A 576,716-nucleotide genomic window follows, 5' to 3' on the forward strand; every position below is an offset into this window, starting at 1 on the left:
GTAGCAAAGATAGGCACGAGGCCAACGCCTACCACAGTAGTACAAGTTTATATGCCAACTAGCTCCGCAGATGACGAAGAGATTGAAGAAATGTATGATGAGATAAAAGAAATTATTCAGACAGTGAAGGAAGACGAAAATTTAGTATTCATGGGCGACTGAAATTCAATAGTAGGAAAAGGAAGAGAAGGAAAAGTATTAGGTAAATATGGAATGGGGTTAAGGAATGAAAGAGGAAGCCGCCTGGTAGAATTTCGCACAGATCATAACTTAATCGTAGCTAATGCTTGGTTTAAGAATTATGAAAGAAGGCTGTATACGTGGAAAAGGCCTGGAAACACTGGAAGATTTCAGGTAGATTATACAATGGTAAGGCAAATAATTAGCAACCAGCTTTTAAATTTTAAGACATTTCCAGGGGCAGATGTGAACTCTGACCACAATCTATTTGGTTATGAACTGTAGACTCAAACTGAAGAAAGTCCAAAAAGGTGGGAATTTGAGACCTGGATAAACTGAAAGTACCAGAGGTTGTAGAGAGTTTCAGAAAGAGCATTAGGGAACGATTGACAAGAACGGGAGAAAGAAATACAGTTGAAGAAGAATGGGTAGCTTTGAGAGATGAAATAGTGAAGGCAGCAGAGGATCAAGTAGGTGAAAATACGAGGGATAGTAGAAATCCATGGGTAATGGAAGAGATATTGGATTTAATTAATGAAAGGAGAAAATATAAAAATGCAGTAAATGAAGCAGGTAAAAAGGAATACAAACGTCTCAACAATGAGATCGACAGGAAGTGAAAAATGGCTAAGCAGGGATGGCTAGAGGACAAAAGTAAGGATGTAGAGGCATATTTCACTAGGGGTAAGGTAGATACTGTCTACAGGAAAATTAAAGAGAACTTTGAAGAAAAGAGAACCACTTGTATGAATGTCAAGAGGACAGATGGAAAACTAGTTCTAAGCAAAGAAGGGAAAGAGGAAAGGTGGAAGGAATATATAGAGGGTCTATACAAGGCGATGTACTTGAGAGCAATATTATGGAAATGGACGGGGACGTAAATAAGACGAAATGGGAGATATAACACTGCGTGAAGAGTTTTATAGAGCACTGAAAGACCTAAGTCAAAACAAGGCCCCGGGAATAGAAAACATCCCATTAGAACTACTGAGCTTTGGGGGAGCCAACCCAGACAAAAAGCTACCATCTGGTGAGCAAGATGTATGAGACAGGAAAATACCATCAGACTTCAAGAAGAATATAATAATTCCGATCCCAAAGAACGCAGGTGTTGATAGGTGTAAAAATTACCGAACTAGCAGTTTAATAAGTCACGGCTGCAAAATACTGACACGAATTCTTTACAGAAGAATGGAAAAACTCATAGAAGCCGACCTCGGAAAAGATAGGTTTGGATTCCGTAGAAATGTTGGAATATGTGCGGCAATACTGACCCTACGACTTATCTTAGAAGATAGATTAAGGAAAGGCGAACCTACGTTTCTAGTATTTGTAGACTTAGAGAAAGCTTTTGACAATGTTGATTCGAATACTCTCTTTCAAATTCTGGAGTCAAATACAGGGGTGAAATACACGGAGCGAAGGGCTATTTACAATTTGTACAGAAACCAGATGGCAGTTATAAGAGTCGAGGGGCACGAAAGGGAAGCGGCGGTTGAGAAGCGAGTGAGACAGGGCTGTAGCCTATCCCCGATGTTGTTCAATCTGTATACTGCGTAAGCAGTAAAGGAAACAAAAGAAAACTTTTGAGCAGAAATTAAAATCCACGGAAAAGAAATAAAAACTTTGAGGTTTACCGATGACATTGTAATTCTGTCAGAGACAACAAAGGATCTGGAAGAGCAGTTGAACAGAATGAACAGTTCCTTGAAAGGAAGATACAAGATGAATATCAACAACAGCAAAACGAGTGTAATGGAATGTAGTCGAATGAAATCACATGATGCTGAGGGAATTAGATTAGGAAATGAGACAATTAAAATAGTAGGTGAGATTTGCTATTTGTGGAGCAAAATAACTGATGATGGTCGAAGTAGAGAGGATATAAAATGTAGACGGGCAATGGTAAGGAAAGCGTTTCTGTGGAAGAGAAATTTGTTTACATCGAGTATATATTTAAGTGTCAGGAAGAATTTTCTGAAAGTATTTGAATGGAGTGTAGCCATATATGGATGTGAAAGAAGGACGATAAGTAGTTTAGACAAGAATAGCATAGGAGCTTTCGAACTGTGGTGCTACGGAAGAATGCGGAAGATTAGATGGGCAGATCACGTAACTAATGACGAGGTACTGAATAGAACTGGAGAGAATAGGGATTTGTGGCACAACTTGAATAGAAGAATGAATCGGTTGGTAGGACATGTTTTGAGGCATCAAGGGATCACCAAATTAGTATTGGAAAGCAGCGTGGAGGGCAAAAATCGCAGAGGGCGACCAAAAGATGAATACTCTAAGCAGATTTAGAAGGACGTAGGTGGCAGTAGGTACTCGGAGATGAAGAAGCTTGCGCAGGATAGATTACCTTGGAGAGCTGCATCAAACCAGTCTTTGGATTGAAGACCACAACAACAACAGTTCAAGTTAAAGGATCCTTCTATAAATTGTACTGCACTCTGAAAGTTTTCCTACTGTCTTATATTTTATCAACAGTAGCCACACTGTGTTATTGTCCATTCATGGGCAAATTTTATAGAAAGTGGAATATTTTCAAGGCATTAACGGAAAAAGTGATATGTATATTTTGATCAGCTGCGCTTCTTGACAACTGTTTCCGAGAAAACAACAAGCTGTGTGGAAGAAGACTACAGTAGCTATGGCCATGAAGATATTGGCATAGAAGTCGATCCAGACTGGCGTGAAAATACATCCGAATTTAGAAAAACCAAAAACAGAAGACGGAAGACACGTAAAAATGAAAGATCATGATCTCATTTCGATGCTTAAAAAGAAAAGAAAGAAAAAAAGCCACGGAAGTACATTCCAAGGAATGATAAAGACAGGCACTTCTTTCTGTGCCTTATGTTAGAGATTCGCAAAGTGCCTCCTGGCACTGCAGCGACGCAAGCTCCAGATAACCAACAGTGCCCATATCATTTTGGATCACCTCTGCTACATCTATTTCAGCACCTCACAGAATTTCCTCCTTCTACTTCTCATCAAGCATCCCCTCTGAAAATGCAACCCTTAACACATTATCAGTTAGATACTACCGTACCACGAATTAGTAGCCCGCATCTCGTGGTCGTGCGGTAGCGTTCTCGCTTCCCACGCCCGGGTTCCCGGGTTCGATTCCCGGCGGGGTCAGGGATTTTCTCTGCCTCGTGATGGCTGGGTGTTGTGTGCTGTCGTTAGGTTTAAGTAGTTCTAAGTTCTAGGGGACTTATTTATGACCACAGCAGTTGAGTCCCATAGTGCTCAGAGCCATTTGAACGAATTAGTAATTATGTTCACCCTAAGAGAAACGCTAAGCACAATAAATGCTTACTGTTCTTCAGTTATAAACAAACACATATGTTCAAAGACTTAATTAGTTGTTTGTTTCTGCCTACATTACTTAGCACAAGTTTCCTGTTATTGCTAGTCACAAAACGCATTTTTCAAAATTATGGAAAATGGCTGAAGATGTATTACGAGAAGTAAAGTGAGGACTACAGCATTACTTACATCGCTGTTAGGGCTGATTTCTCTTCTGCTGGAAGATATTTGTTTAGTTCCGTGTCTAATCTAGTCATCTCTTCTTCTATGTAGCCAAGCAACTCGTAAAACGAAGATTTCGACCTTCAGTGATAAGTGATAATTTACTGTTTCCCGAACTTAGGTCGTCAAACAGTGTGTAAGCAACCCTCTGGTCAATCGAGTACTATACAGTAGATGTTTTCTCATGTTCCTAACCTTCCGGCTTTTCATTTTTAATAGGAGAGTTAGGAAAAGTGATTCTTCGTACAACACCATTCCCTCAGCTGGCTAATTTCTGGATGAGATGTGAGCTACTATTAAAAAGTGTAGTCACAAGTTGCCTGGTTCCCCCCTTTTCATAACGTAGCTACAGTAGGCTATGTCGGTGCTTGAGGAGTTCCGAATTCGATTAGTTCATCGATCTGTAAAGGTTGTTTGGGTCACTGTGGTGTCAACTGTTGATCAGATTGTTGCTGAAGATGGAGTACGATGCGATTTAGCCATACGCCGAACACGATGATCTTCCCTCTTGAGAGTCCCCCGTGACCTTTCCCATGCCAGTCTCCTGTTCATAGCCGCCACCATTCACATATTCTGGCTACGTTCCTGTCAAGTCTTTCTGCAATATCGCTCTAGGAACAACCAGCTTCTCGTAGCCCTATCAGACGACCTCGTTCAAACTCAGTGAGGTGTTGATAATGGCGTCTTTTCCGCCTTAAAGGCATTCTTGATTAAGATCAGTTCAACCCGCTCAATCTCAGAGGTATCTAAAGCTCATGCGTACCTGATTTTCATCCTCATAATCGCACTGCTAGCGCCATTCTTATGCGACTGGCGTGAAATCTTAATAGATAGATTCAGACGTAGAAACACTCCTACGAACTTTCGTTTACGTCGCACAATTCCTTCTTGGCGTTGTAATTATTTTTTTTTTTTCCTCGCCCGTGTAAATTTGTCCGCCAGAGCCAGGAGCAAGTGCGGAATGTGAAGTGGCATCTCCGCTGTTACCATTGGTCGGTCCTCGATGCATAGCCGTGATAGAGATTCTAATATTACGGTACTGTAAGTAGTCTAATTTATCCAGGTTGAACTTGATGCCGCTGTAATATAAGATTCCTTTGCAATTCAACAGAGGTCGCATCATCAATCACTACAAAGTCATCATTGTAGCGGAGCATGGACTCTACCGAGAATGAGCTATTGGTTGAAGATCTTTATCGTTTGATTTAGCACAGAGCTTAGTTTCGGCCTCAACAGTGCTCCAGCACAACCCAGGGATTTATTAATCGCAACATAACTATAGCTGGCGACTCCACCGTGAACATGAAAACGGGTAACCAACGTGACGCAATGGGCAGTGGTTTGATGTGCGTTATTCTGTATGTGTGTGAGTGTGTGGTCGTGTGTATGTGCAGTACACCCAAAATAAGTCGAGTTTCGTTCTGAAGTTGTGATCGGCACTTACCGGCAACCTTTGTGTCGACTGTCTTGTGTTTACGACTGCGAGCAATTTGAGAGATCTAAATTATAGCCAAGATGAGTCCAAATGTGTTGCTCTGCAGATCGTGGTCTCGAGGCCGCGTCTCGCTTCCCGAGCACGGGGTCCCGGGTTCGATTCCCGGCGGGATCAGAGACTTTCACCTGCCTCGAGATGACTGGGTGTTTGTGCTGCCCTTGTCATTTCATCATCATTCATAAAAGTGGCGAGCTTGGACTGACCAAAGATGGGAATTTGTACGGGTGATGACAACCGCGCAGTTGAGCGCCTCGCAAACCAATCATCGTCATCCAAATGTGTTCCTCATTTGTAGTGAAGACTGTTAATTTAAATCAATCTGGTTGTAATGCAACTCAGTGAGTGGAAGACAGATGACATTTAAATCATTTACTGAGCACCTAACCCTGTGTTCCTCGTCACATCGTGTTTTGTTTTTCGTAACTCTTTGGGAAGTCGGAATTGTACATGACCCTGATCGGCCAGGAATATTTTCGTAATTGTTCATCGCTAAAGGCTTTATTGATTCAAAATGGAAACACATTCACCGAGCAGCTCGTACAATGCAACTGTTTGAAACTTTCGAACGCTGAGACTAGTAGCATTTGAAAAGGACGTCATAGTCACAAAGACTAGCGAGCAGAAATGGCGATAAAAAATCTGTTGCCTGTAACAAGTATTATAGTGTCTATGGTTTCCATCATAAGAAATTATATTTTAAAAATCTGAATTTCAGAAGATAATTTGGAAGAAACTATTTCGCATTGTAAGTTCTGCCACAAGTTTTCAAAAACCAAATTTTGTGATTTTGATGGCTGCATGGGCGGTGCCCTTCATATCGCCACAGTTGTCAGATAACCTAAGGGAGAGAAGTCGGGCCGCCATCTGTCTGTGAACTGTGTGAACAATGTTCTCTATGTTACCGTATTTCAGCTGTTTGTGTATCGTGCTTTCTGAGAGAACAGTGGGGGACTAGCCCAGCGTTTGCCTGAACGAACTGGGAAAACCGCCAAAATTAACAGCCAGTCTGGCCGGCATATCAGACGCCTGGTAATTAACCTGCTGCTCAGATTGGATTCTGATGTGGGTCGCCTGGCTGTCTTGCAGACTGTTAGACTGCGCGGCTTACGAGCAGATCAGGGACATACTGGGTGTTCAAAAAGTCTCTCCGCAGTGCCGTACGATTGTTAGCCGCGCGTGCCAAGGAATGTGTGTGAAATCTTATGGGACTTAACTGCTAACGTCATCAGTCCCTAAGCTTACACACTACTTAACCTAAATTATCCTAAGGACAAACACAGACACCCATGCCCGAGAGAGGACTCGAACCTCCGCCGGGACCAGCCGCACAGTCCATGACTGCAGCGTCCTAGACCGCTCGGCTAATCCCGCGCACCGCGCGTGCCGTATGACTGTTCGCCTGCCTGTGTTACTCAAGTGGACTCTCGCAACAGTCCACTGTTTCGTCTAGGTCAGCTAGCGTCAGTAGTATCATTTGTGTGTGTCGTTACGTGTTGACGTGAACTTTTAAGTTTAGTTCCTTTGTTCGTTTGTTTCGTTTTTGTCACTGTTAAAATGCTAACCATCGAAGAACGTGTGTTTTTAGTCGAACAAGTGTTCAAAGCTGGCGGTAAACACACAGTTTCGGTTCGTCAAACATTTAATTCAGTTTTCCCGGAGACAATACTCCCACATCGCAATACTGTGCAAGATTTGAATAACATATTTCGAAGTACAGGTTCAGTGACAGATGCACCGAGACGTGGTCGTCCTAGCGTTTTGTCTGAGGATAAACTATTCGATATTTCCGATTAAATGTCTATGAGTTCGAACAAGTCAGTAAGAAAACTCGCCCAGGAAATCGCTGTTAGTGTCGCAACGGCCCACACAGCTCTAAGGAAAAAATTAGAACTTTTTTTCGTACAAAGTGACAGTTGTGCAAGAACTGAAAAACTGATCATGGCAACAGACTGCATTATTGTCAATGGTTCAAAAATATCGTTTAACAAAATGGAAGGGATATTCTTAAGGAAACGTTTTTCACTGATGGGGCGTGGTTTAATTTATCCTGGTATATGAACTCGCAAAACTGTTATATGTGGAGTACTGCCAATCCATCGTGTATTCATGAGGAACCACTTCATTCTGTGAAAATAGGAGTTTGGATTGTAATTTCTAGACGTGGGATTGTGGGTCCCATATTTTTCAACGAAATAATAAAAGCACAACTATACTGCAGTGATATTCTGTACTCATTCATAGGAGAACTTGTGTTAAGTGAAATACTGAACGGTTATTTTCAACAAGATGGTGCAACCGCGCATACAGCTCGCGTTTCTAAGTCACTGCTTGCTGATGTTTTTGCTGATCGCATAATTCCACAGGGACTTTGGCCTCCACGATCGCCTGACTCAACACCACCTGACTTTTTCTTCTGGGGTGCAGCGAAAGCAACTGTCTATAAAAACCGTCCAAAACCCATCGATGAACTGAAAACTGCAATATCCACTTTCACTGCTTCTGTTACAGAACAAATGATACAGATTGTGTTTGGAAACATGATTAGACGAATTGAATTGTGTATTCAACAACAAGGGGGACACTTCCAACATTTAATGTGAAAATTTGTAAGTAAAAATAAATATTCAATAAATTAATAACTTGTATTTGACTGAGTTTCATTTAGGTATATTCACTGCGGCATACGGTACGGGCGGCTAACAGTGATACGGCACTGCGGAGAGACGTTTTGAGCACTCCGTACAATATATCGTCCGCATATTTTAATAGTTTAAAAGTCGCCTGTAGAGAAACGAAAGGCGAAAACTGATTGAATCTAGGTAACACTGTGTCATATTACGGTAATTAACTTCCTTGAGACCAGGTGGAGCGGCGCATGGGAAGATAGCGGCGAAATCCGTGACGCAGCGTCAATTGCACCGTTCACAGGCTGACACGGAGCGACTCCTGCGCGTGAGAACCAGCGCGGGCCGGCAAATTGGTTCCCATGGCAACTGCCGGGTCGCGCCGAATTGAATGCTTGCGGCCGCCGAGGATCAGTAAATCAGCGGCCGAGGACCGCGCCGCGCCGCCGTAAAACGGGCGAGTTATTAAGAAATGAAAGGAGGCGGCACGGCCCGGCCAGAACGCGCCACGGCGGCGGACCAGCCGCCGCTGCTGTCTGCGAACCGCGACCGTCCACCGCATGCCGGCTCCTGAGCTATCTGCTGCAGCGGAGGCCCGCCTCGCTGGGCTGGAGTCGACTCTCTGTACTGAGTGGAAATAGGTCATTCTCCACCTGTCGCCGAACGCTTGGTGTGTTCTGTTCACCTCGTCCGTAGGCGTGATTTTAACCAAATGAATTTGCACTGTGTTGTGAGTGTCCAGCCGAGACAGCCCCGTCAGGAGCTCCCGGAAGAAGTGTGATAGGACCGTTCTTGTGCTCTATGTGTATATTCTACAACTTTACTTCCGCCGTTTCGCAGTAGACGGCATTAGCGGAAAGTAGTGGCGCAAGTCGTAGGTCGTAAGTGTCATACAGTAAGCTTAGGCATTTGAGAACATAAAGCTATCAAAATATTAGTCGATTTTTGATTGCATCTTAAAGTTATATGTCAACTTATGAGCCCAATTCCCTTCATCTGCGGGAGGTTTTAATTTTCTGCTTTGATATGAAGAAATATACGGCTGAGGCTCATAAAAAGCTGGGTAAGACGTATGATGAGACACCTGTTACTGACAGAACTTTACAGAAAATGGTTTCCATGCTTCATGAACGGTGATTTTGAGGTTGAAGACCGGCATGGTTGTGAAAGAGAGAAAGCTTTCCATGCTGTTGGAACCGACGGGAACAACCACAGGATATCGTTATCGAATGCAATTGATGTGTCTGAGCCGATCACTGGAAGACAAACGGCCACAATACAGCAATAGACATGAAAAGCTGATTTTGCAGCATGACAGTGCTCAAACTCATGTTGCAAAAACCGCCAAAACTTACCTGGACGCATTCGGGAGGACGACGGTTCAATCCCGTCTCCGGCCATCCTGATTTAGGTTTTCCGTGATTTCCCTAAATCGCTTCAGGCAAATGCCGGGATGGTTCCTTTGACAGGGCACGGCCGATTTCCTTCTCCATCCTTCCCTCACCCGAGCTTGCGCTCCGTCTCTATTGACCTCGTTGTCGACGGGACGTTAAACACTAAGCTCCTCCTCCTCCTTACCTGGAAACGTTGAAATGGGAAGTCTTACAACACCCGCCGTATTCTCCAGATATTGTCCCCTTTGACTGTCAACTTTTTAGTTCGATGACACACGACCTGGCTGCCCACCGTTTCCTGTCATATGAACAATTGCAAAATTGGATCGATGCATGGATCTGCTCGAAAGACACCCAGTTCTTCCACCGCGGGATTCGTATGGTGCCCGAAAGATGGGAGAAAGTAGTGGCCAGCGATGGCCAATACTTTGAAACGTAATTTTTTTTTAAGATGCTCACAATAAAGCCTCGAACTTAGAGAGAAAACGGCGGAAGAAAAGTTGTAGCCCCAGTAAATGATTTGAGGAATGGGGTGAGCAGCAATCTGTGACTGTTTGATGACGCTGTACTGGACACGTAAGTATCGCCTTTAGGTGACTAGGAGGACACACGCCGTCTTAGGTAGAGTTTCTCTTTGGTGTGAGCAATGACAGCTTGCTCTAAATGTAGGAGAATGTAAGTTAAGGCTGATAAGTAGGACGAATAATCCTGTATTGTTCGAATGAAAAATCTGTGGAGTGTTGTTTGACACAATCACGTTCATTAAATATCTAGGCGTAGCTCTGCAAAATAATATGAAATGGAAGAATTATGTACAGTCAGTAGCAGGGAATGTAATGGTGGCCTTCAGTTTATTGGAAGAATTCTGTGGGATTTTACGTCAGCAATGAACGAGAGGGCGTATGGAATACCTTTGCGACTCACTCTTTAGTACTATTCCAGCGTTTGGGATTCGCATCAAATCGTATTGAAGGATGATATCAAAGCAATTCAGAGGCGTACTGCCAGATTTGTTACATGAAAAACTGACATGCTTCGTGACCCGAATAAGGATACCTGAGTGGAAGACGACGTTCTTTTTGTAAAACGTTATTCACAAAAGAACCGGTATTGGCAGATAACTCAGAAACGATTCTACTGCCGCCAGGTTCCATTTCACGTAACAACAGCGAGTACAAGAAAAGAGAAATTAGCGCCCATACCGAGTTATATAGACCTCCGCATTTCCCCAGCTCTGTCTGCGACTGGAACAGGAAAGGGAATGGCTAGTAGCGGTAGTAGATACCCTCCACTATGCGCCGTATGGGAGCTTGCAGCGCATGTATATAAGTGCAGATGTTCGTATGTTGTTGTTGTGGTCTTCAGTCTGAAAACTTCCTTGATGCACTACTCAAGATTACTTAACCCAACAAAACTCCTTTAGTCTATGTTTAACTACCAAAGTCTACATCGACATTTAGCTACTGCCATTTTGACAATTTTTCGACCGTGACTGTCTCAAGAAATACACTCCTGGAAATGGAAAAAAGAACACATTGACATCGGTGTGTCAGACCCACCATACTTGCTCCGGACACTGCGAGAGGGCTGTACAATCAATGATCACACGCACGGCACAGCGGACACACCAGGAACCGCGGTGTTGGCCGTCGAATGGCGCTAGCTGCGCAGCATTTGTGCACCGCCGCCGTCAGTGTCAGCCAGTTTGCCGTGGCATACGGAGCTCCATCGCAGTCTTTAACACTGGTAGCATGCCGCGACAGCGTGGACGTGAACCGTATGTGCAGTTGACGGACTTTGAGCGAGGGCGTATGGTGGGCATGCGGGAGGCCGGGTGGACGTACCGCCGAATTGCTGAACACGTGGGGCGTGAGGTCTCCACAGTACATCGATGTTGTCGCCAGTGGTCGGCGGAAGGTGCACGTGCCCGTCGACCTAGGACCGGACCGCAGCGACGCACGGATGCACGCCAAGACCGTAGGATCCTACGCAGTGCCGTAGGGGACCGCACCGCCACTTCCCAGCAAATTAGGGACACTGTTGCTCCTGGGGTATCGGCGAGGACCATTCGCAACCGTCTCCATGAAGCTGGGCTACGGTCCCGCACACCGTTAGGCCGTCTTCCGCTCACGCCCCAACATCGTGCAGCCCGCCTCCAGTGGTGTCGCGACAGGCGTGAATGGAGGGACGAATGGAGACGTGTCGTCTTCAGCGATGAGAGTCGCTTCTGCCTTGGTGCCAATGATGGTCGTATGCGTGTTTGGCGCCGTGCAGGTGAGCGCCACAATCAGGACTGCATACGACCGAGGCACACAGGGCCAACACCCGGCATCATGGTGTGGGGAGCGATCTCCTACACTGGCCGTACACCACTGGTGATTGTCGAGGGGACACTGAATAGTGCACGGTACATCCAAACCGTCATCGAACCCATCGTTCTACCATTCCTAGACCGGCAAGGGAACTTGCTGTTCCAACAGGACAATGCACGTCCGCATGTATCCCGTGCCACCCAACGTGCTCTAGAAGGTGTAAGTCAACTACCCTGGCCAGCAAGATCTCCGGATCTGCCCCTCATTGAGCATGTTTGGGACTGGATGAAGCGTCGTCTCACGCGGTCTGCACGTCCAGCACGAACGCTGGTCCAACTGAGGTGCCAGGTGGAAATGGCATGGCAAGCCGTTCCACAGTACTACATCCAGCATCTCTACGATCGTCTCCATGGGAGAATAGCAGCCTGCATTGCTGCGAAAGGTGGATATACACTGTACTAGTGCCGACATTGTGCATGCTCTGTTGCCTGTGTCTATGTGCCTGTGGTTCTGTCAGTGTGATCATGTGATGTATCTGACCCCAGGAATGTGTCAATAAAGTTTCCCCTTCCTGGGATAATGAATTCTCGGTGTTCTTATTTCAATTTCCAGGAGTGTATATAGAAGTTTGGAACTGCCGCTACCTGTCACATTTCTAAGCTATTGCTGGGGTAAAGTCAAATGACTGTGATGTTATGTATCTTTTATTCTAACAGTACTATAGTGAAATTGTAAAATAAATGTGAATTTTTGAAGTCTGTCATTTCATTTAGGATCTCGTTATTCCCCATGTGGCTATGGATGAATATTTTCATTTCTTCCAAGATGTCCATTTCCAGATCTTTTCTAAATTATGTAGTACTTTGAGATCGTTGTCTATTCTAACATTGTGTACTGCTTCATTTATATGTTTCGCTATAGCTCATTTCCCGGTTTGTCAAGTCTGAAACAGTCAATGTGTTCTTTAAAGCGGATTTTAAAATTCCTTTCCGTTTGGCCAATATAAATATCACTACAGTAGTAACTTAGAAATATGTAAAATAAATAGTTTTTATATCATCATTTGACAATAATACTGTAACAGGTGCTCAATTTGTAATGTATTTCGTCAACCTACATCTATAATACGATAACAAGATGTGCAGAAGACATTGTAAATATCTGACACCACACAGATCGACAGATCGATAGTCAAATCGAAACCAGTTGTATTTTGACCGCCATCGTGTCTACTGCACTACAGATTTTGTTTTGTCATCGTGTTTCCTAGCTACCGGTACGTTACTGAAAATTTGTGAACAGTGATCAAGAAATCCATGTGAGCCATAGAAATGGAAACACCTCAGCTCATCACAACGAGATTGCCACGCCATAATAACAGAGTGAGTGACTGTTACAAAACATTTTCATGCGAACATCAGTCCAGCTTACAAAGTGACATCGCCTCTTACCAGGCTTCCTCTTCTTCCACAAGATAACCAAAGCATTTATGAAAAGACGGTTTAACATCTGCATCATCCTACTTTGAAATTGTTTTTGTTATGCCATATAGCCTGATGATGAGGTATACCCACGAAACATGTCGCACAATAAATAAATAACACATAAGTTAACAAATTTTGTGACTGGTAGCGGTAGCTAAAAAACCTTTACATATTTAGTTGCTGAATGTGAAGTTGGCACTACAAGCCATCTATAATAGCATTTAAATAAAATATTGGTTTTATTATTGGTTTTATTCTGGTACCGACAGCCAACTGCACAACTAATGGATATTTAGTCTGAAGTAGCAAATTGTGTTCCTCGTTTTTTGTAGACATTTAAATCTCATTTCAACCTTTCTTGCCCAACAATTCCCTTTTACTATAGTCTGAGTGCATAATATGATAAAGAAAACTGCAATGTCTATTATTGAATACTGAATACCATTGATCCCACATTGAAAGCGTTTCTCAATCAGTCTTCTACATGCCAAATCGAATTTACCACAACACATCAATAATATGCTTGGTTTTACCTGTGTTCTGGCAGTAACCCTGTTTCAGTGCATCGCTGTCATGATGGTGATTTCACTGTAAGATTTTGTTATGATCTTCGTAGGAAGATGATTTCATTAAATACGAAGCTCGCAGTTGCGTTCGTACTTGAGTTACGAATAATTATCAGTCACTCACATTGTCAGCACTAATTGTTCATATACAGATCTACTATTGGTTGCACCATCTTCGTCAATGACGTTAGACACTTCCGGGAACAATGAAATGAATGCATTACTTCGCATATCATTCACTCGTAGTACACGTGCCCTTCTTGCACACTCAACATGTATTTTTTTTTTTACAATAATAAACACCACGCAGGGATTAACAGCAGCAAAACATGCATTTGTCACGTGACAGTCTGGCGAGCACAGTACCTTTCTGAACATATCCTTCTTTCACGGTAGTTCTATAACTAAGGGATTAAATTACAGGGGTGCTAGATCCAGGGGTAAGCTCAGATATTAATTTACATGCTAAAAATTAAGCGTATATGTGTTAATAAAAATATGAGGTCACATCAGAGGTGTTAATCTGCCTACTGCAGTGAAGCATTGGTCTCTCAATACACTTTCCGCTCCTCATACCTCTCTCCGTCACTAACTGAACCATTCATTGATGTCTCAGGATGTGTCTTATCAACCGACCCCTCATTTTAGTCAAGCTGTGACATGAATTTTCTTTCTTCCCAGTTCGATTCAGTACCCTTCGTTTCTTCCCCTATCTGCCCATCTAACCTTCAGCATTCTTCTGCAAAACTACACTCCTGGAAATTGAAATAAGAACACCGTGAATTCATTGTTCCAGGAAGGGGAAACTTTATTGACACATTCCTGGGGTCAGATACATCACATGATCACACTGACAGAACCACAGGCACATAGACACAGGCAACAGAGCATGCACAATGTCGGCACTAGTACAGTGTATATCCACCTTTCGCAGCAATTCAGGCTGCTGTTCTCCCATGGAGATGATCGTAGAGATGCTGGATGTAGTCCTGTGGAACGGCTTGCCATGCCATTTCCACCTGGCACCTCAGTTGGACCAGCGTTCGTGCTGGACGTGCAGACCGCGTGAGACGACGCTTCATCCAGTCCCAAACATGCTCAATGGGGGACAGATCCGGAGATCTTGCTGGCCAGGGTAGTTGACTTACACCTTCTAGAGCACGTTGGGTGGCACGGGATACATGCGGACGTGCATTGTCCTGTTGGAACAGCAGGTTCCCTTGCCGGTCTAGGAATGGTAGAACGATGGGTTCGATGACGGTTTGGATGTACCGTGCACTATTCAGTGTCCCCTCGACGATCACCAGTGGTGTATGACCAGTGTAGGAGATCGCTCCCCACACCATGATGCCGGGTGTTGGCCCTGTGTGCCTCGGTCGTATGCAGTCCTGATTGTGGCGCTCACCTGCACGGCGCCAAACACGCATACGACCATCATTGGCACCAAGGCAGAAGCGACTCTCATCGCTGAAGACGACACGTCTCCATTCGTCCCTCCATTCACGCCTGTCGCGACACCACTGGAGGCGGGCTGCACGATGTTGGGGCGTGAGTGGAAGACGGCCTAACGGTGTGCGGGACCGTAGCCCAGCTTCATGGAGACGGTTGCGAATGGTCCTCGCCGATACCCCAGGAGCAACAGTGTCCCTAATTTGCTGGGAAGTGGCGGTGCGGTCCCCTACGGCACTGCGTAGGATCCTACGGTCTTGGCGTGCATCCGTGCGTCGCTGCGGTCCGGTCCCAGGTCGACGGGCACGTGCACCTTCCGCCGACCACTGGCGACAACATCGATGTACTGTGGAGACCTCACACGCTCCACGTGTTGAGCAATTCGGCGGTACGTCCACCCGGCCTCCCGCATGCCCACTATACGCCCTCGCTCAAAGTCCGTCAACTGCACATACGGTTCACGTCCACGCTGTCGTGGCATGCTACCAGTGTTAAAGACTGCGATGGAGCTCCGTATGCCACGGCAAACTGGCTGACACTGACGGCGGCGGTGCACAAATGCTGCGCAGCTAGCGCCATTCGACGGCCAACACCGCGGTTCCTGGTGTGTCCGCTGTGCCGTGCGTGTGATCATTGCTTGTACAGCCCTCTCGCAGTGTCCGGAGCAAGTATGGTGGGTCTGACACACCAGTGTCAATGTGTTCTTTTTTCCATTTCCAGGAGTGTATATTGTTTCGCTTCCACATAAGATTAGACCTCAGACAATTAAGTCCAGGAAAAATTTCCTCTCACTTTAAACTATTTCCTTCTTTCAAAAACTCGTTTATTGCTATTTCCTTTCTTATCACTAATTGCTAGAGAAAATATTCGAGAACTTTATTTTACTATTTATTCATTATTAAGAGAAACACAGTCATGTTGTTCAAGCAAATGAACTTGTTCTTTGTGAATAAAATCTGTTCAGCAATTTCTATACCCTCTTTTCTCCATTGTCAGTCAGTTTGCCCCACAATGAGCAAAACTGTTCTACACTTTGAGTATCTCATTTCCAAAACTAATTCCTACACTTCATTTAATTCAACACTATCCATTATCTTTTGGCAAGTCTTTTACCGTTTCCAACAGAATTAGAATGTCATCGCCAAAACTTTTCCCTCGATTTCCACTGCTTTGCCATATTTTTCCATGGTTTCTTTGCCTTTTTGCTCAATGTGTAGTTTGAATAGCGTCGGGTATAGGCTACAATTCTGTCTCACTCTCTTCTCAACCACAGCCTCCGTGTCATATCCTCCCAACCTTATCCCTGCAGTCAAATTTCTGTGCACCTTCGAATTATAATGAGGCTTAATATGCCGAAAGCCACAGAGTCTAAACAACTGAAAGTGAACAACGGCATCTATTACACGCAAAACACTACCACAGAAACAGGGATTCAGGTAACTTGTGGCATTAATGACTGTGATACACTCTAAGAAAAACAGCTGCACAAACTGAGCAACTTAATAACGCGATGGTCCACGTCTGGCCCTTATGCAAGCAGTTACATTCATTGGTCACTGGGGCCCAATTCGAAGCACGACTAATTACTAAAGACAATTCTACTCCAGTCAATGAGATTCTAGACCAAACAGTGTCTGGAGACGTCGCCCGCCATAAGGCCCGATACAGTGGAGTGATGGTCTTGGGTGTCACTTCTTTTCATAGCAGGACCCCTTTGGTTGTCGTCCGTGCCACCCTTACAGCACAGCGGGACGTCGACAATATCCTACGCCCCGTATGTTGTCCTACAAGACAACCTACTGTTAGCTTACATTTCAGCAGCATAACGCCCCCATGTTTGTGTTTGTGCTTGCGCTTGCCAAACTCTTCATTCGCCAGCAAGGTCGCCGGATCTCTCTCCAATTGACAATGTTTGGAACATTATGGGCAGATTCCTGAAACCTGATCTGTGTTTTGACGATCTAAGGTGCCAACGGCACAGTATCCCTCAGAAGGATATCTGACAACTCTATCAATCAAAGTAAAACCGAATAATAGCTTTACGTAGGGGGTGAGGGGGGCGTGGTGCCAGAGTTGGATCAACGTGTTACTGACATGCTGACATAGTGAAGCTCTTTCTCTTGAATAAATCATCTATATTTTCTGAAATTGTAATCTTTGTTTGTATGTACATGTACATCACATCTAAAAATTTCCGTTCCATTCGATTTTTTTCTCTTTTTCTTTTGTTTTTGCCCTTGGAGTGTATAAATGACATTCAGATAAATAATCCAGATCTAATGCACAGGTCTCTAAATACATCAATTATGTAGGCTGTTTTTTCTCACACAATTTATTCAAAATTCCATAGTAATTTTGGTTTTCGAAACGAATTTTTTTGTTTCATTTAACAGTAACATTTCTTTACGAAATACTTACGAACAACACCACCATACCATACCATCAATTAATTCGACTATGACTTAACCAGCAGAAATTTCTTTCTATCAACTTCGATTACCCTTCGCAGCGAAAGTCTCGGTCTATCTGCCCTCAAACAGAACTAGTGATTTGATATATCGTCTTTCTACTTGTAAGGAGATCGAAACAGTTAAACTCGTAATGTTGATATCTGAAATGTCTCAGCATCACCTTTCAATTCTGCTCAAAGAGAAGGTGCTCCATGTGGACAAACTCTTCGAATTTGTGCTTCCAGTTTCTTATTGGTCTCACAGTCCCTTGCAGAGAATTTCAAGTCCATCACATCTTGAACATCGCTGAACACTGTGGGCATTACTTTGCCTGCTGATAGCGTGGTCCTGAGCTTCTTTGGCGCCGGTGATCCTTTGTGCCAGAACTGCATTAATGCTCTGTTATATTTGGGATCAAATTACTAGATCCACCTCTCATCACGTGCCACAATGTCGTTTAGGAATCAATCCTCCTCACGTTCAAAACAGCTTCCATTCTCCTATGTGTCTCAAATGGAGGCATGTTTTCTGCATTTAGAAACTAGGTTACAACACGCTATTTCTCACGCACCGACATAGGTACATTACATAGTGCAATGTTACATGCTACAATTTGGAGCCCTTTAGTGGCAGAAGATTGCAATTTGCACCAGGGAAGCGGGAAACGTTTACCGACTACCATGCATGGCATGTAATACCTCAACCAATAATGAAAACACAATAAAAAAACGGAGGCATTGCTTTCCAGCACGCCCTCGTGCTAAATCGAATGCCAGATACTGGAAGCAAGAACATTTAGGAGCAATGCGCAAAATTTGGAAGAGTTTAAAGCCGTCGAAAGGCGTAACAGGAGGAACTGGGACAGAATAACAAACGAATCAAGGCAGTGAACACATGTGTATTATTGAAGACAGACGAAACTTCAGAGGATGGAAAAGAAAATGAAGAAAGTTGTAGTGTGAACCAAAGTGGTCCATTCGCTTTTAGTAATGATAAAACAGTTTAAAACTATGAGCTCTGTGATGGACATAAGAAGAAATACGACAGCAAGTTAGTAGAGAATTGAACTGCGATTAGTTTCCCCTCATGGCTGCCATAATAACATGGACAGCCCTTCAGCAACAGAGGTGCAGTAAGTGAACACAGCTTTAGTTCTGGCATTCTTCGACAACAGCAGGGGCAACTTGCAGCCGCTGAATGGACATAAACACGCTCTTTATTCTGGCTACCGCCGACCATGTCAATAAGGACGTTGATTCTTCCATGGCCCAAGTGATGGGGCAAGGATTTTCTGCAGTTCTCAGATTATACTTTGTGGTTAGGCCTTGTGCTAATATCGACCTTTGGCAACAAACAGCTGAACTCAACAGGTATTCGCTTCCTAAGAGTGCAACAGCTGAAAATGTTTTTGCATCGCAAGGTACACCTGTTGCTAAGATGGTATTATCTAAACTGTGTACAAGAACGTTAAAAGTTGTTTCGCTTGACAGAGTGCCAGCACGTACAGGAAAGTTAGTTTGGATTGCGGTAGATATCGATATTCTAGAACAAGCATGTTGTTCAATAGGACCTCTGTCAATCAATAACATGCTGGATGAACACTATTTTTATATAAAGAAGTATAGCCTAGACATTTTCAGGATGGACGAAGTAAACCTTCCGAAGCAATTGGTAGTAGCTACACCACACGTACTCGATGAATAAGACACCGTTGGATTAGAAATAAACTGCAGTATTAAGCAAACTGTCATCACGTCTACACTACGTAAGGAAGTTAGTGACTTGAATGGTAATGATCAGTCATTGAGTCAGATGTTTTTTTTTAATTCAGAAGGTCCTTTACCAGCATCATATTCCAAAAGGTAGTATGTACCAGTGCAACGAAGGCGATGTAGGTTATCAAATCATCTACAACCACCAATAGAACAGTTCGTAGATCAACAGCTTAAAGGACACGAAGAGAACACATCAACAGTCCTTAGTCACCAAGTACAATAATCATGCCAAAAAAAGTCACCAGATGAAACAAGAAACTATACATTCTCTTGTGAATATAGGTTTTTAAATGATCGTACAATAACAGATGCATATCCGACTCCAAATATAAACGAAACTTTGTATAACCTGGGATAGTGTCAGTTCTTTTCCATATTGGATTTAATGAGCTGAAATCACGAGATTGAAGTATGTTCAGAAGGTAGGCTGGAAACGGCTTTTACAACGTCATCCAGTCATTACCAGTACTGCAGAGTTCCTTTTGGGTTACAAGACGCACCTGATTTGTAAGAAGGAGTCCTTCGAGGTTTAAAACCGAAAAAATGGATGGTCTATTTGGATGAAATCATCCTTTTTTTTTCAAAATATATAGATAAAACAAAGAGCGCCTAAGTGAAGTATTTGATAGGTAGAAAACAGCTCGTCTCAAATTAAACAGTGATAAATGTTATGTTCCACCATGAATGCCTCTCGTGTGCCAACCCTTTCATCCAAGAGTAGCAATTGCAACCTACATCCTCAATTATTTGCTGGATGTATTCCAGTCTCTGTCTTCCTCTAAAGCTTTTACCCTTTACAGCTCCCTCTAGTATCTTGTACATTATTCTCTGGCGTCTTAAGAGGCATCCTATCATCCTGTCCCTTTTTCATATCAGTGTTTTCCACATGTTCCTTTCTTCATCACTTCGGCGGAAAAGCTCCTCATTCCTTACATTAACAATCCACCTTTTTTCCAAAATTCTTCTGTAGCACAAAGTCACACAGTCTTCGATTCTCTTCTGTTCCAGTTTTCCCACAGTCCATGTCTCACTACCATATAATGCTGTGCTCCGAACGTATATTCTCAGATACTTCTTCCTCAAATTACGACCTGTGTTTAGTACTAGCATACTTCCATCGGTAGCCATTACAGGTGAATTTTTTTTCAAATTTCAAGCAATGCTGAAGTTCGAACCCGGAACGAGGAATTTTTGATTACTAGTCAAAGACGCTATACCAGACCAAAGGTCGTCTACGTTACTTACCAGGGGCATGTTGCACCACTTTCGGAGATATCAAGAGAAACATAAGCAAAATATGGTGACAACCAGTGTGTCAACCACTGGTGTTATGGTGGTACCACCTTTTATCTGTGCAGTCTGCTTTTGCCCCAGAAAGAGAATATATCGTGTAAATTCCTTTGGAGTGAATTCGTACTAGTAAGTGAGAAATTTCTAAAGTAAAATGTGAAAAGATGAAAGCTATGAAAATAATGTAAACTAGGATAAGATCTTTGTAATCAATGCAACAAAAGATTCAAAGTAAATGTAAATAGGTAAGATAATGAACGAGACATAAAAATGGGTAAAATGTGGGACTAATTTTATTAAAGTGGAGGGGAATATTAGCAGCAAAATGAGTAAGAAAGCCGAGAGTAATAAAGGTTTACAGTTCAAAACAGCTGGCATTCCTCAGCCGCACGGAAGTGTCGCTAGCCACTAGCTGAGAAGCATACACATTTCAAGACATTTCTGGGTCAGGCTAAACAGCCACTTCGCCACTCTTGAGAGAAAGGTTACGAGCAGTTCAACAGAAAAATATTAGAACAGTGCAGAGGGAACTTAATACAAGAGATGCTAGGTAGGACAGAACAACGAGTAGTGAGAGTTTGACCAAGCAGTAAAGATCCTGTGACAAGTTCGTTATGCGGAACTGAAGGCCGGCGAGAGCAGATTCAATTCGGCCATTACGAATGACCTCGTAGAGCAGAGCATCTCCTCGGCGACTTGATTACCCCACCCGCACCATCTATGGGCACACGATCAGTAGGATCGATGCCGTTGAAGTCGTTCGCATTCGATTCTCTGCTTATGGTACGATAACATCTCGTGTATAAGATTGTTGAAATGTTGATTTTACAATTACGATACTACGAGATGATCAGCGAACTAAAGCCACGACGGATGGACTACAGCATCCAGAACTGATTTCAGTCCAGCAGACTTTGATGGGAAGACTGAGGGTATACCAACACCATTCTCGTCCAGGGCAGAAACCGCCCTAAACACTAGCGTCCCACGGGTCCAATGACCTACCATACTGGCTGGCAAGGTTCAGCATGCAGCATGACTACACGACATCCGACTTTGGAGTACACAGCCAGTGACCTGGAAGGGATCGAGAACTAATCAAAACGGCGTTTGATTCAAAACACACATGTCTTGGTCATTGCCACCTCCGGAAGCAGAGCTACTGTTGGGGCGTACCTTCCTAGCCGATGGGCGTCAAAACAATCGCATCAGGCAGTCATCTGGCTTTCACTTCAAGCTGACGCAGCGTCCTTGGCAGCAGTGAGTCTGCAACTGGATTCAGAGAATTCTTCTTCTGATTACGTATCCACCAGTCAAACGAAGTAGCAACAATTTGTATTTTCAGCAATTAATATAATACATTCGACTAATGCTTCATTGCGTCTATAACGACGTTGCACAGGTTCTTCAGCTGCATCCAAATTCGTAGGGATTTCCAGCGCAGCGCGGGGCAGTCCCTACACACGATTTCAATCACAGTATTGATGCTCGAGCTATGCGCGGAATGCTCCATCTGTTGTTATTAGTGATTAAATAAAGTTGTGGAGAAACACTTGCTCAGTACCCACATAATTGTTGCTGGCCTCATGCGCGCCTTATATCGCAGCTTAAACTAGTATATCCGGGAAGCACAACATTTTTCTGGTCTATCACTCCCGTTGGAAGGCCAGTATTGTCTGTCTGGCGACTTTCGATATCTGTCCTCTCGGTCGACTAGCGCGTTGTATGCCCAGTTATCGTTATGGAAACGGTTTAGTCGACGATTTCCAGTTACATTAAACTACCCGCTACGTAACCAAACCTAAATCCCATCTGTTCCTTTGAACGAATATTTTATTGAAGATACGATTATGTCTCTCTCGAGGAGCTAATACAAGAACTGTGTATCTAATTAAATGTCATCTACAAAGTTACAAGAACTTTGGTGAATTCTGTTTGAATGCAACAGTACTGATGATGGAAACGTCACGGGTTCCCAGCGAAGTCACTATTACACTTATAGAAATACAGAGCTGTCACTTCAAGGATATTATTTGTTACAGTGGTAAGGAGCGGCAAAAGGTGCTTATTAAGTGTACAACCTGAAAGTCTACGATCACAACAACGATTTTTTTGTCATTTTCTGGCTTTATTCTTGCAGCTTGTCATAAAGTCTTCTCTCTAGTGGCAACTTCTTAATCTCATAGCAGCGCATGCAATCTACGTCCTCAATTACATTGGATATATTCCAGTCTCTTATCTACCTAGTATCACAGAAGGCCCGAGCGTCTAAACACACCTCCTGTCGTCCTATCCCTTCTCGTCAGTATTCTCCGTGAGTCTCTTTCTTCGCCGATTTTGGGAAGAACTTCCTTATTTCTTACCAACCTAATTTTCAACACCCTTCTACATTATTACATCTCAAACTATTCTATCCTCTTCTTTTCCAGTTTTCCACGTTCATGATCCACTCTCGTACAATGATATGCTCCAAACGAACTGCCTCAGAAGTCTCTTTCTCAAATTATGTTCTATGTTTGACGGATTTTTGCCATGAACGCATTCTTTGCCTGTGCTAATCTCCCTTTTTGTGATGCCTTTCATCGGGACGTTAAATCCTAAGCTTTCTACCTTCGTCCGTCACGTATTATTTTGCTTCCAAGGTAGTAGAATTCCTTAACTTCTTCTACTTCGTGATCACCAATTTTGATGTTAACTTTTTCACTAATATCGTTCTTGCAGCTTCTCATTACTTTCACCTTCCTTCGGTTTTCCGTCAGCCCATATTTTGTACTCATTAGGTTGTTCGTTCCATTCAACAGGTCTTGAAATTATTATTCGCTTCCACGAAGAATAGAAATCTCGTTAACGAATCTTGTTAGTGATATCCTCTCACCCCGAATTTTAGACCCATTCTTGAACCTTTCTTTCATTTCCGCCATAGTTTCTTCGATGTATGGACTGAGCAGAAGGGGTGAAAGACTGCCTCCCTGTTTTACACACTTTTAACCCGAGTATGTCGTTCTTGGTCTTCCATTGCATTATTCCCTATTGATTCTTATACATATCGTATTTCAACCATCCTTCCGTATAGGTTACTCGTATTTTTCTCCGAACTCCTAACATTTTGCATTTTGCATTGACGAACGCATTTTATAGCTCGACAAATCATATGAATGGGTCTTCATTTATATTAAACCTTGGTGCCATTATTAATCGCAACATTAGAACTGTCTCTGCCGTATCTTTGTCTAACCGAAATCCGAACTGATCGTCATCTACCAGACCCTCAATTTTTATTTACATTCTTCTGTATAATATTCTTGTTTGCAACTTGGAAGAATGTGCCTTTAAGCTGATTGTGTTATTATCTGCTCTCAGTATGGGTGGATGGTGAATCTCCAATCTCATAGAATCTACACAACACAATGAATAGTCGTTCGGTCGCCAATTTTAAGAATGGTCTTAGAAATTCCAAAGGAATGTTTTCTATGCCTTCCATAGCTCCATGGAACTCTAACTTTAATACTGGATCCCCTATGTCTTTGCAGCGACTTCCATTTTTTTCTTTTATCACGTGACTGGACAGTTCCTTCCCCTTGTAGAGACCTTCTGTGTACTCTTTCCACTTATCTGCTCTCTCTATCTCCTCTGGTTTAACAGTGGCATTACCAGTGAGTTCTTAATCGTGCCCTCCTTTCAGCGAAGGCTGTTTTGACTTTTTTGTGTGCTGAATCAGTGCTTTCGACGACCATTTATTTTCTGTCTCTTCACATTTTTCCTGCAGTCATTTCGCTTTGATTTCACATCACTTTCTATTATCTTCATTTGTAAATGACATGTATTGCTGTATCTTACATTGCTGTACCTTATGTTGCTATATTCTTATCTTTCCCTGAACATATTTATACTTACTCCTTTCTTCGATCCACTGAAATATTTCATCTGTTACCTATTTTTTGCCTTTACCTTCTGTGCAATTAACTTCTTTGCACTTATATTGATCTGTTTAACTTCTGTGATAGGCCTTTTTTGTGAAGCGCTTACTTTTCAACTGCACTGTCTACTGTGATATCCATTATCGAAGTGCCTACACTCTTGGAAAAGTGCAAACGCATCTCATTATCACTCGGTACCTCTCTTCTTTCCACATTGATTCTTTCGGGCAACTCTCTTAAACTTCAGCGTTCGTTGTGATCTGAATCCATATTCGCTGCTGGGTCTGTATGATTTCAGATTCTCTCTCTCAGCACGGTGAAATCTAGCTTGAATACCTCCGCGTCTTTCGAACTTTTCCAAGTTTACACCCTACACTTTCGATTTTTGTGCTGTCTGTTTGCTATTACTAGTTGATACTCATTGCAGAACTCAATTAGTCTTTCTCTTCTCTCATTCACACTTCCAATCCCGTATTCTCCCATAACCCTTTATCCTACTCCCTTCCCTTCTACCGCATTCCAATCCCGCACGATTGTTGGGTTTCATCCCCCTTTACAAACTGAATTACCCGTTTAATATCCTGATATACTTTCTCTATCTCTTCTTTTTCTGCGTGTGACGTCTGTATGTATTACAACTATTGTTATTAGTCTCCTGTAGAATCAGATGATAACAACTCTATCACTGAATTGTTCACATTAAGGGGAGGTTTACTATCTTTTGGTTCAAAAATCAATGTTTTTAAATTGCATTTTTTGATCCTGTAAGTGTTTAGAATCCACCCCTGAAACGGTTTTTCCGAATACGGAACGGAAATGTTTGTTATTCGCGGTTGAACAAAAAAAAACAAAAAAAAAACAAAATGCACTGCCTGAAATCGGCCTTTTTCACGCACTAGTTTTTTTCTTTCGGGGGACGAGTTATTGTGCTGGTTCTTAGGAGGAAACACACAAAATTCAAATGAAAGTTAGAACGCGTGTGTTTGGAAGTTAGCCCCCAAGCATTTGCATTCTGGTGCGAAGACTGTGGAGATTGCGACTTTCCTGGCAGTGAGCAGCTTCAGCGAAGGGTATTCAGCAATTCTGAAGACCATGACAACGATGGACGCCACCCTGGGACTCTATTCGACCCTGTTCGCCAAGCATTCGGACGACCACCGGATTCAAGTGGCCGAAAACCGCTTGGCACCGGCCGTACGAGCGGCTCTGGAGCAGCGCAGGATGGCCCAGATCGAGCAGAACGCCCTCTATGAGGAAGAGGAAGGACTGGTTTATGGACCCGGAATAGCAGATTGAACGTAAGTTGCATAATATTGCATTTATATGTAGTTAAAACTTCAAACGCGTTTTTCTCGAAATGACCTTTTTTTTTTTTATCGCGCGGTATGGTAACTTCAAATCTACTGAACCCATTGGCATGATTCTTTGTTTCCGACGAAGCTAACTAAATTGTCTAGAAGTTGTACCACTTTTATTCCGATCCATCAACTTTAAATACTTTTACTTGACCGACGAAGTCGAAAAATCGATGAAAACCCCTATTTTTTTCAAATGGCTGCCATTTTCTTTCCTATGATCCAAATAACTTAAGGGACGTACAACTTTTAAAGAATCGTATATACTTCGCTAACGTCAACTCAATATTGATTTCAGACGAGCCAGCTGACCTGTGACATACCGCGCGTGGAGGTCTACATCGAAATTTTGTTTGGTTCCGACGGCACTTCCGCCTTTGCTCTTCGATATTTCCGGTTCAAAAAATTCCAGTTAGTAGAGGAAAAATCAATAAACATTTTGACCAAATTGACATTGGTATCTATAACACATCCCGAGAAAAAAATTCTCAAAGAACATGCTTTTTTCGGGGCAAAGATAGTAAACCTCCCCATTAACTCATTCTCTGCCCTACTTGCCTCTTTATGAGGAATCCTAAACCCGTTACACCACATTCTGTTTCTGTTGATATGAACGTATATTCGTCTGATCAGAAATCCGTCCTTTCCATTTCACTTAATTGACACTCACTCTATCTACAATCAGCCTTTGTATTTCCCTTTCCAGTATTTCTAGCTTCTCCGCTATGTTCAAATTTCTGACATTCCGCTCTGACTCCAGAAATTTTACCCTTTCATTGATTATTCAGTCGTTTCCTCATGCTCACTTTTCATATGGTATTCCCATCCCGGGGATCTGAATACGGGACTAATCTGGAACCTTTGGTGACAAGATATCATCATGACACTTTTTCAATTACAAGCCACATGTTCAGTGGATGCACGTGTGTTTATGCTGTGATTTCCTTCCGCATCCTCATGAAGCTGAACATTGCTGATTCTTCCACACTGCTGATTCTTACCCGCTCGAGAGCGCTCCTCTGCAATCTCGGACTAGGAGGTTGGTAGAACGACAGAGACATCTTTTACAAGAAGTCTTCGGCCGTCATTGATGACGATTTTTCTTCAAAGTTTAAGCACTGGTTGGAATTTCTTGTAAATTAATGAACGATGAAGTTCGGTAATGACCTGTAAAATGATTTAACAAACCTTTTTACCTAGCACACATTTTCGCAAAACAGCACAGGCTGACCAGAATGTGAATTACATGAATTCATCATAAGGTCGCAGAAATTTTTGCTTCTGATCTCCTTCGCACTCCTATCAGTCTTACTAATCGATGTCGTCAAGTTGTTTTCTTCTCAAAGGTGTCAAATGTTTAAAATATGTAACAGTGCCGTTACAATTGTGTAATAATGTTCATCAATCTTGCTCTTTCTTAATTCATGTTTTAGTTGGGTCAGGAGATACTATTTACATTTTTGCTCATTGAGCAGAATGGAGACCTACAACACAGACGGAATGGCAATGATATGAATACACCGATCTTGTAATTATTCACATCATATTCGGGATTATTTTTCACCTACCAGGGGATTATTTAGTAACCGAGAATACTCTCGTTCGTTATCTTTTGGATGAGCATTTTTTGTTACACTTCTCCCATCAGCAATTCTAGACACATCTTCTATAAACATTCTTTCGAACAATGTAGCCTTCCTGATTACCGGACATCTTCAACGACCCCTGCTGATAAGTAAACAGCCAACTTGTCTAATCTGATAGCTGACATTATGACTAAGTGGATTGTAAGATATGGTTGGCTGTAAACATGCAATGAGGTGACAAGTTATGGGATAGCGGTTTACACATATACAGATGGCGATAGAATCACGTACACAAGGTGTAAAAAGGCAGTGCACTGGCGGAACTGTCATCTGTACGCAGGTTACGCATATGAAAAGATTTCCGACGTGATTATGGCCACAAAAAGGAAATTAAAAGTCTCTGAACGCGGAATGGTAGTTGGAACTAGACGCAACGGCATTGCAGTTCGGAAATCGTTAGGAAATTCAATATTTTGAGAGCTACAATGTCAAGATACTACCACATTTCAGGCATTACCTCTCACTGCCGACAACTCAATGGCCAACAGACTTCACTTAACGATCAAGAGTAGCGGCGTTTGTGTAGAGTTGTCAGTGCTAACAGGCAAGCACCGCTGCGTGAAATAAACACAGAAATCGACGTGGAACGTATCCATTAGGACAGTGCGGCAAAATTTGGCGTTAATGGCCTACGGCAGCAGACGACTGACGCGAGTGCCTTTGTTAACGGCACGACGTCGTCTGCAGCATCTCTTCTGGTCTCGTGACCATAACGGTTGGATCCTAGACTGCGAAACCGTGGTCTGGTCAGATGATTCCCAATTTCAGTTGGTAAGAGCTGACAATAAGGTTCGTGAATGGCACAGACCCTACCGAGCCAAGGACCTAAGCAGTCGACAAGTCACTGTGTAAGTTGGTGTTAGCTCCATAACCGTGTGAATTGGCCCAACTGAACCTATCATTGACTGGAAATGGGTATGGTGGGCTACTTGTATACCATTTGCAGCCATTCATGGACATCATGTTCCCTGGTAACAATGGGATTTTTATGTGTGACCACTGGGCCACAATTGCTCGCAATTGATTTGAAGAACGTTCTGGACAGTTCGAACGAATGCTTTGGCCACCAAGATCGCCCGACATGAATCCCATCTAACATCTGTTGGACATAATCGGAAGGTCAATGCGTGCACAAAATCCTGTACTGGCAACTCTTTCGCTATTATGGATGGCTATGGAGGCAGCATGGCTTAATATTTCAGCAGGGGAATCAGCTTGTTGAGCCCATGGCACATAGAGAATCTGTTCTACGTCGGGCAAAAGGAAGTCCAACACGATAAAAGGAGGTGTCCCATGACTTTTGTCACCACAATATACGATACACAGTTTTATTTTACCTTCTTAAATTTTTTTTCTGTGTTTCACATATTTCTCTAGCAGCAAAGATTTGTGTGTCTCTTTGTTTCGGGATATTTATAAAAGAGTCACATCTGGTTGAACGGAAACTTCATTTCCTCTTTTCACATGAACACTTTTCAAAGCCCAGAATGTGTACAAATCAGTAAAGCTGTCTTTTTATTTTTCATTGTCCCACTTCACTTATGAATCTGAAGTCGCCAAGAAATTATCAGTTATTTCTGTGACCAACCTTCTTGTGACCATAACTTCACCTAAATGTAAAGGTAGGTAACTCTTGAACCTGTCAGCGATTTATATGAGCTTGATTCTGTGCTTGTTCACATTGTGACTTTTGATGTTTTCTGTATCTGATCATACAATGAAGGCTTTCACGACCGGATGTTTCAGCTGCCGAGAATTCATCCGGGTTGTATGGCCATGGTCCATGGAACTCCTCTATCCCTGACGTTTCGTCCAAAGCTACGTTGGATATCTTCGGAAGTGCTCGTGGTTATGCTGAGTCTTGCCGACTGCCGACTGATGGCAACACTCAGCACAACCAGGAGCACCTCCGAAGGTGTCCAACGTAGCTTTGGGCGAAACGTCAGGGATAGAAGGGATCCATGGACAACGGCCATACAACCCGGGAGAACTCTCATCCTGTGTATCTGAGTCAGATGGGCGAGCCAGGTTTATAATTGCCTGAACGGAGCCAAGGAACAAGAAATACACCAATCCATTCTATTATAGGATATACGTATGTGTTACCCTAGACGAACAAGTGATATCAATAACAGCAACAAGGCTCCAGAGAGTTTAAGCCTAGTAAGAGGACATTTATCCCAGCATCACCTCCTAAACCACGTTACTTATCTTGATGTGTGTGATAGATATAATAAGTTCTTTTATTTTAATTTCATTTTGTCGTCATGACATAAACGTGAACATGAAACTAAAGCTCAAACTTGATATTTTGTTTGCAGATAGCGAAGTTCTCTGTTCACCAGAAAATCATTTCCTAAAAAAGTATTTGCAGAAAGAGGCACACTCAAAATTAACTTTAAAACGGATGTGAAATAAGTTATTAGCATGTCAGTATGAAAGGGTACAGTACCGCCCGACATTGAAAATAGGTACAACATACTTCATTATTTTTGTCAGAACAACACTTTTTTTTTGTAAAATAACTCAATTTCAATTAATACTGCAAAGCCGGATACCAGTGTGGAAAAGAATGACAATTTATTTATTTAATTGATCACATGTGCACTCCCACAAAGTAAATCCCTACATCCAGTTTGGTGAGATCTGTGAAATGAATGAATGTATGGTCGTCTGCTAACCGCAGATAGTGAATGTGAATATATGATCATCTTTGAGACGATCCTTTGGTGGGACCAAAGAGATGAAACTTACCTGAGCTTTGAGCGCCTGAAATGTGGCTGACCAATATGGTAGCAAGGTGCTCCCCCACTTCAGCAGAGGTGCGAGAGGACCTCTCGAACGGCCATGTTTCAGCACTCTGCCGCTGGATCTTGTGCTGTGATGACCTGTTTTAGTTGTGCTCCGTAATGAGGAAAGAGTGGAGACATGGTATGCACGTGGAATATTTAAGAGTAGTTTGAAATAATAATTTCTCTATTTCAGGAACTTTTGTGGGGAGAATGAAATGTCAGGCAGGTAATATTAATGGGATTGTAGTAATCTTCGGAAGTGACCAACGGTCACAATGAAACCACGTGTAGCAGTAAGTTGAAATACTTCCGTGTGCTTAAGTTAAGCTGAATTACTAGCGTGTGTACAATAAGTTGAAATATTTAAGAAATAGCGTGTGTACCATAAGTTGAAATATTTTAAAAATGGCGTGTGCAGGACTTGAAATTAGAGACGAGTACTTCCACGTCGTGAGTACTGGGTGAGTCTCAAACTGTGTATGAGACAAAAGATAAAGAGAAGTACTCGTCCATGGTATCAGTTGAGGACTCGCGTGTGTGATGAATATGTTCTTAATATTACTTTGCGTGATATGATTCCGTGTGACGCTAGATTCAAACTCTGAGAGAGAAGCAAGGTGAGTCGGCCGTCTATCCAGCAACGCCTCTTGGCTTGCATTGCACAGGAAGACGTGCATGTATCTCCAGAGTTCATAGTAGGAAAGTAGAATTACGATGTGGGGCAGTGTCGTGTGAAACTGGGATAAATATTAATTGAAGTGGGAATGCTGAAAGTGATAATGTTGTGACTATTACCTGTGTAGTATTTCATATTGTAGTGTGGTGTAGGTCGTGTAATTTGGGTATGTGTGGTTTGCATGGGAGAGTAGCGAGGCAGTTTCAAAGGATTAGTGGGTTATGCTTGTTCCTTCTGTACCGCTCGGTCTGGAGGAAAGTTTCGTGATGATGATTGTGAGAATCGAAGTGTGAGAAATAATAAAAGATCCACCATCCTATCCAGAAAGTGCACTGTAGCGTTAAATAATTACGAGACCATAATATAGAGATTCACCAATGTAAAGCCATGCCCACTGGGCGGAATTTCTCATGTGTTATTGTTGTAGGTTATAGAATTTGTGTGTTTAGGTTATAGAATTTATCGGAATAAATAAGATAGTGAAAAGAAAAAGATTGGTGGACTTTTCCTGCGAATTGTATGTTGTCATGATGTACCGAATTTATAATGTGTGCGCCATTCATATTCAGTGCGGTGGCCACGTGTTGATAAAAGCCGTTCAATAAAAGACATAAAGAAAATGTGGTATTGCCAGTGCGTAGTGAACAGTCTGAGTTCTGTAAATCACTGATAGTCAGATGTGCGTTTCCGTTGCGTATTATTCATACAGGAGGATAATTTGTAACTTAATTGTGAGTACGAGAGTTCATGTTACTCGATAAATAAGAATGAATCCACTCGCTTGGCAGACCACTCATCTTGCGGGCCTGACTGCTTGATGCCACAGTATGAGCAAGGCATGTGGGTGCCACTCAAGTAGTGGTGCAAAACATAAAGCAAATCAATCAAAATTGTTCATAGCATCACAGAAGCTTGGCAAATATTACTTTCTTTGCCTAAAAAGAAATATTGTATAAATAATCTCCACTCTGTATCCAAAACGGTCATCTTTAAAATTAGTGAGAAACATGTTGTGATTGCGGCAACATATAGTGCTCTGAAGTACTGCATATGTAATTAGTTTTCTGAAATTCAGAGGCTTTATCTAATCGACAGCAATCAACCTATGAGCATTCTCTGACAGCGGAGTGCCAGTGTTCTACTTTAATTCTCTGAGCTACATTAAGTAAGGTAAAGTATACAGAGACAGTGGTAAGAGTTATTCCTTTGCAGTAAACATGAACGATTGCTAGCAATGAAATTAAAAACACTTTGAGCACATGCGTAATCACAGAGCAATGGAATCTTACAGCGCAACATACGGGGCAGTCCGAAGGAATAAATGTGAAGAAAAGGACAAAGGGAGTGAAAAGTGCTTATGTAATCTTGACAAGGGGGATAAGGTTTATTGGAAGGAGGATTTGTAGATTAGATTCAAATAAATAGTTGTGAGACAATCATTCCTTTCTTAGTCTTGTATTTTGCTAATATAATACAATGAAACACATTGAGTATGTACAGATACACTCGTATTATATACAAAAACAAAAATCTAATAATGTAATACTGGATACCAGACACTCAAATATTGTCACCAGTGACTTTACCGTAATAAGTTAATTACCAACACAGACACGACGATTATACAATACATTTACCAATAGCTACTGCGACCCCCGAGCTGGTAGCTTCGTCTGTCAGAGCACTTTGCTGTCTGATACAGGAGAGGAGAGACCAAGAGACCAGGAGACGGTGGCGGTGTTGAGACCTAGGTCGTGGTGAGCTGGTGCCCAGTTTCCTGAGTCACAGTCCGTGATTCGACCCAACAGGCTTTTATTACAAACTATTTTGTTCATTTCTAATAATACTGGAGCCAATTTCAGTTATTTCCATTGACTGTTGTCGGAATGCTAACAATGAATTCCTCACACCTCAGTATTTGGAGGATTTTGCAATTCTCAACGCGATAACACTTCTCTCCTCCTGTTTCGACGCAGCAAATTGCTCACAGCAGATGAAGCGAAGGCCATCGTTACATCAACGTTTACTGAACCTTCTTCATAGTAGTTGCACTCGAGAGGACTTTTTAAATACAGATTACTCCAGCGGGTTACTTCCTACGCTTATATACACGCGAAATCACGCACGAACACTATATATAACGTTCGAGAATTCTTTGGCTTCAATGTTGTTTATACTCTCTCCTCAACCTCTCGCCATCTTACGTAAACTGCTGCTTGATCGCACGAACATTGTTAAAGTCAAAACTCGTTGGCTGCCACAGTTTAATAACATTGCTAACATTCGTCCTTATTCTGCAGAACACTATATATCAGTACCATACCTGTTTCTCAATGTAATTTGTATTTAACTGTAAAATTATAATAAAAGTATCAAATCCTCTTTTGAATTTAGTAAGCTTTTCCATTAAGTAAAGGCATTACATATAGATAGAAATATTTATCCGTCTAATATTCAATAAAATCATTCCAAAAATGAGAAATTTCAGCGAAAATAAATTTGAAAGGACTCAATGATTCAAAGTACTAGAGTACAAAAGGACTTCATCGCATAAAAATTTCATTTGCTGTTTGTAGCTTCTAGACGACTAGGAAAGTAAAAATGACGGAATAATCAGCAAATAATTATTTGTCACCTGTGAATGGCTACTGACAGTTTCGTCATTTTTATTGTACAATGAGTAAAGAAAATAGTTTTCTGATCAAAATGCTCAGGTAATGCCTGATAGTGGCAGAGTCCGAAATTAATCAAGATTTTTGTTTTCTTCTTCCAGTGTGTTTACTTGACGTCCGTCAGTTCGTTGTTGTTCTTATAGCACATAAACTCGTATAGTCCCTGCCGGAGTTCCTTCGGTGGTACTGAAGCATTTATTTCACCACTGGCAACTACGGTATTCGACTAAACACACACTGAATGCGTCAAGATAGCAGCTTCCTCAGGCTAGTTTTCGAAAGATAAAATTATCTGCATAAAAAACAATAAATAATTTACTTTTCGTCAAACGATAAAAACAAATAACAACCGATAGTAATAAGACGTGTGTCACGTGAACCAACAAGACTACTTCAGTTTGTAGGGCAAATACATCGTGGAACTAATAACGTTCTGAGGCTTTCTTCTCACAAGTTCGACTAATAGCATCTCAGAGGCACACAGATCCAACCAGAAAATCCTGCAGAACGAGTATGCAATTAAATGAATACACTAAAATAGTTAACACTTCAGCGAAGCAAGAAGAGATATTCTCAGAAGCCATCACACGTCAGCACAAAGGTAGAAGATAATTTTATCTGTAATATATAGCTTTGAGCCACTTTCAGATTTGACCTAGAGCGTAACTGCACACGGTTTTCTGTTATTTCCACTTTTTGCTAGAAACAGAACAAAACGTATGTCCGAAAGTATAGGCGTCATTTGTCTTTATGTTAATAGTCTTCACTGTTGGGGATCCTGTGTTATATAGAGTGTATCATAATCATTTTGAGAAGGCGATGATTTACAGCTTTTCATAAATTTGACAACTCATGACTGCACGCAGCTGTATCACTCCAAAATTTATTATACAACCTGTTTCAGCCGTTAGCAGACCATCTTCTAGTGTCCACATACAGTTAAAAAGCGAAATAAAGTACACTGAGTCATCACAAATGCATAGTCGTCAACATATACAAACTACTGAGAACTTACACTTCCAAATCGTAATCATATATGATGTAAATCATAACCATGATACGTCATTATGCCACAAGACAGTCTCCCCGCTTAGCTCAAAAGGCAAAGCACATGTAGCGTCTTGAAATTCAGTGACGAAGCACTAGCCAAACTGAATTAACGTGCGGTTCTGAGTAAAGAACACATCGTCAAAGATGTTAGACAGGCTTGAAGAGATCCTACACCACACTAAATAGCATATATTATCAAACAAAAGGTAATTCTTCACTAGGGTACCTTAATATTATCGACTTGCTGCGCGGGGTAGCTGCACGGTCTCAGACGCTTTGTCACGGTTCGCGCGGCTCGCCCCGTCAGAAGTTCCAGTCCTCCCTTGGACATGGGTGTGTGTGTTGTCCTTAGCATAAGTTAGTTTAAGTAGCGTGTAAGCTTAAGGACCTATGACCTCATCAGTTTGGTCTCATAAATTTCCAATTATTGATTCAATGATAAAATGCAGAAGAATAAGTAAAAATATGTAGACACAAATTACTTTGGATATAACCTCTGTTCCATGGTGATTTGTTATACTTACGTGTTCTATCACATCTGACGACAATTTCAGAGTGTAAGTTCTCAGTAGGTTATGTACATTAACTGCTTATACAAGGTGGTCAGAATCAGTATGAAAACGTTTAAAGTGCGTTGCAGGCTTGGTTGTGCTGAGAAATAATTGCTAAAAAGAAGTCGATATGTTTCCGTTTGTAAGCTAATTAGCATTGAAATTAATCAATCAGGCCATTGAGCGTGTAAATTCAAGTGGCCTGCAACGTACGATTACTGTCGGTTGTTCTCATTGCGTAGAGCACGAGACTGCTCAGCATTCGGCTTGGGATCGATCCTTTGTACTGCCTCAAGTCCAGTTTTTGTTTCGCTCTCTTGTTCAGTTTTAGGAAACCAAACAAAGAACACGTTTGGTGACTCCATCTCTCTCAGGACGCTTGAATTTGCGCGCACAGTGGCCTGATTGGCTAACTTCAGTGTTCATTAACTCAGAAATGGCGCAGCATATCGAACTTCTCAGTAACAATTACCTCTCAGCACAAAGTAACGTGCAACATCCTTAAAATATTTTCAGACTGTTTCTGATCACACTGTATTTAAGACTATTTTAGTGATGACTCATTGTGCTTATTCACGTTTTCTACCATATGCAGTCACCAGATGGCAGTCTGTTAAAGACTGAAATAGCTTGTGTAATAAAGTTTGGAGTAATACAGGTGTGCACTACCATGAGCTCTCAACAGTGCACCATAATCAATAGGAGAAAATGAGACGGGCGAAAGTATACGACAACCCAACCAAGAATGTTCCAGTAAACATGTATATTCGAATGAGCCACTCGCGAGATACTTGCGAATACGTGGTTATGAGCCGACTGTGCTTGGCGGCCTTGTCCTGTCACGATCTAGTCCCTGCATGCTGCGCCAGACAGTGTTCACTCCTTTCCTCCCTGTCCATACGCTGCTAACCCCCCCCCCCCCCCTCCTATCCAACTCCTGACTCCTGCTGCTTCCATTCGTTGCAGAAGCATTCGGGGAGCGCTTTGTCAGAAAGCTTAATCGACAGACTTTGCTGTCATCTTCAGGTCTTCAAAATTTTGTTACAAGAAGTGTTCGCGGTCAGCTGGAACCTCATGCCAAGTCGTCATGTTATTTGATAAAATGTAGCACATTATACAAAGATTTGTCAGAAATAAAACATTAACAATCAAAAGTCACGTTGTACACGTGGCCATGTCCGTACACATAGCGTTCATAGATGATTGTTACGTCATAAAAATCACAGTGTGCAATAAAATGCACAGTAGCACATCTGTTTACGTTAGCTTGACATGTTCCATTCACTGATGATCCACGTTAGACAGCGTATATAGTACAATTAACACGTTTTGTAACAAAATTTTGAAGGCCTGGAGATGACAGCAGAATCTGTCGGAACTGGTTGTCAAAAATAAACAAATATTTATGTGATCTTAGCCTCAGAAAGTTTTTTATCATCTAAAACGGATTGCTCCTTGTAATTTCTCAACATGAGAAAATTTAGTCAGACGGGGACACGATCGAGAAGTTGAGATTTGTACTAGCACACTGATCTCAGTGGTGGCTTGCTGTATCTGGCGGCTCTAACGCTACAGACAAGTATGGCTCGCCAAGGTATGGCTGGTAGACACCAAAACCTGGAGGGGCTGTGCCTCCAAGAATCCTCGAATGAACCTGAAGCTACTGCCCATACAGTAGTATATGTTACCGGCAGCTTGCTTGAACGTCAGCCGTCCACTACTCACAACATGGACCTACGCCTGCCTACGGACATGTATTTGGAAAGTATTAGTCTCCTATAAAATGTTCCTGTCTGATATTTTGCCTGTAAGCTGACTGCAAATTGCCTTTATTCCCATGCTGTTGATGAGGACTAGCGTACGTTTTATACAGAAACTTGCCCTGTGAGCTTTCTCGTAAACAGTACTTGCATATATGTGTGTTTGAGAGGTACAGGAAAAACACAACGTGCGCACAAAGGATTTACAGACATTACCTGCCAGTGGCCATTGATTTATATCAACGGGGAAAGTCGAAAATTTGTGCCAGATCGTGATTCGAACCCGAGCCTCCTGTTTACTGGGCAGTTGTGCTGACCACTAACCATCCAGACACAGTATGTCAAATAAAACAATTTTCAGCCGTCTAATTTCCAAACTTATTTTATGTGGCAACCAGTTTCGGCGATTAACTCCGACATCTTCAGGCCCCTGTAGGAAGATTACACCTCGGTTCTGGTCAAAACAGGGGCTAGCATTCGAATACTGGTATTACTATATTTATGCTTGCTATAGCGATAACTTCAACCATCATCAGCCGACACGGTCCAGCTACCATCTCTGAAAAGATGGACATACAGGGATCCAGACACAGCAAAAAAATGGTTCAAATGGCTCTGAGCACTATGGGAGTTAACATCCATGGTCATCAGTCCCCTAGAACTTAGAACTACTTAAACCTAACTAACCTAAGGACATCACACACATCCATGCCCGAGGCAGGATTCGAACCTGCGACCGTAGCTGTCGCGCGGCTCCGGACTGAGCGCCTAGAACCGCTAGACCACCGCGGCCGGCCCAGACACAGCAGTCACCACATCTGGCCACTATACCATGCGAACACAGTGGTCATGTGTGCATGGGCTACCCTAGCATGTCTTCTGTCAGACCCAAATTCTTAACTTATACCACGCACTAGTGATGTAGTGCCCTGCCCACTAGCCTCATTACTCGCGGTATCTCGCTGAGTCTAGTAAGATTTCAAGTTTGACGTGCATCTGCACTGACGCCATCATTGGCTGTCATCGCCTGAATTATACATGTGGCGTCCAAAAGAACAGACGCCACATGTATAAATACATGTGTGGTTTCTGGCAACCACAGCACGATTAGCAACCGAATATTATCAGTTATCTCGAAAAGAACTTGTGTGTGGAACATGTTTACTGGAAATTTTATGCTTCTATAATTGTGTAATTTCACCCGTGTCAGTGTTTGCTGTTAGAATAGTACACGATACCTATAGGGATAGGAAACGAATGGTATTAAAATTGTACACCCTGTATAACTCAGATACACCAGTGTGTAACACTTTCGGTTTCTTCTTGTGGTAAAACACGTTCAGGTTGGCAGCAGTGTGTAAGGAACTCGCCAAATTCGTCCCAGTTCGGTGTAGGGCCAGTGAGGAAGGCGCGGGCTTCCGGTTCAGTTGGCGCGGTGGTCCTGCGGGCCGGTGGGCGGCGCGGCGGGCGGCGACAGCTGCTTGGCGGCCGGCACGGGCACCGGCGCCGCCACCAGCGGGTAGGGGCTGAAGCGCTGCGGGAAGACGGGCCGCGGCAGCCGCAGCTCCGCCGCCCCGGCCGACGACGGCGACGGCGACCCCGACGAGCTCGACGAAGACGTCGGCGGTGGCGACAGCACCGACCACGACGACTGCGGCGCCGGGGCCGGCGCGGCCGCCGCGGGCGGCGGGATTGGCGCCGGGGCGCCGCCCCCGGCCCACAGGTGACCGGCCAGCGGCAGCGGCGGCATACGCGGCGCGCCGGGCCCCGCGCCGGAGGCGGCGGCCCACAGCGGGGGCGACTGCACGGCCGCCGCCCCCAGCAGCGCGTGCAGCTCCGCGGGCGAGTAGGGCCGCCCCCACAGTGACAGGTGCGCGCGCGCCTTCTCCATCATGGCGGCCGAAAAGAAGCCCGCGCCGCCTCCCGCCGCCGCCGCCGCAGCCGCCGCCGCCGCCGCGTTGTTGTTCTCGGCGTCCATCTCGGAGTACAGCCGCAGTGCGGGTGAGCGCAGGAAGTGCTGGTCCACGAACATCGCGTCCATCGGGTCCCTGGGTGCATACAAAGACAACCGCATTTAGTGCCAATGTTTTGACCTGAAGTATCCAGAATCGGTAGCCAACACTGGGTACAAATATATTTCTCACGGAGAGTGAGCCGCAATCCTGGTTTAACAACACAAGCTTATTTACTGTCTGTCGATTCCAGTTTCTATTTCAAAATGACGGATTTTGGGGCGTCTTCGGGTCATTTCTCGAACTTACAGAGCAAACTGTTTTAACGGAACTATCACCTCAGTCACATACTCAAGTTAGTATACGACGGTAAAATGATATTTAAATTAAAGGGAGACACACAGGGTGACATTTATTGAACTATATGAAATTTAATCTTCATAACTTCTTAACTGTTTGCGTTAGGACGTTCAAAGTGCACGGTTGGTCGGGGCATGATGGGAAGTAGTTGCGGCTGGTCCTGGCGGAAGTTCGAGTCCTCCCTCCGGCACGGGTGTGTATGTTTGTCCTTAGGATAATTTCGGTTAAGTAGTGTGTAAGCTTAGGGACTGATGACCTTAGCAGTTAAGTCCCATAAGATTTCACACATATTTGAACATTTCTTGGGAAGTAGTATGGTTTGGCTAAACGACGAAGCCCACTTTCATCTGGATGGCTTGGTCAATAAGCAAAATTGGCGTATCTGCGGCAGTGAGAATACACATTTCACGATCGAGAAGTCTCTTCACCTTCAGTGGGTTAGTGTGTAATGCGCAATGTTCAGTGCCGGCCTGAGTGGCCGAGCGGTTCTAGGCGCTACAGTCTGGAACCGCGCGATCGCTACGGTCGCAGGTTCGAATCCTGGCTCGGGCATGGATGTGTGTGATGTCCTTAGGTTAGTTAGGTTTAAGTAGTTCTAAGTTCTAGGGGACTGATGACCTCAGCAGTTAAGTCCCATAGTGCTCAGAGCCATTTGAACCATTTGCAATGTCCAGTCACGGAATAATCGACACGATATTCCTTGATGGCACAGTGACTACCGAACCGTACGTTAAGGTAGTCATGCTTTCATCCCCATTAACCAAAGCGACCCTCATTTCGACAAGATGTGCAGGATGCAGCTCGACCCCATCGAAGCACGAGAGGAGCATTTTGGGGGCCCGCATTCTGGCTCTGGGGTACCCAGAGATCACTGGCATGGGCCTCAATTGGCCGCCATATTCTCCGGATCTGAACACATGTGACTCCTTTTTGTTGGGCTATATTAGGACAAGGTGTACAGAAATAACCTTAGAACCGTTGCTGGGCTGAAAACAGTAATTCAGATCATCGACAGCATCGATGTTCCGACAATTCAGCGGGTCATGCAGAATTTCGCAATTTTCTGCGTCACATCATGAAGACATCAATGAAGACAGACATATCGAATATGTCATAACCTAAATCCGCATATCTGTAGTGACGTTTACATGTTGAATAAACTGTGTGCAAGCCACAGTTTGTAATTAATTTAAGCTTTTTTCATATAGTTCAATAATTGTCATCCTGTATGAGAAAATAAACAAGTACATACAAGCTAATTTAACTTTTACTGTTAGAGAGTTAATCTTGCACATGTTGTCGTTATGTTATTCGCTATAATTTTGAATATTATTTCAGTTTTTTGTCAAATAACTTGATCAGAATGTTGCCTGATACTTCTAGAACGCACAGTATCACATGTATCACATGAGGAACATTTTCTCAACTGTTACTTTACTTATCACTTTCAAAACGTGGTAGATTATTCTTAGCAATTAAATAAAACAAATCTGTGAGCCAGTTTCTTAATGTCAGCCTTATAACTCTAGCAACAATTTTTTAAATTTATGTATGATACACATTTCACAAAAATTTAAATAGATTTGACAGTACCGCACTTTGAACAATTTTGTATCACAGGAACTTGTCTTATAGTACGTAAAAACTCTGTAGTAATTTCACCGTTATGTTTGCAGTGATTCAGCAGAAAATGTTCCTTAGACAATTAAAATTGAAAGTTCCGGGAAATGCACAAAAAAGATTTCATCAGCATTTATACCAGAAATAAATACCTTAACGATAACGATAACGATAATACTCCAGTGAATTTCGCCCTGTATTTTCATTTTCAACCAGCTCAATGTTTATGGCGTCTTATATTCAGAACTATATGTTGCTCAACGATATAATTTTGACTGTACATTCAGTGTTGGACTTAAATACTGTCTGCAAACTATGTCGCGAGTGCAATTAATAGTTGTTGTTGTTGTGGTCTTCAGTCCTAAGAAGTAATAATGTAAAACATGATGCTTAATGAGGCAGTTTTACTGCATGAGCAGCGAAAATGTAGTAAGCGAAAAACTTTTTATAATCATATTGTGGGAGTTGCCAGCGAGAAATAGTTTCGAAATTATGTCTAAAGTTTTTTGCAAAGCACGTATTACTCTCGTTCTCAAATACTGGATGAATGAAGTGTGGGTATCCGCGCGTCGTGGGCTACACTGCTGTTTAATCCCCGACTCTACCCCAATCCTCCGAAAGGTAGGTGCTTTTTACCGCCACAGCATTTCTGTCCAGTCAGTGATATGTGTACCAAGATTGGGTGAAATGGGTCCAATGATTTTGGAGGATATATGGTACTTACATAAATACAGCATTATAATGCGTACGGAGTCATTTACTGTTAGAACTCCTAGAAAAGTCTACCAGTTTATTGCTTCCTCACATGTGTATCTCGCTAAAAGATCTTGAAGGTCAAATTAGAGAGGTTCGAGCTCAGACGAAGGCCTACGAATATTGGTTCTTGTGTAAGACTATTCTCAGCTGAATCAGGAAATAAGGGAAGTGCAAAGGTAAGCAATGCATCCTGCGACAAACGCTATAAGGCGGCTTGCTTGAATATAGATGTAGATGTCGAGGGAAAAGAAAACCGTGTTTCTTCATTTAAGAACAGCACAAAGATGACTGTGAATACTTGAAATCAACTACACACAACACCAGCTTAGTTTTAAATGATAAAACACAGTATCCATTTTCCCCATCTGCGAAATTAATTTTCAGCTGTGTAAATGTTAGATTATAACAGTAAAACCAATTTCATTTTCATTTCTAGTGTAACGACTTCACTTTACTTAGAAATATAATACATACATTTGTAAACACTCACTGTCTCTTTCACTAATATCAGCGTTAACTCGCATATCATTTTGCCTGTGATTGCGACATTCATTTGTCTACTGACGATTACCTGAGAGGCCGGAAATCGATTCGTGGTCAAATAAATAATAGCTATGCAAAATTAGGAATTTTTTTCTGTTTTATATGAAATTACAGTACCAACTGCGATTAGATAATTTGGCCCACACAGAAATTATCAAGCGTCGTCATATCAAGAGTAGATTACATGTTCGCAGCGTGTCTCGATCCACACAACACTGAGGACAGAACAACGTTTTATAGTTTTATTTATAGGAATCCAGCAAAACAATAATACGATACAATAGTCGCAGGCAGAACTTAACACTTGCGATTATTGTGCCCTACTGAATATACTGTTTGCGTCTTTTCGATGCTAAGTTTATCTTACGCACAACGAAAATTTTAGTTGTTAATACCAAGAAAGCGTAAGTATTCAAAAGTGTTACACAATTAAAAATGGGAAGTTACACCACACTTTTCGCCATAAGTTTACTTGTCTTGATCTAAATGTAAACAAGTGATTTGGTACCTGATTACAGGTTTTGTGGAACTGCTTCATTCTATTACAGTCAAGGCAAATAAATTGATAATGAACTCTTACGGATCGCTTCTCTCCTCAAATATGTCAGGTCTTACATATCACGTCGTATTCATTATACTGCGAAACTTGATTGGCGTTAGTCTCTTGACTATATATAGACATAAAATAAGTTAATGAGTGGTTGTAAAATAAATCTTTTCATACATCCCTAAAAACTATCGTAGATAGCCTCCCAAAAGATCCGAGTGATCCTCATGTTCTGAAACCTCACTTCGCAGCACCTGTCAACATACTGATCAATCATAATCTATCAGGAGTCGATGCACTTCTGGGGCTCTGCGAATCTGATTGCACTCAATTACCGAAGTTACTGAAAACAAGGGCAAAAAAATTTCCTATGGTTACACACTTCACGCATAGCACGTAGCTAGAATATTTCAGGTTACACGTAGATTACAGAAAAGGATTGGTTGACAATTTAAACATATCTTGCGTTAATGCGGCCAGTGTGGTTCGTTTCGACAAAGGAGCTCCATGAGGTCTTCATAATATGATGATTTTATATACAAAATTAGTTTTATGTTAACCTCACTTGTCGCTTGTAAGTTACAGAAAATTAAGGATAGCTTCGTAAATGCAGATTTTTGCGAAAATGGTACATAACTTTTCAATTACATTCAGCATTTGATTTTTTGTGCACGAAAGTCATCCTGCATAGAAAATCCTTATGACTCATCGACATAGAGGTCGCAGACGGGTAAAAATAACTTCATTTGGGAAGCGCCTGTGAAGCGAATCGGCTGTGGCATGAGTATCATGACAAACAACTGTTTCGCAGCGGCCGTCACCGTTTGTTTGTATTCAGTTGGCTATGGGAACTTTCCACTTCAGTTCACATCACGAACATATTGGGGTGTTGGGCGCAGTAAGTTGTACCAAAAAATACAGCGATTCCAAGGACCGAATGGCCAGTAACCACGAAAAAACTGTCCAGGGTCCTTTCTTTCCGAAAAACACTTCTGTTACTAACGTCACAATCCTAGAATTATTATAAACAGCACAGCAAAACAAAGAGTTAATTAGGACGGCTGAAATTTGATTTTGATCCTTGTGATATCAGGTGGTTTCATTTCTCTCGATAACCTACAGTTTCTCGTGAATGTTGCAGCGAATGGGAAACAATTTTCTGTATCTCTTGATACACGATGGGAAGTTTCTGATATAGAAACACAATGAAATGAATAACACTTTTGCGAACAACAACACTTTCAACGTCAACATAACTGCCTTTTAAATCCTTTCACTGTTCCAGAAATTTCAGTCTTCTGTTTTTGCTCAATGTGCATGTTAGCAAACCAAATCAATTGCTACGTTTAGGTTAATTCTCCTGACGGATTTTACTTCCTACGTATACTTCTTGATTCACCAAGTATATTTTTCTTTCCTTCGACAGAGTACTTCTTTTTGTTCTAGGTTCTTGTTCAGTTGTTATCCCCTGGCAGTTGTGTAGCATGTCTGAATATCATCCTGTACCGTAAGATTTTTTCCTAGTACACCAACTTGCTGCAGATCCATAACTTCTGTTGGTCACTATTCATCATAAAATAGCAGTTTTCTCTTTCTGATTGATGATGTTATTGCTCCTAACCGTCCATCAACTTGTCTACTGCCCAAGTTTTTTTTACCAATATCTAGTATTTCTTTTTAATGCCTGACTGACTGGCTCCTCTGCGCTCTTACACAAAATATCCGATATATAAAGCTCTTTTGATTAGCTAATCCTATAGTAGAGTCGTGTTTTGCCTCCAACGCGAAATCCCTCTTTGTTGTAAATGTTTTTCGTCTCATTAGCCCAGTCTAATTTTAGCATCCTAACATTCATTGTTTACTGTTTTATATCACCCGGCCGGTTCTGCTTATTTAAATAATCGAATTGCGTGACCTACTCATTCTTTCACAGTCAATGCTCATCCATTTCAGTCCATCATTGATATTTGTCAAAAATTTCGTTGTATCGAAGAAATTTTGTTGACCTATTCTTGCAGCCACTTCCTTTAGTTCGGTGAGTTTTTCAGTTACCGACTTACGAAAGGTAGAGGCTAGCTCCTCAACAGTGGAACTTGGATTTCCCGTTATTTTGTTATCTCAGTAGATTAACTCGTTTCAAGCAATTTACATGACCTCAAGAAACAGAAAAATCACGTGGCTAAAATAATAGGTGTTTTGAGGAGACCTCGAGAGAAGTAAGGTAGTAGGATAGTCACCGAAACGGAATAAGGACTTTAGCGAGTAATTAATAAAATTAAACATGTACTAGGCGGTAGTTATATTGGATAAGTAAATATTAAACGCCGACAAGAGGCTCTTGAAGATGTAAAAGAATTTTGCTGTATCTGAAGTAAAACCGACAACGAAGAAAGATGCAAGGACGTATCAGCTAGAATTACACAAGGTGGAAGGCTCTCTGTAAAGAAGGAAAAGCTGTTAAACTGCAAAACCTGAGACAAAAAAAAAGATTCATGAAAACTATTTTGGAGCACAGCTTTCGTTACCAACAATCAGTCTTCCTACATGACATTCGCGAGTGGAACAGGGAAGGGGGAGGGGATCAGTTAGTGGTGCCAGAAGTACCCTCCACCACCCATCAACAGATGGCTTACTTAGTATTGATGTAAATGTAGATGTATGTGAAACAGGACAATGTCAAAGAGAGAATGAAACTATAAGAACGAAATGTGGTGTTACTGGAAACCGAGAATATACTCAAAGAAGGTTAGGCAAATATTAAGAATACCGGAAAACATTTCATGCACCTAAAGATAGGCAATCCAAATTACATACTTTGCACCCTGGGTGGGGGGGGGGATGGTTTAACTCCGGTTGCCTATCTTTAAGGTGCATGAATTTTTTTCAGGAACACTTTTGTTCTGACCACCTTTTGTTCTGCCCATCCTGTACGAGGAAGGAAGATCATCGAAGATGCGGGATGAAGCTGTTGTGCAGAAATGGACGGGACAGCTGCACCAACCTTCGGGCTGATGACCGAAACGTCAAACACTACTGTACGATTCTGATCCTTCCATATTTCTACAACACTTGTGGCAGTGGTTATTGAAAGCATGAGCGTACCATTAAAAGATCTGTGCTCAGAAGTAGCCATTTTCGCAAACAAAATTTACCCACCATTTCTTATAAATTTAGCAGCGTCACATGCAGTAATGTTAGTGCGGAAGACGGATGGAATCTTTATTTCACTCTTTCAGATGGTGAATTTTTATTCACTGCCTGGATAAATTCTATAGTTATATTACTTACGTACAAAAATTTTCCTGGTCAGAAAATTGTACTTGAGAAAACTTAGTTACTTAGTGTGTGTCAACCTGTGAGGGTGCATTATTCTCCCGGCCTTCAGATGAAAGCAGTCACCACATTGCGGAAGCCAGCTCTGAGTTTTTCTTCTTTACATGGTCTTCAGTTTGTGAATACTGTTTAGCCATTAACAATTACACTGTTAAGCTTTCAACAGTTACACTATTTACATCGATAGTTGCAAAACTGTACATATTACCTTAAAATAACTTTCAGTTTCTCTCCACTATTAGCAAAAATAAATTAGCTTCTTAATTTATAAATATATAGTACTGAATAATCGACGATTAAATTTTTCTTTACAAAAATGTTTACAAATAGGTCACTGCTGTTTGAGATCCAATTTTGTTCATTAACTACTAAAAGTGGTGACTGCACCCTCTCTATAGGCCTGTGGTCAGATTTTAAAATCAGACATGTAAGAATTGCTTTTCATTCTGTAGTAAATGACCACTATTGCTCATAGGTATGGTTAAAACACGTCCTATTTTCTACGTTTAATACAGCGTCCTCATAAATTTTTATGATTTTTACTAATGTTCTCATTCTTTACTTTTGTGATTTAAGATATTTTTACTTTTGTTTTCATCTCGCGTCGTCAACGATGTACAAAGAATTTACTACGGTTATTGAGAAACGTCATCTGTTATTTGCTTAAAATCCTTCTGTTCTGCTTTTCAAAACCAAAATATCGATTTATATCGCTTACAATCGATGGTTCGATGTATTTAGCCTAGAGGTAGCTGTGATGTCTACGTTCCTTGGCTGCAATAATTTATCCTCCCTCCGGTTCTCACTTAATAGTTTATTTTTGTGGGATATATGTGTTCCAAGCGAACAAGTGTACTCATTCAGCTGCATCTCCTCTAAATTACATATCCTTGTCCAGTAAATCATTCTTAATACAGGTACGCTGGATAAAAATGAGAAACGGATTGACCGTTGTCTCTGTAAAAGGGATTCCGATGGCAAAATTTAATTTTAGTCATTTGAAATACTAAAACTTTTTTAAATACTTGCATGAACAAAAGGAACATTTAGAAGAAATTCAGTCAAGGAACAAGAGCTCTAAAATAATGCAGATATGTAGGATGTATGTAATATTTTTTTATTATTATTTTGGTTGTATCATATATAATACAGATATCTGACGGGGTGAAACTGAACCAGTAATATCACATTCGACACTCCTAAAAAGATTAGTTCGGATCTCGATAGGAACATGACAATAACACTTTTGTGGCACCTGTACTTTGTCATTTAAAACTAAAAACATCGCGATCCAGTTCAACTATCTGAGATAACTGTAAATAATAAATAAGGCAATCATACTTCTTTATTTGATACAAAAACATTATAACATTGCTATATATGATATAATATCAGCAGTTTTGATTCCCCCTTCCTCTCCACCCTCCCTTTTTCCCCTCATCTGTCCAGGTCTCTCCCCCCCGGTCTGCCGTTGGGTGTGGTGTGTCATCTTTGTGCCGACTTTTTAGTGCAACGTTTTCAGTGAGTGTTCAGTGTTGTGCGTCCTTTCCGAAGTCTTGCGAACGGAAATCATACTGTCGCTGGGTGTGATTTTTATATCTCTTGCGAACAGAAACCAGACTGTCGCCGTGTTTTTTAATTGTCTGTCTACTATTTTACCTGTTTGCTTCCTGTGTATTTTATTAGCATTGTTTTATGTTTTATCTTTCCACAATTTTCCGCCATGTTACAACTTAAGTCACCGTTTTATCTCCTGCTTTTATTGTTTCTTATCTTCTTCTTATGTTTTAAAAATTCTGTAGGCTGATGAGCAGCGTACTAAGCTGCTGCAAGACCATCCCCTTCGGGGGGAATCGAAATTTAATAAAGGAAAAAATAAAAAATGAACATTTTTGACCTTATTTAACCCCCTTATCGAAGACTAGAACCGTCCTAACACCGCACTGATCAATCCCACTGTGGGTGTCTTCGTTTTGTGGTTTCGGAATATGGTAACCGCACTTGTAGGGTATGATACTAAAAGCTTTCCCACTATCGCGAAGAACCGTTGTCTATGTGCTGGAATTTCAGAAAAGCTAATATGACATTACTAATATTGCAAGCGACACAGATGAGAAGGGAAGCTGCCGTTGCTGAAACTCATTCCAGAAACCCCCACATATCAGGGCCAGCGCAGCGTGTCGCTTGCCTGAGAAGCGGCCGCCGTGTGCTGCCATCTCATCGACAAACGCGGGAGTAACAGCCTACACCTGGCCGCCGCAGCGGCCACTCTGCGGCCTTACTGAGACGGCTTTCTACATCCAGCCTGTGCTGTATAGTAGGGATGGCAAAAACCGACCGGTTAAAACCGCTAGCGGTATTTCAGTTCTGAATAATCTGTAGTTTTCGGTATTTGTTGGCCTCGGTTATAACACGTTTTTTTCTCGTAATAATCGAGTAAAAAGCCGAAACATCAATCAGCCTTAGCCGCAGTGCTAAAATTTTCAGTTTTTAAGGAAGCCTTTTTAAGGAAAAGACTAATTTTTATTCATAAAATTTCTATTGCTTTGAAATATTATGTTGTAATCGAAAACGGGAAAAGCGATTTTAATAACAATGCTGACGTAACCGAGCAGCAAAGACAGGGAATAAGAGTTGGTACAGCATTACCGAGACAATAACGTATCTGTTACCATATCGCTTCATGTATCAGATGGTGTGCGTGTACATGCAGTATGCAACACTTGTCCCGTTTGGTCTATATGGTAGTTTCTTGCTGTCGTCGTCGAACACCAGTTGTATTACAGACTGGCACCATACCTCGTCTGGAATTATATTACGAAGTGTATCATCTATTATGCGCAATGCTCCAGTTGCCTTAAAAGATTACAAACGGAAGGAGCCACAACAAACTTGTCATATTATATAAGGAGAGAACTTAATAGTTTATTCGTAGTTTGCAATAAAGACAGAAAGCAGTTGATCAGCTCCTATGTCTGTTTGTAGCGCTTCAAAACAGACAAATTAAAATGAGTTCTTCGATCTAAGTATTCACTCTTCATCACTGGTTACTCGAGATGCCAGAATAGTGGTATGATCCTCGATTACATCACGATGTTTAACAGAGTTTCATAAATTAGAATCAACAGGTGAATACTGGTAAGCTTTTGAGTATGCAACCATGTACCACCTTTCGAAAAAAGCAGCTTTATTTGCCTATTTACTTTAATACTTCGTTTCTATGTATTTTGAGGAAGACAAAATTTTCAAATATTTGTTCGAGTACTGCGTTTATTACAGGAAATAATAGGAATAACAAACCGAAAATCGTTTATTTCATAAAACAGTTGAGCTGTTTTAACAGTCAAGTTGAAATGGTGTCGAAAAAAAAGCGGTATAACGGAAATATGGTTGTATCAACGATAACCACGAATCCTACTGTACAGTCATGCGAGCATTCCTTCTGAGTCGCAGAGTTGTTCAACTACAGCGTAATTCCCTTTTTATTACTTTCGTTCTTGCAGCAAACCACAGAACTGCAGACTCCGAACCACCATATTCATGTATTTCAAACAACTGCCAGTAAACAGACAGACGATTCAATTTTTTTCTCTAATCAGAAAATATAACGAGCGACATTTACGAAAAATATAAAAGATTTTTGCAAATAGGCTAATGGGCATTGTCAGTTTGTGCTTTACAGAGGACAATTTGTCTCTCAGCTGGAACACGACATTAGACATAGAATCCACGTAAAAATGACATTTTGTCACCTCAAGGCTACCAGATAATCAATCGAGTCCAACATTTTAAACTCTTGCAGTTGATTTCCCGGAAACATCATACTCCGGGCTTTCTGAGCAATGTGAGTGCCGCCGTAGTCATTGTAAAAAATTGCCGCTAAGCCTAACAAACTCGAGAGCTCTCTTACTTTTACCCGTGTTCACAGTTTTGGAAAACTATGGGCATTTACGAAAATCATAAAGATCCGCTCTATCAGCTCATGAACATGTTGTGGGCATAACTGAAGCGACTTCAAATTCTTGAAGTCATACCTGCAGGTATTATCCTCTTGGAATTTGTGTGATGAAGGAAAGGAAAAATGCAATCACTGAACACTAGACAGATAGAATAAACATTATTATTCGACAGATTTCCTTTCAGTGAGGTTTCAGGAAGTCTGGATTATCTGTTTGATAGACTTCAGAATTTCAAATCCGATCAGAAAGGCTTCCAAGTAGCACATTCCTTTTGTTCCGTACAAAAGTTTATCGTAGCAATTTAGAGGTTTTCGGTGTTCCTTATAAAGAACAGCAGATCTCTGATTTTCGTATTATCCTATTAAATTAGTGTTCTCTGAACTACGTACGTCTTGTTTCGTTCAGTAACCAAGGATCTTCGTTCTAGGCAGTCACACGTCACTTGAGAAACTAGTTAATTAGTATCGGAGCGATCTAGATGTGTTTACTACAATGTTATTACCAAGCAGAGACCACCCATCCTATCATCTCGTCTGAAACAAAAACACTTTATACTCTCGCCTAATAATGTAGGGGCTTTCCAGTTCTTCGACTCGAGTACCACAAAACGATTCTGATTTATTACGTGCTTTATAAACTGTACGAGAATTGCGATTTCATCTAAGAATTGCATATTATTTTAATATGAATTCAACTAGGTAGCTAAAGAAGAGCGGCTCAAGAAAAATTTAAGCAATAAATGTTAAACATATGAATTGAGAATCTCCGTGTCTGTATTGTTCGTCTTGCAAGAAAATTATTTAAATATCAGCTTATTTTTTGACCCATATACACCACTCTGTGGGTAGAGAAACTAACAAATGATACGATAAAACTACGTAAGTCACAATTCCATTACGTCCGCAATCAGTTTCGACGATTAATGAAGGTAGAACATTATGTCTGTCATGTTTGTGTTTTAATTTGTGGTAAGCACGAGTGATATTTGATACCTCGAGCAAGGTTTGGTTTCGTATTGTGTGTGTAAAGATTGTGAGGGTGTAATTGCCTTCTGCTACGAGACCGCATGTAGTAACTGTACGTGACGTGCTCAAAATTTTCACATAAGCCTATGATAGCGTAACCGTCGAAACGTGCTATGCATGTTATAAATTTGTGACTGGCGCAGAAAACGGTCTCATTTATTACGCATCCATTGACTAAAATCACACAATGCAACCTGCTTGTGCGTATCAAGCACGTTAGCAGTAGTACTCTGGAAAACGGCAGAATCAAATGGGTAACTGACCTCTATCCATACCTTAACCAGCACCTGTGTATTGTTTCTTAATAAGAATAAGTCAATGTCAGCTGACTGTGGAGGTCCAAACGCACTATTTTTTACAGAATCGTCAAATAAGAAGTACCGTGACCTTATGTCCGGTGAACTATCCACCGGAATCAATCCAGCAGTGTGAGACCTAATTTGATCGATGTCACACAGGCACGCCAGTGACGAGGCGCACGCCCTGTTACCGATTAAACATCTCTGTCATATCGTATTTCAGAAAAGAGCAATAGTTTTAGCTTGTCAAGCAATTCCAGTCGTAATCGTTTCACGTTTAACGACCACGGAAAATAGTTCAAACGGTCACAATTCCATTCGTAATCGTTTCACGTTCAACGACCACGGAAAATAGTTCAAACGGTCAGTTCTTAGGATTCTTGTTAACACTGTAATATCTTTTAGGTAGTTCATGACCGTTAGGTATACATCCCTCAGACTTCAAGAAGAATATAATAATTCCAATCCCAAAGAAAGCTGATATTGACAGATGTGAAAATTACCGAACTATCTGTTTAATAAGTCACGGCTGCAAAATACTAATGCGAATTCTTTACAGACGAGTGGAAAAACTAGTAGAAGCCGACCTCGGGGAAGATCAGTTTGGATTCCGTAGAAATATTGGAACACGTGAGGCAATACTGACCCTACGACTTATCTTGAAAGCTAGATTAAGGAAAGGCAAACCTACGTTTCTAGCATTTGTAGACTTTAGAGAAAGCTTTTGACAATGTTGACTGGAATACTCTCTTTCAGATTCTGAAGGTGGCAGGGGTAAAATACAGGGAGCGAAAGGCTATTTACAATTTGTACAGAAACCAAATGGCAGTTATAAGAGTTGAGGGGCATGAAGGGGAAGTAGTGGTTGGGAAGGGAGTTAGACAGGTTTGTAGCCTCTCCCCGATGTTATTCAATCTGTATGTAGAGCAAGCAGTGAAGGAAACAAAAGAAAAATTCGGAGCAGGTATCAAAATCCATGGAGAAGAAATAAAAACCTTGAGGTTCGCCAATGACATTGTAATTCTGTCAGAGACAGCAAAGGACTTGGAAGAGCAGTTGAACGGAATGGATAGCGTCTTGAAAGGAGGATATAAGATGAACATCAACAAAAGCAAAACGAGGGTAATGGAATGTAGTCGAATTAAGTCGGGAGATGCTGAGGGTATTAGATTAGGAAATGAAACACTTAAAGTAGTAAAGGAGTTTGGCTATTTGGGGAGTAAAATAACTGCTGATGGCCGAGGTAGAGAGGATATAAAATGTAGACTGGCAATGGAAAGGAAAGCGTTTCTGAAGAAGAGAAATTTGTTAACATCGAGTATTGATGTGTCAGGAAGTCGTTTCTGAAAGTATTTGTATGGAGTGTAGCCATGTATGGAAGTGAAACATGGGCGATAAATAGGTTAGACAAGAAGAGAATAGAAGCTTTCGAAATGTGGTGCTACAGAAGAATGCTGAAGATTAGATGGGTAGATCACATAGCTAATGAAGTATTGAATAGGATTGGGGAGAAGAGAACTTTGTGGCACAACTTGACTAGAAGAAGGGATCGATTGGTAGGACATGTTCTCAGGCATCAAGGGATCACCAATTTAGCATTGGAGGGCAGCGTGGAGGGTAAAAATCGTAGAGGGAGACCAAGAGATGAATACACCAAGCAGATTCAGAAGGATGTAGGTTGCAGTAGGTACTGGGAGATGAAGAAGCTTGCACAGGATAGAGTAGCATGGAGAGCTGCATCAAATCAGTCTCAGGTCTGAAGACCACCACAACAACAACAAGGTATATATCATAATTTGTTCCTTAAAGAAGATATATCGATTGATCACTGAAGAGGAAACGACCAAGAAAAATCTAGTTTACAAACATGGTAGACAATAGCCGCGTTTTGCAGGTCTCAGCGACCGTAGTGGCTGTGAATGGTATAAGTGCCAAGGTAGGTGTGTTCTTAAAACGCTCACCACTGACTTTATAGGAGTCGCTAATTGACGCATACCCACCTAAAACATTTATGAGGTCTACGTGTGAAATACTCTGTCACACGCTTATAGTGGGATTCAGACACTCTTGTTCGTCCCACATAGTTCACTTCGCAAATATAGCCAGAGCTTACAAATCAATGATATCAACTTCAAGTGCTCGTTTCGCTCCGCGTACAATAATAATCTCCAAACTGGCAGAGATACCGGGCTAGTCCCCCATTCAGATTTCCGGGAGGCGACTGTCAAAGGTCAGGTAAGCATGAGAAAATGATTGAATAACAAACGAAAGGATAACATTCTACGAGTCGGGGCATGGGATGTCAGAAGTGTGAACGTGGGAGGTAAGATAGAATATATGGAAAGAAAATGCTGAGTCTCAACATAGAGGTGGAAAGAAGACAAGGATTTCTGGTCACATGAGTATAGGATAATATCAACAGCAGCAGAAAATGGTATAACGGGAGGAGATTGGTTATGAACAGGAAGGCAGCGTAGAGAGTGAGTTAATGTGAACAATTCAGTGATAGGGTTGTCCTCATCAGAACCGATAGCAAATCAACATCGGCAACGACAGTTCAGGTCTACAAGCGGATACTGGAAGTCGAAGAGACAGAGAAAGTATATGAGTATATAAAGCGAGATGAAAATCTAATAGTAATAGGGTTTCGGACCGCGATTGCAGAGGAAGGAGTAGAAGAAAGGATTATGAGATAATATCTGACTCGTACTAGGAATGTGAAAGTTTAACTGGGTTCTGCAATAAATTTCAATGTTCAAGAATCACGAGAGGAGGAGGTATATTTGGGAAAGGCTGGAAAGAAGTGGGACTCGAAAGTAGTTAGGAATAAAGAGGTGGGCTTGAAGTTCTCTGAGGCTATAGATGCTGCGTTAAGGAATAGCCAGTGCGCAGTTCGGTCGAAGACGAATTGAATTCTCTAAAAATGGCAGTCACAGAAGTTGGAAAGAAAAACATAAGTACAAAGCAGGTAACTGCGAAGAAACCATGGGTAACAGAAGAAATACTTCAGCTGATCGGTGAAAGACGGAAGTATAAACATATTCAAGGAAATTCAGGAGTACAGAAATTCTAGTCACTTAGGAATGAAATGAACAGGAAGTGTAGGGAAGCTAAGATGAAATAGCTGCATAAAAATTGAAAGAGAAATGACTGTCAGAAGAACTCACTCAGCATACAGGGAAGTTAAAATAAACTTTGCTGAAATTAAAAGCAAGGGCAGTAACATTAAGACTGCAATGGGAATTCCACTGTTAAATGCAGAGGAGAGAGCGGATGGGTGGAAAGAGTACATTCAAGACCTCTGCGTGTGTGTGTGTGTGTGTGTGTGTGTGTGTGTGTGTGAGGGGGGGGGCGAAAGGGGGGGGGGGGGGGAAGACTTGTAGGATGTGATAGAGAAGGAAACAGGAATCGATGTAGAAGAGAAAAGTTATCCAGTATTAGAATTGGAATTTAAAAAAGTTTTGGAAAACTTGAAATCGAATAAGCAGAAGGGATAGACACATAACATTTAATAAGAGCTTCTAAAACCTTTGTAGGAAGTGGCAACAAAACGACTATTCACTTTCGTGTGTAGAAAGTATGTGTCTGGCGATATACCATCTGACTTTCGAAAAAACATTATCCACACAATTCCGAAGAGTTCAAGAGTCGACAAGTGTAAGAACTATCGCACAATCAGCTTAACATCTCACGCATCTAAATTGATGACAAGAACAAACAGACATAGGAATGTAAAAGACAACTGAGAATGTATTAGATGACGATCAGTTTGGCTTTAGGAAAGTTTAAGCCACCAGAGAGGCAGTACTGATGTTGTGACTTGTAATGGAAGCAAGACAAAAGGAAAATCAAGACACGTTCACAGGACTTGCCGATCACGAAAAAACGTTCCACAGTGTAAAATGATGGAAGATGTTCGAAATTCTGAGAAAAATAGAGCTAAGATGTACGTAAATATGAGTAAAACGTGAAATATGCAAGATCCGAGATGAATAATAAGAGTGGAAGACCAATAACGAAGTGCTCGTATTAAAAAGGGTGTAAGACAGGGACGTAGTCTTTCGCCCCTACTGTTCAACTGATACATCGAAGGAATGACGAAAATAAAAGAAAGGTTCAAGAGTGGAATTAAAATACAAGGTGAAACGATATCAATGATACGATTCGCTGATGACATTGCTATACTGAGTGAAATTAAAGAAGAAATAGAGGATCTGCTGAATGGAATGAACAGTTTAATGAGTACAGAATATATGCAGAGAGTAAATCGAAGAAAGACGAAGGTAATGGAGTAGTAGCAGACATGGAAACAGCGAGAAATTTGACAGCAGGATTGGTGATCACGAAGTAGATTAAGTTAAGGAATTGTACTAGCTTGACAGCAAATTAACCAATGACGGTCGGAGCAAGGAGGATATAAAAAGGAGACTAACATTTGCAAAAAGGGCATTTCTGCCCTAGAGAAGTCTGCTAGTTTCAAACATAGGTCCTAATTCGAGGAGGAAAATTATGTGAACATTTGTGTGCAGCGCAGCATTGTATGGTTGTGAAACACAGACTGTGGGAAAACTGGAAAAGAAGAGACTCGAAGCAATTGAGATGTGGTGCTGCAGAAGAATGTTGAAAATTAGGTGGACTGATAAGGAAACGAATGAGGAGGCTCTCCGGAGAATCGGTGAGGAATATATGGAGAACACTGACAAGAAGAGGGCAGGATGGTACAACGTCTGTTAAGACACCACGGAGGTACTAGAGGGACCTGTGGAGGGTGAAAACTGAAGAGGAAGACAGAGACTGGAATACATCCAGTAAATAGTTGAAGACATAGGTTGCAAGTGCTACTCTGAGAAGAAGGGGTTGGCACAGGAAAGGAATTCGTGACGGGCAGCATGAAACCAGTCAGAAAATTGATGACTCAAAAGAATTTAATTAATTAATTAAAACAAAATTAAATTAAAAAAGAACATAAATATTTAAAAAAGGAAACACAAGTGAAATTAATACAGACAGAATGTTGCTGTATAGTTACAGATTCACTGTTTTGAAAACAATAAGACAAAATATGTTTCGTCTTCTGGAGGTGTCTTGTTTCCTATTAGCCCTGTAACCTGACGAGTAACAGTTAACGAACATCTTCGTTGTACCATTAAATCATTACTGGACACAGTTTGTTGCAGGTATACTAAACAAAATAAAACCTCGATACTATTTTTGAAACATGTGGCGTTCTGAAAGAACTCATTCCCATTTAGTTGTAGTTGTTCCGCCAGTAACATACGTTTTTCAGCGTTTTTGTAGGTCTCACTCCTTCTCTTTGCAGATATTTCTCATCTCTCAGAATACTCTCCGAGACGTTGTCCATTTATTAATTTTTTTAAAAGCAGAGTACACAGAATGATTAGTACAGTTGTATAAATTTATTAACCGTGCCTTCCGTCAACCTCGTGTCCTGCTACTTTTTTTAAGACTCCCGTACATGGACCAGAGTAGCCGGCTACAACGCAAAAAACGCGAACACTTCTCATTCGGAATTAATGAGTACCGTATTTTAGGAAGACGATGGTCACCTGCGGGTGTTCCGGCGACCAATTTGTCAAGATGCTGCGATAACGCCCTGCGTATAACATCACACAGAGCGTAGCGAGACGAATCTGAAGGAAACCTAACATTTTCGTGTACCACTTCTACGGCGAATGCGCGCACGTGTACTCTGTGTGTGTGCGTGCGTGTGTGTGTGTGTGTGTGTGTTTTGTGTGTGTGTGTGTGTGTGTGTGTGTGTGTGTGTAGCAGAGCAATGACTTGCTGCATATAACAAGCGCAGTCACAGCACCGACCACTTAGACAGTAATGACACAGGCAGAGTAATACAGTTGCTGCTGTCGTGGCACGTCGAGTGGAGTGCACAATAAGTAAGAAATTACACGACGCCTTCCACCGTGTTATAAGGTGCTGAGTCTTACCACCGAACGGACGCTGTTTTTGATCGTAAACAGCCACTAATGGATTCTTTGTGCGGCGCCGCTGTGAAGAGTAAACCGTTGATCCCGTGTACGTCGGCTACAGGCAAGAGTGCAGGCGGCATTACATACGGATTATCGTCTCGTATCATCTGAGATAATGTTAGTCGAAATGGTGGTTGAAGTGGGGAAAAAAGGCATTTCCTAGACCTGCAAGACGTTATTTAAACCAAATAATGTGCCTGCTAAGTAACAGAAGTCTACCTAAGCAGAGGAGCAGCCCTTCTCGCCACAACAAGAGTCTCGGGTTATGTTCCCGGTTGTGTCAAGTACTTTTCCGTACCGGAACGATTGGAAGAGGCTGAACTCAGGCTCTCTCAAGATCAACTATTGCGTTACTTGAACTCCCTAATGGAATGGTTCTGGTAAAGAAAAGCTAACCTTAACGGCCAGGAGATTGGTACATTAACCGTAAGCCTCATCACAGACAGAGAACGGCACAAAGGTCGTTTAATAGGGATTATTCGTCTCTGTCCCTGTTGGCGGAGTTTAGTTAAGTTTCATAAAAAAAATTCAGTGTCCTTCGTAACGGGGTCTTTGGTGCACGATCCTACGATTCTCTGAACTAACATAGCCACCTCGAAATATCCTGGTGAATGCACATTCTGGAGGAGCGAGTTCAGATGGCCATCAGATCTTCTGCATTTGGGTTTCCGTGATTTTCCTAACTCGCTAAAGAATGAGTCACAATAGTCTTCCTCCTCCATCGGTCTGTAATGGCCTTATCTTTTAGCATGCCGAAGTCCACAGCTGAATTGTTGAATTTAAAAATTCGTCTTTTGACGATGTAAACAATAAATTGAAGCAAAGCGATAGAAAGTGATAAAAGTTAGTTGAATAGAACAAGGTTAACGAAGCACTGTAATATTTTACGACTAACTTGGAAATGGGTGGAGTCTCTTCCATATCAGAAAATGTAACCGATTGTGAATGGAAGGAGGAGGAGGAGATTAGTGTTTAACGTCCCGTCGACAACGAGGTCATTAGAGACGGAGCGCAAGCTCGGGTGAGGGAAGGATGGGGAAGGAAATCGGCCGTGCCCTTTCAAAGGAACCATCCCGGCATTTGCCTGAAGCGATTTAGGGAAATCACGGAAAACCTAAATCAGGATGGCCGGAGACGGGATTGAACCGTCGTCCTCCCGAATGCGCCACCTCGCTCGGTTGATTGTGAATGGAAAAATGTAAATTTGTATAAGAGAAAGGTTCAAACATTGAGTAGTACAGCAATAGTCGTTGCAGTAAGATGAGGATAATAACACCATTATTGAACATAAGTAGCTAATTTGAATTCATAAACAAACTTACATTGACGGAAAAGATCGCAACAACAAGAAATAATTGATGTAGAGTAATTAATTTCGGGAATACATTTGTCTAGGTAACATATTTAAGTGATAACATATTTAAGTGATAATTCTGATTCTTCCGCCTTTAGTGGCAATTTCCCACACCAAGGTCAAGAGAGTGCCCTGAACCTCTGCCCGCCCCTCCGCTATCTTTGACAAGATCACAGGTTAATGCAAGTTAGAGATAACGTATTGCAAATGTGAAATACTGGTACATTAACAACAGGTGTAAGCACCAGGATGTTGAATGTAAGCATGCTAACATTCATGCATTGTGTTGTACGGACACCGGATGTCAGGTTGTGGGATGGAGTTCCATGCTTCTTGCACTTGGTCAGAAAATGCTGTTTCTGGATGACGCTCGAGTTGACATCCGATGAAGTCCCATTTGTGCTTGATAGGAGACAGATCTAGTGATCGAGTAGACCAGGACAACATGTCGACACTCTGCAGAACATGTTGGGTTACAACAGCGGAATGTGGGCGAGCGTTATTTTGTTGAAAACCGTCAACTGAATGGCAGCACAACAGGTCGAATCACCAGGTTCAAGAACAGATTTGCAATAAGATTGCGTGGGATAACCACGAGAGTTGTCCTGCCGTGATAAGGAATCACATCCTAGACCATAGCTCCAGATGCAGCTGACCTCCTTCTAACCAACAAACGGCCATCGTAGGCACCGAGACAGAACCAGTTTTCATCAAAAAATAAAACAGACCTCCACCCTGACCTCCAATGAACTCTCACCTGATACCACTGAAGTTGTAAATAGCGGTGATCTGGGGTCAGTGGAATGCACGTTACGGGGTGTCTGGCTCGGAGCTATCCTTGAAGTAACTGATTTGTAACAACTCCTTGTTTCACTGTGGTGACAACTGCTCCTCAAATTGCCGCTGCAGATGCAGTTACGATGCATCAGAGCCACACGCCGAACGGAATGTCTTTTCCCTGTCGGTAGTGCCACCTAGCCGACTCGAGCCCGGTCTTCCTGCTATTGATTCTAAAAATTATTAACTTTTCGTAATTGTAAAATCTATTAAACAGCATTTTTTTTTCTGGAATACCAACTGAAAGCGAAAACAAAACGAGCCGGACATACCATACTCTAACCGAAGTAGAATCCTGATCTGCTACATCAGAAACTCCTTCCCTGAAAAAAATATAACTCAATTGCTATTAAGACATGAATTTCTATTTTTTGGGGTAAGTGTAGTGTTTCCTCTAAGAGGAGAATAAACTAACAGCTATCACCTGAAGATATAATGTCTGTAAGTGAACCAGCGCTTATGCCTATGTAATCTGCAAGTCGGATTTTATTTGATTATATACTTATTTTTAATTTAAGAAACACAGCTGCATAACAAGATGATAGGCCTTCCCGTCTGTCAGCAAAACGATCCACTTTATTGTACTGAAACTAACTGTATGTTCTGTGTACAACGTATAGTGGTTTCAGTATTATCATATTATTGAAAACATTTGGTAGACACGGGGACTCGAAATCGGTACCTCGGTTTCGTGCTTATTCCTTTTTCTATACTGTTATCAGGTCACGACTAACACAATGGATAAAGTAAGAACCGTAAAGTACCTAGGAGTAACCGCCCGAAGCGAACTAAAGTGGGACGCTCACATAAAAATAACTGTACCAAAAGCAGATGCCAGGCTGATATTCATTCGAAGAATCTTAAGGTAATGTAAGTCAACTCTTGTCCTACCGATTCTTGAGTACTGTTCATAAATCTGCGAGGCGCATCAGTGACAGAAAACATTCAACGATGAGTGGCACGTTTCGTCACAGAATCATTTAGTCGGCCCCAGTGACAGTTGCTACAAGAGAGGCGTTGTGTACCACAGAGAGGATACTGCTGAAATTCCGAAAGAGTGGATTCCTCCCGCGTATGTCCGCGCCGTAACCAAGACCAGAATACCTGAAAAATTGGATCTCGTATGGAAGTTGATAGTCGTTCTTCACACAAACACTCCGCGAATGGCACAGAGAAGAGTGAAAGTTATAGCTGTTACCAGAGCTACCCTCTCTTACACACCGTAACGTGGCTTGCGGAGTAAATCTGTAGTGTATCAGGATATAGAAATATTCAGTATTTGCAGATTAAAAAGGAATGTACCCTGTGGTATATGCCAATTACAAATTTAGCTACACGTAGGGTCACGTTTTTGTCTTCTTGTTCCTCATCATCTTAACCCTTATTTTAAATTAAATTACGTAATACCGTTTTCTTTCTACCGTAGCCGGAAAGACCTGGCATGCCTAACATTGTACTAAAAGGGCAGACGAAAATCTCGTAAAGCCGAGCCGTGGCGTGGCAGCCGACGTGCCGGCTTGGGACACTTGCGCGCTTTGCGTACGCCGCGCTACGCGCCACTAATCCCACGGTAATCAAAGAACGAAGGGGGCAGCGCTCCTCCGTGGTTTTAGCGCAGAAGACCGGCGGAGAGTCGCGCCTTGCATACGCCAGCAGGACAAAAGTGCGGACCCCGCGCGAGGATTAGGCCGACAGTAAGGAAGGGGGGGAGCCAAAAACTGGCTGTCCAGGGATTAGCCAGCGCCGTGGCGGCAGTTACGCCGTGCACACCAAATGCTGAGGAGCGGTCGCGCTGCGCGCCGAATACCAAATAGCGTCGCGCAGGCGGAATGGTGGCGGTGGCCGCTGTGACAGGGGCGTCTATAGCGTGTCTGCTGCTCAGATTCACAAATACCAAGTGTCCGAACGTAGAATACCAAAGCTGCAAGAGAATATTCATGTAGTTTGCAAAAGGCAACCGCAAGCATTATTACGCCCTCCAAACGAAGCTTAAGGAGAAATTGGACACTACTGGTTGCTACATGATGCCTTCAAGAAACCCTTTCATCTACGCTCAGGACTAAGAATTTAAAATGGATAACTTCACTGACTGTTTATGCAGCCTAGGATAATAAAGTTTCGCTTTTACAAGAGTTCCCTGTTAGAAGCTGTATGCATCACGTTTTATTGCAGTCAATTTTTAAGGAGTGCTTGGCCGAAAGCTCGTGTAGTTTTAAGCAATTGACGCGGTTGGAAACCCGAGAACATTTTACTCAATGTTATCGCCGCGAGGCTCTGCATTCATAAAAATTTGTAATCTGATCTCTGAAAGCCACGTGCTGACGTTACAATTAGAAATGGTAGTTATAGTAGTTCTTTTCATCTCCAGTTAAAATTATAGTAAATCCTCTCAAAATAGCAGGTTTCTGAAATAATCAATTTTCTATCTTTTTATTGGTATTGCTGGCAATAGAAAACGTAAAAATCGAACAAAGATTGAAAATTTCGAAGGCTCTTTCAGACTTCTGGATTATACTTTTCAAAGTACCTAGAATCAAAATATCGAATAAAATAGACAAATAAATGAAAATTTAGTCAGTATACCGTTCGCTGCTTTTCTGGAAAAGTAATGAGGCATGTTGTGGTCGAGGGCCACACAGGTATTTCGACATTACGAATAGTCTGTGGTGGAGGTTATAACTGTTGCCTTAATTTCCTTTCTCTTTTATTATTTCAAAAAATTGCAAACAAGAAGTATTTCACAAAAATTGCAAACAAGAAGCTTTTATGTAAAATTTGTAGCTTTCCCCTTCAATTGTTTTGAATTAAAAACCCATAAATTGCTCTTGCAAGGAATTGAAATGAACAGTTTAGACAGTAGGCAAAATAGAACAAATTATCAGGAGCAATTACTTGCAAATCGTTATAATTTCACTAATTAATTGATCCATCGGTCAACACTTATTGTCCAATCTGATCATAAACACCCCTATAGTGTGCTGATCTGTAAGTCGACTACTTTCGACAGGTACAATATCATTTAAGGATGATACCAATCTTTCAGAAGCCACAAAACTTCCTACCAACGATAAATATTTTTGGACAAAAATGACAAGGAAAACACTCACCATTCACGCTGTTCTAAAAAAAAAACGAAAGAATCATTGCTTCTGCAGAGTCAACGACAACAGGTACATTATTATCTCAGTATTGCTGTCCAGATTCTTATGCCATCAGTTTGTTACTCGTTTCTAATTGCTGGTGCTGTTACTGAAACCACTTTAATCGCTTTTCTCCTCACTGTAATAAATCAACATTTCAAAGCAATGGAAATTTTACTAATGATGATTAAGAGTTTTCTTAAAACAAAGTTTTATTCAAAAACAAAACTTTTTAGTGTCACTGCTCTGAAAAATTGATATACCGATTTTTTATCCGGTTGTTGTTTTTTGTTTGTTGTTGTCTTCAGTTCAGAGATTGGTTGGATGCAGCTCTCCATGCTACTCTATGCTGTGGAAGTTTCTTCTTCTCCGAGTAACTACTGCTATCTACATTCTTCTGAACCGGCTTAGTGTATTGATATCTTGGCCACCCTGTATGGTTTTTACCCTTCACGCTTCCCTCGAGTACTAACCTGGTGATCCCTCGATGCCTCAGAACATGTCCTAACAAACGATGCCTTCTTCTAATCAAGTTGTATCACAGATTCCTCTTCCCCCCAATTATATTCAGTACCTCTTCGTTAGTTACCTGATCTACCCATCTTATCTTGAGCACTCTTCTGTAGCACCACATTTCGGAAGATTGAAAGATTCTATTCTCTTCTTGTCTAAACTGATTATCGTCCACGTTTCACTTCCATTCATCGCTACACTCCATACAAATACTTTCAGAAACCACTTCCTGACACTTACATCTATACTCGATGTTAAAAAATTTCTCTTCTTCAGAAACGCTTTCCTTGCCATAGCCAGTCTACATTTTATATCCTATCTACTTTGACCAGCATCAATTACTTTGCTCCCCAAATAGCAAAACTCATCCCTTAGCATCACCTGAATTAATTCAAAGAAATGGTTCAAATGGCTCTGAGCACTATGGGACTTAACATTTGAGGTCATCAGTCCCCTAGAACTTAGAACTACTTAAACCTAACTAACCTAAGGACATCACACACATCCATGCCCGAGGCAGGATTCGAACCTGCGACCATAACGGTCGCGCGGTTCCAGACTGAAACGCCTAGAACCGCTCGGCCACCCCGGCCGGCTCAATTAATTCGATTACATTTCATTATCCTCGTTTTACTCTTGCTGATGTTCATCTTATATCCTCCTTTCAAGACACTTTATCCGGTTATTAGTGAATAAGTAAAAATAAAATTATTATAAGTGAGCCCAAGCATCTGCCGATAAATACCGGTATTCAGAACTAAGATACCAGTAACGCTTTTAACCAGTATTCCCAATGTTCTTAGCTACATATTTACGTCATGTTCCACGTTTTTCACATCAACAGTTGCAACACGCAGTGTTACTATGGTGTGCATACTGTAAGACCTTCGGTACACACACCATCAGATTATTTGACTTGTCAATCTAACGAAGTAGGCGAGTGTCTCAGTATGTCTCGTGGTCTTCTCGTAGCGTGTGTATCTTCTGCCGTTAGGTCAGACGATAGAAATGCCATTTGCACGCTTAGAGTAGCAGATTCACGGGTGACCAACTTTAAACAGAACTTGATTAATTTTCACACACATTTATTAAAATAATAAAAAGGATAGATCGTACGTAACTTCATTCTGGATGCTGTTTACAATAGAAAATCTGAAGTTCCTTTGGTCTTGGTACGTTAATCTTATTCTCACTTGACAAAGTGTCTATTCCTTTATCTTCATGGCTATGTACAGGAATATGATAATCTTATTAGATGCAGACTGAAACTTGACTATAGACTAGTACAGACTAATGCAGACTGGTACAGACTGGTGCAGACAAATGCAGATTGAGTAATCGGAGGTCTGTACACTCGTTATAATACCTCGCGCATTCAGGTATCACTGCGCGAGTGTGATCCGTGAGGAGAAAAGGTTCTACGTTAGCAGCAATCTTATTGGCTGCGTTGCATATTAACACGAGGATCGACGGAAGCAGAATTTGGTCCGTCTCTAAGGCAGCGCCATCTCGTAGTGCGGAGACGGTCGAGCGCTGCGCCTGCGCTGTTGTGCTTAGCGGGGCGCGCTCTAGTGGGAAAGTTGTGTACGCGCTGACTACGCGGGACTATGTACACAACAGTCATGTTCCACGTTTTTCACAGCAACAGTTGCATCACGCAGTGTTACGATGTTTGAGATGCAGAGCAGCGAGCAGACTGCCACTACCTGTAGCTGGCGGCGTCGGCAGAGGCAGCTAGCAGCCAGTTCTCGCTGCCGGCAACCGGCCTGTCATTAGGCGCCTCCGATACCTGTCGCTGGCGGCACGCCCCTCTCTGGCGCTTAATTTAACTTAATTATTACTCGCCGTTAGCACTCTGCTCGCCACTCTCCGATCGATCGAAAATTAAGTACCGACGGGGAATGGCGTCAGGTGGTCGAAATCACATGCAAAATTACAATCCCGACGCGCCGCAGCCCTAATGAATTAACTAATGGCGGCAAGCCGCTGCCTCGGTTTTCAGCGATCACCGTTCCCGGCCGCTCAGAGCCGTTCGTCAGCGAACGGCCGAGAGGGCGGGTCGGCGCCCGCAGCAGTTTCGGGGGCCCATATTTTTCGTGTTGGCACCTCGAGCTATACATCTCCGGCGAAGGCCGGCCGGGCCCTCTTTTCTCGCCGCGGAGAAACGCAACCCCTAAATTAGGCCTCATCAGCAGGGGCGCCTTCCCGGCCATTTAGTGACGCCGTCTTTCGTCTGTGGGGTGCGTCGGATGTTGTGGTGTTGCGTGTTTTCGGTTATAAGGACCCCGCTGAAAACTCCACTCGCCTCAACACGCTAACGGAAACCCTATGTTCCTTCTCACCACAGACGCCTATAATTTTCACTGCCGTTTTTTTGTGCGTACCTGCCACCCTGAGGGATCGGTGCGTTAATTAGGGAACATGCAAATGTTATAGAGAGTTATTTTTAACAAATAATGACTTCTCTCGTCAACAGGGGTTACTCATGCAGTTTCTGTTGACTTCGACGTGGTAATTTCTGTTGACTGTTGTGGGTGCTTGCGGAAACATGATTATGGGGAAAAAACACTGCTCTTGCTACTGCTTCAGTAATTATTTATTTTTTCGAGCTAAAATCCCATTATTAGCTCACTTTTTCCCGTTATTTGCAAAATTGTTATTGAGCACCGGCAGAGTGGCCGAGCGGTTCTAGGCGCTACAGTCTGGAACCGCGCGACCGCTAAGGCCGCAGGTTCGAATCCTGCCTCGGGCATGGATGTGTGTGATGTCCTTAGGTTAGTTAGGTTTAAGTAGTTCTAAGTTCCAGGGGACTGATGACCTCAGATGTTAAGTCCCATTGTGCTCAGAGCCATTTTTTTTTGTTATTGAGCATTTTGGAACAAATGAAATTAATTTGTAATTACCGATCACTGACGAAGACGACAGAGGGAAGGAGGATAGTCGAAAGAGAAAAGTTACACCGTCAATCCAAAAAGTTACGAGTGTTCAAACTGGCTCTGAGCACTACGTGACTTAACATCTGAGGTCATCAGTCCCCTAGAACTTAGAACTACTTAAACCTAACTAACCTAAGGACATCACACACATCCATGCCCGAGGCAGGTTCGAACCTGCGACCACAGCGGTCGCGCGGTTCCAGACTGAAGCGCCTAGAACCGCTCGGCCACTCTGGCCGGCAGTTTCGAGTGTGATTTTACTTCTGGCGCATAAGTTATATGTAAGGACTTTTATTTTCCTCTTGTACGTATGCTGTTGGCTTCATAATAAACGGATTTATCCCTTTGCTCTACTTAAAATTGTATCACTGTATTCTGGCTGATGGTAGAATTCTGTTTTACTGTCCTGGGAAAGGTAATTGTGTACGTAATCCAAACTGTCACGAAATGTCAAGTATGTACTTGTATGGTGGTGAAGGTTGTGACGTGCCGTGTAATGCTGTGTTCGAGCTGTTTTGGAAGAAAGAAGAGGATGAACACAGTGCAACACACAGCCTAATCTCCGGGAGAGGTTTCCGCCACCATTTAACGGATGGACCGCCATTACCAGGTTCACACACCTTCACTCAATAAGTAACATAGGAGAGGCTTGGGATTCAATCCACGATCCTGGAACATACATTAGCCCAGCGACCTTCCGGCCGCCACCTCTCCTCCTCTTGTTAGCCAAATTCTGGTCGTAAAAATTCATTCCACAACCCGAATTAAAACTGGTGTAGTGTATAAGTGTGCCTCAGCGACTTCGTCAACGAAGGTGGACTCGTGGCCGATGATGTCTGAACCGGAGGCTACTATTTAGTCGCCTTCACGAAACTGAATGTGTGACTTTCCACTCCTGCAAACAAGCGAAGATGGTAGGACTGCACCTGGCATCACCCTGCGGACGCTCCTTTACACAGACAGACCACCGTAAGAAAGATGAGTAACAGCGGGAGACAACGAATGTCAATTTGTCAGACCTGTTACCCCATTTGCATAGCTGCACATAACCTAAAATAAATGTACCCGAAAAGGGTTAAAGTTAAAAATTTTTTAGGCCGGTACGAAATTCGCGTCATAAAAACAATGGTGCAGTTAGCGTCGGACCTGACACCTTGAGGCATCCGGGCCGGGAAACGCTGAAATAAATTCTCGTAGCCAAAATTTACGACGGGAAAAGGAAAAAGTTGAATAAACGACACGGTTGCGTGTGGGGCCGGCGCCGTCATCGGCGACCGGGGCGCAGTAAATCGCCTACTTTATTCCGCACCTGCGGGAGGGGGCGAGCTGCGAGCTACTGTGCGGACTCACTGGGCCTAGTCAGCCCACCACTCCAAACTGACCACCGGCCGAACACCCAACAGTGGCAACTGCTCTGTTTTTGAGCTAGTGCTGTACTGGAAGACATAAAAGGCTGCTAACACCTAGGGTTCAGTTTAGTTATGCGGCCTAGAAACATCTACGTTTACAGGAAGGATGAGAACTGCCTCGACATTTGCGTGGTCAGCGCGGCGGATTGCTAAACGAAGGGGTCCCTTTGATAGTAGCACGATGACGCCTGCAGCGCCTCTTCTGGGCTGGAAACTTTATCTGTTGGACCCTACACGGCTTTAAAGCTGTGACCTGGTCAGATGGTGAGAGCTGATACCAGTGTTCGAGTGAGGCGCAAACGCCACGAAGCCATGGACCCGCGTTGTCAACAAGTCACTGTGCAAGCTTCTGGTGGCTCCACAATGGTGTGGGCTGTATTTACATGGAAGGACTGGGTCCTCTGGTCCAAATGAACCGATCATTGACTGTAAATGGTTCTGTTCCGGTACTTGGAGACCATTTGCAGCCATTCATGTATTTCATGTTTCCAAGCAAAGGTGGAATTTTTATGCATGACAATCCGCCATGTCAGCGTGTCACAACTGTTCGCCACTGGTTTGAAGAACATTCTGGAGAATTTGTGCGAATGGTCTGGCCACCTAGATCACCCGACATGATTCCCATCGAACATTTATGGGACATAATAGAGAGGTCAGTTCGTGAAAAAGATCCTGCACAAAAAAACGGGAACCAAGATTTTCTTTTCATGGCGGTTTTATAACATTTTAAGCCAGTTCAGTAACCGTGTGCCTGTCTCGAATGATGGATGTAACTATTGGCACAATGTAGGCTACACTATGGTTTTTATGACTGTAATAATCTGTTGCGGTCTGCTAATGTCCACGCTATCTGTTTAATGTCACTGGAGGAACTGAGACGTGTTCGAGTTATGAATGTTTCTCCGCTGTTACAGAATGCCGAGTGGAATTGAAGGCATCCAGTGCATTTCTCCAACAGTAAGTCCATTCAGTCCAGAGCTCCCTCCCATGAATCATGCGATCTATTACCACAGGAGTAACATGATAACGAGGCCAGCAAGTGTTCATAAACCATAGTTGCGAAATATTATCGTACAATGAAACTACGGTGAAAACTAAAAGTGAATTGATTCCATTAAAATGTCATTTTGTTGAACATGACAAGGTATCTGACAAGTTAACAAGGTCCTACAAAGCTTAACCAAGGACCACTTATTTTGGAACATATAGAAAATGATTTCAGTTTAATCTTTACTCGCAATTTTCATTGAAGAAAACCTGCACTTTCAAATTTCAATAAAATAAGAACCAACTGATGACGCCAAAAATATTATGGTACGTTTCTGGATAAAAGGAAGTAACATGAGGGGAAAAGAAATTTGAGCTTTGCATAAAGTAGTGGAGACCAATTTAATCTGCAAACGCGTCTTATTTGTCCTACTGCTGTGCAACGTGAGAAAGGAGGTGATATTTTTCTGGATAACATGGAATGTGGGAATCACGAGACGTGGATTAACGGGCGCAGCGTGAAGGAAGCTGCACATTTACTGCGAATGAAAGGTCTGTCCATCTTTATCCAGTGTCCTTGATATAGTGTGTTCATTCGGGGGTCGGAGGATTTGTGACTGGAGATGAGCGACAACACATTGGAACCAGAGACACTCCCTATATGAGACCGTGGTGAAGATCCTCCAGCAGGGACTACGCAAGATGCTGTTAACCCGTCTCTTGATTTGATACTGCCCTCCGGCAAATGTATTCCTTCACAGGTGAGAGAGCCCACCAGTGACTAAATGTCTGTGGCGCGCTACTGTCTGTGGACCACATACTGAGCGCACCCTGTTGTTTCTACTACAAATAAAACAATAAATTGGCTTTGGACTTAATTTGCATCCTACATGACGACTGTAACGTTTCAAGCCTTAGCTAAATTTTCAATTTCTTTTGCAGCACGTGGAACATTAAGGTTCAGTGTCTGGAACTGTAATAATTACTTGAGATAAAATAACAGCATAGTTGAACTTTTATTTTCGATCACTACGACCGTCGACATCGCGTTCATTAGAGACAGAGCATATGCTCGGATTACGAAAGGATGGGGAAGGAAAACGGCCGTGCCCTTTTCAAAGAAATCATCCTGACATTTGCCTAGAGTGATTTAGGGGAATTACGGAAAACCTAAATCATGATATCAGGATGGTCGCACGGGGGTTTGAACCGTTGTCCTTCCCAAGCCTGCCTGCTAACTATTGGGCCACCTCTCTCAGACCTTGGTGACCGGTTGTTGTGTTCGAAAGAGAAAGTCCAGCCAGCACTGTTAATTCATTCGTAGCAATCCAGTTAGTGTTGGGAAATGGTACTTTGTCTTTAGACTGAGACAACTAACCATCTCTATCCTTATTGGACGTCTGTAGTCTTGGATATATTTTTGGGCTCTTGAATGTTTTTAGTAGTTCCTTCATTTTATTATCTTTTTCTGACTAATTGTTATTTATATTACTCAGCTCGGAAGTTAATGATCAACTCGAACAGCTAGTACCATTGCAACCGTCACCTACGTATATGTGCCTGAGCTGAACATAACAAGAAATTGCCATGTAGTTGCAGTGAACTAGAAAACTGAGATGTTTGCATTCGCCGGCCGGAGTGGCCGAGCGCTTATAGACGCTGCAGTCTGGAACCGCGCGACCGCTACGGTCGCAGGTTCGAATCCTGCCTCGGGCATGGATGTGTCTGATGTCCTTAGCTTAGTTAGGTTTAAGTAGTTCTAAGTTCTAGGGGACTGATGACTTCAAAAGCTAAGTCCTACTGTGCTCAGAGCCATTTGAACCATTTTTTGTTTATATTCCTGCATGTTAACAATTAAGCTCAGTACATCGCATCAGCATTTAGAAAGGACGCGGCTGCACGTGAAGTACACCTACTTTTTTCATTTCTTTTCATTTACTTGCAACATGCCCTATTACAGTATTTGTAATACATGTTTAGATACCAAGATACACAAAGTACAAGTCTAATTATATCGAATTACAATAGTATGGATGAGAAGTATTCACAATAGAAAACTCATGTTTTCAGAAAGAACATGATGAAAAGTATTTTAATAATTACACCCAGAGCAGTCAACTTCTGTGTGATAGATATAATCGATTTCAGGTTTTCAGGTATAACTTTTTTTTCATTTTAACTTTCAGTAACACAGTTATTCATAAGCTGGAAAATATTATTAAACTGCAAAATTTTTGAAAACTGTTCATGTACAGCTTTGCTAAAACCGGTTTATCGACGGGCTAGCTGCCTCCCTTTTGTGTAATACTCTTCCTTAAGGCATCTATCTCTGTATTAAGTTCGCGACCCACCTATAATAGGTAATCTCCTATTTCTTCATTATCTCTGCTTGTATAAGTAGCACTAGGGACTAGCCTGAATCGACGGAAATAAGACAGTTTTCCATGCCCTGTCAACATTGTTGTAAGCTTAAATGATTCCTACTATTTTGTTTCGTTAACCAATAGCGAGTTTGTTTTTTTGCCTACCTTAGCTGCGTGTAAAATTCTTAATAAATTCGTCTTAAATTTGAAATTTGTGGTAAGGTCTTTTGGGACCAAGCTGCTGAGGTTATCGGCCCCTAAGCTTACGCACTACTTAATGTAACTTAAATTAACTTACGCTAAAGACGATACACATACACCCATGCCCGAGGGAGGACTCGAACCTCCGAAGGGGGGAGTCGCGCGGACCGTGACAAGACGCCTCAGACCGATCGGCTACCCGAGCGGCTAAATTCGTCTTAAACCACCTAACTGCAGTTCCATTTAGCTTTATTACATGCATTGCATTCGAGGATTGCAAACGCAACCTCCGGCACTGCACTTCGACTGTTTCAACAAAAAATAATCAAAATAGTCTGTACGCTTAGTATGAAACTGTTATCGGTTAGTGGCAGTATTTGATGCTGCTAATTGAACTGTTTATTTGGGTGCTGATACATGTAGCATACTATGGGCGTAGCAAGTGGAATGAAAACGTAGGCTCAAACGTCAAAACAACCAAATGACGAGCAGTTGGCAAATTATTATCAGTTCATATATTTTAATACTGTCTCGGTAAAGACGCCTGAATCGATTACACGGCAGCTGCAGTATTATTGAAGGGCTTCAAGAAAGCGAGGATGATAGGTGTTTTTCAGCACATGCCACTAGTCTGCTAAGTAACTCGGGCTGATCTCCATGTGTGTATAGCAGAACGCCTGTGAATTGTGAAACACTACTACATATCTACTTCCTTTCTGCTTGCTAGTCGCGATCTGCTGGAAGAACCCGCATGTCAAATGTGTAGCCAAATCAGAGACTATGAAAAACGGGTCAACTGCCTTCCGTTTTCCACCCGTGAAACAAAAGCACCGTTGTCCGCACGTCCTATTGTTCTGCCTAAACGACACCGTTATAATAAGCGCCTCCCGAGGCCACTTGCCATACACACTACTTATGCTAGTCTGATTGAATCATTAGATCATATCACGATGGAAACTGTTAGGAGTACTCATACGTCGCGGAATGGGTACGTCTTGATATTTAAATTCGTTTGTGGCTTGATGGTTACGTGGGTGACTCAGTCAGATAACGAAGCTAAAAAATCTTGGGTGCGACTCTCGGTTGTTAATAGGATTTTCCTACCACTTGACGTGAGTTCCGACTTTCTGCTTGATAGATAATTTATATGTAGTCTGATGTATAAAGATTGATTAATATCTCGGTGGCGGTAACTTTCCTGCTTAGGTTATTGTTTCATTTTGAAATAAACAGTTTAGTTTATAATTTAGTGAGAAAACGCGCACAAAGACATCAGTCTTTATTATTTTACAAATAGACCTCATTTCAAGATAGCTGTGCCCTAATCTACAATGACTGCGTGAAACCGTTATTACGGATGCCAAAAGGTATTGCTTCCTCCACACTTTTTTGTGCAATCTATCATGCTATACCATTATGATTATTGTTGTGATGTAGCTTTGTTAAATTCGCGTTCGGCTATCCCGGGTTAGGTTTTCTGTGATTTCTCTAAATCTCTCCAGGCAAGTGCCGGGACGGTTCCTTTGAAAAGGGAACTGCCGAATCCCTTCCCTATCCTTCTGTTTTCCGAGCTTCTGCTCCGTCTTTAATGATATCGCTGTGGATAGGACGTTAACCTATAATCTCCCTCCTCCTCCTCTCCAAAATTAACTAGTATCTAAATTGTGAAATAAATTGTTTATTTCAGAATAACGTCATGGTCTAAGCAGGAAAATAACTCCACTCAAGGAATACACAGCAGTTGTGAATCTGTACATATGAAAGGGGATTTAATAATAGCTACACTGTCCTTACAGGACATCGCACACATCCAAAATAGTTAAGAAAGAGGAGAAAAATTTTCAGGTAATCTGAGGCAACTTCTCACAATTACGAAATGAAGACGTTAGCTCTGCTTTTACTGCCACAGTACTTTCCGAAAACTGCGACCTGCTGCAGATCATTTACATACGCTTCTTTTCAACTTAATTCCAATGTGAGACAGAAAAGGATAAATTCGCAACTAAAGAGATATATAAAGTTATCCTACATTTTATCTAATTTAAGTATAGGTGGTCTACTTCTTCTTTTTCTTTTTCTTCTTCTTCTTCCTTTCTTCCTAGACTAAAGGAGGTTGTCACTCCATCAAAAAAAAATGGTTCAAATGGCTCTGAGCACTATGGGACTTAACAGCTGTGGTTATCAGTCCCCTAGAACTTAGAACTACTTAAACCTAACTAACCTAAGGACATCACACACATCCATGCCCGAGGCAGGATTCGAACCTGCGACCGTAGCAGTCGCGCGGTTCCGGACTGCGCGCCTAGAACCGTGTCACTCCATCTTTTTCATGGAAAGCATACATTTCTTTTACGAGGTGCAGATTTATTTCTTGCCGTTTTCAGAGTCTTCCGTTCATCCATCTTGTCTATGAGCTCGTTCCATTCATCGTTTCTCTTGCGTACCCAATCATTAATGGCGTTAATTATACACCTTTCTCTAATGCTCTCACTTCTCGCTATATATCTCGGCGCTTTCCCTCTAATCCTTCACAGAATTTTCATTTCAGTGGCTTCCAAAAGCCTTCTAATTTTTGTTGTTTCAGATAATGTCTCACTTGTGTATGTCATAATTGGTGTCGCGATTATTTTGTGTACCCATGCTTCGCAAGTTTTCCTGTATATTTGTTTTTCCAAATAATATCTTTTAAACACACTGTCACTTTGTTTCCTTTTGCTACTTGTTCTGTAACATCCTTTTCAACGTTTCCACTACTGGACAGTTCAGTAACGAGATATTTAAATTTCATTAGCTGTTGACCAATTTTTCCATCCACTTCCAGCTTGCAACTAATTGGTTCCACAGGTATGACCATACATTTGATTTTTTGAGTGGATGTGACCATATTTAGATATTTGTCTGTCATGTTAAACAAACGTAAACGTTGTACAGGTTTCTCCACTGTCTGCTAGCAGGACTACGTCGTCAGCATAACAAATGATTTTTATTTCTTCGCCCCCCCCCCCCCATTGTCTAACCACTACCAGCCAATACCTTCTTTATTACCTCATCCATGACTATATTAAAAAGCAGTGGGCTCTAAGAATCACCTTGTCTAGTACCGCTACTATCTGCTACACAACTAATTAACGTGGAACCAGTTTTCGCCTGGATGCAGTTGTTGGACTAAATGTCATCAATTGCTTTTGTCAAGTTCGAAAAAATCCCAAGACTGTAGAGCAGGTTTACCACATCTGTTAACTGAACCCTATATCCAAAGCCTTCTGTTGATCAATGAAACAAAGGAAAGCTGGTCTGTTGTATTCAATGGACTTCTCTGTACGCTGTCTATGAATGAATACTTAATCTGTGCGTGATAACTGCACTGCCTCTCTGCAAAGGCTGTAATTTTTTTTTTTTTTTATTTTCTATTATTTTTGTTGTGAGTTTAAGAACTGAACTCAGTAGATTCATCCCTCTGTACAGATGGTAAGTTGATGAAAAGCGCTTCTGATTGATGTTTGTTCTGCTGGTTGGCTTTCATCTGAAGATATTTTTATTTTTATTAAAAAAGAAGAAAAAAGGAAGAGAATAACTGATATTCGTAACGAGTCCAAAATTATTTCGTTAATAGAGCACAACGTATCTCGAGATTGCATCTCCGAATTTGAGTTGGGTGATCGATTAGTGCAGGCGAAAACTACTGAAGATAAGGATTACAACAAATAACGGTATTAATAAGGTAGTTCGTGGCTTCTTACGGATGCTAATTCTATTTTATAGTCTCTCATCATCCAGTCACTGTAGGGTATCTGCTTTCGTCTGAAATTTGGGATAGTCTGCTGTAATTTATTTTGATAACAAATTTATGGCTGTGCTAGATGAAACTGACTATGCGGTAACAACTGTGGTGAGCTGTTCACCCATTTTTTGTAGTAAGGTTATATAAGACTGAAGACGCAGGAAGGAAGAATGTGTTTTAACGTTCGGCTGAGATTTAGGGAGACTACTTAATACCGCAGTCGCGATTGACAGAATGAAGTTTTGAACCAGCTCCCCTTAAATGCGGTGTGATTGTGCTACAAACTACACCACCTGACATGACAATAACTCTGGCTTAAGATTTTGGCCATACTATATTCTTAGGTTCAAATGGTTCAAATGGCTCTAAGCACAATGTGACTTAACATCTGAGATCATCAGTCCCCTAGAACTTAGAACTATTTAAACCTAACTAACCTAAGGACATCACACACATCCATGCAAGAGGCAGGATTCGAACCTGCGACCGTAGCAGCAGCGTTGTATCGGACTGAAGCGCCTTCTACGCGGCCACAGAGTACATTATTAGGCAGGAAAGTATTTGTGCAAGGGTTATTTCTAGAATTAAAGCAATATGAAAACGTGAATGATCGAAGAGTTACTGCTGTGGGGAGATAAAGAGCATTCTGCTTGTCAGCCGCCACTGCATAAATTAGCCCCGCACCACCGCGTCTATTTTGAGGCTCATCAGTTGATAACGGGCCAGTCTTCGTTTTCAGACTCGCTTAGATCTAGTAACTGCAAGGGATGACATTTTCGGGTCGGCGCTGTGGGCGGAGGTCTGGTCCGGGACGGTAATGGCCAGCAATCATCCTGCTGTGGTGAGAAACCTCGCGTCACCCCACACGCCGCCGCTGCCAGACCGTCCTTATAATTTCCTACTCGGCCGCAAAAAAAGTGCCGTCCGCAACCGGAAATTGAGTTATTATAGATGGGTGTCAGATGGCGTTACAGCGCTCTAAGGGTTAACACGTAAAATATAGGGAATGCAGATACGATAACATCTTGCACTGTTGCAAGAACACAGCTGCGGCGAAACAATCTTCCGACCGCATGCTACTGGGACATTACACCTGCAAGACTGTTGGCTGCTTCGTGTCTATGACTGGATTGCTGGGACTACAGTCGGCAACTCGAACAAGACGAAATCATGAGCACAAAAGGCGCTTCACGAAATTTTATATACTCTCTTAGATTAATAAAAGACCTTTCCTAATTCATATCTCAGTTGTCATACACGCCAACGCATCAAAGATGGCGTTAATTTGATGAAAAACTAGTTTCAATAACACTGAAATAAAGCACCATTTTTCGCAGTTCAATTCATGGAAGGTATTCCTAAGTCATAAATTCGGTATTTTCTCGTGCATAAAGACGCATTCTGAAGACATATTCGAGTATAGTCATACAAGAAAGATTCTATTGCTGGGAGTATTGCAGTAACGTCGTTTTGTTGTGCCGGTTGAGGTTCTCATTGGGACAGTATGCCATCACCTTGTTTATCGTCAAGTGCATGTCCCTACAGACGGGATGAGCGTGACTCTTCATGCAGTGTTGTGATCTGCTTATTCTGTGAATGAGGAAAAGAAGGGAAACGTTGAAACCTAGCAATGCCTCACAGGGCGCTTGTCCCTCTAGAAAAGAGATGAAATGAAAGAGAGAGAGAGAGAGAGAGAGAGAGAAAGAGCCCTAGTGTGGAGCATATGAGCTCAATGTCTACGTTTCTAAAACGTGAATCGCCATATACAGTGCCTCATGCTTTTGGTTCATTGGATATAACGTTTCAAATCTAACTCCTCACCTCCTTGCAGTCAAACCTTAGTTATGGAAACTTCTCCTATCAGTGGCGTCCGGGATTAGGGCCACCAAAATAGTGTGTGCTAGTAACCGTGCCTACACAGAGGCGAATAAATGAGTTACTTATATAAATTATGCCATGGGTGCAGATAAATTTTTATAGAAGCATATACGAACACTTCATTTTCTTAAATTCTGCTAATTTATTCAGCTTTGAATGCTCTCGATTTTGTTTTACCCTTTTTTCTGACTTGAGTTAATGAATATCGAAAAATAAACAAAAGAATAGCAATGTGTCTTCTGTCATGACTTGAAACTAAATCTGACTTTTGCTGTCAGTGAACGGTGATAAAAAAGAGATTACTGCAGATGATATACTGGTACAGCAACATCAAGATACGGTATTGCTGAAACAAACTGTGTAGCATTGTCATGTCGTCATTTCGATTAATCGTACAATAAATTTATCAGAATTGCAAGATGTCTTTTCCAAATTACTGTTTAAGAGTCTATAATGTAATCTATCTTCGGCTTATGACGAAAAGGAAGTTGTTCCCCGAAGCGTTGAAACTCGTAGACGTTTTCGCTGGACTCAAAGATGGGCAAGATATGGCCGTTGTTAACAAATGCGTTGTTTGGGGTTGTTGTACAAAAATAACTTCGAGCGTACTCCAAGGTAACCCTATAGGACAATTACTGTTCATAAAGTACTTAAATGTCCTAGTAGGTAACATCTGAAGCTCAATAATCCTCCTCGCAGATGACGCTGTATACTGGAACGTCGCAACGCTAGAAAATTGTAGCGACATGCAGGAAGACCTGTAGACGATAGAAATTTCGAGAACATATAGTCAGAATGGCTTTTTATTGTATAATAACGCATTTGCCAGATAATCAACGAAAGCACTGACACCCATGAAATATTTCTGACTAAGCGTAGGCAGTGATTTGAAGTCGAACGCCGATATGAAACTAATCGTAGTGTAGATAGATTCATCGGAAGAATCGCCGATCCACGAAGGAGTCACGAAACCATCTTTGGACTAGAACTTGAGTATTGGTCTGTAGTCTGGGGTAAGATGGGACTGACAGTAGAAATATATAGGTTACAAAAAAGAGCAGCCCGTTTTGCCACATGTTTGTTTAGTAAGAGCTGGGGTGCACTAAAGCCGTCGGAACACGGGACGAAGAAGCTATCTTCCACTTATATGCAGATGGGATATCAAGCGTCACGGGATACAGCACTGTTGGCGTTTGGTACGAGCTGGTTAACGTGGCTGTGCGCTCTAGCGTTCTCTAGCGGCAGTTGTTGGTTTTATTTGGCTCGCAAATCATACAGTTTGTTCACTAAAATGAACGGGAGTAGAATTCCTCTACCAAAACGCATATTTCCTCTGTTTACAATATACTAGTCATCTTGTTATGTCTGTAGTATACTTAAATAAAAACTTCAATACCTGTGAGCGTGTAAGAAGACAAAAATGAAAGATACATGTTCACTCAGTTAAGACATCAGAATATTAAAGGTAATGAAGTGGAACAACCTCACTCCTGACAGAGAGCGCACTTATATTTACGTAACATCAAATATTATAGAGATTATTTCTGTTAATTTCACAGGAAAGCCCTACAATCTTCTGGAGGAGGGGGAAAGTTGGGCGCGAACCCTCTAGAGATCCAGTCTCGGTTCCGTATCGTGCCGCCTCAACCAATTACGCTATGCTAGAACTCTGGTAATTCTTACTTTATATTACAGTCTTCTGAAGGCTTTGATCCCAGAAATGTAGTTATTTGACATAGCAAATCTTAACAAGAATGGCAGGTGTACATGAATCTTCAATGGATCGTAGCATTAAAATGCCTTTTATTCTCATAACAAGCGAGATAAATGCGGAAATGATTATGAATTAAATATGATTATGAGGTTTATCGTCTTTTGTTTCCTGCCATAGGAAGCCTTTTTGGTTGCTAATGGTTCTACTTTACGTGACATGTTTCCGAAATATAGAAGAACTCATTTTGTGTTTCAAGTGACGGAATGGCTCCTCACGTGAAACAGCAGGAAGTGGTGTCACAAAACTCGTAGAGCGCTACATCAACGTTACGTAACTCGACCTGTGCGCCGACTACTTACGTGAAGAGCTACCGCATTCACAGGTAGCGGCTCCAAGGTCGGAACGTCGCGAACGGACGGCAGTACGGTGCGCTGACCCCATTCCCATCCGTGCTGCATTCGATGACGAATTACTGAGGATGACATGGCGGTCGGACGACTATCTCGTGGTCTTCAGGACCTGATCGTGGGGTTTTCGTTTTTTCCGTATGTTGCTGTCAGTCTTAACAACGTATTGCTTCCTGCTAGTTACGAGTGGCGGAAAGACCAAAAACGAAAAATGAGAGAGATTCGAGATGGAGAGATTCGAGCTCTTTCAGTCGTTCTTCTCACGAACCATTCGCGACTGGAAGATGAAGGAAAGTGTCAGTGACACAGGAAGTACCCTCGACTACACACCATGAGGTAGCCTGCGGTGCACACATGTAGTAAATGGCTACTTCGTCGACTCGGTGCCGTCTTTCGTTCTCACGCCTTCCAGATGCTGGTGCTGCGTGCGGTCATCCATCTCGAGCTCCGGCGTGCCCTCTGCCGGTGGCGCCAACGTCAGCTGAGTCGGCACTCGGGGCGACCGGCGCGTTTCTTGTTGCATGCCGAAGGCGGACATCTTTGTGGCGGGGAACAGGTGAAGGCAGGACGGGCAGCCAGTCATTAGCGGTCATCCGTCTACGTCGGGCCGGGCGCTCTCTGGCGCGGACCACCGGCCGCAGCTTAATTGAATAACAGCGGTGTGTACATACGCAGCGCGCCATTGTTGACGCACTAATTCCGTTCTTATTAGGCGATGCGGTGGCCACGTCGCTGCCGATGTCAGCCCAGATACGACATAATTACACGGCGGACGCTGCCAGCGGCCGGCCGGCGACCCTCCCGAGATCCGCCGTGATAAATGCGCCGCTCTCCTCTGCTGTGTCTTTCAGGACTACACACTTCAGAAAACGCTGTCGCTGGTTTGATTCTTCTTTCAGCAATCAGTAAAGGCCACACGGTCCGTCTCGGCCTCAGTACAGCACCTGGTGAATCCGTTTCCTATTGTTCTACCACCCCCCGTGAATCAACTGAATAGTTTTACCTTCCACTGGGCCCGCAGCATAGTACACATCAGTATAAAACAAAATGAAAATGAACTCTCCAAAACTAGCTGCAATAAGGTAATATACATATTTTTTCAAATATTTTACACGACAGCCCTGTTTCGGCTTATTGTCACTATCAAGCAACCCTCGAAAATAACAATGGTAATATTCTATATACTTAAAGAGTAGTTGTTTTATGTTCACATTTGCATTGGTACATACGTCTAGTTGTAAGTGATGACCATATTGCATCGGAAGTAAATTTTTTCCTTTAAGTCTTGGTAAGTATAACAATTTTTGCACTTACGAAACATAATTATGTTTTTGACAGATATTTTGTTCAATATTTTTGGTTCTTTACTACGACGGACTTACTATGAACATTCTCGAAGAAATGGGAATATATATTCATACAAGAAAATATCCACACGAATTCCTAAATGAAAACACAAATTTTAAACAAAAGTACTATCTAGAAAACTTCATTGACACAGTGGAATACGAAAAGGGATAGTTAAATGGTAAAAAAAAATACACAGCCAACAGATAAAATTTAAAGGAAAATAAGAAGAACGGTACGTAACATCATCTCTGAGGAAATGTATCTACTTATAAATATATAGCTTCGTAGTAAAGAACTGTCAAAACACTTAACCGTCAAAATATTTTTTGTCAAAAACGTATTTACGTTTCGTAGCTACAAAAAATAAAATATTACGTATAGATAAGCATACGTAAATACTCTTACCAATGCCATTTTCGCAGGTCACTTGATAGTGGCAATAAGCCCAACCAGGTCTGACGTGTAAAATATATATAACCTAAATGTATCTAGTTTTTGACCTTCCGTTTCCACGTGGAGAGTGACTGCAGAGGCAATAAGACAACGTTGTGCACCATGGTGTGGTGTATCTTTGCCATCGATAGACAAAGACATATCGGCAGCAGAGAACATGGATATCGTAGCTTTAGTGGGGCTACCACAGCCAGTGGTAACTACACCGTTTGACTGCAGGTCACGGAAGTTGACCGTATGGGGAACTAGGAACACGTGCCACAGAGCGGGCAGAGGTCAGTTCTCTTCGTCCATGGAGATCATTTCCAGCTACGCTAAGCTATCGCCTTCTCACCGCCACTGCTGCCGGTCTCTCCAGTACGTTGCCGCTTCGTTCCCCGGACTCGCCCTGCTGTGCTGACTACAATGGGAGCTTGTCACCAGTACTCCACTAAACGTGAAAGACGTGAAAAACTAATTTTCTGGATATCTCTGTTACCTTGGCGATGTGGGACATTCTGAACTGCTCACCTATTACGAAGTGCCACAACTACATCCGGAGACAGAAACCCTCAACTTTCGGAGTTTCAAACGTCGATTCCTTTAACTTTGTTTATTTTATAGAGGACCCTAATATTTTTTCCAGATACAAGGATCTGGCGATTTAAGTAGTATTAATGTCTGATATCCTGTAAATACTTTATCTATGCAAGATACTGCTGTAATATTCTAGAATTTTATAATCTTACAAACTTCTGTTACATCATCATCAGATGCAAAGACAAACATTCCTGAAACATTTAAAATCTAAGTACAACAATACTAAATTCACGGAGGACTTTGGCGGTAACACCATAAATCATTTAGGTCTAACCGTAGATACCAATGATCTCATTCATACTTTTCAAATTTGCAGGAAGCACACCACCATAACGCTTTTATTTTATCTTATTTTATTTATTTTTTGTCATCAGTCTTCTGGCTGGTTTCATGCGGCCCGCACTGTAAAGCCTGCGAATACCCGACAACCCAGTCACCCTACACATGCAGTGCAGTTTTCCCGGAACGGGAGAAATCTGCAGCTTAGGAAGTTCACCGCATACATAACAAAGGTATGTAGGGGAGCAATTAAAATGTAACACGAAACCGCGTTGTCTCCCAAAAAGTTAACCGTGGGTTAATTTAAACTACGCAAGCTGTAACCTGCCAGTTTCGATTTAACAATCTGATATGAATCACTTCTGGAGTGAGGAAAAGAAATTATGCCTTAAAATAAGCTCTTTATATATCAATCGTTCCACTTACCTATCAAAATCTGTTAACCTTGATGAATCCCTGAAGCCCTTAGCAAAAGGATTGCTGTCTATTTTCAGCTTCGTTATCTGAAAAGAAAGAATAACAGTATGAATCACAGGTTAATGGCAGCTGAAGCACAACGGTTTACTTAAAATTAATGAGAAATGTTTAGTTAGTAAGTGAAGTTTTATTTTATATTAAACTGATTAAATTTGCAGTTTATATTACTGTTGGGTGATTCAACTCCTTTTCTGTTACTGACAGGTGAGGTGTGGAATAATACACAGATCAAAAAAGTTTTGGGGTGGAATTATGTAGGGCCGACGTACGCCGCTGGTGGTCATGGAAGGCACCATAACGGCTGTACGATACGTGAATGCCATCCTCCGACCGATAGTGCAACCATATCGGCAGCATATTGGCGAGGCATTCGTACTCATGATCGACAATTCGCGCCCCCATCGTGCACATCTTGTGAGTGACTACCTTCAGGATAACGACATCGCTCGACTAGAGAGGTCAGCATGTTCTCCAGACATGAACCCTATCGGACATGTCTGGGATGGATTGAAAAGGGCTGTTTATGGGCGACGTTACCAGCCAACCACTCTGAGGGATCTACGTCGAATCGCCATTGAGGAGTGGGACGATCAGGACCAACAGTGCCTTGATGAACTTGTGAATAGTATGCCTCGACGACTACAGGCTATTAGCGGTAACGTTGTGTACAGCAGTCTGGACCACCAACCCTGAACGTCTCGCTGTATGGTGGCAGAACATGCAATGTGTGGTTTTCAAGAGCAATAAAAAGGGCGAAAATGATGTTTATGTTGATCACTATTCCAATTTTCTGTACAGGTTCCGGAACTATCGGAACCGAGGTGATGCAAAACTTTTTTTGATGTGTGTAGTATATTTAAATAATAGTAAAAAAGTACTTTATACTCGTGTTTGAAGATGTAAACAAGCTGAAACTCCAGAATGCAATTTTCACCTTGCAGCGGAGTGTGCGCTGATATGGGACTTCCTGCCAGATTTAAAACTGCGTGCCGGACCGACACTCGAACTCCGAACCTCTGCCTTTTATCGAGAAGTGCTCTACAAGAGCAGCAGCCCGCGAAAGGGAAAGGTCCCGAGTTCGAGTCTCAGCCCGGCCGACAGTTTTAATCTGCCAGGAGGTTTCACGTTAAAAACTGTTTGGTGCAAGGATTATTCCAGATGAACGAAAATAAAAAAAAAGCAAAGCAAAAATGTTCATACTTATGAATTATTACGCTTGATGGCAGTCTCAGATTCGTCCAGAATTAAATGAATCATGTTATGAAAACTTTTAGATGAACCATAATGTGAATGACGTGAAATAAACTCAATTTTTGTTATGGAATTGATTTGATTTGATTTGGTTAGGTGGATTGCCCATTTAGAGACCTGTTGCCTTACATTTTATAACAGGTCGTTCATTTTACAGCTTTCATGTAGATTACAAAATATATTCCATATTACAAACAGCAATTACAATGGATGTAATAATAAACTAAAAATACCTTAGAAATTGAAAGAAAAAACACAAAAATATTCAAATATTAAGAAGGTATGCCGATAGATGATAGGACAAACCTGGATAGTAAAAGAGAGAGAGAGAGAGAGAGAGAGAGAGAGAGAGAGAGAGAGAGAGAGAGAGAGAGAAATGTTACTCTATCTGAGCTAGCCTGGTCTGAGTGTCTCGGAGCTACTTCGATCATTGCAGTGCCGGTTCGCTACAGTTTAATTTACGGATTAATATTTCTAAACACTGTTTACAGAAACATTGTAACTATTATGTACATTGTGGAAAGCGCAGTGATGTGTGAGTGTCAAGTATGTTATTTCTTGGGGTTATTAATTAACATTCAGTTCCTATATTATGTGTCTTGAATTTTACCTGTAATGTTGATTGTATTCTAAGTGTTCAGTTACAAATGTTACATCCCAACAGTGGTATAATGACCGTGGAATTGATATGCCTGCTATTGGTACCTAAGCTAGAACAGGTTTACAGGGTTGATTGCTTTACACTGTTTATTCTGATATCGTTAAATTATTTTAGATATTGTGTAAGGCTATCTGTGGTACGTGCTGGTGAAAGTGTTCGCTTTTTGAGTGAGTGTGTATTTCGATGCTGCTGTCTGTGTTGGTGCATGAACTGGGACTGCTGTCTTACGTGCTTTGAGTGTGTTGCAATGTTCTGTTATACGGCCGTGTCTGTCTGTATTCGTCATATAATGTCCCTGAGACATCATCACCGATTTTATTTACCATTTCCCAACCGTCTTTGTCTCTGATTTCCGTAGCATGTCATTGCAGTAACAGTAGTAGTAGCTTTATTCATCCGTAGATCTCTTTTTACAATGATATAGGACATGCCAAAGTATTTAAAAGTTTAGACCAATTGAAAATAATCTAATTCGTATATACATACATTTATAGACTTCTGTAGACAATCATTAGATTTACTCCTGGTATATAACACTTCACTCACTACACACACACACACACACACACACACACACACACACTGGTGATCTCTGGGCCATTTTCTGTACCACAAATTCCCATTTGCTATCATGAAAAGGTGAGTACTGTGTTGGTGTCTGAGTGCTGCTCTGTATCGGTGGCAGTGAAAAAAGTATATGTTCTGGGGATCCATGTTGTGGAAAATAGTATATATACTTAGTAAAATTTCAGTACATTCCCCAAAGCTAGTTAACTCTTCGGAATAATCTGTTTTTTTTATGAAGTGTTCCTAATTATTTTCCGAAACTATTTGAAAATAAAGCAAACTATGGCTACTGTTGTTACTGAAATCACTTCAGTCTGCAGGCTGGGAATGATTCTCACTACTTTTTACATAACTACACAATAAAAGAAATGTAATACAATATTTTTGGAAACTTCAGTTTCCCTGCAGCTTTTCCTGGTATCTGTTGCTGTTGCTACAAAACAAATCCACAAAACACTTTTCAGGTGACGTGATGCTCTAAGAGCCTCGTGTTATACAGCCACAATCCTTGTATTGCCAATGGTGAAACGTTACGAGTTGTGGAGCTCTTTTAAATTGATTTAACGGTGTATTCGCCATTGCGAATATGAACAACCATCAGCTGTGCAATGAAGTAACAACACTTAAAATTTGTGCCGGACCGGGACTCGAACCTGGATTTCCCGCTTGTCGCGAGCGGTCGCTTAACATTAGCCTCTCCGAGCACGACTCGCGGCTAGACACAGGCTCCCATACGTCTCTCAACCAGTGTCTACAGTGTGTACTCGTACGTCCATTATCTTTAATCCCATACATCTAAACTCCATCCGAACAAGCCATGAAGGCCCAACGGTTCCGACCGGCCGCCGTGTCATCCTCAGCCCACAGGCGTCAATGGATGCGGATATGGAGGGGCATGAGGTCAGCATACCACTCTCCCGGCCGTATGTCAGTTTGCGAGACCGGAGCCGCTACTTCTCAACCAAGTAGCTCCTCAGTTTGCCTCACAAGGGCTGAGTGCACCCTGATTGCCAACAGCGCTCAGCACACCTGTTGGTCACCCATCCCAGTGTTAGCCTAGCCAGACAGCGCTTAACTTCGGTGATTCAACGAGAACCGGTCTTACCACTGTGGCAAGGCCGTTGGCTCAGTCCCGTACAGGGGAGACATTTTACTTGAAAGTCACTTGCTCGATGTCGGCGGCTAAACACGATACTGCAGTGCGTGAGTTGTTCTCGGAGATGCATGCATATCCAAAGGGATATTCGATCGTACTTCAGAGCAATACAGCGACTGCGATGTCGTAGACAAAAAGTGTCGAAGTTACGAAGACGAACTGGTGCCACTTACCAGCTGGTTCTGGTAGGCGGTGACGGCGGTGAACACGGACTCGGGGAAGATGTAGGTGCGGTACTGCTCGCTCTCCAGGTCGGTGATGGGCCCGCCATGCTCTCGCCACTTGACCAGGTGGATGCGCGGCTGGTAGCGGTGCATCGAGTTCAGCACGATCTGAAACACAAGCCGCAGAGCCTGTCAGCTGGCTGCCTGCTACTGGTACGACTACAACAAGTCTCATTTGTTAATTGGTAGAAGTTTCTACACTGTCTATATCTTCATTTCAACGTGTGCGATAACTTCGTTTGCTAATCCTATACAGTGAGCTTTTACGTCTTCAATATCTCTCAGGAAACAGGTAATGAAGGTGAATTACACAAAGCTTACAAACAACAACTGTGTTCCATTAGTACATTCCATTAGTAAACTGTGACAGAGTTTCAGTCAGAGCTTGTTAAGCGAATATATTAAAAATGAAGAATAAAAGATCTTCAGGAATGCGGGTTTTCTCCTTCGTTCTAGCGCACCTGATCTATGAAAACACTGATGTATGATTCTGTTAGATGATTAATATCGAAGAAACTTCAAACTGTTTTTTACTAAAAAAAGTTATTATGAATTCACGGGATTCATGGTGGATGAAGGCTGTTAAAGCTGCTTTAGCTGTTATGTAGTCCTTTATTGGGAACGATGCCGGTTTCACACCGCTACAGGTGCATCCTCAGGTGTTGCACTCTTAAGCAAAACGTAATATTTTTAGAATACGACTTTATGAAAGAGGAAAAAATTTTTTATAAAAATTCTTGAAAGTATTTTTCAGACGTGCATTAACCGAAAAATGGTGAAAAAAATTTTTAAAAACATTACTCACTTGATTAACCCTCAAGCAATCGGGAGGCTGTTATGTCCAACACTTCAGTAGCAAACCGAAAATGTTGATCCTTTATGGGTTGTTGTCAGTAGTAAAATTGATGTTAAGCACCAATAGGTTAATGTCAAACTGAACACGTGAGGTTATAAGAGCTAGTGTAAAAAATAATTACACTCTTTAAAATTACGGCTAAGGCGTGCAAAAATCTTTAACCGTAATCGAGATATATAATGTCTTTAGGTTCTACGAAAGCAAATCATAGCAACCTGACAAAAGTACTGATAACTCACCATTACTAAAATTTGAAAAAAAAACGACTGTTTCTTACGCCAGTGCTGCGGGCTGCTAATCAGTGGTGTTGAACTACAAACTCATATTGCCAAACATTTAACCCGAGTTTGATACCATTATTCATTCTGTTATAACTTCTACACTAGCTGAAACCTGCTGCGGCAATACTGTACGCATGTAAGAATTATCTCTATCCACTGCTTTCTGATAGCAGTACTGCGCGGAACACATCTAATTATTGATTATTCTTCATGAGTTATTTTGTCAGTAGATATCCATTAACGGAATATACTCGCCAGACTAATTTACGGCTGCTCTATCGATTAGTCACATAAAATTTGAGCTTCAGGAATATTTCTCTTGTAATGAGAAACAAGTAATGTTGTCCGTTGGCGCTGGTAGTCGCATGATACACTCTCTTTATTAGGTCACTCCACCCACATATTCCGCAAACGAAACTGAAAACGTCCGGAAGCACAGAAGAACAATGGCTTACGGACCTTCAGGAGAGATATTTTCGATTATCATATAACTTAACAACACGCTGAACGAGAACATCTGCGCAAATGCTATGTGGAAAAGACGAGTTTATTTATAGTTTATAGGGTCATGATAGTGCGAGAATCGCGTATGACAACTGTATTTAGCTGAAAACTTGACGCAGCACACTGCAGTCGGTTGAATTACTAATGTATGTAAGTGTAAAATGACATGTCAATAGAATCATAATATAACTGTTACTTCACGGCATATTTCATTCCTCTATATAATGTTCATATGATGGCAGGAAGAACTACTGTGGCAATGCATAGCTGAAAGCACGTCAGCAATAAGAGAGTAATGTACAAGGTAAAAGTTTACATAATTTACAACTTGTCAAGACGTGTTCAAATTAAATGACAGCACGGATGATGAATGAATAAGAAAGCAGCAGGTAAGTCTAGAGTGTGTAACTCGAAGTATGCTGGAGAGAGAAGAAATGATACCTGAAAGCTGACATCGATAGTCGAAAATGTTAAGCAAGGGTAATGGCTAGAAAGTATTGATGTATAGGAGATTACAGAGATTACTGTGTATAGACCAGCAGCCTTGGGGACTCTGAAGTCTTACTATCCGAAAAAATACGCACACAGAGCGAGAGAGAAAGAGAGAGAGAGAGAGGGGGGGGGGGAGATGCGTTCAAAAAAAAATGGTTCAAATGTCTCTGACCACTACGGGACTTAACTTCTGTGGTCATCAGTCACCTAGAACTTAGAACTACTTAAACCTAACTAACCTAATGTCATCACATACATCCATGCCCGAGGCTGGATTCGAACCTGCGACCGCAGCGGTCGCGCTGTTCCAGACTGTAGCGCCTAAAACCGCTCGGTCACTACGACCGGCGAGATGCGTTCAGTGTGATACCCACCACGGCGCTTCCATAGGGCTGGTGGCTTTTCCAGTGTCTCCTGCCCTGTTCTACTTCATCGCTCCGAGACAACAACGCTAACCTCTTCCTATAGTGAACGTGCATTAGATACGTGTGCATGCAACAATCTACCGGAAGAAAATTGTAACTGGGATGGATCAGGCATTTGCATTTAAATGGGCAGTTTAAGTGACTATTATGATGTGATTCGTCCATACAAATTTATTTTATGATGAAGGAGTTCGAAGGATTTAGTCAGGAACGGCTTTTTTCTCCACAGACGTTACCCTCAAATTGAGAAATTATTAACTTACGTGCTACTTGCTCTGACATGAAATACCAAACTGATGAATCATCAAAAATCGTGGCATATGTAAGAACTATTACAAACAGTTGAGAACAAATGATGCTACTAACTTATTCATTGGTGGTCATTCATCAGGAATTGTGCATCCACGGGTACAGAGAGGATTTGCAAGCTTTTACCAGTTATGCTCAAGATATAATATTGCACAAAAAATATTCAGAAAGGTATTAGCCATGTCTGATTAATTCATTACATAGAACCGAGTCTTTATCATAAAGCAAGTCTAAGCACTTTCATACGTTACTGCCATTGTGACAAATTACAGCTATGTTTGTACTTTCCAAAAAATTCATCAATGAAGCTTATAGAATGTTTCCATGATGATTGTAAACACTTTTAGGATGATGAATAAAAGCAAGTATATTACCTTGAGACAACGAATCTTGGCCCGGAAATTATTAAGCCGAAAGCTACGACGCAATGTACTGTGGGCTAATTCTGCCAGAGGAATGTGATAACCTATAAATCGTTCTTTGTACGACGTAATAAACCAGTAAATTATGCACATATCATCAAACACAGGGCATGCTAGTATGACAAACATGTAGGCATATATCGTGAGAAGTTGGGACTGAAAACTTTATCAAGTAACGGTAGCTATTCCAAATTCTCTTCGTGCACGTATGTGGTTTCAGCTAGGCCTCATTAACATATAAGCATTAGTTATTACCTCTTTCGAGACAGTTATTTCCTATTAACGACATTTTTCTCTGGGTTGCAATCACAGTTCAAACCGTAGCACAGTAACAAACACTATAAAATTTAAATAATTACTTCACATAATCAGATACAGAGGCTCTACAAATACTGATTGCGCCAGTACTTCACATTCCGTTTAAATTTCATAGTTTCGTCATGCTGATGCCAGTTCCGGAAAACTTCGCATGCTGGGCTGCCTACATAGCGTAGGTAAGGGTCGTTCCAAGTAAGCATTCCGGCCAACCTGCAAGTGGATTCATTACATCAGCCACTACCTTGGTTGACACTACGCTAGTGTGAAGTCGACATAGTAAACAAACTGTTTCCAATCCGTTTAGAGACGATAACAATATATACGTATACCGGAAATATAAACACTTTGCAGAAACAATTTCTATGTAGATAAATTGGTATTATATGGTCGATACATCGACAGTACCGATACATTTCCGCGACATATCGGGCTTTCGTAATTCTACTTTCCAAATGCTTTTACTAGCTGTTAATGTAAGTAATCACAGTTATTCACATATCCTGTCAAATGCTTTTGTCGTCGTCGTCGTCGTCGTCATCGTTGTTATCTTAATCCTGAACGCTGGTTTGATGCGGATCTCTACGCTAGTCTCTCTCTTACAACTCTCTCCATCTTTAGATAGCTTCTGCAGCCTATATGCGTCTGATCTTGCTAATTGTATTCAAGCTTTAGTTTCCCTCTACAAACTTTGTCCTCACACTTATCTCCATTATCAAATTAAGTCTCAGGATCCGACGTATGACCTCTTTCAGGGAAGTTCTGTGACGTATTTTGTATTAACATAAATTTAGTGTAATTAAACGCCTCTAGAAACTTAATTTAAAACCAATGAAAATATTATATCTATTTTTTCCCAAAAATTTTAAAAACTTCTTGATACAGTCCGTCTACAAATCAATAATTAAAAACTGTTATGAAACAAATTTACATAAAGAGTATCCTGTTTCGAACTTAACATTTTTTTGAAAGACAAGAATGACTCCATTCTGGTCCATCGAAAATACAATGAATCGATTATATCGATACTTTTCATGCAATAATTTGCCAAGTGTGACATCATGAGATTTGCCGCTAACTTGTTCTATCTACACATTAACGTTAGCACCACTCACAGATTAGGTCTTATGTTTGTTCCGACTCTCCCACTGCAGCCTGAATGGCAGTACATGCAGCGATCTATGATCGCGGGACATGTAAACAGCACTATACTAAATGATACTGCAGTCCCTGTGTTGTTCAGAGGTACTTCTGAACAACACAGGCGCTGGAATATCGCATTTATCCGTCGACACCGCGCAAGCGACTTTGAACTGAAATATTTTTCCTGTACGAGTGCTGGTTGTAGGCATATGGTTGACGATGTATGAAACTTTTGGTCTGCCCGGTAGTCGTACTCGGATAGGCTAATGGTAAGGCGACCGCTCCCGATAAGTGGAAAATCCGGCGTCGAATCGTGGTCCAGCAGAAATTTTCTTTGTCGGCATTCCATTATAAAGCTGGTGGCTATCCATATTCCCCACTGCGCATACCTTTCACGTATGTGAACAGCATGTCGTCAATCCCTCTATTCAAGCAGCTACGCATTTGACCTCATGAGGGTCGGTGGAGCCTACACACCCGTCCCGACCGCAGAAAAATCTGAGATCGAGAATCGAACCCAGGTCATTTGGCTATGGAGATACCTGTATATATACTGGAGGAAATTTTGTAATTTCTAAGGCCGATTATCTCCAGCAATACTGCTTAATGTGGGTCACATGCAGACGCTGGCCGCGGTGATGACGGAAGGAGCGCGTGCAAGCCGCTAGCGTCGGCGCTGCTGCTGGAGTCTGGAGTGTGGCTGGAGCAGCGCGCGACGCCCCGCGGGGCGCTGGCCATTCCTCAGAGGCTTATCCCGGGCCACCCACCTCCCACCAAGCCGGCAGCGGCTCCCGGAACTCCCACGGCGCAGACCGCGGCCGCCCAGCTACACACACACACACACACACACATACACGTATCATATGTAACGGCCCAGCGCTCTCCACTCTCCCTGCTGATCCAACTACCTCCTTGTCGAGCGGAGACCACAACAAGACGACGACACTCGGTCGAGCGCGATACACTTATAGCGTGAAATGACGTTTGTCTCCGTCGTTTATCTGTGGCATAGCGTTAATAAATAGCACCTGAACTGAAATGATGCGACAGTACCTGTCACAATCTTCATTTATTCACTGATAATATGGCACCAACTTAGTCAAAGATATATTTCAAGTAGTAGAAACGCTAGTGAACACAGCCTCTGTGCTTTCCATATGCGGCGTCACATAGTGAACGTACGAAGAACTCAGTAGCGTAAGTGATCCACCCAGAGTGCTACGACGGCCATGGCCATAACATGCATTGTACTTGATTAACATCTTACTTTTAATACAAGAGTTCATTCTTAGTGAGACTTTACTTGATTCCAGCTTTCATTTTTAATAGTATGAAATGTTCATTAGCTGCATTTGAGTACAAGCGTAAGTAACATCAAGAAATGAGATTATATTTTCATCATCATCACCACCACCACAACCACCACCAACGTCGTCATCATCATCATCATCATCATCATCATAATCGCCGACCAGAGTGGCAGAGCGGTTCTAGGCGCTACAGTCTGGAACCGCGCGACCGCTACGGTCGCAAGTTCGAATCCTGCCTCGGGTATGGATGTGTGTGATGTCCTTAGGTTAGTTAGGTTTAGGTAGTTCTAAGTTCTAGGAGACTGATGACCTCAGAAGTTAAGTCTCATAGTGCTCAGAGCCATTTGAACCATTTTTGAATCATCATAATCTTCGCAGCCGCTGCCGTCGTCGTCGTAAGCCATTTGACATCTTCCAGACTTGACAGACGTGCATGCTCCATTTTAATGTAGCTTGTGAAGCATCTAATCGCGTACTTCTGTCTTCTCCAAGTCAGTGAGGTTGTTCACACTGGAAGACAGAGGTACATAATAATTATTCATATCACAAGCTACACCACAATGGAGCATTCCAAGATTTTCATTAATTATTGAAACTGTGTACGTCACTGTTCTGCATATCTTCTATTGCTTAGGCAGGATGAGATTGTGACTAAAATCAGTTATCAAAATTAAAATAAGTGCAAGCGTGCATTGCATGTTAGATGGTGCATGGAGCATTTGTACTTATTACACATAAACATTTTCAGTTTTTTTTAAATTTATTCTTTTGTCAAATTTTCAACAACAACAAAAAATGTCCTAGTAGTGAAACTCAACCTGCTATATAATAAGAGGTAGCAGGCCTTTACTTGAGAAATAAATGAATTGCATGGTGCCGTTTCTCACGTATGTACAGAGTGAATCAGAACTCTAGCGACAGACTTTCAGAGGTGATAGTATGCCTCCAAAAGCCGCCTCTCCCCTCCAAACAAAAGTCGAATAAACATGGACTCTAAAATACATACCTTTAGAGCTATGAACAAACACTTGTTCATCTTTGCTACTGTAAAACTGAACAAGAGATCATTGCTCTAAAGAAATCCGTTTTAGAGTCCATCGTTACACTGTTTTTCTTGTTTTGATCCGTACCATCTTCACCCTAAATATGGAAAGCAAATAGTTTGTAATAGAAGAGATGTGTTCGTAGTATCGAAGACGATTAAGTGCTCATAGCTCTGAAGGTATGCATTTTGCAGCACATGTTTAGTAGAAATTCCTTCCTTTCTTTGGTCCATATCACCACCTCTGACAGTTTATCGCCTGAGTTGTGATTCGCCCTGCATATTACTCCCACTACCCGTATAAATTATTTTTCCACGCTGACCGTCACACAACTCCTCTCACGCACAACGATGCGAGCACTCTAACGAAACAACCACACTGTAAAACCTACAAGCCCTTACTTCAGCTGATACGGTTCGCTGTCATATATTGGCGATGTAATGACTTATACATTGTTAAGCTAAAGGTTACCGGAAGCCAGTAAGGGCTCTCCAAGATAGGAGATCAGAGGCACGCTGCAAAGAGCACGCAAAAGTGGTAGCTTTTAGATTACCGGAGGTCAACAGGAACGCTAGTGCCTTTGAATTGCAGACGCTCTAGGTAGCTGTCCCATGCGAGAAGTTTCACTTCAGAGAATTAACTGGTAACTCCATCCACCGCCTAGAGACTGTCGTAACGCGTCACAGTGGAAGATAGTAACAAAAAGCAGAAGTGTTGGTATTTGCCCCTGAGAACCGCAACATCAGTTGGTTTACACTGGTTAGAGAGCTGATACAACCCTACCACTGAGTAGGAGAATGAGAGGAATCTGAATGTGGTCGGTCAGAGGCACCGTGGGGGTGAAAAGCCACCAGTCAGACACGCTGAAGCCCGTGAAGTGTTGGTGGATTAGTGGGCAGACTCTAGATAGAAGAATTAGTGCGCCGCCAAAATCCTTTAATAACCTATGTTTCTGTACTCAGAGAGAGAGCTCTACATCTACATCTAATTGGGACGCCAACTCCATGCCGCTCGCTGCCAGCCTCGGTAAAGTCCGACAAGTCTGTTACTCTCCCTTGCAGTGCTGCTCTCAAAGTTTGTACTTAAAATGTACCTATTGTTCGCTGCTTCTGTCACCGCTCATTTCACAAGCTCAGATGCTGACTTCTGTTGTGCGACCCGTTGCACCCTTTGCTCTCTCAAATGTTTCGAACCAGCCTTCAGTAAATTAGTTTGATTGCAAATAAATAGTATTTATCGGAACCCGGAATATCAATGCTTCTGCTGCGAACATGCTATCCAGGCTTAAAATCCGCTCCTCTCGTAGGTGTGACAGTGCTTGCGCTACGGCAAACAGTCAAACTGCCTTCACTGGAAGGTTGAGGTATCAGTCTTCTCACTGCTTTCATGCGGCCCGCCACGAATTCTTCTCCTGCGCCAACCTCTTTACCTCAGAGTAGCAACCTACGTCCTCAATTATTTGCTGGATGTATTGCAATCTCTATCTTCCTCTACAGTTTTTGCCCTCCACAGCTCCATCTAGTACCATGGAAATAATTCCCTGATGTCTCAACAGACAGCGTTTTCCACATATTCCCTTCCCTTCCGATTCTGCGCAGAACCTCCTCATTCCTTACATTATCAGTCCACCTAATTTTCAACATTCGTCTATAGCACCACTTCTCAAATGCTTCGATTCTATTCTGTTCAGGTTTTCCCACAGTCGATGTTTCACTGCCATACAAAGCTGTGCTCCAAACCTACATTCTCCGAAATTTCTGTCTCAAATCAAGGCCTTTGTTCGATACTAGTAGAGTTCTCTTGGTCAGGAATGTCCTTTTTGCCAGTGCTAGTCTGTTTTTGATCTCCTCCTTGCTTCGCCCGTAATTGGTTATTTTGCCGCCTAGGTAGCAGAATTCCTTAACTTCATCCACTCCGTGACCACCAATAGTGATGTTAAGTTTCTCGCTGTTCTAATTTCTGCTACTTCTCATTACTTTCGTCTTTCTTCGATTCACTTTCAATCCATTACTCATTAGACCGTTCATTCCATTCAGGAAATCACGTAATTCTTCTTCACTTTCACTTAAGATAGCAATATCGTCAGCGAATCATATCACTGACTCCTTTTACCTCGAATTTTAATTCCACTTCTGAGCCTTTCTTTTATTTCCATCATTGCTTCTTCGATGTACAGACTAAATAGTTGGGTCGAAAGACTACATCCGTGTCTTACCACCTTTCTAATAAAGGCACTCTGTTCTTAGTCGTCCACTCTTAGTATTCCCTCTTGCACATATTGAAACTTCCCCTCTGAATGAAAAGAAAAGAATGTGCTGGTAAAACATCTACGTTACTTGATTTTCAAACTCCAGAGTGAAACTGAACCTACTGAGACAGTTTTCTCTTTACTTATTCTGATCATTACTAAACTGACACACAATATTTTAGCGCAACGCAATCTGACTTTCAATAATCCCTACAAAAGAATAGGCCTGACGAACAATAACCTGTAGCTTTCAATATAACCCGTCTCTCCCCATAGCCTACCCCTATTTTTCTAAGAATTTCGAACATCTTGTACCATTTTACATTGTCGAACGCTTTATCCAGGTCGACAAATAATATGAACCTGTCTTGGTTTTTCTTTAGTCTTGCTTCCATTATCAATCGCAACGTCAGAATTCCCTCTCTGGTGCTCTTACCTTTCCTAAGGCCAAACTGGTCGTCATCTAACAAATTCTCAATTTTCTTTTCCATTCTTCCTGATATTACTTTTGTAAGTAACTTTGATGCTTGAGCTGTTAAGCTGATTGTGAATTCTCGCACTTTTCAGCTCTTGCAGTCTTCGAAATTGTGGGGATGGTATTTTTCCGAAAGTCAGACGGTACGTCGGCAGACTCATATATTTTACCCACCAACGTGAATAGTCGTATTGTTACCACTTCCCCTAATGATTTGCTCCTAACCGGTCGGAAATTGCAGACTGACCTGCAAGCCCCTGTCTTCCCTCGGTCCTGTGTTAGGACACGACAGCGCTTACTGCGCGCGCGTGTGTGTGTGTTTGCTGGGAGGAGCGCGGAGGTGTATTTTGTCGGAATACATTTGGGCAAGAGCACGGCAGAGATGCCTTAAACGGGAAGTTATCTGACAAGACGAGTAGGTCCTATGAGGCACGGTGTGTGCCCGCGGACGCGGCCGTCCACACATCAGCGGCGACGACTCGTGGAATGCGAGAGCGGCTGGGCCCAGCGCACGCCGGAATGCGGCGGCCGGCTCCGGCTGCGGATGCGGCTGGCCGCGGCGCGAGCGATACCATCGTAAAGCTCGCACCCTGGCGACGAGACGCCAGGAATCCCATTACGGGGCCTCGCACATATGTTCCTTGTCAGGGCGCCGGAACCTCTCTTGTCGCGGGCCGCCGTGTTACGTTCCACGCGCGTGGAGCGCACCCAGCCCCCCCCTCCCCCTCCTCCTACCGCTCGTACGAGTTTCCTCCGTCACCTCCAGTCCAGTCCATCCCAGTATGAGTCCGTGTTCCCTGACTTCTAGAAGGCGTTCGACACAACTCCGCATTGCCGCCTAATGAACAAAAGACGTGCGCACTGAATAGCAGACCAACTGCGTGACTGATCTGAAGAGTTACTAGCCAACAAGCACCGCATGCTTTTCTTACCAGTGAAACATCTTCAGACGTAAAAGTAAATTCGACCGTACCCCAAGAGAGTGTTATAGGTCCATTACTTTTCACAATAGGTATAAATCATCTAGTAGTTAACGTCTGATGTTCCACGAGGCGGATAACGCTGTCGTATACACAGGAATGGCGACGCTGCGAAATGCAGGAAGACGTGCAGAGGATCGATGCTCCGAGCAGGGATTGGCAACTGACGCTCAACAGAAACAAATTAACCTATTGCACATAAATAGGCAGAAAGGTCCATTATTGTATGATTACGCGACTGCATAACAAGCACTGGAAGAAGTCACATGTGTTAAATAAGGGGAACGTAGTGATTTAAAGTGGAACGCAGGTAAGGAAGATTCCACACATATTCATTGGAAGAATCCATAGGAAAAGCAATTCACCCAAAAATGATGTAGCTCAAAAATCCTTCGTTCGGTCAATACTTGATAACTTTATCTTGGAACTCTTCCATCTGGTGCTCACTTGCATAGAAAAACCACACTATGGCAATTGTGAATCCGCAGTGATGTAAAGCACCTTTTGTTACATATTTTCTTATTTATTCCCAAGACTAATTTCAGCGACAAATGTCGCCATCATCAGCAGCTTCTTTAAATCTTATTCATCGTACGTTACAACATGGCTTTAAGAACTGTTGTCGCTGTTTGTGTCATATTTTCAGTGCTTTTTCTGTTGCCGTTTTCCTCGGCATACATTATGGCATCCGCTAGTTCGTTGGGCGGCTTGCAGCTAATTCTGCATCATAAACGAAGTGCCGGCTGGTGTGGCCGAGCGGTTCCAGGCGCTTCTGTCTGGAACCGTGCGACCGCTACGGGCGCAGGTTCGAATCCTGCCTGGGACATAGGTGCGACCGCTACGGGCGCAGGTTCGAATCCTGCCTGGGACTAGGTGTGTGTGATGTCCTTAGGTTAGTTAGGTTTAAGTAGTTCTAAGTTCTAGGGGACTGATGACCTCAGAAGGTAAGTCCCATAGTGCTCAGAGCCATAAACGAAGTCAAAAGTTTTCTTTTTCCGTGCATAAAATTAGCTGCTAGCCGTCCAGCGACGATGAAATTACAAACTGCGACGTGCACACACTTTATTCAACATGTAAATGTAACTACAGATATTCGGTTTTAGGTTCTGACACGTTCTGCCGTCATTGGCGATGACGCTGTGTCGCAGACGAATAGCGAAATTCTGCATGACCCGATGAAGTGTCAGAATATCGATGCTGTCGATGTCCTCATGAATGGCTGTTTTCAGCTTAGCAATGGTTTTTGGGTTATCGCTGTACAGCCTGTCTTTAAATATAGCCCTACAAAAAGGAGTTGCATATGTTCAGATCCGGAGAATAAGGTGGCCAACCGAGGCCCATGTCAGTGGCCTCTGGGTACCCGAGAGCCAGAATGCGGTCCCCAAACATCTGCTCCAGGACACGAAACACTCTCCTCCTTCGATGGGGTCGAGTTCCGTCTTACATGAACCACATCTTGTCGAAATCAGGGTCACTTCGGATAATGGGGATGAAATCATCTTCCAAAACCTTCACGTACCGTTCGGTAGTCACTGTGTCATCAAGGAATATCGCACCGATTATTCCGTGACTGGACATCGTACACCACACAGTCAATAGTTGAGGGTGAAGAGACTACTCGATCGCGAAAAGCGGATTTTCAGTCCCCCATATACGTCAATTTTGCGCACTGACGAACCCATCCAAATGAAAGTGGGCTTCGTCGCTAAACCAAACCATACTAAATCCCGCCATGCGCAACGGTCAACCGTGCAGTTTTAACGTCTTAATGGAAACTGTTCATAAGTTATGACGATTTTATTTCATGTAGTTTAATAGTTTTTACCATGTACCTCCGGAACACGGCCGCTGCTACTCTGCAGTCAGCCGACCTACCACGCGTTAAGCGCTGCGGCTGCCCGGGCGCCGCGATCCTCACCTGTCGGCGCCATCGACCGGCCGCCATTGTCGGTGCGCGCTAATCGCCAGCCGAGAATTATGAACGCCGTTGCCAGGCAACGCCAGTTGACACATTAGGGGCGGGGCCGGCAGCCCGGGGCGTGGGCGCGCGATGACACGCTACAATGACGCCGGCCGAACACGCCCACACTCGCCCGCACCCGCGTCCGCGCCCGCCATAGCCACCAACCCCACACGTGACGCAGCGTAAATACCATTTTTTGCCCTTAATTTTGTGAGCTGTTTCCCTGTTCGCGTAATAGACAGTGACAAATTACTTCCGTTAATGTCGTTTCCACTGCCGGGATGTACATCGTCACATGCAAACTGATATGTTCATTCGCATTATGTGGATTAGAAACGTAAGCCGTCGGCTGTAATGAACAAGTAACACAATATTCTGTGTTGGTGCAAAGCTTGCACCAGACTGTTACTTCACGAGTAAGTAAGTTTTTACTCGATCCACTCTGCTAACAAGTAGCGGCACCACCATATGGCTAATTTTGTTACTGGAACGAAACTTTCGGAAAAAAAAGTTTCTCTTTATTTCAAAGCAACATAAGTGGTTAAAATGTAATTATCTTATACAACACACTCAAATGCATACAGGCATGGTTTTGTGTTGACGTACTCGATACTAGCGTTGCGCAGCTTAATGAGGCCATGTAATGTAGTGTGTAGTAGTAGATGGCAAAAACTTGACGCCAGTATCTGAGAGAACACACCAGAGTAATATATGGGGACGGCATCCTAACTCTTCGAGCCCAGTGGCTTCTGTTGCAAACCACATCTTTTATTCATTTGGTTTTGAAGTACCAGTACATTTAGCATCAAACCACTGATTCAGGGTCTTCGTAGAATCAGTGGTTTCAAAGTAAAAGCACTGGTATTCCAAATAAAATGAATAAAAGTGGTGGTTAGCAGCATAAACGACTGGGGATGAAAGGGTTACTGCTTGCCGACCATCGAAAGAAGGCGAGACGCTTGTTTTCCATAAAAGACTAACTGCAGCTGCGAAAGAAGTCGTTGGTGTCAAGTAAGACATGACTGATAAAAATACTTCAGAGAACGTAGGGCATCTATCTGGAAAGTAGTAAGATTTTAAAAGCGGACTCTAGGATATTTTAAACATATGAATAACATATACTAACTGTGTAGCGAAAGTAAATCAAGAAGCGTGGTCTTGCAGATTTATGGACAATACTTCGGCGACTGACCAACTCGTCTTGTACTAGTTTGAGTTTCTCTATTCTAGGTGCTCCTTACAAATGTGAGTATATTTTCATTTTCATTGATACAAGAGAAACACGAGCTCTGCAGGTATGAAGCCACCTATCCATAACTACACACATCAAAAAAGTTTTGCATCACCTCGGTTCCGAGAGTTCCGAAACCTGTACAGAAAATTGGAATAGAGATCAACATAAACATCATTTCCGCCCTTTTTATTGCTCGTGAAAACCACACATTGCATGTTCTACCATTATACAGCGAGACCTTCAGAGGTGGTGGTCCAGATTGCTGTACACACCGGTACCCCTAATACCTAGTAGCACGTCCTCTTGCTTTGATGCATGCATGTATTCATCGTGGCATACTATCCACAACTTCATCAAGGCACTGTTGGTCCAGATTGCCCCACTCCTCAACTACGATTCGGCGTAGATCCCTCAGAGTGGTTGGTGCGTCACGTTGTCCATAAACAGCCCTTTTCAATCTATCCCAGGCATGTTCCATTGGGTTCATGTCTGGAGAACATGCTGGCCTCTCTAGTCGAGCGATGTCGTTATCCTGAAGGAAGTCACTTACAACATGTGCACGATGGGGGCGCGAATTGTTGTCCATGAAGACGAATGCCTCGCCAATATGCTGCCGATATGGTTGCACTATCGGTCGGAGGATTGAATTCACGTACCGTACAGCCGTTACGCCGCCTTCCATGACCATCAATGGCGTACGTCGGCCCCACATAATGCCACCCCAAAACATCAGGGAACCTCCACCTTGCTGCACTCGCTGGACGGTGTGTCTAAGGCGTTCAGCCTGACCGGGTCTACGATCCTGCTGGGAGAGGCGCGGTCACGCGACCTAGCCACATATAAGAGGGTTCCCAGAAAGTAATGCACTGCATTTTTTTCTCACCCAAAAACAATTCTACGAATTCTAAACGTTACTTATGTATTACCTGAGGTCTCCTGAGTGAGCGAGCCAAGTTTCCGTCACTTCCGACAGATAACATAGCTGCAGGGTAGCTTCAAAGCGGCGTCTGTAGGTGATGTACTCTACAAGCAACGTATCGTCATTGGATTTATCACTGCAGAGAAAGAAACCGTGGGTCATATTAGCAAACGCTTGTGCAAAGTCTATGGAGTATCTGCTGTCGACAGAAGTACAGCTACTAGCTGGGCACGAAGGGTGAGGTCATCAGAAGGCGGTTCGGCGGAGCTGCGTGATTTGCAGCGATCGGGGAGACCATCCGCGGCTGTCACACCTGACATGTTGCAGCGAGCTGATGTTGTCATTCATGAGGACAGACGCATTACGGCTCGGCAGTAGGCGCTGCTTCTCTCAATCAGCAAAGGAAGTTCACACAGTGAAACACTGGCTCTGCCACCAGGACAAGGATTGGTACCGACAGGGCATACACGTCTTTGTTTAGCGCTGGAGGAAGGCCATAGAACGGGATGGAGGTTACGTGGAACAATAGTGTGTGTGTGTGTCTGTAATTCTCATTATGTTCAATAAAGAAATGTTGAAGAAAAAAAATGCGGTACATTACTTTCTGGGCAACCCTTGTACATTGGTTATAGTCCTGTTCGACCTGTGGTGCGACGTTGCTGCTCGGCATCGAACATCTGGCGTCGACTATCGCGACCAGGCGCACGACATGGGAACACGAATGATCGTGGTGTTGTATAACCGGCAAAAATCCGAAAAACCTGGGTGGGCCGCGCTCGTTATTCGCACGCTGGCGCCCCACTCGACACCGCGGTATAACAGCTGGCCACGACCCAGAGAAACGGACGTCATAGGCGCCATCGGGGCGTCAGGACATTCCACAACCAGCTGAGTTTGCACCTACGCCGGGCGACATCGGGAACGACCGTCGTTCTGTACAAGGCTGCTGGAAACAAACCCTCTCAACGCTATCACTGTTTCACTCTGCGCCCTGGCGTGAATCAATCCTCTACCTCAATGCGGACGCTTTGTGTAGTGCTCATAATTTTTCCGATTGACCTCACCATCAGACTAAGGGCAGCCATGTGCTGGTTAAAGGCAGGAGACATGACAAGGTGATAGAGATTACAGGACAGAATCTCAGTGACAGATGACAACTCGTCAAATGGAGGGTGGACACATGGCAGAGGGACAGGATCATGGACGACGAGGGTCGTAGGGTCTACCAATTTTTCCATCAGGGAACGTCTGAAGATGAACCATATCACCTCAGTTGGGGCATGGTTAATATCCTGACGGGCAACGGCCCATACCCTGCGCATTTACATCGCGTGGGACTCAGCCAATGTGACACTTGCACATGTGGGGAACATAGAGCCTCGAACACAGAGTATTTCGCTGCCCTTAAAGCACCACTGCAGTAACACCTACACAACTACAGCTACACACACTGGCCCGTCAGGGCTGAAAACACAGGGGATGAAATAAACTGAGAGGCAAATGAAGTATCCCAACACAAAGTCTACAATCAAACAAGTCCATACCACAGGTTTGAACAATAGACACAAGACCCTCGGGATGCGGAACCATGGGAAACCACCAGCTCTGACATGGAAAATGACACAGACGCGAATGCAAACACAGACTCAGAGAACAGCAAAAATACGTCCATCAGTCAACGCAACGATGAAATGAACACCATAACAAGACAATCATAGACATCCTAAACTACACTCCGCTTTTCATACCAACGTGAGGATCGAACACGTTCAGGTTCGGTAATACCATAATGAAACGTAGCGGGCAGGGAATGGACGGCTCGAAGAACATTCCTAGCCTTTCAACCCCTGATGGCTAGATGAGGACAGCCATACTATTTCCTGACCAACATCCACAATTCCGCTAATCCTTCAACCTAATAACCCCCACCCTGTATTCAAATCCCCAGCGCCGGCCGTAGTGGCCATGCGGTTCTAGGCGCTTCAGTCTGGAACCGCACGACCGCTACGGTCGCAGGTTCGAATCCTGCCTCGGGCATGGATGTGTGTGATGTCCTTAGGTTAGTTAAGTTTAATTAGTTCTAAGTTCTAGGGGACTGATGACCTCCGATGTTAAGTCCCATAGTGCTCAGAGACATTTGAACCAAGTCCCCAGCAGCTTAAGAATAGTAGATTAGTTCTCCCTCACCATTTCTTCCACACATTCCGACGTGTAACGGCCCGGAATAGGCCGGGTCGTTACGATATTAATCACGAGTCTTCTTGGGTAACTGATTGTTTCTGTGTCTTATAGGGTGAAAATGGCGAACGCCTCAACCGATCAGACATTTTCTGTACCTACATAAAATGCAGGGGGCACAATTCATAAATGTCCGTTATTACATTCACCTACGTCTCTTCCGCTGATAGTCATCCAGCGCTGGTATGTTAAAACACAGGCTAAAAATGGAGTAAAAGTTTCTGATGCCGTCCCCGTGTATAATTTGAATATTTTCCGTCCTCAACGCCGGCACAAACAGTAGAATTCGTGAACAGGCGGTGATGTGGAGACGAGAGAGTTCGCTAAACACTGGCCGTTAGCGTGAGAGAGTGCGGACGCTGCGTCCGTCCCGGTTCTCGGCGTCTTATCGGGCGCGCGCGACGCAATTTTTATGCGGTCCGCGTATTCGCGATGATCGCGCGCCAGTATTTGCATGTGGCGCGGCGGTCGCGCGATTTGCATGCCGAACACCGGCGGATCAGCGGTTCGCGAGGCCGTTTCAGATCCGGCGCGCCGATTCGTTATGAAGTGGTAAACCTGACGGATTACACGCACCGCCCGCTCTCGTGCCGCCGATTTCATTTCGATCAGTCACCGCTTGCTAATTGTGATCCGGTAAGCGCTCGGCTGGATTTGTTGCTCGGCCGATAAATATATTTCTGCGCGATATTCCGATGAAAATTTCGTAAATTCGGACAACTGCTGGTAATTACTGACAAAACGGTTGTGCGGCATTTGGCCGTGTATCTCTTAATAACATGGATACTGTGAAATTTGTGCGGAAATTATCTGCAAAATTGATGATGTTGCCTATGGTTCGTATAACAGCTTTCCCATTTTATTTAATTTGCTTCGCTCCTTATAAACGTAGAATGGAAACGGAAACGGACACATAAAAGAATTTTCATGCTTCGTTCTCCGTCACAAATTCGTAAGGAACTGTACAATACATCTGCAAACAAGTGCAGCCTAGAAGTAGTCTTAAAGCTAATAGAGTAAGCGCATAAATATTCATTTTCGCGGCAACAACGAGTCATATTATTGTAAGATTACTTACATGTATGTATAGATCGTTGGAAGAGTCTGCAATCAGAGGGAAGTGTGTAAGAACTAGACAGTAAATAAATACAAGGGCTTTTTTTTTTTAACTTCCGGTCGGTCGTGAAATTAAAACCGCAGTGAAAATTCGGTAACACTCTGCGCAGATGCGTTGCGCAGCGTCTCCAGTATGCTCGTCTATCGCCTTACGCAGCGTTTTTGACTTCCGAGCGCACAGTGAGCACTCACAGATGCCAAGAAAATCGTGTTTCCCGCCAAGTGTGAAGTTCTGTTGACGGGTTACACCTGATTTAATACAGCTCACATAGCGTGACCATCATACGTTTCGTTTTTCATGTCCCTTATCGGCTACATACCACAGGGGCCACAAAGACGCTCCTTCGGCGATTCCGATAGGAACTATTTGATCATCCATCATACAGCCTCTGATTTTCATCCCTTCGCTTACATGAACTTCTACCTATGACGACAGCATTTCGGCACAGACGAAGAGCTGAAGACCAGCCAAGGGAATTGGTGGAAACTATAGACGGCTGCCTTCTATGACACGGGTACTGGAAAGCTGGTACCAAGCTACGACAGATGACTGAGTCGGAGCGGCGATTATGTGGATAAGTATCTGTAGCTAAATGTTGCAAATAAAACGGTTTTTCTTATTTTCACGAAGTTTTCCATTTCGCGATTGCACGTTTGCTATTATTCCTCAAGCTACGTGCTCCTATACCCCTAACTCACCTATTAATTCGTGTAATAATGTTCATGTATTAGTTTGTCTCTTTTTTTTAGATGTTTCTTTAAGGTTTTGCTACGTTTGTAACCAAACTAATGCAGTGATTTTTTGGTTGAGATTGTGTTAGGTTTTAAAATGTCACTTCTGTGGTCCTTGAAAATGTTTTACTGTGTTTATGACTGAAATGAACACTAAGATTTTCTGCTTCTTGTTGTAGCCTTTTGTCCGAAGACTCGTTTGCTCTAACTTTCCAAGACTGTCAGTTGTATGCAAGTCTCTTCATACATACATAACTACCGTAACTTACACACAGATGAACATGTTTACTGTACAACCTTTGGTGTCCCTCTAACATTTTTATTTTCCACCCCCATACATACAATCGTCCATCATCAATTTCACAATGCCTTGATGCGTTTCTCTCTTATTTAACCAAGTTGTGCCATAAATGTCATTGCTCCCAATCATGTACAGATCACTTCCTTAAATATTTGATCTAATAATCCTATTTTTGGCTTTCCTCTGTAGTACCAAACGTAAAAAAGATTCTATTCTATTTTTGTGTGAACCGTTTATCGTCCAGGCTTCACCCACGTACAAGGCTACACTCTAGACAAATACCTTCAGAAATTACTTTCTAATACTTAAAATTGTATTCGATGTTAACAAATTCCTCTTTTCTTTTGCAAAAACGCTTTTCTTGCTATGGACAATCTCCAGATTACGCCTTCTCTAGTACGGCCATCAGTTACTTTGCTGCTCAAATAGCAAAACCCATTACTTCAATCTAATTAGCTGATCTTCTTCCCTCAGCATTGCCTAATTTAAATCTACTATATTTGATGATCATTTTATTATTTTTGCTTATGCTCATCTTATAAACTCTCTTTAACTGCTCTTCCAAGTCCTCTGCCGTCTCTGACGGAATTACAGTGTCATCGGCGGACCTGAACTTTAATTCCTTCTTCAAATGTCTCCTTAGTTTCCTTCATAGGCTGTTCAACGAATTGACTAACATCGGGGATAGACTGCGACCTTGTCTCATTCCCCTCCTCCGCTACTGCCTCCACTGAATATTTTAGCTGACTCTTGCAGTTACAGTTTGGTTTGTGTTCAAGTTACAGAAAACATTTTTCCATAATATTACGATTTTCCGCTTTATGCAAAAGGATCTTATTGTCCATAAAATCAAATGCTTTTTTCAAATCGAAGAAAATATCTACTGACCACAATCTATGGTCTAGTCCTGATAGTGCCTCACACACAAAAGAATAAATAGCATCTTCAGAGCATACTCCGTTCCGAAATACAAACTTAGAGTCTAACATCAGATATGTCTACTGAGATGTGCCATTATGCTTGTACACATATTTTCCTCATTTTTTAAACACTGGTAGCAAATAAATTGGCTAGTAATGATCTACATGATCCTTTTGCCGGCCGGTGTGACCGAGCGGTTCTAGGCGCTACAGTCTGGAAACGCGCGACCGCTACGGTCGCAGGTTCGAATCCTGCCTCGGGCATGGATGTGTGTGATGTCCTTAGGTTAGTTAGGTTTAATTAGTTCTAAGTTATAGCGGACTGATGACCTGAGAAGTTAAGTCCCATTGTGCTCAGAGCCATTTGAACCATTTTGAACCATGATCTCATTCAAAATTTTTAAAAAGGGGTTTCATTAATGCGTGTGTTAATTGGTCAAGAAAATGACTGCACCTGAAAGACACACTGCACAGGTGAGTGGGTACGGAGCAGCGGCCTTCGCAATCCTTTCCAAATTTCATCACAACCATGGGAGACCTTACTCTTTAACGGCGTGATAACTAATTCAATTTGATCTTCGTTAGTTTCCTGTGGTTGCATGTTATTTAGCTGTCCCGAAACACCAACGTTCAAGACTGCTACGTATTACCTGTACTTATAAGATTTAAATTTAATTTGCCGACTGTTGATAAGACGTGATTATTGAGTATTTTGCGTATCTCTGTGGGATCACTAACAGTATAATTCTGGTGGGAGAGAGGTGTAGTATGTTGAGCACCCACAGGCTGTCCCGTAACTCTTTCACAACTGAACATACAGTTTCGCTTTTGTTCTTCAAGCGTTGTAAATATATGTTTGTCTTTCATGAATCTATCTTCCAAAGTACTTCTCACAGTCAATATTGTCTCTCGTGTGTCCACCTTTATCAGGGACCCAACTGCTCTTGTAAGTTTAAATCTCATCAGCAGTGAGTAACTGCACGATGAGGGTCAGTTAGGGACCGAATTTCAAGGAAACATGTGGGACTGATTGCTGAAATCAACTTACCTAATTCCTGCATTGTCATTTGCACTTACAAAGGCCAAGGAGTGCAGTAACAAGACATGGTGGTGAGTTTTAACCTACCATTTATTACTCGCTAAGGTAGGGTTTTCTTCATATTAACAAGATGAAAAGCGTTTAGATTAACTGAGCCTTGAACACAAATTGCCCAACTCATAACCAAACTGTTAGCTTTCATCCTAACGAAGACGGCGGTTTACGCTAAAGATCAGTCTGCCACCACAATCTACTTCATCAATGTTGTGTTCTGTTTCTGTTATACACTGCGGTTAGAAAAGTCATGAGATGTCTCACAATATAGTGTGGGACCTCCTTTAGCCCTGCATAGCACAGTAACTCGAGGTGACATGGACTCCATAAGTCACTGGAAGTCCCCTGCAGAGATATTGAGACATGCTACCTCTATAGTCTCCCATAACTGCGAAAGTGTAGCCTGTTCAGAATTTTGTGCACGAACTGACCTCTCGATTATGTCCCATAAATATTCGATGGGATTCATGTCGGGTGACCTTAGCGGCCACATCAGTCGGTCGAAATTTCCAAAATATTGTTCAAACCAATCATCGGTGACAGTGAATGGCTGCAAATAGTCTCCAAGTACCAGAAAATAACCATTTCCTCCAATAATCCCTTCTTAGGACCAGAGGACCTATTCCATTCCATGAAAACGCAACCATCACCATTATGGACCCACCACCAGTTTGCACAGTACCTTGTTGACAACCTGGATCCATGACTTCCATGGGTCTGCGCCACACTCGAACTCTACCATTAGCTCTTACCAACTGAAATCGGGCCTCATCTGACCAGCGACGGTTTTACATCCACCTACGATCCGACCGATGTGGTCACGATCCCAGGAGAGGCACTGCAACCGATGTCGTGCTATTAGCAGAGGCGATCGCGTCAGTTGTCTGCTGCCTCACCCAATTAACGCCCGATTTCGCAGCACTATCCTAACGGATACGATATTCGTATGTCCCACATTGGTTTCTGAGGTTATTTCAAGCAGTGTTGCTTGTCTGTTAACACTGACAACTCTCTGAAAACGTTGCTACCCTCGGTCGTTAAGCGAAGGCCGTTGGCTACTGCTTTGTCCGTGGTGAGAGGTAATACCTGAAATTTGTTATTCTCTGCACACTGTTCACATTGTGGATCTCTGAATACTGCATTCCTTAACGATTACTGAAGTGGAATATCCCATGCGTCTAGCTCCAACTACCATTCCGTGTTCAGAGTCTGTTAATTCCCATCGTGTGGCCTTAATCAGGTCGGGAATCCTTTCTCATGAATCACCGGAGAACAAATGACAGCTCCGCCAAAGCACTGGCTTTTCATCTCTTGTGTACGCGATCTACCGCCATCTGTGTATGTGCACCTCGCGATTCCATGACTTCTGTCACATTCCTAACACACAAAGAAAGAAAATATGTTCTGTGGACATGTGTTCGCAACCGCCTCCTTTCCATGTTAGAGCTCATTTTATTACTTCTCTTCAAATCACATTAATCATGGAATGGAAACACACAGCAACAGAACGTACCAGCGTGACTTCAAACACTTTGTTACAGGAAATGTTCAAAATGTCCTCCGTTAGCGAGGATACATGCATCCACCCTCCGTCGCATGGAATCCCTGATGCGCTGATGCAACCCTGGAGAATGGCGTATCGTATCACAGCCGTCCACAATACGAGCACGAAAAGACTCTACATTTGGTACCGGGGTTGCGTAGACAAGAGCTTTCAAATGCCCCCATAAATGAAACTCAAGAGGGTTGAGGTCAGGAGAGCGTGGAGGCCATGGAATTGGTTCACCTCTACCAATCCATCGGTCACCGAATCTGTTGTTGAGAAGCGTACGAACAGTTCGACTGAAATGTGTAGGAGCTCCATCGTGCATGATCCACATGTCGTGTCGTACTTGTAAAGGCACATGTTCTAGCAGCGCAGGTACAGTATCCCGTATGAAATTATGATAAAGTGCTCCATTGAGCGTAGGTGGAAGAACATGGGGCCCAATCAAGACATCCCCAACAATGCCTGCCCAAACGTTCACAGAAAATTTGTGTTGATGACGTGATTGCACAATTGAGTGCCGATTCTCGTCATCCCACACATGTTGATTGTGAAAATTTACAATTTGATCACGTTGGAATGAAGCCTCATCCGTAAAGAGAACATTTGCACTGAAATGAGGATTGACACATTGTTGGATGAACCAATAGCAGAAGTGTACCCGTGGAGGCCAATCAGCTGCTGATAGTGCCTGCACACGCTGTACATGGTACGGAAACAACTGTTTCTCCCGTAGCACTCTCCATACAGTGACGTAGTCAACGGTACCTTGTACAGCAGCAACTTCTCTGACGCTGACATTAGGGTTATCGTCAACTGCACGAAGAATTGCCTCGTCCATTGCAGGTGTCCTCGTCGTTCTAGGTCTTCCCCAGTCGCGAGTCGTAGGCTGGAATGTTCCGTGCTCCCTAAGACGCCGATCAATTGCTTCGAACGTCTTCCTGTCGGGACACCTTCGTTCTGGAAATCTGTCTCGATACAAACGTACCGCGTCACGGCTATTGCCCCGTGCTAATCTATACATCAAATGGGCATCTGCCAACTCCGCATTTGTAAACATTGCACTGACTGCAAAACCACGTTCGTGATGAACACTAACCTGTTGATGCTACGTAATGATGTGCTTGATGCTAGTACTGTAGAGCAATGAGTCGCATGTCAACACAAGCACCGAAGTCAACATTACCTTCCTTCAATTGGGCCAACTGGCGGTGAATCGAGGAAGTACAGTACATACTGATGAAACTAAAATGAGCTCTAACATGGAAATTAAGCGTTTCCGGACACATGTCCATATAACATCTTTTCTTTATTTGTGTGTGAGGAATGTTTCCTGAAAGTTTGGCCGTACCTTTTTGTAACACCCTGTATAGGCCACGTCACACGACTCAATATCATTACGTTATGGGGCGAATCCGTATCTGGTACTGAAATCTCAGTTGAGCCAAATGTTCCACTTGTTCAATATTTCAGGTAACCAGGGTGGCGTGTTCTTCATTTAGACCTGCGAGAGAAAGAGAGTTTATTTAGGGGACGGCGACCTCCGTCCAGAGTGGTACATAGCGTGGCAGACGGGCGGGACAGCGTGAGGCGGGCTCGCGTGGGAGAGGACCAGGGGACAGCTTGCCAGCCAGCCAGCCACCACACGAGCTGGCGGACCGCAGGCTGCCAGTTATTATACAGCGCGAGGCTGAAAGGGAACAGTCGCCGGGAATGCAAATTATCGCGCTCTCGGGCAGCGTTTATATACGCCCAGGCGCTCTCCGGGAAGAATTGAAAGAGTGTAAAAGAGGATAAAAATAAACGAAAAGAGTCCCCCCGGAAAATAAACGTCGACAACAAGAACAAGTAGAGATCAGTTAGCGCAATAAGAATGTGGGATGAGGAGGAGTAGGTGGAGGAGGGAGTATAAATAACAGCGGGGAGGAAGGCATGCGAGGCAGAGCTGTGAGGCATTCGGCGCCCCCCGCCGGCCGGCGCACACAATTTACTGCGCCCGCGCCGCGGCCGGGACTCCCGGTGGCCGCTAGGACGCCATTAGGCCGCTGACAGCCAGCGGGGGCCGGCCGCTCGCTCATGCGCTCCTCCACGCACCGCGAGCTGCCTGCTCTCACAGGGGCGAGGCGCGCGCCGAGACGAGAGAGCCCTCTGCCTGTGCGCTTGCGCAGCACGAGTAGCCACGTCCTAGAGGAAAATAACTGCCGTCTCGTTGTCAGTCTTGTGTACATTTTCGAGAGCAGCATGTTTTATGTCATCCAAAAAACCAGACAAGTTCGAGTAGGACTTAGGCTCTGAGGATTCCGTTCTTACTTAAATGTCTAGCCACGTTAATGTTACCACCACTCAAAAGCCTGAAAAACCACCTTCTGCAGCGCCGACTGCTGCGAGACATACAGTTTCATATGGCTCTAGACACTATGGGACTGCTGTCAACTGTCCCCTACACTTAGAACTACTTAAACCTAAGGATATCACACACATCCATGCCCGAGGCAGGATTCGAACCTGCGACTGTAACAACAGCGCGGTTCCAGACTGAAGCGCCTAGAACTGCTTGGTCACAGCGGCCGGCGAGACATGCAGGAAGAGAGTCAACAACGTCGAAGAAAGTGGACCCATGACGACTCCAGCGCCGTGGCCCGTTGCGCTAGGTCTCTCGGTTGAAGACCCACGGTGCCAAAAGCCGGATCGAGGTTGTCTCACTGATTCTCGACATGGTTTGAAACTGGAGTGTCTCGTGGTCAGCAGGGTACGGCGATGTCCTGTTGCTCTTCCAACCACGCGCGTACACTCCGAGCTGGATGACACGTCGCGTTGCCCTGCTGAAAGATTCCATCGTGGCGAAGAAAACCAAACTGCATGTCGGAGTCGGCATGATCCCCAAGAATAAATGAATACTTGCGTCGATCCACTGAGTCTTCCGGAATGATGACATCACCCAGGGAATGCCACGAAAGCATTCTTCAGGTTGTAACGCTCCTTCCTTGTTTGCTTTCGGACGCGTCAGGGCGTACACGCCAAAGGCCATTTGTCCGATGGAGCACAAAACGCGATTCATCCGAAAAAGCTACCTGTCGCCAGTCAGTGGACGTCTAAATGGGGTATTGGCTTGCAAATTCCAGCGGTCAGGATTAGTGTATGAATCAGGCGCTAGCTGCGGATGCCCACAAGCTTCAACGCTCGCTGAACTGACAATGAAGAGACACTGTTAGCAGCACCTAGGTTCAACTGGGCCGTCGATTGCTCAAGAGCAGAACATCATTTAGTCCACACACACATGAGCAACCGTCGTACACCCGTCTCATTTATGGCCTTTGGTGCACCACAGTTGCCTAGTGCCGATTTTAGATACCGCCATTTTGGTATGCACAGTACATTGTAAACATGGCGACACGCGAACACTTTACAAACTTAACTGTTTTGGAAATGCTTCCATCCATGTACAGAAAATCAAACCTTTTTGGATGTCATATAAATTGCTCTATACCTACGTAACGAAAACTAATACTAATTTTTGGCAGCCCCCCTCTTCCCCCCTCTGACACGCTTTATATACCCTCCACAGCTAGTGCTCTGTTCGTTGATGTCTAACGATGCCGATGATCACATTAACGTAACAGGGCCGTTTGATCATGAATATAAACAGTTGATCTAGAGGTTTCGATAAGTAAGTTTGCGATTATCGAAATACGAGTATGTAATATACCTGGCCGTATCTTTCGATCACATTACCTTAGAAGCTCAAATTTTGTAGTACACGGCCAATAGGCCATAGACCTTAGTATTTGACATAAATTTCAACTTGATTTCTCTACCCACTCCTGAGAAAAACGGGTCTTAACATAAGGACTGATATACGGACAACTGTGTGATCCTGCAAGGGTTCCGATTTTACCGACGTAGTTATGGAACCAGAAAAAATCACACAGTTTTTCTCACCATTCAGATGACAGATAATTTAAGTAAAATGTTTTATACACTCTGCAGGAAAAGAGGAAGAATGGGTTGATTTTGTTTTTTTCGTTGTAATCGCCGCGTACAATGTCAGCAATACGCTGGAGAGGGAAAGTTCAACTATTGTCGAGGTGTGTGCCATTTGATGGGGCTCACAAGAGCTTGATCAGAAAACCATTAACAATCGATGCCAGTAACCTCTTTGAGTAATAATAACAATAGAGAGTTATTTATAAACAGACATTAAAATTATTTTTTCCAGAACAAAATATTGTGGCTTCTCCTGGAAATAATAATAAAAAGATATTAAAGTCTGCTGGAATGCAGGAAAGATTGTTGGAAGTTGTAGAAAGACATTTGTGGACGAGAATTGTATTTTGTTCTAGATGGCAATACAGTTTAAGTTAGCAGAAACATATCTATGTTTCCATTATCTAAATTGTAGCCTGCTACCCTTCTTTAAGATCATACAATTACCTATGGATGTGAAGTGTAATAATTCCTGGAGTATGCTGTTGATGTATGTGACTAATTTATAAAAAATACCAAACAACGCACAAGCGTTGAGGCTTATTACGACTTTTTTTTTTTTCAGACACATGCGTAGCTCGACGTCTTATACTCAAGTAAGTGAAAATACAAAAAATCAAATAAAATCATTTCACGGGAGTAACTTATATTGTGGCAGTTGGTATCTGGTTTCTCTTGTAAGATTACAAAAGAGAGAGAGAGAGAGGTGGATGATTTCTTTTAGACATCCGTGCGCTCTTTTATATGTGTGTAGCTGCTCGGCCTCCCAGCGTGTAACGCAGGAGATACCACAACATTATTCAAAAATGTGGATACATATTTTTTTCTGTAATCTGCAGACTCGACTTATTACATTATAAAGCCACCACAGTAATTTTAAAAGCAAGAGAGTCTTTTTCGTGAAACACAGATCTTAGCTCCACTCCTTATTACATTACTAACAGCAAGCTTAGTTTATTTACTTTCGGATACAAGTTTTTTCAAAATGTTCAAATGTGTGTGAATTCCTAAGGAACCAAACTTCTGACGTCATCGGTCCCTGGACTTACACACTACTTACACTAACTTACGCTAAGAAGAACACACATACACACACACACACACACACACACACACACACACACACACACACACACACACATGCCTGAGGGAGGACTCGAACCTCCAGGCGGGTGAGGCCACGCAAGCCGTGACACGACGATCGAGACCGCGCTGCACAGGTTTCTTAACCGGTGTCCTGAAGACCGGTTCTAAAATACTTACTGCGGAAAGTACCTCGTTTCGTTTGACGAACGAAGTCCTGTAAACACACGGCCTTTTTGGGCTTAGAAATGCGGTAAGTGGTCAATGTTAGTGTTTCAGTTCGTAACATCGACGACAGCTGACACGCCTATAAGCTGCAGCGACTTCCTCGGCGCGGGACATTAGCACTCCACCCTTGGGCAGCCCAACTCGTGCTCTCGACTGTATCCCGCGCCCTACGAGTGAGAGAAGTGTTGTCAAGCGTTATAGAATTGCTGCCGCACCTCTAGCCACACGCCCTACTTTCCCTCCGAACTGCCCTCTCTCAGTTCTTCGTATCGTTTCCCAACGTAATTTCAGTCGTCTTCCCCTCGCATACAACGATCTCGTTCCAGCAAACTACACTTCCTTCCAGTCATAGGCCTAGCCTATCCTACCCAAACCAACTGCACGCCCCAGTCCACCCTTACCTCGCCCAGCCGGCATCCCATTCATATCCTAACATCTGCATCCCTCCTAAAAGTTCATTCTCACGGAGGCATTCCGCATCATTTTTTCATATACTGTCATCCCCACTACTTCAGAAACCCCAATACCTAGCTACAGCTACCAGGAGCCCTATCTTACCATTTTCATAACAGACTGAATGCACATCAAATCATCATTATCTTCTCATATACATCGCCACCTATCTTAGCTCCAAAAAACATTTTGACTGGACATCGAAATGACGACTGCTTATTATGCACTCTATGCAACGCTCCGAATTTCGTTTCGCACTGTTGCTATTTCTTTTGAACCCAGTGCTTGAGCAGTCGGAAGTACCATGCTTGGCCTCTCAGCCGCCTCATTCGCTCGCTAGTCTAGCAGTTTTTGTCTTAATCCATTGCGTAGCACTCTTATATTTTGTAATTTAATGAAAATGTTGACTAGGTAGAAAAATGGAAATGAAATACAAGAAGAGGAAAAAAAGATGATATAGTAAGCATACTTCAGCCTCCAGTGCCAACTTGAGATGGAGACCTCGAAGTGGACTAGCGAGCTCTTGTTCTAAATTTAGCCAACGTATCGATCTTAATTAACATACTAAAACAGTCTACTTAATGAACTATAATTCAATTATTGAACAATTGATACGAATAAAATTAAAAAGATGAGTACCTAAGAATTTACAAATGCGAGCGTAGGTCTGTATGCAACATTGAAGCCTGAATCAGTGGTTTAATCATGCCACCCGACGGAGTATATGCTTCAGCTGTTTACGTTCCCACACGTTGTACGTAAGTTTGGAATGTAACGTAGTACTTTCATTTTATAATGCTTAACATTACGAAGTTGTGGAGCACGGGAGCTGAAAGTTCAATACAAGGGCCATTTCGCTTAAACGGAAAACATATTCGTATTACCGATTTCAATTGCTCGAGAACTATGGCGACATATCTGCACGCATCTAGGCTACATTTAAAGGGAGCACGCAGGGCGCAAAGTATATTATAATGATTGTATATTATAATGACATTTATACAGGGTGGTCAGAAACTGCCTGAAAAGCTCATGAGTGTGTGATGTGCTGAGAAATAACGGTTGATGAAAAAATTTGATACGTTGCGCCGTTTCCGAGTTAATTAGCATTGCCGTTAGCCGATCGGGTCGCGGGGTGCGAAAATTCAAGCACTTACACGCGCTAAAATGAGGCAATGCGCCGACGTCTGTGGACCCTTGAGCTACTATTTGTTTAAATACACGTTACCAGTTATAATGTGCCTTTTAAGAAGGTGTTAAATTTAAACCAGGTGAGCAAAATCTACGTTTATTCGATTTGAGGACCCCAAACGAAGAACACGGTTGGTAACACTGTCTATGGCAGGCTGCTTGAATTTTTGTGCGCGAGCACCTGATTGAGTAACTTCAATGCTAATTCAATCTGAAGCGGTGCAACGTATGGAATTTTTTTCTTGACAGTTATTTCTCAGTACAACCAATCCTGCAATACTCTTGCAAGCTTTTCAGACTGACCTTCCTGTGCAATTATTCGTGTGGCAAAAGAATAGTATGGAAAAAGACTCAATAAAAGTGATGAAAGGAACGAACGAAGAAATTAAAAAAAACTATGTAAAGGAGATGAAAGGAACGAATTTCTATGCAACTGAAAAATAATGGAAGTAGATAGGCTGCAAGATCATCTAAAGAGGCAAGCTACGCATGTGCTAGATACACAAAAAGACTCACAGTCTCACAGTTAAAGGAGTAACTCAGTAAGAAGGTTACAGAAAACAATTAGTTTAAGTTGAAATGTGCATCGTACCAAAGACATAGCTTTATTATCTTCTGCTGCCCTGTCCTTTCTGCCTCTTAGCGGATGGAGAGTTGCTTCTTTTTAAATGTAGTGTAGAGATATGACAGTAGTTGTAATTACTTTTTCTACAGCATGTTGGCGTATAATGATTTTATACTCTGTGTACTTACGACAGTTTACGGGTAGGGCTGGCACTTCAGTTTCTTCTTTTGACATCTGCAGATAATAGTTTAGCAATCGATATCGGTAACTTAATCATATTTCACGATCAAGACAAAGTGTGTATATTCTGAATATCTTTCAGGACGTTAAGCAGCGTCATTTTGAAAAAAAAAAAAGTAACGCCGTTAAAAACAGAGTTCCGGTTGGCTTTACAGAGGTCTACCTCAGGACGACTAACCAATAGTTTTCAAATAAAAAAACGTTGCAAAAATCCATGAAGAGGACCACCGCGATGTTGGTCAAAACGTCCGTTTTAATAGTGGTTCTCGTTTCAAGATCACCTTGCTTAATGTCCGATAGTATTTTATGCAAACTGGTACTGACATCTGAATATTATGGGACATTCGTGTGGTGTGTTGTAATGAATTGTTCACTGCTGTTTTTGTTCCCTTTGCCATGCAGACTCTGTTGACAACAATTTCTCCTGCTACCAACATTACAACCCCGTACCTTCTGGTCGGGAAGTTCCGCAGCAACAGCTTGCACCAGCGACCGCGGGTACACGTCCGGGTTATGTGCGTTGTACGGTAGGAGGCGCTGGGGCGCGCCGGCCAGCTGGCCACAGATATTGATAGAATTAAATACCCGCGCTGAGGCGGCCGCCGCGGGGGGCGGCCGTCCACTTTGTTTCAGCGCTCGTACTACACGGAAATCTTAATTGGGCGCCGGATAGGGGACGGCAGATAAAGTAGCAGGACTTATGAATCGCAGGCGGCAGGCGGCCGTGAATGGGCCGAACCCTGCTAGCTGGCTCGCTCACTCGTCGTGTCGCCGTCCCCGGGCGAGCATTCCGGCGCGCGCTCCCCGCTGTCCTCGTACACAAAAACCAACGCTCAGCGGGGGCCGAAAATGACAACAAATTTCTCACCTACGCTGCGTCCGCCCCTCCAGCGTCGCCTTACAGAAAGCGTGACGTTGTGCGTGCGTGTGTGTGTGTGTGTGTGTGTGTGTGTGTGTGTGTGTGTACCGCAGGGACCACATCAAGTCCCTCTTTCCTCCTTTTTGGTCCTCCCCCTCCTCCCTCATGCGGGTCTCGGGACGCTGTAAATTTCTGAGGAAACGCGCCTTAACACACTGCGCGCCTAAAGTCTATTGAATCTTATAAAGAAAGGTGAGGATTTTTGTTTATCAGTCTGGTGGCTGGCACCATAAAGGGAAGGGGGAGGGGTGGGGAGGGAGCTGACTGGCTGAGAAGCCGCTCTGCCGCAGTAAATAACGGCGCCAAGTGGCGGGACAGAGGCTGGTAATGTGGACGCGCGCGCTCTCCGCTCCTACAGGGAACGCACGAACTGGTATGAGGGTGGAATGCGACACGTCGCCTCTGAGCTCCGCGTACGCCTTGTAGACGTCGCATGGATGGGAAACACAGTCACATAACCATTATAGAAAAGAGGCTGTGTTTCAGTCTTAACGACAGTACTACAGACTGCTGCCGTTAACGTATATCGATCATCATACTCTGAAAACCAATGTGAGGTAAGTGGCAGAAAGTGCTACCCATTGTACAAAGTTTCTTCCTGTTCGTTTCAAGTACGGAGCGCGAGAAGAATGACTGCTTCAATGTCTCTATGCAGATCTCCGCTTTCTGGCCTTTTTGGGTCAGTCGGGACCGATCGACCGCTGCGTCATCCTCTGCCAATGGCGTAATTGGACAAGGTATGGAGGAGCATGGGGTCAACACACCGCTCCCCCGGCCGTTTCCGGCTTTCTTCCCCTTGAATCCTGTTATTTCTCACTCATCTAGCTCCTCAAGTGGCATCGCGAGGCTGAGCGCAACCCTCTCTAGTCCTCCCACCAAGGAAAAGTTCCCTGGTGGCGCCGGGAATCGAACACGAGTCCTCCGCATAGCAGCCACACGCGTTGGCCACTGAGCTACGGAGGTGGATCTTAAACGCCTCTATGTGCTCTGTAATTGGTCTAATTATATTTTAAGTATAAGTTTTTGGCTGCAATATTTATTTATTTACTAGCAGGGATAAAGTTACACGGCGAGCTCGTTTCAGCTTTTGGTTGGTCGGTTGGTTGGTTGACTCGGGGGAGGGGTCCGAACAGCGAGGTATTGAGTCCCATCGGGTTAGAGAAGGACTGGGAAGGAGACGGCTGTGTCCTTTCAAAGGAACCACCCGGGATTTATCTGAAGCTACTTACGGTAATCACGGAAAACCTAAATCAGGACTGCCGGACGCGAGTTTGAACAGTCGTCCAGTGTGCTAACCACTGTGCCACCTCGCTCGTTTCAGAGTTTTGCCGTTATCAAGTGTACCTGTGACGCTGATATGATAGGTATAATATTGTTCCTTAGGTCTCTGTTAATGTATGTCTCTATACGGCACCTTATGCTTAGAGCTTAGCTAGTATCGCTACTGAGCTAAATGAAGCCTCAAACTGGGGATGAGCTTATACCACTCTTGACGGAACTGCACAATGATCCAGAAGTAAATCAACCATAATTTTTCAACATCACACGTCTTTTACCATTTACGGACCAAGTGAGATGCACAAAACACTTCACTCCTCTAATACAACGCAATTATTATTAGAAGGAAAATGACGGTAATTTCAGGAATAATATCCAAATTTCCACACGATTCCAGATGTCATATGGACCACGCCATACTACCTAAGATGTAGCCATAAGGTACCGCTTGTAGACATGGACAAACATTGAATTAAGGAACAGTATTATACCTACTATACCATCTTCACAGGTACACTTGATAATGGCAAAACGGCCAAACGAGTTCGTCCTTTAACTTGTATCACTACGAGTCAATATATAAGTAGTGGAGCAAAAAACGTGTACTTAAAATAAAATATGTCTTTCTTCGACTTCAAACAGGCCATTGGTCCACTAGAAAGAAAACTTTTGAATAATGTAATTTTGTCTTTGTGGTTCCTATGAGCAAAGACCAGCAGCATATTCCTGGATGCTTCACTTAATACTGGTTCCTGAAAATTAGGATGTAGGGTTTCGCGTGGTGGCTGACGTCTATTTTGCAGCTTCAATCAATTCACGTTTTCGAATATTTCTCTGCCGCTTCTCCATGGATCTAACAAATCTGTGACCATTCCTACTGCACCTCTTTGTAAACATTCGGTATCTATTGTTAGTTCTATTAGTTATGAGTCCTACACACTTAATCTACGAGAGAGTTTTGTATGCAATTTCCATTGTAGAATGATGACATTTAATACTACTCTACCGAATTCTGCCACCTTCTTTACCTATGATTGGGTCTATGCGGCTTTTCCATTTAATAACTTCACAAATTGGGGCATCCAAGTATATATACTGATTCAAAACATAAATCATAGGAATTGTTGTCGTATGATACTATTTTTTCGGTATTTCAAAGTCGCCAGTTTTACGACTGCGTACCTCTAAGGCATCTTACCGTCCAGTGTACCATTTCCAAACCTCATTAAGATTTTACTGAGCATTTGCGCGGTTTCTTTTTTTTTTCAACTGGCATTTTACTGAAGCTAACCGCATCATTTGCGGAAAGTCTCAAGTTACTATTAATATGGTCTCTCAGGTTATTAATGAACAACCTTAACAGCAAGTGACCCAACGCATTAACATGGGGAATGCCCTAAGTTAGTTCTACATCTGTCGACGACTCTCCAATCAAGTTAACATGCTGCATCCTCCCTACCAACAAACCTTCAAACCAGCCACATATTTCGTTTGATAGAATGCACATGAACATTCATTAGTAGCATGTTGGTGTGGTGATGATCCAAATGGTTCCCGGAAGTCAAGAGATATTGCTTCCACCCGGTTGCCTTGATTCATGGCATGTGAGTAAAGTGCGAGAATGGTTTCACATCACCAATGTTTTCAGACTCCGTGCTGTTTGGCATGTAGCAGGTCATTCTATTCAGGACACATTATCAGCAATATTTTATATCATTCTACAACAGATGACGGTCAATGATACTGCAAAGCAGGAAGTGTCACTTCTGCTATTCTTCTTGTAGACGGCTGTGAGGTTGTTTTCTTCCAACTTCTAGGTACAGTTGTTTTCTTCGAGAGATCTATTACATATTTCGGTCAATAGAGGAAAATAAGTTAACTCCTAATTCTGTATAGAACTTGACTTTGTAAGTCGTGAGCAATTCTGCAAATGGGAGAGTGTAATGGTGTTTTCAGTTAGAAACAGGAACTGTAATTCTGCACACAAATATTGTTTAACTGACAATGCAAACAGATTTATTTTTTACATCCTATTATTAAACTTCATCACAAAATATATAATGACAGAGCATCACAATTGGAAAAATTTACTAATATTTTGTGTTTCAGTTTGGCTAGTAGGTAGAAAATTGTCAGCATTGCTCGTGTAGTATGTGACAGAGCATTGCACTGTCATGACTAGCAATATGAACACCTCGGCAATGGCACTGGGAATAAACTGAAGTACTCACGCTTAAAAAAACACACATTTGATATGGTTATGGAAACGGTTTTCGACCAGGATCAGTAGTATTGGTGGCACTTCTGCTTGAGAGGGTGGCCTATATGCTAGAAACAGTACTTAAGGATGGAGGTCCCCATTGAAAGATGAAATGCCACTGCTTTGCTGTAGAATTATTCACTTCTCTTAGTCCACAAAATTTATTTCCTTTTAATAACTGTTTTCTTGACGGTCAAATATTCAAATGCGATTGAGTTTGGAGACGCCAATTTCCATCGCGGAGACCCTGAAATAATAAAAAATAAGGCTAGTACTTGGTTGAAAATAGGACTGTATGCACCACCCACATGTTAGCTGTGTTGATAGTCACTATGGTGGCGTCCAAGAGAGAGAAAGTTGATCACTTGAGAGGTAAATACGACAAATTATCTACTGCCAAACTATTAACTTCATCTATATTGTCGCTGGTCATTCCAGTTCCAGGAACGCCGAATAAAGTACGATTCACCAAAGAAGAAAAGTACGATTCACCAAAGAAGAAGAGTACGATTCACCAAAGAAGACACCAGTTGTTCGGCAAATGCAGGGGTTCTAACTATTGAATAGTCTCTCTGCACCTTATTTTCAAGTTCTTTGCACTTATTAACACTTCTGAGTAGGTCTTTATAGGGACAGTTCATATCCATTTACTCCTACTGTTTTTCTAGTAAAATAAATACGGTTTTTCTTTTTTGAATATTACGGATAAATGCGTCCGGTGCTCGTAAAGAAAAAAATGTAATCTTTAGTAACGAAATAATGTTCTGTGTAAATTTGTCATTGTATTTGAAGCGTTATATGTGAGTATTGAATTGCCATGTTTTCTAACTAGAATAAGTTCCGCGCACAAAAGTAACTTTGAAGTTGAGTGATAAAATGTTACAGTAATTCTTACTTATAAGTTGTGCAGTTGTGTTCCAGCCAACATTTTCGTTTGCGTTCTTTTTCTGGTGTCGTTGGTAATGTTCTTCGTTGTTTTGTCATTCTGCTACTACATCGACCTTTACAACACCTCGAAAACTTTCCAAGCATCATGTTTCACATTCGTGAACTTATTTACACATAATGTTCTGTAAATATTGTCACGAATATCAGTCTTCACCGATGTGGATCTTGTCAAGTTATACACTAACAGCCACTGTAGGCAATAACAAATTATGACTGATACTAATCTACCCACAATGACTGATATGAGAATTTTATCTAGATTATATTGGGATAAAAACAGCTACTATAGAACTCGCCACTGCTCTTCTTCTTAAAATGCTGCTGTTTTATATCTCACTTCGCACTAAGCATTAACCTAATTTCGCTGATGTCTTATGTCCGCCTCCTCAACTGAGCAGTAAGCGTAGGTGGCTCCATTGAAAGGATCAGATTCGATTCCCGTTACTAACCAGGAGTTTTGCTCGCTCTGAGGAGTGGTAGGGGTGCACTCAACCACGTGATGGCTATTGCGGAGGTGCTACTCCCGACACCGAATGGCAGAGGATGACACGGCGGCCGGTCGATCTCCCTTGGACCTTCTAGTAGTGGACAACGGAGTCATTCATTATAAGTTGTCTAAAGTAAAGCTGTCAGCTATCTATCTACTGAAACACTTAGAAACCTGCTGCTATGAATTATAAAAAAAATAGTAGATGAAGTTACTAATAAGGCTCTGTTTTACTTTGTCTTGAATGATTAAGGATTTACGACTTCCTGTCTGACGTATGCCGGCAACCGGTTAATGAGTTCTGCCTCAGAACCGAAAGCTCTATCCTGAACTATACACAAGAACGGATAGCGTATGTGGAAATTCTTTCTAGTACAAATATTATGGTTGTAAATTGCAGAGTTCGTATTAAATTCACTCTTGTTGTTAGCCACAAATATCGTTGGGAAGTAAATGCGTTGATACGCACGTGTAAGAATTCCTAGGCAGATGAAGAGGAATCCGCAAGATACCGTTACTGGCCGCTTACGCAAAATACAACATAAGGGGCGATCAAAAAGATCCCGTCTGAGGGCGTTGCTGGAGGGTATATGCAAAGTTGTGTGACACCGGTGCGGGTACATAAGCACCGATATGTAGGCAAGGGATTATGGTGGGATTCATGTCTTTCCGAGGTGAGTGCAGTAAATGCGGAAACGTGAACTATGGTCACGTAATTACCAAATGCGTCTGAACATGACCAACATACTGTCATTCTTTTCTTGGCTGCCGAAGGACCAACACCCGTAGGCATCCATCGGAGAATGGAGAAAGTGTTCGGGGCATATGTCTGTCAAAGACACCTGCGACAAGGGGAGCAGTTATCACGCCTTCGTTTAATTAAGAAAAGCCGTGAGGGGTGGATGATTTCTGTGAGGCGACGATGTGCAGCAGGCAGTCACGGAATTCTTCACGGAGCAGTTTTACCAAACAGGTATCTTCAATATGGAGCATCGATGGGATGATTGCCTGACTGGCATACCGATTCTCGACTGTATGGCCTTTCAACGGAGTCTTTTTGAACGCCCTTTATAATTTTTTATCTTAGCTGCATTTCGCGAGATGATTACAGCAAAGTACAGCACTGAGTGAATTATACACAGCATGTCAGCAATATGATCTGTAGGTCAACACAATTGAAGAGATTTCAGTGATGTAGTCAGGCTAAACTGAGCTCTTTGACTAATTCTTGGTCTCGTGCCACCTCTGTCTATTATCTACACCGAAGACCTAAAGAAATTGTTACCCCCTCGTAATAAAGTGTAGGGCTCCAGCGAGCACGCAGAAGTGCCGCAACACGACGTGGCATGGACTCGACTAATGTCTGAAATAGTGCAGGAGGTAATTGACACCATGAATCCAGCAGGACTGTCCATAAATCCGTAAGAGGAGGACAGGGTGGAGACCTCTTCTCAACAGCAAATTGAAAGGCATCCCAGATATGCTCAACGATGTTCATGTCTGGGGAGTTTGGTTCAAATGGTTCAAATGGCTCTGAGCACTATGGGACTCAACTGCTGAGGTCATTAGTCCCCTGAACTTAGAACTAGTTAAACCTAACTAACCTAAGGACATCACAAACATCCATGCCCGAGGCAGGATTCGAACCTGCGACCGTAGCGGTCTTGCGGTTCCAGACTGCGGCGCCTTTAACCGCACGGCCACTGCGGCCGGCGGGGAGTTTGGTGGCCAGCGGAAATATTTAAACTCAAAAGAGTGTTCCTGGAACCACTCTGTAGCAATTATGGACGTGTGGGATGCCGCAGTATCCTACTGCAATTGGAGAAGTCCGTCGTAATATATATCAGGCAACCGGCAAAACATCAAATCTCCGACGTCGCTGCTGCCGGAAAAAGATCCTGCAAGAAAGGGACCAACGACGACTGAAGGGAATCGTTCAACGTGGCAGAAGTGCAACCCTTTCGCAAATGTCCACGGCACACTCGTGAGGTGGTCGTACGGGAAAATCCCTAATTCATCGCTACCTCGGAAATGCTGTGTCCCATCACTCGTGTGCCGACTGTAACACCGCGTTCAAACTCACTTTAATCTTGATAACCTGCCATTGTAGCAGCAGTAGCCTATCTAACAACTGCGCCAAACACTTGTTGTCTTACATAGGCGCTGCCGACCGCAGCACCGTTTTTTGGCTGTTTATACACCTTTGTATTTGAACACGCTTGCCTATACCAGTTCTTTTGCCGCTCCATTGCATTATGTCTAGGAATTTCACACATGCAGCATTATTGAATGCACTTCCATTTATCTCTACTTCCGGGATCAGTAAATTCTTTTTATTTGTTTGAAAATGTATAATATCAGTCTTTGTATAATATCAGTCTGTTTTCTGTGAACCATTCTGGTCCTGGTCCACTGTTCCCCTGCCTCTGCTTGGAACAGACGTGTTCCAACCTTTATAAGCGCACTTTTGCCGTCAGATAACATCACAGTTTTTGAATAGTCAACCAGTGTCTTTGAAAATCATTTATGTAGGGCAAGAACAGATATGGACCATGTATCGAACCTTGTGGAACACAATGTTTTTCATGTTTGCCCGGTACTATTTATGTTTATTGTAGTGTTTCCTCTTGTGCTTGTGGAATTTTATTCTTGCTAACAAGCACACGTATGACAGTATAGTCGCAGGCTGTAGGCCTTCCTCCAGCGTCAGTGTGGATAGTCCCCTCTTGGAGGTGTGAGTAGTTGTGTCGGCCTTGCGCGCTGGCTGAGTGGCGGCGCCGTTTGTTGGTGCCTTGGGCTCGCCTCCAGTGGCTGTCCTAACAGCAGCGACCGCTAATGGGCGATGCGTGTCGCAGCGGCGGGCCGCGGAGAATCTCTCTCCTCTCCTCTTGCTGCTGCTGGCGGTCGCGGCGCTGTCGCACCATACCGGACCTGCGAGAGCAGCGGGGCAGGGGGAGATCGCCGCCTCGCGCCTTTTATCCGCGCTCATCAGGCCCGCTTACAAAAGGCATCCATCTTCATTCCCTGGCGCGCTACAAGCGCTGACCTTCACCCAGCGGCGAATGTGCCGGCCGAGACTGGACTCCGGTACGTTGCACACCATACCTAACGGACCATTGGTCCGACTATACGGCCTGCAGCGGACCGATCGACGTTCCTAAAATCCTTCTGGGACTTGGAGCCCTCGCTTTCAAAGTGGTATGTCGGCTTTAGAGGTCTGCAAGTAGGGGCATTTAGCCTACACGTAGGTACTTCAGAGTACATTCAGCCAGGCTGTGAGTCATGCGATTATTGCCCATTTTCAAGTGCTTAAAAACTTTTAGGCTCACAACTTCAAAACAAGCTGCACAAGTCCATTGTTAACTCAAACCGTACAATATAAAACGTCCCAAGCCGGAGTATTCACCAATCCCCAGTTACAGTTGCAAACTGAAAGCCGCAGCCCCAGTTTGCAACTGTACCTCAGGAACGGTGGGTGCACCGGCTTTTGATGGATTATGCTTTATGGCTTGAATTGGCAATGTAAGCGTGCAGCTTGTTTTTCTGTTGTGACGTGGCCTAGTGGCAAATTTTTTTTTTTTTATAGCAGCGGCAAAACATTAAAAACATTGTGTTCCGCAAGGTTCGATACTTGGTCCATATCTGTTCTTGCCCTACATAAATGATTTACCAAAGACACTGGATGATGTTAAAAAACTGTGATGTTTTCTGACGGCAGAAGTGTGCTTACAAAGGTACGAAACACGTTTGTTCCAAGCAGAGGCAGGGGAATAGTGCACCAGGACCAGAAATGGTTCACAGCAAACAGACTGATATTATACAAAGACTGATATTATACATTTTCAAACAAATAAAAATGATTTACTGACCCCAGAAATAAAGACATACTGACTCATGTTAATGGATGCTTCATGTGTTCCAAGCAGAGCCAGGGGAATAGTGGATGGGATCCATAAATGGTTCATAGCAAGTAACTGATTTTATGAAGACTCAAATTACACATTTCGAAACGAACAGATAAGGATTTACTGATCCTTGAAGTAGAGATAAATGGAAGCGCATTCAATAATGCTGCACGTGTGAAATTCCTAGACATAATGCAATGGAGCGGCAAAAGAACTGGTATTGGCAAGCGTATTCAAATACGGAGGTATATAAACAGCCAGAATACGGCGCTGCGGTCGGCAACGCCTATATAAGACAACAAGTGTCTGGCGCAGTTGTTAGACCGGTTACTGCTGCTACAACGGCAGGTTATCAAGATTTAAGTGAGTTTGAACGTGATGTTATAGTCGGCACACGAGTGATGGGACACAGCGTCTCCGAGGTAGCAATGTTCCGAAACACATTGTGGGAATAATCAAACATTGACAAGTGGGTTGAATATCCTCAATATTGCTTGAATAACAGTTGTGTGATAGCTTTTTCTTCTGTGGATCTTATTCTGTGCCTCCGAGGGCGGAGCGAACTGACTGAAATCTGGCCTATTGTAGACTTAGATGTTTTCACTCAAATAGTAGCAAGGTTGGAGTGAGGACGAGTGGTACCCAACTGTCAATATTCGGGAAGAGAGTGTATCACAGAATAAAGTCGATAACTTTCTCTATCTGGGATTTAATGTTCAATTGGTGGGCTGTCAAATTCCCATTGTAGGAACTTTGCAACCAAAAAATCTGCCACAACTAAGAATCGGGAGGTTACCACGCGCTGGGTAAAAGCACACAGTAACATTCCTCGTAGTGGAACAGTACGTAAGCTAACCAAAACAACCGCACACAAAGGAGAAATTTGACATATGGGGTACCAGTTACGGACATTTTGTACCTTATCAAATTAATAATCTGATAAAAGTGGAATACAAAATGGAAAGATAATTCCAAATAAAAGATCAGAAATTATGCTAAAGTGAACCCATTGCCGATTGCTAATTTCTGAATGACAAACACCAACGCTCCAGAAGACTGAAGTACATTCTAAGACTCTTCACCTTCAACGACGGCTGCCACAGAAAGCATCTGTCTCGTAATTGTCTAGCCGTACCCCTTAGTTCTGCAGCAGCAAAGCAGAGGATTTAAAGCACATCTTTTTTGGTTGCCTCAACAGATAAGACGCTACAACTCTTCTACCACTAAGTCTGGTCACCATCAGCTGCTGTTTGCTGACAGTGTCATCGTGGTTGAAATGCGTGAAAATATATCGCGTTTTACATGTCTTTTTGTTAGAAGAGGAAGTCATCTTTTACTATACTTCTGCTGTAATTTTATGTTAAACCTGATGTACATAACCTTGCTCACCACAAGAGATGTCAATGAAAGTCCCAAATGACAATATTTGGAAAGGTGTTTCCAGTACCATCACCTACGAGGGCTTAAAAGTAATGCCTCCGATATTTTTTATTGTGCTCTCAATAACGATGAGGCATTCCGTGTCGACTTTCCTGTTTCTTTGACGCAAGCTGCAATCCTCTGCCATTAGAGGGCTCCGAAATGTAGCACGTAAGGTGGCGTGTGTGACGTAACTCTGTGTGTAGCGTGCGAGGTGTAATGTAACGGTGTGTAAGGGACTCTTAGATAACGAAAAGCACGCATTCGAAGAGTCGGTTCATACATGGAGCGCCCACTTCTTCAGCATGACAATGCCAGACCATACATGAGCGCTCCTATATCTGCAACGATCCAACACCTTGGCTTCACTGCCATCGTTCACCCTCCATACAGTCCCGACTTGGCCCCATCTTGTTTTGATCTGTTTCCTAAACTTAAAAAATGTCTGTGGCGACTTCACTATTATAGTGATGAAGCGGTGAAAGCAGGGGTGAGGTTGTGGCTCTGTGAACAAAGTCATACATTCTACAGTGACGGTATCAAGAAACTGGTCTCCCTTAAGGAGAAATGTGTTCATCGCTTAGATGACTATGTTGAGAAATAAATGTATAGACATGAAGAATAAAGATGTAGAATGTTAATAACGTTTGTTTTATTTAAAAAGCCTTAAGAGTTTTCACATAAAAAATTCGGAGTCTACTTTTCAGCATGCCCACGTACCTCAGAAATGTTGCCAATGTAGTACTTGAATGGTACTGCAAACTCAGCCCAAACACCTTTGATGGCAGGAAAATTCTTCCCTGGTTTAATTCCTTAAAGGCGGATACGACGTGCTTGTTCATTATTCACGGCTTTGACAGTGCACACTGTGGCGGAAAGGTGTGAACACAGTAAAAAAATAAATAAATAACATTTATTAAGTGTACGTCACAAAACGGTAATAAACTTTGGTATAATATGATGTGTGGCTCTTGGTGTGAGGTGCAGTGATATGTAAATAACTTTGCTGCCTCTTGCAAGTCTATGATATTGTATGTATCACTGATGGTCGTGTTTGCAAACACTGCGTTACTTGTCTAGTTGTCCACAGATAGCAACAGTTTAGTTGGAAGGCAGCCCTCAGAGTACTGTGCTGAATGAGCCACAAACGCTGAACTGAACTGCCGAAGTCCCGGTGCATGCCTGTGTGAGCATCAACAGAATATCATGTTTTGGTGGCCGTCGGTGGAAGGATTTGCATGTCCGCCAGTACAAGGTACAAGCAAAGTGGTCCGGCGATTGATACGACCCCCCATGGTGACTGTCAACGTCCACGACGTGCTGGAACAAGTGGCGCAGAAGCAGGAAGAGTTCCAGTATTGTGAGCGCCTTTTGGAGGCTGTTTCATACACATGAAGAGAAGCCAGGAGAGTGGTGTTGCCCATATGGAGGAGGCCTCTCATGGTATTTACTGTGAACCCCTTGCTTCGTACACAACAACAAGGCGCGCCGACCCCGGATCGAATCCGCTCGGCGGATTAACGACGAGGCTGGTATGCCGGCCAGCCTGAATGTGGTTTTTAGGCGGTTTTCCACATCCCGCTAGGTGAATACCGGGCTGGTCCCCAAGTTCCGCCTCAGTTACACGACTCACAGACATTTGAAAACGTTCCCACTTACACTAAACGCAGACAGCTGGGGTACACTACTTCCGTCCCGGGGGGTTCGGGGTGGCGTCAGGAAGGGCATCCAGCCACCCTCTGCAATTAACACTACCAAATCCGTAATAACAAAGCCGACCCCGCGTTGGAGCGCGAAAAAGGACCCGAGAAAGAAAGCATACCGGGTTGTTATTAAAGTGCAACACACACAGAGGTACAGTGTGGGCTGTAATTATCATATGGCAGCGAAACTTATATTATAATGTGTTCATGCAGAACTAATGTACCCTGAAAAAAAATTAGTTCAAATGTTAGCCACCAGGTGAAAAACTGGCGCTGTGAACCCAAGAAAGACGTTTAAAAATGTTTGTATACGTACTGGTTTAGGAATGGGATTTGGGCGTGAGAGATCAACCAAGTGAGTAGGCATAATGTTGAAATTATTAATAGCCACTTACACAATTTGTTCAGTATTGCACCGGAGATGCCGATGAAATGCTGTACAGCACCAGATTTGCATCTGGTGGCGAAAATTGGAACTAATTGTTTTCCAGCGCAAATCGATTCCACATTAACGCATTAGAATACCTAGCAAGTTACGATAATTACAGCCCACACTGTTTGTGTTTGAGTAGCGGAACTTTAATTATAATCGGGCGGTGTACGTGAAACTGTATTTGTCGTGCTACTTGCTGCCTTGGTTCCTCGAACGGTGAGCGGACTGCTAGAGACCCAGTGGCAGCGCATGCGCCTCGGCGGTGGCAGCCGCCTACTTGCCGCCCGCGGGCCGGGCGCTCCTGCTGCCACCGCCGCCGCCGCAGCCGCACTTATCGCGACGCCGCATCGCGCTCGGTCGTCCACCCCGCCCTATAACTCAGCAGTGACAACGAATTTGTCAACGTAGGCCGCGGCCGCCAGACTGCGCTATGCTGACAAACTGCAGCCGCTCTCCGAATTATTCACCTGCGCTCCTCGGCGGCCGCCGCGGGGGAAGCTCTCCGGCCGGGGCGGCAATGAACGTGTAAATTACCCCTGCCGGTGGCCGAGGAGAACACGACCGGGGAGAAAACCCAAGGAAGAGGACGATGCGAGGCGACGGCGCGAAAGGGATCAGGTGTACGCGAGAGCTGGGAAGGTGCTCACCGCGCTTCGGATGTCTGTGAGCCAGAGTTCTCAGCGGCGCCGCGAGTGCGCGCCTCGGCAATTTGTGCTGCTCCGCTCGACATCCGGTTTGCCCTCCTCACCTTTATTCGCACCTCCTTCTCCTACCGGCGTAAATAGATGCGTAACGTGGCAGACCACACAGGGCGTTCTTCGCCGGCCGTAAGTGCACACCGTGCCCGCAGCGGAGGAGAAAAAATACCGCAACGCGGTCGTGACAAACGCGCGACTCGTTGTCCTGCGAAGCTCTGGGCTCTGGGCGAGGCGGGAGATATTTCAACATCATCGCGTCCGCCAGCCGTAATGGATGGCGCTCGTGGCTTAGAGCGCATTGTATTAAGCGAGGGCTCGGCCAGCGGGTAAGTACCTCGTGGCGCCGAGTCCGCGTCGCGACGCCGTGCCGGCGAAAATCGCCGCACGCCGGGAACGGATTCCACGGTTCGTTACTCACTGTCCAACGACGGCAGTGCGCTGGGCGCTGACTGCTCTCGTCGTTAGGCGCTCGCGGGAGACAGATGGCCGCATTTCGCCCACTGCCTTATTCGATAACTGGTTTTGTGACTCACAGTCGTAAGGCTGGACCAAATAAAACTACCAGATTCCGACAGTAATACGGTGGTATGCGCGTAAGAAGGTGGCCAGTGGACAAATGCGCAGTGGCAAGGGGCAATGTACCACCTGACGCTCCAGACTCCCTCGTCTGACTACAGCGAGCACTTCAGGGTGCGCGTTGAATATGTAGCCTATGGCATTGTAATTCTGACTGAGACAGCAAAGGCCTTGAAAGATGAGTTGAAAGGAGAGATACCGAACTGAAAATATAAAAAAGTTGAATAAGGGCGGTGGAATGTACTCGAGTTAATTAGGTCATAGGCAGACAGTTACATAGCAAAATTAAAATCTAGGCTTAAAATGGGCTTTGTTACTTGTCTAGTAAAATAACTGTCAATGGGAGAAACGGAAACGATATAAAATGTAGACTGGAAATAACCAGGAAAGCTTTTACGAAAATGAGAAACGTGATAACATAGAATATAAATTGAACAGCAACAGTATTCTGTCACTATTTGTTTTACACCTTAGTGAAGTGAGGACGATAAACAGGCAGTAAAGAACAGATTCTGAAAAGCGGTATTACTGAAGATTGCATATAATGTAGTTGTAAAATTACAGTAGACTATTGTAGAGTACCATAAGTAAGCATACACAACGGTAGTTTCCCTAGAAGCTTTGATCAGTTAAGATCATAACCGCGTTACCTGTATGTTTGGTACGTTGCGTACCTGTCGGGCCGGCCGGTGTGGCCGAGTGGTTCTAGGCGCTTCAGTCTGGAACCGCGCGACCGCTACGGTCGCAGGTTCGAATCCTGCCTCGGGCGTGGATGTGTGTGTTGTCCTTCAGTTAGTTAGGTTGAAGTAGTTCTAAGTTCTAGGGGACTGATGACCTCAGATGTTAAGTCCCATTCTGCTCAGAGCCATTTGAACCATTTTCGTATCTGTCGGACGTTATCTCATTTCGACTGCTTTATTTGGATATTCACTAGTGTCTTACTAGGTTCCTCAAGAAATTAGAAGCGGTGAACTGTCTAGAAACTGAGTGTGAATATATAAATAGCCATGTAAGCTACATAACGTATTTGTTCTAAATTGTTATCCTCTTGACTTTACTTAAAAATATACAGCGTTTACAGTAAGATTGAAATTGTCACCGTTGAACTCAGGTTTAATTCGAAAATTATTTATTTTTAATAAAATAGAGGGATGTTGTAGTCAAAATGAAAAAAAAATACAGGTTTACCATATGAAAAACCCAATTACCTTAAAAAAAGGAAAATAAAAAAATGGTTCAAATGGCTCTGAGCACTATGGGACTTAACATCTATGGTCATCAGTCCCCTATAACTGAGAACTACTTAAACCTAACTAACCTAAGGACAGCACACAACACCCAGCCATCACGGGGCAGAGAAAATCCCTGACCTCGCCGGGAATCGAACCCGGGAACCCGGGCGTGGGAAGCGAGAACGCTACCGCACGACCACGAGATGCGGGCAAGGAAAATAAAAAAATCAAAACAAAAATATATCAAACATCACGACTTATATAAAACAAATTTCGCTCTTATCACTTATAAGAAGAAACACTTGCCTTTTACAGGATGAAGCTCTATTGACTACAAACTAACAACAATCCATGTGAACTGTTGTTGCACCAAAAGTAATTGTTTTGGTTAGTCGAGCAGCGGTTTTTTTTCTTCTTTTTTTTTTTTTTTTTTTGCTTATAAAATGTAGCTCGTATTTTGAAACGATATAAAATACGCAGTGGACTGTCACTGATCGATGTTCGCTTCTAATTACCAGCAAATCAAACAAATAAACGAAAAAGAACAGTTTCTCTCACACATTCATTTATGTTTCTTTCCCTACTAATGCTATCTCTACTGCCTGTAATCCTACCATTTACTACGCCATTTACTTCCTGTATCAAGACTACCAAACGGTAGTTTTGGGGGAGCGCAACTCTAAGTTAAACAGATCGGATAACTGTGAAGACGTATAGAATCGAATTGGGCCGAAAATTGCTTAATGGTAGACCTTGACTGAAAGAAGGGACAGGTTGACAGAACATATCCTGAGACATTATGGGATACAGGATATGATAATGGAGGGAAGTTGGGACAACCCTGCATAGTCGTGCGCGCTAGCACGCCGCTTCTGTAATTCTGTCTCCCATATCGAATCCTCCCGGAGGATTAACGATGAGGGCCGGTGTTCAGAGCAGTGTGGACGTCATTTTCAGGCGGTTCCCCACATCTCACTAGGTTCACATCAGGCAGGTACCCCGCCTCAGTTAAACGATTCACAAACATTTCAAAAACGTGACACTACTTGCAGACACTTAGGGTATACAAATTCCGACTTGATGGGAGAGGAATAACAGGGACAGGAAACGCACTAAGACTGCCAAATCCAGAAAAACATGTCTACTCCACGAAAACAGGGGGTAAGAGAAGCAAAAAGAAGAAAGAAGAAGTTAGTACAGGTAAGTGTATGTGTTTGAGTGGGTTGGGGGACGGGGGGGGGGGGGCGGGGGAGGGAGGGATTATAGAGGAAGATCCAAGGTGTGAGCACAGCAGTCAAGTTCAAGAGGATATAAATAACAGTAGCCTCCGACTGCGCTACATCTATTTCATTGTCAGAAGCGTCGGCGAAGACTGGCTGTCTGACAGACAGGTATAATGTTTTCCACTCGACATTTAAATTTTTTTTCAGAAAACGACCACGTCGTCTGAACTCCAGTTATTTCTGCTTTCGAGGGTTTACCATCCAGGCTGCTAGAATAACTTTCATCTGCCAGCGGAATTAACAAGTTTACTTGTTACGCCAGCATGTCGGAAAAACTTCAATGTACAAGGAGCGTTCATTAAGTAATGCAACACTTTTTTTCTCGGCTAGTCTGGTTGAAAAACGTGGAATTTGTTGTGAGACATCGTGGGATATTCCTGTTTCAGCCCCTTTACTTTCATAAAGTTCCGATAGATGGTGGCGCTACATGTAGCTCTCAAAATGGCATCTGCAACGCAGATACCTTGCAAGCTGGGAGCTGTCATTGAGGCTCTTTTTGCGGAAAACCTGAGCTTCGCAGATATTCATAGGCACTTGCAGAATGTCTACGGAGACCTGGCAGCGAACAAAGACACGGCCAGTCTTTGGACGAGGCGTCTGCCGTTATGGCAATAACGTCGCGCAAACCTGTTCAATCTCTCGTGTGCCGGTCTGCCGCACACAGCAGTGGCCCATGCACTGTTGAAACGTGCGGACACTCTCACTGGAACTGACAGACGGATCACGAACAAACCACTCGCTGCTCAACTGGTCGTCTCTGTAGGTGACACACTCGCCACCAGTTAGTCAAAGGTGTGTGGCCACAGAAATCCGTGCCGCCTAACTGAAGACCGTACAGGGCCATCTATGCTGAATTGCTTGCGCGTTAAGAGGCTGATCGTGTGAGTTTTTCGTCGAACATTGTCTCAGGCGATGAAACATTGGTTCGTCAATACTAACCAAAAACCAAACAGCATTCCATGGAGTGGCGCAACACCACCTCTCCTCCGAAGTAAAAGTTCGCAACCGCATGCAAGGTCTTCTGGGACTCTGAAGGGGTTATTGTTTTTCATATCGTCCCTCATGGTGCAACGATGATACCTAAACTGTATTGTGCTTCCCTCAGGAAACTAAAGACACTATTTTAGCGTGTTCACCGCCCCAAAAATGTAAACGAACTTCTTCTTCTCCACGACAACGCAAAAAAATGGTTCAAATGGCTCTGAGCACTATGGGACTTAACTTCTGAGGTCATCAGTCACCTAGAACTTAGAACTACTTAAACCTAACTAACCTAAGGACAACACACACATTTACGCCCGAGGCAGGATTCGAACCTGCGACCGTAGCGGTTCCAGACCGAAGCGCCTAGAACCGCTCGGCCACACCGGCCGCCGGTGGGATCGTTTAGCTGGCGAGAGAGCGTTACGGAGTTGCTAAATAAACTCCACTGGCACACTTTACAACAGAGGCGTTGTGCATCACGGAGAGATTTACTATTGATATTTCGGGACAGCGCTTTTCAGGAGGAATCGGACACATATTACTTCCCCCACATACATCTCGCGTCTTGACCACAAGGAGAAAATTAGAGAAATTATAGACAATAGCGACAATCATTCTACCCACGCCCTATTCACGAGTGGAACAGTCTTGGAGTGATAAGAAATTGGTACCGAAAGTACCCTCCACCACTCACCATTAGGTGGCTTGCGGAGTATGATGTAGATGTACCGGGGAGGAACTAACAAAAGTTTATTATACTGTTCTTCCTCACCCACCTTACAGCCCGGTTCTCGTACTTCCCGATTTCCATCTGTTTGGCCCAATGAAGGATGCACTGCGCTGGACGTAGTACATGGACGATGGGGAGGTTACTGATGCAGCAAGACGTTGTCTCCGTCGTCGACCAGTGCAGTCGTACTATGCGGGCATACAGGCCCTCCCAGAAAGGTGGTGTAAGGCCATCGCACTGAACGGAGATGGTGTTGAAAAGTAGGGATTTGTAGACAAAAGAGTGGGGAATAATATTGTTTGGAATACTGATTAAAATCAACGTGCATTAAAAAAGAAGTATTGCATTACTTATGGAACGGCCCACATACAGTCGTCTTTCCTTGTCGTAAGGGTGGGGCGGTTGCTGTGATGTCCCTGTCGACCAGTTCCGGCGACGCTTGTAACAATGAGAGAGATACGCAACGCAGTCGGAGGAGACTGAAGATCACAATACGTGAAGTTGGGCTCGCATCAATGGATGTGGCCGGCCAATAACAAGAGACCGCGGAGCAGACGTGACGGTGTACGGGCCAGCTGTGGTGGTGCTTCGTCAACACGGCAGCGGCGGCGGCGGCGGCAGCGGTGGCGCGCAGTTATTTACATGGAGTCGGCCAGGGGCGGCCGCGCTCCAATAGCGCGTCACGTGTGCGCCCCCACTGCCGCCCCCGGCCACCCTCTGTCCGCCCCCGCATCTCACCTCCATATGTATGAGCGCGGCGCCCCCGCCGTTAGAGCCGCCTGCCCGGCTGGCAGAGGACGCGCGGCGCCGGAATTGCGAGGCGACGCCTCCTGGGGCGTGCCGGCTGGGTGACATCTGCATAACGACCCGGCCCCGACAAACAAGCCGGTTGTTTCTGCAGCCTGCGCCCGTGACGGACTGCTGAACCAGCAGACACGCGGCGTGCAAGATGGCGAGGGCAGGGGCCCTGTCTTCCACTCAGCCGCGTCTGCCAGTCGGCGCGACGCCTTCACGCAGCACTGAGTCGTCTCTCTGCATATTACAGGTCTCCTGGGACAAATCTGTTTCTCCGTGTTTGCAGAACTGTTATATCTACGAGAGCGTGCTGAAAAGTAATGTCTCTGAATTTTTTATGTGACAGTTTTTTAAATGAAACAAACGCTATCAGCAATCTACGGTAACATCTTTATTCTTCATATCTACATATTTATTTCTCAACGCAGTCACCTTGGCGATGAAGATATTTCTCCCAATTTGTTGGTATCGTCAGTGTGGTATGTTTGACTTTGTTGGCCGGCCGGTGTGGCCGTGCGGTTCTAGGCACTTCAGTCGGGAACCGCGTGACCGCTACGGTCGCAGGTTCGAATCCTGCCTCGGGCGTGGATGTGTGTGATGTCCTTAGGTTAGTTAGGTTTAAGTAGTTCTAAGTTCTAGGGGACTGATGACCTCAGATGTTAAGTCCCATAGTGCTCAGAGCCATTTGAACCTTTTTTTTTTTTTTTACTTTGTTGACGCTCTGCTTGAACTGCTTCATCACTGTCAAAGCGAAATCATCGAAGGCTTTCTTTAAGCTTTGGGTACAGAAGAAAATCGGATGGGACAGTATGGAGGATGATCGATGACAGTGAACCCAAGGCGTCGGATTGCTGCAATCGTCAGCGCGCCCGTTTGTACTCTGAGTGAAGAAGGTGCTCCACGTGTGGATCACTTCTTCGAATTCGAAACTCGATTACAGCATGTTCCAAGCACTGACATAGTACCATTACACACCACCGTATCACACTGTACAATTCGGAGCCCTCTATCGGCAGACGGCAGAGGGGTGCAAACATGCATGAAGAAGAAATATGTTAATAATGCGATATTGCAGTGCCTTTATTATTCTAATTACGATGCAAAGTACTTTTGGACTTGCATGCTTGTCTAAAGGAGCAGGCACTCCGGCGACTACAGCCGTTATGAAATACTTTGGATGTATTCGGAATTGCGAATAAGGACTACCATCATCTGTAGAATGGAATGACGGCAGTGAAAGTTTGTGCTGGACCTGGACTCGAACCCGGATTTCCCGCTTATCGCAAGCGATCGCCTTATCATTTGGCTACCCGTACACGCCTCACAGCTAGACCCATTTCCGTATAAAACAATGTTAGTAGCGTCTGCTTTTTGCAAAAAAAACTAAGATTTTTCACATAAAAATTCGATAGCATTATTTTTCATCATGCCCTTGTAAAACCTACACAGATTGTGGCTGATTTCACTGGCACATAAGCAAATGTAGAAAGAGTAAATGGGCGAAGAGACCAGGTACTGTTCCAGTCCATCTTATATCACACGCCTCACCCTGCAGCTGGCTAACGCATTCCATTTGGCTAGTGGATTAAAATAGCGCTACAGGGTAGAGCGGAGTCAAGTCTGAGCGACGTCTAAGACTACGCAAAGCCTGCAAACTTATCTAACTGAAAAAAAACAACGGATAGCTGGTCATTGCTCGTAATTCGATGAAAATGCTTTTCTAGTGCCGAATGGTCGTACTCGACGCTCAAGTGTATCTTTCCCCCTACACCAGGTTCGTCCGCGTTATCTAATCTCTACTCCAAATGAGAGAAATTAGTACATAGTGGCATACACATTCCACGAAACACACGCTAGCAATGTTCATTGGTTCGTGATGCACGACACTTCTGTCTTTACAACTGTTTCTGTTGACATGCACAGCCGTTTTCACCTCAAACGAGATCTGATTCAGCACCGCACACGCCAGGATATTTCATTTAATGTAGACTGTGGCAGCTGATGAGATTTTCCTCCCGATGCGTTTCCTGATGATATATGAGGAAAATAATGCGGCCTATACAACAAATAAAGTTGTATGCTATGTTTCCGACAAGGTGACGAGTATCTTATCATATTTAACACCAGCAACTAACTGTCTTTCCATCCTGCTTGAATACATACATATATAGCCTTGTTATTTCACTATAGAGTATTTGGTGATGTTCAACTCCATTTCAAACTGTGTAACTTGCAGTGGTTTCATACATATTTTTACTTTACTCCATTATCATTGCGTGCTGTTTAATTCTATGTGAATCATATCGCAATTACACAATTTTATGTGTTATCCACGTGACGGCCCCTTCCGCCTTTTATATCAGTCATCACATTAACGAAGTGCTAAACATTGGATATTTGAATTAAATTACCTATTGATTCACCCGGATAGTTAACAAACACTTCAAATTTGTGAACAGACAGAGATGAAATGGGCGTAAGTAACTGTATACAACGAAAGCTCCTATTTTCTCGCACGATATGAGTTCACTAAAGACGAAACCATAGTTCGGCTACAAAAGGAAGCGGCTGTAGGTGTTTGAAGACGCTACTCGCATACTGAGGCGAGTGGAAAGCAGAAAAACCCTAAATTACGATTGGGTTAATCGTAAAAGACTCTGGATCGGGATGCTCGCAAAAACGATTGAAGTACTTAATTATTGCGACACTTCGTTTATTAGAGGCAACTAAGAATTTCCTAGCATTTCCTGTTAATTCTCCTCTCACAGGAATTTTCTGTGGTTACACATTCACACCTAAATTAGTTCGAGCATCATTTTTTATGACGGCACTGATAATCCCGTCGTTGAGCGCCCATAAACCGCCACCATGCACACATTACTTACAAATACCATTAAATTAATTAACACAATACCTAACATTTAAGCGCTCCATATGATTCCATGTTAGGATGTTAGCGTAGTACGCTCTAACTGAGAACACATTCATTATCTTAGTGACGGCTTTGTTTTACTTATTGTTCCCACATCAATATCAAAGAATTATAGATAACTGTAGATTGCCTTGAGCATAAATACTTGAATATTGATTGTTGTAGTTACATGTGGCAGTGTATGTTGTCACACAACGTTTCTTCAAACTAAAAAGTATTCACTCATTAATTATTGAGATGGTAGTAGTGTAATAACGTTTCCACACTATCATTGCGATTGAGAAGTCGTTGTTAATGCGCTCTTCATGACAGCTGGGTTTGTTGGGTGACGACTGCGTAGTGAATTGGCAGCATGAAAGAACCAACATATTGTTTGGGTTGTTTTTTTGGGGAAGGAGACCAGACAGCGAGGTCATCAGTCTCATCGGATTAGGGAAGGATGGGGAAGGAAGTCGGCCGTGCCCTTTCAGAGGAACCATCCCGGCATTTGCCTGGAGCGATTTAGGGAAATAACGGAAAACCTAAATCAGGATAGCCGGACGCGGGATTGAACCGTCGTCCACCCGAATGCGAGTGCAGTGTCTAACCACTGCGCCACCTCGCTCGGTGAACCAACATATTACTTATGTGCTTGTAGCATACGGGAAAGAACGGTCGATTTGGTCTCTGATTTATTTCCACTCGAATGTGTGTCTCGCTTTGTAATATGATGCAACATTACTTGGTGCAGTTCCTCTGAATGAGCAGCCCATTAACACAGAGGCTTATGCGTGTAACTGCCCATGAAACATTGCTTATTAACTCAATTTAAATAAATAAGAATTCTAAATTTGTTATTAAAAAGTGATTTTACCATTCTCTAATATATTTTCCCATTTCAGAATTTTTAACATGCTGTCAGCAACTGTGATAAATTAATACGACAAAGATCCGCCTCAGTTGCGAAAAGTTACTGGTCTTTACCCAGGTTTCGGCTAGAGCAATCTAGCCTTCTTGAGAAGCATAAAATAAACTAATACATGCTAGAATAAGGCTTTTTATGTTTGACCGTGCCTTATTCTGGCATGTATTAGTTTATTTTATGCTTCTCAAGAAGGCTAGATTGCTCTAGCTGAAACCTGGGTAAAGACCAGTAACTTTTCGCAACTGAGGCGGATCTTTGATGTATTTATTTTTTTCCCATTTAGTTTGGCTGGCATGTACAGGCAACGTGGATACCGTAAATTAAGAATCATCCTGTGAAATATAGTTTTCTTTTGTAAAACAGACCATATTGACTAATTCTTTGTACATCCCTTGTCGTCCCTGCCCTTATTAATATGTTCTTGTTAGTTATTCAATGTATATTTTTGACGTTATATCTGTCAAAAGCATTTCTCTCAACACTGTGTGTGTGTTTGTGTGTGCGTGTGTGTGTACGTGAGACAGAGAGAGAGAGAGAGAGAGAGAGAGAGAGAGAGAGAGAGAGAGAGAGAGAGAGAGAAAGAGAGAGAGAGAGGGAGAGGGAGGAGAGAGAGAGAGAGAGAGAGAGAGAGAGAGAGACAGGGAGAGAGATTTGTGTTTAGAACGTAGCTCACTTCCAGCTCTCGCAACTTGCGTTTAGTAAAAGCAATTTTGGCATGTTAAGTTGAGTTATGTTATAACTTGGTTTCGGTGCACCAAACAAGACACGTAGTAAGGGTAGAAATTAGTTAAAAGCACAGATATAATGAAGAAGGAAATAGAGAATGTGTGTCAAGAGATAGAAAAGGAGAAACATCTGGGAAGGTCATACGTCAGCTATTGAAAGAGAATGTAAGTGAGGCAGTTACGTATCTGTAAAACAGTGAATCTATTTGTCCCACTTGTAAGTTAATTAGCCGTTTCTTACACAACGATTTAATGAGTCGTACTACCTGTTCGTAACTGTGAATGTCTTGCCAGTTAAGAATCCACAAGAGCAGTTGCAAAATGAAGTAAATTAAACATATTCATGAAGTGCGAGGTTATTCCGTTATGTTCTTATCATTCATGTTGTACTTTGCATCTGTGCGTCGTGTCAATATAAACACTACGCAGGATGTAAACACAATTTAATTTTCATTCTGTCGTCTTATTAAAAGATAATAAGAACAACATACGATAATGTAGTACTTGCACGTTGAGGAGAAACTTTCACATTTCCTCCCTACGCACGAACGAATGTGGTTTAGCTTATAGAGGAAGTAGTTAAACGTTGTGGACTGAATAAATGTAATAGGTTTTTATTGGCGTCAAGTAGATGTGCGTCACAGCACTGTCGGACGACAGCAAAAACGCTATCGTCACAGCACTCCTCGATAGAGTTAGAGCGAGCAGAAGTGTCTCATTAGAACGGCAGAGAGCGCCGGCACTCGCCCTGGCGGTGAATATCCAAAGGCGTCGCACGTGGGGACGGGCCCGGCGCGTCTTAACGCGGAACGGAAGTGGTAATTTGTTTGACACGGGAGTCGCAGCTGCCTGGCCGCCCGGCGCCAGATGTAATCTGAACGGCAATAAAGAATACTCAGCCAAACCGCCGCGTCCAGCCGGCCAGGCCCGACCAGGCGGTATCGAGTGCGGCTATTTGTCACAGTAATTGGCGGCGCCAGCGAGGCAGATGTGAGAGGCACAGGTCGCCCGTCGCAGATTGCACTGCCGTCGCCGGCTGCTCCTATACCGGGTCCGTATTTCTCTCTATGCGGAGTATGGCGATTACGTGGGTTGATGCGAAGTCGTGTGTCGTGAGAGCCGACACTGGCCCCAGTTGCACCCGTTGGGGATGCTGTTACACAGTTACAGGTGAGCTGCGGAGTCATCCGTGTAACTGCAGCACCTCGAATATAATCAGTACTACCACGGTTTACTCTAAATCAGGGGCGGCCAAACGCTGCACATGTGCGCACGTGTGCGACAGCGACATCTGTTATTAGACATGTGTCTTAAATGAACGGCGGCGGTTCCTCTTCCCTGTTTATGCTGTACAAGCAAGAGCGCAACATAACCAGTCTCGTTTACCCCTGGTGACCGTAACTTTAACAGAGAAGTACTGAGAAATGGCAGGTACTGTGAAAAAGCAAAGAACGGAAGATCTATGTTCTCAGTTGTTTCGATCAAGCATCAGTGATGAAAATCTCCCGCAATTGCTTGCGTTTGTCAATGAACCGCGCTTTTATGCCCGATATTTACTATATCATTTCTCATGACCAGTGATAAAAGTGCTTCGATTTATCCCTTTCATAATTAAAAATTATTGTTTACTAACTGTGCATTATTGCCTCATTCTGCTCCATGTTACATTATTATCAGGAAAACTGGTCATTAAACCGATTGTTGTATACTTACATTTAGGCTTTTTTTTTTTTATGTGTGAGGGGCTACGCTCAGCTGAAGTCGATAAAACATAACGTTCATCTAATTGTCGGTTATTATGCAGATTTCACACGGAACTGATGAAATATATAGCAATAATGGTACAGGTCATCATCGAGAGGTCTGCGGTTATCATTCTGGTTCAAATGGCTCTGAGCACTATGGGACTTAACATCTGTGGTCATCAGTCCCCTAGAACTTAGAACTACTTAAACCTAACTAACCTAAGGACATCGCACACATCCACGCCCGAGGCAGCATTCGAACCTGCGACCGTAGCGGTCACGCGGATCCAGACTGAAGCGCCTAGAACCGCACGGCCATACCGGCCGGCGGTTATCATTCTGTTCAGAGGTCAGTGAGACAGAAATTATGTGGTTGTAACTGAGGGCACCGAGAATTAGTTATAGGAAACCTTGCATTGGTTCAATGTTATTTGAAATCATGACAGGTTCGTTGGAAGTCGCTAAGTGCTCTCTTTCTTAAATACTAGATCAAAAACATTACGCGTATTTACGTGCCGTCAGTCAAGCTGCCTTAATAAAAACCCACGGTTGTTAACTGTATTACTTTTCTTACTAGGTTAAACTGTTAACATAAAAGTAGACGTCTCAGTGAGTAGACTGTGACAGTGTTTTAAATGTTTAATACGCGAAATACCTTCTCGTGGTTGGCTTGCAAGCTGTGGAAAGAGCACTAGAATGCGCCGGTACAGAGTATCTCGGCAAGTGGATAAAGCGACATCTGTGCGTACAAACATGCACTACATGAACGCTGACGGCTGCGGCGTGCACGCTGTGACCCGGAAGTTGCAGTTGTGCACGAGCACCGCACGCGTGCAGAATTTCTCGCCGGCCCTGCTCTAAATACACATAAAGATTCAAGAATTTTGTACCTGCAAAATAAAGTCCGCCAGCGTATAATATACGCTCTAGGACAAAAAAGGAATTATCTGAATGGGACTGAAATTGGTAAATGTGTTTTACATGTACAAAAAATAGATGATAACAATTTCAGAAAAATTGGATGATTCGTTCAGGAGAATGAACTTCACAAAATCGAGTAAGTCAGTACGCGTTGGTGCGCCTCTGGCCCTAATGCAAGCAGTTATTCGCCTTGACATTGATTCACAGAGTTGATAATGTCTGGTTTGTGGGGCACTCAACTGCGTGGTCATCAGCGCACGTACAAAGTCCCAATTTTTACACAGTCCAGTGTTTTCACAATCCAATCTAGCCACTGTCACGAAGGATGATGGTGATGATGAAATGATGGGGACAACACAAAAGCCCTGTCCCCGGACAGAGAAAAATCCCTAACCCGTCAGGGAATCGAACTAGGGACCCCGTGATCCAAAAGCAGCAATGCCAGACACTAGCCCACGAGCTCTTGACGTTATTGGATGTCCTCCTGAGGGATATCTTGCCTAATTATGTCCAACTGGCGCCTTAGATCACCTAAATCGGAGACAGTTGGAGGGCCCGGCCCATAATGCTCCAAACGCTCTCAATTGGGGAGAGATCCGACGACGTTGCTAGCCAAGTTAGGGTATGGCAAGCACAGAGACAAGTAGTAGAAATTCTTGCCGTCTGCGGGCGGGTATTATCTTGCCGAAATGTAAGCCCAAGATGGCTTGCCATGAAGGGGAGCAAAACGGTAGTAGAATATCGTCGACATACTAGTGCGCTATAAGGGCGTCGCGGATGACAACCAAATTAAATCCTGCTTTGAATCCTGCTCTCTCCGTCGTCAAACAGCAGTGGGAGACAGCTAATGTTACTTGCTCATCCACTGTAATTAATATTTTCTGTCAAGAACTTCTGACGTTTCTCACCACTGGTTGTGTGTTGCACTAGTTGTATGCGTTTGTCTTTACTGCATATGCCCTATTACGATTCTTCGTCGCAGTAGCCCAGTCTATCGAGGGTTTAAATCTCCTTGCACAACAGCGTTTCGTTGCATTGGTGCCTTGAAAGTGACGGGATGTTCGCATGTGGAAATAAGTGTGATTGTCGAAGACGTTTGTCGGCTGCATTCCCGTAACCCCGTCTTACTGAACATTGAAAGAATTGTACAGGAAGCTCAACATTATTCGAATCAGTATTATCTGCATTATAGATCACATGAGCATAGTTTGGCAATTAAAAAAAACTAAGGCTGAAGTATTATGTTACAAAAAAACGAATATTTTCGTTTGGAATAGACTATCACGCATGTGGCTCGGCTACTGGAAGGCCCCAATCCCACCGTCGTATAAATCTGAAATATTTTTTCATTGTTTCATATTTTATATCCAGATAAATGCGGAGTTCTACCCATATCTGCAGCCGATTTTCTGTCTGTATGTTTTCCTAGTCATTTCCGTGGGTCTAAACGTCGATTATTCCCCAATGATTGCTCCCAGCAAGTAACGTAAAACTAATGCACTGGGCTTTCAAATGTGACATGTAGCAGGTTTTGTAAATACTGTAAATACCAGTTTCCTGTAAAAAGACATGTGTTTTCAATTATCTGCGTTTTTCGATTACCCGTGCAGTCTGGGTTCCGCATTAATGTGGATAAGCGTTTTTCGACTATCCATGTAGACTGGGTTCCGCATTAATCCGGATAATAGCGTTTCGTGCTGCATTACACTGGTGGCCATTAGAACTGTAATAACACAATGGGAGCATATATCAAACGTCAGATTAGCAATGAAGTGCACCGAACAACCAGAACACGTACCTAATAGCTGCTATGTCCACCGATGTCACGAATAACAGAGTCGACGCGTCGTGGCATGGAAGCAATGAGGGGCTGGCAAGTCGGTTGGCTAGTTGATTTGGGGAGGGGACCAAACAGCGGCCCGCATCTCGTGGTCGTGCGGTAGCGTTCTCGCTTCCCACGCCCGGGTTCCCGGGTTCGATTCCCGGCGGGGTCAGGGATTTTCTCTGCCTCGTGATGGCTGGGTGTTGTGTGCTGTCCTTAGGTTAGTTAGGTTTAAGTAGTTCTAAGTTCTAGGGGACTGATGACCATAGATGTTAAGTCCCATAGTGCTCAGAGCCATTTGAACCATTTTTGAACCAAACAGCGAGATCATTGCTCCCATCGGATTAGAGAATGATGGGAAAGGAAGTCGGCCATGCCATTTCAAAGGAACCATCCCGGCCTTTGTCTGAAGCGATTTAGGGGAATCACGGGAAACCTAAATCAGGATGGCCGGACGCGGGTTTGAACTGTCGTCATCCCGCACGCGCGTGCAGTGTGCTAACCACTGCGCCACCTCGCTCGGTTGGTAGGTCGCTGGAGGGATTTGGCACCACATCTGCACAGACAAGTCACCTAATTCCCGTACATTCCGGGGAGGGGGACGATGAACTCTGACGCCATGTTCAGTCACATCCAAGATGTGTTCGTTCGCGGTCAGATCTGGCGAACTAGGGGGCCATCACGTCAGTTGTAACTCGCCACTGCGTTCCGTGAACCATTCCATCACACTCCTGGCCTTGTGACATGGCCTATTATCGTCATGAAAAATGCCTCTGCCATCGGGAAACATATCGTTGTGAAGGAGTGTATGTGGTCTGCAATGTATGTGGTCAGCAACCAGAGAACGATACTTCTTGGCCGCCGTGGTGTCCTACACGAACTCCACTGGACCCTTGGACGCCCACGTGAATGTCTACCAAGACATAATGGAGCCGCCACCAGCCCATTTTAGTCATAGTTGGCTCCGTCGTGGTGTTAACGTTGGCACATTCATATTTCGTCGGCTGCCGGAGCCCATCGTTAGGAGTGTTCAGACACACTTGTTCTCTGCCCTGCATTAAACTCTGATGTTGGTTGTTACACAGTTCGGCGACTTTCCTGTTTTACGACTCTGCTTAGTCTACGACATCCGACATCTTTGATGAGGGATGGCCGCTGGACGTCTGGACGTCGTTTTGCCTTGGTTTTGCCACGTATTGAAGACACTCACCACAACATTCCTCGAACACCCGACAAATCGTGTAGTTTCCGAAATGATCGTGCCGAGCCTCCGGCTTATCAGAACCTTCCCTCGGTCAGACTCAGACAGATGGCGTGTCTTCCCCATTCTACACACGGGCAGCATGCCCAATGATATCACATGCACCCTTCGTGTGTCTGACTGGCAGTCATTCCTCGCCAGGTGACACTGCTTTGCCTGGACGGCTTTATATCGATAGTAGGTCGGTGGTAATAATGTGCTCGCTGATCAATGTATACCACTCGTTCGGATGCGTATTTCGATGCAACGGCACAAAACAGGACGATCCGTTAAAAAGTATTACCCACAAATTTTTTGTGAAAACTCTTAAAACTTTTTAAATGAAATAATCGTTATTAACATTCTATATTTATTTCCCAACACTCTGGAAAGTAATGCATTTCTCTCAGTGAGAGACCAATTTGTTGATATCGTCATTGTGGAGTATTTGACATTGGAGACACAACAAAAACTTTATGTCTCCTTGCACCGCGTCATCACTATCAAAGTAAAGGTGTTTTTTAAGATCTGCAAACAACGGAAATTAGGAGGGGAAAAACCGGGACTGAATGGAGTACAACGGATGACAGTGAACCCAATGCATCACTGAAGATATCGCTGAGATAGTGTGTGTTCTGGCATCGCCATTCTCAAGGGGAGGTCCATTTGCGCATGAACTCGTCGAAATGGTTTAACTCGATTATAGCATGCTGTTTATCACGCATCGACGTACTTACGTTAGGCACTGACATGTTACACGCTGTGATTCGGACCCCTGTAGTGGAAGAGGGTTGCAACTTGCGTCACCGAATAATATGCATGACTTGTGATACCTCAACCTATATTAGAAACAGAACAAAGCACTCGGAGACATTACTGTGGTACCACGTATTGATGACTAATTACCAGCGTCTTTAAGTTGGGAACGGAACTGCCACGTGGTCGGCCGGAGTGGCCGAGCGGTTCTAGGCGCTTCAGTTTGGAACCGCGCGACCGCTACGGTCGCAGGTTCGAATCCTGCTTCGGGCATGGATGTGTGTGATGTCCTTAGGTTAGTTAGGTTCAAGTAGTTCTAAGTTCTAGGGGACTGATGACCTCAGATGTTAAGTCCCATAGTGCTCAGAGTCATTTGAACCATTTTGAATGGAACTGACAATTTCCTCCAGACGCGGACAGCGGTCGGGCAGGATGCGGCGGACCCATTGTAGCACGCCCGCTGAGTCACGCCCCGAGCGGCTCTGTTCCAGCGCCCTCTGCCGCTGCAAGTAGAAGGTCTGGTGGCAGCCACAGATCTCACTTGCCCTCGGAGTCTCTTCGCTACTGGACGCTGCACTGACGCCACCTAGTTGCTGCTTGTGCTTCAACTCAGAGAGCCTTTCCCTTGTTAACATTGAGAGCTGGACTTTATTTCTCTCCGCATTATTTGTAAAGAGTCTTCGTACGCTTGGACAAATACAACTTAAGTGATAATTTGTTTGCTATTCATTTCTGCTCCTGCCCAGCTTTCTTACAATGACAGTTGCCACACCGCCCTGTAGCCCACCTCTCCTTACCACTGTGCCTTGCTCCCTTTCTATATATAGTATCTGTAATGGCTGCTGATGTATTACTCGATCCTCCTCACCTGCTTGTCTCACCCAACCTCTCCCACCCCCGCCCGCTCCCGCGCTTGTATTCCCACGTCCCACCCGGTCTCCATCTCTCCACTCTCCTTACCCTCTCTCAAGGTGGCTTCCGCCAGCTCCCCCTCCCTGATGATGTCCTCCTCCTCTCCATCTACCCCTCCTATCAACTTTGATCCTCTCCACCACTTCCTGTGTCCTTTCCTTTAGGCACACTCTCTCCCTCCTCTTTCCTTTTCCCCCGTCCCCCCTTCCTCCGCCTCTCTTCCCCCGGGTTTCCCTCCCCCTTCCTCCCTCCACCTCTCTCCCCTGCCCATGGCATCTCTGCTCTCCCCTCTCCCTCTCCCACTCCTCTTCCTCCTCCTCCTCTCTTGGCAGGTCCCCGGACTCGCACACGCTCAGTGAACATTCGCACGCCGGAGATCATCGCCATCAGTGTCTCGTGTGTGTGCCTTCGTTTGTGTTTAGTGTTCTTTCGCCGTCATGCCACGACTGTTCACGTGTGCCGTCGCCGGCATCCATGTTATGTGCGCCGTGTCAACAGGATTTAGTGTTTTTTCTTGTCCAGCGTGAACGGCTTCATGTATCTTGTTTTTGTGTCTACAGTTTTTACCCGCCATTTTTATTGTATTATCTGTCACTACTTTATGTCATTTATTGTACCAATCGCGGCTGAAGAGCAGCGTACTATGCTGCTGACAGCCCACCTTTGTACAAGGTGTTTCAAATAACAATAAAGAAAAAAAAAAGAAAAAACACTGGTATATTAACTTATAGAAATCAGTATATCTGCCATCCTGTCTCTTCAGGGTATCCTTGGATTCAATATATATCTGCCTTATCATAGTTGGACTTTCAGAAGATACAGCTCACTACAGGAAAGGCCACAGGAAGGGGGAATACTGTAAAAGTGAGAATCGGTTCCCGAGCAGAACGGGAACATTATGCTGGTCCAGTGTATAATAATTTTGTAATACCTTTCATGCCACTCAGTGGCAGCGAGCCACAGGCCCCGAGCGGTAGTATGAAACTGTATCGACGCGCGACCTACCTGTCCGTTCTTGTCCATCTCGTTGTTGGTGAGCTTGACCTTCTCGAAGGAGACGACCTGCTTGCGCAGCTGCTCGCCGGTGAAGGGCGAGTCGGGGTGCATGTAGAGGCGGCAGGGCGCGGGCGGGTCCGCCTTGCCGGCCACCAGCCACGACGAGCGGTGGTAGGCGTAGCGGTAGCGCTTGTTGTCCACCGGCACGATGTCCATCAGCACCGCGTACCGCTGCTCGGCGCGCACGCCCGTGAACGACACGCGGCACGTCGGGAACATGCGCCTGCAACAGCGCAAACCCGCACAGCGCGCCTCAGCATTGCCGTCTATATGTTTTCAGCGCGGGACACAAAACAGTCGTACAATGACGAATCAAAACATTATTTATTACCACTGCCCGACGCGAAACTGATCGGTGGTTCGTGGCGTTGCGGGCAAGTAACGCGGCAACGGACCGTAAAGTTACAAGTAAATTCCGCTGCTTACGGAGGTTCGGTGTGGGCTATTACTGTCGTACGGCAGCGAAACTCTTAGATACGCTAATGAATTAATGCGGAATAGATTTATGCCGAAAAAAAAATTAGTTCCACATTTGGCCACCAGGTACAAATCTGTTGCTGTACAGCATCAAGTCCACGTCTCCGGTGCTCATATAGAACAAGCTGTGTAAGTGGCAGTTAATGATAAAATCAACATTATGTCTTTCTCACTTCTGTGACCTTTTCTGCCCACGTCCCGTTCCTAATCCGTTACATATGGAAACATTTTTATACTTCTTCCTTGCATTCACAGCGACAATTTGCACCTGGTGGCCAAAACTGTAAATAATTTTTTTCCAGTGTGAATCGGTTCCACATTAACACATTAGAAGATCTAACCGGTTTTGCTGCCATACGATAATTACGGCCCACAATGGACCTCTGTGAGTAGCTACACTTAAATTATAACGATCTGGTGTATATGGAGATTCAGCTGCCCCTATTTTGGGTTTTATGCAACCGAAAACACCTTCAAAAACCATGTGTGAGATTTTCACCTTCTCTCGCTCTCTATACCCAAACTATTAGTCATACAGAAAAGATGAACAGAATTTTTTTTGTAGAAATATTAATGTAGGTAAATTTTGTACTGGGGTACGTTTTCGCTGGGTCCACGGTCTTCGAGCTACTGAAGAAAAACCTGTTTCAAGGTCACTTTTCTATGTTTCTCTTGAATAATTAGAAAATTATGCCCTTTAGCGAAAACATATCCTAGTACAAAATTTAACTAAATTAAATTTCCTACATAAATACTCTGTCCATTTTTTCTGTATGAGCAATAGTTTTTACACAGCGAGCGAGACAGTACGAAAAACTTCAGCGTGGTATCTGAAGGCGTTGCAGGTTGCAAAAAACCCATAAGAAGGTACGGCTGCATCATCCTATAAAAGTGGAGCAGAGATTAATGAAGAATCATTGTAGTGACGAAACGAGTCACAAAAGGGGACGTCCATTGAAGTTAGCGACGTTGACAAAGGGCAAATTCTTACAGCGCAGCCTGGGAACGAGCGATAACGTGATAGCAAAGATGGGTACCTGTTCGCGTGATACTGTCAAGCATCTGTGGAAAGTGGTCAGAGGACAGTGTAACTAGGAGTAGGCGACGAGGCGGTGGAAGTTCAAATCCCACCACAGAACATCGGAGAATTGCACGCTCTGTAAAGCTTGGTAGGCCACGACCTGCGACAGATCTGAGGACAAAGCACAGTCTTTGTGCAGGCACAAGTGTTTCAGGGCACACCATTCAGCGCACACTGTTGAACTTGGGTGTCTTCAGCAGACAACCTCTACATTTTCCCTCGTTGATCCAATGACATCGACATTTTTAAATCGCAATGGATATGGTATCATCGAGATTGGACCGAGGACCAATGGAAACGTATCGTCTGGTTGGATAAATTACGCTTCCGTTACACTAGGCTGACTGGTAGTGTCGAGATACACCATCATCCAGCCGAACGGTTGCTGGAAACGTGCACTGTGCCACGGATACAAGCCAGTGGGGACTTCCGCTTGGGCTTCCACGGTATCTTCGATTTAATGGAAGGCAACAAGACATCCATGGATTCCGTGAGCATTACCACTGGCTACCATCGTCCCTTCATGCTTGGAGTCCTGCCGTTGACGATAGATTCCTCCGGCATGATAATTATCCGTATCGCAGGGCCTGAATCGTGCTGCGGCGGTTTGAGGAGCTTGATAGTGAACTCACTTTCATGTCTCGGCCACCGAATTCGCATGATTCTAATCTGATCGGGAATATTTGAGACATTATCGGACGCCAGCTCCACAACGAGCCCTGTGTTCGTAATATGAGTGAACTTTGGGTGGAAATACAATTCCAATGCCTCCGGAAACCTACCAAAGACCTGCCGAATCCATGGAAATCGGAATCATCGTTGCTCTGACGTAATCCAAAGGTGGACCATCGTGCTATTAAGGACGTGGTCATAATTTTATGACTCGTTGGTGTACACACAAATACTATTTCACACAGCTCAGAAGACTGCCAAGAGGGGGGTGGGGAGGCTGGGGGGGGGGGGCGAGGGTGAGTGGCAGGGTGCGGTGAACAGTCCCTTCCATCTCACGGCTGCCTAGCAGAGGAAGTTATCCATTTCCGTTATTTAACTGATGAGAAGAACATTTCATCTTTATTAGATCAGAAGTGATAGATGAATGCTGACATGTTTGCTGAATTATAAAATTATCTTGCTTGGCAACAATCTAAAATCCTGCTTTGTTGACTAGTACTCAATCTTTTAGTGTCTTGTGCTCCCGTGACGAAGCGTGTCTGGTATTAATAGATGCCAGATGAATGATTTTTACCTTAGTTGTTTGTGGTAACGGTCAACGTACTCGTATTTATCCTAGATTTTGCTCACAGGATGTCTTACGCGTTACTAGTTCCATTGCTACCGCGTTTGAGATGATCCAAATCTTCGAAGACGCCAAACTGACTGTTCCATGGCAACATTTTAACAATAAAGAAGAAAACGCTTTCCTCTGTCGCCGAAGCGCTTTCGTCATAATAATGAATAAAATAGGACTGTCCTCATATTCTAATAACGAGTCAAGACTTAACTTTTAACGTTCTCTTCGTTTTCATTTATTTTCTCTTTGCCCCCTCTATACGGTATTCAACCTATCTTACTGTATTTTCCTTTTTGATAAACGATTGTTTTCTTGTATTTTTCTTGTGTTATGTCTTTGTTCATGACTTCTTTGATATTGATGGCCCCATTATAAGACTAAACTAATAATGAAGATTGTCAACCAGCAGGCTGTCTTTGCTGAAACATATCTATATAAATTACTACACAGCAAACTTTTGTTCATGAGTAGCGACCCAATCTATCTTCGGTCTTTCTTTGCCACTTTTCCCTGTGGGACATAGTTAAAGGCTGATGTGGGTAAAATGCAACTAGCCATCCTGTGAAAATATCATGCCATTTTCTATTCTTTTGTTTCTGTCTTATTCATGGGTGGTTCCACTTTACATTATGTTTTTCTTTCTGTTTTACAAACTATATTCAAGCATATCTCTTAAAATTTATTTTTCAGCTCCTGAATACGGAATTTGGTTTTTTCTCTCACACTCTACATTCAGTTATAAGAACTGGACTAACAACTACGTTGAAATATTTCATGTAAGCATATCGTATTGTTTAGTATTTTTCTGAATAGAACCACATATATTTCGCGCTATATCATCATCATGTGGAACGTGAAACCTTAAATATTTAACATAATTTACTTGTTCCACAATAACTATTCTTCTTACTGGCCAGTTTCCTTCAATTCATTTGACTTTCTTTAATCGACTTTCCCTAAGTTAAGGTTTTCAACTCTTTTCCCTTTACAATGGCTACGGTAGAAGAGACGTCTCCTGTTGTCAGTGAATATGTGCAAACTGAAAGACTGCTTATTTTTATTTTTTCGTCGCACTGCTACTCTATCTTCAATAGTAATAATTGCTGGAGAACAGAACAGGTCTAGGGGCCGTCCACCGTAATTTCTGCAGATAAGGCTTGTTACAACCTGTTACGATACGAGAAACTTTCTGTTGCCAATTATCATTCGTCAGCAACCTTAAGTTACTGTTTCCCAGGAGAGCTTTTTTGCCTGGCAGGTGTGCCCTCCTCGAGAAGCGCAAGTGCCTTTGTAGCCATAGTTCCATGAGAATACGACGGAGAGATCAATTCTTCACGAGACTAAATTAGGCCGCATTAGATGGATAAAGCCTGTTTCTAAAATAGCTCCGAAGTGGGCAGCCTGTATGTAGTTAAGGTTTGAATCAATTTAATTGATGACTTAATAGTAATGAAAAGCCAACAATTTTGTATTCTTAACAGAAATACGTAAAAAAGATTTTTATTCTCACAATTTGGTTTGCTGGTAGTAACATGTGAGACTAGAAGAGTAAATGCTGGGTATCTAACTACACGAGGAATATCGCATATTTCCTGGGCTACTGCTACAAGTACGCTTTGAATCCTGTACGTTGACGGGACTGGATGTATTTTGATTCAGTGGTCAATTTAGCGAAAATTATGTTGCCCTTTCCTGTTCAAACACATGTGCGTGTAGATGAGAACATAGGTATGTGCATTTGAATGGATATGTGTTTTCAATGTGTGTGTGTGTGTGTGTGTGTGTGTGTGTGTGTGTGTGTGTGTGTGTGTGCGCGCGCGCTTCATAATATGCAAGGATAGAAGTTCTCACAAACTAAACTCACACATTCTAGAACTTCTGCATTGCTATTGTCTGCCTGAAGCAAAAATCAGCTTTAATAAATACAGCACGAACCCTCATTTGGCGACTAGTGGGAACAGGTAATGTACCCATGACCATTGACGAACAGGATCGTTTTCGCGGTCCAGGTGTTAGGTTGTCGGAGGCACAATGTTGCATGGGCATGCTGATCTCCAAATCTCTGAAACGGTACACTCACCGGTCAACGTTAAGGTGTGACTGTGCTTGCCCCAGATGCAACTGTCCGTGGGAGTCATTCCATTCACACGTGTGTTCACTACTGCCGTGTGGGCAAAGCTACAGCCGCACGGCGACTAGCCCAAGGCACACAGTTGTGAACGCACCTTTATTGTAACAGTGTGCTCGTTCCTTATGTGCGCGTGGTCATCCCTTTGCGCGTCTGAGTTCATTTTTATCGATGATAACATCGAACACGGCACGTGGAGGAGCACTAGGGACGGGAGGATATTCGGTGAATGGACTGGCCATGGTGGAATGCGTAGAGGAGACGCCCTGCAACAAGTCCATATGCTCCAACGGCCATTCAGCAGTTGTCATCCGCGCTGGCGGAGGAATGAAACGCCCTACCACAGCAGTTCCTTACCGAGTTCGTGCCAAGCGTGGCAGTACGCTGCAGAGCATGCTCTGCCGTGTGTGGGATCCAGACAGCCTTTCAAGAAACACGTCCCGCCTGCCCTAATGTCCAGAGTCAATCATAAATCGTGGTGACTTCGTTTTAATTATTGTCTTTGAATAAAAGTGTTATTTCTGTTCGTCTCATTACGTTTTTTTGTTTTTTTGTTTTTTTTTCAGGTGGATGTGAAACATGGACGATAAACAGTTTAGAAAAGAAGAGAATAGAAGCTTTTCAAAAGTGATGCTGCAAACGAATGCTGAAGATTAGATGGGCAGATCACGTAACTAACGAGAAGGTACTGAATAGAATTGGGGAGAACAGAAATCTGTGGCACAACTTGACTAGAAGAAGGGATCGGTTGGTAGACACATTCTGAGGCATCAAGGGATCACCAGTTTAGTACTGGAGGCAAGCGTAGAGGGTAAAAATCGTAGACGGAGACCAAGGGATGAATACACTAAGCAGATTCGGAAGGATGTAGGTTGCAGCAGTTACTCGGAGATGAAGAGGGTGGCACAGCGTAGAGTAGCATGGAGACCTGTATCAAACCAGTCTTTCGACTGAAGACCACAACAACACCAACCTCCTGTACAAATCTTTAGCAGTTCTATCTATGTATTGTCCAAGTTCCATCGAGCTCCGTTACTTGGCAGTGGCACATCATGCGGAACTTACTTTCGTCCTTAAGTTTAGCACACCGGTTCTTTAGTGTGGGTTGCACTATATGCAGGGCGTCCTGGGAGGAATGGTGTTCGGCCCCCCGGTATCTGAGTGGTCAGCGCGACGAAACGTCAATCCTAAGAGGCCGGATTCCATTGCCTGCTGGTTCGGAGATTTTCTCCACTCAGTGGCTCTGAAGTGCCTATCTTAAGGGCTATGAGCAGTTGTTCATCTTCGCAACTGTGAAACAGGTTTCTTCTACTGAACAACAGCACATAGCTCTTAAGCTACGCACTTTAGAGCCCTTGCTTAGTAGGCTTTTTTTACTTCGAGCGTCGCTCCTCTCATACTCCTGACTATTAGCCAGTCCTTGTGAGGCACCCTGGAGATTTGGAAATTTGCGGTAAGGTCTTATGGAACCAAACTGCTGAGGACATCAGTCCCTAAGGTTACGCACTACTTAATCTATATTAAACTAAATTACCCTAAGGACAACACACACGTCCGTACCCGAGGGAAGACTCGTGCCTCCGACGGAGGGAGCCGCGCTGACCGTGACAAGGCTTCCCGGACCACGCTGCTACCCCGCGAGGCAAGGCACCCTGTGCTTTCACCACTGTCTCGATTTTTCTAGAGAAAAGGCGAGTTAAAGGTTTCAGTTCCGCTTCTCCTCCAGCTTAGCACTTCCTTACGAAGCTTTTTTCAGCGGAAAGTGTCTTCCATCCATTTGCTGGGCTCAAGTGCGAACCAATCGAAAGCACCGCTGCAGCTATCGATAGCCGGGGCATCAGAGGGACAATTACCGCCGGGATTGAGAGGCCGGCCGCGATAAAACACGGCATTACGCGGGCCGCCGACGTGCGAGTTCGCACGGCTACGAAAACGGCGCCCTGCGGCGCCGGCTCCGGCCTACGCGGCGCTAAAGCACCTGCTTTACTGCCCGCGCGCCGCTTTATATTTTATAGACAACAGATATAAAAACGCGCCCGAATAAAAACGACGTGCCGCATCTGTCTGCGCGGACGCGTACGAAGTGCCACGCTGGCGAGGAGAGAGGGCCTCGGCCGATAACGATCTCGCCGGGCAGCAGCGGCAGCGGCAGTTGGCCTACCCGTTTCTCGTCCCTGCTGGCTGCCCGTTCGTCTGCTCCTCTTCTCCCGGGAAGGCTCGTGCCGACCGCCCGCTGGCCGTCCTCCGTCTCTATTAATTAGCTACCCACACTCGCGCCGCTCAGCAGCGCAGCGTGGACAAAGCGGGAAGTATGTTTTAATAACGACGTAATGACACGGTCGTTCGGCGCGTTAGGCCCCGTAAACGGTGGGCGGCAGCCGGGGAAGTCCCGCCGAGCTAATCGTTAATCATCGATCCGCGGTTCGACAGGGGATTAATTCGCCGCCTATTGTTAGCCGCCGCAGATATTGGGCTGTGCTACCGCTGCACCTCTCACGCCGGCGTCGTCAGCGTTCGGTTCTGCAGAAATTATACAAAATAGTTTGTGGTTATAACTGAAGTACAGACACTTACAGATGTCAAGTGCGGTCTGTAATTATCGTATGGCAGCTAAGCGTGGTAGATACTCTAATGCGTACATGCGCAACCGATTTACGCTGGGGGTGGAGGGGGGGAGGAATAGTTCCAATTTTGAAACTTCCTGGTAGATAAAACGTAAATGTCGTGTGACTAGGGCCTCCCGTCGGGTAGACCAACTTGCGCGTTGGTGGGGATGAAATGATGATGATTAGGACAACACAACACCCAGTCCCTGAGCGGAGAAAATCTCCGACCCAGCCGGGAATGGAACCCGGGCCCTTAGGATTGACAGTCTGTCATGCTGACCACTCAGCTACTGGGGGCATATATGCCTGGCAGATTAAAACTGTGTGTCGGAGCGGGACTCGAACTCAGGACCTTTGCCTTTCACAGGCAAATGCTCTACCATCTGAGCCACCCAAGCAGGACTCACGACCCGCCCTCACGGCTTTAGTTCCGTCAGAAACCTCGTCTACTACCTTCCCAACTTCACACTAACCCTCCTGCGAACCTTGCAGAACTAGAAGAAAAGACATCGCGGAGACATGGCTTTGCCACAGCCTGGAGGATGTTTCCAGAATGAAATTTTCACTCTGCAGCGGAGTGTGCGCTGATATGAAACTTCCTGCGGATTAAAAGCTGTGAGGACTGGTCGTGAGTCGTGCTTGGGTAGCTCACATAGTAGAGCACTTTCCCGAGAAAGGCATAGGTCTCGAGTTTGAGTGTCAGTCCGGTATAGAGTTTTTATCTGCCAAGAAGTTTCATAACAGCGCACACTCCGCTGCAGGGTGAAAATTTCATTCAGTTCCAGTTTTGGCCACCAGGTACAAATCTGGCACTATGGATGGAAGAAAGACGTATAGAAATGTTTCCATATGCAACAGATTAACAACGGGACGTGGGCAGGAGAGGTCAAACAAGTGAGAAAGGCCTAATGTTGATTTTATTATCAATCATCGCTTACACAATTTGTTGAATATGAGGAACGGAGACATCGACGAAATGCTGCATCCGTGAAACGACGTGATCTACATTAGCTCGCATCAGTTCCGGTGCAATCTGAGAAACGTTTTATTGTCTACTGGTCTTCAGATCAGATAAAGACCGAACGCGTACCTGATAATAGCGTTCTTTTGGATATCCCTAGAGCCAAAAGTCGCATGGATTCAGATCAGGTGATTTTCAGGCCGTTTATCTGGAAAACCGGAAATGATACGTCCGTAGAATGTTGCATTAAGCAGATCTTCCAATGGGCGAGCGACATGTAGCTCCCTCTAGTAGCAAGGAGGTTATTTCCTGATGCCTTTTGACAAGATAACTGCTTAGTCATCCTTTTATTGCGCAACTTTTAACTTTTCTTGATTTTTTGATGATCACCCGGTCTTGCTTCCACAGAGGTTTTCTAGAATTTGATTTGAATATCTTTCCATGTTTCGTTTTTTATGGTTTCTGTTAATTGTTCCATACACCCGGCTGAATTTACTAAGCTTAATTTCTGAATGTATGCTGTAGCCATATATCATATCACATAGTTTACTCGTTCTGCGACTATTTTGGTTCTAATGATTTCTTTCCCCTTAGAAGTAACTGTCTTAGTTTTCTCTGTTAAGATCTCCAAGTCAAATTTCGCACTTATTTGTTTCACTAAGTAAATTTCTTTGCCGGCTGGAGTGGCCGAGCGGTTCTAGGCACTACAGTCTGGAACCGTGCGACCGCTACGGTCGCAGGTTCGAATCCTGCCTCGGGCATGGATGTGTGTGATGTCCTTAGGTTGGTTAGGTTTAAATAGTTCTGAGTTCTAGGGGACTGATGACCTCAGAAGTTAAGTCCGATAGTGCTCAGAGCCATTTGAACCATTAAATTTCTTTCTGGAGATCCTTTTCTTTATCTATAAAGTTCACTGCATCGTCAGCATAAAGTAAGTTATTTAAAACAGTTCTCCGTCTAGGAATATATATTTCTGAAATTCTGTTTCCTATACGTGCAAGTGTTTCAAGTATGTACATGTTGAACAAAGTTGTGGAGATGCAGCAGTCTTGTCACACTCCTTTGTTAGTTGGTATCTCATTAGTCATTTTTCCTATGAACTCAGTGAGTGAATTCCTATTCACCTTCTAGTTGCTTGTCATGACAAAGAAAATTTCCAAAATTATACAGATGTCATACATTAAATAAAAACGCTGCAGCGATGCATTGTATTGTCAGCACAAAGTACTAGATTTGTTATCGACAGGTTCAATCGTTAGGTCATCCTCTTTTTGATGAAATATGTGATTTTTCACTAGCATCTAATATTTGGAACATTTATAATGTAGTACAAACGAGGCACTGTAAGCAAGATGACGAAGAATGTTAGATAGTATCCATGAATGTTATTCATGCTTTAGGCTTATAGGGCCAGCGTCACAAAAAATTATCGCTGTCAGAAACGATTACACATTGGTAAATAACTATGGAAAACGTAATGGCCGAAAGGTACGCAGCAGTATAAAAATCATCTTCGACGTATCAGTAAAAGTGAAATCTAAATTGCGAATAAATGTAAACGGAGGTATAACAGAAAAAGTTGAAGCTAGGTAATCAATAAATGTAAAGAGGTTGGAGGAAGATGCATTATTTTGGTCGAACTGGATTAAAACTAGGTAATAGTCAGCAATAGCCTGCCTTGGAAGCCAAAACCCGATAAACAAGATTAAGTGATAATGCAGAATATTCACTGCTTCTACTTTTTTTGCTTTTTAGACGTTCATAATTTTGAAATTCCTCCAATAAATAGCAACTAAATCCATCACCACAATACATCGATTGTTACCATCAGATATACGTGAAGAAGCAACATCACGAGGAGACTGGGAGGCACTAGAGACCTGCTCGTTCAGTGTTCGCCTGTTGAACAAGCTACTGCGGCACGACTACTCTTAGAACCTATAAGTGTTCCCTGAAGGGGAGGAGGAGATTAGTGTTTAACGTCCCGTCGACAGCGAGGTCATTAGAGACGGAGCGCGCAAGCTCGGGTGAGGGAAGGATGGGGAAGGAAATCGGCCGTGCCCTTTCAAAGGAACCACCCCGGCATTTGCCTGGAGCGATTTACGGAAATCACGAAAAACCTAAATCAGGATGGCCGGAGACGGGATTGAACCGTCGTCCTCCCGAATGCGAGTCCAGTGTGCTAACCACTGCGCCACCTCTCTCGGTCGTGTTTCCTGAATCCGTCACAGCAGCAGCAAGAGATTCTCCTGGTTTCGAGGTTCGCTCTTCGCCACTTACGGCAGCGGCTGCAGAGAGTCAGTCAATTTGTCGCCACTGGCGCAGTCGGGTGTTTTTGTGCTACCATTCCTCCGCCCGCTTTTGATTTCCACGGAACGAGGTAGGCAGCCGCGACTTCTTATTTGTCACCACAAACCGCGCGCAGACCGCAGGGGTGGGCTTTGCGTCTGCTTCCAGAGGAACCACCAGCGTCGTCTTCCTTCCCTGCAGCCTTCCCTGCAGTCGTCTTCCTTCCTTCCTTCCGGTACTGTTGCTTACTAACTTATTGCTGATGAGAGTCCTTCTGGGAGTAACTTGTTTCACTTGCGTTCTCGGCCTCGGAGCGTTATGACCTGCCCCGCGTAAGTTACACGTGAGGATTGAAGTAAATGCAGAATGGCTTGAGTTCTCTTTGCACTCGTTAGTAATCGAAAGAAAAGAAGGAAGAAAGATGTAAGGGAGGAAGAAAGGAACTTAGAGCTCAACATCCTTTTGCCAACGAATTCAGAAGAGAAGGAGTTCAAACTTCGCTTTTGTAACACGAGAGTAAAAACGTGATTTGATTTTGTTGAAATTCTTTTTCCCTTTTTCTCAATTTTACGCTTTTGAAATACAAAGTACACTTTGTAAATACTTTGGTACAGTTTTATATACTATGAATAATGTATTCAGTTTACAAGAAAATGGTCATATGTGGATTTTTATCAACCATGATAACTAACTCTACATTAGTCGATGACGTAGACCCCATCAAAGAGTAGCCTCCCAATGAAATATGAAATATTTTTGGAAGGAAACAGACTGTACTGGGCAGAGCAAGTAGAATATTTCGTAACTTTGTCATTGAAGGTGTCGTGCTGCTCAAACAGTTGGCGAGTGAAGTACTTTATCGGCAGATGTAGATGGATGAGACTAGAAAGAGAGAAAACGTAAGCTGGTCATGTAGGAAGAGTACCAGCTGAGTGACGTTAGCATTAGGAAGAGCAACATTGAAGGAATTCTACTACCTTCGAAGGAAAATAATCCTGGACAGACGAAGCAAGGAGGACATAAAAAGCAGACTACCTCAAGCAAACAGGGCATTCCTGAACAAGAGAAGTCTACTGCTATCAAATATTGTCCTTAATATGAGGAAGAAGTTACCGTAAATGTACGTTGCAACACCTTATTGCATGGTAGACTGTGCGAAAACTGAAAAAGAAGAGAAACGAAGAGTTTGAGATGTGATAGTACAGAAGGATGGTAAAAATTAAGTGGACTGATGTAAAGAGTGAGGAGGTTCTCTGCAGAACCAGTGAAGAAAGGATAATGAGGAAAACTCTGACAGTAAGAATGGTTCAAATGGCTCTGAGCATTATTGGACTCAACATCTGAGGTCATCAGTCGCCTAGAACTTAGAACTACTTAAACCTAACTAACCTAAGGACATCACACATATCCATGCCCGTGGCAGGATTCGAACCTGCGACCGTAGCGGTCGCGCGGTTCCAGACTGTAGCGCCTAGAACAGTTCGGCCACAGCGGCCACCGACAGTAAGAAGGCACTGGATGATAGGACATGTGGTAAGTATCAGAGGACAACTTCCACGGTATTGAGGGGGGAGCTGTAGAGTGTAAAAACTACAGCGGAAGACAGAGATTGGAATGCATCCAACAGTTAATTGAGTAAAAAGGCGGCAAATGCTATTCTGAGATGAAGAATTTTGCAGAAGGGAGTAATTCGTGGGAGACCATTCCAAACCACTCAGTAGGCTGTTGAAAAAAAAATCACAGTAGGAGTTATTTTAATAGAACAGTGAGGAGTAGCAGAGGAATTCAAAAGGGAAGAAGGAATAGGGGAAGAGGGGACGAGAAAAACAAGTGTGTCAACCACAATGGTGATTAAAGTGTAGTAGCCACTATACCGATTGACCACACTGAGTAATGGGAAGCGAAGGTGACGAGAAGAAATGAAAAATTCGGATAGCAATAGTGCTACAGAAACAATTCCCATTGATAGAGACAGAGATGAAAGAAGATATGATTGAAGAAGCAAACGAACTAGATGAAAAAAAATTGTTGGAGTTGTAATGATGACTGAGGAAGGTAGGAGGATGGTGATGATGATTAGTGGGAGAAGGAGGAGATCATGGTGGAGGTGAGGGAGGAGGTGGAGGGGGAGATGGTAGTGTAGGAGGAGGTGAAGATGATAGAGGTGAATATGAAAGAAGAGGAGATGAAAGAAGTGAAGATGAAAGAGTCAGAGATGAAGGTGAAGATAATTTAAGAGAAGATCGAAATAGTGAACGCGAAAGAAGTGAAGATGGAGGATGTGAATATGGTGGAGGTGAAAACGGAAGGGAGGAGGTGAAGAACTGGAAACGTCGAAGAGGAAGAAAACGAATACGCCACGCTGGGCGCTGGTCTCTGTCAGACTCGACGCCACAGCTGGCAAAGTGATGCTCGGACGTAAGCCGGGCGTTCGCGGGTGGGCTGGTCTGGCTAGCACTCGACCCCCTGCAGCTGCTATCACCACCAGCCGCGTTACGGCCGGCCAGCATTAAACTGCGCGCGTTGCTGCCTGAAAAATGCACGAAATGCGCTCGTAAAGCCTCGGCGCCAACTGTGAGTCCCCCTTTGACGCAAAGTGATCATTAATTTATGACCGCTCCATTCTCATTCAGAGGGCGCGATCCTTTTCTCCTCCGGCCGTTACGCTCTTTTCTTTTCCCTTTGTTTACGGCCCTGCGACGGCTCGATGATGCGGCCATAAACTTCTCCTCCTTGACGTGTCAGCACATGTGAGTGCGTTCTCCTTTCCACAAATCACTTGTCTCCCGGAGAGACGGCCCTGTTCCCTCGACTCTTTATTTTCCCGCTCACCGCGCGCTTGTAAAATACCCGCAGTCCTCTTCGCACGTTATTTATTTCCTCGCACTAGGACAACTTACGTCAGACTACCTTCCACAGAAGTGGTTAAGGCATAAGAAAAACTGTGTTTGCTTGGGCATGTTAGTACTACAGGTCTTCACCATTTGGATGATTTACAACAACTTGATCGAAGCAGCCACACATAGTTGAGGAAGGACAAATCACCCAGGCCTTCAGAATTACCTCAAACTATGTGAATAAACTGCAATCGATATCGCACTGGTTACTAACTCAATTGCTACAAAATGCTTGTTCTAAATATTTTCATCTTTGTGTATTACTATACCAAAATCTTCGGTAGCCGGTCTTATATATTCTAATAGTAGTCTGCTTCTACGGTATTTCTCTTCTACTGCAGGCAGCTTTTCTTATGAAACGTAAAACAGTGGCTTACAGGTATTGCTCATTAAGGACATCAAGCTACCTGCAATATTCATAGTTGACCATCAGTTTCAATACTCAATTTAGACATATGTACTGTAAAACTACTCTAAAGCCAACAGAGCAGCGCATCCATGGTTTGGGCTAGCAAGTGAGCTGGGAAAGGGGGGATGACAAATGGTTCAAATGGCTCTGAGCACTGTGGGACTTAACATCTAAGGTCATCAGTCCCATAGAACTTAGGACTACTTAAACCTAAGGACATCACTCACATCCATGCCCGAGGCAGGATTCGAACCTGCGACCGTAGCGGTCGCGCGGTTCCAGACTAAAGCGCCTAGAACTGCTCGGCCACACTGGCCAGCTGGGGGGATGACAAACTGCGACTTTGCATGCCCGCTCCCCTTCCCGCTACCTGGCCCCCTCCCACCCACACCTGCACACCGACGTCTCACCATTTTTAGTTTAATCTAGTTGGCTGTTCAGCCCGTTTATTGAGATTTATCTTCATTGGTGTGTAGCCTCTTTATTGAGATCAGCATCACATTACAATAAAGTGGAAGGCGCACAGTTCATTACTCCTTCACGTATTATTGAATTCAAAATATGTAACAACACACAATCCAAAGTAGCTTTTCTTGCAAAAATAGCGTCACTCCTGGTCCATTGTTTCACTGGCGATTAGCGCAAAACTTCAACAAACTAAAAATAATACGACTTTCGCTTTTGTTACATTAGCTCACTTGGCATAATGAGAGTGGTTGAATACAGTACCAGAAAATCCGTTAGAGAACTGTTCTCAACGCATCATCAGTGATATATTTATGAAACCAGAGAGGCTGCTCAGTGGGTATGCCCGAAGTGCAGGACGTGTTGCTGCAGTTTGACAATAACATGTTTATCTTTGCCATCTCACATGTTTTTATGTAGGGGAAAGCCTCTCTGACGCGTCGACTGGCTTCGCGAATGTCTGAGAATTTTCGAACACTGCGGCCCAGTAGTATTTTGTGTACCCCCTCCTGTACTAACTTGCCTCCCGTAGCTTGAGATGCAAAGGTTCTCTAAGAACAGAATACTAATTAGGTAGGCGAGAGTGTTGCCTAGGATGGTTGCCATCGTATAGGGCTCAGGAAGGGAATCTTTTTTCAGTGTTGCGACTGAACGTAACTAAACCGTCTTCCCAGTCACACGTCTCGCAGCTCGTATACCCGGGTCCGGAGCACGCTTGTAACACTTGTGGCGCATCTTCCGAGATTAAAAACTTTTCTTCCATTAGTCTTAAGTATCAGACTTTCGAATGTCTAGTGGTTCTTCTGGTACGATTGCAAAATTATGCTTTCATATTACGATACTATTCAGCAAAAGCAGTATTTCGTTCGAGTTGCGGTTTTGTGGTTTGTAGCGATTCGTATTCCTCCACTGTTAGTAACCGTCTGAATAACACAATCTAGATCACAGATTTTATGTATTAGAGGTCACTTTTCGGTCAGTATAAGTCTTATCTGGATCTAACAATACTTCGTATTATCTGTTGCGCGCCGCCAACTCACAGCAATTTCTGTGACGTTTTTAGCGAATATTGACTAAAACTGGTCATGGAAGACAAGGAAATATTAGAACTGTGATATAGGCTATGTTGTTCAGATAATTAGAACATACATATCACTCAGGCGTCTTCACGACAGCATACTGCCGTATGTTAGCAACCGTTAGTAATCTTTCTTATCCGAATGTCGATATTTTCTTTCCCTTCACATTTTAATGCCCTACAATCTTTACCCTTATTTTTCTTCTTCGTACACTATGTTCTTTACATCCCACTGCTCTCTCACCGTTCGCCTTTTCTTTCCTCTTTCCTCATTTTTTTTTTTCTTTTTGCCTGCCCCTAAACTGCGCCTCTGTGGAAATAGTGCCCATTAGCATCTACATTTATATTTCGCAAACAAGTATGGAATGCACTACTGAGAGTACTTCTCAATGAACTCATGTGGCCGAGCGGTTCTAGGCGCTTCAGTCTAGAACCGCGCGACCGCTACGGTCGCAGGTTCGAATCCTGCCTCGGGCATGGATGTATGTGATGTCCTTAGGTTAGTTAGGTTTAAGTAGTTCTAAGTTACAGGGGACTGATGGCCTCAGGTGTTAAGTCCCATAGTGCTCAGAGCCATTTGAACCATATGAACTCGTTTCACCACGCGCCCCATTTGTCATACCAAATATACCGGGTGACCAAAAAGTCAGTATAAATTTCAAAAATTAATAAACCATGGAATAATGTAGATAGAGAGATAAAAATTGACGCACATGATTCGAATGACATGGGGTTTTATTAGAACCTAAAAAAAGTATTGCTAGACGCGTGAAAGATCTCTTCCGCGCGTCGTTTGGTGATGATCCTGTGCTCAGCCGCCACTTTCGTCATGCTTGGCCTCCCAGGTCCCCGGATTCAGTCCGTGCGATTATTGGCTTTGGGGTTACCAGAAGTCGCAAGTGTATCGTGATCGACCGACATCTCCAGGGATGCTGAAAGACAACATCCGACGCCAATGCCTCACCGTAACTCCGGACATGATTTACAGTGCTGTTCACAACATTATTCCTCGACTACAGCTATTGTTGAGTAATGATGGTGGAAATATTGAGCATTTACTGTAAAGGACATCATCTTTGCTCTGTCTTACCTTGTTACGCTAATTATTGCTATTCTGATCAGATGCAGCGCCATCTGTCGGACATTTTTTGAACTTAATATTTTTTTTTGGTTCTAATAAAACCCCAAGTCATTCCAAGCATGTGTGTCAATTTGTACCTCTCTATCTACATTATACCATGCTTTACTCTGTTTTCAAATTTATACTGACTTTTTGAGTACCCGGTACTTGTAACAGACTAACAAAGTGGCTGGTTGAGCATGAAAGTAGGGATGTTGTCGGTTTGCAGTTAGGCGCAAGCGCAGTACGTCTCCTGTAGAAGCAGCTGTCTGGTTCGGTACTGGCAATGCTCACACGTTTCCCTTCGACGTGCGGTACTGAGTTTGTTTTGCAGGATCGTAATAGTCTCATAAGTTTCCTAAGCAACATCACAGAAATTCTATAAATGAAACCTCAGCGACCTATTCATTCTCACGGGGGATTCAAGTAGCATTGTGGGTAGTTGGTGACTCAGGAGTCCAATGCGATAGCCCGCTAGGCCCCAACAGGTCTAGCAAAGACGGATTCGTCCTAAGCGCTTGTCTACACACTCCTTTCGCAGCAAAGTTGTTGAGCCACACACTGTCAGGCAGCTTGGTGCGGCCCTTGAAACAATTACATCCCACTTCGAAAAAAGCATATGAGAGCAAAGCATTTATGTTACACACCGCGACTATCGTCCGCAGCTGACTGGTGACAGCTGGGGTAGCAGAGCAGTATGACAACAGTCCACATGACAGGTGGTGTAACTGAACTTGCGTTCTGATACGATGCTGCTATGGTAGCTGTCGTGTAAACAACTAGTTGTCAAAAATGGTTCAAATGGCTCTGAGCAAAAAAATGGCTCTGAGCACTATGGGACTTAACATCTGAGATCATCAGTCCCCTAGAACTTGGAGCTACTTAAACCTAACTAATCTAAGGACATCACACACATCCATGCCCGAGGCAGGATTCGAACCTGCGTCCGTAGCAGTGGCGTGCTTCCCGACTGAAGCGCCTAGAACCGCTCGGCCACCGCGGCCGGCAACTAGTTGTCATTGTGATTCCTGTCCAGGTATAGTTTCGCAACTAACTCTGGGTACATCAGCTACTTTAGTCTCTCATTAACTGAAGAGCGAGCAGCGCTTGTGGTGGAGGAAATGACCTTTCCTAGAAGAACGCCTTACCTGCTGTAGAGAATGACTAAGAATCAGCTTCTCATCTAGCAATAAGTGCGGGGTGTGGGGATTTGCGTAGATTCTGTTGATGTACGTTCCTTGAGTTATGTTATGTTATGTTAACCGGGGACCTAGAAACGACGGAGAGGCTCCGTCCCCGCCGCAGCCGCAGTTGTCCGCAACCCCACGGTGACTACCGCAGTCCACTTAACCCCTCCGCCGCCCCACACCGAACCCACGGTTATTGTGCGGTTCGGTCCCCGGTGGACCCCCCAGGGAACGTCTCACACCAGACGAGTATAGCCCCTATTTTTGCGAGGTAGAGTAATGGTGGTGTACGCGTACGTGGAGAACTTGTTTGCACAGTAATCGCCGACGTAGTGTAGCTGAGGCGGAATAAGGGGAACCAGCCCGCAGTAGCCGAGGCAGATGGAAAACCGCCTAAAAGCCATCCACAGAGTGGCCGGCTCACCGGACCTCGACACAAATCCGCCGGGCTGATTCGTGTTGGGGACCGGCGCTCCTGCCCGCCCGGAAAGCCGTGCGTTAGACCGCACGGCCAAACGGGCGGACTTCCTTGAGTTAGTAGTATTGGTTATTAATTTTTCTATTCCGTGATTGTTAATACTCATAGTCGTGTCTGGATATTGTTGGCACTCATTAAAAAGACGCGCGGCGGACGAACCGGAATAACATTGGGAAAGAGACTGTAGGTGTTCCTTGTGAAGTAGCAAGGGAGAGAGACGGAAGAGTCGCCTGCTCGTTTATCGTTAAACTATAGTCGATGTCCAGTACATGCTCTGAGCTGATAGCATTGATGCTTGTGTCTGTGGGCCAAAATGCGATTTCCGTTGGCTAAGATTTTCTTTTCCGTAGAAGAGAGGAAGGGAGGGAGGAGTGGGTACACCCTTTACTAGAGCTTTGGGGCACCCTGTGACTTTCGGTCCAGTCAGCGATATTACGGAGCCGCACTTGGCGCGTTGCGAATTCCCCATCTATCTCCGCGCTTTGTATCCATCCGAGAAGAGCCTCTTGACGGGTAATTCCATTCATCTGCTGCCTGCACGTAGCCATTGTACACGTGTAAGTGGACGCGTCTGTCATGTCCGCCACATATCACGGCTGATCCATCTCTCTCTCCGCCGCAGATGACAGTGTCCTCCCTACAGGCTTGCGCTTTTTCGGCGCCTTTTATTTCAGAAGGAGAGCAAACAAGTGGAATGCCGCGATTATGAGCGGCCGCGTTCCTAACCCGCGATGTGGGCGGCATGTGGCGGCGGCGGCGGCTTCTGGGAAGCAGCAGCAGCAGCAGCGGCAGCGGCAGCGTGGACCACACAGCCGGGGCCCCCGCTGGCTGCCGGGGCAGGCGCTGCCCGCTGGCCGCCGGCCGCCAAAAAACCGACGCTGATGGCCCGCCTCCCAGCAGGCACCGCGCCACCGCCGGACCACTGCCCAAATTTGTCAGCCGGCGGCCGCGCCACACCACACCGTGCGGCTGCGGCCTCCGCTGGTGCTCCCTGCCTCAACGGGGGTCATTAATCTGAACCACGAGCTCGGCAATCGCTAACGGTTCTGCGTCACTGCAGGCCCGCCATCAGACGAGGCGGTACAAGGAAATGACGCCTGATGCCGGCACTTGGCATGGAGCTCACGATGTTCCCATCGTGGGAGCTTCTCCTCTTGGGTTTCTCGTGAGTAAGAGCGGTTCCAGTTTTGTGGACTTACCAAAACCGGAGTAGGAGGGAAGCAAAGTGAGGGGAGACACAGCACCTCAGAAGGGTGTAAGTGCCGGGAAATGGAGTGGACCTTAGTTGCATCAAGTGGATTACATTGTACAGCCTAAAAACATGGAAGCCAGTGTGAACGTCTGTCACAACGTAAGACTGCAGCCCAATCTATACGTCGAAGAAGCAGTGATGGAAATAACAGTAAGTTTCAAGAGTAGGATTAAAATTCAGAGTGAAAGGATATTAGTGTTCGCTACTGACATTACTATCCTCAGTGGAAGTACACAAGAATTACAGGACGTAATGTTTAATGGAATGGACAGTCTGATGAGTAAGAATATGGACTGAGAGTGAATCCAGGACAGACGAAAAAACGAGAAGTAGCAGAAATGGAACAACGAGAAACTTAAATCAGAATTTTTTGATCGCAAACCAGATTAATTTAAGGAATTCTGCTCCTTAAGCAGCGAAATAACTCATGATGGAAGGAGCAGGGATGACAGAAAAAGCAGACTAGCACTGGCAAAAAGGGCATTCCTGTCCAGAAAAAAGTATCAAGCGTAGGTCTTAATTTGAGGAAGTAATTTCTGAGAATATACGTTTGTAGCATAGCATTGTGTTTCTGGGAGACGTGGAATGTGTAAAAACCTGTACAGATACGAATCGGAGCATTTGAGACGTGGTGCTACAGAGAAATGTTGAGAATGACGTGGACAGATAAGGTAAGGAATGAGGAGCTTCTCCACAGAATCGTCGAGGAATGGAATATATGGAAGAAACTAGCAAGAAGAACGGATATGATGACAGGACATCTGTTAAGACATCAGGGAATAACTTCCATGGTATTAGAGGGAGCTTTAGAGCGCAAAAACAGTAGAGGAAGACAGAGATTGGGATACATCCACCAAATGATTGAGGACGTAGGTTGCGAGGGCTACTCTGAGACATTGTCACAGGAGAGGAATTCGTGGCAGACCATATCAAACGAGATGACGACAAAAAAAAAGTCTGACACCAGGTGCCGGGATTCCTACATACTTCCCTATGCAGATCTACGGACTAAGTCTGGTGGGTAGCCGATGGGATCCTGTTACATCACGGACTGCTGATACAACAAGAACTGATGTTACATTGCTAGGCAATTACCACTTTAGAGGGCAGCCATGAACCAGAGTTGGAATATCAGCGACGCAGCAGAAAGGCATGGTCACTATAGTGTTAGCACCTTGCTTGTTTCACTTCCAAGCCATGGTTTGCTGTGACCTATGTGATAGAAACTGATGTAGCAAAACAAGGATGGACAAGCCTGTATACATACTCGTCATTGTCAAAGATAGCGCAGTCTCTCAGTCACCAGTCCTCAGGTGGTACTTGCGACTGTCTGTATGTCTGCGAGTCTACGTGAATCAACCATCTTCCACCTCCGGACTCTGGAGGTGACAGCTGCGGGCCTCCAGCTGGCGCCAATTCCAATGTTTTGGTCTTAGTGCCCTCCAACTTGCAGGACACCTGGGGTCCTACTTCACTTTCTGACAGCCTCCTATTCTCAGGATCTATAGTTCAAGCACAGGGCCATGGAGTCGCTCAACTACCATCTCCTGTGCAGGTAAACTCCTAGCTTCCTGCCTCTCGTGCAGATCGTCACCACTGCTGTGAGCCATCTCATTCACCATGGGTCAACTATGTGGTTCTGTATCCCTCTGCATGGTACATCCCGGGCTTCCGGCAGTCCCTAATCTGCATACGAACCGCCACGTGCTGCTACTGTCGGTTGCTGCCGCCATCACTACAGGCTGCCCAACAGTGCAAGCTGTAAGACCGCCCGCCTACGGCCACATTTCCCCGCAGGCTTTACAAAGCTTATATCCTGTGGCACTGACTTCTCCAAATAACATCACGATTGTTGTAGTTGATTAACGATAAATGAATATTTTAACAATGTTCCTTTTTATGGAACGCATCAACTATCTATCAGTCATCCACTCGCCGCTTCGTTGTATCCCGCTACAGTAGTGGACATTCACCCCTATTCTTCTTAAACTGTTATACCATGACTTCTTCAGTACCACTGTCAAAGTGCTTCAGAGATGCTTAAGACTACTACTGCTAATATCACGCACGGTGATATTTGCTTTGCCTTCCTCTGACATTCAAACTGCCAGTTGCTGGGAGACTTACAGTTCAGCACGTTCTCCGAAGCACGATGATTCCGTATTTTTAACATCAACGAACGTTGACTAAAGTGAAAGAAGTGACAAGTGACAGAAAAAATCCAAAGAATGATCAGGGATCATACCTTAGGCCTTACGGTCTTTAGTCTCGCACTTAACCACTCAGCCACGGAGCCGTCCATCATGCGAGCTATGTCGAAAGTAATGAGACCGACAACAATGCGAGCGATCTGGCAAAGCTGTGTTGTTCTACTTGTGTAGACCGGTTTTTTCATTTCTTCCAGATGCTCAGTCCGAGTTTCAGCTTCGTACAGCCATCACGTGATTTTTGAGAGCTCCTTCAGTGAAGTTTGTTTTCGTTGTGTGTTACGAAAATGGAACAGGGCGATTCATAGCAACGTTATGCCATCAAGTTTTGTGTTAAACTTGCCCTTTTATAAGTTGAAGCAGGCCTATGGAGAAAATTTTTTATCAGACCACAGGTGTTTCGCTAGCACAAATCGTTTTTGGAAGCCCAAGAACACGTTGAAGATGAATCTCGCTCAGGGAGACATTCAGCTTAAAAAGCCGACGAAAACGTCGAACGTGTGCGAGCTCTTTTGAGATCTGACCGACGTTTTACAATAAGTATAATGGTAGACCTGTTAAATACTTTCACCGTAAATCAAATTTTGACCGAACTTTTGTACATGAGCAATGTTTATGGCAGAATGATGCCGAAAAACATCACAACTGAAGAGAAATACAATCGAAAAAACGTGTGTAATTATCTTCTTAAGAGGATTGATAATGACCACGAATTCGTCAACTGTGATCATACCACTGACCAGTGGTATGATCACAATTGACGAATCCTGGATTTTTTAACTACGATTCTGAGACAAAGCAGCAAAGTGAAGACTGGTACACTGAGACATCTACTCGAACGAAAAACCTCTACGATTCTGAGACAAAGCAGCAAAGTGAAGACTGGTACACTGAGACATCTACTCGAACGAAAAACCTCGAATGAGCCAATAAAAACCTCGAATGAGCCAATCAAAGAACAAAGCGATGCTGATTTGTTTTTTGTTTTTCTTTACTTTAGGGATGTCGTACATAAACAATTTGTTCCTTCAGGACAAATTGTCAAGCAAGTGATTTACAAACATGTCCTTGAAAGACACAAGAAAAGGGCGAATCGAGTGACACTGGACGTTGCAGACAAGTGGATACTGTATCATGACAACCACCCTCTCCCCCCCCCCCCCCCCATGTCACATGGCCACTTCTGTCACGGACCTCAAAAGGCATTCCTGTTGTTCCAAAGTCCCCATATTCAAGTGATCTGAGCCCTTCTGACTTTTTACTTCTCCTTAAACAGAAAAATGTCTTAAAAGGAAATCATTTTGGGGCTCTGGAGAACATACAGAAGAATATCATCGACCTGTTAAAGGCCTTACCAGCTGAAGCATTCAGCGCTGTTACCAAGAATGGAGACAACGGCTCTGCCAGTGTACAGCTGCCGAAGGGAACTACTTTGAAGGGCACAATATTGTTGTTTGATAAAAATAAAAATATGGGAGATAAGAAATCAGTCTCATTACTTTTCTCACATTTCTTGTATGTAAAAACAACAGCCAGTACATTAATAGTAAATCTAATAAAACGAACCACATAAACCAAATCTAGAGATTTACGTCCATGTCTGAATGAAGGGGCATTGTTGACGAAAGACAGCAGATCGAAATTATTTCCAAATAAATTCGATGACTGCCAGTAATCTGGTTTCATCTCTGTTATGTATCGATGTACTGCTTATTGGTGGAGTTCACGGATGGCCTAATGGCACGGCGACTCCTCGCGATAAGCTAGAGATCCAGATTCGCGTCCCGATCCGGCACGAATTTTCGGATGTTACCAACAGGTACTCAATACAGCTGAAGCCACATTATTCGCATTCAGAGAATTTATTTCGAAATAATTTCGATAGGCTATTTTTCGTCAAGAATTGTCTGTTCACCCAGTCATGCAAGTAAATATTACATGCCGAGGCGGGCCATAGACGATAAAATTACGTGTCTCGTTTCCTCATAGTTGCTTTCTCACTGGTGCGGGAGTACTGAGTATAGCTGCGAGTATTTATTTAAAGCTTTGCAGTAAGGACTATGGGACCAAACTGCTGAGGTCATCGGTCCCTAGGCTTACGCACTACTTAATCTAACTAAAACTAACACACTCATGCCCGAGGGAGGACTCGAACCTCCGACGGGGGGAGCCGCGCGAATCGTGACAAGACGCCTAAGACCGCACGGCTACCCCACGAGGCTGCGAGTATTTAGTGAGGGATGTAGGAGACTATGGTATAGGGATGTAGACAGCGCTACGATAGAAGTTTGGGTCGGTTCGGGAGGTGTGCACGGGTACCCTAATGTTAAGGCGAACACTCGCAATAAGCAGGAAATTCTGCTTCGAATCCCCGTCTGGCAAAAATTTTCATACGTCACTAATAGGCAGTACATCGACACCTAAAACACCTGAAGCTAAATCATTCACATTCAGCGAATTTATTTCGAAGGAAATCGAGAAAGTTTCATATCGATGAATGGAATATCTTTAGATCTTGTCGGGGCGTAATGTTTCCTTCCGTCGTACACGTTAGTATCTTGCTCTCGCTGTGTCGTGAAATGTGTTTCGAAAAGTGCATCACGAATAAATCAAACAAATTTTCGTTTGTTTATGAACCGCAGCGCGTAGTGACCGCGAGATTTGAGGCGGTTCGCTCGGCCCTTCCCGCAGGAGGTTCAAGTTCTCACTCGGGCATGGGTGTGTGTGTTGTCCTTAGTGTAAGTTAATTTAGGTTAGTTTAAGTAGTGTGAAAGTCTAGGGACCGATGTCCTCAGCAGCCTGGTCGCTTAGGAATTCACATAAATTTGAACATTTGAACTTTACCTGTAAACTTTTATTTTACAGTCTATCTTTACAGTTCCTTAATGCAGTCTGCCTGTTTGTTAATAACCGAGTATTAATGCCTGGGAAGCTTCACTGTTCCTTTCAAGGCGCCATACACATTAATTTATGGAATGACAGTAGTGAAGATGGTAGGAAGCTATTCTGCAACATAAAAACGACGATCTGGTATAGGTTACTTCACTTTTGGAACTTTGTCGAAGCCTAATGGTCTTGCACTGGTGTTCGCAGCGCGTTTCGGATTATATGTCCGATTTCCTGGCGATCTCTGTCAAGAAGAATGAGTGGTTCGACCTCAAGCTATTGATGTATGATTTGTTGATCTTACTAATCAGCTTTTGCATTTCATGAGGGTAATACACTGTTGTAATACCTGTTCCGTGTGAAACCCAAAGAATCACAGGCGGAGATCGTTCGTTTAGCTTTTGGAAGACATCGACAACGTTTTATGGTCTCGACGAAGCTGGTCCACTCCATTCATTGCACTGCGGTTCAGATTCCGGCTCAAAGTTTTTGGTCTATGTTACATTAGCACGGTCAGTTCAACAAAAGAAAGCTACACGTTGAACGTCCAATCTTTGTTTTAATAAGCAGTCTTCAAGCTGTGCGCAAAAAATATTCTCTTTTAACATATTCTGTGCAGATGGGGCTTCATAGCTTCTAATTATTGGATAAAGCAAGACGGCACTGTTGGGAAGTTGCAAAATGACTTTACTTTATTAAACGAGATGTTTAGATAGATTATTATCATCATCTAGTGAGACCAGAATTACATTACCGAAACAAAGTGCAGATTTTAATCTGGTGCTGTGCAACAAACTGAACCGCATTACCTCATATTATAACGATGTCATAATTTTCTCTAATTAATTTAATCTCTCATCCGCATGCACATCGCTCATTACCTGCTTAGGTATCTATAAAGTCAATTTATCATTTGATGACAAGCTGAGGGTACCTTTCTCTACAGTTGTATAAGTTGCTGACATATGGTAATTGTTTCACAACTTATAATTGGTCAGATAGCTTTGAATATTCTCTTGTTTAAATCACTTCTCAGTTCAGAGTCTTAACACTGTTATAATTTCGGCACCCAGAGAGACTTCATATCTTCTACATGATATTGTTTTCCAACAGTACCTCTGTCAATTTTCTCACTGTAGTCATTGTTGATCCATCAAGGACATGGCACATGGGTTGGTCAAGTAATTGTCAATGAAATTCGCCAACAGCTGTTTAATTGAGATTGTGATGCTGTGACTAATAACGAGAGATATATTTTTTTCTTTTACTGCTTGTACTTCATAAATATATTTCTGATGACGTAGAATATTTTTTCGTTTGGTTATATAGTGTAGAGTGTGACTATGTTTACTTTGCTGTTTGCTATACGAGTTCCTTATGGAAAGACATAGATTTTTTTTCTGATAATTTTAGGTACTTTAGGTACTGGCAGAAGTAAAGCTGTGAGTACCGGGCGTGAGTCGTGCTTCGGTAGCTCAGATGGTAGAGCACTTGCCCGCGAAAGGCAAAGGTCCCGAGTTCGAGTCTCGGTCGGGCACACAGTTTTAATCTGTCAGAAAGTTTCATATCAGCGCACACTCCGCTGCAGAGTGAAAATCTCATTCTGTAAATCTTTAGAATAGTTTGAACTGTGGAGCGAGAGAGAAGATATCGATAGCTGTCGGGTCGAACAGTGTGTGGCAGACTGTCGCGTATGGCGCGTAAGCGTGGTGGTACGAAAGCAGGTATTGTGTGTAGTAACGGTGCGCGTTTAACACGATGTTAATACGGGACTTACGTGTCTTAGACACGGTCAGAAATGTGACTTCATGATTGACATTCTAAACGGACGTTGTATTACGCGAAGCTATTGGTGTTTGCGAGATGATGCTTGTGGCAGTGACAATGCACTCGTGAACAGACAGTATTGTCGTCGCTGTAGAATTGAAATGCATTACATAAACAGTGAATTAATATTGCTCATTTTCTTGACTACGATATATGACGTATGCTAAAACATCAACCGTCAATGTGGAAACTGCGAACTGTGTTGCCACGTAAGTGACTGTTTCCGCGGAAACAGTGTTATCGTGAACCATGAATATTAACAAAAGACTGACTGTCTAACTTTGCAATTGGCAAATTATAGTAAATGGAATGTTAATATAAACGCGATGTATGTACTGTGCGAAACTATCACGTGTGAAAGTTGCAGCTGAACTAATACGACCTTCGAGTACTGCATAAAGAAGTTACTTTGTTCCGGCATACGACAAATGGATGCTAAGCACCTTATTACCACCGCCAGCCGAAAAAGGATGTAAGGAAAGAAGACATATTAAGGTCAAGGACACGACTGGACAAACTTACAGGATTCATAATAGCAACTTCAGACTGCTTCTACCGTCGTCGCCACATCACACCAACCCAGGACAGATAAGACTCAACACCATTCCTCTCTTCAAGAAACTCACAATTGTAAAAAATTTAATTTCTTTTTGCTTTGTAATAAACTATCTCTTAATGTTTTTCTCTGTAAATGAAGGTAGTGTACTGTAAAGACTGTTCACCTTCAGTGATTGTTGACCCCACCACTAACAGTAATTATTGCCATCATTTATTTGTTTTTGCTTTTCAGTGTATTTGTACTAGTCGTTGCATGCGTTGTATGTGGCTTTTGGAGGGGTGTGTTTCGACGTGTATATACATTCATTTAGGCAGGAGAATCTATGTGTTGTACTGTGAAATGTGGTCAGACGTGTAAGTAGAGGCATCCGCCGTTAAATTTATTTACACCGACAAAGTACAAAGGAGTAGCTTACTCGCCATTGGCTCAAGTTAGCGTAGTAGAGGAAACTTTGAATCTAACAGCTGTCAAAGTAAGCGATCTTTGTTTACATGTCACTTAACGTCATATTTCCGTTCATTCGTGTTTAGATGGAAATTTATCTGCGTTTAACTGTTACTGGTAAGCAAAATTACAGTACACTCTGTCCTTATTTATCAAATTAACTTCAGAGTGTTTTACTGTTTTCACTATCAAAGGATTTCATTATCAGAATTTTAACAGGTTTGGGAAACTTCTCATATAGAGGCTTGGTTTTGAAGTTTCCAGAAGTAAAACCGGTAGTTGGGATTTATCCAATATTAATTTACTCCGTGCTGCTTTTCTTTAAACATTTTCTGATTACAAATTCACTGCCATAGTAAATTTCGAGGAACCGTTTTCTTCACAAGATGATATTTTATTTTATTTTGACTACAAGTTTCGGCATTCCACTACGTCACCTTAAGGCCCTATGTTCATCTCTCAAAAATAAACTGTATTGTCATACAGTGCCATATATTCCTGGACGTCGTGAATTCACAACAGTATCCCAAGTGCTTCATTCGAAGTCTTGATTGGCGAAACTGTTAGTCAAAATAAAATAACATCTCAATTACATGATTGTTGCCGAATTTCACTGATAATTATATTCTCACTTTAATGATATGTTGAACTGATGCAGCTAGGTTGTGTCGAAGCGACAGCAACCTTCAGTATGACTAAAAGCGACAGGAGAGCCGGACGGAGTGGCCGTGCGGTTCTAGGCGCTGCAGTCTGAAACCGAGCGACCGCTACAGGTCGCAGGTTCGAGTCCTGCCTCGGGCATGGATGTGTGTGATGTCCTTAGGTTAGTTAGGTTTAATTAGTTCTAAGTTCTAGGCGACTGATGACCTCAGAAGTTAAGTCGCATAGTGCTCAAAGTCATAAAAGCGACAGGAGAAGTTTCCACATCGTCTCGGGCAGAATATTTCGGAGTCCTTTGATCTTTCCTCACGAATTCACACCGAGGTGAGTGCTCCTTAGCCGGTTAGTGGCGGACATAATGGCGCGTCGGCGTTTGGATGAAATACGCGTTCAACAAAAGAGGTGTCGCGAAGCGGAAAGGAATGGAGCCGGACGAGAAAGAACGGCCGCTTGATTAGAGGGTGCGTTCCCGGGGACAGCCGGTAACGACTTGTGGCGGACGGCGACAGCTCGGACGTACGGCGGCGGCGTTCGTTACTGGCGCACCGAGCGCGAGTGGGCGACGAGGGCGCAAGCGCGGGGCTGTGGCTGTCCTGCAACGAAGACATACTGCAGGCGGACAGTATTCAGCTAATGCAGAGGCGACACACATTAACAATGGCAAGTTTAATAACGTTTCCTTGTTATTCCTCTGTGCTTCAAGGTGCAGGACCTAGCGACGTGGCGCCGTCATTAGCACTAGAGGCCTGACTGCGACAGAGTACGCACAAAATAACTAGGTCCGTAGCTGCACAGAAGGCGCAAAGGGGAGGAGAACAACGGTAGTGGAAGGGGCCCGTAGTGGATGGCCACTGCACGGTAGGGGGTATTCACTTTGATAGCTGAAGCTTATGCACAAATGCATATCTTGCATAACTCGTATGCTATAGCTAGTGGGTCTGTAGACGATCGTATCAACAGGCTATTTCACAAGCTGCGACATGGTCGCCATAAAACAGTGACCTGAATATAGAATAAATTTCCTTTACTTTACGTCTATGGTCATATATTTTTCATCAGACTACCGGTTTCGGTCTATAATGTCCGTCTTCAGATCTGCTTCATAAAACAAATCTGAAGATGGTCATTATATACCGAAACCGATAGTCTGACGACAAAAAAAAAAAAAAAAAAAAAAAAATTGAGACCATACACGTAAAGTAAAGGAAATTTATTTAACAGGTTTTGTTCGCTGGTCACTGGGGCTGAGTTCGAATTGGGACTCAACAATGTAGGCAATTCTACTCCAGTCAGTGAAATTCCAGACCGAAGACATGTCTGGTGACGCTCTAGACGGTGGTGGGATACCAACCTGACTGTCGCCCGCCATACGTCCCGACATCCAGGAGTGATGCCCTGGGGCGCCATTTCTTTTCATAGCAAGATCCCTTAGATTGTCATCCGAAATACCCCTTCAGTACAGCGGTTCGTTGGCGATATTCTACGCCCCACTGTGTTGCCCCTCATGTCAAGCCATCCTGGGCTTAAATTTCAGTAAGACAATGCACATACGAACACAACGAGAGTTTCTACTGCTTGTCTTCAAGGTTGGCAAAACGTACTTCGGCAAGCAAGTTCACCGGATCTCTCCCCCCCCCCCCCCCCAAATTGCTAATGTTTGGAGCATCATTGGTAGGGCCCACCAACTAGTTCTGGATTTTAATGATACAACTCAAAAATTGGACAGAATTTCGCACTGTACCCCTCAGGAGGATTTCTAACAACTCTGCCAATCAATGCCAAGCCGAATAATGGCTTTCATAAGGGCAAAAAGGTAGACCAGCGCTTTATTGACTTTCTCAATTTGTACAGTTCTTCCTTTGAATAAATTATAGAATTTTTGTGACGTTGTAGTAACTTGTTTCTCTTAACATGTACGTCAGATCTACCGATTTACATCCCATTGCGGTGTTTCCTTCATAATGTGTGTGTTTCTTTATTCGTCTTAGAGTGTATTTAATTACGTTACTTTCAATGTTACCTGACTAGAATTAGAAGTGCCTGTTAATGTTTATGACGTTACAAAGGTCACTTTAGTTTTTATTTGCTGAACGGCTTTATTTTTGGCTGATCCAATGAGATTGCAAAAAGAAGTCTTCAAAATGGTTCAAATGGCTCTAAGCACTATGGGACTTAACATCTGAGGTCATCAGTCCCCTAGATTTAGAACTACTTAAACCTAACTAGCGTAAGGACATCACACACAACCATGCCCGACTCAGGATTCGTACCTGCGGCCGTAGCTGCAGCGCGGTTCCGGACTGAAGCGCCTAGAACCGCTCGGCCACAGCGGCCGGCCAAGAAGTGTAAGTGAAAGACTCTGTGACAAGCAATGTTTGTTTTTGAGCACCGAATCCCATAATCTTTATGTTAGTGTCTCGGTACGTGTTCTGTGTTTGAAGTGATGGTCTCCGGACAATGTGTCATGGTAGCGAATCGTTGTTGAATGTTTTGCTGTTTTCACGGCGTCACCGGAAATTTCCGTTGCAGTAATTTTTGTGATTAAAGTAAGCCCTCGGTTAATCGTGCTCTTGAGTTGTAAATTTTTATTCTTCATTTTGCTTCTTGGCACCAACTGTTAACGTACAGAATAGTACTGATTTCCCACGTTACACATTTTTTCAGGCACTGAAATAACTTCTGTATCTGTTTCATTATTTTACATGTAACACTTGTGTCGGATGCAGATCATAATGCAAGCTCCGATTTTTAGTATATTTAAAAAATTCCCGAAACAGAATTTTGTCTATGTATCATTGTTTAGTTGCGAATTGTAGCCAGTTGGAAACTAGGGTAGGTAATACCAAGTGCTTCAGTGTCGAAGAGTTGAATAATTTTACACAGCTTTGCGCCTTCTAAAAGATATATCAACGTAGCAACCTATTGAGTATATAGCAGTGTATGGAGTGAAACTCTTCGTCACAGCAACCACCACAAGCAGCAATTTAAAAAGAGTCTCACAATGGATTGGGAGAAGTGGGGCAAGATGCACGACTTAAAAGACATAGCTTTAATAGGCGTTAGGCTTAAGACAACTGAAAGCTGTGGGAAAAGTACGTTTGTAGTAACAAAGATGGACAAACAAAATTGGGAATGAAAAATGAAAACAACACTTCTCTGTCGATAACGGTAAAAAAATCGTGAACATATCTAGGTCAAAGTATGAAATATAACATAAGCAAGCAACTGAGTTTCCCTCGAGACATAGTCTTCAACACTCATTTTTTCCTTCCATTTTGGCGCATGAACACGTGGCAGTTTCAGATCTTTTCTTTTCCTCCAACATTATTTCATCTTTTCACCAATTCTTTCTTTCTTTCTTTCCTTCTTTGTTCAGACCACTTGACACATATTGGTTCAAATGGCTCTGAGCACTATGGGACTTAACTTCACAGGTCATCAGTCACCTAGAATTTAGAAATACTTAAACCTAACTAACCTAAGGACATCACCCACATTCATGCCCGAGGCAGGATTCGAACCTGCGACCGTAGCGGTCGCGCGGTTCCAGACTGTAGCGCCTAAAACCGCTCGGTCACCACGGCCGGCTTGACACATATTCTTACCGCTTTTGCCTTAGAATACTTTAAAATTAAACTCGTTTCTTTCAGAAAAAATCTTCTTCTACTGCTTCTTCTGCTGTTACGTTGTGTATTTCTATATCTTTTTTAACTTCTCGGAACCACTCTCTTGATAACTGTTTTCCCCAAAGATATCTGAAATTATGTTTTGTGAGCCGACTGTTATTCATCCTGCATTAACATCCAAAAATATATGGTATGCTTTTCCATATAGTTTCTGTTGTTTTTGTATATTTTAATGTATTTCGCCACTGGTTGTTACGTTCCAGCTTTTTATCATTCTTACTGGACGTACAACTTTCCTCGTGCTTCTTCTCTCCAATAGTTCTAGTTTGTCTAATTTATAATACAGTGCAAGACAGCCACTTGTGCAGTGGGATCCTGGTTTCGGTGCCAAGTTGCAATGAATAATTTTTGCATTTCTTGGTTGGTTGGTTGCTATTGGGGAAGGGGCCAAATAGCGAGGTCATTGGTCCCGTCGGATTATGGAAGGATAGGGAAGGAAGCCGGCCGTGCCCCTTTAAAGGAACCAACTCAGCATTTGCCTCATGCGATTTAGGGAAATCACGGAAAACCTAAATCGTGATGGCCTTCCTCCAGAATGCGAGTGGAGTGTGCCAACAACTGCGCCACCTCGCTCGGCGCAATTTTTGATACACGTAATTCATTGTATAGTGCAGACTCACATGATGCACCAGTATTTAGTATATTCGCTCATTTAAAAACACGAAAAGGAAACAACGAATTACGCACAACACAAAGAAAAGTGGTGAATACAGTGCATTTGGTTCCGTCTACCACGCAGTTTCTTGCTTGCGTTGCAACTGTTGTATAAGTGGCAGTTCAGAGCCGACCTTTGGCCGTATCTTATGGAACTATAGTTACATCTCTTTCCCCATCGGCTCGCCGCCGCCACCACTGTCATGTCGCCGACATCGAGGAACGACCAACATCGGCCAATCGGTTCAAACCAGTACGTTAGTTCATGCACGGTCTTGGTGCAACGGATCTCAACGCCCGAATCTACAGACTTGGATGACTGTCGTCGGAATTCCAATCGGGTGACGTTCCTATAAGCAATACATAGATTATAAAAAATTTTAAGGAATATGTGGCCCACTGAGGACGAGAAATATGATAAAGGGGATTAGTCTCGGTACCTACTGTCCAAAATCGCTATTTTACTGGAAACCACAATTTTCGAACAACTTAAAAATTTAATAATGATTTATACAACGTTACCTTGTATCACATTTTGAATGTTCCGTGATTGTCTATGCATTTCAGCCTCATGCCTATACTTTAGGCAGCTTGTCATCTGCAAGACAGGCAAAATCTGTATTGGAAAGTTTAGGCCTAGATTGTGTGTACAAGTAAGCGCGGTGCGCATGTCAATTTTGAATCTTAATGTTAGCGTAATGGATTCTTTTTTAGGGAGGGTGTGTGTGTGTGATAGGTGGACATTAGCGGTCTATAAATTATTCTTACTGTTTCTTTAGTATACTTTCTGTTAGATGAGATGGTTTCCATATGTGGTGCGTGTGTTCCCACTATTCAGTGTTTAGGTACTATCTTATTCGGAAACTAATTTCTCTTTCACACGTATGCTGAACGATGATCATTGAAGGTTAGTTGACATATGTCTGTTTGCTGAATTTGCTTAATCCTGTGCAGAGTGTTTCTGACTGCTGTTCACTGTGATCACAAATCATATCAATTATGTAGTAAAATGTTTCTTTCTGCATCTCATATGTTCTTATTTGGTTATTCCATTAACGGAGATAAGTGAACAGTACTCGCCATGATCTTTTCGAGACAGATACAGGTAGAAACAGATTGAAACCTCCGGAATAGGGATGTGAAAAACCGACAGATAAAAACCGATATCGGCACTTTACTTCCAAATAACCGGTATTTTTCAGTATTTGTTTGGTCTCAGTTATAACAGGTGTTCCTTATTTTCTACTGATAACCGAGTAAAACATCCAAAATATCAATTACCTATAGAAAAAGTGCTAAAAATTTTCGTTTTAAATAAACCGCTGTTAAAAATGAGCAATTTTTTTAAATAAAATTTGCGTTATTTAGAAATATTATATTATTACAGATAATGAGAAGCGCGATGAGTGCTGTTTTAATAAAAATGTCAACAGAAACGAGCGACAATCACGTGGCCTAAGACTTGGTACATCACTGCTGAGATGATAATGTTCCCGTTGCCGTGTGTCGTGGCTTAACGTACGCGTGTAGGTACATTGTTCAAGACTTGCCTACACCTGGTCTACACTGCAGTTTCACGCCGTCATCACAGGACACCCGTTGCATTGCACGATGTCACCAACTCCAGTTTGGAAATATTTTTACGAAGTGACGTAACAGTGATGTACAATGTTTCATTTTCTTTAAAAGATTAAAGATTTATCTACCATTTCTATGAAAGAATAAGCGAGGAAGGAGATTACAGTAGCAGTAATAAATTAAAAACCTTACTGATTCATAATGACCAATAAAAATAGAACGTGGCTGATCCGCTACCGATGTCTTCATAATATTCCTTTAGCTGCTTATAGCCCCTGAAAACTGACAATTGTAATGACAAACGGACTTCTTCATTCTAAGTTTTCACCTTATAGCACTGACCACTCGTAATGCTCTAATCTGCTTTAATCCCTGGGTACAACATGATTTTGGAGGAGATTTTCAAAAAATTAGAATGACTACTGGCGATTTTTCTAGTATTCAATCACTTACCACTGTTAGAGAATAGCAGTGATCGGTCCACAAACGAAGTTTTCTTCTGTTAATTTAATATTTTGATTCTCTGTATATTGAAACTGAGTCAAAATTTTTCAATTATTTTGAGTGTTTTTAACACTCAGGTTAAACTGGTATGGAGAAACACAAACGACATAACCGAAAACCAGTTGTTTCAGTGATAACCGCCATCCCTACTCCTTAATGGAATAGCTCCTAACCTCCATCCAAAGCTGACGAAGAAGATCGTGCGAGCAGTGACCAGACTATCAGCCGATGTTACCGCAGCCTTAAATTGACAACAAATAAAAGTTTTTATGCTCTGTTCACTGATGTTACGTGAACATGAACAAAAGCTGTAAATTTGTGACAACTCCAACATGAAACTAGTTACAAGAACGTCACGTGCTTGGTTTTATGAAACAGGAAAAGTGAAACAAGTATTTTCCCCTGGCTTGGAGTTAGCGAGCCAGCACCTGCGGCCGACACGGCAGGGGTGCGTGGTTGCGGCGTCCGCCGCAGTGTGGCGCTGGCATCGCGCTTCGGCGCGGCTCGGCTCGCCCCTGCGCACGTATGCAGCCGGGCGGGGCGCGGCGTAATCCCGCGGGTCAGCTGACGTCATTATCGCGGGCTCGGCGCTGTCGGCCGGCTGGCAGCCACAAATCAGCGGCCGGCGCGCGCAGCACAACAGATTTGGGAATAGCGTGGCGTGGCTCTGCCCGCTGCGGTCGCTTTGTTAACACGCGCCGTGACGGACTGGCCGACACAAGCGCCGCGACACCCTCCACCAGCCGCACACTGTTGTTGCGCCGCTCGCGGACTCCGGCTTTCCAGCACAGTGTCAATGCGCTGGCAACTTTTTTTTTCAGATTATTTGTTTGCCGCTGACTGCGCGCACAAAACGCACAGAGGCACAGTGAATGACAGGACAAATACCTTTTTCGAAAGCTTCCCTGAAAAACCTGTTTGTTACCATCGATATTTTTGCAAAGGTATTTCATGTCGTCTGCTGGTGACTCTTGAGACTACTAGTCTCTTCCATACAGACGTACAAATACAACCAGCAGTTTAATGCACACTATACTCTCGGACAGATCATCAGGCTCTTCCAGAATGATTTTTCACTCCCCAGTGGAATGTGAGCCGATGCAAAGCTTCCTGACAGAGTAAAAACATGCCCCGGTCCGAGACTCATAATGAAGACCTTTGCCACTCACGGGCAAGTGCTGTACCAACTGAGCTACCCAAGCACGATTCACGGCCCGTCCTCACACCTTTACGTCCGCCAGTGCCTTACGTCCTACCTTTTAAAATTCACAGAAGTTCTCAAAAACTTGCGGGACTTACACTAGTGGAAGACAGTTTTTTTCGGAGGATTGGTTTAGCTACAGCCAGGAGTGAATAGGCACACTGCAGACTAAAATTATGCGACAGATTGAGAGTCGAACTAGGGATCTTTGCCTTTTGCGGGCTACTGAGTCCCACACGTTTCGCAGGAGAACTTCTGTGATGTTTTGAAGGCAGATGAGGTACTATCGGAAATAAAGCTGTGAGGACATGTTTTGAGTCGTGGTTGGGTAGCTCAGTGGGTAGAGCATTCGTCCGCGAGAGTAGAGGTCTCGAATTCTGGTCTTGGTCCGCCATACAGTTTTAATCTGCCAGAACTCACATAATGAGTTATTTGATGATACCAACACCTTTCGCCAAATCTTGTGGGTGATAAGTCGAAATCTTCGCTTTTTTGGGTGGATGTTTCTGCCTTCCTCGCCGCGCTGAGTGACTGCGCGGTTTGAGGCACTTGTCGCGGATTGCTCGGCCCCTCTCGCCGGAGGTTCGAGTCCTCCCTCGGGCATGGGTGTGTGTGTTGTTCTTAGCATAAGTTAGTTTAAGTAGTGCGTAAGTCTAGGGTCCGATGACCTCACCAGTTTGGTCCCTTAGGAATTCACACACATTTCTTCCTCCCTCTGCGACTCTAGCCATAACTGCATCAGTATTACAGTTTTATCTACTGGGTCGAAGTCTGTTCCTAACGCGCTTGTCTCCATTCAATGTGTATCACGAGCAGTTTCAAACCCGTCAAGTATTGTAGCTCTCAGTGCATGCAGTTCTATCTGAAACAGTTTCCAAGCGAAGGTTGCTAAGGTAACTCCATGCAGTGGACATTTGGAGTCACGTACCTCGAAAAAGTAAACTGTTCACAGTAGGGCTTAAAGCTGTACGCCTTCAAGGCGAAAAACACTGGAGCAGTTGAATTGTAGCTGACTGAAGGCGCGCAGTGTCCTCCAAAGAGGCACAATTTCACCTCTTCTCAAATGAGGCGGGGCGTCGAATGTACCGACGGCCCAAATTGGCTTAACCTACTGCGTGCGAAAGTTGTAGTTCAGGCAGAATGTGCTTTGTGATGTTTTGGTGGTATTTTTCATACCATGAATTGGGCAACATGATTCGATTTACGGTGAACATCCTCGAAGAGAAAATATTGATATTGCTTCTGCTTTTTCGTGGTGAGTATGCTGTGGGCACTGCCGTCTTCCGTGAGAACAACAGCTCTGTTCTCAGGGTTGCACGCATGCGTTCACGGTTTGAGGAAAACTCAGGCACTCTATCGCTATAGCCCACTAAACCTCCCTGCTGCAGTATAAACAGAAAATGACTGGAAGTATTTCGAACGTGTCTGACAAACAACGTCCCCATAAGCGTTAGTTCCTCAGGTTGGAGTATCAATTAGTAGGTTCGGTTGGATATTGTATGCCTGAAAAAAACTTGTGGATTCTGTTCCTGGTCGAATGAAAGCAATAATCAAGTGGAGAGGCAGTGTTACATGGGATTAAGGTGATCCGTCATAGGCTGACTGATTTCTTGTCCAGAGAGCAGCTGCTTGTTGTGAAGTCAGAAACAACAAGATCGGATTACTAATGAATAAGGGAATGTTATTTTCACAGGTAAGTGTCATTTAGTTTGCACAATAATTTTCATCGTTAGTTGTACCGCGGGTCATTCGAAGGATTCTTTAATCAAAATCATATGTCAAGAGTCAGTTTACAGGATATGTATACGCGATTAGTTCTAATTATTTTGCGGTCCTACTCACACACCTATACTTAAAAGTTAAGTTCTTTTTTAACAGTCCCTAAGTTTTGAAATAAATACCCATCCGTGGAATGAAACTTGTCCAAAAGTAAGTTAATTTTAAGTCTTATGTTGCTGCCGGTCAGATAATTTACGTTATTGGGCAAATTATATATACAGTATATAAAAATGTAGCTTCATATTGAATTCCTTTGTGAGCCACTGAAAGCGTTAATAATGGATAACAAAGGTCTCATACAGAGGAAAAAGCGAAGCATCATCGCGGCAAATACCAAATTGACGACGGTCGAATCATAGTGTAGGAATACGTAATGGTGGACGGGCGTAAGAAGCTTCAAATTTTCGTCTGGAACCAAAGGAATACTATTAACTACTGCAGGAACAGAAATGAAACCACATGTAGAACTTTTCAGAAGGTAATGACTCTGTCAAACTACTTGGCCAGATGTTTTTGGCGCAAGTGACGATATTCGACACAGGGACTAGCAAAAAGGTCACACAAATCGGTGAACTTTTCGACCTGGCGTTTTTTGATGACAGATTTTTCTTTTTTATGGCACACTTAGTTATTTTTTATTTCAGGATGTTCTATTAAAAGAGTGGTAACAATACCAAAATACGGCATACTGGGCTATATGATGTTTTAATAAGTTATATGGGAAATTTACTGTTGGATATATGATTGTATTTTTATTTATTTTGTCTGTGTCACACCTGTGGTTTGGAATGCAACACTCCCCATTGTGATAAAGTGAACGAAAGATTCCGGCTGCCCGTGGCACTAGAATTGTTCTCGTCGGTCCCATGTCGGCAATTCCGCATGGTAGCCAACCAGAGACTGACCAGAACGCTCGGCGCGCCGCTAGCAGCGTGCAAGCGTCCGCCTCAGATGACAGACTAGGGCTAACTCTTCTTTAGTTACTCCTGTTGGTAAGTGAGCTCTTGCAGCTAGCACGCTTATTAGATTTTAACTTTTCAATTGCAATGAGTATCTCAGTCTCTAATTTCATCTATATGTTTAAGCAGACAACCTTGTAGGTTACGAGTATTCATCTTGGGTATTAATAACCGCTTCAGCTGTATTTAGTTCTTCATTAGTGGATCACTACCGGTTTCGTGACACTAAAAGCCACATCTACAGCTGAACATCTGTACAACAATAAATCCAGAAGGAACAACAACACTGAGACATACACTGGTATGGTAATTTACTTTAAGATTTTAAATTTTTTTTAAATATTAAAAACATTTACATGAGAATATCAAAACGTTATTACTCACATGTTTACAACATTAGATTGGAAAAGCTCGGAATCTTTCTACCTAACCTTCGTTGTCCGTCAAAACAAAACACCGCTAAAGCACGGTATGTCAAAGATTAAAAACTGGCAGATTCCAATATAGTGGATGATTCCAAGACAGATCGTACCACAGTGAACTATTGGTAAGGAGAAAATAAATGAAAGCTATTAAGAGCTAACTTTGGGCCAGATTGAAAAACCAAGAAGTGGTTGCCACACAATGGCAAATCGTCAAGTAAATAGTTATTGGTGGAAAAGCAGAATGTGAAACACACACTTACCGTTTCTCCGACCTATACGGAACAGCGCCGGGTTCCCGGGTTCGATTCCCGGCGGGGTCAGGGATTTTCTCTGCCTCGTGATGGCTGGGTGTTGTGTGCTGTCCTTAGGTTAGTTAGGTTTACGTAGTTCTAAGTTCTAGGGGACTGATGACCGTAGATGTTAAGTCCCATAGGGCTCAGAGCCCAATACTGCCGGAACAGCGTGTAGGGGACGCAGCAGCATGCTCTGTCATACTGACGGCGAGAAAATAAAGTTTGCCTGTGCATGCGCTGATAATGGGCGGGCTCGACCGAATGATTGGTGGTTTTTTGGGATTACACGAATGGCGAATGAGAACAAGGAATACTGCGATAAAAAGTATAAAAACATTTTTTTGAAAATTGATCTGTAGAATATCCGTATAATAGTGAAAGCTGACATTGTTCATTCACCTGAATTGTGGATTTTAGTGCCACGAAACCGGTAGTGATCCAGTAATAAAGGACTATAAACAGATGAAGCGGTTAGTAATACCCAAGATATAAGATTTGACTAACATTTCATGTTACTAATCACGGTGTAACAACTGCGATGATAAATGATAGTAGGAAAAGTTACAACATCGGTTATGGCTGGTAAATGGGATGGAGGTTTTCATTTCGTTAAGTGTGATTTGAGACTACTATAAATAACAGCCGGAAATACCTGTTCCCAAAAAGTTACGTTAACTGCGATAACTCTTATCAGAAAGAAACACTTTAGTCCATTCCTGCTGTATATACTTTGTTCACAACGTTCTGAATGAATTTTCTGAGGTATGCGAGTGGCCTACCGAAGACCAACTAACTGGCTAGCGCGAGGATAATGTTAACACTGTGGACCAAGCTGCACACAGTGCTTTTGCTAGAGATGTGATTACTTGTTCGGTACGGCACGGTACGCGAGACAGTCACTTACTACTGGTGTGATAAGCACAGGTACTGTACATTGAGGTCGCCAATATTCGTCTGCGGAGGAAACTGCCGATTTCCTACACGGAACCGAACTTGTGTTTCGCCTCTGATGACTTCAGGAAGGCTGGAGTGGCCGTGCGGTTCTAGGCGCTACAGTCTGGAACCGAGCGACCGCTACGGTCGCAGGTTCGAATCCTGCCTCGGGCATGGGTGTGTGTGATGTCCTTAGGTTAGTTAGATTTAATTACTTCTAAGTTCTAGGCGACTGATGACCTCAGAAGTTAAGTCGCATAGTGGTCAGAGCCATTTTTTGATGACTTCAACTTCGACAGGGAGTTAAACCCTAGTCTTCCTTCCTTTTCATCTGAAGGTTACTGAAGACTGGGCTTAGCTTCTCACTCAGGCTTTAGTGAATTAAGTACATTTAGCGATTTGTGTAACAGGCTGAAAAGCCCCATCGCCGACGCCGTTATGAAGCAAGTAGACAGCGAGGTCCTCCTGGAGGGGACACAGTGCCCAGCGAGCGGCTTCTCGCCGCCTGCCGGCGTCGTGCAGCGCAGCGCCGCCGCGGCGCCTGCCTGCCAGCGACGCACGATCGATACAGCGACGCCGCCGCCGCCACCGCTTCCGCCTTCTGCCGACTCAACAGCCGCCGTGGCTCTGCTTCTGCTGGAGGCGGCGCACGTCACACCGGAAGAACGGGAAGATGCTCGAGAGCACACTTCCTTCTTACCTTTCAGCTCTTTATTTTGATGATCGATCCGAGCAGTACTTTTAGCATAAGGTTCGTTGTCTCAAGGACATGGTGTATCTAACATTGCTCGCGTCTGCCTCACAACATACACTACTCGCCATTAAAATTCCTACACCACGAAGATGACGTGCTACAGACGCGAAATTTAACCGACAGGGAGAAGATGCTGTGATACGCAAATGATTAGCTTTTCAGAGCATTCACACACGGTTGGCGCCGGTGGCGACACCTACAACGTGCTGACATGAGGAAAGTTTCCAACCGATTTCTCATACACAAACAGCAGTTGACCGGCGTTGCCTGGTGAAACTTTGTTGTGATGCCTCGTGTAAGGAGGAGAAATGCGTACCATCACGTTTCCGACTTTGATAAAGGTCGGATTGTAGCTTATCGCGATTGCGGTTTATTGTATCGTGACATTGCTGCTCGCGTTAGTCGAGATCCAATGACTGTTAGCAGAATATCGAATCGTTGGGTTCAGGAGGGTAATACGGAACGACGTGCTGGATCCCAATGGCCTCGTGTCACTATCAGTCAAGGTGACATGCATCTTATCCGCATGGCTGTAACGGGTCGTGCAGCCACGTCTCGATCCCAGAGTCAACAGATGGGGACGTTTGCAAGGCAACAACCATCTGCACAAATAGTTCGACGACGATTGCAACAGCATGGACTATCAGCTCGGAGACCGTGGCTGCGGTTACCCTTGACGCTGCGTCACAGACAGGAGCGCCTGCGATGGTGTACTCAACGACGAACCTGGGTGCACGAATGGCAAAACGTCAATTTTTCGCATCAATGCAGGTTCTGTTTACAGCATCATGATGGTCGCAATCGTGTTTGGCGACAATGTGGTGAACGCACATTGGAAGCGTGTATTCGTCATCGCCATACTGGCATATCACACAGCGTGATGGAATGGGGTGCCATTGGTTACACGTCTCGGTCACCTCTTGTTCGCATTGACGGCACTTTGAACAGTGGACGTTACATTTCAGATGTGTTACGACCCGTGACTCTACCCTTCATTCGATCCCTGCGAACCCTACATTTCGGCAGGATAATGCACGACCGCATGTTGCAGGTTCTATACGGGCCTTTCTGGATACAGAAAATGTTCGAGTGCTGCCCTGGCCAGCACATTCTCCAGATCTCTCACCAACTGAAAACGTCTGGTCAATGGTGGCCGAGCAACTGGCTTGTCACAATACGCCAGTCACTACTCTTGATGAACTGTGGTATCGCGTTGAAGCCGCATGGGCAGCTGCACCTCTACACGCCATCCAAGCTCTGTTTGACTCAATGCCCAGGTGTATCAAGGCCGTTATTACGCCCAGAGGTGGTTGTTCTGGGTACTGATTTCTCAGGATCTATGCACCCAAATTGCGTGAAAATGTAATCACATGTCAGTTCTAGTATAATATATTTGTCCAATTAATACCCGTTTATCATCTGCATTTCTTCTTTGTGTAGCAATTTTAATGGCCAGTAATGTATATCAAATAACGTAACTTGTGGTTATTTTCTACCCATTAATTTTCATACGTTTGAGAGTTCAAAAAGTTTAGCATTATCTGAACACGGTGTCAGAAAGTCTACAGAAAAAGGCGAAACTTAATCCCAAGTGAAATGTCAGACATGATACGTGCGACAATTTCTTCCTACACAAAGTGCATTTCACGTATTCTTTGTAAATACTCGGGAAATAATTCCACAACTAGGTCGTCGGCAGTAACAATGACTGACAACCGGAGAGGAAAACAACCGCAGATACACAGGAATAAGTTGCAGTAGTAGATGTTTTTCGAGCTATTGAGTCATTACTGGACTGATAATAAATCTCCCTAGTGGTATTTAATACACTACGTAGAGCTAAAAGTAAAAATCATTTATGCACTTCGATACTTCTTCTGCTTTGAATCTTCCCGGGAGACAAATCTGTGCATTCATAATGCTCCTGACCAAGTGTTATAAGATCTGTTTTCCATGTCAAATATATATAAAAGAAAAATGAAACACATTACGCTATATAAGATAAAATCGTAACCAGTCTTCCGTTTCTGGCGACCAACATTTGTTTGAAGGTGTAACAAAAGTAATCACCTGATATTTTTACAGAATTATTCACGATTTAGGGTAGAATGCATTTCATGGCTAACTTTACGAATGACAAGTATTCTGATGCCCCACAGTGTTAAACTGGACGGCAATAACGAAATGAATAAAAATAACAAAAAATAACTTCACAATAAATGTCACTGTCTTAATTTAGATAATAAATCCGCAGATTTGGTATGCCATGACACTATAAAATATTGACAAGGTGATTCGATCAGCAAAAGAGAGTCAAGTGAACGATTGTTTACAATGCTGAAATTCTAATTCGTATGTAATAATAAAAGCCGGCCGCGGTGGTCTAGCGGTTCTAGGCGCTCAGTCCGGAACCGCGCGACTGCTACGGTCGCAGGTTGTAATCCTGCCTCGCGCATGGATGTGTGTGATGTCCTTGGGGTTAATTAGGTTTAAGTAGTCCTAAGTTCTAGGGGACTGATGACCACAGATGTTAAGTCCCATAGTGCTCAGAGCCATTTGAACCATTTTTGTAATAATAAAGTATAATTGTAGTTAGTACAACTGTAATTGTTATGAACAGCGCTATAGCAACTAACTACAAAAGCGAAAAAAATGAATCAAAGATTTGTTGGCTCCAACAGTCAGCAGAAATACCGAAACGAAGTCTGATGTTCTGAATCGTACTAGAACTACGATTAAAGCCTTACATTACCAACAATGACTGGCGGATACAGGCTTCATGAAGCCTGATGACAGTATGTGCGAAATTTTAAAGTGATATAGTGGGTCACAAAATCAATAATTTGTAATACTTGGTGCTGCGAATAACGTTTACAGGAAAAAACTAAAACACCTGAAATTTCGAAATTAGAAAGGAAACAATTACGGTGACAGGCATCCCTCACAACAGTCACCTAATGGAGACTTCTTGTGTAAAAAAGATTCAAAAGACAGGACAATATCTACAGGAAGATCACTTATCTAATTGCAAATGCATTTTCTTCCTGTGTGTTTTATATCTTCTCGGTTTACTGAAAACTCACTGATTTCTTCTTTCCTCTTTTCGTCAAAGTACGAGCATGAAATACCTTCTTATTTACACTGATTGAACAATATTATTTATGAATATAATTTATTTCATTTAACAATGAGGCATTTCGGATATCATCATGATCTCGTTCCAAGGGTTAGATGTTACAGTCACCTATTTCGGCCCCTGTCATCCGTCGGCCTCTTACGAGGTCCACCTAGTTCGCTATTTGTTATGTTCTTTCTGTCAATACGAGCCTTCCATTTCATTCAATTCTCTTTCATCTTCTCACTAACTGACAATAGTTTTGAATCTAACACTGTTGTTTCAGTCCTTATTTCATCAGTCTTGTTATGGCCCCTTACGTACCTCACGAGCGTCTTATCTACTGCCTCTATACGTGATTTTTCTTTTGCTGTTGTTTTTCGCGAATCAGAACCATTTACAAGACCACGTACAGACATCACTTTGTAGAATTTCATTTGTGTTTCCTTTGTGGTTTTTCTTCTCCAAGCTTTTCCAATTGTTTCGCAGACAGCTTTAAATTTATTAACCTTCTTATCACTGTCTTTGTTATAGTCAAAACAAATATTACAACCCAAACAACTGTAATGGGATACTTGTTCTAAGATTTTCTCATTTATTATTATTTTCGATCTGACTAGATTCTTCCCGTTGATAGCTGTTATCATTGTCTTTCTTGCAGACATAGTTAAATTGTATTATGTTGCGTTTTTGCTCAATCTATGTACTGATCTTTGTAAATTATCTTATGATTCGTGTATAATTATCTGGTCATCAGCGTATAACAGAGTACTAATGAAATGATACAGTTTCAGAGTCTCATGGAGATATGATTTTATGTATATAGATTGAAGCGGCGAGTGAAAATTTTTTCCAAAGCCTGGTGCAAATTTGCACTCGCCGTTTCAATCTATACGCATAAAATATAACAGAGTATTGATGATATACTAAATCCCATTTTAATTCCGAGCTGCATTTTATATTCCCATTTCATAACAAAGTCAGTATATAAAGTACGTTAAGTGGATATCAGATTGCACCCTCGTCGAACACTTTGATTTATTAAATTTCATTTAACAATGAGGCATGTCGTAGCTCTATATTCAATTTTAATTAATCCTCATAAGTGCGGAATTTTAAAGTGATGAAGTGGATCAAAAAATAAAATATAAAAATATTTTAATTACCAAATTACGATACAATATAAATTTATTAACATTTATATGTGACAATAAATATAGAATTTAAATAAAATTGAAAAAAATAGTTGTTGCTAACGACATTTGAACTGGACACTTGACAGACATCGACGTATGGCACTAGCCACTCAGCTGCCGGCGATTACTTTGATAAGTGCGTTGTGTCTTTTACTAAAAGTTGCTCAAAAAACCCGGTTCTCGAGAGCGACTTTTTTCGATTTACTCTGAGGATTGAGTCGTGTTGTCCGGGTGCTTGCCTTCAAATTCCGTAAGTACGAAGAAAATCGTAGATGGCCAGTCGGTAAAGTCCCACTGTCGGATAAAAGCTGATATTTACATCCACAGGCGTAAAATCTATGCAACCGTCTGTCTCAGCAAACGGCAGTCACATAAATAGACCGTAAGAGCTCCGAACATAAACTGTAATCGTTCTCTCAAGTCCTGAGAACAACATTTCAACATCGGAAAGCACTGTGAGCATACAGATTGAAAAAGACCAGAGGACACACTCCATTCTTCCTCTCTCCCCCCCATCTACCCCCCCCCCCCCCGCTCTCTCTCCCTCCCTCTCCCTCCCTCTCTCCCTGCCTCTCTCCCTCCCTCTCTCTCTCTCTCTCTCTCGCTCTCTCTCTCTCTCTCTCTCTCTCTCTCTCTCTCTCTCTCGGTATATTGGCTCTCTGGACATTAAAACGATACTTTTAGCCCTTTATTTCTGTTGTACTGTTCTTGAGAACAGTCGAAATAGCATGTGACTTCCGAGGTAGCTCGAATGCCGTAAAACACGGCGCACCATATACTGGTATCTTGCTATTCCGATAACTGTGAATTCTCAGTAGCTGATTTGTAACATTTGCGTTATTTCTCGCTCACCCCTTTGTACAGCAGGGCCGGAGCGTGTGACTGCCGCCGTGCCCGCAGAGTGGGCAGCGGAATGAAGACATAAATCGGCGGCGTGCGATGCGTGGCTGCCGATAGCGCTCCGTGTATCTAATTAGGCGCGTGTTGAGGCTGGGCCGGCGGTCCGCGATACCGGCCGTTACTCATCGCCCACCACGACAGCCGCGGCCGCCGCCATCGCACGCGCGCCGCTGCAGCCCTAGCTTGATTACCTCTGCTCAGGCCAGCGGCTGCCCAGTTCAAAGGACAGCGTGGAGCTTAACGCTGCTATTGAGTTAGTGCATACGTTTGTAGCGTTTTTTTCTTTGTTAGTTTAATAATCACAACAGGTACACACAACAGAGACTTCTGTCATTAATAATATATTCTCCTTCTCTATTCACAGCAATCTGCCACGCTGGGTCAACTTTCCGATTCCGCGACTGTACAAATCACATGGTTTTGAGGCGAAGAACTCGTCGAGCCATGTTCGGAGACTATTTTCATCCATAAAAGAAGTCCTTTGAAGGTTTTTCGATAGATAGCGGAAAAGATGAAAATTTTATGGTGCAAAATCAGGTGAATAAGGTGGGTGCGTAATCACTTCTCAACCTAACTCCTGCATAGTGTTTCTTTGTCAGTCTAGCAGAATGCAGGCGGGCATTATCGCGGAATAACATCACGTCTCGCAGACTTCCTGGTCGTTGTTCTTCGATTGCGTCTGCAAGACGTCTCATTTGTTGACAATAAATGTCAGCAGTGATCGTTACACACCGGGGATGCAATTCGTAGTGCATCATACCGTCATTGTTTCACCAGGTACGAAACACTGTCTTTCGTGGATGAGCGCAGGTCTTTGTACGGTGAGTTGCTGCTTTGTTTGGGCTCAACCATTCCTTTCTTTCCGTTATGTTGGCACAAAGACATTACTTCTCGTCAGCAGTAACGATTCGTGATAGGACTGATCGATGTTGTCCACGAGCCAATCCCCGCTGCTTGCAAATGTGGCAGAGTCATGGAATGATCACAGTTCATCACAAGTGTCAGTTCTCGAGTACAGTGACATCGATCATTGAAGATTAATGCATTTAAACGGTGTTCATCAAACCGAAGGTCTTGCTGAACATGGAGCGACACTAATATCACAACCGTCATCCTTAAAATGAGAAAACCACTTTCTTGCCGTGCTCTGTCCAGTAGTAGTATCCTCATACGTGACGCAAATATTTCTGGCTGCCTCCACTGCTGTCATCGCTCTACTAAACTCAAAAGGAAGCATATATTGTAAAGGTTCCGGTTTCTCCACATGGCACTCCATTTTGTAGCACCCTCAGTTCCACTCACTACCTTCAAAGGACTGTAAGTAAACTAAAATAGCAACAGTGAACTACAAATAAAAAAATGACAATCCATAAATAAGCCCACTGCGGCCAGAATACCGACATGCAAAACAAAAACGCACCAAAGTAATACATTCTATCATAACACAGCGGTCTCTCTACCTACCCCATCTGCTCGATGCTCTCGTAGTAAATAGTGTGGAGGAAGCGCATCTGCTCTGCTGTACCACACATTACGGCTTCGTCGCCTCTCATTGAAGAAGACAATCTTTTCGTGAAACACTAGAGGTTAGAAGACAAGGACTTAGATTACTGAACGATTCTACTGCCTGCAGTTTGTCGCTTAAAGACGACACGGATAGAATAACTCTCGTAAAGGCAATAATTTTCCCTCGATCCATTGTGAAATGAAAGAGGAAATGGAATGAATAGCGTAGTACAAAATACCTCGACCACGTGCTGCACAGTGAATTATAAAGTATGTACGTAGACTTTTAAGGAACGAGATATAGTAGAGTGATCGTTTACAGTGATTAGCTAAAACGTTGTAACCGCCTGCTTAATAGAGTGCTCGTCCACTTTTGGAATGCAGTACTGCGGCAATTCTGCGTGTCACCGATTTGACACTTACTTGCTAGATTTCCGGTGTTATTAGTAGCAAATGACTACTCACCAGCCGGCCGGGGTGGCCGAGCCGTTCTAGGTGCTTCAGTCTGGAACCGCGCGACCGCTACGGTCGCAGGTTCGAATCCTGCCTCGGGCATGGATGTGTGTGCTGCCGTTATGTTAGTTAGGTTTAAGTAGTTCTAAGTTCTAGGGGACTGATGATCTCAGATGTTAAGAGCCATTTGAACCATTTGGTTCAAAATGGTTCAAATGGCTCTGAGCACTATGGGACTTAACATCTGTGGTCATCAGTCCCCTAGAACTTAGAACTACTTAAACCTAACTAACCTAAGGACATCACACACATCCATGCCCGAGGCAGGATTCGAACCTGCGACCGTAGCAGTCGTGCGGCTCCGGACTGAGCGCCTAGAACCGCGAGACCACCGCGGCCGGCGAACCATTTGGAACTACGCACCGGGACAAGCAATTTACGTCAAATAATGGCCCATGGCTAGCGAGAACGTACTAGACGTATTCCATCTGTTTTGGAACAGGTGAATTCGGTGGTCAACACTTCAGTTTCATGCTCCTCAAATCACTGTAGTCCAACCCTGGCCTTGTGACACGAATAGTTATCCTGCTGCCGGAGAAGGCATCAAGCATGAAGGAATGGAGCTGGTCCGCAATACTATTCAGCTGTTCCGCAGCTGTCATGGTGCCTTTGATTACCACCAGACGTCCGATGGAAGCCCTAGCGAACGCCCGCAGGCACCGAGTGATAAAAATATTCCCGTTGTCAAACTCATTTACGTCAATGGATTTCCCCATTTACGGCCTTCGTCTCTGCACCGCATATATACTTTCCTTAACACGTCACGTGTCCATAACACCACCAGGCGACACTCATTTCCGCGTTGCGCACTAATCATTATGTTCTGGGTTACCAATTTATACGGCACTGTGCGAAGCGTTATAAAGTTTTACTATTACCACCACCTTTCCGTAGCAGTATCAAAGGTGCTTAAACATGAATGCTTCCTGAAAACTAATGCCTCCGAATTTCGTATGACAGACTGTTAAAGCTTTTTAAATAAAACAGTACTAACTTTCTCCATCTTTATTCCTCACGTTTACATAATTTAGCCCTCTGCCGCTAGAGGAGTCGTAATTGTAGCGTGTAATATGGTGGTATTAAAATTAAATGAAACAACAAGTTTACTGTTACCAGTCACCGTTTAATTTATCTCACGATGCTTAACAGCAAACTTATTGTTTCATTTAATGTCAATAGCAGTCACGGTGAAGCCTAACTTAAAATGTTCGCATTTCAAATATGGTGGTGTGTAACACAGCTATATCAGTGAGTGAGAATCGAAGAGTTCGAGCACACATGGAGCATCCTCTTCTTCAGCAGGACAATGCCGGACCACACACGTGCGTTGCAACGTTTACAACAGTCCGAGGTCTTGGCTCAACTGTTATCGATCATCCTCCATCCCGACTTGGGCCCCTCCCATTTTCACCTGTTTCCGAAACTTAAAGAACACTTTCAAGGACTTTGCTATGATAGTCTGTTTTGTTTTGTTTCGTTTTGATTTCGGTCCTAAAGAACTACAAATGTCATACGCGTCCATGTCAGAATCGTAGAATGTGAAAATGAAAAAGAAGTAGCAAGCGATCGCATATTAAGCCCAATGATTGGAAGGAAACAAAGCTTTCTCTTGGAGAAAGGTCCATAAAATACGCCATAGAAACAATCGAAGTCCGCAACTAAAGATTAAATTTCTTTCGCCATAACGCTACGACGGATAAAAAGCAAAACGCTGTTACAGGCCGCGCGTCCTTCGCTAAAATGACCGACGGCAAACATAAATTAGAAAGTACGTAGGTTAAAAAAAGGAGCATTTCGTCAGGAAATGGCGAACCGTCAAAGTTTGACGGGAATGAGCACAATGTGGTGGGGGATCACCGCTTATCAAATGGCTATCCCTAAAACGACAGTCCCCAGTACGCAACCTAACTAAGCTAAAACTATATCCGCGCGGCGAGAGGGCCGCAAGGAGGTCGAGAAAGCCGCTGGGAGAGGTTTAATTCGCCAGAGCTCGTTCCCGTGAAGGGAACATCAATGGCAGAATCAGCGATATATGATGTTATACGATAAATAGCTGAAACTATGTAGACGGAACGAAGAACGGATGGAAGAATTTAAATAGTGTTCCTTCCCCTCCTAGGTATTTCCCAATTAGCAGCCGGCCAGTGTGGCCGTGCGGTTCTAAGCGCTTCAGTTTGGAACCGCGTGACCGCTACGGTCGCAGATTCGAATCCTGCCTCAGGCATGGATGTGTGTGATGTCCTTAGGTTAGTGAGGTTTAAGTAGTTCTAAGTTCTAGGGGACTGATGACCTCAGATGTTAAGTCCCATAGTGCTTAGAGCCATTTGAACCAACCCAATTAGCACGTTTTCCAGTGAGTTTTCGGCAATACCGTAATCGAATAGTAATTGATCTGTAGGCGCAGTATGTAAATATGTAAAATATATTGCGCGTAAATATGCAATGACATGCACTACTGTTACATTACGCTATTGTTGGAAAGTCATTGGAAATCGTAACAATTTAAAATACCTAGGAGTAACCATGCTGAGAAATAACACCATAAAACTAATTCTACGAAAAGCATATGACATGATGAGATTAACTGGAAGGACATTATGTAAATGTAATTCATCCACGAAAGAAATGGCTAAAAAAAACCTCTTGTTCCATCGATTCTTGAGTATTGCTCTTCAGTCTGGGATCCTCTCTAACGATTCGTTACGGTATCGTTTAGTAAGTGCGACAGCGTTACAGAGATGCTCGACAAACTACAGTGGCAGACGGTACAAGAGGGGATAAAAGTAACGCAGAGACGGTTACTGTTGAAATTCCGAGAGCACACATCCGATTAGACTCAACCAACATATTACTTTGTCGCACACATGTCGCGCGAAAGGACGTCGACAAGAAACTGAGATAAATTAGAGATCATTTTCTCGTCAGTCGCTCTTTCCCGTGCACAATTCGCGAATGGAACAGAGAAAGATGCCTCCGTCACATACCGTAAAGTGGTTTGCGGAGTACAGGTGTACATGCATAATTATGTCGATGGTGACCTGTCCTGAGGACGAACTGTACGACACAGCAAAAAGGTGGAGTGCTAGCTATGGGAATATGGCCAAGTGCACAAGGTGTTTTTTTAATTGTAAATGGTTTCACTTTCGAGAAATCTGTGTATAATGTGCCGCATTTTATCCACCGTAATGACAACATGTCATGATGAACTAATTCACAGTGGAATACGTTCTACAATAAAAAAAATTTTGGAGTGCAGAAGGTGACGGTCACAACTGTGGAAACCAGTTGTCAACACTGCAAACTAATTTACGCGATCTTGCTATTGAACGTTCTTCCCAAGTAAAACACTGGTCACTTTTTCTAATTTCTCAGTATGAGAAGAATCCGTGCATGAGGTGAATGGTGCGAAATTAAGTCCATCGAGTTGTCGCCGTGTTGGACAGACGACAGCCGACTGTACCTATCGAGTAGCGGCCAGCTGCTGTGGACGACGACGGCTGCAGTGAGAGGCGGATCTGGGATTGGCGAGGGGAGTCGGCGTGTGCGGCCTGATGTGCGCATGCCGCTGTCGCGGCCGCCATTGTCTTCCGGGAAGAAGCGACGCCGCCTCTGCGCAGGCTCGTGACGTGCGAGGGGGGACCGGGCGCGTCCCAGCACCCTTCAGCCGACTTTATTGGTGGTTGGCGCGCGCGGCGCCACCGTCTCGCGTGCCGCTGGTAGGTCTGTCCCAGAGAGATCAATTAACTGTTGTCCTTCATTCTTCGATACGATCGTTTTCAGGAGTAATTCACAAACCTTTTGAAACGGAATGTTCGACAAACACGTAAATTTTGCGATTCTTCAGTTGATCCCGGAGTATTTGTTGCTCGAACAGTCCACCGGTGTACTGTCGATTCATAGAGCCCAATGTGCACAATATTTCGGCTATCAGACATAGCGCCATCGTCAGGTGCGATGACCAACTTACAGCATTATTCATGAGTCCGTGCTCCTTACCACACACAACATATAAGAGAAGATAGAGAAGACGCAAAGAAGAATAATAAGGCGCTCTACAGATCCACTTAGCAAGCGCGAAACCGTCTAGGAGATGCTCAGCAACCTCCTGTGTCAAACGCTACAAGAGCAGCTTTGTACTACACGTTGTGGTTTACTGTTAAAATTACGATAGCGTACGTTCCAAAAACAGTTAACCAATACATTCTCCTATGTAAAACTCGAGACGCATGGAGGTCTACCAACTCTCATTCTTCCTCTATTTTTTTCCATGGATCGTTCGTGACTGGAACAGGAAACACTAAAATGTGGCTTGCGGAGATGTAGATGAACATGTGGATGTACTGATAGAGAACCGTACAGATGCGGCGTAGTCATAACTACTTTACAGATAAAACCATACGCCGACGCGGATATCTGTACGTATTTCCCCCTTATTAATAATTAGTTCGTAGTTAAATGCGATAGATACTTATAATTATTATTGTTGTAAGTCACTGTCATTACCCGTTTGGGACGGAGTGACACTATTTTGGCTTCTGCTTCTCTCTTATATCCTAGCTTTTTTGCATTTCCCGGCCGTTGTGGCCGAGCGGTCCTGGGCGCTTCAGCCTGGATCCGTGCGACTGCTACGGTCGCAGGTTCGAATCCTGCCTCGGGCATGGATGAGTGTGATGAAAAATGTTCAAATTTGTGTGAAATCTTATGGGACTTAACTCCTAAGGTCATCAGTCCTTAATCTTGCACACTACTTAACCTAAATTATCCTAAGGACAAACACACACACCCATGCCTGAGGGAGGACTCGAACCTCCGCCGGGACCAGCCGGATGTGTCTGATGTCCTTAGGTTCGTTAGCTTTAAGTAGTTCTAAGTTCTAGGGGACTGATGATCTCAGATGTTAAGTCGCATAGTACTCAGAGCCATTTGAATCATTTATGCATCTGCAGGGGCTAAAGACGGTGACATCCATTTCTTCCCGGTTTCCCTAACACCTACATGTACGTCCTGTTTCCGTCCTAATAGCAACTACCTCACCTCTAGTCACTCCCGTTTCTTTAGTAACTAAGATCACTTAGTGAGAGCGCTTCTGATGTCAGTGCCACATGGGTCGCTTGAAATAAACTGGTCACGTGTTTATATTGACCCGTTTCGGGCACAACCCAGCTCCAGGAATCCAGATACAATTGCCTTCATGCAAAATATGGCGTCACATACATACATCCCCACTATCGGTCGCTGATGTCCTGTTCACAGATAGGTTCTCTAGCTCTTCACAGTGATATCAGATGGTATATCAGTACTATAGAAGCAGTGATTAATTTGTCTCACAGGTCAAAACGAGAAATGTAATCTTTATCGAAGCTATTTCGTAAGTGGCATTACGCACCATTTTAATTTTTGTTTGGGAGATCCGACAACATAAATAAACCAAAAATTGTTCTAATTCCCAGTTCCCACAAACTTCTCCGGAAAATTGCTTTTAAGGCAGATGCCGGAGCTGGATATTTTCACACGATCGGAAATGCTTGTGCCCTAATACCAGCTCGCCTGCCAACTAGCCTGTATAATCGACCGGATATCAAACAGGTCACTCTACACTTTGAAGAAGTACAGGAATAATAATCGAAAATATATCGTAATTATAGGAGTATACGAATGTTGCCAGATTTAAGGAAAACTTTTCACAGTGTTGACTGGGCTACACTCTTTGAATTCCGAAGGTAGTGAAAGGGTATTTACAACTTTATTCTAAACTTGGAGAGAAACCAGACTGCAGTTATAAGATCGAAGGACGTGAAAGAGAAGCAGTAACTGAGAAGCGACTTAGACGCGGTTATAGCCTATCCGTGACGCTATTCAGTCTACAGACTGAGGAAGCTATAAAAAAAGGAGAAATTTGCAAAAACAGAATTAAAATTCGCGAATAAGAAATAAAAACTTGGAAAATTTCTGATGGCATTGTAATATTGTCAGAATTGGAAGAGCAGATGGCTGGAATGGATAGTGTACTGAAAAGAGGCTGTAAGAAGAACATCAGTAAAACTAAAACGATGGTGATGGAATGTAGTCGAATCAGGCGATGTTTAGGGGTTTAAATTAGGAAATGGGATACTGAAGGTAGGAGAGGAGTTGTGCTGCTTGGGCAGCAAAATAACTCGTAGGTGGTGAAACAGAGAGGATAAAAATGGCGAATAGCATCAGCACGAAAAACTTGTCTGAACAGAAGAAACCCATTAACATCGAATAAAAATTTAATCATTAGGACGTCTTTTCTCAAGGAATTTGTCTGTAGTACCTTGTACGAAAATGAGAAGAGGACGCTAAATAGTTCAGACAAGAAGAGAATAGAAGCTTTTCAAATGTGGAGCTACAGAAGAATTTTGAAGATTATATTGTTAGATCTATCTACTAATGAAAATATGCCGACGAGCTGATATATACACCCTGAGGCATGGAGGAATTGTCAATTTGGTGACAGAGGGAAGCGTGGAGGTTAAAACTGTAGAGGGAGACCGAAGCCCGAATACAGTAAGTAGGTCGTACGTCGCAGTGTTTATGCTGAGATGAAAAGGACTGCACAGGATCAACTGGCGTGGAGAGTTGCATCTAACCAGTTTTCGCACTGAGGGCCACAAAAGCAACAACAACACGAATGTTGATACAGGCCCGCCATTAGAATGTTGTTTTGACAGCTCCTGTTGAAAATGCAGAGTATAACGAAAGTGCATGCATCGAGCTTTGGCTACGTGGAGTCAGGTACAGCAGCGAAGTTTCCGATCATCCCTACATAATGCGTAATTGACTAATGGATGTCAGGAGTATGAAGGAGCCGGTGAGTATGTGCATGTCAGTAGACGAGCAGTAACGTGAGAGAGGGTAGCTCAGAAAGACTCAGTGACTTCAAATGCGAACTAATCACTGGATGTCAAGTGAGTAACAAATACATCAGAGACATTTCGACCATTTTAAAGTTGCCCAAATGCAATGTGTCAAGTGGAAACGAGACGGAACAAGGACAGCTGGATGAACACTGAGTACTGAGTAGACATCATATACCGAGGGACAGGGATCGTCGAGCATTGCTGAAGGTCGTTGGAAAAAAAAGAAAGAAAAAAAACGGAAGGAATCACTCGTCAAGATGCTGTCAACAGTTGAGATAACACAACGACTGTTAGTTTGATTTAGAAGGAATAGTGTACAGTGGTCGAGTTTGTCCTCTATGCCACACATTTCTGTAGTCAATCCTAATCGATGCATGGAGTGGTGTAAAGCGTGACGTCACTGCACAGTGGGTGACTGGAAACGACTGATATGTAGTGATGAATTAGCTATAGCCTGTGACAATCCGATATCCGATGAAAAGGTTCGGTATTGGCGAATGCCTGCAGAATTTTATCTGCCATATGTGTGGTACCAACAGTGAAGTACGGAGGAGGCGGTGTAACGGCAGGTGTGTGCGTGTGGGGGGGGGGGGTTCAAGGTTAGCGTGTTGTCCATTTTCTGTGCATAAGAAAACGCTAAATGCGGAAGAATATAAACACATTTCACAGTGTAGCGTACTGCGTAGAATAGCGAAACAATTCAGAGACGATGATTGTTTCAACACGACGGTGCACACCGTCACAAAGCATCATCTACGGTTGTAGACAGTAACATTCCTGAAACGGACTCGCCTTCCCAGAGTCTCGCTGAACCCCAGCGTCCAACATAACAATTTTCTGGTTTCGGCTTTTGAGCAACAATGGGCTGCCACACCTCCACAGACATTCGGGGAACTGACTGAAAGTGTCCCCAGCAGAGGTCAAGAAGCCGTAAAGATGAAAGGGGGACATATCGCTTATTAAATGTCTTGATACTTTGGATCAGGTAATATATCAGAGGTGCCCGTGCGACTTCGACGTACACAGAAGTTGAGTGTTAGAACGCTAATTGGTTTGTGATTAGTGACCACAAATTCAAACTGAGACAGCGCTAGGACCACCAGTCTCAGCAAGGTTCTCACTGTTCTCGTCACCTTCTTCCCAACTCACGTTGGGGCATTTCGACCTGCGGGCTGCAGCCGCGCTGTGTCTGACGTTTCCCAGCTGCAGTGGTCCAGACGCGCCCACTGTGGTGCGCCGCGCCGCCCCCAGAGTGGAGGAGCGCAGACCCCCCTGGTGGCGCCAGCCAGAGCCCAGAGGCGCCGCGCCGGCGCGACCCGCCGCTCTCAGTAGCGCCTGCACTCTGTCACGGCTCCAGACCTGCCGAAGCGGTCCGCGTGGGAATCACCCCACGCACGCTCTCAACGGGGCGCGCCGCTGTTTTCTCAAGTGGCCCAAAGCTGGCCGGCGGATTCTATCGCCGTCGCCTTATCACAAGCCTAGGGCAGGCGTGCCGCTTCTCTGCTTTCGAGGCCTTGTCGTCCTGCCGTAGCTGAAAACCCGGCGGCGAATGGTCGCTGCGTAGAAAACCCTTTTCACTTTTCTCAGAGTACATCCCTCTCACCTCTGCAACCAATGTCACTAACGCGATGGCCAATTTACATCTAAATCCGTATTCTCAAACCACTGTGGAATGCGTGGCGAAGAGTACTTCCTATTGTATCTCACATTAGGGGTTCTTCCAGTTCCATTCGTGTGTGGAGCGTGGGTTGGGGAGAATAACAGTTTACGTGCCTATGAGCCTGCTATAAGCAATCTAACATTGGCTTCGTGTTCCCTAAGTGAGCGACACGCAGACTCCTCTACCGTATTCATAAAGTACTCACTTAACAGAGTTCTTGGAACTTCGTAAGCAGACTTTTGCGGAATATTTGGTGTCTATTTTTAGCAGCCTACCAATTCAGATTTTTCAGACTTTCTGCGATGCTCACCCGTGAGTGATGCAAACCTGTGACTATTTGTGATGCCTTTATTTGCATGCGAGATCTGTTCAGAAAATTTTAAAGAACATTTTGTATTACGCGCCAGTGGAAATACACAGTCAGTCACATTAATGTGATCTCCTGTCTAAAGTCTGAATAACCAGAACCTGCAGAAGACAGTCGCTGCTGTTCTGAAAGATACCGACAGGCATGTGGAAACATGCTGACTCCAATCCTGTGGCCAGCTGCGCTGGTGCGAACATCCCGATCGATATGCGGAGGCCCATAAGCAGCAACGTTCGTGGAACGGTCCTTATGGAGACGCTGTTGGTAGCCCTTCGTTCATCTGGGCATGCAATTGCTCAACAGTTGCACACCTATTCGCCCGTACACATATCTGCAGCTATTGTTCATCCCTCTCGTCTATGGCCCGTGGTACACGACAGTTGCCTCGGTGCCTGTTTTGTATAGCGCCATTTTGCCACGCACGGTATACTTTAACCACGAATTGCGAACATACAAATTTAATCGTTTCAGAAATGCTTCCAGATTTCTCCCGAAAGCCAGTGGTCGTCAGATAAGCAGCCCGGGTTCCTCACTACGCTCTACGGCCATGAATGAACTGTTGTCCGTGTCCCCCCCCCCCCCCTCCCGACACGCTTTATATACTCTCCGCTGCTAGTGCTGCCAGCTGCCGTCTGTCAGTGGTTGTTGCACGCTGATGTCGAACATAAGCGACTGTCACTTTAATGCGACTGGACCGTATGTTTTGTAATACACGGCTGGTATGACTGCCTTGCGCATTACCTCATTTGTAAACACGGGCCTTTGGTGTGTTGATATCTCGTTCAGTTTTCGTGATATTGTTATTTGAGTGTAAGTTGTTTAAGTGTTAGTGGCTATTTTTGAAATCTGCGATTTTCTGGAGCGACGATGCAACGTAAAATTTTGCATGAAACGAAGAAAACCTTGGCCAGAAATGTTTCAGTTTTTGGAACAAGCATAGGGATATGAACCTCTGGATCGTACGCAGTTTCGAAAATATTTTATGATTCGTAAGTGGTTGTCAGTCAATTGAAGATGTTCCTCGACCAGGAAGGCGCTCCACCTCAAGTGATGACTCCAAATGTTCAGAAAAATAACGACCGATGGCTGCAAATCGCCTCTCACTGTCACAAAAAGTGCAAAAGAGGTTAGCATTTCAATCCACGAAATTGTGACGGTAAAGCTGAACACGTGTGGAGTTGCAACAAAATTTGTTCCTCATTTATGACAGAATAACAGAAAGAAAATTGAGTGCTAGTTCGCTGTGAACTCCTTGAACAAGAAAATGACGATGAAACGTTCATGTAAAGGATTATAATGGGAGTCGAAAACTGGATTTACGGATATGACATTGAGACAAAAGTTCAGTCATCACAATTCCCACGCCCCAGTCTCAGTCTAATGTCAAAGTGATGCTGGCAGTTTTTTTTCGACTTTAGTGGAATTGTGCATTTTGGATTCTTATCTCAAGGTGAAACAGTAAATCATAACATAGCTGCGACATGATGTCATGTAGGAGGTATGCGACCATGTTGAAAACCATGTGCAGTTTGCAAAGTGTCGATAAGCAATCTGGGATGATTTTCATATGCTACTGATGGATCTGATGTATGGGGTTCCAAGACTGAGCCTTTTCATATTGTTTGAATTTCCTGTACACATGCATTTTCTCGAAATTGGTTTATGCGAAGTAAACATGAAAACACAGTTGTACAGTTGTAAACAAACAAATGCAGCGTATATATGTATTGTATGTATAAAATCAGGGACCTAGAAACGACGGAGAGGCTTCGTCCTGCCGTAGGCTTCAGCAGTTCGGCCCCCGGTGGACATCGCCCCCCCCCCCCCCCCCCCCCGAACGTCTCATAACAGACGAGTGTAACGCCAATTGTTTGCGTGGTAGAATAATTACGGTGTAGGCGTACGTGGAAACGGTGATCCCGCAGCAATCGCCGACACAGTGTAACTGCGGCGGAATAAGGGGAACCAGGCCACATTCGCCGAGATACATGGAAAACCGCCTTAAAAACTATCCACAGGCTGGCCGTCACATCAAACCTCGACACTTATCCGCCGGGCGCTGAGGCCGGAATAAGATCCCGAAAGAGTGCGACCAACGACGACTGATAAGAATCGTTCAGATCGCCCAACCCTTCTGCAGATCACTGTAGATTTCAATGCTGGGCCATGAACAAGCGTCAGCGTGCGAACCATTCAACAAAACGTTATCGGTATGGGCTTTCGGATCCGAAGGCCCAGTACTGTACCGTTAATGACTGTACGACACAAAGCTTTACCACTCGCTTGGGCCCGTCAACACCGATATTGGACTGTTGATGACTGGAAACATGTTGCTGGTCGGACGACTTTCGTTTCAAATTGTGTCTAGCGAATGGAGGTATGTGGGCATGGAGACAATCTCAAGAATTCATGGACCCTGCATACTGTTCAAGCTGTGGTGTGGAGCATTTGCAGTTGGAGTGATATGGGACCCCTGATAAGTCTAAATACGAGTCTAACAGGTGACACATACGTAAGCATCCTGTCTAATCACCTGCATCCATTCATGTCTATTGTGCATTTCAACGGACTTGGGAAATTCCAGCAGGAAAATGCGACACCCCACACTTCTAGAATTGCTACAGAGTGGCTCAAAGAACACTCTTCTGAGTTTAAACACTTCCGCTCGACACTAAACTCCCCAGACATGAACATTACTGAGCTTATCTAGGATGCTTTGCAACGTGCTGTTCAAAAGAGATCTCCATCCCCTCGTATTCTTACTGATTTATGGACAGCCTAGCAGGATTCATGGTGTCACTTTCCTCCAGCGCTAGTTCAGATATTAGTCGAGTCCAAGCCACGTCGTTTCGCGGCACTTCTGCGTGCTTGCGGTGGCCGTACACGATATTAGGCGTATGTTCCAATTTCTTTGGCTCTTCATTGTATTTGAAGCATTACACGAGAAATGAGCGTCTACACAGTCCGGTGTCGAACAATATACTAGGCCCCAGCAGAAGGGTGTCGTGAGGGCGTCGTATTGAAAACTAGGGGTTTGTAACCGAAAGAGTGAGGAATAATGTGGTGTACTGAACAAAACTAATCTGCTTTCAGAAAAAAATGTATTGTGTTACTTAGAACGCCCCTCAAAGTAAGGGCTACAGTCCGTATCGCAGCCCGTTAAACGTATTCGATATTCAGTAGGCAGTAGAGCCGCTCCAAGTAGCTCAACTATATCGTAATTAATCTTCTAGGGACACCGCTGTGCGACCAGTTTGCGCCTGTGTATACAGTTACGACCTGTTAGAGGCGATAGCATCTTCCATTACATTATAAAGCTCCACGACATTGTTTCCCTATTAACTGCGGACGCTAATTGTATCCGACTCATAAATTGACAGGCAATATCTTCGGCAGTTAATTTAATGTGTATTTTTTCGCTTCATTTTTCTGTAAATCCGCATTGTGTCGTAGCGCCGGGAGGGAAACGCCTGACGCCGGTCATTAGTCAATTTTTCATTTTTAGCCGGAAAGACTGGAAAAGCTGGACGCCGGTTTGTGGTTGGGGGGGGGGGGGGGGGGGATTTGAGACCGGACGGCTCCGGACGTTATAGGCAGGTAATAACCGGCTAAGAGAAATACGCGAAGGCGTACAATAATTAAGAGCTCATTAATTGGCGTCGCAGCTTCACGGGGCAGCCGCGCCACCTGTCCGAGTCTCATTAGGCTAAAAGTGTGCAGATGCTATCTGTCGGCCGCCCCATGAATTTATATCACGTTCCCTGGCGCCGTGCCGTTAATGCCGGCCAGTCACGGCTTATTGCTCTCTTGTCCGCTCGACGCATTTCCGTATGCAAATTCTCTCGCCGCTGACCAACGTGAATGAAAACTTGTTAACTAATCGAACACCTCGTTCATTGGTGCTGAAAGTCTGGCCTGCGGGGTGACGTACGTACTTCTAAAGTAAATAACTGAATCTGAATAACACACACGCAGGTGCAAAGAACACAGTACGAACTACTCACCGCCACTGCCGTAGAAGATAATATATGCGCGGTTCGTCGTAGGACGAAAGGAACGCTAGCTCGGGAGTTGGGCGTATACCAGAGTGCTGGACCGATATATATAACTGCCACGTGTTCTGCAGCATAAAGTTGTCATCAAAATGAGTATGTCACTCTGCAGCGGAGTGTACGCTGTTTTGGAACGTGCTGGTAGATTAATCCACCTAACACCGTGGGGTCTGCAGTGACCCCGAGTGTAATTTTCTCTTGAAATAAACCCCGTTCTATATTCCTCAAAATTTTCATGAAATAAATAATACTTTCATAATGCATTAATAAACCTTTATAAACGTATTTAGTTTTGCAGAAAATCATGAGAGAACCACTGAACACCACTGGTGTCATACTCGACCGCACTTCTCTCTTGGGGTTTTATGATACATCAGTGTTGTTATATAATCTATAATTGTTGCTTTATTTGCTTTGTTACATTCTTGAAGATAGTGCTGGAAAGTGCAATTGCTGAAGTGACTTCATACATCCTCTGTTGTTTGTTGCAAGCTTTTGGAGACTAGTTCTGTGTCTGTTGCATTTAGTTGAAAATGGCTCGTCACCTTTCCGGAAAGGAAGAGCTCGAAATATTACTGCAACATAATCCTCTGGAGCATCAAACAGTGATACCAGTCATACAGATTCTGATGTATCATGTAGTGATGGAGAAATAGAGAGAATTAAATATTCTTAAATCAGACGTCCAGCCTGTAAAGAAACTGATACGTACTTCGGACATTTATAGGTAAGTACCTATAGTATTTTAAGTTACTATATACGTGCGATAGGATCTAGTGCCAAGATATAAGGCCTACTTTTTATCTCTTTGCTCTAGGTTCAAAATGTTTCGAATGGTTCCAAGCACCATGAGACTTAACATCAGTCCCCTAGCTCTAGATCAACAAAAGAAATGTGGCTGAAACATAAGTTGAGAAGACCTTCTGGAAGAGAGGAAAGACACAACACAATACAAGTAAAGCCAGGCCCAACAAAATTCGCATTAAAAAATGTGGACTTCACAGAATCATCTTTTCAGTTGTATTGTAGGAATAACCTAGTCCACGAAATACTGAAGTGGACCAACAAAGAGGGAGGTCTTGTTTACGGCAGTAGGTAGACACCAATAGATGAGGCTGAACTGAAGTGCTTCATCGATGTCTTGATCTTAGCAGGTGCTTGCAAGACCAATAATGAAGCAATTACGCATCTGTGGAATAAAGAGGATGGCAGACCCATTTTAGTGAAGGAAATCGTTTTACCCAAAATTCCATATGCATCCGATCTGACGGCGCAGATGCGAGACACCGAAGTCGTGCATCTGACAAGGTGGCTCCTATCAGAGAAATATCGATCAAATGTTGAGTCACACATTCATTCAAATATTCATCCATTTTTGGATTCCATGAGCATGTAACCACAGCTTCGTATTGTCCAAAAAAGGGTGAAGTTGTAATTTTGCGTAATACAATGCGTTCATCGTGAAGAATCCAAGTTAATAATGGTTCTGTTTTATAATAAAACAAGTCAGGAGTAGATACAATGGAGAGACTGGTCATAACATACACAACAAAGAGAATGAGCAGAAGGCGGACCAATGATATTATTTTATAACATGATTGATATGAGTGCACTGAATGCATTTGTAATATGGCTGCATCGTGCGTCAGGCTGGCCATTCCTCATAGAACTAAGAAAGCAACGCACTGGCAGAAAACCAGACAAATGTTAGTTCTCCTGTACTTTTAAGAACACCATAGACGAAAAACGAGGACGGTGTCCATTTTGTGAAGAATCTGTGGACAGAAAACACACCCATAAGTGTTCAAAATGTGGATGTTCTACGTGTAAAAACTAATCGGCAATTTCTTGCCTTAAATCCAATGTCTCATAATTGTCACTTCAGAAACTGATCAAAAATGTTTGCAGTTTCATCAGAATCTTTTGTATCTTTTAGTGAAATAAATAGTTGGAAATAATTTTGCATTTTCATTCACGTTCATTCCACTACTGCCAAGTTTTAGAAAGCGAAGTGAATATAACGAATGTGATTATATTCCACAGCTATTAAAATTTTCCTTAATAAAGAATAGATTCTTGTGAGATCAATACAGACCCCAGTGGAGCTCAGTGTAACAAAAAATAGAGACCCAAGTGGTACCCCAGTGTAACAAAAAATATTCGGTATTAGGAGGGTTAAAACTACTTGTTGGACCACGATTCGAAAGCGGAAGCGTGCACTGCGTGCAGCGTTTTTACTACTGAGCTATCGAGAGACAACCAACAACCCGCCGTCGTATTTATAGTTTCTTGTAAGTTATCCTTCTTTCTTCGATACTCGAGTAATTGGCTCATGACAGACAACGATTCGACGCTCTCTGCTCTCCTCTGTCCTGTGTGTGTCCTAATTTGTTGGTAACTTCGTCCACTGTTAATGCCATCCAGCATTCCAGTTCGTCTTCTTCCTCTTTGTCTCTCTTTCATGCATTCTTTCCGTGAATAACTGTTGTTTGCGGGCAAAATCTTCCCACTATATGTCCGCAGCTCGTGGTCGTGCGGTAGCGTTCTCGCTTCCCACGCCCGGGTTCCCGGATTCGATTCCCAGCGGGGTCAGGGATTTTCTCTGCCTCGTGATGACTGGGTGTTGTGTGATGTCCTTAGATTAGTTAGATTTAAGTAGTTCTAAGTTCTAGGGGACTGATGACCATAGATGTTAAGTCCCATAGTGCTCAGAGCCATTTGAACCGTTTTTTCCCAGTATATGACCCAGCCAACAGTTTTATCGTTCTTATTATATCCTAAAATATTGTAATTGTTCCATTGTCTTTCTTTCCAATGATATTTCGATGGCAAGTTCGTGTTTGTTGTGTTTCATCACTGTGAACTTGCCTACATTCGTCCTCATTCGATCCTTTCTTCTCCGCTTTTATTCCCGCCTCTAGCGTAAATTGTAGCCCTTCCCCTGGTTCAATCAACACTGCTAGACCTTCTGTATACCGATTCCTGTTTTTAGAAAATACTATGTCTATTAGTTTCCCCGCATATGTGTAAACGAAAGGAGCACCTAGAGGACAGTGAAACAAGAAAATAATCCCAATAAATATAGATCCGGAGATCAAAGATTTCCCCGTTATGACGGGGTACGACTGAGTACATAAACACCTCAAAACAGAGTCCTAGAGGATCCAGAACTGCAGGTATGCACCTGAAGATAAACATATTACGACGAATGTTCCACATAGCGACCGTCTCTTCTTCAGTGCCCCTACACATTCAAAACGCCCAGGCGTGTTTCGAATGTATTGACAACCATCCAAAATTCGTTCTTGGGATTCATCGACATTATCAACTACGATTTCAAATGTCTCCACAAAATAAAAATCTAACGGATTCAAGTCGGTGGTCCATATAGCCACTAGTGATACACTTGTTGTCGGAAGATTAATGTTACATGTTCCTCCGCTAAGCACTTGCAGAGTGTTTATTAAGTACAGACATCAGGCGAAAGGTGGGAATACAACAGTTGGTCGGAAGTAGTATAGTCTGCAACAGTTGCATTCGAATATAATGCTACTCGTCATTATCTGTTCAGCATATAGCTCATGCCATTGCGTTTATGTTCCTGGAGAACATGGAGAAACATTTAACATTCAAATGGTTCAAATGGTTCAAATGGCTCTGAGCACTATGGGACTTAACATCTGTGGTCATCAGTCCCCTAGAACTTAGAACTACTTAAACCTAACTAACCTAAGGACATCACACACATCCATGCCCGAGGCAGGATTCGAACCTGCGACCGTAGCAGTCGCGCGGTTCCGGACTGAGCGCCTAGAACCGCTACACCACCACGGCCGGCCATTTAACATTCCGCGCAGTTTCTAAGTGATGTCTACAAATAAGGCGGTCCAGTTGTTTTTTAACACTGCAATAATTAGACCAGGAAACTAATGATATCCGGATAAAAGTCGTAGTTTTATTGGTGATCGTTTAGTATGTGAACAATGAAATAACGCAGTTGGTCTACTAGATCTGTTTCTTGGTTCCATGTGGAGCGTAGCTGTAGTTATTGTCTCTCGTTCGAAATAGTCAGTGAGACCGTTGCCTGCCACAGTGGGATGACGGCTACCGGACGCAGAACCACCAGTGTTTCTGTGACTAAGCAAGTGGTGAGTCTTCCGTTGCGCCCGCTTGTTTGCTGTGCGGGCAGCAACATCTGTCGGCTGACACAACTGTGGCGATTGCCATCGCTGGAGGCGGTGGGCGAGTTTTTCTGCTCCATCCGCTGGGCGGGACGCTTCTTACCGGGCCCGCTCGCTAATAGCGCGTAATTAGCCGAGCTGCGCGGCGTCGCCACGGCGCTGAGCCGGGCCTCACCTGCCGGCCCGCCGCCCACTGCAGCTGTATGCCGTGGTCGTGGGCACCAACACGCTGCGCTGTTTACAGTGTTACTCTGCGAGGAGAGTCTGTCAAAGAAACGGCAGTATGGACAGCGGAACATTGGTGGGGACTAACTTTGTCTAACTTTACACACTGAGGTGACAAAAGGCATGGGATACCTCCTAAAATCGTGGTGAACCTTCTTTTGCCCTGCGTAGTGCACCAGTTCGACTTGGCGTGGACTGAACAAGTCGTTGGAGGACACCTGAAGAAATACTGTGCCATGTTGTCTGTAGAGATGCACTTCATTGCGAAAATGTTGCCGGCACAAACTGACCTCTCGATTATGCACAATGGGTGGCCAAATCGTTCATTCGAATTGTCCAAATTGTTCTTAAAACCAATAGAGAACAGCTGTGGCCCAGTGACATGGCCATTGTTATCCATAAAAATTCCATGATTGTTTGGGACCATTACGTCCACGAATGGCTGCCAATGGTGTCCAAGCAACCGAACATCCAGAAGAAATAGTCCATTCCATGTCTATAAAGCCCACACCATCCTGGAGCTGCCACCAGCTTGTCCAGTGCCGTGTTGACAGCTTAAGTCAATGGCTTCGTGGGGTCTCCACCGCACTCGAAACCTACCATCAACTCTTACCAACTGAAATTGGGACTCATCTGACCAGGCAACGGTTTCCAGTAGTCTAGGTTCCAACCGATATGGTCACGAGCCCAGGAGATGAGCTGCAGGCGATGTCGTGCTGTTAGGAGAGGCACTCACGTCGCTCGTCTGCTGCCATAGCTCGTTAACGCTGGATTTCGTCGCAATGTCCTAACGGATAAGTTCGTCGTACGTCCCACTTTGATTTCAGCCGTTTTGCTGCTTGTCTGTTAGCACTGACAACTCTACGCAAAGCGTCTGCTGTCGGTCGTTAATTGAAGGCCGTCAGCAATTGCGTCGTCCGTGGTGAGAGGTATGCCTAAATTTTGGCATTCTTTGCACACTCATGTCACTGTAGATCTCGGAATATAGAACTCAGTAACGATTTTCGAAATCGAATATCCCATGTGTCTAGCTCCAGCTGCTATTCCGCCTTCAATGTCTGTTATTTCCCGTCGTGAAGCCGTAATCACGTCGTACACCGATTAGCATGCATCAGCTGAGTGCAGATGACAGCTCGACGAATTAACCGTCCTTTTGTACTTTGTGGACGTGATACAACCACCATTTGTATATGTGCACACCGTTATCTCACATTTAGCGGCCGGAGTGGCCTAGCGGTTCTAGTCGCTACAGTGTGGAACCGCGCGACCGCTACGGTCGCAGGTTCGAATCCTGAATCGGGCGTGGATGCGTGTGACGTCCTTAGATTAGGTTTAAGTAGTTCTAAGTTCTAGGGGACTGAGGACCTCAGAAGTTAAGTCCCATAGTGCTCAGAGCCATTTTAACCATTTATCCCACATTTGTCACCTCAGTGTACATTCCAGCAGAAAGAACACCGAGGTTTGTCGTAAGCATACAGTTTCATCCTTAGATGCCACAAAAACCCGCACATCACAAACAGTCCAGAGATCGTACAGAGAAACGCCGCTATCATACATGATGTGTTTATCACACGTATGATGCTCAAAACTAACATTAAGAACATTATGAAGGGTGCCACAGTTATTTATTTATAACATGTGTACAATGTGGAATTCAACAACATCGGCCTGGAACATCAAATGGACTAGAGCAAAACACATCGCCATATATTGGAAGTTATTGTGGAAGCAAACGACACGCTGTTGGTTAAAAAACCTATATAACTAAAAATATTAGCTTACTGAAGATGGACATCGTAGCTCGAAACCGGTTATGGCATCAAAATGAAACATTAATAAGTACTTGTGGCTTGTTACGATCTCGATGTCCTAACCAGCTCAGCAGCTATAGTGACACGGACGCACTTGTTCTTCACATTCGAGGATCCGACCTTTCTCATAGATATGTAAAGTGCTGTCCACAACAGGCGGTAAGGTACTTGGTCTGTAGTGTATCAGATGGAAGCGCTGGTCACCAGTCAATGATCACACAGTGTGTGGGCAGAAATTGACTGAAAAATAGATTTGACGGATTAAGAAAAAACGCATTGCACAGTTCACAATTGCCTGCGGGATGCTCGGCCGTTCGTTACAACCTATATGGTGGAGGCATGAGTTCTGAATCAATTCGGAACTCCCGGTTTGATTTTATTGAAAATTAAGGATTATCCTCTTTCAAACTTTTACTTGTATAAACAATTTTTACAGTACGTTTCTTGCCATCAGAGTCTGTTATTGGCAGTTTTTGGTATTCTCTGGTTGAGAAAATGAATGCTGTACATTCAGCCGATTGATGGTGAATGGTGATGATTTTTATTGTCTATCCAACGCAACTGCCCAACACTGAACGAACCCTTTTGGAATTGCAGCTTCTATCCTTATTTGGATCTTAATTTTTGTTGAAAATAATTACAAAGAAGTAATGAAGTAACTTTTCGTTTGAAACGAGTTCTCATCTTTCCTTGAAGCAGAATTAAGTGCTGATTTCTTAACAGATAACCTTCCTAGAGGAAATGACCAAATTGAGGAGGAATTTCATCGTAAGAGACAAGTCACTGTTTGTGTAACGAAAATGTGTGTGAATCCTAGCATCCCTTGTTAAAGATGAACTGGATGATGAGTTTATAATGACAGACCTCTAATTTCCGACACAATGGAAGCCTACCCCAGACCAGTAATTAACTAATCTACAATCGCAACAAGAAATTTCTCTGAAGCAGTTGGACTCACCGAAAAAATGTCTTGATGTACAACAGGAACATCTGTCTCTCTATTCTTCAATCATGTATATTTATTTTGGCAGTGATGTTTGATGATTAGTCCTGTGCTAACCAACGTTGTGCAAAATATGATTCTATCCGTAACGTCAGTAACTACTGATTAACAACGACATCGTTCGAGAAATAGTAGATGATGCATATGAAAATGGTTAAATTTTCAGTGGGGCAGGGCATGGAGAGTACGTACGATCTGCAGGATACGTTGGCGAAAGCACGGTAGAATACTGAGGATAATGACAAGGAATGAAACGACAGGGTCGCTTGTGCCAATTATGCGGGAAGCGTACATAGTCCGAAAGTGTTGAGTATGGGAGAGACGAGAAGGGAAGGGAAATTACCAAGTTCACGCACATTTCGAGTAGAGGATGGTAAGCCAAAGACGGAAATACGGTTCACATACACTTCTTTTCGTTAGCGTTTACTCCGTTTAGGATGGGCTCCGCTGTATACAAATTTTGACAAATTTATTTTATTTAAGTTAGCAGTTGACCGCCCTGAACAAGACCGCAGCAGGTCGGTCGGAACGTCGACAATTTAGTTTCTTTAGTGTTTTATAATGACACGACCTGGAGCCCAATATTATTTTATTCAAAGTGACACTAGCCTTGGAAGCAAACGGGATTACATCTGTGTAAATTTGTTCTGTGTGTGATCGTATTTTAACTAGTGATTAAAATTCTTCTGGGTATTATGCCGCGGGGAGTCGTCCCCTGAGGAAGGCCGTTGCAATTCGGCCGATATGTCGGTTTTAGTTTATTATTATTGTTAGTATTTATCAATGACGTGGCATAATATCCAGAAGAATTTTAATCACTATGACACCGGCCGCGAAAGCCTACGTTCTCGTGTTTTAACTGTTTGTGTGTGGTATTTTCTGTGTCAGAAACTGGGACCAGCCCAACCTAAATGATCGTGGGAAAGCGTCTATAAACCACACTCAGGCTGGATGGTGAACCAGCCATGTTCGTTAATCCACCACGCGTATTCGTTCCTGATGTGGTTCACCTTAGTCTTGTGCTCTGTGTTCGTGGTATCGTGGTATCATGGTATCGTGGTATCTTAGCTGCCTCACCCTGTATATGTTGCTTCACTTCTCATTAGTTTGTCGAAGAAATTTAATCAAGGTCATACAATATTAAATTGGCTTTGACCAACAGCAAACTTTGCCAGTCCTAGTTTCTTAATTCTGATATAATGTTCGGAACTTTTGTGTCACGGGTTATATCTCATAACCTCATTCCCACCGTTCGGTACTGGGCAAAGGAAACGACGTAGTTTTAACGTTCCATCTAGTGTTAACACACCACTGTTTGACGGTGACGTCGCCTCTCGTTCCGTTGACGTCTAAAGTGAATCGTAGTTGAAGCGCTATGGGTGTTTATACTTACGTTCTGGCAGTTGCTGTACTTGCACTCCTTTATGACCGGATGTTATAAAGCGATACAAAATGACACAGTGTCGGCAGTTTCAGACTGGCACTTCCCGCTTTCCGGGGAATTCAACGGACCTCTTTCGCGGTAATACTACAGTGGTCACACGGGACAGTCACAAAAGCAGCGGCGATTCCCTGGTCACCTTTGGTTGTTAAAAGGAAACCACTGACCAGTTCGGTGGGTTTCCTACTTGCGGCACCTTGAGGTGAATGGCGGAGAGCTGAAGCAGCTCTTCCCAAGTCTGCATCGTGGAGATGGCGGCCGGCAGATAGCGGCGGCCGGCAAAGGAAGCAGCGGTAGCCGGTGGGGTCTGGTCCCAGGGGCAATGTGATTAAACAGACTCTCTTCCTGAGGGCGCGAGCCGTGTGACTGACGTCCGAGCCACACATACTAATGGCACTTCGCAACCTGACCAGCGCTCTGGCTTACATAGCTATTATACAATCAAATTTTTTTGATGAAGTCACTTTCTCGAATATACGAAGACTGTTCATTAAAGAATGGTCATAATTTCTTTATTGTCATAATTTCTAGCGCTAAAATTGAATATTATGATATTCTTTTAGCTTAATATGTAACAAACACGCCGTAGTAGTTTCATTGTTGGAACTGCTGGTTCCCGCCTGTGAGGGGCAGGCAAGGTCAGACATGTTCAGTATCGACTACGGCTGCAATGGAGGTAACAGGCGAGAAACAATATGCGGTTTTGAAATTTTGCTTTCGTCTCAACGTATCTTCATCAGACGCCTATACAATGTTACAGGAGCCCTATGGAGAGTATGTTCTTCCCGACAACACAGCTCGAAGGTGGTTTAAAATGTTTCAAGAGGGTAGACAATCAATTTCAAAGGAAGTTGAACCCGGTGCTCCAGTTGTTGCTCTTACGGAAGAAGACATCAGCACTGCTGCCGTCATTGTGAGAGAGGATCGACAAATTACCTTAAGATCACTTTCTGAAATACTGAACATTTCATTGGGTGCCATCCACACGTTGGTGACAGAAAAATTACACATGACACGTGTTTGTGAGCGATGGGTTCCAAGACTGTTGATTCCCGAACAAAAGGACATTAAAATGATGTTAGAGGAAGATCCGGAGTTTCTTTCAAATGTAATCTCTGCTTTTGAAACTAGGTTACATCATTTTGATCCTAAGAGCAAACAGTAAAGCTCAGTGTGGAAATCTGCTTCATCATCAACTCCCGCCCCCCCCCCCCCAAAAAAAAAGTGGTTACTTCTGCTGAGAAAGTTATGGTCATCTCATTCTTTGATATTCATGGAATGGTTTATCAGCATGTTGTACCTGCACACACATCAATAACTGGACAATACTACAGCGATGTCCTGAAATCATTGCAAGTCCATATCAGATGCAAAAGACCACATTTCCGTGAAGCAGGCTGGATGCTGCACCACTATAATGCGCGGCCTCATATTGTCAATGTTGTTGCTGAATATCTTGCAAAAATCAACGTGAAGTGCATCCCTCAAACTACCTATAGTCCGAATTTAGTCCCACGTGACTTTTTTAAATTACCTAACATGAAGAAACGCCTTCGTGGTAGGCATTATCAATCATCAGAAGCAGTGGTGAAGGCTGCGGAGGCGATTTTGAAGGACCTATCAGGAAATGATTTCCAGCATGTATTTTAAGACTGGCAGAAACTCTGGGACAAGTGCATCGCATTAATGGGAAACTACTTTGAGAAGGACCATTAAAATTATGAGGATGAGTACAGGCATGTGGTCAAAAAAAAAAAAAAGAAAGAAAATGATCATTCTTTATTGAACAGCTCTCGTATTTGACCTAGCGAACTTTTATCAAATGTTGCCTTTCGTCAAATTTATATGATCAGGTTTAGCGCCTCGACTTACATTTGATGAAAGATGAAGAGCGTCCTCTGTTTACTGACAAGAGGCTGGAGTATTTAAACATAATCTGAAACCATTGTGTATTGTATATATGGAGTGGAGAAGGATATTCAAAACGCAAAGGTCGTAATTCGGAGCTTATTGTGGCGCTAAAAATATGGAAAGTCGTTTTATGATCTGGGATGAAAAAAAAATGTTTTTACTTTTTTATGCTACAAATCCATTCTGAAAAAAAATGTTTTTACTTTTTTATGCTACAAATCCAATCTAATTCTTCAAAGCAAATTAGATTACTCTACACTGAGAGATTTGTATAAGAAGTCAAATCCAGGAAAGATGTAAGGCAACTTCATGGTCGCCACATATGTTTCTTTGGTCACTGAAAAGGTAATTAAAAAAAAGTTGTTGTTTGTCAAAGACAGAAAATTAGATAAACTCAGTTCATTGGTGTTGCAGCAGTAGTAGCTGAGAGTAAATGAGAATTAAGTTTGGTGCTAAGTATAACGGCACATGTGTTGGCTGTACTTTAAAGTATGTACATAAAGAAGAAAAAGTCGTAGGCGGACATCCTAAGGAACTAAATGTTGCAACTACGAAAGAGAAATTACATACGTACAAGCAGGGCACAGAAGCAAGGCCAAGGCCAAAGAGCATTGTATAGGAACAAATAGCAGCTAATGTCAAAGAATATAAAAATCGTGCCTAATTTTTAACCTATTACAGAGTCTGAAATCCATAAAAAAATTCACGAAACGAACTACAATCGGCGTAAGGCATCAGAAAGTACATGGCAAGCACACGAAATACTCATAATCTGTTCTTTTAGAACTTAAAAAAATCAGGTCACAATTCATTTCTCACGTTAGATGATACGACTATGACTCGGCTACCGTGAACTGTATGCACTACAATGCACTCACATTTAATTATTATGTAAGATTAACAAGAGGAAGGATGCTAGATTAAATACATTTCGTATTCATCTTGGAAAAATCGATACCATGTTTAGTGGTTGGGAACTATGAAACCTGTTTTGAGTCATCAGTCTTCACTCTTGTTTGATGCGGCCCGCCACTAATTCCTCCCCTGTGCCGTCCTCTTTATCTCACAGTGACACTTGCAACCGACATCCTGAATTATTTGCTGGATCATGGCCCAGTTTCTGTATTCCTCTACAGTTTTACCCTCTGCAGCTCCCTCTGTACCGTGTGAGTTATTCCCCGATGTCTCAAAAGAGGTCCTACCATCCTGTCTCTACTTCTTTTCAGTATTTTCCAGATATGGAACTGACAGTAACAAAAACAGCAGTTTCTCAGTTGATACCATGTTGTTCTTCTTTTACTATATGCCCCCCTATTCTGAAGAAACTAGGACGAAATATTTGATGTTAATCTAACACCCCTTTCTGCGGCGAGTAAAAGATCTTTGTCAAAAACATTTGATAGTAATACCAGCCAGAGACCCGTAATACACTGAAACAATTCTTTGCCAAACATCTTTTGTAACTGACGTTCTGTAACATCTTTGACAATTTGTAAAATAGCTTTTATAAAATTTAATTTTGGTCCTAGCTTTTATGAAAGATTTACCACAGAGCTTAAACACTGTTTTATGGGTCTTATCGCCATCTGTCTCCAACAGTGGAAAGTCGTGTTCACCACCTGTCTGTGAATTGTGAACATTTTGTTCCGAGGTGTTTGTGCATCGCATTGTCTGAGACGGAAAGAAAGTGGACCAGCGCAGCATTTAGCACAACACTCTTGGAAAATCACCTGAAAATCTCACCCAGGATGGCCAGTACACGGTCATCAATCCACCGTGGTCTGGTGCATATTCCAAGCTCGTAATATAGCGGGCTGCCCGTTGGGCATTACGAGCAGGTCATAGTTCACATACGTTCCTGGTGCACCTTTGGAGGGCAATACAGCAGCGATTATATTTAGCACTGATTCGACAAATCTGGTGAGTTTCTGAATGTATGTCACATCAGATGTCTACACATGGCGCACTCAATTCCTCCAAGTTACGCGTCTGTGGTTTATGGATGTATAGCTAGAGCCCAATAGCACCTCAGATGTGTTTATCGAAAAGACATCTGGTGGATTTGGTAGTAAAGATAGCAGATGGTCCGCAGAAATGTTCACGTGGTTCCTGCATCGTCAGTGTTGCTGTGATTGTTTCGAGCAGGCAATTGCCTGGATGACGGCCTATTCAAGGATGACCATCAGTCTGGTGTAACAAGAAACGCTGGTCATCTGATCACGCGACACTCGGTTCCGTTGATCCACTGTCCAGTCTCGATGACCTAGTGCACACTGCAATCGTAAATGGTAATATCCTTGGGTCAACATGGAAACATGTAACAGCCGTCTTCTGCGGAACCCCATGTTAAATAACACGCGCTGGACGGTGTCCTCCGAAACACATGTGCCTGCATTAGCACTGTACTCTGTCTCTCGATCTGCCACAGATCACCGCCTATTCCCCATTACGGAGTAGGTAAGCCTCCGGGCTCCATGTTGTGTAATGAGGCTTGGACGTCAACACCTTGTCGCCCACTCGTAGTTTCACCGATTTTCACCTACTTTTCCTATGTACTGAAGACAATAGCATGTGAATAGCCGACCAGCTCCGCTGTCGTTATCAGGCCTCGGGCTTAAAAATCTGCCTTTAATCACACTCGTTTATGCCAGCGGAGTTTCCCGTTTGGCAGCCCGCATCGTCACTGCGATGATTCCTACACTCATTGTCTTTCTTCGTTAAAGGGAGTAAGGCACTGCAAGGGTAGGCTGGGTACACATTTGGGAAACATCTCTTTATTTGAATGTGGGTTTGATCATACAATGTAAGCTTTCACGGCTGCTACTGAAGCCTATTAGGCCGTCGGCGATGCATAAAGTAGTTTTATAAATCGACCACGGCCTAATAGCCCGGAAGTGTTAAGTGATGATTGTACGTTATTAACGGGAACTATTATCTGGTATTTTGTTTTAACCTTGGCTCTGCTATCTGCCACTGACCGCTTATAGCTCTCTTTATTGTTAACCAGCCTTCCTATATGCCGAGCAACTGCGTTTGTTGTCGCTCGTCTCCTTGTAGAGTTTTTCAGTTGTCCGCTTCACTCTTTCTATACGTCCAGCTTTTTGGTGACTTTGTATAAGTAGCGTATTGGTAAACTGGCTGGCACGCAGCGCTTTAATTTGTTGCGTCAGGAACCTCTGTATGTGGGTCATACCGGAGTTGCCCCTAACAACGCTGGCGTAGTCCATAACGACAGAAGGAACGTCCTGTATATATAGCGAGTACGCAGCTGATAGAAAGCTCAGACTTCGCATCAAGGGTAAGCTGATGGGATGCCCTGTTTCTAAATTATTGTACTGTTACTGCCACGCAAGTTGTCTCTCGACGGCTACTCAAAGACATTTCACTGTGTCAGCCAATGGAACATTTCTCGCAGACGTAGGACTTCTGGGATGGCTGCTCTGTGACTTGTCATGATGACAACGACCTGACTCTTGGTGTTGCTAAAGTCAGTGCGCCATTGTGATGTCTGGCTTCTAGCGCTTGACAGGAGTTTTTAAGTCTTCGGCGTAACGCTTCTGGCCACCAGCGACTGTCATCAGCGTAGATTTCTCGCGTCACTCGTGTTATGATCCCCATTCGTCTCTGCTCCGCTTGTACACGGACGGAAAAAATCACATCAATAAATAGGTAATGTAGAGTAATGAAATTTCGGGAACACGTTTATTTAGGTAAAATTTTTAAATGATTAATTTTGTAAGACCATAGGTTAATGTACGCGCGAGATACGCCATTTCAAATGTGAAATACTGGTACATTAATAACCGATGTAGCCGCCAGAATGTTAAATTCAGGCATGCAAACGTGGATTTGTTGTGTTGTACAGGTGCCGGATCCCAGTTTATGAAACAGAGTTCTATGGCCATTGCACTAGGTCGGTCAGCACAGGGGCGGTTAACGCTGTTTGCGGATGATGCGGGATTTGCAGTCCGATGATGTCTCACAGTACTCAATTAGATCTGCCGATCGATCAGATGAAGATAATTTATCGACATTGTGCAAAACATGTTGGGTTACAATATCGGTATATGGGCGAGCGTTATCCTATTGGAAGTAACCCCAGCAAAGCTGTTCATGAATTACAGCGTAACAAGTCTAATCACCAGACTGACGTACAGTTTTGCAGCCAGGGTGCGCGGAATAACCACGAGAGTGCTCCTGCTGTCCTACGAAATCGCACCCTAGGCCATAACACTAGGTGTAGGTCAGTATGTCCAGTACCTAGATGGTTGATTTAGACCATCAACCTGCCTTCTTCTAATCAACAGAGGGCTATTACTGGCAGCAAGGAAGAACCAGCTTTCATCATAAAACACAACAGACCACTCTAACCTCCAATGAGCTTTCGCTTGACACCACTGAAGTCTCAAATGGCAGTTGTTTGGGGTCAGTGGAATACACTCTGCAGGATGCCTGTCCTGGAGCTATTCTTGAAGTAACAAATTTGTAAGAGTTAGTCCTCTCACTGTGGTACCAACTCTGCTAAAATTGTTTTGTTGTAGGGCGCTGAAACAATGAGGGTCATACGCGCCCATGAGAGAACCGGAGAACGCGAAAAAAAAAAAGAACGCAAAAAAGGAGTTAAAAGCGACTACACGCTAAGCCCAATCGACGGAAGGAAAAACAGCTTAAACCAGGTACTTGGAGAAAGGTCCATAAAAGGCGCCTTAGAGAAACAGAGGTCCTGAACTAAAGATTAACTGTCCTTCGCCATATTACTACGATGGATGAAAAGTAAAACGCGATCGACAACCCTCGCGTCGTTCGCTAAAACTGCCGATAACTCTGACGGTAAACATAAATTGGTAAGTGGTTAAAAAAAAGGCATTCCGTCAAGAAATGGCGAACCGTCAAAGGTTGAGGGCAATGAGCACAAAGTGGTAGGGGTGCTCTTGTAGATGCAGTAGGATACGTCAGACCCATACAATGATGTACACAGCGGTCTTCCCTCTCGGCAGTGCCACGTTGTCGTCTGGAGCTCGTTCTCCTTGCGACAGTACATTTTCATGACCATCGCTATTAGCAGTAATGTGCAGTGGCTACACTTCGGCCAATATCTAACCAGGAACACGACCTCGTTCAAATTCAGTGCTGATAATGGTGTCTTTGTCGCCTTAAAGGAATTCTTGACTAACATTAACTCATCACATCCAATCTGAAAGGTAACAAACGCTCACGACCGTTAGAGCTCGTATTTAAAGCAAACCTGATTTGCTTCCTCATAGCGGCGCTTCTACCGCCTCAAAAATGTGACTGGAGCGAAATGTGATGAGGCATCATCTTTCAGATACTGAAAAATGTCTATCATCTTTCGTTTATGTCGCACAGCTTCTTCTTGGTGTTGCGATTTTTTTTTTCTTCAGTATATATTTACCTTACCGTGTCACATGCTAGCAACTCCACCAGACTGGCATTCAGCCTCGCGGTGGGCAGAGGTCAGATTGTTTTGGCTCATCACTGCAATTGGACTAGGACTCTTACTACCCGATACGCTACAGACTGCTGTAGCAAACACAGATGCTACTCTCGTACGCAATCTCTCTGAGCGAAGCGTTTCTCCTAACGATATCAGTCACCGCTACCGAACCCGTATCCTGCTATATGGACGCCTCAGCTGGCGTTCCGGTAGCCTATACGAGATGGCGACGCGGCGGTCAGGCGGCGAACATCGGGCGGCTGGCAGCGGCAGCAGCGTGCGGCCGAGCGCGCCTCGTAATCCATCACGAGATTACGGCGTGTTAATGGTCTCGTGCTGACCCGCCCCTGGAGGCAAGGCGGCCGCCACGCTGCCGTGACACCACCCCGCGCCGCGCCGCGCAACCCCTTCAGCCGAGTAATTAATTGTTTCGTTGGCGCCTGTATCACCCCTGTCTCCGCGACGCGTGCTCAACGACGCGCCGTTCTCCGCTTTGTTGTGCGTGACGAAGACATGGAAGAGCATAGCTTTGAAGATGAACGTTTTAGGCAGAGCCTAATGCTGGCTCTTGTGAACTACTGCGAATATTTTCATCTTCTTCTACATAGATTGAAGCGCCAAAGAAACTGGTATAGGCATGCGTATTGAAATACAGAGGTATCTAAACAGGCAGAATACGGCGCTACGGTCGCCTACGTCTATACAAGACAACCAGTGTCTGTCGCAGTTGTTAGATCGGTTACTGCTGCTACAGTGGCAGGTTATCAAGATTCAATTGAGTTTGAACGTGCTGCTATGTCAGAGCACGAGCAATGGGACATAGCACCTCAGAGATAGCGATGAAGTGGGGATTTTCCCCTACGACCATTTCATGAGAGTATCGTGAATATCAGGAATCCGGCAAAGCATCAAATCACCGACATCGCTGCGGCTGGAGAAAGATCCTGCAAGAAAGGGACCAACGATGACTGAAGAAAATCGTTCAACGTGACAAAAGTGCAACCCTCAACGTGACAAAAGTGCAACCCTTCCGCAGATTGCTGCAGATTTCTATTCCGACTCGTTTCAAATTGTATCGAGCGGTTGGACGTGTACGATTATGGAGACAATCTCATGAATCCATGGAGCCTGCATGTCAGCAGGGTACTGTTCAAGCTGTTGAAGGCGCTGCAATGTTGTAGAGCGTATGCAGTTGGAGTGATATGCGACCCCTGATACGTCTAGATACGACTCTGACACATACGTAAGCATCCTGTCTAATCACCTGCATCCATTCATGCCCATTCTGCATTCCGACGGACTTGGGAAATTCCAGCAGGACAATGCGACACCCCACACTTCCATAATTGCTACCAGTGGCTCCAGGATCATTCTTCCTAGTTTAAACACGTCCTCGGGCCACCAAGCTCCCCCGACATGAACGTTATTGAAGATATCTGCGGTGCCTTGAAACGTGCTGTTCGGAAGACATCTCCACCCCGTCGTACTCTCACGGATTTATGGACAGCCCTGAAGGATTCATGGTGTCAGTTGCCTCCAACTCTACTAACTGGTGAATGACAATGATTTACTAATGAAAACAATTTAATGGCTTGTTACTACTACGCAACATACACGTCGGCCAAAAGATCAACCATGTAAGTGATTTTGAACGGCAAAACCTTAGACGTAGGTGCTTACATCCGAAAAATAAATCACAAGGTAATATTAGATCAATTTTGACAGAAAAAGGTCTGCAGAACAGTAGAATTCGTGTGTCAGTGGCAGAGTAGTTAAACTATTACATTCACAGCAAAACGTGGAACTGAAAAAATAACCTGTTGATTAGGGCACAATAGTACCCAAAAAAATGCGTTGAATTAAAGATAGAAAAACGTGCCTCTCGCTCAAGCCGATTATATCACAGGAATTTTAAGCACAACCATTTGTTCGGACAATGTCATAGTACTTCCAGTAGCCAGCACGCGACCTTTAGACGACGATGTTTCATTTGTAGGCACTGTGATCTGAGAGCCTGACTTTCCTTTGCAAATAGCTGATATTTGGGTGTTATCATATATTTTTGAGAATACGTTTCTGTAAAGTAGTGCAAGAGAAGAAAGTGTTAACTAAAGAAAACATCCAAGGACCATGTGTTGACCGAATCCCAAGCTCCTTAATTTCATTCTAAAACTTATTCACTGACGCACTACGTAACGCTGAATTCCAAAATAGTTTATGAAGATTTGGACTGATAAATGATCAGGAAATTGGCTGTGACCCTTCCAACCGAACAGTTTCGGCAGACGCCTTAAAAGATTCACACTAAGGGGACAAAAGTCGTGGGACACTTCCTAAAATCGTGTCGGACCTCCTTTCGCCCAGCGTAGTGGAGCAACCCAACGTGGCATAGATTCACCAAGTTGTTGGTAATCCCCTGCATTGTATTGAGCTGTTCTGATTCTATAGCCGTCCACAACTGCGAAAGTGTTGGCGGTGTAGCGTTTTCTTCACGAAATGACCTTTCGATTACGCCAACAATTGTTGGATGGGACTGTTAGCACTAACAACTCTACGAAAACGCTGCTCCTCTCGGTCGGTAAGTGATGGCGTTGACCGTGGTGAGAGGTAACGCCTGGAATGTGGTATTTTCGGCACTCTTTTGACGCTGTGGATCTCGGAAATTGATTTCCCTAACGATTTCCAAAATTGAATGTCCCATCTTTCTAACTCCAACTGCAAATCCGCGTTCGAAGTCTGCTAATTCACGTCGTGCAGCCATAATCACGTTGGAAACCTTTTCACATTAATCACCTGAGGACAAATGGTAGCTCCGCCGATGCACTGTCCTTTTATATCTTGTGTACGCGATACTACTGCCATCTATATATGAGCGTTTCGCTGTCCCATAACTCTTTGGTGACTTCAGTGTGAGGGCCTTGTGGAAGGTGATCTCGATGCAGATGCGGGGATTTGAACCGTGCTCCTTTCGAACGTGAGTCCAACATTTTACCCACTGCGCCACTTCCAAAAGAATTAAGAAAAAGCACGCGCCGCGATTGACACGACAAATGAGATACAGAAATAATAGGTACGCGCCACTGTCGGCAGAGCTACAAATTACAAGGCGACACTTCGAGGACGTTTTCCAGGTGGTACTGCACTTGTCAGCAGTCGTAATCACCGTCCCCGGCACCAAATTAGCCGCTGCTACAAGAGGGATAAACGCTGCACAATAATACACGGGAGCCGGAAGCGGGCTTATCGACTGAGAGGGGCGCCAGCTCACAACTGCGTATTACCCTGAGCAGTAGCGTGCACCCTTAAAGGCCGCTTCCCGGACGAGGAGGAGCATCCGATTATATTATTACTACCGATCCCATCGAGCTGTAGATGCGATCGACCCCTCCGGCGCTTCTGACGCGAGACCACTCGGTCGCGATGGCCGCTTCTCCGGTCGATTAGGAAGAGGCGTCGATTAATTATGGCCGGTGGCGCGCCTTTGTCGGAGAGCAGGAAGCGCGGGTTGACTGCTAAATTGGTGCGAGAGGCAGCAGAGGGAGTGGAGGGGTGTGATTACAGGGGTCGGTCCTGAGCTGGGCTGGTGCCGGCGCTACGTACGCGGCCGGGCCGGCGGGCAGCGCCAGCTGTTGCTCGCGTGCCCGCGGCAGCTGGCGCGATCGTCAGGTGCCAATAACCTGCACGCGAGCCCGGCATTAATCAGCGCCACCGCCTTCCTCGGACCGGCTTATCCTCGGCCGGCCAAACCACTGGAAAATCTACATCAGTCGCGGCCAGCCCCTCTCGTGTTGGGGGACAGAAAACCACCTGACGCGATCACGAATTTCTTGTATTAAGAACTGGGTACAGCTCTTCGCATCTGTACTTTGTGAAAGACGTATTAGAGTAAGCAGTGGTACTTCTCCGACAGTCCTGTAAAATACTCAGACAACAAAAATAGGGAAAACTACTTGAGCTATTTGCGCGCACGGTATCTGAATTTCACACTAGACAATCCAATTAAATTACAGTAGAGCGTCGATTATCCGAAGTAATTGGGGGACATGGGTGTTCGGACAACTGGTTTGTTCGGATAATCGAACTGTACAGGTTTATTTGCCAAAAAGAAGTACTGTACAGTAAATTTATTCATAAAAACAGGCATCTCTTTTAGTACTACAAAGTAACATACAAAGGCAACTTCAGTAGGAATGTACAGTATGTGGCACTGTTTATTAAACAAAAATATATACATATTACATACGCACTTTGCATGAACAATACACACAGTATACAAAATTAACGTTTAAAAATATCCTTTATTTTGGTCTGTCTAAGCAAGCCTACACGCTTACGAGCAGCTAAGTCACGTACTTTTTTCATTACAGATATCTGAAACTGGTCACTTTCATCTTGGGCTTCAAACCATCGCAAGGCAGTATCTAAACAAGTGAACGTCTCAGAAGCCGTTGGTATACTTTCATCTTCACTTTCTGGAGCACTGATTGATGAGATGCTGGCGGCGTCATCTTTATCAGTGACGACGTTTACAATCCTTCAAACTGCGTGGAGCGGCACGCCTCAACTCTAAGCTGGCGCAGCTGTTGCTGTGAACAGCTTTGACGCTGCCGCTACTTCTACTGCCAGTGCCGAGCCGACAGAAGTGTGCTGATTGTTGAAACACAGCGACTGGCGGCTTGGCCGGTCAGCAGCGCCTCGTGAAGGCCCCGTTAGAAGCAATGTTCCACCAGCGGTGGCCCAGTGCGGCGACTACGGTGGGAAACTTGGTTTGGGAGTGAGGGGGGTGATGGACGGGAGGGTGGGAGAGTAACAGGTGCGAGCGAGTACATGCGAGCGAGTACACAGTTCGGTTAAGCGGTCGTTCGGTTGACCGACTTTCGGATAATCGACGCTCTACTGTATTTAAAACACTAAAATCTATAAGAGTCAAACTCGACCAAAAGTTGATCCGGAATCTACTAACCATAAAGACAGAAAAACGCAAATAAATTAAAACTACTGAAAGGAGTACCCGTCCGAATATGGGGATTAAATCCCACTATCTGCACAAAGACAATCAGTGGACCTTTCCTGATCTATGATAAAGTAGCATACACCTCTAACACTCCCAAATTTTACCAGTCCTTTCAAAACGGAGTATCCGATTGCCCCACGTTTAATGGGCCAGCTCGAAAAGATACCATCGCGCAGGTAACTAGATTAGCTGGACCCGTCCTGTATCGCAAGTGAATTTGAGACCGAACGCTATACTGCAATACTGCATCCCCCCGACGTATAGAAACCTACCCTATATCTGCAACCTTTCCCATGGTACTTAGAATCGACTCACCCTTTCAGACTATTTGCTCAGTTGATAAACTGTAGCCGGCCGTAGTGACCGAGCGGTTCTAGGCGCTTCAGTCCGGAACGGCGCTGCTGCTACGGCCGCAGTTTCGAATCCTGCCTCGGGCATGACTTCAGATGTTAAGTCCCATAGTGCTCAGAGCCATTTTGAACCATTTGATAAACTGTAACCTACCTCACTCTCCTCATTTAAATGAAGTTATCAATTCCACAATCATCTCTGTCTGGAAATCTTACCAACCTTCGATCAACAATGCGTTATCCATATAGCAATCAATTCTTCTTGCGCCACAGACACACTCACACCCATACCCACAGACCCACATATATATGACAAGACATGGGATGATATATAAGTCACATGCGATCTTCTTAGTTCAGTAGGACTATTGGGATTGACAGCTCCAGGTAATATTTTGTAGGCAAACGATTTACTACGTGAAAATCGCTTGCCTACTGTATGTCTTATCAGAGACTGTTTTTTCAACCATACATAAGTAGTTTGTGTTTGTCTTTATTTTAACAGGAGGAGCTTAAATCACAATTTAGTAAAATACATGCTGACTGTAGATGGATGAATCTGTGGAAATCATTTCACTCTGACTTACGTGTAGTATTTTCGACCAGATGCCACACAAAAAAGTATTCTGAAATAAAAATAGAAGAAGAAGAAGGCGGACACCGATTGTGTTTAGAATGGACACTTCATTATTGTGCCAGTTTATCATCTCAGAATTCAATTTGCCGTCGGTAACGAAGACAAAGTTCTGTACCTCTTGAAGTCGAGACACTTGATGTTACGCTCTGTTTGCACTAGATCAGTGGTCACCAACTTGATCCCTACAGCCCACTAGTGGGTGTTCCAGCTCTTACGCTAGGTTGTAGGAGGCAGTGATTTTAAAAATATTTTCGTTAGTTTTCAATAAATTTTGGTATAAAGTATTTGGTAAGTAATTGTTATAATATGCTTTAACTAGCTGTAGCTGGACTTCATAAATTTTATAAGGTGTAGTAACTTCCCTACTTCATAAATCACCATTTCTTCGGAACCGGTGGTGGTCAGAAAAATTTCGTACTAACAGAGACGGAAGAGTGGACGGTAAGAAAAAAGATAGACTACTACCGCACAAGATGAGGTGAAATAAAAATGCCCGTGACCCTTAGAAATCTTATTGTACTGAAAACCAACAAATCATTGTAGCGCGTTCCTAAATGTCCTACACCTCTCTAACGGAGATGAATTGACTAACAATCATATCAAATGCGGTCGGTTCGATGTTTCGAATGTAAATAAGTTCAGCAGCGTTTACATGGGTTCTTTTGTCAAAGCAAAATGTGGAGTTCTTATCACCTAATTCCACATCATCTGCTAAGCAAATAGTTCAGCGTTGTGTCCACAACAAGGAACACAGACTTTAGAGGGTAAGTATGGCGAAGAAATCGGTCAAGACTTTATTGAAGCTGCCACCTGGACTTTGGGCAAAGGTGTAAAAAAGGGAGCACCCAGACGATCTGTAAATAATAAATGACGAACTGATTATTCAAAAGAAGGTATAGTAACATAAAAGATGGACAGGTCTAGACATCTTTTGCTGGGTTCACTTGTTTAAATCAAGGTGTATGCTTTTCTATCTGTTATACTGTTCCCTCGAACTTGTCAGGAACAATTTTGCGGAGTCACGAGCCTCTAGGAATCAAATAGAAAAATACTATTTCGTTCGGCAACACTCATTTGTGGAAACGTCGCTGCTGACTGCTCTGTTGTCGAAAAGGCAAGGAGCTTATCCAGGTGATGCTGTTGTAAGTGTGAACAGTGTTAATTAGCGGACTGCTTGTGTCTGTTATTATGAGGGACACAGTTTCAGAATACGCTTTTTAGATGATATTTGCATAATCTGCACATTTATATCGTGTCCCAGAAACCATTCACTCATCTCTGATTGTGAAGAACCCTTTCGGAAGATTTTTAATTTTTATTTTTTTAAGCGTCATCATCTTAGCAGTCTGCAGATAATACCATGAAGAAGTCACTCGACAAGGTAGCCACAGGCTACCTGTATATGAAATCGAAAATCACTAGCATATTTCAAATGATTTACTTCTTCTCAGTATTCACGTATTATTTTATTTCTAATTTTACACACTGTCATCAGCGTCCTCATAATCTGGAAGTTTCTAGTTAATCGTTCCACTGAGCAAATTACGTATAAAAAGACAGAATAACACGGTTCCCTGTCTGTGTTTTCAGATTGTCACGAGTTAAGTCCTCACTGTTACTTAAGTAGATAGCATCAAGAGATTTTTGAATGTATTGTTTGTCGTTGGTTTTCGAATCAGAGCTTGTCTCATCAGCTTCATAAGTTCCTTGAGACACTGAGCCGATTTCATTTATTGCAAGAAAAGAAACTCGCAAAAAGTGCCAAATAAACTGTGTAAAAACCTTGTAGAAAACGAAGTTGCTCCTAAGAGAAGAGAGATGGCACGAACCGCAGGCAGCTGCTTGCCGGCCGTTGTTTACGGGAATTCTAGGCGCGTGCCACTCGACGTTTCCGCTTTAGCCTGTGGTCAGAAAGCTGACAGAGGACCGAGTGGAGAGGGGGCTGCAAGACGGCTTTTGGAGAAACCGTAGCTTTCTTTGTGTCTGGAAGGGTCTGTTCAAAGAAACCGCTACGCGTTGTCCGGAGTGGGCGGGGATTTTTGGAGGCTCGGATAACGGGCTCTCAGTGGGTCGCCCGGTCGCGGAACGCTTTCAGAGTGGTCGAGCCCGGCTCGTGGCAGAAGCTAATCGAATTTACAACTTCATTTAGATAGGTCAGTCGCTGACTAGTTGCCCAAACTGTAAATTTCTCATTAGGGACTTGGTGTACTATTTTTAAAGAAATACACGAAAATAGCAATGGAATAACGCCAGTTTCAAAACAGATGGCTCTGAGCACTATGGGACTTAACTTCTGAGGTCATCAGTCCCCTAGAACTTAGAACTACCTAAAACCTAATTAACCTAAGGACATCACATACATCCATGCCCGAGGCAGGATGCGAACCTGCGACCGTAGCGGTCGCGCGGTTCTAGACTGTAGCGCCTAGAACCGCTCGGCCACACAGGCCGGCCGCCAGTTTCACTACACTACTACCTTGCCTAAACTGCTGGTAACAACAGTATTCTGCACCTGTAACCTCTTCTCTGGATCAGCATCGTCTATCAGCGTATCACGCACCGCGGTATACAGTCACATATCAGATGTGGAATAACGGAAAAAATATCATAAAATTAGTTCTAAGCGTCCGCCTGTTGTGTTTGAGGATATTTACAATTTTGAAACATGCTAGTAAAAACTGTACATTAATACGTACGGAAAAGAAGATGAAAACTGGATTTTAGGAAACGGATGGTAATGACAGACAAGATACGAATAGCTCCGTGCAATAATATGGTGATGATTACGATGAAGATCATAAGGATGAGGATGACAAACAGTAGCTTCTAGACATTACTGATATCTCTTACAGTACTACAGAACGTAAAGCAGTTTTCAAGGTAAAACCCTTACGTTCTGTAGTAACTCTTGCACTAACCAAGAACAGTCAGTGCGTCCCATTATTGTGTACCGAATGATCACAATTTCTTCACCATTTGTAGCAGTGGTGCTGCACGGTCATTCGGGCACAGCCTTTCACAACTGCTGTCCACTTTCTTGAAATCTCTCTTGGATTCTAGTGTCTTCTCGTGTTGTGAAAGATTATGGTCACCGGCAACAAATACATCATCGTTACTTCCCTGCACCTTCTGCGACATGCAACATTTGCTAATACCATACGTAAAAATTTATTTCAAAATTAATTCTCTGTCTTTGTAGCATTTCTGTCCAAGTATCAGTACGTCATCTCGATCATCTATGTGTATCGCTTGTGATGGCAGATGAGCAAAGGAGCAGAGCACGGTTTTCCACTCGTCTGCGGTCCAACTATTATGGTCGCGAGCCCAGGAGAAGCGCTGCAGCCAACGTCGTGCTGTTGGGAAGGTTCAAATTCAAATGGCTCTGAGCACTATGGGACTTAACATCTGCGGTCATCAGTCCCCTAGAACTTAGAACTACTTAAACCTAACTAACCTAAGGACATCACACACATCCATGCCCGAGGCAGGATTCGAAGCTGCGACCGTAGCGGTCACACGGTTCCAGGTTGAAGCGCCTAGAACCGCACGGCCACACCGGCCGGCTTGTTAGGAAGGTACCCGCGTCGGTCATCTGCCGGTGTAGCCCATTAATGCTAAATTTCACCGCACTGTCCCAACGGATAGTTTCATCGTACGTCCCTCATTGATATCTGCTGTTATTTTATGCAGTATTGCTTGTTTGTTAGCACTGACAACTCTTCGAAAACGCCGCTGCTCCCGGTCGTTAAGTGAAGGTCGTCGGCCACGGTGTTCTCCGTGATAACAGGTAATGCCTAAAATTTGGTACTCTCGCCAGCACACTCTTGACACTGTGGATCTCGGAATATTGAATTCCCTAACGATTTTCGATATGGAATGTCTGTTAATCCCCGTCGTGTGGCCATATTCACGTCGGACACCATTTTACCTTAATCACGTGAGTACGAATGGCAGCTACGCCAGTGCAATGCCCTTTTATATCGTGTGTACGCGATACTACCGCCATCTGTACACGTGCATGTCACTTTCCCATAACTTTTTGTCAGCTCAGCCTAATACAAAAAGTAAGTTAAGAACAGCCTCGAAAGAACATAAGCTAGTGATAATTAGTGGTCTCCGTCTACATGTTATGAGCGAAGAGCATTTACTGGGAAGCCACTCTTCCCGTGTAAATTGTTCCTATTGCTTAGCAGGTTTCACGCGACTGCGCCTACATTTGTTGGACAGGAAGCGGGGCGACTGTTTTCGTTATTATCGCGGGTGGGCTGCGACAGTAATTAGGGGACGCCGCCGCCGCCGGCCATTCCCCATGGGCCACGCAAAAAGACGCCAACCGTGTACTGTTCACTGTACACCGTGTTGTGTTGACTCACAGGAGCCGCCGCGAGCCACGGCGCTGGGTCGCATCGATTCCGCGCAGACGGCGCGCCGTCGCGTTTTCCGGAAAAAGCGACCGCAGGGAAATGAGCAGAGAACAGGTGGCGGCACGCGAGACAATTATTAGCGCATTAATAGTAGCGTAAAAAGCGGGCAAAAGCAGAAGCGGCTCCGAATAAGGGGGCTGGCCCGACCGTGTCTCATCGAACGCCGGATCTGGTCGCCCCAGTGAAGAGTGGTGGAGGCAACGCCGAGTTTCTGGTCGAGTAGCTGAAACGTCGTCCCTGCATTTGCCACAGCTACAGGCTTCACGTTCCCATATGTCCAAAAACGTTGCTTTCGACCACTCCTCGGAGATTCCGTGGCGTCACGCAAAGTCACACTCGTTGTCGTGAATAGAATACAAGCAATCTCGGCGATGTCCAACGCGCGAGGCAAATTATGCGAAGTACTGCTCCACGACTTAATTGGGAACATTTATTGGTGCACCCGGGTTAATTCTTTGCACTGAACGTCCCGTCGACAACGAGGTCGTTAGATACGGAGCACAACTTCGGATGGTGTCAAGCATTGGGAAGGAAATCGGCTGTGCCCTTTCAAAGAAACCATCCCGGCATTTGCCTCAAGCGACTTAGGGCAGTCATGGTTCAAAATGGCTCTGAGCACTATGGGACTCAACATCTTATGTCAAAAGTCCCCTAGAACTTAGAACTACTTAAACCTAACTAACCTAACGACATCACACACACCCATGCCCGAGGCAGGATTCGAACCTGCGACCGTAGCAGTCCCGCGGTTCCGGACTGCAGCGCCAGAACCGCTAGACCACCGCGGCCGGCGGCAGTCATGGGAAACCAAAATGAGGACGGCCGGACGCGGGTTTGTACAGTCGTCCTCCCGAATGCGCGTTGGACTGTTCTAACCACTGGGCCACCTCACTCGGTGTGATAGATACTGGCAAAGTCGGTACATAAGAGAATTTACGCGATCTATCACTGCTCCTTATATCTGCCGTCTTAGCGGTAGTCATTAATGCACACTTGTGTGATGTCTACCGACTGGCAGAATGGGAGATTGCTGCTTCGAATCTTGATGATGGTAAGAAATTTCCATCACCATTATTTGCTCGGAAACGGGGTGATGGCATATATTTCCTTGTCCACAGACTTTGTTCCGTAGCGTCTCGCAGAGTGAAGACTTGTGGCATTATATATGGTGATCCGTCGTTATCAGGACATTAAGCACCGTAACACCCTTGCAGCTGTTCCCAACAGCACTTACGCTCCACACTCACTCACTACAGTCAACTAAACTACGCAGAGGCACCTGGAGAAAAACTCGCACTTTGCGTGGACAGAAAACATTTCTAACTACACGGCTGAAACTATTGTACAGTTTCCTCAGCCAACCATATCAACTTCTGCAGCGGAAAAAAATGTTTCAAATGGCTCTGAGCACTATGGGACTCAACTGCTGTGGTCATCAGTTCCCTAGAACTCAGAACTATTAACCTAACTAACCTAAGGACATCACACACATCCATGCCCGAGGCAGGATTCGAACCTGCGACCGTAGTAGCAGCGCGGCTCCGGACTGGAGCGCCTAGAACCGCACGATCACTGCGGCCGGCAGCAGCGGAAAATTTCTGAGCTATTCGAGCACCTCAAGACGAAGAGGGGGGGGGGGGGGAAGGGTGGCGAGGAAGGGGGCGGGCATTATTAGGTGGAGTGAATTTCGATTACAGAGACGCGTGAAAGTTAAGTGGTGAGCTGTAGTGGCTCCTTAATGATCAACTAAGCTTAGGGGCTTCAAGTTGTGTCTCTCAGAACTATTCACCAAATGCTGTCCTGCAAAGAAGATGGGTGGTGTCTGTGCTCATCTTAGCGAGCTTGCATTGAAAATTTATGGATTCGATAAACACGATTGGAACCTGACTACCGTTTATTGGCAACAAGCAGCTTTCGACAGAAAGTTATCTTTTCATTTCAAGGAGTGTGGGCATGTTTTTTGGTTTCAGCAAAATATGTCAGGGCCAAACGGCCCGAATTCTTGTGTAGATAATATAAGCTGGCTGATGCTAAATTATGATCTGGTTTTCTGTAGGACAATTTATGCACTGGAAATGCATTTCTTAGTTACGACGTCACTTTTTCAGATCGTTGTCTTTCCTACAGGATGTTTGCCTTCACTGAGGGATATGGATTCTTTAAGCAAGACAATGCGCATCGCTGCACGGCTTTGGTGAAGGAGAACTAGCCCGTCTTCTATAGATTTTATTTGTTAACATTCATGGTGAAATCTTCAGCTATCATTTATTTTCCACAATTCGCTACTAGTTTCTGTCAATGCCCATTATCAAGCTTAGCTGGCATAAACGTCAACTAAACTTGGTATGGTCGCTGACCGAAACTAGTAGCGAAATGCGCAAAATAAATGACAGCTGAAAGTTTCACCACGAATTTAAATAATTATTTGGCGGCTAAAAATCCCCACCTGCCAACATACATAAATTCCAGGGTTTTCCCTGGCCCTGAGATTCCTCGCTTCTATACCAAGCTGCACATTCTGGGACCTAAATGTAGTGTATGCTGCCTGAACCCTCTGCTACTAATCACTAAAGGCGCAAACTCCACAGGTACTGCTTAGTGACGAGATGCACTGCTTAAGACATTGCTGTCGTGCTCTGAAAAAGTGCAGCTCCAATCTTCATCCAGTCATCCTGAAACAGTTTAACGGTTCCCGTGGAATATTCACTGGTGAACGTCTAGATAATTTTTTTGGAGTGCTATCGGATCAATACGTCAATCCGAATTGGTGTTCTGTCGCTCATATCTCGTCGTCGACGAAAAGCTCGACTCTGATATTTCCTACCTTTCCATGTGTTTTGTGCGTCTACTCAACGGAGTCGGACAGTGCAATTTCCTCGAGAAGGTCGTTTCGGCTTAGTCTTAACGAAAGTGTTTGCAGAAAGGAGTTTTGGTGTTTATGCCAGACGGTGAAAATTATGCTTCGTAGAGGTTAACGGTAAGCCCGTTTCCTTTTGAGTGCTCGTGCTGTAAATTTTCCTGTTTCTTTGAGTCTCTACATCGATCTTCGAAACATAAAACAAGCTGAGCCTAAACAAAATATACATTGAAGCAAATACTGAAGATAAAAATTCTTATGTAGCATTAATGAAGCAGTCATCATCTGAAATGTTAAGCTTCTGGTAAAGACAACATCAAGTTGTGTCTCTCAGAACTATTCACCAAACGCTGTACTGCAAAGAAGATGGGTGGTGTCTGTGCTCATCTTAGCGAGCTTGCATTGAAAATTTATGGATTCGATAAACAGGATTGGAGACTGACTACCGTTTATTGGCAAGAAGCAGCTTTCGACAGAAAGTTATCTTTTCATTTCAAGGAATGTGGGCATGTTTTTTGGTTTCGGCAAAATATATCAGGGCCAAACGGCCCGAATTCTTGTGTAGATAACATAGGCTGGCTGATGCTACATTATGATCTGGTTTTCTGTAGGACAAAGTTCGATGGGGAGTGAATTACTGTGCGATGTACGTAAAACCGACATCAACTGAAGTATTGCCGCGGTATGTTACTGAGCTCTGCTACACATGATCCCATAAAAAAGCGGTGTGTTCTTGTTTTCTTTCTACCTGGAAACCACATCAAACTAAACCTGGGATGCAATACAACTACCACAACTACCATTAAATCTGTATCACATCCATATACGATCTTTCGTACGTGTAAAAAGGCTCTCCAGGCAAAGTAATTGTGTGTAAGAAGATTTATTTGAGCAGAATGTTGTTTGATGGTGTTTGTTTAGACAATTCGGTCGTAACACATGCATCGTTAGTTTTAATTACTGAACATATTATGCTGCGTCGACTATGTGTGTTCGACTGTCTGGAGCGAGATGTCTGATGCGTAGTGAATTAGGTACACCTGTAACGGCTGCGCAGAAAATCCGCAGGAAGTATGAAACAGAGAACTGTGGACGAAAGTGTGCGGCTCAAAGGATTTTCCTTTATCCGAACTGTCAGCAGCCGTTAGACCACTCCGACAAGTGGGAGTTTGAGGTCCGCACAATGGGGCTATGCGGAACAGCTGCTACCTGGCCACCCAGGACGTGCGAAAGTCACGAAGCGCGGTTCCTCTCACGACGGGAATCCGTTCTTGAGTTGTTCCTCTCCGCACGTTTTGCAGGTGATTGACGGCAGAGGAAAGGTCCCCTATAACAATGCTGTAGGCGCGATCTGCATTTAGAAGGAAGGGTGGAAGATTAGGGCTTGCACCTCGGTCGTTAGCGACGGAGCAAAAGCTCAGATTGTTTCAAGGATGGGAAAAAAATCGGCCGTGACATCCATGATCACGGAAAACCTAAATATAGATGGACGGACGAGGATTTGAACCGTCCTTCTCTCGAATGCGAGTCCAGATGCTCGTTGTGATCTGAATTTACAATGCGTGGAAATGCTTTATAAGTTACCGCTGCAGAGGGTAATATTTATATCTACATCCACCTACATACTCCGCAAGCGCTTCGCAGTGTATGGCAGAGGGTAATTTGTGAATCAGTGTGATTTCTCCCTTTTCCTGTTCCGGTCGCGAGTGATTCGCGGAATGAACGATTGCTGTTAAGCCCCACAATGGGACTTAACATTTGAGGTCATCAGTCCCCTAGACTTAGAACTACTTAAACCTAACTAACCTAAGGACATCACACACATCCATGCCCGAGGCAGGATTCGAACCTGCGACCGTAGCGTAGCGGAAGCGCGGTTCCAGACTGAAGCGCCTAGAACCGCTCGTCCACAGCGACCGGCCTTATGTGGTCGTTCCACTTCAAATTTCTCCGTACTCAACTACGCATACGCCTAGGTATTTTATGGAACTAACTGCTTCCAGTGATTGTTCTGCAATTGTATAATCATCAGGGGTATTTCTGTTTTTGTACACGCAGTACGTTATATTTATGTTGACGACAATCATCACTCCCTGAACCAAGCTTCGATCCTCTGCCAGTCTTCCTGCATTTCGCGGCAATTTCTCTGCACCAACATCATTCGCGAAAAACCTAATGAAACTTCCGAAGTTATCCATTACTTTATTTATGTATACTGTAGAAAGTAATGGTCCTATAAAACTCCCTTGAGGAGCACCCGAAGCTATTTTAACTTCTGAAGACTTCTCTCCTTTCAGAATGTCATGCTGTGCTCTGTTTTCTGGGGACTTTTCAGTCCACTCACACAATACGTTCGCATTTGGTTCATTAGGCGGTAGTGCAAAATATATATAAAGCCTTCCGGAAGCCTAGGAACACGGCATCTAGCTGTGCGCCTGCATATACTGTTTTGTGTTCCTCGTAGACGAACAGAGCGAGCTGCCACCCGCACGTTCATTGTTTTCGGAAGCATGTTGATTCCTATAGAGGAGATTTTCGATCTCCAGAAAAGTTGTAATATACGTGCATAAAACATGTTCCAAAATTCTACAACAGACCGACGTTAGAGACGTAAGGCTACAGTTCCGTCCGTCTGATTGACGACCCTTTTCGACAACGTGAATGGCGTGTGCTTTTTTGCAATCATTAGGAATGCTTCGAGCCTCCATAGATCTACAGTACACTACTGCCGCTACTTCTATCCGATACTTTGCGAACTTATTCTGCAAGCATCTAGAATAGCATATATTGTCTCTGCGATATATTTACGACCAGACTGTCATTAGTAGGTAATTGCGAGGCAGAAAACGAGTAATGGTCCCTTACGTCGTACGTACGTCATTCTTGCTCAATGTCACATACTCTGCACCAGGTCATAGAATGAAACTTGTCTGGAAAATTATCCGCTGCATTTGCTTATGAAACCGCACATTCCTGCGGTCGTCATTTTCTCGTAAATTGGTCTTGTTAGACAAAAAATGTATGATTAAAATGCTATTTTCTTTGATACGAAGCGTACACACAAGATCGTCGTAAATATTCTCAGTTTTCTCGATGAAAGTCATGAATGTCAAGGCTGGATGGCGGAACGCTCTGGAAATTAATTTTGCAGAAAAGCACTGTCGTCTCTTCTTCATTCAATAGGTAGCAACAACGGCCAATACAAGAAAACAATCCGACAATAGCGCAGAGGACAGCGGGGCAGAGGGCATAAAGTCGAGAAAAATTTACCAGATAATCACAGAGTGGAAAGCACCGTAGTGGAGTTATGGCCATAAAACTACAGTCAATGAGCGAAGAGCACAGAGCACACATAAGGGTGTGATTAAACTAACTGGCCAAATAATTGGCCCCAGGAAGTATCTGTTATTCTAAATAGCGCCATTACTAATTGAAGTAGCTGATGGTAATTATTTCAGAGGAATGATCAAAGCCAGGAATACTTTTAGTTCCTTTCAATGGCTGTTTATGTTACAACGAGAAATTTCTGCGATGTTAATGGGTAAAGCTTGATTACTAAATCAACTACTCTAAAAGTAATGTAACGCTATTTATTTGGCAAGACACGAGTAATAACCATAGCAGTTGCTTAGTTGGATAAAACTGTGCTTTAAGACACACCTAAAGTCGTTTGCATAGGCCCAAAGTTGTAAGTGCTGGACACTTCTGGCTGTCCTTTTAGGGCTGTCGCTCTACAGTGGCGCATTTCCCATTTCCGGTTATCTCGTCCCTACCCTGCTCTGATCTCATTATCAGATTATTTTTTTCACCACCGTGTAGTGTAAACACGACTCTGAGACCACTACCATCCTCACAGGACACAACATCTCTGGTTTTCTTAGGCTCCCGAAAGATGACTTTCCACCTCAGTTGTGCTCAGACTTAACTATGGTGGACATTTCCGTAAACTGCGATTCTTTCAGAGAATTAACCCGACTTTTGGACCACGAATATTTAACACAAGGAGGATCTTTGCTACATGCCGAGAAGTAAGACACGACCGTAGTTACTAATTACATTGGCTGAAAATAATTATTTGAGCTGAACAGTTAGAACTAGGCAAACTTTAAATTCCTATCAATGCTAGTACACTGATATGCTTGCAAGTAGTACCTAAGTCCCAGTGTCATATTGTTTATACACTCTAAAAATGAAATGATTCACGTTGAAGGAATTATCCCAGCAGGACGGAAATCGACTGATGTGATGTACCTATACAGACAAATGAATGATTACAATTTCAAAAAAATGGATTATTTATTCAAAAGAAAGAACTTCACAAATTGAGCAAAGTCAATAACATGTTGGTCCATTTCCGGCTCCTATGCAAGCAGTTATTCGGCTTGGCATTGATTAACATTGTTGTATGTCTTCCTGAGGGATATCATGTGAAATTCTGTCCAACTGGCGCGTTAGATCGCCAAAACCCCGAGATGGTTGGAAGGCCCTGCCCATAATGCTCCAAACGTTCTCATCTATAGAGATATCCAGCGGCCTAGTTGGCCTTTTGGCAAGCACGAAGACAAGCAGCAGGAACTCTCGCCGCGTGCGGGTTGGCATTATCTTGCTGAAATGTAAGCGGAGGTTGGCCTGCCGTGAAGGCCAATAAAACGGCCGTAGAATATCAGGACGTATCGCCTTCCTGTAAGGAAGCCACAGATGACAACCAAAGGTCTCCTACTATAAAAATAAATGGCACTCCAGACTACTACTCATAATTTTCCGGCCCTGTGGTGGGCAACAGTCACGTTGGTATCCCACAGTTGTCCAGGGCAATTGCATACACCTCCTCGGACTGGAAACTCATTGACTCGAGTACAGTTCAGTTGTGAGTTCTGCCTACAACTGAACCCCGATGATCGATTTGTCTTAGAATGCATTAAAGTTTTGCCACCTCACTGCAATTTAACAATGTATGACCAGGATAAGATTTCTATGTAACCCAACCACGTCCGTTTGACGGTTCATACCAGACACTCGAAAATGGCTACGGACCCAAAACTGTTTGGTAGAAGAAAAGACATAATAAAACGATATTTCAATCGAAATTATAGCAACCAGTGCGACAGACTTCTAGTTCTTTGCCTTTTCCCGATTCTCTATGCAGTCTGTAACGTTTGTGGCAGTTAGTGTCGGATATCCTTCCTGAAGCTTCTCTCCATCGTCTCGTGTACCCCCCCCCCCCCCCCCCCTAGTTCCTCCAGACCTTCTCTTGTGTTCAAGCGTACAGACGTTTTCTGAATGTTTGAGTAGACTGTATCTGAGGCAGGACGTGGGTAACAGGCCGCTGTTCATCTAGTCAGTTGTGGAAAACCGCCTAAATATTACATCCATGCTGGCCAGCACACCAGTCCTCATGGTTAATCAGCGAGGCGGTTTCGATCCGACTCAGGCTATTGTCCCTGCATCCAGGAAGCGACACGTCAACGCGCTCTGCTACCTTGTCTGCACAGCCAGTGCCCTTGACAATTGTCATAAAAAAAATAAGAGAAAGGAGAAAAATCGAACCAACTATCAAACGGGGGGTGCGTAGATGCCATTAGAAACCAGGCAGGGACAACAGTATGCATATAGCTGAAGATTTTTACGCATAGTAGCTCAGAGAATGCTTCTACTGTAAAGAGGCTGTCAAATGACAGATGATGACGATAGTGGTGATGACGATAGTTGCTATGAAGAAAGTTAATCAAACTTTCCTCGAAATGATAATAAGAAAGTAAGTAAACATTCTGTCACTGGCGGGCAAAGTAAGCAACTAGCATGAATATGAAGCCACAATACTGACGCTCGCTATGCGCTGATGTGGGCTGCTACAAGCGCTGTGACGGTGAATGATTCCACAAATGCTCAGATCATTTCTGATCACAAATCACCGTTAAAGAAACAGTAAATTGACTAGCTTTGACTATTACGACTCTCATACGACTTCTACTTCTGCAACCCATAGGACGGATCCACTAATCCCACTTTCCGAATTCCGCGACATGCCCCTCAGAAAAGTGGCTAACAGCTGCGTCAAGCAACATAACCTTACAGCCAGGCAGCTTATAGTTTGTGGTGAAGAGAAGGCTGGTTGATTGATTTTGGGGGGAGTGGAACAAACAGCGCGGTCATCTGTCCCATCGGAATAGGGAAGGATAAGGAAAGAAGCTACTTGTGCCATTCAGATGAACCATCCCGCCATTTGCCTGAAGCGATTTCCTGAGAGAAGTATAATAGTGTTGAATCTAATGCCGACGAAGTAAGTTACTGCAGAATGCTACTAGACATGTGTCGGAGATAGAGAATAGTGTCAAAGTAACGCACAAACAAGGTCCCTACTTTATAAGTAAATTACTTACAGACATTGAAGGAAAGTGAAATCTACTGACCAACAGGGTTGTAGATGTTAGAACAAGAAGTATTATAACACCAAAATTTTTACAGTGAGAAGTGGCATCAAACGCAATAAAAATAGAAAGAAAACTAACTACGAAAAAGAGAAGTGGTTTCATTACTGTTCATCTCTAACTCACTTCAAATATGAAGTAGTAGTTCACTTTCTCTCACACAAAACTACACTGAGAGAAAAAATGTATCTTCCTGTCCATCTGCATGGTCTAGCAGTAGTGTCTTTGATTAGTAACCAAAATGCACTTAATCCCGATTCGAACCCCACTAGCGCTTAGATTTTAAATAAAAATGATCAACATTGGCGGTCGAAGACTTCGTTAGAAGAAATCGCCCTCATTCTGCCAACGGCCTTGTCAAAGAGGGTGGAGGAACGGACAGAGTTCAGGATAGTCTCTTGTCCTTGGGGTGGGAAACTGCTTGTAAAGGTGGAAGAATCAGCAGTGATCAACGGCGTGGAGATGCAGAAGGCAATGTAAACCACTGCATTGATGACACATAATGTGTATCCACAGGACATGTGGCTTGTAACTGAAAAGTGTTCGCGTGAAAATGTCTGCTGAATAATAGTATTTTCCGTGGAAAGTCATTATTATTTCAGTACTTTCCTGTAAACTCTTTTTCTCTTTCATCTTTCAGTTAGTGTACATCAGAGAAATTCACATTGCTACACTTTTACTGAACAGAGTTATTCTGCTGTTCTTACCTGTGGGTTTCATGCAACTTCCAATACCTTCTAACACCACGAGCAAGATATTCATTCATGCAATTTTGTGATATGACGACATGGTTGGAGACCATGGCTGATATTTAAAAACAAATGTTGATGGTGTTGAGACAGCAACCAGCCACAAATTTAAGTTATAAGTTCCTTTATTCGAAAGGTACCATTACCGGTTTCGAATCATTACAATTCATCGTCAGACGGCTTTCATGCTTTCATTAGAAAATGTGGTGCGCTTTTTATTGATTAGTCGTCCTAAAATAGAAATAATACTAATTACAAGCGCGCTACACAGATGGTTGCGTTACAGATTTGCACTGGAATGTGACTTACGTGAAATGTCGGTCTGGAGTACCATTTGGAAAATAGAAATAAATTCCCATGCTTCTTGACATAGCATAGGGTAACGATGCAGGAGATCCGCACCGGCGTTCTAGGCTAGGTCCTAACGGTGGTGGTTTGACGTTGCCTTCCTCCGACCGTAATGGGGATGAATGATGATGATGAAGACGACAACAACAACACCCAGTCGTCTCGGGGGAGGTTAAAATCACTGACCCCGCCGGGAATCGAACCAGAGACCCCGTGTTAGGGTAGTGAGAACGCTACCGCGAGACCACGAGCGGCGGACGGAATATCATTTGTTGGACAAAAACTATGAAGACAAATACTCCAGTCCGATATTTCACGCAAGTCACATCCCAATGCAAATCTGTAACGCAACTATCTGTGTGGCGCGCATATAATTATGTATTATTTATATTTTAGGACAACTAATCAATAAAAAATGCATCACATGTTCTCATGAAACAATGGAAGCCGTCTGACGATGAATTGTAATGATTCGAAACCGGTAATGGTACCCTTTGAATGAAGGAACTTAAAATAAATTTGTGGCTGGTTGCTGTCTCAACACCATCAAGATATTCATTTTCTCTCCCTCACTCTGCACCCACTATTAGTCCTATACAAAGAATAAAGAGGACGTTTTTGTAGGAAATTAAATGTTGTTAAGTTTTATACTGGGATACGTTTTCGCTAGAAGTCACGATTTATTATTCATGAAAAACTTACAGAAGTGACCTTCAAAAGCGTTTTTCTTGAATAACTCGAAAACTGTGGCCAACAACGAAAATGTATACTAGCGCAAAATGTAACTACATTAGATTTACTATAACAAGTTACTGCTCATTTTTTTCTGTAGGACTAATACTTTGCACATAGCGAGCGAAAGAATATAAAAAACTCATTTGTAGTTTTGAAAGTGTTGCGGGTTCATAAAACCCATAGGTTCTCCTGAGTCACGGTGTATAGCTCAGTGATATGTTGTGGAAACTGGTGAAGAGAAAATCTTAAGTTTGCTACTAGGTTTGGGGCTCGTGCACTGGTGGTAATGACTGTTTGGGTAAATTGGGGAGCTCGTGGACTGAGCAGGTAAAAGTTGTGGAGGTCACGAGTTGAGCAGGTAAAAGTTGCCTAATGCGACTGAGCCGGTGCAATAGTGTGTTTAGTTGTAAAGGAAAAGAAGGACAGTGGAGCAGCGCTCATGTTTCGAGCATATGTACGTTGCCACTGTCACATAATGACAGCATGTTGTGCCCAGAGACGCTCGTGTCCAAAAGTGGTCCGACGTGCCTAAGTACCCACATCCACATCAGGCAGCGCCAGCTGCCACACACCAGCTGGTCGCAGCGCGGCCCGGCTTGGAGCCCACAGCTATGAGGAAGGAGGGCTGGTGCTGTTGGACATTAGGCGTCTGGCCTGGCCCCGCTCAGAGGCCGGCCGGGTTTCAATTACCGTAATGCCGGCGGCCGCGCACCAGCTGACAGCCAAGGAGCATCCAAGTGATGGATGACCTGCTTGGGGGGGGGAGAGGGGGGGGGGGACGACGGCGGGCGGGGGGAGCAGGAGGGTCTGCAACCCGTTACCTAGGGACTGAAGACGACTCCCAGAAGGTTCGGGCACTCTTCATCTACTTGCTTATGGACCTTATAAATCGTGGATGGACACACAGTTTCAGGAGTGGTGTTAACATTCATAGTGACAGACATTGATAAGATTCGCCGACGACATTCTATCCTTAGAGAAAATGAGGAGAAATGATACGACCTGTTGAATGGGATGAACACTCTAATGGGCTCAGAATATGGGTTCGTAGCAGATTAATGAAAGACGAAAGAGCAGGTACGAGACTAGTAACAAACTTAAAATCAAATGCGGGACCCACAAAGTAGGCGAAATGAAAAAATTCTGCTACCTTGAAAGCAAAATAGCATACGACTGACGACGAAAGGAAGATATATAAGGCAGACTAGCACAGACATAGAGGGTATTCCTGACTAAGATAAGTCTGCTAGTAATTGACATTGGTCATTTGTTGAGGGGGGTGGTTTGAGAAATACGCGGTTTGATCACAGCGTTGTATGGATGTAAATCATGGACCGTGGGTAAAACCAGACAACAGGAGAATCGAAGCGGTTGCTCTGTGATGCTGTAGAATGATATTGAAATTTAGGTGCGTTAATAAGATAAGAAATAAGGAGTTGCTGCATAGCATCAGCGAAGGAAGGAATAAGTTTCGTCCTAGAAGGATCTTTAGGAAATGACAAAAATTAAAACGTATCCAAAAAAACAATTTAGAATGTGGTATTTGCAACTCTGTGATGAAGAGGGTAGAACAGGGAAGGAAGTCGTGACTTATCCGCATTAAATTAGTCAGAAGGAAGTTCTAGTCCAGGCGCGAATTAACACAGATACGTTACTGCGTCCTTAGAACATGCCTTTGTCACCTGATAAAATCCTATTTTCTAATATGTAACTTGCAGTTTACAGAGAAACCTACTCCTCGTTAGTTTTTAGTTGTTATACAGATGCGCTTCGGGAGGCAGACTAATTTGGTGACACTAAACCCGTAGGTATCAGGTTCGAATCAACCATAAATATACAGCAATGCGAGGACAGTGTGTGGTCACTGTAACTGTCCGCACGCCAATCCCTAGCACGGATGAGTAGCACCTAAGCTTCTTCGCTGTCTCACTGTATGAAAAGATCCTTTATTACGGACTAAACTGCTACTTTAATCAGTTAACAGTGTTGATTTACTTCCTCTTGTAATGCGTAGGAAGACAATATGAAAATGCTTACGGTGGTGGTCAGACGTTTCTATATTTATCGGTTTGTTATCTTTATTTATTGCACTAGGGTATTGCGCTATTCGCCAGAAGGACAAATAGGCTGTTATATTCACAGTGTAAGGTCGATTTGATAAAAGGATGGTCACCTATTAAGAACAGTCCTTTGACTGATGAACTTCCAGCTGACGCTTTGGGCGCAGAAACTCTCCATTCCCCTTTAACGGCCTAACACAATAAGCGGCTACGCCTTACATATACTGCTGAATAAATTATGTTCAGTATTTGGTGCGTATGTGACTGAAGTCCCCCTAACGTTTTCTCACACATCCTAAGCCTTACGCATTGAAGATGCCGTGAATTACTTGGTGGGTCCTAGGGGCTGGGGTGCGGGCACGGAGGTTTGCTTGCAAACAACCTGTCCTTTAATTGTTTACTAGAAAACATGTCATGGTGGTGCTACATATGACAAGAACTGCAATTGAGGTGCAACCTTTCACGAAGCGCCGCAGTATGCTCTACTATTTCCTTTACTTTACGTCTATGGTCACAAATTTTCGTCATCAGACTACCGGTTTCGGTCTACATCGGGCATCTTCAGATCTGTTTTACAAAAGCATGTCCTAATGTAATGCATCCATAGTGGTATCGTCAAATGTTAAACACAAAATCAGCAACAGCATCGTCACATAACAGAATATGTAAGAGTCATCTTGTCAGCAGCACTGTCCTCTATAGTATATTCAGCAGAGAAAATCCAAACTATACAGCTCGGCACTTCTTGCTTCAGTGACTCGCGGTGTGTACTGGACAAGCATATAGACACCCCCGACAAAAAAATTCAACACAAGACATAACGCTAACGGCGTGTAACACCGCCTTTAGCACCGATAATGGACTCCATTTGACGATAAGGAGTGTCTACTAGCTTCTTCAGGTATGCCGTATCCAGATGAGCCCTCAAAATGATGATTTGACGACGTACAGCTATCAAATTGCGGGAATGTTGACAGCTACGTTTAACTGCTGTTCCAAATAGCCACTGACATTTTCTGTGGAATTAAGATCCGGTGATGTAGCGAACCACTCGAGGTGCGACAGGGTACCTGACGGATAGTCATATCAGAAACGTAATGCGTGCTGCGCTGTGAACGCGGCTGTGGTCATCCTGGAAGATGCGAGTGTCTACAGCACTCTCATCATGAAGACGTAGAAGAAATGGCAGCAATTGGGTACAAACAATACCTAATACGGAAAGAAACATCGAGGTACATGTTCACGGTAAACTGAATGAGTGAACCCACATCATCGTAAGGACTATAGAGAACTAGCTCTGACATGAACTGCGGGGTCACGTGCCTCGTTGGGCTGTCGCTACGTTCGACGGCTTGCATATTACGAAAAGATGCAAAATCGCGACTCGTCGGACTACGCTACACGCCCCGTCAGCTACTGTCCATTTTCTGTCTTATTTGGCTCATTCAAGACGTGTAGCTTTATATCATTTAAGATGTGTAGCTTTATATGCCGCTGTACGTAATGCCCTTTTTTGAAGTACCCGTCTCCGGATGTCACAGCATGAAACTCCCTTCGCTTTGTCTCCTCGGAGACTGGCTACAATGTACTTGCATTCACCAACATCAGCAACATCTCTTCTGTTTGAAATCGAATTTCATAAAAAAAAAAACGCGGTACTCGTCTCCAGTCCTCCTGGTAGGGACGCTTTTGCAGCCACTGTTCTTACGTCGTGTTACACGTTTGCGAGTTGTATACCATTTCTTGCAGACATGGCTGACATTCAGTGTTGATCCATCAAGAAATCGACCAACTTCATTTACGGGGTGGTCACAGGCACCTCCAACCACGGAAGCTCTTTTGACGTTCTGTCTCCATGCCAAGCCATCTTGATGTGGTGATTACATACAATCAACTGGCACATACGTACTACTTCACTATCATGTCAGAGGTATAGGGATCATATTACCGCTTGGTACCAGTTGCACACCATTTATAGCGGTCCAAAGCCACCATTGTGCCTTCTAAGAGGCTGACTAATAATACACTCTAAGACAAAAAAACGAAGCACCACGAAGAAATTATCGAAACAAGACGTAAATCGGTAGATTACAAATAATCAAAAATTCATAAAAGTTGGATGATTTGTTCAAGAGAAAGAGCTTCACAAATTGAGTAAGTTAGTAACGCGTTGCTCCACCTCTGGCCCTTTGCAAGCAGTCATTCCGCTTGGCATTGCTTGATAAATTTTTAAGATCTCCTCCAGAGGAATATAAAGTCAAATTCTGTCCAACTGGCGCGTTAGATCCTAAAAACCTCGAGCTGGTTGGAGGGCCCTGCCTGTAACATTCTCAACTGAGGAGATCCGGCGAACTTGATTGCCACGGTAGGATCTGGCATGCACGAAGAAATACTGTGTGTGGCCGGACGTTATCTTGCTGAAACGCAAGCCCAGGATGGATTGCCATGAAGAGCAACAGAATGGGACGTAGAATATCGTCAATGTACCGACCGCTGCACTGAAGGATGCCGTGGATGACAATGGGAGAGATCCTGCTGTGAAATGAAATGGCATCCGAAACCATCACCCCAGTTGTCGTGCCTATGGTGGGAGACGGTCAGTTTAGTATCCCACCGCTGTCCCGGGGCGTCTTTCCTGGTCATTGGGGCTCAGTTCGAAACGGGAGACATCACTGAAGTCAATTCTCCTCTAGTCAATGTGAAATGTGCCCGACACCACTGCAAACGGACTTGTCTCTGTACAGATCTCAAAGGCAGTCGTTTAAAGGGGTGCCTTGAGCTTAGCCCCCTTTCTGCCAGCCGCCTATTAATGGCCCTTGCGGTAACTGAAGCACCAATTGCATGTCGTATCGAAGATAAAGATGAATTCGTGGCTCTGAGTGCCTCTGTGACGATTGCTCGATTCTCACGTTCTATCGTCTCTGTATGTCGACCGTTTCCTGCTTGGATCTGGCATGCACGAAGACACACAGTGTGCGGCCGGATGTTATCTTGCTGAAACGTAAGCCCAGGATGGATTGCCATGGCGTCTGGCCGTGGTTCATATATTCCTGCCAACATAGCGATATCGTTCCTATTCAAATGTCGAGCGATACGCCGATTACTCCAACCGGCTTCTTTAGCCCAACTACGCGTCCTCTGTCAAGTGGTGATATTTGCATATATTTTTCACGCGCCTGTCTGGGAGGCATAGTTACTGTGCAGCGGAGTGCATGGAATGGCATAAGCAAAGACTTTACGTCGACTTGTCTTATGTTTATAATACTTTTTTCCTTGTGAGCTTATTCAAGATGAAACTGGACGATCTTCCTGCAACCACTCAGCGTATTTACCACGAACACCCGATGTAGGGTATTGCAGGTACAGACAGTACTTCCGCGGTTCGCAGCCGGGTGGTCCGCGGGCAGCGCAGCACCTGCACACCAGAGGCGTCGCGCTGCGACAAAGCGCTGGCGGTCATAAATCTGACAGCAGGAGGCCGCGGTCGCCGGCGTGGGTGGTACGCACGCGCCCGCGTCCTGCCGTGTTTGCCCACGTGACAAAAGCGCGCAGATCCGGATAATGACCTGGACCCGCCGGCGCTTCGACCGTCCATCTTTCACCGAGATCATCACGAGCCCGCTGCAGTCTCCCTTCAGTTACACCCCGTAAATGACCCTCGCTAGAAAGAGCCCGACAGCCATTGTTATGGTTACACCTCTTTCAGTCATTGACGAAACACGGTAGACTCAAGACAGCACAGGACCGCTGCAGGCTACGTTCGACCACCGGTGTGCTGTTGCAGGCTTTACCGGACGTGCTAGATTATTCAACGCGTAGCGTCTCAAGGGGTTACTGAAACCGAGATATTTCGAGCGAGCATCAGCAATACACGTTCAGATGCTAGTACGACTGTTACTAGATGTCTCCAGCAGGGAGCAAACTAACTATGGCGACAGAGCCTGCACAGGAACTATAGACCCATATACTCTTCTGGAATAGGGACACAGCGCACTCTGCTGGAAGTCGAAGAAAGTAATGAGACATCTGGTTTGTAGGCTTTCGTGGTCATTATCACTGGAAGTAAAATCTTCTAGGTTGTTAGACAACATCATGTTTCTCGTCAAATTTCTTCTTCACAATCGATGTTTCGACTCCTCTGATGGAATCATTTTCAGGATTTTCTGATGTCCCCGGTTACTGAACACACTGGTAGGCTACCAAATCTGAAAGCGTAAGGTTCTGGACATTTTACCCCTCTAGTAATAAGTGAAACCAACAGCTGTAACGCAGTCCAACTTCGTTTATTGAAAACATGCTACCAGTTTCGACTCCAAAATGCGACATCTTCAGGACGCAAGTGTAATCTGCCATCGTGGATTACCAGAGATTTTACTTCTGCGATTTTGTACCATGCCAGAGCTTCCTGTTACACAAACTAGCGCTCTACGCGTTTTGCTGTACGAGCTCCACGCCCCGACCTGGAACATCCAGGGAACGTATACCGACTGGCATCTCATCCTCTGCCTTGAGGCATCATGCGATATGGAGGCGACGTTACGCCAACATTCCAGACTGTGGAGCCGCTATTTATTATACAGGTAGCTACTCAACTGATAAAAATGGTTCAAATGGCTCTGAGCACTATGGGACTTAACTTCTGAGGTCATCAGTCCCTTATAACTTAGAACTACTTAAACCTAATTTAACCTATGGACATCACACACATCCATGCCCGAGGCAGGATTCGAACCTGCGACCGTAGTGGTCGCGCGGTTCCAGACTGAAGCGCCTAGAACCGCTCGGCCACACAAGGCCGGCCTCAACGGATATCACGAGGTTGAGTGCACTCCACATCTGGTCTCCCACGAAGGAAAAAACCTTGCAGTCATTGGAATCGAACCCGGGTTCCCCACATGGCTACCTTCCACACTGACTTTTCAGCTACAGAGACAGACTATGCTATAAAAACACTTCAGTTTTTTACCTGCAAAAATTTTTATGGTCTGTATGATCGTCTACCTATGGTGGAATCTGACAAGTCATAGAGAACTAAAGTGTTTCATAAACACACAGTCCAATTGTAAAATTAGTCACTGAGCAGTGATTACCTGAGTGGTGAAGCAAGTACATGCTGAGCGAGTTCCTGAGTTTTATTAATCGAGAACAGTTTGTCATTATGAAAGTAGTGCTTCCCGCCATGTCGAAATACTTCATTAATGAACTGGTCCGTCCCACACTACAATACTAACTTTTTCACCAGCACTTACCACAACTGCAGTAGAGCTGTCGATAATCTTCCTCACTTAGCTTTTGGCATTGTCGCAGTCATTTCATATGGATCACAATCCAGATTGTGGCACAGACAAACCACATTCCGAAGAAGATTTGCAGAGAGTGTAGTTACGGAACAGCTGTGCAGAATAACGTAAAATTTGAGTAGCCGCTGAAATTTGTAAGGATGCGTCCTACATCTTTTCATTAAAACCTCGACAAATATCATAAAACCAAATGTTTCAATATAACGAGCCGAGCAGGATTATACAAAATTGTAATAATGCTTAAAATGAAGCAGAACAGCGCACAAATAACGCGCAGAATGACTGTTAATTTCCTACACCAGGCAGCCTTGTTGTGGCACATAAACTGATTTCTGTTTTGGTTTGGGCAAACTTGACACTTATGTCTCACATGCACGTACAGAAACAGTTAAACTGCGGAAGCACACTGGAATGCAGACGAGAGATTATGAAGTTGGCAGTCCATTGGCGCCGTTCAAATTTCATTAAGGTAACAAATGGCGTTCCCACCACAACACTAAATGCCCAAAATACGGTGCTGAACACGCGGGATCCTTTCAAGGCAGAAATAACGCTTGGAATTCATGTGGGTGGGATCGTTTCAGCGGCAGTAAGCCAAAGAGTCATCGCGAGAACACAGCGTTTCCTGGAAGCGTGACTTAAACCTGGAGTGGGAAGTGTAGTCAGTTCATTTCCTCGGTGCGTTGCTGAACTGCGTAGCTCGAACTCAGTCGAGAATTACAAGTCGGTATTTTTGGAATTTACTGTCTCTCTACAGCTACTTAATAACAGCGCAAGCTATTCAAGCTACTGCATATGTGTATGAGTTTCTCTAAGGGCCTACTTCTTTTATCTTATGGTACTATCGTGACATGTAGGATGGAGTAAAAGAATTTATAGCTTATCCGGTAAATCAGATCTTGTCTTTCCTCGAAAGATTGTATGTAAGGTCCCTAACAATTCTGTAAGTCACTTGTTCTGAATGAACTGTTGGGATTCCTTCGAACTCCTTTAACGATCACTGGTGAGGATCCTAGTTACACTCAAAAGCAGGTTACAGAAGAGTTATACACCTTCGTGGTTGCCCTACTATGCCCTAGACTGTTCCTGTTAAATCTGTTTATCGTTCCTTCAACTTACTCGTTCTCCTTTACGTCCCTTGTAATGTTGCCAAACTATTTAATTGATGCAACTGAGTCAGTAGTTTTCCTCCTATCCACATGCAGCATCTTGCATTTATCCTCATTTAAGGTAAGTTGTTGATCATTATATCTACAAGCTATTTTGCTTTAATCCTGCTGCAATACTCTATAGTTATCGAAGGATTTAATTTTCCTGTACACGTCTCTGTCATCAGTAAATACTCTCAATGTTATGCACGACAGATTGACAGGTCACACGTCAACATTGCGAATAAAGGTATTCCTGCCTAGCTTCCGAGGAGCACATCACAAACGTATGGACCTGTAACTCCTGTAACCAATTTCACGAACCAATCCTAACTAGTTATACTGGACGACGAAGGTTCAAAAAGAAACTAAATTAACACAGGTAGTGTCCCGAGGAAGCAGAAGAGAACTACCAGTAATCGCAGCAGATCTATACAGGCCCACGCATGTATAAGGAAGATTCTCAGGAAAGTAAAATGAAAATCTTTGGAAGTACGGCTGTAATAGCCGAATTTAGAGAATCAGTTTTTGAAGAAGACTGTGCATGAATTATGCAACCTCCACAGTATTTATCATGTAAAGGTAGTCAGGTTAAGATGATTTAGATAATGTCGCGTACCGAGGAATAAAGTACTGGATGTTTCAAAAAGAAGCATCAGATTTGGCACGTCTATATTTCTGAAACTAATAAACATATGCAACGAATTTTGTTTTTTGATGAACGAGAAACCCAAAAAGTTTATTTTTCTGTAATTTTTTCATAAGTGTTCGATATGCCCCGCTTGAGATGCACAGCAAATGTGGTTTTCAAATTGCTCCCGTACTGCAGTGAGCATATCTTGACTTACAGCTTCCACAGCTGCTGTTATGCGATGTCTCAGTTCATTCATTGTTGTTGGTAGAGGAGGCACATAAATAGAATATATTATAAGCCCCACAAGAAATAATAACATGCAGTCAGGTCTGGTGACCTTGGAGGCCAGTAATGTAAGGCTAAATCATTTGGTCCAGTGCGACCGATCCATCGTTCAGTAATCCTTTGATTTAAAAATTCCGGTCCTTCTAGACGCCAATGTAGCGGTACCTCACCCTGTTGGTAAATGAAGTTGTTCGAATCAGTCTCCAACTGTGGGAAAAGAATGTTCTCAAGCATATCGAGATATAAGCTTCCTATAACAGTGATCTCGGCAAAGTAAAATTAACCATACACCTTTTCCCGTGAAACAGCACAAAATATATTAAATTTTGGAGAGTCCCTCTCATGTTGTACGACTCCATGCAGGTTCGAATCCTGCCTCGGGCATGGATGTGTGTGATGTCCTTAGGTTAGTTAGGTTTAAGTAGTTCTAAGTTCTAGGGGACTGATGACCTCAGATGTTAAGTCCCATAGTGCTCAGAGCCATTTGAACCAACGACTCCATGCTCACATTATGACGGTTCACCTTTCCACTTAAATGTAATGTTGACTGCTCATTAAAAACTAAGCATGGAAGAAAACTGTCATCCTCCATCTTGCCAAGAATGAAATTACAAACTCCACACGTTGTTGTTTGTCGCCTTCACGAAGAGCTTGCAGTAGCTGAATTTTATATGGTTTCATGTGTAAACGTCGACGCAACGCACGCCAGATGGACATCGGGGACATGTCGAGCTGTCGAGATGCACGGCGAACGGATTTCTGAGGACTCCTTGTGAAACTATGGCGGATGCGTTCGACGTCTGTGTCAGACAGTCGAGTATGGCCCGGCGATTTGCCTTTACACGAATAACCTGTTTCTCAGAATTGTTCATGCCATCGTCTAATGCTCTGTGCTATAGGTGGATCCATACCATAACTACTACGAAAGTCACGCTGAACAGTTATTACTGATCCGCAATGCGCAAAACGTAGACCACATAACGATTTCTATTGTGCCGACATCATTTTTACTAGAACTGAAGTGGGTGTATACTGCTGCTACCTAGCGGGAACTATATAAAACTCGAGAGTTAGCCCTTTCCAACAGTCCGTTGTTCACGCACATATCTCCAATAACATAATAGTTAAGATCCTTTTTGATACACCGTGTAGTTTTTTCCTTCTCTCAATACATGAAAGGATGAAGCACGCAATGTAGCTTGCGGCGTGTAGTTGCAGATGTCTACAGATTTTAGTATAACGGGTAAGTAGTTTCTCACACATGAGGCAGAACTTTCAAACCAACTCACGCAACCATTACTGCATCACTCTTATGTACTTCGGACGACAGTAATGTGGAAGTTTTCTTTTTGTGGAACGTCGAAGTCGAGCCTTTCCTGCGGAAAGGTGATAAACCTGCCAGGAGGAGATGGAGTGCGACGTCAATCGCGGGCCGGTTTTGATTTCTCGCCGCGGGCCGGAGACACTAGGAGGCTGATAGGCGGCGGACACCTGTTACGGCGCTGCGGGCATTGTTTCCGGTCGCCGAACAATGGGCAAGCGGCTCCCCGCGGGCGGGCGCGCGTCACTCATGAATCACGGCGACGATATCGTAAAAGCCCGGCCGTAAAACCCACAAAAGGAACGCGGATAAATCACGGGGCGGTGATAAGCCTGCATTATTCCCGATGGAGATTGATTCCGCTCGTTCCGCGCGCACCTGGTGGCCGCTCTCCGTAATGGCTCGTCCCGATCGCCCGCTGCCTGCCTCCCTCGCACGCTTCAGCTACTAACGCGAAACGCCCCGCATACACACTCCAACTTGCTACATCTCTCCTTTGACAATCAAACTTTCGCGGGCTGTAAACCACCTGCCAACTACTCAATGAACTCATTGCTTTTCGTTGACGCAAATATGGCGACACTGCATAGGGTAGAGACACCGCAGGAACACTTCGTTTCAAAATGTCAACTCAGGATATGCTGTATGATTGAAAGCAGGTACCGTAATCGAAGGGCATTACCACTGGGTGGTTATAATTAAAGTGCAGCTACTCAAAAGGTACAGTGTGGGGTGTAATTGTCGTATGGCAGCGAAACTTGGTATGCTAATGCGTTTATGCGAAACAAGATTTACGTTGGGAAAAAATTAGTTCCAATTTTACTGCTGGTAAGACTTTCGGGGTATAAGGTCGTGGACCAAGAAAATTTTCGATTTCTAACGTTTCGTGCAGAACTGCGCTGGATAACTTCAGCCGCATTGCTCCTCCATTGAGTCTTGCCGACTGACGGGTCGGACGTTTGAAAGCAACATATGTACTGTAGGAAAGGGGCGAGGCCGGAGTTGCACGTCATAAGCAGAGGTGATACTTGCCAAAGGTAAAATTATCGATTGTCGTCTCGTCAAACATAAAAAACTGTTTACCGGTTCTGCAGAGCTGCTGTCTGTATGTCGCTAAGATTCGTGGTCTCTTCCTTCCGATTAAAATTATCCCTGTGTTTATATCTTTCAGCGGCTTCTCTGCATTGCCGTGGATAATAGTTCGTCGTCGTAGATAGCATTTTTGTTTCAGAAAACTTCACTTCGTCACTTCCTGCCAAAAAGGTACGTTCTGCTACAGCCGATTTGTCTGTTTTCCCTACTCGACAAGAACTTTCGCGTTACTTTATCCGCTTCTCTTGTTTGTTCCACTATATAGACTTTACATACTTGCACGGAAATTTATGTACACCACATGCTGACAGAGGAGGGTATTTATTGTTCACAAATCGGAGTGCTTGAGCTATTTTCTTTGTTATATGAAGATGATATCTGTTCATTCGGATATGTCCGAAAGAACAGATACCATCGGTGACCATGCAGCGCTTTTAGAATGAAATGATAATTAAATCAAGACCCTAAGCTGTCGACAGGCGTTGATATACATCACGGGGACGGTTGAAAATGTGTGCCCCGACCGGGAGTGCAACACGGGATCTCCTGCTTACATGGCAGACGCTCTCTCCATCTCAGCCCACGAGGGCACAGAGGATAGTGCGACTGCAGGGATTTATCCCTTGCACGCTCTCCGTGAGACCAACATTCCCAACTTAATGTCCTCACACTACATTCGTAGTGCCCATGCCCATTACACTCATTACTCGCGGCAGACAATCTTACCGAGCCCCGTAAGAGTTCGGGCAATGCGTGTGAATCCAGCACAGAACTAGGTCAATGGCCGGTTAGCCTTAACTATATGAAGATGGTATCTGCAATCAGACAGAATCCCGACCCGCATGAGTTTTTAATCGGTACAGTACTTTAAAATAATCGTTCTAATTACATTTAATAATACTGATAATTTCGTTATGAGACTTCGTGGACAAAGCGATGCCAACTAACTCCAGCACTTTCCTGTACTGTGGCCATCTTCGGCAATCAGTGGGCATGTCGTTAGAGGACGGCTCTCCAGCCTTCATTGCTCACATTCGCGAACTGGAGACTCTCTATCTACATCTACATCTATACTCCGCGAGCCACCTTACGGTGTGTGGCGGAGGGTACTTATTGTACCACTATCTGATCCCCCCTTCCCTGTTCCATTCACGAATTGTGCGTGGGAAGAACGACTGCTTGTAAGTCTCCGTATTTGCTCTAATTTCTCGGATCTTTTCGTTGTGATCATTACGCGAGATATATGTGGGCGGTAGTAATATGTTGCCCATCTCTTCCCGGAATGTGCTCTCTCGTAATTTCGATAATAAACCTCTCCGTATTGCGTAACGCCTTTCTTGAAGTGTCCGCCACTGGAGCTTGTTCAGCATCTCCGTAACGCTCTCGCGCTGACTAAATGTCCCCATGACGAATCGCGCTGCTTTTCGCTGGATCATGTCTATCTCTTCTATTAATCCAACCTGGTAAGGGTCCCATACTGATGAGCAATACTCAAGAATCGGACGAACAAGCGTTTTGTAAGCTACTTCTTTCGTCGATGAGTCACATTTTCTTAGAATTCTTCCTATGAATCTCAACCTGGCGCCTGCTTTTCCCACTATTTGTTTTATGTGATCATTCCACTTCAGATCGCTCCGGATAGTAACTCCTAAGTATTTTACGGTCGTTACCGCTTCCAATGATTTACCACCTATGGCATAATCGTACTGGAATGGATTTCTGCCCCTATGTATGCGCATTATATTACATTTATCTACGTTTAGGGAAAGCTGCCAGCTGTCGCACCATGCATTAATCCTCTGCAGGTCTTCCTGGAGTACGTACGAGTCTTCTGATGTTGCTACTTTCTTGTAGACAACCGTGTCATCTGCAAATAGCCTCACGGAGCTACCGATGTTGTCAACTAAGTCATTTATGTATATTGTAAACAATAAAGGTCCTATCACGCTTCCTTGCGGTACTCCCGAAATTACCTCTACATCTGCAGATTTTGAACCGTTAAGAATGACATGTTGTGTTCTTTCTTCTAGGAAATCCTGAATCCAATCACAAACCTGGTCCGATATTCCGTAAGCTCGTATTTTTTTCACTAAACGTAAGTGCGGAACTGTATCAAATGCCTTCCTGAAGTCCAGGAATACGGCATCAATCTGCTCGCCAGTGTCTACAGCACTGTGAATTTCTTGGGCAAATAGGGCGAGCTGAGTTTCACATGATCTCTGTTTGCGGAATCCATGTTGGTTATGATGAAGGAGATTTGTATTATCTAAGAACGTCATAATACGAGAACACAAAACATGTTCCATTATTCTACAACAGATTGACGTAAGCGAAATAGGCCTATAATTATTCGCATCTGATTTATGACCCTTCTTGAAAATGGGAACGACCTGCGCTTTTTTCCAGTCGCTAGGTACTTTACGTTCTTCCAGCGATCTACGATAAATTGCTGATAGAAAGGGGGCAAGTTCTCTTTCTCGATCAATTGCTCGCCCCCCCCCCCTTCCTTAGTCCCTCCCCCACCCCCTCCCCAGAGGTTAGGAACGTTCATTGCTTTCGTTTTTCCACCAAGGAAAATCGTTGGCATTACCGCGAATCATGGCAAACCCGCACACCTATATGCGACTGGGGATCAGAATGTCGATCCCCAATACCCATAGATCTGTGCACATGATTTTTACTTCTCCCGCTATCCGTAGATCGGAGCGTTAGTCTCTGTTCCGGTCACCTGTAGTTCCGTTCAAAACCGTCGTCAAGCTATCAGCTGAAAATGCGTTGCTGTAAGGGCAAGACGTTCTCGTCTATAGAGTGGAACTTACATCCCTTGGTGATTGTTTACACTTTCTTCGGAAGACATTTTCTTGTCTATAGTTATTAACAGCTTACGCATCTATGATCTAAGTCGTGCATTTAATATTCCTGCAAGGCTGCAAGATGGACGAGATGGTAGCGACCGACACCCCATTGAGCGCGCCACCGTCGCAAAATTCTGCATGTCGCCGTAAGGATGTCCGGAGATACAGTATGCGGACACGGATACTTGCGGGCACCAGAGATTTGCCGACACCTAAGATTACGCAACAACATACAGCGCGGTCGCAACCTCGTCGTCGATATGACGACAGACAACGCTCACCACATTTTAGGACGACCTTCGCAGGTATGTTTCACTTCTAGTAGCATTTCATTTGTATTTACCTAGCTAATTCTTTCCTGTATATGAGCAGAGTTGAAGAGGATATCAGCTACCTCTTCTCTGGCAGCTAAAATTGTTTCACCTTTATTGGTGCTTCACTAAGAGACTTGGTGAAACTGCGGTACTTGTTCCCAACCTGAATACAAACGCTGTTATCGGAGTATACGTAGAGTGATTACAGGATGTTATACTTTTTCGTTATACTAAAATCCTTGCACTTGCAAGACACACCACAATTTAAGGTGGATATTAAACAGGAACCAGTACATTTTAATACATAAATAATATTTAACGTAACTTCCTGGCAGATTAAAACTGTGTGCCGGACCGAGACTCGAACTCAGGACCTTTGCCTTTCGCGGGCAAGTTGGTAGAGCTCTTGCCCGCGAAAGGCAAAGTTCCCGGGTTAGAGTCTTGGTCCGGCACACAGTTTTAATCTGCCAGGAAGTTTCATATCAGCGCACACTCCGCTGCAGATTGAAAATCTCATTCTGGAAACATCCCCCAGGCTGTGGCTAAGCCATGTCTCCGCTGTATCCTTTCTTTCAGGAGTGCTAGTTCTGCAAGATTCGCAGGAGAGCTTCTGTGAAGTTTGGAAAGTAGGAGACGAGGTAGTCTGCTGTGAGGACGGGGCGTGAGTCATGCTTGGGTAGCTCAGATGGTCGAGCACTTGCCCGCGAAAGGCAAAGTTCCCGATTTCGAGTCTCGGTCCGGCACACAGTTTTAATCTGCCAGGAAGTTTCATATAAGCGCACACTCCGCTGCAGAGTGAAAATCTCATTCTGGAATATTTAACGTAACACATGTTTATTGTATTTGTACCCTCAGAAGCTACAAAAGAACCTTACTCTACACGGACTTGGACTTCGTTGGGAAGTTCTTATACGAGATTTCGATATAAGCTACCACGACGCTGCTGTTCTGGAATTCGTACTGTACGTATCTTTATATGCCCACCTTAAGCTAGCACTGGAGAGCTTACATACACTCAAGTTGTGCAAAAACGGAAGTCCGTTATTGTTCCAATCCATCACCTTGGTAAGTTCTAATCGTCAGAAAATGGAGAACATACACGTAGGTGGAAGAAACAGCCAGACGCCTCGCCGTCCAGCGCAGAGCTGTGGCGCTCCGCGATTGGTCGTGTGTCAGAGGGCAGGATGCCGGCGGAGTCTGTGCCACGGGAGAGAAGTCTTGGGGGAGGCGGCTGTTCGGCGCCGGCGCGCTGAGGGGAAGCAGGCGGGCGTTGCCGATCGATGTGGCCCCGACACCCCGAGCCACAGACGTACACAACAGGAACAACTCTCCATGTCCGTCGCGGCACATTACACTCATAGCGAAAAGTTATTCTTACACATTTAACCTTGCGTACCAGCCGAGCAAAACTGTTCTACGGGATGTAAAGCTTGTCTTCCCACCATTTTCGGATCATGATCGAATGCGTCAAGTTCACTAACATCTTCACGCGACAAGGTAGGACATCGAACGGGCCGACTCGGAGCAGGAGAGGCACCACACGACATTTTAATTTCCACTGTCTATACTTTTACAAATAAATTCATAAAACATTGTCAACACGACCACGAAGGATTCAGGATTCAAATTCATAGCAATGTAAGTTAAAAAGTATAACAAAATAATTCTTTTTACGTGTGAAATTTCATCATTTTTCCACTTACTACTGGCTGCATTTGTTACTATACGTACACTTTTCTTCAGAAGTAAGAGAGATTCTTCGATGAATTTTGCACAGCATACAAACCATACTTACAGGTGTATGAAACTCTAGAATTTATTTAATTAATGAAAAAATGAATGAGCTGTTACATTTTAAACTTCATGTTTAGAAAAAACTCAAATTTTATGGTTAATTATCTGTATTTTTAGCACAGTTTTTAATAGATTTGGAAAGTTCTAGAGTTTCATACACCTGTAAGTATGGTTTGTATACAGTGCAAAATTCATCGAAGAATCTCCCTTACTTATGAAGAAAAGTGTACCTATTGCAACGAATGTAGCCGATAGTAAGTGAAGAAGTGATGACATTTCACACGTAAAAAAATATATTTTGTTATATTTGTGAACTTCCACTGCTATGAGCTCGAATCCTGAACCCTTCCTGGTCATGCTGACAAAGTTTTATGAATTTATTTGTAAAAGCATAGACAGCGGAAATTAAAATGTCCTGTGGTGCCTCTCCTGCTTCTAGGCGGCCAGTTTGACGTCCTACCCCCTTAAGCATTTAGAGATAATGCTAAAAACCGATATGAAATGCGACGAGCATGTAAAATCAGTGTTAGGGAAGGCGAATTGAACAGTTTTTGGAAGGGTTCTACGATACTTCCACGCTTCTGTAAAGAAATTTGCGTTCAAGACGCCAGTGCGACTAGTTCTATTGTCCGATTGTTTGGAATTGGGATAAGAATAAAAGTCGAGCAGTCAGAGGTGCCCAGTCTTCTAACAGTGCCAAATTCCATCTCAGAGGAGCTCTGGAAGTTTACGACCTCAATTACTTGCTGGATGTACTCCAGTCTATGTCTTCCTTCACAGTTTTTGCCCTCTACAGCTCCCTCTAGTACCATGGTCTTGAGAGATAAACATCTCATCCTGTTCTTTTTTCTTGTCAGTGTTTTCATACACTCCTTTCCTCGACGATTCTCCGGAGAATCTTCTCATTCCTTACCTTATCAGTCTACCTAGTTTTCAAAAATGGCTCTGAGCACTGTGGGACTTAACTTATGAGGTCATCAGTCCCCTAGAACTTAGAACTACTTAAACCTAACTAACCTAAGGACATCACACACATTCATGCCCGAGGCAGGATTAGAACCTGCGACCGTAGCAGTCCCGCGGTTCCGGACTGCAGCGCCTAGAACCGCGCAGCCGCCGCGGCCAGCTACCTAGTTTTCAACATTCTTCTGTAGCACCACATATCAAATGCTTCGATTCTTTTCTTTTCCGGTTTTCCCACAGTTCATGCTTCCTTATCACACAATTCTGCGCTCGAAACGTACATTCTCAGAAATTTCTTCCTCAAATTGAGGCCTATGTTTGATAATAGCAGACTCCTCTTGACCATGAATGCCCTTTTTTCCAGTGCTAGTCTGTTTTTGATGTTCTCTTTGGTCTGTCCATCATGGATTATTTTGCTGTTTACGTAGCAGAATGCCTTAACTTAATCTACTTCTCTATCTCCAGTCCTGGTGTTAAGTTACTCGCTGTTCTCATTTATTCTTCTTGTTATTAGTTCGGTCTTTCTTCGGTTTACTCTCAATCCATGTTCTATACTCTTTCGGCTGTTCACTCCGTTCAATAGATCCTGTGATTCTTCGTCACTTTCACAGACCACAGCAATGTCATCAGCGAATCTTATCATCAGTAACTTTTCATCTTGAGTTTTACTCTCACTCTTGAACGTTCTTTTATCTTCGTCATTGCTTCTTCGATTGAACAGTATAGGCGAAAGACTACATCCCCGTAAAATTGTATTTTACTCGTCGTTCCCTAAAGCCTACCCCTATTTTTCTCAGAATTTCGAACATCTTTCACCACTTGACATTGTCGAACGTTTTTTCCAGGTCCTCAAATCCTATAAATGTTTCTTGATTTTTCTTCAGTTTTGCTTTCATCATCGACAGCAAGGTCAGGGCTGCCCCTCTGGTGCTTTCACCTTTCCTAAACCCAATCTCATTGTCATCTAACAGATCATCAATTTTATTTTCCATTCTTCTGTATATTATTCTGGTCAGCAGCTTGAACGCTTGAACTGGTAAGCTGATTTTGCGATGATTGTCGAACTTGTTGCCTCTTGCTGTTTTAGGAATTGTGTGGATAATGTTTCTCTGAAAGTTGATGATATATCACCATACGACCTACACGTGAATAGTTAATTTGTTGCCACTCGTCCCCCCCCCCCAAATTGATATTGGAAATTCCGATGGAATACTGTCTATTCCTCCTCCCTTATTACATCTGAAATATTCCAAATTTTAAATTTCTAATACTGGATTCCATACCCCTTCAATATCGACTCCTGTTTCTTCTTCTGTAAGGACATTAGACAAGTCCTCCATGTCATAGAGGCCTTCAATGTGTTCTTTTCCACCTATTCTCTCCCTCCTCTGCATTTAACAGTGGAAATCCAATTACACTTTTAATGTTACCGTACTTGCTTTTAATTTCATAGAAAGTTGTTTTGACTTTTCTACTCAGTGAGTCAGTCCTCCCGACAATCATTTCTTTTTCGCTTTTTTCAGATTTTTCAAGCAGCCATTTCACCTTAGCTTCCCTGATTTCCTATTTATTTCACTCCTAAGCCACGGACGTACAGGTTTTGGACGATAGTTCGTGTAATTCAAATGAATTTGCTTTCTTCGGTCGGCGCAATACGAAATACGGAGTGTGAGGAAATGATAAGTATAGACAAACAAGAATTTTTTGGCATCTCAATAGGGTTACAGTTCGGAATCAGTGAACTCAAATCAAAGCTTTATTGGAAACAACGAGTAGGTAAAACCTTCGTCGCAAGTTTTAGGCGTAAATTATAACCTCAAAAAGTAATTTTTACTACCGGAAAGGTGGTGTATCTTATGCTTAAAGTTAATGCGGTGAATCTTTTTGGTATGTGGTAGGCGGTCATTAGCTATACACGAATTACTCGTATTATTATTGCATACCAGTGGGTTTTATGTCTTTAGGGTGCTGATTATGATACATGAAGTGGTTTGGAAACGTGCTGTATGTGTTTCCACTTTTCTGTGCTTCATATGTTCAGCCTTATTCTAAACTTTAGGTTTGTCTCTCAGACATATGTTGAATGAAATACATTGAAAGTTAATTACCGTATCGCCGCTCAACTTAAAATAAATTCAGTAAAACAGAGTGTTTGTAATCTTGATTTTCAGAGTCCCCACGAATCATACCGAATATGTAAGAGAACGTCTCCCCATTTATCTCGTATTTTCGTAAAACTTGTAGGTAATTTCTAACTGAGGATAGCGTGTACAATATTCGCCACTTTCTTTTCTACATAGATATACAGTAGCCCACTCACGTGCTTTCGCCATCTTTTTATTAGCAAAAGCCGAACTGTAGCACCCATCTCCAAGCAAAGAGACGTCATAGTATCCCTACCACCCTAGTAGGGTCATGCATAGAACAGATTCTGACCTAACCCAACCTCTTTGACCCCGCCAGAATCTGACGAAGGAGACAGGATGAACTGTGACCAAGCTGTCGGCCGATGTTGTCGGGCGACTCTGACGACGGCGTCTAAGGACCGTTGTCGGTGCCACAGTGAGTGCAGTCTAATCAGACAGAAAGTCGCTTATATTGGTATCAAGTACCCTTCGCCTTGCATTATGTGGTAGCTTGCAGTGTGTGCACAGATCAACCAAAACATTATGGCAACTGAAACTTTCTGAGTGTTCCGGACCGAGGCTCGAATTCGGCTTTTGCGTGTAAGTACTCTACCAACTGACCTGCCAAGCACGACTCACGACCCGTCCTAACAGCCCTATACTCTGCAGCTTTAAGGCTATGAGAATGGTTCGTGAGTCGTCCTTGGGTAGATCAGTCAATAGAGCACTTACCTGCGAAACGCAAAGACCCCGAGTTTGAATCTAGGTCCGGCACACACTTTTAATCTACCAAAAAGTTTCACATTAGCGCGCACTCCGCTACAGATGACAGATCCGGAAACATATAAAGGACTTGCCTAATTCTTGCTACCCAGAACTGCTGCTTCACTGCGCTTCAAAGGTGAACCAACACGCTGTTGGTCGTAGTGTTCTGATACCTCATTATTTATGCAGATACAGCAGTGAAGCAAAGTCTGGCCACATGTGATATGGAAGATTTCATCTAAGGTCGATTCGTGTACAGACGATTCGTGTATACCACCGGTTCCTGACCTACAGGGAACACATCTGCTTCCCAGCAAGTTGTCCGTGACAGTCCTCCAGCCATCATTGTTGATGCTTTGCGGATTTTGAATGTAAAACATGTCAAGTGACGAACATCTTTGGGGTCTTTTTCTTCCGTGGCACAACGTCTGGAGACTGCAGCATGTGTGGACTTCACACTCTGAGTCAGAAAACAGGTACAGTTGTGTAATCTTCAGAAGTTGTTTCTAGTCCAGCCTGCGATACAAGTTTCATTTCAGGTAAATGTACACTTCGTGGTGTTGCAATTTTTACGGAGGTTTGTGTACTTCTTTATGAGGCATACGCAGATGCACGCAAAGCGCGCCTTCTGACAAGCGGCCGTCCCCCTTGGTGATGATCACGACAGGTTGCCGCTGCCGGCTGGACGCGGCGGCTGCCCCGAGCGTTAATTGGAAGAAGCGTGAGCAGCCGCGGGGCAGTAAACGTCCCCGTAAGTCAGCAGCCGGCCCAGGGCACGTCACTTATTGTTGCACCGCCTCGCCGAGAGGTCCTTAGCTGCCGCGCGACCAGCTCTCGTGTCGCGGGAAAAAACTAATGTATTCCCCACTGTACACGACTACCAGCTCTTAATGTCCTTTAATTTCAGCGCCTGATCCGCTGCCGATATCGTAATGACCGCTGGTCATACTAATGGAGGAATTGTCCGGTTGCCGGTACAATAAAGAACAAATAAAAGTAACAAAGGCGAGCAAATTGAGTTTCCCGCGAGTTCTTCGAAGACTGGCGTTCCTGTCTGGATCCGGTGCGGCTCTTTTCTCTCCTTATCTGTAGCGACAAACGTTCAGGGAAAAATGTCAGCGCAAGAGCAAGTTTCTACATGTTTAACCTTTGTTTATGCGTTCATCGGTAGTCTTTAAAACCGTATACCGAGCTAGTGCGGCAGGGCTCATTAACTCCAGGCGCAATTATCGAGGTTTTATAGCCGCTGATTTGTTGCATGATTGCAAATAGGTCATCCGCTTGTAAAGGGTTTCAATAATTCTTCGTGCCCCTTTTGGATTAAAGCTCTCGTGAAACGTGTTCTACGCAAGTCCTTTGCCACTAAAGTGCGGCTCTAATTTACAGGTAGAGGTAGCTTAATTATCTTCTGATATGTTTTTAATCATGGTAGATCAAAACCAATACCAATAATCACAAGGCTCTCAGAGAACAATCATCAACCCGTTTTGTATGCTCACAAACCACCAAGGCCATTACATCCTCTACTCGCACATAACTCTTATTCGGTAGCTCAGAGGGTGTCAGACTGCAAATTAAAAGGTCAGGGATTACTTGTTGCTTTTCTCATCTCTGGCAATGATTTCTTTATATGAAAAATGCACAACTGCACTATGGTTCGGAATTCATCTCTAACTGCTGGTCCCCCTGTAATTAGCTGTGTAAGTCATCTCGAAGGCCGGAGAAAGGCAAGATCAACAAGATCATGTTAGTTGTACAGTGTTAAAACCTACACAGGAATAGTCTGAAATATTGTTGCATTACTCTGTCTTCTGTGTTCCACGTTTTGGTGAATGCATATTACTAGATCTACCACTGTTGTGAAAGTATTTTCACAGAAACAAAGCTAACTGACGAAACAAACCGATCAGATCATAATTACATGTTTACTCTGTAGGGTTCCACCGGGGATCTGAACTCATTTATACCAAAATAACTGTGAACAGCCTCCAACATTTTGTGGCTTAAGTTCGGACTCACTTTATATAGGAATATGAACTGAGCAGTGGGAGCACGTGAGTGCTAGGGAAGAACTGAACACTTAGGGGCGTAGCGCTGCAGCGGAATGCCAACAATATCTTGAGACAAAGGATAAACAAATGAAGAAATGCTGACAATAATGGGAAGGTGTCTACATTTTGTAAAGTAATAAGGACGCGGCAGACCTGGATGTGTCACGTTTTTGGGGCACGAAACTACAGTACGGGAAAAAAATTGCAACACCAAAAAATAATTTGAGTAGTGAAATTTCGAGAATAGGTTTGTATGAATAAGATATTTTAGTTAACAATGCAACATCATATGTTAATGTATGCGCAATATAAGCTATAGCAGATGTGAAATGCTGGTACATTAATAACCGGTGTAACCGCCAGAATGTTGAGTGCAAGGATGGAGTTCATTGCCTGTTGCACTTGGTTAGTAAATACAGAGACAGTTAATGCTGATTGCGGATGACGCTGGAGTTGTCCGATGGTGTCTCTTATGTGCTCCATTGGAGACATATCTAGTGATCGAAAAGGCCAAGGCAGTATGTCGACACTCTCTAGAGTGCAGTATGTGGGTGAGCGTTATCCCGTTGGAAAACACCCCTTGGATGGCTGTTCATGAATGCGAGCACAACTGATCAAATCACCGCATTAACGCAGACTTTCGCGGTCCGCATATGGGGGAGAGTGCTCCTGCTGTCACACGAAATCGTCCCCAAACATAACTCCATGTCCAGTGTGTCTAGCACGCAGACAGACTGGTTGCAATTCCCCAACTGGCCTCCTCTTAACCAACACACGGTTATCACTGGTACCGGGGCAGAACCAACGTTCACAAGTAAGGGCAACGGACTTCCACTCTGCCATCCAATGAACTCTCGCTTAACGCCGCTGAAATCGCAAACGGCGGTGGTTTGGAGTCAGTGGAACGCTCGCTACAGGGCATCTGTCTCGGAGTTGTCCTTGAAGTAACCAATTGTAACACTTCGTTCTGTCACTGTGGTGCCAACTGATGCTCAAACTGCTGCTGCTGATGCAGTTACGACCCGACAGAACTAAACGCGGGTCTTCCTTCTCGTAGAGCCATACACCCGTCCAGAGCCACGTCTTCTTGCGACTGCACATTCTCATCACCACGGATCCCAGCAATCATGTGCAGTAGATACATTCCTGTCATGCCTCTCTGCAGTAATGTGGAAGGAACAGCCAGGTTCTGGTAGCGGTGTTACACGAGCTCCTTCAGACTCAGTGAGGTACTGACAAAGGCGACTTTGTCACCTTAAAGGCATTCTTAATTAACATCAGGCTACCTCTCGCAATCTCAAATATAACTAACACTCAAGCAGTCGCAGTCGCATGCATGACAAGCCTTTCCTGGGCTTGACTTAGGAGCGGGTGGAACGATTGATGCGCTATTCCTGCAGTGCTTCTTTTTGATGGTGATGTCTCTCTGCATGGATTTCCCTCTGGTATGATTGGCGTATGTGTCATCCTCTGTGTGCTACGGGAGGCGTTTAGACCCGCAGCAGGTCAGTCCAGCGCGTGGTCGGCCTGACTGACGCTCACGACCGTTGCAGTGTGTATTTGAAGCAAACGTGATGTGCATCCTCATTGTGGCGCTACTAGCGCCACTCTTATGCGACTGGCAAATAGATGACACCTTTCAAATACAAAAACACGGCTACCAACTACGCACAACTCCTCCTTGGTGTGCGATCTTTTTTCCGACAGCGTAAGAATAGAGGAAAATCTATGACTGATAAATGCCGCAAGAGTTACAATCAGCTGAAAAGAGTGGCTTCAGATAGATGCCAAAGGAAGAGAGCTGCTATTAAGCCAGATCAGAGAATGAATACCCGAAGATTAAAAAAAAAATGGTTCAAATGGCTCTGAGCACTATGGGACTTAACATATGTGGTCATCAGTCCCCTAGAACTTAGAACTACTTAAACCTAACTAACCTAAGGACATCACACACATCCATGCCCGAGGCAGGATTCGAACCTGTGACCGTAGCGGTCACGCGGTTCCAGACTCAAGCGCCTAGAACCGCACGGCCACAGCGGCCGGCGAATACCCGAAGAGCTCTCCATCGTGACTATTATACCACAGCACTACGAAAATTAGGACCTGCTCAACACGAGCGTATTTCCTTTTTCCTGGTAACTACCTCTGTCGGGAATCGCACTGGCTGCCACAAGGTTTGGGCAACCATCAGATAATAGCCATTTAGCCACTACGGCCAGAGCAGATGACTAATATGATAGCAAAGCAAGTTATAATTGATGGCTGAAGGGAATGCCTAGCTTCTTGTCTGGATGCATATCGCTTAATGGCGTTCGTCAGTCATTAATCGGACAGAGAGCTAAGTGCAGCGCAGAGGAAGTCAAATTAATCGAGCGTAGTTTTGCGAGACAAAGTGGCCAGCCTCGGCTGCAGAAACTGGTACATTTGTTAGTGTCACCAATTGTGAACAGCTGGCGGCGGCTATCAACCGGCCGCTTCCTCGCCTGCTCGAATTCCGATCCGCGACGAACTCGCGTACAAAGAAACCGGACGGGCGGGCTCACATAAAGAAGCGGGTTTATTCGGGAAACCACTTATCCGCCCGGCCTTCGCCGCCGCCACCGCGCACATATACGCTCCACACACACACACACACATACACACACACACACGCGCGCGCGCGCGCACGTACGTTCATGCGGACGAATTTATCACGAACGAGGTGTTAGGCTGGGTACTGTTAAGATTAGCAGTGGAGGGGGAAAACGGTTTAATTACCGCGCCTGTGCCGAAGGAACAGGTTGGCTCGCTGGAAATTCGCCGCTTCACAAACTTTCCCTGGCCGGCCGGCGCCAGCTGCGATGCTGCTTAGCATGCGGCCCGCCGCCGCTTCCGCCGCCGACGCGAGCCGTCCGCCCGGCGTGAACGAGCTATCGCCGCTATCGCATGGGCGCCTGCAATGCCCGCTGCAGTACCCGGTACACACCGACGCCTTTATTCGCAGTTTTATCTTTCTTTTTGTTTCCTCCTCGGTTTCTTTTCGCGGCCCGTCACCTGCCGTTACGACATACCGCTGCACAAGCACGTCTGCAGGTAATTAAAGACCGTTTGATAATGGGCCAACAAGGCCAAGAGGTTGTATTTACCTTACGCGCAGCGACGGAAGCAATACTTTCATTGAAATAAGTATGCTGCATGGCGATTTTCTTAAACAGCCGTAACGCAAACAAGCGGAAGTACACGGACCGAGAGCCTGCTATACGCGGCCTCGAGAATATCGGTCCCTAAAATCTGTCTTTAGGATAGTATCTCGCGTTTCCGGACGGAAGTCATGTTCTGCAACAAGTAGAAAAAAACACAACCCAGGTAGTATCTCTTTTTTATTTCCTGCAACTCTAAAATACGTAAATACATAACGATGCATGAAAAAGTTTCCAGTGATCCAGAAAAATATTTGGTTTATTCCAGTCTTGGACCACAAAGTTTATTTGCAATCACGTACTTAATTGCGCTCGGTAATGACAGCTTCGGACCTAGAAAAATATAAGCACGTAGAGGTTGCCTAATTTATAAATGCACTTCTATCTACATAGGTAGGTAAAGCAGAAAATTCAACAAACGACTCTACAACATATCCACACCCGAATAGAAACGTGTTGCATTATACATACCACGCCATTAAATGTGATGGTGCATGCAAAATCATTAGCCATTTTGGCTTCGTCAAACAAATAAAACTGTGGTACGAAATGAGCTGTGACTGCCAATGATATTTTTACTCCATGTTACTGTTGTGACTACAGTTCATTGCGAGCTACCGTCTAGCGAGCTTTTTACCTCAGTGCATTGCCCGTATATGATAATGTTTTCACTAGTGAGCTGTAATTCTTTCTGTAATTACACTGTTTTGATTGTATAAAGAGACTAAGTAATCTTCTAACAGAGGTGTTAGATTCAATAAGGCATTCTTTCCCATTAAATTTTATTATATGACGAGTAACCAAAACCATTAACATTTATCTTCCGCCCGCATCTCGTGGTCGTGCGGTAGCGTTCTCGCTTCCCGCGCCCGGGTTCCCGGGTTCGATTCCCGGCGGGGTCAGGGATTTTCTCTGCCTCGTGATGGCTGGGTGTTGTGTGCTGTCCTTAGTTAGTTAGGTTTAAGTAGTTCTAAGTTCTAGGGGACTGATGACCATAGCTGTTAAGGCCCATAGTGCTCAGAGCCATTTATCTTCCACATTTCCTTTTATGAAATGTGAAGTAAGTTTTTATGTAACTGTGTATACGGAACGCAGGTTCTGAAAATCACGTAAACTGATGTGCAGCGGTGACATGTAGCGGGCTTGGATGGAGGCATGTTTCTTACCCCTGTGCGGCAGTACAACTGCCGCGCATGTGTAGTATGTACGGTTCAATGGCGCTCTTTACGTATCACAATTTTATTTCTTTAACGAAGCAGAAATGGTTAATGATTCTGACTGCAACACCACTTGCAACGGGGTGACGTGTATAATATAACGGGTTTCTATTCAGGTTCAAAATGGTTCAAATGGCTCTGAGCACTACGGGACTTAACATCTGAGGTCATCAGTCCCCTAGACTTAGAACGATTGAAACCTAACTAACCTAAGGACAAAAAAAAAAAAAAAGGTTCAAATGGCTCTGAGCACTATGGGACTTAACTGCTGTCGTCATCAGTCCCCTAGAACTTAGAACTACTTAAACCTAACTAACCTAAGGACATCATACACATCCATGCCCGAGGCAGGATTCGAACCTGCGACCGTAGCGGTCACGCGGTTCCAGACTGTAGCGCCTAGAACCGTACGGCCACTCCGGCCGGCACCTAAGGACATCACACACATCCATGCCCGAGCAGGATTTGAAACTTCGACCGTAGCAGCAGTGCGGTTCCAGACTGAAGCGTCTAGAACCGCTCGGCCACAGCGGCCGGCGGACCCATTATTACTGTACTTATTTTTCTTGTTTCGATGAGTACCAACACCTCTCAAAGCATTCGGCACCATTTTTTGTACACCCTCCACATACACTTTCACTATACCAGTTTTATATCGTAAAAGCTTTGTGATCGGTAACTGGAATATATAAAAATACTCTCCTGCATCGCTGTGTAAAAGGTGCTTCATCTTTTTTTTTTTTTACACTTTTTCATTGATCGGCAATGGAACAATGAAAAAAGAACGGCGTCAGTGGCGCAAGCCATGCGACGTTGGACAGTGTGTTTTCTATGTTTTGAATTCTAATCAGACCAGCAAACATACTGTAAAGTACAGATACTATCAATAAGCGAATGAACAACCTAAGCAGCTGTGGCGGTAAAACATAAAAATGGGGCGATGTTGGTAAGAAGGTGTGGGTAAGGGATTGCCGGAGGCTAGTTGCACCACCACCTGCGGAGCTACGACCCACATGACCGCAATCTGTCTGAGGCCTCTAGAAGAGTGAGCGCGTCCACGGCACGCCATTTCTTCCCACAGCGGTCCCCGATTGGTGACGCTACAGGAATCGACGACTAATGGAACGCTCGCGGGGGAGGAGACGGCGCGGCCAAGTCAGCGTCTGCGCGTCGGCAACTGGGCGGCTGCCTCTGTTGCTGCTAACCTCCTCGTGGCGCTACACGGCATTGCTGCAGTCTCATCAGGAAATGCAAACACTTTTGTCTTTTCACGATGTCCATCATTCCAGCACGAGGTTTTCCTTTTACGAGATCATATTAAGATAACCAAAACTTAACACTGTTAACTATTGTGAACTATTTTAGGACAAGATATACGCGAAATTTGATGGAAAAGTCAAAGAGTATAAATTGTCTTAGACAGTAGATCTAACAATAACACAAAAGCCAAAAGTACTTATGCTAAAAAACACAAGAGGTTTGTGTCATAGCTTTGGTAATCGTCACGGTTGCGCAGGTTGCTTCAAAATCTTTCCATCTAACACGTAGGAACGATAGATCACGTCATGGGGAACAACTTTAGCTCGAGAAAAGATGTTCGCTGATGGTTCCCGGCAACGCTAGGCATCCTTTTGAATCGGTTATGCCCCTGAGAGACGGCAGTGCGTAGGCTCTCTGAGGCATGAGTATGCCTTGTGTGTTGCAAACACTGCTCTGTATAAAAGGGGATCAGCGCAGTTCCCGATCCGTTTCTTAAATAACTTCCACCACCTAGAGATAGTGTTACGGTTGCTTGTTGAAAGACCCTCCATCAATTTAGTAAGCTAGGTACTAGGGCCGGCCGGGGTGGCCGAGCGGTTCTAGGCGCTACAGTCTGGAACCGCGCGACCGCTACGGTCGCAGATTCGAATCCTGACTCGGGCACGGATGTGTGTGATGTCCTTAGGTTAGTTAGGTTTAAGTACTTCTAAGTTCTAGGGGACTGATGACTTTAGAAGTTAGGTCCCATAGTGCTCAGAGCCATTTGAACCATTTAGATACTAGGAAGCCTTGTTAGTTTGGTGATATATCGTCGTCCTAGGGCCGGTGAATACTAAACGACTTCTAGCATCACCAGGAAGCGTCAGCCAACGTTTTGTCTCCTATTGTGTGAACTATCATCCATTCACTTTTGATGCAAATACTTTGAAACACCCTGTACATCAGTCACGATTTTCTCTGTCATTTTAGATGAGCAATTTTCTGTGTAAGTCTGCAGCTGATATTTTTCTGAAAATAGCAGTGGCGCGTCTACACTTTGTTCTTCTTATTAGAATTGTTTACATTTCTAACTCGGCGAGTAGTTTCGGAATCCGTCTCAAATTCTTTCTTTCTCTTGCGCCTTAGTCTCGCAGCGAGCGCAGGGTCGGCGTGGTTACAACGGATTTGGCAGTGTCAGTGTTAGGGATGACCGGATGCCCTTCCTGCCGCCACCCCGTACCCCTTAGGATCTAACTCCGCCAGAGGTGAAATAACTGTGTAGGAAACGCATCCAAACAGTGTCTGCGCAATAAACACTGTACTCGAAGCAATTCAGAGACGGGCTGCTACACTTGTTTGCGATAGGTACAAATAACACGCAAATATTACGGAGACGCTTCGGGAACTCAAATAGGAAGCCCTAGATGGAAGACGACTTTCTTTTCCAGGACCACTATAGAGAAGATTTAGAGAAACGGCATTTGAAGCTGACTGCAGAACGATCCTACTGGCGCGAAAGCACTTCGCGTAACTATCAGGGAGATAAGAGAAATTATGGCTCTTACGGAGAAATATAGACAGTCGTTTTTGCTCGTTCTATTTGCGAGTTACACAGAAAAGAAAATGACTAAAGGTTACCGTTCGCCACGCACCGTAGGGTGGCTTGCTGGAGTGTGTAGGTAAATGAAGCAAACCCAGAATAACAAGACAAGGGACAGGGCCAAGAAAAAGAAGAGAGGGAGTGACATTCGTCTCTGATCAGCTTCGTTTAGTATCTTTTAACTATCATTGGTCTTTCGCCATGTTACCTGGCTGCGGGTGATACACCACTGCTTGCAGATCCGTTGGACAGTGCGCGTTGATACACCAAATAAATCGGCAACTTGAGTCATAGTGTCGTCATAGGTACGACGAAACACTAAAGCTCCTTGTGAAATTCGGTCACGTCACAACGCGGACTCATGTTATTGCGCTGATTCCATACAACCGACTGATACATACACTTCAATTCATGGCCCTGACTTGGGTCGCGTGTGGAGGGTCACATGGCCGCCATCTACAGCGCTCCAAAGCGACTAGTGTGCTCTTTTAAGTGGGTGACTAATACTTTCTCCGGTGAGCTTATTTGTCATACAAAACACTAATGCCTCTCAAAGATAGGCTGTGTACACAGTGTGTCCCAGTTCCGGTAGGACTGCTTGTGTGTAATTCCAAACTGCAAACCTATCTTCTCGTGGAGAGTTGTGGTATTACGATCTTTGAAGTTTCAAAAACACTGTGCAGAAAGTGAAAGAACTAGCACTGGTGTAACAGGTATCCTGGCCGCGAACGTAAGAAGGTGTCTGACAGAAAGTGAGAGTGGAGCAGCGAGACAACATCAGGCTGACTTTTTTTGCGTCCTTCAGAAATCGGGGTCGAGAATTCGTCGAATTCGACCCGAATACCGACAGGCACGTTTCTGGTTCCTCCTTCATGGAGACATCCCAGCCAACATCTAAACTAAGCTAATACTGTGCTCGAGTTTTTGGTCAGCAAATTGCCCAAATGGCTCTGAGCACTATGGGACTTAACTTATGAGGTCATCAGTCCCCTAGAACTTAGAACTACTTAAACCTAACTAACCTAAGGACATCACACATATCCATGCCCAAGGCAGGATTCGAACCTGCGACCGTAGCGGTCGTGCGGTTCCAGACTAGAACGGCTCGGCCACTCCGGCCGGCGGTCAGCAAATGGATAAATGTTCTGGCTCACCCTCCAGACGACTTCTAGTTTCCCCAAATTGAGAGCCACGCGGGGTAGCCGAGCGGTCTGGGACGCCTTGTCACGGACCGCGCGGCTTCCCTCGTCGGAGGTTCGAGTCCTCCCTCGGGCAGGGGTGTGTCTGTTGTCCTTAGCTTAAGTTAGTTTAAGCTAGACTAAGTAGTGCGTAAGCTTAGGGACCGATGACCTCAGCAGTTTGGTCCCATAAGACCTTACCACAAATTTCCAAAAATAATTTTTCCAAATTGAAGTTGGCAATGTAAGAACATCGTTATGGCGCAAGAAAATTGTACTGCAATATTAAACATAACTGCAAAAAATACAATGACTTTTTCAAAACACTTCTAAAACGACTTTAGCTGTTTTTTAATTCTGGAGGAGACTATTTCGAATAAAGACAGTGATTTTTTGAACATAATCACCGACTTTTATATTTCATAGGCACAGTCCTAACGCAAGTGGGGCACTCTAAATATAGCTACAATGGCCAAAGAGAAACACTAAACTCTTTCAAAAAGCAATATACAGTTTGGTTAAATAAAGTAGTCTGTCCCCGCCCTCAAGTGACGCCCTCGAGTGAAATAAAATAACTTGCCTGTCCTGATGGCCGTATGTGACTGACGGGTCTGCAGCGGCGGCGTCCCTAAGGAGGATAAAAAAATGGTTTGCTTTTTTACAAGGTGTCTCAAAAAATAAAGAAAAATACCGTGTGCCGCAAAGTTGTTACGACTGTTTTCTGCATAACTAACACGACTTCCTGGTCTTAACACAGCTTTCATTGGTGGATGTGTTTACTTGTGCCACGTCAGCGTATCAAGTTGCTTTCAGACTTGCGAGCCCCCTGCAGCTAATCTGATTGTCACTGCTGCCACAGTGCATGGTGACATCGGGTTCTTAAAGAAAACGTCGAGGAGCTTGCTCCGGGGAAATGATCGGAATTCACAGCCCAACACCTCGGGCTAAACTCGCTAAATCGGCCCGGAGACGGACACCGGCCCTGGCCGTGGCACTCCGCCGTGACAGCAGCAGCGGGGAGGGGAGGCAGAGGCCGTGCTAACAAGGAGTGATGTATCCAGCAGGAGTCCCCCGCGGCGAGGCGAGGCGCGCCGCCCCCAGGTGCGGGGGTGGCGGCCGCGCTCCACTCCACGAGTCGGCCGCCGCCTGCGTTCCAGAATATTAATACGCGCGGGGGCGGGTCGGCTCCGGCCGCGCCACACCGCGGCTGTCAGCCCGCTCGGCCTGCCGCTCGTCATGAAGAATGCACGCACCGCGCGGCGCCGCCTCTCCCCTGCCAGTCGAGACTTTGTTTGTCGAATTACCGGCGTGAATCATTCAGTGACAAGCCATCACGAGCGCGCGCAGGCGCCACGCTGAAACGCCTCTCGTCGGTGGATGACGGACGCGGCACGCACCGCCACCGGCTTATTAGTAACTGTCCGCTTCCAGCCCGTCGCGCTCTTCTCCACGGCTTAAACGCGCCATCAGCTTGAAGCTCTACATGTAGCTCAGTTAACAAGGAACAGCAGCGAGGCAGTATTTATGTTCGTTCAGAAGATCCGGGAATTTTTAACCTACACCCTCGGCAACAGCAAGTTTGGATTGTATGTTCGGTTCTCTGGAGGGAGCAAAGGCTGCGAGGGTGCTGGGACGGGAGGGGAGGGGGAGGAGGGGGGGCGAAGGGGCGCACAGCATGTTTCGTGTCACTCTTCTCTTTACAAAATACAAGGTGTAACAAGTATACTGCTATCGGTGACTAAGGACGGTATAGTCAACAACACGTCAGTATTTATTTCATTCATAGACAGATTTATAGTTATTACAAGTCACACGTTCTTACGAGTACGCCGGTCGCTATGGCCGAGTGGTTCTAGGCGTTTCAGTCCGGAACCGCGCTATTGCTACGGTAGCAAGTTTGAATCCTGCCTCAGGCATGGATGTGTGTGATGTCCTCAGGTTAGTTGGGTTTAAGTAGTTCTAAGTCTGGGGGACTGATGACCTCAGATGTTAAATCCCATGTGCTCGGAGCCATTTGAAACATTTTTTACGAGTACATGTGGCAAGTACAAGCCATTAATGCCCATTTTCCCTTGGTAGCAGGTCAGGTGTTGCAGTGTGGATTCCTGGACGCAAAACGGTTAGTCTTCACTGACAGACGAGGTCCACTTAATGGTGCATTACGGCCATGCAAAAGACATCAGATCGTTAAGTTTGTGACGAGTCTGTGAGAAGACTGTTTGACGCAGAGAGAAAACATCCGACACAAAGGAATGAAATTTTCACTCCGCTGCAGAGTGAAAATTTCATTCTGGAAAAATCCTCCATGTTGTGGCTAGCCATGTCTCTTCTTCTAGGAGTGCTAGTCCTGCAATGTCTGCAGGAGAGCTTCTGTGAAGTTTGGACCGGAGGTGACGAGATACTGGTGGAATTGAGGGTGTGAGGACGGGTCGTGAGTCGTGCTTGGCTAGCTCAGACATTAGAGCACTTGCCCGCGAAAAGCAAAGGTCCTGAGTTCGAGTCTCGGTCCGGCGCACAGTTTTAATCTACCAGGAAGTTTCAATCAACACACTGATTTGCCGTACATTATTATGGTACCACAGATAAAAATATCCGTACTTGGGCCCATTACACACTGTACAACTTTCTGTCACTTGCTTTTTCAGACGTAACACAAATGACTAGAATGATAAGTACAGTAACAACAACATAAACTGTATTTCTAAACAGCTACCCCAGGGTGAAGTCCCAGTTGAGGTAGCCTTTCCAGTGCCTTCCCCGTACCAAAACTTTGATGTTTATTACTTCATTTACTTATTGACCATATTTAAAAATTTCAAATGCTGTCGTAATGTACTCATTAAGAGCTATAATCTCACGTTAAAGTTGTTTATTTCTCGTATCGGACGCATTATTCTAAATACATACAATCAAACATACACAAGACAGTATGAAGATCATAGTTTTACACGGTCGTCAGAGTGAGTCAGACAAATTTGTAAGTTGTTGCAGGGTAAATTGTGCTGAGAAATAACTCTTCAGAAAAAAATTCGGTAAGTTACACTGTTTCCGATTTCATTAGCACTGAAGTTATGAAATCAGGTCATTGTGAACGCAGATTCAAGCTGTCTACCGGAGACAGTGTTACCAAACGTGTTCTTCGCTTGGTTTCTTCAACCTAAACAAGATGGAGATACAAAAACTGGACATGGGACGGTCGCAAGGAACGAACCGTCCAATGGTTTCCCATGGTTTTTTTTCTCTCTTCTGTTTCAGCTCATCAAACGAAGAACACGCCGTTTGGCGACTCCGCTTTTAGAAGGCTGCTTATATTTGTGCGCGAAACGAAGTGATTGGCTAACTTCAATGTTAATTAATTCGAAAACGGCGCAACGTGTCGACTTTTTTTTTCTTCATGATTATTTTCTCAGCGCATCCTACCGTGCAACACGCTTACAAGCTTTGTAGTCTCTTTGTGACCACCGAGGATACGCATCAATTACAAATTACAGGTAAATTGACAAGACAAAGGAAGCGACCCAAACTACGTTCATATAACATTTCTCCAAAACTTGAGTCACGCCTAGGAAGCTGTCATGTGCAAGCAATAAATCTTATTCTGAGCACAGAAATGGACAGAGACGACACTGGGAATATGGCTGCTATCTTATGTGGTGACTTACGCGATGACTCAGCCCTGCCGACACCAGTCGTTATTTGATTAAGGAACTTCTTAGCACACCAGTCCTCGTTGTAGCAATCCGGAAGATATTACGACTGCTCCGTCCTGTCTTGGTACTTACATTCCCACACTGGATGTCTTGCGTTACTTGGAGGTGCTTACGAAGGTTTCGAAGTCACTAGGAAACTTGTTCTTGATTTCAGCGTAGGGTGAGACTGTTGGTGGTAGAGCGGTGATTCAGCTTCAACGTTCTCATCCTTGAGCTGTTTTTAATCAGCATCGACTTCTCGACAAATAATTGTTACAGATACGACCACCAAAAACTACAAAATACTCCTAATCTTTGCATGTATATGTCTTTAGACAGTACAAAATCTATTACAGACATCTTGTTGATTTTGTACCCTTGCAGACTGACAAACCAGGTACACTATATGATCGATATTTCGTCATCCACCTTCACTCTGTTATTTGCAACCAACTTCCTGCGCCGCGGTATAGACCTACTCTAACATATGTGTGGCAAAAATCAGGATACGATGTTTTTGTTCCTGTTGCATCATTTGATAGTGTGGTTTTTCATACTGGACTAATGTAGTGCGGATACACTGAAGAAAATGTAGCATGCCCACATGTTGCCCTTGTCAGGTGCCCATACTATTCCATTCCGTTGTGTTTTAATTACTTCAGTGAAGCTCCACGTTTGCACTTTGATGACGACTAAAGAACGAACATTCCACAACACAGCATCTATTAGTTTGGAAAATTCGGTGAGGTACGTACTGCATCTGTTAAAATATAATATACTGCATCTGTTAAAATATAATACTATTTACAGCAAAAGTGGTGCAACTTTTTCTCGGATAATACCTCATTGATGTCTTTTGTGGATCTGCTTGTCGTAGCTGTATATTACATGATATTATTACATGATATTATTTCATCTCGCTCCAGGCAAATGTCGGGATGGTTCTTTCAAAGGGCACGGCCGACTTCCTTCCCCGTCCTTCCCTAATCCGATGAGACCGATGACCTCGCTGTCTGGTCTCCTTCCCCAAAACCAACCAACCATTATTTCATCAGAGACCTGTGCTTCTCTAGTATTTACATTCGTTCTCCTTCAAACATCGATTGTACACAACTATGGAGTTTTACAGATAAATAACCCTCATGGGTGGTAGTGCAAGCACAGCTTCGTATTGCAAACACATTTGTACTCGGTTTTAGCCGTTCTAGCTGGCATACTTCCATTGTAAGAATTTGTTTCCAATCTAGCAGCGTACCACAGCGTATTATAGACTACGATACGTGTTACTAGGGATTAATTCCAATATGAGTTCAAAGGTTAAAAAAAAACAGGATCAGTCACTTTTTATTTTGTCTTTAACACTTCATGCTAGTTTTTCCATCTTTAGACGAGGTCTAGGATAGACTGAATGTGACAGTATGGGTGTGAGTTGGCGAAGCCAATATATCAGAAGAAAACAAAACTGAATGCCTGCTATCGATATCGATATGGCAGTATATCTGTCCAGGGAATTCCAGGACCGTATAAAAGTTTCTGCAATAGTTTCTGAGATTAGAATGGACATAAAAAAAAGAAGCGAGCAACGGACTTCAGTTTCTCTACGTAGACAGAGAAGATGTAATAAAATATTTTATGTTTACTTACTAAAGCATGAGTAGGGCTAACATGTTACGTTTGCATATAGACACATCAAAAAAGCATCACCTCTGTTCTGAGATCTCCGGAACCTGTACAGAAAATTGGAGTAGAGATCAACATAAACATCACTTCCGCCCTTTTTATTGCTCCATACAGCGAGACCTTCAGAGGTGGTCGTCCAGATTTCTGTACACACCGGTTCCACTGATACCCAGTAGGATGTCCTCTTGCATTGATGCACGCCTGCATTTATCGTGGCATCTACAAGTTCATCAAGGCACTGTTGGTCCAAATTGTCCCACTCCTCAACGGCGACTCGGCATAGCTCCCTCAGAGTGGTTGGTGGGTCATGTCACGCATAAACAGCCCTTTTCAATCCATCCCAGGCATATTCGATAGGGTTCATGTCTGGAGAACATGCTGGCAATGTCGTTATCCCGAAGGAAGTCATTCACAAGATGTGCACGATGGGGGCGCCAATTGTCGTCCATGAAGACGGATACCTCGCCAATATGCTGCCGATATAGTTGCACTATCGGTCGGAGGATGGCATGCACGTATCGTATAGCCGTTACGCCATCTTCCATGACCATCAGCTGCGTACGTCGGCCCCGTAATGCTACCCCAAAACTTCAGGGAACCTCCACCTTGCTCCACTCGCTGGACAGTGTGTCTAAGGCGTTCAGCCTCACCGGCTTGCCTCCAAACACATGTGGTTGATGGCATATGCGACACTCATCGGTGAAGAGAACATGATGCCAATCCTCAGCGGTCCATTCGGCATGTTGTTGGACCCATCTGTACCGCGCTACATGGTGTCCTGGTTGCAAAGATGGACCTCGCGATGGACATCGGGAGTGAAGTTGCGCATCATGCAGCTTATTGAGCACAGTTTGAGTCGTAACACGACGCCCTGTGGCTGCACTGCCTGAGCGAGGCATGTCATCGACAGTTCCTGTCTCTCTGTATCTCCTCCATGTCCGAACAACGTCGCTTTGGTTCACTCCGAAACGCCTGGACACTTCCCTTGTTGAGAGCCCTTCCTGGCACAAAGTAACAATGCGGATGGGATCGAACCGCGGTATTGTCCGTCTAGGCATGGTTGAACTACAGACAACACGTGCCGTGTACCCTTTTCCTGGTGGAATGACTGGAACTCACCGGCTGTCAGACCCCCTCCGTCTACTAGACACTGTTCATGCATGGTTGTTTACATCATGGGCGGTTTAGTGACATCTCTGAACAGTCAAAGGGACTGTGTCTATGATACAGTATCCACTGCCAACGATTATCTTCAGGGATTCTGGGAACTGGGGTGATGCAAAACTTGTTCAGATGTGTGTACTTTTCTGTTATGCTTTTGACGGATGACGAATGCAATGTAATTTCTGGCGGAAAGAAATACTTTTTACGTTGTACAACTACAATTTAACAATATTTTGCCTTTGCTTGTACGGGGAAGCGCTGTGTTGCCAAATTTCACGATTCTAGGTGGATCGAAAGTACCCTGTAGGTTTTGATGAGTGAGTTTGGGAGTATAAAAATATATGACGTACATGGCCGTATCTTTTCATTGCTCTGACTCCGAACTTTAATGTATCATAGCGCCGAAGTCAGATGGACCTTAGTATGTGACATAAATTTCATCTTGATATATCTACCCGTTCCTGCGAGAAAGGGTTCTTAAGAGTAGGACAGACAACAAAGCGATCGTTGAAGGGCTCCATTATTACTGATTGGAGTAGGAAACCCCAAACTGAAGGCAAGACTGGTTTAAGCTCAGTCTTGTACGTAGTATCACGCGGGAAATCACCAAATGCGTCGTATATCGAATCTCGTTGACTGGACAGGCATTTGTTTGTCAAATTCGAACATTCAAGGCCAGTACTACTTTTGTCTAGTTTGACTTCCACATAACATTAATTTAGTAAGTCCTAGGTTTCATGTTATTTACCCGTATTTTTGTAATGTTATCTTCTAGAAAATGTGTGAACAATCTGAAACGTAGATCGTATGAAAAGAAACATTCCAACGAGACAGAAATTCTTTTCATAAACTCACACATATCATGTTGCTGCAATTTAATATTTGTTTACGTCCCATACGCGTTTCGCTTTTTATGTTGAAGACATCATCACTGACCTTTTTCTCCAAGATACTGGGGAACGTACTCGTTCCATTCTATTCCTCTCAAATTTCTCATGAAATTACCAGCTTGCGTTTCGCGTTCACTTAGCCAGCCCTTGTGGTCGAACTGTTCTAGGCGTTTCAGTCTGGAGCCGCGCTGCTGCTACGGTCACAGGTTCGAATCCTGCCTCGGGCATGGATGTGTGTGATGTCCTTATGGTTCAAAAATGGTTCAAATGGCTCTGAGCACTATGGGACTCAACTGCTGAGGCCATCAGTCCCCTAGTGTTCGTCAGGTTAAAGTAGTTCTATGTCCAGGGGACTAATGACCTCAGATATTAAGTCCCATAGGGCTGAGAGCGATTTGAACCATTTCGCGTTCACTTACCTGTTTGTCATTCGTTCTATTTCTCGTATCATACTCGTCACGTATTTGAAATTTTCCCCGAACCACTGTCGCGTTTAGGTCAGGTATAAGTTTTAGGTAATTAAATGTTCATGTTTCAGGCAGCCATAAGCCTGTTCTAACCACTATACCACGCGTTGGAGACGGCGTTTTACAGTGGAGGGAAGTGAACGGTACAGATGGGCGTGTGACAGAAATGACGGACGGTGTGAACCGGCGGCGAACGGATCGGGCGCGTGTTTATATTCACGGGGCGAGACGTTTACACCCATTAGGCGCATCGATTACCCGGCGACCCGTCGCTGCGTGGCGCATGATACAACGCATTCCGTGCGGGGCCATGTTTTATGCAGTAGCGGGCGCGCACTGCCACGCACTGGCTGCGTGGTGCGTGCGGGCGCCTACCTGTCTACGTGCGTGTACGCGGCCCGCTCGCCACGTAATTGGCGATAATCACAGGGGCTGTGCACGCCTCGCGTGTGCTCGTGTATGTGCTAAAGGCTTAGGGCCAAGCCGAGTCTTCAAACACATCCGCCTCGTACAGGTGGCGCCGTCTGACACACTAAAACGAACGCGCCTAGTTCGCACACGGACGCTCTCGTGCAGTCAAACGCCCCCTGACACACACAGAATTACTCTTTCTGTTTATTCACGCTACATCAATACGACCTAATTCGAATGGCCGTGCGTCGTACGGTGTTTTACTCTTAGAGTTAACATTACTTCCATTTGTGCCGAACTGTCGTGTGGCTTACGAATATCAAACAGAAAACTACGTTACACTGTAGGGCATAGAAACCTTTTTCGGGTAGCTATTTCACAGGTCGGCTAAAAGCAAGAACGTAATGTCACCTACGCTCCGTGATAGCTGTGCTACAACGATCCACAAAGAAAAATTTCTGGTTTTTTCCGTTTCCGTTTTGGCCTATTAGGGAAAACGCGAAAATTTCAGTTATTTCTCATCTGTTGTTTTCTTTCCTCCAATTTTCACAACACGTTCCTTTTTTTCTTTCTTCAAATCTCTTCACACCTGGTCTCTTTCTAAAAATAAGATTTTCCTTCTTAAGATATTACGTTCTGCTGCTTCTTGTGCTTTTATGTTATTCATTCTTTTTCTCGCTTCGCTGATCCAATCTGTTACTAATTTCTTTTCCCTGAGATACTTGATCTGTCTTGTCCGTCTAATGCTGTTCATCACGTCTAAATCTCCAAAACGTGTCTGCTTTTTATTACTTTGTGTTATTGTTTCCTATGTACTTCGTAATTTTCTTCTTAATTTCGAGGCTTCTATGCGTCTTATTTGGCCATAAAATTTTTCCTCGTGATTCTACTCTCTAATATTTCTGCTTTGTCTAACTAATGAGTCACCCATTCAGATGCGGAGAGGTGTCCTGGCTTCGCTAACGTTTTTTACTGCATTCTTTTCGCTTTTTCTTGATATGCACTCTTTACAAGTAAATATTTTTTTGTTACTCCATATGCCCATTATATTTTGTGTTTCCCTTTCAAATGGTTCAAATGGCTCTGAGCACTATGGGACTTAACATCTGAGGTCATCAGTCCCCTAAGACTTAGAACTACTTAAACCTAACTAACCTAAGGATATCACACACATCCATGCCCGAGGCAGGATTCTAACCTGCGACCGTAGCGGCCGCGCGGTTCCAGACTGACGCGCCTACAACCGCTCGGTCACTGCGGCCGGCTGTGTTTCCCTTTACTTAGGATAGATTTTTGTAATCTGTTTTCTTAATTTATCTGATCCACCCGGTTACCCGCTTCAGTGATTCGGGGAGAGTCGCCGGCCCCGGATCGTTAACTACGATGGCCGGTGTGCCAGCCAGCGTGAATGTGGTTTTTAAGCCGTTTCTCACATCCGACTAGCTGAATACCTGGCTGGTAACTAAGTCCTGCCTCAGTTATAACATTCGCAAATATTTCGAAGTCGTTCTCACATTTTCTCGTGGTTTAACACTAGATACAAGCAAATGGCGTACACAAATTCCATACTAGGTGCAAGTGGATGGCGTATACAAATTCCGTTCAGGGGGGCGGGGGTTAGTAGAGGGGGGTTTGTGTCCACCCTCTACCATTAACAATGCCAGATCCAGATTAACATGTCGACTCTGTGAAGACACTTCATACGCACAGCAAGAAGAGTATCTTGAATTATCTCTTCTATATACCTGAACTTTTCGACCGTTCTTTTTCTATTTGACCAACGCCCGTCTGATAAAATTCTAATTTCTAAAGATTATCATTACTTTGTAATGCATCCTTACCCTTCATCAGTCAATATTACAAACCGACTAATCCGGTTTATGGTTTATGGTTCTGCCGTTTGCAGCTAGGGCTGCAGGTTGCCTATTTAACTGTTTCAAGCGACAAGAAAATTTTTATGTTCAGTATTTGATATAATTACTGACCGAAATTAAAAATTTAAATAGCTGTCATAATGTACCTGTTAAGAGGTACAATCCTATGTTAAAGAATTTACACAGTGAGCGATGTATTACAACATTAGAAACTGTGTACACGACTTGAGACAGCGTAAGCTCACTATGCACAAATTACCCTGACTATATTGGCCTACCATTTGAGAGTGAGAGCAGTTAGCGACGTCTCGACGAACTTCAAACAAAATTTCAAACATTTACGAAACTTTTTCTCGTTGACAACCCCCACCAGATAACGCAAGGAAAAAAGTAAATCGGTTACTACATTTGCGCTGTTCTTGCAGTACAGCGTTAGCATAAGGCATGACGTTTTACTTTATTACTTCTTAATTACTTGCTCTACTCGCAACATACTTTGCATACAGTATCCACATATACCACTGAATGTACCCGCAAAATTATATTATTATAGGACGCATAGTTTGGGAGCTATGGTGTCCTGAACATTGAGCTACATGAAAAACTAGCTTTTGCTGAAAACGGAGCGCAATCCACAGTCTGTCACGTAGTGTCTATAACGAGAGCACAGAGCGACTTCCAGCAAACTTTAAGCACAATTTCGAACCTTTATTGAATTTCTTCTCGCTTACATGCTTAACGTTAAATACATGCATAACCCACTAATTCATTTCTAATGTAATCAGACATTTGACTTTGTTTCATACGGAGGAACTATATTCTTTAAGGGACTGTGGGTTTACTGGCATAATTCTAACATGCCACTTTGCTGCGCGACGTTATTGTATCACTATCTACGAAGGAAACATTTTATATGCCGTCTAGCATCAGCCTGCTACACTCCCACACTTGTGAAAATTAAGTGTCGTTAACCTCACTTTTAGCTTCAAGACGAACTTAATTGGGCACAGTTGCAACAAAACTGATTTGAACTCTGAAAATATCACGAGGAACTGCAGTTCTTGTTATCTAGTTAAGATGCCAATGTTAATAGAAAACAAAAAAGTGGCAAATCCACAAGAATGAAATAAATAATCTTAACATTGTCTGCTTATAAATTAGTATATTCCGTATGCTAAGGGACAGCTAATTTATTTTAAGGTACTAGCACTACTGTCAAACCAGCATCAGAGAAGCGTTGTAGACGAGCGGTGCATCGAATAATAAGGAATACACTTAGTTCCGCGTTTATAAAAATACACACTAATATAATTTCATACAGCTGTGGGCATCACAAAACTGTAGCAAAGCAATGAGATTATATACTTTAAGTGTTTAACAAGGGACGATGGAAATAAAGAAGACGAAGAAAAGAATATTCGTCCGTCATTGTCAAAAGAAATTAAACGTAAAACATGCCTTGACCATGCCGACGCAAGTACTTTACTGTTATCTAACTTCATTTCATTTGATACTGTTACTGTTCTGGGCCGATATCGTCCATCAAATTACAGCACTCATTACTAAAACCAAAAATCGCAATGCGATTCCGTAACATGTCAGCTCTGCTTGTATGCAGTGTTCTAATGAGACAGTGTTGCATGCATCGGGACAAAACGAAAGACTAAAATGAATCGTATACCATTTCATTTTGTTGCAGTTTGTCACGTTATAGCAAAACGTATAAGAGAAAAACATCTGCGCATTCTATACCTGAATTAAACGCCAGTGACTGCCTTCGAAATCGTTTACAAGTTTTTGTGAAGAAAGTATTTTTAGTGTGTTTTTAATGCACTTTAAAGGAGCCAGGAGGATAATAAAGTGTGTAAGTCTTTGAAAACGAATGAATGTAACAAAGAAAGTATTGTATAATTAGCCAACGTCATACAGAATTGTCTGTCAGCTAGGTCGGTTATCTTTCAACACAGAATAATAATGGAAACAGATGCTCACGCACTAATAAGCAATATTTTCATGCAATTGTTTCGTAATCGTTATTTGCATGGTGGGACCCATGAGTAGATTTCTTTTGCAAATTATGCCGTTTGCATCAGGTGGTACTGAAATGTCGAAACGCAGACAAATGTCTCGACGAAAGTAGTATTATGCGCTCAGTACTGCTGTGTCTGAAGTATACTAGCAGGTGATGTTAAACAAGAACTCGGCCCAGCTATCGTGCCTCTGGAAAATTGGGGTACGCTTACTCTATCAGTTTGCATAAAATATTCCGCATAATAGCTGTAAATATAATTAAACACAGCACTTCGGCGCGTGTCCATTTTAGTTATGCAGACAGAGGACTAATTTCTTCCGCATTTGAAAAATATGCTCCATATGGAATGCAATCCGTTGACGACACTTCTCCTTAACAAACTTACCCTAATAAGATAAGCATCTGAATGCATACTTAATCAGCTCGTAGCAGGGTCCTACTGCATACAAGAGGAAATCATACATAAGAAAGCCAAATTAAAGCGTGACGGTCTGTCGTCATTCACCAGCGTTGTGGACAATGAATAAAATTTCGACTATCAAGGTTCCGTTGAATGTGGCAAGGGATATGTCGGAAAAGGACTTTTTAATAAGATTTTTTCGTGTTCCCTAAAAAGTTTTGCGTTTAGGTTTTCGAGGCAGCTAAAATTAATATTCCCTCTTTTTGCTCGGTATTTCAAAGCCGCTTCTGAGAAATTAAAAGAACACTCTAGTTCCACACAGTTTCTAGAAGGGACTTCATTCAAATATCAAACAAAAACAGAAAAATTTACGTGTGAACTCTTGGCGACGAACTTATAAATTCTGGACAAAATAAATAGCAGTAACTAAAAAAAATGTAGTAAAGAATTTGTCTTACCTGTGGTTCGCGTGTTTGTACCTTCAATGTAGTATCCTAAACGATACTTTACGTAAATTCACACTGAATATGGAATAAAAGTCATGTATATGGTGTATGAAATGTACTGTGGCCAATAGGACAAGCCTGTATTGGACAGGAATGGAGAAGGAATACGGATTTCTTTACCTTTTTTTCTCAATAGAACCATCACAGAATTCGGAATAAGAATTTCCGGAAATCAGAAGACAACCTAAATAAGGGCGCCCGTACAGCGATTTGATCTCATATCCTCCTAAACGCGAGACTGAAACAGGAGAAAGAGTAAAATAATAATGTTAACTTGAATCTGAAGTTACATACGATATTCGGATGCAAAAATTCAATGAATATGGAGTTACGCCAAAGAAGAAAAGTCTTCTGCAACAAAAGGGTTCTACTGGTAACGGATATATCTGAAAAAATCGAGGAATACGCTTTTGAAACTGAACGTCTGGACTAAGTGTCATATGGAAGTTAAAAATGGACTATGAGAAAAGGAAAGTAGAATGAACTGGGAACGTTAGACATATAGCGTTACACAAGGCTGTAACAAATGTACTGGACAAGAAAATTACGAAACGAAATGGCGTTAGGAACGCCAAGCATGGAAAGAAATGTGTGAAACCAAAAGATGGAACGAGGAACGTAAGTGGCTCATTCTTTCGATCCGACGCTACTGTTGCGGGTGTGTGTCAGTGTAGCTGGTCCAAACCCGTTTCCATACATGGTTACACACCTGAAGGACACCTTCAGAAAAGACTACCTAGCACTTCTTAAGTCTATATTCGATGATAAAAAATTTCTCTTCTTCAGAAACGCTTTTCTTGCAATTGCGAGAAATTTCTCTTTTTCAGAAACACATTTCTTGCCATTGACAGTCTACATTTTATATCCTCTCCACTTCGACCATCATCAGTTATTTTGATGCTCAAATAGCAATATACTTCTACTACTTTAAGGGTTTCATTTCCTTATCTAATTTATTCAGTATCACCTGATTTAATTAAACTACATTCCTTTATAGTTGTTTTGTTTTCGTTGATGTTCATCTTGTATCCTCTCAAGACACTGTCCATTCCTTTCATGTGCTCTTCCAAGCCTTTTGCTATCTCTCACAGAATGACAATGTCGTCGGCAAAGCTCAAAGTTTTAGTTTCTTCTCCCTGAATTATAATTCCTACTCCAAATTTTTCTTTGTTTTCCTTTGGTGCTTGCTCAATTTGCTGAATAACATCAGGGATAAGCTACAACCCCCCTTTCTCACAGAATTCTGAACTACTGTTTCCCTTTCACGTCCCTCGACTCTTGTAACTGCCATCTGGTTTCTGTTGAAGTTGTAAATAGCCTTTCGCTCCCTTTATTTTACCCTTGCTACCTTCAGAATTTCAAAGAGACTGCTGCAGTCAACATTGTTAAAAACTCTCTCTGGGTCTACAAATGCTATAAAAGTGGGTTTGCCTTTCCTTAACCTATCTTCTAAGATAAGTCGTAGGGTCAGTATTGCCTCGCGTGTTCCTACATTTCTCCGGAGTCGAGACTGGTCTTACCCAAGGTCAGCTTCGACCAGTTTTTTTTTTTTGTAAGGAATTCGTGTTAATAGTTCGCACCCATGACTTATTAAACTGATATTTCGGTAATATTCACACCTGTTGGTAACTGTTTTCTTTGGGATTGATTCAAATTATCATACTCTTCTTGTAGTCTAAGGGTATTTCTCCCGTCTCGTACATCTTTCACACCAGATGGAAGAAATTTGTCTGACTGGCTCTCCCAAGTCTATCAGCAGGACGGAATGTCGTCTACTCCCGGAGCCTTTTTTCAACTTTAGGTTCTGTACTTCGTCAAATTCTTCTCGTAGTATCATATCTCCCATCCCATCTTCAGCTACGGCCTTTTCCATTTCTGTAATCTTGGCTTCAAATTCACCTCAGCTGTACAGACCCTCTACACACTCTCTCCATCTTTCAGCTTTCCCTTCTTTACTTAGGACTGGTTTGCCATCTGGGCTCTTGATATACATGCAGCTGCTTCTCTTTCTAAATCCTTGCATTTGCCCTCTAGCCACTCCTGCTTAGCCATGCACTTTCTGTCAATCTCATTTTTAAATGGAAATTATAAGATGTTAAAAGAAGCAATAACCTCTGTAAGTAACTTTTAAAGACTTAAACCATGCACTTTCCTGCGTAGGCTGCTCTTTCATTTTTAAATAGACATTTTATTTTACAGTTTAGCCATTAGCTAATATTGCTCCTTGCGCATTCTCAAATTAGATCATAATAAAAATGGATATGCTTACAGCATGTACACATAAATTTTGGAACAGTAACGTGTGATGACTTCGCTTTTCCCCATACTAGAGTGTGAAACACAGCAGGCTGTAAATGTAACAATTTTTATTGTGGTGTAGCATGCTAATGCTCTGGGGAGTGAGATTAATTAATTTCTGAATAAGGAAAAAAGTATTTGCTTCAAAATAACAGTCTACACAGAAAAACAACTACCTTTAAAAAGTTTACAGTCGCTAAGGGCATAATAACTGCAGTTCGAAATAAAACTTCTGTTAATTTTATAGTAATTTAATTATACAAAAATTAATGTTTCGTAAAACGTTCACTGTATTATCACTGAGGAATCTTTGCGAGTAAATATAAATGCTCACGGTGAAAAAAAAGCTTGCAGTACGTTTAAGACTGAAAACTGCACGATTTCTCTTTCCGTTTTACAGAAGAGAACAGTAAGCTCAGATTTCGATAATTGTGACTGACCATCTTCTTAACGCAAATGGAGTAGGAAAAAAGGGAAGATGCAGCAGCTTATGGTTAAGGGCGCTCTACATCTACATACAAATGCCCAAGCCACAATACGGTTCATAACTGACGGTACTTTGTACCACTACTTGTCATTCCATTTCCTCTTCCACCCACAGATGGGACGAGGGAAAAAACCGTCTGAATGCCTTCGTAAGGGTCCTAATTTCTCTTAACTTCTCTTTCTAGTCCTTACGTGGGATGTAGAATCGTTCTGCAGTCAGCCACAACTGCTTATTCTCAAAATTTTCTCAATAGTGTTTCGCAAAAATAACCTTATCTCCCATCCAGGGATTCCTATTTGAGTTCCCGAGGTATCTCCACAATATTCGTGTGTTGATCGAACCTATCGGTAACAAATCTAGCAGCTCGGCTCTGAATTGCTTCGGTATCTTCTTTTAATCCGATCTGGTGGAACTCCCGACTAGCCAAAGAGTTCTCAAGAATGGAACACACTAGTTCTATATACGCAGTCTCCTTTACAGATGAGATACATTGCGTTTTTTACCGAAAACTTCAGCTTTTTAACATTTACACCATCAGTCACTTCACAAAAGAAGTCAACACGCTTCGCCAAGCCTCGAACAGCACACTGACGTCAAAACGGGAAGTTTACACATTCAGATTGCTTACAAGGCCATATTTTCACCTGATGGCAGAGACGGGAATTATTATTTTTTTCAGCATTCTCCAGAAGCTCCCCGATTAGTGAACATACCTGTGATGTTTAAGCGTCCTGCGATGTATACAGCTTGCACAGCAGCACTCGGAACACTATCAGCTTAATTATAACCATCCAGTACTTTTAAACATTGTGCACCATTTCATAGCAAATGTAACTTTTATAGCTCTTAAACCATAAGACAACTATCAGATGGAACTAAGTTGACGCTGAATTAGTGGGAACATGCCAAACTGAAGATCCATGGGTCTTAGGTTTGATCCCTGGTCATTCCTAGGATTATATCAGTAACTTTTCATATCTGGAAATGTTTTTTAATGCAAAATATACTAAGTTCAAACGTTCTTTGGAATCCACACTATGCTACATGTCGCTCTATACTATATGTAAATCAGGTCAAACGCCGAGGCAAGCCAACAGTGTACCACCCCAAATGATACCCTGTCTAGAAAGGTGCTGTAGCGTTCAAACAGACCTTCGAGTTGATGACAGCTTTATCTTAAAGTTCGTTTATCACGGTCATTGCGAAGACAGCAATTAATTCACTTACGTTACATTAATTGTTATGTGCAGCAAATAAAATTAAAAATTAATCGAAACTATATTAATTTGATAAAGAGCTCTTGCAGAAAAATGAAGTCGACCACTCGTTTGCAGCGTTACTCCTAGACATTTGATCGAAGTGACCGAGTCGGGCAGCACATCGCTAATGCTGTATTCGAACATGCCAGGATTGGTTTTCCTACTCACCTGGATCAGCACATTTTTCTACATTTAGAGAGACCTCATATTCATCACATCAAACAACAATTCTGTCCTCTGCGTCCCCCTTCTGCCATACTGCGTCATCAACAAACAGTCCCAGACGTCCGTCACGGAATGAAGCGGGAACTCGCAAAGAACACGGCACCACTGAAACATGTACCGTATGTACACAAGGTGATTTTTCGGAAACTGTCAGGGAGACGAGCGGCGCAAACACGCTCCGTCACGCGGTTGCCTCCCGTTGGGTCCGTGATGGACGGCTTCATTATGGCAGACCGGGCACTTTTCTTCAGAGAGACGAAATAATTAATAGAGCGGCTATAAACGTCATCTGATTACCGTGTACCCCCATAATTTTTATTTCCTTGCCCAATTTAAGAGAACGGGTTCGTAAATGTCAATGCGGCAAGCGGGAGGTCTACAGCCGGAAGGAAGTACGAAGCAGCATTAAGCGACGGCAACCTGCCCTACTACAGCTTGCTCGCCCTCTAACGGCTGCACTGCGGCACACCCGCAGCAGTAATCCAATTCCAACGATGGTGTAGCCTGTTTTAACCTCGCCCGTCCCATCAATCATATCTAAAAGTGCTCCTCTTGATGATGGATAATTCGATAGTTATGAAGCCTCTTATCCTGGAATTATATAAAATTAATATAGTTTTGATTAATTTTATTTTATTTGCTACACGTAATAGTTAATGTAACGTAAGTGAATTAATCGTTGTCTTTGGAATGACCATGACAAACGAACTTTAAGGTAAAGCTGTCATCAACTCGAAGGTTTGTTTGAACTCTACAACACTTTACAAGTGAGGGTATTATGTGAGGTGGTACACCGTTGGCCTACTCCGGCATTTGAGCTGATTTACACAACCAATTATGAAGGTACATATAGCATAGTGTGGATTCCAAAGAACGTTTGAACTTGGTATATTTTGCATCAACAAACATTGTCAGATATGAAAAGTTACTGATAAAATCCTAGAAACGACTGGGAATCAAAACGAAGCCCCTCGAATCTTCAGGCCGCCGCGTGCCCATAAAAATGGTTCAAATGGCTCTGAGCACTATGGGACTTAACATCTATGGTCATCAGTCCCCTAGAACTTAGAACTACTTAAACCTAACTAACCTAAGGACATCACACACATCCATGCCCGAGGCAGGATTCGAACCTGCGACCGTAGCAGTCGCGCGGCTCCGGACTGAGCGCCTAGAACCGCTAGACCACCGCGGCCCCACTGATTCAGCTTCAACTAAGTTCCATCTGATAGTTATCTTATGGTTTAAGAGCTATAAACTTTACATCTGCTATGAAACGGTGCACGGTGTTTGAAAGTACTGGATAGTTATAATTAAATTGACAGTGTTCCGAGTGCTGCAGTGTAAGCTGTATACATCGCAGGACGCTGAAACGTCGTAGGTATGTTCACTAATCGTGGAGCTCGTGGAGAAGGCTAAAAAAAAAAAATAATTCCACTAAGTGACTGTTGGTGTAAAGGGTTAAGAAGCTTGAAGTTTCCCGTAAAAACGTAATAGCAATTGAGAATAAGGATCGTACACTGCTGGTAATGTTGTTTAATCAAAACGGCAGTAATGGCAGCGATGCATTGAAGAATATCGCCGCGCCGGCCTGTTTGGCCGAGCGGTTCTATGCGCTACAGTCTGGAACCACGTGACCGCTACGGTCTAGGTTCGAATCCTGTCTCGGGCATGGACGTGTGTGATGTCCATAGGTTAGTTAGGTTTACGTAGCTCTAAGTTCTACGGGACTGATGATCTTAGAAGTTAAGTCCCATATTGCTCAGAGCCATTTGAATCAATATCGCCGAGAGAAATAGCAGCAAGAAGACCCCATGTCAATAAACGGGCTAAACAATACGATCAAAAAATTAGCAGGAAGAGGTGAATAAGATGGTGAAGCAGAGTGAGGGAGGCAGCTCATTCTCATGGCAGTTGTTGATGAAGTTGCTATATCTACAGCTGACTGTGCAACACTTGCCTCAAATTCTGCAGTCAGTGCTCGAGCTGTGTCACGAGAATTGTCTCTCCCGTGGAAACAGTTCAAAAAATTTCGTGACGAATTTTACACTGGTATACCAACAAGATTCAGAATCCCCCACGATAGGCTAGGACGCCGGGACTTTGCTCTTCGTTTCTTGGCAGGCAAGGAAATAGAAGACATGTGGCTAGGGAATATTCTTTGGACGGACGAGCAAATTTTATTCTGCACGGGATGGTGAACGCAGAGAACTGTCGCATACAGGGTTCTACTTCGCCACAAGTTGTGCAGGAATATCCACTGCAAAGCTTTTCTGACCGTGTGGTGTGGTTTCACAAGCTGCTTCATTCTCGGTCCGTTTTTCTTCAAGGAGGTGACACCTCGCGGGCCGGCTAGGTGTACGGTAACATCAGCACGTAATGGACCTCCTTGCGCAACACGTGGTTTCTGCTTTGCAACAAAACAACTGTGTCCACATCACATGTCGCTTGTCATGTGAACAATCTGCTTCGAGAATCCTTCAATAACGACCGCATCATAACTAGACGATTTCAAGATGTATGGCCTTCCGGACTTAAATCTATGCGACGTCTAGTTGTGGGGATATCTGAAAGGTCGTGTCTATTAGGGATGTATCCGAACTACTTCTGATCTGAAGGATAGCATATGAAGATATACCGCTCTGATTATGCCAGACATGCTGCGAGCAACTGTCAACCGTGCCTTGTTAAGCATACAGTAAATTTCTGAGTGGGGAGACCATACTGAACACATGTTAGCATGTGTTTGATCGTTCCTCCATTTTCGTACTGCCACACCACATTTTGACTGATCAGAGAGCCACATTTGCACCTGGTGGCAAAAAGTGGCGACACTGTTTTTTGCGGGTACTTCGCGACTGCACCGATTAATGAATATAGGAATATCTGTGATGTTTCAGCGTCCTGCGATAGATACAGCTCGCTTGTAGCACTCAGAACACTGTCAGTTTAATTATAACCACACGTTATCAGCAAAATTTGTATGAGATATAAGAAAAGAAGAGTAATAAACAATATGTATGTGTGTATGTATATATGTGAAGAGAGAACAATGAGAATGGAAAGCTAAAAGAGGCGCAAGGTAAGGTTGCAAGTCTTGTACCTACTGTAACCGACTATAATCCCGACTGTTACCACTGGAGATACTGAGAACACAACAATTCTAGCGGCTCAGCTTAATTGATGTGTAACGTTCAGTATGGACCACACAGTGAGTTCGTATCACGATATGTAGACATGCGTTGTTATGATAAGGAAGAGTGCTGTATCCTGGAACACTCTTTAAACTTTCGCTTCTAGCCTGCCATGCAATAGAAGTAATAAATTTTCTTATTTCGTTTAAAATGATGGCATATGCTTTTAGTATGCTGCAGTCTTTTTCTTAAATTACAAAAATTATTGCGGAAAAGAAAAGGATTCCAAATGTGAAAAAAATGACCCAAGGTAGAAGGTTGTCCTATACCTAAGTACAAATATTGTATTGGAAGTTAGAAGCTTTGCAGTTGGGAAAATGCAGTCAATTGTGTATTTAATTATCTGTTACATTATTACTCAGATATACACCAATAATCAGTAAGCAAAATAAAATTAAGCAGAAGTATTATAATAAACCAGTTACAAATTTCCGATACTTTGAAATAAAAGCTATTTGAAACCGACACAAATTTTCACTTTGAAGACGGGTAAAATTGTTAAGACTTTAAAGAAACTCAGTTCATTTGCAAATAATATGTGTTGCATAGTAAAGAACTTCTTCTGTTTCAAGGTACAAGGTGGTGCACGACCGACGGAGTATGGCCTAACCGTCCAATGTTATGTAACTAGTTTCAAAAAGATTTACAAATATATCAAATTTTACGTGTTATAAAATTCTGCAACTCAAGGATTAACAATATCTTACAAACAGATTTAATATATTATACAATACTTAAATAGTTATAACTCAAAATATTTAAAAATTCTGCTCAAAACACAATCTACATCCACATCTACATGATTACTATGCAAATCACAATTAGTGCGTGACAGAAGATTCTTCGAACCACCTTCAAGGTATTTCTCTACGATTCCACAATCGAACGCGAGGGAGTAACGAGCATATAAATGTTTCTGTGCGAGCGCCGATTTCTCTTATTGCATCATGACGATCATTTCTCCCTACGTGGGCGGGTTCCAGCAGAATATTTTCGCAATCAGAGGAGAAAGTTGGTGCATGAAATTCCAAGAGAAGGTCCCGCCGTAACGCAAAACGCCATTGTTGTATGCCACCCCCGTTCGCGTATTATGTCCATGGCATTTTCTATCCTATTTTGGGATAATACAAAGCGAGATGCACGCCTTCCGTCAGTCCCATCTGATGCTGATCGCACACTGCATGACAATATTCCAGAAGAGGGCGGACAAGCTTACTGTGTTCAGTCTCTACTAAAATTGTTGCGATCTTTAAGTGTCCTGCCAATAACTCTGTCTTTGGTTTGCTTTACTCACAACATTCTCTATGTGATCGTCCTAATTCATATTATTCGTCACTGTGATCTGTAAGTATCTAGTTGAATTTATAGTTTTTAGATACGTGTGATTTAACATGTAACCGAATTTAGCGGGTTTGTTTTAAAACTCGTGCGGATTTCACACGTTTCGTCATGTCTCAGAAAAGAAGTAGAAAATTCGGAAACTTATTAAGGCGGTCTCTAGGACGTATTCCTTCACAAGATTCTAATGTCGGTCAGTATATCGAAACACCTCGCAGGAAAATTATCTATTCCTAGGTACACTATATTCAAGCTACATCACTCTCTCCTACAGATTATCTGCTCCGAAATGGTTATTCGACAAGAGTTGAAGGCAAGGGGAACAACTAAATGGTTTCAGTGAACAAGATATTTGTGTTTGTGCCTAATGAACGTGGTGGTCGATGACGCGCTAGCTGCGTGAACCGCTGGCGAGCGCCGGAGCTAGAAGCTGAGGAGGCTAATTGGTTGCTGGTGTGACGGCTACGTCAGGATAACCCCGTGTAGCGCGAGGGGAAGTCGATCTGGGGGGCTTATAACCAGTTTAGGAGACAGACTGTTCGATGAAATTGGTATCGAATGTTGGCAGCAACAGCAGAGGCGCGGCGTCGGTGCGTGTAATCCTCTTAGGCGGGTCGGCGCGCCGAAACCCGAGCGTCGTATTGGCTACCGGCTCCCCCGCCGCCGACGCTACCGTGTGAAGCGAGCACAGCAACCCTCGTGCGTAAAGGGAGACTAGCTGCTCGGGAGACAGCTCACGGTTCTATAAGGGGAGTCGGAATGCTCTATATCGACAATGTTAAATTTTACTAGTTGGCATTCCTGTAGTTCAGAAACCACTGCAGCAATGAGCATGAATCTTTTAACTGACTTTGCATTTTCTCTTCTTAGGTTACTGTACTGAAAATCATTTCACTTCAGCCGTTGGTCTGCAACATACAATTTTTTAATCAAACAGATTTTAGGACTGCAGACAGTGGTTGAATATGGGGATTAACAGTGCAAGCAGTGAAATGCGCGAGCTGCAGATAATAGAGTTGGTCAAGCGGTTCTAGGCGCTTCAGTCCGGAACCACGTGGCTACTACGGTCGCAGGTTCGAATCCTGCGTAGGGCATGGATGTGTGATGTCGTTAAGTTAGTTAGGTTTACTTGCAGTACTGGCGATTAAAATTGCTACACCACGAAGATGACGTGCTACAGACGCGAAATTTAACCGACAGGAAGCAGATGCTGTGATATGCAAATGATTAGCTTTTCAGAGCATTCACACAAGGTTGGCGCCGGTGGCGACACCTACAACGTGCTGACGTGAGGAAAGTTTCCAACCGAGTTGGCCGGCGTTGCCTGGTGAAACGTTGTTGTGATGCTTCGTGTAAGGAGCAGAAATGCGTACCATCACGTTTCCGACTTTGATAAAGGTCGAATTCTACCCTATCGCGATTGCGGTTTATCGTATCGCGACATTGCTGCTCGCGTTGGTCGAGATCCAATGACTGTTAGCAGAATATGGAATCGGTGAGTTCAGGATGCTAATACGGAACGCCGTGCTGGATCCCAACGGCCTCGTATCACTAGCAGTCGATATGACAGGCATCTTATCCTCATGGCTGTAACTGATCGTGGAGCCACGTCTCGATCCCTGAGTCAACTGATGGGGACTTTTACAAGACAACAACCATTTGCACGAACAGTTAGACGACGTTTGCAGCAACATGGACTATCATCTCGGGGACCATGGCTGCGGTTATCCTTGACGCTGCATCACAGACAGGAGCGCCTGCGATGGTGTACTCAATGACGAACCTGGGTGCACGAATGGCAAAACGTCATTTTTTCGGATGAATCCAGGTTCCGTTTACATCAGCATGATGGTCGCATCCGTGTTTGGCGACATCACGGTGAACGCACATTGGAAGCGTGTACTCGTCATCGCCGTACTGGCGTATCACCCGGCGTGATTGTATGGGATGCCATTGGTTATACGTCTCGGTCACTCTTGTCCGCATTGACGGCACTTTGAACAGTGGACGTAACATTTCAGATGTTGTACGACCCGTGGCTCTACCCTCCTTCGATCCCTGCGAAATCCTACATTTCAACAGGATAATGCACGACCGCATGTTGCAGGTCCTGTACGAGCATTTCTGGATATAGAAAACGTTCGACTGCTGTCCAGGCTAGCACATTCTCCAGATCTCTCACCAATTGAAAACGTCTGGTCAATGGTGGCCGAGCAACTGGCTCGTCACAATACGCCAGTCGCTACTCCTCATGAACTGTGGTATCGTGTTGAAGCTGTATGGGCAGCTGTACCTGTACACACCATCCAAGCTCTGTTTGACACAATGTCCAGGCGTATCAAGGCCGTTATTACGGCGAGAGGTGGTTGTTCTGTGTACTGATTTCTCAGGCTCTATGCACCCAAATTGCGTGAAAATGTAATCACATGTCAGTTCTAGTATAATATATTTGTCCAATGAATATCCGTTTATCATCTGTATTTCTTCTTGGTGTAGCAATTTTAATGGCCAGTAGTGTAGTTCCAAGTCTAGGGGACTGATGACCTCAGATGTTAAGTCCCATAGTGCTTAGAGTCATTTGAAGCATTTAGATAACAGGGAGACAGACGAATAGGTATGGAGGCGTCAGCGCCGTGCTCGCAGCTGATTTACAAGAGGAGTGAGAAGTGACGGGCGAGACGGTGTTACGCGGCCGCGACCAGCGGGAGTCCAGAGCAGGAATGCACCGGCGCGCTGCCGCGGTGGGTGACGAAGTGGGCCGGGCCTCCAGCAGCCATCCCGTGGGAACCGCCGCGCCCGCCCGCTGGGGCGACCGCCACCTGTGACGCGCTGTCAGTGAGCACCCATTCTGGACACTACAGCCAACGCTTCTCTTTCCGCGCTCTCACCATCGTGATGGATGGACGTTGAGGAATTTCGTTAGGCCAGGCAGCTAACTCCCAGTCCAATAATACGAGGATCACTCCAAAAGAAGTGCACAATGTTTTCTATAAAAAAATCCAATTTATTTTCCATTTCTGCAATATTTTTACATAATGTTTATATATTATTGATAAACAAAATGTCTTTTCTCCACATAATCTCGACCCTTACTGCTGGTTCGCCACCTCAGAACTAAGGCACGCAGATGGCCACGGTAGCAGCCAGAAGGAGCTTGTGTGAAAGCCACTGTTTACTTCAGAAGGGAGTCATCATCTTCAAATTTTATTGCGCGAATGAAATTCTTCAGCTTACTGAAAAGATGGTTATCACAGGTGCCAGATCAGGCTATATGGTGGGTGTTTCAGTGTTGTCCACCGAAACTTTGTGCTGATTTTCTAACTGACATTTGTCGGGCATTATCAAGCAATAATAACAGCTATTTTTTGCATATAGTTGCCAAACGCACTTCAGAACTGATGGTGGTTCCATTTGACAACGTTGTCCATAAGCAATAATTTTTCACATTAAAAAGAAAAAGGGAAAAAAACAGTAGCTGCCACCTTTCCTGCTGAAGGCGCTGATTTGAATTTTTTCTTCTTCGGTGAGTTTGAATGATGATTGTCTTTTGATGTTGTTGTTGTTGTGGTCTTCAGTCCTGAGACTGGTTTGATGCAGCTCTCCATGCTACTCTATCCTGTGCAAGCTTCTTCATCTCCCAGTACCTACTGCAACCTACATCCTTCTGAATCTGCTTGGTGTATTCATCTCTTGGTCTCCCTCTACGATTTTTACCCTCCACGCTGCCCTCCAATACTAAATTGGTGATCCCTTGATGCCTCAGAACATGTCCTACCAATCGATCCCTTCTTCTAGTCAAGTTGTGCCACAAACTCCTCTTCTCCTCAATCCTATTCAATAACTCCTCATTAGTTATGTGGTCTACGCATCTAATCTTCAGCATTTTTCTGTAGCACCACATTTCGAAAGCTTCTATTCTCTTCTTGTCTAAACTATTTATCGTCCATGTCTCACTTCCATACATGGCTACACTCCATACAAATACTTTCAGAAACGAATTCCTGACACTTAAATCTGTAGTCGATGTTAACAAATTTCTCTTCTTCAGAAACGCTTTCCTTGCCATTGCCTGTCTGCATTTTATATCCTCTCTACTTCGAACATCATCAGTTATTTTGCTCCCCAAATAGCAAAACTCCTTTACTACTTTAAGTGTCTCATTTCCTAATCTGATACCCTCAGCATCACCCGACTTAATTCGACTTGTCTTTTGATCTCCGATTCAAAATGAAGGAACCAGGTTACATCTTCCGTCACAAATCTCGTCTCCAGAATTCTAGAACTGTTCCAAAAGTTCTCTGCACACTGTCTTCAGTGTTTCTTTGTGGGCATCGTAATATTCCGCTTTCTCTCGTTTCCCCTGTTCCCCCTCGGATTGATAATTCGTTCACTGTTTTGCGTTTGTCAGCCAAAATTACTCGCAGATCGTGAATACGTTGTACCTTGTCAGGAGTGTTCGGTCTGTCGCTGAAAGAGAGGTCCCGAGAGTGGGTTTTCTAACTGACGACATAAATTGCTTGCACAGCGACAGGCTGTATTGTAATCAACTTCGTCATCCTCACACGTCTTGCCGACCGCTGTGGCCGAGCGGTTCTAGGCGCTTCAGTCTGGAGCTGCGCGACTGCTACGGTCGCAGGTTCGAATCCTGCCTCGGGCATGGATGTGTGTGATGTCCTTAGGTTAGTTAGGTTTTAGTAGTTCTAAGTCTAGGGGACTGATGACCTCAGATGTTAAGTCCCATAGTGCTCAGAGACATTTTTGAACCCACACGCCTTCTTCAATCACTTGTTAATGTTTGTCACTGTCTTGTTCTCACAACACAGGAATTCTTTGACAGAACCTTACTTCAAACGAACATTAAGTACAGCAGCCATCTTCATGGAGTTCTACGACTGCGTAACTTGAGGAAACTATGTCGTATTATATTTGAATACAAGCGGGAAGAATGTTTCTGTGACCTCTGTGAACAGTAAAGATACAGAAAAGAAGTTGCGCTTTTGAAAAAAAATATATATATTTTGTTTTTCTTTTCGAGTGATCCTTGTATACGTTGTGCCAAAAGAGATACAAAATTATGGACGTTAACGATTCTGGAGTTTTACTACTACCTCATTCTTGCCAGATTCTTCTGATCAGACCTTTCGGTCTTCTTGATAAGGCACTTTTCCGGAGACTAGCAGCACCCTGTGACGAACTGTCAAACTTAAGCGAATTTAAGTTTAATATTTCCCCTATTTACAACTATATAGCCTGCCTGTAACCCGAAGATCTCCCCACTCTACGAAACCAAGTCATTAGAAGCAACAACAGGTTATTTCACAAGATTGTATCTGACGTATCGTAGCGCACCTTCTAATCCACTGCTACTGAGAGGATCGACATGTCCGGAAAAAGGTATTTTCCACAAAATGGGTTAACACTGCACGGAATAAAGGAATTAGTAACTAACAGAACTGACGTAGGGACACAAACGAACAAAATTTATGAAATATATATAATCTCACCGTGCATTGCAGAGCTCGACGGTAAATACTGTAGATACTTAATGTCTTAAACATGACTGCGATTCAGCAACTGAATAAATTTGAAGAGGTTGAAAAAATCAGCCCACCAGTTGCAAACCAAAGGTTTATTTAGCTCTGGACATAGGTTTCGATATTTATAAAAATATCTTCTTCAGGAGGAGTGAGCCCTGTTTTTAAAATTTTATAACTGATGTCCATATATATTTTCATAAACCTTGGCCAAGGGTTAAATAAGCCTTTGGTTTGCAACTGATTGGCTGATTTTTTTTCAATCTCTTCAAGTACATTCGTAGTCACAGTGCAGGGCAATTGCAGCGTTCTTCAGGGAGAGGCCACTTCTTCCATCGCAAGCGTTGCTTGCTCTTCGGTTTACAGAGGAATGTATTGGTCATTCGAAGACTTTCCCAATAACACATCCCGAGAAAAAAAATCCAGGGTTTGCCAAAACAAGGAGTTCAAAAGACATGTGAAAATATACTGATCTTGCTGAATTCACTGATGTATCGTGCAGTTTTATGAGAGACCTCTATCCAAATTTGGGGCAGACGTATTCCACAACAAATCAGCGTAGATACTGAGGTCGAAATGTCCTAAGGACAGGCATCACCGAAGTTCAGTTTGTGCTTATCAGCACTTGCGTTATATTTCTATAGAAAGTGCTGCTAATTATTGAGGACTCCATCTAGTGATTTCAAAATGCACTCTGAGCTTATGGAATAGTGTGTAAGCATGCACTCATGTGATGCTAGACATTAGAAGAATGGAAACATGTCATAAAGTCTGGCGAGTCTCCTTTCTGCCTCTGAAGTTTGCCATTGTTGACTGCGGAGCCTCAGAGGGGATGCTCAACCGACAACTTCGAAAAGTCTTTCTTTCTTCTGCACAAGCTCTCAGTGTGAATGCTGTGACGTATATTGGTCCAGTGTAGGCTATGGTATGTGTTTCTGTGTGTGTGTGTGTGTGTGTGTGTGTGTGTGTGTGTGTGTGCATGAGTGTTGGTGTGTGTGTCTGGAGGTTGGTATTAAGTTTGTTAAGCTGATAACTCACCGGAGAAATTTGGGATTCGACCCAGGGCTTCGTCACAAAGTCTAGTGATCAGAACTCGAACACGTTTATTCAAAGTCGAGCTCGACAGCACAAACCTGCTTTACAGAGGCAGGTTCCCTCCAGAAATGGTGCCTACAGGCCGTACAATACCCATAACAATGATCTTATATAAGGAGTGAGGTAAATCCCTGGTGTGACTCTATTAAGTACGTTCTACGCATTGCTTGACACCGACACTCGCCGTTCCCAGTATGTCTACACTCACATTCTGCACTTCGTTCTCTTTGAGAACCATCAACCGAAATCAGATGTGTTAAGATTCAGAAAAAGTAACATAATGTTTGGACAGATAAATCTCTTACATAAATGGCTCTGAGCACTATGGGACTTAACTTCTGAGTTCATCAGTCCCCTAGAACTTAGAACTACTTAAACCTAACTAACCTAAGGACATGACACACAACCATGCCCGAGGCAGGATTCGAAACTGCGACTGTAGCGGTCGCGCGGTTCCAGACTGTGGCGCCTAGAACCTCTGGGCCACCCGGCCGGCCTTACATAAATATAGGAAATCTTGGGTGTTAGTATGAACAACAAATTAGTCATATTATAATATATATCCAAAATACTTCTCTAGACTACAGGAAAAGTTGATACCCTAGTTTTCATTGTATTTACACAGAGGCGGAGTCTTTACCTAGCCAAAGACGGAGCTTTTGTAATATGATTTCATATGATGTTATAATACGCAAGCGCAAACACACACACACACACACACACACACACACAAGCGCGCGCGCGAAAGCAGTTTGTGTCACTTCTATCAAGCAGAGTACATTAAGTTCTCTTTGGAACGTATTTCTATATAATTACTCAGACAGTTATTTGAACGTTTAAGTCTCGTTTATGAAGCTGTCAATATAACTGGTTCCTATAGCTGTTGCGCCAAAAACATCTCTGTCTTCCAGTTACTCGCATCCGGATTTAAAGTGTCCAGGCGCTTTTCATTTGATGACACCGCTGCATTTCTCACTCACTTAAATTTCACGCTCCATCCGCAGCCGGATCTCCCACTATTACATTTCGTGACAGCATTAGGGAATAAAGTATGCTGTTAATTGAGGTTACACAATAAACAAAACATTTAACGACACACACACACACTCTTCTCATACTAGCAACTTTCGGGCTTTCTTCAAAGGTTATCTCATTGTGTTCAACTAACTAAAGATTATTTTCCTTATATTTACGCTTTTCATTTCTCTTTTGTTAATTCACACCATTCTAGAGTATATTTTACTTGCATGTGCCATAAATTAGAAAAGCACTGAACAGCTTAAATCTACCTTGCTCTGTGGCAATAGGGCGACAGCGTTTGTTATAAAAGAAGTACTTACTGTCGCAAGTGTTTGAAAAATAACATTACGAATTATGCCTATTTTCAGATAGTAAATATTTTTTACACGAAAGGTAGAGGAGTAGATTATATTGAAAATTTTCCAGTATTTTCAGTTATAAGGAGAATAGCAACGAACAACGAAATAGTTTTAAGATTTTACGCTAAATGCTCCTACATACATTTTCTATAAGTCAATACGTACTACACGTCGTCATTTTCTTCATACTGGTATTTTACTGATTTTATCGTCTATGTGACAGCAAAGGGCATGAGTTCAGCTTGTGAAGACAGCGTGGTAGGGAGGGTCTGCTCTCTCTTGCCCCACGCTGGGTACGTCTTTCCTAGTGTCAATAAAAGATGATAGTCTGCAAGAAACCAATCCTTGAAAACTGCTGATGTAGCCAAAAGAGACTCTTTGGGCATGTCATCAGGCAGGTAATGTCAAACCGAGTTCTCATCAGTTCTGTCATGTGTCGAATATGTTACAGCTACGTAGTGAATGAAGAAAAACTGCAATACGCATAAATTATGTAATCAAACATAATGAGTCCCAGTGCAAATATTTATATAAAAAGTTTGTGGTCTTTGCAGTGAAATAACCTGATGAAACTGATTAAGAGGAAAGCCCATCAGTTGACGCCACATTGGGCGTCTTGCGTGTCGATGATAATAAAATGATGATAAGGACAACATGAGATCAAGTCCCCGAGTTGAGAAAATCTCCGACCCGGCCGGGCATCAAACCCGGGCCCGCTACACCTGAAATGGGAATAAAGTCCCATGCTTCTTGGCAGAGCGTAGGGGAACGATGTGGGAGACCCGCACCTCCATACTAGGCAAGGTCCTAATGGAGGTTGTTTGCCGTTGCCTTCCTCCGACCGTAATAGGGATGAATGATGATGATGATGATGAAGATGACACAGTAACACCCAGTCATCCCGGGGCAGGTGAAAATCCCTGACTCCGCCGGGAATCGAACCTGGGACCCCATGCTCTGGAAGCGAGAACGCTACCGCGAGACCACGAGCAGCGGACCCGCTACACCCAGTGGAGAAAATCTCCGACACGGCGGGGAATCGAACCCGGGCACGCTCCAGGTCAGTGACACGCGTTGATCCCTCAGCCAAGGGAGGCGGACGTTCTTTGCAATGTGTAATGGAGATGAGGATGGATCTAGCTACAACCGATGCGGAGCTTTAATTCAACCTTTGTCAACGAACCCATTTTGAGTTCTCTTGATCCGTCTGTATAATTGGTTTCTCAGTAGCGTAATGTATTTAATGGAAGATTTATTTATCTCGCCCAGCTTAAGGCCGTAAGGCTTTCTGTTACATCCAGCTAGCCATTCTTCATACTTTACCAGTATCCTAACTACGGCATATGTATTAATAGGTTTTAAACTCAGTGAGGAATCCATTATGTGCGTAAAACCGTCATCAACCCGAATACTGATCTGAACACCACAGAGCTCTACTAGGAATAGCGCTAATGGAGGTGGTTTGTTTGCCCTTGCCTCGTATCACAGGACCGAACGATGACCGAAATCTAAACTTTGGATACATACTGGATACTTTACAATTTTTTAGTAAGCCGACACAAAGAATCAGAGAACATAAGTACTGCCTTTGTTCATCAGTTTAACTGAATTGCTTATTACAGTCCCTCACACCATCTTGTGATGTTCAGCTTCGACAGACCGTACGCAGTATATCTGGTACGCCTCTGTCTTCGCCTGTCCAGTGTCTCCCCGTGCTAAACAACATCATTCCACATCACCCAAGTAGACGGTAAAGAATCGGTCGCTTTTCATATACGTTATCATTCAACAAGGGTCTGTAATACGAACGCAAACTTGCTAACCTGAGCCTGGTAATCAGCGATTTCAAGTCTACGGCTGCCTGGAAATCAGAATAGTCATACTCAAAAAAAAAAAAAAAAAAAAAAAAGGCTCTGAGCACTATGGGACTTAACATCTGAGGTCATCAGTCCCCTAGAACTTAGAACTACTTAAACCTAACTAACCTAAGGACATCACGCCCATCCATGCCCCAGGCAGGATTCGAACCTGCGACCGTAGCGGTCCCGCGTTTCCAGACTGCAGCGCCTAGAACCACTCGGCCACACCGGCCAGCAGTCGTCCTCAACGTGATAGGCTTGGAGCACATTTACGGAATCATCACGCCTGACAGAGTTGTTAGCACGGCCCTTGCTGTCCATCCAGGTCACCTGATCTGTCAGTGTGCGATAACTTTGTATGCGGAGCCCTCTTATCTATGGTGAATCGCAACAAGCTCATAGTTCTTCAAGAACTGTAGCTGAGGATTTCAGATGCGATTGCAGCAATTACAGCAGTCCAGCTTCAATCCGCCTTCAGCTACTTGCTGACCAGCGCCCAAAAGTGCCAAGAGATGAATAGTGGTCACTTTCAAGCTCTGCCTTAGTCGGGTTAGTAATGTATTTCCTGTGCTGTGTTTCTTTGTATCCTCGAACTCTGTTCTCTGGCCCACTTTCATTTACCCCACTCTGTACTTACAAAACGTAAAATTGACTTTCGTGTAAATTTTACCTCAAAACATTGTGAATTTTACGGCATAAAATTAACAGTAAAATCGTTTTGTTTGTGTAGCCTTCGTGCTACAAAACTTCTGTACTTGTACGTGTTAAATATAAACCGAACTGTAAACATAATTTTTTTCTTCAAAACGTTTTCAGAAGTCTTTTTTCTTTCATTACCCTCATGGGAAAGTTGAAATTAGTGGTGTCAGCGAAAAAACCGACTACGTAGGTGGCGTAAAAGCGAGAGAAGATACTGAAAATTTTGCATTGCACCATGCGTTCTTGCTTATGTCTCTTTTGTAGCCCAATGTGAGGTTGTTTCCCGGCTTGGTAGACCGCAAATGTCCTTTGTCAAACTGTTCGCATCTACCTCCGCTACGCCACTGTGGTACGCTGTAGTGACTTATCGTTACAACCTGTATACTCCGCAAGCCATCTTATGGTGTGTTGTGGAGTGTACTTACGGTATCGCTCTCTCTCTCTCTCTCTCTCTCTCTCTCCCTCCGTCCTTCCTTCCCTTCCCTCTTCCATTCGCCAAAGAAAATTGAAGTGAATGGTTATCAGTAAACCTCTGTATTAACTCTATCTCTCTGATGTTCTCCTCGTTGTCACTTTTCTTCTTTGGAATTTCTGTATCTCATCCATTAATCAGACCTGCTAAGAGTCCCACACTGATGAGCAATATTCAAGAACTAATCATACAAGTGTTTTGTAAGCCATTTCTTTTGTGGATTAATTACCTTTTCTTAATATCCTTCCAATAAATCTCAGCCTCGCAACTGCTTTTCCTACCATTTGATTTATGTGATCATTCCACTTCTGGTTCCTAGGTATGTTAAGGTAGTTCACGTTTCCAGTAATTCATCGGCAATAACGTATTCCCACATCAGTTGTTGTGTACTACTTCGTACACAATGGTAAGGAGATGGCCTGCAGAGTGGTGCAGCAGCTGCCGTCGTAGGGGAAGCAAGACAGGAGCAGGAATGATTAGCGAACAAGTAAATATAGTAAACAGAAGTTTTAATTAACTCATAGCTTCCTCCAAGCGTTGCGAAGAAACTTTACAAGAGAACAAACAGCAATAAAGTCCAGCTATTACAAAATGAAGATCGTTGTGCAGTGTGAGGCTCCATCTGGTAATGCACGAGCTAACAGTTGAAGGCTCACTAAGACTGAAGGCTGTCGAAGGGTGCCTCTGAGGCTGGGCGTGTAGCTGCCGCCGGCCATCCCATATCGTGGCGGCAGAGCGCTCGTAGCCCGAGGCGCTGAAGGTGTGGCTCAGTGGCAGCGCATCGCTGAATCCGCCAGGTCTCCGCGCGACCGCTATCGGCATCTGTCGGAAACGTGCGTTTCTAGTGCTAACTGTGATATCCTGGTGAAGGTGGTATCGATCTGTGATACCACACTAGTGAGTTCCTTCGCCCATTTATATGCAATCGATTAAATTCATTTACGTCCACAGTCAAGCGCCAGTAACTGCACCAAACATCAATCATCTGCAGGTTTTCTGCAATTCTTCTTGTATAGAGCTTCCGACGTTACCCGATGCATCATTTGTAAACATTGTAAACCGTAACGGTCCAATCACACGTCTTTGCGTCGGAGTGATCGTCGAGATCACTGCAACATGTGCGCTCCGCGACACCTGCGACTGGTGAAGAATGCGCGCCAGATGGCCGCCGGCAGCAGACCTCCGCTGACAGCTGCATAATGCGGACACAATACGCGTGTAACGAGCCGCACGTTGCCTCCGTACTGCCGACCGGGGTCGCGCTCTAGACGCAGCTGGGCGTGGTCGCTGCTACGGCACCCCTGGGCTCACCGTTGATAGCTTTCTCGCCTCTCCACGCAACCTGTTTCCATTGTCGCTGATGCGCTCAATTTTCAAATTTCCACCCGCAATTTCACTGATAAACACGATGCGCAGTCGGCAGCTGTGTCATCGGACAGGACTCAAAGTATCCTGCAAATGTTTGATTGTTTTTGGACTACGACTTTTTTACCTTAATAACTGTATTCTAGGCTCTCAATTCATCAGCCGCGGCCAAACATAGCCGCGAAAGAGTTCACAGTGTCACAACAAAAGACTACATACGAGCACCCACACATTTTAGAAGAGAGCAGGAAGTGGACATCTTAAAGAAATTTGAAATGATGTATATCCACATGCTTAACACTTTGAGTACTCGTGGTCTCTGCCTGAAACCACAATTTCTTCAAGTAATAGAGCCTTTCGCCTGAAACCACTGCAAGACAGAGACTTCTAGTGGTAAAATGAGGTACTTCCACGAATGTTGCGCGTTTCAGTAGCGACTTATAGTGTTCAAAGCAACAGTCGGCGCAAAGAGCGTACTACGTGCTTCTAGGAGATTATGGATATAGTTTTTTTATATAGTGATCATACTGAGGAAACCATTGACAAAGAAAGTATGTCTGAAATTATTTTAACTTAAATTTGAAATTGTACTACTGCTTTCATGAGTAATTTTGAAATGAAAGCACTGACGCAGCACGTAATTTTGATATAAATTTATTGAACTGTATGTCCATTTTGATTGTTATTTAGGACTACTATTTATTTTAGGCATCATGAGTTAACGGAAATTTCGAGATGTGATATCTTGTCTAGGAAGATGCGAAACTGCTTTTAAATAAATCTCGTGAAATGACGAGTGGTGAAAAATGTATGTGCAAGTGGTCGCGAAGAGAAGCCAACTCCTTAAAACAATTGATCGTATACTTTTTTGCCAATTTCTTCTTGTTCTCGTTGCTTACTATGATAATAACGCTTAATTTGGCAAAACAAAGAATTTAAAATTATGTTTCAAAGCGAAACCACCTTCTTAAAACAACTGATTGTTAACTTTCCGCCATTTTCTTCTTCTTAAATTCTTTGCTTACTATGACGATGATGATGATCAATTTTGTGAAAAGTTTAATTTTTTTGTATTATTGGAACTCAAAGCATTAAATGGAAGAATGGAATTCAGAATGAAATAACGGATTCCAAGTCCACATTTTCACAAGTTTAATTCAGTCTTCTTAAATTAAATTAAAACCCTCTTAGTATGAAGTATAGATTTTTAGTAAGTTTATTAATGTGACCATGACACACCGCAGCTACATAAATACAGGGTGTAACAAAAATGTACAGAGCGTTTCCATGGACATCTTCATATAACATGATTTCTTCGTCTACGTGTGAGGAATGTGTCCTGCAATTTGTGCCGTACATTTTTGTTACACTCCATATTTGTTTACAAACAACACATAATTTTTTTACTGCAGTTTTGGTAATAAAATAACTGGATGGGGCACAGAAGTACCAGGAAATAACGAGAAATATCAGTGGCAGAAATATCAGTGGCTCTCTATAAAAAGTAACTGATGCCTTCTGTTCTGTCGGCATGAAGTGTGTAGGCAACAAGATATTGCTGGACCCAATAGCAAAAGATAGATATACTGTTCGATATTTGGTAATGATTTGGCGAGTACAACATTTTACAACGTGCAGTTTACAGTAAAAACTCAAATTTCTACTCTATTCGAAATACTTATCCAGATAATAGATGAAAACAACAAATAATGCTGCTGAAAGTAAAAATTGTCATTGAGATTAGGTTAAAAAAGGGTTGTAATATAGTTTCAACTATAACCTCGAATAAATGAAGGTAAGTAGTTAATGTTTTGTTTGCTTGTAGACTCCTTGTACACACTACCATCCCTGCACCACAAAATGGCAGGATGCAACTAGAGCACCCAAAACAGGGAGGCACAGCTCATCTCCACTAAATTGCTAAGCTGAACCATTTCGTTTTCTCTCCAATAGCAGTGCTTCTACGTTATCTATTTTTTCGCGCTGAAAATTTAACCTCCACGACCACCCGTCCGAGGTTCAGTTAAGTTTAGATGATGCATAAAAACTATATTTGGAATTAAATATAATTCTCTCTCATTTTTATTTGGTGATGCGGAAACTCCAATTACAGTATCAAATTAGAGATGTAAAAAAGGTCTGAAGAAATTTTCTCCATGACTAATCTGCTCTTGCAGTGGGTTTGAGGAAGTACCAATTGGAGATTATGCCCCCCTCAACGGTGAAATACTTCGCCGAACTTGTGAAGCTCTACCGGATGCGTGGGTGAAGCGCAATAGTACTGAGGTCTACATGAATCAGGTTTGTTTACGGAAATGGTTCGTGAACACAAGGAGAAATCTTGAAAAATTTGTCGGTTTTCTAAATAGTGAAGCTCAACGAATAAGAGTTGCAAGGCCATGTAATCTTTTTCTAACAGGCCCTTTTGGGAACAATTTGATGCAGGAACTACAATTTTTGGTCTCACGCATTTTTCTGAACTTTATTTTGTATTGCAAGTGAAATAAAGTTGGTTAATTATTTGTATACAGCATAGGTACACATATCACGAAATAAAAACAAAGTAGACCCTTGATTTTTTTCTAGACATCCCTTATGCTACTATTTTTGAAGCAAACTTTTAATATGTTGGTGCTATCATAAACTATTGCACAATTTTTTAATAATTACTATCAAACCTTCAGTAATTATGTCATAGTTTTTCTTTAAAAAGTTTTAGTTTTCATATTTAAGTCATGAGAATAATCTACTTTTTAGTAAATTATGTTTTAAGACAGTATTCAAAATTGCAGCCCTCTATCTTTACGAGTTTTTAACCAGTGCCTACCAGAACCTCAAAAAGTAAACTTCCGGGAAATTTAAGTTAAATCTTATTTCTCTACCTACCCTTAATAACACCAATGCATCCCAAGTCCATATTCATCTTGATTCTGTTGTTGTTCTCCCTCCCTTTTCTTTTTCAGACTTCTTATTCTTGTTCTTGCATCTTAGATGTCTTCAACACTGATTTTTTAGCTATGAAGAGTCTCCTACGGCAGTTGCAATTGAAGTCAATAGCATTTAAAGTTCTTGGCATACTGGATTCACCAAGTACTCCCATAAATTGCATAACCTTAAACTTTGACACTGCACCATCATTGAAACACAGCAAACTGTCCAGCACAGCTATTTTCAAAATATTTAGTCCTACCAGAACAGCTTTTGGTATCCGTTCTCATCTGCAGTTGTCAAAACTTCCATTTGGTTTTCAGTCCTACTACTTGGTTACTTCTCTAATAATATTGTGTCACTAAGACATTGGAGACTAAAAAGTCACAATGACAAGTGAGAACAAGATTCTGTTTTTAACAGAGGCGTCTACGGAACATGGGGTCGTCGTGATGTGTGTAGATACATTTAAATTCTTCTAATTTTGGGGCTTCCTTCGTTGCAGTTTCTCGAAGTAAACTTTTTCTTGTTCAGAAAACTATAGAGAATTTTTTAATAAAAATTTAAAAAAACGGTTTTTGATACTTATTCACGTATTAGATCTCTTAAATTTCCTACGGTTCGACTCACCTCCTTCCTCCCCATCCTCTCTGTTTCATACAGCGTTTATTGATAAAATGATCTTTGTCTACGGGTATTTTGTTAAGTTTCCAATCCAGTCCATTTCTTTCGTGAGTTATCGTTTCAGCACTCGGTTCATTCTCTAAATCAGCCAGCGCTAGACGTGACGTCAAAGACACTGACTTTGCAAGTCCTGCTCCACGTGGCCAGTTCCTATCAGTAGCGCAGTCCCGTCGTAAACAAACAAGCCGAAAGCTGACCTTTTACGAGCTCCCGGACTGACGAGCAGGTGCTTCCCGGCCAAGTTTGTGGTAAAACTGGGATATCTCGTTTTTACCGACCCGTGGAGCCGTCTGCTACCCCTTCCCTTCCCGCAGGCCCGCGTATACCGGCGATCGTAAATAATAAAGGCTTGCTCGAGCGGCCGTAACAGCGATGTACGCCGCGGTGAAAACGCCTAATTCCCGCCGCTTTTTGCCTGCTCACAGCCTGTTGCCGCGACGGTAGCACCTGCCGGGCCGCCGGGCCGCTACTTGTCAACAAAAACGCGCGCGGCTGCTGCGGGCAAGGTGTTTGCCTCGCGCGTCTGACTGACAGCACCTCGGCCCGTCGATAGCTCACTTTCACCATGTGCACGAGCCGCGCGGCATGACAGCCCATTAACAGTGCTCTCAAGTGCCTCTGATCCGAAGTGTCGATTAACTGCATCCGTACACCCGCATGCGGAAGAAACCTCGCAAAAAAAGAGTCGAACACCTTGTTGCAAATTGCTCGAATTGATCGATCGCTGAATAAGGCTATCGCTGACCGTCGAGAACACTTTGCGAACACTGTAGTAGACATTTTAATTTCGAAAACAAGCGTTTATTGGACTCCTGAACCTCCTATAAATAAAAGTCTTCGCACCAGCGTATCGCACATCGTTTGAACGCAGCAACGAGAGCTATCGCCTCGGCTGTCCGATTTAGCAGCATTACGTGGCCAGTCTCGTTCTCAGTGTGTATTTCTCGTTTAACGGCTTTAACCCTTTGAGTCCCGGTGGTTTCTGCATCAAACCACCATTTTATATTATTTTTCTTAAGTTCCAGTGCCCTACTTGTGACACCATAATTGAAATGAGCGTATGGCATCGTTGGCCGGGAGGCTCCATCCGGGGAAGTTCGGCTGCCCAGTGCATGTCTTATTTCAGTCGACGCCACACTGGGCGACTTGCGCGCCGGTGATGAGGCTGAAATTATGATGAAGACAACACAACACCCAGTCACTGAGCGGAGAAAATCTCCAACCCGGCCGGGAATTGAACACGGTCCCGCTTGCATGGGAGGCGAGCATGTTACCACCCAGCTAAGCAGGCTGACTACCATAAATGCCTTCGAATGATCGTTCCTGTTATTTCCGTGAATACTGACCATTCCTCTCGGGACACCATGTGTAAGGATGTAGGCCCACATACACTGATCAACCAGAACATTATGACCACCGACCTACTATCGATATAAACCCGTCCAGGCGCTAGTAGCGTCACCTGGAGAGGAATTACTGCTAGTCAGACACACACAACGTGCATGTAGCATCAGTGAGCCTGCTGCTCATGTGTAGACTGGGGAAGGTGCGCGATCTGTCTGAGTTTGACCGAGGGAAGACTGTAATGACCCGGAGGTTCGGCACGAGCATTTCGAGACCTGCACCACTTGTCGAGTGTTCGAGGAATGCTGTGGTGAGTGTCTTCAACACTCGGCGAAACCGAGGTGAAACCACGTCTACACGTCGTGGGCTTGGGCGGCCACCCCTCATTACCCCTATCGGTCGTCGTATGCTGGGCAAACTGTTTAAACAGGAGAGGCGGCGAACTGTGCCGTTACTAACATCAGTCTTCAGTGTTGGGCAGAGTACAAGTGTGTCTTAGCACACTGTCCACCGACACACTCCTAACTACGTGCCTCCGCAGGCGATGACCAATGCATGTGCCAATGTTGACATCAGCATCTACGACAAAATGAGAACTTGACTGTCGGCACTGGATGTTGGTGCGGAGGCAGAGCGGTGCATGATCTGATGAATCCCGATATTCATCTCATCATGCCGATGGGAGGGCGAGAATCCCTCGTCTTCCAGAGGATCGACTCCCTGACACCGGTATTGCGGGATGGAGACAAGCCGGTGGTGCGTCCATTATGCCCTGGGAAACATTCACATAGGCATCCATGGGTCAATTGGAGCAAGGCAACATGACGGCCAAGGAGTATGGTACACCGGTTGCAGACCACGTACACCCTTTCATGATGATCATATTTTCCGAGAGCAGTGGAATTTTTCAATATGATAGTGAGCCATGTCACAAGACCAGGAGTGTGATGGAGTGGTTCGAGGGACACAGTGACGAGTTCTAGTTAATGTGCTGACCCCCAACTCGCCAGATCTGAACCCGAACCAACACATCTGGGATGTGATTGAACGTGGCGTTAGAGCTCACCGCCCCCCTCCTTGGAATTTACTACAATTAGTGACTTGCGACTTTATTGTACTGAATCTAAAGGTAGTCCCTTCGATGAGTACAGTTTTCTATAATGTTAATAGTTATTTCATTTAATATTATCTGCTTTTATGGATTTACAAATTTCTATTCAGAATTTTGAAAGTTTATTTTTATTTACTTATTTTGGTTTTTTTCCCTTACGTTTAACTTCTATTAAGCATGATCTATGTGTCAGTCTGCAACAGTCTGTTTTAATATTTTGTTATTTCGTCTTCTTTTTCCGTATTTTACGAATGTTTTCGATGCCACCCTTGAACAGCTTGCTGCCACGGAAAAATTGTAAAATGCGTCATCTAAGCAGGGGGTGTGCACATTTTGACGTGCAATAATGTACGTTTTATAAATTCTTTCTGTGCCTGCGGAACATGTGATTCGAATTCTTATGCAAGTGTATTGAGGCTGACGGCAATAAAATAGTATAAATTTTATTGTTTTCTATAAACAGCAGCTCTGACGTTGGGTCAAATAAAATAGCTGCGTTTTTTTGGGTAAATGGATTTTCATTTGTAGCAAGAATTCCGCAAACAACTGTATTTTGAACGAGTTTTATTAAAATTACTTGATCCACGAATTGTCCCATAGTAGAGGTATGCGATCATTCATATTTGACACAAATTGCAGTTGTGTCAATTTTATTAAGGCACTATCGGTTTTGTGACTTCTAGCCACAGCATCAGGTGCTTATAAACATAAGCATATTAAACAATTTGATGGAGACTACAGAGGGCCCATCCTTTATAGCTATAATCATGATGTCCGTGGGGCGGATATTCAAAATATAAAACGCAGGGCGACAGTAAACATCCATTCCCGCGTAACAAGGACTCGCCAACAGGCTAGTACACCACCCACGTTTAAAAATGGTTCAAAATATAGCCATTTACAGGGTTTCTGTTACAAAATATATATTACTTCAGCTGTGGATGCCTCAACCGCAAAGTGGTTTCAAATGTGTTTTTACTGGCAGTTTCCACTCCCTGCTCCTCGTTGTCCACCTTTCCAAATACGAATGCGTATGACCTTAAGTACTGAAATGAACTGCTTTCTTAACAACTCAAGATACAAAGCAGTGGCTACTTTCATCAAGTTCCTTGACCCCTGTAGTTCACGCGGTAACAGCCTTGCTGTTTCGAGTATGACATGTCGCTCAACTTGCCAGCAGCGCCATCGCTGTATAGTTGCATGGACTGGGCAAGAACTTTTAATGATCGTCTCGAAAGAAAATCAAACTGGAATCGTAATCCTCTGTCAGGTCCCCTCTATAATTCACCATTCAATGCGATACCTTTTTCCCATCGATGAACGACTTAGTGGTGACCTTGTAGAAGAGTGCATTTGTCTGTTCAGGAAACCTCGAAAATCTCGTCGTCATCATTGTGGAAAGCCTGCCAGACAGTGGTTTCTTCGTCCGAGGAAATAGGGGAAAGACACTTTTTTTCGAAGTGGGACATAACGGCATACAGACAGCCCGTGTTAGAGGTGGCAGTTTTACTACACCCACGAGTCAAGTACATATGCGAAAACTGACTGAATAGTTCAAATGGCTCTGAGCACTATGGGACTTAACATCTTAGGTCATCAGTCCCCTAGAACTTAGAACTACTTAAACCTAACTAACCTAAGGACATCATATACATCCATGCCCGAGGCAGGATACGAACCTGCGACCGTAGCAGTCCCGCGGTTCCGGACTGCAGCGCCTAGAACCGCACGACCACCGCGGCCGGCAAACTGACTGAAAATAATTGTAATAAAAATACATGACTGCACGTCGCGCATTCCTGCTTGTCCCGAATATTAGTCCATGGCCTTAAGCGTGGTTCAGCTCGGTCGGTGTCTTATTCCGTCCTTCAGTGTCCCGTTGACAAGTCCCTTGTGAAGGTGATGAGTGAAGTTGCCGCTTCGCTACGGACCAGATAACACTAGACGTTTCCGCCAAGAGTGTACGACTATTCAAAACAAAGAGATGCCACCTTTCATCACCCAGACTGCCCTAGCGTGAAGCCCTTCACGGCCCACCGCCAAAGATCCAGCTAACCCAGCTGAGTCTACTGTTTCAAAGGAGAGCCCGCCGCCACATAGGCCGATGCGGCAGATCTCGCACATGCTAACGGCGGCTGGGACCGATTGCGCTAACTACGAAGTAGAGGTAGATATAGATACATTGTAACTTCCTGACTGATTAAGTCTGTGTACCGGACCGAGACTCGAACTCGAGACATTTGCATTTCGCGGGCTGTGAGGATGGATCGTGAGTCGTGCTTGGGTAGCTCAGTTGGTAGAGCACTTGCCCGCAAAAGGCAAAGGTTCCGAGTTAGTCTCGGCCCGGCACACAGTTTTAATCTGTCAGGAAGTTTCATATCAGCTTACACTCCACTGCAGAGTGAAAATCTGATTCTAGATACATTGTTTTTTTCAACCACTCCTTTGCAAATGGCAACGGTCGTTAAAAACATGAAATTCTCATCCCACAGTCCATTATCCATACGTATCATAAAAATTATTGTACGTACATATTTATGTATATATGTATGTTTGTTCCACACCGCTTCCTAAACCACTGGACCGATTTCAACCAAACTTGGTACACAAATCGTTTATTGTCTGGTAATCATCACCGTGGGGATAAGAACCACTCACCCATCGAAGGGATGGGGTGGATCTGAGTGTGAGAATACCCATACTTCAGTCATCTAGTATTTGAGAACTTGCAACAAACTTCACACATAATTTCAAACATTTTCGAAACTTTTTATCGCTGACAAATCTCCACTAAATGATGAAGGAAAAAAGTTTATAGCTTACTTGATTTTCGCTGTTCATGCAATAATACTGGTGCTTGAAGCATGGCGTTTAACTCTGTTCGCAGGTAATTTTGCAGACACTACTCACATATACTACTGAATGCACCACAAAAATATCACTGTACGACACACGGTTCAGGAGATATGACGAGATAAACACTGAGATACGTGAAAGACTATCTCATGATTCATAACAGTTTAATTTACTACTTCTTTACTTCTTACGCTATTCACAACACATTTCGCAGACAGTAGCCACATATATAACTGGATATACCTGCAAAGTTATACTACAGTACAGCATATAGTTCAGGATTTACGAAAATGAAGCTGCAGGGCGAAATTTGCTAGGGATACGGGAGAAGTATGCGCACATATACGTGTGAAACATGTTAAGTAAGTCCGCTGCTCGTGGTCTCGCGGTAGCGTTCTCGCTTACCGTGCACGGGATCCCGGTTTCGATTCCCGGCGGGGTCGGGGATTTTCTCTGCCTCGTGATGACTGGCTGTTGTGTGTTCTTCATCATCATTGACGCACGCAAGTCGCCGATGTGGCGTCACCTAAAAAGAACTTGCAATACGGCGGCCGAACTTCCTCCCGGCCAACAACGCCATACGATCATTTCATTTCATTTCGTGTTAAATATATGTGAAAAGTATTTGGAATGTGCGTGCACGGGAAAAGCCACTGGCAGAAAGCTCGTCCTAAACTACTGGAACGATTTCAATCAATTTGTTGCATATATCAGCTACAATCGGCAAACAAAAAATAGTATGGGACTTAACAGCTGTGGTCATCAGTCCCCTAGAACTTAGAACTACTTAAACCTAACTAACCTAAGGACATCACACACATCCATGCCCGAGTCGCACGGTTCCGGACTGCGCGCCTAGAATCGCGAGACCACCGCGGCCGGCACCAGCCTCCAATTGCGGTGAGCGTGATAGCTTGGAGAAAGAAGGGGGGAGGAAGAGATGGACAGATAACGAGGAGAAAGGAGGAGATGAGCACAGATAGGGGGGAGAGACAGGGCAGAAGAGGACAGAGAATGGAAAGAGGAAGAGATGAACAGAAAGAGGGCAGGGCAGGACATGGATAGAGCAGGGAAGGAGGACGAGATGACTAGGCATAGGGGCTGGAGTAGATGGTCAGAGATAGAGAGGTAAGGAAGAGGTGGACTAATAGATGACTGGAATAAATACATAGCGACCAACGTCGAGCACTCAGTTTGTACTGTTTAAGAGCCGCAGCGTTCTCTTGTCATCACTACTTGCAGTTACTCGCACTTACGGAACCGCAATGAGAGAGGCTAATCAAAACCTCGTTGCGACTGTAGAGCAGTCACGTCATTTCAATTGTGTTCACTAGAATAATATTTCGACTGCTGAACAGCTGTTAAGTGGCCGTTTGCAACCAACATTGTGAGCAGCTAGTTCTGTTTACACCAATTTTCCTGGAACTCTTGAAGATAGCAAAACAGGCTTTTCGACAAGTGGTACTAAGAAGCGGGGCAAGTGCTTTGCTGTGTGGGCAATGCTCGCAACTTTTTTATCTTCTGCGGCACTGAAATACCTACAATTTCCAAACGCAAACATGTACTTTCTAACAGCACTCAAAGGACTTTGAAAACAGGAATATAAGGACACGGCGATTTTTTTTCTTTCAGGTGGAAAATTTGATAGTAAGAAATGAAGGGAAGCCAGAGTTGAATCTCTAATGGAACAGGGAATGGAAATGACCGTGTCCTTTCCAAACAAACATTCGAAAAGTGGTTTAGGAAAACTGCAGACACCCTATATCTGGAGGGCGGGAAGATAATTTGCGGTTTTAAAGCACACTCCACCTAAGTCTATTGTTTTGACCTCTTCACTGCCTCGCTCGGTCGTAGGAAACTTCGCATGGCTCAAATGGCTCTGAGCACTATGGGACTCAACTTCTGAGGTCATCAGACCCCTAGAATGTAGAACTACTTAAACCCAACTAACCTAAGGACATCACACACATCCATGCACGAGGCAGGATTCGAATCTGCGACCGTAGCGGTTGCGCGGTTCCAGACTGAAGCGCCTAGAGCCGCTCGGCCACACCGGCCGGCAAAACTTCGCATGTATTACCCGAATTTCACGTCCAAGACTACGAATATACGCTGTTGCCGCTGCGTTGTCAATTAAATTTAGGGCAACAGAATGGGACTTACACTTTGTCTACTGAATTGGAGCTCGAAAGTATATCATGGTATTCATCACCTACTTTTGGAAACAAAGAAACAAAGTTCATTACGAACTTCAACAAGCGTCTTAAAGCTATACGCTTATTTTCAAGGACACTCCAACGCCGTATGTGTGTGTTCACGCGGTATGTTTCATAATTACTACTCCAGGCTTCCAGGGGCTGCAGAGGAAACTTTGTAAATAAGGTTTTGACTCGGAACTCATGTTTAAAAACGTACCGCTTGGCTGGAAAATAAGTTAGAATATCGGATCACCTCATATATCCCGCTTGTAAGACTACAATACTCTGTATTTTGTATGCTGACGGGAGCGAAGCTTTTGGTCTACCCAGGGACTTACCTTTAATTTTGGGCGACGACAGGACAATAACAAGAAAATTGTTGACGTTGTGTGTAGCGTCATGATTCCTGTCCAATTTAACTGAACTAAGGTTTTTTTGTGTTTTTGGGTGGATAGCTTATGGATCAGTTTCGCTATCAACCAGCCATGCCATCCACTGTTTATTAATACCATTAGCGTATGACAGCGGTATGACTAAATATACTGCAGATCATCTGTGAAATTTCTGCTGTTTCGATCCCCCGGGAGGTCCAGGTTCGATTCCACGCCGGTTCACCGATTTTATCCGCCCGGGGACTGTCCCCAACCGCGTCATCATCATCGTCGCGCAAGTCGTTAAAGTGTGATCGAACAACCCGAGATGGGGTCATCCGGCCAATAACGCCATACGACCATTTCGTTTCAGCTTTGTCAATAGGAGCATTGACCCCGAAATGGCGTCCAACACACAGTTTTAGCCTGGACAGCACATTATGATTAATAAATTGTTGCATTTGTTGTACTGAACTGACAAAATCGTGTTTCCAGTTCCAGTAACCAAGTGATGCAGTGGTCTGGTAAACCGAGTATCGCAGCCTCTGCGATCGGCGGCAGTGCGGGACCTCCTCTATCAGCATAGGAAACCCAACGCCGCTGGCCGCGAGGGCCTGCACAGCGTCTTGTCCGGACCTCGAAAGAATCTGCAGGAAGAGCGGTGACAGCCGACGCCATCACATCGCTCGGGCGCGAAACAGCGACACGGAAAAGCCATCACAGAACCTTTCATTTCTCGAAGCTGAGAAGTATCGAAATTCATGCATTAAAGGTGCGAGCCACGAGTGACCATAAATTCACGTTCAGCAAACGCATTACATCCTTCTTTCTTTCACTCACAGCACTTGGCTAACCTTGTACTGCTCCAAAAGTGAAGATGTCATTCCGATAACATTCTGGAATATACGAGGGTAATCCCAAAAGTAAGGTCTCTCATTTTTTTTATAAGTACATAGACCTGTTTGTTTCTACAATGGTTTACATCAGTTTACAGCTTGAACATTTAGCTATTTTTCGACATAATACCCATTTATGTCGATGCATTTTTGTAGACGCTGTGGCAGTTTCTGTATGCCCATGTCATACCAGCTCGTCGCCATGCTGTTCAGAAAGTTATGAACCTCTTCTTTCACCTCGTCGTCGGAGCTGAATCTCTGGGACCACAATTAACACTGACAGGTATTGTGAGACTCTGAAAAAACTCAAACGGGCAGTTCAGAACCGCAGAAGAGAAATGTTGAGCAAGGGCGTACACATTCTCCATGACAACGTTCGCCCACACATCGCTCGGCAAACCTTTGCTCTCCTGCAACAGTTTCAAGGATCACAATCACCCCTCCCCCCCCCCCCCCCCCCTACAGTCCTGACTTGGCGCCCAGTGACTATCACCTATTCCCTAGGTTAAAAGAACATTTGGCCGGAAAGTGATTCAGCTCAGATGACGAGGTGAAAGAAGACGTTCATAACTTTCTGAACAGCATGGGGGCGAGCTGGTATGACGTGGGCATACAAAAACTGCCACATCGTCTACAAAAATGCATCGACAGAAATGGTGATTATGTCGAAAAATAGCTAAACATTCAAGTTGTTAACTGATGTAAACCATTGTAGAAATAAATAGGTCTATGTACTTACAAAAATAGGAGATCTTGCTTTTGGGATTACCCTCGTAGTAAAGAATTATAACAAATGAACAGCAACAAAGAAAATAACGAGAAAACAAAACCTGAAACAAACAGGTATTGCAAATGTAAGTAGGCTGTTTATGTTTTCTTATTGGCAACGTTACGTAGCGCTCTGTATGAAAATCACTGGCTGTGCTGTGTGCAGTCTGTGGCCAGTTTGCATTGTTGTCTGCCATTGTAGTGTTGGGCAGCGGCAGCTGGATGTGAACAGCGCGTAGCGTTGCGCAGTTGGAGGTGAGCCGCCAGCAGTGGTGGATGTGGGGAGAGAAATGGCGGAGTTTTGAAATTTGTAAAAATGGATGTCATGAACTGCTGTATATATTATGACTTTTGATGACTATTAAGGTAAATACATTGTTTGTTCTCTATCAAAATCTTTCATTTGCTAACTATCCCTATCAGTAGTTAGTGCCTTCCGTAGTTTGAATCTTTTATTTAGCTGGCAGTAGTGGCGCTCGCCGTATTGCAGTAGTTCGAGTAACGAAGATTTTTGGTGAGGTAAGTGATTTGTGAAACGTATAGGTTAATGTTAGTCAGGGCCATTCTTTTGTAGGGATTTTTGAAAGTCAGATTGCGTTGCGCTAAAAATATTGTGTGTCAGTTTAAGCACAGTCATGTATAATTGTTGAAAGGGGACGTTTCACAACTGTAGCTTTAAATGAAAAGACATAAAAGTAAATTACGTGTGTTACTAGATAGTTAATACAATGCATAGTTTGGACAAATGACAACAGGCTGATAATGAAGATTGAGAAAAGACTCCAGGCAGTTTTCTAACAAAGCTGGCATGAGTTATTACTGAACCCCATCACAGAAATACGGAGCGACATTAACGTAATTGGTAAGACACTCTGTAGTACCCAGAAGTAACGGGAATCTAAATTCTTGTCCAGCGTTCTTGGTTTACAACTTCAGTCAGTTGAGGTAAATTGCGGTATGATACCTTAAATAAGACGACGGTCAGTTTACTGCCCCATCCGTCTCCAAGCAGAGTTTGTGCTACTTCAAGAAACTCTAAGCCCTAATTTTCCTTTCTTCAGTGTGCTAGTGAGCAGGTCATGGCAGTAATATATAGTATTGGAAACATTAAGCTTACGGGGCCTACGGTGAAAAACATAAATTCCATAGTGAATCGGTTTGAAATGGAACAACTCTGGACTGATAAAATTTCGTGTGTTTGTGGCTATAGGAAAATCCAGAATTTAAAATAGCCTACCTATGCGTTGTACTCGTCGACAGTATTTATAAATGAGTGATTTTCTCTGTTGTGATCAACATAGTTATTTAGTAAGTTGATCTGAGGGTGACCCCTTGTCAGGCGAAACCAGCAATCACCAAGTTGCTATTATATAAGGGCCAGTAAAAAAGTTTCCGTTTGAGGGTTTTGCTACAGCGTATATGCGATGTAAGCGCCACTCCCATACCGGTATGTAAGCACCGACATGTAGGCAAGGGCTCAGTGTGGCAGTCGCGTCTTTCCGGCGTGAACTACTGCGACGTTGTTAACAAATGCGCCCAAAAAGGATCAACGTGTTGTTATTATTTTCTTGGCTGCCGGAGGACAAACACCGGTAGACATCCATCGGAGAATGAAGAATGTGCATGGGGCAGTAGCATCAACCATCGTCTCCTCGTCCCAAGAAGTTCAAGAACCAGCGATTTGCTGGAAAGGTGATGCTCATGCTGTTCTTTGATTACCGAGGCCCATTGCTTATTGATTTCAAGGAACCTGGTGCTTTTTCCATCACTGGGGAACAGTAACCGTGTGATTGTCGCGCTTTCGGTCTCTAAGAAACGGCCTAGAAGGATCGGCGAATCCTGTCGGACGAGGGTGTGCAGCAGCAGCTACGAACTTCTGCACCCTGCAGGACACAATGTTCTACCAAACATGTATCTTCAACTTGGTGCGTCGGTGGGATGATTGCCTCATTGTTCACGGCGATTTTCATTGTTTGGACTACTGGTTCTCGACTGTACAATCTTCGAATAGAAACTTTTCGATCAACTCTTATACTTCATTGCGATCAAATACAGATCGCTGTGTCCTTTTCACCAGAGGAAGTCAGGTCTTACATCTAACTACTGGTATGCATCTCATGTGTGTGGACGTGGACCATTTTAATTCAAAATTGTCTAATGGCTTTAGCCGGCCGGAGTGGCCGAGCGGTTCTAGGCGCTACAGTCTGGAGCTGCGCGACCTCTACGGTCGCAGGTTCGAATCCTGCCTCGGGCATGGATGTGTTTGATGTCCTTAGGTTAGGTAAGTTTAAGTACTTCTATTTTCTAGGGGACTGATGACCTCAGATGTTGAGTCCCATAGTGCTCAGAGCCATTTGAACCATTTTTCTAATGGCCTAGCTTGTCGTTATTTATTACTTTTTACTTCATCTCGAATGTAAGATGTCTTTATCATCTTCAAGAAACCTGGGCGTCATCAAGAAAGCAAATTCACCGCTCCAAAATGTTTGCAATAGCTGATGACCATGCAAAAGGCTTTCTAACCGATCTTACACTGAGATCAATACCTTGCTATTGAGATAGTGAAATACACATGTACGGAATGTATTCGCAGCTGCGAATACGGACAACTATTTGCTGTGTAGTCGAGTTAGGACAGTGAAAATTTGTACTGGATCGAGACTCGGAGGTGGATTTCCCTCTTATCGCGAGCGAGCGCCTTACAATAGGCTCTCAGAGCACGACTGCACAACTCACAGACAGACTAAAACTTCCACTTGTCGCCACCCACGTATCCACAGCCAGTACTTGCACGTCCATTAGGCACATTCCGGTGAAAGGGCGAATTTTAATTGAAAGTCACTTCCCCGAGGTCGGCAGATAAATACGATATGCAGTGCCTCTGTTGTTCCGAAGTGAGATGCAAAGTTCCTTCAGCGCCTGTCCCAAGGAACTCTGCATCGTACACGGGGACAACACAGGCACTGCGAAGTACGTATATATTACAAACGGCACTGTCGTCGCTAAATCCTAGCGACGTCGTCATCATATATTAAAATTGTTTCTTTGGAGAAGTTCCGGACACGATTAACAATGTTTGTTGTTGTCTTCAGTCCAGAGACTGGTTTGATGCAGCTCTCCATGCTACTCTATCCTGTGCAAGCTTCTTCATCTCCCAGTACCTACTGCAACCTACATCCTTCTGAATCTGTTTAGTGTATTCATCTCTTGGTCTCCCTCTAGGAGTTTTACCCTCCACGCTGCCCTCCAGTACTAAACTGGACATCCATTGATGCCCCAAAATATGCCCTACCAACCGATCCCTTCTTCTAGTCAAGTTGTGCCACAAATTTCTCTTCTCTCCAATTCTATTGAATACCTCCTCATTAGTTATGTGATCTACCCATCTAATCTTCAGCATTCTTCTGTAGCACCACATTTCGAAAGCTTTTATTCTCTTCTTGTTCAAACTATTTATCTTCCACGTTTCACGTCCATACATGGCTATCTCCATACAAATACTTTCAGAAACGACTTCCTGACATTTAAATCTATACTCGATGTTAACAAATTTCTCTTCTTCAGAAACGCTTTCCTTGCCATAGCCTGTCTACACTTTTTATCCTCTCTACTTCGACCATCATCAGTTATTTTGCTCCCCAAATAGCAAACCTCATTTACTACTTTAAGCGTCTCATTTCCTAATCTAATTCCCGCAGCATCAGCCGATTAAATCGACTACATTCCATAATCCTCGTGTTGCTTTTGTTGATGTTTATCTTATATCCTCCTTTCAAGACACTGTCCATTCCATTCATCTGCTCTTCCAAGTCCTTTGCTGTTTCTGACAGTATTACAATGTCGTCGGCGAACCTCAAAGTTTTTATTTCTTCTCCATGGATTTTAATTCCTACTCCGAATTTTTCTTTTGTTTCCTTTACTGCTTGCTCAATATACAGATTGATTAACGTCGGGGATTGGCTACAACCCTGTCTCACTCCCTTCCCAACCACTGCTTCCCTTTCATGCCCCTCGACTCTTATAACCGCCATCTGGTTTCTGCACAAATTGTTAATAGTCTTTCGCTCACTGTATTTTATCCCTGCCACCTTCAGAATTTGAAAGAGAGTATTCCAGTCAACGTTGTCACAAGCTTTTATCTAATTCTACAAGCCGGTCGGGGTGGCCGAGCGGTTCTAGGCGCTACAGTCTGGAACCACGCGACCGCTACGTCGCTGGTTCGAATCCTGCCTCGGGCATGGATGTGTGTGATGTGCTTAGGTTAGTTAGGTTTAAGTAGTTCTAAGTTCTAGGGGACTGATTACCTCAGAAGTTAAGTCCCATAGTGCTCAGAGCCATTTGAACCATTTTTAAGTCCACAAATGCTATAAACGTAGGTTTGCCTTTCGTTAATCTATTTTCTAATATAAGTCGTGGGGTCAGTATTGCCTCACGTGTTCCAGTATGTCTACGGAATCCAAACTGATCTTCCCCGAGGTCGGCTTCTGCCAGTTTTTCCATTCGTCTGTAAAGAATTCGTGTTAGTATTTTGCAGCCGTGGCTTATTATACTGATAGTTCGGTAATTTTCACATCTGTCAACACCTGCTTTCTTTGGGATTGGAATTATTATATTCTTCTTGGAGTCTGAGGGTATTTCGCCTGTCTCATACATCTTGCTCACTAGATTCTAGAGTTTTGTTAGGCCTGGCCTGGCTCTCCCAAGGCTGTCAGTAGTTCACGATTAACAATACATTAATGAATTCGTCGAGCGACAGTTCCAACTCTCTCGGTTGACTCAAACAATAGCCACTTCATCGCAGGATAGATACCCGAACGCCAGAAATACAGTTACTGGCCAGGAAAGAAATTGTGTAATGATGCATTAACAGGCGCAATGTGGCTTAATAACTAGCGGCTCCATTGCACCAAGAGCGCGATCGAGAACGGGCCGTTGCAGATTAGGAGAGAGCTGCACTTAGCGCCGCTGTCTTACAAGAAGCACCCGGGCCGAGACACGACAGACAGCACTCATAATCGCCTCGCCGAAACAGGTGGGCCGCGAAATGGCGGACGGCGGCGTCCGATAACCGAGCGTGTTATTACACGGAGGCGAGCAAATAGCGGCGCAGGCTTCCGTCATGCGGGTGCTGAATACATTACGCCGGTAATTGCGGTCCGCGTCGCCGGGCGGTGACGAGTCGCGGCGGAGAGCCCGTCCTCGCAGAAACTAAGCGGCTATTAAGAGCTGGGCAGCCCCCATGGAGCCGGCGCGCCGACGTCACCGCATGCGGGCCGTTGGCGGCAGCGGCCGCGGCAGCAGGTGCGACCGCAGCGCCGCTCCGTGGGCCGCGAGGCTCCCGCTGCGGCGTATCGCGGCGGCCATCGAGCGCGCAGGTGAACACCGCTTGCTCGCTTCCACGGCTTATCGCCGGCATCCGGCTCGCCGAAGAAACTATTTGGAGTTGAGTAGCTGCGCTCCTCAAGATGCCTAGATTTATTTGCGATGAGCAAATACAGGCGAATATCGACACACGTTGAGAGTACGGACCGTTCCGCATCATCAGCAGGAACAGAATCCCTCATCTGACAGGAGTGTTCCAGCTTACATCTCGCGTAAGGCAGAATGTGGTAGTATCGCTCTATCGATCTCTGATCGAGGTCAATTAATTGCTCATGACATAGTCCATGTTAGTTGAAGCAACTGAATAAAACATGACCGCCACACGTAGTAGCCATCACTATTTAGAACTAAATGTGTAAAATTTTAGTTTCATTAATTGATCTCTGTTGGAAAAAAATATAATTCTTATAAAAGGTGATGTTAAATCGCTGGTGACAATTTCGGCTGCTCACGTAATGGAATACATTAATGTATTATTTATATACAGTTGGACTGCCGACTACAGGATCTTCTGTTACATATTTTGCACAGCTATCCAAGATATGGAAAAGGGCCTGTATCTAAGGCAAAATCTAATCCTTCGTTTACTTAATTTTAGTGAAAACTATATCACTCATTATTGTTAATATTCAGTACATCTTTTTTGTCCAAGTCTTTGTAATCGGGAAAGATTTTTACGTTGTTTCTCATACAACTGATGTCCGATGGCACAGCGAGAGAGGCATTATAGAGGTATTTTAAACAATTTTTTTATATACAAGATCGCCTTCGAAACCGTTTTTATTGACCCGTTTCGACAGGTACAACTGTCATCTCCAGATCTTCAAAAACTTTTTTTTGCTTGTAGGTCACGTTCACTGTACGTTCATTACTCCATATCAAGAGTTTAATGGAGGGTATATTTCACATTCCACACAAGTTTGTAAAAAAACTTATCACAAGTAAAAATATACACAGCTAAAATGTACCTTGTGGGACTTTGCATGTGCAAATACGATATACTATGTATACTGAAGGTGGAATGACGGGGAGGTGGGGGAGGCAGCAACTGAAAGGAAAGGGAAGGAATTCATGATGTTAGCTGCATCGAGATTTTATCCGGACTCAGCGGTCACGAGTGGAAGTGTGTGCCGGACCGGGATTCGAACGGGGAATCCCCTGCGTCACCCGACAAAAGTTTTATTGGAGCTGCGCGGTCTACGTCTACGTCCACGCGATTACTCTGCTATTCACAATTTAGTGCTTGGCAGAGGGTTTAATGAACCACCTTCAAGCTGTCTCTCTACAGTTCCACTCTCGAATCTCGAACGGCGCGCGGGAAAACGAGCACTTAAATTTTTCTGTGCGAGCCCTTATTTCTCTTATTTTATAGTGATTATCATTTCTCCCTATGTAGGTGGGTACCAACAGAATGTTTTCGCAATCGGGGAGAAAACTGGAGTGATAGCCACTCCAATTCACGTATCATGTCTGTGGCACTGTCTACCCTATTTCGCGATAAAATAAAACAAGCTGCCCTTCTTTGAACTTTTTCGATGTCATCCGTCAGCTCCACCTGATGCGGATCCCACACCGCACAGCAATACTCCAGAATACGGCGGACAAGTGTAGTGTAAGCAGTCTCTCTAGTAGACCTGTTGCACCTTCTAAGTTTTCTGCCAATGAATCGCAGTCTTTGGTTTGATCTACCCACAACATTATCTATGTGGTCGTTCCAATTTAGGTTATTTGTAATTGTAATCCCTAAGTATTTAGTTGTATTTGCAGCCTTCAGATTTGTGCGACTTATCGTGTAATCGAAATTTAGCGTATATCTTTTAGTACTCATGTGAATAACTTCACACTTTTCTTTATTCAGGGTCAATTGCCACTTCTCACACTATACAGATGTCTTAAATAAATCATTTTGTAATTCGTTTTGGTCATCTCCTGCCTTTTCGAGACGGTAAATGACAGCATCATCGCCGGCCGGAGTGGCCGAGCGGTTCTAGGTGCTACAGTCTGGAAGCGCACGACCGCTACGGTCGCAGGTTCGAATCCTGCCTAGGGGCCTCGCTCAGAGGACTAAAGAGGGAACGCGCGAAGCTCACATACAAATACGACGTCGGAATGTCCCATTCGCTCGACGTCATTCACCAAATAACGCTGCCTACATGGAGTTCCGTGTTTCCAGAGGTGCTAAGACCTTTCACTTGCTTCACGACCGAAAATTTTCGTGCATTTTGCGATCAACGTGCTTCGTTAGGATGAAATAGCCCCATGGAATCTTTGTTACGTGATTATTTTACGCGTGATTAGTTAATCTCTTTCTGACTTGTCGTTTGTGATCTGAATAAGAGTTCAAAAATGGCTCTGAGCACTATGGGACTTAACATCTGTGGTCATCAGTCCCCTAGAACTTAGAACTACTTAAACCTAACTAACCTAAGGACATCATATACATCCATGCCCGAGGCAGGATTCGAACCTGCGACCGGAGCGGTCACGCGGTTCCAGACTGAAGCGCCTTTAACCGCACGGCCACACCGGCCGGCAATAAGAGTTCAATAGCCCAAAAAATACTCTGTGCCTAGACGTAGATGATAACACGCATAGGGCAAAACAAACAAGGATTCTGACGCAATCACAATTATCTTGACAGAAATCGTTTTCGACAGTCTCAAACATTTGAGTGGCACGGCATGGTCCTCCTGTGTACTGACTGGATTTGAAGATCGAAACCGATGTAAAGATATCTGATTCTATAGCTGAGTGGTGAGCGCGGCAGAATGCCATGTGAAGGACCCGGGTATGATTCCCAGGCGAGTCGCAGAGTTTCTGCGCTGCGTATTACGTTGTATTCATCATCATATCATCCTCATCCACACGCAAGCCGGCAAAGTGGCGTCAATTACTCGTAAAAAGACTTGCACCGTGCGACCGGCATACCCAATGGGAGGATCCAGCCACACGCACGTTTTATTTCATTTCATCTGTGAAGGTAATTGTGACTGTATCGAAAAATAAAAGTAAAAAGAGAAAAAAAAACAGGTTAACTGTTTTAGCAAATAACAGTCGTCTAGAGACCATAAAAATATGTCTTACTCCGCAAAAAAGTCTGGGAAATAGCATGAGAGAGATGTTTCTGTAAAAACAGGAGAGTCTATCTTGTAGTATTATCTACGCACACGTTTTAGTTATAGACTAACTCAGTTCAAAGAACGATCACAATAGATTGGTCTATACAGGATGTTCCGAATTTACCTGTACAAACTTTTCAGACTTGGAGAGGGTAGTATAATATTGTAAATAGGAACCCATGTCCGGAAACGTACAGTTTCCATGTTACAGCCGTTTGAAAACATGTGTGTTAGGTAAATTTGCAACAGGGTAGTTATCGTGGGGGTGTTTATGTCGGATTGGCTGATGTCATTTGACGTCCATCATACTTCTCTCACCTGGTTCGAGCCTCATCCAAGTGTCTGAATTTCAGAGGTCGTATGGAGTGATAGAGGTGATATGGATGTAGTTGTTGGTCATCCACAACAGACCAGACGGTGCTGGGACCAATATCCACTACAGGCGCAATTACTCGTCTACTCGTTGAGGGGTTCACGAGTTATCTTCCAATTCGGGTGTACGGTGTCTCGGAGCACCACAGTCACGCCTGCTGATGGTGAAGTTACCCTTTCTCGAAGCCGTTGTACGATTGTAACGAAACGGGTATGCTATGGGGTCAGCCATTGTGGACAAGGATCTTGACAAAGGCGAAGGGTAGTTCTACGGTTACCGTGAGCATCACCATACAGAGGGATTACGTCGGTGCATTCTGCAAATATGCACTCAAAAAATGGTTCAAATGGTTCTGAGCACTATGGGACTTAACATCTGTGGTCATCAGTCCCCTAGAACTACTTAAACCTAACTAACCTAAGGACATCACACACATCCATGCCCGGGCAGGATTCGAACCTGCGACCGTAGCAGTCGCGCGGTTCCGGACTGAGCGCCTGAACCGCTAGACCACCGCGGCCGGCAAATATGTACTCAACCATGTTGCTCTAGCACTCACAGGTACACGAATGAGGCTCAAACCAGGTGAAAGACATAGGACAAATGTCAAATGACATCAGCCAATCCGACGTAAGCACCCTTACCGTGACTACAAACCTACCTGGACATAGGTCTCTGTTTTAGATTTTTATGTACTCACTCCCCTCTACAAGTTGAAGAAGTTTGTAACGCAATCTTCCCAACCCACTGTATATACGTCTGTATCTCTAATACGGAACTGTGTGGTGAAAGGAACCCAGGCTGCCGTGGCAGCCCGAGGCAACAGCCGGCGAGCAGGCAGCGGACGCAGGTAGCAGGCGCTGAGCTGGGCCGGAGCTGATGGAGGGATCGCGTGCTCGCCGCTTCCGCCTCGCGGACAGCTAACCTCTGCCTTCGCGTCCCTCACATCTCCGCCGGCTTTCCTCGGCTCGGCCACAGTGTCTTCGCGTCCGGCGCCACGAATATTCCCTCCACCCGCGAGCCGAACCGCTTGTTCCCTCCCCGTTCCCTAAGAACACTCGCCTTCTTTTGTCTTCCGCGCCGCGGTCACCAGCTTGCGACGGTAAGCGGTCAGCTGCGATGCGCCATCATTTTTCATTTCCCCCCGAGTCGGATTCTGTCATTTTTATAGCCTCTTTTTACCGTCTCAGCCTTGCGGTGCTTCCACTGTGAGGTGTGAAATTGTACTTAATGAGAGCGCATTAGGAACAACGGAAGGAGTTGGAATAAAGGGGCACAGTCGTTCCGTCCCGACGAGAAACTCATGTGTTCTCACGAGCAACAGGCCGGCCGAGAAGTCGACTGCCGCCGCTTTTGTGGCTGCTGGGGAGGCTAGTCAATTACATGGACCTTCATGCCGCAGTCTTTACGTCCGCTTACAGTATCAGTGCAGTCAACTACGGCCTTTGCCCGCTAGCAACGTCACTACTATATTAGGTTACTTTCACTGTCTAACTGGACGATATCAGCACAAATAACCACTTGACAACTTAGAGAATAGCTCATACACGAAAAAAGAAACGCTATGTAGTATGTATGAAAAGCCTAATGTTAAATAAAAACATTTTTATTTGCTGTATTTTAAATACCTACAACTTCTGACAATGTGTTGAAAATAACAATAGTTTTCCACTGCACTGTTAGTCGCTCGGAGGCTCTATATGCGGCAGAGATTCTCCCAATGAAAAGAAATGTGTACTGGAGAAACCTGAGGCCAAAGAAGCATTTTGCACAAAACCCCGGATTCCGTCGAAGAAAACACGGTATAAAGAAGGCGTCAAAACCATCAACTTTGTTGGCACGTGGAGAAAGCAAGTGATACTTTTGGCATTGCCTTTTATGCAGACATGGCACAAATGAGCCCAGGATGAATATCTAAAATAACATCAACCTGCTTTCAAGGTAAGAAACACAAAGGGGCATAGTGCACAGAAGCTCAAAAAGATCTAAGAGAACTAAAAATTTCTCCTAAAATACCTAGGAGCGTCATCCGTATAAGGAAGAACTACGGACATACATAGGTTCCCAGCTGGAGATAGGGAAGACATGGATCCAAGAGAGAAAATAACGACATCGAAGAAAGGGAGAGTTGAGTTCATGTGGTCCCTGGCTGTAGGAAACGATGAAAGAACAAGAGGAAAAAGGTTTTCTTTTTAATTTATTTTTTGCTGCAAGTATGGTTGTAGCGTAACGTTTATAGTGTCCATCAAACAAGAGATACGCATAAAACCGTACAAACTGTAATGTGTACTCTAATATCACGAGACTCTATCACCAGTAACAGAGCGGAGAAGTTTTCAGACCACGTATCCGGACATTTCGAGTGACGACCAGGATTTCAACTTACGACAAGTTCACGAATGTAAGGTCTGTTACTGAGCTACCGCGAAGGGCGCAACCGTACACCTCGGCAGGGGGGGAGTAGGCAGACGGTCTTTTGTGAGAAGTCTCAAGATCACATTCGGGGCTTACAGTGAAGAATTTTCGTACGTATTATTATATACAAACATCTGTCACAGTTACGGCAAAATTATATATTGTGTCAAATTGCGTATACGCCTTTTTGGGTACCCTGATTCACAGATCACTGTGTCGCTTCGTTCGTTATATGCTCGTAGCTCTGATTTCAGTATCGCTAGACGTTGCACCTGTTTTAGGAACTGTAACTTGCACACTTCTAGAAGCTACAAAATGAAGAACGAAAGTGAGTGTCTGATTCGAAGTGTGCTTCAGAGGGATACATATGGAACTATTAATGACATCCTCAGAAAAAATTTCTTTATATATAGTCTGTTACAATTGTTTTACTCTCTTCTACAGTGAGACGTCACGAAAAAAGATGAACATTCTGGGGATACTGCGCTCAAATATTTCAAAAATACACGACTGTTCTACCAGGCACACAGTTCGCTTCCGCTATTTCTATACGTCCCGTCGGCAAATTAATATTTATGCTCTCGATTCGCAAGTGTATAATTTCGAATAGATATTTTTTATTACCATGGACGTTACAACGTAATTTGGTACTGAATAACTGCGAGACATCGCCTCTGATATCTCAGAAATCCAATAACGGTAATCAAAAAAGAAATTTAAACGAAATAAAGACTAGGTGAAAGCCATTTCTGATGAGAGGAGACTACGGAGGGAAGACAGAATCAAAGTACGGTGGCTGGCTATTGTTGCATGGTGGAGGGACACAGTAAAGATGAATCGTTCTGCGAGAAAATAAAAAATGAGAAAATTCGAAAATGTAACAGAGTACTCATAACGTTGCTAAGATGTCTGTAGTATTTTTAGTATATGCCTAGAAAAAATAAAACAATAATTAAAACACTATGGAGCTTGGTAGTCTGCCTCCGTAGCCGAGTGGTCAGTGTGTCTGAATCCCATGCAGTGGATGTCGGCCCAGTTTCCGGTACTGCCAGGGATTTTTCCGCAATCAGAGGACTGGAAGGGGCTGCACTAAGGCCGGTGATGCCGGGTGAGGGTACACTCGAATTACGTGAATGTGGAGTAGCGATTCCATCGTCTCTGAATTCAACAACGGCCGAGAGAGCGATGTGCTGACCCCTTGCCCCTCATACCGCATGCTCGTGACGTCACACAGTAGAGGATGACACGGCGGCCTGTTGATATCCCGCGGTCTTCAGGGTTTGACTGCAAATTTTTTTATCCTTTGTTGAAATTTTAATTGAATGTTTGTGCTTCAGTTGCTTAAATCTTCAAAATATGAGATATTTCAACGACGTAAAAAAATCGCAACTCCAAAAAATAGTTAATGTAGGCTAATGACATTTCGGGGATGCATTTGTCTGGGTAATATATTCAAGTGATTGACATTACAAGATCACGGTTAATGTAAGCGGGAGATAAGTCAATGCAAATCCTGGTACATTAATTATCGGTGTAACCGCCAGAATGTTAAATGCAAGTATGTAGTCGGCGTGCATTGTGTTGTATCGGTGTCAGTTTGTGGGATGGAGTTCCATGCCTGTTGCACTTCGTCGGTTAATAGAGGGATGGTTAATGATGTTTATGAATGATAATGGAGTTTTCGTCCGATGGTGTCCCATATGTTCTCAATTGGAGACAAGTCTGACAAGTCTGGTGATTGAGCAGGCCAAGCAACATGTCGACACTGTGAAGAGCATGTTGGGTTACAGGAGCAGTATGTGGGCGAGCGTTATCCTATTGGAAAACACCTCCTGGAATGATGCTCATGAATGGCAGCACAACAGGTCGAATCACCAGAATCACGAGATTGACGTACAGTTTTTCAGTCATGTTGTGTGGGATAACCAAGAGAGAGCTGTTGCTGTCATTCGAAATCGCTTCCTAGACCATAACACCAAGTGTAGGTGCAGTGTGTCTAGCACGCAGACTGATTAGTTGCAGGTCCTCAACTGGTCTCCTGCTAACCAACTCAAGCCCTCCACTGACATCGAGGAAGAACTATCTTTGATAAAAAAAAAACAGACCTCCACCCTGCCATCTAATGAGCTCTCGCGTAACACCACTGAAGTCGCAAATGGCGATGGTTTGGTGTCACTGAAATGACACGTTAAGGGCTTCTGTCTCAGAGCTATCCTTGAAGTAAGCGAATTGTAACAGTTTCTTGTGTCAATGTGGTTCCAGCTGGTGCTCAGATTGCTGCTGCAGATGCAGTACGATGCACCACAGCCATAAGCCGTACACGATGGATTTCCTTCTCGGGCCAAGTGGCTACCAGGATCCCGGTCTTCTTGCGACCGTACATTTTGGTGACCACCAGTGCCAGCAGTAGTCTACAAAGGATACATTCATGCCAAGTCTTTCTCCTATATCGCACAAGTAACATCTAGCTTCTCGCAGCCCTATTACCCGACCTCGTTCAAACTCAGTGGGGTGATGATAATGGCAATTTTCTCACCTTAGATCCATTCATGACAGAAGTCAACTCACCACGTCCAGTCTCAAAGGTAACCATTGCTCACGACCGTTGCAGAGTGTATTTCAAGCAAACCTGATTTGCATCCTCATAGTGGCGCTACTTGCGCCTCTCTTATTCGACTAGCATGAAATTTGAGTAGTTATCGTCTTCCAGACATAGAAAAACGCCTACCAACTTTAATTAATGTCGCACAACGTCTGCTTGGTGTTGCAATTTTTTTCCCTCAGTGTGTTTTGGAAAAAATCATGACGCGGCTGAGCAAGTTTCAAATTTCAGAATCAGCTTTATGCAGGGTGACTGAAAAGAATGGGAAATTGTGGGACGTGTTGTGGCAACGCTGCGGGGTAGGTGGCGTAGAATGAAATATAAAATGCTACTCGCACTGTGTTGCCGTTTAGTAAACATGGAGCAATGGAACGATGTGCAGCGTACCTTGCACCAAAAGCCTATTAGAAGAATGGAAGCGTGAAGGGCGTGCGTTGAGAACAGCGGCGTCATTTCAACATCGGACGGCATGGTCTTGTTCCCTCAACGTAAGCGATCAACACTTGGGTCTATAATTTTGAAGTAAAGGGTACTGCATTAAAGAAGCAATCTGTAGGGAGCCCCCCCGGCCCCATACCGCTCCTAAAGGAGACAATATCAAGTCTGTGCGAACTGCTTTCGCAAGAAGCCCACGCCGAGTCCCTACGACTGTATCGTCCGATTGTTCAACAATACTAAAAGTGGATTGAAAGTTCCATTCGAACAAGCTGCACATCGTTCACCAACTTCAGCCTAACGATACGGTAATGCATAGACAATGTGCTGAACGCACGTTAACAAAAGTGCACGACAATGAGAATTTCATTAACAACACATGGATGTCGGACGAAGCTCACTTCCACCTCAAGGTCTTTGTCAATAGACAGGACTTTCGCTGCTGGTCTCAGCAAAATTCACGTCATCTGCACGAGCGTCCATTGCACAGCAGCAAAGTTACTGTATGGTGCACCATGTCATCGAGTGGCATTACTGGATCTTAGTTTTTTGGATATGATGATAGGTGTGCAACCACTGTAGCTTCTGTTGGGCATGATGCGATGATGAAAAGTTTTGTTACGCAAGAACTGCCCCATTTTTCTGCCAACAGTGGTTTAGACATAACGGCACATACATCACGGATATCGATCGGAGCAGTGCGACTATTGTTTGGTAACCTGTCGTTTCAAGGCACGGTCATACTGCCCTCAAGATCGCCTGCCCTGACGGTGTGTGATTTTTTTTCTTTTGCGGCCACCTTAAGATCGCAGTTTACCATACTCGACCTGGTACCACGGAAGAAAAAGCACGAAATAGGCAGGATTCCTACTGAATTGTTAGATCGAGCCTATGAGGCTGCAGAAATGTGTATGCCGAGGGTGAGCTCTTTTATCGGATGTGATATCCGAGAAATAAAAATACTTGTGACATACAGCAATAGCATACTCTGTAATATACTCTAACTTAAATAAATATGTGTAAAGCAGCTACGCTCATCTATTAATCTACATTCCAAAATTTGCCATTCTTTTGTGCCACCCTGTGCATTGACAGCACAACACCAGCTTTTGAGGAATAATCTTCAAAAAAATTTAGAAATGCTTTACGGTTTACACAATTTTCATTTCTCTGACTCCTAATCATTAAAATATCATCACGTAATAATTAAGTTATAACCAAGTATTCCCATTATGCGAAACTCCCAAGCTCGCCTGGATAGTAAGGATTTGGTGTCAGGAGACGGACGGTATGGAATTTGTGTTGCTTCTCACGGGGTCGCGCTTCGGAAAAGGGCATTGGGTGAGGGTAGAGGTGGGTCACCAGGCGGCGCTGTTGGTTCCTGGCGGTGCGCCCTCCCTGTAAGGAGCCGGCACTAAAGCGCGTGACGTGGCCCACGCCGGCGGCGAAACAAAGAGCCGTCCCGGCTTCCTGCTTGCCGCCCGGTAGCCCGGCCCGTCACGGCACATATGAAGCGTGGCTGGCGGCGTCTAGACTGGCACCGATCCGGATGACCTCCCGGCTCTATGAAGGCTGCTCTGCGGCGGGGGCGGTCGTAAAATTACTCTCAGCTCGACGGACACATCGCCGGTGCCCGATTGTAAAAGTGTTGTATACTGACTGCGTTGCTGCAGCCGAGGCCGGCGCTCCTTTATGAGATAATGTTACGCATGTTCTACAGAGGTCATAAACTAGCTTTCTGTAGCCGAAACGGCTGCTCTGTCGCTTCGTTTACTGTGGAACGGGACAGCTCCTCTACTTTGTATGTGTAAGTCCAGTGATTAGTACCGAAATGTTGCTTCAGACTGTTTTTCTACTTCCTTAGAAGCACACTGGCTAGTCGGTAAAATACCGCCACTGCTTATTTGCTTAAGAAACTATAAAGTCGTTCACTTGTACTCACACGAAGTGTTTCCTGATGTCTCATGGCTTTTCATCTCGTGGTGAACTTGCCAGAGATGTGGATTTATTTACTACGTGAATAGTTAAACTCTAGAAAACAAAATATAAGATATCTGAGAGAGTTAGAGGGGAGGGAGGGGAGGGGAGCCGGCCAGAGTGGCCGAGCGGTTCTAGGCGCTACAGTCTGGAACCGCGCGACCGCCTCAGGCCTCGGGCATGGATGTGTGTGATGTCCTTAGGTTAGTTAGGTTTAAGTAGTTCTAAGTTCTTGGGGACTGATGACCTCAGAAGTTAAGTCCCATAGTGCTCAGAGCCATTCAGAGCCAGGGGAGGGGAGGGGAGGGAGGGAGAGAGAGAGAGAGAGAGAGTACCTCAGTATATATGCAGACTGCAACGACTAATGAAAATTTGTATCAAGGTCGGGATTCTGGTCTCCGGCTCGCTAGACAGATGCGCTGACCACTACGCCACAGTGGCTTTGCACAACTGCACAGACTACCGTGGCATGCCTCCCTCCTCAATTCACATTCCTATTCACACCTCAGTTATACAAAGCCACTGTGCCAGGCTGGTGTAGTGGTTAGCGCACCTGGCTAGTGGGCAGGAGACCTGGGTTCAAATACCGGCCTTGGTACAAATTTCCATTCATCGCTTCGTGTGTGTGAGTGTGTGTCCACATTCGTAAGCTGTTTGCTGTAGCAAACGGACACGCAAGGCACGCTTACGATACCCCTCCCACCTATTTCATGGAACCCCACTTTATCCTGCTGATTCTCCATTCTCCCTTGTTAAGAATTACATATACGGATTACTGTCCCTCCAGCGGATTTAATTTTGTTACCCATAATCAGTAAAATGATAAGGAGACTGTGTACTGTGGCAACAGCCAGTATGTAACAAATGCCCTAGCCGTGTTACGAGCACTGAACTGGTTAAATTTGGTGGTAGGATTAGCATCTCACAGCTTCCAATACAGCTGAGTAATATTTCGGATTACCATTCCTAGGCAGACCACCATTACCAGACTTCGAGCTCTATCTGCGTTAATGAGACGTCTTCCGCCTCTTCTACCACTGGTTGTTACATACGAGGACTGTCCAGAAAGCAAATTCCCATGGGTCACGAAATAGAAACCTCAGCGAAAATCCGAAGAATCTCTGCACAGATGTGTTGAGCAGTATCTCTAATATGCCTGTCGACCACGTCATATCGCTCTTTGCAGTTCTCAGCGCACAGTGAGCGCTAAAGATGCCTAGAAAATAGTGTCTCCCACCAAGTACGGGTGTCTGATTTCATGCAACCGCACATAACGTAACTGTCACGCATTACCCTCTTCATACTAATTCTCACTGCAGGGGAAATGAAGACGCTTCTGCAGTGTTTTCGATGAAAAGTGTTTGATCACCTATCATACAGCCCGGATGTGGCTCCCTCTGATTTTCATCTCTGCTCACATGAACCGCTGACTGTGAAGACAAGATTTTGGCTCAGATAACGAGCTGCATACCAGTGTAGAGAACTGGCGAAAGCACAGGAGGCTGCCCTCTGTGCCGAGGGTATTGGGAAGTTAGTACAACGCTGAGCCAAATGGCTAAGTCGGAGCGGCGTCTGTGTGGAGAAGTAGCGGGAAGGTGTAGCTAACTGTCGCAAATAAAATATTTCCATTTCCACTGTGATTTCCATTTCGCGACCAGTCGGAACATACTTTCTAGACAACCCTACTCTTCAGACATCTCAGCCGTTGACTTCCTCTTGACTACAAAATGAAAATGAAAGACAGCCGCAGACTCGCAATCAAACACAGTCGGGGGCGAGAAAGCAAGAGCTGGTCATGAGAGGCCGATAGCAAACAGATGTCTGACACAAGTAAAAAATAAGAAAAGTGAGGAAAGACCATATAAGAAATGAGGGTTCAAAATGGTTCAAATGGCTCTGAGCACTATGGGACTTAACTTCTGAGGTCATCAGTCCCCTAGAACTTAGAACTACTTAAACCTAACTGACCTAAGGACATCACACACATCCATGCCCGAGGCAGGATTCGAACCTGCGACCGTAGCGGTCGCGCGGTTCCAGACTGTAGCGCCTAGAACTGCTCGGCTACTACAGCCGGCAAGAAATTAGGGTCTGAAGAGCCAGAATGAACTGGCAGTGAACAGTGAAGACAGAAAAGGCACAAGTGCTGAAGAAGAAAAGAAAGAAAGAAGAAGAAGAAGAAAAGACAATTGTGAGGAATCTGTCACCACACTTGAACTAACATGAAAATCGTTACTAACTGTTTCACGAGATTTCAGGTGTGGAATGAGGATCTTCCCAGTTTGCATTTAAATGGATTGGGAGACCAGGAAATCGTAGTGAGGCTACTAAGCGTTACAGCCAGTAAGTTCACATAGGCCCTGACACATTTTTAATGCCTAAAAGGTAAAGTTGTCCTCAGCCTGAAGGTTGATTTGAGAAGCACATTGCTTTACTAGGCGTTGCCCTGTCACAGGTGATATGACGTCGCCTTCCTCCGCCCTCTGTACTGACATATGCAACAATTTATGCCTAGATCCACGGTTACTACGGACTCCAAGCCACGATACAGTTCACACATCATTAACAGATCATCGCTGCAGATGAAAGAAGCGATAATTGACAGAAAGAATCCTAGAATCCTCCACCAACGGAGGCATAAAATGAAGACCTTAGGTTTTGTAGTCTGACACCTACCACCTTTGTCGCCGACACGCGTTTCACATTTTTCTCTAGAACATTTAAAGTGCAAGGTAAAACTCGCGAGTTACTAGTAACTAATATGTCAACGAATATTTCAGCTGCTGAACTAGAAATATTTCTGTTCCCGTGCATACTCGATGAATTGTGTTCCCTCATTTCGCTAGTGTCAGAAAATATTACACTAGACGACGAAATAAACGCAAAAATTGTCAAAGCGGTGAACACACTCGGGAAGTTCCGCACAGTCGTATGGGACAACAAGCATCTTATAGTGACCACAAAAATGCTCGTCTATCAAGCATGCATGCCAAGCATCCATCCTCTTGCATAGTGCTGCTATCTCGAGATCATACTCCAAACAAGAACGTAAGACCAACACATTTCATCTGTGGTGCTTAAGAAGCATTCTAGGTACAGCATGGAGAGATCATGTGATAAATGAGATGGTCCTGAATACTGCGAATCTAGCGAGTATCACCGCCACTCTCAAGAGAGTCACCTGCGGTAGCTAGGACACTTATATCGTACAGACCACTCACGTCTTCCCCGACGCACTACTTAGTAAGGCAGCACGTGACTAGAGATCCCCTGGAAGACTATCTTTACGCTTTAATGGTTTGATGCGACCCGCCACAAATTTATCTCTTTTGCCAAATTTTTCATCTCAGAGCAGCACTTGCAACCTGTGTCCTCAATTATTTGCTGGGTGCATTCTCTGTCTCCCGCTACAGATTTTATCCCCTAGTACCATGGAAGTTATTCTCTGTGTCTCTAACATATTTCCTGTCATCCTATCCATAAGCGCCACGAGAACCCATTTAACATAAGACAACAGGGGGAGCTCGCTGAAGACCGCAGTAGAGGGAGGAAACTCATCAAGGATGGCAGTGAGTTCCACGACGGCCCCTGGCTTAATAACATACCTGCACAACGAGTGGTTAGACAAGCGCCTACGACGAACCACTCTTTTGCTGCGATATACATTTGCCCCACCTGTGGGCGCCAAGTGAGCTCTCGCATTGGACTTGTGAGTCATCAAAGAAAGTTCCTGCGTGACTTACGATATGAAGTATAGGCCATTGATTGACTGGCATTTCCCAACATCTTGTATTCAAAGACTGTTTTGTAAGTGTATTTGCTCGTAACAGATAGCTCCAGTGTCTGCCTGTGAAGTAATCAGTAATGCTTGGGTAGCTAATATGACGATACACTAAGGTAAAAAGAGTCAAAGTAGAGTGCAGTGTATACAACCTTTTAATTTTACAGATTTTGACATGACATTCTGAATGAAGAATCACTTTCATCACAGTTTTGCGCACCTGTTCTGTATGACAATGTTGACAGATCCGACCCGGGTCACACGTACGGAAACCCTGCTTTAGAAAATACACTGAAGCGCCAAAAAGCTGGTATAGGCATGCGTATTCAAATACAGAGATATATAAATTGGCGCAGTTGTCAGATCGGATACTGCTGCTACAATGGCAGGTTATCTAGATTTATGTGAGTTTGAACGTAGTGTTGTAGTCGGCGCACGACCGATGATAGACAGCACCTCCGAGATAGCGATGAAGAGGGGATTTTTCCGCAAGACCATTTCACGAGGGTACCGTGAATATCAGGAAACCGGTAAAACTTCAAAACTCCGATATCGCTGCGGCCGGAAAAAGAACTGCAAGAAAGGGACCGACGACTACTGAAGAGAATCATTCATCGTGACAGAAGTGCAAAACTTCCCCAAATTGCTGCAGATTTCAATGCTGGGCCATCAGCAAGTGTCAGTTTGCGAACCATTCAACGGAACATCACCGGTAGAGGCTTTCATTACCGATGAGCCACTCATGTACCCTTGATGATTGCACGACTCAAAGCTTTACGCCTCGCCTGGGCCCCTCAACACCGACATTGAGCTGTTGATGACTGGAAACATGTTGCCTGGTCGGACGACTCCCGTTTCAAATTGTATGGAGCGGATGGACGTGTACGGGTGTGGGGACAAACTCACGAATCCATGAACCCTGCATGTCAGCAGGGGATTGTTCAAGCTGGTGGGGGGTCTGCAATGGTGTGAGGCGTGTGTAGTTCAAGTGATATGGGACCTCAGATACGTCTAGATACGACTCTGAGAGCTGACACGTACGTAAGCATCCTGTCTGATCACCTGCTTCCATTCACGTCCACTGTGCATTCCGACGGACCTGGGCAGTTCCAGCAGGACAATGTAGCACTACACACGTCCAGAATTGCTACAGAGTGGCTCCAGGAACACGTTTCTCGGTGTAAACACTTCCGCTGCCCACCAAACTCTCTAGACATGAACATCATTGAGCATATCTGGGGTGCCTTGCAACGTGCTGTTCAGAAGAGACCTCCACCCCCTCTTACTCTTACGGATTTATGGACATTCCTACAGGATTAAAGGAGTCAGTTCCCTCCAGCAGTATTTCAGATATCAGTCGAGTCCGTGCCATGTCTTGTTGTGGCACTTCTGCGTGCTCGCGAGGGCCCTACACGATATTAGGCAGGTGTACCAGTTTCTTTGTCTCTTCAGGGTATATGCCACTAATTGTTCACACGGAAGTATGAGTTACTTTAGCAATTGCAATGAAGTAAATTCATGGCGACTGTATGTTGTCACTACTATTTGCGAAACAAGCAATAAAAAAAGAAAGGAAAATCAGAGTTTTACGTCGAGCTTGCTACAGTGTTCGTTAATGATGAACAGTTATTGATGACGGGGAAGGAGGGGGAGAGAAATCTTTCTTTCCTTTCTTGGAGGAAATATCGCAGCTACGCTATGAAGTGCTGAGATCTAAATGAAGAAATATTTGGCCATTAACTTTATTTAATATTCATGGGAAGGGGATGGGAGTGCGGACCTCCTGGAATTCCCTAAACTAAAAGAGAAATTTTCTTGAAATGTGTCTTGCGACACTGGTGGGCTACGCAAACCTGTTTTTATTTTCTCTTTCATTGTTATTATCTTGAAGTATAAGGCAGTTTGCAGATAGAGCCGTCGTCGACTGCTAACAACGATCCAAGTCCTATGAAAGCAGTCAGTATCGCAGTAGGAAGCTGTGAACTCTCCATCTCCGCCAGCGTTATAACCACATGTACATAATTAACAAGGAATGTCATATAGCCCGGCCAGTCCGGAGGCTCGTTGGCATGATTCACGGGTGTCTGAGGGCCGCAGCCGACGTAGGGACAACGGCCCAGCGGGGAAGAGAGTGTGGACTGCGGGCTGGGAGATACTGCGCAGATAACATCGCCCGCTTGTCACGGCCAGAGACGAACACCCGCCGGCTGCTGTCCCCTGCCTACACGATGCTACCAAAGCGCACGCTGCTAACTAAATGCACTGGGCTCAGCTCATTTGTCGCTATTTATATAATACTAACTCTTACCCGCAGTTGCTCTCACAAATCAGTAAAATGAAATGAAATGTGCGTATGGCTTTATTGGCCAGGAGATAGCGTTCGGGATTTTCGGCCGCTTGTTGCAGGTACTGATTTGATGACAATTTTGTGCGTTGATGATGATAAGGACAACACACGCACACAGTCCCGAGCGGAATAAATCCGAACCAAGCCGCCTGGGAATCGAACCGAGACTCAGTGATCAAGGGTCAGCACGCTAACCAAAAGATGACGAGCTATTGATGCGTATCACTAGTTTTGTTACGATGAGTGCCGATGATGATTCTAAAATAAAATATGGGCTTCCTAAAATTAATAAATAGCTTTAAACTGACTAAGAAAGAAAGTAAATAATTTGTAGCTTGGTGCAGCGCAAATTTTATAACATTCGCACCTGCAATAAAGTCAGCAGCCGTCACCTTTTTGCATATCACCCCCACCTGCGCTTGCATATCATTACCAAATGCAGCCTCAATAAAGGTCTACCACGATCTACATGTAAAGGAACGACGTCTCTCTGTTTGTCGCACAGCGTTTAAATGTCGGAGTCGTTCTGAGTCTTCAAGTGCTTCACAACCTGTAAGAGACTCTTGGCGCTCAGAGGCTAAAATGAGACGTGGTTGTGACTGATGTAAGTATGGATTAAACATGTTGAGGATTTTGTAAGTACTGTATTCATTACATTGAATCAGATGACATAGAACGTATCAAACAATAAAAGCATATTCACAAATATGGTAAAATTCAAAAGTCAAAGAGTAAATAGGTTTTTCAAGGAATAACTATTGTTTCATATTTCCTGTTATGTTCTTCAGATCAATAAATATCTTGCACTACACACTTCCTGAAGTAGCCTAGGTCCTTCCTCAACGTTCAAGCTACCCCCATACCAAATTTCATGAAAATCGATGACGCGGTCTAGTAGTGAAAGCATAACAGACAGAGTTAGTTTCGCGTCTATAATATTAGTGTAGATACGAGGATGGTTTCGTAAGTCAGGTAAAGAAGCAAGAAAAAATTTTGTTTCGTAAACAACTCACTTTACTTCCCGAGATAGTCTCCTTTGAGATGGTACACACTTGCACCAGCGATCCTCCAGGTTTTTCATCCCATTGGAAAAATATGTTCTGTCAAACTTTGAAAAACACTCGTTGACTGCAACTATCACTTTCTCAGTTTATGAAAATTTCATCACAGAAAGTGAAAGCTGCATGGAAGCGAACAGAAGGAATTAACTTCGGGCTGAGTCTGGTGAACAGGATGGATGAGGAACCAACTGAAAGCCCAATGTAACGCCGCGAAAAAAAAAATCGTGAGATTTCTGAGATTTTAGGCATCTCAGCAAGATTAAGTACATAATATTCTACACGTGGAATTGGCTATGAACAAGCGTGAGAGGTGCATGCCGCAGTTGCTCGCAGTCGACCAAAAGTATGCCCGGCACAATATGCCAACACAATGTCTGGCAATGTTTATCGCAATCCGCAAGACCTTTTGTGCCGATTTATGATTGTTGATCAGACATAGATCCATCATTAAATACCAGAGACAAAATGCCAGTCAAGGCAGAGGGTAAAGGCTGTTGGATGAGCACCGAAGAGAGCGAAGACCATTTCGTAAGTTGGTAAGGTGATGGTCACTGGTTTTTGGGATTCACGAGGAATAACGCTCATAGACTACGTGGAACAAAGCAGAACCGTAAATGGGGCCATTTATGCTTTGTTGGATCGTTTGAAACACGCTTTGCCGTGCTTTGGCTGAGAAAAAAGACCAAGGGTGGCAAGCAAAAAGTGCTCTTTCACCAGGTTTATGCATCGTCCCACACATCAGAGATAACAACGGCGAAAGTGCATGAAGTGGACTTTAAATTTGTATTCAATCCACTCTAATCATCAGACTTAGCTCTAATTGACTTTTTCGTTTTCCGTAACATCAGACTTTGACTTGCTAGGAAGCAATTTTCATCCAATGAGGAACTAGCAGCTGCAGTCATCGAGTTTGACATAACCTATTTTTCCGATGTGATGAAACGGTTGGAAGATCACTGGACTAAATGCGTACCCTCAACGGAGACTTGGTCGAAAAGTGAGTTGTTTACGAACCAAATATATTTTTTCCTGCCTCCTTACCAGACTTATCAAATCACACTTGTATATTACTCCAGTGCAAAAGACTTTCTTAGCAGTCTGGATTGACCTGTCAAAGTGGCAATGTTTCTGATGCTGCCTGAACCGAGTTGGCGCACGATATTCTACTTTGACATGGCACTGTGCCATTTTTTTGTGGTTTCTCTGGTAGAGTGCTACGTTGCTGTGGCGGGGTGATTTCGGTGTGTAGCAGGTATACAGAAATGCACCTGCGAACAAACAAAACGTTAATTACCTAATTTTACTTTTTCGAGGTGACAATTGAAACTTTGTAAGTAACTCTCGTAAGATTACATGTTGTTGTGGTCTTCTGTCCGGAGATTGGTGTGATGCATCTCTCCATACTACTCTATCCTGCGCAAGCTTTTTCATCTCTGAATGACTACTGCAACTTACATCCTTCTGAATATGCTTAATGTATTCATCTCGTGGTCTTCCTCTACGATTTATACCGCCCATACTTCTCTCAACAGATAACTTCTTATAGCCAGCTTGTGGCATAAATTTCTTGTCTCCCCATTTCTATTCAGGAACCCCTCATCATTTACGTGATCTACCCACCTAATCTTCAGATTCTTCTGTAACAGCACAATTCAAAAGTTTCAATTTTGTTCTTGTCTAAACTGTTTGATCATCCACGCTTCACTTCCGTACATGGCTACACTCAGCACAAATACTGTCAGAAGATTTCCTTACTCTTAAATTTATAAACGAGTTGACAAATTTCTCTTCTTGAGGGACACCTTTCTTGCCGTTGCCAGTCCACTTTTTTTATCCTCTCTATTCGGCCATCGTCAGTTATTTTTCCACCCAAATAATAACAATCATCTACTAATTCAAGTGTTAGGGTTCTAATCGAATTTCCTCTGCATCACCTGATTAAATCTGACTACATTCCATTATCCTTATTTCGCTTTTGTTGATGTTCATCTTATATCCTCCTTTCAAGACATTGCCCATTCCATTCAACTGTTCTTCCAAGTATTATGCTGTCTCTGACAGAATTAACAATATCATCTGCAAGGTTTTTATTTCTTCACACTGAACTTCAATTCCTACTCCAAATTTTTCTCATGTTTCCTTTACTGCTTGCTCAGTATACAGATTGAGTAACATCAGATATAGGCTACAACCCCGTCTCACTCATTTCTCGATCACTGCTTCCCTTTCATGCTCCTTGACTCTTAGAACTGCCGTTTGGTTCCTGTACAAGTTGTAAATACTCTTTTGCTCCCTGTATTTTACCCCTGCTACCTTCATAATTTTAAAGAGTGCATGCCAGTCAATGTCGTCAATAGCTGTCTGTATGACTACAAATGCTATAAACAGAGCGTTGTTTTTCGTTAAACTGTCTTCTATGATAGATCATAGGGTTGTGAGGTAACGGGTGAGTTGTGACGCCCTGAAAATATTCTAAGTTCGGAGTTGGCCTGGTCGCACCGGCCGGGCGGCAAGCCGAGGCTCGTGAGCAACCGCGTGGTGCCGAACGTTGGCCAGAGCAAGAGGGGCAGCCCCAGGGCGTGGTCCAGGTCTACCGCGTGGCTGGGAATTCCATGTTGACGCTGTATCGAGGACTGTGCTTTGTGTCGATAAAGGAAATTTGTATGTTGGGACTGCCAAAGACGGTGGACTTCGTGAAACCATAATGGCAGATATTTCACAGTTCATGTAGAAACTGATAATAGCTAGAGGAATCATGATACCTTAAAACACGACGATTTTGATGGTGTGATCAGATTTTCAATATCTTTATTTGTTTAAAGTTTAGTATCTGACTGTAAAGTATACAAGTAACACCCAGCAACGGATTTCCAAAATCTAAACGGTTCATCCGATTTTGTTGATCAATGTGTCTTTAGAAAGCTATTAGTGTGAACCTAAATTGGTATGAATTACAGGCATGTACCTTGAATAATACTTGAGTTATTGGAAGTCTAAGTGGCCAATTACTGTTGATCGCGGCAGGTCATAAGTACTCCACAGTTACACGAAAAAACGGTAGCAACATGCTTATAAATATATTTATTCGTCTTTGTCTTTGTTTACATCCGATGTATACTATTCATGAAGAAATTGGTCAAATATTTACTGTGTTTTAGAAAGCACAGAGACATAGGCTACTGGCCTACTATTGTTACTATACCTTTGATGTATGTTTATTTGATTTGCTTACGCATTTAATAATGTGTGTTAGAACGTGTTTATGGTCCAGCCGTAGGAATATTTATTTAATTTCAAGTTATTTAAACGTAAATCTAGTATTTCATATGTGTTTCAATATGTCTGTGAGTGCGTTGGCTTGGAGACATGGCGGGAGCGCTCTAGCCAATCACAGCGCTCGTTACTACAGTAGGCGACTACCAAAGTCAATGGAGAGAGTGTACAGAGGTGGGGGAGGAGCATCAGGTCGCACAGGACACGGGGGAGTGCAGGATGGGGAGGCTCGATGGACGGTCGCAGGAAAATACTTGCAGAATGTTGGGCAGTTTGCGTGTGGTCGCGGGAGATAGAAATATTTCGTAGTGCCGACTTGTGCAGTTGTGAGATTTTCGTGGCTTCTGCAGCGAAGACGTAGTATTCGTTTGGAAGTGAGTATCTCGCGAGCTATGTTGTTGTTCATAACTACTTACATGAAGTAGGAATCTATTGTTTCCCTGTCATTCAACTTATATTTTATTTAATTGATGGAGCATCGACAGCAGTAAGTGTTTTGCAGTAATAAACGGCATCCTTAAAGGTACTTCTGATATCGTACTCATCATTTAAAGTCGTTAAAAATAGTTCCTGAAGACTTTAATTAATTGCAATCTTTCATTTACGAATTTCTATGTTACATTCAAAATTCGCAATTGCCGAGTGATAGGAACCTTCGACCATTCGATTCATGTGTATATTCATATTGCATACTGTAGACTCAGCAGTTTTTGGCTTGTAATGCGGAACTGCGTATCGCAGCACCTAGACAACGAAACGAGCCAAAATTTTTGATATTTTAACTCTGAGGGTACGTAGTTGAGGGCCACCATTAATTTTTTTGAGAGCCCGCAGGGGCAATGTTTTCTACTAAGCATAATATTTCTGTGAATTCGTAGAAACCTAACCCCAACACAAGAGATGCAAGACTGTGGTGCTACTCGTATTGTCGAATCTACACTGAGGTGACAAAAATCATGGGATACCTCCTAATATCGTGTCTGACCTCCTATTCCCCGGATCAGAACAGAAACTCGGTTTGGGATGGACTCAAATAGTCGTTGGGAGTCCCTGTAGAAATAATGAATCATGCTGCCTGCACAGCCGTCCTAACTGCGATGGCGTTGCTGCTGCAGAAATTTTGTGCACAAAGTGACCTCTCGATTATGTCCCACAAATTTTGTACATCGTGGGTGGTAAAATTATTGACTCTAATTGTCCAGGTTCTTCAAACCAATTGCTGACAACTGTGGCCTGTTCATGGGATGCAGTGCCAGCCATAAAAATTTCAATGTTGTTTGGTTGCATGAAATGGCTGCAAGTGGTCACCAAGTAGACGTACATGTACATTCCCAGTCAATTATGGGTTCTGCGGTACAGAAGACACAGACCATACCGTGTAAACAAGCCCATACCATCATGGATCCACAATCAACTTGTACAGTGCCTTGATGTCAATTTGCTCCATGGTTTCATGGGGTATGCGCCACACTTGTACCCTACCATCAGCTCTTACTAACTGAAATCGAGACTCTTCTGGCCAGGCCACGCTTTCCAGTCGTCTGAGGTACAACGGATATAGACATGATCCTATGAGATGCGCTGCAGGGGACGCAGTGCTGTTAGCAAAGGCATTCACGTAGGTCGTCTGCTTCATAGCCCGTTAACGCCAAATTTCGCCGCAGTGTCGTCACGGATAGGTTAGTCGTACGTCCATATTGATTCCTGGCGTTATTCACCCAGTGCTGCTAGTGAATTAGTACTGGTAACTCTACACAAACGCCGCTGCCGTCGGTGGTTAAGTGAGGGCCGTCGGCCACTGCCTGCTTCTTGGTGAGAGGTAAAGCCTGGAATCTGGTATTCTCGTCACACTCTTGACACTGTGGATACCGAAATATTGAATTCTCCAACGATTTCTGGAATGGAATGTCCCGTGCGTCTATCTGTAACTACCATTTCGAATTCGAAGTCTGTTAATTCTCGTCGGGCGACCATAATTTCGTCGGAAGCCTTTTCATGTGAATTACCTGAGTAAAAACGACAGCTCCGTCAATGCAATGCTTTTTATACCTTGCGTACGCGATGCTACCGCCATCTGTATATGTGATTATCGCAATCTTCAGACTTCTGTCACCTGAGTGTATTACGATGAAGTGCGAGCTGAGAGCAAGTCGCAGAGGAAATGGAGTGGATGGCAGATATGACGGTCTTTTGTCGGGTGATTGAAGACAAGGGTGGAGGGTCCTGGCGTGGCAGCAGCTGCCAGAAGCTTTTGGGCAGTAGGAGTCGCCGGCGTCCCCGTATGAGTGCGACCGGTCGGGCTGGCCGGCTCGGCAGATAGCATCGCACCGGCCACCGGCCGCGGCCGCCCGCCGCCCATTACACGTGGGAGCGCGTGTTAATCGTTTTATCGCGTTATTACGGCGATGAGTACTGGCCCCGCCGACCGGTTCCCCGTGTCACGTACTAGAGACGTAGACCGGAAATTAAGGCCTTCCCGCTCTTTGAGATGTTCCTGGAACAAATGAAATACGATCGACGTGATACAGCCGCTAGCTGTTTGCTCCGACCACTCTTCCCGAAACACCAGCTGTAGGTTTAAGGAACATCTGTAGTGCGCTGGTGCTCAGGCTGCTGCGATGTGGGGTGTTTCCCATTACCTCAAGTGGAAGTCACAATAATGCTCTCCAGATTGACGGAACGAGCTTCAGGGATGAAGAGGGCCGTAATCCCCGTCCCTTCATCTAGATTAAGGGTCTCTGTTGTTTCCGCAGATCACTTAACGAATATGTCGGGTCCAGATGACTCTGATAAAGGCCCGGTCGATTTTCTACTCCATTCTTGTCCTATCCAAGAATGGTCTTCATCTCTAATGACCTCGTCATCGACGGAACACTAAGCTCTAGTTTTGCTTCTTCACTTCTTCAGACGTAAAGTCTACTACGCCTTGCCACAGCAAAGACTTTATTCACAGAGATATTGGAATTGACAATAGAGGCGCAACTTTGAATCGTGTAATGTAGCAAAAGTAACGATCGTGACGATAAATAAGGGTTTTTTGAGTAGTCAGTCTTCTGTCTGGTTTGATGTGGTCCCCCATGAATTCCTCTCCTGTGGCAACATTTTCACCTCAGATTAGCAATTGCAACCTACGTCCACAATTATTTGCTTACTGGACGTATTCCCATCTCTCTCTTCCTCTAGAGTATTTACCCTCTATATCTCCTTATTACTATTGAAGTTATAACCCCATGTCTTAACCGGAGTCCTATCATCACATCCCTTCTTCTTGTCAGTATTTTCCACATATTCCTTTTCTTGCTAATTCTGTGGAGAACTTTCTCATTCCTTACCATATCCATCCATTTTATTTTCAACAGTCTTCTGCAGCACCATACCTGAAATGCTTTGACTCTATTCGGATCTGGTTTTTACACAGCACGTGTTTCGCTACTATAAAATGCTGACCTCCAGACATACATTCTCAGACATTTGTTCTTCAAATTAAGGTCAGTATTTGATTCTTCACTTGCCCAGGAACGCCCTATCTCCTAGTCGTAATCTGCTTTTTATATCCTCCTTGCTCCATCCGTCATGGATTATTTTGCTATCTAGGTAGTAGAATTCCTTAACTTCGCCTACTTCGTCATCGCTAATTCTGGTTTTAAGTTTCTCGTTATTCTCAAATGGTTCAAATGGCTCTGAGCACTATGGGACTTAACATCTGAGGTCATCAGTCCCCTAGAACTTAGAACTACTTAAACCTAACTAACCTAAGGACATCACACACATCCATGCCCGAGGCAGGATTCGAACCTGCGACCGTAGCGGTCACGCGGTTTCAGACTGAAGCGCCTAGAACCGCTCGGCCACAACGGCCGGCTCTCGTTATTCTCATTTCTGCTACTTCTCATTACTTTCTCATTACTGAATAAAGTAGCAGTTCCCGAATTTGCAATTATTATTACTCCATAACACTGGCATTTTATTTCGAAGTTTATCAAGAAACAGAAATCGCGTGAAGCGTTGCCGGTTCGCATGAACCGAATGAGATTTAATCTCATAGTGTTATGACCATATCTTTTAAATGTCTAAGATTGGTACTTACGGAAAGAATATTACCAGTTATAAATCCCCATTAGCTTGCTTTTCTTAATAATCCTGTTTGAGGCATCTGCATGTTGTGAAACATTATTCAATTCAACACAGTTATTCTCGGTCAGCGAACTTTTTTCCGCATATATTCATAGGGTGTAAGTTATAATTGAAAGCTGACCAAATATGGGTTTCTATTGAAAACGATAAATTCAATACGGCGTCTCGAACGTTCTGCTTGTGATGTAGGGAGCGTTCTTGCCTCTTATAGGTTCAACCTTTCATAGCACCTTACCGAAATATAGCGAGGCAATGGCTCCTCGACATGAAATAACAGTAAGTGGCGTCATAAAACTCGTACAGCTCCACGTCAACGTTAGCAGACGTGATGACGGCTTTAGCGTCCTTCGTGCCAGGCGCTGCGATCCCGAAGAGGCTCGCTTCTGCAGGGATAACATCTCCAGCGGCGCCAGCGCAGGGAGGACTTGGCTGGCTGCAGCTGTTGTTGAGCGCCGGGGGCGCGCGTGCTGACGAGCGATTGTCGACCTGGGGGCGGCGCGCAGTCAGGGCGGGCGAGGGAGTCCGGGCACGGTCCAGTGCCTGCACACATGGCGCGCTCGCTGCCAGCTGGGCCAACCTGCTGCTCTCCGGGGAGGCGCACTTAGCTGGCACGACACCCGCGACCAAGCAGGCTGCTGAGTGGTCGCCAGCCAGGAGCTATTAAAGTCTCCATCGACGAGCACAGTTTCATGAATAGATCACTTGGGAACGCTTGTCTGTAAATACCCCTCAACTTCAATCAAATATATGCCCTGTCTATTTTTATTTTTAAACAGTGCACACAGTTCACACCATGTGACATTTTATAGCTGAGAATCAAATAATCAGTGCTTCGAGCATTTGTAATTTTTCTGCCAGAACAGTAATTACATGTCTGTTAGATGAGGTGATTAGGGAATGTTGTCGGGGAAGGTAAGTAGTTTCTGGAATATTACTGCGCTGCAAGAAAAAAAGGAATATATATGGACTGCAGTTCACAGACGATGTTGCAGTATTTTCAGGATCTTTAGAGGATGCGATTAATCAAGCCATCCAGCTCCAGAGACAAGTGGGTACAGCAGGTTTACAGATCTATATCGAGAAGAAACAGTATATGACGAACAGCAAGACAGCTCCTTACGGATGTCAGAAGGCAGAGATTTATATGGCTAGGAGAAGGTAAACAAGTCTATCGTGCAGCCAAGATCGAGTGTTGTAATATTTTTATTTTTAGTTTGTTTTCCCAATGACCGGTTTGGACAGAGTCTAACTGCCATCTTTCGATCTTGTGAAAATTAGCCAGCCGGGGTGGCCGAGCGGTTCTAGGCGCTACAGTCTGGAACCGCGCGACCGCTACGGTCGCAGGTTCGAATCCTGCCTCGCGCATGGATGTGTGTGATGTCCTTAGGTTAGTTAGGTTTATGTAGTTCTAAGTTCTAGGGGACTGATGACCTCGGAAGTTAAGAACCATAGTGCTCACAGCCATTTGAACCTTTTTTTTGTAGAAATTATGTTACAGCGCATGAATCGCACAAAAATAACGAGAACACTCTCGACTTACAAGATAAAGGCGCCACTTTGTTTGTCAAATACAAAAAAAATGGTTCAAATTGCTCTAACCACGATAGGACTTAACATCTGAGGTAATCAGTCCCCTAGACTTAGAACTACTTTAACCTAACTAATGTACGGACATCACACACAGCCATGCCCGAGGCAGGATTCGAACCTGCGACCGTAGCAGCAGCGCGGTTCCGGACTGAAGCGCCTAGAACCGCTCGGCCACATTGGCCGACCAAATATAATAAACAGAGTAAATAGGAAGTCCACATCACTAACAGCGTGCCCAAGAGACACAGGAAAGGCAGGAGAGGGTCTTTGCTTATGAGTGGTAGCCGGTTCCACTGACGAACTCGCCTCCACTCCGGGAAACACTGTTAGTGCTACGGAATTTTTATTTACTCTGTTTTACGTAAATGACAAGCCAGTGTGGCTCTGTTTTACAAGTGGGATGTTATCGCGTTATGTTTGTGTGATTCTTGCACAGTAATATCAGTAATATTCTTTGCGGAAGATGCGAAGATGACAGCTAGACTTTTTCTAAACCGGTTACTGGAGCAATAAAATAAAAACAGATATACTACAACACGCGATCTTGGCTTCCAAATATATTATTTACCAAATATCAGTCGCTCTCAGCAACATGTGTAACTTATACCTAGGAGAAGGGACAGAAATAGGTACGAGCGACGATATGGTTTGCATAGTGGTGAGGCAGAACTATAGCTTGCATTTTATGATTTGAGCATGGCTCGTGCAGCCCGAAATTGGTTATTTAGTTAGAAATAAATATGTTTGCGGCGGATAATTTAAATTCTTCTTACACAGTAGTGTGACGTAAGAACGGAGAAAATGAATTTTGCACAAAATTCCCTATAAACATCTGCAATAAGAACAATTTTACGGTCATTGCAGAGTTGAGGCATTACGAGAGAGTGATCTGCCATTAAGCCTTATGTACAGCAGAAACTCAGAACTTTGTAAGAACGGGATTACTTAGGAGGCTACAACGTAGGAAACGAAAAACAGGAGACAGTCAATATAGAACATTTGCGAACTAAGAGCTGTATACGAATAAACAGAGGATTTCAGATACTTTAAGGAAAAGAAGATCCTGTATTCTGTGGGTATATCCTTAGAATGAACTAGAGGATGCATCAGATAATGTAAAAAAATGGGTCAAATGGCTCTGAGCACTATGGGACTTAACTTCTGAGGTCATCAGTCCCCTAGAACTTAGAACTACTTAAACCTAACGACCCTAAGGACATCACACACATCCATGCCCGAGGCAGGATTCGAACCTGCAACCGTAGCGGTCGCGTGGTTCCAGACTGTAGCGCCTAGAACCGCTCGGCCACTTCGGCCGGCCAGATAATGTAGTATCACAATATGCGGGTTCCAAAAAGATGCAAAGGTATCCAGCAAGAATTCAGAAAACGGATTTGTAGAAGGGCGACTTTGAAATCGAAAATTCCACTGTCGTAGGTTTCCCGGACACAATTAGACCGAGAACAAAACAGAACGAAGAAGGTTGGAAAGTGTGAGAATGAAAAAGTACTGGACATGGGTAAAGATCAAACGAAAAGAAGCTGATACGAATTAGCGTGGTCCTCGTATGACTAAAACGAAAGGAAGAAAAAATAGATACTGCTAGAATGGATAATTTGGATGAAGATAATGTTTATTCCAGAAAGGGAATAGGTACATGGTCAACAATTCCATTTTATGCTTATCAGGATACCTTCCTGACATTGGTAGGTCTAGAGAAAGCCTTCAGAAATTTAAGGTTGACTAGAACATCTACAATCCTTGAAGATTAGGGCTCAAGTACAGGTGCAAGCGAATAATTCACAACATCTAGAAAACCCAAGTTGAAGTACTGAAAGAGAAATGTCAAGAACAATCAGTTCATGTTATGAAGAGTATAAAGCAACATTGCAGATAGTCACTGTCGTTGTTTAACTTGTACGGTGAACAAGCAATGATAAAATTAAAATAAAGTTTTGAAAACGTTATAAAAGTGACAGGAGAACTGATACCAATCCTGAGGTCCGCAGGCAACAACACTTCTAGCCGGGCGCAAGAAAGAATTAACATGATGCCTCAGTTTCACACCAGAGAAAGCTTTACTATAGAAAGAACGCGACTGAATGTTTTCCTTGATTCTTTTCTGTACAAATTTTGTTGTATGTAGTCAAGTAAGCATTCTAAAACGAATGGTTTAGTGGTACACCTCCTACTTCAATCCCTTATTGTCAGGTCAGCGCATTATCGAGTAAACACCAGTCAAGAATACAAAGACATCTAAGTAAACTGTGGAATGGGAATCATGTTAGTTCAGTGACGGATATGACTATAGTGTATTATGTAACATGTACACAGTGTATTATTTACTATGAAATATTCTAGTCAGAAGGTTGCCTCAAAATAATACAGTGGTCGAAATTGGTAAAACCTTCGTCGGGGTTATCTTAATACCGGTTCTGCCGTGATATGCTAAACAGATCTACATAATAAACTTTTATATTTTTTATTTTGCTAGTAAAAAACTGACCTGGTCGTTTCCTAATTGTCGAATCGAAATTTCTATTTGAACATATCCATTTCGTTGGATATGCCTTGACTCTTAGGTTGTTAAACCAATAAATGCTAAACCGACAATTTATGCTTGCTGACATTCTCAGAAATGATGCACCTCGCAAAAATAAATTTTAGCATAGTTCGTTCAGCCCTTAACTTGCAAGTGTCAATAATATGCACCGTATCACATCACGTTATAGAATAAAGGTCTCGCTAGTTATCGTCTTTGGATGTACTGTCGCTAAGTTGGAACATCCGGTACATGTACCCAAAAATAAGCATTCTCGCGATCGAGTCGACGGTAGTCGACTAACAACAGCGCAGCGGAAGTAGGCGGAGGTGTCTGACGTAAGCGGGCTTTCCAGGTAAAGGTAGCAGAACTAGCACAGCTCGTTAAGACTGCCACTGGAATAGGGAAAGGAACGAAGATTTTGTTCTAACGTCCAGTCGGCGATCAGATCGTTGGAGTTCATGACCGGACTGGGTAAGGTAGGGAAGGAAATCGGCTGTTTGAAAGAAACCAAGGTCGTTAGCGTTTAGGAAATCACGGGAAACCTACATGCGAATGGCCGAAAGGGGACTTGAACTGCAGTCTTTCCGAAATCAAATCGTGTCTTAACGATAGCATCACCAGGCTCGTTAAAAGCGGGTGCGAATCTAAAAGAGCCATTAAGATGTATACAAAAATTCATACAGTTCTTTGACAATTGAGAATCAAGTACTATGTGGGAACAACTCCAAGTCAGAAACATTACCCCTGGTAGTGGTAACGGTCTGTGGCACCGTTATACTGACATTTATTCTGATGTAAACCCATTTTTTCCTAGAGTAAGAACTGCCGTACTAAGTATTTCACCTACCTGTCTTCCTATGCTTTTTGTGCTTTGATCATTATAAGTAGTTCTTAAAAACGACAAAATTTACTAGTCATTACTGCGATAACAAGGGTTTAAATTCTAGCTTAATTGTCCTACTCAAATTTGCCTATGAAAATGAGCTTCGCATATCCTCTTTCCTAAGTTTTTGTCCCCTGAGATACAGTAACTATTCTTTAACGAATTCATTGTTGCTAACTCGATTTTTCTTAATGAAAATTCTTCCGATTTCATGTGTTGGAATATGGGAAACGTGGTCACTCTAAGGGAAATTGAATTTTTACCAAACCATTATAGCTTATCGCTTGCTCATTTTAAATCCATATATTATATCACACTGATTATTTGAAAACGAAAAAGAAAGTAATATGTAGGACCCATATATATTTTTCTGAAGGTATACATAGTGACGACTTTTCCCAACTAAGAAGGTAATATGGCTTGTGCTACAGCAACAGGATCCCATGTTCTTTGTTCTGATTTCCGGAAATACTTTCTGGGCCTCTTGATGCCCTTTTGTTTGAAACAAATCAAACGGCTGCAGCAGACCGTTTCGTATCGGATTTTTGTATTATGCCAAATACAAAAAAGACGGTTTTAGATGTTATAAATCAGTTAATGTAATGACGGATGATTACACACACACACACACACACACACACACACACACACACACACATATATATATATATATATATATATATATATATATATATACCTTTGCAAAGGTCCCGAGTTCGAGTCTCGGTCGGGCACACAGTTTTAATCTGCCAGGAAGTTTCATATCAGTGCACACTCCGCTGCAGAGTGAAAATCTCATTCTAGAAACATCCCATACTCTGTGGCTAAGCCATGTCTCCGCAGTATCCTTTCTTTCAGGAGTGCTAGTTCTGCAAGGTTCGCAGGAGAGCTTCTGTAAAGTTTGGAAGGTAGGAGACGAGGTACTGGCAGAAGTAAAGCTGTGAGTACCGGGCGTGAGTCGTGCTTCGGTAGCTCAGATGGTAGAGCACTTGCCCGCGAAAGGCAAAGGTCCCGAGTTCGAGTCTCGGTCGGGCACACAGTTTTAATCTGCCAGGAATTTTCAATAAAGAACTACGTTTGTAGGGTAAAAAATCGTTGTTTAAACATTCATACTGTAAAAAAATATTACTCTATGAGGTAGTAACAATAATAATTGCCGTCTGAAATAAAAAGGGTAATAGAAGGGACCTGCCAAATTACAAACCAATATCACTAATTTCGGTTGGCTACAGAATCCTTGAATATATTCTCAGTTCGAAAATAATAAAATTTCTTGAAACTGAGAAGCTTATGTCCACGAACCAGCATGGTTTTAAAAAGCATGCTTGTCCTTTTCTCAGATGACATACTGCGAACTATGGATGAAGGGTAACAGGAAGAGTCAATATTTTAGATTTCCGGTGAGTATTTGACACGATATTCCATTGGAGGCTGTACGAGCATACTAGCATATGGAATAAGTTCACAGATGTATGAATAGCTCGAAGACTTCTTAACTAATAGAACCCAGTATGTTATCCTCGAATTCGAGCGTTCATCAGAGACATGGATATCGTCAGGTGTGACCCAGGTAAGTGTGATACGACCGCTTTTATTCTCTTTATATATAAATGATTTGGCGGACGGGGTGGACAGCAATCTCCGATTGTTTGCTGATGATGCTGTGGTGTACGGTAAGATGTCGAAGTTAAGTCACTGTAGTAAGAAACAAGATGACTTGACAAACTTCCCAGTTGTTGTGATGAATGGCAGCTAGCTCCAAATGTGGAAAATGTAAGAGAATGCGGATGAGTAGGAGGAACAAACCTGTAATGTTGGGATACAGCATTAGTAGTGTACTGCTTGACTCAGTCACGTCGTTTAAATACAGTATCTGGGCGTAAGGTATGAGATGTATCGAGTGTGTGAGGACTGTGGTAGGGAAGGCGAATGAGCCACTTCCGTTAGATGGGAGAAATTTGGGAAAGTGTGGTTCATCTGTAAAATAAATCGTATATAGGAGGCTGGTGCGGCCTATTCTTGAATACTGCTCAAGTGTTTGGGATTCGTACCAGGTCGGATTGAAGGAGGAGATAGAAGGAATTCAGAGGCGAGTTACTAGATTTGTTACCGGTAGCTTCGAGTATCACGTAAGTGTCATGAAGATGCTTCGGAAACTGAAATTGGAATCTCTGGAGGGAAGACGAAGTTCTTTTCAAAGAACACTATGAGAAAATGTAGATAGCCGTCATCCGAAGTTGAGTATTGAATGATTCTATGGTGGCAACATATACTGTGCCTAAGGACCACGAAGCGAAGATAGGAGAAATTAGGTGTCATACGGAGGTACATAGACAATCATTTTTCCCTCGTTCTATCTGCGAGTAGAACAGAAAAGGAAGTAGCTGTGGTGCAGGGTACCTTCCGCCACGCTCCGTACGGTGGGTTGTGGAGTATCTATGGAGACGTAGGTTCACTTACAGAAATCGCCATTTTGCCTACAGGACAATGACGACTGGATAGCGGCAGGCGGGGTGGCTCGGACGTTGTAGCGTCACCGATCTTCGTATGAGGTAAATACAAATTATATGACAAAGGTGCCGGAGCTATACAACAGGACACTTTGCAAATGCCTAACAAAGCGTTCTCGTGCGCCTCTTAGCAAGACAGATTTGCAGACGGAATCACAAAGCGGAGAGCCTCTACACAATTAAGGACAGCACCTTTGTTGTACTCACTCACTTCGTCTCATTCACAAGTGCTGTTTTCTGTAATTACCAGTCCGCAAATTGGCTATATCTAGATGGTCGTCAGTGCCTCCTTAATTAATCTCTCTTGCAACTGAGATTCGTCGAGATTGCTGCAAAGTGGATTTTGCCGCGCTGTGCCTTTGAATTTCTTTGTGTATCGCGTGGACAACGCATAGCAGACAGATCTAGCATTTTTATTGTGTCATTTACCGATTTCGTAAGCCTTGTTTCCCGAGGCAAAAGTGAGAAACCAATACTGAGCAAGTAGCGAAGAAGATTCCTTGGTTGTATGTATGTTGTCGTAAAGTCGATATCCTGTACTCTCTTCGATTGTTACATTACAATGTGGCGACAAATACAATTTCTGATAAACGATGACTGCAGATGCGGTTCTAAAGGTTTTGGTATGAATTAACTTTTCTTTGAGCGAATTCGATACTCATACTCGAACATTAGTTATTTTGGATAATACTGATAAAAAAAATTAGCGGTCCTGGAACACAGATAACGTTAATATGAATGAAATGCAGATGCAAGAGAGTGAAAACCAACTCCAAGTTAATAGTCCTTAATGTTATGGTATGAATTCACTTTTCTTTGAGGGAAGTAGATGGTCCTCCCAGAACATTAGTTATTTCGTATAACACTGGTAAAATAAATTAGGTGACGTGCTACAACGATGACGTTAATTTCAATGACATTTTTTATATGTTGGTACAGGTATCGTACGTCAAGTATCAATTTGTTATACAACGGTAAATTACCGAAATGTGTCTCTACGTTTTCAGCTGTTAAAAAACAGGTGCTTTGGATCGAGCATCACAGTACTTCATCTGAAGATGATCTTTTGAAGTATGTTCCGAAATAGAAACATTAGTCTTAACTACACATACTACCTGACATGGGCGGTAGCAATAGTCCTGTACCCTAGTTACAAATGGCTCTGAGCACTATGGGACTTAACAGCTGAGGTCATCAGTCCCCTAGAATGTAGAACTACTTAAACCTAACTAACATAAGGACATCATACACATCCATGCCCGAGGCAGGACTTCCAACTCTTCCTTTTTCTTCCCGGGTGTTTCCTCCCTGTAGATATAAAATACAGGATCTTCCGTGGCGGATGTCGTCTTCCATTCGAGCCCCATGTCCAACCCCCTATAATCGATTGCTATTGGAATCTCGGTGGAGGTCATCAAACTGATTTCACCTGTATTTTGGTCGAAAATCGGACCAAAGAACTCCCACTTATATTTTCTTTGAAATACAAGAAGTTTATTAAAGTCGTTCTTTCGTATACTTCGCGTCTCAAAGCCATATAGCAGCACGGATTGGATCAGGGTTTTATGTATCCTGGATCCTGGCGTTTATTCTACTTCGCGTGTCCAGGTACTTGAATTATTGGCCTCTGTTCCAGGACCGGTCTTTCACCTGCTGTGACTGTGGTTGTCTCATAACGAGGTAATCCGTGTTGGCATCCTTTACGAGCAGCAAGTTTTCAAAAAATGAAACCTATTGATTTTGTGACCAGATCTGATAATGCGGTTGAGATGCAGATCCGCCACTTCACACCAGAAACCGAACAGCTAACTAAGCAGACGCTGGAAGTTGCTGACTCTTTACCAAGAAGGCAAAGTGATTTCATCTGCCAGTGGTTTGTGGGGTACAAGAGGGATTTCTCTTACTGGTTATCTTCCAAAGGATAAAACAATAGTAACTACTGAATAGCAAATCAGTCTTTCGGACCAAAAGAATGAAAAAATACGAGGGAGTTCTCTGGATTGCAAAAGAAAAAAAAAGTCACATTTCATCGGGATAGTGAACTTTGTCTGTGGGAACACTGAATTGCTGGATTTAGCTCCCCCAGAGTCTTACCATTCAACATTGCAACGATATTTAAAACGTATAGTAGAAGTTCTAGACGATCCAGACTTGCACTTTTCATCGAAATGAGTTAAACCTGTTCCAGAGCTCCATCAGACACGTGGCTAGAAACTACTGACACTAGATACCCTTAATTCGAGAGTAGAGGCTCATTCCATCCCCCGGAAGCAACGAATGAGCGCTTTCCTTTTAATACAGTGACCTCCCCAGCGGAATCAGTTGTAAGAGGATTGCCGCTCGCCACCCTCTGTCAAGAACCGCTCTCCGACACGCCGCTTCGTCACTGCCGCTTTGCCGCGAAACGTCCAATTAGGAGGGTTGTGTCTCCAGAACCCCTCGCGTCGGCTGGCGAGTCGAATCGGCCGCTGGTGAACAGCCAGATTAAGTCCTCCCCGGCGGGCGCACCCTCCCCCCTGCCATAAACGCACCGGCGTAAATAACTGCTGCTTAAATCTGTTCCGCCGCTGGCACGTACCCGGCTGCACACCCCACGACTTCCTTCCCTCTGAATGCTTGTCGCGCTGTCACGTTTATATGCTTCTTTTTGTCAGATGCACATCTCTTAAAACCGTCTGCCTCTCAAAACGTTTTAGCACCACAATCGCGGCTGTATCGACTGAAGTGAGCTGACGCAACCAACCTTCTTAAGCACAACAACTGTAGTCTCAAAATTCTGAAGCATTTCTTTGTAAACAGAATGACTGAAGGTTTAAATTCACCAGGAAGCAATCCACATGTATTTTACGGGCCCGTAGTACTTCATACAACATTTCTAACAGTGGCCCATTACTTCTTATCATAATTAATCGAATATCGTGAGTTCCGTAATTATCATAACGTACAGATGTCGTATGAAGTGTGGCTGTAAAATAACAGGACTATAGCCATTAAACATTTATTTCAAGAACAAACATACTTAGTTATTTTCACCCTAAATATATACCCCTCCTCTATCCGTACAACTTTCCATGCGGTGTTTCCGTTGATGCAAACAGTGCTGGAAGTGTGAATTCCTTGATGACGCTGCCGGTTTTTTCTTTTCACTGCTTCAGCGGACTGAAATCTTGTTCCTTTTAACGTACATTTGACCTTGAGGAATAGATAAAATTCACATGCGACTAAGGTAGGCGGTCTACCACTGGGATGCAGAACATCGCTACAAATCTCTTAACAGACAATACGGTATGAGCCTGTTCGTTGTCTTCGTTGTTCTTCCACAGTTGGGTTGGCTCTGAGCACTATGGGACTTAACTACTTAGGTCATTAGTCCCCTAGAACTTAGAACCATTTAAACCTAACTAAACTAAGGACATCACACACATCCATGTCCGAGGCAGGATTCGAACCTGCGACCGTAGCGGTCGCGCGGCTCCAGACTGTAGCGCCTAGAACCGCTCGGCCACTCGGGCCGGCCACAGATGGGTCATTTCTTTCTTGTATTCTCACGGAGTTGAGCAAGAACCTCAAGGTAGTAATGTTGATTGATAGTTTGAACTTCAGGAACCCAGATAAGACACAGTTCCATGAATATCGAGAAAAGAACTATCACCATCGGTTTGAAACTTGATTTGCTCATGCGAAATTTATTCGCTCTCGGTAAAAGTGGGAATGCATGGATTGGTGCTTACTTTCTGGATAATATGTGAAAAACCAAGTTTCGTCACATGTTATCACTCTTTCCCAGAAATTAGGATCATTTCCAGTGGTATTCAATATGTCAGTACAAATATTTTCACATGCCTCTTTTTGTTCGATCTTTAGAATTTTTGGCGCGAGTTCCGTGCACGCATTCCTCATATTAAACTGGTTATGTAAAATTTGCCTTAGGTATTCTTTCTCGATTCCTATTGTTTCAGGAATCGTTCGAAGACTCAACGGCCGGTAGATCGAATCAGATTATCTACCTCTTCGATATTTCATCCCTTTTTGGTGTTGGAAGGCGTATCGAGTGTGAGGCATCTTCAGCGTCTTCTCGGCCATGTTGGAAACGCTTCGACCACTCAAAAACTCGCGTGCGTGATAAACAGTCTTTGCCATACACTTCTTTTATTGAAAAATAGGTTTCTGTAACAGTTTTTCCAAGTTGCTTGTGAAACTGAATGACAACTCGCTGCTCTGTTGTTTCCAGCGAAACAAAATAACAGCTCAATAATATTCTACTTGGTTTGAGGCCTCATTGTCAATTATAAAATTCCGACGTTTCGGCGACTGTTGCAAGACGGCTTCCTCGGAGTGTATTGCTAACTAAACGTCGGAATTTTATAATTGACATTGCGGCCTCAAACCCAGAAGAATTTTATTGACTATGACAACGGCCGCGGAAGCCTACGTTTACAAAATAACAGCTCTTACACAAACGAAGGACACGGCCATACCGATTTGTCTACGGTTACCAGAGATGCTACATTCGACTGAGACGGCTTGACGCTTCACAGCTATTAGTCGTTCACCTTTGACCCATGTGCACTTACTCTGTGACAGCGTCAGCCCCGAGTTGTGCAGCTTATTTGCATCCTTGACTGTTATACAACGCACGTGTTCTTTCCTAAGGAAATGCGTTTTAGGGCTAAATCCTCACAGAGCACTGTGAAAATTATTCGTTTTGTTGCAGTTAATATGTTGCACTTCAGTAATAGGATGGTAACGGCCTTGCCGCAGTGGTAGCGCCGGTTCCCGTCAGATCAACGAAGTTAAGCTCTGTCGGGCTAGGCTCACACTTGGATGGGTGACCATCCGGTCTGCCGAACGCAGTTGGCACTCAGCCCTTGTGAGGCCAACTGAGGAGCTACTTGATTGAGAAGTAGCGGCTCCGGTCTCCGAAACTGACATATGGCCGGGAGAGCGGTGTGCTGACCACATGCCCCTCCATATCCGCATCCAGTGACGCCTATGACCTGTGGGTGACACGGCGGCCGGTCGGTACCGTTGGGCCTTCATTGCCTATTAGTGAGGAGTTAAGTCTTAGCGATAGGATAACGGATATAGTCATGAGCGTCAAATGTAAGATAATGAGAACTTCTTTCGAATCGCTTGCAACTTACGAGACTACTCCCAGCATCAGGATTCAACGCCCGGACGGTACCCATCTTCAGTCAGCGGCCAGGACACACCCTTCCCAATGTTCTTTCGGGAAACTTGGAGTGCGGTCCGAAATCTATGAAACATTACTTTCTACAAGAATCTAACAGCCGGAAGCCGGAACACGTTACACCTGGGAAAGGTTCAGGTGATCGTACAGTTATTTGTATGAGAAACCTAGAATGCCACAGAATCAACAGATGTGGCACCCTGTCACCAGGTTGCACTTCTGTAGCAACACTAGGTGATCACACCTGCCAGCAGATTAAAACTGTTCCTACCAGTATACAATTCCAGTTGTTTTTGAGTGTATGTTTCAGATCGTCACCGGACACGCAACGATAGGAAATGACGCTAGAACATAAAGAACTTCTGAAGATACAACTCAAAACATTAAACCTTCCAAGAAGAACGGGTGGCAGGGATTTCTGTTAAAAAGATTTTGCCTGAAGATGAAGAATGGGGAACTTGTCGAAATGTAGCTTCAAGGAGACGTTATTAGTCAGCTGGTGATTTGAGATTAAATTCGCAGACAAAGTCCACATTCTTATAAGCTCCTGTCATATTGCTGGTCTGTGTAATGTAGTGCATGCTCTTCAGGCTTCTCAATGAAACCAGTGGATGATAATGTAGCAGAGCTGAAATAATAAGCGGTGACGACTATTTTAATAAAGGAAATTTCCGCAGCTGGGTGCATCTAGATTAAAAATCTTTGCGGTATACATTTAAATAAAAAGTAGGAACTTATGATTGGACCAATTTTGAGTGGGTATCTTCAGTGTGACAAAACAATGACTTCATGAAGATAAGACTCCCCTACGCACTGTCGAATTCCTTTTGCCATCTAACAAAGCAACATTAACTTATTAACTTATTTAGAATCAAGGAACGATGAGTATATATAACTGTATTTCCTGTTCTACAAGTGCAGTTCATTAGCTGCCCATCTATTGTGCCTTACATTATGATATAGCGTTGCTCTAAAATTTTGTGTTATCGTTATAAGGCGTCACTGCCCAACATTCAATATGCTGAATGAGCCAGATGCAGATATTTATTAAAGCCGAGGAAACACCAGTGTTCTGTAACAATGTATTGTCCCGATATTGTGACGCACTCCGGCGTCCTATCACTTCCTTCAAATTAGTGAGTACCATGTATCCTGTTTTGTTGGCAGTATCTGTGTACCATCATGAGCCAAAAATACTTTACTGCCCCAACACAACACATCTCAAAACATACTACACATTCCACCGCTTGGGTATAAATTCCAACATCGTTTTCATTCTAATCTCTAATGACGCTACTATAAGGTGCCGGAAATAATACGACCTCTGCATCTTACACCTAAATGCTTTTCACACACCACGAAACTGGCTCTTTCTGATCTTCGCATGACCCGCATAAATCACATCGTTTTTATACATTATCAACTGAATCGCCTGGTTAACTACCAAACAGGAAACATTAGTGTGTCGAATTATTAAAATAAAATTATCTTAATTTTTCAAACATTATGACAGTAACTCTTATTTCTGTCTAAAGGTAGACTGCTGAAAGACGAATGTAACCTCAGCATTGACTACTCGTACTACTAAAAGTGGGAAGATAAAATGTTCTCTGTTATTGATAAGAACTGCTGAACTTCGAACAGGATTGTCTTAAAAATGGCCCAAGTAGTGCTGTGCAACGAACAGTGCGAAATTCCTTTGAAAACTAACGGAGAATGGTATGCACACAATGCGACACGGCTACACCACACAAAAGAGGTGTCTCAATGGAATGTTAATCATATTCGTTCAGCTATTCCCACTGTTTTGTGTCTGAAATCCCTGGTGAGGCAGAAAAACACATCCACCACTAAAGCATCGTTTTTCCTTTCTTACGTTACAGAATTATCTTCATTGGTACCGGAACGAGTCCCGGTAATGTGTGCTGTTAATGCGACTTCCATTGCTGTCACCTCGTGTCAACGTGTACAACCAGCACGCTGACGCGTCCTAGAATTTGTTGCAGTTGTGACGAGAGGCTGGTAACAAGCGGCTTCCTCATTCAACAAGCGCACTTAAAGAAAACTTTTTCTCTGTTTTTTTATCGTTTTTTATGAGGCGCTGAGTACAGGATTCATGGTTGTTACACCTAAATATACGTTTGCCTCTTTCCTTTTTTTCACATCTCAGCAACTGGAATTCTGATGCACGGACCGTGTCGAGAGATACTCTCCGCGCCAGCTCTTTTGAAGTTACAGTTGTAATATTGCTTGTTTTACTTGGTGGAAATAATATGTAGCTTATGTGCCGTAATACAGTAACCTCATTCTTCAGGTGTCAACAGAAACAGACAAGACAATTGGCCGTGTACCGAAGTCAGCTGAATGCCCCATTAATCTACTCCCTATATTTGTATAAATTTCCATAACGATTCGTTTCAGAATTAAGTTTTCTCATCAGGAATTTTGATTATATATATTAAATGCAGATAGCTAATCTTCTAAGTCAACTGTATATTTCGCATCAATCTTTGCTTACATTCAGGAGAAAGAGCTGAGCTCTCGCAAAAATGTAGGGAAGGAATTTATTCACTGGAAGATGTAGTTGGCACGTATCAAATAAAATAGTGCAGGAAGACTTTATCGATGACAACAGTACTAAGTATTGCTTTATAGGTTACCTTGAAAACGAAGGTGAACATATTTATACATTTTTATGTTATCCTACTTGAAAAAAAAGTGACTGTAACTGACAATTATGGTTTCTTTCATTACCATAAAATATATGATTTTGTTTATTTCATGTAATCTATCAGTGACACACTGTATAAATAATGCTCATAATCAGATTCTTTTTTTAGATTACGGCTTGTTAAATGAAATATTTCCTACATCTTAGCGTCTGCTTTTGGGTTCACAGAGTTCAAGTGCGAAAGAAAGAAACTGAACAAGCAGTGTTGAATATGTATGAACTTTGGTACAACTGGAAACTGAAAACTCCAGTGACTATGAAAAAATTCAGACGCTCACACAAAGTCTGCATTTGAGACGTTGTAATGTAATAAAAATGAACTTGACAACTATTTATTTCGCGAAACGGGTCGCAGAGTTTCAGAGTCCTAGCTCCTGAAAGTATGCTTCCTAGTAATACGAGACGATGCTTGGACTCAAACCACTGTAGTTTGGTAAACAAACCACGAGAATACGTTTCCCACAAGTTAAAAGAAATTACAGAATAAAAGAAAATTTTTACTAAACAACTTATGATCCCTACAAAGGCTAGTCTTTAATCTTACGGAGTCGACTATTGTGTAGCAAAGAGTAAGAAATCTCACGCCATAGCGGAGACCTTCCTCAAACAAAGCTACTGGTCGCTGTATATTCGATATGGCAGACGACATTAGTGATCAGTTGATAGAAAAACCCAATGGCAAAGGTGATATCGCTGTTTGATTGGATGAAGCTATACATTAGCACAATGGTGTAACCAATTTTATGTTGTTCTTCTTTTCTGAAGGAAAATAACTTCTGGAATAAAAGCAACAAACTTCTCTAAAATACTACACTCTTTTATAGAAGAAGACTACGTTAATTTTGAAAACGGTGTAGGGCTACGTACAGTTCGAGGTCTTAGTAGGGTTAGCAGTTAAGGCAGATTGCAAGCTCTGATCCTTAAAATGCTCCTCATCCTATTTCTGCACACTTTTATTCAATGAGAATCTTTAGTATCAAAAATCATAAGCCCTGTCCTTTCTTGAGGTTCTTTAATCACTGGACGAAGTGGTAAGCTTCATTAACAGTAGGCCACTTAGTTCGAGATGTTTGCAACAAATATGCCTTGATATGGGAGGTGAGCACATTTCCCTGTTTTATTGCAATAACTCTAAGCTGGCTTTCACGTCTGAATGTTCTGAAAAGTATGTACGAATTCAAGAAAAAGCTTTACTCTTATTTTGTTCAACAGAAACATCTGAGTTCCGAGCAGATCTTAGACGGTGCCTTTGTGTTTTGAAGATGACTATCTCTTCAAGGTATCGAAATCGACATCCTGTGTCTGTCAAACAATATTTCAGTCTTCAGAAACAAATAGCGATCGTGAAAAAAAAATTCATTTGCTCTTCGCGCAACTTTAAAAGACAATGACTTACAGTTGAGTGAGGAACTGACGTCTGTGTTTGCGAATCATCTGCTTGTTTTCGTGCTGTTCGAACAGCCGAACACAGAATCGGCAGGTCGGCTGTAAGAGCACAACAGTCTATCCTAATGTTGGTTCTTTCTAATTTGATTGGTTCGTCAATGTCTTTTTATTTCCACCGATTTTCCTGCCCCTGGTTCCACCTTCAGATAACAAATATGAGTTATCGCTAGTCGGATTATTTATAAAGGGCCTCTTGAGGGCGAACACAACCAGACACAGTTACTTTTACAAAGCTTTATTTTACTGTCATGACTGGTTTCGAGCTATCACGCCCATCTCCGAGTGAATATACTTGTTTTACTACAGTATCAGATTGATCAGCAGCGTGTCATCCACTCCTGTACTGCATAAAAATATATGAGGAGTTAGCGGTAACCACAGACATGTTGCTGACAAGTAAGTGCAGCACTGTCTTTTGTAAATCACTGCACACCTTCTTTATGGGTCATTTGTCCCTCGGTGATATGGTTGGTAATAAAGATTCTCTTGTTCAGTGTAGAGATCTAACTGCTTTATACATTTCCTGACAGTAACTCTTTACTGTTCTGATGTAAACGTTCTTTCTTCTCCGGGACTATCTTCCTCTTTATTTCACTTCAGTCATGTCTGTAAGGTTCATTTTATTCATATTCTGCGGCTATGACCGTGCCTGTACTCATACACAGAAAATATAAGTAAAAACACCTCTAGTCAAAATTTTTTTCGTGTTTTACTGAATGCATTTCGGACCCTGTTAGTTCATCGTCAGATGCATATCATCTTATTACATAATTTACTTCTGCCTTTGAATGAGGTGAAGTGTGTGTTCCCGTTATGTGAAGGTTACATGTTAGGTTTTGTATTTGATGAATCAACTACTGAAAATATGTTGGGAAACAGTGGAAAAAACAAAGAAAAGCTTACTGAACAAATAAGGAAGAACATTTTGAGCCTTTCATCGCCAGCATCGAAGGTTTATACTTCCTGTTGTTGTTCATTTCGTCACTCAAGATGCTCATTTGTTTATACATTTTAAAAACATTTCGCAAATATAGCTTAATATGATATGGTCAAAGAAGAAGTTTACCACGTAGTGTCAGAGATCTGAGTCTTGAACTAAATTAACATATGCAAGGAAGAAATTAAAAATAAGATTTTGAAATATCTAAAATAACTATGGCAGACGAAATCTGTCTGCTAATTAAACATAATTCAGATTTTTTTTTATTTTATGGAAGCATATTTCAGTTGTTCTAAGAGATTTAGGGCTCACCATTGGCTTCACAGTGTAGTACTGCCAAACTGTTTTCTATCGTGGTGATAATGCCTTTCGTTTCCAGCCGATTCTTTGAACTACTGATTTTTCAAAGTGGTTGAGCCTGAAATCATTTACGTATTCTTGGAAATGGGTTTTGAATTTTCTGCCTATTTCCCTGCGTATTATACAGGAAAAATGAGGTATTATACTTTTTACACTACACTGCTGTTGAATTTTTGGGTATCTGCTTTTGTGTTGTGGACTAGTAAGTGTCCTAACTTGAGAGTATTGGTGGATAACGCCATTTTTACATTGTTCTTTTAATAGGTTAGCAATTTTTTGTCAGATGGGGCCTAGGAGCGTGATGCTACCAAATACTGTATCTTTCTTCTTAGTGTAACGATTTTGTGTCTTATATTTGTGTGTTTGTGTATCTAAATTATCAGTTGTTTTGGTTGTGTAGTCACTGTTAGTCCAATTCCGTCTTAAGGCTGTTTTATTCTAACTGAAGCGAGTGTGCTCTGTCTATTATGAGCCTAAATGCAGCTTTTTTGTTTATGGTAAGACGTCGAGGTGAGATGTCTGTTGTTATGTCTGTGTATGTGTGTTTCCTACCTATACTGTACTTGTGTTTTTGTTTGAAGTTTGTGATTCTAAAACCCAGGTAATTTATGATTTTGTTGTCCTTTTTTTTTGTAGCAATGTATCAGCAACATACCTCCAGCAGTATACTACTTTGCATTTGAGCCTACTGTTTTCTTTAAAGAAATTATTTTCGAAACTACTGAGAAATACACTATGTGATCAAAAATATCTGTACATCCCCCGAAAACAAACGTTTTTCATATTATGTGCATTGTGCTGCCACCTACTGCCAGGTTCTCCATATCAGCGACCTCAATTGTCATTAGACGTCATTAGAGAGCAGAATGGGGAGTTCCGCGGAACTCACGGACTTCGAACACGGTCAGGTGACCGGTTGTCACTTGTGTCATACGTCTGTACGCGAGGTTTCGACACTCCTAAACATCCCTAAGTCCACTTTTTCCGATGTGGTAGTGAAATGGAAACGTGAAGGCACACGTAAAGCACAAAAGCGTACAGGCCGACCTTGTCTGTTGACTGGTGAGACAGCCGACAGTTGAAGAGGGTCGTAATGTGTAATAGGCAGACGTCTATCGAGACCATCACACAGGAATTCCAAACTGCATCAGGATGCACTGCAAGTACTATGACAGTTAGGCAGGAGGTGAGAAAACTTAGATTTCATGGTAGAGCGGCTGCTCATAAGCCACAATCACGCCGGTAAATGCCAAAAAACGCCTCCCCAGGTATAAGAAGCGTAAACATTGGACGATTCAACAGTGGATAAACGTTTCGCGGAGTTACGAATCACGGCACACTATGTGGCGATCCGATGGCAGGGTGTGGAGATGGCGAATGCCCGATGAACGTCATCTGTCAGCGTGTGTAGTGCCAACAGTAAAATTCGGAGGCGATGGTGTTGTGATGTGTTCGTCTTTTTCATGGAATGGGCTTGCACCCCTTGTTGTTTTGCGTGGCACTATCACAGCACAGGCCTACATTGATGTTTTAAGCACCTTCTTACTTCTCACTGTTGAAGAGGAATTCGGGGATGGCGATTGCATTTTTCAACAGGCTCGAGCACCTGTTCATAGTGCACGGCCTGTGGTGGAGAAGTTACACCACAGTAACATCCCTGTAATGGACTGGCCTACACAGAGTCCTGACCTGAATCCTATAGAACACCTTTGGGATGATTTAGAACGCCGACTTCGTGCCAGGCCTCACCGACCGACATGGATACCTCTCATCAGTACAGCACTCGAAATGGACTACCATTCCCAAAGAAACCTTCCAGCACGTGATTGAAAGTATGCCTGCGAGAGTGGAATCTGTCATCAAGACTAAGGATGGACCAACAACATACTGAATTCCAGCATTACCGATGGAGGGCGCCATGAACTTTTAAGTCATTTTCAGCCAGGTGTCCGGATACTTTTGATAACGTAGTGTGTGTGGTTCATATGGCTCTGAGCACTATGGGACGTAACATCTGAGGTCATCAGTCCACTATACTTAGAACTACTTAAACCTTACTAACCTAAGGACATCACACACATCCATTCCCGAGGCAGGATTCGAACCTGCGACCGTAGCAGCAGCGCAGTTCCGGACTGAAGCGCATAGAACCGCTCGGCCGCAATGGCCGGCTCACACAGTGTGTATCTGCCAGGAATCTTGGTACACTACTGCCCATGGCGAAACCTTATTTCTGTTCGTAAACTTTCTCTTTAAAGGCAAGGGAGTTATGTAGTTATGTCACAACATTAGTTTTCTTGATTTATTAAGACAAAACAGAAATTCAAGTAACTCTCTTCATACTTGCTGCATTTTCGTCTAATCATGTCTTTAGATTTACATGATACAACTGACACATCACATTCAGTACTTACATTTAAAAATTTGCCCGTGCTGACAGAGGAGCACAAATCGCAGATGCAAACAACAATGAAGTATGCAGAATTCGACAAAAATAACCGTCAAAGTGACTGTTACTGAAGAAGTACATTGAATCAAGGAGTACAGCTCGACTGCCGTTTAACACGCAGCCGCAGCAACGACACTTACTTGCTGACGAACTAGATATCACTATTGGCGCCCATGTTGCTCCTTTACTCAGAAAGCGAATAAAGCAAATTACTATTTTCGTGAAACCATCGCGACGCCATCTGGGGTCGCGCGAACGGCTTAAAAATCCCTGAATTACGAAAAAATGCAGGCTAAACTTCATTGAGCGTGTTAAAAGAATTGAGCCAAAGTAGATTAACGAGACAGGTTGTGGAATTCTACCAAGCTCGTAGTAAAGCAAAAATTTGAAGAATAAAACTTTTATCGATGCGGTAAAAGAAGACCTGCAGGTAGGTAACATGAACAACACAACACAACTCGTACTCCAGAGAAACAAAGAAGAAAAATTTGTAAGCAGGCAACTCACGACTCGACAACTGGCCCGAAAAAAGGGGGACGGGGCACAAAGAAAAGCTAAAACAAAACTGTGAAACAGCCTGTTGTTGCAGATCGCGTGGTACAGTAGGGCCCAAACATGGATGATAATACACTACTAGCCATTAAAATTGCTACACCAAGAAGAAATACAGATGATAAACGGGTATTCATTGGACAAATATATTATACTAGAACTGACATGTGATAACATTTTGACGCAGTTTGGGTGCATAGATCCTCAGAAATCACTACCCAGAATAACCACCTCTGGCCATAATAACGGCCTTGATACGCCTGGGCATTGAGTCAAACAGAGATTGGATGGCGTGTACATGTACTGCTGCCCATGCAGCTTCAACACGATACCACAGTTCATCAAGAGTAGTGACTGGCATATTGTGACGAACCAGTTGCTTGGCCACCATTGACCAGACGTTCTCAGTTGGTGAGAGATCTGAAGAATGTGCTGGCCAGGGCAGCAGTCGAACATTTTCTGTAACCAGAAAGGCCCGTACAGGACCTGCAACATGCGGTCGTGCATTATCCTGCTGAAACGTAGGGTTTCGCAGGGATCGAATGAAGGGTAGAGCCACGGCTCGTAACACATCTGAAATGTAACGTCCTCTGTTCAAAGTACCGTCAACGCGAACAAGGGGTGACCGAGACGTGTAACCAATGGCACCCCATACCATCACGCCGGGTGATACACCAGTATGGCGATGACGAATACACGCTTCCAGTGTGCGTTCACCGCGATGTCGCCAAACACGGGTGCAGCCATCATAATGCTGTAAACAGAACGTGGATTCATCCGAAAAAATGACGATTTGCCTTTCATGCACCCAGGTTCGTCGTTGAGTACACCATCGCAGGCGCTCCTGTCTGTGATGCAGTGTCAAGGGTATCCGCAGTCATGGTCTCCGAGCTGATAGTCCATGCTGCTGCAAACGTCGTCGAACTGTTTGTGCAGATGGTTGTTGTCTTGCAAACAAACCCGCCTGTCGACTCAGGGATCGAGACGTGGCTGCACGATCCGTTACATCCTTGCGGATAAGATGCCTGTCATCTCGACTGATAGTGATACGACGCCGTTGGGAGCCACACGGCGTTCCGTATTACCCTCCTGATCCCACCGATTCCATATTCTGACAACAGTCAATGGATCTCGACCAACGCGAGCAGCAATGTCGCGATACGATAAACCGCAATCGCGATAGGCTACAATCCGACCTTTATCAAAGTCGGTAACGTGATGGTACGCATTTCTGCTCCTTACACGAGGCATCACAACACCGTTTCACCAGGCAACTCCGGTCAACTGCTGTTTGTGTATGAGAAATCGGTTGGAAACTTTCCTCGTGTCAGCGAGTTGTAGGTGTCGCCACCGGCGCCAACCTTGTGTGTATGCTCTGAAAAGCTAATCATTTGCATATCACAGCATCTTCTTCCTGTCAGTTAAATTTCGCGTCTGTAGCGCGTCATCTTCGTGGTGTAGCAATTTTAATGGCCAGTAGTGTAATAAAGTTTATTTACTGGTGACGACTCTTACTAGATCGGCTGAGCCTACGGAGTGGTGTACGGGTACGCAGGTAGGCAGTGACGAAAGCGAAACCGGGCGAGACGCGGCTGGCGCTGTCGCCGGCGGCTCCCCACGTAGGCGCGCATTGTGCGTCCAGGTGTGGCCTATAAAGTTACCTAAAAGCTTACTCAGGCCGGGTCACAGCCGGGGCATTAGCTTATCTGCGTCATCTGGTCCTTGTCGGCCCAGCCGAGGAATGTCCGCCTGACGAACGGCTCTGCCGGCCGTCTACCTGCGTATCTGTCAATCTGGCCGCTGCCGCCGCCGCTGCCGCCTGCTCCTGCGGCTTCCCCGACAGCGTACCCCGGTCCATCGCGGCGCGCCCCGACACAACAAGACATTGTGTGGAGTCAGCCGCTAATAGCGGTCGTTGACTGTCGGCACAGCAGCTGCCTGCCAACCGGGCCGCGATCTGTTGCGCCTGGCCTGCCTTAATGCGGGTCAGCACGGCAGCCACTTAGCCCACAGGCTTCCGTCGCCAACGAGCATTAAGATGTAGGCCTTCCGCCCTTCAAATTGTATAGACGTGCACCTTATCATTACATCACTCTGCTAATCTGAGCACTCGTTACGCCTTGTTTACTCAGCTGATTTATGTCCCGCGCAGATAATTCTCCCCCGCCTCGAAATCATTTCCCCGCGGCCGTCGCAGGAGAGGTACGAGAACGCTAGTGTTCCAGTGGACACATTGGTTTTTCACTACGTCGCATTTCAGTTGCTTATACACGGTGCAGACACACTGATGTGATCACCGCCTGTGATGGACATCAGCTGGCAATAATCAGACACAGACGGCAGATGGCAGCACTAGCATTAGAGGGTATATAAAGCGTGTCGGCGGAGGGGGGACGCGGAAAACAGTGCTATCTTAAAAGTAATGCGGCAACGGAGTGATTTGTCTGACGTCCGAAAGGGAATGATAATTGGGGTTCGGGCCAAGGGTGGAAGCATTGCCAGCCAGTTATATTTGTAAACTATTCGCTCCCCACCGTAGTTAGAGTATAGTGTGCATGGTAAAATGACGCAAACCAAAACCGGCGCCGAGGCAACTGCGGCGCACCACTGGTCATGGTTGAGAACAGTGAAATACGGGTGCGGACATGTGTACGGGCGAATATACGTGCAACTGTTGACCAGTTGACAGCCCAGATGAACCAAGGGGCAACCTACAACGTCTCCTCAAAGACCGTTCAGCGAACGTACCTTCCAGCGAACGTCGTTGCTTGTGGGCCTCTACAGCAGAAGCCTGGTTCATGCAGTCACGTTGAATGGAAATTAGTAAATTTTTGGTAAGCTCCTATGGGACTTACACACTACTTAATCTAACATAAAATAACTTACGCCAAGGATAACACACACACCCATACGGAAGCGAGGACTCGAAGCTCCGACGGGGGGAGCCGCGAGAACCATGACAAGAAGGTGCCTCAGACCACGTGGCTACCCCGCCACACTGATTGTTGTTCATCGGCAACGAAGGCTGGAATCTGGACGCCAATACCTCAACTTGACGTCCACTGAGCGGTGACAGGTGGCGTTATCAGATCAACCACGTTTATGCTCCATCGGACGGATGGCCATTGGCATGTACGGTGTGAAACCTCTGACAGCAAACACTCTGCAACAACGTTATGGCCTGCGAAATGTTTTCGAGGCATTTCCTGGGTGATCTCGCCATTCTGGAAGTCACAGTGGATCAAAATAGGTGCGCCTCTATCTTTGGGGACCATGTCGATGCCTCCATGCGGTTTGCTTTTTCCTCGGCATGACTGCATCTATCAGCAGGATAATGCAACGTATCAAACAGCATTAGCAAAGTTTGAAAAGAACCAGAATGAGTTTACCGTAGTCCCCTGACGAACTAACTCCCCGCATTTAAACCCCACCGGGGTGTTGGAGCCATGGATTCTCAACCGAGAAATCTAGTGTTGCTGGCCACGGCGCTGGAGTTCGTATCTCTGTCGGTGTCTTCCAGGACCTCATTGACGCTCCCTGCACATCTCGCAGCCGTCCGCACAACAAAAGACGCTTATTGAGGCTTTTGAGAGTTGGCCACATTAATGTGACTTGACAATGTACTTCACACTGTTCGCAGATATGAGAGCTAAAATCTCCGCTTGGAATCAACAAGGAACCCACAAACAGACGTCTTCTGAAATCAGATAACTGAGATCCAAAAGACAGTAGATGACGGTACTCAGATGTTGCGGTGTTCATTGGCTTTGTGAAGGCATATGACTCAGCCCCACACTGTCATCCAGCGAACAAAATGGGAGCTTGTACCCAAATGTGAGACTATCATTGCAATTGGAGCCACGACTTCCCAGCAAGTACAACTCAACACGTCGTTTGTAACGGGATTAAACCGTCAGGTACAAGAACAGTTTTGGAAATATGCTGAAGGGATGTTATGGGACAGTAACTATTCATGATGTATAGAAGATGTTTCGAAGTCTTCACATCAAACGTTCAAGTGTGAAAGATGTCATCATGGGAAACACTTTTGTTAGAGACAAGATGTTTGGTGACGCTAGGCGTCCTTTGTATCCTTGGGCACCTGTGACGTGAAGCTGATCGTCTGCTCCGTACGAAAGGGTCCAACGAAATTAAAGTTCCTGATTCTCTTCTAAAATATCTTTCTCCGCTTTGTGACACCAGTTCTTACGGTTTCTTCTAGACGAACGTCAATCGGTGTACTTGGTGTAAGTAGTACGCAGCACACTTGGGTAGTATACCGTGTTAGATCAGTGAAATTTTTTCGTCCTTGGGATGGTGAGTACTAAAGGAAATTAGCGTCGCCGGAAATCAACAATGTTGTCTCTAGCAAAAGTTGTTCAGCATGATGTCGTAAATCACACTTGGATGCTTGATGCAAAGACTTTGAGGCACCCTGTAGACATCGTGAAAAGTTGCGGGCCTGAAACACTCCTTTAGGGTACTTCCGGAGTTACTTTTACACCAGATAACTTCATCCCATTAAGAACGATTTGTTGAGATGTACTTGCTGGATAGTTACCTGTCAGTTGACGTCTCTGGAGAGAGACACGCTCTGTTAGGATCGTAACTTTTCGTTATAGACCTTACGAAATGGCCATATCTTGTGACCGCATTGGCTTAGAAGCTTAGGATTTTCACACCACCAAGGGACTGTCAACCTCAGTATGTGATATAAATTTTAACTCGACACGTCAGCCCATTTATAAGGAAAGGGGTTTTCAGAAGCCAGACAGAAAGGCCGACGGACGGACAACAGAGTGATCGTGTAAGAGATCAGTTTTTGTCTGTTCAGGTATGGAACCCTAGATACACGCCTCGTACTATGTTTTTCGTTTTGTGAACAGCTTTTCATTTCTGAACGTTTAAAGCAAGTTGCCAGACTTTGCGCCGCTATGAAATATTATCGAGATCCGACCGAATATTCGTGCAGCTTTTTCCAGAGAGTTCATTACAGGTAAGTGCACCATTTGTGAAATGTCTGCTGTTACTATTTATACTGTCTGCAAAATTATTAATATACAGTATGAAGAACGAGGGTCCCAGAGGATTTCACTAGGGCACACCTGAAGTTACTTCCACATCTGTCTACGACGCTCCATCGAAGATAACACGTTGTGCCCTCCCTACCAAAAAATCTTCAATCCAGTCACAAATTTCGTTTCTGGTGGCAGCTTTCTTTATCCGCTCCCTGCCCTCAGCCACCCCCTAGAGAGCGTCAACAAGCACTGTAACATCTTGGGAAACACTCGCACACAGCAGAACAAAGGGCCCGTGTGTCGGAGTCGTCATCGGCCGCCATCGTCCCGTCGTGCCGACGACAAGCACACAAACAGCGGCTGATGACGCAGGGGAGGGCCGGGCCGTGGAACACGGCTGCAGGGGATCGACACGGCAGGAGCGCGTGGGCCTCCGAGCCACAAAAAACACACCTGCCGCGGTGCCGGAGGCCGCGCCAACGCAGGCGATGGTGCTCGCCGTAATATCACGTTACGTAACCGCGCCGGGCAGCGGCGAGGCGGCACGCGAAGGCGGCGTTACAGGCGTGCAGATACCGGCCGCCGCTGTTAAGACATCTCGTTAGCTCCTCGCTTCTGACATATCTACTGACAGTCTCCGCCTCTGTCCGATACCGGAGCGTTCAGACGCACACGGCGACTTCACGACGCCGTTTAGAGGAAAGAAACAAACGTGGGAGGCTAATTACACGTGACATGCTACCATTTACTTCTCCACTTGTCTGGTTGGACTTCGAGACTGCGTGTGCCTCGCAGCTGGCTGACAGATTTTTCTCTCCGTTATTTATGATTTTTGAATATCGTTTCTTTGCAAACCTTTTTTCCAAGTTCCATGCTGCTGTAGATTTCTTTTACAAAGAACAATGAAATATCTTTTTAGTTCATACAAAATCACTTGTTGTATAAAGATTACTATTCGCCTTGGTATTACCAGATATCTAGTTTTCCCAGAATTCCTCTCGCGTGCCACGTCTTCATCTCAAAGTAGTACTTGCAAACTACGGCCTCAATTAATTGCTTCATGTATCCCAATCTCTCTGTCTTCCTTCACACTTTTTACCCTCTGCAGCTCCCTCTAGTTCCATGGAATTTAATCCCTCACGTCTTAACGGGTGCCCTATCATCCTGTCCCTTCTCGTTGTCAGTGTTTTCCATATATTTCTTTTCTCGTCGATTCTGTGGAGAACTTCCTCATTCCATACCTTATCAGTCAACCTAATTTTCAATATTAGTCCGTAGCAGCACATCTCAGATGCTTCTATTCTCCTATGTTGCTGTTTTCCCACAGTCCGTATCTCACTGCTTCCTCAAGTTAAGACCTATGTTTGATACTCGTAGACTTCTCTTGGCTATAAACGCCCTTTTCCGCCGTGCTAGTCTGCATTTTATGCCCTTGTTTCGTCCATCATGGGCTATTTTACTGCCTAGGTAGCAGGATTACTTAACATCATCTACCCCGTGGTCCCAAATTCTGCCATTAAGCTAAGTTTCTCGGTATTCTCATTTCTGCTACTTCTCATTACATACTGTAAAACTTCTCGCGTTTTGTCATTTTCCACTTACCTTTTATCAGTGTTGCAACTGTAATTTTTCTTTTATTTCTTCCTTCTAGTATTTGAATAAAAATCACCAGCGACGGTGGACAAAGACTTCCGTTATAAGGAGTCGCTGTCGTATTGCCGAATAACTTCTCAAAAATGGCGAAGTAGCGGACACAGTTTCAGGGCAACCTCTTGTCCCTAACAGGCTGAAGAATCACCAATGACAAAGGCTTGAGGGTGAAGAAGGGAATGGAAACCACTGCATTAAGGGCACAGAAGGTGTATCCACAGGCCATATGGCCTTTAGTCGAAAAATTGTCATGATTTTGTCTCCGGATTAGTCCCTCATTGGGATGTCCGGGAGGGAACTGCCAACTGGAGAGACCTGAGGGAAAGATGAAAGAACCAACGGCAGGACAACATTCCACCAGTCGGAGCATGAAATGTCAGAAGTTTGAATTTAGAAGGAAAACTAGAAAATCTGAAAAGGGAACTAAAAGGCTCAGTCTAGATTTTGATGGTTAGTGAAGTGAAATGCAAAGAGGGAAAGGATTTTTGGACAAAATAATATAGGGTAATATCAACAGCAGAAGAAAATGGTATAATGAGAGTAGAATCTGTTGTGAACGGGAAGGTAGAACAAATAGTGAGTGACGGTAAAAAGTTCAGTGATAGGATTATTCTCTTTAGAATCGAGAGCAAACGATCGCCAGCAGGTAAACATGCCGAAGTCACAGAAAGAAAATGAAGATTTGAATAAAGTACAGAGGACGTTGTGCAGGTAATTCTGCATGTAAATGGAGGTGCAAATCTAATAATCATGGGGGGACTGCATTATTGGAAAGTGGCAGCAAGAGAAGGGAAAAAAAGCCAGAGATACGGGACAATATGGGCTTGGTAGTAGGAATGACACAGTAGAAAGACTGAGTTCTGCAATAAATGTCATCTTACGAACACACTGTATAAAAATCGCAACAGAAGGAGGTATACTTGGAAAAGGTCCAGAGACACGGGAAGATTGTAGCTGGATAACATCACGGTAGGAGAGAGATCCAAAAACTCAGGCACTGGGTTGTAAGATGTACCCAGTAGCATATGTAGACTCGGAAGGCAATTAAGTAACAATGAAGAGTAGGTTGAAGTTGAAGAGAATCATCCGGAAGAATCAATGTGGAAAGAAGTGGAATACCGAAATACTGAGGAATGATGAGTTGTGGTTAAAATTCTCTAAGTCTTTAGATACTGCGAAAATGAATACCACTGTAGGCAGTTCAGTTAAAGAGAAATGGACATACATTTTGGTACTTAGATATAAAACCCCAAAAATTTCTATGTTCATATAACCGGTTGTGGAACTTTACTGCCATCTTCAGATGTGATTAATCCGCTAACAGCTTATTAAAAATATAGAGCAATTCCAGTTAAACAATCTGTATGTCATGAAGTCTTACTAAATATGTCAATGAAATAACATCAAATCCTCACATACTAAAAAGTATTTTTAATATATAAAGATGTACTGTTAATTCATTAACACATTATATAAGACTTTATGACTCTCAGAAATGTTTCCCCAAACTCGGTATTTTAATAAACTGACACTGAAATAATTGAAATAATAATTATCTCACTACCAAATGTAAAAGCGTTCGACAATGTAAAATGGCGTAAGATGTTCGAAATACTGAGGAAAATAGGGGTAATTTTAATAACTTTCCTTATGTCTTTACCACACTTTTATGTTTCAACGACCTTACGCGTTTCGACTTCCCGGCATTTTCAAAGTCATTGTCATGTCAGTCATATAAAATCATTAGATACTGTCTCGTATCGAGAATGCTGACGTGATACAACATATCTAATGATTTTATATGACTAACATAGCTCTGCCTTTGAAAATGACGGAAAGTCGAAACTCGTAAGGTTTCTGAAAAATAAAAGTGTGGTCAAGATATAAGGAAAGTTATTAAAAGTGCATCCAAATGGCCGCGTCATCTCACAGCATTTCCATACATACTGCAGCAAATAGGTGTGAGTTACAGGTAAAGGTGGTAAACACACAATATGTGTAAGTTGCGAGAAGGAAGTTCTCAGATTATAAAGGGTGTGAGACAGGAATGCGGTCCTTCGTCACTACTGTTCAATCTATGCATCGAAGAAACAAAAGCAAAAATAAAACTAAAGTTCAAGAGTGGGATTAAAACTCAGGTTGAAAGAATATCAGTGATAAAATTTGCAGATGAAGTTGTGAACGGGAAGAAAAACTACAGAGCCTGTTGAGCAGGATGAACAGTATAATGCAGAGTTTCCCAAACGGTGTTCTGCGTGAATTGAAATATCAATAGCACGCCGTTTTTTCTGCACTTTGACTATAAAAATTTTTAAAGTTTTATTATGACTTAAAATTGAAGCAATCAATGGATAAAAACAGTTTTTCTCATTAAAAAAAATAATAAACGCGGGGTTCGATCAAAGTACCAGTATTCTCAAAGCGTTCCATCAGTGAAAAGTTTGAGAACCCTGGTCTAAAAAATATTCTCAGTCCATAGAAAGCAAATGAAAGAAAGACATATCTGATGAGCAGTATCAGAAATGAGATTAGCTGTAAACTAAACACCCAATCCGCAGAAGACGAAGTGAAAGAATTCTACTGCATTGGAAGTAAAATAACATATTATGAAAGAAACAAGGAGGACATGAAAAGTTGTCTAGGGCAGTCAAACAGTGAATTCCTGGACAAAAAATATCTGCTTCTGAGAATATATGTACGGAACACCGCACTGTATGGTAGTGAATCACGAACTGTGGGAAAACCGTCAAGAAAGAGTACAGAAGCATTTGAGATGGGGTGCTATAGAAAGATGTTGAAAGTTTGATGGATGGATGAGGTAGGAAATGAAGAGGCTCCAAAATCGGAGTGTGGGAAAGACTGATCAGAAAAAGGTACAGGATGATAGAAAGTGTGTTAAGACAACAGGGAATAACTTACGTGGTACTAGGTGTATTTGTAGAAGGTAAAAATTGCAGGGGACTGTTACAAATCGCTTACTTCAAGGACAGCTCCGAGCCAGTCGTACTGTAGCGTGCATTTCACTGACCCCAAACCATCATCATTTGCGACTTTAGTGGTATCAAGCGAAAGCTCGTTGGAGGGCACGGTGGAGGTCTGTTGTATTTTCTGATGAAAGCTGGTTGTGCCTTGGTGTCAATGATGATCGTGTGTTGCTTAGAGGAGGCCAGTTGAGTGCCTAGAACCAACCTGTCTGCGTGCTAGACACACTGGACCTGCAGCTGGAGTTATGGTCTGGGGTGTGATTTGAAATGACAGCTGGAGCATTCTCCCACACGTAAGGACTGCGAATTTCTACGTCAAACTGTTGTGGTGGCTTTCATGAACAGCATTCCAGGGGCTGTTTTGCAGCAGAATAACGTCCATCCAGATACCGCTGTTGGAACTCAAAATGATCTACAGAGAGTCAACATATTGTCTAGGTGTGCTCGATCACCAGATATGCCTTCCATCGAACACATATGAGACATCACTGGACAACAAGTCCACATCATCCACAAACAGCGTTACGACCCTCTACTGAAGTACCATGTGCAGCAGACAAGGAAGTCCTTCATACAAACTGACTTCCGCCGGCAAGAGTACAATTCAATGCATGCACGTTTCCGTGCTTGCATTCAACATTCTGCTGGTTACACCGATTATTGATGTACCAGCATTTCACATTTGCAATGGATTATCACGCGCTTACATAAAACTGTGACCTTGTAATATTAATCAATAAAATATGCCACCTAGACAAACGTATTCCCGAAATTTCATTACTTTATCTTTTTGAGTGCTGCGATTTTTTTCGTCAGTGTAGATAGTGTATCTATACCTAACACAGACATTCGCAGTCAGGGAATTTATTTCGAATAGAATTTGGACCGGTGTCAATTGTCATTATTATCCATTCATCTAGGAATCTATGTGAATATCAATATACTCAGAATTTGCTAATGCGAAAGTAACGTGTATAGTAAAATAATTTAAAAAATCCTATTCTACTTGGAGTAGGAATGTTTGATACTGTCTCCGTTAATCCGTTAATGTAATGAGGTATGAGCAATTTCTGGTCCTTTATCTAATACAGGAAAAAGTGAGGGTTTTAATTTTATCAGTGGCGTCAAGAACGGGGAGAGGCATCTAGAAAGCGTTGAAAAATGACGTGGAGGACGGGGAAACGCTTCAAGAAAAGCGTTAAATAATGTTTTAGACACAATTATATCACCTGAGGATGCACCTAAATTGGCGTGAAACCGGTCGCGATTTTAATAAACTTTTTAAAGCCACAGAGGTGTTTGTTGCCTTTATATAAAAATGTGGATATCTGGCTGCAACTGTCCGCAATTCAGTATATTATGTACAAAATGTGTCTTGTCTTTTTGCAGCATTCGCCAGCAACATGCATTTAAAAAAACACTGTCATATTCACTGGTGTCCAAAATTAAAGCAACAAACTGAAATTTAGCAAGGTTGCGTTTATTTTGCCACAAAGCAGTATAAACAGATAATAGTAAAGCAGACACAGTGTATAGAATACGGAACGTAAACAACCGCAACATCGATAACGGTATACAAAAATTTTCTTCGTTTTTTCCAACCTAACGGATTCGCACACACATTCCAGCAACTGGTTAATGCACTCAGTATAGTATGCGACCACCTCTGGCAGCAACACAGGGCTGACAACGACGGGGCGTGCTGTGAATGATGTCATCAGTCTCATGTTGAGGCAATAACGCCCATTCTTCCTGCAGAGCAGCTCGCAGTCTTGAAGAGTGGTTGGTGGATGCTGACGCGATGCAAGCCGTCTCCCTAGTGGATTCCAGACATGCTCATTCGGACTGAAACCGGGAGAGCGAGCAGGCCCCCTTGCGTGCGATATCTTCTGTTTCTAAGAAAACGTAAGCCACTCGTGCTCTATGAGGTCGAGCATTATCATCCATCAATACGAAGTCTGAGCCCGCAGCACCTCGCAACAACCGGAAATGAGGTCCCAAGCCGCGCGGGATTAGCCGAGCGGTCTCAGGCGCTGCAGTCATCGACTGTGCGGCTGGTCCCGGCGGAGGTTTGAGTCCTCTCTCGAGTATGGGTGTGTGTGTTTGTCCTTAGGATAATTTTGGTTAAGTAGTGTGTACGCTTAGGGACTGATGACCTTAGCAGCTAATTCCCATAAGATTTCACACACATTTGAACATTTTTGAGGTCCCAAAATCTCCTCACGATACCTGATAGCAGTTGAACCTTGCCGATTCACACATACAATTTCATTAAGAGTAGTTCGAGTGATAAACATAATCCCTGCCCACACCATTACGAAACCTTCTCGATATCGGTCTCTTTTCACAATTTTTGGGTCCCGAAATTGTGTTCCACGATTCCTCCAGTTGCGAGTACATCGAGACACTCTCCAGACTAAATCGGGAATCATCTGTGAAAATAACATTGGCCCACTGTTCGAGCGTTCAGGTGACATGTTGATGACTCCAGTCTACACGTTCCCTTCCCTGAAGACGTACCAGAGGTAAACATACGCAGTTCTGCGACAATAGAGGCCACTCCGCCGAAGCTTTCTGCACACCGTTTGCCTCGATACAACACATCCATTGGATGTTACGAGGTCGGATGCCAGTTGCCGTGCAGTAATAAGGCAGTACCGTCGTGTCCTTACAGCCAAATAATGGTATGCCCTTTTGAAGTCACACGTGGTGGCACCGCACTGGTCTTCGGGATACAGTTTCGGTCTCCATAAACTGTCGCCACATCAGAGAAAGAGCAGAACGATTCGAATTAAGGCATCGTACCACATCAGTTTGCGATTGTCCAGCTTACTTTCTTCCCATGGCCCTCCACCGCATAGAGTCTGGTTAGCGTCTTCTCTGTGCCGTATTGCACCGCGTGTGACTGTGTACACAGCGATTGTGGCTGCGGGGCGCTACGCGGTAAACATTACCCCGTTTCATAGGTGCCCTGACGTCATTGTTAGCACATTGTTAGCATGACCAGAATGTCATCTTCCGTGCAGTGCACGATCGTACGGGCAGCATCTGGTTGGCAGTTTGTATGGTTATATGATTATATCGTGAATTAGTTGCAGGACGGGCAAATAGCCGTTTGTTGCTTTTATTGTGGACACCAGTGTTATACATGCGAAACAGTGCAATTTACAATTCATCTTGAAAATGTTTGTGTGGGACAACAATGATTTTTTTTTTAAATGGGGTAGAAGATTAGCGTTTATCGTCTCGTCATCAATGGGGCATTAGAAACGGGTCAGAAAATCTGACTTAAAAATTATGAAATGAGAAAGTTGACAGTAGAAGAAGAAGCAGTCCCAGAATTTACCTTCAGATTTTATGTAGAATAAAGTTCCGACGCTCACATAGCGCCCAGCTTTTCAGCTTCCACCCAACTCTCTCCAAAATTATGAATAATTTCATTTACACATTTTGCAGCTCATAATGAAACCTTGTTATAATGAGAAACTTACTACGTGTTTCTTTTTCCTTTTTTTTTTTTTGCTGTTAAAATTTACATTTTTTCACGTAGACCTCTTCTTGGTATTTGTAAAATTTCCAGTGAGTATGTCATTTAACTAAGGTGCGAATCTGGGAAGTCTGAGAAGCATACATAGGTCTGTAACATCTCCACTGAACTCAAAACAGTTTGCAACTACAAATTTCTTTACCACTCTGAACTGGTGGAAGTCAGAGGATGCTAAAACTGGTGCAAAGGATTATCGACCTAGGAATTCCGACTTTCTTTTTGGGTGGCGGCTGTATAACGTGTGTTCGTTCGTTCTCTTCGGCAGGATTACGACTTCGTTTGAATGATTCTATCTATTTCTTAAACTTTGGAAATGAAATGACAGGCTCAGTCTTCCCCATCCGTGCATCAATATCCCTTTGCGATAAACTAACCACAAGAAAGGATTTTTTCCACCAATTTTCAATGTAATACACCCAATGTTCTTAAAACCCGAAAGTATTTATCACACAAGTTAACTTGATCTATGGTAATGCGCAAGTTGCATGGCCGCAACAAAACCCCAATTTTCATTCTATCAATGACGTTTATAGGCCAGACGAGAGACTTTTTATCTTGTTCTTATAAAGTGACGTTATCGTTGACAGGGTAGAAAAAAGATAAATGACGTTCAAGCTACTGAGCGTACAGTGCTCGCCTCCAGTCTTCTTGATTAGTTTCACAGATGAACACTGGACCCACTACTCGCTGTTTTAGTCGTAATTTGACAATTGCAACATTTCTTAAGCTGTTCACTATATCAAGGTAGTAGCTTCGCCACTGGTGTTGGGCACATCCCTGCAAGCGTCGGGCGCACACTCTGGTGTCCGGCGCAAGACGGGGCGCGGGCTGCCTCGCAGCTACGCGCGCATGGCTGTTGGCCGTGTCCCCGCAACATGGCCACCGGCAAAAGAAAGCGGGTTTTACGCAGCCGCCAGTCGCGCACGCACTGCCATTGGTGCGCAAGTGGCCATGTCTGTCCTTGGCGTGACGCGGCACTAAAACTGCGTCCGCGGCGGCCGCACAGTTGGCGTAGCAGGTCCGTGAACACCGGCAGCCCGTGTTCAGAGAAGTACATGGAACTTAAGAATCAAACAGTACAAGGAGCCGCTCAGAAAATGCGGAAAAAATTGTGTCTCCAACATGTCCCTCAGGATAAATGACGCTGTCTGTCAAAGTGCAATATACTGGTGTGCGAAAGAAGTTGGGTGCGTGATCGGTTCTGCGGAGACAGAGAAGGAAAATATTTAGTGGCGTCGGCCGTGTGATGACAGTGTCTGCCCGTTCCCCAAGCCATACCCCCCAGCTGTTGCCTAATTTCACAACAGTCATTGCTGGAGTAAGCACTACACAGGGCACGGTTTCTGCTTCTGAATCTCCCTAAAAAAAAATACATTTGCTCGGAACACTATCGCTGACGCTTCTTAACATAAGACACTCTAAGAGAAAAAAGAGAAAAAGAATGTCGCACCACGAAGGAATTATCCGATGAGACGGAAATCGGTAGATGTGATGTATATACAAAGAAAAACAAATGAAAAATTGGATGATTTATTGACGACAAGCAGCTTCACAAACTAAGCAAGTCAATAACGCCTTGGGCCACTACTCGCCCTTATGTAAGCAGTTATTCGGCCTGGCATTGATTGATTGAGTTGTTCAGTGTCTTCCTGGGCGATAGCGTGCGCTTTATTTCCTCAAAATCTTGAGTTGGTTTGAGGGCTCTGCCCATAGTGCTCCAACCTTTCTCAGTTGGGCAGAGATCCTGCGACCCTGATGGCCAAGACAGGGTTTGGAAAAGCAGTAGACACTCTCGCTGTGTGCGGGCGGGCGTTATCTTGCTGAAATGTAAGCCCAGAATAGCTTGCCATGAAGGGCAACAAAACGGGGCGTAAGTTGTCGTCGACGCACCGATGTGCTGAAAGAACACCGCCGATGACAATCAAACGGGTTTTGCTGTGAAATGACATGGCACCCAAGACCATTATTTCTGGTTGTCGAGCCGTATGGCGGGCGACAGTCAGGTTGCTATCTAAACAATGTGTGGGGTGTCTCCAGACATACCTTCGTTGGTCAAGGGGCTCTGTTCGAAGAGAGACTCGTCACTGAAGTTATAATGCAGTCAAAGAGATTTCAGGCTGTAAATGGACTTGTTGGTGTACATAGGTCAAGGTACCTTTCTGCGAGACGCCTAATAATGGTGCTCATGATTACTGAGTCCTTGTGTTCTGTCGTCCCTCGAGGTCGACCGCTTCCTTCCTGACGCCACGGCCACGGCCACGGTCCTCCTATTCCCGCCAACATCGCTTCTATCAAACGTCGAGCTATTCGCTTATTACTGCAACCGGCTTCTTTGAGCCCAGGTGCACGTACTCTTTCAAATACTGATGTCCGTGTATATTGTTTAAGCGCCTGCCTGCGAGGCATTGTTACTGTCCAACTGAGTACAATGAATGAAATTGGGAAAGGCTTTATACCGTGGTATCGACAAAGCACTTACTATTTTTCCTAGTTGCACCGTGAAACAGCGCTGCAGCGTCACTCACTCATCGACCGGCCACCAAAGTTTACAATTTTGCATTTTCCATCTATACCTGTTGAATATCGATTTGTGACCAGTTTGCATGAATCTTACGTGTTAAGTCGTTTATTGTGCCTTGAAGTGCACTTGTCGTTTTGTTTTATACCACTCGTAATGAACATTAGTGTGGTAAAGTACCTTCACTATACTCGACCTAACCTAACATAAAACTGCACGCTAAATGTTCTGTACACACTTCGAACAGACAGACGTCGCAAAATGGCGATACTGTCTGGAGCGTCTACACCTACATCTACATGGATACTCTGCAAATCACATTTAAGTGCCTGGCAGAGGGTTCATCGAACCACATTCACAATTCTCTATTATTCCAATCTCGTATAGCACGCGGAAATAACGAATACCTATATCTTTCAGTACGAGCTCTGTTTCCCCTTACTTTATAATGGTGATCGTTTCGCCCTACGTAGGTCGGCGCCAACAAAATATTTTCTCATTCGGAGGAGAAAGTTGGTGATTAGAATTTCGTGAATAGATTCCCCCGCAACGAAAAACGCCTTCGTTTTAATGATGTTCAGCGCAAATCCTGTATCATTTCAGTTACACTGTCTGGCCTATTCGCGATAATACAAAACTTGCTGCCCTTCTTTGAACTTTTTCGATGCACTCTGTCAGTCCTATCAGTTTCAAATGGCTCTGAGCACTATGCGACAACTTCTGAGGTCATCAGTCGCCTAGAACTTAGTACTACTTAAACCTAACTAACCTAAGGACATCACACACATCCATGCCCGAGGCAGGATTCGAACCTACGACCGTAGCGGTCGCCCGGTTCCAGACTGTAGCGCCTAGAACCGCACGGACACTCCGGCCGGCGTCCTATCAGGTAAAGATTCTACACCTCGCAGAAGTATTCTATAAGAGGACGCACAAACATAGTGCAGGCAGTCACCTTAGTAGTCAGGAGGTAGACTCCCTCTTTCCACTGCGCATCGCACGACCACCCGCCTTCTTACGTACACACCAGTATAGCCTCTGACTGCGAGATTAATATGGCACAAGTGGAGTCACAGTGCGTGGGGAATATCACGTAGAAGGATCTCAAAGGCTATTGTATGTAAAGAGAATTGCAGGCACAGTTTCATTAGCACCGACTGCTCAAGTATATGTGCTAACAAGAGGTTCAGTTTATCGCAGGTCATCTAGTACCAGCAAAAAGCGCGAATCACGAGTATAGCCAGGGTATGCGCTAAGAGGGCAGAAGGGGTGGGCGGTGGGGGATGGAAGGGTGGGGAGGGGGGCAGATGAAACTGCAGTATCGTCCAGAGATCGCTATGCCTCATCAAAGTCGGCAACCCGAATCGATACCAGGCAATCCGAGAAAACTAATGGCAGACACTACAGAAGACCACGTCTCCTTCTCAGCATAGCAGCACCCTCACACTGAGGTCAACAGTGTCGAGAATGTGTGATCTTAACCCAGCGTGTAACTTCACCTGAAGGAGTTAACATTGTAGTGTAGGACAAACGAGTTGTTACAATTTGTCATCAGATTGTTCCTCAGTAAATGCTGAACATTGTACTTCAAGAGGAATGTTTGTTAATAAGAGCATCACGTGATGCCTTGCTTATCAATGACAGCTGTAAATTACCCAGTGCTCCTGGGACACAGGAGTGTGTCAAAGTGACGTAAATCTTTTATTCAGTTATGTAATGAAGTGAACTAATATTCATGTGTGTGAGCATTGCTCCAGAGGAATCAAATAACCGACAGTTATGGCCAGACGAAAGTAGTTTCGTCCGATCATAATAAAAAGGAAAAACAACTTCTCACAATACAAAACTCAAAGCTATTGACAGATCACATTAGAAAACAATCAAGAGCAACATAGATGTTTATATCACCCATCCAAAAAGTTGCGAGATATGATTTTAGCTTGAACTGACAACTGTAAACAACAGACGAGCATTCGACTAGTAAGTTCTGAGAAGGTAGTGTTAAGCACATGACGCCCGGCCGTAGTGTGTCAACATTGTTATGTCATAAGTTGCAATGGAGCGACATCTCTAAATCAAATGTTCAAGACATTCTCCATAATGTTTTGAAGAAGAGAAAAGAGTGTGCAAGGTTAGTCCCGATCACTTTGACTCCCGAACAAAAACAACCAAGCATGGACGCCTGCCACGAGTAGACTTAAATGCAAAACGCGGACAGTTCATTTTTGGAAAAAATCATCACGCGTGACTAAACTTGGTGTTATCAGTGCGAAGCTATCACAAAATGACAAAATGCAGAAATTCCCAATCAGGGTCGATGGTTTGACTACGCAACCAATATTCAAGCCAATTTTATGCCCTAATTGAACAACATGCATGGGAAGGACTTTTCTTGAGAGTTTAACAGGGTACGGAAGTTCTGTGCCCTGTACTCACGTCGAGGAACACTATGTTGAACACGTGAAACATTCAAAGATCCACCTGAACGTTTCTCTATGTTTTATTAATCAAGTCCCGAGACTTTTTGGGCTGGCAGTGTACACTCGAAAGCTGTAACGCTTAGAAAAGTCTAAATGGAGCCTTTATGCTGAAAGGAGTGTGAAATGATTGCTGCTGCTGCTATTGTTGTTGTTTTTGATGATGATGATGATAAAGCAGAGAGAAAAATTACCGAAAGTCTTTTCATCCTTCAGGGCGAATGCTCAAGGCGGCCTTCCGTATGCCTACAAATATTTTTTAACACTGGAACGTGATTCCTCGCATTTCCTTCAGGCTACTGCAAGAATGGTGTGATAGTACGACAGTAATTGTTCCGCGCTGAAAACTGAAGAAACAGAAATCTGTCGCGCAGTTCCTCGAATATAAGCCACGATGTATCAAGTCTTTTGAAGAGCTCACCTTGTCGGAGGAGATGAAAACTGAAAAAAAAATACCACTGGAAAGCAAGAGTTTTAATTTAGACTTGACCCGGATACTGCACCGTGAGGTTTAGGTCAATGACTGTCGTTACGCGAAACAACAAGTACCACCAAAGTAGAAAAAGACGTGAGGGAACAATACACAACGCTCAGTTAATATGAAACTCCATGGTGTGGGCACATAAGGTGGTTCGTCGGATGCTGCACACACACAGACACGCACACACACACACACACACACACACACACACACACACGAGATTGGGCAGGCCCGGCGGGAGCCGGCAGGCAGCGCCTTGATTGATGTCGACATTCATCGCCGCAGCCGGCGTAAATCAGGTAGACACGGCCCGCGTTGCGCGGTTCGCCTCCTCCGCAACACAGTGCAAACTTTCCTCTCTGCTGGCCGCACCTGCCGCCTGCCCCTACCCTCGATTACGATCGATGTTCCTCTCCCGAACAGCAGCAGGCGTTTCTTGAAACATTAACATTCATATACTGAAGGGAAGGGCTATCGTGATCGAAGAAGTTCGTTTATCAAGCGTGACTGTCGAGACTGAACGCGTATGTGGCGCGATTGTGGACGCTGTATCTGAGCAGTCTGCTACACATACTTGTGTAAAGAACATGGCAACAAGTCGCTAGGTAAACGACTTTTTACGTGGGAGGATAATCTGCACAAGACACACGGGTCATAGCTTGTCTGCTTTCTACAACTACGTTTACAGGGGCCATAAAAATTTTCATATCGCCGACAATATACCCTGAAAATGTTGTCCGGCAACACTGCGGCCACACACACACATTGTAGCCATATGTACTACAACACTGCCGGCCACTGTTGCCCGGCAATGTTCGCGGCACTAAATTTCAGCGCCAGAAGTGTTTACAAGGGGCCACGCTATTCCCACAAAATGGACGAACGATGCCTAGTAGAAATCCGTGAGATTTTACTACCTTTATGTTACACAAGATATTAACTTAGTAAGAAGAAGAAAAGTGGGCTCCTTGCATGCCTTCTTTTTAGGTTTTCGTACCTCAATCAGTAGAAACCGAACCCTTGTGGGATCAATTTGTTGTCCGTCCGCCCGACTGCTAAAAACCGTCAGGAACAGGTAGATACGTCAAACTGAAATTTATGTCACATACTAAGGTCTATATTTCCTCGACAGTGTAGTAAATGTAAGGTTCTAAGGTAATGGAATCAAAAGGTACCGTAATTTATGTCTCATGTATTTTGATTCCAACAAACTCACTCATCGAAAACTACAGAGCACTTTCCATTGACCTACAATCAAGAAATTAGGCAAGAAGCAAGGTTTCACAGTACAAGTAAAGGAAAAAATTCGGAAATTATTAATATGTATACCACCCAAAAATTTTTTTTTGCCATTTTTATACGACTGCCTGTCCGTCTGTTAAGACGTCTTTTTCTCAGGAGCTGGTTGATGTATCCTGTTGAAAGTTATTGGTTCATTTCAGGATGTGAAAAAGTTAAGCTTCTAAGCCAAAGCAATAAAATGATACGGCCACTTGTGTCACACTGACACTCTGAAACTCATTGACACTCTCAAACTCATTAAAACCTACTGGCTACTTTCCATTGACCTAGAAACTTGAAATTTGGCAAGAAGCATGTTTACAGAATAAAAGTAAAGGAAAAACATCCGCATTGTTGTGCGCTTCATCAAGTGTGGTTTAGAGTTTATCGGTAACATCTTGGCACCTGTTTTTTCAGACTGCGACCTATGTAGACATTAATTTTGACATTCTACAATAATGGTCGTAGAGGAATCGCTTTTCTAAAATTCAGAATTTTCTTGTATGTTCACTTCTCAAGTGCTGCACACTCTAAATTCACGATAACAGACAACCACAGAACATGTGACTAAATGTACGTTCTCCAAGTTTCGAACAAAAGCGAAACGACTTTGTTCTCGCTCAGACACGTGTCTGCAGCACTGTCCATGAGAGAAGAAAGAAATAAAGGCGAGAGTGAGAGGGATATGTTCGAGGCATCTGAATAGTGTGTCTTTCATGAAGACTGGGTGTACTGGTGCTTTAAAGAAGGGAGGAAGGAGGAACTGCCCTAGTAGGTAATCATTGACTATGCTTGCCCACATGTTGACTGGTAATTTGCGTTGATGGCCCTTCACAACCTACACGTGGAGGCTCTGATAGGCTCAAGCATGAGTATTGATGTTGTTTACCCATCCGTCTCTGGTGAAACAAGCTTCATCCGTAAAAAGTACATACGCTGGAAAGTGCGCTGCAAGAACCATTAGCCGAAGACGACATTAAATTCGATGTCAGCAGGAGTCAAAGCATGTACCTTCTGCAAATACTAACGGTGTAGCTACATTTCCACTTATACTCGCCATATAGTAGGCCTACTATGTGAGTTGGTCATTTCACGTGCTACTAACCGAGTGCTACTTTCAGGCGCCTTATCCACTCTAGCAAGCGCAGCATCTTCCAAGCAAGGATCCCAAGTAGGTCCCTCCTCGATCGTTGTACTGTGGTACCAATTGTCCTGTTTCACTAAATCGTTGGAACAGTCTTGGGTACACTGTGTGATTCGGATATATTTTACGCGAAAATGTGGACTTGAAGAACATTCCCGCTTCTTTGCTGCTTTCATTTGTTTGCCCTTAAATGAAAATCACGTTTGCAAGTTCCAACAGGTGTGCAACTCCATTTGTCTAGGGCTGATCGACTTACGTACTTTAACTTGTAAACATACACTACAGTCTACTACAGGACGGACATTGTACACCAGGGTTGCTCATGTAAGTATGCTATTACATTCATTGGTATGCGTATCTAGCCTCAGTTTGCCCTCATAATGACGTTCAGATCATAATCAGCAAATAACTATACTATAGCCGGAAACCAAACTAATAAGTGTTCAAAATGGTTCAAATGGCTCTGAGCACTATGGGACTTAACAGTTGTGGTCATCAGTCCCCTAGAACTTAGAACTACTTAAACCTAACTAACCTAAGGACATCACACACATCCATGCCCGAGGCAGGATTCGAACCTGCGACCGTAGCAGTCGCGCGGTTCCGGACTGCGCGCCTTGAACCGCGAGACCACCGTGGCCGGCTAATAAGTGTTAATGGAAAGTTCTGCAGACCGTTGCAGTGCTGTTTATGACACAACAACCAAGTTTATAACAAGGCATTTCTTTTCTGGACATTACATGGATGTAATGTACATTGACTAATAAGATGAACATCAACAAAAGCAAAACGAGGATAATGGAATGTAGTCGAATTAAGTCGGGTGATGCTGAGGGAATTAGATTAGGAAATGAGACACTTAAAGTAGTAAAGGAGTTTTGCTATTTGGGGAGCAAAATAACTGATGATGATGGAAGTAGAGAGGATATAAAATGTAGACTTGCAATGGCAAGGAAAGCGTTTCTGAAGAAGAGAAATTTGTTAACATCGAGTATAGATTTAAGTGTCAGGAAGTCGTTTCTGAAAGTATTTGTATGGAGTGTAGCCATGTATGGAAGTGAAACATGGACGATAAATAGTTTGGACAAGAAGAGAATAGAAGCTTTTGAAATGTGGTGCTACAGAAGAATGCTGAAGATTAGATGGGTAGATCACATAACTAATGAGGAGGTATCGAATAGGATTGGGGAGAAGAGAAGTCTGTGGCACAACTTGACAAGAAGAAGGGACCGGTTGGTAGGACATGTTCTGAGGCATCAGGGGATCACAAATTTAGCATTGTAGGGCAATTGGAGGGCAGCTTGGAGGGTAAAAATCGTAGAGGGAGACCAAGAGATGAATACACTAAGCAGATTGAGAAGGATGTAGGTTGCAGTAAGTACTAGGAGATGAAGAAGCTTACACAGGATAGAGTAACATGGAGAGCTGCATCAAACCAGCCTCAGGACTGGATACCACAACAACAACAGTAGTGCATGCTAAGAAACATAGTCACAGCGCAGAATGAGTCATTAAAGATACATCTGAAAAAAATTCTCCATAGATACTTAGATAGGAGGTGATGAGGAACACCTAGGGCAGAATCATAGTAAAGCCACAAGGTCTGGAGCGCGGGTATGATACTACTAGTCAACATCTGAAGGCTAGCACAAATCGGGAGTCAAACTTGTCATTAAGTTCACAAACGGCAATATCCATCTGTGTAAAATGAGTTAATACACCAAAAAGACATCAACTATTGTACTGAGTACGTACGATAGCAGGGAAGAAGTCGATGAGAAGGAAAATTTACCACGCAGGCTATCAGTCAGGTATGTTATTCTGCCGTTTCGGTCTTTGTCGTGCTTTCAGAAGGGTGCGTTAAAAATTTATCGACGATTTTCATTTTGCTGCACGTTTGATGCAAGCTATTTTTTTTTATCATACTGTTCATTATTGGTGACAGAAAGGAAACACGCGAAGTGTTACACGAGCAGACGGCAGCGACACGGTTCCCTGTATTTAAGTATTTAAAAAGAGTTGCTATCGAGAACAGACTTCCGACGTGGAACATGCTACAGGACTGTTAAATAAACGTAGAGAGTAGAAAAAGCACGCGATGTCAAATAAGGAAACGTGACGGAGAAAATGACAACCTTTCAGTGAGTTTTATGTTTCTATCTTAGCACTGAATATCGCGGACCTGCCTCTGTTTGAGCGAGTCACTGTTCAAGTGGAAAACCATTTTAATCAATATGTGTTTACGACAAAAATAATGTAAAGGAACCAGAAAAATTATGAGTTCTTTAAAAACGGAAAGTGTTTGCACTGCCCGTGTGGACACTTATCATGCTGCATGCAAACCCCTTTCCTGACTCAAGGTACGTGACATGGCTTACATCCTGCACGGCAGAGTCAATATGCCTGTCTCCTCGGGCGCTGGGGCCGCTGACGTGACACACAGCGTCGAGTGTGCCCTCCTGCGCCCATTAACGCCGTATTCGCATGGCTGTCGTGGGATCCCAACCAACGCGAACAGCAATATCGCAGTCTCGACAGGCCACGTTCCTGCCACTGCTGAATTCCGACACTGAAGATGCACGCTACACAGTGTGATTTCCGAAACACGAATTCTTGTATTATCTACTTCACGGACCATGCGTCTTCTGTCGATAATTATTTCACGTTCAAATTCAGATTGAAAGGCACAACAGTGGCGCTCCCAGCGACAATGCTGGACATAGCAATGGCACCATGTCGGCTTTGTGATGCGTACATAATCAGATTAACGGATCGTGCATCCAAGTTTCTGACCAAAATGATGTACCGAAGAATAGAGAAGAAAACTGAGAATCTGTTAGACGACGCTCAGTTTGGCTTTAGAAAAGGTAAAGGCACCAGAGAGGCAATTATGACGTCGTGGTTACTAATGGAATCAAGAGTGAATAAAAGTCAAGACATTTTCATACGGTTTGTCGACCTGGAAAAAGCGTTCGACAATGTGAAATGGTGCAAGATGTTCGAAATTCTGAGAAAAATATGGGTAAACTACAGGAAAAGACGGGTAATATACAATTAAGTACAAGAACCAAGAGAGAACAAGAAGACTGCAAGACCAAGAACGAAGTGCTTGGATTAAAACGGATGTAAGATAGGGATGTAGTCTTACGCCCCTATTTTTCCATGTATATATCTAAGAAGTGAGGGAAATAAAAGAAAGGTTCAAGAGTAGGATTAAAATTCAAGGTGAAAGGATATCAATGATGAGATTCGCTGATGATATTGTTATCCTGAGTGAAAATGTAGAAGATTTGCAGGATCTGGCGAATGGAATGAACAATCCACCGAGTACATTATATGGAGTGAGAGTAAATCAACAAAAGACGAAAGTAATGAGGAGTAGCAGAAAGATATGGATTGGATTGTTTGGGGGAGGAGACCAGACAGCGATGTCATCGGTCTCAACGGATTAGGGAAGGACGGGGAAGGAACTCGGCCGTGCCCTTTCAAAGGAACCATCCCGGCATTTGCCTGGAGCGATTTAGAGAAATCACGGACGGACGCGGGATTGAACCGTCGTCCTCCCGAATGCGAGTTCAGTGTTCTAGCCACTGCGCCACCTCGCTCGGTAGCAGAAAGAGAACAGCGAGAAACGTTAATATCAGAATTCTGAATGATGAAGCAGTCGAAGTTAAGGAATTCTGCTACCTAGCCAGCAGAAAAACCCATGATGGACTGAGCAAGGAGAACATGAAAAGCAGACTAGCACTGGTGAAAAGGATATTTCTGGCCAAGAGAAGTCTACCAGTATCAAACATAGACCTTAATTCGAGGAAGAAGTTTCCGAAAATGTAAGTTGGGAGCACAGTAGTAGAACATGGTCTGTGAGAAGTTCAGTATAGAAGAGAATAGAAAAATTTGTGACGTAGTGCTACAGAACAATGTTGAAAATTGAATGGACTGATAAGGTAAGCAATGAGGAGGTTCTCCGTAGAATCTGCGAGGAAAGGAATATATGGAAAAACTGTTAACAAAAAGGGAAAGGGTGATAGGGCATCTGTTAAGACATCAAAGGAAAACTTCCATGGTACTTTAGGGAGCTGTAGCAGGTAAAAACTGTGGAGGAAGACAGAACTGCAATAGTCCAACAAATAACTGAGGACATAAGTGGATGCAAGTGCTACTGTCAGATGAAAAGGTGGGCACGGCAGAGGAATTCGTGGCGAGCCCCTATAAGCCAGTCAGACTGATAACTCTAAAAAACAAGGTATTTCGTGCGGTATCACTTTGTATGTTTCCGTGTGTGGAGGCTCCGATGAGAAAGAACTATACCAGATTGCCTACGTCATTTTCATAACTGTCCAGTACTTGGTGTGGCGGTATGAGGTGCCGATGGGATCAACTCTGATTGGCACAGAAATTTGGAAATTTGTGGTAAGGCCTTATGGGACCAAACTATTGAGGTCATCGGGCCCTAAGCTTAAGCACTACTTAACCTAACTTAAACTAACTTACGCTAAGGACAACAAACACACACACACACACACACACACACACCTCCGAGGGGGGACTCGAACCTCCGACGGGGGCAGCCGCGCGGACCGTGACAAGTTGCCTTAGACCGTGACAAGGCGCCTTAGACTGTGCGGCTATCCCGCGCGTTATTGGCATAGCCAATAACAGAGATCTGGAAATTTATAGTTTAACATTTTTTATTAATAATTTTAGGTGATCCTAACCTTTCTTGGTATGCCAATTTCAGGAATTCCAAGGGGTTGACCACAACCGGCGCACCGCTCACAGCTATGCGGTAGACGGCACATTTGGATCTCCGGCCAACGCCGTCATAATCTACATCAACGACATGCCGATGATTGCAAATGTTCAACTGGTACATTTCGCTGAGGACACGGCGTACTTTACGAGTGGACACCAATGTAACGCCAGTATCAGGAGAATACAGACAAAGCTGAACTTTACCACAGTGTGGTGAAGACCAAGATTAAAATTAAGTAGGCGAAAACAAATGCAGTATACTTCAGCGAAGACCGTACGCAGGTAGACAGAAACATTACTACCCAAGCATCTGGGAGTCACATTGGATCGACTTTCTTTTTCATAGACACGTGCAAGACCCAAAGCTTAGAGCCTCCGGCATGGCGAGCGAACTGTTGCCACTATTCCGCAGTAGGGAGCTCAACAGCTCAACGAAAGTTAGACTCTACAACGCAACATTACAATCAAAAATCCTTTATCGGAGCATATCAAGGGGCCTCGATAGGAAGACCCAAATATTGCATATGCAGGTATTAAAAAATAAAGTCCTTCGGTGGATACTTTGGGCTTCACAGTACAGGCGCATCCAGACACTGCACTAGGAGTTCAAACTGTAGAAATGATCAAACTCAGGTCCACAAAAAATCATGAGAAGTTAAAGCAACTCATATCTTACGTCTCATTTGGGAAGTAGGTAGCACCAGAACAGAATCTTGGCATCGGTACTGAGTCCTCGAGGCATTAGTTGAATAGGAAATTAGAAATGAGACACTCGGTGTTTGTGGACGGTCAAGCAGATGGAAACGGTCGAGAGGCAACACGGCTACACCAAAACCAGTACCTTCACAGACATCTACCACATCACACAACGTTTCAAACCCTTTTTGGGCGTTTGTGTGATCGTGGGTGCTGTCAAGACGAAAATGAAGGGGGGCGGAGGAGCGTGCGTATACCATATTCGGAACACCGGGTTCTGCCTCTCAACCGTTTCCTTCTGCTTGGCAGTATACAGACACGACCTCGGCTTGTTCTCGATTAATTTCCGGATCATCCTGCGCCTTACAGTATGTTGCGTCAATCATAAAACCTGCAACACCCAAGGAAAACACAACACGTGGTCAGAGGACCTTTCGTTCGTCAAGGCCATCTACTGTGGCAACGATACATTTTAGGACACGTGTTCATTGGACATTTTGTCTCCATTTCCAGTCAGGAATCCATCGCTGCTGTTTGTCTGTTTTATTAATCTTTTGCTCTATAATGGACAAAGTGAACAGGGCTTTATTCGTAAAACCATTTTATCAAAACATCAGGAATAGTGCTGCTGCTCTTCCCGAGTATCGATACAATAAAGCTATTTAGTAACGTCCTCTTTGCGCACAGGGGTTGAAAAACATGATTCATAAGTTCGAATTAACTGGTGATTTGGGAATTGCTCCTCGAAGTGGCCGACGGCCAATTGCACCACAAACTGTTGAAGGAGTTACTGTTGCCGTAGTTGACGAGAATGCTGCATGCAGTTTGCGATCCCGAAACAGTGCACGAGCTGTGTCACGACAGCTGAACAGTCCATGGTCCACCGTTTGAAAAGTGCTGTGAACAATCGTGAAATGGTATTCCTACTGCGGTATCAGGTTGTCGTGGATGTAAATGGTAGTCACATTGAGCAATTTTTTTTAACTTGGAACGTAAACACTTTACTCAGTAAATAAATGTTACCACCTCACGTGGAAATTAAAATGTGTTTATTCCAATGGTTTCCTCATTATTTCTCTTCGGCGTGTTCTTACAAATGTTTCAACAAACTTTCATTGTCCTATGATCACTCGTTTTCCATGGGGGTTCTCTCAAGTAGCGAAAGTTTGATTTTAATCACCCACTATATAAATGATCACAACAAAAGGGACTCATAGCACACTTATTTATATGTTACCTTTTTTGTAAGCATCTGGTTCTTTATTGGCCACCTGTATATCGACATATCGGACTTCTTTCACAATAATTACTGATGTAAGACATCTCGTACTGTATTACCAGACACGTCGTCTTAGGTTCTGGCGAGGTATAAGAAAGTTACTGGAATGCTTCAGAACACAATTTGCACCAAACAATAGGACAATTCCGGGAGAGTTGGATCACTAGATGAGACGGACCAGTGGCGCATTTCACAAATGCACCGCTACTGATTGGCTCCCTGTAATTGTGAGGAAGCTCTTGTGTGAACGAACGTGGTGTAAAAGTGCTGCTGTTATTTTCGTGCTAGTTCTGTAGACAAATCGCATTCTTTCTTCTTGTAACACGAAATGTTTCATTGTCTAGTTATGCAATTTTTATTTTAACGGTTAGTTTGCAGAATATCTATGCAGTTTTTTTTACTGCGAGCTTGATAAATATATAGGAATGAAACTAACGTAAAACGACTACCGAGTTCGCTATATGCAGACAGAGTCAGGATGGTCCATCTCTACTGGACAATTGGGAGAGGTGGACCACAATTCAATTTAGCTCAGGTGATAATAGAAGATTAATTTATATTTTGAAAAAGGATTTAATAACATGTGGTTTTTCATACTTGGTATTTGTATTAGTTAAAAACCTATTTGACGCTCAGGAAACCAGCTGGCAAAGTATCGCTTGTACTTGATGGACGCAGGTCTCACACAAGCTGTTAGGAAACATAGAGCTTGCAGGGGAAGAAGGGATTATTTTAGTGAGACAACCTCGACATACATCGCAGCGTTTGCAGCCCCTGGACCGCCCATTTTTCAAATTGAAAAGCTGTCTTTACAACTTCTGCAGCACTTTCACGATGAGCAATCCAAGCAGGAAAATTAGCCGTCTTCAATTTGAAAACTGGTCAACACAGCGTGGGCTACATCGTCCGACGGTGAAAATGGTACACTTGGCTTCAAGACAAGTGGACTAACACCACTGAATATGGTCGCAGTCCTAACCATGCTTATTTGTCGGAAGACGCTTATGTACCAAGAAATGGGAAAGCTGAATCTCACACACAGACCAACAACCCACTTCAAAGCTCATCAAAAGGCCTGATGATACCAACCACGTCAAAAGAACGCAGTTATCTGCACAAGTGAAATTCTTTCACTGAGACAACTTCGAAGTCAACTCCTACTAAACTTATGATCCAGTATTAATGCCTCAAAACTGACTACACATACGGCAACACAGACAAACCGTTTGGAAGAAATATCACGTGTTCCTTCTATTGATATAATCACAGGTTTTAGGATGAGAGCAACAACAGTATCCAAAGTGCTAAACTCTTGAACTGCAAAAAAGAAGAGGGATGAGAAAAGAAGAAAACAGAAATCAGAAAGGAAAACGATCACCAAAGTAAATTATGGGTGAAGAAAAAGCGAGACCGAAGAAACTAAAAAACGAAAATACTGCTAATAACCGACAGTGACATTCATACGCAGAATACTGCGGACATTGTAGAAGATTACGAAAGCAGTTTTGATGAATAGGGTGAAAAATGAATATATTGGGTTTGGTAAAACCTATTACGAAACTAATAAAAAAGGCGATTGGATACAGTGTGTTTCCTGTTGACGGTAGTTCACTACCGTTGTTCAACCTTTGGTAATAAACGTGAGTGCTATGGTAAGAGAGAAGAGACACGCTAATGCTTGAGCAAAACTAACGATTCATTAGAAAAGTGAATGTTCGGTCAAGCGTTGTAATAAACTGATAAAACGGTTTTAGGCTGAAACATTTAATAGCACAATTCTGTACTCATTACAACATATTCCATATAGAAATATGTAATTGTAATTGACTCTATTCTTCACGTGTAGTCATTTTTATATGGTTCGTCTCACCCAGTACACTGGTCCATCTCACCCATACACCTATGGGTGAGATGGACCACTCACGTATGTTTACAGTTTATGATATCTCTTGTACTTCTAGTGGCAATGCCGCAATAATGTCAACAATGCTTTTTACTTGTCTTTGAATGACACTGTGTACGAAAATGCTAATAGCAGCAAAAAAAGAAAAAAAAGAAAGAAAGAAAAAGAAAAACGATTGATCTAACTCTCCCGTACTTAACCTACGAAACTGAATTCGCTGTAAACCGATATCTTCACCTTTCTGTATTTTCTGTGTGCACTACATACAGTACACACATGACGGAGCTACTACGTAGGATTTAGTCTGAGAAACAGATATAAATTGTTTTTCGTGACCACGGACCCACACATCCAACATTTCTTCTGCATATACGGACCAGTCAAGAGAAGACACGGAGTGTGCAGCGCAGCGCGGCAGACCTACCTGCCGGTCTTGGTGATGATCATCTCGGTGCCCAGGTCGTGGAACTTGTCCCACAGCTCCTTGGTCTCGAGGTGGCACTCGGCGGCCAGCAGCTCGTCGCAGTTGCAGCGCACCTTCACCCTGGAGGGGGCGGGCGGGGGCGGCGTCTCGCGCTCCTCGGAGCCGGAGCGCGACCCCACGGCCGAGCTGGGCGACCGCCGCCCGCCGCCAGCCGCCGGCGCCCCCGGGGGCCGGCAGGCCGCCGCGTCGCCACCGCCCCCGCAGCCCGCCTCGCTGTCCGAGCACTGCTCCACGTCCACCTCCACGTCCTCGTCTTCCTCGCTGTCGCCACCTACGGCATAAATCACAGAGGCCGCCGTCGATACTGAGGTCACTACACAGCATAAAACAGTGCATATTCGACAAACTTTCCCTCAAAAATTCTGAGCCGGCCTCGGCGGCCGAACGGTTCTAGGCGCATCAGTCCGGAACCGCGCGACTGCTACGGTCGTCGGTTCGAATCCTGCCTGGGGCATGGATGTGTGTGATGTCCTTAGGTTAGTTAGGTTTACGTAGTTCAAAGTCTAGGGGACTGATGACCTCAGATGTCAAGTCCCATAGTGCTTAGAGCCATCTCATCAAAAATTCTGACGGGTTTCAGTTTGACGCCAGTTATTAGGTTGGAGCGTAAGTTCATGGCGTTTTTGTTTTGCATGTTGCTTTCCCGTTGCTACGGGTTTATTGATCGATCATCATGTTTTATTTGCAGATCACTGTTATTAATTCAATTTGCATGTTGTCATTTGGAGTTAGTGTGTAGAGCTGTGGACGCTAGGAAATGGAGTGCCGAGTGGAGAAAGCAGTATACGTCTGACATATTGTCCCGTTTGAGTTCAATAGATCGACGACAGAAGCGGAGGGAGCCAGAAATATTTACGCCTTGTATACGGGGATGCTGCCATTCGACAGAGCACGGCTAGGAATTTGTCGTATCGTTTGAAGGAGGACTGCGTATCCTGCTCTACAGAGCAGGCGAGCCTCCGACCTTTAAGTTATGTGATGAGACATGGAGGCCCAAAGCCTCGTCCAACTCCTGTGGTTTCGACGTCCCTCAATGACTTGCCTTATATGTTCGCGACGGTAGTACGCTATCAGCTGACCTGATTCGCCGCTCCCGACGTGCTCATTCGCAGGCACAACCGTAACAATCCACCCTTTGTCAAAGTTCCTTACGACAGTAAATTACCCAACGTTCGGCCCTTGGGTCGGCTTTGTAAAGGGAGGAGATAAGGGTTAAGGGATACCTCCTAATATCGTGTCGGATCTCCTTTTGCCAGGAGTAGTGCAGCATTTCCACGTGACATGGACTCAAAAAGTTGTTGGAAGTCCCCAGCAGAAATGTTGGGCCACGCTACCTCTATAGCCGTCCGTAACTGAGAAGCTTTGCGTTCAAGATTTTGTGCACGAATTGACCTCCAGATTATGTCCCATAAATATTCGACGGGACTCATGTCTTGCGACCTGGATGCCCAAACCATTCGCAACAACTGTCCAGAATGTTCTTCAAACCAGTCGTGAAGAACTATGGACCGGTGATATAGCGCATGACACTCATAAAAATCCCATGGTTGTTTAGGAGTATGAAGTCCACGAATGGCTGCAAATAGTCTCCATGTAACCGAACATAAACGTTTCTAGTCAATGGTCGTTTCAGCTGGGCCAGAGAACCCAGCACGTTCCATGTAAAAACAGACCACACCATTAAAGAACCACCGCCAGCTTGTACAGCGCGTTGTTGACAACATGGAACCACCGCTTCGTAGGGCCTGCGCCACATTCTAACTCTACCATTAGCTCTTCCGAACTGAAATAGAGGCTCATCTGACCAGGCAACTGTTTTCCAGTCGTCTAGCGCTCAACCGACATCGTCGCGAGCCCAGGAGAGGCGAAGCAGGTGATGTGCTATTAGCAAAGGCACTCGGGTCGGCCGTCTGCTGCCATAGCGCATTAACGCCAAATTTCGCCCCATTGTGCTAACGGATAAATCAGTCGTTCGACCCATATTGATTTCTGTAGTTATTTCACGCAGTGCTGCTTGTGTGTTAGCACTGGCAACTCTACGCAATCGCGGCTGCTCTTGGTCGATAAGTGAAGGCCGTCGGCCATGGCGTTGTCCATGGTTAGGGATAATGTCTGTAAATTTCGTACTTCGGCACACTCTTGACACTGTGGATCTCCGAATATTGAATTCCCTAACAGTTTTAAAATGAAACGTGCCATACGTCTAGCTCCAACTACCACTACGCGCTCAAAGTCTGTTAGCACCTTTCGTGCGGCCATAATCAAGTCGGAAACCTTTTCAGATGAATCATCGGATTACAAACGACGCTTGGCCAACGCACGACCCTTTTATACCTCGTGTACGCGATGCTAAAGCTATCTCTATATGTGCATATCGCAATCCCACGACTTTGTCATGTCTGTGTATACCTTCCTTGTCACGTCAGGGACCCGCAACGATATCAGGTGGCATTCAGTCTCGCGGCGGGCAGTCTTCGTAATGTTTCGGATCATCAATGCACGATGTGGCCTAACTGCCTTAATTTAAATGCCAATGTTGGGTAAAAGCTAACGTTAAAACGCACGCTGTTTAAGCTTCTACGTGCATAAGCTTGTAGTGTCCAGTTAGCAAGAGGAACGCAAGCAGTGGCGCGCGGCCGAGTTCAGCTGGTGAAGCCAAGCCAGGCGGTCTCATTTGGCGCGTGGAAATAATGTGTCCGTCACAATTAGCAGCGCAGCGCGCGACGCAGTCCATTCGCGACCACATTGGCGTCAGCCGCGCGCGCTGGCCAAGTATTTATCTGCGTTGCCTTATGAATACGCGATGAGCGCCCACCGCCGCGCTATTCCGCCGCCTGTATGCACCAGCAGGCGTACAGTAACTCCTCCCGCATCCGCGGGCGTATCGTACACCTAGCGGGGCGTCGTTTACAGCGTATGAAGTTTCAACGGCGCCGCGAGTGAAATTTCGATTGTGTCCCAGTGGCGTCAGAAGCACGGTATCCGCGACGGCAATCGAGCGTGCCTGCGGCCACGATGTTCAGACTGCATTCATTTCCTTATTTCTGTCACTGCGCTGGCAATTATGAGATAAGGGACCGGATCTTAAAGAGCGGTTCCGATCAATAGGCATGAAAAATATGCGAAGTTCACAATCTCTTTTTCATACAAGAATTGTTTTTATTAATATGAGGGCTTTACCACTTCATTATACACACATTCGAGTATGAAAAACAAATTATCGCATGGCAAATTAAAATTGACGGCTGCAGCTCTTGTCAAAATATGCACCTTGCGACATGCGCTGGTTTGCGCAATGCTTTGCACAGACTGGAGGCTCCTTTTGAAACCAATAAAAATAAAAAAGTTATTAAATTATTATGAATATGGGGAGCCCTCACGATGTGGGTTTGAAAAATAACTCAAAAAATCAATACTTCTGAAAAATACTGCTTAAAGAAAAATGCGTCTAAAGTCTGGAGTAATAAAAACAGCTTTGTTTCAAAACTTACTGTTAATACGAGATCCCAGGACTATAGAGGCATATTTTTTCTTCCTCCGGATCTGAAGTGACTGCTGTATTCTTTTTATTATGGGCTCTACCAACAAAGAGAGACATTTCTTGCTTCGAGGTGGCCACTCGTTTCCTTCCAGATAACTCAGCGAAGTTTCTCCAATTCGTCCCTACGACGATTCCGTAACACGTTCATGGTCTTCGGAATAGATAAGCAGACTTTGTTGAATGCACCTTCAGCTATAAATGCTCCTATTTCAAAGTTTTTGCCCCACAACGAAGGTGTTTTGGTACTAGTTTCCAAAACCACGTGTTGAAGCTCTCATTTTCGTTTTGTGTATTGACACAGGTGCATTTTTTAAGCAAATTTTCATTCGACAGAACTTCGTATACTGGTTGAACCGCTGCTTGAAATAAGTTATCGAGGGCCTACAGCTGCCTATAGGCTATTTCGGTCGGTACACAGCTCCATTCAACAAGCTGTAACTTATAAAATACTTTCGTAATCGGAAAATCCTTCTGAGGCGTAATATACCTATATTTCAGGGATTCAAATTATTAAAACAAAAAAAGAAAAACATAGGTCTCGACCAAAACCTCGTTCACACAGTCATGTCAATGGTGCCATCGCGACTGCGTGGCCTCAAATAGTCGGAAAAAAATCGCAGTCGGCTAAATAATGTGCAGGACTGTTTTTCCCCCGCTGCACAAGCGTTGCTTCTGACGAACGTCGTTGCCATATTGTAGCAACTACGAACACACTGCGTGGAAGAATTCTAATGACTTGTCGCTCTATCTCTATCCATTTCTCTTTGCCAGTTTCCCTTTATCTTCGTTCAACTAATTCCGCCCCTCTTTAACTACCTCCCGTCTCTGCAGCTGACAAGTACCGGCCTCTGGAGGACAGGTCTAGAAAAGTTATCCGTACGTTTTCAATGGAGTTTTAGACTAACAGAAGACCTTCAACTGTCTATGATGAAATACGTAATCATCCTTCAAAAATTTTCAAACTGTAGTCTCTCTCCTTTCCATGTCGGTGCAGTGTAAGAAGACGTTAAGGAAGCACAGATAATGCAATCTGATACATCAGACTGAAAAAATCTTAGGCAGAAAATTCACAACTGTACAATTGCTCCCCACAGAAAAACCCAAAAGCACCGCAACAACTAGCTCTGCGAGCGGAAAAGTGTGAATTCGGAGAAAAAGAAAGGTATGTGTGGTCAAGGAAAAGCTAAAACAAAACTATAAAAGGATCCTGTTGTCTAGTGGGGTCCTAACATGAATAATGACATGATATTTAGTTCCTTCAATACTGATTGGCACTCCTCCCTATACATCCTACAAAGTAGCAGACTGGGATGTGTTTCGATGTATGCATGAAGACAGACTGCAGTACTGCCTCCCACCCCCATATGGTGTTGCTGCTTCCGACACGTGGCGCAATGCAGTATCACTTGTTCCGACTTGCGAGTACGCTGATGGATATCAAAAAGACAACATGGAAACAGCCAAGCACGGGCCACGGTGATCAGCGTGATTTCTCTGGAGGGAATAAGTGACAGCTTGAGACATCCACGAGAGGTTAGTACCCATATGCGGGGAAACAGCATCAAGTCGGAGACCCGTTTTCGTTGGATATCAAAGTTCAGAGTCGGCAGGGACTGTGCTGAAAAACGCAAAAGCGCTGGGCTTCCAGTCACTGCACGCAAACGAAACAATGCCCAGCGTGTAAATGACTTGATAATGGAGCACAGGTAGTTCATGTTCGATGAACTACAGAAGACAACAGGTGTATAACGGAAAACTATCTACACCGTCATCAATGAGAATTTAAAGATGAAGAAGGTGTGTGCACAATGGGTGCCCCACTGCGCAGAAACAGAAGCTTGTGGCGTTATGCCAACAGCTAGTGCTACAGTACAGTGCAGATCCAGTGGAGTGCTTTGAGCGTATGTTCAGCACTGTGGTTCAGCGTATTCACTTCGGTCAGGGGACTAGATGCCCTCTGTAATAGTAAAACTGAGTCAAGTTTACATCAGTAGAACGTAAGAAGATGTAATGCAACATCCCGCACAGAACTCATGATGAAAACTGAGGAAGGAAAAGATAGAAAGCAAGGAAAAATGTTGTTAGTGTCGCGCCTCTAGAACCTGAAAGACCCAGGTTCGATTACCAGACGGGGCGGAGATTTTTTTTCGCTAGGGACTGCGTTGTTCTCATAATTTTATTTCGTCTTCATCGTCGTGCGAGTCACCGAAGTGGCTTCAAAGAGGCAGAGTTGTTCCAGTCGGACGAACTACATCACACGGCGTCTCCCGGCCAATAATGCCATACAGAAATTTCATTTTTTCCTCTGCACAAATGTGGGTAATATGTCGTACTATATTTTTATTAATTACATTTTTTTTATTCTAATGTAGCTTGACAACGCCCAAAGTGACGAAATTAGCTAATCTCTAAATCATGAGTAATGTGTTTATTTTTGAGTAAGACACCCTATCCAGGAAAATACCGGCCCTGAAGAATTTCACAGCCTTTGTGGACCAATATCCAGCGTTATTCAGTTACCCCTACCTCTGGATTTTATGCAATCCGCAAAGCCTTCAAATAACATGTGCAAGGTTTTCATATTCTCTCTCTCGATATGAGCAAATTATTAGTCGTACAGAAAAAATGAACAGGATTTTTTTTTTTTAGAAAATGTGATGTTGTTAAACTTTGTACTATCATGGGTTTTCGCTAGCGCCAGTAGTTTTCGAATTATTTAAGAAAAAAACGCACAAAAGTGACCTTCAAATGCGTTTTTCTTGAATAACTCGTATACCGTGGCCTCTAGCAAAAACGTATCCTAGTATAAAATTTAAGTACTTTCAATTTCCTACAGAAAGGTCCTGCTCATTTCTTAGCAATAACACTTTGCACGTACTGAACGAGAGACTACGAAAGTCCTACGCGTGGTCTTTCGAGGCCTTTCGGGTTGCATAAAAACCAGCAGTAGGGGCAGCTGAATCACCGAGAATACGAAAGAAGATTGATTATCATAACCACTCTAAAGAGAGTGTATCTATCTCGTACTCCGTTTTACGATGTTTTGAACACTTTCACACAGTCAATATATAATAGCTAACATAAAGTATTTAACACCATTAGGTTGTTCATTATATTATTCAAATTTTAGTAAACCAATATGACATGACAAGCACTTAAATGAATAAGCAAGTAAGTAAATTGTTAAGTAGTCATAATTAAATTCTAGTGACCGCCATATTATACACAGAACAGATAACGACCGGCGATAGTCATTTCAGAGCATTTCTACATCATTAATACAGTTCGCTGTACGTATGTCATAACAGTTACTGGAGAATTTTTGCAAGCTGCCAGTTGCCGCAGCCAATCCAAAAACAGTGCCTTCCGTCCTACTGCTCTGCCTTAATGCTACGCCACGAATTTCGTACCAGCGTGTGCGGCGTATGATTTATATGCCGAACGGTCACGCGACAAAAATTATAAAACGTGTTAAAAAGTATACCGTTCCTTGGGTATTTGCGTGCTGAAGGTTGCCACACGAACAAGTTTCTGACAGGGTTCATTTAAGACTGATTCGGAGATCGATTAATAAAGTTGACACATTTGAGCTACCCGCACATTTTTCGTTTCTTCTTGACAGCCACCATGAGATGCACGTCACCGTAATTGCAGCCACCTGCGTATTTATCCAACTGGCTTTCAATAACATGGAAACAGCAGAGTAGTACGTTTAGTACTTCTTATTTGCTCTTCTTCACCCTTGGAGTCGTAGCGAATACAGCAGATTTTAGAGCCACAAAATAATATATTGTTTCGTTAAAAACAGGAAATTTTTTTACACAGAATATTCGCAGTTTACTTGGTATGATATGAAGAAAACGTTTAACGGTTCAAATAAATTTAACCTTAGGAGGCAAGATAAACCAAGAAAATAAGGAACTGGCTGAATTTGGCATAAAATATCAGCACTGAAGACGAAGTGATAGTGGTGACATTAGAAAAATAGAGAAAGTTAATTAAACAGCGTACTCTGGTTAAATGGAAATGCCCCTAGATCTTAACCAGTGACGGGGATATTTGCATTTCACCTATCACTTTCTGTACTAGTGTTTCAACTTATGTGAGAGTCTACAAATTAATGGTGTCACCGCAGTTACTTGCGGTAGCGGCTCATGGGTTTTAACCAGTATTTATCAACTGAGACGAAAATAGGTTGTGCGAACTAGCTGCCCACGGTGTACAGTTGACGCACTTACGTTCACCAGGGATGCTGCTAAAAATCAGCTTAACACCAACACCTTATTCAACATTCTTAGAGAGGTGTATTAAGCGAAATTTGCGACTAGTTCGAGGATTTCGTGGTGGGGATTAGGAGGACCGCAGGATGTTATCTCGAATGGAGAGTCATTCATAGAAGTAACTGCAGATGTGCCCTCAGGGAAATCCGTTGGGACCTTTACTGTTCATACTGTATCTTAATGACATGGCAGACAACGTTAATCGTAACCTCAGGCTTTTAGCAAATGATGCATTTATCTATAATGTAGTACTATCTGAAAAAAGTTGACATATACATTGAGATCTTGATAAGATTTCAAATTGATGTACGGATTAACAACTTGCTTTAAATTTTAGAAATGCGAAATTGCTCACATCACAAAATGAGAAAACGTAGTCTCTGCCGACCTAATACAAGTACGTGAACATAAAACAGGTAGTAGGTTTCGGTTCACTCGTAGCACCCTGGAAAAATGCAGACAGTCTACAAAGAACATAACTTGAAGAATAGTCGTGTAATCACTTCTAGAATATTTCTGAAGTGTGTGGGACCAGTACGAAACAGGACTACAAGGGGTCACTAATTTTCTACAAATAAGGGCAGCACAAATGTTCACAGGGTTGTTTCAACCATGACAGAGCACCACGAAGATATGCTTAAAACCTTGAACTGTCAGCCGCTTGAAGACAGACGCAAACAATTCTGCGGAAGCCAACGTGCAAAGTTTCAGGAAGCAGGTCTAAGTGAGAAAGCTAGGAATATAACTCCCTGCGTATCGCTCCCATTGGAACTGAGAAGAAAACACTAAATACAGCGCATACCGAGGAGTTTAAGGAAACATTCTTCCCGCTCTCAGTAAGCGAATGGAATGTGAAGAAGCTATAATAAATGATACAATGGTAAGGACCATTCACTGTGGTTTGCGGAATACAGATACAGACGATACAGAAAAGATAGATAAGATACGAGTAACCAAAAGACATCTCAGAGAACTGTGTACAATTGACCCTCAAGCTTCGTATCGTTTTAAAGACCCAATACCTTTTTCTGAATAATTCAAAAATTTTAATGTGAACAACTCAAGTTTATCAGATAAAAAATAGGGGCAGGTAAAAGGACCTGAAATTGCACATTGAAAACGTTTCTAAGGCGATCAAATGGAACCCCTTAAAAAACAGGCACACAAGAAAAAGCAGAAACGCAAAAGGATGGCGGAGACATCAAGACCAGAGAAAGAAAGCAGTACATGCTGGAAGATGCAGCGTTTCAGTCACTGACCAATATAAACATTTCTCCTGCCTAGTGCGTCTCCATCGCTTTTGGCGAGAAGGCTAATCACCGTGTAACAACATAATTGACCAGGTACTGGAACACGGTACAATGTTCACGAGTTGTTTACAGGGAAGATTCGGGGTTTTTACTGCCACACGTTAATGGTAAACAGTCTTACAGAGCATCTGCTAGCAGTACACTACTTGATACACAGGCCGGTTAAGGAATCGTAAAACCGACCTCCCAAGGGACGTGAAAGCGAACCTGGACGTGGAGCTGGACGAGTTTCCTGAGGCCAGAAAGACGTTTAACGTGCGAGCATTCCCAAGTGTGAACGAAGAATCAGACACATCAGATCTTTGCTTCGTGGAGAGGAACAATGTCATTCAGATATGAAATCACTTTCTACGTCATAAGCGGAGCTTAGGAGACACCATATTGGAATATGTCGTATTCAGTCAAAGAACGTATTTGGTGGTCTTTATGTTGTATCTTACGTGCTATTATTAGGTAATGTGTTGTTTCAAAGCATCGCCACACTGAGGATATCTTGAAAGCTATTGGTACGATTTGTTATAATCAGAGATCAGTTAAAGCCCCCAAGACATCGTAATGTCGAAAACACAGATATCAACAAAATCGGTTAGTGTGATGTAACGGACAGAGGCACGAATTGTGAACTGGAAGGTTGCTGGGGCGAGTCTTGCTTCCTGCGAATACTGTTTTCGTTTATTCTTCTGTTTTCTGGAGATTCTGGGATTTTCTCATTAATTTAATAGATGCATATTCTGGAGTCGGTCTCAAGAACTGCCATACGGCCCGGAGAACGGTGTGCTTACCATATGCCCATCCATATCCACATCGAGGTACACCTTTGGGCTGAGCACGACACGGCGGCCTGTCAGTACCGTTGGGTCTTCATAGCCTGTTCGGGCGGAATTTAGTTTCGTTTTTTATGCTCTGGAGTATTCCATGCTATATACAAAGGGACTTTAAAAACTGCATTATACATGTCGTTTCACGCTAAGACCACTGTACAACAAAGATGGCACTTTGTCGCAAGAGAGTAGGCTACAAGTTTAGGGTTTTCAGGAGGGATAGTTCTGCCGCGGTACGGATACCAACAGGTGCATCACAATGTGTGATGAGATAATACGGCAAACGGAAACTGGAAGATGAGGCACGCCGGACAGTACTGCTCTTGTGCGCAAAAAGTCTAAATTACACACAGATTCACCGTGAAATTCTGGCTGTATGTGGACCAAATGCAATGTAGCTCAAATGGCTCTGAGCACTATGGGACTTAACATCTATGGTCATCAGTCCCCAAATGCAATGTAGCGTCCAATCATGGTAGAATGGTACCAACTATTTGACCAAGGCCGCACGAAAGCGGGTGACGCTGATCGGGAAGGAAGCCTGTCGACATCCGCCACACACGGCTATAACCGGGCAATCGAGGAAGCGATTCACAGCAATCAAAGATTTCCCGACGATGAGAATGTCCACACGGCTGTTCTCGAATGCGTCTGTGACCAAGGAGAGGATTTCTACTGTCGGAGCACTAAACCGTTTGTAGAACGTTCCGACCATTCTTTACAAAGACTTAGAGACATCTTTGAAATATAGTGTCGCATGTATCTGCGTCGCATTTAAGTGCAGTGGAACATTCAGTGAAAGTCATTCAGCCTGCCACAATAACGTGCAACTTAATTTTAGAAGTCCACTCTTATGAATAAGAGCGCTCTCCGTTCAGGAGTGACTGTGCTCGATTTTGTGCAGGTGTCGTGGAATATGGGCCAATGAACTGCATCAACGCTGTCTATCTTACTGGCTGATCCCTCAGAATTCAGTATAACGTGTACTACAGACTGGACGGTATGTGGACAAGGGGGCAAGCGTGCGATTTACTTGACGCAGTAAAAGTGGAAGTTGTTGAAAGTAACAAAAATCACACTAAACATGCCTAGCTAAGGCGTTTTCCTGAGCATTTGAGAAACTGTAATGCATTATGCTGGAGTGATTTTTGAGAACATGTCTCTCTGGAGTACAGCGGTTTATGTATTACTTAAAATTGAATATCAGTAGTCACAACCGCATTCAGCTTTTGTTTTCTTTATTTTTATGTATAGGATTACCGGTTTCAATCAGTTTTAGACCATCTTCAGACCCACGCCATGATATAGATGGTGGCTGTGATGCTGTATTGAGCAGTTAGCGTTCGTGGAGGTGCAGCGCCTGCCAGTTCACAGACACCATAGCGTGTGCCTGAAGATGATCTAAAACAGACCGAAGCCGGTAACCTTATGTATAAAGAAAATTTAAAAAAAGTTTATTGCTGTTGTGTCTGTTTAAATTACATTTTACATTGAGCTCGAGTTATTTCTTCAAGATGGATGTACGTGTTCGTTGTGAAATCCATCGGCATGCTCGCAATCAGCATATCTTCAACTGTTGCTAACGGAGTCAAAGTGCCTACTTTACACGCACTCATTTTTTGTTTTTAAATAAACTTTGTAGTCTGCGCTCCACACGTGAGCCCAGAATGCTGCGGTTAGGAATAACGGTAATGATCACGTTCGGTGTGACATACCACCTCGCTACTGAGTATGTACCAACCACGTTTACAAGAACGCTTGGCGTGCTTCACGATCGGAAACACGTCATGTGTGAGGATCGCTCACCTGTTGTCGGTACGGAATTCCAAAATCTTCCCAAAAATAAGTCCACACGTTTCGATCTCAATTAATCGGCGAAACCGTGATCGGTTTGTTGGGTGATTCGTTGATTTGGGGGAGGACGAAGTCATCGGTCCCATCGGGTTAGGGAAGGATCGGGAAGGAAGTCGGCCGTGACCTTTCAAAGGGACCATCCCGGCATCTGCCCGAAGCGGGAGAATGTGATTCCTAGGCAGTGCACAAAACTGCACGCACAGTATGTACGGTGGTGACGTAACGTGAGGACGATGAAGTCTGGATAAGGGGCTCTGGCGAGGATAATCCACGGTGCCGACTGGGACCCTGCGGTCGCTGTTTGATAAGCGGTCAGCCGCCCACGAGGGGAACTCTCATGTCGCCCTATTGCAGAATAGCGTGGTGCGCGTCGTTCTGTACAAAACTCACTACACTTTTATCACCGCTGTTCTCGGTTACTTAGATGTTAACCGCCTCAGGACACGAGAACAACGGGCGGGGAGATCAATGTCTTACTTGAATTTTCCCTCGGGAATTTTTTCGGAGTCCCCTAGAGAAGATAAAAAGGTTGCTGCTTTTAATCATATGGTTTCTACGTGGAAAATCTTAACGAAGCAACCCTTCTGACAGTCAAGAAGAAATCCAGTGGTTGATTTCTGAACATTGAAAACACTTGCTGTACAACCTCATCGAGAAAATTAACTCTCAGAATTCTTAAATTTTCTGAATCATATCGGTTCTAGTACAGTATAAATTATAGGCTGACTCTTACATGGAAGATAACAGCAACCAGCCACATTTTACAATGCTATTTATCTATTTACAATGCCGTTACCGATTTCGAACCGGAAGGTTCATCTTCAGACGGCTACTTCACGTTTACATTACCTCTCGCCTTTTGTTTTCACAAGCGCTGACACTTGCTTAGGGTGGTGGTGCCACCATCACTAGGAATTTTCAGCAGTTGTGAAAACAAAAGGCGAAAGTTAATGTAAAACGTGAACTAGCCGTCTGAAGATGAACCTGCCGATTAGAAACCGGTAACGGTGATATTTAAATAAATAAATAACACTGCAAAAAGTGACTGTTGTTATCTTCTATGCAAGAGTCAACCTATATTTTGTACACAGCCCCGGGCTAAAAATGCCAGGAATAACAGTATAAATTTCATAATGGAAGAAGAGATAAAAGGTCAAATTTAATTTTTGATTGTACAAGTAGTTTAAAAACTGACGGAACTTTGGGACACGAAGTCTACAGAACGCCTACACACACTAAAGGTCTCTTCACAAAAATTCCAGCCGCCATCCTAGGCAGAAAAGAGAGGTAATTAAAGACATTGGTGGACCGGGCTAAGAGAAAGGACTCGGAAAAGTACTCGTTTATTTAAGGTTTACTTTCAGAAGAACTCGATATTTTGACAAGGAGATGAACAGGGCACTGTGTCCTAAATGGTCTATAGCTTATGCCGAAAAAGAACCAGCGTTAATGAAAGTCTTCATCCCATTCTAAAAAAAACAGCCACAGAACGTATCAGCATACATGTTGACACAGTATTTAATTCGACAAGAGGGGTCAGTGAATATTTAAATACTGTCAAGGACATAGGTCCACCGGTTGCTACGATGGAGCATACAAAATTCCTTATGTGTGCCTGCAGGTATACAAAGAACTGCTAAAACAAGCTCAATAAGCTGACTACCGCATGTTCACCGGCAGCCTCGTGGCAATCAACGTGTTAAAGAACACAAAAACAATTGTCGTCTGGGAAACGCGGGTAAATCGGCGACGGCATCAGTAGATAATGCATTGGGACTAGCCAACCACCAGATTCAATTGCCAAAGCCGTGTCATAGAGGTCACAGAAATTCAAAAACAACATTAACAGAAAAGGAGGAGGAATGAAATCAATAAGTTTTGGGTCTTAATGATGAATAAATCAAACACCACCTCTGCATTACAAACACCACCTCTGCATTACAAGATCATAAACACCGTTGCGACTCTGCGCTCTTTCACAGCATTTGAATAAGGTCGCGATACGACCGTTGAGAAGTTCCGTACAAACATTTATGTTTGCTGAACTTTGTAAACTAAAATCGACTAACAACGTCTTTACAGCCTCTGATGATGTCTCCAACATTAGAAGACGGAACGTTGGGAAAAAAATATATTGCTTAGATCAACGCCTTGTGCAAATGTAACAAAAACCACCAAGGATGTAATAGCTTTAATTCTTTCCTTTTTTACGTTTTTATAAGTAGTAATGTTTAGAAATTCCAATGCTGATTTATCTCAGAATTTATCTGCTTTTATTAGGAACGAGATAGTGAGTACGGAAATTATTTTTTATCCATTTCTCGACAACTATCGTAACATCCCATTAACAGAACTAAATCAGTGGGACACGTAGTAGCAGCAACATCTTTTAATATGTAGCTGCTATACTTCTTAGTACACAACCCCTCCGAAAGAATCATACATAATTCTATCATTTGCTATGCGAAGCACCCGTGTAAAGTATACTAGGTTTAACTGACTTGTCTCTATGACTATAGCAACATCCTACTAATCTATCTGCACACATGAAGTGAAAGTTTGTAACAAAAATCTCTAAAAGTTCTAGGCCAATTTAAATTTCAAATTTCTACGAGATGCCTAATGAACACTTAGATGAATAATTAGTAAATCGGTCAAGTACTTTAAATACGTTCGATTTCCTGCATATATGCACTTCGATTTAAAGCGATTGCAGTTTCCCATACAGCTTGCATTCGCTATGAGTCACTTTAAGTCACTTTATGTGACAGATATTAAATACCCGAGCAACGCCGGGCAATGCGCCTAATCGATAAGATATTCGTGGAAGACGCAGCAGCATTAACATCTTTTAATTTGTAGTCGATCTGCTCCTCAGTGCATAACCCTTCCGAAAGATTCATTATATCATTCCTTCATTTGCCATGCGAAGTGACTATGTAAAGTAATCTTGGTTTAATTCACTTGTTTCGATGACAGCTTTTCAGGTCTCGAGTATTTCACGTCTGACACTATAGCGACATCGTGTACGATGTGAGATGACTCACGAACTTATTTCAGTGCTTTTTACAGTTTTCACCTTTTTGTTCCACGCGATGAATTAGGAATGTATCATCTAAATGTGAAACCTTTTCTGAGTCACTTGTACACTGTAAAGCTCATTGCAACTGCATCGTTCGTTTACACCGCGAAACACTGAAGGTGATCGAGGATTTTGAATTACAAGTTTAAATAAAATTTCTAGTCCACCCACGCTATGAACAATTCTGATGTAAATACCGTGAATCGACATTAATTACAGTGTAACAATTAACATAAAGGAAAGTTACTCCAATTCGACTCGGCAACGTGACTGTAAGTAAACTGTTTTTATTTATTTATTTAATATTTCTTTAAACCATCCCTGTAGCTCTTATTTAATGCTGATGTCTACAGATTTCTACATTTTTGAGAAACTGTATTAATGGAGCTTCAAGTCCAACAGGGCACTGAATATACATTCTCCGTAGATTATAAGTAGTAGACCAGGAACGGAAATCAAACAAGGCTTGTAATTCTCATCCACTCCGCAGAACAACGTCACTCCTTTAGAGAGCTGTATTTCTTGTCACTTCGTGTCAACTCGACGGAAAAGCTGACACATGACTTGCTCGGTCTGTATAAGGACAATGGAAGGAATCGCTAGTGGCCTTGTACAGAGCGAGCGAGTGCCATACTTTGTATCATTAAGAAGTCATCGTTCCTGATAACATTTTCCTTGTACTAAACAAAGATACTATGACACAAGGTACCAACGCACAATTAAGATATAATGCGGAAACTTGGCGAGATAATGCGATATGTAACTAAAGAAAATGTGCAGTCCCAGTGCAACAGCTTTTTCGTTAACGTCAGATAGCAGCTATATGCTGAATATATTATCTGAGAAACTTTTAAAAAATGCAGGGTCTCGTTGCTCAGAAAGACTCATAATACGACTCGCACATTGCAAAGACTACAGAAATCCTTCTAAGGTCAGCAGTCCCCTGGAACTTAGAACTACTTAAACCTAAGTAACCTAAGGACATCACACACATCCATGCCCGAGGCAGGATTCGAACCTGCGACCGTAGCGGTCGCGCGCTTCCAGACTGTAGCGCCTAGAACCGTTCGATACAAGATGCTTTCAGCGCTTCAGTGATTGATAATTTCACAAGGGCGCCCTCACGATAATTTTTTGGGTGGGGGGAGGGGAGCAGACTTTGGGTTATGAAGTATTTTTAAAATTTTGGAAGACGAATAGCGACCCGTAAGTGGCCAGAAAAAAGTTTCAGTCCGACCCTGGTAAAAAAACAGCGTAACACCGACTTTTAAATCATTTCCTTGATAGAAAGACACCCAAGTATACTATATTTTTTCCTTTCTCTGATTGCTATTGGGTGTGGGGGGAGGCATATTCACTGTTCTAGGTTTTATGCCACGGGATCACTTGTTTCGCACTGGATTATCAGCAGTATCTCTCCACTGAAACTCTGGCGTGAGGTGTACTTCAGCGACTCTCCTTGGCTGGACTACGAACTGAGGAGAATGCCAAAGACGTGCCAGCAAATTTGCTATCGAGTCGGCGACAGTGGCGCTCGGTGCGGCCGCTACCGGCACTACTCAAGCTGCATAGCAAATGAAGGAGCGGCAATGGTGGGGGTGGCAGCTGTTGCGAGAGCCCGTTCCTAATGAAGGAAGCCGCTTGCCCCTCCCGCATCCCACCTCCCCATCCATCCACCGCAGCCAAGCAGCTAGCAGGGGGCGGAGAGCAGTCCGAGAAATTGAATTAAGTACGCATCCTTGCGGGCGGTGATGGATGCGTCCAACGCAACCCGGCTGTTTGTCAAAACCTCTGTCTCTCACTCTCTCTCTCTCTCTCTCTCTCTGTGTGTGTGTGTGTGTGTGTGTGTGTGTGTGCGAGTGCTAGAGAGAGAGGAAGAGGAGGGGAAGGAAGCAGGGAGGCAAAGAGGGAGGGAGGGAGAGAGAGAGAGAGAGAGAGAGAGAGAGAGGCGAGACCTCCACGCTGGCAATCAACAGGAACCACGTTATTCGAGAAAGTCAACCCTCAGTCTCTAGAGTCTAGAGAGACAGAGAGAGACAGACAGAGAGGCGGGACCTCCACGCTGACAATAGACAGGAATGACGCTGTTCGAGAAAGTCACCCCCCAGACTCTAAACAATCCTTTACAGAATAAAAGTGAATACTGAACAAATTGCATGAGGCATAATTTGGGACACCTCACATGCTATGTGAATAATTGTTGGCTCCCATAATTCTCTTTTTTTTTTCATTTTGACATAAAAGGAAGAGACAGGCAAAAAGAGAAACGCTTCACGTTGCCAACGTTTAAAAATTTTCTGCATATGATTTATTTGTATTATTTCAAATGTTTGACATTTCGAGGAATGGGTCTACGTACGATGAGGCTATTGACACTTCATCATATCAAAACTGTCTATTAACTAATTTTAAAAATGATCATACAAATTCCACCCTTAATCTCTTATAATTTTATTTTAAGTCCTGTGAATACCCTCAGGGGCCTCGATTTTGTCACCTACACGCGTCCTTTAACGCGATTCATTTTGGCTGTGTGGTATTTTGTAAAAGTTATTAAAAAATTATATAAAAAACCAAATAATATGCAAGAAAACCTAAAGATGATGATATTTTAACAACCTGCAGTGTTATCCAATATAATGTATTGTTTGGAACATATCTATTAACGACATATTCTAGAACAGCGACCAATACATAAATATTTTATTTTTCGCTAACGATACTGTTAACGTACAGCGTATATTAAACAACTGAATTGCCTACTTACAGGTGTAAGTAGGCTGTTTAGGTTTTTTTAATGGTAACGCCACGTAGCGCTCTGTATGAAAATCACTGGCTGTGCTGTGTGCAGTCTGTGGCTAGTTTGGATTGTTGTCGGCCATTGTAGTGTTGGGCAGCTGGATGTGAACAGCGCGTAGCGTTGCGCAGTTGGAGGTGAGCCGCCAGCAGTGGTGGATGTGGGGAGAGAGATGGCGGAGTTTTGAAATTTGTAACACTGGATGTCATGAACTGCTATATATATTATGACTATTAAGGTAAATACATTGTTTGTTCTCTATTAACATCTTTCAATTGCTAACTATGCCTATCAGTAGTTAGTGCCTCCTGTAGTTCGAATCTTTTATTTAGCTGGCAGTAGTGGCGCTCGCTGTATTGCAGTAGTTCGAGTAACGAAGATTTTTGTGAGGTAAGGATTCATGACAGGTATAGGTTAATGTTAGTCAGGGCCATTCTTTTGTAGGGATTTTTGAAAGTCAGATTGCGTTGCGCAAAAAATATTGTGTGTCAGTTTAAGCACAGTCATGTACAATTTTTCTAAGGGGACGTTTCACAGGTAATGAGAATGAGGAGTCTAAATTTAAGACAAGCAGACGACGAAATTAGTCGTAAAGCTTATTTGATCCAGTGGAACAGCTTCATCTGATTTATAGTTTGCATTTAGTATGGATTAAATTATTTGTTACGTGCATATGAAGGTAATTTTTTTCCTCTCTGTGAACTATGTAACGCGCTAGTTAACCACAGTTTAATATTCCTAGACAGCCAGCACGCGTAAGATACGACTGAGACACACGACGGTATATAATAACGGGTAATTACGAGAACCTGAGATGAGCTGTCGAGGTTAATGGCAAACAGTATGCGGTCAGTCTTACCGGCACGTGCTCACCTATCATCACCACGAATACGCCATAACCTGCGACACATTTATATGACACACAGTTTTGACCCGCAGCTGGTACGAAGATAGAAGGAGACGCACCATCGGTTTTCCAAACACCATCACACAGCTGCGCATAATTCAAATGTATCTTTGTGAGAGATCGTCAGGTTCATCGAACGTGTTCATTTGTAAGTAATGGAAGTGTTTCCTCGACCATACCTCCGGAGACATTGCACAGAAATTTGGAGTTTGAAGTGACTTTAGACATGGCGAAAAGCGTGAAGATAACGAGCTAAATGTCAACAGTCCCCTCCATCTCATTTCCGAAAACTTGCAGCTCAACTGTCTTAATAGAGCAAAGGGTGTACAGTTCTTTGTTTTTCCGCTAAATCTCGCAGCACAGATGTCGGTATAGTTCCCTTGAAAACGACACAGCTTGATCTCCGTCTCTGATGAGATGGCGGCCATCAGTCCTCCCCCCCCAATGAAAGTATCATTTAGGACAATGCGGCGAAAAATTTGTCATTAACGGTCAATGATAGCAAACGACCGACGCGAGTGTCTTTACTAACAGCATGACTTCGCGCGTCTCATCTGGGCTCGTAACCATATCGTTGGACCATAAAAGACAGGAAAACAGTGGCCTGGTAAGATCAGTCGCGATCTCAGTTGGTAAGAGCTGATGGTAGGGTTTGAGTGTGGTGCAGACCTTATGAAGTCGTGGACCCAGATTGTCAACAAGGCTCTGTGCAAGCTGGTAGGTGGATCCGTAGCGGCGTGGGCTGTGTTTATATGGTCCAACTGAACCTATCATTGACTGAAAATGGTTATGTTCGACTACTTGGAGACCATTTGCCACCATTCATGGACTTCATGTTCCCAAACAACGACGGAATTTTTATGGAAAACTACGCGCCATGTTACTGGCCCAAAATTGTTCCGGATCGGTTAGGATAGTTCGAGCGGAAAATTTTGCCACCCGGATCGCCTGAGAAGGGACATAAACGAGAGGTTAGTTCGTGCACAAAATCATACACCGGCAACACTTTCGCAATTGTGGACAGCTGTAGAGGGAGTATGGCTCAGTATTTCTGCCGGGGACTTCGAAAGACTTGTGTAGTCCATGCCATGCCAAATTGCTGCTCTACGCTGGGAAAATCGAGGTCCGACACGGTATTAAGAGGTATCCCAAGATTCTTGTCACCTCAGTGTATGCGAAATGCAATTGCTTTGTGAAGTAACGGTGGTGTCTGTAAGAGACGCTGGCGCTGTTCCGGTGTCGCCACGGTAACGCGGCGACGAGTATGTGGGACGCGGCTGGGTAGCGCTGCCGTGAGTGCGTGCCGTGTCCTGTCGTGTGGCGGCGAGCCGGCGCTATCGCGGCCATGCATCCACGTCCGCTCGGCGCGGGCCTTTGTTCCGGCTGCGGCGACGACGTCGCTCCCTCGACCGCTTCATAAATCGACGGGGAGCCGCCTATCAGCGAGCCGACAAGTAGCAGCTCAGATCGGCACCCGGCCAATAGAAGCGTTTTTCTGCAATCACAGCCGCTAAAGACTTCCGGCGCAGCGAGAGGCGATAGCCGCACGCGAGGCCCGCATTTGTAGTCCGACAGTCGCCGTGCTCCTGTTAACACAGCCGCTGTTGTTGATGCAGCTGTCGGCCACTCATTCGTTTCCGTAATAATGCCGCTAGATCTGAGGAACTCATACGCGTAAATGTTCCTTCAACGGAGTTCTAAGGTACGACCACAGCAGTCACATACTGACACGCTTGTAGGAAGTGCCGCATCTGGACGGCTATATTAACAAGAGACGAATAGGGTAAAAAATATCCAAATGAACGTGGGGAGTTTAATAAGTGACGCAACACATTTATTTCTCCGCCAATTTCTGTTGAAAAGATGCGGGATTTGTTCTGGGATATTCCTCGGATATTCCGCTTCAGCCCCTAGAGTTTGATGAAGTTCCAAAGGCGGCAGCTCTGTAAGTAGCCTTAACAAAAATGGCTCTGAGCACTATGGGACTTAACAGCTGAGGTCATCAGTCCCCTAGAACTTAGAACTACTTAAACCTAACTAACCTAAGGACATCACACACATCCATGCCCGAGGCAGGATTCGAACCTGCGACCGTAGCAGTCGCGCGGTTCCGGACTGAAGTGCCTAGAACCGCTCTGTCACCGCGGCCGACGTAGCCTTCCAAATTGCGTCTGTAACGGTGGGGCGTTCCAAGCAGCGAGCTATCATTGAGTTTCTTTTGGTGAGAAACGAGCATGCAGATATTCACAGGCGCTTGTAGAGTGTCTACGGAGACCAGGCAATGAACAAAAGCACGATGAGTCGTTGGGCGAGGCGTCTATTATCATCATCACAACGAGGTCGCTCAATCCTGTCCGATCTCCAGCGTGCCGGTCGGTCGCAAATAGTTTTACTCCAGCCATGTTGGAATATGCCGACACTCCCGTTGGAGGTGATCGACGGACCACAATCAACACTTTCATAGTGGGTATCCTGAGGCATCAAGGAATCGTCCATTTGGTAATGAAGTTTGTTGGTAGGGGGGAAGGGGGAGGGGAGGGGGGTGTCGATTGGGGGGCGGAGGCGAGTAAAAACTAGACAAAGCTTGAATACAGTAAGCAGGTTCAAATGGATGTAGGCTGCAGTAGTTAGGCAGAAATGTAGAGGCTTGCACTAGATGGAGTAGCGAGAGAGCTGGGTTTATAGCCACTCACAGTGATTAAAATTACATTACATCTACATCTACATTTATACTCCGCAAGCCACCCAACGGTGTGTGGCGGAGGGCACTTTACGTGCCACTTCATTACCTCCCTTTTCTCTTCCAGTCACGTATGGTTCGCGGGAAGAACGACTGCCGGAAAGCCTCCGTGCGCGCTCGAATCTCTCTAATTTTACATTCGTCATCTCCTCGCGAGGTATAAGTAGTGGGAAGCAATATATTCGATACCTCATCCAGAAACGCACCCTGTCGAAACCTGGACAGCAAGCTACACCGCGATGCAGAGCGCCTTTCTTGTAGAGTCTGCCACTTGAATTTGCTAAACATCTCCGTAACGCTACCACGCTTACCAAATAACCCTGTGACGAAACGCGCCGCTCTTCTTTGGATCTTCTGTATCTCCTCCGTCAACCCGACCTGGTACGGATCCCACAATGATGAGCAATACTCAAGTATAGGTCGAACAAGTGTTTTGTAAGCCACCTACTTTGTTGATGGACAACATTTTCTAAGGACTCTCCCAATGAATCTCAACCTGTTACCCGCCTTACCAACAATTAGTTTTATATGATCATTCCACATCAATTCGTTCCGCACGCATACTCCCAGATATTTTACAGAAGTAACTGCTACCAGTGTTTGTCCCGCTATCATATAATCATACAATAAAGGATCCTTCTTTCTATGTATCCGCAATACATTACATTTTTATATGTTAAGGGTCAGTTGCCACTCCCTGCAGCAAGTGCCTATTAGCTGCAGATCTTCCTGCATTTCGCTGCAATTTTCTAATGCTGCAACTTCTCTGTATACTACAGCATCATCCGCGAAAAGCCGCATGGAACTTCCGACACTATCTACTAGGTCATTTACATATATTGTGAAAAGCAATGGTCCCATAACACTCCCCTGTGGCACGCCAGAGGTTACCTTAACGTCTGTAGACGTCTCTCCATTGAGAACAACATGCTGTGTTCTGTTTGCTAAAAACTCTTCAATCCAGCTACACAGCTGGTCTGATATTCCGTAGGCTCTTACTTTGTTTATCAGGCGACAGTGCGGAACTGTATCGAACGCCTTCCGGAAGTCAAGGAAAATAGCATCTTCCTGGGAGCCTGTATCTAATATTTTCTGGGTCTCATGAACAAATAAAGCGAGTTGGGTCTCACACGATCGCTGTTTCCCGAATCCATGTTGATTCCTACAGAGTAGATTCTGGGTTTCCAGAAACGACATGATATGAGAGCAAAAACCATGTTCTAAAATTCTACAACAGATCGACGTCAGAGATATAGGTCTATAGTTTTGCGCTTCTGCTCGACGACCCTTCTTGAAGACTGGGACTACCTGTGCTCTTTTACAATCATTTGGAACCTTCCGTTCCTCTAGAGACTTGCGGTACACGGCTGTTTGAAGGGGGGCAAGCTCTTCGCGTACTCTGTGTAGAATCGAATCGGTATCCCGTCAGGTCTAGTGGGCTTTCCTCTGCTGAGTGATTCCAGTTGCTTTTCTATTCCTGGACACTTATTTCGATGTCAGCCATTTTTTCGTTTGTGCGAGGGTTTAGAGAAGGAATTGCAGTGCGTTCTTCCTCTGTGAAACAGCTTTGGAAGAAGGTGTTTAGTATTTCAGTTTTACGCTTGTCATCCTCTGTTTCAATGCCATTATCATCCCGGAGTGTCTGGATATGCTGTTTCGATCCACTTACTGATTTAACGTAAGACCAGAACTTCCTAGGATTTTCTGTTAAGTCGGTACAAAGAATTTGACTTTCGAATTCACTGAACGCTTCACGCATAGCCTTCCTTACGCTAACTTTGACATCGTTTAGCTTCTGTTTGTCTGAGAGGTTTTAGCTGCGTTTAAACTTGCAGTGATGCTCTCTTTGCTTTCGTGGTAGTTTCCTAACTTTGTTGTTGAACCACGGTGGGTTTTTCCCGTCCCTTACAGTTTCACTCGGCACGTATCTGTCTAAAACGCATTTTACGATTGCCTTGAACTTTTTCCATAAACACTCAACATTGTCAGTGTCGGAACAGAAATTTTCGTTTTGATCTGTTAGGCAGTCTGAAATCTGCCTTCTATTACTCTTGCTAAACAGATAAATCTTCCTCCCTTTTTTTATATTCCTATTTACTTCCATATTCAGGGATGCTGCAACGGCCTTATGATCACTGATTCCCTGTTCTGCGCTTACAGAGTCGAAAAGTTCATGTCTGTTTGTTATCAGTAGGTCCAAGATGTTATCTCCACGAGTCTGTTCTCTGTTTAATTGATCTAGGTAATTTTCGGATAGTGCACTCAGTATAATGTCACTCGATGCTCTGTCCCTACCACCCGTCCTAGACATCTGAGTGTACCAGTCTATATCTGGTAAATTGAAATCTCCACCTAAGACTATAACATGCTGAGGAAATTTATGTGAAATGTATTCCAGATTTTCTCTCAGTTGTTCTCCCACTAATGCTGCTGAGTCGGGAGGTCGGTAAAAGGAGCCAATTATTAACCTAGCTCGGTTGTTGAGTGTAACCTCCACCAATAATAAGTCACAGGAACTATCCACTTCTATTTCACTACAGGATAAACTACTACTAGCAGCGACAATCACGCCACCACCGGTTGCAAGCAATCTATCCTTACTAAACACCGTTCTAAACACATTAGCTTTCGGCCAAGCACTCTTTGGCCATTGTCAATGTCATACCACTTGATAATGGCCAAGGAGTGTTTGGCTGACAAAGCTCATGTAACTTTAATCAGTTTACCGCGGCTGGAAACCTGAGAACTTTTTATTCAGTCTTACCGTCGTGAGAACCTGCAGTCTTACGTAGTGGGAGAGCTGTGTCAAACCATTCTTCGGACTGTAGATCGCAACAACAAAAGTGCATGCACCTCTTCAATTTTTGATAATGCGAATGTCAACATATTGGAGTCGTATTCTGCAGGACAGGGGCTGAGAACTCAGTTCGACTGTACTGGTTAAGTTTTTTTCGTAGTTTCACTGAATCATTTGAAGCAAACGCCTTAAAGCACGCCACTGATGATTTCCTACATACCTATTGTATTACCGGAGTTCCTGGCCGTCTTTAAAGAACTCGACATTGGCGAGGCATTAAACTGGAACCTTGTTTCCTCTCTTCAATTGTCTTCGTGCTAGAAAAACAAGGCGTTGATAGGAGTCTTCACAGAATATGGTAATCGACTTTAAAGCTTTACTGCGGAAATCAGCCAACAAGTGGTACCGGCGCTATCAATTTCACCTACTTAATTAGAGCGAAACGTATAGAGGTACTTAAGAAAATGAAGAAATGCCAAATTCCAATCTTCTTACCGCATGACAGTACGCCGGCTAGCAATAGCTCTGCGACTTTATCATCTACATTAAAAGCAGTTCACCAGGCAAGCAGAGTGAAGTACAACCGGTGGTTTGCTAAAATGTGCTCATTTGGTCGGAAATATTAATGCACGTGTAGATCGTACATGACATATCAGAACAGGATACGGAGCGTGTTTCGCGTACAATGCCACGACCACCTGCGGGCGGTGTGGACAACTCTTGTCTCGTAGATAAAGAAAAGTTACTGGTTCGACTTCTGACATCAGAACAGCAAAAGCGTGTAGTTATCCAACCAGCGTCGCGATAGGAAACGAGTCTCTTGTTTTTAATGGTTTCGTTTAGACGACACGTGACACTGGAACGTGATTAGTAAGGTTCGCTCTGTCAGCCAGTATTCGCTAGCTGCAACGGTGTAGCCCAAACGATAGTAATCGCAGGTCGTTTCTGAAATGATAAACACTTGAAACTACGCGTTTAAATTACGGAATTTCTATAGCCGCACTGCGTCTCCGTCTGACATTTAATAACCATTAGCGTGAGAAGAAACGGCGTTTATGTAGTCTTTCATACCCGGCCGCAGAAACCTGGCCATAACAAATGAAATACGACTCACTATGCTAGAGGCCTTTGTCTGTTCTGTTCAAGCATTAGAGTTAAACGTGGTTAGATATTTGCGGCAAAATTATGTCTCTGCTTCGTGAATAACTGCACTAGCTGCTCAGACGTAAACGTACATTCTCAGAGGAGCTAATTCGAAGACTCAGCGGATTACGCTTCAGTCTCTGCATACAGATAGTCGCCACAGCTAGTGCTTCAAACACTTTAACTATCTCGCAGTAAACATGCCCGTATTTGGGATTGCAAATCATATCTTTGTCTCACAGCCGCAACTATACCTTTCTTCCGTATACAGTGTGCTTGGAATCGACTTACACAAACTTCGATTTGTAGAAGAGTATTCCTGCATTGAATGAAACGTACATTCTTCTTCTGCAAGTTATTCGAAACAAAAGTACTGCAAGCAATTATTTTTATATTAACATGCCATGCAGAAAAATAAGTTATTGTGACTACTAAAGACTGAACGATGCCAATTGCGGCCAAATGAAATACGAGGGAGTGATGAAAAGTAATGTCTCCGATTTTCTTGCGTGGAAAATCTGAAAGATTTTAAAATGAAACAATTGTTATTAACATTCTACATCTTTGTTCTCCATGTCTACACATTTGAAGAAAACTGAAGCGTGTAACAAGGCGGGGTGTAATGTCTGTGCCTGAGAAACATCGTGTTATAATCGAGTTTCGGATTTGAAGACTTCGTTCACACATGAAACACCTTCTACTTCAGCATGACAATGCCAGACCGCACATCAGCGCTGTGACATCCGCGACAATCCGACGCCTTTGGTTCACTGCCATCGGTCATCCTCCATACAGTGCCGACTTGTCCCTATCTGTTTTTCGTTTGTTTTCGGAACTTAAAAAGCAGCGTCTAGGACTTCCGATGCTGATGAAGCGGTGTGAGCATAGGTACGTTGAGGCACGGTCAACAAAGTCAGTCATCCTACAGTGATAGCATCAACAAACTGATCTCTCGTTGGGAGAAATGTGTTCGTCGCCTGGATGGTAATGTTGCGAGGTAAATATGTAGACATGAAGCATAAAATGTAGAAGATTCACAGTCTTTGTTTCATCTATAAATGTTCAAGAGTTTCCACCTAAAATATTCGGAGACATTACTTTTCAACACGTGCGGGCTAGAAACTCTAAACAATTAGTCTAGATACCGGGCAAGTCAGATGCTTTCAAAGGACGTATCTTCGGGGCACTGAAAGGCGGTTGGCGTCTCTGTGATCCGAATAGATCCCAAAACATTACGATATTTGAGTATAAAATGAATAAACGGGCAGCTGTACGTAATCTTAGCAGCAGGACGTCAAAAGCATGTTTCTGCACTTTTCTTGCTTGTTTGTTCGACTGTGTGAAAGCGATAGTTTGTTTGATAGGCTCGTATTAACTCAGGAAGTTTTTCTAGTCATAGCTGGAAAGAACACTGTTCCACGTGTAACAGTGTGTAGAGTGTGACTTGTAATAAAACGAGATTGGGGGGGGGGGGGGGGGAGGGAGAGAGAGAGAGAGAGAGAGAGAGAGAGAGAGAGAGAGAGAGAGAGAAATGAAAGGCGACTCTCATTTTACTTACCCAGTATGCTTGATCTAAATTGATAAATGACACATTATGTGTCGTCTTGTCAACATTTGGCCACTTTTAAGGCATTGGAAAGGACTGCATTCAGGACGAGAGTATTTTTGAACAGGTCCGAATGTGGAAACTACTTTGGACTGCGAGACATGAGGTGATATTGACCACGAAGGTCACCTTCCACATAAGTGACAGCAATCGCAAAGCAAATGACGCATGTACCGGACAAAGCAAATCTGTGTGACAGAATCGTTACCTTGTGACGCAAGTGTAAACAAGCCCTCGATAAGTACCTCGTCGACTCTGCCATACGTAGTGAGGCAAGTGACACAAGATAAAAGGTGCGTAGGGGATGAGGGTGGGTAGGGTAGGCACCGAAGTCTACAATTAAACGCAGGAGACATAAAAAATATTGAAATCAGTAGTTTTCTCGTAAGTACTGAGCTGTACAAAAGGACTTGCGGAAATGATCAAGGAAATAAAAGCAAGAGCCAAGAAGCATTTCGAGTTCGTGCAATTTTTGTTGCAAAGTTTCTCATTCATTATGGCGTAAAAATTTCTTCAAATTTTTGTTTGCGGAAGGTACAACCTGAGTTTACCCTCTGTGCACAGCTGTGAACAGATACAAAGACTGTGAAATTATGTCCACTATAAGTAGCAGGCGTCCATTTATTTCATCGTTCTTCATTATCTTGAAGATAATAATTATATGTATATTATACGCTGTTTATTCCAGGAAACTTAGTAACCGTGACTGGTTTCTTAAGATCTATCAAAAGAAGTTTTTGCCAAGCGCATAAAGAAGAAAAAGATTTGAAGGAAGAAAATAACAAACGGAAGAAGCAAGAGTATAAGTTACTCTATGAGCCTACAAAATACAAGAGGCACTTAACTTGCACAATAAAAGTGTCATAATCGAGCGAAATAGAAATACCTTTCTATTTATGAATCGCAGCAAACATGTAAAAACGTACGAGCTTAGGGAGCAGCACAATCCTAACAGAACACGGGACTATATGTGGAGAGATACATTTTGTAACGTCGTAGAGATGCAGGGGTCACCCTTAGGAACCACAAAGCAATGCAGCCCGATAGGCATGAGTGGAATTGACGCCGTTTAATAATTCACCGAAGACATCTAAGAGCTCTTCCGGCAACACTAGCATCATTCCTTCGTTTGGCTGGCTCAAATGGCTCTGAGCACTATGGGACTTAACATCTCAGGTCATCAGTCTCCTAGAACTTAGAACTACTTAAACATAACTAATCTAAGGACATCACACACATCCATGCCAAAGGCAGGATTCGAACCTGCGACCGTAGCGGCCGCGCGGTTCCCGACTGAAGCGCCTAGAACCGCTCGGCCATCAGAGGCCGGCACGTTGGGCTGTATGGGCTCACTGAACACGTGTGGAAAGAGCTTTCAGACGTGGGGAAAGTGCTTGCAAAGCAGGTGAACACAGCAGTCGGCCAAGTAGTGCCACAAATCCCCCCAAAGAACTGTGGACTCATATGAAGTAGTCTTCTACCCCATGTTTCCGAAGCGATGCCGAATCGATTGCAGAGAACGCTGTGTCCAGCTATAACGGCAAATATTCACAAAAACGAGAACGATAAAGGTATATTCAATGGATACTAAAATAATGCACTATATTCTCTGGTTTCGCGTAACAGATTAGCGACTCATCTTGAGAGCTGGCGCAGTAATGCGTAACGAGGCCATGCACTCAGAGTCATCATCTGATATCGGTTTCCTAAGGTTTCTCTACAAATCATAAGAGGCGATAACAGCGGTGCTTCTTTAAAAAACGCTATGGCTGTTTCCTGAACGTAGCCTTGAAATTCGTTTCCCATGTAATGATCTCGACGTGACGAACATGCCTTTCTACGTACAGTAAACTTCACAGTCTGGCTACAGTATAAATCAAACGAAGTCCAATAACAATACGTTTGATGATCGCCTTTTGTTAGTGGATATCTTTAATGCTTGGAAAAGGTACTGTGTGACGTAATACATATTTCTGCAATCTAAAAAAGTTAATTTTTAATGTTTATAGTTCATATAACAGCTTGTTACAATGACGCAGGCACGCTTCACTGGTCGCCTCAGGACGATCGCGTAAGGGAAATGCTTTCAGTATGGTCACATGATCTTAACTCCATAAACAGTTGAGTATTAAACATGTGTAGGGTGGAAAAAACTTTGAGAAACGATATTTCTGTATCATCAAATTGCCCGCTCAGCTAGCCGCTCGGTCTAATACGCTGCTTCCCGAGCGGGAAGGCGTGCCGTTCCCCGGCACGAATCCGCCCGGCGGATTAGTGCCGAAGTCCGGTGTACCAGCCACCCTGCGGATGGTTTTTAAGGCGTTTCCATCTACCTCGGCGAATGCGGGCTGGTTCCCCTTATTCCGCCTCAGTTACACTATGTCGGCGATAGCTGTGCAAACACTCTCCACGTACGCATACACCATGATTACTCTACCATGCAAACATTTGGGGTTACACTCGTCTGGTATGAGACGTTCCCGGGGGTGGGGGGCGCTTGGGCCGAACCACACAATAATCAATAATCCTGGGTTCGCTGTGGGGCGGCGGAGGAGCGGGAGGACTGCTTGGCCTGTTGTGGAGTTATGAACCACTGAACCACCGAGGGCTAAGGCGCGACGAAGCCTCTTCGTCGTTTCTAGGTCCCCGGTTTAATACACAATCATCAAGTTAAACATCGTCTGATGTACAGCGGAAAACCAGATAATGAAGCAATATAATGCGAATGATGACGGAACGACCGCCGGTTAAACTTCAGAAAATATACACTGGCGTGCAAAATTTTAGTACGAAAGTAACTTACTCGTGGAGCGTCACTGCGAAATAACATAGCTCGATGCAACTGGGACCATACGCAGAAAGAACTGCTACATACTTTCAGTCAAAGACAATAATTGCACTTAGGTCACTACGATTCATAATAGTCTCCTGGTCATTACAGAGGGCGGGACATGGTTCTTAACGGGGTGTTCTGCAATGTGCTCCCATGCTGACCGAAAGATTTGTAAGGAGTTCTTGTGGTTGGGCGCCCTATTCCTCCATCTGCGCGTTTGGTAATTGCTCGATGGTCGTTAGTGCACGTAGACATACTGCATTTCATCTTCCCAATGCCTCTCACATATGCTATATGGAATTTAAGCCGCATAAACGGGCAGGCCAGTCCATTCACAAAGTACACTCCCGTTCCAACAGCTTCTCTTCCTGCGCTGTTCGAGGCAGTCGTGCTTTCTCATCCACAAAAACGAAGTCGGGCTGAATGCAGCCCCGAAAAGACGCACATGGGGAGGAGTACCGTGTCACAGTTACGGTGACCGGTGAGTGTACCATATTCAACAATTTGGTAGGCAATACGCCCATGCAACATGTTTCCTCATACCATAACGCCTGGAACACCTAAAATATCATGTTCGACAATGTTCCCGGGCACATTAAGTGTTCACGTCTTTCGCCTTGTGAGGGTGCGTCCAGAACTGTCGAACGTGATCGCTTTGATGGGCTAGGTTTCGTAGTGTGGGGCGGCATAATGTTGCATAGGCGTACTACCCTTCAGATCCTTAAACGCGGCACTCTCAACGGTCAATGTAATAGTGACTCTACACTCCTCCAGCATGTGCGTCTTTTCAGGGGTGCATTTACCCCTTACTTTATTCTTATGCATGAAAATGTTTCAGTTACTTTCCGTGGTATACTGTCGCAGTTCTTTATATGTATGGTCCAAGATCCATCGAGCTATGTTACGTGACAGCGAAACACCATGAAGAAGTTAATTTCGTCCTTGGACTTGCAAAGATCATTTAAATTAAGCTGGTTTGTCCCATCTGATGATAAAAGTCCTAATTCTTCTAAAGTCAGTTATTTAGTTGCAGGGAAGCTATAATTTACGCATGTTTTAAACCACCAGTTGAGTTACGAGAATTTACATTGACGTCAGCCAAGTAAGGTCGTGAGTTAAGTGCGGCGATACTGCGACGTATCGGCCATTCAAAGCGTGGCGATTCCGTTATTTTTGAAACGTTTCGTCACGCAAGCAAAACAATACTGAGAATTAAGAATATTAGTTCTGTCCTGCAGAAAGAGCACGCCAGATGAAAACTGACAGCCCCGGCGAAGGGCTCAACATATTTTATTTTAATAACCTTACTTATAAACGTTTCTTCCGCATTTTTCCAATATATTATCTTATAAAAGCGGATCGCACTGCAGATTACTCTGCGCGTACACATCTTAAACACGCTAGTGTTCACGAGTCATTCAGATACGATCTCTGAAAGGCACTTGCTCGCAGATAGCCGCTCCCAACCTCTCCACTCTGCATGCGAAAAGTTGTTGCGTATGCAATTTATTGTCCTGTGTAGGTACAAGTCAAGCGATGAAGGCAGTCATGGCTGCAATAACGTGATTACTGTCCAGCTGCTCAGTCTTTTCCTATTACGATACAGCACGATTATTTCCGAAGTGCGCCTATATCTCTAGAGCAGCGATGTTAACAATGCTCAGTTCGAAAAAATAAATACCGTTTCTCTGCCCTTCAAATGCAAGTTTCATTAACTATGACGACATCTTCATTATACTGTTAAAAGTGAGCGAGACAGAAACGCCGCAACCACTTTCTCTTAGAGTAACAAAAATATTTAAACTGATTCTTTAGTAATTTTCTTCTTCACTTATAGAAAAACATTTTAACAGCGTTGTCTTAGTGTTAAAATAAATTAAAATATAATAATAAATATTTTCAGCTTGTCCGATCTAAAACGAAGTCTCATCCAGCCAGCAAATCATTACTCAGCGTCAGAAGCTGAAGACGAGTTCTTACACACTCTTACTGTTGAGTAACACTCTGATACTTTTTACAGTTTAATTCCAGAAACATGTCCGTGCTATTCCTTGTTTCGACGTTCAACTAGGATGCTTACAACGGGCGGGACATTTCTACGATGTACACTGTGGCAAAATCAGGACGCTTCTACAGATCGAGGGCGGCTGCGTATTACTTACGGCACTGTACTCTTATTCGGAGCTAGCAGTGTTCAGATCGGTGAACGACCTTCAAATATTTAGATGTCTCGGTGTTTCATCTCACTGTGTTTGCATTAAACGACCAAGTGCGGTTTGCATCACCATACTTGTCCATCTGAGCTTGTGCTCCGAGTATGACGACCTCAGTATAGTTTAACCATCTACATTAATTTCGAGTTCATACAAAATTCTCTGCATTGTACACAGGAGAGATCATCATGGAATCGTCTTAACAGTGTAGGCCTAACTTACAAATGTTCCTCAATCCTTACTTCTGATCCACGCACTGCATTTGGAACCACAGGATACTGTTATTGATTGTGTTCTCACCACATTGTTTTCTCTGGATACGAGAAATGCGACAGAGAATTTGAATATCCATGGCAACATTTTTTCGAAGTGGAAAGGCAATATGACTTCATGTCTTTCGCATAGAGTCTCCAGATCGATCTTTTACTGTTAACGGTCTCCAAGATCGTCCAAAACTGCAGCTTAAGAGCCGAAGAACTTTTCGACCCAGGTGATGCATCGGTTAGCACAACGAACTCACATCCGGGAGGGCGACGTTTCAGATCCCCCTCCGAGCGTACGGATTTAGGTTTTTCGTGATTTTCGTTAAGCGCTAAAACCCGGTATGGTTTGTTTGAAAAGGACACAGCTGGTGTCCTTCCTCTTCCTTTCCTGCTTAGTGCTTGTGCTCCCTCTCTAATGATCTCGTTGCCGATGGGACGTTAAACTCTAACCTTCGCACCACCCCTTCCGAAAAATTTTCTCTACATCTTTCTTCGTTGGGCAACCGATTTCAAAAATTCTATGAGGGTATTACGTGTAACGGACGTCTTTGTGATAAGGCATTGTCGAGGATATTATAATCACATGTGACATGCCACATTTATGGCGCAATCGGTAACGTCTTTTCTTCTGTAATGGGACCCAAACTTCTGTTTTGCTAGCCCTGTCCTACCAGCACCCTCATGTGATACGATGTCGAATGCGACAATCTCCAACTCAAGTAAAGTATAAGGAGATAACGCATACCAGCAGCTAATTCTTTTCTTATGACATAGCGAACTATGTAGAGTTTAGATCACCCTCACCTAAAAGTTTTCTCTTTCAGAATATAAGTTCTATAGTTGTAGACAAAAATCATTTTTGTTGCGACTGTCAGAGATGCTGGAAAATGAAAAGAGTAAGCTGGTGGTAGATACGACTCTGTGGTTAGTGATTAGTGACAGAATAAGCCATCCGTGAGTAAGAAGGTGTTTCCCTCGAAGGCTTCGGGCTAAGTGGCTTACGTGCTAACGAGGTACCAACGAAGTCATAAACGTCGTTATGCATCGACCCAGGTTTTATATCAGTCTATATACCGGACAGCACATACCACAAACCTCCGTTAAGCCGGTTTGTACTCACGCAGCTCCACTGCATGCAATGTTGTACGACTTTTTTAAATTTTTAATCGCTTATTTATAGACTTTTAGTACTGTATTAACCTTTCAGAAGTCTGGAAGTCATTGCAACAATTAATCAACAATGTTTATAGACAAAAGGATGAAACATGAGGGCGTGCTGAAAAGTAATTCCTCCGAATTTTTTATGTGAAAAGTCAAAGTTTTTAAAATAAAACTAACATTATTTAATATTCTACATCCTTATTCTTAATATTTATTTATCTATTTCTCAGCACTGTCATCTTGGTGATGAACACATTTCTCCCAATGAGAGACCAGTTTGTTAACATCGTCATTGTGCAATGTTTGACTTCGTTGACGGAGCCACAACCGCTTCATCACTATGAAAGGGAAGTCTCCGAAGGCGTTCTCTAAGTTTTGGAAAGAAATGAAAATCGGATGGAGCCAAGTCAGAACTGTATGGAGGATGACCGACGACCGTGAACCCAAGGCGTCGCTCTGTTGCAGATTTAGTAGCGATCATGAACGGTCTGGCATTGTCATGCTGCCGGCCGGAGTGGCCGAGCGGTTCTAGGCGCTACAGTCTGGAACCGCGCGACCGCTACGGTCGCAGGTTCGAATCCTGCCTCGGGCATGGATGTGTGTGACGTCCTTAGGTTAGTTAGGTTTAAGTAGTTCTAAGTTCTAGGGGACTGATGACCTCAGAAGTTAAGTCCCATAGTGCTCAGAGCCATTTGAACCAAATTTTCACGCTGAAGTAGAGGGTACTCCATGGGTGGACAAACTCTTCGAATTCGAAACTCGATTACGGTTACCTGTTTCTCGCGCACTGACATACACTCCTGGAAATGGAAAAAAGAACACATTGACACCGGTGTGTCAGACCCACCATACTTGCTCCGGACACTGCGAGAGGGCTGTACAAGCAATGATCACACGCACGGCACAGCGGACACACCAGGAACCGCGGTGTTGGCCGTCGAATGGCGCTAGCTGCGCAGCATTTGTGCACCGCCGCCGTCAGTGTCAGCCAGTTTGCCGTGGCATACGGAGCTCCATCGCAGTCTTTAGCACTGGTAGCATGCCGCGACAGCGTGGACGTGAACCGTATGTGCAGTTGACGGACTTTGAGCGAGGGCGTATAGTGGGCATGCGGGAGGCCGGGTGGACGTACCGCCGAATTGCTCAACACGTGGGGCGTGAGGTCTCCACAGTACATCGATGTTTTCTCCAGTGGTCGGCGGAAGGTGCACGTGCCCGTCGACCTGGGACCGGACCGCAGCGACGCACGGATGCACGCCAAGACCGTAGGATCCTACGCAGTGCCGTAGGGGACCGCACCGCCACTTCCCAGCAAGTTAGGGACACTGTTGCTCCTGGGGTATCGGCGAGGACCATTCGCAACCGTCTCCATGAAGCTGGGCTACGGTCCCGCACACCGTTAGGCCGTCTTCCGCTCACGCCCCAACATCGTGCAGCCCGCCTCCAGTGGTGTCGCGACAGGCGTGAATGGAGGGACGAATGGAGAAGTGTCGTCTTCAGCGATGAGAGTCGCTTCTGCCTTGGTGCCAATGATGGTCGTATGCGTGTTTGGCGCCGTGCAGGTGAGCGCCACAATCAGGACTGCATACGACCGAGGCACACAGGTCCAACACCCGGCATCATGGTGTGGGGAGCGATCTCCTACACTGGCCGTACACCACTGGTGATCGTCGAGGGGACACTGAATAGTGCACGGTACATCCAAACCGTCATCGAACCCATCGTTCTACCATTCCTAGACCGGCAAGGGAACTTGCTGTTCCAACAGGACAATGCACGTCCGCATGTATCCCGTGCCACCCAACGTGCTCTAGAAGGTGTAAGTCAACTACCCTGGCCAGCAAGATCTCCGGATCTGTCCCCCATTGAGCATGTTTGGGACTGGATGAAGCGTCGTCTCACGCGGTCTGCACGTCCAGCACGAACGCTGATCCAACTGAGGCGCCAGGTGGAAATGGCATGGCAAGCCGTTCCACAGGACTACATCCAGCATCTCTACGATCGTCTCCATGGGAGAATAGCAGCCTGCATTGCTGCGAAAGGTGGATATACACTGTACTAGTGCCGACATTGTGCATGCTGTGTTGCCTGTGTCTATGTGCCTGTGGTTCTGTCAGTGTGATCATGTGATGTATCTGACCCCAGGAATGTGTCAATAAAGTTTCCCCTTCCTGGGACAATGAATTCACGGTGTTCTTATTTCAATTTCCAGGAGTGTAGTTACGTTACACACCACCATGTTACACGCTACAGTTCGGAGTCCTCTAGAGGCACAGGACTGCAAATACGTTGACACGAAGAATAAAGATGTAGAACGTTAATAAGTTTTGTTATTTAAAAGAGCTTTAAGAGTTTTCACATAAGAAATTCGGAGACATTACTTTTCAACGTGTCCTCGAAGTATTTCGAATGGCAAAATTCGCTTGGCGTTGATTGTGTGTGTCAAGTTTAAATTGTTTACCACAGCAATATTTGAAATCGGAGTTATAAAACTTCTTTGCCAACATTCCTACGATAAAGCAACATGAAGACGTGTCACGGAGTGATCCGAACTATTTGTATCACTACTGACGGAGGAATCTCACTTCACAACAGATTAACCTTTTAGGAAGGAAGGAACGGAAGACGCCAATTATTGGTTGAATGTTTAGACCTTTTGTGGACTGCCTCAATGGAGAGAACGTCACATGGGACACGTAGAGGCCTAGGTGCGACTCCTAATGTGTGCATCTGGGAAGTGTTTCTCTTCTGTTTGTTGTGATATCATAAACTACTGAACACTAAAATTTATTTGAGAATTTTCTCAGTAGATGCAAGTGAACGAAACTGGAACTTACTTACATAGTTATTTATTTTCGATTAACATGTGAAAGTAATTATTGGATATTTGTTCAAAAAATGGTTCAAATGGCTCTGAGCACTATGGAACTTAACATCTGAGGTCATCAGTCCCCTAGAACTTAATACTACTTAAACCTAACTAACTTAATGACATCACACACATCCATGCCCGAGGCAGGATTCGAACCTGCGACCGTAACAGTCGTGCGTTTCCGGATGGAAATTTGTAGTAAGTCCCTATGGGACCCAACTGCTGAGGTCATCGGCCCCCAGGCTTTCATACTACTTAATCTAACTTTATCTAAGTTACGCTAAGGACAACACACACACACACACCCATGCCCGAGGGAGGACTCGAAACTCCAACGGGGGGAGCGGCGCGAACAGTGACAAGGCGATTCAAACAGCGCAGCTAGTGAAAGTACTTTCCCGACCATCTTGCGATTAATATCTCTGCTACACGAGTACGTGAAGCAAATAAATAATGTGGGGAATGTCTTGAACACTATGTTCATGTCACTAACGCTTCAGTAACTGGTAGAGCGCGACGTTATAGGCGCCCACATTCCAGAAAGAATGTATTGTCAAACCTCTGAGGAAACTGAAAAGCGCTTTTTATGAGAATTTGGTTGTTGTTGTTGTGGTCTTCAGTCCCGAGATTGGTTTCATGCAGCACTCCATGCTACTCTATCCTGTGCAAGCTTCTTCATCTCCCAGTACTTACTGCAACTTACATCCTTCTGAATCTGCTTAGTGTATTCATCTCTTGGTCTCCCTCTACGATTTTTACCCTCCACGCTGCCCTCCAATACTAAATTGGTGATCCCCTGATGCCTCAGAACATGTCCTACCAACCGGTCCCCTTCTTCTTATCAAGTTGTGCCAGAAACTCCTCTTCTCCCCAATTCTATTCAATACCTCCTCATTAGTTACGTGATCTACCCATCTGGTATCTGCTGATAAAATTATATGCAAGGTGAGGAAGACGGCTACAGCTCCTGTTCACGATATCGTGCGTCCTTTATTGCATGTCAGACATCTCCATTTTGTAACGCCTAATGAAACTTGCTGCTTTGACACAGCATGCAACAAATGTAGACGCCTAGGGAGAGACTCTTAACCCTCTTTTTATGTTCTGGAAACCAGTCGATCTGTAAATGTCCATTATGCTGAGCTTAATGTTTCTGATTTTTTAAAATATCCGTTGTAGCCAACGGAATGTTTTACCCAACACTGCTGCGTTGCCTCCAAAAATTGTATGCAGTCGAGTTGCACTTCTGACGCGTTCCAGAATAGGTCACAGCATTCAAACATCTTTAACGACATATTGGTTAGTGATAATGGAAGTTACATCGCAGCTTGCTTTCAGCATCGCTGTCACCCCGGCGAATTTTGATGTGCCATTCACCACTTTATCAATGGGAATAAAATCCGAATTTACGAGAAACGGCGCTTCCGTTATCGGAGAGATTAAAAGCAGCAAAAGGAGCCCTTATCCGGCCTGTGAGAAGACGCGACGAAACCGTCCCAGACAAAACCACAATGCAATTCTTAATCTCATCTGCGGTTTAATACAAACCGGCATTAAAGCAGTACGCGTTGAAAACGCATCAGGGGGCGAGAAGCAAAGGGAAAACATAATCTCGTTATACGGCTTCAGCAGACGGAATGAAGCTCGAATAAATCACCACCGGGATAATTGAATTACGGGCCGAGGTGTAAGAGCAACGAAACGGCGAAAGCTGCCAGCGGAGGAGAGAGAGCCACGGAGAGGGCGGCCGGTGCTTTTTGTTCCGGCAGAGCAGGCCGGGGCGCTTAAGTGTGGCCGGCGCGCGTCCGTGTCTGCCGAATCGGCGTTTCCCGCGCTGCGCGGTATCAATTATGGCGCGTCTATTAGCGACGGGGTAAATATCTGCTTACGGATAACCGTCGGCAACGGCATGTGCGAAGCGCCTTCACAATAAATCAAATTGCCAAAATTATAGCGAGCGCGGCTCGTAAATCACGCAGGGTGTCTGTCATGACACCGTTGTGGCCCGCCCAGACGCCAGTGCGGGGGAGGAGAACGCGGCTTGGCCGGGCCGTGGGCTCGCTGTCTGCGGTCACCTGGCCGCTGAGAGGCCGTGTCCCACCCCAGAACTGGGAAAGGTACTCGCGAAAGATGTCTACCACTGTCACACTGTGTTCATCAAAATAGTTCCAAACCAAGTTACTGTACTTTAACAAGAGGAGGTAAAGCTGTGGGAAGCATTTGCCAGCAAAACAAGTTACGCTTTTTAGGGCTCTTTTTTTTCCTTTATTGAATTTCGATTCCCCTCGAAGGGGGCAGGCTGGCAGCAGCTTAGTAAGCTGCTCTACAGCCTACAGACTTTTCAAAACGTAAGAAGAAGAGAAGAAACAATAAAAGCAGGCGATAAAACGGTGACTTAAATTGTAAAACGGCGGAAAATTGGATAAAGTTAAAACATAAAGCAAAGGGTTGGCAATGCTAATAAAATACACAGGAATCAGACAAGTAACATAGTAGACACACAATTAAAAAACATGGCAACAGTCTGGTTTCTGTCCGCAAGAGATAAACAATAACACCCAGCGACAGTATGATGTCCGTTCGCAACACTTCCGAGAAAACACACAACACTGAACACTCACTGTAAACACGGCACGAAAATGTCGGCACAATGATGACACTCCCTAGCCAAGGGCAGATGGGGGGGTTTGGGCTCCATACCTCAGTCGATAAAAACGGATCCGTTACAGTATCACTTTGCTGTTCGTCTGTCTCTCTGTCTGTCCGACTGTTAAAAACCCTCTTTCACAGGAACGGGCAGACGTATCAAATTGAGATGTACGAGGTTTGCTCAGAAAGTAATGCACGGATTTCTTTTTCTCAGCCGAAAACAAGGCTACGAATGCGAAACATTACGTACGTGTTGTTACGTGATGTCTCCTGAGTCAGCGCGCCTACCTTCTGTGACTTACGACAGGTAGCGTAGCTGCAGGACAGTTTCAAAATGGCGTGTATAGGTGATGTACGTTACAAGCTAAGTGCCGTCATTGAATTTCGCACTGCAGAGAAAGAGACTGTGGGGAATATTCACAAACGCTTGTGCGAAGTCTATGAAGCATCTGCTGTCGACGGAAGTGCAGCTCGTCGCTGATCACGGAGGGTGAGATCATCAGGAGGCGGTTCGGTGAAGCTCCGCGATTTGCAGCGGTCGGGGAGACCATCCACGGCTGTCCACAACTGCCATGTTGCAGCGAGCTGATGTTGTCATTCGTGAGGACAGACACATTACGACTCGACAGTTGGTGCTGCATCTGTCAATCAGCAAAGGATGTGTGGATGCAATTATCCGTACTGTTGGATATTCAAAACTGCGTATAACGAAACGGCTTACACGCCGTTGTTTCGCGCTGGAGGAAGGCCATAGAATGGGAGGGAGATTACTAAGAAAATAGGGTGTGTGGATAAAACACCATTCTTTCGTGTATGTAATTCTCATTATGTTCAATAAAGAATTGCTAAAGAAAAAAAGTGGTGTATTACTTTCTGGGCAACCCTCGTACGCCACATGCTAACGTCAAAGATAGGGGTGTCCAGACATTTACCATTCTGGGCCACACTAGAAGAAGACGAGTATTTTTGGGTTCACATAATATACTTAAAACTAGGGAAAAAAAGGACCGAGATGCTCCAACGAGAGAAAAGCATCGTGTGGGGTGAGTTTCATATTGACAACATTCGCTTTATCACAACTTCTTTACTTAAACGCGTTGGACACTCCTGGTCTACGGTCTCTTGGCAGTGTAATAAATGTAAGCTTCTAAGTCAATGCAATCTATCATATATTTTGATACTCGCAGACTTACTCATCAAAACCCATAAAGTCATTCCCGTTGACCTGAAATCATGAAATTTTGCAAGAAGCGGTGTTTCGCAATAAAAGTAAAGAAACTATCCTAAATTTGTTAGTTTGCAGTTATATCACACGGAAATAATATTTTGGTCATTTGTTTTCCGACTGTTTGTCAGTCCATCAGTATGTTGAAACCTCTTTTCCTCAGGAACCGGTTGGCGTATCGAGTTGAAAATTTATGTCACATACTAAAGACTATAGTCCCTTATCGGTGTGCTAAATGAAAGCTTCTAAGTCTGTGCAATCAAAAGATACGGCCATTTATGTCACACATTTTGATAATCGCAAATGCGTTCATTAAAACCCATAGGGTACTTCCCATTGCCCCAAAATCATTAAACTTGGCAAGAATCAATATTTTACAAACAAGGAAAATCATAAAATTATTAATTTTTTACACAAAATATTTGTTTTGCACATTTGCTATCTATCTTCAAACTTAGAACTAAAATATTCTTGAAGGTCTTGGAATTCCCAGGGCCGATATCTTGCCAGTATCGATGTCGATGAGAGACAAAAACCGTCGTGATTCTTGAATCTCGGATTGGATGATCTGTCTATACACATACGAGGATCATTTCTAAAGTTCTGCACATTGCGCATGCGTGACTGTTGCGATGGCGTGATCAATCTGAAATTCGTCTCAGTTGCGACAGACACTTTAGGCGTGACGTTAGTATGTGTGTTTGTTGGTTCACGTAGCTGTGCTGTGAGTAATTCAGTTCTAAAGTGGAAGCTGAAACCGGTTCAGGTCGGATTACACATAGTGACCAGCGTTCCTACACCAAAATCGAATTAGTACGTGCAAAGAACCCAACATAAATTTACAGCGCTTTGAGAGAGGAGGGTAGGAATAGATAGTGGATCGTAGCACAGTATCGCGAAGGTCTGGTAAGGTCGGGGAAGCACTACGGACAACCCAAGTAATGGAATGCTATCAACTGCAGCGGACTACATCTCTCAGGTTATTGTTAGCGGTATGTTGAGAGAAGATCGACGAAAAACATGCGAGGAAACTGCACTGAGGCCAGCATTCTGTTTACAGAATCATAACTGAAAAGTTAAAGATAAGAGATGTTGCTGCCATATGGGTTTAGCATGATCTGAAAGAAAAGCAGAAAGCAGGTCACAAAAGAATCGCACAAGAATTGCTTCAACGTTATCGAAAGGTTAAAAGTACTGTTGCACTTGATGAAACCTGGATTCGAGATTTTGAGCGAGAACTAGAGTCTAAGTCGTCATAATGGAAAAGTTTCGACTCTCCAATCCCGACAAAGTTCCACCGACAACAATCAAAGGTGAAATTGATAATCATCCTTGCGTATGACATGAACGGGTCATAGTTACAAACAGACTTTCCTAGTGGTCGTCAGTAACAGGCACGTAGGACAAGCTATTTCTGCAAAATATTTTGGGCACGAAAATTCGTCAAAGAAGGCCTGACATGCTTGGAGGTGGTGTCCTAATTCTGCAAGATAATACAAGCCTGCCAACTGCCCTACCACTGAGAAAAATGCTCGAAAATACAGATGGGAAATACTTCCTCGTTCACCATACAATCCTGATATGAGTCCACCAGGCTTGATTTGTTTCCCAAATTGAAGAAACAACTCCGCGGAAAACGTTTTGATAGGACTGATGAAGTTTCCAGTAAGGTAACCAGCGTAATCAGACATTTCAAAAACGAAGGTGCCATATCCGGAACACAGAAGCTGTGAAAACGTTGGGAAGATGTCATATGCAAGAACGGAAATTTTATGGCAAGGAATGTAAATGTATAACTTTTGAAACGACCCTCGCAATTAAGTTTGTACGACAGCCGCAGAGCGCGATACCTACTCGCATCTCGCCATTTCTTTTTTTTTTTTTTTTCTTTTTCTTCCGGAGCAATCATTTCTGGCGTAAAAGATGTGATGGAATTCGGAAACTGGTTCTGTACTGCAGTTGATGATCTTGGAAAAGTGAGATACACTTTTGTGATCTCGCAGGTTTTCTCAGTGTGGCTGATTGATTGTGTTCTCAGCCTAGTTGTACATTTCATTTCGTTGCACAATTTAACGACGACCTACCCCGTCATCCTCTGTATATACCACTAAATGTATTGTTATGCATATTCAGTGCGTGGACTCCAGTCAGTCCGCATGTACCATCGCTACTCCCAAATTTCAATAAGCCAGCCACAGAATGGCATTTTTTTTTTTCGCAAACATCCGACATTACCAAGCAACATCTCATACCAACGCAACTTCCTATCGATCTTCCTCTCCTCCCACACCTTAGACCACACTTCCTTTACTGCAAAATTCGTTCTCATCACTCAATATGGGGACCGATGACATGGCTGTTTTCTCCCCTCCACCAAACCAACCAAGCAACCTCTCAAGATCTTTCTCTCTCATCAGCAATCCACGCTGCAGTACCATTACACACATTGATAGTCCCAGTCATCTATATGCCCTGTCCTGTCTTTCTGGTCATGATTTCAATACGTTCTAGTCAGTTAGGTAGTTACATGTTCCATAGATCATTTGAACGATTCTTTTATCAAAATGACGTGGAACGAATCGGTTTACAGGATATGTATACGTGAGAAATGTTAATACTAATGAACACATTGTTACTTTTAGTTCTACTCATGAAACTACACTTTTGTATTTTATTTTTACAGGCTACTAGTTTTTAAGTTACCCAGGGACGGAATCCATACCGATATATAGGGCGTCCCCTTCATGTTGACTACCGCAAATATTTTTTTGTCCAGAAACAAAATAAAAAAGTGTATGAACCAAATACTGTTTATCTACAAGTGACTGTAAAGTCAACGGCTCGACCATGGCATACCTCCCTGCAGCCAAGCAGACGAGATGAATTCTCACTCACCTTCGCATATGACAGAGCCCTATGTCGCACGGCTTCTTGCTGCAGCAAAAGGACCCTCCAGGGTGCGGTGCTTGTGAAGTACAGATTACAGAGGGCCACATTTTAGCCGGCTGTGTTTTGTATTCAGACAAGAGAGCAGTAGCTAATATATTTTATCTTCCATTTAGCCAATAATGACACAAATGATCGATTTAAAGGTTTGAGCAACATCCAACTTGTTACTTAACATTTTAAGGAGAAGTTTTAAATATATTATCAGTATTGCTCGCTCATACTTGTTTTTTGTAAGTGATCAGCTAACCTCTTCTCCTTTCCTGTACTGTTACTTGTGTTTTAGTTGACGCTCTTACAACATTTGACCACGTTTACCCTGTGTTCAAAAAATGGTTCATAAGGCTAGAGCACTATGGGACTTAACATCGGAGGTCATCAGTCCCCTAGAACCTAGAACTACTTAAACCTAACTAACCTAAGGATATCACACACATCCATGCCCGATTCAGAATTCGAACCTGCGACCGTAGCAGTCGCGCGGTTCCGGACTGAAGCGCCTAGAACCGCTCGGCCACCGCGGCCGACTACCCTGTGTTCAAGCTCAGATAGTGTAACTGTGCGGGTGACAATGCGTGAGACAGAAAGAGAGAGAGCGAGTGCAATTTTACGAAAGATTGAGTCTTACTTGTTTTATAACATTTTAGATGTTTCGTCAACATTCGTTTCTACCAGATTTCGTAAGGGGCGTTAATAACATTACAGTTAAGAGCCCATAAAATAAACACACACACACACACACACACAAAATCAGCTCCGATCTTGTGTTCAGGTCCATAAGTAATGGAGGATGTGTATATGCCACGCGCGCTAGCGGTGCGGTCTAGGGCGCCTTGCCACGGTTCGCGCGGCTTCTCTGGTCCGAGGTACGAGTTGTCCCTTGGGCATGGGTGTGTGTGTTGTTCTTAGCGTAAGTTAGTTTAAGTTATATTAAGTAGTGTGCAAACCTAGGGACTGATGAGCTTAGCAATTTGACCCATAGAAGTTACCACAAGCGTACATGGGCAAAATCTCCGTAAATTACTGCGCGCTGCACAGTGCTGAAAGAGAGAAAAGTGATTCTTAGCCATTTCGTACAGGGAGACAAGTTGGAGCAATTATAAGAGTGATATTCTTTCTACCTTCCTACTGATCGTTCCCTTAGGTTTACTCAGAAAATAATCGTCAAAGTGGCGTACCACATAGAAAATGAATCAGCCGTGTCGCGATTGTGTGTGACGGGTGAGCGCCGTGGGCCATATTGCGGCGGCAAGGCGTGCCCGCAGCTCAGGGCGGGGCGTGTCCTCTGGTTTGAGAAGGCCGCTGCACGCGTGCGCAGGCGCCAGGCGTCTCAGCCAGTGCAGCCGTAGCGGGACGAGGGACCAGCAGGTCAGTCCGTACAGACAACAAACACCCACTAATCAGCAAATCCACATTACAATCTCTTCAATCTAGTTTCAAACGCATTTAAGAACTATGTACATGCACATCCACTTCTGCATTCTACGTGATTACCCTGCCATTCACAATTAAGTGCTTGGCAGAGAGTTCATCGAACTACCTTCGAGCTATTTCTCTACCGTCCACTCCAGAACAGCGCGCGGGAAAAACGAATATATAAATCTTCCTGTGCGAGCTCTGATTTCTCTTATTTTGTTACGATGATCATTCCTCCATATGTAGGTGAGTGAAAAAAAAATCGCTCTCATAGGAGAAAATTAGTGATAGAAATGTCGTGAGAAGATCCTGCTACAAAGAAAAGCTGCCCCAATTCACGTATCATATCAGTGGCGTTCCCTTCCATATTTTGCGAGAGTATAAAACGGGCCGCTCTTCTGTGAACTTTTTTGGTGTCCTCCTTCGACCTGATCTGATGCGGATCCCACACCGCACAGAAATACTCCAGAAGAGGACGTACAGCCGTAGTGTAGGCAGTCTCTTCGGTAGACCGATTGCGTTTCTCAGTGTTCTGCCAATAAACCGTAGTCTTTGGTTTGCTTTATCCACAACGTTATCTATGTGATTGCTCCAACTTAAGTTATTCGTAATTGTAGTCTCTAAGTATTTATTTGAGTTTAAGCCTTTAGATTTGTGTGACTTAACATGTAACCGAAATTTAGCGTTTTTTTTTTTTGTACTCATGTGGATGATGATCATGTTTGGTTTGTGGGGTGCTCAACTGCGCGACCATCATGCACGTACAAATTCCCAATTTTTACACAGTTCAGTTTTTTCCATAGTTCAATCGAACCACTGTCACGAGTCATGATGATGATAACGAAATGATGAGGACAGCACAAACACCAGTCCCCGGTCAGAGAAAATCCCCAACTCGACCGGGAATCGAACCCGGGACCCCGTGATCCAGAGGCAGCAACGCTAGCCACTAGGCCACGAGCTGTGGTTTCATGTGGATGACTTCACACTTCTCGCTATTTAGTGTCAATTGCCACTTTTCGCACCATACAGACATTGAATGACAGTATCACTTGCAAGCAATCTAAGAGTGATACTCAGATTCTCTCCTAAATCGTTTATGTGCATCAGGAACAGCAAACGGCCTATAACACATCCTTCGGGAACACCAGAGATTACTTCTGTTTTACCCGGTGACTTTCAATTAGTTACTACGAACTGGGTGGCAGGAAATCACGAATCTAGTCCCACAACTGAGACAATAGTCCACACGCAAACAATTTGAACAGAAGTCGCTTGTGGTATACGGTGTCAAAAGCCTATAGTTTGCCTTTACTTCCTAGGAAATGGTTCAAATGGCTCTGAGCACTATGGGACAACATCTTAGGTCATCAGTCCCCTAGAACTTAGAACTACTTAAACCTAACTAACCTAAGGACATCACACACATCCACGCCCGAGGTAGGATTCGAACCTGCGACCGTAGCAGTCCCGCGGTTCCGGACTGCAGCGCCTAGAACTGCACGGCCACCGCGGCCGGCCTTCCTAGGAATAAATTAATTATACAGATTAGTGCATTCGGTATTCACATTAACTTACTTAGAAATATTTGGAGAATGTAACCTTTTCTGTCGCCTTTGGTTAATCTGATGTCAACCGCTACGACTTCCTGTCCTGTACCATTTATTCATCTCCGATGCCTTCATATATGCTCTAGATATATTCCATTCTGTGTCTTGCACTGCACTTTATATCGTTTACAGCTCTCTTTATCAGGTACGTTCAAAAAGAAACGAGCCGGATTTTGTGAAACGAAAACCGTTGAAGGGAACGCAATGCCTTTGTTTACAGAAGAAAGTGGGATCTCTAAAGGATCTCCTAGACCACAAGAGAGACATGAGTGCACACCGAGACCCGCAAGAAAGACACGCCAGACACGCCGTTGCACGTACGTCACAGCATATGATACTACAAGTCTTACAAATGCCAACAGCCGTCTCCGTTGGGGGAGCGAGTAGCTATTTGAGACGAGTTTAATAATTCTTGACTGCGTGTTTAAATGCATGAAATCACTCAATAGCACACGACAAAGTTAAGAGCCTTAGTCGGCACCTTTTCAATTACACATTTATTTCCCGCATACCCTCCACGGAGCCGAACGTTCGCGAAGTATGACGGACAGCCAACTAGTGCGATGTCACAAGTTGGTTGCAGCGCCTTTATTTCTCACGGGCGCCGGCTCACATCCAAGAGACGAAAGAGCGAACACGTGCCCGCACTATCACTATGAAGTCCTAAACCAGACAAATGAAGGTAAATGGAGTAATGTTCCCTTACAGAGGAAGGAGTGCAAGGAAGGAAATTCGTTGAAGTATGATACAGGTGTGAGAGGAGCACTGCATACCCGTTGCAAGGGTGAAGGCGTGCTACATACGATTCGAGGAAGTACGAATGTCATTGATCGATGATGCACGATCTGGAGCGTCACAACGCATTGCCGATAACTTTGTCCAGCAGGTGGATGCCATCGTTATTGGACGTCCCTCAGTTACGGTGGCTGTCGTTGTTCTACAGGTCGGATTGAGTGTCGGAACTGCAACGGACAAGCTGAGCTCTCCATGAACTTGAACCATTCTCTGATGATATTCCCTTTCGGTACGCTTTCCGCAGTAAGGAAGGGCACCAACATCTTTGCTCTTCTTTTGAAGCCTCCATCTATCTGTTTGCAACAAAACTGAGTGCAGTGGACTGTAGACGCGTGCACATGCTCGGTCTGCCGTCACGTGGATGGGCACCCATCTCCCTATAGCGTCTACTTTGGGGTGTTAACATTCTTGTGCCGACTACATCTCCTTCCGTAGTCAAGGGCAGTACGATCCCTTCACCGGTACTCATTTTACAGCCCCCGCTCGTTTCTTTTTGAATGTATTTTACAGTACCACGGAAGTCGTTTTTTGATATGTTAACAGATGTCCTATCAGCCTGGTGATGTCCTAACAGGTGTCCTGTCAACCCACGTGGTCCTTTAATCACAGATTCACATGAAGGGTCAACGGTTTGACGACATAACCAACATTCAAGCCGTTGTGACATGCGGGTTGACTAAATCTCAGAGAATGATTTTTCTGACAGTTTCACGTGGTTTTATGGACGTTCTGTGCGTTGTATTCAAGTGGTTGGTGGCTATGAGGAACACCTGAAACATTAAAATCGCCATCTTAACGTTTCCCTGTTTTTATTAATTCAGTTTAGGTACTTTTTCGACTGACGGTGTATGCGTATCTGTAGTGAATATAACAGAATAAACTCAAAGACTTGCTCGACATGTAATGCGGAATAGGTGGCGTAACTCAAGGTAATTATTTCAGTATCCCGGCAGATAAAAAAACTACGAACAAGGGCGATATTGCAAAGTATTTAACTGACCGTTTGTATTCTATCACTATTTTAAAACTTTTTCTCGACGTTTGGATCCGTTTATAAAATGTTGGGGATCTCGACGTTAAAGACAATGTAGCAACGAAAAATGTTGCGCATAGTTATGACACGATGACCGTTCTGATGAATATTCATCTGACAAATGAAAATTTCTACAACTTAAGGCCCTTATGATTACTTACTCATTTACTAGGTTGAACACAAAAGCCGCAGTCTGTCCTTGGCCTCGCCAGTCAGCCCCCTCCATCTCCTTCGTTTCACCATTATCATATTGCATGTGATCCTATCATTCCATCGCAGCCGTCGTCTTCCCCCTGATCTATCACTTCTGATTTCTTCCTCCACCTGCCTGCCGATCTCGCCTTCTCGACGCCACAACGTCCAGCATGTTGGACAACTTCTGCAGTTTCGCTTTTTCTTTTTTCTCCAGTCGCCTCCATCCCTCACTGGTCCAAAAAAATATCTTAGAATAGCATTCTCAAATGTCAGGAGCTTTCTTTCAGAACTTTGGATCAGAGTCTTGTTCTCTGCTCCACATAGGACTACAGGTTATATTATAGTCCTGTAGATGCTAATTTTTGTGGATTTCGATAGAAAACTGAATTGGGGCAGCTTTCCAAGTGCACACCTTGATCTGTCTTCTGCTTGAATTCTTGTCATTATTTCCTGGTGTAACTTATTCCTTTCACTGAGCATTGCCCCAATATATTCGAACTGTTTTATCCCTTCAAAGATTTTACCACCCACATCTAAAGGTCTGTCATCGTTGTGTGTGCCAGCTACGAGATCTTTGGCCTTATCGGTATCCATCTTCACGCCTCTTCTCATTACCTTTTCCATTAAAATTCTTGCCATCCGAACCAGATCTTGCTCATTTTGTACTCTTAAAACTACGTCATCGGCATAGGCCGGGGTGTTGATGCTTCTACCTAGCCGAATTCCTATCTCTAGGGTTGTCACCTTCCTCACGCTCTTTCTAGAACCAGAGTAAATAGAAGGCGGGACAGGCAGGCATTCCTATCCTCACCTTGAACTTCTCTGACATCTTTCCATTCACTTTCACCGAGCGTGTTGTCACTTTTATATGTGCTTGTGTTAGTTTTAATAGTTTTCTGGAAACCTGTACACTTTCAAAGTTCTTGCCAGATCGCTTTTCTATTCACGCTGTCGTACGCTTTTTGGAAACAAATAGAGAGATAATGAACATCTCTGTGAAATTCCCAGTTCATTCGTAGCACTTGCCTATTCACATGTAATTAGTCTGTAGTTGGTTTTCCATTTCTAGATCCTGCTTATTGGAATCCAAGTATTTCATCGACGTGTCGCTTAGCCGCTTCAGCAACAAAAAGACCATCTCATTGTTCATGTCATTGGGTCTCCTTTCTTAAGTATCATGCAGATGCCAGACTGCTGCTATTCTGCTAGTATCCTTTCACTCCTACAAATTAAATACATTAGTTGGTTACTTTCTCTTGTAGAATACCTCTTTTAGCGTCACTGGAAGTATACCATCTATTCCTGGTGCCTTTCCTTTCTTCATTATTTTTATGATATCTTCTTCTTATTTCGTTACGCAGGGAGCAACAGGTATAAGTGCAGGTATTTTTGTATATGTTACCTTAATATGTACATACATCAGCGAGTTGGCTGTTTTTCTCGTGTCGGAAATCTTTCCACAAACACAACACAACATTTAAGAGCCGATGTTTTCTACATGGCCGCATCTGGTGTGCGAAGGGAACGACGCCTGACAGCATAGATTACCCGTTTTGCATCCATGCATCCAACTTCAATATCGAACCTGCTGCCGTGGGGAAAATGAACATTAATGGCTTTCTTGTGCCATTTGAAGGTACTACCCAATATAAAAACATACCACTTGTAATAACTGCAGTAATTAGTTCGCAAATGACGCAAATTCTGACGTGATGTTGTTCAGCACAACATTCGGGTCACCATAGAAATTTCTGAACTTATGCCCATTACACCCTTTATATGATAAAGAAAAGGACAACTAATTAGCATCTCATGACTTTTGTTTAGGGCTACACGTTCTCTCACTTACAGGCCTGTACTATAACCAGATGCACACGACGACGGGAGAGGTAGAGCGCTACGTATAATGCGCGGGAGTAGCTCTAACGTCACACATTTGGAAGACGCCTTTGGACGGTATCCCAGTGTTTGGTAACGCCGCTTTTCTCGTCGCGCGGCTCGGATTTCGGCGACTGAGTGCGACAGTGAGGCAGGCGATTTCCTGGCACGGCGTCTATTTGTACACTGCATGCAATTCGCGCAGAGGCCGTCCGCTGTTGAAGCGCCGCCCTCATCAGCAGAACTTGCTGCGCGACCACTCGGCAATTTTCCGCCTCTGTCTTCCGCTTCTCAGTGCTCACCCATCTCCTTTCTATTCTTGTAACCACCCCATCCTGTTCTGCCCTAGGCGCCCACACTCTATGAAGACTCAGGAGACCGATTCTCGCCATTTCCGTACGCTGTCTTCTTTATTGCTTTCCAGCTTTGCATATAAATCTGAGTAAGGTACGCTACGGAGCTAAACACAGAAATTACACAGTACGCAAACAAGGCAGGTTTGAGCGAGTCTCGCTTTTCGTTTAAACGGAAAACCGTGTGTACATCTGTAAACCCAAAGACACGTAAAATTTGGAGCATTCCAACAGTTCGTACCGTTTTCTGTTCAAGATTCCGAATACATTATCAAAGCTGTTTTTTGCTGTGCCGTAGAATACGATGATCATCTCTTCATCCATTAGACAAACGAATTGGGATCTCATCATTATATTAACAGCTCTTCAGCGACTGTGTCACCTCTACATTTTTGTATGTATTGCGGCATGAAACTGCACATTCGCGCAGCGGCACAAGATATGGAAGCGATTCGGGCATGGTCTCCACAAATAAAAATAACCTGGCACCTGCCTTAAGTTATTTATGAAAACCGTGAAGGAATTTTTCATGTTGGCTGGACGGACATCTCAACACAGTTTTGTTGGAAACTGAGTCCACAGCAGTGAACAGAACGTGTAGTGCCCACGTGTAGACGCTATACGATATCTAGATTCGAATTCTCTAACGTGGCGCAGTTCGCTGACAGACGGTGCACCGTAGGCTCAGAGGACTTGCTCTATATATCAGGCAAATGAAATTTGAGTCCCACTCAGAGCAGGAGGAGATGGGGCCGTTTCTTTCGGGATCAGCTACATCGTATTGAGCCACGACGGTATAAAACCTTCTCTCGCAGATAAAAGCCACCACACTTTTAGAGAAGTTTGGTGTGGTCCTGGCATGGAGAGGTATCGTATTTGATAGTTTGATATACGTACTCGTACAGAGCTTCGAAGTTTCGTTGCTTGTCGGAGGAATAATGCCAGTCCCCAAGAGTACAGAGATTATTACCACATGCGACATATCTCAAAAGAGAAGTTCGTCTACGCGTCCTCTTCGTAAGTGCACATCCGAATCGACCTTTCCTGGTGAAGTAATTTATCACAAGTGGTCAGTGAATTATCAAAATCTTGCTCCTGCAAACTCGAGTGTACTGGGGAGAGGTACCTCGTTAGCTGCTACCAAGAACTCATGTTGCAGCGAGTTCTCAGATCCTCTTGACTCTTTCGGTTGCAGAACTTCGTATTACATTTTTTGTAGACCTTTTTTTTAGGTCAATCGTCTTGTTCTCAAACATTACCTTATTCTGTAATGTTTTTGATATCCTCTTCAGGTAATACGGATTTACTGATTATGCTTAAATTTTATACTGTAGTGCAGTGGACTGTGAGAACACTTTAGTGTCGTTCTGGCCACTATAAAATGCAGAGTTCCGTCAAGAGCAATAGGAGTGCGAAAACGCCTCAAATCTAGAGCCGGAGACACTAATATGGGCGTGCGTGAGACTAGTAATGACGCGAACCCAACATATGTAATAGTACTCCGTCAACACATAAAGTGTCCCGAACATCGGCCGGGTGACTCGTCATAAACGGTCACGATCTGTTGATCCTATGCCACACCGTCAATATTTATTTCCTGTAGTAATGATGTTTCTCCGCCCATTATATATTCTTACCATAACACTTTTGCTTGTGTCACCGTTGGAGCAAGTAGTGGCCGTGGAAATTACATCTCATCGCACAAACGCAGGCACGTCTCATTCTCGCTGGACGGCAGGGCAACCATAAAGAAAATACCATAATTCACATACTTCAGAATTGAAAATAGGCAAAATATATTGCACTAGCTGCAGAAACTTCTGCAGCTCTCAGTTTATACTGATGAGAGCCAAAATATTATCACCAGCTGCTTAATAGGATGTTGGTGCAACAAACGGCAGCGTTTCTGCGTTGCATGGATCTGGCAAGTCTTGGTAGATTCAGGAAGTACGTGGCCGCGGATATCTAACCACGGGTCATTCAGGTCCCGTAAAGGACAGTATGGGCCGGTGATTTGTCTATATGCAACTGCCACTGGATAGCGTTCCACATCTTTTCCATTCATTTCCATTTTTTAAATTTGATTGCCAAGACATAGAAGTGTATTCACTGTTACTCTTCTCGAACTGTTGCAGCACGTTCCTGGTTTTGTGACACGGACAGTTATCCTGCTGGAAGATGCCGTCGCCTTCAGGGAGGTCATCAAATATGAAGGTATGCAGATGTTTCGCAAAAATGTTCACGTCGTCCACATCTGTCATGTGCCTTCGATTATTACCGCAGGTCCCACGGGAGCATATGTGCCTATCCCCCCACAGCATAATACTATCCTCACCGGACGGCGTCCTTGTCGCGGCATATGTTTCGAGCAGATGATTCGCCTGGATGGAACAAGAAACATAATAAATATGAGCAGGTGACATGGTTAAAATAATCCACGGTCCATTTTCAATGATTTCGTGCTCACTGATATCGTAACTGACTACGTCACTGAGTCAGTATGGAAATACGTAGCAGTCGTCTGCTGCAGAGCCCCATGTACAACAATGTATTATACACAGGGCGTCTACAGCGAAATATCCTTTCTTTGACGTGATGTAAGAATATTTCTGTACTTCTTACTCCGTTTCAGCTCAGACTTGTCCGTTGGGTGCAGAAGGAGCAAAAGTTGCTGCCGAATTTATGTCGACGTTTGGCGCATTTTCACTATTTCGCTGTTGTGCGTCCAAGCGAAAATGGCGTCATTTGAGAAGATGGACTAAAGCGTGCTTTGGTACGCAGAGTTTAAATCCATTGTTATGGTTCGTTAGCAACTTCTGTCTCTTTAGGAGAAAGCAGCATCAGAAGCCAAGGGAATAAAAGCATGGCTCAGGCAGTTTCTGGATAGTGGCAGCATTCTGAAGTGCGTGCGGTGGATCGGCGTATCTCTGAAGTTCAAGTCGAAAACGTGCACCAAGCGTTCCACCGAAGTCCACGAAAATCATTTCGTCAGGCTTCACAGGAACTTCAGATGACACGTGCAACTAATCCATAATGAGGTTGCGTCAGCAGTCAGAGCAAGTGCAGATACTCCAGGCCGTAAAGTCTGATGAAAAGCAACGGCGATATGGATTTGCATTTGAAATGCTTAACCAGTCGAATTCCTGCTCTTTTATCAAGGCTAATGTTTTCATGTGAGGCCACACTGCATGTCTCTGGATCTGTTAATAAGCAGAACTTCGCTTTTGGGCATCACAGAATCCACACAGCGTCAGAAATAAGGTGCGAGCCCCAGAGTTAACGTTTGGTGTTGCCTTATGTGCGGCAAGGTATCTGGACCGCCCCTATACGTTGAGCAGATGTTCCTATACATGTTGGAGATATTCACTTTTTCCCAGGCTGAAGAGCCGGCCGGAGTGGCCGAGCGGTTCTAGGCACTACAGTCTGGAACCACGCGACCGCTCCGGTCGCAGGTTCGAATCCTGCCTCGGGCATGGATGTGTGTGATGTCCTTAGGTTAGTTAGGTTTAAGTAGTTCTAAGTTCTAGGGGACTGATGACCTCAGAAGTTAAGTCCCATAGTGCTCAGAGCCATTTGAACCAGGCTGAAGACTTACAACGAAACCTTTGGTTTTAACAAGACATCACTGGTCGTCGGATGTTCGGACAAGTCTGAATTGAACATTTCCAGGACGCAGATTGGACGCGATGAACCCGTGTATTGGCCTCTACGGCTCTATGACATCAAGCCATTGGACTGTTTTTCTCTGAGGCTACGTGAAAGACAGAGTGTTGGCCACTGCAGTGCAGGACCTTCAAGACCTCCGTACTGGGATTGTGGAACTCATCGGTAACCCCCCTCCGGACTTGTTGTGGTGCACCTGGATGGAAACAAAATAAAGACTAGACATTATTCGCGTCACCGCGGTGGTTCACTTGGAAGTCTTTTGATTCGATGTTTTTTCAAAACTTAATTTGACGTACAACCTATTTTTGAGATTGGAATAAATTTATTTCACTTAATTTTGTGTTGGATGAAAATAGGGCTTTCGGTGTAGACACAGTACTTTCGCTACCGCGTCCAGTGGCGGCAACGCCATGAGGCAGCGTTCAGTCTCGTGGTGGTCAGTTGTGGGAGTGTTTTGGGCTCATCAGTGTGTATAGCCTTTATTGAAACCGTGAAGTGTTGAAGGACGTGGTGAGGACTTCGACTCGGTACTACGTGCAGTCACTGTGTTGTGGAGTGGTGAGTGGTGAGAGGAGGCGGCGAGCGCTCGTTGCGGTTGGAAGGAGTGGCCCGACGTCTAGCGGGAGTACGAGTCTGGTTCCGCGACTCCCCGCCGCGGCGGCGCCGTAATGGCCCGTGACAGCGGATGGGGCAGGTAGATAGCTGCAGCAGCCGGTGTCCCGCAGGCAGCCACACAGGGACCTACCTCTGCAACTGTCGCCAGCAAACACACAGTTCTGTGGCGCCGCTGCGTAACAACAGATCGGCTCGTTACACGTCACCTGCAACTCTAATTTATCGGATGGCACAACATACAAATCTACTGTTTCCACATATCCACACCACATTATGGTGCCTAACAGACGGTTCTTTGTGTACCACTGACACTTTCCTCCTTCTTGTTTCAGTACAAATGGCACGAGAGAAGAACGACTGCTAGGGGGTCTTGGTATGAGGTCAAATTTCTCTGACTTTACCTTGATGTTTTTTTCGCGAGTTACGTTTGGAAGGAAACAATATTTTCGTTGACTGTTCTAGGAACGCATACTCTTGTAATTATAGATGTAAACCACACCGTGATGCACAGCTCCTCTTTTGTAGCATCTGCCACTGGTGTTGAATGCCCATCTCAGTGATAAAGCTCCGCGAACCTGTGACGGATCGCGCTTCCCTTCCTTCCATCTTCTCTATTTCCTCTGTCATTCCTATTTAGTACCATAAGTGATCCACACTGACAAGTACGGTGAAGAGCCAAAGAATCTGGTACAAGCATGTGTATTAAAATACAGGCCGGCCACGGTGGCCGTGCGGTTCTGGCGCTGCAGTCCGGAACGGCGGGACTGCTACGGTCGCAGGTTCGAATCCTGCATTGGGCATGGGAGTGTGTGATGTCCTTAGGTTAGTTAGGTTTAAGTAGTTCTAAGTTCTAGGGGACTTACGACCTAAGATGTTGAGTCCCATAGTGCTCAGAGCCATTTGCACCATTTTTTAATTAAAATACAGGCAGAATACGGCGCTGAGATCGACAACGCCTATATAAGTCGACACGTGTCTGGCGCAGTTGTTAGATCGGTTACTGCTGGTACAATGGCAGGTTATCAAGAGTTAAGTGAGTTTGAACGTGGTGTTATAGTTGGCGTACGAGCGGCGGGACACAGATTCTCCGAGGTAGCAATGAAGTGGGAATTTTCCCGTACGAATATTTCACGAATGTACTGCGAATATGAGGAATTCAGTAAAACATCAAATCTACGACAACACTGCGACCGGAAAAAGATCCAGCAACAACGGGACCAAAGACGACTGAAGAGAATCGTTCAGCGTGACGGAAGTGCAACCCTTGCACAAATTGCTGAAGATTTCAAAGTTGGGCCATCAACAAGTGTCAGCGTGCAAAACATTCAACGAAACATATTCGATATGGGCTTTCGGAACCGAAGGCCCACTCGTGTACCCTTGATGACTGCACGACATGAAAGTTTACACCTCCCTTAGGCCCGTCAACACCGACATTTGACTGTTGATGACTGGAAACATGCTTGGTCGGACGTGTCTCGTCTCAAATTGTATCGAGCGGAAGGACGTGTACGGGTATGGAGACAACCTGATGCACCCTGCATGACAGCAGGGGAATCTTCAAGCTGGTGGAGGCTCTGTAATGGTGTGGGGTGTGTGCAGTTGGAGTGATATGGCACCACTGATACGTCTAAATACGACTCTGACAGATGACACGTACGTAAGCATCCTGTCTGATCTCCTGCATCCATTCATGTCCATTGAGCATTCTGACGGACTTGTGAAATTCCAGCAGGACAATGCGACACGCCACACGTCCAGAATTGATACAGAGTGGATCCACGAACACTCTATTGAGTTTAAAAACTCCCCAGACATGAACATCATTGAGCATATATGGGGAGCCTTGCAACGTGCTGTTCAGAAGAGATCTCCACCCGTTGTACTCTTACAGATTTATGTACAGCCCTGCGGGATTCATAGTGTCTGTTCCCTCTAGCACTACTTCAGACATTAGTCGAGTCCATGCCTCGTCGTGTTGCGGCACTTCTGTGTGCTCGCGGGGGCCCTACACGATAATAGGCAGGTGTACCTATTTCTTTGACTCTTCAGTGCAATACTTAAGTATCGGTCTAACTAGTGTTCTGTAAGTCACCCCCATCGTGGGTGCACTGCACAGTTCGACGTTTTGTACGGGTGGTTTAGCGGTTAGGACGTGTGAGTGAGCTTCCAGGGCTGAAACTTAATGGCGGAGTAGGAAATTAGGTCAAATAATGAAAACATACTTCATTGTACTGGATAGAGGGGGCGTGCCTGATGAAGGAAGATACCAGGTGTAGACCAATGTAGAAGGTCGTGCAAACTAAATAAAATGGGAAACGTGGGGGAAGGCGGTTCATGTTAAGATATGTTGGTGGCCGGTCACGGGGTGCAGAACCAAAGCTCAGCCTCCGACGAGAGACGTCTGTTCCAGTTAAGGTCTGAGAGAGAGAACTGGCTGTGCTATGCTCTCCAGAACCCTCCAGTGCACATATAGGTGACGTGCCGATAGCGTGAATTCGCTAGCAACTTCGGCAAAGGGCTGAAGGCGTCTCTTGTCAGTAGCTTAAACGGAGAGAACTGCCTCGATTCGGAAAGGCAGGTGGCTTGTGTCATGTGGGAACAGCCGCTCTAGGAGAAAGTTTGTAAAGACTTGACTGGGGCCTTTGAAACAATTTTTTAAACAAGTTCCCTAAAATACTCCTTGACTGGCTGCCACCTTGTACATATTCTTCCAATCAGTGTGTCTAACATGTGCCTTTCCTACGGTTTGTTTCATGTGATTGTGCCATCTTAAGTGGGTCCATACCGATACTCACAGATATTTAATAGATGTGATCGCTTCAGGCGACGGTTGTGCAATTGTGTAATCGAAAAATAACGGGCTACATTTGTTTCCTGTTGGGAGTCAATTATAAATCCCTGCACCAAACGTCCATCCTCTTCAGGTGTTCCTGGATTTCACTACAGTTATTTATCGTTGTGACTTGTCTGTATAAGTTACGACAGCATTATCGGCAAAGAGCCTCTTGGAACTTCCGAAAGTTATTCACGTACATAATGTGGACGCGCCAGAATCCTCTAATATTCTCTTTGAGCATACCCGAAGTTACGTCTAAATCTGAAGATTTCCAGTATCTCTCTCCTTAAGAAATTCATGTTGTGTTCTATTCGCTAGGATCTGTTCGACATATTCAGGAAGCTGATATATTCCGAATACTCTGAGAGGTGGCGTGAGCCCCCTCTCATATTTCTATCTTACGATTTTCCTCTCTAATTGCATGCAGTGAAAAGTCGCTATTCCTTCACACACGGACTTCCCACGCAGCGTCTCTCGTCATCCGGGTGGTCCGGTGACAGGCGGGCTCTGCTGATCTGGAAAGGGTTAAGCTGACGGGTGTGAGGAAGTCGAGTGAATGCTTTGCAGACGCCGACATTGTCGAAAGACACGCCCGGAGGGGTCTGAAGTAGCGGCTGGGCTAGAGGTTCCGTTACTTCGCAGAAACTTAGCGAAAACACTTTCTGGCGGGCTACCAGCGAGGCGTGGGAATGACTTGTGTATCCAGGCAGTTGTGGCGGGAAAATTCCCGCGCTTTCTGCAAATTAGTAACTGTGATTGGCTTGCTCAGGGCATAGCTCCGTGACGTAGCAAAATCAGCGCAGAAATTGGCGCCAAGAACGTCCATTGGTGGAATGGTAGTGCTCCGGCAATAGAGTGGAATTTTCCGCCGGTTTTCGAGTTGCTGATTGGAACGTTTAACCACGGCCACTGTCGTGGGGGTGGGAATGTTGTGTGTTCGGCCTGTACGGGTGCTCTAGGTAGTCGGCTCTCGCCTTTCGGTCGAGGACGTCGAAGCAACCAGCCATCGCCTCCGGTACGCCAAATCGTGTTCTTGCAGTTAAGAAGACAGATTGGTAAGGTATATCCGCAGCACCGGCAGACAGGGATTTTCCTAGGTGATAATCAGAGCTCAGCAGAGCGCACCTGTTCGTCTTTTTCTAACTTTGTTCTGTCTTGGGTAGCAGCAATTAATGTTGGGTTGGCTATGTGTTTTCTCTTAAGATTTGAGTTGCAAGGAATTGGCTCCACATACCACTTCGTCATAATCCTCACAATCTAGTTTAGGGACAACTTCACATTCACAGCGTTTGTTTGAGTATCCAATTTGAGCCAATTTGATGTATTGTAAATGTTTCATGTGTTTTTGTTTATTATTTTGTGTTTAGTCTTAATAAATCATATTGTTATTTTGGACAGAACTTTCATTCTGTTAATCGGTAGAGCAACCCCATCATTCCTCACTATTTTAATGAAACCTTCGTTTATTTAACGTATTTATCAAATTAAATTATTGCAGGTGCCAAACTCTCTTCTACTCCACTGACAGGGTGGATTAGAGTCAGTTCGCGTATTTTTTTTAATCCTTGTGCAACAGCAAAAGTCGGAGTTAGAATAGGGGGGGCTAGAGCATCATTTACATATGTAGATTCTAGAAGAATTTAGTGTTAAATACACTGCTAGCCCCGGCACCTCGCAACTCTAATTTCGTTTACTAAGCTACAGTGCGGAACTGTATCAAACGCTTTCAGAAAATCAAGGAACACTGCAGCAAATTTCCATTTAATTAAATCTTACGTCTAATCAAATTTTTCTATTCCTTTGTGCAGTGTGGCTTCTCCAAGATATTTAAACTTACAAACTCGTTCTATTTATCTATTTTAACGTTCTCTCGTATAATATGCTTCAATAACGTCCTTTTGGTAGACTGGTAGCTTTCCTCCTGGCAGGTACCACAGTCATACAGCATTCCTTTAACGACAACATTTCCACCACCCACATTAATTATTGTTTATTTTCCAATCTCGGCCAATTTCGAATAGTAGGTCACTTTGAAGCAATATTTGACATGCACAAAACCACAACAACAACAAGAAGAAGACACAAAATATCTCAAACTACCAGCATGCGGAAACCAGTTATGTGTACAGTTGGTACAAAAACAGTTAAAAGTAGAAGTAGAAACGAAAACACTACCGATTGTACGCATAACTACTTGTCGCAAGTTGTATGCTGGCGGCTTGACTGATTAGCGGCTTGTTCTTACCCATGTCAAATACCGCTCTGAACAGCACAACAGTCGAATTCGGCCAGTAGAGAGAAATACACAATAATCACAGTCGGCGGCGGAAATGCCGCAGTGCAGAAATTACTATTTGAAATATTTCACCCCATTTTACTAACCTCATCTGGAAATCCTTACGATCTAAGTATTATGAATCAGAAACTTATCTATTTTGGAAGGCTGCATGGGCCATCAAATTATGCTGCTCGTGAGCCGGTAGTTTTCAAAAGGATAGGAAAATCATCACTTTCGTCGTAATAACAACAGCGTAACGAAGAGAATGACAGTGAATGACCCGCCGTTTCACAAATAACTCCACGTTGTGTTTCCTGTAGAACACTATTGTAGCTCAACATGGGAGGTGAAAAAGAACGAACAGGCCTCAGATTTAAGGTACCTGGCGCACCAACAGCGTCGTGGAGGAAATTAATGTCTGCAATGGATCCCGCCATATTTCACCAGAAGCTCAGGTACTCGACTCGTCCGCGAACATCATCCGCTATTAACGGATGAATTATTAGTAAGTCATAGCATACATTTTTCATGCTTATGACTACGTGCTTGTTTGAAATTGCAGAAGGACGTTGAAAACTTTAGTTAGTGTTCGCAGACAAATGGAAGCATAAAGACGGCACTTAATCATACAATTTTTACGTTTCGGTCCCAGAATCAAATCAAAGGACAAATGTATTTGTTCTCATAATGCATATTAAAACAGCGAGGAGACCCATATTTTGAAAGAAAGCCTTTTGAGACGGCAAATTGAGATATTAAGACACAAACCTTTATTTAAATATATTTTGGAAAAAAATGGTGACGTGAGCAAACAAGTTTTTTTTCTCCTTTGTCACCCGTAAATGTTTCTGTTAATGTCCCACCATCCTCAGTGAGTTTATTTTATTTTATGAAATGCAAATATTGTTGTTCCTTTGAACAACTGTCGTCTGCAGTATAGCTGCTAATTTAGTTTCCCATCTGCAAAATTTTGTGGTTTCCACTTTGTCACGACTCTACGAGACTGTAAACACTGTGCCACTACGAAATATTCAACAATTTCAGAGAGTCATCATAAAGTGGAAACCACAGCTGCTCATGGCGAATTGTACCAAAATTTGAGCTGTACTATAGACGAGAGACAACTACACGAGCCACAGTAAGTGGTATTAAGAAAAATAAAGTGAACTGAATTTGATGGCGAAACTTCATCGAAATAGATATGGATGAACAAGAATAAATTTTCTCAACGTAGAATACTTTCCCTAAATATATTTATTTGAAAGCAAAAACGGACACAAAAAGTGAGTTTTAACCTTAAGGTGAAAACTTTTTATCTGCTGCAAGCTTCAGTTTATTTGATCATCAGACACATGAAATTGCTATTTTAGCTTACATCGCATCATTACGGCTGTGGAGTTAATAACACTGAAACGCATTCATAGTCTTGTATACTCTTACTACGACGTCCAAATTCATATTCGCTAGCGTTCTGTAGAGAGAGGACGGTGACTCACAATGTGTTATTATTATTATTATTATTATTATTATTATTATTATTATTATTACACATTTTCCCCTTACGCATACTTGAGTGCCTGAACTTGAATATTACATAATTATTCAATTTTTTTCGCGTTTCTTTCTTCTTTTTCTCTTCCCAAAATCTCTTCTTTCTTTGATGTGTTCATGTTTTCTTTGCTCTTTCCACACTTCCCCTGTTTTCTTAATTACTTTTATATCAAACTTCGTGTTCATAACTTTAGTTAAGGATTTTTCTCTCTCATTTACCACTTCCCTATTGATTCCGGCTTGTTTTAGGTCGTGTATCTTTTCTCATCGTGTCTGTGATTCGGTGTGTGTGGTGGTATAATTCTTTGGTTTGTCTCTCAAACCCTCTACACTTCTGTGAGTGTTGCTCCAAAAACTTTTCAGAGAATTTTACATTCTATTTTTTTTCTGTCTGTGTGATTTTTGATGTTCAGATTTATATCGTTTCTGATGGGTAGAGAAGTTTAGTAGTACGAATGTAGTGGCTTCATTTGGCCTGTCTTGACGTTTCTTTTATTGTATGCAGCCATCTGAGAGTTTGTGCTCTTTCTGAAAATTTTTGTTCTTTCTGTGTTTAATGCCTTGTTTCATCCTGCTATTTGTAAATATGCTACTATATACTCGAATTTTTCCACTCTTTCAACCTTTACCTAACTTGTGTGCATAGCTTGTGTGTTGTTGTTCTTTCTTTTCATGTGTCACGTTCTCTCATATCAATAAATCTGTACTGCAAAGACTTCACGTAATCGTTCCAGTGCTTCTTGTCTATTGTAGCCGAGTACTGCCAGATCATCTGAAAATGCCAGGCAATTTATGACTGTCTTGTTTGCACGTTTTCTTCCGAACTGAATCCTTTTCACGTTTTCTTCTCATTGTTTGATAATTTTGTATACGATGATGTTGAATAAAAGCGGTGAGGGCATAGCTCTTTGTAAGACCCCGCACAGTGATGAGCCAAAACATTATGCCCACCTGCTTAATAGCTTGTTTGTCCTTAATAGCTTGTCTGTCCGTCTTAGTTGTTTCATAATCCCTTTTACTTCAGTGATTGTGGGCGATTTCAAATGTGGGTTTGGCATCGTTCCTGTGAAGTTCAATTTATCTTTAGTCTACTCGCTGTAGAAGACTTTATGAAACTATTTTTTAAGATTTCTGCAGTTTTTTTTAGTATCAGTTTCTACAGATCCGCCTACTCTTTGGAAGCAGATATTTTATGCCTGTTACATGTTTATCTTTTCCCTGAATATTCTTTATAAATTTTTCATGTTATTTCTTTTGAAGTCTTCCTTCATTTTATTTAGTCTTCTTATAATTTTATTTCTATTATTTACGCCACATAAGTAATGATGCCATATAGGCTATAACTGAAACATTTTTATTGCCTGATGACGACCAGAGAGACTGAAACTGGTAACAAATAAAGTCTTATCAGTAGTTCAACGTGTTCCATAAAAATGACTTCCTTTAAATATTTACGAACTCACTGGCAAAGTGCACGCAAAGTACGTCGTTTGGACACTTGTTACACATTATGAATTTTCAGCAGAATTTTAAAGTTAGTGGTTCTTTAATTTATCTTAACGGGACTATCACATAACCAACTGGAAAGTAAAAAATTTAAAAAATATTAGGACATTTTAGTTTCTAGAAAATACTTAAGGATGTGTAAGAAGTGGCTGTTTGATGGAAACCATCTAGTAATACACGATAACCTCGACTGAGTGGCGGTAAAAGATAAAATTAGCGCGGTCGAGTGCATACGTAAAATGCTCACTTGAGCATTTTGTGTGTGTGTGTGTGTTTGTGTGTGTGTGTGTGTGTGTGTGTGTGTGTGCGCTCATTGTTGCTTCATAAGAAAAAAGCTTAGACGCAGCGCAGATGCAAGTAATCGTGTCAGGGGCACCGAAAGGAAAAGCATCGTTTCTCGAACCAGAACCCCGAAGAAAAAAGTGAATGATATTTTTTCCTGTCACGAACTGTGGCTCGTGGAACATGATACAGTACTGGAACAGTTATTAAGGAGCCAGCGCTGTGCAGAGTGAACATTACCGGTTTTTGTTATGTCTGATGAGTGGCTGTGTATTTTCTCTTTTGCACTGTCCTCAGAGTGGTGACTTTTTTTCACTATTGCCAACAGCTGAGGCTTTCAACAGCTACAGTAAAAACCAGCAAGTGGAATATCCGTTAATGTAGCGTAAAATTTGCGCGAGAGCCTGTTGACAAGCATCTCCAGAGGGACAGAATGTAAGTAGGAGCTTCCCTGTATTAAACAGCATGAGATACTACACTTAGACATCTAGGTTCAAAAGTTACTGCTGTTGTTGTACCGAGAATGCTACTTTAACAGGTAAAGTTTTCCGTAAGCATACGAAAACACGGATTGCTTACAGCCAGCATCGAGCTTCTTGTCCTTGGTACAATATTTATACTTGTGATGAAAATATTATTTGCTTCACAGAAAATCGATCTTAGGGTACTGAGTATAAAGAAGTGTAAGTGGAACTCTTTGAACGATGCAAGCCACTACCCCCTCCCCCCAACCCCCACCCTCCCCCTATAACACATATGTTTCAATACCATAACAATAATTTGTTTAAATTAACACTCAACACACCTTACCAGAAATTAAATTAAGATAAATACACTTAACTGAAAAGCATTCGTCCGAAAATCTGAGACTGACATGTGTCTTTAAATTGATGTAGCATAATGGGAACAAAGTCAAACTACTGTACTTTGACAACCTCGTAACTGACATGATGAAGCTCCAAGGGTGCGATCCCCATTTGTGTATAGCACTACATCTTTGAACACATGACTGCTGGCTATCTCTATGTGAGGTTGAAGACGGTGGGAGCGCTGTTTCTTTCAGTCGTTTCCGTATTTATTCGGGACAGTTAGATTTCCTGTTATTTTTTTCTTAGTGGGTGGTCTTTCCGTTTCTGTCTTGCCATCCCCAACTTCCTGTGGTTTGTAGGCTCTGTTTGTGGACTCACTAACCGTGTCGAATTTGTTGTTGTCTGCACATACTGTCTGCCTGCGACTGGACGCAATCATCTGACTGGAATGTTTTCTGCGTTGGGCCAAGCCGAGGCCTTGTAGGCTACGATGAAAGTCCGTCTACACACTTAGGAAACGCTTCAGGCAAGCGAAATCCTGTGTTAAACGTAACTTGTAATTTTCTAGAATTATTGCCATTTTTGAGTTTCTGAATTTTCATATTGATTTTCCGAAGTCCGCCTCCGCTGCGGTGAGAGTGTCTGATAACCACACGAAGAAACCGGGCTCAACTGCCGGTGCTGTCAAGGATTTCTCCTTGGTGAAAAGTTTGGAACGAGGGTCCACTTAGCCTCCTGATGGCAACAGAGGAGTTATAGGGCGTTGACAAAAATTTGGAAGAACCAAAAATACATCACTATCTCTAACAGACGCAGGGAAACAGTTGAGCTTAAAAACAGCTTCCAGTCGTCTCGGAATGGATAAATACAGGTCCTATGTGATTTTCAGGGGAGTCTAATACCATTCTTATTGAAAAATAAAGTTCAGATAATGATGGTAGTAGTGGATAATCATTAGACTCCGTTCTCCCCAAGGTGGACCATAAAGGCTTAATAGTGTCGAAATTTGGTGACTGGTAGTCAGCGGAGATGCGACAATTCATCCTCGTGCTCACAAAAAGAAATTGTAAATTTGTGGTAAGTCCTATGGGACCAAACTGCTGAGGTCATCGGTCCCTACTTAATCTAACTTAAACTAACTTACGCTAAGGACAACACACACACCCATGCCCAAGGGAGGACTCGAACCTTCGACGGGGGGAAGCCGCGCGAACCGTGACAAGGCGCCTCTGACTCTACGGCTACCCCGTGCGGCTCACACAAAAACAATCCTTGACGCTTCGAACTGTGTGAACGGGGACGTTGTCGTCATAGAATACCACGATACGTCTGCGCAAATCATCTCCGAACCACTGCCATGTTTCACTGTTCGGTCGTTATCTCGGTGAGAAGTTGGAAACAATGTGAAACAAGACTCATCGGGCGAAATGGCAGTCTTCCACTGCTCCTGGCTTACTACTTCGGCACCACGTTTTCCTACTACGGGCATTTTCATCACTGATGTGTGGTTTTGGAATTACAGCTCGCCCTGCGATTGGAGATTTCTTCGTGTTACTTTGGCGGTGGGAGGGTTCGCAAGAGCGACATTCACTTGACTTTTGCAGCTGTCCTCATTTTTGATTACGGTCTGTCACGGCCGAGCGACGAGGCGCAGTGGTTAGCATACTGGACTTGCATCCGGGAGGACGACGGTTCAATCCCGCATCCGGCTATCCTGATTTAGGTTTTCACTGATTTCCCTGGATCACTTCAGGCAAATGCTGGGATGGTTTCTTTGAAAGGGCACGGCTGATTTCCTTCCCCATCCTTCCCTAACCCGAGTTTGTACTCCGTCTCTAATGACCTCGTTGTCGACGGGACGTTAAACACTAAACTCCTCCTCTTCCTCCATCTGTCACGATCACTCAACGCTATCCCTGTACGCTGCACAAATTTTCGATACGGTGGCTCCTGAAACAGCGAATCTTTATGCTACCTTGGTTACAGATGCATCCACCGTATGAGCACCAACACTTTGCCCACTTTCGCATTCGCTTAGCTCTGACATAATGCACTCACAACTACACAGAACTCTTTTCTGACTACGATGACACTTGCAACGTAGTGAGAACTTCGAACGCGTGTCGTTCGTGGTCAAATATAACAATGCAACGCGCAGGCTAGGCTACCATCTGCTTTATGTACAAGCGTGCTTTTCTCGCGGTGTTTTCATATTTTTACCCAACCCCTGTTCTTGGATAGGAATCAGCGGCTCCAAGGTCTGCAAAGCGGACTACATATGCCCCTCCATATGACACCACTGACTCAGAATGAGCCGGCCGCGGTGGTCTAGCGGTTCTAGGCGCTCAGTCCGGAACCGCGCGATTGCTACGGTCGCAGGTTCGAATCCTGCCTCGGGCATGGATGTGTGTGATGTCCTTAGGTTAGTTAGGTTTAAGTAGTTCTAAGTTCTAGGGGACTGATGACCACAGATGTTAAGTCCCATAGTGCTCAGAGCCATTTGAACCATTTGAACTCAGGATGAGACGGCCGTCGGTCGGCCCTGATCGGCCCGTCTGCGGCCAGAACGACGCAGAACGGAAGTTAGCTGAGTAATCTGGGAACTGATAAATACAATAATGTAAACATTATCACTAAAACTTTCTTTGGTTGTAGGGGAGGAGGAGATCATGACCCCGTCCACCCCCTTCCCCGCCCTTGGATCCGCGTTCGATACAGACATCTCATTTGTGTTCAGTGTCGATAGTGTTAAACAATGAACTTTCTGAGAATTTGCATATGCAGCTTGGCACTATACAGTAGTGAACTACGAAGTGGGAAATTTGGAAAAGAAGGCAATCGAAGATTTTGAAAATCTGCGAATCAGCAACTGTATAAATCTGAAGAGGTTGAAAAAAATCAGCTAACCAGTTGCAAAACAAAGGACTAATAATCCTTTTTTTAGTAACTGGCTGGCTGGTTTTTTTCAACCTCTTCGAAGCGTTTGAGAAGAGGAGCTACAGAAGGATGTTGAAAATTTGGTGGACTGACAGGATAAGAAATGAGATTCTCCGCAGAATCGGCGAAGAAAGGATTTACTGAAAACTGAGAAGGGAACGGCCCAATCCGACATGTCGCAACCTGCCCCGATACTTTTGAAACAGGAGGAATGCACTGAAAGAAACACTAAGTTTAGCTGCTAAGACACACTACAAGTACTTTTCTTTTAAAGTGTTGAAAATTTCCGAATTCGTAGCTCGCCAGGCGGCTGCAGGTGTAGAAAACAGCGCGTGTCAACACAACGGGCACATATACTTCGTTGATCACGTAAGGCATTTTCCAGAAAATTGTCGGACAGTATAATTTTCTATAGCTCCTAGTTATTTCAGATTTATCAGTGGAACAGTATCGTAGAACTTCAGGCATTTCTTCGTTGTCAGTTTGCATCATCACATTTTATGAATTTGATCAAGTATGCCTGTTACGCAGCACAATATGCAGAACAATGGCCACCGCCGTTCCTTATTCCACTCCAGTTGTGTATAAATAAAACCAGTAATTACTATGAAGTACCTGAACGCATTAAGTTTTCGTCAGATGTTTGCTTTTGTCATCCGATGTACACTTCGCATTTTTGCGATGATTACAAGGAATGAACAGTCTGCTGCGGAGTGTACGCTGATATGAAACTTCCTGGCAGATTAAAACTGTGTCCCTACCGAGACTCGAGCTCGGGACCTTTGCTTTTCGCGGGCTACCCAAGCACGACTCACGACTCCTCCTCACAGCTTTACTTCCGCCAGTAGAAGACGAGGAAACTCAGATGATAGAGCACTTGCCCGCGAAAGGCAAAGGTCCCGAGTTCGAGTCTCGGTCCCACCCACAGTTTTAATCTGCCAGGAAGTTTCAACTGTTTCATTGTTAGAAAAATATACAACATTAAAAAAATTATCGTAAGAAATGTGATACAGGAATTCTCATAAAATATTTAATGTCAACAAAGTGAAGTCCAAATTGATGGAAGTCGTTTGTAATGTAACATTATACACTGCCTCGATTTTCTTTCCTCTGCTAGCCACTTGTGTAACAACAATTTAGCGGTCAATATGAACTGAACTTATTCAAAAAATTAATGATTTGAGACGTTTCTGGTATGGTTTTAGTGCTGAAACTCCGGGTGTGTTCACTTTGGACTTCGCGTTGAGTTACAAGTTGTCTTGTCACAGTTGTGTGTGCTTATTCACCGGACTGAGCGCTAGGCAGGTAGGGCTACGGACTGCTATTTACAAGCTCTTGTTCGTGTAGCAAAACTGAGTGACTTTAAATTTTTTTAAAATACTTGCAGTGCACCTTAGCAGCTAAAAGTTTGCCAGTGCATTTCTTTCAGTGTATTCTTCCTGTATGAGAAAGTCAGGGAATTTTTTGACATGGCGGATTGGACAATTTCCTGGTGAGTGGAAGAAAGGACATGATGACAGGAAACGTGTTAACACATTAAAGAATAACTGCCATGGGATTAGAGAGAGCTTTGACAAAACTGTAGGAGTAGACAGAGGTCGAAATACTGGAATATATCCACGTTGCGTTCAAGTGCTTCTCTGACAAGATGAGATGAAAAGATTGACACAGGAGAGGAAGCCACGGTGAGCCCTGCGTGGAACAAGCCTAAAGTCTGATGAGTCCCACACTCCCACCCACCCTCACCAAATAAATAAATAAATAAATAAAAAGTCGAGTGCTAAATTGCGAAGTGAAACTCACTGTTTAGTTGGACTGGACTGTGGTCTAGTTAATGCCGAGCCGAACAGCACTGCTTAGCTCTCAGCATCGGAGCGTAGTGTTTAGTTTCCCTTGAAGGCGCGCTCCCCCTTGGGGAGGTAGCCCTGCGTGCGCCGCCGACGCCAGCCTTCCTTCCCCGAATCCTTAACGCCGCCCAATTGTGTGCCGTAAAGGCTCATTTAGCTCGCACGCCTGCCCATTCTAGTGGCGTTGCTACTGCGGCAACTCTCTATTAATCATGTCTTTCACAACAACCGAGTTTGTGGTCCCTTTTCGCCGCGGATTGCTCCAGGGAAAACGGCTGAGGGGTTCTCTGCGTGGAATGCGATAAACATTTCTTCCGCAGCTTCCGCTGTTCGAACATTTCACATTTTCCCTTCCTGCGGGAATTCATGACGGTTACAAATGACTTTATCCTGTGATCAAGTGTGTTACATAATAGAGAAACAGGAAAGAAGCTATTAAGCGTCGTAAAATGTAAACCGTTCTTATTAATGTTCTCTGTAAATTTCTGCTAACAACTTCACATTAAACAACGAATCGGAGCCATGAAACTTACGGACAAAAATATACGTAATCTTACAGAGGAAGCACGAATAGTAGCTCCTTCAGCCATATTTTTTGTGTGTTATTGAATCACACGATGCATCTTTGATCGTGTGGGTCAACTATCTCGTGCAAATTGTTGTAACGCATTATTCACATCTGCTCTTGAGTAAAGTGACGTGAAGTGTACGTTCCCATTGTGAGAAGATTAGATGTTAGGTTTCGAAGTTAACGAGTCAAGTGACGGAAAATATGAGGACAAATACTGAAAAACTTCCAGAATGAGATTTTCACTCTGCAGCGGAGTGTACGCTGATATGAATCTTCCTGAAAAACTTACCGACAAATTTAGGAAGTACAATTTTAACATTTTAATGTCAGCAAACGTAGTTTTATACCATTAGTGTGCGCAAAACTGCCAAACTGTTTTTATGCTTCAACTAACTTATGCTAAGAACAATACACATACCCATGCCCGAGGGAGGACCTGAACCTCCGGCGGGAGGGGCCGCGCAATACGTGACATGGCGCCTCAAACCGCGCGGCCACTCCGTCCGCCGATCACAAGGTGTTTCGTTTCAGAACACGCTGTGCAATGAGTGATTTTTGGAAGTTATTTTTAATTTAGCCATAGTAAAGATCATATGGTAGTGATCTAATGCATTTCACAGTCTAGATTCTATTGTATTTGTGGAACATGTATATACTTTTCTGTGGTTTAATTATTAGTCTATACGTAACACACACATCTACGGCCATTTGAACACAAGACTCATATCCGATGCAAGACTCAGTCCCGCTACCTCTACATCACGATGTGCGGTAGTATTCTCTGTCCTCAGTGTGCCCCAGGAAGCTCGCAGACAACACATTCCTCCCTTAAGTCTGAACGGTCCCTCCCGCCGGAGGTTCGAGTCCTCCCTCGGGCATGGGTATGTGTGTTGTTCTTAGCATAAGTTAGTTTAAGGTAATTTAAGTAGTGTGTAAGTCTAGGGACCGATGACCTCAACAGTTTGGTCCCTTAGGAATGCACACTCATTGGAGCAATAATTTCTGAACAGGGCATTCACCGTTATGTGATTAACTTGCTGCGATTTTCCAGAATCAATCTGTAGACCAGCGTCCTGTATGAAAGTATTTTGTTCAGCGTCGGTGCCCAGTTGATAGAAGCGTTTTTAAAAAGGTAGAATCATATTGCAAATTTTTCGAAAGTATCCGTTAAGAACACTGACTCATTTCCTGGCAATTTATAGAATGTTTCTACAGTAAAGAACATTTTTTAAAAATGTTGTTGTGAAAAATATTTAAATTCTTACAAAAATATAAAGTATTCACACTGTAGTAGGAGATATAAACTAATCATTTGTGAGTTCTGTTGACTTGTTTGCTTCAGAAGGCAGAATTGGTCCATATAATTTGCTGGAATCCATGACGGAATACATCCGCTTTGAGTTATGTATTTTTCATTCCAGGAGACTTACTTTCCCAAATTGATACATTATGTCGATCAATCATGTCTCCTAGATGAATTATTGTTTCCTGCGTAATCACTACCCTACTGGAGGTACCTTTATATTCCATTTTTGATGGAATTGCTACCCAAAACTCATACTGATTTTCACTATTTCTGGGTTAACAGAACCTGATATTCGTAAGGCCTCTCAGGTAGGAGCCATGAAAGACGGCAGCACATTGATATGTTGAAAATTCGAGTTTCTTAACTGCCCTTGTAGATTTATTTTATTTTATTTATTTATTTCTTTTTGAACGGGTCGGCGTTCTTTCCGAATGTCTCTGAGTCGCCAGTCACTTTTACTTACAATTAGGCTAATAACATTTTCAAAAACACGCAAATGATTGCCAATTGTGGAAGACGCGACAGTATACATAAATAATTCTAACTCCGACTGGAGATTGAAAACATTTAGACTTGTGCGGTGACACTTAGCCGTTTAACCAGATAGGTCATACAGAGATCGTCACGTAAAATACTTTCATATAAGTTACCAGTTACTCCTCCGCTCATAGAAAACTTTGAATCTAACAAGAACAGATCGCAATGCACACTTTTCCAGATACATTCTACATGTGAAAAATGTATGTGTCGGCTCAAATTACATCTTCCAGCTGGACGAATTGCAGGTCGTGTGATGTTCGTTCCAAACAGCCTCAAATTTGAATTAACAATTTCACAATAACAGATCTACCGTTAATATTTCATTAGTATCGTTCAGACTGCATTCTCGATACACACATAAACAGTAAGAGTCACCATAAAGTACAGTAGTGACCTTGTTTTCTCCTTAGAGGTAACGACTGTTCATAATGCACTACTGCCTCTAACAGGAACTTCAGTTTTTCTCCATCTATTGTATTTATGATATTGAGCTTTGCTCCCTTAGTAGAAGAAGAATTAATTCTGCACAGCTATAATAGATTTACAGCTGTTGTTGTGAGCGAACAACTAAAAAGGCAATGACAGTTTGACAGCTCTGCAAACCTATAAGGTCCGACAAGACGTTAGATCATTAAACGACAACCAGCAGCGAAGTACTGACAGCCACAGAAAAGAATCTGCGCGACAGGAATGTGGCAGCTAGTCATGTATGTATTGCGGCCTACTGGAGAGCAGAATAGCATACGTTCCAGAGACGTTTATTTCACAAGCAAGCTGTGAAGCAAACAAAGCAGAAATTTTGGAAAGACAGTTAAATCCAACGAGAGGAAATAAAACACTTTTAACATTTCCCGATGACACTGTAATTCTGTTAGAGACGGTCAACGGCACAGACGAGCAACTGAACGGGAGGGATGGTGTCTTGAAAAGAGACTATTCGATGACTGTTCAAAAAAGTAAAGCAATAGCAATGGAATGAAGTGAATTAAATCAGGTGATGCCGAGACAATTATATCAAGGAATTATGCTCTAAAAGTAGGACTCCTAGATGCATTTTGTTATTTAAGAAAGGATGCGCTGATAGCCGAAGAGGGAGGATATAAAAAACAAACTGCCAACAGTGGGAAAATCATTTCTGAAGAAAAGAAATTTGGTAGTATTGGATAAAGGTTTAAATGTTATGAAGTGTTAATCAGCGCTTGGTCGTCTAGTTGTCGGAAATGACTTCGGCGGTATGGTACAGTAGCTCAGCGTATTCAGTCCGGGGACTGCCCCCTCCCTCCCCCCACCCCCTCCCTGAGAATTACAGTGTCATCGGATCGGTAAATGTTAAACATGTTTCATTTCTTCTCATTGGACTTAACTGCCTTTCCAAAATTCTCATCGACGTCATGCTACATTCGCATAGCTACCCTGACGGAAAAACAAATCGAATGAAAACAAAGTCGTAAAGTGGAAGCCTGGAAAGCGTAAGATCGTGCGGTAGAATCTCGGTCAGAGACTGGAATTTTTCAATCTGCCTTTGCACTAACTTTAACCTCTCACTAACGTGAAGAGGTGTCCGAAACCACATAGGTTTCGGATTTCACGTTTACAATAAATCTTTATAGTAAATCGGCTTTTCCCGGTATAGTTACCGTAGCAAACTAAGGGTGTGAAAGTCGCTGAAGTGGCATACAGTTGAAAGAACTTGCAAACTCGTGGCTGAACATCCCTCTTGAGGGATTCCCAGCCAATCATGCCATACGAATTTAGTGTACTTTTTGTTGACTGCAACGTTAAAACGTGGACGATAAACAGTACAGTGAAGAAGAAAATAGGAGCTTTCGAAATTTGGTGCTACAGGAAAATGTTGAGTATTAGATGGAGTAGATCAGGTGAGTAATAATGAAGTACTGAATCGAAATGAGGAGAAAAATTTATGGCACAACTTGACTAAGAGATGGAATTGGTTGGTAGTACACGTCCTAAGGCAGCAAGGAGTAGTCAGGGTGGTACAAGAGGAAAGTGTGAGGATGTAGATGGATGTAGGTTGGAATAGTCATGCAGAGATGAAGGGTTAGACTAGCGTGGAGGACTGCAGAAAACCAATCTTCGGACTGACGACCAAAACAATAATAGTACAAGAGAAAACATACAACGTCGGTGTGTTACAGGAAGGTCTCCAGAATGAGGTACAGGGTGAGCACAGAAGAACTTTACGCTCAGAAATCCATAAAAACGAAATAGTGCAACCTATTCGCATCAGACGATAAACTGTTAATAGAGTATCTCTAGAAATTTTCTCCCGTACGGCCGCTATTTTTTTTTCTTGTATCACGTCGCCACCAGGTACTGTTAATGCAGAAAATGGCAACTACACCGCAACAGGAGAGCTGGTGTGTCCTTCAGTTGGCAAAAATGGAGTCGGTATGTCCTGTTCAGCGAGCATTTTGCATATAATTCAGGAGGAGCTAGGCACCAGAGCTTCTATATATGCCAGATGCAAACAGTGTGAAAAGAAGGGTTGTATCTGCAAAGGCAATCGTCCTCGTCGGTCTCCTCTGTCGGAACAAAATATTGATCGCGTTCGAGCAGCATTTCAGCGAAGCCGACAGAGACCAACACGTGGAGCGAGTCGCGAGCCCCAGATCGCACATACAGCCGGAAGCGAAGTCCTACGTGCACGATTGCGCTTGGAACCGCACAAATTACAGTTGGTCTAGGTACTCAGCCCAGGAAATTAGCTCTATGCTGCAGGATGTGACTTCTATTCCGAGATGTTGACAAGGATGGATAATGATAACGATCACGTCAGAGAGGTTAATTTTTTAGTGATGATGCAACGTTGCACACGAATGGTAAACTTAATCGGCACAATGTTCGTTCCTGGGGAACGAAAAACACATACATCCCCATCGAACATGAAAGAGATTTGCCAAATGTCAATGTGTTCTGCACAGTGTCGAGGGAGAAGATTTACAGCCCCTAATGTTTCGTGTAGAAAACCGGCACAGTTAATTTGCTTTCTTCGAGGCTTCTGCCTCAAGTGCAAGAAGAGTCCAACAAGTTCATCTCGTAACAAGATGGTGTGCACCTCCTTACTTCAACATGACTGTGCGGGAACGCAGCCTGGACGATGGCTCGCCCTTGCTACTCCTGATGATGAGAATGAAAACATAGTCCAGGTATGCTGTATTCTTTTTATTGTCCTTGAAGTTGGTCAATTTCAACCGTGGGTCATTCTCAAGCACATGTTTTAACATTCCTTATTTTGAACTTTCAGCTTCATTTCAAATTCTAATGGTTCAAATGGCTCTGAGCACTATGGGACTTAACATCTGAGGTCATCAGTTCCCTAGAACATAAAGAATACTTAAACCTAACTAACCTAAGGACATCACATACATCCATGCCCGAGGCAGGATTCGAACCTGCGACCGTAACGGTCGCGCGGTTCCAGACGGAAGCGCCTAGAACCGCTCGACCACACCGGCCGGCTTTCAAATTCTAATGCATTGCTAGTATATGTGGAGAGGTATAGATTGTATTTCCGTGCATATGTGGCACAAAAACAATACAGAAGTATACATGATTACCTCTATTGAATGGACGTAATCATATATACTATTGTATTTTTTTTTTTTTGTGCGACATAGGCACGGAAATACGGTGTATACCTCTGCTGCACACTACTAGCAACGTATTTAAACTGTATTAAAACGTGAAATTAAGCTGGGAGCTTAAGATATGTGCCTGAAAACGATCCACGGTTAAAATTGCTCACTTTGGCGGACAATAAGAAGAATGCAGCCTACATGCACCATATTTTCATTCTCAAAACAGTTCAGGCTTTTGACCCCCGCAGAAATAAAATTTTAAAATACTGATGATGAGGTGTGGTGCAGACGGCTACCACTGCCACCACAAATAACCCCTCGCAGTTCTTTTGTGGGTTCCTGTGAAAAACATAGTTTTTGTCCCATCCTCGTCACAGTCCTTGCAGTAGCTATGGCAGCGAACCCGCAGATGCGACTGAGTCCATCACCATCGGCATGTCGCAGGGTGTTGGGAAGGGTATGAATGTCGTTTCGACGTTAGCAGTGTCATTCTAGGAGCACATATGACTCTCTACAATCAATAAAAAATTCCAGAGATACCCTATCGACGGGATAAGGTTTGAAGCCAATTGGTTGAATCGTTTCGTTTGTATGAAGTTTTGAAAGTGTTCAGTTCTTTTGCGCTCTGCCTAAATTTTGTTGAAAACCTGCAGTTGTCAGGATCGTTTCTAAACATATACGTTTTCCGCAGAGGAAAGGTGAAATTGATATCCTGACACGGACGGTATTACATCGGATGGCTCTGAGGCACACTTGGGTGCTGGATTTCGGCAATGGGAATGTGGGGCAGCGGCAGCGGTGGCGGCGGCGGCGGCGGCGGCGGCGGCGGCAGATGCGGTAGCAGTGGCGAGCCGGGGTGGGGTGGAGTGGGGGCGGGTTTATTTGGCGCCGTAAAGCCGCGCTCTGTCCGCGCCCCGCGCTGTTTATTTGTGCGTCCGCGCCGCGTCACGCCGCTCGCCATTTGGAATCGCAGCAACAGCGGCGGCGGCCCTCGCAAAGCACCGCCGAGTTACGCCCGCCACTCGGCCTGCGCACGCCTCCACTCACGTCACCGAATCACTGCTGCACTGCGCGGGGCCGCGGGCAGGTTTTTGTGCCCCGAATGTACGCGATGAAAAACATTTCTGTGTCCATGGTGCGAGATGAAATTGTTTTAGCGCGCAATTTCAGTCACTGAACTCGCTGACCAGCGTCTTGCAAATTCCGATCGGCGGTTCTACCGTGCAGTCATCACACCCCAGCGGAGTGTAATAGGACGACTGCTGTTCGCCATACGTTACAGACTAAATAAATGGGAATATTTAAAAACACTCCATGTCCAAAAAATTAAACTTTTCAGGAGACACAAAAAACATTCCAGGTGACTGAAATTCTTCTGGGTATTATGCCGCGTCATTGCTAAAAACTAACAACAATAATAAACTAAAACAGACGTTTCGGCCGAATTGCAACGACCTTCCTCAAGCCGTTGCAATTCGGCCGAAACGTCTGTTTTAGTTTATTATTGTTGTTAGTTTTTAGCAATGACGCGGCATAATACCTAGAAGAATTTCAACCACTGTGACTCCGGCCGCGGAAGCCTACATTCTTATAACATTCCAGGTGTTAAAATCATGCCGAAATTTAGGGTTTCTTTTCATTTTTCGTTAAAATGAATGTGCAGAATAGAAACGTATGGACTGAGAAAACCGAGATATGTTTCTCGACATTAAGTTAAAATTATTTAGTGAATATATATGCTTCCTCAATATTTTTTTACAAATAAGCTTAAATCATTACGTAACTCATACTTTGTTGCTAATATGGACAAAAATCAAACAAATTATGCCTAATTTCCATAAACATGGTTCATCCTTTAAGACATGTTGCCCACATGTAAATGTCAGTGTAGAAGTTTCGGATGATTTCTTCTTTTCGTAGGAATGGTAGAAATCGCTGGTCATGCATTTTGATGTCATTTGTAGCCACATATCAATTATTCTCTCTGTTTACAACGGTGCTGACAACACAAAATTCTTAAAAAAAAAAATCCGTATCTTTTGTACATTTGGGGGTCTCTCTTCAGTTTAGGTGACACAATGGCTGCTTAACAACTCAGAAAATGTCAGATATATGGGGTTTCTCTATGCCATTATCGGCCTATATGTTAAAAGTACAAAATTATAGGTATCTGAATGTTGTGAAAAATGGACATGTGGAGGTTTTCAATATTCCCATTTAAATCCTAGTCGTCTACGCGGATGATTCTGCAATACTAGAAAATTACAGAGAAATTCTGGAAATCCACAGAGGATCGATATTTGGTGGAGGGATTGGCTGCTGCCCCTGAATACAAAGAAATGTAACGTATTACGCATAAGAAGGCGATACTCGTTATTGTATCAGAGCGTGAAGAAAACTAAAGCCTCCAAATTGTTAATGCAAAGACTCTCTTTAAAAGAAACAAACGTTACCGAATTTGTACATATTTACTCTTCATGCCTATGTATTTCAGCCCTTTGCCGTCTGACGACCTCGAACTGATGCGAGCAACATGGCGGCGTGTAACGTAACTATTTCGGTGCGTGACAAACAGTATGCTGTATTCGAATTTCGAGTCTGGAACGTTCGTCTACATATGGAACGCCCTTCTCTCCAGCATGACCGTGCCAGATCAGCACACGGATGCTACGACGTCTGTAACAATCCGAAGCCTTGGGTTCTCTGTTATCGATGATCGTTCATACAGTTCCGACTTGGCCCAATGTTATCTTCATTTCTTTCCAAAAACTGAAGAACATCTTCGGGGACTTCACTTTGGCAGAAATGAGGAGGTGCAAGCAGAGGTGAGCTCCGTCAACAAAGTCAAACATTCTACAGTGACGGTATTAATGAATTTGTCACACGTTAGGAGAAATGCGTTCGTCATCTGACTGGCTATCACGAGAAATAAATATGTAGGTACGAGAGGCAAATATGTAGAATGTTAATAAAGTTTCTTTTATTTTAAAAGCTTTAAGAGTTTTTACATAAAAGAACGGAGGCATTACTTCTCTGCACATCCTCGTATGATCCTGACTTCCGAACAAGCACTCGAGTAGTCACATCTATTAAATAACCGTCAAGCAAAAAGTTTCGAGACTCGAATAATAAAAAATTAGGATAAGTTAAGAAGGTGGTTTTAATACTTTAGGCGTCTTACATAGTCTACCCTCACTTGAACAAAATGCACACAACGTTCATACAACCACGTGAAACTTAAGAGACCTTCTGTGGGATGTTATTTAACACTCGCGGATCACATTGTGTTTGAATGTCGGTTATGTCATCAGAGCGTTGACCTTCCATGTGCTTTTGTCACTTTGTAGTAGGTGCGTATTTATAACACCAGATCTCGTCACACTTAATGACATTTTCCAGAATAGAACTGTCCATGTTTCGCGTTTCAGTCGAATCGCGGCAGACATCCATGCATCGTCAGTTCTGTTCGGGAGTCAAGGTGTGCGCGACAAACTTTGTACACACCTTTCTCTTCCTCAACGAATTTTCAAGAATGTCTTGAGCACTTGATTTAGAGATGTTGCTTTAATGCGATTTGTCACACAGGAACGTTTACACATTGCGGCCCCACATCCACTGCCTAGCACTGTCGGCCCACAACTGACTGGTCGAATGCATATCTGTGGTTTATAGTTGTCAGTTCAAGCTACCACGGTAGTTACTGCGCTGATATCGCTTCTACGCTACGGATAAAATCAGACTCGGAAATTTTTGGGCTAACGGTGTTTCTGCGACTATGAGAACGGAACAGTTTTAAGTGGAATGACAACATATAACCAAAGTAATGACTCATGCCAGGCTGAGATTCACTGGACGATTTTTCAGGACGAATAGCTTAACCCGCCTGTGTAACTTACAAAGCCCTCGTTCGACCATTACTTGAGTACTTCTGGGACCCTTAGCACATATAATTGATAGAGGAAAAAGAGAAGATCCTAACAAGGCCAATGCATTTCGACACATGTTCGTTCACACAGGCCGAAAACGTCACGGAGATGTACATCAACTGCAGTGGCAGATGCCACGTGAGAGGCGGTGTGGGTTACTGTGAGAATTCCGACACCGAACGTTCGTAGAAAACAGAACCAGTGTATTTCTTCTTCCAATGGATATCTCACGAAACTACCACGAAGATAAAAGCGAGCTCTGTCGAAGGCCTACCAACAATCATCCCCACCTCGCTCCATTCGCATCTGAAAATTAAAAGAAGAGATTATGGTAAGGGCACACGAAATACCCTTCACCACGCGCCATAAATTGGCTTGTGGAATATCAATGTATTTGCAGATGTAGGTGTAATTAAATCACCGTATAATGTTATGATTTCCTTCCTGATGCATTTAATTTGCTCTGTCATACATTCTCTGTACTATGACGTACCACTAACCCGGAACCAAACAAAGTACATGATTTGCAAAAATATATTATGTATCTCTGCTAAGTGTGCACTGGTAATATTTATCCAGTGGTTTTGCAGTTTATTACCAAAGTTGTTTTTGTTGTTCGTTGGTGATGTCAGCCCGAACAAAAACACACCCTCCTTTATTTCAAACATTGTCAAACGAAAACGCTAAACAATGTCTGTGGCAGCTAAGTACGAAGATCAATCCGAGTTTTCCGCACAGACTAATTAAGGTTACCTTCACAGTCTCCTCCTACGGTGATGTGCAGCGACAATGAAGGCCGCAATGCGCACCACTACAGCCTTAATTAGTCCTGCCGGACCGAGTGAAGTGGTGCAGCGGTCAGTGCATTGGACTCGCGTTTGGGAGGACGACGGTTCAAACTCACGTCCAGCCATCCTGATTTAAGTTTTCCATCATTTCCCTAAATCGTTTCGGGTAAATGCCGGGATGGTTTCTTTGAAAGGGCACGGCCGCTTTCCTTCCCCATCCAACCGTAATCCGATGGAACCAATGACCTCTCTGTTTGGTTCCCTCCGCAACCAACACAGTCCTGCCGGAAATACTGACCACTTGGTGTTCTCATGCTCCAGACAGTGAAATAGTTTAACTGAATATCTTACCAGACAAATTTGAATTTGCTCTTTTTTGCACGTACCTCGTACATTAGGTGGAAAACTGCATTAGCATTTTATAGGCTACTGCATTGCAGCTCTTATGCATCGTGGACGGTGATTGGAACGACCTTCATAAATAACAGCAAAAAGATGCCCGACGTCTCTCAAGAAGGACGTCGTATATATTGTATGTATTGTATTGTATGTTAACCGGGGACCTAGAAACGACGGAGAGGCTCCGTCCTCGCCGCAGCCGCAGTGGTCCACAACCCCACGACGACTACCGCAGTCCACTTCACCCCTCCGCCGCCCCACACCGAACCCAGGGTTATGGTGCGGTTCGGCCCCCGGTGGACCCCCCAGGGAACGTCTCACAGCAAACGAGTGGAACCCCTGTGTTTACGTCGTGGAGTAATGGTGGTGTACACGTACGTGGAGAACTTGTTTGCGCAGCAATAGACGACATAGTGTAACTGAGGCGGAATAAGGGGAACCAGCCCGCATTCGCCGAGGCACATGGAAAACCGCCTAAAAACCATCCACAGACTGGGCGGTTCACCGGACCTCGACACAAATCCGCCGGGCGGATTCGTGCCGGGGACCAGGCGCTCCTTCCCGCCCGGAAAGCCGAGCGTCAGACCGCACGGCCAACCGGGCGGGCCACGTCATATATGTTAGTTTTAGAAACAAAAAGCTGTTGAAATGCCTCCATCACAATTATAGAGTAAACATTGGAAAAACGCATAGTATAGTAACGGATGACAGCAAAATGAATTTTCACGTGACAGTATCCAAACCAGTGGGAATTCTCACAAAAAAGTGGACATGTAGGAGTCACCGGTGCGCTGGGAGTTGCACGTCGGCGCGGTGGCTTCTGATTTCACGAAAGAGCATGTAAACAAACAGCTGGGAACACGTAGGCTTAAGCTAAAAAACTTTTCAAGTAAATCCAGTGGCCATGGGGAACGGTCCGAATCAATCATCAGATTACTGAGTCTACGGAGCAATCACTATTTCGTAGAAACGTTCATGATAGTCTGCTAATAGGTGCAAATGGCTCTGAGCACTATGGCACTTAACATCTGAGGTCGTCAGTCCCCTAGACTTAGAACTACTTAAACCTAACGAACCTATGGACAGCACACAAATCCATGCCCGAGGCCGGATTCGAACCTGCGTCCGTAGCAGCAGCGCGGTTCCGGACTGAAGCGCCTAGAAGTGCTCGGTCAGAACGGCCGGCCTGCTAATAGGTATCAAGAAGGTTTTGTCAGGGACAATTTATGGATTCATACACTGTAATTCAAGTAAATTTTTCGAACAAGTTGTAACTGTCTAATGTTCTTCATTAATTAATCGTTTGAATTAAGCGTCAACTGAAAGACTATTAAGGTCGGCACTCGAGAACGTGCTTTTTCAAAAGGAAAGCACTCATCACAGTACTAGTCATAACGTAGAAAGTGTATCCCCTAGAATTTGAATCAGTTCATCGAATTTATTTTTCTCATTTTACTTTAAGGGATTTCTTCATATTTTGCAGCTTTGAGAACTGGCTTGACGGGAAGAAGTTTGCGTGAACTGAGGAAGTTATTTCTTTCGTAAGAATGTATTTATTTAAAAAAATTCAGAATAGAGCGATACTTGCAACACTGATGAAATGATGAAAACCTCATGGAGTCAAGTGTACTGTTGTCAAAATTAATAATTTTGTAAAATATTCTTAGCCATTTCCGGTTTCTTCTTTATACAGTGCCGCACTATTTCAGAGAAAATGGTACGTCTTTGGGCTTACAATACGCTGAACAAGGCAACTGACGGTCGACATTTGCTCTTGGTGACTGGTGAAAACTGTATTTGTTAATAGATGTACCTATACGTGAAAGATGTTACAACTTAAAACAGTTAAAAAATGGGCGCCACAGAACCTAGAACCTTCCTTAAAATTTATGTAGTGCTAACCCATCACTTGAAGATGGTCGTTTGACCGCAACTAGTAAGGGGCTACTTGTGAATTCCCAGTAATAAACAAGAGTTTTTGGTGGCTTAAAGATGCCATTCTTTAAATATAGCTTTTTTATCACACTTCCTGTCTACTTCCAAAAGTACTGAACACGAAAGACGCTAGGATGCGACGGTTACGTTACACAAGAGGCAGTTCGTCTAAAAACGATGCACACATGAGGCCACGGTTCGTAAATTTTCCAGAAAAGAGAAACAGCTCTGATCATGACGAAGTTGTCCGTTTCTGTTTAAGGGGTTCCAGGTGCGGATGAAATCTGTAGATATGCCACGCTTTCGGCGAATTCCAGTTCGACAACGCTCATGTAGCAGACGTGGTGAGACTGGAAGCGAAACAAAACAATTTCGAGCGCGTGCGCGAAGAGGTTAAGCGAGGCGGCGTCCGTAGAGCGGTGTGACGGCGCCGCGGGCTCGGGAGTCGCCTGTGTGGCCCCTCCACGGCGCAGCACGGGATGGGGCGTGGAGGAGCGCCCGCCGCAAAGTAAACGCCAGACCGCAAATTTGGGGAGCCTCACCACAGCCTCGCCGGCCAGGCGCGGAACGTCTCTCAGCCCTACTGCAGTGTTGTTTATGGGTTTATAAAATAGGTCCTCACACTGCGCGAGTAGCGTGTCGCGCTGAACACAGCTCCCATCCCGTCTGTTCTACTACAAACGGCAATAGCTGTTGACACACACTGAGTTGAAAAAAGTCATGGAATAGCGATATGCACTTACACAGTCAGCGGTAGTATTGCGTACACAAAGTATAAAAGGGCAGTGCACTGGCGGAGCTGTCATTTGTATTCAGGTGATTCATGCGAAAAAGGTTTCCGACATGATTATCGCTGCAAGATACGGAATGGTAGTTGGAGCTAGCTAGACACAAGGGACATTCACTTTCGGAAATCGTTAGGGAATTCATTATTCTGAGATCCACAGTGTCAAGAGACTGCCGAGAGTACCGAATTTCAGGCATTACCTCTCACCACAGACAACGCAGTGGCCTACGTCCTTCACTTAACGACCGAGAGCAGCAACGTTTGCGTAGAATTGTCAGTGCTAACAGACAAGCAACACTTCGTCAAATAACGACCGAAACCAACGTGGTAAGTACGACGAACGTATCCCTTAGGATATGGCGGCGAAATGTGGTGTTAAGCCGGCCGGAGTGGCCGAGCGGTTCTAGACGCTACAGTCTGGAAATGCGCGACCGCTACGGTCGCAGGTTCGAATCTTGCCTCGAGCATGGATGTGTGTGATGTCCTTAGGTTAGTTAGGTTTAAGTAGTTCTAAGTTCTAGGGGACTGATGACCTCAGATGTTAAGTCCCATAGTGCTCAGAGCCATTTTGAACATTTATTTTTTTTTTTTTTTTTTTTTTTTTTTGTGGCGTTAATGGGCTATAGCAGCAGACAACCGAAGCGAGAGGCAATGTTAACAGCACTACATCGTCTGCAGCGCCTCTGTTGGTCTCGTGACCATATAGATTGGATCCCACACGACTGGAAAACCGTGGCCTGGTCAGATGGGTCCCGATTTCTGTTGGTAACGGTTTCGTTGGAGTGCAGCGCAGATCCGCACGAATCCTTACACCCAAGTTGTCAACGAGGCACTGTGCAAGCTAGTGGTGGTTCCGTAATTATGTGAATTGTGTTTACGTGGAATGGACTGGGTCCTCCGATCCTCCTGAAGCGATCATTAACAGGAATTTGTTATCTCTGGCTTCTTGGAGACCATTTGCAGCCATTCATGTACTTCATGTTCCCGAACGACGATGTAATTTTTATGGATGACAATGCACCGTGTCAGCAGGCCACAATTTTGCCCGATTGATTTGTAGAAAATTCAGGAGAGTTCGAGCGAATGATTTTGCCACCCAGATCGCTCGAAATGAATCCCACCGAACATTTATGGGACGTAATCGAGAGGTCAGTTCGTGCACAAAATCCTGCACCGACAACAGAGTGATGGACGGCGACAGAGGCAGTATCTTTCTGTAGCTGATTTCCAGCGACTTCTTGAGTCCATGTCACGTCGAGTTGCTGCACTACGCCAGGTAAAAAGAGATCCAACACGATACGAGGTGGTATCCCATGACTTTTGTCACCTCTTTGTAAAACACAGATAAAGGTTTTCTTTTTCCCTTTCGTCGTTTGATACAGTTGTCCTGCTCGGAAGGGAATCGACATGCTAGGAGTACTTACTTTAGAAGAAGTGTAGGTTAAAAACAAACTCTATAAATCATTTCCTCATTTAGTCCGATTTTACAATAGGTTCTCCTCCAGTTTATTTTCTAGTCGTCTGTACTAGTTATGGCGTTTAAATGGTGATCCTGAACCCACCGAAAAAATTTCGGACGCTGTCGAGGCATAGTGTCTGAGTATTTGCTCTAACAGACCGATGCGTCGCTACTGAGTAATTGAATTTAGTAATATTTCTTACCCATTGTTATCTTTGTATCTGTATTGCACTGTAAATATCTGTACATATGAGCAAATGTATACGGTATGTGTTGTGTTTCTTGTTCAGAAAAACATCTGTTCAAGTAGAAACACTATTTAGAAAATGAAAGAGAAAATTCGAGTGCTGATTGAAAGGGACTATAACCGAGAGCCCAAACTATAGGGAATGGAAAAGGACATGCCAAGATGTTAAACAACGGTGTCATGGACATCATCAAAGCGCGCGCGCGCGCGCGCAGACACACACACACACACACACACACACACACACATGCAATGGATATGCCAAGTTCAACGCACGACGTCAGATTCTGTTGATGTTATTTCTTTCGACTACCTCCAGCTGTTCGGATATCCTCAAGATCCGAAAGTGAGGAACACTTTCCAGCTACCGATATCACATTTTTGTAGATGAATGCTTCCCTCGTTACAGCATCGACATTTAAATCTAAAGTAGGAGCCGAAAAATTTTTCTTCTGCGTTTCTTTGTTTCATCTGTTTACATATCCTGTGTATAATTTACGTGTCGTGTGTGTAACGCGTTAGTAAACCTTCAAGAACGATGTGCAAAAAAGGCATACTAATTCCTTCGTTGCAGCATCGACAATTAAACCTAAAGCAGGAATCGTAAAAATTTTCTTCTGCATTTATGCGTTTCATCTGTTAACTTATCGTAAGTATAACTCGTAAGCGAACCTTCAGGCCACGATGTGTAACAAAAATCCTATCTAATAAGTCTAAGACAGACAAAAGTCCAAAAAATCGCAAACAGCACTCATTTTCCGCAGTAGACTGGAATGACTTGCTCCAAAGATAATGGACAAGTTTCCTCGCGTGGTCTGTAGTGGAATAATGAGAACCTTTGGGCAAAAAAAATTTCCACATTACCTGCTACAAGAAACAGCTATATCTTTTGGGACATTTATCAATGCAACGATTATTTTTTTACAAAACTCGTTTTTAAAGATACTAGACCGGTCGTCGCAAAAATGCGAATCACAACAAAATGACCAACCGTCACCGTCAGACACTGAAGTTCATAGTTATCTCTTGTTGAGCATATATTGAATCCTAGAGGCACTGTTTTATAATTTTCAGTGGTAACCGTGCTTGCCTCTATTGGACACTTTCGGAATCAACCCGGAAGCTTTCCTTGATTTGTAGAAGTTTGAAAAGGAATACTCGAAATACGCAGTTACGAAGTACTTTCTGAAATCTTACCACACTTTACATTTAATTTTAGCAGGAAAATGGCAGAATATGTTATTTGCGAAAGAAGGGAGGGTGTGCCACGGATATGATACACAAAGTGGGGTGGAAGCTATTAAAACAAAGGACCTTTATAAGGAAGTTTGGTCGCCAACTTTCTCCTCAGAGTGTGAAAATATTTTGTTACCGCCTACTTACATAGAGAAAAATGATCATCATAATAAAATTAGAGAGACCAGGGATCCACGGAAAGGTGTAAGTACTAGTTTTACCCGCGCCCTGTTCGTGACTGGATTTCCAGGCACTTAATTGTGAATTGCAGAGTAATTATGTATACGTAGCTGTAGAAAATAATAGCTCAATTCCCGCCGGGAGCTGTCTAATCTCTATAATACTGAATATGTAGTTCTCTCAGTTAAAGGAAGCCATTACCAACCTTCCAGAGATTCTATGAGACAGCTGATCAAGAAATAGTAATTTTGAAAAAATGACGACCATTTACAAGTAATTAACTTGGAAGAGTAGCAGAATATGCGAAGGTGGAAAGTATCAATCAGAATACAATGAAAAATCGAATAATGTTATCCAGAGACTCTTTATCCGAGAGAAATAAGAGAAGCAGGAGTTAGCTCAACCACTACATATTAACTTCTACATCCTCGAACATAATTCATGTGAGATATGTATCAAACAATCATTCTTTCTGACAGAAATTTTTTCACGTGAATCTCACATCAGATTGTCTTATTATAGGAATTTTCACACTGCTACATACGGAAAGAAAATGTTTATTGCTTCATCTGTCTTCTCTTATCCTCGTAAATTGATTGTTGATCCGTTTCCTTTCTGATCAGCCAAGTTATTAAAAATTATTTTCGTAGAAACCAGTCTTTACTAACCTAATTACAGTGCTCTGACTCTAAAATCAACTAAAAGCTACAGACAGTTAGTGTTATAGGTTCGGTGCACTGTAGATACTGATTTGCATATCACATATCATTTCAGAGTTCCAGATGGGTTGTCTGTCATGGAATTTGACATGCTCTCGCAGTGATCCACGGAGAGCTGTAATGCAGTATCGTGAAGAAGCAAGAGAAATAAGGGTCATTGTCATCGCCGAATGGTAAATACATGTGGAGCAAGCGTGTCGGGAAAGACTATGAATGGAATGGTATGCTAGCATGAGAGGCACCTTATGTGGTCATTGCTGCTAGCAGATGGTAGCATGCAGAAAGCAGTAAAGAAATTATGCGTCCCGGAGATAAATACTGTGGTTGGAAAAGTAGTAAAAAAAATGCTAGAAGATGGAGGATCTGCTGAACTGTGTTGGTTATTAGTTAAAAAAATATTTGTATTCATACAGCTAAGTTTTTAAATTTTTCATTGATACTTTTTGACACTTACAATTTCTCTTTCTTCTTCTTCTTCCTTCCAATTATTAGGCCTCTTGACCTGTTACGTTCTCGTCGAGAAGTTCTGCCTTCTTCTCATCGGTCGACCTAGCGAATTTCAACACGGGCGCAGTAGTATAGCATGGATTTTGGGATCCTCTACAAGTTCATTCGTTGTAGATATTTTCTCCAGTTGTTTTGATGGTTCTGTATATAGCGTGTGATGGGTTTCATTGTAAGTTCCTTTAACACATCTTCATTTCTCTTGCGATCCCAGTTTTTCGTAACCAGGTGTTCGTATCAAGAATTTCGTTTTACAGGCTGTTAGTCTTTTCGCGTATTTTGCCTTTATTGCCCAGGCTGCACTGGCTTAGCTCATCACAAGCCTTGCTATGATCTTGTAAAGACTTATTTTGGTGTTATGTACTAGGGAAGGTTTCGTTGCATTATTAATTCCTTCAGTTGTTTCGATGTACCTGATGGGCTTTTTAGCTAGGACTGTTTTCTCCATGGTTTTTTATAGCCTAAATATGTGAATGGGTTCACTTCTTCCAGAATTTCAATCTGAAAACAGTTCTCACTTTGTACCGGGTATTTTCTGCACAAGGCCACAGTCTTTGCTTTTTCGGTGCTGATGTCCATGCTGTATTCCTCGTATGTAATCTGCAAATTGTGTACAGAACGCTGCAGACCATCCTCCGAAGAAGCTACAAGATCTAAACATCTGCAAAAATTTAAGCATATAGCTTTGTGTTTCTGTTGATTTGAATGGAACAGTATGGGGCTTATATCCACTCTTGGATGATTTTGATTTTATTCATATAAATAATAACAAGAATGTTGAAAGGCAACGTCCCTGCTGTTCTCCAACATGAATTCTTCCCCATTATGATAATTTGTCCCCCTCCTTCTTCACACAGATTGAAACTGTTCCGCCTACAATTTCATAGTACAAATTTCGTAATAATTCCGGTAGATTTGTTAAGTTTCTCCATCGTACGACTCAGAAATGTAGTTAATATTGCATTCATGTGTAGACCGTTGATCTTCTGGTTTGATTTCCTTCCACTCACTGTTACCCATTGTGATTCACATGTTGTCCTCTGTACCGCCCGAGCTCTCTAACGCAGTCTTTTACTACCTTAGGCAAGCTCTGTAAGTAGATGCTCGTTTCGTCAGTCAAGAAAATAGTGACATAACATTCAAAGTTACTTATTTCACTCTCAAATAGGAACATGTAAAAATAAATTATCGTGTCGAAAACATAGACACTTTCACTGGAAACTGGAATTCACCAACTAACTGCGAAAAAATTAAATCCGGCGTAACTATGTGTTTGTGTGTGTGTGTGTGAGTGTGTTTGTGTGTCTCAGTAGCCCGTACTACTGGAATATAGTATAGATCACGCAATGTTAACGTAACTCAGTATATGACGTACATGTGCTTGCTTGCGTTTACCAAAGAAAGATGAATTTTACAGAAGTGCAACACTGCACTTACATTTTCTGTTTTAAAATTTCAAGGACCAATCAAATATTACACAAAATCGAAAAAATCGTACTTCATTGATCTCATCATCAACTCGAATTGGAGGCAGCACTTCAGGTGCGACTACCCTCAAGTTAGGTATTGACTACTTCAATCAGCTGTTGCCTCAGCATAATGCTTTCAACTCTCTATTTTTTTATGTTTTAATGTGAACATAATGATGCTTTATTTGGTTAGGTGGAACAATAATTGAAATCCAGGTTAATTACATCTGAGCGCAGATAAGTGCAAGAAGATGGACGAGGTTGGAAGCTCGTGAAATCTTGCTACCGCTGCGAATTAATGAGAGAGTTATTATTTATATTCCGCTACACCACTGTTAGCCGTGGCAAGGAAGGTCGCTTGTTCTCCCACTAAGTACTCCTACGATTAAGTGACGGAACATCAGGACGCTAATAATATAGCCCCACTTCCACCTCTTCCCATAACAATATTTAAGTCTGCACTCTATTCCCACCCGTTCAGACTGGAAGGTACAGTTATAACATGAACTGCCAAACCTAACATGTTGGACACATCTTCATGTCGATTTTGAATTTTCCTACATTCTCAAAGACACTTCACGGCGTTTCTTTAGCTACCAAAGCTCTTGTGCCTTCCTCAACCCGAATCAGAAATTCATCAATATTTGTCTGCTAACATCAATCTCAATCACCTTCTCCCCGTAATTCTCTCACTCAATTTCCTTTGCTCCTTTCGTTTCTGATTGCAAATTCCATCTTCTCATCTTGCATCTTCTCATCTTCCATCTTCTCATCTTTTCCTTCATCTTGGACACATTTCTTGTTTCTCTCGACTTGCTTTTGCTGCTATTATCTGCTAGTGTCATTTCCTGCTCACTGTCTTTCTTGCTTTGTACAGTCGTTATCAATGTTGAAACAATTTACTCCCATAATCGGTTTGTACTTCGAAGTCTGCCCTGCGTTTTTGTTCATTTGGTTTGTACTGCAATGCTTGTCACCAAAGTTGTGTCTCTTCTATAATTTTCGATGTAATCTCTTGTCACTCTTGTTGGCCCTTTCCGTTGTTTCATTCAACCTGACAATAATTCCGAATAGTCGTAAATTTTGACGCGCGGGATTAGCCGACCGGTCTCAGGCGCTGCAGTCATGGACTGTGCGGCTGGTCCCGGCGGAGGTTCGAGTCCTCCCTCGGGCATAGGTGTGTGTGTGTTAGTCTTTAGGATAATTTAGGTTAAGTAGTGCGTAAGCTTAGGGACTGATGACCTTAGCAGTTAAGTCCCATAAGATCTCACACACACTTGAACATTTTTTTTCTTAAATTTCTGTCTTATTTATGTTGGATTTTGTTTACCGAACATCCGCAACTGAGCTGCATGGTCAGATTGAAAATACCCTCTTCAATCCTAAGTTTATTTTATTATTCACACGGCTGGTTTCGGGAAAATTGTATTCCCATCTTCACTACACCGTCACGCCCGTCTATTATGAAGTGCAGTCTGTAGTCCACGGCATGCGACCATGTCGCAGCTGACTATCAAATTTGTACGCCTGAAGATGGGAATGTAAGTTTCTGGGAGCCCGTTTTGCGAATAATTAAATAAACACACAATTGAAGCGGGTATTTTCAACTTAAGCCTCTTATTTAGTTATTTTATTCATAAATTCGTAGAATCATCTGTTCTGTGTTTTATTTTGTTGTAGATTGACTATATTCATAACTGACCTCAGTTTCCGTTTTCCAACTATCGAATGTTGCAGGTGCATTAACAATAACAAAATTTTCAAACATTATTTGACGGTGAAAGGTGGGGTCTATTTAGGCATGTTTTTGCCGTTTAAATTTCTGATACGTAGTTATTATTCAATTTAATATTCGATTACTGTTTACTATCCCTATTGTTATTGCCTTGCTGCAGTTAATCAATATACATCGCAAGTGGTCTATTATGAAAAGTTTACTATCGAAATAATCATCGAGAGATGAAATACGGACACCAACACGTGCAGTGCATGCCAAATGGACGGTGGAATTTATTCAGAACGGATTTTCCTAAGATACTGGTGAATGTATATCTGTGGCGCATTTGCGTTTTACAGTTCAGTAAACTAGGATCTTTTTAATACCATATTCTGATGTTGCAGGCTGGGAAAAACAAATTTATGACGCTCTTTCCTAACCTGAACACAAATTCATCCCCATAGACACACACATACATTAAACAGTCTGCAGTAACATGTCCAAATAATAGCGGTCATTATCTGGTTCACCTTTCACTCCCTCCTACTGCCTTGTGGATAAAGGCAACCTGAAATTCTTACATAAACTTAATGGTGCACGTGAGACAGCTATGTATAACTTGGTGAAATAAAGGGAATGATTTGGGACTCGTACATGTAATCTACTTGGTTTTGACAGTTTTCTTGGTAAAACCTTTCCCACTGAATGTCAGTGTCAGAACCTGCTGCGTACTAACTTACAGGTTGCACTACCTCTCTTCTTTAGTGTTACCATTAAAGCTCCACAGGCTTACAGACAATATAGCCGTTTTAAGGTGCCAGTACGTAGAGCAGGGGATATTATGGAACTAAATCGTAAGTATTTTAGTACTGAGACAGCTACAAAAAAACCCTAACGTAAAAATGAAACGCTGGGTATTTGATGAAAATAGGAGCTTGACAATCAAATGACAGTATTTTTTAAATTTTGCATCCTACATCCTCACGTGTCAGGTCTGAGTGAGCTTACGGAATAATTCAAAGCAAAGAAAATTTAATTGAAGACGGTGGTAAAAATAGGCACACATCTTTCCTCCAAGGTAATATTTATCGTGGTTACAAAACTAACTCTTTTATCGATGCTGTCGTACACAGACGAATGTCATCCTTTCTCACTTGTAATTTACCTCGCAATTAACACCGTGGTAAGTCCTATCCAGAATATAGTTTCGGGACTGGTATGGTACACGGGTCAAAAGACAAAGTGGCACGTCATTTATATCGGAGAATGGCAAGAGCAGGGCATTGCAAATCACTCAAGTGACAAAATTTGTTCATAATGTTTTTAATACGAAACATTTACAACTCTATACGCTTTGTATATCTCTCCCGATGTTTTGATAAAATGTTCTTCCATTCTGATGCTTTGTTCCATTAACGGTGGCTTATCATTGTTTCGAGATTAGCCTATTTTTAATAGATACGGAGAAGAGGTAACAGCTGCAGACTGACAGGAACAGAGACATGCGGCTTCAGAGGAAAAATATTACTTTGCAGACATCACGGAAAGGGGGAAGGAAGTGCGTCATTAGAAATGTATGGCTGTAACGTCCATCACCAAGTTTAGCGTGACTGAGGGACGGGTTGCGCCTTATTACGAGCCGGTTCATGCATTATAGACCCTTGTCGACCACTGCTCCGAGAACAATTTTTTTTGACGCTTTAACACGCGGCTATTCAGCTCTGATGTAACTCCCCCACAGATAATTCATCTAAGTGTACATTCAGAAATGATTCAGCTGAGGTTTCTCGTCTGAGGCAGTTGTTCTGTAGAAACCTTTTTCTTTAAATTGTTGACCTGCATACACATAACCTGTAGTTACTGGCAGATAACTGCAATGCAACCACTTACCGACGGATTGCCGTTTTATGAATAACGCGTACTGGAGTCTTCTCTGTTTACAGAAGTTAGCAGCGCGTTCTTGTTTGTTTGTATCAGTTTTGGCAACTACATTCTGTCAGCTTCCAAGGACAGTAAAATGTTATTTTATTACGAATAAAGGAAAAGTTACCTAATCCTATTAATAAGAGTTACGTAAGTTTGCAGATTCCTTGCAGCGAACTTTTGCAGTGAGTTCATGTTTTTTCTCGTAACTTTCTTTCTTGCTGAGCAGTCAGTTTTCTACCTTCACCCACTAAATATTAAGACAAAAATTGAAGCAGGCTATACTAAAATGACTTATATTCGATAAAAAATGGCCACTAACAGCGGAAGGCGTTATGAATCTAAAATAAGCAACATGACACAGATTCTCCATTAATAAGTAATTGCTGTTCTTCTGTTTCACGTCGAATTAAATGGTTCCAGCATAAAAGGCTGACAAAAAGGGAGAACTAGTTCTATCCTTTATTAGACACGAAACGGGCTAGTGCGCGAGAACGAATATAAAACTCAGTAGCATTTTTTGCCAAGCCATAAGTGCTTTGTCTGATCGGTTACTTCTTCCGCTTCGACTCTACGCCTTTCTTCTCTGAGCACGCTGTACTCCAATATTCGTTGCAACCTACACAGTACGTAATAGTATTCTTCTTCCTTAATGTAATGCATTGTTTCTGCTGTTACGGAATTGCTTATTCCCGCCTGCCAGAAGATATGCCCGCTGGATTTTTAACAACCTTCCACAACATTGCGCCTTATACAATCCCCGTTTTGAGATCTTTCCAGGTTTCCCTTACTTATAGCAGAGTATCCGCGGAGCATATATCAGTGTAATGTTCCTCTTTTGCCTCAGATCTATATAGGCATTACTAAAGAAATAGTCTGCTGTTTACCTACTTGCTGTATAATTTTATGACCTCATGATTTTTCCCAGCGAATGAAGTTAATAGAAAGCTTTCGGGTTTGCAATTAAAACATCAAATTCACCACTGTCGTATTTAGATGAAGTGTCGACCTACTACAGAACGAGGCAGATCCTACCCAGAAACTTTAGTAAAAGATGATGAATATTAGTGTCACTAACAAATCGTACTTTTTAAAGTACTCACACAACTGGTAACCCGAGAGCTTTACAAAGCCTGTTACAGGGCACAGTTACAAGATCATCAGAAAAACTCAAAGGTTTTATTTCTTCTCGATGAACTTCAAATCCCTTTCCAAAATTTCTCGTTATTTGTTTTACTGCTGGCTCAATTCATAGATTGATTAAAATCGCATCTAGGATAGGCTACAACTCTGTAGCATTCCATTTTCAGTTACTGCTTCCCTTTCATGTCATTCAACTCTAGTAAATGCTGTCTAGTTTCTGTACAAATTGTAGATAATCTTTTGCTTTAGCACAGTGTAAAAAATAGTGTAAGACTTGCTGCATGTACTCTTCTCAGATACTGTTGAGCATCCCCGTCTAACATTTTTTACTTAAAATTTTTGAAAGCATTCTATCAATGGAGCGTAAACAACGATCGGTATAAAATGTTAAAATTCAGTAGAACAGTCTCGATCGCAGCAGATATTTATTTTAGTTGTCAACCGGTTTCGGTCTGTAATTTAGATCGCCTTAAGGCCGTAAGCACCATGATGGCAGCTTGTAGCGGTGGACGGACCAATATTCAATAAAAATTACCAATATTTTAGCCTAAATAGCTTTGCTATCTCTGCACTTCAGTCTCTCGTATTCCAGCATCTTAAAAGGATGACGCCAATTTCAAATAGTATAGAAATAATACACGAAGTGTCTTGTCTTCTGTATAAAATGTGTTAAGAAAGTGTTCTTCAACATCGGGTTTTCTCTTGCATCACTAAACACATTTTCAGAGCTTGTTCCCCTGTTTCCTTACTCTTCCTGAAGTTATAGCGAACTTGGTACAACTTAGCTCTCGTAAATTATCCGACAGATTAAAAGGCGTTAAAATCTAGCAGCCTTGCTAAAGACTTACGAAAAGAAATTGTCCCATCGTACAGTTTATGTGAGCAGTGTGTAGCGACGGCAGGTCTAGGTGGAGCAGAACACGCACTGTTGGCTATTGGCAGAATGTCTCATGCTAGTTCTGAACGCAGCTACGGATGCCTGACTTGCATTTTGTCTGCTGCCTACGTTTTCTGAGTCCAGTGCAAAACGCGAATAACGTACAAAACCACTCCGCGAACCACTCGTTACTTTACCGCTGTCCTTAGTTATATGGGTTAGCAAAAAAATCCTCCCAATAAAACACTATTGCTTTCATTTTCTCATGAATTTCTTTGGTACTCTGCAGATCACATTCTCGCGTGCGAAAGCACTAAGAGTAGCTTTGAATGTGAAGTCTCCTGCGAATAATATTGAGAAAAGAGTGCTACTTCTGTTGTGCTTTGCATCTAAAGCTTATAACGTAGCACCAGAATATATTCTTAGAATCGTTTGGTCAGTTAGAGGTATTCGAGGCAGCAACTATTGCAGTAAATAATTGCGCCATAAAACACACCAAGAGACACAAACGTTTAGTGGGAATGCCGTCCGTGTTTTGGTTCTTTTACGCGAATAGGAACTGTTTTTTACTTTTTTACCACTGCTTTTACTATACAATATAAAACTTACATAAAGAACGTAAGAATATATTCCGTAAATCGTCAGTTGTGTTGTTTTTTTCTGAGTCAGTTATTCGGCTGAAACTTCCGGTGTGGCATATCTTCATGATTTTACTCCTTTCCCGCTTCTTTGCTATTCTATGTTGTTTAATTCTAATTAAGACGTACAGTTAACTAATTCGAAAGCTTGTTACGGAGCATAAATAGAACCCTAAGAAACATCATAAAATAAAAGAAGCTGAGAGCAGCTTAGCGAGCAATGGAGACGAATTCTGGGACTGGAGTGGAAGACGTAATTATAATACTTATTACTGTAATCAAGATGTAAAGGGGTGGGAAGAGCATGTGGGGGAGATGGAGGATGGACTGGGGACATTCTTTCTTGGATTCCAAGAGATAAGGAAACGCCGAGAAGATTATGTGAAAGAAAGTGGGCAGAGAAATTACAGCATCCACATGGATAGCAGAAGACAGGATGGTGCTGATGAGACACTGCACTGAAACCCGTACACATGCAGGTTAAAATGTTACAAAATTAATTTATCACAAGACAATGCAGTGGACACTTAAATAAAACATCCGGGAAATTGTGTGTAGTTCGACAAAAGAATTACATACAGTCTCAGACCGACTAGTCTACAGTACATCTGAGCACAATATTTTTTTGTTTTTTTGTTTGAGTGCTAAAGTGAAGGGTTATCTTCAAATTGTACAGAAACCAGGCAGCAGTTACTACAGTCGAATGAAACGGAAGGGAAGCTTTAGTTGAAAACGGAATTCTGGAAGAGTTGTAGCCTATCCTCGATGTTATTCAATCTGTGTATCGAGCGAGCGGTAAAACAAACTAACCAGAAATTTCGAAAGGGATTTGAAGTTAGTCGAGAAGAAATAAAACCTTTGAGTTTTGCTGACGATTTTGTAACGCTGGCAGAGGCAGCGATCTACTTGGGAGGTCTTTTGAACGGAATGGGTAGTGTCTTGAAAATAAATCATAAGATGAACATTAATAAAAGTGACACAGTGAAATGTACTTAAATTAGTTCCAGCGTGGGCTGTAATTATCGTATGACAGCAAAACTTGGTAGATATTCTAAAGCGTTAATGCGGAACTGATTTACGCTGTAAAAAATTACTTCCAATTTTGACCACTAGGGGCGAATCTGGCGCGGTGATTGTATGAAAGACGTATAGAAATGTTTCCACATGTGATAGATTATTAACGGCAGGACTGCAGGAAAGGTTAAACGAGTGAGTAACGTATAATGTCGATGTTATTATTAACCGCCGCTTATACAAGTTTACTCAGTATGAGCACCGGAGCCGTCGGCGAGATGCTGTACAGCGCCAGATTTGCAGCTGGTGGCCAAAAATGGAACTAATATTTTCTAGCGTAGATCGGTTCTGCATTAACTCATCAGCATATCTACTAAGTTTCGCTGCCATACGATAATTACAGTTTACATTGGACCTCTGTGAGTAAATAGGTTCAAATGAGTATGTTGCAGTCGTTACTCCAGAGATCAAGAGGCTTGGACGGGGTGGACTAAGTGGAAAACAGCATGGAACTAGTGTTCAGATTGAAGTTGTGAAGAGGGGTAAAGTAAGTAATCTCGTTTGGAATGCCGCTTCTACTTTATTTTTCACCAAACATTACCTCTGTTACTTGTAATCAAGGAAAGCTTTGTCGAGAATGTGCACTGAAGCGAACAAAAAAAAAAAAAAATAAAAAAAAATCACGAATTTAAAATCCTGTTTTCATTATATTTCAGTGTTGCAGGAATGTATTATTTTACAGCATTTACACAAGTTATAGAGTAATTGCGAAAACTGAGTAGAATTTAAACAACGCAAACGTCAGTTAACAGTCCGTGACAGTGAACAGTTGCAACAGCTAGTCACAAGTGTGAATAGAAATTTTATTGATACCATGTCGTCTGTGGCTTCAGTCATATAATGAGAATGTAAAGAAATGCTCTTAAAAATGTGACAAAAATTGCGATGTAATGAGAAAGTAGCGCGTTGGAAGACATCATTCTAAACAACTTTATTAAAAGAGCGATTGGACTCTTCTGTCCCATAGGCATGTCTTTAATTAGTGCAGCATGTCATTGTGGAATAATTAAATTAAAATTATTAAATGAAAATTCTGTCACTGTATGTTAAGTTACACATTTATGCGCTCGCAGAAATCGTTATTTCTAAGAATCATCAGCTGTGCATGGTCTATACACTGTTATACTATTATTATTGTTATTATTATTACTGTTAAAGACACAGGCGCAGATTAACCTTCTACGACGTATGAGTGAATGACCGATGCCGCACTTGCAAACGAACTTGCTCTGCTGGTTGCTTACCACCCGCCCGCATACTGCTTTCGTGAACTCGGCGCCGTCCTGTAATGTCAGAAACGTTTTTCTGGCACTTCATTCAGCTAACCCTGAGATCAGCTTATCCGCTAAGAGCTCTCACAAGTACCTTGTCTATTTCCAACGGATCAACGGTTGTAATTGTGCTTTATAGGCGAAGAGTATATTCACCAAATCAGTATTCTAACTCGGTACGTTTCGAAGATTGATCGTCATTTTCGTGACACGTGGAACGACTTCGTGTGTACTGCTCGATTTCAAAAGATCCTGGTACAAATCCAGCAGTAAAAAGTTATCTGCTTCACTTCTTCACTGTGGCAGTTAGACTTACAACTTCTCCCCCTCCCCCTCCCTCCGTTTCCTATCTCCCCACGCCCCAAACTCACACACACCAAAAAAAAAAAAAAAAAAAAAAAATACGGGAATTTTAGGTGAGTACTTTATATATTCTGAGCATGGCGGCTATGAACAGAAAGTCGTTGTTAAGAGGCTGAAACATCAACAGCTGACTATTTACAGTGTTTCTCGGGTGTAAAAATTGTTTACATAATTCATTCCAACAGACAAACATTTATGTACTGTTTAGCATAACAAACCACAATTACGTATCGCCAGCACTAGACGTTCTCGTAATGCTATTTTGAACAAACCGTCTAGTTCCTATACAATGCTGTAGAAAATTTTTCCTAACACTGATATTCTCAACATTCTAACATTCTACACAAGCTTATCATCATTCAACCAGAGTTGAAGCTTCCCCTACACGTGAAATATAATAGTAAAGAAAACAATAATAGGCATTTTTAAAACAGAATTATTTCCAGAAGAACACTCAGATATAACGGAGGAAAACACAGACAAGTTTCATTAGGTTTACATTGGTGACATCTGATCTACAGATCAGCTCCTTCCTTTTCGGATATTTAGATAACTATCACTCTTAAAAACCTCGAACTGTCGACAAAAGAAGGATCACAATTCGTGAAAAGCATGTATATCCTAGCGAAACGCTTCTGAATTTGTGCGTAGAAGTTACGTTTAGGTCGGTGATGAACTGATTATAGCGAAGTGGAAACAAGAAGGCAATAAATTAGAATTTGGAAATAAACAATTCATTAGTTTCAACGACAAGGCAGGTAATGAGCACACAGCAACATTTTGTCTAACATGAACAGTTGACGGAAAAGAAGCCGGAGATATCTGGCGATTCCTTGCGGTGTATTATTTTAAAACGACACATCGTGAAATTACGCGGAATATTAGTGCCCCATCGTCTAGATTTTAACAGCTGTCATCGAAAGCGTGAGAAATGAACATCACAGCGCTCACCGTGTTATTTAGCAAAACTCGATGTGTCATTATCAAGCACCTTACTAGAAAACAGGATAGGCCCTAAGTGTCACAATAAATTACCCGTAACAGTGTGGAAGTGATTTAAAAATAATTATTATTTGTCATTCTGTAGAGGTAAATTCTCAGTACCTTAGTATTCGCATAATTTGGCTGGCAACGCAACGATTAACACCGAGTAGGCCTAAAACAGACTTCACGGGAGATATCGCAAAGCCATTTAAATGGTAAGAAAGGTGTATATAGGAACGTGAGTTAAGGAAACCAGATAATCGCGCAAATATGGTGTCAATATAGTTATTTATTATGATTGAGGGGGCACTGCATCATGAGTCACCTCATTTTAATGGAAAACGAAGCAATTTAGGTATTTTCCGGTCGGAATAGTATTATATTCAAATTAGTAAGAGTTTCATCTCTCTCCCTCAGGCATTAGCTTCCGTTGCAGAGTATTTGGTTGAATCAGGCATGTGATTAATCCAACACAGAGTACGAGTAAAAGAGTTTAACAAAAACGGTTAATTTAGGTTCGCAAAAAACTGTTTTGTTGGTCTTTTTTGCACATCTACCAGCATACAAAGTCGAAGGGAACTCAACAGAAAATTCTGTTTAGGGACTACCTATGTAACCTGTACTAGTGACTACAATATATTTGAGTTATTTAATAACTTTGAAAATTTTGTTCAATAAAGACTTTTTCGAGTTCAGGCACCGTCCCATTACCTTATATTTTCTCAGTTGTCAAGAATGTGTATACTACCATTTTCAAAACCAAAATAATGAGAAATCACATTCAGAATAGAATGTGTGGATTGGTGGAGAAGGGTCTCAAAACTTTGCTTGTAATGTGAAGTTTTACCGTTACCGCTTTCTTTCGGCACCCTTGTTCACCCCTAACCACTCTCCCTACAACTGGCGCCATGTAAAACATTCTAAAGAATACAAACAGGGGGACGCAGGAAAAAGTGCTGTTTGGGTGTCGAGCAAGTGGGCGGGTGGGACGACAGGGCAATCGAACAGGTCTACACTACTCTCTTCAGAACAATCGAAACACAGAGCAGCACTGATGGAAACTGGTGACAGCCAGGTGCCGACAGATGATTAAAGTGCTGGCCTCCTTCGCGGTCAGTACAGAAGCATCTGGACTGACTAACACATTCTCCGGATTTCTTCCGTAAAAGATTCACCATGTACGCAATTATCTTCTCATTACCTAAATTTTCATACCGTACGAACTGTTTTAATGAAGACTCTGTAAATAGGATTTTAAAGTAAAAGAGAAATAAGTTTGTTTGAAACAGCGAATAGTTCAGTTAAAGGGCACGCTACAGTCGACACAAAGCGGATAAAAGTTTACTGGCAGCGTTGGGATCGTTAGAGTTACGCTAAAGAGCCAAAACTCATCAAAAGACGGAGGGATGCCTCTCGAACAAGTCATGATAAACAAGTACAAACGTCGGTGCCAGAAATTTTAGCGGAGTTTGAAATTCATTTTCCTCTGATTAGGCTATAGTTTGTAGACCGCCTCTATGAGGCTGTGAAAATTCACTGTTTACGGTAACATTATTCAAAATTTTATTATTCGGCTTCCTGTGTTAATTTGTATAACCTCATCAGCAATTCCATAGACGGCTTTCCACGTTAATAGTTCTACACTGACAGTACAGAACGACAGCACTCGCTGATGGATTCAGATGAGTTCCAAACTGCTCTCTCACACTAATAGCCTGTTCCTGAGTAACACAAAATAAAACGACATGAAGTGCTGTGCAGACAATATTATTTCCAGAGTTTAATTAAACGGTGCGTTGAATTTCGTGCGACTGCCAACTCAGCGCGTTGCTACTATCTGGCCGCCAATCGTGTCATTGTATTTTTAATTTCGTTAGAGGCTGTTACTTACAGGTTAGCAATATTTTCGTTTATAGTATATCGTATTCAGACACAATATTTTATTGTCCTATCTTAGTCCGACGCGTTTCGCATTTGCCTATTATTTGGGCATTAAATTTGCTTCCATTTACCGCCATTCAACCACAATGAGTTCGTCTTTCACATCGATGAAAACGTTCATATTTGCGTTCTGATTTCAAAGAATGCAGGCTAACATGCTTATGATCCAACAGCATAATCTGTGGCTCAACAGTGCACACTCATAAACTCCCTAAGCACAGCTGAACAGCACAATGAGAATTATCAGCGGTACACTTAAGATCAAGTCCCGTCGAGTGGCTGTCTATATTGGGCCACATTCTCATCCTTGAACTTCGACGAAAACCAGCTCTCCTCCGTGACTTTCAACGCATGCGAGGCAACCCGCAACTCCTTAGGCATCAAGACGCAGTTATCCTAGAAAAAAATCGGACTCGATCAAGAAAACGTCCATGACAACAGCCATGGAACTGCGCATGTCTCAGTTCAAGTTCAAAGACTCATGGGACGAGACTAGACAGGGATTTGCCCTCCTCATACTCAGAGCTTGCCCTGCATAAGAAAGAAACCTGATGCCTTTGGCCAGTCTCGCAGAACATTGGCAACTTTTAACAACATACACAGCAATCATGACACAAGGATGGACGGTCATCATAGGTAGGGTAAGGCTCCAACACCAAAATGTTGTTGTGGAGCAGCCATGGAAACAGTTCTTCACATTGTTACAGAATGTCCTAACAGGACCGGTCGTGGAATTTTCGACAAGTTCCTGAGGCAACGAGCGTCGCAATTGATTATATTAAAAACTTACATGTCGGTTTGTAAATTACATGTGTTACTGTTGTATTATACTTAATTCCGTGCTTAAAAACCATACGATAAGTAAATCAATAACTTGAAGTGTAAGTGAAAATGTGGAGGATTTTCTCCTTTCTAGACCAGAAGAAGAACCTATCGCGGCCAAATGAAGATCGTAAAGTCAAGCAGGTACCAGCAAGTACCCATATGGTCCTTGAGAAAGCAGCTCCGAAACGCAGTGGATAAAAATAGAAAAACGAAAATACTGAGACTGGAGACGAAGTATCGTCAATGAAAATATTCCTAACCAACTGGCCAAGAAAATAGCTGGTATCGTGTAGATAGAAAATAACAGGGCTATTTTCGTGAACCATCGTATCCTCCGCTGACGTTGGTAGCGATGGTCGCTGGTTGACGTTTGGGGGGCCGGTGGTTTCCTGCGTAGCGACGGAACCGTGGCGTGACTCACCCATAGCGGCGGGTGTGGGCGCCGGCGACGCGGCGTGGCGCGTCGGAGTGGCCAGCGACGCCGCTGCAGCCACGGCCGGGAGACGCGGCGGCGACGACGCTCCGACGTCGGGCAGCGTCGTGGCGGCCGCGGGCGGCGGCGGCGGCAGGCGCCGGGGCGCCATGATGGCTGCGATGCTGAAGTCCGTGGCTCGCGTCTTGGCTAGCACCGGGCCGTCCTCGTGCACCGTGCCCAGTAACATCGCGCGCTCGTAAACAGTCGGTGGATCACTAGCAGGAGGGCCAGCTGCCTGCCGCGCCCGTCGACACCATCGTCCAGCGGTCCGCCGACTCCAGAACGTCCGGCGCCGTCCGCTGCGCTGACCGACTGACGGGCCGCCGGGCGGGCGCAGCTGCGGGCCTCGGCCGCCAGGTGGCAGCACCGGCGCACCGTTGGAGGGGCGTGGCCTGCGGGCGCGCGCCGGCGCCGTCGACAGCTCGGCGCGACGTGGTGGGGGAGAGCGCCTGCTTCCGGGGTGGGGGGAGAGCGAGCTCCGCAACCAGAAGGGGATCTAATTTACGTGGAGACGTTCTGTCGGTAAGAGGCGTGTCCCGCGACGGGATTGGTTGCTAGCGGGCGTGACGTCGTCCGGCCTGACTGCTACGAGGGGAGGGACGTTTGAAACAACGTCCCATGTTCTGTCAAACGAATCAACTGCTGTCGTGTAGCGCTGTCAACGCCCAAAAGTGCCATTTACTGTACGTACTACGTATGGTTGGCCGAACAGGATGTCACGCATCGTCGTCGAAAACTGTATTCGTGCGACAAATATCTCCAACAAAGCGTCACTGGCGTTTCTGCATCCTATACACCGAAACGCAAATTGCGCGTTGAATGAAACATTTGAGATGCATGAAAACTAATTTCATACTACAAAAATCAATAATTACTCTTTTCTTCTCTTTACAAAACGTTGACTTTTTTTCGACTTGAGCTAGTGACTTTTAATTTTTCAAGTAATTCGATTAATATTATCATCTTGTGTAGGCAACTATGACAATAAATGCACGACGCCATGGTTCACGTAATATTTGTGTAGCGGTTTATTTCTTTTTCGTTTTTTTTTCTTCTCAAATATGTTTTAATACGAAGCAGAATCTGGCCAAGTTACTCGTAAGACTGTTTTGCATTATGAAAGGTTATTAAATTATTGCTGCGAAAGAGTATTAAACACTTGCATCAGAGCACGCTCGTCGTAGCTAAATATAGTAAAATAATTTATATGGAGAACTCTAAGAATTTATAAATATCAAGACGAAAGGGAATTAATTTTGTAGATAGATTTCACGCAATATTTTTATATCGGTTTCCTTCTATTTTTCTTTCAAATATGTTTTAACACGAAGCGTAATCTGGCCAAGTTATACGTAGGACAGTTTTTTGCATTATGAAGTACTATTAAAATACTACCGTGAAATAACATTAGACTCTCGTATCAGAGTACACTCGTAGTAAAATATAGTTAAATAATTTTTTCTGAAGAGGTCTACACATTTACAGATAACATGCCCAAATGACATTAATTTTGTATAATAACATACAGAACGGGTATGTACAAAAAGCAATGCAATACATCGTGTTGAACCTAGATACATAAGAATAAATATGGCCATGAAACATTTAGCATTTTGTGCACGACAATCCCGAATCGCCGTGGTATTAACATTAGATTCATGTATTTGAGTATCTATGTCAGAGGCCTATGATTCTAACTGCTGCATTTTCAGTTTCGATACCGCAATTAAGAATCATTCTCCTTGTATAATCGAGGGTTGTGGGATCGTTAAATTGCAATCTCCGTTGAATTTGCTGTAAGTAGCCTATGCAGCACGAATTAACATCAAGCAGAAGAAGACCGTTGTAGGTAGCCCAAAACGAGTTTCATAACACACATGCACCTAGGTGTCCATACACGCAGTCCCATAGTTTTTGATAATAATTTTGGAAGTACCAAAATCCAGAGGTCTCTTACTTGGTAATTAAAAATATTTAACTAAATCAGTAGTGAATACGTATATATTCTTGGGTAGGGTAAAAGCGAAGATTATAACTTTTTAAGAACAGGATTGTATGTTTCGATATTGTTGGGTGATGCTAGATGTTCAATACTATACGGAAACGGAGCAGCATATTAACGTTTCCCTAACGTCCAGTGTTGCTAAGAATATATTTTATAGAGATTTTCGTAAAGCTGCTTGTACGCAGAACAGTGAGATTATATGTACCTAACGGTCTCAGGCTTGTTCAGCCATTTTTTCTGCTTAAGTAAGAGCCGATTTCGTGTATAATCCGGCATCACCAAGCAAAACATGTCCTGGCAGCAAAAACAACGAATCTCTGTTGCATATATGCATTATTTAAAAAAAAGAAAGACAAAGAATGAAAAACACCTTTCACATATCGTTCGTTAATGTATAACAAACTTGGTACCATTCTTATGCCTTTGGTAGCGGTAGTCGCTTTAGTAGGTATCCGGAGACAGTGAAATGAAAGACAAATTAAATGTTAAAATTTGTCTCCCGTCTTACAACACTTAATTTTAATAATAATTGGAGACTGTATTCCGAAGCATTGTTTCATTTTCAAGGCTTCAGCGGATTAAAGAAAGATATTAAGTGCTATGTCAATGTCTATTTGTGGGGGACAATTTTAGATAGAGAACGTCATTTTGGACTTCCTTCATTCGAAGTTCACAATAACGTCTCACTTTTTCATCGCACTTACGTCACATTGAATGTCCGAATTTCGAAGATAAATCTGTTTATTGGCTAATAAATGTCACAGAAACACAGCAGACCGATTTTGTAGCTGAAGTTTCCAGCTTGCCACTCACGAATTTTAACTGGTGTTGCAATCGACCTTGTAAAAGTTCGTGCTAAATTACAGCATTGCTTATGAGCCCATCTTCGTCCGTGAGCCGCGAATTAAATCGCATCTCTTTGACAGTTTTTGCATTCTGAATGTCTTTAGTTTCGTTCCTCATATTTTATAGGCTACAAGTTTTTGCAAGTTCAGTGTATTATGATAAAGTTGTCGGCGAGTGACAGTGCGTGACAACTTGAAGAATTTGCGCTATGATTTATGCCTGTAACTGTTTTATCTGTCCACTTACTAGATCAAGTCGCATTACTTAAAAGGAAGCTGTTGCATTACAGTGTTATTGTGCGGAATAGACTCACAACGAAGATGAAGCCTGGGAAATACTAAACACAGAAGTCAACACCGCTGACATAGTGCAGTCACACATTTGTTGCCGCGTGGACATCGTGTAAGGGAAACGCACCTTGGCCCTCACAACTGCCCCCGTCTATACTTTAAAAGCGTTGTGGCGGTATACCTCTCTTTTAAGTACCTCATAAAAAAGTGAACAGATCAGTTAGAAATAGTTTTTTCCTCTACACTGCCACAATTTTATACGTTATGAACAACTGAAAATTTTATTCTCATTCGTGTAATATGCTGTCCGCCAATTTAGTTTCGACATCTCGAATCATTTATAAAATATTTGGGTGTCTGATATTTATAATGTCGTTTAGTCTACGAATTATATTTTTTTTATTTACTGTCTGTGATTGTGACAAGAAATTAAATTACAAAAAACAAACGACTATAGATTACTTGCGGTTATTAGACTGATGCTGATGACGATTCACGGAAAAAAGCAAATTTTAAGGAATTTTGACAACATGTTGAAACTTCAGCAGTTTCGTATGTATCTTGTGCACGTTTTTATCTTTCAAATATATTTAACATATTTCACACACATTTAGTTGGTTTCTGTACCAATTTTTGCCCTGAAGTTCCATCTGAATCCTGAGGAAACTTTTAATTCTGCCTGGGGAGGAGTTAAGCAAAACACTGTGCACAATGGTTCAACTTTTTAGACATGAAAACGGAAGAAACATTTTATACGTATGTAATAAGTTAAGTATTTCGTTTCATTTATTCACATTCACTCTAATCATCTGTTTTGGTTTTTATTTTGTTTGTCGCATGAATATGAGCTTAAATAAAAAGTCGAAGTTTTTAAAGCAACATTTTTTTATCTTACAAAGAATACCATACTCAAAACAAAATATGTCGTTGTGTTCATGAAAAGCCCACAGGTCATCTTCAAATATTTTTATATGTCACCCCACCCTTAAGGGACGTAAGAGTTTCTTACACCTGCAGTATTTTTATACAAATAATGAGCCATACATTTCACAAATTTCTGTAATTTATTTTTTCGTGACTATCGGTATGTGCATACACACTATGTGAGGAGTGACTGATGTGTTACTGTCAATCACAACGGAAACTGACGGGTCGGTACTAATTACAAAGCCGACCATACCATTGCAAGCCAGCGCCCAGCAATACGCTATGAAATAGTCGTGTAACCTTCTGTGCACCATCTGAAGAAGAGCCTGGAAAGGTTCGAAAACCGGTTTATGGAATAAACAAATACATCAAAAAAGTTACTGGTTGCAGTTTTCTGTATTTATATCCTTTTTAGCTTGTTGAATCCAAGGCGTACTCTTTGCGTTTCCTATCGGCCTACATGTCATAATGTCATAGTTCAGTGTGTAAGCCGGATTTTAGTGTAGTGTCTAAGCTATGTACACTTACTGATGTATATGTAGATGTCATGCGTCCAGCCGTACGCTCTCTTGAGTTCATAGAATTGCTCTTTCTAGCCCCGTTGCTTCTATGATCTCATCGAGGTCCTTGAAGTGTCTAATCCCTTTGATTTGCCCATATTTCGTGTTTAAATTCTGCACGTTAAATTTAGCTCAGATAAACTCAGTCATTTTTCAAAGGCGATATCCAGGCTAGTTTTTTCAGGTATTCTTTGAGGACTTCTATTTATTTAGCTGTTGTGATTTCACGGTCCCCTGGTATTTACACTGATAAGTCTTGTATTTTTATTAACTGAAAACGTTCGATGTTAATAAAATGTTGCACTAATGAAGTCTTCGCCATCACTACTGTGGCCTCGTCGGCTGCAACCTCTAAATCAATATTCTTTATTTTATTTTTAACTTTTTTCTCTTCTCAAAGTCATAATTCGTCTCGCGCACATCCCTGTTATCTATACTTTGCCCTGATGAGGCATTCAATTCCACTTACATAATTAGCAAACCTGTGCTCGATACATAGATATTTGTAATAAGCGTCAGATTGAAGTTGTCGGGTACATCGACAATGGAGATAGTATTCTAGATCTGATCAGATGAATACTCGTAACTTGAAGTATAGTGCTGTTGCATCCATCCAATTTTTTTATTATTAATATTCTAAACCAGTGAAGCGTAAGCAGACTTGTCATTGGCTCGGTGTGTTATAATGAAATGCTGAACTGTATTCGGCAGTAGAGTAACTGTTAATAGGCACTTTGGAAATTTGCGACAAATCGACTGATCCACTTGAGATAAGCAGTCAACATAAGTGGATACGTGCGCCTCACGTCTAAATAAACAGACCAGTTTGTCACTATAGCTTAAACACATGCCCCATATAAGATTAAAATTGTTTACACAGGCTGTCTTGGATAGTTGAAGAAAGCATATTTCCCTGACAGTTAATTAACACATGTTGCTCTGTTACGTTACGTCCATGAATTGCTGAATCTACACATTTTGGATGACATACAAAAATCTGTTGATCAGTTTTTGAAAAACACTTGCTTCAAATAAGAACATTTTTTGGGAATTTTTTGACAGCTACCTTTACTGAACAGTATGTAACGTCTTTTATTTCCAAAACGAGTGAAAATAAGCAAATGAATTTTGATTACTAAGTGGTGTACACTGACGCGTAATGTCAAAAGATTAATTCAGCAGTTCTCGCTCGTTTTCCGCGTTAATACTGGTCTCAGGCATCGATGGATATACTACGGGGATGAACTGGTTTTCTTTTTGTAATAAGCTAGCCGGTTGATTGCAGTAGTCACCCCCTCGTGTACTCTGACCTCAGTGGGGTATAAAGACTGCAGCATTTGTCACTGACAGCTGGTCTATGTACTCTAGTCGAGGTCATCCTATAATGCTCTTTCGTTCCAGTGTCTCCTGTAAACATGTCTTCAGCAAAAGTCGGCATCTTACTATGTGTCCAATCCATGCGTATCTCCTAACAGTCTAGCTGTACCATAGGTTTCACTTTCATTAGTACTTGTTTGTAATTCTGTTAATTCTGTCCACCTGTTGTATTCGCAACATTATTTGATAAAGGCATATCCCGAAAAACCTGAATTTGGTTTATCTGCTGGTTCAGTTGAATACGTTTCTATTCCATACATCATTACGCACCGGAGGAATTCATACATATGTACGTCTTAATAGTCTGTAAAACAAAGTTTTGTTTTTTTTGTTTTTGAAAGCTAATTTTACTTTTTGTAGATATTCTACCAGAAATTTCATATTTACTTCTTTCATTTGCTGCCATATTTCTTCTTAAGTAAATTGTTGTACACTGCCCAAATAATGCTTTTCAGTTATTTAATTCATATTATGAATGACTTTATTGATGAAAGTAGTTTTAATCACAGCAGAGGTAGAAGTTACGTTGTGGACCCCTCTCGTTATTTTCGCAGTTTATGTACTACATATGTACACAATATGCATCAAAATGCTTGGCAGAGCCTTGCCATTTTGTTCATACAGATTTTATGAATTTATCTTGCAGTTTTAGTTTTCATGACGAAACGTGCGTTAAATATGGCAATTGCTTTTAAGTATGGCGTGACCGTAAACATTAGGCTATCTTACTTGTTACCAAAATCTTTATCTGGCATTCACATTGGTTGGATTCAACGATTCTCAACAAAATTACCACCTTTCGACCAAATCGAACAGGTGGTTCGGGACCTTGACTGTTGAGTACAGAATGACAAAAAAAAAACCTTTTCAGTCGTCCTAAATTCCTTAGCGTTATTTTGTTGAGCAACCAGTTTCGGCGATATGTTACCCCATCTTCAAGACCCATGACCGACGTGCAGCGAGATTCCCACCTCTGATCCAGTCAAAACTCGGTAGAGCATTCAACGACTAGTATTCGTAGATTTTCGAGACGGCGATCATTTCAGTCATCTCAAAAATCAGTCCTTGAATGTTGGCCCCTATTTTGACTGGACCAGAGGTGAGAATCTTCCTACTCGTCGGTCAGGAGGTCTGAAGATGGCGTAATATATCGCCGAAACTGGCCACTCAATAAAATAACAACTTGGAAATTTAGACGGCGTAAAGTTGTTTTTATTTGACATTAAGTACTTATTTGTCTTCATACTAAGCATCGGAACATTGTTCATGAGCCCAACCACCACAAGATGGATAAAGTATCCATCCCTCCTTCGATAATGAATTTGAACATAGCCTATTAGAAAATATGCATGCTTCGTCTCGGTTTTCTTTACCTGATTGACCGAAGAACACTGTTTCTTTTTCAATTTTTTTGAGCTGGTCTAGCTTTGTCACCTGTATTTTTCTGCTTTTTCGCCTTCCTTAAGACTGGATCCTTTCGGTTCTTCCCCACACAAAGTTTTCGAGTTTTTCATTGTTATTTCTCTTCCCTCTTTTTTGATCGAATTAATTACTACTCAGTTTTTTATCATGTAATGTTTCTCTTCGAAACATTCCTCCAAGAAACACACACATTAGAGAAAATTTCAGCATAATCATTAAAAAAAGTCTAGAAGCAAAAGGAACATGCACCCGCTACCGGCGATTATCTACAACCCACTGAAAGAGCGGCTGCTAGTAGTTCCGATCGTTATCAGAACAATATCAGCACTAATCAGAAAGGTCTGGTGGTACCTGGTTTGAACACATATCCGGTTTTAAGCAACTCTCCCCTACAAACGTCTGCATTATTGAAAAAAAAATTGTACTGTACTTGACATGCTAACTGATTCTTCTGTCGGTTCTTGCTAGAACAACGTTATAATAAATGAAAAGCACTGTATTACTCATGTTCTGCAGAATTTATTTATTGCATTAACCAGTTTTCGTGTTGGAAGTTCATCATCAGCCTTTAAAGTTTGCTTTTCGTTTGTTATTGTACACGGCAATATATTAACATACTATAGATTATAGTTGCTCCAAGTATGTGTTGCCAACTAAGCAACATACAGTATATTCGCAATTCTTATTACAGGGCTCTTGTGATTGTAGAAGGGAGTCAGTAGCTAAACTACCGATAAGGAAACCATGGCCAGAAATTTACCGTTTGGATGTAAAATAAGTCTGAAGATGGGATCACTTTCTAATCTCCCGCTTCACGCTACGCACGCAGCGGAGAATGAGCTCCCACCTTTATGCTTTACAGCAGCTGCTCCACGGCGGCGGTCCTATTATTCGTTGCACATGGTGTACTTGCGACGCATGCTTCCATAAATAAGTTCTACAATACCTGGTGTGGGTTCCTATAGCACCACGGTTAACCCTCCTTGTTGCGAATGTACCGGTTGTTTCACGTGAACGAAAATTGTGTGTCATGGTATATGGCAGGGATTCCCAGACTTTTTGTCTTTGCGTACCACTTCACATTTTTAGTAATCTTGGCGTACCACTATAGCTTGTTCACTTTTTAACGAACCCTGTGTGGGGGGAGAGGACGTGTGTGGAAGGTTGAGCGATGTCCGGTGAAGGTGTGAGGAACGATATGGGGGCACGTCGCGCTGACAACATACACACGCCTATACACGTATGACATCGTCAGCTTGGGGGTGAACTGTAGCGTTACGAACTCTGCATATATCTTCAGTTACCAAGGTCGCCAAATTTATTTATTCATATAAATTACCGATTTCGGCGATTATCCGATGCCATCTTCCGAGCTATGTTTAAACACTCATTGTTCATAATACTAGAGATCGCCCCCCCCGCTGGCGATGTATAAGGATTTTCCTAGCCAGGTGGTTGTGGATTTTCAGTCCTTGTTAAGGAGATAAGTAAGTTACGGCTATAGATCATCTTCGACAAAGGGTCTTTAAACACAAATCCGATGCTGGCAACAAAGAATTTTCGAAACCGATAATCTACATCAATAAATGATTTTAGGAATCTTGGCAGTTGAAAATATATTCAGTGTTCAACACACATTTGGTTTTTGCGTCGTGCCAATCAACTACTGTGTGTGGTAGAAATGTTACACAGGAATAAAATGGTTTCGTGGAAGCAGATTTTTTCAGAGTCGTCCATGTTCACATGTTTACTTATTTGTAGCAAATAATACGAAATTAAATAAAGGTAGTTCTGATACAAATATTCACTGAGTGAGAGACGAATGCCATTTAAAATATTTTTTAAACTTACGCGTCACAAATAATACAATCCAGTTGCACAAGTACGGATTATGGTAAATTAGAGTCTAAAAAACAAAAAGTTCACAATCGTAACAATCTTTGTTACTAAATCAGACTTCCAACCCAGTAATTAGTCAGTTTTCAAATTTAGATTCTAATAAAAGAACATCTACATGTTTCAATTATGACGTAAGAGAATAATTTCGTTTGTATCAGCATGTGCCTTTGTGTGTATTCAAACTTGTTTTATATTCAAATGGTAGATTTCCGGATATGGATTCTTTAGTCACTTTGACCCCTCTACAAACTCTATAAGCCTGTAATAGGGATTGTCAAACACCCTGTTAATGAAGAATTTAGTGCTATCGGACTCTAATGTAAAGCTTGCATATCAAGCTTTTAGTATGCGGTTAAGGGACAAAGGGACTAGCGTCCAAGTAGGTGAGAGAGTGCAACTAATATTCGTTTCGCAGTCATACGTGCCGCGCCACAGGTGCAATGATGAGATGGCTGGGTCGCTGACATCACCAGACAGTATCCGACCGTAACGGGCCTCTGACACCGCCGTAAATCATGGCACGCTATCGCACGTTTACGACAAAGTCTCATGAGGTGAGCGGCTTTTATTTCACATGCTCATTAACACGAGGAAATAAACCCGTTCCATGCGGGCGGCGCAGCTGCCTCCGCCGACACACCTATCGCGCGATGGCTGAGACATTCCGTGAAATGTTACGTAGAAAATGTTGACTAGAATTACTAAGTTGTAATCCACCCTCAGAGAAGTTGAAAAAGCAGTTCACTAAGAGGCGTACGCCGATCAAAGCTTCCATATTTGGTTCAAGTTATCTACCAAGTGAAATGTATTACATGTATCGGGTACATGGAAAATTACTTTCACACTTGCAACCTACCGTCTATCAGATACTCCATCTACGTATGGGCCTACGGAAATACTAGATTTATACCGCAGTGTGGGACACACTGTAGAACAACTGTAGGCCATGGTGTGAAGATATGTTGCAGGTGTGGAAGGAGGTACTGCCTTAATAGGACAGCTGACGGGTTACGTTGTAGAATGCAAATCTAAAACCTGTGCTGCTCGTGTGTCTTTCGGTAAAGCAGTTCATTCACGTGGCCGAAGTTACTCCGCTGAGAGAGTTGTTGTTTCAGAGTTCAGGGGAAGGTTAGTTGTTGTAATAGTTGGGAAAGTTGTGACCAGACGAAACCAGAGTCATCCGACCACAACTGTGGTTTCTTCGATTGTTTAGTGAGGTGGCACATTAAACTAGACGACATGAAATATTAGAGCACTTTACTACATTAATGAAGAAAAAATATATTTAACTTTGTCACAATTCTTTGCCACATGAGTACTGGATAATTTACAACTGTCATGAACTAGCAAAGCATTTCTTGATGCGCTAATTTTGCAGTACAATGGTCAGAATTACGATGTGCATTTCATCAGAATCTTTAACTACTCGTTGGTCCTAGACGATGGTGTTGACTGCTGTAGCTGAGGTTTCGAACAGGGGCAAAGTCCTTGCTAGTTCGACACTATATTGACCTCAGCGTGAGGGCGCTGCTATGCTGAAAGGAGGGGGTTAGGGGAGGAGGGCGGTCTTCAGAAGGGCCTTCCCTCGATAATGTCTGTGGTATCGATTCGCATTGCCAACTATGATGCGGCAACACGGTCTATGTCTGATACCATAGCGAAGACTGGTTTCATGCTGCTCTGCTCTCTAGTCTATCCTGAGCAAGTCTCTTCAGCTCAACGTCTCTCTCAACCTATATACACTGGAAAGTGCTCACTGTTTTCAGATCTGTGTCTTCCTTAACGACTTTAACCCCACACACCTCCTCCCAGTACCTAAATAACTACTACTGCTTAATTTCTCAGGATGTGTTCTATCAACCGATTCTCTCTTTTCGTCAAGTTTTTTTCTTCTCCCCGATTCCATACAGTACCTCTTCAATGTCACTTAACAGCATATAATTTCCAGCATTCACCTGTAGCACCACATATCAAAAGCTTTAACTCTCTTCTGGCACTCGGACTCGGGAGGACGACGGTTCAAGCCTGAGTATGGCCATCCAGATTTAGGTTTTCCGTGGTTTCCCTAAATCGTTCAAGCCAAATGACGGCATGGTTGTCTTGAAAGGGCACAGACGTCTTTCTTCCCCATTGGCACAATCCAGGCTTGTGCTCCGTCTCTAATGATGTCGATGTCGATGGCACGTTAAACTCACTCTTCTTTCTTTAATTCCTCCCTTCCCTCCTTCTCTTCTGGTCTGCAGTGTTTATCGTCAGCGTTTCACTGCCACAAGAGATTACACTCAACACAAGTAATTTCAGAAGAGTCCTCAACTTAGCACTTAAATTTCTGTTATTTGTTAAAATATTTTTATTTTTAGTGTCTTACTGCCTAATTCGACTGCCTAAACTAAAGCTGTTGATAAAAGATCGATATATGGACGTCTCTCCCAAGAGATATTGATGTACACCGGTGGCATATCTTCACAGGTATGTCGATATATCGATATCGAAATGGTAATATCGAGTGAGTTTATTTTTATTTATATTTTCTTCACAATTTTCGGTGAGTATTTGAAATTGTTCTTTTAAATTTGTAGGAGACCATAATTATATTTTCACCGTGTGCAGGAGTATTACTACTTTTTGAGCTTTCACCACGTCCAGTCTGTGAAGCAAGTACAAGTGGCATAAAGAAGAAGTCCGACTGCACTGTGCAGTAAGGGGGGGGTGAATGGAATAAAAAGAAATGTGAAGAAACTGCACACCACTTGCGTAAAAAAATAATAATAATTTAACGCAACCAGTGTGCTATTTCTCACATTATTCTGAAACAGCTGCTGAAAATGATAAACAAATCTAAATGACGGGATTGTTCTTTGCGATGGGTGGAGAAGGGGAAATCCTCACGCAATCAGCGCTCGGTGCTACCAGCAGACACTGCAGTATTCAACATCATGACGCAATTTTGACACTACAACTGTGAGGTCACTAGTGTTTGCCGAAATAAAATAAAATAAAAACGAGGAAGTCGACATGAAGTGTTCCAGACAAATCCGATATGTGAGGAAACTGAACGACCGACCCATCGGACACCTTTTATTGTGCCACTTACATGCAGTTAACAATGTTACCAAAGTGGTTACGCCAAGCGTGAACGTGCATTGTTTGTTGATGTACAGAATCTCTAACAATAATCTTCAGCCTCTGTTTATGCTTTACAAAAGTTTGGTGCTTAATTTCGTAAGCTTGAAAGGTCTCTGCTGGATTCCTTTCATATTAATTTCTTAAATCTGTTGTCATTTACGGCATAAATTCCTCTTCTAAATTTACTGTGGCTTTTCTGACTATCTGGGAGAAGACTGAGTAGTGGAACGTGTTACTTTTACACAGAAACAAGAACGATCTGTCACACTACTACACTTTAAAACACAGTTTATATGTAATTCATGTCACACAGTCTCATACGGAACCTACATCCGCTTTCTTTTATATACTGTATATGATAAGATACTGTCATCCCCCTTTCCTTCTGTGTGAGAGGATGAATGAGCAAATGTATTTCTAGTTGCATGCTTGAGGGTAGCAGACAAGCCTGTCTGCTAGAGAACAGTAGGACCAACGTCGGAACAGGTAGCTACGCTTTCTAAAAGCAAAGAGGTTTCTTTCTTTAGTATGGTCCTGCCCGTCCCTTGTCATGTTGGTATAGGAAGCTGCTCCTCTGGCCACTTCCGTTTGTATTTGTGAGCCACCCCCAAGGAGGGACCAGGTGAGTCTGTCCGTGGCGAGCGTCTGAAGTGGTAAGATCTCCGGCTAAGCGCGTGTCTGCTAAGTCCGTAGGACAATGGATTTCTTAAGTTCAGCCTAACTGAAAATTTAATCACCTTTATTTCAGGTTTAGCTCTAAAATAACTAATGTTATCTTAAATTGCAGCGCAGTGTAATTCTCGTGTGAAGTTCAGAATATATTCCGGTAGTTGCTTTGTCACTACTTTGTGAGTAAAGTGGAACCACGTGTCGATCAGTAACTCTAACTAGCATCATCAATCTTCAATGCGAATGTGCGTGAGATTATAACATCTCGTCTTGACAATATTTTTCAATATAGCAACTTTTCTTTATGTTCAACCCACGTGGGCTGTACTTTGTGAGACCAGTACCACGTGCTTATACAATTGTTTGACCCATCAGGTTAATAGTAAGACGTTAGTAACCAGTTCGAGGTTTTTCTTTTGTAAATTTCTTTTCGATCTAATTTATTTTAATTATCAAAATTATTGTGGAGTTACATGCTTTGTGTGAACCAAGTTGACCACGTGAAGCATGCGGTGTAATCATCAAAGTAGCCCTCAGCTATTCTTTTTGGGAAGATTTCACAGAGAGTTAGTATGAATTTAGTATACCAGTGTGTGGTAATTACATGACGGACAGGATTGTGCTACGAACGTAACTTCTTTGGGTGAAAATTGAATCGGTTGGTTGTGGTTAATTTCCTCTTGCATATGTTTCAACGTTCTTCGTGTGTTATTTTATGAATGCAGTGTTGTATGCAGTCTCCCAATCTTGGCTTCGTATTTGATGTGTTTCGTAAGATTACAAACTCACATTTTCCACAATCCTAAATAAGGCACAACTTTAGTTAGGAATCAAATTTAACATGCGGAAATTTCAATGATCAATGTTAAAATAAATTTCCAAATATAAACGGATTTATTTCTTTTTATTTAAATTCTCTTTTATATATATATATATATATATATATATATATATATATATATATATATATATATATATATATATATATATACCGGTTGCCGTGTGACTATTAAAAGATTATAATTAATGTTAGTCTGGTTGGGAATTTGGTAAGCTAGACTAGATACCTGGTGAAACAGTTGCGCAGTAATGCAAGGTTAACTTCCCCAGAAAGCTCACAGCTTTTAAACCGCTTTTATTGTTTATCAGTTCCGCTTTCATAGCAAATTAAAGCAACAACGTTATAAGCTGTGAAAGTTATTTACGAGTATACCATCACTGCAATGTGGTGCACCTTTGTACGTACCACAATATGTGAGCTTAACGAAACCTTTTAGCTTCGTCGCTGGGCATTATTAAACCAAAACGGTGCACGTTTCTGCAGCTCCGCCTCACATTTCAAACAATACCCAAGGGTCATTAACGTTAATTACGTTGAATGCAAGACTGCAGATATGAAGTCGTTTATCATCCGGTTATGGTAAATAAATACCGTCCTTGTGTTGTGGCTACAGCGGTTTATATAACAGATAATTTATATCAGCGGCGGCGTTAGCAGTCCTGGAAAACTAGAACGCATGTTTCAAAAAAATTCCTTTTTAATTTTCCAAGAAGTACTTTCTCAAATGTAACTGACTCGACAAATGGCTTACTGACAATTACCATACATAGTTTTTTTTTTTTTAACTTCCTTCACTGGTGTGAAATGTTCGATACAGTCAGTTGCGTCAGAGACTGAAGAAAATGTAGACTTTTGCCATAGCGTTAGTAGTGTATCGTAGCCTTTACTATACTCATCGCCCATTCACATGCGCAAATCATAAATGCATATCTTAAACTATTCAATAAATCCACAATGGTGACACGTACCTTCTCATATTTGTCATTAGCAAGCAGTTATTCGGCTTGGCATTGACTAGTACATTTGTTAAATATCCTCCTAAAGGATATCGTTAAAAATTCTGTAAAACTGGCGCTTTAGATCGCCCAAATCCCTAGCTGCTTGGAGGGTTCTGCCCATTATAATCCAACATTCTCAAAAGGGAGTGATTCGGCGACTTTCATGGCCAAGCTAGAGTTTGGCAACAACGAAGACAAGGAGTAGTGGGGGGACGGACATTATCTTGCTGAAATGTAAGGCAAAGATGGCTTGCTATGAAGGGCCACAAAGGGTGTAGAGTATCGTCGACGTACCACTGTGTTGTATGGGTGCATGGATGACAACCAAAGGAATCCTACTGTGAATCAAAACGGCACCCCAGACACTTATTCCTAGTTGTCGGACCCTATGGCGGGTGACAGTCAGACTGGTATCCCACCACAGTCCAGGGCGTCTGCACACACGTCTTCACAGGTCATCGGGGTATGAAATCTCATTGACTGGAGTAGAATTGTCCCGCTTCGAACTGAGCGTCGATGACTAGCAAAGACCTGTCTGCAGACGCCCCAGACAGGTCTGACTGTCACCTATACACTGTCCGACAACCACGAGTGATGGTGTGGGTACTGTTTCATTTCATAGCAGGACCGCTTTGGTCGTCATCCACGGCACCCTTAAACCACAGCTGTACGTCGCCGATATTTTATGCCCTGTTTCGCTGCCCTTCATGGCACACCATCCTCGATGTACATTTCTGGAAGATAATGCCCTTCCGCACAGGTGAGAGTTTCTGCTGCTCATCTTCGTGCTTACCAAACTCTACCTTTGCCAGCAAGGTCACCGGATCTCTCCCCATCTGAGAACGTTTGGAGTATTATGGTCGGATCCCTCCTAGCAACTCGCAATTTTGACGACCTATCGCGCCAATTGGGCAGAATTTGGTAGGACATTCTTCAAGAGGACATCCAACAACTCTGTGAATAAACGAAGCCGAGTAACTGCCTGCGTAAGGGACAGAGGTGGAAGAACTCTGTATTGACTTGCTCAGTTGGTGAAACTCTTTCTCCTGAATAAATCATCCATTTTTTCGAAAATTGTAATCATTTCTTTGTGCATGTAGCCTACGGCACTTGTACCTATTTCGCCCCATCCGGATAATTCTTTCGAGATGCTTGTCTTTTTTTTTCGTTTTAGGTTTTCTTATTTTTTTTATTTTTTTATATTAGAGTGTAATTTTTAAGTGCGTTTGAAATTGATAAAATAAACACCATAAAGTTATAATAACAAGAGTAGAAGAACCGATGTATTAGCGAACAGTGATTGAAATTAGAACTACAAGATGGGTACACGAGTTTCTAAATTTGCTACGCTTCAGCAACAGCGCAATTGTGACTGAAAGTATAATGTCAGAACCCTTTCCCCCCTAGTCAAAATCATGCATGTCCTCCATTCACAGAACCGTCGAACAGTAAGTGTACTATTATAATTTCTTATACATAATGGTTGTAGGTTACCTATAATGAATTTAAAAATTAAACTCCCTTTTAAACTGTTTCATGTTTCTGTCAAAAAAGTTAGTATTGGTCCTCTAATAGTCCTTTGGAGCAGGAGCCTGTAGGCACTGAGTGACAGCCAGGAGCCTGTAGGCACTGAGTGACAGCTAGGCCATCTAGCAGCCGAAGAGCGAATGAACAGTATGCCGCACAGTCTCTGGACAACGGAGAAACGAATAATAAAAGTAAACGTAGCAACCATAAGCGATGATATTGGTTATCAACTTCGAGAATGAAGTTAGTTTGTTTTCAGGGATGCTGTTTCATGTGTCGTTAATGAGAGGGTAATGTATTTAGATGTTAGCAGATTTACCCTAAAAGCCATTTGCTTCTCACTTTTTCTGGGTGTTGTTGTAGAGTTATGAATTCTAGTATGGTATTACTCATGCGGCAGCTGACAGCTTAAAGTGGCGACAAAGTGTAATACTGGGTGTGGGGGGAAAGATTAGTTCCTATTTCGTTTATTTTCAGAGGATTTGGACCACATTTATTAATAGAATATTTACAAAGAACGGCTGCTGAAATACTTGGGGTTGCGGGCAGCCTCCTTTGTTCATAGCAGGACCGCTTTGGTCGTCATCCACAGCACCCTTAAACCACAGCTGTACGTCGCCGATATTTTATGCCCTGTTTCGCTGCCCTTCATGGCACACCATCCCAAATGTACATTTCTGGAAGATAATACCCTTTCGCACAGGCGAGAGTTTCTGCTGCTCATCTTCGTGCTTAATTAAAAGTATGTGTAACGTTTGTCAGCATTTAAATCAACAATTTTCTGAGTTGTTGTTGTGGCCTTCAGTCCTGAGACTGGTTTGATGCAGCTCTCCATGCTACTCTATCCTGTGCAAGCTGCTCCATCTCCCAGTAACTACTGCAACCTACATGCTTCTGAATCTGCTTAGTGTATTCATCTCTTGGTCTCCCTCTACGATTTTTACCCTCCACGCTGCCCACAAATACTAAATTGGCGATCCCTTGATGCCTCAGAACATGAAATACCAACTGATCCCTTCTTCTAGTCAAGTTGCGCCACGAACTCCTCTTCTTCCCAATCCTATTCAATACCTCCTCATTAGTTATGTGATCTACCCATCTAATCTTCAGCATTCTTCTGTATCACCACATTTCAAAGGCTTCTATTCTCTTCTTGTCCACACTATTTATCGTCCATGTTTCACTTCCATACATGGCTACACTCCATACAAATACTTTCAGAGACGACTTCCTGACACTTAAATCTATACTCGATGTTAACAAATCTCTCTTCTTCAGAAACGCTTTCCTTGCCATTGCCAGTCTACATTTTATATCCTGTCTACTTCGACCATCATCAGTTATTTAGCTCCCCAAATAGCAAAACTCCTTTACTACTTTAAGTGTCTCATTTTCTAATCTAATTCCCTCAGCATCACCCGACTTAATTCGACTACATTCCATTATCCTCGTTTTGCTTTTGTTGATGTTCATCTTATATCCTCCTTTCAAGACACTACCCATTCCGTTCAATTGCTCTTCCAAGTCCTTTGCTGTCTCTGACAGAATTACAATGTCATCGGCAAACCTCAAAGTTTTTATTTCTTCTCTATGGATTTTAATGCCTACTCCGAATTTTCTTTTGTTCCCTTCACTGCTTGCTCAATATACAGATTGAATACCGTCGGGGAGAGGCTAAAACCCTGTCTCACTCCCTTCCCAGCCACTGCTTCCCTTTCGTGTCCCTCGACTCTTATCACTGCCATCTGGTTTCTGCACAAATTGTAAATAGCCTTTCGCTCACTGTATTCTACCCCTGACACCTTCAGAATTTGAAAGGGAGTATTCCAGTCAACATTGTCAAAAGCTTACTCTAAGTCTACAAATGCTAGAAACGTAGGTTTGTCTTTCCTTAATCTAGCTTCTAAGATAAGTCTTAGGGTCAGTATTGCCTCATGTGTTCCAATATTTCTACGGAATCCAAACTGATCTTCCCCGAGGTCAGCTTCTACTAGTTTTTCCATTCGTCTGTATAGAATTCGCGTTAGTATTTTGCAGCCGCGACTTATTTTCTGAGTATAGTCAATTAAAAATTTTTATAGGTTTCTCTCATTTTTCTCTACATAGTTTAAGGCTAGTTGACCGAATCCCTCCTGATCATTCAATTTCTATGTACAAAAGTATGGCAGTAATTGTTGCAATTTGTCCACGCATTGTACTCTGCATGGATCACAGTATTGCTTTTTGAAATACTTTATCAGGCATTGCTGATCACGCAGTTGCAGCGACAGGACGAGGTAAGTTGTCTGATGCGTACAGGAGCATTGCAGACGTTAAAGGATATTTAAATACTCGCAGTCAGATGGTGGAGAACTGATTACTTTATAATTCGTGGGAGGAGTAATTAATTTACTTGTTCCCTTTTGTTTCCCATCAATGTTTCGTTACCGGCAGAAATGGAAAGTCACGTGCGTATTTCCGTACGTCTTTTATAGTAATTTACCCAAGAGACTTTCAGTCGTCTGATATGATGTCACGTAATATTTATTGTGTACACGAGGGCGTGCTGAAAGGTAGCTTCTCCGAATTTCTTATGTGAATACTCTTATAGATGTTTAAACAAAACAAACGTTATTACCATTCTACATCTTTATTCTTCATTTCTACATATTTATTTCTCAACATAAGCATCCTGGCGACGAATACATTTCTCTCAATGAGAGACCAGTTGGTTGACAATGTCACTGTTGAATGTTTGACATGGCTGACGGAATCACAACCCACCTCTGCTTGCACCGCTTCATCATCATGCTACAAACCGGAGCCTTGTAGCGGCAGAGGGATGCAAATATGTAGGCATGAAGAATAAAGATGTGCAATGTTAACTGCGCATGTTTAATTTGAAAGCCTTTAAGAGTTTTCATACAAAAAATTCTGAGGCAATACTTTTCAGGATGCCCTCGTATATTAATAATACAGTATTACTACAAATCAGTCATATCTCTAAGTGATAGGTATTGTAATGCCGCCATGATTTTCAGGGCGTTACCTCATAAACTACACAGCAGTGGAAGGCTGCCAACGGAAGCTAACATGCAGGCACGCCAACTGCAGCACTGGGGCTGTTAATACAACGCAAGACGGGCGAGACTAAGCAACACAATGCTGCAACAAAGCGGGGAAATGGAGCTCGTGCTGGGTGAGGCAAGCCATTACCACTCTCCAAACCCACAGATTTGTTGTCCCGCGCCGAGCGGTTCTAGGCGCTACAGTCTAGAACCGCGCGACCGCTACGGTCGCAGGTTCGAATCCTGCCTGGGGCATGGATGTGTGTGATGTCCTTAGGTTAGTTAGGTTTAAGTAGTTCTAAGTTCTAGGGGACTGATGACCTCAGAAGTAAAGTCCCACAGTGCTCAGAGCCATTTGAACCATTTAGTTGTACCACAAGTGGCTGGAAACATCCCATCAGCACGACAAGTGGGCTACGAATGGGTATAAATACAAGTTAATCTGAGCACGGGATCAACAGTCCACCTGCCAGTACAGGGACGAGAGGGCCAAGCCGGACGATCGAGCTACATGGAACAGCGCGCAGCTGCTACAAGTACCGGTCTCACAGTTACACCTTCTGGTAGTACCAAGTGCTCCTCAACAGACTTGTCACAAATCTGCCAGCGGATTGCCTCCTGGCTCACTGTAACCGCTGCCAAACCTCTGTTCTGGGGGGCAGTGGTTTGAGACTTGGGTGGTACAGACACCCACTCATTCTGGTGAGGGTATCACGCTCCGTCACCCGCTGCGGCAGTTCCACCACTAGAGACTGACTTCCCCTGCAAATAACGTGACAGTCTATAGCGCCGCTAGCTTTGGCTGCGTTCGGCCGGTAAGCGTAAGCTACTGGAGTCAGCAGCGCTGAGTGCTAACGTCACGACACAGCTGCCGTCAGCTCGTCGTCGACACGCGCAGCCCTCACTATGTTCTCCAAGGGGGCTTAGCTCCTGCCTTCACTGCGACACTGCCATTGTAGTCAAATAAATGGCAATAAAATGTTTTGCCTTTTGGTGATGTTTAACTAAGCTATCCTCCCGTGACCTCGACACACCACCACGACCCAGCCCTGCACAGAAGTGGCCCTGCACGCCTGGACTGCTTCAGTATGCCAGTTTCACAGTAGAATAAAGATCTTATGAAACTATTAAGTATCTGAATATCAACATCAATCCCTTCCACTGTTGTACTGCTTTGTAGTGAGGTTCTGGGTATTTGCTGGAGCTAACTCTCCTTGCTGTGGTGTCCAAAAATATAGCTGGCCGTCAGAGTAATTCAATCCAAAATAATATTTAAATACACTAGTGATAAACAAAAGGTTTCCACACCAGGAGTAATCCTTCATAGCGGTTTTTATACCGTATGTAGTCAGTATTAAGGGATCTGTGGTCTCGGAGTAGCGCCTTTGTTTAGAAATCGACACATTCTCGGTCCAGGGTTCGGGTCCGGCAACACTTAAATTTCGAATAAAAATCATCAGCTTTGGTGGCTGAAGGCTTCCGGTTTAAGAAGTCACAGTCAATCTGCCAACGGCCTTGTCAAAGAGGACGGAGGAGCGCACAGAGATTCGGGGTACTCTCTTCCCATTCCGGTGGGAAACTGCCCCAAAAGGCGGAAAAATCACCAGTAATCAACAGCATGAGGATGCAAATGGCAATGGAAACCACTGTAGTGCAGATACATAATGTGCATCCACAGGACGTGTAGCCTGTAATCCAAACAGAAAAAAGTGTAATGATGATCTCGCCATTGGCAAAAGATTCCGGAGTAACGCCCCTTCCGGATCTCCGCGAGGGGATTGCTAAGGGCGAGGTGACTACGAGAAAAAGACTGAATCGTAAACGAAAGGATAACGTTCTACAAGTCGAGGCGTGGAATGTCAGAAGTTTGAACGTGGTAGGAAAGCTAGAAAATCTGAAAAGGGAAATCCAAAGGTACAGTGGGGGCCAGTGAAATGAAATGGAGAGATAACATGGATTTCTAGTCAGATGAGTGTAAGGTAATATCAACAACAACAGAAATGGTATAACGGGATAAGAAGATAGAGCAGAGAGTGTGTTAGTGTGAACATTCAGTGATAGGGTTGTTCTTATCAGAATCGACAACAAAGCAACATCGACAACGATAGTTCAGGTATACATGCCGACGTTACAAATTGAAGATGACGAGACAGAGATAGTTTATGAGGATACTGAAAGGGTAGTACATTACTTAAACGGAGATGAAAATCTAATTGTCATGGGAGACTGGAATGGAGTTGTACGGGAAGGAGTAGAAGAAAACCTTGCAGGAGGACATAGACTTGGCACAAAAAACGAGAGAGGATAAAGATTGGCTTCTGTTGAAAATTCTAGCTCGTGACAGCTAATATACTGTCTAAGAATCATAACAGGAGAAGGTATACTTGGAAAAGGCCGGGTGATACGGGAAGATGTCAGTTAGATTACATCATGGTCAGACAGAGGTTCCGAAATCAGATACTGCATTGTAAGGCGTACCCAGGAGCAGATATAGACTCGGATAACAATATAGTAGCGATGAAGAGTAGGCTGAAGCTTAAGACATTAGTCATAAAGAATCAATATGCAAAGAAGTGGGGTACGGAAGTACCAAGGAGTGACGACATACGCTTGAAGTTCTCTAAGGCTGTAGATACAGCAATGAGGAATAACTCAGTAGGCAGTACTGAGGAAGAGGAATGGTCATCTCTGAAAACGGCAATCAAGAAGATGGAAAGAAAAACATAGGTACAAATTAGGTAACTATGAAGAAATCATGGGTAACAGAAGAAATACTTCAGGAGATCGATGAAACAAGGAAGTATAAAAATGTTCAGAGAAGTTCAGGAATTCAGAAATACAAGTGGCTGAGGAATGAAATAAATAGGAAGTGCAGGGAAGCTAAGAAGAAATGACTGCATGAAGAATGTGCAGAAATCGGAAAAGAACTGATTGTCGGGAGGACTGACTCATCACACAGGAAAGTCAAAGCAACCTTCTGTGAAATTAAAAGCAAGGGTGGTAACATTAAAAGTGCAATGAGAATTCCACTGTTAAATGTAGAGAAGACAGCGGAGAGCTGGAAACCGTATGCTCAAGACCTCTATGAGGGAGATGACTTATCTAATGTGATAGAGAACAAAGAGGAGTCGATAGGGCAGTGGTAGGGGATCCAGTATTAGAATCAGAATTTAAAAGAGCTTTGGAAGACGTAAGATCAAATAATTTAATATCATTGGGGGAAGTACCAACAAATGACTATTCACGTTGGCGTGTAGAATGGATGAGTCTGGCTACATACCACTGACTTCCGGAAAAGTTTCATCTACACAATTCCGAAGACTGAAACAGCTGACAAGTACGGGAATTATCGCGCGACCAACTTAAGAGCTCATGCATCCAAGCTGTTGACAAGAATAATATACAGAAGAATGGAAAAGAAAATTGAGATGTGTTAGATGAGGATTAGTCTGGCTTTAGGAAAGGTAAAGGCATCAGAGAGGCAACTTTGACGTTGAAATTGATAATGGAAGCACGACTAAAGACAATCAAGATACGTTCATAAGATTTGTCGACCTGGAGAAAGCGTTCAACAATGTAAAATGGTGCAAGATGTTCGAAATTTTGAGAAAAATAGGGGTAAACTATAGGGAGACGCGGGTAATATACAATATGTACAACAGCCTAGTGGGAATAACAAGAGTGGACGACAAGGAACGAAGTACTCGGATTAAAAAGGGTGTAAGACAGTGATGCAGTCTTTCGCACTTACTGTTCAATCTGTATGTACATCGAAGAAGCAATGATGGAAATAAAAGAAAGGTTCAGGAGAGGGATAAAGATTCAAGGTGATAGGATATCAATGATATGATTCGCTGATGACATTGCTATCCTGGGTGAAAGTGAAGAAGAATTACATGATCTGCTGAATGGAATGAACTGTCTAATGGGTACAGAGTATTGACTGAGAGTAAATCGAAGAAGGACGAAAGTAATGAGATGTAGCAAAAATGAGAACCACGAGAAACTTAACATCAGGACTGATGTTCACGAAGTAGATGAAGTTAAGGAATTCTGCTACCTATGCAGCAAAATAACACATGGCGGACAGAGCAAGGAGAGCATAAAAAGCGGTCTAGCAATGGCAAAAAGGGCATACCTGGCCAAGAAAAATCTACTAGTGTCAATCATAGGCCGTAATCTGAGGAAGAATTTTCTGAGAATATACGTTTGGAGCACAGCATTGCATGGTAGTGAAACATGAACTGTGGGAAAACCGGAGCAGAAGAGAATCGAAGCATTTGAGACGTTGTGCTACAGACGAATAATGGAAATTAGGCGGATGATAAAGTAGCGAATGAGGAGGTTCTGCGCAGAATCGGAGAGGAAAAGAATATGTGGAAAACACTGACAAGGGGAAGGGGTAGGATGATAGAACACCTGTTAAGTCATCAGGGAATGATTTCCATGGTGCTAGAGGGAGATGTAGATGGCAGAAAATGTAGAGGAAGACAGAGACTAGAATAGATCAGCAAATAGTTGAGGAAGTAGGTTGTAAGCGATACTCTGAGATGAAGTAGTTGGCACAGGAAAGGAATTCGTGGCGGGCCGCATAAAACCAGTCAGTAGATTGATGACTCAAAAAAAAAAAAAAAAAAAAAAAAAAAAAAAAAAAAAAAAGGCAACAAGCACTGTCCGGTATACCAAGCTCGTTCAAGGTTGAGTCTCAAGCGATAGTGACGCTCGATGTTCGCGGGTACACCGCCTGTCCTACGCTATCTGTGTTAACACGCGAGAAGTCACCTCATGTTCTCTCCCAATCTTTTTGGCCAAAGTTTGATGCTAGTAGATTTCTTTCAGTAATGAATGTCCTTTTTGCCTGTGTTAGCCATCTTCTTATATCCTCCTTGCTTCATCTGTCATGGGTTATTTTGCTTCTAAGGTAGCACAGTTTCGTCATTCCATCTATTATAACGTTTCCAACTTAGATGTCCGGTTTATCGCTATATCATTTCTGGTACTGTTTCTTTATTTTTCTTTTATGAACCCTCCATCTATATTATGTGCCCATTAGACGTTTCACTCCATTCAACAGGTGCTGTAAATCATCCTCACTTTCACCGAGGACAGCAATGTCCTTAGCAGATATCATCTTTCATATCTTTTCACTCTGAAACTGAATTCCTTTCCTTCATTTTCGTCATCTCATTTCCGAATAGAGGTTCAATAGCAGGAGAAAATGACTGCCGTCTTTCATCCAACCACTTCTCTCTTCGTCTGCCGTTCTTGCAGTTCCTTTCTTTTTCTTTATTATACAGAGGGATCATAAACAGTCTGAAGAGCTTGTAAGTCGGTTGCAGGGTAAGTTGTGCTGAGAAATAATTGCTAAGAAAAAAACTTGATACTTTACGTTTCTGGATTAAGTAGCCCTAAAGTTAGCCAATGAGGCCCTTATGAGTGGAAATGTATGAGCCCACCCCCCTACCCCTCTCCCCACTTAATTAGGGCCAGTTGTTCGTACGGGGTAGATGAGTACAGATAGCGCACGACGCTGTTCAGAGTTTGGCTCGGGTTCGGTACTTACTGCTGCCCCATGCCCAATTTCTGTATTGTCCTCTTGTTCGGGTTTAGGAAACCAAATGAAGAACACGTTTGGTAACACCATCTCTGGCGGGCCGTTTGAGTCTGCGTGCACAGCTTTCTGGTTGACTAATTCAATGCCAATTAACCCTAAAACGGAGCATCGTATCGAATTTTTTATTAAAAATTATTTCTCAGTACAACCTAATCTGCAAAAAGCTTTACAAGCTTTTCATGCTGTTCCTGACCACGCTGTATATCACGCATTTATTCCTATCGCTTGTATTCACAGTGATGAGCCAAAACATTATAATCCCTTGATTAATAGTATGTTTGTCCCCGTTTGGAACTCAAAAAGGTATCTAATTTGCGTGGCATGAACTCGGAAAATCCTTAGTAGGTCTGTGGAGATATGGCGCACCTGAGGTCTATGCTGTTGTTGTTGTGGTCTTCAGTCCTGAGACCGGTTGGATGCAGCTCTCCATGTTACTCTATCCTGTGTAAGCTGCTTCATCTCCCAGTACTTACTGCAACCTACATCCTTCTGAATCTGCTTAGTGTATTCACCTCTTGGTCTCCCTCTACGATTTTTACCCTCAACGCTACCCTCCAATGCTAAATTTATGATCCCTTGATGCCTCAGAACATGTCCTACCAAACTGTTCCTTCTTCTTATCAAGTTGTGCCACAAACTCCTCTTCTCCCCAATTCTATTCAGTACCTCCTCATTAGTTATGTGATCTACCCATCTAATCTTCAGCATTCTTCTGTAGCACCACATTTCGAAAGCTTCTATTCTCTTCTTTTCCAAACTATTTATCGTCCATGTTTCACTTCCATACATGGCTACACTCCATACAAATACGTTCAGATACGACTTACATCTATACTCGATGTTAACAAATTTCTCCTCTTCACAAACGCTTTCCTTGCCATTGCCTATCTACATTTCATATCCTCTCTACTTCTACCATCATCAGTTATTTTGCTCCGCAAATAGCAAAACTCCTTTACTACTTTAAGTGCCTCATTTCCTAATCTAATTCCCTCAGCAACACCTGATTTAATTCGACTACATTCCATTATCCTCGTTTTGCTTTTGTTGATGTTCATCTTATATCCTCCTTCAAGACACTGTCCATTCCATTCAACTGCTCCTCCAAGTCCTTTGCTGTCTCTGACAGAATTACAATGTCATCGGCAAACCTCAAAGTTTTTATTTCTTCTCCATGGATTTTAATGCCCACTCCGAATTTTCTTTTGTTCCCTTCGCTGCTTGCTCAATATACAGATTGAACAACGTCGGGGAGAGGCTACAACCCTGTCTCACTCCCTTCCCAACCACTGCTTCCCTTTCGTGTCCCTCGACTATTATAACTGCCATCCGGTTTCTGTACAAATTGTAAATAGCCTTTCGCTCCCTGTATTTTACCCCTGCCACCTTCAGAATTTGAAAGAGAGTATTCCAGTCAACATTGTCAAAAGCTTTCTCTAAGTCTACAAATGCTAGAAACGAAGGTTTGCCTTTCCTTAATCTTTCTTCTAAGATAAGTCGTAATGTCAGTATTGCCTCACGTGTTCCAATATTTCTACGGAATCCAAACCGATCTTCCCCGAGGTCGGCTTCTACCAGTTTTTCCATTCGTCTGTAAAGAATTTGTGTTAGTATTTTGCAGCTGTGGCTTATTAAACTGATAGTTCGGTAATTTTCACATCTGTCAACACCTGCTTTCTTTGGGATTGGAATTATTATATTCTTCTTGAAGTCTGAGGGTATTTCCCCTGTCTCATACATCTTGCTCACCAGATGGTAGAGTTTTGTCAGGGCTGGCTCTCCAAGGCAGTCAGTAGTTCTAATGTAATTTTGTCTTCTCCCGGGGCCTTGTTTAGACTCAGGTCTCACTAAGGGTAAGATAGATACTGCCTACAGGAAAATTAAAGAGACCTTTGGAGAAAAGAGAACCACTTGTATGAATATCAAGAACTCAGATGGAAATCCAGTTCTAAGCAAAGAAGGGAAAGTAGAAAGGTGGATGGAGTATATAGATGGTCTATACAAGGGTGATGTAATTGAGGAGAACATTATGGAAATGGAAGAGGATGTAGATGAAGATGAAAGAGTAGATTGGCTCCTTACTTAGCTTGCATTTATCGCGAATCTCTCGCCCAACGTTAAGTACCCAGCGACTGGAAAAAAGCGCAGGTGACGCCTGTATATAAGAAGGGTAAAAGGACGTATCCTCAAAATTACAGACCAATATCCTGAACAGCGATTTGTTGCACGATTCTCGAACATATTCTCAGTTCGAATATAATGAATTTCCTTGAGACAGAGAAGTTGCTGTCCATGCATCAGCACGGCTTTAGAAAGCATCGCTCCTGCGAAACGCAACTCGCCCTTTTTTTCTCATGATATCTTGCGAACCATGGATGAAAGGTATCAGACGGATGCCATATTCCTTGACATCCGGAAAGCATTTGACTCGGTGCCCCACTGCAGACACCTAACTAAGGTACGAGCATATGGGATTGATTCCCAAGAATGTGAGTGGCTGGAAGGCTTCTTAAGTAACAGAACCCAGTACGTTGGCCTCGACGGTGAGTGTTCATCTGAGGTGAGGGTATCATCTAGAGTGCCCCAGGGAAGTGTGGTAGGTCCGCTGTTGTTTTCTATCTACATAAATGATCTTTTGCATAGGGTGGATAGTAATGTGCGGCTGTTTGCTGATGATGCTGTGGTGTAAGGGAAGGTGTCGTCGTTGAGTGACTGTAGGAGGATACAAGATGACTTGGACAGGATTTGTGATTGGTGTAATGAATGGCAGCTAACTCTAAATATAGATAAATGTAAATTAATGCAGATGAATAGGAAAAAGAATCCTGTAATGTTTGAATACCCCATTAGTAGAGTAGCGCTTGACACAGTCACGTCGATTAAATATTTGGGCGTAACATTGCAGAGCGATATGAAGTGGGACAAGCATGTAATGGCAGTTGTGGGGAAGGCGGATAGTCGTCTTCGGGTCATTGGTAGAATTTTAGGTAGATGTGGTTCATCTGTGAAGGAGACCGTTTATAAAACACTAATACGGCCTATTCTTGAGTACTGCTCGAGAGTTTGGGATCCCTATTAGGTCGGATTGAGGGAGGACATAGAAGCAATTCAGAGGCGGGCTGCTAGATTTGTTACTGGTAGGTTTGATCATCACGCGAGTGTTACGGAAATGCTTCAGGAACTCGGGTGGGAGTCTCTGGAGGAAAGGAGGCGTTCTTTTCGTGAATCGCTACTGAGGAAATTTTGAGAACCAGCATTTGAGGCTGACTGCAGTACAATTTTACTGCCGCCAACTTAGATTTCGCGGAAAGACCACTAAGATAAGATAAGAGAGATTAGGGCTTGTACAGAGGCATATATGCAGTCATTTTTGCCTCGTTCTGTTTGGGAGTGGAACAGGGAGAGAAGATGCTAGTTGTGGTACGAGGTACCCTCCGCCACGCACCGTATTGTGGATTGCGGAGTATGTATGTAGATGTAGATGTAGATGTAGGTATTTCAGTGCTCAGTCAAACGTTTCTCGCAGTATCGTATCTCCTCTTTCATCTTCATCTTCATCTACATCCTCTTCCATTTCCAAAATATTGTCCTCAAGTACATCGCCCTTGTATAGACCCTCTATATACTCCTTCCACCTTTCTGCTTTCCTTTCTTTGCTTAGCACTCTTGATATTCATACAAGTGGTTCTCTTTTCTCCAAAGGTCTCTTTAATTTTCCTGTAGGCAGTATCTATCTTACCCCTAGCGAGATAAGCCTCAACAGCCCTACATTTGTCCTCTAGCCATCCCTGCTTAGCCATTTAGCACTTCCTGTCGATCTCATTTTTGAGACGTTTGTATTCTTTTTCGCCTGCTTTATTTACTGCATTTTTATATTTTCTCCTTTCATCAATTATATTCAATATTTCTTCTATTACCCAAGGATTTCTGCTAGCCCTCGTCTTTTTACCTACTTGATCCTCTGCTGCCTTCACTACTTCATCCCTCAGAGCTACCAATTCTTCTTCTATTGTATTTCTTTCCCCCCAATCCTGTCAATTGTTCCATTATGCTCTCCCTGAAACTCTGTACAACCTCTGGTTTAGTCAGTTTAAATGTGTGTTCACTATTACGCTCATCGAACCACTTGTAATTTTGGCCTTGTGTCATGGACGGCTATCCCGTTGGAATATGCCATCGTCGTTGGGGAACACATCAAGTATGAAAGGATGCAGGTAGTGCGCAATAGTGTTCACGTAGTCCATAGATGTCATTTGCCTGCAGTTACCACCATAGGTCCCATGAATGCGCAGATGAATGTCCCCTATAGTATAAAACTGCTCGGCTGGCCTGTGATTAAGACACGGAGTACGTTTCGAGCAGTCGTTCGCCTGGATGATGGCATATCCCAGCACAACCACCAATCTGGTGTAACAAGAAAGGATTCACACAAGCAGGTGAAAAGTGGTAGGTCAAATGGCCTTTTCATTTTACACGATAATTACACTCACTAAGAGGATAATGAGGGGGCGGAATATTACGATAATGGCTTGTAAATGCAAACTGTACTGCAGTGACTGTCTATACTGACCTCTCAGCTAATGTCACATCTTAACTATATTTAACATTGTGACAGTCTAATTTTTCTTTGCTTTCTGAGAGTACTTCGGGAGAGGGTGCATGTTGGATATGCGTCAGGCAGGGCAGTATACAACGTAATGAAAAAGGAGACCTGAGTACCCAGCAGGGACTCTGGAATTCACAGAGGGCAGGTAGCGTAAGGTGTTGTCTCTGCGAAAGTTGTATCGCCGGGCGAGCACTAGGGGAGCAATGTTATTATTTGCATATGACTCGTCTCCAGCATTGTGGCCAAGCATTGTTGAGGGGAGGAACTTTCATCAGTTGGAGACCGGCACTCTGTTGTGTTCTGAAGAGTGCATTTTGGAGATAAAGAGTCTAGTGCTTTCCTAAAGAAACACGGCATACCATAAAATAAGAGCCTAGCCTCAAGTGAAGTTTTTTACTTTCTGGCGACCTCTGACACGAGGTTAGCCACTAGGCATGAAAATCTGCAATTGGTAAGAAAGCTTACGACGTCAGGAGGACAGATGATAGGGAAAAGTTTTTGAAAAAGAGTACCGGATTGAAATGTCATTGGAAACTTAAAGCCATGCGTTTTTTTGGCGAGATTTTTGTAGAAGAAGCAGTCACTCTCGTGAAGGGCTAAGCGTTCTTGTTCAGCGATTGGTAGTGGTGTCTTATTTTCCAGGAAGGAAAGAACAGGCTGTACGACTCAGTTGGAAAGTTTAGACTTCGTTCAGGGATGGGGGCCAGTGCACATGGAGCAGTTTGTGCTGGGATGGAAGACAGTGCATCGAGGAGTTTGATGGGGGACTTGACGTGGAATAGATCCCTGTGAGCTGCCATTTCCAATGGAGAAGCTGATAGGGGGTCCAGAGATTATACCGGCACAAGCATTACTATTGGCCTGTACTTCAGAGAGACAATCATGACGGACTCACTCTGCACGCCTCATGCTGATAATTTGTGGTGATTATTATTAGCACCACCTGCACCTTATGACAACCATTGGTCGGAATTTAGCCAGATAATTGCAGTTATCTATCCATCAGTGGTAGACGCATGCATTTCTCAGTCCCATGGTCAGGTCAACAGTCACTATGTTCGTTTAGTTAGATACACGCAGTTCATTTTTAGAACATCAGTTGCATCTAAAGAGCATGTTCTCAAGACTTGCAAGCAACTTTGAGAACCATAAGGTTCACTTAGTGTAACCCATGCAGTGCAGCTTTGTCGTGTTAACTGAGGTTGTTAGATAGTCTGATGAGTTTCATGTTCATAGTTTAACTGAATAAATTAATGTATTCATTTAAATTTTTTTTCTCTTAACACCTTCAATTAATTTCATACATAAAATCATGAGATTCTCCACTTTAGCATTCACTGCCAGGTCCATAAGTTCTTTGCGGTTGTAAACAGCTCTGTGCACAGTAATTCATCTTGGGTCTTAAAAGTATGTCAGGCTCTTAATTAATTTTCTCGGTCTGGCTAACCATTTGGAACACACGCGGAGTTTTGCACAGGTGACACGTACCACTTGTTCAATAATGTGCGCTGAACTTTGTGTTACGAAACCCTTGCGTCTGCACCAGCATTGTACTCTGTCATCAGATCTGCCACCGAGTGCCGCCTATTTGGCTTTACAGACCAGTCAAGTCAGCGACTTTAGCGTTCAATGGTGAGGCGTGGATGTGACTACTCGTGGTTTCACGTTCTTCAAGCACTTTTTCGGCTTCGAACGCCATAGGACGTGCCTCAATACCATTCGTTCCATAGATGGACTTGAATAGTCATTCCAACCTAATTAATAACTAAACTTTCTCGGTATTTTTCCGATCTTTACAGTGGAATCAGATGGTATACCGTCTGCTGATTTTACTTTCCTCCTTGATAGTGTTGATATGACAGCTCTCTAAGAGGAGTTTTTGCACGTTTTCACCGTGATGAGGCATTTGACACTGTAGTTTACTCCCCGTCCTGCAAATCGCCGGGTTTGGATGATCTTCCCAAGGAATTTTGCGGTCCGTCTTGACGACTGATGGTAGGTACGATGACATCTATTGAGAGTGAAGTGGTCCAGGGAGACCCCTGCCTCCTTTAAGCTTAGAAATTTTTTTTTTAATTCCCAAAGAGACGGGTCTCTGTAAGTGGATCAGGTCCCACCGATAATGCTACTCAGTCCTGATTATAAAATCAAAGCGCGGGTGATAAATAGACGTTTCTCGGTTTTGCTTGCTGACATTTCCGCGCGTTACCAGTGTTGTCTCAAGGGTCGTACTCTCCTAACTCCCGTTGCTGAATGTCGTGATCTCATAGCGACTGCTTCCACTGTTCCTATGTCGGAAGCTTTACCTTTTATTGATTTCAGTCGTGCGTTTGATTTTCTGTTGCGAGTGTTTACGGCTCTTAGTTTTAATGACACTACACGAAAACTGTTCATCTGCCTAATTACTGGTATTCAATAGTCTATTGACGTGAATGGTCCTCTTACCCTCGCCCCCCCCCTCCCCCCATAGGATGTGTCGAGGTGTCCTTCAAGGGATTCCCCTATCTATATCATTATTCATGCTTTTTCTGGGACCCTCATTACGGTCCATAGCGGCTCGATTGGGCGGCTGGTCGTTATTGGGAGAAGTATTTATCGTTCTCGCGTATCTCAATGACTTTATGGTATTTCTTCGTACTCACGGCGACATACCGATGCTCAGGGACGTTTTGGATGGTTCTTGTCGTCTTACGAGAGCACAGATAACGACGGGAAATGTCGGTTACTCAATTTGCGGGGATTTGACGTGGATGAGATTCCGCGGACTGTGGCGGTCGCCCATCATCGACCGTTGGGTATTATTATTGATCGTTGCCCGATGAAGGTCGCTGCATTAAATTGGAAGTCCGTCACGGATAGGATTCAACGATCGAACCTTGAACTCGATTGTCGCTCCCTCTCGTTACCTGATACGGTTCGTCTTGACTAAGGCCTCTTTTGTAGCACAAATTTTCCCCTTTCCTATGATGATGTCCCGAAAGTTTCAACGATTATCAAGTAAGTTTGTGTGGCGAAGCTCTAATTTTTCGGGTGCGCTATGAGGTTATGGCGAAACCCCGGCTGCTGGGAGGTTTGGGCCTCCCCGATGTTCTGGCCAAGGCTTCCGCTTTATTTCTTCGACGCACTGTTTAACGTGTCTTCGGGTCCCCCAATCTCTTACAGCTGTCATTTTTGCCTTTCTTCGAAAAGCGAGCTTAACCCCTCCAGGAGATGTTGGTACGATAAATAATAAATCAAGGCATATTCGGGAATTTTTTTATTGCTATCAGGTATTTGGGAGTTGCATTCTTCCCAGTTATATCTCTCAGTAAAAATCCAAATTGCGTTTCCTCTGTGGATTTCCTTTCGCCAGAGACAGACTGGAAGGTTGCTCTGTCCAAAGTCAGCTTACCTGTTTTTCCAATGGAAGTGGCATCTTCAAGGAACCAAATCGTTCTTAATCTTATCCCCAACAACGTTCGACTCCTTTTGCACTGGTTTTAGTGAGACAGACCGATGCAGTCGTTTCCACGAAACAAATACATTACGTCTTCGGTTGGTATCCTGCGGCCACAGACACTGGAGTTGGCTCCACTGACAGTTAGCCTTTCTTGCCAAGAGGACGGGAGCAGCAATCTCCAGAGCGATTCTCCTGCGTCCGATTCAACCTTCTTTCTCGGAGGGAAGAACAATACAATTATGCGACTTGTCGGCATTTTGTTCATTACGTCGTGGGGTGCGTGTACGACACGGACCCTTGTGCCTTTTACCAGTATATGGTTACGGACCATTGGACATGGCGAAGGATGCCATGCCATCGTGCGTGTTTTGTGAATATACTGTATCTCGTAATTAATAGGCAGTGATTAGAAGATGTGTAGAATTCCCTCCTCTGTTGAATGTTTCATTCCTGTTACCTTGCTTGTAGTAAATTTGACAAAAACAGTGGTTAGGATAGGGCCTTTAAGAGCAGATGGACGTGCGTTTCACTTCTGTCAGGTGTATTATTTTTTAATATTTATTTCAGTCACGTTGATCGTTGATTTGTTCAATATAGATCTGTAGAGTGCTGGATTTGTAGTGCGAAGATCGTCAGATCGATATTCTCTAAGTGCAAAATTTCTTTATATTACTGTAAAAAAAAAGAGGTAATATAGAAAAACATTGGTCTTGCATACTGTCTGGTACGTTTGCCAGCCGGCTCAGGTTCGAAATGAGCTGCTCCTATATTAAAGATTAATTATATAATTTAAATATATTTAAACAGTTTCGTTTATATATACAAAATTAAAAAGAAAAGTGATCAAGAGCACCGAGTGGCGATTTGTTGGCTCGGATTCGATTCCGACACGTACCATAGCTTTTGTATTCATTTTATTTTATTGCTGAGGATGTTAAACGATTAATTATACAATTTAAATATAATTTACATATATACGATGACGGAAAAAATCGCCACACCAAATAGTAATTAATGTAGAATAATGAAAATTCGGGAACAAATTTGTCTAGATAACATGTTTCAGTAATTAACACTGCAAGATCACAGTTTAATGTAAGCTTAAGATACGCCATTGCTAATGTGAAATGCTGGTACTTTAATAACCAGTTTAATCGCAAGATTGTTGATTGTAAGCATGCAAACGTGTATGCATTGTGTTGTACAGCTGCCGCAAGCCAGCTTTTGAGGTAGAGTTCCATGCCACTTGACTTCGTCGGTCTATACAGGGACGGTCAATGTTGTTTGTGGATGATACTGGAGTTGTCATCCGATGATGTCCCATATGTGCTCTATTGGAGATAGAGCTGGTGATCGAGCAGGCAAGGCAAGGCAATGTGTCTACACTCTGTAGACCGTGTTGAATTACAACAGCGGTATGCATGCGAGCGTTATCCTGTTGGAAACCACCCACTGGAATGATGTTCATGAATGGCAGCACAGCTGGTCGTATCACCAGCTTGACGCACAAATTCGCACTCAGAGTTCGTGGGAAAACCACGAGAGTGCTCCTGCTGTCACACGAAATCGCATCCCAGACCACAACTCCAGGAGTAGGTCCAATGTGTCTGGCACGCAGAGAGGTTTGGTTGCAGGCCCTTCAATAGCCTCCATCTAACCAACACACAGCTATCACAGGCATCGATGCAGAACCAGCTTTCATCAGAAAACACAACAGACCTCAATACTGTCCTCCAATGAGCTCCCGCTTGACACCACTGAAGCCTCAAATGACGGCTGCTGTGGACGAGCGGTGCTAGACGCTTCAGTCACGAATCTAACTGCTGCGACGGTCGCAGGTTCGAATACTGCCTCGGGCATGGATGTGTGTGATGTCCTTAGTTAAGTTATGTTTAAATAGTTCTAAGTCTAGGGGACTGATGACCACAGATGTTAAGTCCCATAGTGCTTAGAGCCATCTGAACCATTTTTGAAGCCACAAATGGCGGTGGTTTGTGGTCAGTGGAATGTATGCTACAGGTCGTCTGGCTCGGAGCTGTCCTTCAAGTAACTCATAAAAAAATATATCAAATGGATGTAAACAAATAGAGTGTGAGTGGGGACGGGAGCCGGTGTGGTATTACTTTCAGTCACACCGGACCCCGGACCCAGTCACAGCTGCTAAGTGGCAACATACGACCCACCATAAGAAATTAGATGTGGGACATAAAAAATAAACATCTAGTGAAAATAAAGTGTCACTTTGGTGCTAACTGCTTCTCAGATTGTTGCTGCAGATACAATACGATGTGCTGAGCACAATGGTCTTACCTCTCAGTATCGACGCGAGACCGTCCGGAGCCCCGTTTTTCTTGCGACCGTACGTTCTCGAGATCACCGCTACCAGCAGTAATGTACAGTGGCTACATTCCTGCCAAGTCTTTCTACAGACTCACAAAAGGTACATCCAGCTTCTCGTAGCCCTATTATACGGCCTCGTTGAAACTCAGTGAAGTGCTGATAATGGTGTCCATGTCGCCTTAAAGGCAATCTTGCCCAATATCAACTCACCACGACCAATCTCAAAGGCAACTAAGGCTCACGACTGTTATAGCGTTTATTTAAAGATAACTTGATCTGCATCCTAATAGTGGCGGTACTAGCGCCACTCTAATGTGACTGGCGTGAAATCTCGGTTAAGACGTAAAAACACGCCTCCCAAATTTCGTTTATGTCTCGCAACTGCTTCTTGAAGTCGCGATTTTTTTTCCTCTCCATCGGTGTACTTTTCTTACCGCATAGAGTTCCCGTGACGCCACAAGGTTGCTTTCAGTCTCGCGATTGGAAGTGGTCATTATGTTTCGACTCACCATTGAATTTATCTGAGAATTTCAAACGTCTTGCACTATTTTTCACAAAAGAATAGTTTTTGTGGGTTGGCAAAGCCTATAGAAGTGTCTTGACTTTTTAAGTGTTACCGTTGTCTCCGTTAGTTATGTAATTTTGGCCCCACATGCTTGCATGAACGTGTATTTACAGGTAGTTCATTCAAGCAAGGCGCAAGCAAGGAAGAGTCCCAGTTTGCGTTACCCTGTTCAGACGCTCCGGACGACGAGACGCACTGGCTTCCCCGGCAGCGGACAGCGAGCAGTGGCGCGCGTTTCCATTAGGGCCCTGGCCGTCTCAATTAATGGGGTCGCGCCGGCGCCGGCCGCACGCCATCGATAAGTGCTGGGCTGCCCCCAGTCTGTGGCTCTCTGTCGCCGCAGCGATTAAATACGTGGCTACAGCTGTGGGACTTTTCCCGGGCCCAACTGTACTCAGGCCGTGCGACGACCCCAGCCGAGCAGCTATCCGGAGCTCCCTGGGCGACCAGGTTGGACGTTATTTGGACTGTCGCTCCCCAGGATCGTAAATTTCACGTCATTTTGTCAGGAGTACTTCCTTAAGGATTGGCGTTGTCTGTCCAGATCACAAAATAAAATCTACAGTTATTCAAGTCGAAAAGAGCACTTAATAATACAATCCACCTACTGACTTAAATATACCAGTGTACATTTATAAGTGTCATAGTGTCATCATCAGGGCTTTAGTTCTTATACAGGGTGGTCCATTGATAGTGACCGGGCCAACTATCTCACGAAATAAGTATCAAACGAAAAAACTACAAAGAACGAAACTCGTCTAGCTTGGAGGGGGAAACCAGATGGCGCTATGGTTGGCCCGCTAGATGGCGCTGCCATAGGTCAAACGGATGTCAGCTGCGTTTCTTAAAATAGGAACCCCAATTTTTTATTACATATTCGTGTAGTACGTAAAGAAATATGAATGTTTTAGTGAAAAAAGTGGTCCGACTAAAACATTCATATTTCTTTACGTACTACACGAATATGTAATAAAAATGGGGGTTCCTATCTAGAAAAACGCATTTGATATCCGTTTGACCTATGGCAACGCCTCTAGAGGGTCAACCATAGCGCCATCTGGTTTCCCCCTCCAAGCTAGACGAGTTTCGTTCTTTGTAGTTTTTTCGTTTGACGCTTATTTCATGAGATATTTGCCCCGGTCACGATCAATGGACCTGTATAAGGACCTCTGAGATGAAAAAAGCCAGAAAAGCGTATCTGCGAATTTTGTTGATTTCTTTTGTTATGACATCACAATAAAATATCTTCTACATGTTGCTTACGCAATTTTATCACCAACTGTGAGAGACTTCATTGTGATGTAGGGTGACTAACTCTCCCATATTTCCCGGTATCTCTTGTATTATGGCAATATTTTCTTAGTCCTACCGGTTTCCATATTGACCGACTGTTTCTTTCGTATATTTCGTCAGTGATCATTGTTTTAAATTTTTTTTTCGCAAAGTATTATCGGTAGTTCGAGACACCTGACCGACAGATCTCGAAAAGTTTTCGTATAACAATCGATGCTATTGTCGGTATATATTTATTTTCGGTTCATGTTTCTAGAAACAGAAGACGGTTTCGTCCAATGGAATGCGAGGAGCGGAGAAGGAATGACACACCCTACGCGTCTAGAGTGTTCATGAAAGGGGGCACGTTTACTTGTTTCTCGATCAGTAATGTGCTAGCAACACATCTATGCGCTCGTCTCGTACCGATCAGCAGCTGTGGAACAAATAACACACGGAAGTAACAGAATCATAAAAGAGCATTATAGAGGTGTTCGTGTTTCAATACGCTCATTACGTTTTTTATTTCTCAATTACTCACACACCACAAGAACATTTCATTACGCTTCGAAAGTTCTTGTAGACTCATTAAGTTAGAGCTTATTATTGAAATTAACTTTGACTATAACTGCAAAGTATGTATTAAATTTGCAAAGTAAGATAAAAGATTGCAGAGTTCTGTAGTTTCTGTGAACAAGTAATTGTCCCAAGGCACACAAAATATACATGTGCAAGTTTGTCAAATTTTAATGCGATTGTGTTTGTGTATTACGTGTGATGGAGAAATAAATTGTTTCGTTTAGATTACTTAGACTCGTTTTTCATTCTATAGACAGAAAATTGGGGAGTACTCTTAGGTGCGAAACATGTCAGAAAACATAAAAAACATATTTAAACAGTCGAGTGTAACATTCATTTCTGAATTGGTTGGTTGGTTGATTCGGGGAAAGGAACCAAACAGCGAGGTCATCGGTCCCACTGTACTAGAGAAGGATGGGGAAGGAAGACGGCCGTGCCCTTTCAAAGGAACCATCCCGGCATTTGCCTGAAGGGATTTAGGGAAATCACGGAAAACCTAAATCAGGATGGTCAGACACTGGTTTGAACCGTCGTCCCCACGAACGCGAGTCCAGTGTGCTAACCACTGCGCCACCTCGCTCGGTATTTCTGAATTTACAGATTTTTGCAAAACCTTTCTCTTTGTTTGTGGAGATACTTCAAAATATGATACCATATGACATAATAGAGCAAAAGTAAGCAAAATATACCATTTTTTTGTTTATATATTTGTGTCTTCACTGTCGGTTATTCCACGAAAATTCGACGTAGTTGTGCAATTATGACTAAATATTCCTTAAACCTCCAATAGAATCATGGTCACATGCTGGTCATCTCTTTCAAAGCCATGGTTAAATATTGGCTTGCCCTACTGTTATATCATATAAAAACAAACAAACAAACTTCGCAGATACGTGTTTATGGCTTGTTGACGTTGCAGTGGAGGGCCTTTCATAAAAATTGAAATCCTAGTGTTGAAACTACAACTTTTCGAAAAGTACATGGACACAAAAAAAGTGTAGCAAAGTCGGTATGTGAGTCAATTTACCATTTATTTGACTATCTCGATGTCGTCAAGGATAGCTGTAATCGATACAATGAAACTACTAAAGACGATATTATGTTGACAATTTTCATGTTAGGTCGGCCTACACAGGATGATCAGAAAGCTACTGAAAAGCTTATAAGGATGTTGCAAGTTTGGTTGTGCTGAGAAATAATTGTTAAGAAAAAAAATTCGATACGATGCCCTGCTTCCGAATTAATTAACATTGGAGTTTGCCAATCAGGCCCTTGCGCGCAGATATTCAAGCTGTCCGACAGATACAGTTAGTTCAGTTGTTCTCACATAGTAGATGACAGCGCACGAGGTTGTTCAGGCCCTTGTCTACTATCTTTCCATGTCCAATTTTTGTTTCGTTCTCTTGTTCAATTTTAGGAAAGCAAACGAACAATACGTTTCGCGACACTGTCTGTGCTGGGCCGCTCGAATTCGCGCACGCAACACCGTGACTGGCTAACTTCAAAGCTAATTAACTCAAAGTCGGTGCAACGTATCGAATATTTTCTTTACATTTATTTCTCAACCTAAACTATGCTGCAACCCAGCTGTAAGCTTTTCAAATTGTTTCTGACCACACTACATACAAGTGAATGAAACAAATTTTCTCATGCCATATGTATTTCATCTTTGTTTTCTGAAATATTTCATGATTGGCCTGTAATATTTGCATATTTATGTGTACATCTTTTGTTTTACACTTTAAATACTGTATTCTGAAGTTAGAAGCAGTTCTGACACTTCCTGGTTCTCTATAAAATTATAACACTGGCGATATCTATGTACATTTATAGATATTGCTCTACAAGTGTTTTTATTCTTATTTTAAAGCTTTCTGTCTTTGTGTGTAAACTGGTATACGTCTCAGTGTAGTTAAGTGTATACATGAATAGCATTTTTTAAGATTTCATTTCTTTTATCAGGCTAAGCAGAGAGTTAGTGTTTATGTTTCTCTGGTCTGTTTCCTGAAGTGAGAGAAGACATTCGTTTTGTTGTTGTGAAACTGTTGCGGGTGCTGGGTTTTGTGCACGAATTGACCTCTGTTAGGTCCCATAAATGTTCGATCGGATTCATTTCGGGTGATATGGGTGACCAAATCATTCGCTCAAATTGTCCAGAATGTTCTGCAAACCGACTGCGAACAGTTGTGATCCGGTGACATGGCGCATTGCCATTTACAAAACTTCCATCTTTGTTTGGCTGCAAATGGCACCTAAGTAGCCGAACATAATCATTTACAGTGAAAGACCAGTTCAGTTGACGAGAAAACCCAGTTCATTCCACGCAAACACAGTTCACACCATTATGGAGAACAACCAGCTTGCACAGTGCCTTGTTGAAAACTTCGGTCCATCGCTTCGAGGGGTCTGAAACATATTCGAACCCTACTATCAGCTCTTACCAACTGAAATCCGTACTCAACTGACTGGGCCAAGGTTTTCCACTCGTCTAGGGCCTAACTGATTTGGTCACGAGCCCAGAAGAGACGCTGAAGGCGATGACGTGCTGCTAGTAAAGTCACTCGCGTCGGTCATCTGCTGCCATAGCCCATTAACGCTCAGTTTTGCCGCACCTCGCACATGGATTTCTGCGGTTATTTCACGCATTGTGGCATGTCTGTTAGCACTGGTAACTCTAGGCAAACGCCGCTGCTGTCGGTCGTAGAGTGAAAGTCGTCGGCCACTTCGTTGTCCATGGTGAGAGGCAATGCTTGAAAGGCGGTATTCTCTGCACACTCTTGACGCCGTGTATCGCGCAGACCATTGAATTCCCTAACGATTTACGAAATAGAATGTTCCATGAGTCTACATACAACTATCGTTCCGAGTTCAAAGTGTGTTAATTTCCGTCGTGTGGCCACAATCACGTCGGAAATCCTTTCATATGAATTTCCTGAGTATAAATGACAGCTCCGCCAATGTACCGACCTTTTATAACTTTCGTACGCAATACTGCCGCCATCTGTATTCGTGCAATGGGTACGCCATAACTTTTGTCACCTCAGTGTTAAAACAGCATGGATCCGCATTCCTTGAAATTCGCAGTTAAACTCCATTTAACTGCATTGTTTTTATATGAATCAAAACGGTTTTAATTTTTATTTTTAACAAACCTGTGTGAAATGTGCTTCGCCATACCCACTAGAATGTCGGCATGGTAGGTGTATACAGTCGTAATGGAACGGGACGCGTAACAACAATTTTATTTAAAAATTAGAAGATGACAGTCTTAACCGTTGAAACCGGTAACTAGGAATAAATAGTATTGAATGCAATCTTGGCTATTAAATTTGTTCCAAAAAGAAGTTAGGATACATAAAAGAGACTGTTGGGCTATCATTTTCCCATAATTTTGTGTTGGAAGTTCAGCGGTGTCAGTTTGGAAGAATAAACGAGAAGAAATGGAAGACTTTTGTTCCAAAATGATGACAAAAACAGTTTAGAGAGTAGGCAGAGAGTCAAAAAACCAAAGAATAAATCTGTAGATGACGCACTTTTCATCGAGTTTACTGCAAAGAGGCCGGCCGCGGTGGCCGTGCGGTTCTAGGCGCTGCAGTCCGGAACAGCGGGACTGCTAGGGTCGCAGGTTCGAATCCTGCCTCGGGCATGGATGTGTGTGATGTCCTTAGGTTAGTTAGGTTTAAGTAGTTCTAAGTTCTAGGGGACTGATGACCTAAGATGTTAAGTCCCATAGTGCTCAGAACCATTTTTTTTTTTTTTACTGCTAAGAGAAAGGCCAGTCTCCCAATTTCAGGACCCATATATATGGAAAAGCGATAAGTTTAAACGAGAAGTTTTCTGATGGTGATCCTAACTTCACAATCAGTCATAGAGGGAGAAACGATTATTTTTTCGTTTATTAGTTTTGATATACTGACGATGGCAATGATATACTAGGTAACGAAGTTATGGTTCACTCTTAAGGCCTTATGACACAAACAGAGGACGCAACGCAGCTAGACAAAACAGGAACCAACCTCGAATTAATACAGATGTAATTCCTGCGTGATAGTGCTGCACATAATCGACTCAGGAATCTGGCTCAAAAGAAACTTACTGATTATTTCGGGTTACAGAACACACTCTTTTTTTAAATAGCTGGTTAAACGTTATGTAAAAATAGTGTACAATTTGTGTAATTAACTGTGTTTTGTTTCCACACTTGTCAGAACACGATTTCAATACTAAAAAGGAAGCACTTCTTAATGCTCTGCAAAATTCGTTTATTCGGTCACTAACGAGCATAGCATTTTCAGATAACAACTGAATGTCGCAAACACAGATAAAATGATTTGCAACTTACCCTTGTATTATTTACAGAGAAGATACAAAAGATACAAAAATTATGACATATAGGGTGTTTACATAGGAAAATGTTACATTTTTTCACTTTGAAATAATTTCATTCACTGAAAAAAGAAAAAAGTTTTTTGTATGGAAACATGTTTAACAACTAATTAAAAACAATACTGAATTTACAATTTCAGTCTTATTTGAAATTAAAACTAAATTTAAAAGAAGGGGAAAAAGAAAATCGAATTTGATCAGCTACCATTTGATCAGCTACTAAGCTAGCAGTCTGTGTCACATATTTGTTGGCTTCCATTATTTCCACCAGGATCATCTTTTCCTTTTTTTTACAGAATGTAATACTTCACATTCTATATCATATGAGTGGTTATCTGTTATCAGACGATCGAAGAAGGTTGACTCTTTCTCTCTTAATCTACGTTTCTGTTGTAGTCACATAACCTAACTACCACAGCTTTGCATGAATGACTAATATATAGTCCATTTTCGCACAGTACTTGTATGTGCTTTTATGTACCGGACCCTGTGTCTAGATTCTCAGTTTTCCTTTACTGCTGAACAAAATGCTAGATATTCTGTTGATTTTATAAAATGCATGCTTGTAGTTGCGAAACTTTTTTACCGAGGTAGTGGCACCTTCAGCTTTTTAACGAGGTAGAGAAACAATTAAAATCGCTCAAAAGAGGAAAGGCCTCTGGACCTGATGGGATACCAGTTCAATTTTACACAGAGTACGCGAAGGAACTTGCCCCCCTTCTTGCAGCGGTGTACCGTAGGTCTCTAGAAGAGCGTAGCGTTCCAAAGGATTGGAAAAGGGCACAGGTCATCCCCGTTTTCAAGAAGGGACGTCGAACAGATGTGCAGAACTATAGACCTATATCTCTAACGTCGATCAGTTGTAGAATTTTGGAACACGTATTGTGTTCGAGTATAATGACTTTTCTGGAGACTAGAAATCTACTCTGTAGGAATCAGCATGGGTTTCGAAAAAGACGGTCATGTGAAACCCAGCTCGCGCTATTCGTCCACGAGACTCAGAGGGCCATAGACACGGGTTCACAGGTAGATGCCGTGTTTCTTGACTTCCGCAAGGCGTTCGATACAGTTCCCCACAGTCGTTTATTGAACAAAGTAAGAGCATATGGACTATCAGACCAATTGTGTGATTGGATTGAGGAGTTCCTAGATAACATGGAGGGAAGTCTTCCGAAGTAAGAGTAATTTCAGGTGTGCCGCAGGGGAGTGTCATAGGACCGTTGCTATTCACAATATACATAAATGACCTGGTGGATGACATCGGAAGTTCACTGAGGCTTTTTGCAGATGATGCTGTGGTGTATCGAGAGGTTGTAACAATGGAAAATTGTACTGAAATGCAGGAGGATCTGCAGCGAATTGACGCATGGTGCAGGGAATGGCAACTGAATCTCAATGTAGACAAGTGTAATGTGCTGCGAATACACAGAAAGATAGATCCTTTATCATTTAGCTACAAAATAGCAGGTCAGCAACTGGAAGCAGTTAATACCATAAATTATCTGGGAGTACGCATTAGGAGTGATTTAAAATGGAATGATCATATAATGTTGATTGTCGGTAAAGCAGATGCCAGACTGAGATTCATTGGAAGAACCCTAAGGAAATGCAATCCGAAAACAAAGGAAGTACGTTACAGTACGCTTGTTCGCCCACTGCTTGAATACTGCTCAGCAGTGTGGGATCCGTACCAGATAGGGTTGATACAAGACATAGAGAAGATCCAACGGAGAGCAGCGCGCTTCGTTACAGGATCATTTAGTAATCGCGAAAGCGTTACGGAGATGATAGATAAACTCCAGTGGAAGACTCTGCAGGAGAGACACTCAGTAGCTCGGTACTGGCTTTTGTCAAAGTTTCGAGAACATACCTTCACCGAAGAGTCAAGCTGTATATTGCTCCCTCCTAAGTATATCTCGCGAAGAGACCATGAGGATAAAATCAGAGAGATTAGAGCCCACACAGAGGCATACCGACAATCCTTCTTTCCACGAACAATACGAGACTGGAATAGAAGGGAGAACCGATAGAGGTACTGAAGGTACCCTCCGCCACACACCGTCAGGTGGCTTGCGGAGTATGGATGTAGATGTAGATGTAGATGTTTTGATGTCACTATCTTACTTACAACAGATATTTTTCAGAAATCCAAAGTAAATCCTGGAGAATTACTTACTTCTTGGCGCTACAGCCCATGTAGAGTCTTGGCCTCTCTGATGATCACAGCCCAATCTCTACGATTTTCTGCTCGTTTCCTTCATCCCCTGACTCCAATCTTTCTCAAATCATTTTCCACATCCTCCAGCCATCCTTTCCGGGGTCTCCCTTTGCTCCTTTTGCCACATGGATTTCCTGTGTAGCGTCTGAAGTGGTAAGATCTCCGGCTAAGCGCGTGTCTGCTAAGTCCGTAGAACAATGGATTTCTTAAGTTCAGCCTCACTGAAAATTTAATCACCTTTATTTCAGGTTTAGCTCTAAAATATCTAATGTTATCTTAAATTGCAACGCAGTGTATTTCGAGTGTGAAGTTCAGAATATTTTCCAGTAGTTCCTTTGTCACTACTTTGTGAGTAAAGTGCAACCACGTGTTGATCAGTAACTCTAACTAAGATCATCAATCTTAAATGCGAATGTGCGTGAGATTATAACATCTCGTCTTGACAATATTTTTCAATATAGCAACTTTTCTTTATGTTCAACCCATGTGGGGTGTACTTTGTGAGACCACTACCACGTGCCTATATAATTGTTTGACCCATCAGGTTAATAGTAAGACGTTAGTAACCAGTTCGACGTATTTCTTTTGTAAATTGCTTTTCGATCTAATTTATTTTGATTATCAAAATTATTGTGGAGTTACACGCTTTGTGTAAACCAAGTTGATCACGTGAAGCATGTGGTGTAATCATCAAAGTAGCCCTCAGCTATTCTTTTTGGGAAGATTTCACAGAGAGTTAGTATGAATTTAGTATACCAGTGGGTGGTAATTACATGACGGACCGGATTGTGCTACGAACGTAACTTCTTTGGGTGAAAATTGAATCGGTTGGTTGTGGTTAATTTCCTCTTGCGTATGTTTCAACGTTCTTCGTGTGTTATTTTATGAATGCAGTGTTGTATGCAGTCTCCCAATCTTGGCTCCATATTTGATGTGTTCCGTAAGATTACAAACTCACATTTTCCACAATCCTAAATAAGGCACCAGTTTAGTTATGAATCAAATTTAATATGCTGAAATTTCAATGATCAATGTTAAAATAAATTTCCAGATATAAAGTGATTTATTTCTTTTTATTTAAATTCTCTTTTATATATATATCACCGGTTGTCGTATGACTATTAAAAGATTATAATTAATGTTAGTCTGGTTGGGAATTTGGTAAGCTAGACTGGATACCTGGTGAAACAGTTGCGCAGTAATGCAAGGTTAACTTCCCCAGACAGCTCACAGCTTTTAACCCGCTTTTATTGTCTATCAGTTCCGCTTTCATAGCAAATTAAAGCAACAACGTTATTCATTGAAAGGTATGCAGTTGGTGACAACTTGTAAGACAACTTCATTTTAGCTCTCAGTGTTGCGGAAATGATCCACAGTACATTTTACAAAATCCGTTTCAGTAATTACAACAGAAAGTTGTAACTTACAGAACGTTTTGAGAACATAACTGGCTGCGCTGAATTAAAATGTGGTCCTGTTGTGCTTCTACATTCTTAGTCAATGAAAGGTAGGTTACGAGGTCAGGCTTCAGTATAAAAATATTCGTGCTAAGGCCCGCCTCTCGTCAGAGCACCGGCATATGCGTTGCATGGAAGTAGCTTACCATATTTCACTGCGATCTGCAAAATTTCATTCTCCAAGAATGAACATGCGGCTAAACGAGTTGCAAGATATGAATAATGGGCTTGTGAATGTGGATAGAATTTCTCCTACAATCACAGACCTGTATGGACCGAATGCCTCCTGCTAATAGTGATTTCTAGATACCGCGTTAGCGGCATATGAAGTTGAATTCCTGATAACGTAGCACTTCACATACCGGGCACATGGCCGATTTGTAGCTCGTTGTCTCTGTGCGTAAATACGAACTTACTCTTTCACCGCCAATATGAAGTCCACAAATTCCGAGCGTATCGTGAATTTTTTTTCTGATGTAAGGTATTTCAGGCTGCTGGAATTTGCACACGAGACTTTGGAGATGAAGTATTGATCGGGAACCCATGTCCGGAGATGCACCGTTTGGATGTAAAATAATTTTCAACATCGGATCACTTTCAGTCTCCCGCTTTACGGTACGCACATAGCGGAGACAAAAATAGTTCTGTAATGTGTGCTCTACATGAGTTACTCCACTAGGTGTTTTCATACACGCTGTCTAAAAATGCCGATGCGCGTTCGCGGAGCACTACAGTCAACCCTCCTAGTTGCGAACTTCCCATTTGATCGGACGAAAGCAGTATGTGATGGACCGAGACTATCCGGAAAATGTTCTCGGTACATGCATTTTGCAGCTCTTTCACCATATACCGTACCTTGAAGCGGTATATTTGAAAACGATCCGATCTTCAAACTTATTTTATAGCCAGACTGTACACATCCGGACAAGGCTTCATTGTCAAAACTTCATGTACTAAATTCCCTCTACAGCCCCGAGAGGTCAGTTGTAGGAAGTGTGGAACCTTGTATAGGGAACACGTTGAGTAGCATTTTGGTATCTAGATCATTTTGAAAACGTTTTGTAAACAGGGCGTATAGGAGTGTAAACGTTTTTCTGAGAAATGCTGATTCTTTTTTTTCCGTTTCGATATTTGTCTGTTCTTCGTTTAATAGCGGTTACCAGTCGGTTCAGAGATTTTATCTGGCATTTGCCAGTTCTGTCGCATCTGGCAATGATTTACTAATCTGAAACTTGTCCACGTCAAACTGTATCTCATCCAGTAACTACTGATTAGGTGGGAAGAAAAATCAGGGCATACTACCTACTACAGGCCCGTGCCTAATAAACCATTGTGGCGCTCAAATCTACATTCGTGCTACGGACAGCTTTACTTATTTTACGTGCAGTATCAGTAGTTACGTCAAAATCAGGTATTACGATCTTGCAAAATTTAAGGAAGTAAATACGAAAATTACTTTTGACTGCACCTCAGAGATAACGAGCCGTAACTATACAGCCACCTAACTAGTCCTGTGTGAATACCAGTCTTTTCCGGTAACGACAAGTTGACAAAAAAAATTCACGAAGCTTTACTGAGCAGTCAGCGTGCCTGATTGCCTTACGGAAGACACTGTTTCGAAGTCCGCTTCTGCCATATTTTTTCGTGACAAGAAAACTGGAACGTCATTCATTAGTTCTTGTGAGGACACCTGAGGAGATACGGGGAGGATAATTAAGTTTCTGGTTTCGAAGGCCGACAACAACAGACTGGAGTGCACTGTTCTGTCCAGTGTACTGCCGTCCAACGACGCCTTCGGCAGAGGATGAACCAGCTATCGGTTGGAAATGCCTGGGGTATCCTGGGATATTGGCGATGTACTTTATTATGAGTAGCAAGCTTAATCAACTACAGGACTACTACGGTAATGCACGATTTCAAATCATTTCTTGTGCTTTGAATCTTGTGCATGACCCGGTATATTTCATGAGGCATACTAGCCCGTTCTTTACGGCGTTAAGTTGTGGAATCATTCTGACATTCTCTTTCTATCTTCTTAAATCAAGGGCTAAGCAAAATAGCCGGTTCTGTGTCTCTTTTTCCCTTCGTATTCTTGGGGTTGTCAACGACGTTCGTGTAAGAATAACAGTATGTCCTCAAGGTATATATTAAAAATTGTGCCTGTTATCTGTTTATGTCTCTGTTCCTCATTGTATCTTCCCTGTAATACCTATAATAGCTCGAAGAAGTATTATTGCAAAACAGGTGAGTGTAAGAAGGTAAGGAAGAGCTGTTGGGGACAATGGAAGCCTTTAAAAAACCAAAGTGGCGGGCTATGAACGCATGGATACAGAGCTGTCTGTTTCGATTCCACGTCAGTCTTGAGAGTTTTATCCGTCATTGTTTAACAAAAAAAATGAAAAAAAACAAAGAATAAAAAATTAGTAAAAACTGGCCTAATAATCTCGAGATGTGTGTTCCAATCAGACATTCATGCAGTGATTTTCTTTCTTTTTTTTCATTTATCGGTACTTTCAACTCTGGAATGACATGAATTTTTTTAAAGAAGTTGTAAGTAGGCTGTTTATGTTTTGTTTATGTAAGTAGGCTGTTTATATTTTCTTATTGGCAACGTTACGTAGCGGTCTGTATGAAAATCACTGGCTGTGCTGTGTGCAGTCTGTGGCTAGTTTGCATTGTTGTCTGCCATTGTAGTGTTGGGCAGCGGCAGCTGGATGTGAACAGCGCGTAGCGTTGCGCAGTTGGAGGTGAGCCGCCAGCAGTGGTGGATGTGGGGAGAGAGATGGCGGATTTTTGAGTACAGAATGGATGTCATGAACTGATATATATATATTATGACTATTAAGGTAAATACATTGTTTGTTCTCTATTAAAATCTTTCATTTGCTAACTATCCCTATCAGTAGTTAGTGCCTTCTGTAGTTTGAATCTTTTATTTAGCTGGCAGTAGTGGCGCTCGCTGTATTGCAGTAGTTCGTGTAACGAAGATTTTTGGTGAGGTAAGTTATTTGTGAAAGGTATAGGTTAATGTTAGTCAGGTCCATTCTTTAGTAGAGATTTTTGAAAGTCATATTGCGTTGCGCTAAAAATATTGTGTGTCAGTTTAAGCACAGTCTTGTATAATTTGTTCTAAGGGGACGTTTCAAAGTTAAGCTGCATTTCAGGTTTTTTCTGAAATAAAAGGTAGCATAATGCCAGGTTACAGATCCAGAACTGCCCCGAGCAATGTTTGTTGATATGAAGAATGCTACTTTGTGCCGTGGCACAGGCCGCTCTATAACTGGCTGGGTAAGTTAGTTTGAAGATCGGAGCTAAGGCAGAGACATATAAGTTCTAACAGAACTATATTTAATCAAGCCCTGTGTTGTTCAAACCAACGTTCTGGGTAAACTGAGAAATGACAGTGAAGACGAAAGTAGTGTGTTAGCGCCACCATGTAATGAATTAACTAATATTCAAAGTAGTAATTTGGTAACTGTGAATAGGGAAATGGAGCGGGCGTCAAAAAATGGCGTAGGCAGTGAAACACTTAGTGAACAGGGAAGCATTATCGATCGATCGCTCGGCAACAGCTCGCTTCAGGAAACCGAAATGATAGGACACAATTTTGCAAATACTGTAGATTCAGGTTTTGCGTCCTCACCGTGTTCTCAAATAAGTCATGACACATTTTCTGCTTGTCAAAATGTGAATGTTCCTGGTGCAAATGCACTGCCGAAAAGCGTAGAGGAACAGATTCCAGACACTAATGCATTGTTATTACAATTAATGCAACAAATGGGACAAAATCTTCAAAAGTTAGACACAATGGAACAGAATCTTCAAAAGTTAGACACAATGGAACAACACCAGAGACAAACACAGCAACAGTTACACACAATGGAACAAAATCAGAGACAAACACAGCAAAAGCTTCAAAAGTTAGACTCATTGGAACAAACTCTCGAACAAACACGTGAAGATTTAACTGCTGAGTTATATAACATTGAATCGAAATGTCAGAAAGTCTGTAATGACGTAAAAACACAAATTTGTGAGCATTTCCAACCTATTATTTCGCCTCATGAAAATGCATTACAGAATCATGAAGCAGCCACAAAAGAACTGCAAACTATTGTTCATGAAAATCATGAGACCTTGCAAGCTAAAATTGACTCAGTTGGATCTACCGATTTGGTTACGCAACTTTCAAAAACTCAAGAAAACTTAAAGGACACAGTAGATACTCTGAAAATTGGTTCAGAAAGACACATGGAGGAAATTAGTTCATTATCAGAGAAAGTAGTTGAACTTTCGGATCAGCTAAATAATTTATCTACGAAGGTAGATGATAATCTGAATGACACAAAACCAGTAGTCTTTAATGACACAGAAGAGTGCGAACACATTAGGAAATTCAAACAAAATCAGAATCAAATTAATACGCAACACCAAAGAGAAATCCGGGAAGTACAAGATCAGCTGACACAGGTAATACAAGAATTACGTATTTCAGAGGACACTCGCACTCCAATACGGGAAGAGGGACATAGAAATACGGAACAGCCGCAAAATAATAACACAGGGCATTTCGGAAGTTATGAAAGAAATTGGCAATGTGCACCGAATTTTGAGATGGAACCGCCGAAGCGACGTAACAATGACCGACATGCGACTCGCCTACATGATGATTTTGACTATAAGCTGTTCATTACTACACGTAAATTCAAAACGTTTAAGAATTCTGTCAACGACATTCATCCACAAGCGTGGCTCCATCAATTCTCTCATTGTTTTCCTCCCAACTGGTCATTGGAGCACAGGTTAGAATTTATGTGTGGCTACTTGGAGAATGAACCAGCTGTAAGAATGCGATCGGTCATTCATGATTGTCACAGTGAAGGAGAATATTATCATGCCTTCCTCTCAGCATATTGGTCTCAAGCTACACAAGACCAAGTTAAACATAGCATCATAATGATGAAACATTTCGAACAATCTGAATTTTCCAGTCTTGTGAAATATTTTGAAGACATGTTGCACAAGAATCAGTACCTGTCAAACCCATACAGCCCCTCAGAACTCTCCACATTTGCTTAATCAAACTGCCTGAACATTTACGACATATTATTTTGGCAGGACGTTGCAAAGACGACATTGAAGCTTTTCAGGGACTGTTACAAGAACTGGAAATTGACACTGACAATCGCGAAACGCGAAAACAGGAGCACAACAATTACGGATCACATCCATCACAATTCCGCGATGACAGAAATAATATACGACAAGGCTATTCTTTCAATGTAAATCGTGACCGAAACAGACACCACCCGTATGACAACCGTTGGCAGAGCAGTAATAATTACAGGGAAAGATCACCTCTCCGTGGTAGTGACTATCTCAGAGACAATCAGAGAAACAGACAATATGGGAACCAAAATAATTATTATCAAGGGAGACAGAATAACTTTAGACGCAACGGTCCAGCGCGCAGTTACGATTCAGGGAGAAATTCTCCACCACGTGACCGACAAGAAAGAAACTATGCAACCTACCGACATGAGACAGACGATATGATCGTAACGACAGACCTGAATTGCATCAGAACTGGCGAGATTCAAACAGAGCAGGACCCTCTCGTCACGGTGAATTTGTAGAAGTTAGGTCTCCTAATCCCAGTAACAACGTGCGCCAACAAAGAAACAGACAATGACTCGCACCGCAGGCAGCCACATGAGCTGGCTGGCTCAGCGAGAAATAACATAGACACTAACCTTGAGAAAAATTCCAGTATTCTTTACCGACGTATACCACATGATAATTGCGTTAAAGTTGAAACTCTGCGTACTATGAAGAGCAAAGGGCTACACCACATTTCACATGTGAAACCATTTATTGAAAGATAATCTGCTTTTTAACTTTGTCTTTGCCATAAAACGTTTCACTTCACGTTACTAGTATACTTAAGAAACTGTTACCATGCAACAATGTTTGATGTTAAATATCCAGTCAAGAACCAAGAGAACTTATTTAAACAGAAATCACGAATGCATTGTTATTGCGAACAGACGACACAGTGTTATTGTGTGTGTACATTCTTGCTTGTTAGTTGCACAATTACGTAACGACTGTAAGGCTCACATACTTAGAACATTTACCAGTACTGCTAATGAGATTTTAATGCAACATTTTGGTGTACTTGAAAATACATTCTGAATTAAAGTACTTTCTCAGAGATACCAGATGCCACAGTGGTTAGTTGATGTGACAGCTACAAGATTATATCACGACGTTACTAATGAGTGACAATTTACAATGTTAATTTTGTGGTGTATCTGTTTTATATCTGCACAGTTTTTCTGAATTCTTCTGGAAAGTAAAACATGTTTAATAGTAACTTTTGTGGTATAGCTACAATGAGACAGCCTCTTTCGTAGCACAACACAGTACTTTCATCATCACAACAATAAGTGTAACAACTAAGATATCTCTACGCAAAGCATTTCACTTTTGTTTATCATGAGGTAAGTACATTGACTTCTGCAGAACTTAGCTTTCAGAGGACAATAACTACGACACTTCCACAGAGATTATCTTACAGCAAGACGCACATTTAGCGCTACAGGACACGTATTTGAGTGATTAATTTTGTACTTAAAACACTTATTTTTAAAGATTTTTGGATTACTTGAAAGTTTTCCGTGATACATTTCATTCCATTGCTGTAATCTGTAACACCCGAGGGTATAATTACATTAATCCTCAGGGGGGTACACGCTTACTTTGTGTACCATGTGTTTGGCAACCACAAGGAGCCCTAGCTAATATGGTATTTGCTTATACAACTTTACACATCGGTACCATATTTCTCTAACACAAATTACACAGCTATCTGATCATTTAACTGAGAGAGACAAACATTTATTTTACTACATCAGTGACAGATGTTTACGCAATTACACAGTTGGATAACTTGACACTTATGAAACTGTATTTTGTCTGTACTGTGTGAACTGTTCATATTTTTTCAGAACCATTGTGATACTATGAGAGTTTTGAATGATGTATTTGGTATGAGATCATGATTTTTAAAGTATGTTTGAGGTAGATGACACTATTGAAATCAGCATAGAATTTTTTTAGGTTTTGAAATTATTGGAGGAAGCTACAACGATTTTGAGAATTGACTGAGATGTTATGATGTTATTACGATGACTGTGTATTATGCTGTTGCGGTATGTTTATGATCAATAAGCTGATGCTATATGAGTTATTTGAGTATGCTACGTATCTGTTATGATGAAATATTGAAGAAGTGTCGACGAATAAGGTAAGGAATAATAAGTAGTGGTTAGGGACTCTGACTTGTGAAAAAGGATGTTGGAAACCAATAATCGTACTTTAAGAGTTATGAAATGTGTGTAAATGCGTGAATGTATCACAATGCTCGCGAAAATTTTTTGGACACTGATATATTCATAAGATTTTGTTTCTACACATTTGCAACACCAATTCTCGACCCATGAAATTTTGTATATGAGACTGTCACTGAAGCGGAAACTGCTGTTGTAAATATTTCCGTAAGAAAGTTAAGTGACCACCTGCACGTAATGCGTCGTGGGCACCCAGCTGTGTCAGACGCCTGGAGAACAAGCCATTAGGGTGTGCCTTTCCAGCAGCACAGGCAGAAAAAATAGGGGGAGGCAATTATCCTCGCTATTGACATTCCTTTGTAGAAAGCATCGTAAATACGATACCCTCAAACTTGAAAACATGATTTCACTGTAGATGAAATGATGAGAAACATTTCGTGTCTATTGTCTTGCTAGTTGAAAGATTGTTTACTGCATTATGAAATGCCATATGGCTAGTGAATGACATTTCACGCCTTTCTTTGCCTATTTTGTTTAATATCTAGTTCTAGCTGCAGCAGCATTGGTTAAAATAAAATTTAATAGATGTACTAATATAAATATTTTATGCCTACAGATCCAGTAAATAATTTCATTATCTATTAAAAAAAACGAAGGAGCACAAAGACATTTCCCTTCACAGGAATTGCATATGGAATTTTCTTTTCAACTACTTGGTAATTTTTTTGTAGAGTAACTTCTTGTGGTGCACCACTTTAATTACATAGACATTAAGATGTGAATAGACATTTCCCCTTTCTGCATTGTTGTTTTTACTGTAATATTTTTTTTGCTTGAGCTATGTCATGTTTAGATATAAGTTGCTGCTGCTGTTTGCCAGGCATAATGTTACTGAATTTGACTTTGAGTTACTCTTCTAAGCCAGTTTTACTACGGATTTATTTTCCTTGTTTGCTGCACAGTGCCTTATATTATTTATAATATTGCAATTGCTTTGCCAATGTAAATTTTTTTCTCATTGCTGTTTGTGTTAATTGTTTTGTGCTGCTGCATTGCCTCGTCCCTTAGTTTAGCATCTGATCTCAGTAGATTTAAGTTTGCTTAAGAGGGGGTAGCCTATAAGAGAATGAGTTGCAATGAATTTGAAGAAATGCACTGAGAAGTTATACGAACAAAGTACAGGTATAGGTAGGATTTTCTTGGAAATAAATAATGAGGTAAGAAATATGTGAAATAAATACAGAAAGCATGCTTGGATAGGATTTTTTTGGTGGAAGCAATGGTTGAAATAAGACGAAAGATCTATGGAATGACGTTTTGGGTTGGACTGCAGTACCAAACGTTACACTGAAAAAAAAACCTGTCTTTTCCTTTTGTGTTATCCCACTATGTGTTTGTGTACCCTTGCGTATTTGTTTTCTTCCTGTCTCTGTAGTTTCATAGAATTTTTTTTCTCTTCTAATACTAAGCTACATTCACTATGGTGAGGAATACTGTTATCCTCAAATATAATTGGCATTAATAATATGTTATTTACCTTGTATATATGCTTAGACATTATTTATTCTGTTTTGTTTTAATGCTCATGTGTAAAGTTGATGTTTCAAAAGTTATTCTGATCTTTTATGTATTTACTTATGTCATAATTCCTGTAACACTGATGTATATGTTATTTTTATTCTTTTGTAAAGCCTGTATTACTACAAATGTTATCTGTATTGTTATGTTTTTAATGATAAATTTTGTACCTTTGTAATTGTACTCTTACGTTACAAAATTGTAATTGACACCAGTTCATCATATTAGTAACTTGTAAGCTACATTTCACTGCACACATTTCTGTTGGTCATAGTATATGGACAATATGTGAGAAGTAGGGACTGTTAGTGTTTGCACGTGTGTTAATAATTCAACAAGGGACTGGATAACAGCATTGGTGGTTCTAAGGACAATTCCAAAAACTTTGTGAGTGTACAGGTAGTGGTTATGGGCTTGCAAGACTCTTCGATGGTGATTGTGCACCTGCACAGTCGCAGCAGATGGCTGCTGGCCGTCTCTACATGGACTACAGTGGGTCTGCATCTTTGATGACCCACCAATACCATTATTTCTACAAGGACTGCAGTGGGTCTGCACCTCTGGTGGCCCACCAATACCGTAATCTCTACCAGGACTACAGTGGGTCTACTCTGTGATGACCTACCTACCAATATTCTTCAAAACTTCGGCTGACTCTGCTGTGGGTTTGCTCTGTTGTGGCCCATTACCTGTCTGCATGTCAAGAGTCAGCACTGTCTTTCTGTTGGAAGGACAACACTACTTCTTCAAGACTGCGTGGAAATCCACTACTTCTGTGTGCAATTTCTTTTACTAATGAGACTTTGTGAAAAAAAAACTGTAATTCCTATTATGATGAATGATCGGGACTATCTTTATGGACTGTGAGAAAATTTTAGCTTTTGACCAACATTGTATCAATAAGTGAGTGCATTTGATTTCTTTGTTATTGTAATTATGAAAAAATTTTTCAAATTATTGGCCACTGCCCAAAACAATTTGTAAAATTTTTTGTGGGGAGCATGGGGGCTATGTAAGTAGGCTGTTTATGTTTTGTTTATGTAAGTAGGCTGTTTATATTTTCTTATTGGCAACGTTACGTAGCGGTCTGTATGAAAATCACTGGCTGTGCTGTGTGCAGTCTGTGGCTAGTTTGCATTGTTGTCTGCCATTGTAGTGTTGGGCAGCGGCAGCTGGATGTGAACAGCGCGTAGAGTTGCGCAATTGGAGGTGAGCCGCCAGCAGTGGTGGATGTGGGGAGAGAGATGGCGGATTTTTGAGTACAGAATGGATGTCATGAACTGATATATATATTATGACTATTAAGGTAAATACATTGTTTGTTCTCTATTAAAATCTTTCATTTGCTAACTATCCCTATCAGTAGTTAGTGCCTTCTGTAGTTTGAATCTTTTATTTAGCTGGCAGTAGTGGCGCTCGCTGTATTGCAGTAGTTCGTGTAACGAAGATTTTTGGTGAGGTAAGTTATTTGTGAAAGGTATAGGTTAATGTTAGTCAGGTCCATTCTTTAGTAGAGATTTTTGAAAGTCAGACTGCGTTGCGCTAAAAATATTGTGTGTCAGTTTAAGCACAGTCTTGTATAATTTGTTCTAAGGGGACGTTTCAAAGTTAAGCTGCATTTCAGGTTTTTTCTGAAATAAAAGGTAGCATAATGCCAGGTTACAGATCCAGAACTGCCCCGAGCAATGTTTGTTGATATGAAGAATGCCACGTTGTACCGTGGCACAGGCCGCTCTATAACTGGCTGGGTAAGTTAGTTTGAAGATCGGAGCTAAGGCAGAGACATATAAGTTCTAACAGAACTATATTTAATCAAGCCCTGTGTTGTTCAAACCAACGTTCTGGGTAATGACAGTGTTTATGTATGCTATTAGTATATAATTAGCTTAGATGTAAGGGAGTAAGTAATGTTTTTCTTTCCTTTTCCCTTTATTCCAATGTTAAACCTAAAGATAACCTAATTCGACCGAAACCTATCGTAGTACCTAACTAAAACATGATCTAGACTGTTCTGTTAAGGTGTAATACCATTGTATAATTTGCAAAAAGTATTTTCTTAGCTTAAAACACGCTTTGAACCTTCTAAAATATGAGGCAACGAGTCTAATCTCAGGACAAAGTTGCTCTGTGTTATTCAGAGCTCCGCCTCTAGCACCACGGATGACCCGAAACCTTACCTGCGCCAGCTCGGTATCGCCTGCAGTGTCTGAGTATAGTTAGAAGCATTTGAAAACAATGTTACCTTAGCCTGGCCTCAACAAGCGTCAGTATGCGTACGATAAAGACAATTTTTTCGCTTTGAACGTTGATTTTTGTGTGCGGTATTCAATTTTATAGCGTTTCTGTGATTTTATGCTATACAGGTTTGTCTCTCAAGCAAGAATGAGTGGTAAGAAACGGTACTTGAACAGAAACGGTACGAAAATATCCTATCCAACACGGCGTCCAATGTCATCAAAGTGTCCAAATAATAGATACTAGGCTAAGAGTAGTTGGGAAAGAGTCAGTGCCTCCGCTACGAAATGGAAAGACAATGACCAGAATTTTGATGTGAATTACGCATAGAGCTATACGATGGAATTTTTTTGGCGTTCACTCTGTTATTTATCAACATGTGAAGTGTAAAACGTGCAATGCATACATCACGTTGCAAGAACGAAGCCGTCGAGCAGACTTCACAATAAATAAAGCTTGTCCAAACTGCCCAGAAAATTTATATTGAACGCACATGAAATCTGTCGTCGAATCATTATAGCTATGCGCCTGCTTGGAGTACGGCTAAACGGAATTGTAAAACTTTGTACCTTCATGGCACTGCCACGACCGATATCTTAATTGTTCTGCGATAAACTAGTGGAGATGATTTCGAAGGCAAACGGGAACAATGTAACAGACCATCCCTGGGATTGCAGATTAATGGTAAGATTTTTCCACTTGTAGAATTTTCGATTTGGTCACGCATTTCTAAACTTCAAATGCGTTTTTCGGGGAATATGATTTTTCGAAACGGCTCGCAGCATAACTTCAACAGTTTTCAATCTTTTTATTTGGAAATTTAACTACGACTTTGAAATAACCTACCAAATTGAAGATTCGCCAATTACACAAAAATCAATATTTCTACTCCAAAGCGCTGAAGAAACTAGTATAAGCATGAGTATTCAAATACAGAGGTATGTAAACAGGTAGAATACGCGTTGGGGTCGGCAACACCTATATAAGACAAGTGTCTGACGCAGTTGTTAGATCGGTTACTGCTGCTACAATGACATGTTATCAAGATTTAAGTGAGTTTGAACATGGCGGTGCAGTCGGCGCACGAGCGATGGAAGAAAGCATATCCGAGGTAGCGATGAAGTGGAGATTTTCCCGTTCGACCATTTCACCAGAGAATTTCACCAGGGTACCGTGAATATCATGTCGCTGCGGCCGGAAACGATCCTGCAAGAACGGGACCAACGACGGCTGAATAGAATCCTTCAACGTGACAGAAAAGCAACCCTTCTGCAAACTGCTGCAGATTTAAATGCTGGGCCATCAACATGTGTCAGCATACGGACCATTCAATGAACCATAATTGATATGGGCTTTCGGAGTCGAAGGCCCACTCGTATACCCTTGATGACTGCAATACACAAAGATTTACACCTCGCCTGGACCCATCATCACCGAAATAGGATTGCTGACGACTATAAACTTTCTGCCTTGTCGGAGATTTTCGTTTCAAATTGCATTGAGCGGATGGACGTGTGCGGGTATGGAGACAATCCAATGAGTCCATGGACCCTGCATGTCAGCAGGGGACTGTTCAAGCTGATGGAGGCTGTGTAATAGTAGCAGTTGGAGTGATACGACAAGTTCGTAAGCATTCTGTCCGATCACCTGCATCCATTCATGTCCGTTGTGCATTCCGACGGACTTGGACAATTCCAGCAGGACAATGCGGCACCCCACACGTTCAGAACTGCTTCAGAGCGGCTCCAGGAACACTCTTCTGAGTTTAAACACTTCTGCTCACCACCAAACTCCCTAGACGTGAAAATATTGAGCAAATCTGGGTTGTCTAGCAAGGTGCTGTTCAGAAGAGATCTCATACCCGTCGTAGTCTTACGAATTTATGGAGAGCCCTGCAGGATTCATGGTGTCAGTTCCCTCTAGCACTATTTCAGACATTAGTCGAGCCCATGCCACGCCGTGTTGCGGCACTTCTGACAAGGGAACCTCCCCATCGCACCCCCTTCAGATTCAGTTATAAGTTGGCACAGTGGATAGGCCTTGAAAAACTGAACACAGATCAATCGAGAAAACAGGAAGAAGTTGTGTGGAACTGTGAAAAAATAAGCAAAATATACAAACTGAGTAGTCCATGGGCAAGATAGGTAACAGCAAGGTACCAGAAGGTTCATAGTTGCCATGGTCCTGTGGTTAGCGCGAGCAGCTGCGGAACAAGAGGTCCTTGGTTCAAGCCTTCCCTCGGATGAAAATATTAAAAATTTATTTTCAGTTTATGTGACATACGCTTATGTTTTCATCACTTTTTAGGAGTGATTATTACATCCACAAGAAAACCTAAATCGGGCAAGGTAGAAGAACCTTTTTACCCATTCGCCAAGTGTACAAGTTAGGTGAGTTTACAACATATTGCTGTCATGTGACGCACATGCCGTCACCAGTGTCGTATAGAATATATCAGACCTGTTTTCCTGTGGAGGAATCGGTTGACCTATGACCTTGCGATCAAATGTTTTCGGTTCCCATTGGAGAGGCACGTCCTTTCGTCCTTTTGCGGTGCGCTCGCAAAACACAGACACTAAACTTATTAAAGTGAACAGAGACGTCAATGAACGAACGGACAGATCATAACTATGCGAAAATAAAGAAAGTTAACTTTTCACCAGAGGGAAAACTTGAACCAAGGACCTCTCATTCCGCAGCTGCTCACGCTAACCACGAGACCACGGCGCTCCTTAGCTCACACTATCCTTGATGTTGCTTATCTTGCACATGGACTACTCAGTTTGTATATTTTGCTTATTTTTTCATAGTTCCACACAACTTCTTCCTGTTTTCTCGATTGATCTATGTTTAGTTTTTCAAGGCCTATGGAATGTGCCAATTTATAACTAAATCTGAGGGGGGTGCGATGGGGAGGTTCCCTTGTGAGTGCTCGCGGAGGTCCTACACGATATTAGGCAGGTGTATCAGTTTCTCTGTCTCTTCAGTTTATAATTCCTTGCGTGGTTCACTAGCTACACTCATATAGATTACAAACAAATTTTTCTTGTTTTTTCCAGATTCAAATTATCACCAGTTACAGTGCCACAGATTGCCTCGAATTCAACAAGCATCGGGAGAATTTCTGCAGTGTTGCCATTTTATGATTTTTTTCAAGAATCTTTTTTTTGAATGTACGTAAATATGCTTTCAACTCTATCACCTTTCCTTCGTCTCAAAATAAAACTGTCAAGAAAATCTCTTATTACGCAATTACAGTGATGTTATACATGAATAAGACACATATTCTCCTGCAACAAACGCCGCCCTTCTGAGAACGGTGAACGCTGAGAAGCAGTGTTTGGCTGTGGGGGGGCTGGCGCAGTGGATGTAGACGTAGCAGTGACAGGCGCGCACTTGACCGGGCCCAGCTCGCCAGGCGGCTGCGCGTGGGTGGGGGCTCAGCCTCGCGGTGGTCCCTCCCGCGCCGCGCATTAAGCCTCTCGACGTTAATGTTGATTTAACGACCGCCTATCTGGGGACACGCCCGGCCCCGCACCCTCCGTGCCCGGCGCTTCTGTTCCCGCCGCCGATAAACTTGACTTAAGAGAGCCGCGGAGCTCTCGGTAACACACAATTATCTAGTTATTCGGTGCTCCACCACAGGAAGGCAGGCGGGCACCGGGGCCTATCTGCTTTCCTCGTTGCCTGCTCAACTTCTAGCACTTCTCAACACGAGGATTATTACTACGCTATCTGCAAACTTGAAAAGCTAAAGAATGAGATGAACTTACCTCTTCACTTAATGTTAACTCTTTGTGCGCATATCATTTTCCATTAATCTGACCTCCAACACGTGCTATAATGACGATGACTTTCCTAATGCAAACCGAAAGTAAACACCGATGGAGGGCGAGCAGTGGTTGGCACACAGGACTGTCATTAGAAGGAAGACGGTTCAAATCCACGTTCGGTCTTTAAAGATTTAGGTTTTCCGTGATTCCCCTAAATCGCTGCTGGAAAATGTCGGAAGAGTTCCTTCGAAAGGGAATGACCGATTTTCATCCCCGTTCCCTTCCGCATCTAATGACCTCGATGTCGAAAGAACATTAAAACCTGGTCCTTTCATTTCCTATCCGGTAGTGATCAGTTCGAATATTGATGGGAGTTGAAATTTTTATCGCTGTTGTTAAGTCGATACAAGAAATGAAGGAATGTAGCGACTAGTTCCTGATGACATGACTGTGTCCCAGTCAGGATGGATTTACGCATCAGCCAAGTAAGCCGGAGCCTAGGGCATCAAGAGGGAGGACGGCGTCGCGAGACTTTTTTTCTAAATTCATGAATCGTCTTTGGACATCACCCATGCAGTAATCATTTATTCAGACCAGAATGATTTTTTAACATTTAAATGTGTAACAGTCTGAAAATAACTCTTATCCGTTACACATATTTAACTTGAAATTAAGTTAGTAAGCTAAGAAAATTAAAATACATTCATTAGTCTGGAATTAGGGATGATAGTAAGGATCATACATATTCATTTTCTGTACTATAGTTTTGAAAAGTTTCAAAATCGGTTTTACAATAATATTATTATTTGTCTCCCGGCTCTAAAATCGTGTAGGAGTTGATACATTTTAATGTCTTTTGTCGCAAGAAGAGTTTGAATGTTTGTTGGTAAATAGTTGCCAGAGAATGTTAGACGCCTTGTGAGTTTCGTGGTTTCTTGATAATATCGTGTCGCAGCCGAAGCAAAAGCTGTTAACATCTTTCTCACTACCGTGTTCATATGAAGAAAATGTAATCGTGTTCAAGAAACTGTATTTTTGCGATATCTACAGTTTTGTTGGTAAATAGTTGCCAGAGAATGTTAGACGCCTTGTGAGTTTCGTGGTTTCTTGATAATATCTTGTCGCAGCCGAATCAAAAGCAGTTAACATCTTTCTCACTACCGTGTTCACATGAAGAAAATGTAATCGTGTTCAAGAAACTGTATTTTTGCGATATCTACAGTTTTGATACCAACGACGCGATAGGATATTAGGATTACTGTGGCACAGTGTCTTCATTTAATTTCATAAGACTGTAAAAGGCTTTTCTTCCTCGGGGCCTGATTCTAGTCATTATGGTCTGTAGGAGTCCGTCAGATGGCACTATATCATATTTCACCGAAGCAGTGTACACGGCTTCCTCGGTGAGTAGTCTGTCTACTTCTTCGTTTCCCCTTATTCCTCTGTGTGCCTTCACCCAAGGCATGATGGTACTCTTAATTTTGCAGGAGATGACCTCAACTGCTTCATAATATAGTGTATTCGATAATTAATTTTTGGTGTTGTTAACTGCATATCATTTTAACAGCATTACTGTCGTTACCGTAACCGGCCCGGGTGGCCGAGCGGTTCTACGCGCTACAGTCTGGAACCGCGCGACCGCTACGGTCGCAGGTTAGAATTCCGCCTCGGGCATGGGTGTGTGTGATTTCCTTAGGTTAGTTAGGTTTAAGTAGTTCTAAGTTCTAGGGGACTGATGCCCTTAGAAGTTAAGTCCCATAGTGCTCAGAGCCATTTGTACCATTTGTCGTTAGCGTAGATTTGGATCTTATGGAGTTCAGTAGCAGCAGGTGTTAATGTCGCTGATCGGAACTGCTCTATAGTAGCGTTTCCCAACGATTGCAGTATATGTTGATGTTATTTCGATTGCCAGTTGGTCGTAAGTGTGCTTGTTACTCTTTATTCTTTTTTTATTTTATTTTTTTATAGTAGTCTGTCCAACACGTATAGCGGCGTGAAGAAGCTGAGTGTTGCACAAAACAGGGAATGCAGTACTATACGAAGAACAGAAGCTGCCGTTCAAGAGAAAATATTTGACTAATATTTTTCTGAGCTTTAAAATGTAAATTTTAGCCACCCGATCGGTAGCAGCAGCATCAACACTCAACTTGAAATTTTAACAGCGTTTAGTGAAAGCGACGATGGTGAAATGCGTGCGAGATGGGTGGTATAAATAGAAGCGGACGCGACATTACTGTCGTTATTGAGACTGAAGAGGCATTAAATACGAAAGCATTTCTAACTGTGATTTTAACATTCCATATTAATGGTTATATTCATCACTTCACATTAAAATACACTTACTTCCTTTGTTTTCTTTCCGTGACTCACACGCAACGATTTGATTAGTTTCATTGTTATTCTAAGATGAAAATAGATATTATGTTTTTCTCCCATGTACCGCCTTCCCAAACAAAACCGAACAACACTTAAATCGAGGCACTACTTTCCCTCGCTCCAATATAGTTCTCCTTGTCACGGCAAACAGATAACTGTAAACATAAAGTTACACTGCAGCTCGGCACAGCGCAAAAAAAGGAGCAGTCAGACTTAACTGAGATTCATTGCATTTCAAAAACATAATTCAGACCTAGTTACTCTTCGTATTTTTGAACACCAATTTACAAGCTTTTTTGTTACTGAAACTAAAGCAGATGACCACTGGAACCCAGAATACACTCAAACATTGCTCTGCCATAAAAAATACGCATACTAACTATTTGATGACTTTCTATCTTCATTCTACGAAAGTTTATTTCCCTGGATTAAAACTTTGCAGAATGTATCTTTGAGGGCTTGTAGTAGGGACCAAGATGGTTAAGTTTAGCATAGAAACTCATGTCCGGAAACAGACCGTTCTTTCGCTGTACGGAAAATACCGCAACGCATGTTGCTCTCTGACTCCTGCTGCTTGCCGTCTGGTCCATTTACAAGTAGGGAACGATATGACGACCACAGTGAAAACGCGGAAAAGTCTTACTCGCTATCATATTTCGTGTATATATGTTTGAGTACGCCAACGGCCTTGTCGCAGTGGCAACACCGGTTCCCGTCAGATCACCAGAGTTAAGCGCTGTCGGGCTGTGCTAGTTCTTGGATAGGTGACCATCCTGTCTATCGAGCACTGTTGGCAAGTGGGGTGCACTCAGCCCTTGTGAGGCAAACTGAGGAGTTACTTGACTGAGAAGTAGCGGCTCCGGTCTCGGAAACTGAGATACGGCCGGGAGAGCGGTGTGCGGACCACATACCCGTCCATATCCGCATCCCGTGACACCTGTCGGCTGAGGATGACACGGCGGTTCGTCGGTACAGTTGGACCTTCCGAGGCCTGTTTGAATGGAGTTTAGTTTTAGTTTATGTTTGAGTACATGTGAAATCGTTTGAATACTATGCATCTCAATTTGTTTTTAGATTTTTGCACGCTATCATGCGAGTTATATTGTATTTTGTCTACTGTGTATGCGTGTTAGTTTGTTTTGCAGACTATACCGTTTTTCTACACATTACACTATATTTCACCACTGCTGGACGTACCAAAACAGATGAAATTTTTGTATATTGTTACGTCTCACATAGGAACTACAACCAAATATTGCATGTCAACTGTAGTTAAAGTGCATCATTGTATAGTCTATCAACTGCGTTGTAACAACAACAACAAAAACTTTATAAACTGTGCTATGGCTGTTTAGAGCTGCTGGAAGAGTTAAAATCCATCAACAGTAGAAGAAACGTTAACCTAGGATACATATTTTGCATACACTGTACATTGCTAAATAATTTTTGTAAATAAAGTACAGAGTTTTTGTACATTGTTTTTATTGTGTGTGTTGAAGCAAAACTCCAACATGTGCGACACACACACATATATATATATATATATATATATATATATATATATATATATATATTTTTTTTTTTTTTTTTTTTTTTTTGAGGAAGTATAGTAACTGAAATCTAGTTTAATGAAAAATAATTCAAACAAATAAATCTACTTTGTTACCAGGTGTAGATGCGTCCTCTCTGGCAGGCTATGAACGCCACGCAAAAAAAAGTTCTGTTGAAGCGAACCAGTCAAGGAGCCACTGTTGTACATATCCATACGAATTGAAGCGTGTTTCAGGGAGAGCATGTGTCAGTGATGAAAACAGATGATAATTGGATGGAGCTAAGTATGGAGACTAAGCCGCATGCTCTAGTATTTCCCAACTGAACGCCTCGATCGTTTCCCTGACTCGTTTTGTTGTGTGTGACGGGGCATTGTTATGAAGCAATAAGACCCTGTGTTGCCTTTTTACGTATTACGGTCGTTTTTCACGTAATGCTCGATTTAAATCGATCATTTGCTGTTGGTAGCTGTCATTGTTAACGGTTTGACCAGGTTTTAGCAGCTCATAATAGATGACACCCTTTTCCGCATACAGATGATTTGCGACGTTAAGGATTCTCAAAAGATATTTTTTTTCATCACCTGTCACTATTCGATGGAAAAACTAACTTTCTTTTGTATCTGGCGTGCAGCATTTCACAAGTAGTTTTTCGATTTGCTTACTGCCTTTTATTCAGTTCATGAGGAACCCATTTTCTCACTTTCTGCACCTATCCCATAGATTTAAACCGATGAGAAACGGCTTTCTGCCCCAATTCAACTGTTCCGCGAGTTCCTGTTGAGTTTGAGTATCATCTTCATCCAGTAAAGCCAGCAATTCGTTGTCTTCAAACTTCTTCGGTGGCTTCCTGCGCTAGTCGTTTCCTACGTCAAAATCACCAATTTTCAATGTTTTGAACCACTCGAAACACTGTGTTTTCCCAAGAGCATGTTCACCGAAAACTTCTACAAGCATTCGATATGATTCTGTAGCAGTTTCCTTCAAATAATGACAGAAAACCAATGCTGTCCGCAAATCTTAGGTCGTAGGCACAAAACTCGACATGTTTACCGGTTTGAATTAGATATCGATGTATGGAATTTGGGTTACTGTGTGTTGAAATTCGTCTTCGTACGGTACATGAAGCAGATGGCGCTGCCGACGTGGTCTCATGGGCTCTACACAGACGGCTGGCACCATCTAGAGGGAAATTTCATACTTCTACACCTGGTACACTGTAGTCATTCGTTTTCTTTCATTGTACGCTGCCATATACGCAACTGTTAGCAATGTACAGTTACATCTTCATTGCAATGGTCTCTTTCTATAAAATTGGATGCATTTACACCTCGGTTTTTTACATTAGGCAAACATACATGTGCATAAAACGTTCAGTTTTACGGTAGGTGTATACATC

The 576,716-nt window shown here is 43.3% G+C and overlaps 1 protein-coding gene across 1 annotated transcript; it reads right to left on the bottom strand.

Moving 5' to 3' along the window:
* Positions 1-38,398: 38,398 nt before the first annotated feature.
* LOC126154130 (T-box protein H15-like) lies at positions 38,399-409,177 on the bottom strand. Its single transcript, XM_049916116.1, has 6 exons — positions 409,173-409,177; positions 408,838-409,023; positions 149,110-149,383; positions 85,838-85,996; positions 81,979-82,055; positions 38,399-39,023 (listed from the first exon to the last, which is right to left on the bottom strand). Exons 1-6 carry the CDS (start codon positions 409,175-409,177, stop codon positions 38,399-38,401), a joined length of 1,326 nt encoding a protein of 441 aa, XP_049772073.1.
* Positions 409,178-576,716: the final 167,539 nt, after the last annotated feature.

This window comes from Schistocerca cancellata, chromosome 2, assembly GCF_023864275.1.
Source record: "Schistocerca cancellata isolate TAMUIC-IGC-003103 chromosome 2, iqSchCanc2.1, whole genome shotgun sequence".
Classification (NCBI taxonomy): domain Eukaryota; kingdom Metazoa; phylum Arthropoda; class Insecta; order Orthoptera; family Acrididae; genus Schistocerca; species Schistocerca cancellata.

What these genes read in the sequence shown, in the direction of transcription:
- LOC126154130 (XM_049916116.1), bottom strand. An exon ending in ATCATCACCAAGACCGGCAG is followed by an intron (nt 149,384 to 408,837) that starts GTAGGTCTGCCG and finishes GCGCTGTTGCAG; the next exon opens with GCGCATGTTCCCGACGTGCC. An exon ending in AGGTTAACAGATTTTGATAG is followed by an intron (nt 39,024 to 81,978) that starts GTAAGTGGAACG and finishes GTATGCACCCAG; the next exon opens with GGACCCGATGGACGCGATGT.